At 46.4% G+C, this 568,803-nt stretch overlaps 5 protein-coding genes and 1 pseudogene across 16 annotated transcripts; 2 read left to right on the forward strand and 4 right to left on the reverse strand.

Annotated features, from left to right (window-relative positions):
• Nucleotides 1-8,717: 8,717 nt before the first annotated feature.
• On the reverse strand, nt 8,718-55,975 carry Btbd16 (BTB domain containing 16). Of its 2 annotated transcripts, none has more exons than XM_027930161.2 (16): nt 55,742-55,975; nt 54,101-54,158; nt 52,012-52,163; nt 48,416-48,489; nt 46,021-46,143; nt 42,820-42,909; nt 41,686-41,800; nt 38,268-38,337; nt 36,925-37,055; nt 29,692-29,811; nt 17,353-17,444; nt 14,861-14,943; nt 13,214-13,291; nt 11,362-11,460; nt 9,817-10,005; nt 8,718-8,862 (listed from the first exon to the last, which is right to left on the reverse strand). In XM_027930161.2, the coding sequence occupies exons 2-16, from the start codon at nt 54,110-54,112 to the stop codon at nt 8,794-8,796; spliced, it is 1,497 nt and encodes a 498-aa protein (XP_027785962.2). In that variant the 5' UTR covers nt 54,113-54,158; nt 55,742-55,975; the 3' UTR covers nt 8,718-8,793. The 2 variants fall into 2 exon arrangements, with proteins under 2 accessions (XP_027785962.2, XP_071466784.1); XM_071610683.1 differs by having other exon boundaries at nt 17,353-17,492; nt 55,898-55,908.
• An 8,522-nt stretch (nt 55,976-64,497) lies between these two features.
• On the reverse strand, nt 64,498-237,305 carry Tacc2 (transforming acidic coiled-coil containing protein 2). 3 transcript variants are annotated; one of them, XM_071610844.1, is made up of 22 exons: nt 237,221-237,305; nt 216,568-216,677; nt 191,463-196,595; nt 190,785-190,886; nt 158,743-158,862; nt 148,831-148,959; nt 106,794-106,930; nt 98,310-99,618; nt 94,812-94,872; nt 93,525-93,726; nt 86,826-86,887; nt 84,895-85,007; nt 83,750-83,921; nt 82,379-82,519; nt 81,442-81,531; nt 75,233-75,376; nt 74,736-74,812; nt 72,572-72,615; nt 66,993-67,153; nt 66,683-66,789; nt 66,423-66,543; nt 64,498-65,031 (listed from the first exon to the last, which is right to left on the reverse strand). In XM_071610844.1, exons 1-22 carry the CDS (start codon nt 237,251-237,253, stop codon nt 64,966-64,968), a joined length of 8,634 nt encoding a protein of 2,877 aa, XP_071466945.1. In that variant the 5' UTR covers nt 237,254-237,305; the 3' UTR covers nt 64,498-64,965. The 3 variants fall into 3 exon arrangements, with proteins under 3 accessions (XP_071466945.1, XP_071466944.1, XP_071466943.1); XM_071610843.1 differs by lacking the exons at nt 81,442-81,531; nt 148,831-148,959; nt 191,463-196,595 and having other exon boundaries at nt 237,221-237,290; XM_071610842.1 differs by lacking the exons at nt 81,442-81,531; nt 148,831-148,959; nt 158,743-158,862; nt 216,568-216,677; nt 237,221-237,305 and having other exon boundaries at nt 191,463-195,900.
• Nucleotides 237,306-273,071: 35,766 nt separating this feature from the next.
• LOC114088537 (dnaJ homolog subfamily B member 6-like) lies at nt 273,072-274,435 on the reverse strand (annotated as a pseudogene).
• A 3,270-nt stretch (nt 274,436-277,705) lies between these two features.
• Nucleotides 277,706-291,046, forward strand: Nsmce4a (NSE4 homolog A, SMC5-SMC6 complex component). 2 transcript variants are annotated; one of them, XM_027930187.2, is made up of 11 exons: nt 277,711-278,054; nt 278,815-278,892; nt 280,923-281,053; nt 283,114-283,265; nt 285,151-285,250; nt 285,886-285,976; nt 287,225-287,319; nt 288,947-288,995; nt 289,696-289,790; nt 289,876-289,962; nt 290,878-291,046. In XM_027930187.2, exons 1-10 carry the CDS (start codon nt 277,772-277,774, stop codon nt 289,948-289,950), a joined length of 1,149 nt encoding a protein of 382 aa, XP_027785988.1. In that variant the 5' UTR covers nt 277,711-277,771; the 3' UTR covers nt 289,951-289,962; nt 290,878-291,046. The 2 variants fall into 2 exon arrangements, with proteins under 2 accessions (XP_027785989.1, XP_027785988.1); XM_027930188.2 differs by lacking the exon at nt 289,696-289,790 and having other exon boundaries at nt 277,706-278,054.
• A 1,791-nt stretch (nt 291,047-292,837) lies between these two features.
• On the reverse strand, nt 292,838-307,482 carry LOC114088627 (trichohyalin-like). The gene is made up of 3 exons (XM_027930331.2): nt 307,214-307,482; nt 296,347-296,422; nt 292,838-294,258 (listed from the first exon to the last, which is right to left on the reverse strand). Exons 1-3 carry the CDS (start codon nt 307,480-307,482, stop codon nt 293,461-293,463), a joined length of 1,143 nt encoding a protein of 380 aa, XP_027786132.2. The 3' UTR covers nt 292,838-293,460.
• On the forward strand, nt 307,453-452,882 carry Ate1 (arginyltransferase 1). 8 transcript variants are annotated; one of them, XM_027929968.2, is made up of 13 exons: nt 307,453-307,565; nt 310,283-310,346; nt 311,817-311,879; nt 316,394-316,497; nt 318,711-318,965; nt 321,655-321,884; nt 324,216-324,344; nt 325,223-325,351; nt 347,614-347,646; nt 367,501-367,682; nt 380,840-380,939; nt 421,313-421,433; nt 452,101-452,882. In XM_027929968.2, exons 1-13 carry the CDS (start codon nt 307,481-307,483, stop codon nt 452,277-452,279), a joined length of 1,674 nt encoding a protein of 557 aa, XP_027785769.2. In that variant the 5' UTR covers nt 307,453-307,480; the 3' UTR covers nt 452,280-452,882. The 8 variants fall into 8 exon arrangements, with proteins under 8 accessions (XP_027785769.2, XP_027785774.1, XP_027785773.1 ...); XM_027929967.2 differs by lacking the exon at nt 307,453-307,565 and adding an exon at nt 307,870-308,060; XM_027929973.2 differs by lacking the exon at nt 324,216-324,344 and having other exon boundaries at nt 307,454-307,565.
• Nucleotides 452,883-568,803: the final 115,921 nt, after the last annotated feature.

Below are 568,803 nucleotides of genomic sequence, written 5' to 3' on the forward strand. Positions count from 1 at the left end.
TCCTGCCTCCCTCTTATAAAGATCTCTGTGTGTACATCAGGCCTGTCTGGTGACCCAAAATAATCTTCCTTTCTCAAGACTCTTGACTTAATCACATCTGCAGTGTCCTGTTGATTGTATGTCACAGGTTCTGGGAATTAGGATTCAGCTACTTTGGGGGCCATTATTCTGCTGACCACATGTCCCCACTCATCCCCTCATTCCATGGCTCCCTGAGGATGAGAAGCTGAGACTCAGAAAGGTTAGGCTATTTGCCAAAAGTCACCTAGCTAGAAAGTGTGTGTGTGTGGGGGGAGCAGGGTGGGATGCAGAGCTGGGTGGTCCTAACAGAGCAAGAGGAGCCCCAGGTGCCCGGCCTGGGGAAGGCCTGCGGCCCCTCCCTGCCCTTGCTACTGGCCACTGTGGGAGGCCTTTGTTCCTGCTGCATTCTCCAGGGGTTGGCTCTGAGTGTGTCAGCACAAAAGGAACACCTGCAGGCTGTCCTAGTTCAAGAAGTGACCCACATTAGAAGAAAAGAGCCAGGCAGGCCACAGCTGGGTCCCCTTTTCCCTCCCTGTGCCAGCCTTTATGGCAGGCAGTCCAAGGGTTGCCAACAGCAAGCTCACGTGTGGTTTCGTCAATGATTTTCTCAATTAACCCACGAGTTAATGACCTTCCTGCTACTTCAGGAGGTGTCCCAGATCCCTGGAACCCTCCACCTTGACCCAACAGCCTGAAAAGGGGGAAACAATGGGGACTTATCTCTCTGGCACCAACACCCCCTCCCCCCAAAAACAATCACTATTCCCTAGTTTTAATAAGGCACTGCTGATCCACCTTCAGCCGGCTTTGGAAGGTGTGCACGGCCTCACGCACTTCCTGGGTGCCTCAAAGGACCCAGAACCAACAGTGCACCTGCCGGGAATAAACTGCTCCTGCCACAGTAAGATCCAAGTGAGTCAGGCAGAGTTTGGGCAGCGGAGCATGAATTAAAGAAAAGCTACTCATGGTGCCCCAGCCTCCCTGCGGCCTTTCTGGAGCACTAAGGACAGCCCCCTGCTCCCAGCTGCCACTCTCTCCAGCACCCTGGGCCTGGCTTCCTGACTGTTCATGACGCTGCACCAGAAGTTTCCCTCTCCCTAAGGAAGCCCAGGAGCAGATCAGGCCCCTCTTGATGGGTGAGAAATGGGTCAGCGGATGGTGTCACCGGCGGCTGAGAAACCAGGAAACCCCGTTGGAATGAAGGTTGAAGCCATTTTGCTTGAACTCAACCCAGAGCTGAGATTGACTTGATTGTCTCAAATGTGGCGGGTGAAGGGCCTTGACCAGTGGAAGGCACCTCACTCCTCACTCTGCAGGTGGGGAGATAAACTGCCCATTTTAGACCCATCGTTTCATATTAAATATATATATATATATATAAATTTTTTTAAGAGAGAGAGAATTTCTTGATATTTATTTTTTAGTTTCTGGTGGACAAAACATCTTTATTTTTTATGTGGTGCTGAGGATCAAACCCAGCGCCCCACGCATGCCAGGCGAGCACGCTACCGCTTGAGCCACATCCCCAGCCCCCATATTAAATATATTTTAAACACATATATTTAATGGGATCATTTTATGTACTGTAAAAATTGTTTTCTTCTTCCAATTATTCTAGTGTGGTATACTCTGGAGATAACACCAAGGGTTAACTAGAAATGATTCAACAATAGCTTTTTAATAATTGCCTAGTGCACAGACATACCCCATTCTGTCTAATTCCTGCTGTTAGGCATCTGGATCATTCTGATGTTTTGTATTATAAACAACACTACAAGGATATCTTTGTAGCCAAATGGTTGACTTTCTTTGTTTTTATATAAAAACATCGCTAAAGTGAATTTGTTTGATCAAAAGGACATGAACTTCAGTCATCTCTTGGATCATAAATCACCCCAAAATCCAGTGAGTTAGAATGATGATGAGTTCTCTCTTATGATTCTGGGCATTGGCTTGAGAATCCACTCCAGGGTTTCTCGGGGAATCACTAGGAGGCTTTGTTCCGTGGAGGGGGCTGGCGTGGAAGGTTCCAGATGGCCCTACTCACAGGTGTGGCAGTTGGTGCTGGCAGTCAGTGAGGCCCTTGGTTCTCCTCCATGTGACCTTTCAGCCTCCAGCAGGCACGGTGTTGTCACGGGGCACCCCAGGACAGGCCCTGAACGCCTGAACGCATGTGCTGATACTTCTGCCGTGTTCTTCTGGCCAAAACAAGCCCCAGGGCCACCCCAGGTTTAAGAAGTAGACTCCATCTGTTTACACTGGTGTGGTTCACCTGAGGCCATTACCACCATGATCCACCTCAGAAGTCACCATCCTAAGCCCTTTTCTAAGGTGTTGCCACCCACAATGGCCCCAGAATGGCAGTATCATCTCAGATGCCACCAGCCAGCGTCCTTTGGGCATTTTTACTCTAAAGCAGCTGGTGCAACTACTTCTGGAATCCGTGAGAGCAGAGAGGCTTTCTGTCCCCTGAGTGGTCACAGTCACACCCCTGGGATGAAAGGGTCATTCAGGGAAGTGGAGGGGCAGAGCAGGGGCTGAGCTCCACACCTCTCCTAGACTGACCGTTTCACAGCAGCCCCGCGGCCGTCCCTCCTGCCCGAAGGCCCACCCGTGTCTGGATCCTCACAAAAACCTCCCAGCTGCCTGCTCCCCTCTGCCCTTTCCACTCTTCTTTCCCACATGTCACTTGGAATGACTTCTAAAATGCAAGTTACTTCAGGGCAGATGCAGGCTTAAAGCTCCTGAAGATTCCTCACGGTTCTCAAGAAGGAGGTCAAATCCCTCCTGTAGATAATACCTCCAGCGCCACCTGCACTGCCGGCTGGGCTCCCTGCTCGTGGGCTCTGACCACACAGGCCTCCTTCCACGTGTTCTGTCTCCCCTGAGTAAGCTGTCACCCAGGCTGGCTTCCATGCCTGGGCGCCCAGTTCCCCGCCCTTCCTCTCTCTCCCTCCCTCTCCCCCTCCCTCCCTCCCTCCCTCTCTCTCCCCCTCCCTCCCTCCCTCCCTCCCTCTCTCTCCCCCTCCCTCCCTCCCTCTCTCTCTCCCTCCCTCCCTCCCTCCCTCTCTCTCCCTCCCCCCTCCCTCTCTCTCTCTCTCCCTCCCCCTCTCCCTCTCTCCCTCTCTCCCTCCCTCCCTCCCTCTCTCTCTCTCCCTCTCTCCCTACCCCCCTCTCTCCCTCTCTCCCTCCCTCCCTCTCTCTCCCTCTCCCCCTCTCCCCCTCTCTCCCTCTCTCCCTCCCTCCCTCTCTCCCCCTCCCTCCCTCCCTCCCTCCCTCCCTCCCTCTCCCTCTCTCCCTCCCTCTCTCCCTCTCTCTCTCCCTCCCTCCCTCCCTCTCTTCCTCCCTCCCTCCCTCTCTCTCTCTCCCTCCCTCTCTCCCTCCCTCTCTCCCTCCCTCCCTCTCTCCCTCCCCCCCTCCCTCTCTCCCTCTCTCTCTCTCCCTCTCTCCCTCCCTCCCTCCCTCTCTCTCTCCCTCTCTCTCTCTCCCTCCCTCCCTCTCTCTCTCCCTCTCTCCCTCTCTCTCTCCCCCTCTCCCTCCCTCTCTCTCTCCCTCTCTCCCCCCTCCCTCCCTCCCTCTCTCTCTTTTTTCAAACAGCTTTACTGAGGCAGAATTCACACATAACGCACCTTGCTCATTCAGGTGGACACTCCATGGTCATCAGAGCTGGGTCACCGACACCTGGGTCAGGTTTAGAATGCTTTCGTCTCCTCAAACAGAAACCATGGGCCCTTTAGCTCTGGCCTCCGCTCCCTTTCCTCCCTACCCCAGCCCAAATCTGCTTTTTGTCTGTAGATTTTCTCCTCTGGGCATTCCCCAGGAATGGAACCACATAATATGTGGTTTGGGGGACCGGCTTCTTTCACGGAGCATATTTTCAGGGTCCATCTATGTAGCATGGGACAATCGTTCATTTTTTTTTTTCCTTTTGGTGCGGGGATCAAACCCAGGGCTTTGCATGAGCTACATTCGCGTCCCGCTCTGTTCCTTTTTAAGGCTGAGTCGTATTCCATCGTGTGGACCGACCACATTCTGTTTATCCATTCATCCACTGAGGAACACTTGGGTTGCTTCCACCTTTTGGCTCTTATAAATAATGCTGCTGTCAACATTTTGTGTACCAGTCTCTGTGTGGACGTATTTGTCTTAGGTACAAACCTAAGTGGGGATTGCTAGGTCTCAAGGTTCCTAATTGAGGAACCACCAAATTTCCAAAGCTCTGCACCATTTCCCATTCCTACTAGCTGTGCGGACGGATTCTGATTTCTCCATGTCCTCACCTCAGCCTGTTCCAAGACCCGCTCCTACTCTCCTACTTCAGATCTCAGCTTAAGCATCTCCCCCCTCCCCCAGAGGGTCCTTCTTGTGCCTTAAACCCCCTACGGGGGTCTAGGTCCACCTTCTTTGCTTTATGCTCTCAGAGCCTCCCTGGCAGGGCACTCTGACATCCCTCAGCACAATTACTCTTCCACGACTGGCTTTTCCTGACTCTTTGGCTCACCTTTGCAACCTGACTCAAAGCCTGGTCTGCATCAGCAGCTCCCACAGATCTGTGGAATGGAGGCCCAGAAGGGCAGCGCAAAGATCGCATGACTCATGCAAAGTCACGGGGAGGAGCGCCTCTTGTCCCATATCTGCCCTGCCCCTGCGGCAGCCACTGGCCATGTATGGCCACCACCGAGCACTTGAAATGGGCTAGTGTGACTGAAATAAAACTTTAAATTGTATTTCATTTCAGCATGTTTAAATTTAAGTAGTGCAGGTAGGAGCAGGGTAGCAACGGTGTCCCCAGCACAGGTCTGAGTTCCGCTTCCCGGGCCTTGGAATCTTCTTTACCCAGAAGAGTTCCTCCCTAACCCTGGGAGGTGACCTTCACCCTGCAGTCCACCCAGTTTGGGGTGACCACTGGCTGAGTCTCAGGCATGGCTGGCCACAGATGCTCTTCTTGTCCAGACCTGGGGGAGACCAAGAGGCTCTGACCATGGAGAGTCTGCAGAATCAGGAAGCTCTCTTTCCAAGGTGGCCACTGTAGTGACCTGACCCTCAGCTTGCACTATCTATGTGGGTATGGGAAAATGAACCACAACTTAAAACCCTGTTCCTCAGTTGCACTAGCCACCATCTCAAGCCCTGGGTGGCCACACACGGTAGTGGCTACCATAGGAGCACGGCAGATACAGGTCATACAAAGTTCTGTTGACCCATCTGGCCCCAGGTCTCCTTCATAGAAGTTCCTCCCATCTCTCCTCCAGGAGAACCTCCTTCCCCACCCCCAGCTCCCAAGGCTGCAGGACCAGGCACCAACCTCCACCACACCCTGCGCCCCACCCCCTGTGCAAATGGGGCCAGCCTGGGACTCCCCACAGCCTCTGGGAGACCATCCTGCTCCCCAAAGCTCCCAAGTCCTTGCACTTCCCTTCCCTTCCTGGGCTCTCAGGGGTAAGAATACCCTCCCTCTGCGTGTTCTCCAGATGCAAGCCTCAAAGAGGGGGAGAAAAGAGGAGGGCCTCTCTTTCCCTTTCTCAGGCACCTCCTGGTTCACTGGCTCAGCCTCTCACCGTCCCCTCTTTCACCTACAGATCAGGATCCAGGTTGCAGCTGGAGGCCTGCAGAGAACACCTGATCCAACCTTCTCAATTGCATAGGGGAAGCAGGCCCAAGGAGGAGGACTGCCCAGTGCAACCTCCATCGAATACCAAATTACTCCAAACAATGAGCAAGGAACAGGAATAAACTGTGTGGAGCACTTACTAGGTGCTTTATAAATGACCTCAACCTATATGATATCACTGGTTTTGTTGCCAGTTTCATATTGGTCTCTCAGGCTCAGAGAGGTTAGCTCACTTGCTGAAGGCCACACAGCTGGTAAGAGCTAGGACTCAAACTCAGGTCAGCCTGAATCTAAAAGCCAAGTATTGCTGCGTGGAGAGTGAATCCTGGGCCAACTCAGCTGGAGGGGAGGGCATGGGAGGTGGGCCAGGTGGCATGTGATGGGAGAAGTGAGCAGAGAGAGGTTCTGGATGTGGCACACAATGTTATATTGTCCAGTGCTCTTGGGGATTGCTTGGGCATTGTGACTGTGGCTTTAAAATTCGAGTCTAAGAAGCTCTCACTTGTAAGAAGAGCTTGTAAGATTTTCTTAGGAAATTTTTGTCCCAGGACGCACTCCCTAAGTTCAGAGATTTTGAGCCGTGCATGCTAGATATGCTCCCTTGCCCAGGTGTACCAATCTCACTTTGAACCCTGAGCTAGGGGGACCCTACTCGGCAACGCAGAGTTGTCAGTTTTCAGGCTGCAAATTTCAGTCACTGTGATTCCCACTTTGGGGATGAACCACGCCCTCTAGTGGAAAGGGGTGGACTCTCAGAATTACACCCCATCCCAAGGTTGTAACAGGAGGGGCCGGGTGGTTGAGGTTCTGCCTATTCCGAATTCTAGGAGATGTGGTTGTTGGCTTCTTTCCTTCTTTTTAAACCATCCAGTGTGATGAAGTGGATCCACAGGTCTGTGTTGCGGTTTGGACTTTTTGGCACTGGGTAGGAAGACGGCCGGGTACAAAACCCCACCTTGGAGTTGATGCCTTCAAATTGGAGTCCTTCCTGTGATCCCCAGACCTCCTGCATTAGGATCCCCCAGAGCGTCTGTGAAGGTGCAGGTTCCTGGGCGTCTCAGAGGGCAGGATCAGTCTCCTGAGGCCTGGTCGGGCTCCACACTTGCCTGGGCTCTCAGGTGGCTCTGACAGGTTCAGACCAAGAGCCCTGGGGCTGGTGACAGCAGCTCTTGACTGTGTGAATACCACCTGTGTGTCCCTCCCCCGTCCCTGTCTGGAAGGACCCAGCCCACCATTCCAGGCCCATTTAGGTGCCACTTCCATGGTGAGACCACACCCGTGGTCCATCCAGATCTGACGAGATCCCCACACACAGCATCTGGTCCTGGCCTGGACAGGTGCTCAGAGCAGACAGCAGGTGTTCACTAAGCACTTGCAGTACACTCCCAGAACTGCTTTACTTCTTCTCAGTGGACCACGCAGGGAATGGGAACAGATGGGCCTGTGGCCAGGCTACTCCAGGTGCCTTGGACAGTGAATGCCCACCCCGCCCTGGGCTCAGCTTCCTTCTTTAGCAGCCCTGAAAACCGCACCTGCCTCCAGGGGAGGGAACTCAGGGAGATGTGCAGGGTTATGTGCCTGGCCAGAATGGCCACCCCAGCTGGCTGTCTTCAGTTTCCCCTCTGTACGATGAGGAGGCAGAATGATGTCAAGAAATGATGCCAAGCGCGAGAATGAGAAGCCTGGTGCCTGGCAGTGATGGACGCCTGCACAGCCCTGAGGGCTGGAGGGACGCGGGACAAGGGCTGGTATCAGGACAGGAGCCGGACCCTTTGCTGGGCCCTGGAGGCTGCTTGGGAAGAGCTGGGGTGGCACTGGAGGCGCCAGAGCCAGCTGGAGCCGCAGAGGACACAGCCACTCCAGGAATGGCCTCCACACAGGGCGACAGCTGCCCTGGCCTCCTGGCCTCTCCTCTCCCCAGCTCCCACCACCACTTCCCACAGGTGAGGGAGGCTGAGAAGCAGGTTTGCATGAGGGAGGGGACCTGCCAGCCGTTCCCAGCACCCAGTTCCTCAGCTCCCATTCTCCCACCAGGCCAGCTCCCCGCCAGCTCATCTCCTTCCCACGCCACCCTGCTTGGGTTCCTGCTGGGAAGAAGCCTCCTTCACTTGGGCCTGACTCTAAGTGATCTTTAGGTTGATTTCAGCCACCTCACTCTCTACAGTGCATTCTTAACTCGCCATCACTGTCCAGAGACAATAGGTGACACACTGGTGTGGACACCCCTTAAGGTGACCTTTGTAGAATCCTCTCTCCTTGGATGTGGTGGAACATGCAGCTTCATTCTAGCCCAGAGACCAGGGCAAAGGCAGGGGTGGGTGTTACACCCACAATTACGGTACATCGTGTAAGACTGTTCTAGAGGGCCAGAGTGAGGGGTTCTCCTGCTGGCCTTCAAGAAGCCAACAGGGTGCCTTGAAATTTCTGTAAATTCCCTCCAGGACCTGGGCGACCTCTCCCAACAGCCAGTAACTACTGGGGCCGTGATCCCACACCTGCAAGAAGATGCATCTGCTGACAACCTGAATGAGCTTGGCACAGGTTGTGTCCTTGCTGGGCACGTTTTTGGATGAGAACACTGCCCGACTGCCACTAAACCATAGTCTTGTAGAGGCCCTGAGCACAGGACCCAGGAAGCTCATCTGGATTCCTCAGCCGTGAAAACCATGAAAGACGTGTGGTTTAGGTGGGGACACTTGGGGTGTTTGGTTACACTACCATAGAAAACTCACCCACAAGGGGGAGAAAGGCTCTTACCCCACTGCCCCAAACCATGCAGTCCCATCTGAAAAGGTGGATGACAGTCACTCGGCTCCTTCCCTCCTTATTTCTGTCTCTGGCTGAGCCACAGCGTCAGGGACAAGGGTCAGGTGTGTCCTTCCGGGTACAGGTGGAGCTGCAGCCAGCAGAAGGGAGATTCTGAGGCCTGTGGATGCAGGTGCTCCCACCACACCCCCGGGAAGTGGAATTTGGGGTGCTCTGGGGCCAAGGATGGCAAGTGGCCTTGTGGCACTTTCTATCCTCAAGTGAGGACAAAAGTTCTAAGGAAACACTGCTAACTAGGACAGTCAGCTGCACACTGGAGTCCCCTTTAAGGTCATTTTATTTCCTTTTATGCAGACCCACATGGGGGGGAATCCCATAGAATCTTCTGGAAACTGTCAAGATAGTGGGAAGATGAATGCAAAACTTGCATAGATCGGGATGCCCACAGTTTGGATTTTCAGGGCCTAAAATATGAAACAGAACAAAGCAAATGGGAATTTTAGGATAAGAACACAACTCATATCCTCCAGGATGGGGACAGGGAGGTCCCTCCACTGTAACAGTGGGCAGTTCCCAGCCCTGCTGCACCTCGTGATCACCTGGGGGGGGGGGGGTTAAAGACTCTTAAAATTCTAGGCATACTTTAAATACAGCAAAGTCAACAAGTCTTGAGTGCACTTGGGAGTTTTCGCAAAGCCAGAATGTCTGTGCAGCTCCCGCGTCCCCAAGGTAGGGGATGTCTGCAGGGGCTGGAGACCTGGCTCACAGGTAGTGCCCTTGCCTGGCAGATGCAAGGCCCTGGGTTCTATCCCTAGTGTACACACACACACACACACACACACACACACACACACACACCTGCAGCCCTCAGACGTCTCCTTCCTGTTCTCACCCATTAATATCCCACTGCCCCACTTAGTCCACAAAGAAAGTTGCTATCCTGATTTCCAACAGCACAGGAAGTAATCTGGGAAGCATTTATAAAAACCCCAGGCCTCAGCCGGCCGTGGTGGTGCACACCTGTAAACCCAGTGGCTTGGGAGGCTGAGGCAGGACGATCGCGAGTTCAAAGCCAGCCTCAGCAGCTTAGTGAGGCCCTGTCTCTAAATAAAATACAAAAAAGGGCTGGGGATGTGGCTCAGTGGTTAAGCGCCCCTGGATTCACTCCCTAATTAAAAAAAAAAAAAAAAAACAGGCCTCATTCATGCAGCATGTGGTCTCCTGCTCTGGGGAGGCTTGAGTGTTTCTAGGCCCAGGTGATTCTGACGGGCTGTGGGACTGAGAAGTCTTCTCTGGCTTCTGGGCAGTCCCAGCTGCCCTCCTGTGGATGACTGGAAGCCAGGGGCCCCCAAAATGGGATGGGAGAGAGAAGGAGCAAAAGGAAATCCAAGAGAAATGAGACTAAAAGGAACGCTCACGTGGCTTTTGCAGCAAGGCTGGACGAAGCCGAACTTCTGTGTGATCTGGTTAGTGCTGAACTCCTGCCACCTGCCTTCCACCAGGGTCTGGGCTCGGATCTCATACTTCACCAGACGCTCTGACTTCAGGCTGACAGCACTGTGCTCGCAGATGGTAGAGGGGGAATCCAAGTCTGTGTGCCTTATTCTCTGCAAAGAGAGTGACCCATCCCAGGTGGACCTGTGACTGGGGTGACCAGGGTTGGTGGAACCCCGTTCTGGGCACATAGACCCTTCCTGTGTGCAGACAGCAGGGGGCACTTCCCAAATGGCATCAGCTCCTGAAGGCCACTACTGAGTCTGCCGGCATCTGAGCCCTCACCATGCACAGACCACTGTCAGATGGACTGGGATTCGGCCAACCCAGAAAAACACCCAGTCAAGCTCTGTTGTTGCTTCTGCATGTTCTTGAGTGAGGAGAAACCCTGACCCAGGATTCCTACGGCCTTTAGACTGGTGGTATTCCATGACCCATCTTTTCTATCCAATAAAACCCCTTGTATAGGGAGATGCCTGAGTGACTGGGGACCAGAATGGAGGCCCAAGGAAGAGACTTGCCCTTCCAGAAGGTGAGAGCACTGGGAATAAAACTCAGAGTCATCATTTGTTCATTTATCCACCCATTCAGCCAGTCATTCAAAGCTCCCCCTTTTCCAGGTTCAGAGACTGGCAGTGGTGATGGGAAGATTAAGTCAGGAAGCTTGCAAATGGTACAGAAGAGAGACTGCTACGTAGATCCTACGCGGACCACAGCAGCCCTTCATCACAGAGGTCAGTCATAACCATCGTCAGTGCTGACACTCACAGTGTTGGACAGGGATTAGCTCAGAGGGAGAGCACAGGCTTAGCATGCAGGAAGCCCCCAGCACCAAACAAAACAAAAACACAGAGCGCCTTCCGCGACAGACCCCGTTCCAAGCCCTTCACACAAATCAGTGCATCAATGCCCATAGCCATCCTGGTGAGGCGGGTCTTGTGACCTTTCCCATCTTAAAGGTTAGGGGTTCAGGGAAATTTCCCAGCTCATCCAGCGCACCAGGCAGTCTGACTACCTCTCTGCTCATTCATGGCTGTCCCCTGCCTCTCGTCAGGGTCCAGCAGGAGCACCGACTCCTCAGCATCCCGCCCACTGCCATGCTGTGGCTCTAAACGGCTGCCCCCTCCCACTGGTAGGCACTCTGCATTGCCTCCATGGAAGAAGGACATCACCCATTGAGTACAAATCAAAGATGAATCAAATCCTAAATGGAAAGGAGGAAGACCGAAATTCAACCCTGGCTTTTCTGCAGAGGACATACAAACATGGAGTCACCCAATCTTGAGATCCTCCTCGGCTCACAATACCTATCTCCTGAGGTGGTAGTAAAAATCAAATGATATCAGGTGTATGAGCACTTACAATACAGTCCATGTGAATCACTAATCAATCAACCATTACTGATCAATACAAATTGACAGACTGTAGATTCTTGTATCAGAGACGTAACTGTTCGGTGCTGTCCTTACCTGCATGTAAAAACTGTAAGAGGTGGTGTCATGTTTGATTCCCTTTATCTCAAAGAAGAATCCATATATAGAAATCATCTTTGAATGAGTGGTGTTCTCCTACAGAGGGAGAGAGAAGCAACCAAGTAAAGGAGGGCGATCTTCAGTATTCCAAGGCAAGGGGACGGCAAACTCGAGTGACACCAAAAGCAACTCATTGACAAGGGACCTGAAAGTGGAAATGCAATAGCAATTTCAGCCCCCGAAGCATGGGGAAGCCAAGTGATGACTTTGTTATGACGTAGAGGTGAGGCGTCCTCCAAATGCTCACATGTGAAACACAGGTAAGTTCAAAGGTAAAATGATCTGGTTATTTTGTGAGCGCCTTAACCCAATCAGTGGATTAATCCACTTGAATGGATTAACTGGGTGGTAGCTGTAGGTAGGTAGGGTATGGCTGGAGGACATGGGTCACTGGGGGTGTGCCTTTGGGGTTCATATTTTGCCCTGGGTAAGTGGAGTTCTCTCTGCTTCCTGGTGCCATGTCCCCAGCTGCTTTCTTCCACCACACTCTTCCGCCATGATGTTCTGTCTCACCTTAGGTCCAGAGAAATGGAGTCAGCTATCTATGGACTTAGATCTTTTAACCCCAAGCCGCAAATAAACTTTTCGTTCTCTAAAATTTTTTATCAGGTTCTTTGGTCACAGCAATGAAAAAGCTGACTTAGACAGACGTCATCAATTTTTTGGCAGGTTAATATTGATTATTATTACTACTAACAGTACAGTTAGTAGGAGTTAGTAGTTGATACTGAGTAGGGACAATATGTCTACTCTGCATGTTCCTTAATGAGGAAAGGCATGAGTTAGGTATGTTCCTAGGTGACCTGTGCTTTGCAGACCTTTGAGACAAAGTGTTTTGTTCCAATTTGATGGATCTAAGAGGCACTCCCTGCTCAAGGTACTTGCTCCTGCAATCTACACCCACTTAGGTGGGTCTCTGCAATCAGAGGGCTGATCCAGGGGATTCTCTCAGATGAAAGATTTGGGATCCCCAGTCCTTGAAACATTGAATTCTTTGGTGATCCCTCCTGGAATGCCTTTAGCCCATTTTGTGCCATCATCCCAGATGTGGAACACCTATAAAAACTTAAATATAGAATTTAATATGTATAATAATTACCTAATAGAATTATAAAAATAATATAATTATAGTATGGTATAATAATTATAATACTAATTAATACAATGCTAGATATGAGCTCCAGATTATGGTTTCCAACCCATTTCCATGCTCCTGTATCAATTGTGTTGAAATATTTTGCAGAACTGAAAACTTGGGCTTAATAGGTTAGGGAGGAGGAAGGAGAGCGGCAGCCTGTGCCCATCACCGGAAGCACAAGACAACAGACACTGGCTGTAGATGCTCCCCATGCCTGAACGCCAGGATGCCTTCACCCCAGCTCCTTGGCCCCCGATGGGGTTTGTCAAAGTAGCTGCTGGGAATAAGTACACCCTTGCAAGCTTCAACACAGACTTGGAGTGGAGGCTTGTCCAGCCTGTTGGGAGGCGTCCATGTTTGTGAGAAATTGGGAGAATCAACTCCTCATCCGTTTCCCAGGACTTTCCTGGTTTTAGAATGGAAAGACTTGGATCCCAGGAAGACTCTTCTATCCTGGGGAAACCAGGACAGTCTATCCTGGGAAAATCTGGGGTACACAGGTTGGATTCCTGGATGTCCTGTCACAGGCTCCTGTTCTGGGGGCCCCTGACTCTCCTATCAGAGGAGAAAAGATCATGGCCCGCCCTACAGAGGTCCTTGATCAAGTGCAGGGCACGGTTCTTCCCCTTGCTTGAGTCCAGTTCTCAGCACCTGGTCAAAAAGCAGCCCAAATCTCACAGCCTGGGTGGTCAGATCTTTTAGGTGGGCCATGTCACCTCCGCTCTCCACCTGAAAGGGAAACGCACGCGGCTTACCAGCAGTGGAAAGGAGACTGTCGCCCCCCCCCCCATCTTTCTGGGTCTCCCCACCACCACCACCAGGGTACTGGGAAGAGTTCCATCTCCAGACCCTCTGTCCAGCCATTCATCTGGTCCACAAGAATTTATGGAAAACCTACTATGTGTTGGGCCCTGTGCTCAATATTTTCAGAGAATATAGAGAGAAGAAAAAGATCTCGGTTATGAGGCTGAGAATGGCCACGGTCAGAAAGTCCAGAACAAGTAAGAGCCCCATGACCAACTCCACGGACAGGGCAGCGGGGATGGGGTGGGGTGTCCCCAGAAGGATGACACTGGCAGCTACCAGCAAAGGGAAGGAGGTGGCAGGTCAGAGGGGAGAAGAGAGAGTCTGAGGGGACTTCCTGAGGTGTCAGCCCCAGAGACTGTCCCTGGGGTACTCTGTTACAGCCTCCTTCTGAGTTGTCCCAGAGAAGCACCATCCATGAAGTCATTTCTAATGTGCAAGGAGGGTGGAGCCCGGAGGCTGGTTTGCCATCACAAAAGGCATTTGTAGAGCTGGTTGCATTTTAACTAGTGACTCATGCATCTTCAGACCTTGAACAATGCCCAGCTTCATCTCTACAGATGCTTGATTGGAAACCCATGAGAAATATGGCAGTTTGCATAGATGATTCACAAAGAGGGACATGCTGGCCTGGAAAAATATTCATATTTACTAGTAATAAAGGAAATGCATACTCAAAACTGAGATGCCATTGTCCCCTTCACGGTCAACAAAAGTCATTTGAAATTAAAATGCTGTATATTGTTGAGGATGTACAAAGCCAGGCATATTCATTTATTTCTGAAGAAAGAGTGATTTTTGTCCCAACATTTGTTAATATCTATCAAGAACAAATATGCACATTCCTTTTAGAGCCAGTATTTCTGCTGTTGAAAATCTCCTCTAAGGAAACAATTCAAAGCACAGAAAAATAAATGGTGATGTAAAAATATGTTCCCCATATGATCATTTATAACATTAAACAATTAGAAACACTATACATTTTCTATAATAAGGGAAAGTCCAATAACAGCAGCTCTGGCACATTCTGTGGGTGAAAGGGTTGGCAGCCATTAAGAAAGGTGTTAGGAAGTACATATACTTGAGTACATTATATATTTTAAAAAGGCTTAAAGATAATAAATATCATAAGATGTCAACAGCAGTTGTCTTTGGGTGATGGGTCTAAGGGTATTTATTTTCTATTTCTCTGCATGTTGAAAAATTTCACTTATAAGCACATGACACGTTCATGGCTAGTGGGGGCTCTGGAGGCTGGGGTGACTGGAGCCCCCATGCTGCAGACCATCAGAGCACAGGCCTTGAACACCAGGATTCCCAGGCTGGGCCTCCTCCCTCCTCTCCTTCCCAGGTCCAGCTCTCCCTGATTCCCCTGGAGGAGGATCCAGGCCTCAGAGACCCAGAGGTGGCAAACATGAAACACATCTTCAGAAAAGGCAAAGTCAAAGAGGCAATCAATTCGGGTGATTTTTTTCCCTTGATGAGCAGACTCACTGCGTGGTAATGGTTGGCTGTAACCCGGATCAGCCAGGACTCGGGAAAGAAGTTAATGTGCCTTAACTCCTCCAGATCCCTGCCTTGAGAGAAGCACAAAGAGAACATGTTTACGGTTTCATTCATAACAGAACCTCCAAAATCTCACAGAAAGAAAAAAGAAGATGTCAGGAGCCAAGGGAAGGAAGGGGCAGGTCTCCTTCAAATTTGGGTTGATAAAATGGGAAGAAGACAACTCAGAATCACTGTGGTAGTGTAAAGAGTCTGGTTCTTTTATATTCCAAATGAATTTTCTTTTAAAAAATTTATAACAATAAGCAGGGCATAGTGGTGCACACCTGTAATCCCAGAGGCTTAGGATGCTGAGGCAGGAGGATCACAAGTTCAAAGCTAGCCTCAGCAACTTAGAAAGGCCCAAAGCAACTTACTGAGATCCTGTCCTAAAATAAAAAATAAAAAGGGCTAGGATGTGGCTGGGTGGTTAAAGTGCCCCTGGGCTCAATCCTGGTACCAAAAAGAAAAACAAAATACCAATGAACTTTCAAAGGAATGAATGAATTCACTCCAAATCAGAGAGCAATTTCAACTTCAGCAGGAAATTCTCATTGCTACATATTAATGCTTTAAAAAGCAACTTATGATCTTTTAATAGAAATATATTCCCAACAATCCTACAAAAAGACATCAGTGCCCTGTGATCCTGGAGGGTTCTTGGGGAACTATGTGAAAGGAGAGGACATCAATGGTCCTCAAAGTGCAGCTTCACCCACATGATGCAAAGAGATTTCTATCCTCACAATGTTACCAAAATATTAAAAGAAGTGGTGAAGAAGATTTTAGGCTGAGTATTGCTGATTCAAATTTGCTTCTGTTTTTATTTTTCTTCCCATATTTTCCCTAGGTCTCCATGGGCATCCATGAGGTGTGCTTCAGTTACAGAATACCCACCCCCACCCCAGCGTTCACAGTGCCCTGGCTGCAATCCTGCCTGGCAAGGGAGGCTTGGAATGAGATTCTCAGTGTTGTTGGAGCATCTAGAAGCAATCTGGACAAGACAACCCGACTCCCTCAGCCATCCCGGGGTTTCAGAGCTACTTGGTACATGTGGACAGATGAAAATGGCTTTGAGGGCTGGGAGGTGGCTCAGTGGTAGAGCTCTCGCCCAGCATGTGTGAGGCACTGGGTTCGATCCTCAGCACCACATAAAAATAAAGATATTGTGTCCACCTACAACTAAAAACTAAATATTTTAAAAAATTTAAAAAAGGAAATGGCTTTGAAAAGTTCTCAAATATCCTCTAAGAGGGCAAAGATCTCATTGGGTGGCTTCCTGTCCTGCCTAGAATATATTCCCCAACTTTCCAAGTCTCACTTGACTCCCCTGTACCCAGAGCATGAGGTCAAGGGAATATAATCTGGCTTTGGGGCACAGACCTAGAGTTTTTAGATCAATTGAACAATTTGTCCTCCGGGTATTCACTTTAAGAATTTATCCCTGAGGGCAGCAGTGGATCACATCTGTAATCCTAGCACCTGGGGAGGCTGAGGCAGGAAAATCGCAAGTTCAAGACCAGCCTGGCAAATGAGTGAGACCCTATCTCAAAATAATAACTTTTTTTAAAGGGCTTGGGATGTAGTGCAGTGGTGGAGTGTCTCTGAGTTCAATCCCCAGTACCACCACCAAAAAAATATAATAAAAATTTGTCCCTGATAGATGCAGTAAAGGGGAATTGAAAGCATTAGGTCCCAGTCTGTAATGCTGCCTAAATTCAGCCAAATATGAACCCAACAAATTTTAGAGTGCTCCTTTCATGGTCTCCTGCTTTGCTGTATGTTTGTTCCAAGAGGACTTGATGTTTGGATATGCATGCCAAGGGGGGACAGCAAACGGAAGGTGCCATCACGATGCCTAGTCAGGATATTGGAAGCCAAGGCGGCCGTGACCATATGCAACCTGTGAGTCCTGTGAAAGTCAGAGCCAGGTGAGCTCCACAGTGCAGAGCGGGCAGCAGCACAGGGGCACAGTGATCACTAACAGTTTCCAAAGACCCAGCACTTGATCACAAGTGTGGGATCCACAACACCAAGACCCACACTTCCTTCTCCAGAGGACTTGAACTGCTGGACAACTTGTTCAATTGATCCAATTTTTCTCTGTAAATGCCAAACAAGTGACCTAGAAGTCAATCCCCTGCTGAGGCATTTCCCACAATCCTATGGCAAGGAAACGGCCCTGGCAGCTGTGCCCTGCTTCACCATGGAGAGCCACCTCTGTCCGTCACCCCATGTCACAGAGCCTCTGATTATCCCCATTTTACAGACAAGGAAACTGAGACCAGAGGTTACTTGATGCTCCCAAAGTCACACAGCTCGGAAGTGACAATGCTAGATTCCAGCTGGTTCCTTTGGAAACATCTGGTAGGGCTTCTTGGGAGTGGCTGAGGGGTGGGGCAGGTCCCCAGCTGCTTTCCTGGCACAGGGGTGGCACTTACCGCTAGTGATGCTGTGCAGACGCAAGCAAAGGAACAGCGGCAGCCAGCTCTGTCCTATGTCTCGGTCCAGAAAGCAGCACTTCTTGGGAAAGCTTAGCAGAGGCACAGAGAAGAACAGAAGCCCTTCAGGATGCTTCCTTCTGTAATGGGAGAGCGCTACCGAGAGCCCAGCCATAGACTAGTGGTTTCAGCAGCAGGGGCAGATGGCACCTGGGTCTCTGGGTGGGGTAGTCGAGGAAGCAGGAGGCAGCTTAGAGAACACTTGTGACTCAAGCCCCAGAGAATGTCATTAGACAAGTGGCTACGTCCCGCTTCCTCCCCAAGAGCTCTGCACATACTGTAAACACATGTTAAGTGACTGCTGGGAACACATGGTGACAGAGGGTTTTGATCCACCTTTTGTCCCCCGAGTCTCACAAACTTCCTGTGGTACAGACAGGGCAACGATCATCAGCCCATTTTACAGATGGGGCATCTGACCCCTCCCTACAGATAGTGCCCTTGCAGCAAGTGACCAAATCGGGCCCTTCAAAAGTTTTCTGGGGGCTGAGGATATAGCTCAGTTGTAGAGTGCTTGCCTCGCATGCACAAGGCCCTGGGTTCAATCCCCAGCACCAAAAAAAAAAAAAAAAAAAAAAAAATTCCAGTAGAATTACAAAGAAAAGAAGGGTGGGTATGAGCATGGCTGGTTTCGGCAGCTGACTTTTTTACTAAAAGTTCTGCAACAGCCAGTTGGTGCTAAATGCCAATTAATTTCCACACAGGCTGAAGGTCAGGGCTGGCTGGAGATGATCAAATTCCCCTTGAGAGGTCATGCACACACAGACACATCCACCACCCCTGTTTTGAAATAATTTGCTTCATAAAATGGTAATTTTTCACAAATAGGGACAATGGGGGATAATTTTTCCAAGTCCCTTTGGAAATGCAAAGTCATTCCCTTGAGACAGATCCTGCATAAAACCAGCAAGGGCACTTTTGGATCATTTTTCCATAAACTGAGAGTCCAAATCACACCCTGTCCCAGCTGGACCGGATGGATGCCTCTTGGCCCATCTCCCCTTGGTTGGGGGTGCCTGCCAACCTGCCCAGAACCACTAGCCTTCATGGGATCCGGGAATTCCTGGGACTTCCCAGCTCCTCTCCATGTCAGTGAGCTCAGCAGATGGGCCTGGGGGTGCCGAGGATTTGTCAGAGGGGGAAGGGTACACAACGAATGCGTTCTGACCCCATTCAATGAGCATTTACTAAAACCTACTAGGTGCCTGTTTCTGCGGGTGATGATGAAGCTAAATAAAGGAAGGTCAATACTTGCAGGACTCTGGGGTTATTGGTTCTGGAACCCTCCCACCATCACTCAGGGTGCCCTAAGAACATAGGTGTCTTAGATAAGTAACACTCAGGTCCCTTCCACCTCCTGACCTGGATGCCACCACCTTGTCTGCCTCCTTCACCATTTAACAGGGGAGCATGGGGAAGGCATGGTGGCTGGCAGCAGAGGTCAAGGAAGAAGAAGGGTAGAAGCTGGCACAGCACTCCCCATGGCAAGGGCTTCCCCAGCCCAGGCTGAGGCTGTGGGTACCAGCCGGAGCTGCAGCTTAAATATAATCAGATGCCACCACAGAAGGGAAACTCCAACCCAGAAGCCGCACACCAGCTCCGCTGCTCTGCTTGGAGAGGAGGCTGCTGGGCGAGAGGAGGACCCAGGCCCTGAACCTCCCTTGAGAGGCACTCAGACCCCAAGGATCACCCAGGATCTCTCTGGACAGCCCTCCTGTCCCAGAGGATATGGGAAGAGCTTTGTGGTTAGGCGACGAGGCTTAATGACCTCTTGGGGAAGCGGCAGGGATGCCCACTGTCATGGCTGAACTGGAGAGGTCACGGGTCGGCTATCATCCAACCAAGCTGGGTTCTGGAGTCAGACAAGCCAAGGTCCCATCCTGGTCCAGCCACCATTGGTCATGTGTCTGAGCCTCTCTGAGCTTCACTGTCCTTCTCTGTCAAGTGGGAACAACAGCCACACGTGCCTCTTTGGGTGGAGGGGGGACATCAAGGTGACAGTGCTTGAGAGGAGCTTGGCACAGCTACCCATCGGGTCCTCAGCACCTTGTTGAGTACCACCATTGTCCTCTCAACCCCAACAATCTGGAGCATGGAATCACTCCTGGTGATCATAATGCCACTAAGTCACCCAAGCCATGGGCCACATCCAAGGAAGTAAACGGTGTACTCAGCTTCTAATTTTCTAAAATCTGAAAGGACCAGAGGGGTGTGCCCACTCCTTGCTCCTGGAGTCTGTGAGGTCAGCTGTCACGGAGCCAGCCCCAGTCCAGCCCGGGGTCTTTCCACCTCACCTGGTGCCTCTTGACTGCCTGGGTGCAGAGGCATCTCCACTCTGGGCCTGGAGGTCAGGGCATTGGCCTCATGTCATACACAGTGGAAGCAGGCGGCTGGCTGCTCAGTCTGGGGACACCTTTGTATGGGTACCTCGGTGGACTCACCTGGGGCTGAGTCCTGTCTGTGCAAAGATCTCCCTTGGTTTAGCACTATGGGGGACAAACTTCAGGCTATGGTGTCTGCTTCCTCAAGTTCACTGAGAAACCCTTAGACATGTCCCTTTTAAGGACACAGTTCTCAGTTCCTTGACATACCCAGGTTGACTCTGGTCCCCTCTCAAGGCAACCCCCCTACAGCCCTCCTGAGAGACAGAGCCTGGGGCAAGGCTCCCCCCAAGGCACAGGCTGGGATTCCAGAGATGCTCTCTCTCAGCTCCTCAGCCCCTCTCCATCCTGCCAGCAGCTGGGGCTGGCGTTCCCTGACCTCCAGCCCAGGGGAGCCCCACAGACTGCTAGATAAAGCACTTCAAATTTGGGTGATAAAATTCACACTTTGGTATTTTGACACTGCTGCTATGTGAACAAAGCTCGGGGGCATTATGCCAGGTGAAGAAGGCTGACATGAAAGGCAAAGGATTCCTCTCTAGAGCAGGAGGCTAGAGAGACCAAGAGCAGCAGAGGCCGGGAGAGGAGGGAGTCAGCATCAGGCTGGGGATGAAGGCGCTGGAGATCACTCAGTGCCTTTGAACCCACATAAAAATGCTTCCAATGGTAAGTTTTATGCACTGTATATTTTATCACAATAAAAAGATCTAGAGTTAGCTGGGTGCAGCAGCTCATGCCTATAATCCCAGAGGCTTGGGAGGCTGAGACAGAAGGATCACGAGTTCAAGACCAGCCTCAGCAGTAGTGAGGCACTAAGCAACTCAATGAGACCCTGTTTCTAAATAAAATACAAAAAAAGGCTGAGGATGGGGATGTGGCTCAGTGGTCAACTGTCCAGCTTCGAGTTCAATCTCTGTACCACCCCCCCAAAAAAATTACTTAGCATATTTGAAAAATGTTAAAAATTACTTAGCATATTTGAAAAATGTTTGAAATAACATGCTAAATTTTAAAGTGAATTTTGAAAAAAAATTACATATTTTGGGACAATAACTCAAAAAGAGGAGAGGAGATGGCTTTTTGTCAAAAGGTAACCTGTACAGAACACCTGGGCACCTTCTGGAATCTATGAACCAGGAAGTGGCCTGCTGGCTCCCAACTCCAAAATGTGGTAAATGAACTAATCCTGCTGCCACCACACACCTGTCACTTCCAGGTCAGTTCCTCCCATCCAGCAGGCCGGCTGAACTGGCACGGTACAGAAGCCAGAATTCAAAAAAACAGATAGTCAGCATAGAGAGATGAATCGGGCCAGATGGAAGAAAACAGACCAAACCAGTTTGGAGATTGAAATGTTAATGTCCCAAAGCCAGCCAATATGGCCCATCCTAAAGAACTGTTAATGAAGCAACTCAGCAGACTGAACAGCAAATTAATCTGCCCTGGGCCCCTACCTGTCTGGATCATCCCCCCACCTCCGCCGCCCCTCCATCCCTTCTTTCCCACCTTTTGGCCATCCCACCCAGTATCTCCTGGGCCTAGTCACCAACTAAGAAGGAGAGAGATAAGGGGGAGAGAGCAGGAGGACAAAGGAAGCCTAGGACATATAAAAAGGCAGAACCCTCACTTCTGGGGATACCAGGACACCAGCCATGACCCCTTCTCCCTCCTGGGAGAAGTCTATGTGACCCCTTTTTAAATAAACCCTGCTCTATATGCCTGCCTCAGCGTGCTCTCTAATGTTCTACTTCAACATGTGGGGAGCAGAACACTGGTAACGGCGTTTCAGTACACCCACCACAGTGGTTAGGTTGCTGACCCCTTAAGCACGCACTTTGTCCAGACTTGAGCTCTGGGAGATGGGTCTGCATTTTCTCTGCTTCCTGTGTCCACTCAACACCTCTTACAGTGCCAGACACTTCGCTTATACAATGTTGGGCGGGTCAACTGGATGGATGATCTGGCGCCTGCCAACTGTCCAGCCTCCACCCCACCTGTCCTTCCCTCCACTCACCCACAATTTATCTTCAAGGAATGCCTTTGCTGACAGCTCTGCTGCTCAGGTGACTCTCTGCCAATGTCCTATGTCCTCTATTGCTATGCTCCTTAGTCAGGCCAAGCCCTAGCAGTCATTCATTGACACTCAGTCCAATGTCACTTGTCCAGCGCTCGGGATGGTTCTGACATTTGTTCCAAGGGGAAACCCAGCAGGACTAAAATCATCTTCCACTCTTCAAGGCTCTGTGGGTCTTGCTAAAGCAGTATTTGTTCCCATTTAACACCAGACAGCTGACCAGAAAATCACTCTGTTCATCCTTGCAGTATTTATGAGACATTCGATAGTTTTCAGAGTTCAAGTGAAATATTTCAGATGTTGCAGTCCCCATTAAAGAGCATTTAAGACATCATTCATCCCAGTCTTAGTGAACATATTAAGTATTGTGGACTTGGAGAACAAAGTTAATAAGTCACAGTGCCTGCTGCAACTGTCCAGGGTGAGAGTCACACTTAGGAACAGGTAAACACTCTATATGTTTTAAGTAAACAAGTGATAAATCACACCTTTAGGAATAGACACAAGAAAAGTGCACAAGACCTTTAGTAAAAGGTAAGATGTATAATAAACTATAAATATTAAGATAAATTTAAAAATATAAGTGGAAGCCGGGAGCGGTGGTGCATGCCTGTAATATCAGAGGCTTGGGAGGCTGAGACAGGAGAATTGCAAGTTCAAAGCCAGCCTCAGCAACTTCGAGGCACTAAGCAACTCAGTGAGACCTTGTCTCTAAATAAAATACAAAATAGGGTGGGGATGTGGCTCAGTGGTTGAGTGCCCCTGAGTTCAATACCCAGTATCCCCCCCACATACCAAACAATATATCTATATATCTATCTCTATCTATCTATCTATCTATCTATCTATGGAAATTTTAGCATTTTCATGGATTGTAAAAGCCAATATTTAAAATATGTCAATTTTCCCCAAATTGACCTATAGGTTCTATGTTTTCTTAATGAGAGTTCAGCAAGATGGGGAGGTGGGGGTTGAAATTGACAAACTGAAATTGACAAACTTTATCCAAAGGATAAAGAATGGCCCAGTTAATCTTGCAGAAGAACAAGGCTGGTGGACCTGCATGATTAGATATCAAGATTTATAAAGACCAAGAGACAGAAAGATTGTGGCCTTGATTTAAGGATAGACAACTGTATAGAATTGAGAGTGCAGATATGATCCCCCTCCATGTAGATGGCTGTCTGATATAATGACAAAATTAAAACCACAGAGCAGAGGACAAAGGATGGGCTTTTCAATCAGTGGTGCCGGATTGATTGTGCATCCTGATGGTAGAAAAAGGATCATGATCAGGACCCCTACCTCATACCAATTCTGAAAATGCTTCTGGATGAACTGTGGGTTTAAAAAAAAGTAAACCAGGGCTGGGGATGTGGCTCAAGCGGTAACGTGCTCGCCTGGCATGTGCCAGGTGCTGAGTTCCATCCTTAGCACCACATAAAAATAAAATAAAGATGTTGTGTCCACCAAAAACTGAAAAATAAATATTAAAAAATTATCTCTCTTCTCTCTCTCTCTCTTTAAAAAGAAAGAAAGAAAGTAAACCAATAAGGTTTCTAGGAAAAAAACAGGAGAATGTCTTCATGGACATGGAATAGGCAAAGATTTCTGGAACATCAGAAGCTGCAAAAGGCAAGCCTGATACATTAGACTGTTTAAATTTTGAAATTTTAGTTCATCTCAAAACTGTTAGGAAAGCAAGATAGCTAGCCACAGAGTAAAGATGTTTGCAATTCACATATCCAAGGAGACTTGTAACAGAATATAAGAAATAATAATCACAAATCCTTAAGAAAAAACATCTGACTGCCCAACAGAAAAACATGGGCAAAGGAGTAGTCACCTCACCAAGAAGACAACCAACTATAAAGTGGGAGTAAATATCATTAGCTGTGAAATGTAAATTGAAAAAGAGAATAGGCAAATTAGTTCCAATATCTACACACTAGAGAAGCACAGGATTGAAAATACCAAGTATCTCTCAAAAAAACAAAGGCAGAATTCTCTCTGATAAGTGAATGCTCACCCTTAACAAGGGAGGGTGGGGAGGGGAGTACAGAAGTTCATTGGATCAGACAAAGGGGAATGAAGGGAGGGGGGATGGGGATGGGAAAGACAGTAGAATGAATCCGACGTAACTCTCCTATATGCACATATATGAATATACAACCAGTGTAACTCCACATCATGTACAACAACAAGGATGGGGTCAAAATCAGAATGGGCTGCACCCCATGCATGTATAATATGTCAGAATACACCCTACTGTCATGTATATCTAAAATAACTTTTTTTTTAAAGAAAATACCAAGTATTAAGCAAAAATACAGAAAACCCCAAATTCTTCTATACTGCTGGTTAGGGAGCAAATTAGCACAATCACTTTACAAAATTGTTTGACAGTGTTTACTAAAATTGAGTTTATTCATGCCCATGATAGTAATTCTAGTTTTATATTCAATAAAAGCACATAATTTTGTGTACAAAAGGACATGTATAATATCACTATTCCTAATAGCCAGCAATATCCATCAACATCAGAATAGATAAATAAATACATTGTGGTGTCTTCATTCATATGATGGAATATTCTGTGAGAATATGCAGGCTCTTGCTACATTCAACCACACGGATGGATTTTACAGATAACAGTGTTGAGTGAAAAGAACCAGACACTTCAAAAGTGTACACCAGGGGAGGTTGGTGTGGTAGCTCAGCGTTAGAATGCTCGCCTAACACATATGGGGCCCTGGGTTTGAACCTCAGCACCACATAAAAATAAATAAATAAAATACACAAATTGTGTTCAACTACAACTAAAACATAAATATTTTAAAAAAATGCCTGACCCTTATAAAAAAAAAAGTGTACACTAGGGGCTGAGGCTGTGGCTCAGTGGTAGAGCTCTTGCCTCGCATGTGTGAGGGTTCAATTCTCAGCACCACATAAAAATAAATGAATAAAATAAAGGTTCATTAACATCTAAAAAAAATTTAAGGAAAAAAAAAGTGCACACTAAGGCATTCTATTTATATAAAGTTCCAAAGCAGACAAGATGTACAGAGGGGAATAGAAGTCAGGATGTGGTTCCGCTTTGGTGGGAAGTGGTGCCTGAGATAAGGCCCCCAGGGCTGGCCATGCTCTGCTTCTTGACCCGGGGGCTGGTCACACAGGTGCATGCCCTTTGTGGAAACCCGTTGGGCCACTGTTCACTGAAGGTCTGCATTTTTCTGAATGTATTTTATATCTTGATAAAAATGTACATTAGAAAAAGTTTGACATTTGCCTGCTTGGCCCTTCTCCAATCGATGGGTTTTTACCATTTTTGTGAACTCCTCAGACTGCTAAGTGAAGTGAAATGGTGATCTTTCTCCTCCATGAATGAAGGCATCAGCTTCGCTTCTTTTTTTTTTTTTTCCTCAAGGAGATGCTAAAATTAATTCTGGACAGCCTATTTGTTTTCCTAAAATAGCTGCTGCCAGGAAAACAGGCTGCAGGATGCCAAGGAGTGTGTGTGCAAGTGTGTGTGCATTAGTGTGAGCACGTGTGTGTGTGAGAGTGTGTGTGTACACGTGTGCTGGTATGTGCACGTTCCCTTCTTATATTGACAGCAATAAAAAGAGGCTGAAGATGTTCTGAAACATCTGGTTCTGAGAGAAACTGCATTAGTGTCCAGGGCGGACAGAACATTCAATTAAAAAAAATCAATGAAGGAGAGAAAATGGAAGCAGAGAAGGCGTGGGCTCTTGTCTTCATTTGCTCCTAGCTTGCCTTAGGATGCCGCTGGGCAGATGAGAAAGGGCTCAGCCGGTCCCTTTGCTCACCCTCTGGGAGGCTGGGCTCACCAGGCAGGTGGCACCGTGGCAGCTCCACTCACTCCTAGCAGACCTGCCAGCCCTTGGTATCTCAGGATCTGAGTGGCTTGTGCCACTATTGTCACATGATGAAGGCCCGTTTTGGAGATCTCCTAAAGTGATGGCCTCCAAGTGTCTACTCAGGGGGCTGGGGTTGTGGCTCAGCAGTAGAGCGCTCGCCTCGCATGTGCAAGGTCCTGGGTTTGATCCTCAGCGCCACATAAAAATAAAATAAAGTCATTGTAAAAAAAAATGTCTACTCTGCCTGCTGTTCCTCCTCCCTGGGAGATAGCTATGGATCACTCTGTCACTTAAATTATGTCACCAAATATTTGCAGCTTTGAAAACTGCCAGGCAGCTTCCATTCTAATTCCTGAACTGGTTTCCTGCTCCCTAGGGTTCTGCTCCTCTGTCCCATCTTTCCCATGTCTTCTTGGTAGCGGTTCCCTGAAGCTACCTCAGCTAACACCACTGGGGAGCCAGTTCTGGCCAGGTTGACGGTGACTCCACAGCCTCCCTCCTCCAACAGCAGGAGCCGGGGCATCCTGAACCTTCTGGAGACCAGTCTTGCTAAGCCAGTAGCTACGAGGCTCTGCACTACTTCTGGCAACTCTGGGGATCCCTGGGAAGGGAGGAAACACATGGAGCATGGGTGCCACCAACCCCACTCCCATGTCCAGGTAGATGCCGCCAACCTACCCAGACATTCTTCCTCACTGAGTCTGGATACAGCGCTTCTGTCAAGCACCACCCATGCATAAAAACGGGAACTTGCCCACGATCCCTGTTACTTGCAGTTGCTACAGGCCTGATATTCTCTGAGTGAATTTTGCACCAGCAGCATAAGACCCAGTTCTCTGAGGGGGAACTGACCTGCGTAAAAATCTTTGATGGAATCTCATCATTCAGTAAGAAGTCCAGGCAGGTGCCAGGTGAGTTAGGGGTGAGGTAAAGGATGATCTTCTCATGAGTGTGAACCAAGGGGCTCCTGAGGGTCTGCATGGGGAGGCTCTCAGGGGAGGTTCCCAGCAGGAACTGACCTGACCGGAAAAGAGCCAGAGCAGACTGGTGGGGTAGGAGGAGTGTGGGAGCTGAGCCCTGGGGAAGGAGACACCTTTGGGGGTGGCGGCCCATGTCAGGCCTTACCTTAGTGTTGCCACTGCCCCCAGGGAGAAGAAGGAGTCAGACGGGAGAACCATCCACTGTTTTAAAACAGGCGCCACAGCCCTCCAAGCCAGAGGCCAAGGGCAGAGAGGGCCTGGACGCCTGCAGGCAGAGGAGCCATCCAGCTCCAAGCTGTCCCATCTTTCTCCTTTAGGGACCCGGAGCTTACGGGAGAGGGTGAGGGCAGAGTGGGCAGGGGAGGCGAGGGTGGCACCTGCCCTGCCATGAGGGCACAGGTCCTGGCAGGTAGTTGTCACCGCTGCTTGGGCAGCGATGGGGCAGTGACAACCGGGGTACAAGCAAATGGTTTCCAGAAAGAAAGGCAGCGCAGGACCAGGGCTGTGGGGGTGCTGTGCAGAGGTGTTAGGTTTGGGGGCCAGTTTGAGTCAACATGTATTCCTAGGAAAAAGGGAAAGTTCTGACAGTGAGCAATACCCTGGCATGTGACACTCAGGGGGACCCAGGGGCTACTCGGGAGCGCTGTGGAAGCCCCAGAAAGCCCACCCTCTGTGGAGGGGGCTGCACGCCTCCCCTCCCTCTTCCCCGTGTTCCTCTCACACTGCAAACACAGCTCAGTGAATCACCAGGCTAGTTCACTTCCTATCTCCCCGCTGACATGAGTCCAGGAGCTTCCCCAGTGGGCGTGACTCACTGGAAAGAGTGTCTCCTGGGTCATTAAAAGAGGGGAAAGGAGGGACTGAAACATTCGATTCGAAGCAAATTATATAGAAAGGAGACACACTCCATCTAATTCTGACACTGAATCTGCTTTTCCCAAATAAAGAGACCTAACAAATGAGCTTTGAAGGGAACACAGTGCCAAGATGTTCCCAGAAAGGATTAAATCTTCAAAACAATGCAAATGAAACTCGGTAAACAGGTCGATCAGCTGATTAGCATGAAAAGACAGCTGCCAGGCATGGGGACACACCCCTGGAACCCCAGCCACTAGGGAGGCCGGGACAGGAGGATGGCAAATTCCAGGGCAGCCTGGGCAACTCTGCAAGAACCTGTCTCCGAATAAAATAAAGAGGGCCGGGATGTGGCTAGAGGTAAAGCGTCATCCCCTCCCCCAAAAGGGGAAGACTATTTATCTGCTAAACTCGCACGTGCACAAGAAATAGGGTGTCTATCTCCTTGAACATGCTTCATCATGCTTGAGAAGGATGCCACCAGTGTCCCCTGTCAAGGGCGGGACCCCTAAGGGCCACCTGGGACTGTCTCTGCTCTGGGATCATGCACTCAGCTGGCTTGACGGTGGAGTGGTATCTCACAGAGTGGATCTGAACTGTCCCTCAAGGGCCCACATTGGGACGCTTCAGGAGGTGGGGACTAGTGGAAGAGAGTCAGGTCATTGGTGGTGTGCCCTTGGAGGGGATATTGGTACTCTGTCCCCTTCTTCTTTCTGTTTCCTGGTTTCCATGAACTGAGCAGCTTTGCTCCACCTTGGATGCCCACTGTGATGTTCTGCTCCACCACAGGTCCAAAAGCAACGGCGCCAGCCAACCATGGGTTGACACCTCTGAAGCGGTAAGCCCAAATAAACTTTTCCTCCTTAAAATTTGATTACCTCAGGTATTTTGTCACAGCAATGACAACCAAAGAGGTTAACACAAGAGGCTGAGACACAAAATGGAACCTGGCAACTACTGCCCTCTCCCCTCAACCCCTCAGCGCCCCTCCTCCGGCTCCCCTCCCCTGGCCATGGCAAACCTTGCTAATGGGGCCTTTTGACCAGATAGAAAACATTCACAGGCAGAGAGGACACAGGGAAGGGAAGAGTCGCCCTCCGGAGCAATTTTAGAAGTCCTTGGCTAACAACAACAAATCTAGGAGCAGCCTCAGGATCTTCCTAAACCCAGTGCCCAGGAAGGTACTGTGTCCACTCCGCTCCCTGGAGTGGACACAAGAGAGGAGCCCTATCTGTTCTTCTAGGAATGAGGGAGGGGCAGAGCACTGTGGGCCTTGGTGGATTAGGGCTCAAGTGAGGTTCTAACCCCCATCATTTACATGATCTTTGCAAGACATGGCATCTCTACTTCAGTTTCCTCATCTGTAAAATAGGAATAACGAAACCAGCCCCTTAGTGTGCAGATACACTGAGAAAATGAAAAGAAAGTGCTTATTGTTACTATACTTAATAAAGCACATCAGAGGGCTGCGGCTGGGGCTCAGTGGTAGAGTGCTCGCCTGGCATGCACGAGGCACTGGGTTCCATCCTCAGCACCACGTAAATGTAAAATAAAGATACCGTGCCACCTAAAACTTAAGAACAAATATTAAAAAAAATAAAGCACATTAGAGGGCCCAATATTATTATTGTAATTTCTATTTCTTACTTAATTGTTGATATCGATACAAACTTCAGGTTAGTTTGGAAAGTATAAGGAACAGTATTAATGCTATGAAACCTTGACACATCTAAATGCCTTTTCATTTGTCCAGAAAATTGAGGATTTTATATCTAATCTAGTAAAATATAAATGAGAATGACCTGGTCTGATTTAGGTACACTAAAAAATAAAGTTTTTAAGGTCAGTGTAGTATGGTAATTTTCCTGAGCAAAAGTACCTTTTGGGTCATGCTATTTCTGGACACGGAGTTCCCAGAAGCACATGATTATCTCATATTATAACACCTACGCACTATTTACTTTTCCAAGTTGTGCAGTGGTTTGAAGGCTTCCTGTGATCTTGGGCCCCATAAGGAAAACTGCATTCTATGCCCTCTGGATGATGTGACCCCAGGAACAGCAACACCACCGGGTCTGCACACTCCATCAATCAACACTAAGCCGTGTCACCTGTTGAAAAACGTCAGCATGGTCTCGTGGATGGGGATTGCCTGGATCTTGCTGTTCAGCTGCAGGTAGGCCCACATGAGTAAAGTTTTCAGAAGATGAAACTCGCTGAAGGTGAACAACCTGGTCAAGGGAAAAGAACAGGGAGAAGTTTCAGGAACAGGAACCATTGCACCATTTGTAAGAAAACAAAGTCAAAAGTGAGGTTAGGAAGGAGACTGAACGCGGCCCAGACTCTGACAGAAGAGGACCACTGGGTCAGGGCAGCTCCTCTGGTGATGCGCAGAGGGTGGTAGGGCGGTGGGGTGGGGGTCGGGGCTGGAACCTCAGCAGCCTGATGCTGGGCCCAGTGCTTCCCCACCCGCCACCCACTGTGCTGCTGCAAATCAGTGCAGTCATCTGAGGAGCTCTAAAGAGGTTTTCTGCAGGTTTTATTCATTTATTTATTTAGGATGCTTGCAAGGCAAGTGCTCTCACAGAGCCATACCCCCAGCCCTTCACGGATTTTAAAATTGAATTCTGACCACAAACCTGCAAAGTTGGGGTATAGTCCTTACTTTTACAGATGTGGAAATGGAGATGGATCCTAAGTCTATTCAAAATTTTAATGTGTTATTTTCATCATGGATTTTTTTTCATTGGTTTTAAAATATTGCACAAAAATAGACTTTATCATCACTGAGTGTTTTCGGTAATTTTTTTTTTTTTTTTTTGCATCCAAGTGAGTGCCTCATTGACTCTTCCCAAATCCTGGCCCTGATTGAAGGCTGAACGTGAGCAACTCATTCAAGGCCACACGGAACTGGGCCTGGGGCAGGAAACTCTTGGATGTTACTAAACTGCAGTTGCCATTTCCTCATCTGTGGAAGAGCAACAGCACCAGCTGAAGACAGGAAGTGGTGACACTCTGTATGAGTTTCCCATTGCTGCTGTAACAAACAGTCACAAACCAAATGGCTTAAAACAACATACATTTATTTTCTTATCATTCTGGAAGTCAGAAGTACAAAAAAGATCTCACTGGGCTCAGGTCAAGGTGTGAGCAGGAATGGCTCTTTCTGGGGGTTCTTGGGAGAGTTGTGTCCTGGCAAATCTCAGCACCCTTGGCTTGTGGCCCATTCCCTGGTCTTCAAGCCAGCAATATAGCATCTTCCAGTCTTCCTTTGATTCTAACCCTTTAGCCTCCGTCTGTATACTTAAGGGATGCTTGAGATGATGTTGGGCCCACCCAGAGAATCCAGGGTAAGCTCAGTTTGAAGTTAACTTTCATTTCATCTATGACTTTAAATCCTCTTTGCTATAAAACCTAAAATATATGCAGGTTCTTGAGATTAGGCCGTGGACATCTTTGGGACCATTATTCCACTGACCATGTATCAACAAAATGCTTAGCACAGTGATTGGCACATTACTGGGTACTCAGTGAATGGCAGCACTAGATCACAAATGGCAGGGCTGGACCCAGCTCTGGAGCCCAGGCTGCACCTGCAGCAGCAGGAGGCCTGTCCTCAATGACCCTTGATGCCAAAGAGCCGCTGTTGCTCTCCGTCAGTCAGCTCTTAAGCAGGGGCAAACAGTGCCTCGGGCAGCCTATGCTGACTAGATCATCTAGGAAGTCATTTACATGGTTCTTAAACTCACTGATATTTTCAGTTTCTGATCACGGACATGCCGTGAAATATGTCACAGCCTCTTCATTCACCACTTTGAGGGGTCATGGTGGGTGGAACCCACTTTAAAGGGCAATGGAAAGTCACCCACACCTCTCATGCTATCTCTGGACAGAATAGGGCTGTATTGTTTCCCTCATTTGGTTTTCAGATCACCCACAAATGATGGACTTTGATCTGCCTAGACAGGATCAAGCTGGTCACTGATGGAGGGACCAGGAGTAAAGAGGCAGCAAAGGGACCCCACACAGAGCTGCTTGGTGCAAAGTCCCCAACAAGAACTTTGCCAGTGGGGTCAGAAGCGGAGTGACTTTCAGAGCAGACTCCCACTTGAGGCTCTCAAGCCTAGGAGGCTCTTTGACATCTTACCAAAGAGGGGCTAGCAGCAGCTGGGGAGTGAAGGGGGCTCCGGGGCTCGGGATTCTGGTTCTGTTCATGAAGGGCAGTTAGTGAACTCAAGTGCTCTCCTGAGGCCAGCACAGAACCCAACCCTATCAGCTCTGCAGTGAGTAACCACGTCGAGGGCATTCAAACACATTTCATTCACCCAAGAGCTCTGATGGCCTCAACCCACAGACACTCCAAGCCTCCACACAGGCCAACAACCGGCTGAGCATGGTGCTCATGGGGGCCCTTGCAAACTAACTGGTGTCTGTTCTTCAGGAGGAAAAAAAACCTTTTCACAAGACACTGTCTTCTAATTTTATTTCTTAAGAAAATTGTATATAAACAACAAAAGCCCCTTTCTGCGTATGTACCATGGAGAAAGTCAACTGCTCGGGAACAAAGAGGAACAAGGAAACCCTCATGGCATGGTCTGCCCAGGCAAGAAAGAGAACTCAAAAGGCCTTCGGGAGAGTAAGAAAAGACTGCTGTGTGCTCCTTCCCTCGACCCTTCACAAGGAAGGAGAAGAATGCTAAAGAGATGCAATCACAGGGAGAGAGCACAAGGCAGGGTGAGTGTGCACCCCATGTCACTGTCCCTGAGATGTCGGTCTGAAATGTCAACCTCCACAAGACATCATGCACGATTCTTGGGTGCACATGTACATACTAAGAGCTTAATCACATGGATCGTATCCACACAAGCTCCTAACTGTGGTTTAATTGTCTTTAGGAAGGAATGGGACTGGAGGGGACCCAGGTGACCTGCTTTATCAGTGCTGTTTTATTTCTTAACTCATGACGAAATGTTACTCTTTGGTCATTTTGGGAGGTAGCTGCAATTGTTTTGTATAATCCGCCTACCTTTGTAAAGTATTTTTTTTTACAACAACAACAAAAAAACACAACAGATTAATTTAGACAACTTTTTGGTCACTGTGACCAAAAGACTAGACAAGAATAATGTCAAGGAGGAAAAGTTATTTGGGGTACACAGTTTCCGAGGTCTCAGTCCATAGATGACTAACTCCATTGCTCTGGGCCCAACATGAGGCAGAACATCTTGGTGGAAGGGTGTGGTGGAGGAAATCAGCTCAGGACATGGCATTAGGAAGCAGAGAGAATTCTGCTCCCCAGGGACCAAATATAAAACCCAAAGTCACACCCCAGTGACATATCTTCTCCAGCCTCATCCCTATAGCTGCCTATAGCTACCACTCAGTTAATCCATTCAAGTGGGTTAATGCACTGATGAGGTTAAGGCTCACAACCAAATCGTTTCATTTCTGAACCTTCCTGCATTGTCTTAGACATGAACTTTTGGAGACACCTCATATTCAAACCATAACAAAGATCAATATACTTGTTGACTCGACTGTCCATAAGGACAAACAAGGCCTCATGCACACACATCAGCTGACTGCTAATGACCACAGCTATGAGACCACTCTGACCTGGGTTCAAATCCCAGTTCTCCTGCAGCATGGGGGGAGATTTGACTGACCTCTTCATTTTCTGGAGTCCCCCTTCCCCAAGTGAGAAATGCAGAAGGCAGCACTCCCCCATCGGGCTGCTGTGGGAACGAGTCGTGGGGATGACCCATTCAGAGCTGCAGTGTACAAGTGCTCCCTAGCCATAGGTACTGTTATTGTTTACCAGAGAAGCAACGGTTTCAGGTTCAACTACTACATTAGATAGGGACACGTTGGTGTTCAAGACGCTGTGGGAACCCTACACCATCCTATCCTGCAGGCATGTCAGGGACCCTGGGACCCTGAGACTCCGTGGCCATAGACAGGAAGCTGGGAGAATTGGAAACAGAGGAGTGTAGGGTCCCCTGTTGCCAGGTAGCTTTTTGTGGAGATGGTACTAGAAGGTCCTCTGAAGTCCCCATCCTCCCAGGTCAACAAGGACATTGGCTTCCAGGAAAACAGAACTTGGATGAAGTTTTAATAAACGAGAGTTACAAGAACAAGGTGACCTAGTGGTGACCTCTAAGGAGAAAATTAATTGAAAACTAAGTGCCTAAGCAAATAAATTAAAACCCGAGGCCCAGGAGGTCAGGAAAACCGTGGATATTTGACCCAAGGCTGTTTACAAATGGAAAGTAAAACTCCAAAAAGAGATGAAGTCAAGGGCCTTCAGACGGGAAAGGCGGAAAGGCCCAGAAGTCACAGCATCTGCTAAGAAATGGATGTTGTTCCAAACACCCACAGCCACAAGCTGGGGGTCGGTGACAGCGGGCGGCTGGAGGGACAGCTGAGTGGGGCCAGGGGTGCCCCATCCCTGACCTCAGGTTTGGCATTTCCACACTTCCTGCTCTGGGGCAGGAGACTTCTCGGGTCACCCAGGGTCCTGCTGAGCTCTTCCTGGTGCTAGGCCACCTCTGCCTCCTTAGGAAGGAGCAGAGGTTCAGGGTCAGGGCAGGACGTGGACTCTGGAGCCAGGGGAGGCCTTGTCCAGCCCTTCATTAGCCCTCCCATCTCAGGGATAGCAGTTTTACCTGCCAGGTGGGGTGTGGGGATGGAGAGGGACAGTATTCCTAGCACAGCGCACACGGGAAAGCACTCCCTAACAGGCTCACTCTTAGGTGCAGGCCGGGGTACAAAATCCACCAGCCAGCACCCTGGACCTCGGCAGGTCCCCTGAGGACCCCAGGTCTGGCTATGTTCCTGGAAGGTACCCCTCTTCTTGCACCCTCTACCTCCACCCACAAGCTGCAAACAGCAGACCCCTGGAGAACAGCGCCCATGCTGGGGTGAGTCTGGTCACCCTCCCCTGTCCACTTGGGCACGTGGGCCCATGACGTGACTGAGGCCATGCAAGGCTCTTGCCTCCTTGAGCCGCACGGCCCTGAACTGTCCATGCAAGTGCCTCCTGCGGAGGGCTGGGGGCGCAGGCCGCCGGGTCCCACTCAGTCACGTCTGCCCAGGCTGGCGAGTCTAGACACCGGATGCGTCATGCTCCTGACCTCTTTTCCTGCCCAGTGTGCGTCTTGCCAGGCCTGTGCCATCACCGACGTGCTGATTGTGGTCAGACAGCTTTCCTCATTTTTGGCTAAATGCTTCCAGGGTAGGACAGCTCAGTCTTTCCAAGGGAGGGACCGTGTTATGAAAAGTCTAAGGGATGCCAGGTTTATCTGTTCTTCAATAATTTCAAGAACTTTTCTCCACTGGAGGGTGAGGTGGAGGGTGGGGGACACATGAGTGGGGTACACCAGTGCCCTGGGGGCTGCTCGGGGGCCAGGCTCCTGGGGTCTTCTCTGACAACGTGGTCTCCCTCAACACCAGGACTCTGTCACGTGAGGGGCCCTGCAGACCCCTGTGTACCCTGAATCCCTGGGATGGGCTGATGATCTAGAATGGGATAGATCTTTCCAGATGTAATTTCTAAAAGTGGGACATTTTCTACCACATAAATGCTAGGACATACTTATTTTCTAACATGCCACTAAGATTTTGAGTAGACTTTAGTTTTCACTTTTGAAATTTACCCAAAGGGAGCACAACCCTGGAAATTTGGCAATGAATACCAAGGAGCTTTTCAAGAGAGCCCCAGAGAGACTTGACGACTAAATGCAAGATGTGATCCTAGACTGAATCCTGCATTAGAGTGGGAAACGCTATCACGGACAGTGTCGGTCAAGGGGTCTAAGTATCACATCCATGATAAATTTCTTGACATTGATAATTACCCTGGGGTTATATTAAGCAAATTCTTTTTCTGGGGAGATAAACACTGAAGCATTTGGGATAAAGAAGCATAATATATGCAACTTATCCCCAAGTAGTTCAGAAAAAATATGTGGACCTGTGGATATGCACAGAGAAGCAAACGAGAAAGCAAGCAGGGCAGAAACTGACCCATAGGGAGACTCAGGGTAAAGCATCTAAAAATTGTCTCCACTTTACAATGGTCTGATTTATAAGTTTTCAGCTTTACTATGGTGGGAAAGTTATGTGCATCAGTAGAAATGATACTTTGAATTTTAATCTTTTTCCAGGCCAGGGATATGTCCTTTTTCCTGCTGTTGCGCAGGGGCAGGGCCAGCGCCTCATCACAGCTCCCAGCCAGCTGGCGCCCTCTAGTGGGCGTGTTGCCTGGCTGTGACACTCGGGAGGCGAGGTGCATCCCGTGCAATTTCAGCTTATGCTGGGTTCACTGGATGCAAGGCCGTTGTAAGTTGAGGAGCATCTGTAGAGATATTCTTTATGCTGTTCTTATTTTTCTCTAAGTTCAAAATTCATTTCAAAATATTGTTTAAAAAATGAATTTTAAAAAGCCATTTTGACTTTAATTTCACTTATGGAAAGTCAATGCAGGGAGCTCATGTGAGAGGAAGATAAATGTGCATTAAAGGACATTCATCCATCTGCTACTTATATTGGTAAAACATTGGGAATAGCCTGAAAGTCAAGCACTGAGAATGTTCCCATGAACCACTCAGAGGGATAAGAAGGAATCTGGCAGGGGACAGCTTGCCCAGAGGCCCTGTGTGGTTGAGAAATCAGCAGGGGAGTCTGAGAAAGGTCCCTGTGGCTGCTGCTTGGTGTGTGAGATGCAGGAGCAGAGAGCAGAGCAGAAGGCCCTGGACTGGACAGGGTTGGAAGGGAGTCAAGACCAGAGGCAGGACGCCACCCTAGAGGGTGCTGGCTGAGGTGGTCCCTGAGAGACGTGGAGGTTTGGCCTCGGGCTGGGGCTGGGGCTGGGCTCGTAGCCATACTGGAGCTCAGTTTGGAAGCAAAGAAGGCCTCATAGTCAAGGAGAGGCCAAAGAGGTATCCAGAGGACTCTCACGGTTCTACCTTGTGCAGCCGTCGATGGTCCCGGGACACTGGGGTGGATGGGGTTGCAGTAAAGGGCGGGGGATACTGAAGGTTGACTCTTGGCCTTAATTTTCAGAGAGACCAATAGGCAGTCACGTGTTCAGGTGGAGGATGACTCCGCAAAGGAGTCCGGGCTGGATGGGAGGTTTTATTTTCCTTTTCCCGCCTTTCCCTGTTTTCCAAATTTTCCCACAACAAGTGTGTGACTGTCTGGGAGCAGCAAGTTTGGAATCAAGGAGGACAAGGGTATGTCCTGCAGGGATGTGGGTGCAGCCACCCTGGGGAATCTCCCTTCCCGACAGCCCCCCACTCTCTTCCATACCCACCCTGGGCAGCACCCCCAGAATTAGCTCTGACCTGGGGGACCTCAGCACCTTTTGGAGCAGCTCCTGAGGGATATGCCGAAGATGGATCTGGGTCGCCATCAGAGGGACCAAGTTCATTTCCAGCCACTTCTCGCAAGCCGTGGTGAGCTGCTCTTCCTTGTACTGAGAAGACAAAACACGGCGCTCGACGGAGGAATTCCTGGCTCTCAGCGCCCTCTGCTGGCCGTCAGTGATACTGCACACATGCTAGAGTCTCGAAAAGCACAGAACCGGCTTACTAGGCTCAAGGTATGGCACTCTGACTATTTGAACCAGTCCTCTCTGCCACCCTATGAGGCTAGCTTCCAGTTAACCCTATTTTTACTTATGGAGAAACTGAGGCTCCAAGGTTTCTGTTCTTCCCATGGGAACACACTAGTAAGTGGCAGAGCCAGGAGCAAACCCAGGTTGTCTGACCTTGGGCCTTGCATGTGCAGACCTCTGGGCTGTCAACCGATCTCCTGAGGGCCCGGGAGGGGCATCCCGTTGGAGTTCTGAGGCACAAACTTTAGAAGCAAGGTTGAAAGGACAAGGAAATTGGAAAAGTCTCCCTGGATCCAGGGACCCTGAGAGGGTCTCTGTACATTTAGCATGTTCTCAGGGCTTAGCATCTGTCCAAGCCAAAGATTTTTTGAGAAATGTCAACTAGAATGTAAAGATGTCACTGAGAGTGACTTTCCAACAGTGTGGGGTGAAGGCAGGGACCACATGGTCTTTGTCAAACAGGTACGTAGGACATTCTTAGAGGTGGTGCTAAGAGCACCTGGCATGGGGCTGTGTGCAAATCCTGCATTGCCTGGAGTAAGTCTGTCTCCTGGTGTGAGTGTCCCTGAGTCAGGGAGGGAGCTGGAATCAGGAAGCCTGAGGCGAGGCCCGCACTGCCCCTCAGCTGCTGGCTACCCTGGGAGTTTGCTCCCTTGGTCAGGTTGCTGTTTTCTCCTCTGGTAATAAGAGCTGGATGACATTATTTGCTTCCAACATGGACACACTTGACTGGGCTCAGGTGGGACAAGATCTCATGGCTCCATTCTAGAATGTTCTGAAAAGTCTGTGCTGTTTCATTGAGAAAGGCCACGCTACACCCTGTTTCTCAACCTCTGAGGTTGTAAGTATTCTACTCTTAATGCATATCTTTAAAAAGAACTCTTTAAAAAAAAAAAAAAACAAGTGCACTCCTTTAGTAAAATAAAATATTTCTAACCTTAAATCGGTGACTTTGAATAGAATTTTTGGAGCTGGGCCTGGCAAGTGAAATCAGAGTCCAGAGTGCTCTTGAAGGCCACACCCCATAATCCCATGCCCCTGGGTCTATGTGCCCTGCCCAGGTGTTCTCACCCTGAGGCCAGCCAGGTAGAAGTTCTTGATGGTGCTTGGCCTGAGTCCATTCATCATCGTGACCACACATCTGCGGAGAGAAAGCTGTTGATCCTGGAGGCCCCTTCAGGCTGCTTTCAGGGAGGGGACCCCAGAGTTTTTCATTCAATTCCAGGAGGGCAGCAGCAACCTTTCACAAGGAAGGGAGCCTCATTTTAGGGATATGGTATTTGTTCAGGCCTGTGACAAAGCACTCCAGGCGGAGGCAGATACAACTCATGATCAAATCCCTCAGAGGCAACAATGTGGCCTTGACACCAGGGCCAAGGTCATTGCTCGGAGCATACATGTCTCCAGATGCCTAAATGAGCTCAAGCTCAGCCAAGAGGGCCAGTTGGTTGTCCTCCCGCCTGGAGTGCTTCCTCCCTGCACTGACTATCATGGCGCTGCTAGTGGGGCCTCAGGTCCTGAGCTGCTCTATGAACAAATGGATTTAGAGAGCCTTTCTGTTAGAAGCCTCAGTCCTCTGTCACGGCCAGGCCTGGTTTACTTGCTCACTCATCCTTCAGGGTCTATTTACTAAGCATGCACCCCGTGCCAGGCACTGGTGAAGACAGAGCTAGTGGCTAGGGGGTGATACACATCGTTAAGTCACCAGGTGGACAGATGACCACATTACTACAGTTAAGGGTTCTAAAGTTAAAGCACAATGTGCCCTGGGAATGCAGAAAAGGTGAATCTAACCTAACAGGGTTAAATCAGAAAAGAGGTCAGAAACCAGAAAAGTAACATTAAAAACGGGAAGGAAGCCAGGCGTGGTGGTGCATACCTGGGAATCCCAGCGGCTCAGGAGGCTGAGGCAGGAGGATTGCGAGTTCAAAGCCAGCCTCAGCAAAAGAGAGGTACTAAGCAACTCAGTGAGACCCTTTCTCTAAATAAAGTGCAAAAGAGGGCTGGGGGTATGGCTCAGTGGTTGACACCTGGTACCAAAAAACAAAAAAAACCCTAAAGGAGCAGGACAAAGAATTGTTTGGGATGGGACTGGGAGACCAGCAGCCCAAGAGAACACAGGGGTGTACCGCCACCTGTGAGGCTAACTTCCTGTTAACCCTATTTTACTTATGGAGAAAATCTGGGTTAGCAGACCAGCAGCGCAGGGGGTGGGCCACACCAAGTCAGCGAGCTGGCAGGACCGAGGGGTGGACTTGCTGGCCGAATGTGGGGCCACGGAAGACTTGACATTCGGTGACTCAACATTCATACCTAATATTAGCCCCTTTTCAGCAAAACCGTCTTAAAGCATGCTCACACCTTTTTAAACAGGGCACCTGAGAACAGCTCTGGGGCTCTCATATGAAGCCCGATCCTGGCTCCGTATCACTCAGAGGCCACCCTAAGGTGTACCTAAGCTACAGGATTTCCAACAACTCTTGCACATTTTAAATGTATTCCTCAAGGAAGCCACCACGAACTAAAATCACCATGGGCCCTTGGGGTAGGGCGCAGACGGCATGCGTCCTCTGCAGCCGTGCACCTGGGCTCTGCCTCTCACAGGTGAAATGGATCAGCCCTCTGTGGACAGCTGCTGTCTCCGCCCTCTACAGAGCAGCCGTGTCCCCTCTGGGCTTGGATTCACTCACTCACTCACTCAGATGAAGAAACAGGAGGTGAAACAAGCCAGGCAGGACATCCCCACCCTCCTCGCTCTCTACACTGACTTGCTCAGGGAATTTGAAAAACAAAGAGCTCTCAGAGGGCACCTCTGTCTTCAGGCACTGGGCACGTGTCCTGCGAGAGCCCGGGAGACGAGCCAGATGCCCTAGGAGACGATTCCCACTAAGGCTTTTCCGTTTGGTTCAGTGCCCTCTCGTAAGCATGAATGGCACCGAGGGGTACTACAGGATTCCAGAAAGGGGACGCTCTGATGGACGTGTTTTCTTATCGTGAGCACCAGCTGACTTGGAATTAATCATACATAGCACAACATGTTCCATTTGGGAGCCTCCGCCCTTCACTCTGCCTGACCTGACTCATTTCCTGTGTCTTGGGCCTGTTGGACAGGAGGCCTTCGAGGACAGTGACCTGCCTATCTGTCCCTTTCTGTCTCCTTGCATCCTGGAGAGGCCAAGAGCTCCTTCTTGAAGGAGTGGGCTGGAGATGAAGGCGTGACTGAATACACGACAGGTGAACCACCCTAGGCAGCCCCACCTGGCCGACTGCTGCTCCAGGGAGGGGGCAGGCCAGCGACAACACGACCACCCAACTGAGCACAGCAGAGTAGTGCCACGTTCGTGGTGTAGGCTTGGGGCTCCTCGACCTCCTTCAGTTCTTGGCTTTCCTACTTAGAACCTGTGTAGCCTTGAAGCCTCAGGCTCCTCGTCTGTAAAATGGGTGTAGTGACAGTACTACCTCCCAGGGGTGCAGAGAAGATGAAAGGAGCCTGTGGAGAATGTGTCTGACTGTAGCAAACGCGCCACCTCAAAGCCCTTTGTGTCCACATCCCTTAAACCCAGGAAAGTTCTGGGAGGCAGATGGCACAAATACTGAGTCACGCTTTACGGTGGAGACGGTTGAGGTATGCGGAGGCCGAGGTGAAGCTTATTGCAGGGCTGAACACAGCCCCTGCAGCTCACGTGCCCGGACTGTGCAAAAAAGTTCAATAAAAACTGGGCGCCTCCGACTCAACCGCCCGAGGCTGGCTGCCTTGCCCCAGCCCCTGGACGTCGCGGGCAGAAGCGGCTCCCTGGGTGTCTAGAGCCCGGTGTCGTCAGGATGGGGAGCTTTCCCAGCGGACGCCAATCCACTCTGAACTCCTGCTGCCCCCTGGCCAGGTCGCTCCTCCTGGGCAGCCTGGTTGGGGCCGCAGGCTCTGAATGCCCAGCAGGGAGGACGCTCCCCACAACCTTGACTTCAATCTTTGCATTTTCTCTGTTCAAAAAGATTTCTAACGTATAACATTCACAGTAATAAAAATATTGTTATAAAAGAAAAACCAAGACTATCTGATACGAGCAGAAAAGATGAGACCTGAGAGGGACGGGGAATGAGCTTGTCCCCAGTGGCCCGTTTAGGGTATGCACGAGATCTAGAAGTTTTTAACCCCCAAGTGAACACAGGTGACAATGACAAGCACCTGGACCTGGGGCTCCTGGGAATTCACTCTGCATACCTGCAGCATCTCCCCAGCCACAGAGCCCCTTCCCCAGTCGCATTTCACTCCTGTGAGTCAAGAATCATTTGGCTAAACTGAGCACGCAGCCGGCTCCAGAGAGCAGGCTCAGGCCCACGCTCCGAGCGCCTGGGGTGGGGGTCGTGCTTTTCTTGGCACACAGGACCCCGGGAGTCAGCCCCGAGAAGAGGACTGTTCCATGCGGTGGGCCGGGAAGGGCGCTTGCACTGGGCCCAGGCCGGCCCTGGCCCTCCTCCTCCTCCTCCTCACCTCTTGAACAGGTGGCTGAACTGCAGGACGTGGGCGGAGGCCAGCACGCCCAGGACTTCTTCCACGTTCATCTCCTCATCCTTCAGGTAGAGGTTCTTCAGAGCCGTGGCGAAGGCTGGGGAGGAGCAGACAAGGGAGGCTCTGCACGAGGCTCTGCACGCCAGGCAGCACCCCAGGGCCTCAGGACTCCTGAGCTGGGTAGGCAGAGACGCCCTTGGAGATAAGGCACAGCTGGACCTGGGGCTGGCACTGCCTGGCCCCTGACGACTCCCCGGGGGAGTTCAGCATGGAGCCAAAGCAAGCTGAGCTCCTGCTGGAAGGACCTTCTCTGGGTCTGTGCCTTGGGGTCACCATGAGAGTGAGACATCTTGGGGATCTCCCCCAACCCGGGGTCTGTGGCCCTGAGGGATCACGAGTGCCTGAATTTGTGCAGAATGCCATGAGTAGGTGGGTGAACTTTTTTCTCCAGAGACAACATACAGCTTCCCATGGACTCTCCTTGGAGTCTGGGGACTTTGGTAAGGAACAGAGACTCCTGGGAGGAGCCAGGACAGCTTGATTGTTCAAGAACTGGCCGGCCTTGGTGGGGTCAGATGGGCTTGGCCTGTTGTGCTATCGCGGTGGACTCTGAGGATGACTGGCTGACCCATGCTTAAGTGGATCATCTCCTAACCTAGCCATTCATAGCTGTGTTGTCACGTGATGTCACACATGCCACTTTAACACAGCAACCCATGACTGGGAAAGGATGGGGACAAAGGGAGCCCAAGAGAGCACCCTGGGGGAGGCCTCTGCTAATAGAAGCCGGTGGGGGTCCTTGGCTGGAGGAGTGGGTGGGTGCTGCTGGGGAGCAAAGGTGGCCCGCTGGTGTGGGCTCTGGAGGGGCAGTGCCACTGTCCCTGGCCTGAGAGGCCGGCTCCCTCCTGCCCCCGGGCTCCTTCCCACGGCAGCACCTCCCTCTCCTACGGTTTCACCGTCTTCGGTTTCTCCCAGGTGCCCTAGCCCCCTTGTCCCTTCTTGCTTGGCACTGTTCGGCACTTTGGACAAGGCTGTGTGTGCCACCTGCATGTTCTGAATCTGGGAATGCTGCCCAGTCAGTGGCACATGGGGACAGAGAAGACAGGGCTGCATTACCAACTCTGGTGACCGCTGGATCGTTGATCTTTAGGGAAATGATCATCCTCTTTACACGGGAGCGTTCTTGGACCTTCCCAGGCAACAGAGCTAGGGAAGGAAGTCAGACAGTGATCTGCAGAGGCCAGCAGTGGAGGCACAGAAGGAGGCTCCCGCTGCCCTTCACTCGCCTGGGTCTCCACAGGCATCCCATTGCATCAGCTCGGTTAATGGACGCATGTTTAAAATAAGTGCTTTTTTAAAAAATACTTTCAGACTCACAGGAAGTTACAGAAGTAGTGTAGAGAGTCCCGGACCTGGGGCCGGCACTGCTCAGCTTCCAATGACCCTTTATGGCCGATGCACATCACCCCCTACCTCCCTCCCTCTGTCCCTCTCCAGGCGTCTCTGGTTCACCTGGGAGTGCACTTGAGCTCCTCGGGTAGGCAGGTCAGGCATTGAGTGGGAGCAGAGTGGCCATCTGTGGGGGACTGAAATGTCCTTCCAGTGGCTGTTGACACTTTGACCCACAGATCTCCAAACTGCAGATGCCTGCCACCAAGGAGTCCCAGGAGGAAGGACTGGGGTCACCAATCCATCCCCAGCCAACCCATCAGCTTGGAGCTGCTCTCAGGCAGCTCTGGGGCAGAAGCCAATGTCCTATCCGTGGCCCCGGGACCTTCATGGCCTCCCACCCCTTCCCCTGCACCAGATCCCAAACATGCCCCTCTGGGTTTGTCTCCAGGACAGTGTGGACCCCTCCTTGCTTCTTTCTCTTCGGGGACCTGCCCACACGTGCCGTCTCAGAGACGCCTTCCTGACCCCACACGTGCGGTAGCACCCACTCCTACCACCTGCAGACAGGCCTTTCCTTCTGCATGGACCAACCTGCCCACAACCCGCTGTTCCCCCTCAGGGCTGCTGGGGACGATCCACCGGGCAGGCACATTGATGGTTGGCTGGTGGCTCCGTCCCCAGAAGCCACAGCACTCTTTCACACACCGGGGCTCAGTAGATGTCACTGAGTTGCTGGAATGAAGACTCCATCATCAGTGAGCTCAAGGCTCCAGGTAGCGAAAAACCATTTGAGAGCCAAAATGTAGGTCACACTTCAGGAAAAAAGACCCCAAATGCCCCTTTTCTTCAATGTCCCTTCACTATCCTCTGGCACTTGGCTGTTCAGCTTTCACTCAGCAAACATGTGTCAAGCACTTACTAAGCACCAGGCCTGATCCCACCTCTGGGTCATTTTCCCCTTGGCATTACCGCTCACCCTCCTGCTGAGCGACCCTGCCAACTACTCGGCCTGTGGCGGGTAGTGAGTGAGACGATGCCCGCTGGTCAGGCCCGGGAGGGATCTTATGTTTACTGGGCTTTGCCATCATTTTGGGTTTGCTCAGATGGCAGGGTCCTGGCACAAGGCCTGGCATAAACTGAGCACTTCACCCCTTCGTACCAGCCAGGCCAGAGTGAGCAGAAGACAAGTCAACCTCCCTCCAGGTGAAAAAGCCCCCAGATCAGACGGGGCTCATATGCTCAGGAGTTTCTCAGTGTGTGTTTAGTAAGAGAGCCGTTTCTTTTGGATTTTGACCCGAGAATAAATGTGGCCTGCTCAGGGACAGCTGCACCTCTGTGCTAGATGGAAAGGGACCGAGCAGCAGAGAGGCTGTGCCTCTTCACAGAGCCCAGAAACCTCCTCTGCTGCCGACTCCAGGATAGCCACGTGGACAACCTCAAGAACATGAAGGTGTGTGGGGTCAAGAACACAGCTGTCCTTGGGAGATAAGCTCTGCTTTTGAAGGCACGGCAGGACTTCGCTCCCATGGAACTTCCTGGAGACATGGAGCCCCAGGGATACCTCGGGAGGATCCTGGAGAGTTGTGACAGCCAAGGGCAATGGGGTCTCTTCGCTGTGCCTTCCCTGACACCTCCAGCCAGGCCCAGCCTATGGCCTGGGAGTGGGGGTCATATCTGCAGAGCCACCCTGGTGTCGAGCCTCTTCTCTTCAGTGACATCATTCTAGACCCGTTGAGCCATGATGTTAACAGTGACCCTCCTGCTTCCCAGTGTGCTTGTGGTCTAGGTCACCAGAGCCCTCACTGATGGCTTGGTGAGTGCTCTGATCGGGTACAGAGGAGATGGAAGAGGCCGGTCCTGCTCTTGAGGACACCAGGACAGATGCTTAAGAGCAGTAAAAACCATCCCGAGCAGGAGTCACGGCTGCCACAGTCCTACAGGAAAGCCACGAGGGCTCTCACTGCCAGCTCTGCCGGGGAAGAGATGAGTCAGGGGCCCGGTGACCAGGCGGCTCCCAGGGTGCCCTCTCCAGGCCCAGGAGGGGCGGCGGCCGGGGTCTCTGGCTGCCCATCTGGCTCTGGAATAACAGGGCCCTGCTGCCACATCCTGGAGCCGTAATCCCATCCTGACCACCGCTGGCTGGCTTTGGGGGCCGTGAATTTTCCACAGCACCTGCTTGTGAGTCAGCCCTGGTGGTGCCCATCTGTTGCCCCAAGAAGTTGGCAATGAAGCTGAGGAAGACATCAAACAGGTAAGAGCAGGCTGAGGTGTCCAGGACTTAAAGGAGGAAAAGAAAAGAAGGAGGGAAGGAAGAAGAGAGAGAGAGAGAGAGAGAGGAGAGAGAGAGAGAGAGAGAGAGAGAGAGAGAGAGAGAGAGGTGTGACCTAAATTCTTTTTGGAAGGAGAAGTTAAAAAGAAAGAAAAGGAAAAGAGAAAAAAGGGAAACAAAAGAAAAACCAGAGGCACACAGTAGGCCTCCACCAGCGTAGCTGGGGCAAACAAGCCAAGTCAGCACTAGGACTTCCTGCCTTCCAGAAAGCCCTTCAGGGACTCGACACAGTCCATTTCTCTTCTCTAAGAAGCATCTCGAGTTTCCATATCTCCCCTACCAGACTTGGGGAACCCAAGGATGACCCCTGGCAGGGGGCATGTGCTGAGTGCTCACTGGGACCTGGCATTATTGCAGAACCCCCTCCGGTGACCTCCCTCGGGCTTCAGAGCCAGGGGATAAGAGTCTCCGTCCCTGTTGGACAGCTGAGGGCGTGGAGGTTGAGCACACCTTGAGCTCACACCAGAGCCACACCCATATTTCCTGCAGGGACCCTGGTCTCAAAACAGATAACCTCTCTCCAAGCTGGGGTCTCTCCAGCCCGGGCGGGGGGGGGGGGGGGCTTGGGGATCCACCCTGGGTCCGTGGGAAATTACCTCGGTGGGGGCTTGAACCGCCCCGGCCCAGGGCTGCCAAGTACAGCTTGGTCAAGGTCTCCGACTGGAGCAGCTGGGGCTGGTGGAGTTCCCACTTGAAGCCCAGGCATTCGAGAGTCACGTCTGAGGGGAGAAAATGACACTGAGCAGCGAGGCAGGAAAGTCCCCGCACAGAGCCGCGTGACTGCCTCCAGACACTCCTTTCAGTCCCGGCTGTTAAGCAGGACCAGTGGCAAGCAGCTGCCTCAGGTCTCAGTGAGGTGCAGCCCTAAAGGAGCTCAGCGACCTGGGGGACACCAGGGCAGCCTCACTGAGCCAGCGGTGAACCCAGAGAGCTGCCTGCAAAGCTGTGGGGCTTCAGGGGCACACGGGCTGCCCTCCCGTTTTGGGAATTGGAAAAGGTTTCCCAGGAACCTTTCAGGGACACTGGCTGGAACACTCTGGTGGGACCTCATTACAGTGTTCCTCAGTCTCAGCACTGTTGACACTCGGGGCAGGTGACGACTCTGTGAGGACTGTGCTGTGCATTACGGATGCCCAGCAGCATCCTTAGCTTCTACCTACTGGATGCCAGCAGCACTCCCCTCCCCAGCTGTGACAACCAAGAAGGTCAGCAGACATTGCCAGTGCCCTGGGGAGCAAAATCATTCCTGTTCCCTGCTGAGAACTTCTGGATGGTTAGTACCTGAAAGGCCACAGAAAAGTCACAACACAGCGAGAGGCCTGTCAGAGAGGCAGGGTCTGCTGAGTCTCTCTCCTCTAGGGAGTGGAGATGAGCACAAAGTTCATTATTTCACTAGAAAATATGAAATAAAATGGCAATGTGGGCTGGGGCTGGGGCTCAGTGGGAGAGCGCCCGCCTACCACGTGTGAGGCACTGGGATCCATCCTTAGCACCACATAGAAATGAACAAATAAAATAAGGTGCGTGTCCATCTACAACTACCAAAAATAAAAAAATTTAAAAAAAGACAACGTGAAGAAGGCCCTTTGCAAATTGCAGAAGGTTTTAAATCATTTTTTTTAATGTCTCAACTTTTCCTTTTTTAATATATATATTTTTAGTTGTAGATGGACACCATTTTATTTACTTGTTTTTATGTGGTGCTGAGGAACAAACCCAGTGCCTCGCACATGCCTGGAGAACACACTATCACTGAGCCACCACCCCAGCCCCCGCAGAAGGTTTTATAGGGGGAATCTTGTCTGTGGATTGCATGGATGATTTAAAAAGAAGAGACTTTCACAGGAGGGCAGGTGGAGTATCCAAGGACACCAGCCAGGTGAGGCAGGGTGAGAGGGCTCTGCACAGCTCAACTCCTGTGTTAGCACAGAGCTGGAGGAAGGGATGACGCAAGGGCTGAGCTCCCCAAACCCTGAATTTCAGTGCTAGATAGGACCTGTAGGGCTAACGAGCCCCATCCAGTTATTTCTTGGCTTTGCCATCAGTGTGACTGTGTGACCTGGGATATCTGTTTCTTCTTCCTGTTACTATTCTTGCTATTCACCTGGGGATCACACCTTACTTCTTGGATCAGCCCAGGTGGTCTGGTTAGGCTGAATTAGAAAAAAAATCCCACTCTTAGGGTGACCACAGGCAGGAGCATAACTGGATCAAACATGGTCCCTCACTGGACATTGCTTTCCACTTTCAAGGACGGCCGATGCAGGACAGACATCGCCAGTCGATCTTAGAGCTCTTTCTCCCAGTCAGGAGATAGCCTCAAAAGATGGACCTTTTCTGGGTCAATCAGAATTGATGGGTGAGAAGAAATCTATTAGTCTCTCCTTGGAAAGGGGCTCAGCTCTGAACTCAGGCAGCACTACATGGGGTCGGGTTTATCCTTCCCCAAAAAACTTCTTTAAGGGCTGACTTTGGGCTGGGGGAGTAGCTCAGTGGTAGAGCCCATGCCTAGCATCATGAGGCTCTGGGTTCAATCCCCAATATCACAAGAAAGAAGGAAAGAAGGGAGGAAAGAAGGGAGGAAGGAGAGAGCTGACTTGTCTAGGTTTCTTGTGGCTCAATGGACCTTTGTTCAGAACTGGATGGTCCAGTTCTGATTCTTGGTTCTATTTCAGGAAAGTTCTCTTGGACAAGCACAGATGTGGATGTCCAAGTCATAACTGGTTAAAGCCCAAAGGGGATAAAGCAGCCCAAAGCAGCTGCCTGGTGCTGAACGTCACTGTTTCGTCTTCCAATCTAAGGGCGACTCGTTAGTCCGTTTGTCCTTGTGTGTTTACTGAGCTTGGTTTTCATTCATCATGTATTTGACAAATATTTACAGGCCAGTGGACAGGAATGGTTGCTTGAGGTCTAGTGATCTGAACTGTAAAGACCACAGAGTCCCCTAAACTCAGCCACATTCTGATTTCACCCACAGATGACAAAACTCACCTGCTTCCCCGTTTTGGCTGGCCTTGTCCTTCAAATTCTCAGTGAAAATTTTCTGGATTTTTGGAATACGTAACCTCAAGGGAAAACACAAACCAAAAAAATCCAAGAGTTAATCCTGACATTTTTCTCCAGCTGGGACACACACCACTCCAGTGTGTGCTTCCCTGCAGCCACCAACAACCACCTTGTCACATCATGCCCTTTGGGGGAGCTTCCTCAGGTCACTGTGCGTGGATTTGACCACTGTAGGCTGCCGGCTGGTCCCCAACACTGACTCCCATGTCCAGTCTGTGGGTCGGTCTTACCAGGGAGGTATTGAGGCTGCCCCTGGCTGCCCGAACTACACCTTATTTGGTGAGTCTCTAAAACAATGGCAGATGGTAGGTGCTCAATAAATATCCTTTGGAGAAAACAACAGCATGTTCTACCCACTTTTGGGACTAAATCACCAACAATTTTGTTTGGCAGTTATACAGTCCCCAGTCACAGTGCCTCTAGCCTGCTCCTCCTGCCAGGGTCCAGCCCCTAGGGCCCAGGCTGGCCTGCTGAGTGCCGTCATGTCCAGCTGCTTGCCTCCACCTGATGATATTCTGTTGTATTGGTCCGTGGTCTTTGTCTTTATTATTATGACCTTTACCTAAGCTCCTCCCGGTCACTCACTCCTCCACCCCCACCGCCAGCCCTCCTTCACAGGATGCAGGCCTGGTCCTGCAGAGCTGGTCCTGCCTCTCCTGCTGAGTGTCCCTACCGTCCCCCAGTGCTCCCAAACTCCTTGGCTCAGCTAAGAGCTCCTGCGTCACTCTCTGCCTCATGCCTCATTGGGCGCCCCCCCATCCAGCCCCTTCTGACAGCTTCAACCGTAGGCGGGCTCCTGCTTCCTCTCCCCCACAGGCCCTGCCACGGGGCCCCAGCGCACTCCTGCTCTCCTGCTTGCCTTTTTCCTTGAGGGGCTCCTACACACCTTCAGGATGGACTTTGTCGTTGCCTTGTCCAGTGAAGCTAGGCCAGCACCCCCCCCACCCCAGGATGAGCACCACTGAAGGCCCTTCTGGGTGACCTGTGGCTGCCCAATTGCTCAGGGTCCTCTGCACCATAGAGCATTGGTTTATAGCTCTGCCCTGTGGTTCAGATCTGCAAGCCATCATGCCGGGGCTCAGTGAGTGTCTCAATGGATGAATGACAAATAGATAAATGCTTTTCCACAAACACTATGTACTCAGCCCACTAAGCAAGGAAATGAAACAAAATTTGAGTCACATATTTATGGTTTGAGGGTGGTCATCCCAAAAAGGCCAGCCAGCCAAGGAGCACTTGATGACCACATCTGGTCCCGGTAGTGTGGTGTCTACTCAGGCATGCTGTTTTCCTGCACTCCCAGAAGCCCTCGCGGGCCAGGGTGTGTGGAGGAGCTGTGAATAATACTGCCCGTGCCGCCCTTTCCAGGGCCAGAGAGGGTTGGGAGTGACTCAGTCTCAGGAGGGGCTCAGGGAGCATGAGTTGTTTACCCACCAGGACTGTGGGCAGGACCCAGCCACCCTCACATCCTCCCTCAACCCCCTGGTGGCTTGGGTGACATGTTTGGGAACATAGAGCTGGACAGGGTCAAGAGTTTGGACCACGTCTTCAAAAGGGAGCCATGAGTTTTGGAAAATATGGGGCAATGCCCATGAGCTCAACCACACTCACAAACATCCCTGTCACCAGCTGAGCCAGGAGATGCCAGAGCAAAGTGAGCACCCTGCCTCCTCCGGGGGTCGAGGTGCCTCTCAAGGTGGGCTCTCCATCGTTCCGGCTCTGCAGAACCCAGCGAGTGATGGATGAATGGCATCTCTTTACCCTTTGGGGGACTAAATGGCCTGAGATGAACGATGTGGCAGATGGGGACTGTGCTCTTAGGCTGGGAGCTCCCTCCCCCAGATCATGGCCCATGATGGAGAAAGGAAGGGGATCCTCTAAGTTTCTCAGGGACACATGGCCTCCTTCAGGAGTCTCACAGACCTGGGCTGGGTCCCAGTCCTTCCGTTTTCTGCCATGCAGCCTTGGACCAACCTGTGTCTCAATGCTTTCCTCATAAAATGGAGATGTTTGGGTGGGCAGAGGGCAAATGTCCGGGAGGCCGTGTCCACGTGCACTCAACTGACATTTGCCCTTCCGCTTCCTCTCTGACTCAGACCCTCAGGCTCTCAGCCCACTCTCCTGGAACTGCTCTCTGGTAAACATCTATGGGTCCCATTTTGACATCTTGCCCCTTGGTGTGACCTCCCTCCGCCCTAGGGATGGGCGTGGCATTGCAGGCCATATGGGAGGAAAACATCAGGCAGGGTCACCAGGTGGGGAGCAGGGAGGGCTCTGGGCCCTGTCCAGCACCATGACCCTTAGAGTCTTAGTGGGGTGGCCCTTCCCTTGGGCCCTGCCTGAGGAGGGCTTCGCCCATGCTGGATTTCTGGGTTCAGGTGACAGTGTGAGTCCACACATGCCACATCTCACCAGGGACTCTGCCTGACATGGGCGTACTTGTGCCAAACGCTGTTCTGAACTCTTTCCTTGGATTATGCCATAATTCTCACTGCAATCCCATAAAACAGCATATCCTGTATGCAGATAAAGAAACTAAGCCACAAAAGGATAAGGTTGTTTGAAAGGAAGCCAGCATTTCCTCATCTGTCACCCCTTCCCCCATGGCCCAGGCCCTGAGGAGGAGAGCAACCAGCGGTGCTGCAGCATCTCTGAACACTGGCCTGAGGGCCCGCAGCGTTGTGGACACAGATGCAACCAACTGGCCAGCTGGGCAACACCCAGGCATGGGCCTGCTCAGGACAGGACATAAATGGGAAGTTGGAAGCCCGTGTCCCAGCTTCCTACCCGAGAGCCTTTACCAACCAGAAAACAAGATGGGTCCAGCTCCTGTCCAAGCACCCAGCGCCCTCAAGTGGAAGAAGCAACAATTACAGCATCAGCAACAGGAGCAGGGCTTGCTGTGGGCGTTTCAGGGGAGGGATGGATGCCTTGTGGTTCAACCAGGCTCCCCATTGGCCAGGGGGTCTGGAAGGGAAGGGAGGGAAGATGTGGCCACTACCTCAGCAAACAGAGGGCAAGCAGAAATTGTGTGCCAGACTCTTCCCCAGGGGTGCAGCCCCTGCTCATCAGGCTTGACCTTCAGCTCATGAGATAGATACTGCCAGCCAGAGTGCATGGAATCCAACCAGTAGAGGCACTAGGGAAGTGAAGAGTTCCTTCTGCAATAGGTCCAGTCTGTTGTGGGGACAGGTATGAGAAAACTCATAGCGTGGAGGAGTGAAAGTCCAGCTGGCTGCTGAGGGGCCATGAGATTGAGGGGGATCAACTGATGGGTAGAAATGGGCATTTGTGAGAGGTGTCCAAACACTCAGCCACCAAGTTTGGTCAAGAAATCATTCAGTTCCTGGATGGTACATTTAGAATCTTGTGGGGGTCTCCAAGTTCCAGGTGCAAAAGAAAAGTCTAGAAAAAATATTGTCAGCCTCTCTCTGCATTTTTGTCACCACCTTGCCAATGTGCCCATGACAGCCCCTCCATCCAATCAGGGTGGCCCAACCACAGGTGCGGATTCCCCCTACCTTTCTGGGTTCTTCAGAGTTTCCTCAATGTCTATGCCCAAAGCCTGGCACATCTGGGGAAGTGCCAGCAGGTCCCCGAAGAAAGGCTCTTGAGGCAAACGCCACCGGTTGGTTGAGCCAACGATCCGGCGCTCCAGCCGTGCTTTGTGTTGCTGGGTGATTAAAGAAAGAGAAAATCTTAACTTCCTGGGCATGCCAGAGTTTCCAAATTGTACAGCAGGAAGAAAATCAAGGCAAACTTTAAATTGCTGGTTAATTTTCAAACATGCTAATATTTCTCATAGTCTCTTCTCAAGATAAGGATGCTGTCTGTATTCCATAGACCAAGGATCTAAAGCTACAGAGTTATTTGGAATTTAGGATTAAGGACAGGAGGGGCCAGAGGCCAAAGGTCAGGGGGAAAAATTGGTTTCCTCACAGGTTGCTCTGAAGAGTCCACAAGTCATAGTGTTTGGCTTGAAGTACTGTTCTTTAAGTATCCTAATGTCATTCAGAGAGACTAAACTAAGGAGATCCTGGGCAGGGGCCTTTCTTTTTTAGCAAAATATACAAAACATAAAATTCATATTTGAAAAATATGAAACACATTATTCATTTTTAAAGGGTACAATTCAGTGACATTTAGCACATTGATAATGTCACGTGACCATCACCACTATCGAGTTCCAGAACATTTTCATTGCCCCACAAAAGAAGCCCTATACCCATGAAGCTGTCACTCCTCTCTCCCCTCCCTGCCCTGGTGACCTCTAAGCTGCTTTCCGACTCCTCATATTTGCCTGTTCTGGATATTGCGTGCGCGTGGAATCACATGGTTCAAGGCCTTTGGGGTCTGGCTTCTTTCATTTAGCAGCATTATTTCCACACTGCGTTCCTTTTCGAGGCGGAATAACGGTGCACTATGTAGTATGCGGCATTTTGTTTATCTAGTCAGCAAAGGGACACGGTTATGCCTCCCCCTAGGGCTATTGTGAAGAGGCTGCTGTGCATATTCCTGGGTGAGCTGTTGCTGATGGCCCGTCTTCTAATTTTTATTTGTTTGTTTGATACCCAGGAGTGGAACTGCAGGGTCACTTGGAATGGGGCCTGACTTAGAAATTTTCTTGAGGCTTCAGAAGAACTTCAGCTATTTCCTTAAGGGAGTGGGAGACCACCCACCATGAAAATAAACCTCAGACTCAAGACTCAAAGAAGCCAAGCAATAAAAAAGCACCACGAAAAACACATGAATGGACATAATTGGTCCTAAGCCTTCCAGGCACCAGGAGGGTAGTGGAGGGACTGTGGAATGGAGGCTCTGAGCATAAATCTTCTTCTTCTTTTTTTTTTTAGTGGTGCTGGGGTTTGAACCCAGGGTATTGTGCATTCGAGGCAAGCACTCTACCAACTGAGCTATATCCCCAGCCACTGAGTTCAAATCTTGTTATTGCCACTTACTAGTTGTATGGCATTGGGAAAGTCACTGTACTCTTTTTTGAGCCTCTCTTGCCCTCGTGTAAAGTGGAATCAGGTGAAATGGGAAGGATCTATGACAAAGATGATGATAATGACAACATATGATGATTATGACAATGGTACTGATGGTGGTGGTATGATGATGGTGTTGATGGTGGCGATGTTGGCGGTGGTGATGATGATGGTGATTGTAGTGGTAGCAATGGTGAAGTGTGATGGTGATGATGGTGACCGAGATGGTAACCGTGATGGTAATGATGGTAGTGATGTTGATGGTGATAATGGTGACGGTGGTGATGATACCATCTTGCTTTCAGAGTTGTTAAAAGGGATCAAGTAAAGCTTGAGAAATAGGCGTTAGCATAGTGCCTAAAATATGGCGGGAGACTGAAAACTGGCTTGGGGTCCAGATGTAGTCCTGCTGTTGTGTGAGGCATGCACAGGGGTCAGCGCAGACAGTGGGCTGCTCTCTGCTTTCTGGACGGTGCTGCCTGGACATGCTCTTCCCAGCAGACTCAGCCCGTAGAGCTGGAGGCCCTGGGAGGTGCCAGCCCTTGAGGAAACCTGGCAATCCTGCTGAAACCCAGTGCCTCTCCTCACCATGACCTCCTCCTTGTGAGGCTGATCTACTCACCGGATTCAACATTTTAATGAATGGTAGTGGAGATACACAGCAGGAAAGAGATGAGCACCTGAAAGGCAAAAGAGCTAAATTTGAAATGCTCAGTAAATTTCCAAAGGGTCCTTCAAAATATTATGGAGGAAGTTGGCCTAAAGAATCTATATTTTGCCACAAAGTAAGGAGTCAGTCTCAAATGTGTGTTATTTGTCAAATCAAGAGGATATCTGGTTTTTAAAGGCACAGGAGTAGACAGACAATTCTCTGCCATTGTGCTGGGAAAGTGACTCAGATATAGCAGCACAGGGACAGCCTAGGATTCTCTGCTCTGCAAAGCTGAGGAGGACCAAAGGCCGACAACAAACAGGCTGATGGTAAAATTTACTAAAGGGATAATATCATTATTATTTTAATATTTATTTTTTAGTTGTAGGTGGACACAATACCTTTATTTTATTTTTATGTGGTGCTGAGGATTGAGCCCAGTGCCTCACCCAGGTAGAGTCAGCGCTCTAGCTCTGAGCCACAACCCAAGCCCCAGGTAATATTATTAATAGGCCCAAACAACAGGTGTGGCCAGGGCTGTCCTGGACCCAGGGGACTTATGGCCAGCACAGCTTAGAGGGTTTGAAAGGGAATAAACAGAGGATTTTCCAACTGTCTTTCAAGGCAATTTGTTTGCATGCAACAGAAACCAATCTGGCCGGGTGCAGTGGTGCACGCCTGTCATCCCAGGGGCTTGGGAGGCTGAGACAGGAGGATCATGAGTTCAAAGCCAGCCTCAGCAAAAGTGAGGCACTAAACAACTCAGTGAGACCCTATCTCTAAATAAAATACAAAATAGAGGGATGTGGCTCAGTGGTTGAGTGCCCCTGAGTTCCATCCCTGTTACCCCCCCTTTCTCCCCAAAACCTTGCCTATCAAGTCAGCCTGGGCTGGGGTGTAGCTCAGTGGTGGAGCAACTGCTTAGCGAGTGTGAGGCCCGAGGTGTGATTCCCAACACCATAAAAAAGATATGTCCTTCATGGCTGGATTTCCACCTTGCCCAGGAGGTTTCTCCCATCCCCAGGAAATACAAAGCTACTTCTCTCACCCCCTTCCCACCCAGGAGTTAGAATGGCCTGCAACTCGCTACCTGAAAACCCCCCTCCAGCTTCCCATGTCCCTTGATTTCAACCCCAAGACCTCAACGTGGCGGAGAGGAATCAGAGAACAGAGGACAGCGTTCCACACCAGGGCAGACCTAGTCTGCCCAGAATGAGACACGCCACCAGGACTCCAGGATGGCAGGAATCCTTCAGCTTGGAGAAAGGGTTTGGGGTTCGCCTGGAGCTCTCCCAGCCACTGCTTCCCTTGACAGGATACCCGGGAGCCTCACTAGCTGATCTTGAACCAGGGGTACCTCTGTGGCCCAGAACGTGTGTGTTCTTTTCTCATCCCACCAGGCAATATGCCCTTAGTGGCTTCTGAGAGTCAGCTCCTAAGTCCCCCTGAGTAATGGCAGCTGCTCCTGGTGGCCCCTCAGCTCCCAGAGCCCCTGCTCTCCAGCCAGGAATTCCTGAGGTCCCTCTGCCAGCTGAGCCCAGTGTGAGCAGGACCCGGCCCTCCGAGGCCCTCTGGGTCTCTAGACTGGATAGAAGAACCAGTCCTACTTACAGTTGGGAGGCCCTTTCGCCCAGCAGCGGAGTGTTTACTGAGGAGATGTGTCCAGGGGAGGGACCCTCATCGCACTGTCTCTGAATTTCAGGGGGACTGGCGGCTGGTCACTCCTGAGCCTGAATTCCGATAGCTCTGATGACATCTGGAGCTCACCCTTTTCTTCTTAGCTGGGCGCTTGCCTTGGTTTCCTGGGGGCATTGCGGGCACCATGGCGACAGCAGGCAAGGTTCCAAGCACTTCCTGTTCTGGTTCTGGTTTCAGCGCAGGATGGGGCGTATCCCAGGTTCTCAGAGGGGAACTGAAGTTCTCACTGTGAGCAAGGGCTTCTCACAGGGACTAACTGGGTCCCAGGTACTTCCTCCCCAGCCTCCTCCCAGAGAAGCAGTGCCACCCCGGTTCCCTTAGAGCACCAGGATCTTCCTGGAGCCACCTGGGGCCACCTGGAAGAGTCTTTAAAAAGGCTTCCCTGAGGGTCAAACCCTGAGCATCAGCTGTCAATGAGGTTAGACTGCAGGTTCTCAGATCAGATCCCTCCTAGCTCTGACATTCTGGGGTACTCTAGCTTTCTGTATCCAGAAACGTTTGGAGAAAAATATTTCAATAAAAATGGAGTTTTACAATATTAAGAGCTCTGCCTAATGGGTTGCTTTGTTGATGGGTAATTTTTCAATTTATTCTCTCTGGGAACAAGAACTACCTAAAAGTCAAGGGCAAGACCAAGAGCTTTTATGCCGGGGACCCGGGTGGAACCTTGCCGTGTCTTCAGTGACTTGGCTTGCAAAGCCTCTGCCCCCCACCGAGGAACGCATCAGTCACATCCACCTCGAACCGTGGTCCATCAAGCTTGGACCACTACTCCAGGGTTGCAGAAAGCCCTAGGCATAGTAACAGGAACCTGAAATTGGGCAGATTATGAGATTGGAGGATGGACTGTCTCCCAGGTTTCTTCTCAGCCTCTCCTGAGTTATGGAAATTACAAAGTAGCACAGGAGAGTAGCTACTCTACCTGTAATTGTGTTCAAGAAAATAGGAAGCCCACATAACACACACACACACACACACACAAGAAAATATAAGACACTACATAGTTGGGAGGCAACTCTGAATTTACCTCTCTCCTTATCCTGCAATCCTGCCGGTCCTGATGCCCGAACTCTTTGCAGAGTAGTTGGTTACTCTCTGTCTTCTAGGAACCCAACAACTGAACTTGGCTCTTAGAAAGTGCTTGACAAATCCTCTAGAATTGGTTGATTGAATGTACTACTCAACAACTCTGCTTTTGCATGTGGATGGATGTTGTGTGTGTGTGCATGCCTGTTCATACATGTATGTATGTGTGGGTACATGTGTCCTGTAGGTCCTGGTCCTGGTGCTAGTACACAAATGTCATTGTTGGCAATTGCATTCATGTATTCATGAATGGGGTGGACTGGTTTAGAGCAGTGTCTTTGGGTTGTACATTGGATGTGGGGTTTGGGAATAAAATAGGAGGGGGTTTCGTGGTAGGCTATGAGTGACCCTAGCAGCTGCTGCCATCTGGCTGAAGAACAATTGATGCTCAGGGTTTTGTGTTTAGTGGCAGCAGCAGCAGCTGGTGCCACAGTCAGACTTGAGGTGGGGTCCAAAGGAACCCACTGTCACTCTCCTCTTTGACTAGCACTGCCAGAGAGGTCAGGAGAGGCAGGAGGGATGCATTTGGCAGGAGAACAGTGTGGCAAGAGACTGGGGGCAGACACTGCCTTTGTTTTACGTTTTAGATCCTGCCTACCCTCCCCTGGGTAGCCAGCCTCCAACCCTGCTGCCCGGCCTGCAGGAGCCAGAGGCAAGAGGCAGAGCCTACCTTCCTGAGCCAGGCCCCGGGGCTCTCACACTTGAAAAACAAAGTATTGTGGAATTTTTTTTTTTCCTTTTGCAAATGCAACTCACTTATAGGGACAATTTCAGAGGCAAAATATATTGAAAAGAAAAATAATTCGAATTCCATGGCCAAAGTTAACTGTCAATAGTATATCAATATTTTGTGTGTGTATGCATAAATTTTAAAAGATGAGATTGTACTCTATTTACTTTTTTCACCTGAGTTGTTCACTCAAAATATTACAAATGTCTTCCCCCACATTCTTCTTTTAATTCTAATTTGTTATATATGACAGCAGAATGCATTACAATTCATATGACACATATAGAACACAATTTTTTATATCACTGGTTGCATACAAAGTATATTCACCTCATTCGTGTCTTCATACATGTACTTAGGGTAGTGATGTCCATCTCATCCCACCCTCTTTTCTACCCCCATTCCCCTTTCCCTTCCTCTCTCACCCCCTTCCCTATCTAGAGTTTGTCTACTCCTCCCATGTTCCCCACCCCACCCCACTATGAATCACCCTCCTTATATCAGAGAAAACCTTCAGCATTTGGTTTTTTGGGATTGGCTAACTTCACTTAGCATTATCTTCTCCATTTACCTGCAAATGTCATGATTTTATTCTCTTTTATTGCTGAGTAATATTCCATTGTGTATGTATACCACATTTTCTTTATTCATTCATCCACTGAAGGGCATCTAGGCTGGCTCCACAGTTTAGCTATTGTGAATTGTGCTGCAATAAACATTGATGTGGCTGTTTCCCTGTAGTATGCTGTTTTTAAGTCCTTTGGGTATAAAACAAGGAGTGGGATAGCTGGTTCAAATGGTGGTTCCATTCCCAGTTTTCCAAGGAATCTCCATACTGCCTTCCATATTGGCTGCAACAATTTGCAGTCCCACCAGCAATGTTTGCCTTTTCCCCCACATCCTCCCTAACATTCTTGAGCATGACTATTTATGGTGACATTGTTTCCTGGTGTGGAGCAGATGGTGGTTGGTGTAACCAGCCCCCTCTGCTGGACATCAGTGGTGGGTGCAGGCCCTGCAGCCAGGCAGGCTGAGTGTCTGCACAGGGGAACTGCAGCAGCGCACACCGACAGCCACATAGGCACACACACACATCCTGCACCTTTCCTTTTAAAGTTTGGTCTACTGCCCGCATCCTATCCCAATTCCAAGACCATGGTGTGTGTGTGTGTGTGTGTGTGTGTGTGTGTGTGTGTGTGTATGCAGTGTAGGGGTATATCGTAGAAGAAGCCTGCATAAGTGGACAGATCTGCTTTCTCTATGCTGCTTCTTCCTCTTCACCCAAAACTTTTCCCAGATAATTGCCCCTGGACTTTAAGGCCTCATGTAAGTTTTCAATTAAAAAGTCTGATGGAGGGCTGGGGTTGTAGCTCAGTGGTAGAGGGCTTGCCTCGCGTGCATGAGGACCTGGATTCGATCCTCAACGCCACATAAAAACAAGTAAATAAATAAAAATAAATATATTGTGTACATGTACAACTAAAAAAATGTTTAAAAAGAAGAAGAAGAAGTTTGACGGAGCTGGGGTTGTGGCTTAGTGGGTAGAGCCCTTGCAAGTCACATGTGAGGCATTGGGTTTGATTCTCAGCATTGCATACAAAGAAAAAATAAATAAAATAAAGGTTTATTAACAACTAGAAAAAAATTTGTAAAGTTTGAAATACATTACCCAGGACTTTCTTGACATCCCACCTGCCCTGTGGGGACCACTTCTGGGGCACCCAGCTAAGCAGGTCCTTGGGCTCCCCCTACTGGCCACTGTAGGGAGTGTCTTTCTGCTTAGGGTGCCGTAGTCCTGATGGCTTCTACACAGAAAGCCTGGCCTTGGCTGGGTCCATCACTTCCTGCAGCATCTGAGCTCAGGGATCCAGGGCCTTAGTCCCACCCCTAGAGTTCTTAGCACATACATTCTCCACAGAACTTTCAGGAACTGAGCTGTAAATCAAAGACAACTGCTGAGAGCCACGGCTGAGTCTGTATGGCCCCTGGCATTTTGCCAACAGTATTGATTGACAGGCGCCTCTGCCTGTCTGCCTCTGCCACAACTTTTGAGTTCTCGCACTATTTTGGAGTTCTCGCACTATTTTGGAGTTCTCGTGGGGATTTCCGGGGATTCCCCGAGAGTTCCCATTGGTTGGGGAAGTGCAGGAGGAGGGATTTCCGGGAGAGATAGTTCCGGCTGGGGGTTCCTGGACAAGCCTCCTGGCGCATTCGGGAGGATTCCCCGGGAGCTGTGTGAAGTGTTTTCCTGCAGTTTAAAAATAAAGTTTGTTCCTGCTTCAGTGGCTCGTGATTTGTGCCCAGCCAGACTGCGGCAGACAACAAATAAACAAAAATGAAAATAGCTCTAGCATCTTTCTCTGAAAACTATTTACCTGGTGGTGCCCAGCATGCTCAGGATGTGCAATGACCTAGACACCTGAGTCCAGTCCATGGGAGGGAAAGAGAAGAGCATAATGTACATCAGCATTCCAGCCACTGGAGTGGGGGAGGGATGTCCAAACAACTGCTTTCTATCTCACCTGACTTGGAGCATCAATGAGGAACTGGCACACTGGGGTCCCTAGGGGTTAAAAACAAAACAGAACTCAATGTCTTGTAGCACTAAAACACCAGCAGCACTGCAGACAGACACAGGGGAAGAAGGGGCTGCAAAGTCCTAAAAAGAAGCTGACAACAATTCCTGATGAAATGCACAAGCCCAGAAGAGATACACCTCCAGAGAAAGTTTGTGAGGCCCCCCAAATTAGTAGCCAGGCTGTTTGTTTCTTATGAATGTTTTTTTCCTGTTTGAAAATAGTCTATAAAGACTGGAAAAGGTGGTTGTTTGATAAAATAATAAAAAAACAGCAATAAATAAATAAATAAAATAAGAAGGCACATGAAGAAACAGGGAATCATATCTCAGTCAAAAGAACGTTTCAAAAATAGAAGAAATGGAGATCCGTGAGTTACCCGACAAGGAATTGAAAATAACTATCTTACAGAAGTTCAATGTGTTATAAAAGAATACAAACAAAATCAGAAAAATGCTATATGAACAAAGTGAAAATATCAACAAAGATAGGAATCATAGAAAAGAACCAAGAAGAAATTCTGGGACTGAAGAATATAGTAACTGGTTGAAAAAATCCCTAAAGGAGTTGACTAACATATGTGATCGAACAGAAGAAAGAGGGACTGTGGTTGTGGCTCAGTGGTAGAGCACTTGCCTAGCATGTGTGAGGCACTGGGTTCAATCCCTGGCATCATATAAAAATAAACAAATAAAATAAAAGGTATTGTGTCCATCTACAACTAAAATTTTTTTTAAAAATTTAAAAACAGAAGAAAGAATGTGTGAACTTTTAAAAAACAGGGCATTTGAAATTATTGAGTTAGAGGAACAGAAAGAAACAAGAATGAAGAAAAGTGAAAAAATCCTAAGAGACTTATGTAAACCTTCCAGTAGACCAATACATTGGAGGAGGAGAAGACAAACAGCAAGAGACCAAGAGCTCATAGGAGAAATTAATGCCTGAAAGCCCCAAATATAAGGAAGGAAATAGAGATTCAAATTGAAAAGTAGAATAGTGGTTGGTAAGGGGGTAGGTTAGGAGGGACAGGGGATTGTTCATTGGATATGGAGTTTCAGTTTTGCAAGATGAGAAAGTTTTAGAAATCTGTTGCACAACAATTTGGTTATAGTTAATAATACCATACTATACACTTAAAAAGGGTTAATAAGGAAACCTGTTATGTGTTCCTGTACCATAGTAGTAAGAATATGTTAATGTTAGAAGAAACTGTTAAATATTAAAAAAAAAAAAAAAAGGAAAGAAAAGAAACCTCAGCATCTTACCAGGATCCGGGGAAGGAGCAGTCACCAGCACCATCCGTATTATCTCTTTCAAGTGCCCCATGCAGAGCACTATTTTTCTCTCCTGGAGTCAGCAATCTGAGATGCAGGTGTCTGCAGGGAATGTACCTTGGCTTGGCCTTTGGTCCCTCAGATATCACACCTAAGGGGCTGAGCCCCGAGGTTGAATGGAAAAGAAACCCCCCAGGACCCCTGCCCCCATAAGTCATCAGTGACCCCTTCCATCTTTCCCTCCTGCTCTCATCCACATCTCTAGCCTCAAAAAGTTGTTTTAGTGTCTCAAGCCACCTTTAACTTGAGAGCCCTAGGGGAAGTGCCGAGCTGGAAAGAAATATACTAGAAGCTTCAAATTACGACTGACTTGGCAAGCTGCGGTTCCTGAGGCCCTGCTAATCTCACAGCTGCAGGGGGACTGTCCAGCCATCCCATCCAGGAGCACACACAAGTCCACATGCTGACAGAAAGTAAGCAGAGGAGAAAAAGTGGCTGATCTCAACCTCCGTGGGCCCTAGAGGCCAGAACTCCTCCCAACTGCGCTTTGGGTAAGCAGAGATACAACACCTGGGTCCAGAGAGGGTCAGTGACCTGCCGTGAGATCACAGCTAGAAGGTGGCAGAGCTGATGCCTTAGAGTCTAGCTCCCCAGGGGCAGAGCTGATGTGAGTTTTCCACTCCATCTCCCTGCCAAAATGCCTATGAGGGAGCAGAGAAGGAAGAGGGCTGTTGTCTTTCCACGCCCACCTTCTCTTTGGGGTCTCCTGGCCTCATACCTCTGTCTCACCTTGACACAGCCCTTAAAGGTCTTGAGGGAATCACATTGATGGAAATACTCCATTTAGTACCCCCAGTGAAGCATGTTGACGGACAATGGGGGGGCTGACGTGGCACTTCCTGTAGCATCCCAGAGACAGAGCCACCTCCCCGGGAGGGCCAGGGTGGTGAAGTAGTTGTGCACACCAGTGGGGCTGAGGTCATGCCAGGCTGGCTGACAGGCAGGAGAGCAGCGTGGGGGCCAATCACACTCCTCCCTGAGGGCGGGGGAGCAATTACATATGGGTATAGCCCTAGTGGAAGGCTGTTTGGCAGTGGGTTGCCCAGACTTTAAAAATGAGCACGTGCTTAAGGTGTCAGCTGGGCTGCCACCAAAAATATAAAAATATAAAATAAAATAAAAACAAAAATAAAAGTCCTCATCCTGAGAAAGAACAAAGCAGCCTCTGAAACCTGGAGCTGGCCTGGCACTCAATGCTGGGCCTTGACCATAAACAATGTCACAGATCATCAGCATCAGGCCACTCGGACTGTGGTGGGTCCAGAAAAAACAGGATCGACCCCTAGAAGTGTCTGAGCAGAATGTGAGCATCATCCAAATCACAAAAGGGAGCAAAGATCCTGGCTTTTCACCAACGGCAGTTTTAGAGAAGACGCAATGAAACTCATTCTTAGAACTGCCTGTCTCCCTGACAGCATCCAACCAGGAGCACAGCCCACTACCTTAACCTCTCCCAAGAATCACCTAATCCCAGGCCAAAGCCTTCCCAAGACCCTCTTCCTGAGCTGCCTCGGGCGCCCCCTGGTGTGCGTCCTGCCTCACTGCACAAAACCACGAACCCAAGCCGCTCAAGCCCCGAGTTAAACCTAAAGGAGTAATTCCTGGACTCCTGCGTGCGGCTTGCAGGATGAGGGCAAAACACCCAGCACCCTGCAAACGCACGGCCTCCGCAGGGGCTGGATTAAGCACTGGGAATGCTGCGCTGCCCCTCAGCATTTACTGCTGTGAGTTTACCAAAGGGCAGCTCATGAGCTCCAGAGACAGCGAGGGACAAGTTAGAGGCCATGAGCCCTGGAGACTTTGGCTCACTGAAAGAGAATAACTACACGTGGGCTGAAGGAAAACCAAGAAAGGGACAGGTCTGCAGCTGAGCTGAGGTGAGCTTCACCCACCTTGCAAGTCACAGAAGAGACCCTCACCCTACCCACACCCCCATAGCTGAGGCTGCCAGGGGCCTTTCCTGTTGGGGGGGGGGGGGGCTTTGTGAAGAGAGCAGCCCAGAGCCACTGTGCCTAGGGCAGAAGATGACAGGTAAGCTGAGGGCCACTGGGGTGTCTGGGCCTCACCCCACATCCCACTGACACACATGTTCCCCAACAAGAGACAGCCATCTCCACATCCCTGCTATGGATGGGACCTTATTTGGAAATAAATATATTGGCAGATAAAGCTGGGTCTCAAGATGAGGTCATTTTGAATTTGGAATGGGCTCTAAGTCCAATGCCAGGTGTTGTATAAGAAGGGAGAGGGAAATACAGAAAGGAGAAACCATGTGATGTCAGGGGCAGAGGACAAGTGCAGCTACTGCAAGCCAAAGGACAGCAACCACTGGAAGCTCAGAGAGGCACAGAGCAGATCCTCCTTCAGAGCCCTGGCCTCTGGAACAGTTAGAGGAAGTGTCTGTTGTAAGCTGCTGGACCTAGGAAACAAACACACCCTTTCATCTGAACCCCTCTCCTCCTGTCCTTGACCCTCTGTCCCTGAGCAAGTGGGGAGTAGTGAAGGAGTCTGACAGCTGGCAATTGATTAAACAAGCAGCTTAATTAGCGGCCTCCCGGTCATTGCCTACTCTTTCCTAATCATTTAGAGGGGAATAGATGACGTTTCAGGGTTGATCTTTGCACATCAAGGGCCAGACAGGAAGAGTGACACAGCCCTTTACTTCCTGGACCCAATAAAAGGAAATAGATTTTGCCTCCTAAGCCAGAGGCTTTGTAAAAACAAAAATCTAAGTTAATCCAATGCATCCACTTAATTATTTAAGTAGCAAGTCAATATTTCTCATTAGCTTCATCTTACAAACTCAGCCATGATAATGAATGTGAATCAATGGACAAAGAAATGAGCCCAAAGGAGAGCAAGAGGCCAAATCTGATATTATTTCATGAAGGCAAGAAAGGCTCAACACCTTCCCAGAAAATAAATCGCAGCCACACTCATTGCCAAGATCCAAAGAAAAAAATTTATTTACAATAGAGAATTTTATTTGAAACATGCATTTTTTTTTAAAACAAATCAGCAAGTGCAGATCAAGTTTACACTCCTTAAGGCAAGAGTCCCAATGCACGCTGTACATGTTCATATTAAATCAAACCTGCTCACCTGGGAATTTGTGTACAAAGGGCAAGACCAAGGTCAGCAATGTGTTTATTAGAGAATCAGACAATCTCCCTGATACAGGAACTCTGAGGTCAACTTGCTATGAATTATACTAGGAAAATGCAAACCAATAGCAAGAAATCCTGATAGTCTCCTTAGCACTGCATACAATCAAATCAACTTTATTCAGAAAGGAAATACAGTAGTGCATACGAAAAGTGAAAACAGAGCCTGTCCGTGTGGGTGGAAGGACGGCAATGCGCCCACGGCCATATTGCACGTGACGGTCAAGTTCCAGCATTTGGTTCAAAGTTAGCTTTTCCCCATTTTGGCAATCAGTTCATCACAGATCTTGGTGAGTTCTTCTATCTCTTTATTCTGAAAATGAAGGCAAGAATTAAGTTCTTGATGTTTGAAATCAAGCCACTTAGAAGATCACTGGACTCTTTGGGGCAATGGGGTTACCTAAAGCGGCAGGAGAACTCAAAGCCAAACAATCTGAGTATACATCCCAGCTCTGGCTATGTGACCTTGGGCAAGGTACACAACCTCTCTGAACCTCGGTTTCCTTATCTTTAAGAGGTAGGTGATAACATCTCTCTAAAAATTAAAAATGAGGCAAAAAATATAAAGTCCTTCTGGGTGAGCATCCAGCACACAGTGTGGACCTTGCCTCTGACGGGTGGTCTGGGCTGAGCTCTTTGGAGGTTTACTTGAGAAATGGCCCAAGGGTGAAGCAATTCTACCTGGATGGAGAACACCAGCCATATGGGGAAGATGCCCAGTAGGCTAAGTCAGTACCAGACTCGAATCGCAGGGAATTTCATCTGTGTATTTTATCTCTAGAGCAAAAAGGAGCCTAGCAGCCAAGGGGAAGGACAATGCTTGCCCAGGGCCATTAGATGGCAGAGTAGGGAGGAGCTGAGCATCCTGATTCCCAAGTTCTTTCCCTGACCTCCCCTAGTGAAGTGAGTTGGTACTGCCCAGGGCAGAGGTCACTGCGCCTGACCCACAGGCTGCTCTGGTCAGCCATGCTGCAACCTGGCAGGGTGTGGGCGGATGAGAGGAGCTGACCTCCTGGGGACAGCAGGATGTTTCCACAGGCACATTGGACTCCTGATGCTCACCTGCCTATCAAGACCCCTCACCTCTGCCCAGCAAAGCCCAGCTGCTCGAGAAGTGATGCTGCTCAGACCACTCTCAAATGACCACTGGAGGATCCTAAGGTTGGGTCCTTATCTGGAATGGGCTGGCCACTGCCTAGACTCAGACTCATTGGCCTAAGCACATAAGGCTCCTGGGCCACAGGGGCTTCTCATCTAGGAACCCAGGGAGACGGGCACACCGTGCGCTGAGCAACTCTGGGAAGTCCACCTCCATCCATGGAACGCGAGACCACGCGGGCCTTTAGCCTGACACTGCCCATCCTCTGCAGAGCCTGGCAGGCACTGATCACTCTGCAACAAGCACACGGGCTGCAGGCTTCCAGAACCATGCCAGCACATCACAGGTGCTAACAAATATTTGTCACATGAATGATGCTGACAAGGAATGAAAAATGGAAATAAGTCCATAAGCGGTTCTAGGAAGGGCGGAGAGAAAGTCTGTTTCAGGGCTAGCACTGAACCGGGCCTCCCAGAGGCCTCTCAGGAAGCTTGAACTTGTCTGTTGGGCCGGCCCTGCCCGGGAGCCCCCACCTCTGTGTATCTGATGGACTGGCCGGCCGTCAGGGCACCAGCCCCCGCCCAGAGGCCCACCCTCCCCGTCACCTTCTGCTCCAGCGTTCTTTCCAGGGCGTCCACTCGCAGCTGCTCCTTCCGCAAGCTGGCCTGGTAGGCGGCCTGCTCCTGCTGGGCCTTGCCTCGAACCTGGGCGATCTCAGCATTGGCCCTGTGGGGAGAGGGGACCCAGAAATTAGACCTCTTCCCATAGGTGGCCGTAGATCACCGCAGACACCTCCTGCCTCCCTCGTCCCTACCCTGGGCAGCGGGAGGGGCCGCTAGAGCGCCCAGCCGAAGGGCTGTGTTACCTGTCCAGCTTCTCCTCCGCGTGCACCTTCAGGGCCTGGTACCTCTGCTCCTCCTTCTTCACGCGGGACAGGTACTCCTGTGCACATTTCTTTAGCACCTCTTCATTCTAGCATGGCAGAGGACAGGGGTCAGAACCCCCAGGAGAAACGCCCCGACTCGGGCGCCCCACCAACTCTCTGATGCAGGTAGAACCCAGGTGGCCAGTCTGACTCCCCAGCCTCCTTCAGACTCCCACCCCGACACAACGGGCCCCCCAACGTCTTGCCCAAACAGGCCAGCCTCCTGCTCTGCCCGCGAGCTCGGACGCACCTTGCGGAAACCTTCCAGGACCTCCTTCATCTTCTCGTATCTCCTGAAAAGGTCGGCCAGAGACTTCTCCACGGAGTTCAGGTCGGCCAGGGCTTGCTCCTTCTCCAGGACCAGCTGCTGCACTGTTTGGTGCGAGACTGACTTCTCCCTCTGTTCATCCTCTGGGGGGAGAGACAAGAAGCCAAACGATGGAGCCTGTGGAACCCAAGCTGGGCCTCCGGAGCCAGCAGAAGCTTCAGGTATAACTCAGCCCAATCAGCCCTGGCTGTCCTTGGGATGGGCCGACGCCCCAGATCCCTCCCAGATGGTCTCTGATGGCTCCAGCTTCTTAGGCCTGGGCCCATGCAATAGCACACGAGGTGGAAATTAGCCCTTATTCTTTAACCTGCTCAATGCCTCACTGACAAATCTACACCGGGGAACCCCACCGAGCCTATTTTTCCTGACAACAAACAGGTCTGCTCAGAAAAAAGGAAGACAACGCTACTGAATTTTGTGGGGGGCGAGATTAATGGGTGCTGTGGCCTGGGCTTCCCAAGTGCTACCAAGACTGACAGAAGGTGATTGGGAGAGACAAAGGTTTCTTGATCCCTAAAATATCCCAGAATCCCAAAGCCCACAAGACAGTTCCCCTGCAACTGTTTCAGGCCAACACTGACACTCCTCTGTGCAGCGAGGACTGGGCTCTAGGAAAACATCATTTCTGCAAAGTGAGTTTCTCAGTGATGCACAAAGAACAAGCCCCAGGCCCAGTGTGACTGCCAGCCCTGGTGTGAGGAAGAGCACTGCTCTCCAGAGCGCCTCTCTGGCCCTCGGCCATCTCTGTGCTGATGCGACAGGCTTCCTCAGACTCTCTACATGAGGCCTGTGGCTCCCTCCAGCCTCTGCATGCTGAGCCTAGGGGCTTCAGGACTTCCCTGTCCTGGTGACAGCAGAGTGAGGAAGGCAGAGGCCCCAGGGCTCCTGGGGGACACACTCAGCAAACCTGCCAGCCCCAGATCTCCTGGGAAGGGGCTCCCAGAACTGACTCCTAGTGCTGGCTGCCACCGGGGAGCACATCTGGAATTGGTGAGCAGCCACCAGGTGCAGGGCTCTGCCCCAGCACCCAGCCAGAGCTGAAGGGCCACCCCCACTCTACCCCTGCAGAGCCCCCACAATGGCCGCCCTTGCACTGGGACTAAAATCCAGGCTCCTTCCCCACACACTCTGCCCTTATCCTCCCTGGCATCTCTGCTCCAGCCTGATGGCCTCAACACCCAGGTGCCTCCTGCCCCAGGGCTCAGGTGGCTCCAGAGCTTCCCATTCACGCAGGTCTCTGACCCTTGTCACTGGCCAAGGTGTAGGAAAGGCCCTCCCCCACGCTCTGCTCTAGCCCTTGCCTTTCCTCCCCACGGCAGCAGCCCCCCATATTGTTTTAGAAGCTGTGTGCACACACACAGGGGCCCGTTCAGGTGTGTGCGCTGGCTTCCGTCCCCACTGAACACACTCCAGGCGGGCGCTGGTTGATTTCGTCTACCACTCTGTCCCAGGCACATAGGATGCCACCACGCAAGTCCATGCGATGAATGAACAAGTGAAACCTCACAAGGACCCAGGTGCAGGTTTGCTTGTCCCCATTTTACAGAAGGCGAGATGGGGATGTGAACACCTAAGTCCCTCGGTTACCGAGGAAGCAGCAGAGTCTGTGTCTAAACCCAGAGCCATGATAGGGAGTGTGTTCTACGTGGGCCTCTTGTGGGGCCAGGCCTCGAAGGACGCAGCTCCTGTGATACCAGGGAGGTTGCTTTGGGGTTTTGTCCCTAAGGTTCCTCCTAAGTCTGCATCTGGCTTGAGTTAGGGGACCCTTGGCATGTGGTGTGATGGCGCCACAGGCTGAATTTTTAGCTCCAAACCTGACATGAAGGGTCCTGACCTCTCTGGGTCCCAGGGCTCTACCAAGTCAAGATGTTTCTCACGTGTGAGCTGCATGTGATCAGGTGGAGGGCTGTGCATGGACTTTGAGGCCCACCCTGACTTTCTGGTTTGGTAGTGTCAGTGGGGCTGGGGCTCTGCATCAGTAACAAGATTCCCAGTGATGGAGATGCTGCAGGACCAGGACCCCAGTGGCCAAGAAGATGCCTAATGCCCCTCTGTCCCTGCCTCTGTGATCACAAGGGTCCTTAGCACTCTTGCTACTAGCAGGTTGGAGCTACACAGAACAGTGGCCAAGGTGCTCCTGAATTTAACTGCCCAGGTTCGAATTCTGACACTTCCCAGCTATGTGACCTTGGGCAGTTTTTGACTTTTGTGAGTCTTAGTTACCTCACCTGAAATAGGAAACAATAGCATTTCTATCACAGAGCATTTGGGGGGGGGGGATTAAATGAGATACTACAGACAAAGCCCTTGACACCTAGAAAGAGTCCAATACCAGTGACTCACTATCAACAACGTCACTGTCCATAACGAATCCTGTAACGGTGTCACTCCTGAATCTGTGTGGCAGTGTCATGGTGACTTCAGAATCACCAGCAGCCTGCTTGCTAAGTCTACATTCCTAAAACAAAGGGTGTTTCTAAGTTTCACTAGCAACCCAAAGCTTCTTTTTCTTCTTTGAATTTTAGCTTCTTCCTTAGTTTTCAGCATAGGGGGAAACATCTATTCTCTGCTGATTTGTGGCCACATATGAATCTCCCTCTGTGGGGTAAAGGAGTCATTTATCAAATGGAGTCTATCTGATTTCCTGGATCAAGACGTTGCCTGCCTTAGGTTTCCTTTCCTCCCAACCTAACCCTTTCAAAAATAGAATTGCCCAGTTCCCAGGAGACCAAGGCGGCAAGAATACTGCACAAAGCTTTTTATATGTGACCAATGCAGTTACGTTCTTAAAAATCAGGAAATCAGCCTCAGACCAGAAACACCCCAGACCCAACAACAGAACGATGCTTTTGAAGATTTTTTCTGGCTTCTTCAGGCAAAATGTTATTAAATGCAGCAAATATGCAAAAGCAAAACGAACAAAAATGGAAAAACAAAACACAAACAAGGGTTGCAACGGGTAGGGGACCAGTTAGGGGGAAGCGTCTACTTACCAGGCTTGCCTGTTTGTTTTGCAAGCAAAGGGCAAGAAGCAACAGAAAATGGAAGCAAAACAGATAATCAGGGCAGTTGTTAGAAAAGCAGAAAACAACAATTGCAACAACCTGGAATGCAGAAAGCACAGAAATCTCCTTTTGTTCTAAATCCCAGATAGCCAATATCTGATTTAATAAGACATATTCTCGTAGTAAGCCGAGGAGGGACAATGGCAGCAGGATGGATGTCACAGCTGGCGAAGGCCGTGCGGAGCCACAGAGCCAGGAAGAGCCAGCCCAGGTGGGCTAAGCTGGAGTCAGCGGCAAAACCCTTTTCCGTTCATGCTGGTGCTGGACTGACTGCCCAGCCCTCAGGGGGCCTGTGTCCCCTCCCCTGAGTGGTGCTGTTAGGTGACAGGAATTGGAAGAGAATATGGAACCCAGATGTGGCTGATGGGCCCGTTTCACACACAGAGAGACTCCTTTTCCCAGAAAGAGGCACATGCGCCCACGGCAACAGTCGGCCAGTCATGCCTCTGGCTCCTGCTATATTCTACTAGGACACAAGGACCTTGAAACATATGGTGGCCTTAATCAGTGACCTGCAACAGTGACTGGAGGCTGACAACCACAGACAGGCCACCTCTGATGAGAAAGCTCTGGAAAAGCAGATGATGGGTGGTGGGGGGAATGAGGACGGGAGTAGACTCAGCGAGATATCACCCTGGTGACAGTGTGTCCCTGGTATGGATGCTGTGGGGGTCCCATGAGCCACCCAGAGAGCTCTCCCAAGAAAAGGAAAATGCCCCAAGAGTCCAGCTCTTGGAGACAGAACCTCAGGCCAAACACACCAGGTGGCTGTAATCCCTGGAGTGGGGCGGGGGGGGAGGGGGCAGCACCCCCTGCCAAGGGCCACTCTGGAATTATATCACATCTCAGGGTGAAAATGCTGAATGCTCCCACCTGCAGTCTTTCTGCAAGGAAAGCATGAGAGTCAATTAATCTTTCTGTCCCATGGCCAGGCGGCTTGTGTCAATGAGGAAGGGTCTCATGCTCTGAGTTCTCTAAAGGGAATGCCTGCTTCAATCAGCTTCTCCCGCTGGGCACCCAAGCTGGCATTGAGCAGCCTTCTCTCAGGAGCAAACCTCAAGCCCCTTCACCCCCATTTCTACATGTGCCAAAATGTATGTCCCTGCCAAGGGCAAAAATACTCAGGAATGTAGTGGGATGTTCCGGATGAGCCATGATGGGTCGAAGTGATGCTCCCCTCTTCCCAAGACTGCAGAGGCCAAAGGGTACTCTGAACGTGCAGAGCTGAGGACATAAAGCCTTCACCCTGACCGCTCTTACCAGCATGTCGATTCCAAGAGTTTTGAAGTTTCTATCTCATCCAGATGTGTTCATAAATTCTTACGACAATTGAACACAGAAATTTCATGTGATGGAAAGCATACAGAAGTGGGCAGCTGAGGGGCATCTCCCAGAGGTAGGGGCAAACGGTCTTTATTACAGGACCACAATGAGAGCTCCTCTGATTGGACAGTGCCTCTCCACCATTCCCGAGGCTTCTGTTTTCTTTATCTTGGGACAAGCTACAGGTGGGGTGTGATTGGCAAATCCAAACATTTGAGAGAGAGGGGGCTCACTTGCTAGCTTAGTGTAAAGCTTAAACATATATAAACTGTGGTTGGCAGTGACCTGGAGATTTTACATATATCCTTAAGAGTTTTTTTTTTTTTTTCCCCCAGTTTTTGCAGTTACTGGGGATTGGACCCATGGGCTCTGCTGCTGAGCTACATCCTTAGATGATTTTATTTTTATTCTGACACAGGGTCTCTCTAAGTTGTCCAGGCTTGTCTCAAACTTGTGACCCTCCTGCCTTAGCCCCCTGATTTGCTAGGATTACAGGCATGTATCACCGCACTTGAGAAAAAGATTTTTAAAAAACTGATTGCTATGAACCAAAGGAAATAATAAACTGACAGCTAAACAAACATCATGACCCCAAAGTCAGAATGTCATTTCTCAACAGTGATCATCAGTCTGAAAGCTAGTCTGTGGGTGCCGGCTGCCAAGGATGCAGCACCCAATCTCCCTGCACAGGGTTAGTTATCAGGGTCTGCCAGAGGTGTGGCAGCAAAGCAGGTGGGCAATGGCCACAGGTTCCTATCAGGCCCTGGACCCTGTGTAAAGGCTGAGCGGCAGATTCAGTCATTTAAGTCTGAACTAATTAGCTGTAGGGATTCTATTCCTATTCTTTCCCATGAGCAAAAAACAAGCTTTGCAAGCAGAAGCCAGCCCAAATCTCCCTCTCCACCAGGCGAGTGGTTCCTGGCTGGGTCAGAAGGGGCCTGTCAGGCCTCCCACGGGCGCCTTCTGGGGGGCGTTTCCAGGACAGAGCCATGCGCTGGGTGCTCTGGTCCCTCCTGAAGGGCACCAAGTTCTGAGCCTCCACTCTCAAGGCCTCCCCTGAACTTGGAAATCTCACGGCAGGCCCGAGCCCCACAGGGTGGTCAGGACACTCACCTATCATCTGTGCGATGGTCTTTTCGTACTCGGCCACGATCTTCCTGTAAGACAAGCAAAAGCACGTTGGACCACGGCAGCAGGATGCTCCCACACGGGGGACATTGACAGTGTGACCGTGATCAGTGGGACAAGTCTCACCTGCCAAGGTTGGGCTCCCTTGGGCAGGGCCACCCCAACTCTCAGCCACACACAGCGGTTCATTTTCCCAGTGTGTGACTGCACACTGCACGCCCTCTGCAAGCCCTCAACTCCCCACTGACCACTAAGGCTACACCTTCAGTCTGCAGCCACCTGGACCCACACCCTCAGAAGGCCTGCCTCCTGCCTCCCACCTCCTGCCCCCCACACACACACCAGGCTCTTCGAGGCCCAGGGGGTACTCGTTTGTTGCTTGTTTCTCAAGGTCCAGCTCCAGTGTCTCTCCCCTGGGAGACCTTCTCTGATTTCCCCTGGGAGCCCTCTAACATTTTCTCTGTGTCTCAGACATCTGGCCTCCCAGAACACGAGTCCATCTCCTCCACTAGACCAGACTCTCCAAGGCCTGGAGGTGCACTTCTTGGGGAGCCCCGTAAACAGCAGCTGCACCCAAGCACTGAGAACCCTTAGTTAGCCTGCCCGCGGCTCCCCACGAGAGCACTGAGGTGTGAAACAGCCCTCCCTCCAAGGAAGCCTCGGCAAAGCCAGTTTCCCTGCATTATTCAGCAATTATTTTCCCCCAAGAGCTGCTAATGGCCAAAGAGACAAGACCCTGAGGACACAGGCCACAAAGGCCCAGGAGTCAGGCGGCCCAGGCCTGGCTGACCTGCCTCTGAGTCATTCTCAGACGCAGGCTCTGCCTGCTCCCTGGTATAAGGGGACCACCCTCGTGCCACCAAGCGGGAAGTCACTCAATTCTTCCCGACTCCCACTCAGAAGCATTTCCATGCTTTCTGATTGACGGCCACCTCCTTGTATCCAGGATCACAAAGATGTGGTGGGGCTGAGTCTAAAGCTGTCACTGATGATGATGACATGCAGGTGGCCAGGGCCACGTCTTTTTAGACGTGTGGATGGACAGTGGGCCTGAAAGTGCTGTAGCTCACTGCACCTTCATCTTATCCTCAGTGACCCAAGAGACTGGGCTCCTACTGTTCCTAGCACTACTGATGAGGATGCTGGGACACTGCAGACTCAGAAACCTTTCCAGGATTCAAGGGTTCACCTTTACGTCCCACTGCAGCAAGGCACTGGTGGTTACCCACTATACAGATGGAAGGGAAGGCGGAGTTAAGCAACATGCTTAGAAGCAGCTGGGAAGAGGAGCCTGCTTTCACCTGGTGAAGCTCCAGAGGCTGATAGGCTGATGATCAGGCCATCAAATGCCAGTGCAGTTGTACCAGCTGGTGGCATGTTGAAATCCTGCCACCTCAGTGAGTGGACAGCACTGTCTAGTACGACCTCCTTGGGAGGCAGGAAATCATGGGCAGACCTTCCAGCCTTCCCAGTATACCCCGTTCATTTCCAGAGCAGCTAAAAATCTAGAGCCACCCAACCCTCTCAAAAGAAGAAATAAATTTAAAAAATAATGCAGCTGTGTGGCTTCAGTGAGCCTGTGGAAGGGCACAGGGGACCAACCACAGGAGGGCATCGGTGCAGAGAAGGCACAAGAGGAGAGTTTCAGGATGAAATTACTGGTACCTAGAAAACGGGTGCAATTCCCAAGAAGTTTGCTTGCTGCTTAAAATGGCAGCCAGGAATGCGACTGATTTCAAGCCAGCTCCCACCACTGCTACTAGGTACACGGTGGCTACTGTGTACTATTACAACACCTGGCAAATGACAGTAAATGATCAGGAGGAACTGGAAGGGAGACCCTGGGAAAGAGAGGGTTATTACTGTACATATCTTTACTCCATTCTTTTTTAAAATTTTTAATATTTATTTATTTTTTTAGTTCTCGGCGGGCACAACATCTTTGTTTGTATGTGGTGCTGAGGATCGAACCCGGGCTGCACGCATGACAGGCGAGCGCGCTACCGCTTGAGCCACATCCCCAGCCCCTTTACTCCATTCTTTAACTAAAAATACTACTTTACACTAAAAATACTCATAAAAGCATGAGCCTTGCACAATAAAGAAAAGAGGACTTCTCCAAGAGACACTGTTGGGCTCCACCACTGACCTCATCTCCATCACCTCCCGTCTGCTTTCTTCATATTTCTCTTTCCACTCCGAGACCTCTCTCTCCTTGGTTAGGACCTAGAATCAGGAGGAAGAGGAGGGTTAAGCCCAAATGTGTGGATTTGGATTTGACCAAATCAAAGAGACATCAAATAAATGTGCCATTAACACTTCCTATGCCAAATCATAATTGCAGTCAGAGAACTTCCCCAAACACGAGGGAGAAGTAAGCCAGACACTACTTTCCCAGAGCCCACTGGGAAGCAAAGGAAAGGGGCGTGCTTTCTGTTACAAACAGACAAAGCCCTCCGAGCCCACGGACATGACTTCTAAGGAAGATCAAGGCCCACAGGCCGCCACGTATCTTTGCCAGCAGTGCTCCAAGGAGAAAGGCTGACTCCAAAGACACAGGCTTCCCGGGTGTGCATCTAATTTACAAGACACCACATCCTTCCCAGGGCAACCCGAGTGGCCCTTCTCTTCGCTGTGCCACTGTACCTCTGCTCTGGCCACCTGGAGCGCAGAGTCCAGGTCTGGCTGCTGGAACAGAAGGCCCGCCGGCTTCTCCACCTCAGCAGTCCCGATGCGGGAATACAAGGCTGTTTTGGAGATGGAGACATCTGGTGGGTGAGCAGCTTCTCTCTGTGGAACGGTTTTTCATTTTGGGGAAAAAAAAAAAAACAACCCAGTTAACATTCATCACAGGACAAAGAAAACGTATCCATCCTCTCGGTTGCATGGTTTTGAAACAAAGAACATCAAAAGTATGAAGAATGCAAAGACTCATGAATGGGGAGACACCAGGCACCACTGATGGAGATCCATCTTTTGGCCTGTGCAGCCAGACGGAGCGCTGATAATGGCAGAAGCCCTGGCAGCCCAGAATGGGGAGTCGAGTGGGTCTGGTGCCGGCCTATCACTGCCACTTATCAGACTCCAAGCCACTTTAGGCACAGTGCATGAGACCAAGGTCATTATCCAGCAGGCTCCAGTTTCAGAATGAAATTTTGCCCATGAATGATACTGAATTCTAATCTAGGTTTTCCTGGTTCTGTATAACCGCAGATTTGATCACTTTTGGAAGACTGGCCACATCTGAATTTGGGGGCATCTGTTTAGTTCTGTTTGAAAGGATGCGATTCACACATTTAAGGCTGTAGCAATCAACCATGCCAACTTCAACAAGCTGGAGTCTCTGGGCGTAAGGTTTATGTTGGAGTTAAGTCTGTTGCATCTACAGGAAAACGGACAACTGGGTCAATGGCAATCTCAACATTTGCTGATATGATCCCCACCCCACCAGATGACACTGGCCTGAGGCTTTCTACCCTTTTCAGGGGAGGTTAGGAGCAAGCGGGCCATGGTTATTCTTCCCTTGGCACAGAGTGCTTGGCAACCCGCAGCACGGGTGAAATGCAGGGTTAGAAGCATCATCAATCAGCACAGCCAGGTTCGTCAGCCTACTTCTACCACCACAAGAGCAGCAAGCCAGCCGCACTCTCAGTCCAATCCATTCACCTCATGGTGCTGTTATGGCTGCCAAGGGGACCTCGACTCTAGTTCTAAGTCCAGTGTGAGCCCATGGTGGTTAAGAGGGTGGAGAGGGGCTGTGTCTTCCCTAGGAAATCATGAAGACAGGACTGGGCAGTGAACAGATAGAGCACCGTGGTGTAGGAGGAAGACAGATTTAGGGAAAGAAGGGCGAGGACTATAAAGGGCAGCAGATAAGATAAAAGGGCCAGCGGTCTCAGGAAGGGGTGGACCTGCAGGCACTCGAGTAGAGTGTCTCTAATCACAGGACAGCCACGCTGACCCTACCACAGCACCAGGGCGAATGACCTTGGGGAAAAAAAGAGACAGCTCAGAAAACCCGGGCGGAAGTGTAATGGATAGGACTGGAGATGGGGAGTCAGGGCAGTTAGTTGAACACATGCAGGGTGAACTCAAGAGTTTAGGTTGTCCTGGACGAGACCACCTGTCCTCTGGACCTTACTGCCCCTGCCTGGCCTTGAGCTCTTGGGCTGACCCTGAGGTGAGGGGCTGTGATCAGCTGGTCAGAGTGAGGAGCACACAGCCCTGGCCCAGCAGACCCCAGAAACTCGCTCACAGGTCAAATGGGGGGCCACGATCTTCTCAGCCTCTGATCCTCAAGATGACACCTGATCAGACACGGTGGACAGCCCTGGCAGCAGGCAGGCTGAGTGCCTGCAGGGTGGCACCTCTGCCCAGAGGGCTGCATCCCCGCTGCTGGAAACCGGCTTTTACAGTTCTGCCTGCAAGGGGAAGCTTCTCCAGGCTCAGCACTCATACTTGAAAGTTCACAAACATAAAATTCAAAAGAGGTCTTTAAAAGGAAAAAAAAAAATGTTCCTAATGTTTTTAACAATTTTTTTTTTTTTTTTTTTGGTGGGGGGGAGACGCTAGGATTCAAACCCAGGGCTCTGTGTGCACCGGGCAAGTGCCCTCCCACGGAGCTACACCCCAGCCCTCCAATCACTTTTAAATGTGTTCTTTTAAAAAATTAGAACAAAAAAAATTTCAAAATGAAAAGAACATTAGAACCGCCACACTCATCCTGGTCCTTCTGAGGATGAAGTAAAATGAGGATTGGAGAGATCTGGTTTAAAAATTTCCCAAAATGACACTCAGCTCTAACCCTCAAATAAACCAGCTCCTCGAAATGCAGGAGAAAATGAACACAGTGAAAATTAACTTTATTACACTGAGCAGGAGCTAAATAGGACCCAGGAAGGGATTAATGACCCTAAGCTGCCCAAAGTCCTCTGTGAAACAAAGAGGGGAATGAAAAATACATAACAACACCGAAGAGATAATGACCACAGAGTGAGTCCCTGTCACCTTTTTGATGGCACCTGGTCCTCTCAATAAAGGAACAGAGGACTTCAGGACGCGTGTGAATTACTGCCCTGCATCAGCACCTGTCTGTATAGTGAAACTCATCTTCCACACCCTGGCTTCTCCTTACAACTAAGAATTGTTTTCAACTGAAATTCAAAGGTCTGTCTCTCACTGATATTTCAAGATCGGATATTTTTAGATGAAGTTTTGCTTCTCTCACATAATTTCCCACCTGCTACTTTAGAGGGACGAAAGCCACTAGAAATCACAAATTGAGACGTGAAGGGCCAGGACTCAGAAGGCACCAGTCCTTGCAACCAACCTCAGCCATCAATCCACTCCTCAAGTCCGGGGTCCTGTGTGACCCCCCAGGCCACTGTCTCCTGCTACAGACCTACAGGCCTCTTGCCAGGGTCCTTCTGGTCTTGAAGCCACTTACCCAGGCTCACGGTCCTCCCTGAGGCCAGTTCCCCGTTGTCAGGCCTCAGGGCTTGGACTGTGGCAGGATCCCTGTCCCCAGAACACTTGGAGGCTGATTGTGGGAGGACAGACAGAAAGCTCAGAGAGCTGTGGTGAGGAGGGCCTGCAGGGGTGAGGACCAGGGGTCAAGGACCTGCACACAGAGCTAAGGCCATGGAGTGTGGACCCCGCCTGAGTGTTCAGGAGTGTCTGGTCCTATCCAGGCAGGAGAGTGGCCTCAGCTGGGAGCTGTCCCATCCAATACTGATGGCAGACAGTTCCTAAGCCCTGGAGTGGCAAACAGGGTGGACATCATCCCACACCATTGTCCCACTCCACAGACGGCACCATCAGGCACCAGGTGGCCACGCCGGCCACCAAGCCAAGACTCGCCTTCCATCTTTATTGCACCAGGTAGAGGCAGCACCTGCAAGTTCTCTGCTAGCTCCTCCTCAGACTGTTCTCAAGGCTCGGGACACAACTCCCTCCTCAGCCCCCTGCCAAATGGTGGTGGGAGGGGAGGTGTGTGTGCCTCAGAGCAAACAGGCTGCCCACCAGCAATACGGCTGCCCCAGCCCAACTCCTGCTCAGCTCATGGAAAATCCAGGCACCTGTTGGCCTAAGCCATGACTCTGGGAGACGTCAGACACGGCGTGACATCAACAGGCCAATTCCCCTCCCCGTGGGAGCCACTGCTGGCACCTGCTCGCCATTCACGTGACCTTGTTCCTGTGCTACCAGAAGCATCCTTCAGTTTTTATCATGGGTCCCCCTCACTGAGAAAGCCCAGTAGCTCCAGAAATCACAACCAGAATGTCACACAAATGAATTAAATCAATGTGCCCGTGCCTGGCACCCCTTGGAAAGCCACAAAGACAGGACGTGGCAGGTCCCCTCAATCTGTATCAGTTCCCCTCAATGTAGCTCAGTGTTAAGCTTGGAGTTGCTGCATGGCAGATCCAGCCACCTTGGTCAGCTTCAGGGGACAAACTCGATTCGGTCACCAGAAGCACGTGGGAGGAGTCTGATACCGAGGCTGCAGCCTGACACCCCGGCTCCCACGGACTTTTCCTCATCTGTAACGTTTTCTAACCAGAGAGCATCCCTCGCTGTAGTTCAGAGGGGCAACTCAGCTCTGTCAGTCTAAGAGAAACGTCCCTTGAAGCTGCTCTGAGGAACAACCAGAGCCCTTCCCATTCTTTCCTCTCAACAAGACAGCCTTATTCCACAAGAACTCATCTTTGTGTTGATAGCAGCTCAAGACCATGCTGTAAAACCTCAGGGCCATGTTGCCTGCAGCTGAAGCACAAGGACAGAAAGAAGAGCTTTTTTGTCTGTCTGCCAGCAGGTTCCATCGCAGAGGACAGCAAGGGGCCATCAAGCTTCTACATGACAAACAGGAGCCTGCAGGGTGTACCTCCTGGAGTCACTGTTTCTACAGGCCACAGTCCCCAGAGGACGTCCTGACCAAGAGCAATACAAGTTACCCCTGTAGAGAGAAGTGCTCCTTACAGGTAAGACAGTTCCCCTGATACAATATTCCTTTTAGCACAGGCTTCTGAAACACCTAAGGAGGTGGCTTGGGCGCCTCTCTGGCCCACACTCGGTGGATCCAGGAAACACTATTAAATCAAAATGGAGACACATGTCTGAGAACAGGCTGTAACTGACAGGAAGCCGACCGCTACTTGCCTATTGCCGAGGACTGCCTTCTGCCTGACCAGGGAGGAGGGGCCCCCACCACACTCCATGCAGACCTGAACTACTTAGAGGAGCATGCTTGGCTAGGCACCAAACATCCCCCGAGAGGAATCCACCAGTTAAGCCATTCCTACAGGACACCAAGAAACCAACGCAGTGAAGGAAGAAATCCCTCATTGCTGACAGCTTTCTAAAACTCCGACTTTCATGGACATTCCACCTAAGTTTTTGATTTGGCAACAAGAACAACCACTGATCTCTTTTTACATTCTTGTCTCTGCCCTGTGTCCACTGTTCTCAGTCTGGACGCCCACTGTGGGACCACCTCCTGTCTCTGGAAGGGGTTTTCCTCTTGGCTGCAGCCAGAGAGACCCAGGTGGGGTCTTACAGGCAGGAGCAGCTGCTGAAATTCCCGTATCACCATGTGACTCGGTTTCCTACTTGTAAAACAAGACCTGGACCTGCTTCCTGAGGAGACGCTGGGAACATCTGACCAGGTAAGAGGCAAAAGTGGGGTGCTGGCCAACACAGCATCTTCCTTTTCTTGCACACCTACTATGTGCCAGGCAGGGGCTGCTCCCCATACACCATCTGGAGCCCTCACTGCACCAACAAACCTGCCGTGATGAGCCTCGATGCACAGGTGGAAAAACGAGGCCCAGAGAGGTTCACTAACTCATTCAAAGCCACAGAATACAAGTGGGGTCCAGCTCCAGTGTCACACACCGTGTCCACCAGGCTGCCCAACTTTGGGTAGTAAAAAGGGGTGGGACGAGGCCAACGCTGAGAGACCACAGCTCGACAGCAACCTGGGGCGACACACTGCCTGTCCGTCATCAGCATTGACTTCTAACCATCAAGAAAACTCACCCCAAGCCTGGAAGCCAGTCTGAAAGATTTCCACATGCCCTGTCGCGGTCACACTCAAAATTAAAATTAAAACAAACAAACAAACAAATAGGTACAGTTCCTTGGCCATCTCTGCACAGGCACTGTCAGGCAGAGGCCGTGTGCGGGCCCTGCAAATCTGCACTATTTCTGCAAGCCCTTTACCAAAAGGACTGCCGCTAACCCCGCGTCAGCACATGGTCCAGCGCCTCCGCACACAGAGGTGGTGTTTGCATAACATCATGGATATCCTAAATGTTACTGAATTGTTCATTTTAAAGTGGTTAGCTACTTCCTACGTACTGCTTTTCTCAGTAAGTTCGATGTCAACTTGTAGGAAACAAAACCGTTGCAAATGATTTTTGTTCCATAGAGAAGCATACATTATCTGTAGGGGAAAAAAATGACAATCTCAAAAGGTAATGATTTTTTCATCCAAACCAGGATTCTCTGGTTTGATATCAACTCTGCCACTCTTCCAGCCTTCTTCATGCCCCTCCCCTCCCCCCTGCACACACACACAAACACACACACACAAACACACACACCACATACTGGCTTCTCTGAGTCTCCCCACCTAGCCAGCACCATCTGCTGGCGAACGCATTCTTGAGTTAAGCAGATCTTAGACATGTGCTCAGCGTGTTTATGCAAGAGTTACACTTTTAGCTTTTTGGAAATCACACTTGGCCGGGCACCCACAACGCCTGCCTGACCGACGGTTAGCAAAGCAGGCGCTGGCCCACGGTGACACACACAGCATTCTCAGAGGGCAGCGCACTGCAGCCGCAAACCAGTACCTTGGTGTCCTGGCGGCTGCGGGAAGCCAAGGCAATCTGCCTGGCCAGCTTCAGGGCTTCTATCCGCATGATGGCAAACTCTAACTCCTCCTGCCCAAGGGGTAGGGTATGAGCAGACCGCAGGGGAAACGTATCAAGACAGATGTAATGTTTTCCGCACCCAAGAAATGAATGTGCCATGTAAATGCGTCATGACAGGTACTCGGGAAAGACACACGCTTGGCTTTCTCACAATAAGCACCTCAGCAGATCATGAAACCATGTTTAATTTCCTTTTTTAAAAATATTGTCCTTTTAAGTCTCTACAGAGAACCTATGCAAACATGAAACGGATCCAAATTTTTACTGTACTATATACAGTCTTTGATTTTTTTTTTCCTTTTTAAAGTGAAGTTGGCCAACACTTTCCATGAATGAATGTGCATCTGTCAAATGACTGTGAGCCGTCTCTCTAGATTTCCTTTCAAAGTTCTAGTCTAGGGGATATCAAATTAAGCTGTCAAATGTAAAAGTGCAGAGTAGATAATCGTTTTGGTTCCAGATGCAAGACTGAGTCTAGATGTTATCTCAACAGGATTCTGAGATCGCCTAGTCCACATAAACAACCAGGCTTGATGGTGACCTCATACCTTTGGTTTGGTGAATGAATCACAGACACTGCTGTTGGGGTTATCAATACATCTGAAAAATGACTGTTTCGGTCCAGTTTCCAAACTGAAATGGAAATGGTTCCTTCAATATGTAATTGAATAATTTGTATAATTTTGGCATACTGGATAAAGCACACCACATATCAGTGCCTGAGGGGAAGATGTTTCATCTGGAACATTCTCAGCAACTCCTCAGTATATCCGGCCTCAGTTCATCTGGGGCTCGGGGGTTCATTCTCTACTGAGGTTTTGACAAACTTCCAAAAGGTCACACATTGGCTACAAACCTGAAGTTTCTGAGCAAATACTGGGGGGTTCTTTTCTGCTAAGTCGGGTTCCAGATAGTCAAGTGCACCACAGAGAGAGGCGGGGTGGGCCAGCCTGCTGAGAAGGGCGTCAGCAGAGGCAAAGGCAGCCTCAGGAGCTGTCTGAGCGGCGGAGAGGACGAGAAGGAAAAAGGAGGAGAGCAGAGAGTGACATTGATGGACCACACATCTGTCTGCATGACATTTCTGCCTTCAGGCTAAAGGGAGCATCCAGGAGTTGCCAATCCTCACCCACATGCTGACAGTGGACACCTTGACACTGGCAGGCCCACCCCACTCCCCAAAAGCACAGCCTCCTGTGCTCTCCCCACCCTTACTCCCTGGCCAGAGGCTGAAGCCAAGTTACCATTTGCTTCTGTGCTTGGAAATCTCAGTGGTGGGAGGCAGAAGCTAGGTGATGGGTTTTCAAAACCTGACCTCACTCAACAAGGAAAGAGCTCCAAGCATAAACACCAGAGAAAGTAAGGTTTTGGTAAAGGCGATTTTCTAAACAATGGAAAGATGATTTCAAAAGGAAAAAAAGTGTCTCCTGGTAGATCAAAAAGCCTTCAAAATCAGAAGCCAACTTTGCAGAAAGTGAATGGTGGACGAGTCCTCCACAGCATTGATCTGAGAGGCCAATTAACATCCAGATCTCGTTTTGCCCATTAGTATGTTTCCAATATTCCACCCAGCCTCCAACTGGCACATACACGCATGGTAGGTGCTCAATAAATGTTTGCTATGTGAGATAAATGAAGTCTCCTAAGGCAGACCAAAAATAACACACTACATCAGTGGCTTCAAAAACATTGGGGATTGCTAGGAAGGAAGTAAAGAAATAAAATTTGCCTAGGGGAATGGTCCATGAAGATGCGTGGAGACCATCACACATGCATCACATACTCTAGGGAACCCCAGAGCCCCATGTGCATGTGACATCAGGGAATGGGCTGGGGGAGGGGAAGAGAAATTCCCATCAGCGGGACCCAGGAAAACCACCTGAGCTCCAAAAGGAGGGTGTCCCCTGCTCTGCCACTCTCGGATCTGCCATCAAGCTGCAGAGGCAGAGTACTGGCCAGTGGTGGCCCCAAAGCATAGTCCAGTCCCAAGGGGAGAAAAACGGAAAAAAAAATAACCCTGGGGGCAGATAAAGCACCCAGGTGAGAACTGCGAAGCCATGTAGGAGAGGAGTCCTTCCCTCGGTGTGATGCTGTGGGGTCTCCCAGGCTGGCTCCTGTGGTCTGGGGGTCAGGGTGGGGCCACAGCAGGTGCCAGCTGAGCTTGATGGCACCCAGCAGGCCCTGGCCTGGTCCCCTGTGATCTCACTCTGGGGCCCCTGCCTGTACTTACGATTTCAATCGCCTCTGAGGAGGTGCCCAGGGCCATGGCCTCCAGTTCTGGCTGAGAGGACTTCTCTGGCACCTGTAAGTGTGGCTCTTGGCTGGAGGCTAGCCCTCGTGAGACAGGACGCTGGATTTTTGCTGCAGCATTAACAAGAGCTTCTGTCTCTTCAAAACTTGACCTGTGGAAGCAAAGGGCATCTTTAGAGTCTTCTCCTTGGAAATCCCACTGAAATCAGCCAGGATGCCCTGAACCAGGCAACATCCCAAGCCATCTTGGAGCTCCAGAGCTGTGTCTCCAGTAGTACCTGGGACAGAGCCAGATGCCACTGGGGACACAAGCTCTAGGATCAAGCAGATGGCCTGCTGCTTGGCTGTGTACTCTGGGGGAGGGAAGACACCATATCCCGGCTTCCTTTCCTATAAGCAGAGACAAGTACCTATGTGAGGATGAGATGAGGTACCGTGTGGACCTCCCATGTGGTGCGACCTCTGCTGTATACCATCACCATCTCACCTCCCGGGCAGATTCTGGTCCGTAAGTTTGAGAAATCAAAGAAGAGCAGGCAGACAAATGTGGGACGATCTGAATCTTAAAGCACTCCCACACCTCCCCCATCAAACATGACGCTGTTCAGGACACGAGCCACATCCATGTCGATAACATACATGTATCCAGCACGTTGCGGGGGCCAGACAGCCTGGCAAGAGCTTTCCACACAGCACTGATGGGAATCCAGTGACCCCGTGCCCCTTGCACAGCTTAGGGAGGTGCTGGGGCCTCTCAAATCTTCCTCTATCCCTGCGTGGTCAGTCTATTACATCACACTCAAGGAAACTGAGGCACACGTGGGATAAGTGAGTCACATCAGGTCACACTGCCTTTAGGGGTGGAAGTGGGACTCGGGTTCTGAGTGCCTTCCACCATTGATTGGATAAATGACAAAGTTGCGTGTGGATTGTGGGGACGGTGGGGGTTCATGCTGTCAGCTGTTGAAGGGTTTCACCTTAGTTCAAAGGGCCCCAGTAACAAGAGCAATGCATCTGTCTGTGCGAACAGAGCCTGGAACGTGGGCTGCCTGTGACATCAGGGCCACGGCATGCGGGTGCTCGGGGCTTCAGGCCTGTTGGTAACTGTCACAGTGGAAGTCGTACCCTGAACAAGGCGTCGGAGACTCGGACATCCGGGTCGGAGACTTAACGGGGCTCTCCTGAGACGTGTCGAACATAAGGTACAAGGATTGCTTCTTCGGGGTGTCATCGTCCTGCTGCAGGGATCAAAGTCACACATTAGCTTGGGAAGATGAAAAACCAGAGCGCTCCTCAAGGCAGAGCAAATAACTCAGGGGAGCTCTGACTCACTGGGCCAGGAAGGGAAGGGGAGGAAGAGGGGGGTGCGGGACCCGCACAAGTGGGAATGTGTGCGAAGGAAGGAAGATCTGGATGGTCCTGCTGGGCCACACTGTGTTCAACTCATTTACTGGCCACCCTCATGCTGGCCCCTGAGGATGAACAGAGGGGTAAGGCAAGATCACAGCTGAATGCAGGACACCAGCACGATGACCCAGTGTGATGAGCCCTGCCACTAAGGCACTGGAAAGAGACAGAGCAATGGGTTCAATCTGAAAAGAGGGGGCTCCTCTTGGGGGCAGGGGTGGACAGGGCATGAACAGAGAGCGTGGCGCAGGCTGAGAGACCAGGCACATTCAGGGCCTGTGGAGGGGTTCGGCTGGACTCTTCATGGGGGCGTACAGTGTGGAGCTAAGGGGGAGGAAATGAGAGGCTGGGGGCCGTTATCAGACCCCCCAGGCCTTGAATGCCATGTCCAGGAATGGGGACTTGCATCTTTTTGGGATGGGGAGACCCTACATCCTCCCTGCTGGGGTCCCCAAAGAAGTGCAAACAAGGACTAGTGGGCATGCGCCATCACATCACAGAAACCTCTGGTGGCTCTGATTCCTGGCAGAGCACACGTCTCGTGAACTTCATCCTCGAAGCCTGCCAATGCCCGAGTCAGCAGGCGGTGCACAAGAAGGGACTCTGTGGTTTAGTCCCATTAAATCAATGACATCAAAACACGGGACTGTTCCACTTCAGTGGCCAAGTGTCGTATTATGCATGTGGTGTCAACTATCAGGGACACAGCTGTGGTCTCAGGGGGAAGCGGCCACTCTCTGAGCAATGCATCAAGAGATCACAACAAAGCCCATGATGCGCCATCCTCAGGGAGCCGTGACTTCCCTCTGTGTCCTGACGTTTCCTGCCTGACCTTCTGGTCCGCTGCAGTTTAGAAGCAGTAACCCCAGCATCTGTGAAGGACGCATGGGAAGAACAGATAAGAGCAACCGTCCAGGGCCATCCAGGGCTGTAGCGAGCCCTCCCGCACACGCTGGGGCTCTGAGGACATGGCTGGCCAACAGCAAGGAAAGAGGCCACGGGTAGAACCAACACTTAAGCCGGGAAGACAGCGGCCGACCACAACCAGTCAAAGTGAAAAGGGGGAGGGGGCCTTATAGCCTCTTAAAATAAAAAGGAGGGTTACTTACCATTGTCCCTCAATATCCACTGGGGATTTGTTCAAGAGCCCCTTGGATACCCAAGTCTTTTATATAAAATGGCATGGTATTTGCATATAGCCACCACATATTCCCATATATTTTAAATCAGCCCTAGATTACTTATAAAAGAAATTATTATACTGTATTATTTAAGGACTAATGACAAGAAAATGAGTCTATATTTGTTCAAAACAGTTGCATTTGGGTGTTTTTGTTTTTGATGGTGCTGGGGGTGAACCAAGGGCCTCATGCATGCCAGGCAAGTGCTCTACCACTGAGCTACATCCCCAGCCTACTGTTTTTAAAGAGCATTTTTTGATCTACAGCTGATATGACCCATGGATAGGGAGGGCCAACTGTAATTTGTAGAAAACCGCTTAGGGCACTTTGCCCACCTTCACCAGCAGCGTGCCCCCAGAATGCTGGGACACAGGGGGCCCCACTTGGGTTCTGAGCTCCAGAGACACTCTGCCCAGGAGAGGTCTCGGCCTGCATGTCCCCAACAAAGGGCAGTGAGGAAGAACTTACGGGTAAGGAGGAGCCAAGTTTTTCCATATATTCGATTTCATAGGAGTTTCTGTAACCCAACTCTGCAAAAGAAACACAAAGTGGATCAGTGCTTCAGACATGACTGGAAAGAACTAGGCCAGCCAGGGTGGGGCATGGAACAAGACCCTGCCTGATTTTGGCAATGCCCAATGACCAGAGACTACTGATACAGCCAACAGGGAGGCGCAGCTCAGCTGCTGGCAGAAATCAGTGTTCTTCTTGCTGGCAGGGATTTTCTCCATTAGGGAATCTGAGGGAACCCCCAAGGAACTGAAATGGTGTGACCAGGCACAGGTTTTTAGCTTTGGGCAGATCTGAACACTGTGCCCTGAGTTTTTAGATGAGAGAGCATGTGCATTTGGGGTGATGGTTTTCTCTGTAACTCTCACGTGCAGCACAGGTAACGACATGTCCTAATGACATCTTGGAACTAAACCTGTACCTGTCCTCTGTGGACCCAACCCCAGCTCCACTCTAGAGCAAGGGAAGGACAGATATCATTGTTCCTCCAGTGTGGCCTACAAGGGAAATTTCCCAAGTCGGTGGAGTGTTTCCCAAGTTCTACAGTGTCTACAGGGCAGGTCCAAACCAGATTTTCAAATACAAAGACGACTGAAGCCCAATTAGGTGGAGAAGTGACTTATTTCAACTGGTGGCTTTGAGCTGCAAATAAAATTGCAGACAATTACTGGAGACTAGAAACCCCACAGCCTGCCTAAGGTACCTAGGAGGGTCCTCGTGGAAACTCAGTCCTGCTGCTTAACTAAACGCCCTGCCCAGCACTACTGTGTGCCCTGCACTGCCTGGGGCACGGCAGGTATGACAGTGGATGACCTAAAAGGAACCCTGTTCTTGCAGAAACCACAACCTGGAGCTACCTATCGGGTGTCTCTTTACTTGAAAAGAAAACCACAATGTGACATGGACCTCACTATATTAAGCACCAGTGGCAATCCATAAAGCTTAAGGCCTGTTGTAGCTGGATCTAGAATGTCCCCCAAAGGCTGACAGGTTGAAGGCTTGGTTCCCACTGCAGAGGTACCAAGAGACTGGGCTTTAGGGAAATAATTGGATTAGGAGGGCTCAGACTCCAACAGGGGATTAATCCACTTGATGGGTTAATGATTTCAATGGACTATTGGGTGGTAGCTATTGGCAGGTGGAGTGTTCTTAGAGGAAGTAGGTCACTAGGGTGGACTACATCCATCCAAGGCCTCTTCCTCCTTCTTTCTTTCTCTGCTTCCTGGCTGCCATGGACTTTCTTCCTCCGTAGTGCTAAGCCTTAACTCAGGCCTGGAGCAATGAGCCAACTGACTGTGGACTCACACCTCCGACACCATGAGCCAAAAGAAACTTCTCCTCCTTTAAGTTGCCTGTACTAGGTATGTTGGCCACAGTGATTGCTGGCCACAGTTGACTAACACAGGTCTCATTTTTTAAGATAAAAGTAAATATATGTAGCAGTTCTGGTGTAAAGCTCCTTTACCTCTGCATATGGCTAACGGCGTCACTGAAACAGTGATTCTTTAATATGTGCTTTAAGATGGGATTATCCTTGGGGATGGGGTTGTGGCTCAGTGGTCGCCTAGCAAGTGCGAGGCCCTGGGTTCGATCCTCAGCACCACATAAAAATAAATAAAATAAAGGTATTGTGTCCAACTACAACTAAAAAATAAAAATAAAAAAATTTTAAAAAGATAGGATTATCCTGGAGACTTTCTTAAAACCTACAGCCCTTTGTGGTTTTAGCTGAATGAACTCAAGAACCTCAGCCTGTGGACAGAATCTCCATCTCCTGGTGGAGATAACGTCATTCTGGTGGACACACTTGCTTGTGGGCTTGAAGCCAGATTTAAAGATAGGAAATTAGTGTAGTTAGGTAAATCGGGTCTAATATCGAGTAAAATCGAGAATGAAGCCCCGGAAAGCAGAGCAGCACTTGGGGAAATTGCAATGTTAATGTTCCCAAGGCCCAGAGCCCTTTCTAAAGAAATGTTAATGAAGCAGCTTCCAGCAAACAGGGAGATGCTAATCAGAAGCAACCCCAAAACCGCCCCAGGCACTTCCTGCCCAGATTACTCCTTCAGCCCACCTGTTTCCCACCTTTTGGGCCTTCCCACCTACATTCCAACACTGCAAGACGGGAAAGCTGAAAGAAGACCTTAGCTATAAAAAAGGGAAGACCTCGCCCTTCCATGGATTCCACCTTTTGGGTCCCCTTCTTCCTTAGGGAGAAGTCCTTTCTGCTGTCCTTTAATAAAGCTTCTACTTTCCACTCTACACTTGCCTGGGCGAGCTTCTCTGGTATAAACAGCGGTAACAATAGCAAGGGCCCTGCATCATGTCACGGAGCACCCATGGTGCTCTCAACAAGCAAGGGACACCATGAGCCTGTGGCCTCTAACAAGTGACCACACCAGCTCTCCTCAGGGCATCCCACCTGGACACTATGCTCACTCCCTGGCCTCCGAGTCTGGCTACATTTTGGGTCACCAAGCTCACTTACCTGCCTCCCCTCTACCTGCCAAGAGGGTTCCCCTTCCCACAGCCAGCGTCCCCATTCACCTCTTTAGAGGCAGCATGTGACAGTACGGGTTGATGTATTTTGTGGAAACATCTTAATGAAATTGGCTATAGAAACCTCACTCATCTGCTTTACCTCACAGGGTAGGCATGGGGGTGAGGCCCTGTCCAATTGCAGCCCCCTTTCGGCACCAGGCCACATGCAGGTGACAGGCCAGGAGGGGTTACACCAATGGCCCCAAGTGTGCATCCTCTCAGCAGCTCCAGGCTAAGCCCAGTTGCTGAAGCATGGGGCTGCCTCAGGCTGCAGAGGCCCAAAGTGTTCTGAAGGGCCTCTCCTGTCCAAGGGCTGCTTCTGGTAATCACTGTATACTGGGACATGGCACACAGACAGGACTTGACTGCTCTTTTTTTCTGACTCCAATTGCCAGAGCTTTGCTAGAAGACTGGGAAGAGCCCTGGGCAGCAGACAGAAGGAGCTTTGCTCCCAGGACTGAGGAAGTCAGTTCACCTAATTGCTCCATGCGTATCGACTTGACCCTCAAATGGAGCTCAAAGTGCCACGTTGTGCTGGCTAAGATGAAATGTGTGAGACAAAAGCCCTGCAACAGGTAACACGGGTGTAAGGGATCGTGATCTGATGCATTATTACTGCTCACTGCCAGAATTCTGCAACTTTTAACACAAATGATATTGTGTTCAGGGGAAAAGAAGAGAGCCCTTGGGAGAGGGAGGAGGCAGCTGCTCCCAATTTCCTCATCATTTCTCTTCTAAACATCAGTAGGAGAGACTGAAGGAGCCCACCATTAAAATCAGATTAGAGCCAGGCACAGTGACGCACACCTGTAACACCCACAGCTCAGGTGGTTAAGAAGGACGCCTTCCCTCTACTGGATGTGGGAAGGAGGGGCTGATGCAGCTGTGTCAAGGGGACAAGGAAACTGGGTGACCACCAAAGGGCCACCTGGACTTGTGAATGTACTCTACTGTCCTAGACTAAAAGCAGGTGAGCTTGTTCTCCCCGGGGACCACATGGATTAGGTGTGCTCCCATGGCAGCAAGCTTGAAAAGACTGTGCAAGCAAGGCAGTCATTGAGGGCGAACATTTGTAACTGTCAATCCAAGTCATTAATCAGCGGGAGATTATCAGAGTCGCCACAGTGAGGTGATGTTTTGCAGCTCCCTCGTGGCACTGCAAGCGCCCGGGCATTGTTCTAAACTAGTATCCACGGAGACACCTGAAGCTTTTCACCACTGCTCTTGTCACCCGGTAGGAAGCACAGTTAGTCCACACCCTCCTTCTGCAGGGAAGGCAGGAAGTATGGTCCATGCCACAGCAGCAGCAGCACCGCCGGGAAGTCGGGCAGACCCTGTTCTCCCTGCATCAGCCGAGACACCAGGCAAGTGCCTTAACAGTTCTTAAAGTGGGGAACTGCAGAAATTCCCCATGGAGTGGGGAGGAGGAAATGAAATCGCACATGCAAAAGACACAGTACACGCTGAGCCAGTGATGGTCTCCCCTATGGAACTGGTACAGAATTACACTAAGACCAAAGTCTTGGGATTTGAATATTTGTTCAAATAGTAATTATTACTTCTAACCCAACATTTCATTTTCCAGTGGTTGGCACCTTCTGTTTAAGAAAGTCTCAGATCACAGCTGCAGCCCTGCATTGCTCTACTCTGAAACACATCTGCAGTGCCAGGTTATGAGTCTGGCACTGCTGAACTTGACCTTATTAAAGTGCCAGGAGGGCTGATCCTGTAAGAGGGCTCTGCATCCACTTTCCACAGCCAGATGCAGAGGGAGCCACGGTGTATTACAGAGGAGGACGCAGGGCCAGCACCTCCTGAAACTGCCCCTTTAAGTTCTCATGTTGGCAATGGTCTTTCAATCACCCACCAGCTAAAATCACAGGTGTGACCTGCCAAGTCCTTTTAATTGTTTTCTAAGGAGACATGTTGGGCAGAGTTTTGTTTTGAATTTACATATTTACCTACTTGCTGAATTTTTGCACAAAGAATCGTCAAGTCACTGAGCTAGTGAGTTGTGTGTTCACCATGTCAGATGAACAAGCAGATGTTACCACTGAATGAGCCACCTCTTAACTTTAGAAGCATTATTAGGATTTTTACATTTTCTAAGAAAAAAAGTGCATGTATTTGGTTTCTGATGGTAAAACTGAACATACCAGAGATCACAGGCTGTTTATTCTTATCCACAATGCCAAGCCCAGGGTGGTTTCTAAATGTGGTTTTTTTCCTCCCCAGAATTTAGAAGTTTCTTGTCCAGCTTAAGAGCCATGAGCCAGCAGGAAACCACAGGTGCTCTCACAATGGCAAGTCCAATGCTCATGCCCAAATGTCCCTGCAGGTCCTGGGACACAAACCTCGCCCCTGGGGTCCCCTACACTCATGCTGGCAATGCCCATTGCAAAGATCAAATCAACAGCTAACACCAGGCTGTCCACCTGCCGAGCCCCGTATTTCCTTTATCTCTAACCCACCTTTGGCCCCTTTAGTTCAGGGTGCTATGGGGACAAGGAGAAACCCCAGTCAGAGTTCCCCAGACAGAGTTCCTGCCTTCAGGAAACAGAGACAAGTGGAGAAGAGAGAAACCCACATGCATCTTCCCTTTGGGTAAGTGCCCCAGGGACCAAGCATTAAAGGCAAGTGGAGCAGGGAGGGGACATCTGGGGAAAGGCTGAGACAGACAGGGGTGGGAAGCAAGGAAGGGGTGGCAGCCACAGCAGGCGCCACTGCGTGAGGGCGTCCCAGGGAGGTGATCGCATTCAGGTGAGGCTCGTGGCTCAGGAGTGGATGCAGAGCACTACCAAGCTACAAGGAGGCTGAGGCCAGGCCCCAGGGCCTGTGGTGTCATGTCTGAACAGAGGGTCACTTAGAAGCTTCCTGCACCACAAGCCGAGGGCCAACGCAACGGCTAACCAAAAGGCTCTACTTGGCAGAAAATAAGGCCAGAAAGTCCAAATACATATAATTTGGATCATCTTTCCACTGTCAAACAGAGAATGGCAGCTCTGTGGGGTGAGAGGATGAGCACCCTCAATTCCATTACAAACTAGACCTCAGCACAAACACACGCTGGTAGCGTCTGGAGACCTCACAGGCACCAAGCAACCCACAGAGAGCGGTCAGACCACAGAGAAGCCTCCAGAGAAGCATCCCGAGTTACAGTGAGAACCCCCTGCTCCTCCGTCACTGCCCCACCCAGATGGGCAAGGAGGAGGCTGTTTAGTGGAGCTCTCGGTTCCTTAACAGCAGCAAAGAAATGGAGTCGGGCTTTCCTGTATGATCCTCTTTGTAGTAACGCACTGGGCTTAGAAGTTACCAGAAATCAAGATCTTGGAAAACAAAACTCAAAACCATCACAAAAGCCAGAACTGAAATGCTGACCATGACTAGGTTTGCCAGCCTCACAGAGGAGGTCACAGGAGGAAAGGGATGTGAGGTCTGGGGACACTGAGGACGTTGGCCAGGGAAAGTGGACTCCTCCTTCCTGAGAAGGGCTCTCTCACTGGCTGTCCTAAGAAAGAAAGTACGGAAGTCAACCTGTGCGGTCTGCACCCAGCCCGCCTGGGCTTACTTAAGATATGTGAGTTTTCAAGTCAAAGAATTAGACAAACTGCACACACAGGATGATACTGAGATCAGAGCCTGGGGACACTTCACAGGAGCCAAGCACTCATGAGCAAGGCTGGCGTGAACCTGTGGCTTGGGGCTTGATTAAAAAGTGTGGCCACACTGTCTGACCATCCTGTAGGTATGAACAATAATGGCACCAAGAGACCCCAAAGTGGGTCGACCAACACTGAAGGTTTGCTGTGACTAATGCTTTTCAAAATCACAGAAGGGACATAAGTCACAAAGGCAAGAAAGCAAGCTCGGTAGGCTCTCAGGACTTGGATTAAGAGGCAGCAGGCTGGTTCTCAGCAGGCACTGTGGGGTCAGGGGACAGCTGGTATCAAGTTTTAAAACACAGCCTTAGCTTTGAGTGCATAGGAGCCTGCAGGCGGTCACAACGGTAGTAGTAGTAACGGTTACCTGGTTGAGAAGTGACTTTCCTGGCCCTTTGCTCCCTAGAGGCAGTATTCTCCAAGGCAGGGTGGGGGTCCGGCTGGCCACTGAGTTGCTTACCCTCTGTGGGCGAATTGAATTTGGTCTCGTTTACAAAGGTAGACAGGTCCGAGGGTTGTGGGAAGTCCTGTTTGTCAGCCTCCAAGTCCACCGTCATGCATGTCCACTTCTGATTGGTGACCGCCAGCTTCTCCTCATCTGTTGCGTGGACCACCGCGGAGATCACTGGTGGTGTCTCTGGTGTCGCAGCTGGAGTAGGGTCCTGCAAGGAAAAGCGAAGCAGTCTCTTCTCTCATTCATTGTCTTGCTCTATAACTGTGCCTGTCCTCGAGTATGGGGCCCCATTACCCAGAACAGGTCCTGGTCAAGTCCCTCCCCCTGCTCCCCCACTCTCTGCTCGGTCTCTGCTCCAAATGACCCCTCAGGGAAACGCATTCTTTCTTCTATAAGTCTCCCTCTCGGATGTTTACTTCAAGGAATGACTGTGGATTTAAAAACACACACACAGGACGCCGTGTCCTGGCTATCTGAGCCACTCTGCGGGTTTTATTCCTACAGTGATGTGTTAGCTCCTAGGGGGCTTTAGGCTGCCACAGCAACATCGTCAGCATCTCCCAACAATCCTCAATCCTGGGAGGACAGAAAGGGGGTCTTACTGCCATTCTGCAAAAGAGGGTGAGCAGAGCGGTGAGGGAATCCAGAAGTGAGAGCTAAGCTGTTGCAACAGGACCCCAGGCCCAAGCCAGGTTTCTGGTCCCTCCTGCAGCCCCACTCCTCACCAGGACTGGGCTTTTGCTCATCGGGATGTGGAAGGTCAGGAGGTTCGCTTTTTGGGGACTGGGAATGGCAAGGCAAACCTCCCTTGGTCTCTGGTAGGGGGATACTAAGGAAGAAGGGGCTGAGGAAGGAGCCAGCCCCCACATCTGTAGGGCTCCTTCCCCCGCTGCCTTTGGGGGCTTAGCTCAGTGCGCCTGACAGACACCTCAGTGTCTCGTTTTCTTACTCTGCATTCCTTGACCTCAAAGACCTTCCCGGCTTGAGAGGTGCATTAGTTCTCAGCAGGTTAACTGGGCAGAAGGGACCAAAATGGTTCCGCCTACAGAATCCAACTATCGCTTTTCCTGAACTTCTTCCTAGTCTTGGGACACGCTCTGATCTTTGCCAAAATGACAAGATCAAAACCGACACCAAGGGACGGGACGGACCCTCCATGTAGGAGGCAGGAGGGTCTTGGAAACCCACAAAGAACAGAAAGGAAAGCTCTGTTGATCAGGGCCATAAAAACACAGCCCCTCACCTCAGCCCCCAGTGAGCAATCGAGTCATGGGGACCAAAGGAGCATCGTACCTGAGAGGGTGGATCAGAGAGAGGACATCGTTTTGGCGACTTTTTCACCCTAAATGTGTCACTGGAAACAGAATGGACAATGTCAACAAACAAACAGAGCTACAGAGCGTCCCAAGCAACTCCGAGCAGGCCGAAGCCACCCTCCCTTGGCCCACTCCAGCACAGCCCATGACATCCATGCTGATAATTCAGTGACTTCTTAACAGATATTATTTTTACCCCCAAGGGAAAGATCCATCAAGCTGCAATTCTTTAAAGAGATGCCATTTTGGAGTATCTGACCCAGAAAATGAAGCTAAATTTAACTAAATGTTCTTATTTTACAAAGCAAATTTTGGGTGAGCAGATTAATTCATCTGGATTCTTCCAGGAATGTCTGAGCCAACTAAGGTTGGGGGAGGGGCCCTAGGCCGGGGACACCAATGAGCGGGATCCGGTTTTCACATGGGCAAGGCCACACAGCAATGAATGAACAGCCACAGGGGCCCACGCAGGGACACAAAGCCCTGGATCCTCGGGAAGAACGTGCAGCATCCTTCCCATGCACGGGGATTTTAAGCTGAAAGGATTCCTGTGCTCTGGAGCAAAGGCAGGGCCAGGGGTCAGATGATTTTTAATGTTTTCTTCTAACCGTGGTTGACAGACAAGGTTCAGGACTCTTCCCATTCCTTCCCCTTTCTATGGGGGGATAGGCTCAGAATCTGGAAGGGTCAAGGAGGGAGGCAGACCCCAGGAGGATGGGAACACTTTGAGCACAAATAAGTACTATCAGGTCCAAGGGGGCAGTCAGGGGTCATTTCACGGTCAGAGTGGAAGCCCTCTCCACCCTGCAGACTGACCCCCGCCTCCTGGTCTCCGGACCATTCCAGCAAAGCAAGGGTTTTGGTGGGGGAAGGGGTGCCTCTCACCTTAGATTCCATAACCTTCCCCTGCCTTCTGTGTTAACAGGGTGGACAGGAAAATCTGTCACCCAATTTCCTTTCTCATGTTCTCACAAATAAAATGCTCCCACAATGGCATTTAATAATGGAAGGAAAATACTACAAATGGTTACTTACACATTTATGGCATTTGCCATAAAAGCAGTATAATCACCGCTCAAAGCATGTATTTATTCATGCATATACAACTGCATCCTGAAATTGCTATAGCGCTCAGAAATGTTAAAAAGAGCCGAAGAGACCCCCACTCTACTCTGGGGCTGCCAGATCTCGGGTCCAGGCCAGCTTCGCTTGTAAGGTCAGGGAGAAGCCATTGGCTTTGGAGCCCTGGACACTGCTCACAGGATCCCCCTGGTGGGGGTGGGGCGGGGAGCAGCAGAGGCACACAGGTGGTCAGTTGCACTGATGCTTGACTCACGGATGGCAGATGAGGCGTGCTGATACCTGGCTGGGGACCTAAGTGACCCAGGGCATGGCTCAGGGCGGCCTGGTGATGGCTTTCAGCTATGGGGTTCACTCTGAGCTGGCCCCACATTTCAGGGGGCTCCTGGAGGCCTGAATTTGGAATGATCCAAACAGTTATGCTTTGCATATTGGCGGGGACAGTCTCTGCCTAAGCTCTGAGTGAACAGTGAGCATAAAGCCGCAGTGCTATCGAAAGCCATTGCCTGCCAGCCCAATTTAAATCAAAGAATGAAATGAGGAGTTAAAAAAAAAAAAAAAAGTATGGGTTTCAGATGAAGGCATCCAGTATGCAGGGAGAGAGAAAATTCCATTCCCAACAAGCAGGCATATGTTGGATAATCACATTTCACAGCCAAGCAGTCTCTCTATGCTAATCACTATGATACAGAAAAACCTCTGCTGCCGGGGAGCCCTGGGCCCTGTCATTCCCGGGGCCCACCCCAGAAACACATCTGCAGCAGCATGGAGAGGAACTCAAGAGGGGTCGCAAGCAGAAACAAAGGAGGGGCAAGCACAGGGGGCGAAAGAGGCGGATTGCATTAAATTACTTACAACAGAGAACACACAGACATCACATCTTCAACCATCCTAAGACCAGAAGACAAAGAAGAGAGAGACAGACAGAGCAACTGACAAAAGGATATATCTGCAGACAACTGTTCCTGGGGGCTAGATGCCACCGTTACCCTCTGCAGATTCTGCCAGCTTTTTGCGAAGGGGCCCCGGGGAACCGCTACCTCCCTAGGTTCGGATCGTGCCCAGGGCCCTGTCCTGAGACCTTTGTCACGCTGGGGTAGGAGCTTCCAAGCCAACACCCCATCCACCAGGGGTGAGACCACAAGATGTGGGCTCAGCTTCCCGGCCTGTTAGCTTCAATGCTCAAAGGACAAAGTGGCTGGGGATGGAAGGTAACCAGGCTGTCAGAGAATGTGGCTACAAGTTCACTCCTATTCCAAAGACCATGCTTTGGAGTAAGCACTTCAGATTCCTATTCCAGCATGGATCCTGTGGCTCATCTAGGAAGAGCCTGGTGGAAGAGATGACCTAAGAAAAATCCACAGCTTTGGCCAGAATGACCTCCCAGCCTCCACCAGGCAGTGGGGTGGTACAAGGCCAAAGCTGGCTACGCAGAACCTCTTCTCAGGAAGCCCCAGCGGTCAGATGCTCAATGCATGAGGGAGCCCAGAACGGAGGTAAGTGGGTCACGTTGTCTAGCTCATCCCAAGCAGACCCGGAGGGACTGCTACCTGTTCTTTTGCACTACCCCTGGGAGACTGGTCTCTGTAGTCTCGATAAATTACAGACGATGCCTCCCGGCACAACAGCAGAGGCTCAGCAGCCAACCACACTGCATGTGGCCCCGAGCCCTAGAATGGCCTGTAGCCAGCCAAGCCGGAGCTGGGGCTTGGAATGGACGCTGGAGCGCAGACACACGGGACTCCAGGGCCATGTACTCGGCCACGTTGGACAAGACTCCATTATTAGAGGCTCCCTGGAGGTGGCAGGGTCTCCCTGCCCTTTGCAGGTTTCTCTGATCTCTTTTGGACTTACAGCCTGGCTGGTCAGGTGTAGGGAGCGGCCCAGGGTACACTCCCCCTCCACCTCCTGGAGTCCACCACCGTGTTGGGTTCTGGGCTGGCCTCGTGACAGGAAGAAACAGATACTCTGCATCTGAACAGTGTTTTACAGGGCACAGCTCCTGGCTTTCCCTCAGAAGGCAATACACACGCTCAACAGGCAAAAGGGTCCCGGTCACCAACAAGGAGGTGGTCAGGTCTCTTGCGACTGCTCCCCCTTCTGAAGGGCCTCCCACACTCCCCTAGAGTGGAAGGTCAGGTCTTCTGCTAGAGGCCGCTTGAGATCACTGACTTATTCACATGAAAGATCCAGGACTCCTGACCCCACAGAGCTCTGTGCGGGGGAAAATGCCCCACAGTGGCCTCAGAGAGGAACGGGAACACATATCCTGCCTGCCTGGGAAAACGGTGGCAATCGGGGCGAGGTCAGGGCAGCTGAGGGTTACCCAGGACTAAGGGTCACGGCACTACCCCTCCCTGCCTCCGATCCTCACCACCTTCACCCCTGAACTTACGTCTTTAGGGGCGTCTTCTTCTTCTTGGCGGGCTTGTTCAGCCCGTCCCCATCCATTCCATTGGCTTCGATGGCACTGGCTGGGATCTCAAAGGAGGCTGGGGATTTAGAAGGTGAGCTGGGGGTCTTAGAGGAGGTCTTAAAGGGATCAATGGACTCGTCACAGGCGTCTGGGTCAAAGTTATATGACTGTTGGGGCAGTTTGGGAGACTCCTGCATTTTTGAGGTGGAAGAAAAGGGGTTAAAATTGGGGTCATCCCACTTGTCAATATCAAAGGTGTAGGTACCTTTAGCCACAGGGATGTCATTGGGCTCAGCGGGGGACCTGGGAGGTGAGGCAGGAGTGTTGTCGAGTTTCTCGGGTGTCTTTTTCATCTTTGGCCTCCTTAGGGGCATTTTGGCAACTGGCTTTTTGCCTATCTTTTTGGTAGGAGGGGGGTTTTCCTGCTGGTTGTCCCAACCACCCTTGTCCTCAGAATAGTCAAACTCCAGCCTCACTGACAGCCCTCTGGCCGGGGAGTCCTCTTGCCCCCCACTATCCAACGGGGTCTCCTCCGCGGCCTCGGGGGCCGTGGTAAGAGGCAACGTTTTCCTCCCAACAGGAGGTGAGTTCTGCACCCTGCCACCTCCAGAAGCCAAGGGGCTGGCGCCCTCGGCACACTCTGGGTCCAGAGGACAGGCGGCTTTGGGTGCAGCGGCAGGCTCCGGGGGCGTCTCTTCCGACGAGGGGGACCCTGAGCCCTCTGCCGCGGCCGGCTCCGTCTTCGTCTCCGACGCCAGATACTCCTCGTTGGGGACCGGACTCTCCTCCGCTGGCTCCTGCTGGGTCTCCTTCACTGGGGGGGTTTCTGTGGGCTTCTTGGTGCTCTGCTTCTTTTTTAGGGACGGTGGCCTGGGTTTTTTAGTTCGCTTGAGGGTACTGGAAGCACTGCACGAGCCTGTGCTGCCTGCGTCCGGGGCGAGGGCCGCGGCCTCGGGGCTGCCTGAGCAGGAAGCACCATCAAAGTCACCGGCCTGCAGGCTCAGGGAGCGGGACAGCGTGGACTTGGCGGGGGGCACGGACTCGGTGGACTTCCTCCGCACGGTGGCCTTGCACTCTTGGCTCTTACAGTCCGAGGGCCGAGGCTCCAAGCTCTGGAGGTTATCCACCAGCTCGATGCTGTCAAAGTCTAAGTTGTAAGTCCCGCTGCTGGCTATCGGCTTGTCCTCATCGAAGACGGCAGAGGAGGAGTGTGGAGGGCGGAAGGGGCTGCCTTCCACGGAGTCGCTGCGTGGGCCATCAGGGACGGTGACCGTCTCAGAGCCACATCCTGGGGAAATGGAGACAGAGCTGTCACTTGAGAACATGCCTCACCTTGTGCCAGATGGCTGCCCTCCAGACAGAGAGTGACAGACCCCATCCATGGGTGACTAACGCCAGACCCTGGGCAGGTTAACCTCAGTTTCCTCAAATGCATTTACCAAGTGCCTGATTAGGATGGGACCAGGCACCGTGCTGAGGACTCAAAAAGGAAATGGACAAAGTAGATGTGATCCTTGCCTTCTTGGAAGTTGCAGCCTTCGAGAGGATGATGGTGAGGAAACAACTAAATAATAACCCAGACTGTCAGATAGTGATGTGTGCTGGGAGAAAACCAGGGCAGGGAAAGGGATCACCATTTTAGGTAAGATCATTAGGCAAAGTCCCTTTGATCAAAGACCAGACCCGAGGTCCTTCACAACCAGGAGGATGTCCGAGGAAGAAGCATCCCTGGCGGCAGGGGCCTGGGGGCGGGAACACCCTTGGTCTGTTGGAGGAACGGGACAAGAGGCCAGTGTGGTTGGACAATGGGAGAGGTGCATGACAGGAGAACAGGCAGCACAGCATAGTCAGCCTTCCACGTTAGCTAGCTCATGGGTATCCTGCTCCTGACAATTCAGAACCATGTGAGGAAGAGCCACAGCTTTTACGTGGAGGACCCCAGGGGATGGAAGCAGGACTGAGCTTGCCCTTTGCCACCTGCCCCTCCAGATGTCACCTGGAACCTCTCTGAGCAATCCCTCCCGCCTGTCCTTGGCCTTGCCAACTATCTGTTCATTCTCTTCTCTTCATGGTTTCCCTCTCTCCTCGTCGACTGCTGGCCAAGGAGGCTCCTGACTTCCTAACATGCTGTAGATATACCAAATGTTGGCCACATGGCGCTCCGTGACCTCTCCGCCCTGCTGCTCCTGGGGATCCGGCCAGCCCTGGCCTCAGCTTGGCTACTCTGGGCTCTGCTTGCACCAGGGACATTCTCATGCATTTCTGGGCTCCCAGCTGTCTGAGCATCAAAGGATGCTAGGAAATGGTCTTCCAGAAAATTAAAAACGTGTCACTGGACGAGAGGGCCCATGTTGTAAAGGGCTCAGTACAGGGAGCATGCAGGACAAGGGACAGGAAAAGTTGGTACAAGTGTGACGTGCGGTGTTGCCCAAGTGTGCTTCCCTTACAGTACCGTGTCCCTCTGAGTCCAGAGGACAGGCTGCTTTGGGCACAGGGGCAGGCTCCAGGGGGTCTCTTCTGACGAGGCAGACCCTGAGCCGTCTGTCGTGGCCGGTCCCTATCCCCGTGGGAAAACTGCCGCTAAAGACAGGATGCCTGGCTAAATTTTACTTCAGATGAATGAATATGGGTTTAGGAAGAGGATATCTACATCCTAATTATTTATCACCTGAGATTCAAGTTTAACTGGGTACCTTGCACGTTTGTTTGCCATCTGGCAGCCCTACCCATCGCCCCAATAAACAGGTCTGGAAATGCCTGCACAGGTGTCTTCCACCGGTGGCTTAGCTGTCCGGGCTCACTCCTGCAGTCCCTGGTGGGGATCACACCTTGCTCACAAGCAGGGCTCGCTCCTGGAGCTGCACCGAGCCCATCAGGCAGGGGAGACTAGCATACAGGCCTCCCCAGCAGGAGCTCGTCTCCTCTACCCGACTCGTCCACTGTCACACTCTGTCTTGCACTCAACAAATGCCTCCTGGATTGAGAGCACCTTCTGGATCCATGATGAGCCAGTCGGGGCCTCAGGCTTTCTCTTGTCTCCTCACCCAGCCCAGCTAGGAGTGCACACCCTGAATACGGAGCACCTGACCGGAGCCTTGGCTCAGCTCTTTCCACCAAATGATTTCTCCACCATCACCTGACCCCACTGCTTCCTGCTCATCTCAAAAGAACAGGTGCCACTCTCCTTTCTGAGATGAACTCCCCTCCTTGTTCCTGGGGGACTTTGTGTCCTTGAGCACCCCGTCTTCCCATCAGCAGTGACCGTGTCGTCCTGCCCTGTGGAGGACCCTGGACACTGGGTACAGAGGGCAGAGGCCCAGAGAGGATGAGGAGGAGCAGGGGAGCCACATGGGCCCCAACAGAGAGAGAGAAGGGGCCTGTCATCTCCAAGCAAGGCCACGTGCCAACCTTCCTTTGCTAAACTGCTGCACGGTCTCCGCAGCCTTCTGAAGTCAGGAGTTCTCCCTGAATCGTGCTGCAATCAGCAGATATGCCGCTTAACCATCTGCTCATTTGCTTTCCCCAGAAGAAAGAGCTCCTCCTGCTTAACACAGCTTCCCACGTGGAAGTGACACCCCATAATCCAATCACCGTGGGCCCCGAGACCTGAGCCTGCTTAGCATTGCTTTCCCTGGGCATGATGGGTATTTGGGGCTGGTCAGATCTCTGTCCTGGGGGCCGGGTGTCCACTGGGCACACTGTACAGCACCCCTTGCCTCGACCCAGTAGATATCGGCAGCATGTCCCACTCCAGCGGAGACCATCAGCAACGTGTTCAGACATCGCCACACGTCCCCTGGGGGGCAAAGCTGTCCCTGGTTGAGAGCTGCTCTGTTGGTGTGTGGTCCCCAAGCAAGCTGCTCCATGGCATTCGTCACAGGGCTGGGAAGCCCTGCAATGTGAGAGGCCACTGCCACGTGCAGGCCTTGATCTTTCCAAAGCAAGTGTGTGTCCACTGGGTTCCCACTGGACTTTTCGATGTCCATGCACATCTGCATGAAGACCACTCATTTCACACACCGAGGTGCCTCCTACCTGCCAGTCACTGAGAGGTAGGCAAAGCAGGTAAAGGTGAGGAAGGACTAGACCCCAGGCCAGCCCATCCATCCACACCAACATGCCCTCTGTCCTGTAGCAGGTGCAGACCTGGGCACAGCCTGCCCTGGAAACCTATGCCCGGCAACTCCACATTTCTGACTCAGTATGAGGACAAAGTTAGTATCCAGGCTCATCACGTGAAAAAGCTCACTTGGGGTTTCTCAGCTCTGTCACTCAGCTCACGTTGCCATAGCAACTATCACAGACTCGAGGCTTAAACAACAGAAACTCGTTCCTCACGGTTCTGAAGGCTGGAGATCCAAGATCAAGGTGTCAGTGGATTTGGCCTCTCCAGAGGCCCCTCTCCTTAGCTTGAAGAAGGCGCTTCTCACTGTCCTCACTCGGCCCTTCCTCTCTTCTCACAGGGCCACCAGTGCTATAGGATCCAGGCCCATCCTCTGACCCGCTTAACCTCAGTGCCTCCTAAAAGGCCCATCTCCAAATACAGTCACGTTGAGGGTTGGGGCTCCAATATGACTCCGGGCCGGGCCACGTAACCCACAAGGTAAGGGAAAAGTGGGTGTACTTGGAAACGAGAGGGAATTCCCAGGAAGGGGAGAGGGGGCAGTAAGTGGCCCAGGCACTAGTGCTCTGCCTGGCCAACACCCGCCACCTGCAGCTGACACAACCACACCCACCTAACATGGGGGTCCTCAGGATGGGCTGTGCTTCAGGGCCCCAGCAGCCTCCCTGTTCCAGAGACCTGGGCACATGGGACACAGCCAAGAGGAGAGGAGCCAGCCAAGGGGGGCCTGAGTGCTTGAGGAGCCCCTGGTCTCAAAAGCCCTGCTCCCCCTTGCTGCACCCTACAGCCTGACATCTGCGTCCTCCAGAAATCCCCATAACCAATTCTCACTCCCAAGGTGACCGTATCAGGAGGTGAGGTCCTTGGGAGGCGATTACAACTGCCAGAACAGACCAAGGCAAGGCCAACCTGGGGCATGCTGCTGTCCCCTCCAAGCCTCAGCTGTAAACCAGACATTCTTATGGGGACAATGTGGGGGAGCCACCTAAGTACTCATTTCAGGGCACAGCAAGTGCCAGGAAATGACAAGCACAGCCCCCCAAATCCTGCACATGCCTCAGTGACGCTGCTCCCTGTACCCTGCCAAGGCTGGGACGGGCTCTCCCCTCTCTGGTTTCTGGGATGCCGGGCCCAGGAGGCCACCTGTCTCCGGGGTGAGTACCCACATGGATTGCTCCAGTGACAACACACAGGGAACAGGGTCCTCTGTGGAGGGCACAGTGGAAACACAAGCCACTGGGAACTCTGCCGCCAGGCCTGGCATTGGGAACCTTCCTGAGCCAAGATGACAGCAGCAGTCCACAGCTGGAGCCCCGTGGGCCACCACTTTTTGGGGAGAGAGGAAAGCTGAAGGCACTCAGGGTGCAGAGTGGCTCCAGTCACCTCTGAGACCCCAACAGGGCCCTCCCCAGGCTGGGCAATCTCCCAGCAAGAATGAATATACAAGCTTTGTCCCCGGTGGAAGACAATGCTCAACGGAACCCTCCTCGCTGCCCCCACCCCCTGCTACGCGCCCTGCTGTCTGTCTACTTGCTGTCCCCTGACAGTCCTGGGCCCTGCCCTCTGCCTTGGCGCGGCCCAGGCTGCAGCTTGCAGCACGGACTATCTCACAGAGCTGCACCTGCAGCCGTCTGGGCATCAGCGACCACAGTGGCCATGCTCCCAGCACCTCCGCAGAGCCAGCAGCAGGTCAGGGGCTGAGCGCAGCTGCTCACAGCGCCACGTGGACAGCAGCCTGCTTTCCAGCGCAAGGAGCCATCCTGGGAAAGGGGTGTCACGTGCGTGAGGGAGAATTCTCTCACCCGAATGGGAGATGACACACTCAAAAGTCCAAGCCCAGGCCCAACACAGGCAGAGGCTTAAGTGGGAAATGTTATGCATCGTGTGATATTTCACTGTGTCCCCAGTGGCCAGATCTGAGTTCTGATAACACAGCCACTGTACCATAGCCAAGCATTCCATTCACAGGGCCCCCAGGTCAGAGGGAAGGGATCTCAGAGGCCCTGCAGGTGGCCCTCCTCATTTACAGAGAAGGAAGCTGGGCTCCAAGGAGTCCTGCCCCACCCCAGACAGGGGCAAAGGCAAGGGCAAACCACGCTGTGTCCACAGCCAAAGGTCTGGTCTGTTATTTCATGAGGTTCCTCGGGCAACTTTGGTAACATTCCAGGCGCTGAAGAGGAAAGCCAAACAATAGCTCTTCCTCTCCTGCCCATTCTTTCCCATGGTTCCCAGGACAAGCCTCTCTTCCCTTAGGGCCCCCCACAGCCCCCACAGCCCCCCACGGCACTTCTCAGGCACTTCTCACGCCTCTGCAATGCCCCATGCAGGTCTGCAGAATGGATGAGGGGATGCCACTTCTGGGGGGCGGTCCTCACAAGGGCGGCAAATCAAATGGGCCTTTGTGCAGCCCAAGCAGGGGGGTACGTGGGGCAGTGGTGAGTCTAACCTTCCGCTCCTCGCAGGATCCTCCCCTCAGCCTCCCTGCAGTTCTCAGGACGGGTGGAGAGTCTCCATTCTCCCTGCTCCGACTCCAGGGGTGTAATCAAAGGCTCCGAGGACTGTGACTCAGTGGCAATCCACATCCCCAGCCCCTTCCCCCGGGGGCCCTCCCATAAGCCTCATCATGTTCACTCCTATAACCGCCACCTAAGGAAGAGGTGGGTGTGGCGCGTGTGTGTGTTTTTAAGAATGGAAATTGTTCTCGGCTTTGGCACAAGGAAGAACAGCAACAAAAAGAAGTGGAAAACTGTTCCTGAGAGCAAGCAGGGAATCGGACAACAGAAGACGAGCCCATGGTCATGAATGACCTTGCCCTGCACGGGCCTTAATCATGTGCCTGACCCAGGGTTCACAAGGTGTTGGTCATTCAGTCACTTATCATCAAAAACTGGGCAATTTGTAAAAACCGTACGGGAAAATACATTTTTACATGATTACATAAAATAAAGGAAGGGAAGCAAATGACTCTCTGGGAACTGCAAGCAGCCCTCTGGGTCTTCCCCACCTCAGTCAGATAAATACCATCCTCCCGCTCTCGGAGCCCAGCCTCTGTCCTGACTCTGCTGCTGGCCGAGGAGATGCTGAAGACGGGGGACGTGAAAACACCGGGTCCCACCCCAGCCAAGGCGTCTGCTCTCGTGGAAACGGCCTCTCCCATCTTCCTCTGCCCCGGGCAGCCCACCTGTCAGGGCCAAAGCCCTGGCATTATCCTTTTTCAATCACTGGCCTACTTACAGGGCAGATAAAATCAATTCCACCTTTTACTTTCTAAAATCAACATCAAGGTCAAAATATTATTCTATTGTACAGCCCGGCTGACTCCTGACCCAGGCAGGAGCACAAACGGAGGCCCAGCCTCACCCTGACCCTCTGCCCACTGCCAGCTCCGTCCCTCTTGGCTGCCTTGAGCCAGGCTGTGCACACCAGCCTGCAGGTCCCAGCCTCAGCCCAGTTCCTCCGCAGGCTGGAGGGGAAGATGGCTAGGACTGGGGCTGGGGTGGACCTCCGGTGGCTGCGGGAGGCTTATGAGGTCTGGAGGGAGTCAGCTCCCCATGCTTGTTAGGCGGGGAGGGCGGGGACCCGGGGAGGGTCAGAGTGGGTCCTACAGTGTGGGACCCTGAGCCATCCAGGACCCTAGCACAGCACCACCTGGCCTTGACCCGCCCGTGGGGCCACTTCAGGCAGGCTGCGTCTCCTTCCAGGACTCTCTTAAGCTTTCTAAGAAGGGTGTCTCTTTATCCCCACTGGAGAAACCGGGGGAAGCACACAGCACCAGCCACGGGAGCAGTGGGATCACCACATCTAAACAGAATCCAAAGGTGCTGCCACTCACACCAGGGGAGGGAGAGTGTGGAGAAGCAAGAAAAACCAGGTAGCCCCAGGGTGGTGAGGCTGCGGCCAGCATGGGCGGACTCTCTCTCGTCTTACTCCCCAGCCCACGGGGGCTCTGTGCTTGGAACACAAGTGCAAAGTCACATCAGCTGGACAAAGCCTGACACTCTCCCAGGGGCACAGGGTCAAAAAGCAGAAGCCAACATTCTGCTGGGAAGTTCCAGGACCCAGCTGCTCCAGCTGCACACCATCTGAGGCTCTGGGTAACAAGCTCCCAGTGCAAAGCACACCCAGCCCAATCCAGCCGGATCCACTGTAGGCGCTCACCCCAGCCCTGACGACAACCTGCAAAACACAGGACACAGCCCAGAGTCAAGGCCTAGTGCTGCGGGCTGTGACGAGTCTGAGGGTCTTGCTCCCTCTGTGCTGGGGTGGGCATCTGCCTCCAGTGTGCACTGCCAGGAGTCACCGCCCATCTCCCAGGGGCCCTGGCCCTGGCCCTGCGTTACCTGGTTCTTCTGGGGCTGGTGGTGCGCTGACCTCAGGCTCTGGGATGACTTCAGGGGGTGGCGGAGGTGGGGCTGGTGGAGCTTTGACAGGGGTCGTTGACTCCGGGGTCTCAAATGCTTCTTCAGAGTCAGAACTCCTGAAGGAGAGAGGAGAGAGACAGGTCAGACGGGGCCAACAGCAATTCTGCACGTTGCGCTCCAACACAGCACCAGCCACAGGGGCAGCTAGAGGTGGGCCCTCAATTCAACCACCTGGGCACAGAGGTGAGAAAGTGATGACGTGATTATGGCCAAACCCCTTATTCTTTGAACTCAGCTCTACTCAGATCACATACTTGTCACCTCAGGGGAAATTCGCCCACAGCAGACTCTCCAGAGGAACTCTGGTACCCACTCCTTGGCGTCCATTCAGACCCAGGGCAGTATGCGTGTTGGACCAGGGTGGTTCCTGTCACCTAAATTCCCACCCCATGGAGTTAGGCGTCCGTGCCCCTCTTCCTCCTTCCCAGCGCCCCTCATAAACTGTCAGCAGAGATTTATTCACTTGCTAATAATCATGCCCTCTTTGTCCTCCACGGGGCTGTACATGCCATGCTTGTTCACAGAACCCAGAGCCCCACACCCAGGACAGTGAACGGGCCTCTCTGAGTGAGTGAAAGCCAGCGAGCCAGCAAGGACGGGCACCAGGCCAAGCCACAAAGCACTGCCTGACAGCCCGAGGGTGTGGACACGGTTCTTGTGGGCCCTGCAGGACAAGAAAGGTTCTCCACCTGGAGATGTGGACCAAAAGTCCGCCCCGAGAAGCTACTGTCTGTCACATGGGCAGCCAATGGCCAAAGCCTTGCCCTGGGCTAAGACAGCCCAGCAGACCGCCCTGCTCCCTCACCTGCTTCCACATGTGCTCCATCTTAAGCCAGAAGATGAGGCTCCCCAGGTCACTGGCCCACATGCTGCCTGGGCCAGAGGGCAGCAGTACACTGGCTCCAGCTGCCCGTGGACAGGCGCCCAACCACAGCTACGTGGACGGTCAGCGTGAAAGCGTCAGCCGCGGGCCAGTTCCCATCTCAGAATATGATAAATAACCCTGAACACCAATGGGTTCATTTGCAACAAGGCGGTTAACTACCAAGAGGGTGGGCTCTGAGGACTGCACATTGGCATGAATGACCTTGGCAGGCAGTAATGGGGCAGGTGACGGGGAACACGCTGTGACAGACACACTGGGCTGCACCCGTGCCGCTGAGCCAGGTAGGCCAACACTGTGGGGCAGGCACACTGCTGGCCTCTCCCGGGTCAGAGGACCAGTGACCTAGGTACAGGCCACCATCTTCTAAAGACCAACAGCCAGAGAGCACCAGGAACCAAACCAGTCCCTCCACTATCTGCCAGGAGGACAGAAAGGGGCCATTTGGTGAGTTCCCTTGTGAGAGACTCATAGTGCCAGAGGTCACCCCCATCCACCCCCCATGAGGACCTTGACTCCTCTAACCAGCCATGAAGTCCTCCAGGGACCCAAAGAGATGAACAAACCCCAGAGCTGCTTTTGATGGGCTCCACTGGGCCGAAGCCAGCACAGTATTGAATTTCATGAGTAAATACTTATAATTCATGCAAACACAAGAGGGAAACTGACTTTTTAACACACACACATTAATATTAAAGGACTAAGCTTTTGTCCAAGAGGAGAATTTAAGACCCATCCCCACAGAGACGGTGACAGATCTAGGCGCGTGCGATTCTGCAGAGTCTGTTTACAAATATGAGAACACAGGAGGTCACACCACGCAGCAGCAAAGAGGAAGGAGAGCCTGGATCACCTTGGTGGCCGGGTGGACTCTAGGAACTGGCTTCCCCACCCTGCCCCCAGCATCGGGGCAACACTGACAAGACGCACGAAGCCAACTTGCCTGTCTCCAGAGCCTCCTCGAAGGGCCGGTGGCCCGGGAGCCCGACTGCTGCTCACCACCGTCCACATCCACCGGGCCCATTCCACCGGAGACCACATCCGCCAGGAGCCAAAAGCCATCTCCACGGAAGAACAGCCTCTGTCCCCCGAATTCCCAGCCCTAATGTCCTCGCTGGTATCTTTGAGATCTAAATCTCTTTCATTATCACCAAAACAGTTAGCCACACCACCAGACACAGATGCCATGAGCTTCTCCGGCATCCGGAGGCCCCAGTGCCGCTCCACCCAAGCTGAGACGAGAGGAGAGGGACTGAGTGTCCGTCCCCCTAGCTTCTGCATCCCTGGGCACTGGTGACATGTGACTCTGGAGCACAAAGAGCCCTGGTCTTTCTCAACAGCACAGCAACAGGGAGGGCCGGATGCTCTTGGGGTCTAGCTGCAGCTGCCCGATGGCACACCTGCTTCGAGGGACCGCCATTCACAGGGCCTATGTGGGAGGCAGCGCCGGGGGTGGGCAGGGCAGGGGCACACCAGGCCCTTTGTGCCCCCTATCCTGTTTACTATTAACTATTTCTGCATCAAAACACTGAGGACCACCGTGGGCCACAGGAATGGCACTCACTTCCGGAGCCGTCTGCCTTGTTTTCATATTTCCGCGCCCTCTCCTGGGAGGGGAGAGCAAGTTAATTAGAGGAGGCGGATGGCAGCTTTTTTAATTAGCTCTTTTTTCCCTATTCAGTTTCCCAGGAGCTCGAAACATTTCCAAGAGCAAAAATTTCTACAGTCCACCCACAAAGAGTCTGTACATAAAAATAAAGCAGCGTTTTGGAGCCCCAAGGCACAAAGGCAATTCCCATAGGCTGTTTTCTTTTTTTTTTTTTTTCCCCAACCAGAAAAAACTAAAATGTAAGAAATTATTCTGTGATGGCTCCACGCACTTTAAAATTGGGGTGGGGTTGGGGGAGGAAATTAATATGCCACAAGTATGCATCACAGAGAAATGTTGTCATTACAATCTGTTAAAACATCTCTAAATTATAAGTAAATATATTTCCCTAGATGGGCTTATGTTATGTTCACCATATAAGTAAGTATGCAAATACGATATGTGTATTTCTATGGTCTGAACAGTTCTTAATAGCCAAACATAAATACAGTGGCTCTGATTCTCAGCATGAGAAGCATAATTACTTTAATTTGTTGAACATTTTGTTATGCATCAGGCACTGGACTGAACCCATTTGTACACTTACTTATAATCTTCAAACAGACCATTTTACAGATGAGACAATCATGGCTTAGAGAGGCAAATTACTCTGCCTTCGGCCATGTAGTTAGTTAGCAAATGATGGAAGCCAGGGCTCAAATCCAAAACTGTCTTCAAAATCCATGCCCTTTTCACGATTTCTGTGGCTTCCAAATGTTTTTAGCAAGCTCAATTTACAGTATGTTCTTATCCTAAAGTCTCTCGTGGATGAACCGAGAGCTGACACCGGGGCTGGGGGTGCCCACTGCAGCATTATCTCTGCTGATTTCCCTCCTGCTCACACGGTGCTAGGAGAGGTCCTGATCACCAACGAGCTCATCACAAACAGCCCCTGTGTTTGCAGAGCTTGTCCTCTAATCAGGGGACAGTCTTCAACAAGTCAGGCAGGGCCAGAGAGCCACCCACCTGCACAACACCATCCACCAGCACACGGTGGTACGCTACTGTGTGAGGTGGCGCACAGGGAAGAGGGAAACCTGAGCCTGCAGGGCTCCCCAACTGTTAGGCTTTTTTATCCAGCTATTTTCTCAGATTTCAGAGACGTCCACAGAGCTCTCAAGACTAAATCTCAAAGCCACAGCTGGAGGCTGTCCAACACAATTCTGAGTTCAGCCCTCCTCGGTGATGCGCTGTGTCAAAACAGGTTATGAAACTGTCCCCAAAGCCCGAGTGTGGACTCTCTTTTCCCTTTATTTGTGATTTGGTTTAAATATTTTCATGTTTTTACTTATATATGAACTATGATAGTATCAAATAGTATAAGACCAGCCCACATACATGATATAATAATATACATCCACGTGTACATATAGAAATACAGATCTACCTGGGAATGTCAGTGTGTGCGTACATAACGAAAACACGGGCGTCTATTAATAAAAAGGTACTGTAAATATGGTTTCCCAACACATCACTAAGTGGTTCCATTGTGCTCAATTTTTACTGGAGAAAATTCAAGGTTTGGGGATAATAAGTAGCAGAGACCATACAAGTTTCCAAAAGAAAAGTTAAGCGATCTTTTTATCCCACTTGTGTGGTTAAGATATGAGGTGTCTTCCAAAAGCTCAGGCGGAAGACGATGCAAAGTGTTCAGAGGTGAAACGGTCAGGTCATGCGAGCTGTGGCCTAAGTAGTGCTGGTCTGGGTTAACTGGGCAGGCAGGTCGTCGCTGCAGGAAGCAAGTCACCGGGCTGTGCCTTTGGGGTGTACACTTTGTCCTTGGTGAGAAGAGCTCTGCTTCCTGGTCGCCAGGTTCTACGCTGCTTTCCTAGGTACATCCCTCCACCTGGATGCTCTGCCTCACCTCGGGCCCAGAGTTACAGCTGGCCAACTATGGACTGAGCCCCTGAGACCATGAGTCAAAATAAACTTTTTTCCCTCTAAATTGTTCGAGTATTTTGGTCACAATGACAGAAAGCTGATTAAAACACCTTCATCTTTTTTAAACAGGTGAGGAAACTGAGGCCCAGAGACCTGGAGCGACTTGCCCAAGTCTCTGGCCGGTTTGTGGCAGCCTCAGCTGGAAATTCCACAGAACCAGGCCTGACTCCATCAGGGGCTGCCTCCAAATAGGAATCTGTGCTCTGTACCACAACGCCCACCCGGGAAACCCAAAGTCACCCAGTGCTACCTGATGATCAAGATTGGCTGGTAAGGAGTGCTCATGTTCATCTATTTCTAGATCAAGTCCCAACATGAACGTGATCTGGGACGCGATGGAAGTTTTCGGACCACCCACCCAGGGTGAAAGAACATGCTAGACACAGGGCCTTCCCATGACGTAAGCCACACCCTCTGAGCTCCATGCAGAGGTCAGTGCTGCCTGAGGTCAGGCTGCCCCTTTCTTCACCCCGCCCCCCACCTTGCTCTTGAAGATGAAGCCCAGGCAACGGCCACCGATCTGGCCAAAAGCTCTACTTTGGGGAAGATCAGCCAACATCTCTAGGCCAAAAGACCATCTGCTGTCCCTGAAGAGAGGGGCAGCTTCCAGAAACAAAACTGAGCCCTCAGCAGATTAGACAGACTCATTCATCTGCATCTCATGCAGGAGTCTGATGAATTTGTGAGTAAGTGGATATTTTCGAAACTGCTGCATACTAGATTCTATTCAACAAAATACTTCCCTGAATCCCAGCCAATCCCCCCCCCACACACACACACACACAAACGTGCAAGCACACACACTCCTGTCTAAATGACTTGACCTGACTGGTAGATGCTCAGGGGCTGAATGCCAGGGTCTTTTTCTTTAATGCACCATCCTGGTTGGAGAAAGAAATCTGCTCTGATGTATGTCTCTCACGGAGGTGAGGCAAGAACACAATTTCAACAACCAAATGCTGAAACCCCTTGGGACAGGCAGGTAGCTGGGAAGCAGACTTCAGGAGCCGTCTTCCATGAAGACAAAGTCAGCTCTGACAAGCCAGGCTGCCAGTTTTCTAGACTAACACCTACGGTCACCTAGGGAAAATCAAGGCAGACACATTTACCCCAGATTCCCAGCACCCAGTGTCTGCTGGGTTAATAAGATGGCCCTGCTGTCAGAGGCCAAGTGTCTATCACTTGGTGGCTGTGCTGAGAGGTTAGCAGAGCTCGAAGGCCAAGGCCACACCAGTTGCCCCCAGGTTAGAGAGGTGGCAGGCCAAGGGGAAAGAGCCCACACAGATGAAGGGTCTCTCAGACCCAGTTACACCCAGTTGTAAATTAAATGTAACTGAAGTCCTTTCAAGAAGCAGGACTTAACTCTGGATAACTAAGACAAAAGTACAACTTACTATCAGGTTCTGGAGGATTCCGATTAGATAGAGGACTGTGGGTCTCCAGGCATTTTTTGGATCACCCAGCACTCAGCTCATGGTTGAAATTCCTGGGAGGGAGCATCTGACTGACCCTCCTTGGGTTTATGCCCATGTCTTAGCTAGTAGAGGTCAGGGGACCTTCGTAAGGAAGCAATCCAATGGAAAAGGACAGGCAGACTTCCCCAAAAGGCAGTCAGAAGGTGGAGTGAATGGCAAGGAGCCCAAAGAACAAATGTCATGTCACTCACTTGACAAAGACGTGACCTTAGACAAGCTACTTGACCTCCCAGGCCCTTGGATCATTTGCAAGTTCTGACTCTTCCCCTGGACCCCAGGCATTAGAGAATGGGGGTGTGATCTGCTCGCGTGCTGGCTGGGCCTTCCGTTTTATTTGGTCAAAACAACTGAGTTGGGAGATGAAAGAGAATCTGGAGGCCATGTAGAGTGTGGTCGCCGCCTGGCCAGGGTGTCTGTGGACCGCGTGTGTCCTCAGAACATGGCTGCTCTGAATCACAAGAGCTCTGCCTCGCCCTTCCTGAGCCATGGAATCAATCCTGTCTCCAGGGACAGGCCAGCACCTGCAGAACGCTCAGCATGACACTGTACACAAGTGGGTGTGTACACACGTGCCGGCCAGCGAGCGTAATCAAGACTCAAGAAAAATAAAGGGGCACCGGCTGCCCTTGCACGTCCCTACTTCCATGCACTCATGTCCTGGAAACCTCATCTTGGCAGCAGAGCTCCTTACTGAGTCAGTCCGATTGGAAGCTTTACTTTAAACTAACCAGGACCCCAGAAAGCACAGAAACCTCCCTGTTCCACCAACCCATGCACAGAGCTTGCTCTAAAGTCCTCCAAAAAGCTCTTCTGGGCTTCTCTGGAAACATATTTAGCTCTCATAATTTCATACACGGGTCTGAGAGGTTTAGTATCTGGTTTACGAAACAAAATCAAATTAGTTGTTTTTGTGGCACTGGGAATTGAACCCAGGGGCGCTCTACCAGTGAGTACACCTCCAGCCCTTTTTATTTTAAGTCAGGGTCTCGTTAACTTGCTGAGGCTGGCCTGGAACTTTCGATCCTCCTGCCTCAGCTTCCCTAGTTGCTGGGATTACAGGTGTGTGCACCACCAACCTTGGCTCCAAATCAATTAGAAAGGGCACGGTATCGAGGTGGGCACCCATGATGGGTGTGTGACTACTGAGCCAAAAAACATAAGGAGGAGAGCAGCACTGTCCAGCCAACCTCGGGGGCTTCCCCAGCACCTGGCAAGTTAACAGGTCCTCTTTGGGCACCATCCACCTAGAAGGGGTTGGGTTGCAGGAACAGTTAGGAGAGCTCCAAGCTAAATGATGTGTTGAAATAAGCCGGCCAATTAAGAAACGTATGTAAGTATGAGCTTCTTCATAATAAAATGATGACATATAAACATACACAAATGTACATAAATGCTTATGCACTTTCACATTCGTGTCTGCCTCTGTAGGAAGAGAAAGAGTCCCACAGGTAGGCAGCACTTAGGGAAGTTCTGGAATTCAGAACAAGATATTTAAACACAGACACGAGAAACACTCAGGCTGCCGGGGCACAGGGGAGGACTCCGGCCCTATTGGGGCCCGTCACACACTGCTGGGGACTTGGGGACCAGCTCAGATTGTTCAGCAAGTTCTTCCAAATGTCATATGGTTCCCAGACATGACCAAGGGGACCCAGCTGGGATCTGAGCAGCTGGATCATGTTTAGGGCAACAGATTAAAGAAAAGGAGCCAACAGGAGTTTGGCAAAAGCCGAGGGGCTGCAAGAATCTAGGACAGACACAGTCAGCAGGGTCAGCTCCCCCCAGGCCACCCCGTCTCACCCTCAGGGGTTCCCTGGGGCCATCACCCTGCATCGGGGCTCATGGTCTACACTCCCCGAGTGTTCTGGTTTGAAGTGTGGTCTCCTGAGCAGGTACCCCAGTACCAGGCTGAGGCTGCGAACAGCAAGGAAAGGATCTACCCCACATCCGCTCACCTCAGGGCTTCCTCCTCCTCATCAGCCAGTCATCGCAACAGTGAGGGGCAAGACCTCCCAGCACTATGCAGCAGAACCTGCCATCCATCACCAGCGGGCACCTGGGCAGGTGAGCCAGCCCCACTCTCAAACAGTCGAGTCCCCAGGTCCTGAGGATGAGCCGAGACAAGGGCACAAATCTCATCCTAAGCCAGGTGCCTGCCCCTGGGTCACAGAAGCTCCTAGGCATGGACCAGGGAGTCTGTCGGCAGGTCAGTCTCTGGTCCATTTGGATGCGTCCAGTTTTCTAGAGCATTTTCACCCACAAGAAAGGGATCAGGGACACCCCAGGGGGCAGTGAGTCGGGCCAGCAGGTGATTCCTGGTGACTCCTGCCACTCGTCCCTCCTCACCTCTCTCCCCTTTGCTTTGGCCCATTCTTTCATTCAACCAGTGGGAAGGCCCACACCAGGCCACCAGGCCTGCAAAGGCCTGGATTCTCGGCTCCTACAGAGAGTGCCTGGGGAGCCTGGGCAAAGGGCAATGCCATCCTAGGGTCAAGGGGACACGAAAGGGATGGGTGATCTCAGAGCAGACTCTTCTAAAGAGCGGGCCATGGGGGTTCGGCTCTGCAGGCGAAAGGAGCAGCTCTGGTCCAAGGACCTGTCCCAGCTCCTTCTGTCTAATGTGTGTCTGTCTGTCTTTCTCCCCCACCCCCATACATTTTTGTATCTATCTCTGAATTCTCTGCCTCCACCTGCCCCAGCACCACGGCTCTAGGTTTCCCAGGCTTCGACCTCCCCTCCTCTCTTCCCCCTCCAGTCAGGAGGAAGCTGCCCTGCTAATGTGAACACTGCACTGCCCATTAATAATTAAAGGCCATGTGTCTTGACTTTATAATTTGTCATTCGTAACTTTCCCTTTAAGCTGGTACTTCAATGCCTGCAAATCACAATGGATAACAGTAATGGGGCGGGTCCGTGGCTCTCACTGCGCAGGATGCACCTCCCTGTGCCACCTCCACCTGCTGTTTCACTCCATGTGAACGCGGATCGCTCTGAGGATCACTGTGTTCAACAACATACACACCTTGCACCCACATTCCATCAGGTGGTGGAAATTCCAGAGGCCCAGGAAGCCTGGGGAGCTCCTGGGGAGATCCAAGCAGCATCCTACCTTTGTCCCCACTGGTCACACTCCCTGCTGGACCAGGGAGAGGTCTTCAGAGACTCTGGAGCTTTGCCCAACTCAGTAAAAACACACTTGGTTTTAATTTTGGGTTTTTGTTTGGTGGTTGTTGTTGTTGTTGGGGGGGGTGGGCATTACTAGGAATTGAACCCAGGGGTGGCTCTACCACTGAGCCACATCCCCAACCCTTTTTATTTCTCATTTTGAGACAGGGTCTCACTAAGTTGCGGAGGCTGGCCTTGAACTTGTGATCCCTCAGCCTGGTGAGTCACCGGATCACAGGTGTGCACCACTGTGCCCATTTTGGTTTAGTTTTTGTTACATTTCACTTATCTGAAAACTGGTCATTCTCAAGGTCCTGCCAGTAGATGTTCAACAAATTCGTCCCACAGAGATTCCCCACTAGCCAGACAATTCTCCAGAATGCCTCTTTCCTGCTCTGCTAAATACATGATCCTGTGTGTCACAGAGTCTCCATCACAATTTTGTGCATTGAAATAAAAGAAGCACATGGACTAGACATGGTGTGGCCAACGTGACATGGTGTGGCCAACGTGACATGGTGTGGCCAATGTGCTGTGGTAAGAGCCTGTGAAACTGGGAAAGTTTTAAAAGCTTCTTTGTTACCACATGCCACAGTCTGCAAACTGTGCCTGGGTACAATAAGGAGAGAAAGACTTAAATCCTTTGTCCCTCCCTTCCAGACCTCCTTAAAGACTGCAGCCCGGGCACACTCAGGGCCTGGGAAGCCACTCCCTCTGCTCTCACCCATGACGCAGCAATGCCAGCTCAGTCTTTGACCCACTATTACAAATCCAAACCAATGAAAGTCTAAATTCAGGCCCCTACTTTGCCTGGAACACATGAATTACAGGATTCTGAAGACTTGAGCAGACAGCAGAACAATCTCCATCAAAAAGAAAACTGAGCATCAACAGCTCTGGTTCCAGCTTCATGCTCTGCCACCTGTGAGGTGAGCACCTCTGGACAGGTGCCTAACAGCCTGGGCCTCAGTTTCCTGCACCACGGGCAGCTGGAGAGAGGGGAGGACAGTGCCATGCACGGGTGCTCTGGGAGCTGGGTCTGCATCTGTAGGGCAGATGCCAAGCACCTGTACAGAGCCCAGCACTTAGAAGGCATTTACTCACCAGTCTTCAAAGGGTTAGAACTCTATGACTGCCCGGCTCAGTGGTGCACACCTAAAACCCCAGTGACCTGGGAGACCCTGAGCCACTTAGCAAGATCCTGTCTCAAAATAAAAAAGTAAAATAAAAGGGGGTTGGGGTATAGCTCAGTGGTTAGGCGCCCCTGGGTCTAATCCCCGATGCCAAAAACAAAACAAAACAAAATGAACCACAACAAAAAAAACTCTACAACTAAAATCACCGAGTCCTTCACGTAACACATCAGAGAAACCTAAAAACAATCATGTTCCCATTTTCTTTAAAGTCCTGTGGCTGAGAGACAGCTGCACCAGTGATTCATGAGTTTACAGAGCAATGAAAAAGGAACGTGACTTTTCTTGCTCTTCCCACACATCAACACACACGCACACACACACACACACACACACACACACACAGCTAAAATGGCTGTGGGTGAGGAATTGTAAAATTAAGCAATAAATCTCACTCGAATGTTTACTGAATTAATCCAATCACTCAGAGAGAACCCGTAATCAGCCAGGAGAGCTGAAGCTGTTGGCTGCGGGCTCCAGGAAGCACTGGGGGTCTCCCTCTGGCGTTCCCAAGAAGGGGGGCCCCCAGGGGGTTGAGACATGGAGAGCGCGGGAGCCAGTCACCACACAGCTGGGGAGAAGGTTCCAGAGGGCGGCTGGCAAGTGCAGAAGGGGCTGGGGTGTGGCTCAGGGGGACAGCTCCTCCCAGCACACACAAGGGCCTGGGTTCAGTCCTGTGCACCTCAAAAAATACCCAAGGAGAAAAGGCTTCAGCCACCTGGGAAAATGAAGTAGACAGGGAGGAGAAGGTCTGCCAGGAGGCCTGAGAGAGGGCAGCAGTGACAATGACCCTAGCTCTGTTGGGCATATGCGGAGCTGGGAAGCCATGCAGGGCTTGGCCCTGGGGAAGGACTTGCCCTGGGTCATGTTTCCAGAAGGTCCTTCTGACCGCTGAGACCCACAGCACGGACAGGAATGGCAGGATTTGAGACAGCCCTGGGAGGTTACAGGGACAGGTGTCAAGGAGAACGGCAATTTCAACCTGTGCTCCTTCAAAAAGTCTTGGCTAAAAAGTGCATTTGTTTTTACTTGCACTATAATGAATACAGGGAAGAAACGGTTTTTCTTAACTCCAAGAGATTCTGAATCTCTTGTATACTGGCTGATTTCATAGCGGCAGAAACATCATAGCCATAATCGTGGTTTAAATATGACAGGGCTGATAAGTAACCCTGGATTTCAATTATACGCTTAACAAAGCTCCAATGGACAGATATAACTTCCCACATCAAACAAGCATTGCTATCTCAAGGTTAAGGGTTCTGTGGCAATGACCCAACTGAGTTAAAAATAGACTCGGAGCTGACCTTCTTGCCAACAAGTTACTCTACCGTTATCGGATAAGCAAAGACACACGGATGCATCTGAGGACGGTCACCTGGCCATTTCTCTTCATCATGCCTCCAGCCTCCGGTGCACACAAAGCTCCTTGCTTTACGTTTACAACAGATGTCAAGGGCCAGCCCTGGGCTTCGTGTCCCAAGCCGCCTGCACAAAGGCTGAAAGCTGCCACTATCTCAAAGAGCCGGCTGTTTAAAAGTCGTCTCCTGGCTTTCCAGGAATTCTAGGGTAAGTTGAGCTACATAATTAGGGGCTGGCTGGGCTACGTAACCAGGGGTTTCGGTTGAACCACATAATTGGGGGTTTGTCTTTTCTTCTTAGTTCATCACAGAACTGTTGACTGATCATCACAATCAAAAGGAAAGAATCGGGGATTCCGGGTGACAGGTGCACGGCACCTGCGCCAGCATGAATGGGGACGCTGTCATTTCCACATCAGGTCCCCTTCCAAAGCCAGCACAGGGGCCAGCTGATAAGAACCAAGAGGACCACTGAGGGGATGGCAGCTCCAGGCCAGAGTCCTTAATGACAATGCCACTGAGTCACCACTCCACGGGCACCTGGAGGCTTAATAGAAACCGTGCAAAAAAGACACCAGTGATGGGGAAGAGCATTTCCAGATAAAGACAAATAATCAGAAACTTAAGTACCATCTTGAAACTGAGGTCCCACAAATCCTCCATGTCCTCTTCAGACACCAACTTCCACCCAAGGACTTGAAGCAAGGAGGAAGAGAGGAGAGGGGAGGAAAGGGAGGGAGGAAGGTGCGTGGCTCCAAGGAGACAAACTCCGGGCTCCTCACTGTGACGGATGCTCCATGAGGGTCCCCGACTGTCCCTCCTCTGCCAACTCCATGTGCTGGAATCCTAACCTCCAAGCTGATGCTAGGGGTGGTTAGGTCACCAGGGACTCAGGTCCTTAGGAAAGAGGCCCCGGAGAGAACCCCTCACTCCTACTGCCATGTGAGGACATGCCCACCTCTATGACCCAGAAAGGGAGCCCTCACTAGACACCAAGCCTGGCTTGGATATTAGTTGTCCTGGCCTCCATGACTGTGAGAAATACATTTCTGTTGTCCATAAGCCACTGGACTCATGGTATTTCATTACAGCAGCCAGAACAGACGTCCAGAGTGAGCTTGTGCATCCCACTGACGTGTCCCCAGGACGTCCACCTGAGACCGCTGCAGACTTGCTCCTCACATCTGGGCCCTGGCAAGTGCAGGGCCTTATCTCCTCCCCAGCTCCATTCTCCTGCTGCTCTGAAGATCTCTCACCCCCAGGCCACCTATGGACTGAGACCTCCAAAACCGTGAGCCCCCAAATAAACTTTCCTCCTCTTACTGTTCTTCTCAGGTCCTTTAGTCACAGGAGCAAATGAGCCACTGACATAGTCATAACTCTTTAAAGGCGACAACCACCGTGCTGCTCCTCCAGCCACATGACCCAAGCACAGCTGCCTCCTCCTGCCCCTTCCTAGAGGAGGATGTGCTCTATCTGAAGTCCTTACACACCACCTGCCCCTTCCTGTGTACCTAATCTCACACAGATGGGGCTTTCTGAGGTCACCCCAGCGTCTCTGCACCTCCAATCTGATGGCTGGTCACAGAGCGCACAGCTCGCAGGGGAGATCTACTTTTGTCCACACATACCAAGGGACGTTACCTAACGTGATGTTCCATGTTCTCCAGGGCGGGGATGAGCTGGTCCCCAAGTAGGGACCAGCAGGGGCGGAACAGCAGGCCCAGCCTCTCTATCCCACGACTCCCCGGTGAGGCAGCCTCTCACCCTGAATCCCTGTCCACATAGGGGTGACAGCTGAAGTTCTTCCGAACCAGAAGAACCCTCAGGAATGACCATTTCCAGACAATCCTGAGAGACAGGAACCAGGAGCTGCATTGCCCCACCTCCAACCTGACAAATACACAACTCCAGATAGAAGAGAGGCCACTCGGGAGACGCTCAGCAAGATGAAGTTGGGCCCTTTTCCCTTTCCTGCCTTGAACACAAACCCGAACCTGATCCGTTGACTCCCTTTAACTCCATCTAAGACTTCCACCACCCTCCAGGCCCAGTCCCGGCCATTTCTGCCCGGTCCTGTGGCCACTCCAGTATCTTGGGCCAAGCCCAGCCTCTGTCTCCACTTAGTCCTCTCGGCCAGCAAGGCCCTGTCCTTGCTCCCTCCGCCCGGCACACCCTTCCTGCCCAGCAGAGATCTTGCCAGGCTCGAGGGAAGTCTCCTCCTCCATGCAGCCCTCCTGTCCCGCTCTCCCCATCCCTTTGAGCCCTGCTGAAGGCTCCCTGGTGCCTCACCCTGTGTGTCTGGTGTCAGCCTCCCCCAGTAGACTGCAAGCTCCCTGCAGGCCAGGCTGTGCACCCCATAAGTCACCCCGCCCCCCGCCCCCACGTCCACAGAGCCCAGCCTTGTTCTTCACCTGCAGCCCATCCTGCCACCCGGGCCCTTTCCACTGTACAGTTCAACTGCTCCAATTTCATCTTCTAACATTTTTGACCAATAACATGCTTCCTCGGGGTGTGGCGGAGGGACTTCCCAGGTGGGATTAAAACGGCACCCGGGAAACCACAAGCAGTACTTGCACCTTGACTGGGAAACGCGATATGTGAGCCCTGGAGGTGCATGAAGAACAGAAGTGCATGGGGCGGTGGGGTACATGCTGGTCTGAGCAGCTGGCTCTGAGGTCAGCACCCTCCTCCCACCTCCCAGGCAGGAAGGGTTTCCTCACTGCTACCAACTGTCCAGAACAGTGACACTAGTGTGGCCTTCCCACAAACTATCAGCACTTCAGTTTTTTTTGTTTTTGTTTTTTTTTTTAAAGTGGAAAGGTTTCTGACACAGTCCTCATAAAACCCCTAGTGTTGACTTTGACCTTGAGCCCTAGCAGGAAACTCAGAAGGGGGTGGGGTGGGTAGGGATGGGGCAGGGGAGGGGGTAGATTTTTTTTTTTAATATTTTTTTTTAAAAAAAGAGAGAGAGAGACAATTTTTAATATTTTTTTTTTTTTAGTTCTCGGCAGACACAACATCTTTGTATGTGGTGCTGAGGATCGAACCCGGGCCGCACGCATGCCAGGCGAGCGCGCTACCGCTTGAGCCACATCCCCAGCCCACTTCAGTGTTTTTCTTCACGAGGAATTATGCTGTATTTAAAAAAAAAAAAACCAACCCTCGATGATCTCACATCCATATAGAGGATAAAACTGAACTCACAGAAGCAGAGGGTAGGATGGTGGGTACTGAGGGTGAAGCAGGCCGCGGGTGGGAAGATGTAGGTTAAGTGGTACAAAACTTCAGCCAGAGCAGAGGAATAAGTTCAAGAGCTCAACCGGATAACTTGGACTAGTTAATAACCTACACTTGAAAATTCAAGAGAGCCCATTTTAAGTGTTGCCTTTTACACAAAAGGTAAGTGAGGTGATACATGTGTTAATTAGCTCGACTCAGCCTCTGCATAACGCATACAGATTCCAAAACATGACACAGTATCTACAGTTTTATTTGTCAAAAAAAAAAAAAAAAAAAATCCCATGAGCACAATACTTCAGAACATTCTGCACATCATTTCTTCTCCAGGGTCTCCAAACACACATGTCCGCTCTGACTTCTGCCCCCACTCTGCGGAGTTCTGCAGGTCGCAAAAGCTGATCGTCCACAGCGAGTGGGCACTGCCACGTTCCCAGATGGTGAGGGAGGCATGCACTGACCAGCGCCCTGTCCACTGGCTGTGTGGGGTACCTGTCAAAACCTGGTGCTGTTCCTACCAGTGTAGGAGGCTGGGCATGCTCTCCCCTCTCTACGGAAGGAGAGTTGGGTCAGTTTATCACACACACCCTCACCCTGCAGGCTACCTGCCTCATGACCCAGGGAGCACACAGGACTCACAGATACGGATGGACAGGGGCACCAGGTGGGAAAAAAACAAAGAGGAAATGAAAAGCCCCAGTCCGAGGAAAGAACACCGTACTACCCAGTGGGCCCTCAAGCACGACCCCACCACAGGGACAGACAGTCCCACCTGGGAGGGGACCACAGGATAAGGGAGCTCTGCTGGCCAGGGCCCCCACCCAGCCCAAGTCTGCTGTCCACTCTATGGGAGAGGAGGCTGGTGACCTCAGGGCCTTGGAATCCAGGGGCAACCCAGACCCTGCAGTCTGAGGGAGGGTGAGCGCTGGAGGTGGAGAAGGGTCAGCGCTCCCGGCCCAGGAGCCATACAGCGGGCTCAGACACACCCTCACCTGTGACCAGAGCAGTTGGATGGGAAGGACATGGACAAGGAGTAACTCTCTCCTCTGAAGTCCTGGCAGCAGAGCCCTTTCCCCGCCCATCAGCAGCAAGGCTCCAGGGACACACTGCCAGGAGCGCCCAGTCACACACGCCCACCCTCCTCCTGGCCCTCGGGTTACTTTTCTCAGGCTTTGCCCTGGCACCTGAGGATGCTCACTCCAGGTGCCAAAGCCCAGCAGCTGTCCCAGGAGCAGGTTGCCTTCTGTGGTTCCCCAGTTAGCGTAGCTGTTGAAGGGCATTTGTGACCAAGCCAAGGACCAGGGCCCAGAGCTCCCTCTTCTCAGTGTCCATACCTCCCTACCTGGGCCACGGGTCCAGTGTCCATGCAGCTCAGAAGCTGAGGCAGGAAACCCCACAGCAGCTGCATGCCTGTTAGAGGGCTCAGGAGGGCAAGACCACTCCAGGGAGGTCAGCTCTGGCAGATCAAAGAAGATGATTCCAACACCATACATCCTGATGCTCCAGTGTTTGGATTTTTTTGGACTTTTGGGGTATTTTTTTTGCGGGGGGCGGGGGGGGAATGCAGGTGTCCTTTTCCTAAAGCCATCCTGACAATTACCTCTGTAGGAACCCTACCTGTCAGTCACGGGAGACATGTTCCCTCTTTTTTTTTTCTTCCTACTTGCAACAGAGGGTGTCTAAGGCCACAGGCAAAGCCCTGTGTGAGGAAGGGCCATTCTGGGTGCAGCTCTGTGCAGGACACTCTAGACTCTAGGCCCCTGGTCACCAGACCTGTCCTGCTTAGCGCACATGAACTTGCACACGAGTTCCAGCTCAGGGCTCTCCACAGGCTGGAAACCAAAGGGTGCTGGAGCCTTAAGTGGCCCCACAACTCCCCTACAGCCCCCGTTGGCTCTCTGTGCACCTCTGCCTTTTCCTGCTCCTGGAGACTGATGCTGAGCAGTGAGCCCCACTCGCCCCGCAGCCCTGCGCCCCAGAAAAGTACCCTAGGGCCGCTGCACGGGACATTCGCACTCCCAGGATCCCGAGAGTTTGGCTGGACCTGCACGTGTGCAACTGTTTTCCCTGAAGTGAAGCAGCATCCCCTGCCTTCCTCCTGGAGGGAAAATCCTTCCAGAGCACTCCAGGCTCCTCCCTTTAATACAGAACAAGGAGCAATTAATTAGCAAGCGTCATCAGGGCAAAGGGAAGTGAGTGACTCTCCAGTCGGGAGCCCCCTTGAATTGCTTCTGAAGTTCCAGAGAGATCGAGATCTGACCCACACAGCCCTTGCTCAGGACTGGACTGCAACACGAAACAGCTCCTCCAGGTGACAGGCGACAAACAGGCAGACAGGTCCTGTGACCTTCTCCCCCAGCAGAGGACAACATAGCCCAGGCTTTTTCTAAATCAAACTTCAGCCTAGACCTATTAAAACCACGGAGCTAGAACATGAAATTAAGACCCCAGGGAGTCTCTGGCATGTCCCTGGGACTTTGATCGCATCCATTTCGTCTCTGGGCCTCTGTCTGTTGGAGGTTGGGTCATTTTAACTCAGTCTCAACAGGTGTGGTTACCGAAAGGCCATGATTTATCCCAGCACCTCTGGGCTTGCTGGGCCTCAGGAGAGATCAACTCCCTCTTGAAATGTCTGTATCCGTCCCCCTTAGAACTAACCTGCCTAAGGAGCCAGGAGTCAGATCCTACAGGACAAAGAGGAGCTACAACTCAGGGAGGAGCTGGATCTATTGCCCAAGTTCAGTCATTTTTATCCCTAAATAAACTATCCACTACATCTCCTCCTGGGACAAAGAATTTGCAGTTTCAGCTGTTTCCCCGTCCTGGGAAGTTTCCTGTCTTAAGCTTGCTAAGTAACATATAGTCCATCTAAAAATATATATTTTAAGCAAATTGCAAGTTAAAGGGAAATGATTTGAAGTGGCTACTTGACACACTCTGAATCATGACAAGGAGGAGCCGCCTACGAGACATTTACAAGGTTCCTATGAGATTTAAGCAATTTTCACTGAAGAAAAAGCCCTCGGTGACTAAGATTCTGATGCTTCCGTTCCAAAATCCCCAGACTTTGGCACCACAGTCCTGCAGACCATGTGAAGCTGACATGTTGGCGTACACTGGGCCCAGCAGCTGGCCTGAGTCCTCAGCTCATGAGGACACATAGGTGCTGTCCCTGCCTCTGTCCTGCTACCCCAGGCCCCACTGCTTTGCCCGGAGCTATAGGCTGCCTTAGGCACAACTGCATCCCTGTCCCCTCTCAGGAGGAAGCAGCAACACACAGGAAATGGTCCCTCCTGAACAAGGCAGAACCCTGCGCCAAGTCCACCACCCCGACAGGCGACGTGGTGCCCACCACTGGGGAGTGGGGGCACAGCAGGCCACCTCCCAGGTCCAGGAGCCCCCTCCTTTATCAGAGCCAAGAAGGCAGGCACAGAGGGGAGGGGCCGTTCACAGGCCCGCACCAGCCTCCTCACAAGGCTCTGCAGGGCTGGTGATGGGCACCTGGTCCCCCCAACCACGGGACGGAGGTTGGAGGTGGAGGTGGGACAGGGAGAAGATGCCACAGGTGGAAGGAGGTGGAGGCAGAGTGGCGCTGAGCACAGAGGTTTGGGAGAAAACAGCGAGCGTGCAAGAGGAAAGAGACAGACGGGGAGGAGTGGGGCTGGAGGAAGGAGGGAGGGCTCCCGCTGTCACCTGCACTGTCACCTGCGTGACCTGCCAGTAGCTCTACCCCAGGCTGCAAGCTTCCTGGGGCACTCAGTAGAGAACGTTGAGGCAGGGACTCACTTCCTCTAACAGAGGCACCATGAGGACCCTCTTTTGCCACCATGACGCCAGGCAGGCGGGTGCCGTGCCCACTCAGGTGGCAGCAGCAGGCCAGGTCCCCAGAACCCCACACCCAAGGCACCCAGCCAAGGCCAGCACTGCCCACCGCCCCATGGACAGCAGATGTGGCCGATTTTCCTCGCTAGTAAGACTCCCATCCGTCTGTTCACCTAAGCATTCATTCAACAAATATTTACTCTCTGCCAGGTGCTGGCACGTGCCAGGTGCCGGGGGGAGAAGAATAAGCAGAATGCCCTCACCTCGGGCTGGTGAGAACAGTTAAATACAGCAAATGATCACCAACTGTGCCAGTATCAAGAACCCCAAAGAGGGGATGATGCAGAGCTGCGATCTCCAGTGTAACAGCCACTTGTCAAATGTCAGTCACTGTGTTAATTTGAATTAAACAGAATTTAATATTTGATTTCTGGGTTGCACTAGTCACCTTCTGAGGACTACTGCACTGGACAGTGCAGATGACAGGGCCCTTCCATTGCCACAGAGGTTCAACTGGACAGCACTGGAGAAGAATGGCAGGTCAACCCATGGAGAAGCCAAGCTGGGGAAGCAGCTGGCCAGAGCAGCTCAGGGTGGAAGGCCTTCCTGGAGACCCTCGGCATGCATAAAGGCCCTGAGGCAGGAAAGCATTGCACAGAGAGCTGCCAGGTGACCCATGTTGGGGAATATCAGGCAAGGAAGGGGAGGACTGTAGGCCCTGCAAGGGGGTTGAGGTTTGACTAGACACAATGGAAATGGTCCCAGGGTTTTATCCAGGGAAGGCCCATCACCTGGGCTGTCCTACGAAGAAGGGAAGTGAGGGAAAAGAAGACAAGACTAGACCTCTGGGTTCTGGTTTCAGTACTCGGCTGGATGAGGTCCCATGTGCGGAGATGGGAGACGATGGGGCTGGGTTAGCTGGAATGTGCAATTGGGGGTTTGGGTTTGGGGCATGCTGGGGACGGAGCCTAGGCAGGCCCTCTAACTAGGCTGCATCCCCAACACAGTTTTGTTCTGGGAGAAGGACGGTCATCAGAGTGCTACCTGGGACACATTAAGGCTGAGCTACCAGGAGCAGTCCAAGGATGGGCATGGTGCTCAGAGAAACACGGGAGGCTGCCCAGGTCAACGACAGGAGGGCTCCTGCACTGACAGACAGCCTGCGGCCCTCAGGGCACAGGACCGGGTCTGAGCCCTGCGCCTACCATCTGGGTAACCCGCTCACTGCCCGCTCCTGGGAGCAGAGGGCTGCTAGAACATGACCCGTGCTACCTGTGGCTGCCTCTCCACAGCAACTGGAGAGCTGGGGTCCACCCAAGCCCTGATGTCTACTATCTGACCCTTTACAGAAGGAGCCTGCTGACCCCTTGGTTTAAACCATCCAGAGGACTCGGTTTCTTTATCTGTGAAATTCACCCACCTCACAGGGTCAACGGATATAAAATTTCCATAATGAAAAAGTCTGTCACACAGAGACGGGCACAAAAGTCTCTACCGAGTACTGAGCCGAGCCTGCCTAGCAAGACCAAGTGGTACTGACGCCACAGCGTCCAGCTCCATTTCCACACTGGCAACAGCTCATGGCCCCCGGGACCTGCCCTCCACACACAACCGTGGATGTGCATTTGTCAATATATACAGAACCAGGGTCCACATCCAGCGCAGGACGGGCATGAGCCCAGTTCTGACTCTGTCGCTTCTTTGTGCTGGGTGTCCCCTGACCCCTTAGCCATTTGTAACAAAAGCCCGAGTCCGTGAACCGTTGATTTTCACAGAACAACTGCTTACAATGCCTAAGCCCACATGGTCGACCTTAAGGGGTAAGGACACAATTGTTCAGCATCATTTGGTCACCCTGACACTGCCCTCGCCGGGTGATCCATCTGGCAAGAGCAGCCAATCATCTACCAGGCTACAGTTGTTTCCTAGGCAACCAACAATCTAGCCACAGAAACAGGCTGGAGACTGTGGAAAGAAACACCTGGACATGGACCAGAGGGTCAATGGCAGGGAGTGACCCAGACTCCCCTGATCTGGCCGCAATGCCCTTCTGCAGAATCACACTCCACGACACCAGGTTTCTAGCTGCCGGCCCAGGCCCAGCAGAAGGGGTGGCAGGATCCCCTGGACTTGCAGGAGCTACCCAGAAGGCCTCAGAATCTGCTTCAGCCCTCTATAGGGAGCCTCAGGAAAGGCCCACAGAGGTGGTGGGGAAGGGCAGAATCCACGGAGTCCCGGGCATTCAGCCACAGGGCCAGACCAGAGATCTAGGACTGGTGCTGGGTGTGGGGGAGGGAGAGGCAGCCCTGGGGAGCTGCTGGGCTCCAGTCCCCAGCCCCCATTCAACAGATAAGGTTGCAGCTTATTCAGTTTGGCAGGGGGAGGGGACTACTAATTGTTTCAACAATAATATAATATCCAAAGTGAAATCTGCTTCCGGGAACTCAGAAACTGGCTGCAGTCCACTTTTGGAACGCTGTCACTTGTTTGAAATGACTTAGCCAATAGCTGCCTCAAGAAACAAGGCTTTGAAACAGATCCAGTGAGAGCTGATGAAAGATTCCTGATGGAGCACCAGCAGCCTTTCTGGCCTCCTGAGGCTGTGAGGCTGGAGATTTTCAGGGATGGGTATCTCCTCTGCTTTTGCAGTCATCAGGCATTTTCCTCATCTCAAATCTTTACAGACCCAGTGTCTTGCTTCTGAGAAAGCCCATAAGGCAGGTGGGCAAGATCATTCCCATGGACCCTCTCAACAGCTCCCAGACTGAGACCCAAAAAAGGTCAAGAGCCACACAAATGATGGAAGAGATCAGAAACCTGCCTCTGGTCTGCAACCACATCGGAGACGCAGAGCTCCAAGCCATTCTGCCTGGGGAGGTGGTGCCTAAGAGCTTTCTCTGTTCTTAGCTCTGATCCAACCCACTTTTCACACCCCAGTCCAAGCTTATCAGCTTGCCCCCCCCCCCCCCAAGCCCCAGTTTTCATGGACTGACTAGGTCCTTAGTCACCAGGCCGTAACCTTGGCTTTGGATCTGCCACTACCTGTGAAGCCAGGTTTAAAGACAGGCAGTGAATGGGAGTTCATAACCCACTTGAATCAAAGTGTGAAATATGATATATCAAGAACTATGTAATGTTTTGAACAACCAACAATAAAAAAATTAAAAAAAAAAAAAAAAAGACAGGTAGTGAGTGTAGTTAGGTAAATGGGTCTAATATGGAGTAAAATGAAGGCCATGTTGATAATGGAGCCTGGGAAGGCAGAGCAGCACTGGGGGAAATTGAGATGTTAATGTCCCCAAGGCCCAGAGCCCTTTCTAAAGAAATGTTAATGGAGCAGCTCCCAGCAAACAGGGTGGGTGCACATCAGAAGCACCCCAGGCCCTTCCTGCCCAGATGACTCCTCAGGCCCATCTGCCCCTCACTTTTTGGGTCTCCCCCCTACATTCCATCACTGCAAGACGACAGAACAAAGGGCAGAAATGGGGGAAAGCTGAAAGAAGCTATGAAAAAGGGAAGAAAAAGAAGCTATAAAAAGGGGAAGACATGGCCCTTCCACGGATTCCACCTCCTGGGTCCTCTTCTTCCTCCGGGTAGAAGTCCTTTCTGCTGTCCTTAATAAGCCTCTACTTTGCACTCCACACTGGCCTCGTGTGCCTCTCTGGTGTCCCACTTCAGCACTGGGGCAGTAACACCTGCACCCTTCCTTCCCTTGCCAGCTCTGCAGTCTCCACGGCATTCAGCTTCCTCCTCTCTCACTCGCCTCCTGGCGCGGCCACTGGATCCTCCCGGGACCCACATTTGCAGTTTGCTCCTGGGGACTAAGGCCTGAGTGGTGCACAAGCCCAGAAGGCAGAGCTCCTGGCAGAATTGGCTCTTTGGCTCTCAGATGGTAATGGCTCTCCGTGGCTGAGATGCTGGGGCCTGGAGGAAGCTGGGAGAGACCCTGGGATGGAGTCGCCAATTACCCGAAGGACAAAGTACTTAATGCTGCCTCACTTAGCAGAAACCAAGTCCCGCGGGCAGGAGGAAGGCGGGATAGAGTCGCTCATCACTAGAGAAAGACCACTCCCAATGCCCGCCCCCCAGCCAGGGTGCTGAGAACAGTTTCCATGTGGAGTCTCCCTCTCCTTGTTACCCAATTTCTCCATGGACATGGCCACTGTTGCCTTCAGAAGGTCTTTCCCAGTAAGGAAAGGAGCAGCAGCGGTGGCCATGGGTGGCTGGAGGACTTGGAAGGAGAGGAGCTGTACCTAGCTCCAGGCTTCTCCAACTCCGACCTGCCCCAAATCACCTGGCATCCTTACAAACTTGGGGTGAAAAGGGAAGTTCTGATTCAGCCGCCTGGGGCAGGGCCTGAGGCGCTGCAGTTCTAACAGGCCCTGGGATGCCGATGCTGCAAGTTTGTGGGCCACACAGGGCGGAGCAAGGGACCAGCCACCTTGAGCCTTCACCTGCTGCTCCATTCTCCAATCCCACAGGCCCTCCTGCCCCTCCAGCCTCCTCCTTCCCCATGCCCCCGCTCTCCTGTACAGGACAATTCTGTCAGCTAGGGCTACAAAAGCTGCCCAATGGCACCCAAACCTGCAATCTGAAAGAAAGAATTCCTGGGGGGTGGGGGGATGCTTCAGTCACTTCCAAATCCTCTCTTGGCTTCACTCTTATACTTGGCCCTCTGCAGACCCACCTATCATTGGAGGGGGAAAAAAAAAACCGATTCCAGTTGTCACAGGCTGCAGCTGGCGGCAGGTGAGCACCCCAGGTTGTCTCATTCCTGCACCCCCAATAGCAGCATCTTACAACAGAAGCTCTTTTCTGTGCGGACCCATGGCGCTGTCTCGTGTATTATTCATGTGCATGCATTTTTAGGGGCAGGGAAATACATAGGATCACGAAAGACTTGTGCCTGGGTAGGAAAGAGGTGCACTCAATACATTTTTTTAGAGCCCTCTAGATTGCAGTGGGTGCATCTGGAGTAGAAAGGTAAGCCCCAGCTACACCTACAGCAGAGATGGGTTTTGAAGAAGGACAGGTGCTAGGAATGGCATTGTCCCCAAACATTTCCTCTTTCGTTTTTTAGAACAAAAAATGTTAGGGGACAGAGCGTGGGATTTGGCGAAAGAGTAAATACACTATCTTCAAATCGTATTCAAAGAAATTTCAGAAGCATCAGCTCCGGGGAGAGAAGCCTCCGGCAGGTACATATAGACCAACTTGACCACAAAAATATTTGATAAGCAGTTTCTGTTACAATGTGGCCATTCAGCCTGAAGTTTTACTTAAAACCCCCTATCCCCACAGTGCAGAGCCTTAGAGGACCTTATCCAGAAAGGCGACCTAACAGAATCTTTCCAGACTCAGCCTTCAGCCAACAGAACACAGGTCATTTATTAATTCAACTGGGAAAGAGGGCGGGGATGTCAGAGACTGGCGAGCTGAATTTCCAGTGGCTGAGGAGCACATTTTCCCAAACACAGGGTCACATTATCCTTCCCGAGTCTCTGAAGCACTTTGGTAGGTATGAGCTGTAACAGCCGGCCAGCTGGTGCCCATCCTGGACTAGCTCATTCCTACTTCAGAGACTCCTAATAAATAGGCTCGAATTGTTCTTTTCCTCATGCTCGACAGCGTGCGTTTCCAAGCAAACAATACTGCACCAGAATGAGAACCTGGGCAGCACAGAGCAAGGTTCCCAGCATAAAACAAAAACAATCCTCCACACCATGCGCCTCCATTGTCAGATGATGCCGTCTCAAGTTACAGGAAGGAAGACAAATGATGGGTGCACACCTGCCCCAGAACTGGAGCCTGCAAAACCGAGAGGCTCAGCCCAGCATGACATCACCACACGGGGCCAGCTCCTCTCAAGTCCTTGCTGGGGCTGGGGAGGAAGCCCCCACCCCCGTGTGGGGCCCCATCCCTACTACAACACACAGACCACTCCCTGCTATCTCTAAATCTCCACATTGAGGGCTCCCAAGAACCCACTGCTTTGCCACCCCCACCCAAGTCTCCAGAAATCTTCTTCTCTGAAACAGACCTTTCTTTGGGAAAGGAAAGCAGTCCTCAGAGTGGACTCGGAGGCCCACTTTGGACGCCAGCCTGACTTGCTGAAATGCGACCCAGCAGGCAGACCTAGTCAATAAGCCCCATCCTCCAAACACGCCTGGGTAGGCGACAGAGAGGACCATAACAGAAGGGCAATTCTAATAAACACTCATCAAGGAAAGAGGCCACTTCTGGGCACATTAGCTCTGTGGTTTACAGAAAAGATCGGATTCCTGGATCGATGCACAGTCAAGTACTGCCTCAACCAATGACAAGGCTGTTCGCTGTCTTTACTAATAATAGCAGCGGCCTTGTCTTTCAGTGTTCACCAGAATACATGGGCGATCCTTAGGCTACCTGCACTACTGTCCACCAGCGAGCTCTAGCCATCGGCCAGCCAAGTGAGGGGCTGCCCGGTGTGCCAGTGTGTCTCCACCGGCACGGGGCTGCCACCATCGAGGGCTCTTCCTTAAGAGAAGGCCTTCCCACACTCTGGTTGTTCCCATGCAGGAAATACCACTGTGTGGGGGGTGCAGAGGAAAAGATGCTGATAGAGCAAGAAGCCCCCAACCATGCACCCTGCTGCTGAACAATCAAAACCGAATTCCAAAGGGTCGTTTCTGCTCCCAGTAGTATCTTGGGGCTGCCAGATGCTCATAACTGACTGGGCATGAAATGCTACAAGCCGCAGCCACCAGGTAAAGCCTTACAAGGCTGCCGAGAACCCCAGGCCAGCCGCGGCTCTAGGCTGCACGGGCTAGGAGAGGCACACTAACAAAGCGGGACAGCCTCTCCTCCCTCTGGGGGGCTCTGGGCAGCTGGACGCAGCACTTACATGGCCTCGGAAACCTCCTGGTTCAGGTCGCTGGCTGGGGCTAGCTGCAGGGACTGCGACCCTCCCATCCTCGCTGCGCCCTGGCGTGCAGGCTAGCCGCGAGCAGGGCCAGCGTCCTGGCGCGGTTCCTCCAGCCGGGGGCCCGGGGCGGGCCGGCCGGTGGCCGGGGCTGCTGCACTGCAGATGGCAGCAGCCGCTGGCATCCGTAGTAGAGATGGCAGAGAGCTGCGGCTCGCGGCCGGAGCCGGGGCCCTGGGGGCGAGCGCCAAGGCAGTGTGTGCGCGAGTACGGCTGGAGCGCGCCTAGGTGTGCGCGCAGAAGAGCCGGCGCGCACGGCTCTGCCTGGAGCGCGCTAGTGTAAGCGTGAGCGCAGGGGTGGTCCGAATAGATCTTCCCCTCTTAAAGCCCCCGGCAGCCCAGCTCCTGTGTGACGATGATGTCATCACCACTAAGCGGCCCAACGCCAGCATCTTTACAAAGCTCCAGCGCTGGCTGGCTCCGGAAATGGGGCGGGGGAGAAGGCGAGGACCCTCCCTCTGCGCCCACGTCAAGCCCCAGCCTCTCCAGCCTCTCCCAGGCTGCCCGCATTGTGTGGCTTTGAGATGTAAATATACTGCGGGGTGGGGAGCCAGGGGCCCCAGGAGGGAGGAGTGTGGTGGTCCCCAACCACTGACCACAAGAGTGTGGAAGGTCTCCGTGCAGCGGGCTCATCCCTCCAGGAAAAATGAAATGGTCTCTCCCGCCCCAGAGGTAGGGGCACAGCTGTAGGAACAGGTAAACAGGCGGCAGTGGGAATTGAGAACTGCCCACCTCTTCCTCCTTCAGGGTTTTGGAGGGGCTAAGCCCTGTCCCAGTGGGAGCCTCCGGGCCTGATCCCCCCTTACTGCCTCCAAGGATACCACCTTTGTTCTGTTAAGTTTTCTGCAGGGGTTGAGACAAGCCTGAGAGTAACAGGCTCAGGGCCAGCTCAGGGCTAGGTCTGCAACCCCATCTTTGGCCACTAGATGAGTTTTCCACAAAGACAACCCTGTGCAAAAGCTCACCCTACACAAACAGGCCAGGTAAGCTGCACTGAGGGGCGGGAGTCAGGCCCCATATGCAACAAGAGTACTGGGGAAGACATAGCTCTGTAGCTTGACCTACAATGGCAATATCTTTGACATCCAGTGTGCAACCCCATTCTCCTGCTGGGAAGCAGCCAGATCTTGGCTCCTGGTTCTGAAACTTGCAGGTGTGAGCTCTGAGGCCTTCATGGTGGAGGCTATCAGACAAGGACTCCATCTCCTCACAAGTGCAGTAGGCTTAGGGGTAACCCTGGAATCAGATTGTCCCCTTGTACTTTGCATGCAAAGCAACCACCTTCTGAGCTCTAGACTCACAACTGAACTTAAGTGGAATCACCCATGGGGAAGTTGAAGGCTCTTCTACATTTCCCCATGATTTCTTAACCCACAGGGCAGTCAGCCTAAATTGTATCTAAATTGTGACCAAAAGAAAAATAAAAAATAAGCTAAAAATGTCCAAAGCATTCAAAAACTTTCCCCAGTATACTGATTGAATACTTTCTAAAACTGTGGCCAAGGATGTCTGAATGGGCAATTAGGATTGCCACGCAAGGTGTTAGGATGGCTGGAGAGCTTCCTGGTGAGCAGACTTGCTGCATCTGGCATTTCGTATCCATGTCAAACTAAACACCAGACCATCAAAACTGCTTCCCAAGCCTCAACACCATGAAATTCCCAGGAAACATTGAGAAGGTTCACTTCTGCATTTACATGAAAATAACTAATGATTCTGTCAATCTCCAAGGGAAGGTAACCGTCAGAGGGTGGCCTGATGAGGCCTGCTCTGGAAAGCACCTCCGGGAAGCTGTCACTCACTGTCAACACTAGGTATCATTTGGTGGCAAGGATCCTGTAACCTGGTTTATCCAATCAAGATCCTTAGCACTGGAGGGTTTGCTTCTCTATTAGTAAACAGATCTCTTGGGCTCCAGCTGTAGTTGGGGGTCCAAAGAACCTTACCATGAGGAACCGAAAAGCTCATAAACAACAATCTAGACTGTTAATATTTTGAGGAGGGCTGGGGCTATGGCTCAGAGGTAGTGACTTGACTGGCATGTGTGAGGCACTGGGTTTGATTCTCAGCACCACTTATAATCAGCACCACTTATAAATAAATAAAATAAAGTCCAGCAACAACTAAAAAAAATTTTTTTTAAATATTTTGAAGAAAGGGACCCTTTTCCTGGGCACCTAGGGAAAGGCCTTCGGCCAAGTTGGTACTGGGGAAATGCATGGGGGGAAATGAGGAAACCCAACTAGAACCTGTCAAATAACTTTCATTTTGTATTTTGCATAACGTGCAAAATGACAGAGCCGTCAAAGTGTCCCTACCCTTAGTAGGTAGAGGTTTTGCAGCAATAACGAGAGGACTTTGAAAGGAGACCAGAGTTCAAATCCTGACTTCCCCCTCATGAGCTGTGTGGTCTCAAGCCAACTGCTTAACCGTACTGAGTCTCCACCTCCTCAGCTGGCCAAGGAGAAAGAGCAACCACTTTGCAAAGGTTTTGGGAAAATTAAACACCATCTATGAAAGCCCAGGACCAGGACCCTTTTTTGTAATAAAATTGTATTCCCTAAGTATAATAATATAAAGATAGTATAAAGGAAATAAGTCACAGTGCTTTTACTTAGAATCCAGCAACAACAAAACAATTATAATCCCAACAATCAAAAAGATACGACATAGCAACATATTACTTAGTGGATCACTGATGTTGAAAACATGGCCAAGAACCAGGGCTAAAACAAATAGAATGGGGGCACCTCTGAGGTCCATGCAACCCAGACCCATGTGTCACAAGTCTGTGTGACTTTCTTACAAAACCTCTCAGACCCTCCATTAGACTTTTTGGTGCTTAAATTACTTTTTTTTTTTTTTTTTTTTTTTGGTGCTGGAGATTAAACCCAGGGGTGCCTAACCCCTGAGTCACATCCCCTGTGCTTTTTATTTTGAGACAGGGCCTCACTAAATTGCCTAGCTAAATTGCTGAAGCTGGCCTTAAACTTGTGATCCTCCTGCCTCAGCCTCTGGAGTCTGGGGAATTATAGACATACTCCACTATGGCTGCCTTTTACCCACAATTTAGAACAAACTTGGCTATTTAGTAATTTAGCCTACAGAAAATACAAAGCTGAAGAAAACAGGGAGGGTAAAGGTTGTACCATTACTTGAATGTTTGTGCCCCCACCCCACTTATCTGTTGAAGCCCTGATCCCCCAGGGGATGTACTGGAGGAAGAATCTGGGAGGAGACTGGGGTTAGATGGGGTCCCCTCATAATGGGATTAATGCTCTTATAAAAAGAGAGTCAGAGGACCCCACCCCCACCTGATAAAAACATAGAAAAAAGGTGGCCACTTGCAAACCAGGAGGAGGGCAGCCCCCAAGAACCTGACTGGGCTGGCATCTTGACCTTGGACTTCCAATTTCCTGAACCATAGGAACAGCTGTTTTAGACAGCCAGGCTACAGCAATTTTGTTACAGCAGCCCAAACTAAGACACACTGCTTAGGATACATCACAGTAGCAAGAAGAACAGCTAACAAAATAGCAAAAGACAGAAAAACAATTGAATCAGACTAAGGAAATGCCAAACAGTAGCAAGTCAGGCATCTGGGGGCCCTGCAGAGACACAGCCGCCCTGCCCTGGGCTATACACTTCCCACAACAAATGCTTTTACCACCAGCCTGTTTTGCTGTGTGTGTTTGCAGGGTGGCCCCCCCCCCCAACCTCATCCCCAAATTCATTCCATAAGGGTTAAATCAGCGATTTGTACAATAGGAAGCAATTAGCATTCCAAAACTCACCCCCTTGTTCAAATGCATTAAGCCCCCACTTGGGCCAGGTTCTGACCAGGGCCAAGGCCATAGTCAGGGTCCTGGCCCCACAGACCCACAAGATTATTTATCTGGAAAATCCACACAGGTGGCTCTTTGCCCTCTGTTTCTCCCTGACCTTCACATGCCACTGCTCCTCCCTTCCTCACTACCCCACATCCAGCAAGGCCTCTACCCTGGTCACTCTGTGAAGGACGAAGGCTTCTCCAGCAGACCATGTCCTCTCCAGATCCAACAGGAGTGCCCACCACTTCTAAGCATGGACCTAATGAGACCGTTCCCAACAGCCCCTCTGCAAGCCTTGGGGCCATGGTGCACATGGTCTAGGGCCCTGAGGGTAGACCAAGGCCACACAGGGTTCCATGACAACTGTCCTGTTGTGTCCTGAGACAGCTAGATAAACTAAGGGACGCCTCCCTCATTTCTGCAGCAATTAGTTGTTCAAGGTCTATTATGACACCTTCTCTGTGCCTGGCCTGTCTGCTCTGCTACTTACTGGCACACACCAGACACAGCAGCAAGCCCGGCAATCTCCTGTACCCACGAGATGAGCCTGGAAGGACTGCAAGGGACTGAGACACAAGAAAGAAACACTCGTGGTTTGAAACACAAATTTGCAGGGTCCACCTTGGCCTCTAGCCTCAGGTAAGACTCCCGTTGCCATGACAGCCAGACTCTCTTAACACTATCAGGGGCCCCCAAGCTGCTAATTAGCCCAAGTGCGTGCTAAAGGAAAATAGGTCAGATCGCAGACCCATCTGGAGGATGCCAGGATGTAAATACAGCCGGAGAGCGGGACTGGGCACAGTGCAGTTCCTCCAAGCCCTTGGCCTTCACCACCCAGCACAGCAAGGTGGGCAGCACAGTGCAGCTGGTCCTGGAGATGCGAAGGTTGCCCACTTCCAACTCTTCCCTGCACCTGCAGCCCCACAGGTCCAGCCCATGTCTCGCCACTGTGCCCAGCACTTTCCAAACAGCCATGCACTGCATTCCGCACGCTAAATTCAAGAGCTGGAAGCTGTGTGGCTGTAGGCTAGCCCACATGGACGGTGAGCAGGAGACCAGCACAGCAGCGCAGCCATCAGGGAGAGAGCACCCAGCGGCCATCCAGAGCGCACTGCTGGGCTTTCCCGCCCAGGTTTTGCAGACCTCCCCTGCCAAAAGGGATACCTGCTCTGACCTTCAGGATACTTGCTCTCATGTCACTCAGGCTTGCTCCAAAAGTTCCAAAAGCTGTCCACCACCCAGTTCTACCTCCTGGCCGTGGTCACTTGCCTCCTCCTGTGTTCCAGCAAGGCAAAGGTGCTCACAGCTCCCCACTGCGCGGCTCCTCAACCCGGTGGCCCAGCTCCTGGCCAGCTCCATGCCCCTTCAGCAGACTGCTCTTCTCCCAGCTCCCTATATTTATGCTGGGGGGCTTCCTTGCCTTGTCAGTCACAGTTACCCGTGTGTCTGCATCCAGTGCTCCCCCCCTCCAGCCAAGCAAGCTGCCCTCCCACGAGCAGAGCTCTGTGGCTACACCCTGCAGAGGGCCGGGGCCAAATCTTCAGTCCTACCCTGAGAAAGGATGGAGGACCCGCGGGTTCCTCCATTACCAGGGCCACTGGTATTCTCTTCATCACTCACACACCAGCATGACACCTCACGCCACCCCAGGGAGTCTCGGGGGTTTTCTAGGGCTGAACACAAACTCAGGCGAAACTTATCCAGAAGGTTCTCTGGTTCCCTCCTTAAAAGGGCTGATTTACCATCTGTTTCCCTTACCGCCTGCTCCAGACTCCCACTAGAGACCTTTCAGAGTCCTTCACAGGCAAGGACAGCTCCACAGGCTGCTCCTCAGGGGAAACAACCTCTAATTCAGTTATGATAGAAGCTGAGCTCTGAGGATTTCACTGTTAGACCCAAAATGTGCCAGGAAAGAAATCAGTACAGATGAGACTCACTTTCCCTCTAAAATGAAGATAGTGTTCAGGACACAATCTTGATAGCTATAGGAAGGGAGGGAGGAGGGAAGAGAAGGAGGGAGGGAGGGAGGAAGGAAGGAAGGCTGGCTGGCCCTGAGAATCCCAGGGCTATGCAAAAAGGAGTGGAGAAGTCACATCGCATTAAAAAAAAGCAGCAACACTAACACTCAGGAAGAGGAGTCTCAGAACCCTCCTTTTGTTACCCAATTCCTTCAGCTCTTTTGAGATGGAAATGGTAGGTGGCACTCTGAGATAACTTTGTAGAAAACAGACCCTGCCTCATGTCAAAAAGGATATAAACTTGCCATCCAGGAGAGCAAAAAGAAATGGGGGTAGAAAAGATGGGGGAGGCTAGTCCAGCAGGGCTTACCTGAGTTAGCCCTTGGAGTAGTCTGCAAGTCTGGTTCTGAGTTTCCCAACAGCCAGGCAAAAAGGGCAATAATCATGATCAATTATGCCATCCATAAAGTCCAGCAGGTTAACAAAAAAAAAAAAAGGAACATTCCACCAGTAGCAGCTTTTCTTGTCACTGACATTCTTAATATGCTGCTTTACAGGTCCTCTGTCAGGGGCTGCGTGCATGCATGGATGATGCCTTCAACAATATCCTTCCCCAAGCCAGTACTTAATTTCATATGGATACCTCGGTGTGCACATCAGAAGCTCCTCAGCTCCCCCCACAATCTTTTTTTTTTTTTTAAAGAGAAAGAGAGATAGAGGAGAGATAGAGAAATTTTTTAATATTTATTTTTTAGTTTTCGGCAGACACAACATCCTTGTTTGTATGTGGTGTTGAGGATCGAACCCGGGCCGCACGCATGCCAGGCCAGCGCGCTACCACTTGAGCCACATCCCCAGCCCTCCCCCCACAATCAACATCAGAAAACTAGAAAGTTACTGGGGACGTAACTGAGGGACCCCGCCATGCATGTCTCCATGGTAACAAGGTCACAGGTGGGGAAGCAAAGGGCAGCCTTTGGACAACGTCTGTCAACACACAGCTTCCTGAGTCTTCCCAGTCAGTCTCCGGCCGGCAGGACCAATGTACTATGCCACCAGCCACAGGACGAAGCCGCAGCCTGACAGATGACGCAGCATGTCATGAGGTCACCATGACAGATGGCTCAAAACCCATCTGGAGCCTGGAGAAATGGCAACCAGCTGAGATGGACCAGGCAACAACTGAGGAAGAGAAGCCCCGCCCAGGGGTGGACTGCAGGTGGCCTCAAAGAGAAGAGTGAACACCCAAGGATGGACCCTCGGAGCTGCTCAGAGCCTCTGTGTGAGCAGCCAAGTCAAGGATGACGTGAGGAGGGGGCCACCCCGAGACTCCAGCAGGAAAGCACGAGCGGACCCCTCGCTCCCCCCAGCACAGCCCCAGCACTAACGCGGCTCAGGCCGACGTCTGTTCAACGTAAAGTCAAATCACGCTCATTTCCTTTGTCAAGGTCAAGTCTCATTTTCTCCACAATTAACCATAAAATGTGGACCCACGAAGCAGGCTCATTTGAGGCCGTCTTTCTCAGGTTTTGCCAGCCCTCCCTCCACCTTTTGGTCCCTAACTTCATAAACCAGGTCTAAGGTCATAGGCAGAAACAAACAGGGTGGCCCAGAGTGGGCACTGGCCCAGAACAGCCCAACCTCCAAGTCAGGCTTCTGCTTAGAAATGAAGTCAAGCTCCACCCTAAACCTCTGAAGGCAGAACCAGTGGACTCACCTGCCCCAGGTCAGGGCTGCTGTCTAGGATCAAAAACGTAACCAGGGGGAGCCATGTCTCTTCTCGGGGGCACTCTTTCCAGGAAGAACAACAGATAATCCCATAAACAATACAAGAAAAGGTTTTGGTTCTTGTTAAAAGAGCTTTCATATTGCGCTGGGATTGCAAGGACTGTTGACGTGTTAGTCGACCGAGTTCCTCTAGAAGCTTAAGTTGACTGGTTTTAGAGGCTACTTTGTACTAGGAATAAAGGAGAACTCTTGGGGTGTAAACAGAGATGGGGTCTCCCAGCTGCCAAAATGGACGGCAAACTCGTTCCTCTGGCTGGACTGGAGGAGCGGGTGGAGAGCAGCCAGCCGGCCCATCTGTAGGAGCAGGAGTTCTCAGCGGCCCAGTGAGGTGCCACAGAGACGGAAGTGCTTCCTACAAGCACACGAACACAGCACAACCAGAAGCTCTGAACATCTTGGTCTCCCCTGTGGCAAGCGGCCAGCAGGACGGCATGTACTTGGGGCTGCCCCTGCTGCAGGGTGGCAGCTGTTCATTTCGGCCATCCCTGTCAGCTGCTCTGGGGCAAATTTCTTCCTAGGCCTGGTGAGCTACGACACAGCCTGACACCAGCTGCCCTACTTGTGAGCAGGGCCATGAAAACCAGGCCCCGAGGCCCAAACTGCTGACTCCAGGCTTCACACAAATCCAGAGCGCCAGGCTGGAAAGAGCCGCCATGAGCATCTATTACAGCAGCCCGTCCCATCTGCAGGCAGAGGAGTGAATGAGTGGGTCGGGGGTGGGGGTGGGTGGGTGCACACCTGCGTGTGTCTGCAACCAAGCCCTAAAAATACCTCCCTCTTTCCATAACCTTCCCAGAGGCCCTGTCTGTGATTCCTTCTGCACCCTGCCCACTCATGACTGCTGCAAGGAGCATCCGACTGTCTGAGGACAAGGGATTTTCCCCTGAATACTTGGATCTTTGCAAACTGACTTGTACACATGAAGACGATCTTTCTGTCTTCAGAGCAACCCAAGTCCTGCGTCACCTTGCAGATCTAATGGAAATGTTGTGAGGGACACCCCAACACAGGCAAGAGCAGGTAGCCCATCAGCTTGCAGAAGCTGGCTCCATACAGAAGTTTGACCAAAAAAGAAAAAGCACAGTATATTTATGTAACGTTTGTGTCTCTTTAAGTCATTAATCCAGGAAGACAAGAAGGATTCCTGCTTTAAGTGAACTTCCCACCAGGGAACAGACCCCAGCGTGGTGCAGCCCTTCATGCAGGAAGCAAGCAGTAAGCTCAGCTCCAGAAGGAAGTGTGGCCAGCAGTGGGCACATGGGAAGCCTCCAGGAACTGCCTGCCTGTGTGGATGGACAGATGGGCAGACAGACTGTACTCAGACACACAGGAAAGGCAGAGAGCAAACCCTTTCCAGCTGAGACTAGAGCTGAAGGAAACTCAATGAAGTAAATCCTAGGATGAGGCCTGACCCAGCCTCCAGAGCTCTAAGGAGACCCCTGCCACCACTCACCACGCCCAGACCCACACTCCGGCTCTGACCTCCACGTCCCCCAGGGCTTGGTTTGGTTTTGTGATGTTGGGGGAGGAAGGCAGGCTGGATACTCAGCAGCAAGGTCTGCATGGACTCTCTTCTTCAGACACCCCAGTCAAAAAGATGAGTAGACAATAGGGAAAATGCTTCACTCAGCTCCTTAGACTGGCCCCAAGAAGATCCTCGGGCCCTTGGGGCCTCGGTGTTCTCATCTGTGCAGAAGGGCTGATGATGACAGTACCTCCTCCACAACGGAGGTTGTCAAGTTTAAATGAGATAACACACGAACAACTTTTAGCACAGCAGGGCTAGACATACGGCAAGTGCTTGATACATGTTAGCCCCAGCTGCTTTGTGAAAAAGCAAGAAATCACACCGGACTGGGGAGGACACCACGTCCCTGCTTTGCTGACTCTCATGGCATCTCTGAGGCACCAAGCCCAGAGCTCCTCAGTCAGGCAGGAGAGTTCAAGGCTGGTAGGCTTCCTGGAGGAGGCACTGAGTGGCCCAACCAGAAGTTCTTTTACCACTGCTGAGCCCTCAGAGCTCAGCCAAGGGCCTGACCTCACGGGGCCTCAGTTTCCCCACCTATAAAATGGATACAATAAAAGACCTGCCTGTCTGCTGTTATGGACATTAAAAGAGTGAAGCACACACTGAAGCCTCTCTCTCAGTGCCTGGCACACAGACGGCGCTCCACGAAGGCCGCCCACTGCGCCATGATACTCCAGGGCCAGGTGCCCACTCCCAGTCAGAGCCCATGAGGCCATCCCTGCCTGGCCCTTCCTTTCCCCACCCTTTTCTCCCAAAGGGCCACAGTTCCTATCCCAAGTCTCACCAAACAGCACCGCAACAACCAGCGTTCTGATCAGAGAGGAGGGCGGAGGGTGGCCCGGCCCGCACAACCAACCGCGTCCACCCAGACAGACGTCTCAGCCTCTGCTGCCCGCAGGTACCACCTGCCAACCCAGGGACAAGGCTCTCCTGGAGAGGAGGCAGTCAGTGCACTCGGAATGCTGCCAGGGACTGAGTGATGCCGTTGCAGAACAGACGAGAACAGCCCAGAGCAGAAGAGCAGCACAGGAAACAACGGAAAAGTCACGCGTCCCACCTAGAAAGGGGGGCCAGCCAATCGCGTCCACGTGCGAGCAGCCCACGTGGACGGCCACAGCGCAGAACTCCCCGGGCTTGAGCAACGCGCCCTGGGCAGGCTGTGGGTCCTCTGATCCGGAAGACTTCCCTTTTCACTTGTTTTGTTTGCTTGTGTCTCTGTTTGTTTTAATGCCTCAAGATCAAAGCTGGGGTCTTCCGTGCCTTAAAAAAAAAAAAAAATCACTCTGCTTTTGCTCACTGGCTTTCTGAGAAAGGCAAGAAGGCCCGTGGTTCTGCACAGCCCCCAGGCGACCATGCTGGGTGGATCTGGACAAAGACTGGGAAGGCACTTGCGGGGGTGACACGAGGTGGCATGACATCCCCAAAGAGCCCAACCTGGGAGTCATTGTCCTGCAGAGTCTCTATGATAGACAGCGTGGCCCATGTCTGCAGCGTGGCCCATGTCTGCAGCATCACCCCTGCCTCACCAGCACCGGCTGCAGGCCTGCACAGAGCAGGTGCTCCACGTGGCCCTCTGACCTCCAGCCTCCCCTCCAATCTACTGTCCTCCTTGCCACCAGAAACATTCCCCAAGGCTAAATTCCATGCTGCTTGAAAAGTGCAGATGAGTTTCCTTTAATTTCTTGGGACCCAGCAAATCTCCCAGCCTGGCTTCAAATCCCCCCAAATCTGAAGACCACCTGCCACTCTGGTGCTAAGCTGCTGTTCTGCCCAGGAACTTGGTGCCCGCCTCCAGTCCCCCAGCTTCTCCCTGACCTGCTGCCTGCATCTGCTGGGCACTCCATAACCCAAGACCTGGCATATGCAGCTCCCTCCCTAAAGAACCTCTGCCCTTCTCCCTCAGCAAAGGGCTATTCATGCTGCAAAACCCAGTGGAGAGGCTGCTGCCTCCAGGAAGCCTTCCCAGCATCTCCAGGCAGAGACAGGTGCTCTCTTATCTTGGGTCTTTTGTCTTCAGCTGTCTTCATCTCCTTTCCCCCAGTCTGTGATCAAATGTCTCTTCCTTTGCAAGCCAGGCGCTACTTGCTTCATAGACCTTTACTCTTCACAATGACCCTAGGAAATGGCTACTACTACCTTCATTTTAAAGATGGATATACTAAGGCTCAGAGTGATCAAATAAGCTCGAAGGCCGAGGCAGGAGATCAAAAGATCAAGACCAGCTTCAGCAATTTATTGAGGCCTCGGCAATTTAGCAACATCCTGTCTCAAAATAAAACATAAAGAAAAGGGGCTGGGGGGATGTGGCTCAGTGGTTAAGCGCTCCTGGGTTCAACCCTTGGGGTAAATAAATAGGCCACAATGGGTCCAGCAGCCTGTTTCCCCATCTCTGTTCCTTCCCCTATGCCACGACACACACAGGGTGTGGCACAGGATCAACCAGGATGAATCTACCAAGTGGGTGGACAGATGAACCAAAAATGCAACCAAAGCATGAGAGAGCACCAGGGAGCACTGCAGGTCGCCACTCACCCTTCCTGCACCCCGGGGCTTCCTCTCCGGCACCAGCAAAAGGCAGCAGCACTTAGGCAGGAGGGGCCTGGGCCAAGCACACTCTGGCCTGAAAGCCCACCCTCCCACCTCCCGGGAGCACCTCTGTTCCGCTCCTCCTGTGAGGAGAGGGCCTGTTTCTCCATTCCCGTTGGGCCATCTAGGACAGGGCCTGCCCCTGGCAGCTGGCATGTACTTGACTTGGAAGAAAAGCATCCCCCAAGGTGCATAAATAACATGCGGCCAGGGCTAACACTGGGCAGCTGTGCTGGACACAGAGTGGGCTTTTGGCCTCAGCTCCTCCCTTCAGGGTGCAAAGGGGCCCTACCCTCCCTGACTGCTCCAACCCCAGCACATCATCTGCTTCTCACTCAGCCACTCAGAGTCAGCTTCCCTTCCAGGCTGTTCCAGGGCCTCGGACTCCAAGAAGTGCTGCCAGCCCCAATTTTAGTCTCCTCCTGGGAGGTGGAAGAGTTGCAGGGCTGGCATCCTGAGCCCTGCTCTCTCCCATGCCTGTTCCCACCCAGATGAAGGAGGCACCTTCTATTTGACTCCTGGAGAGTGAGGCAGGTGCAGGACTTAATCCCAGAGACCCTCAGCCCCAGCAACCCAACCCCTTTTCCCTGGCAGGACAGGGAGAATCACCCAGACCCACGATGATTTGACTGGGGTTTGCCCTGCTCCCAAACTCATGCAGAAGTTTAATTCCCAAAGCCATACATCAATGAATGAAGACAGTGGAAACTTAATACCACTATGATATTTAGAAGTGGGGTCTTTAGCCAGTGATTAGATTTAGATAACATCTCTAGAGCAGAGCCCCATGATTAAATCCTGGTGGCTTTACAAGAACAGGGACAGAGGACAAACACAGACTTGGACATGCACCTCCTTGACTCTTGCCAGACAATGCACTGTGGCTAGCTGCCATGAAGTGATGCTGTCAGGGGGACCCTTGCCAGAACCTGTACCATGCTGTTCGGACTTTCAGCCTCCAAACTGTAAGCTAAACAAGCCTCTTTATAAAGCTGGTCTGCCTCGGGTATTTCATTACAGTAACGAAAAGCAAACTAATAGAAGATTCCACCTATAAAATGAACTGCCAAGGCGGGAGCCAGCTGAGGAACTGCTGAATGTGAAGATGTGCGTTGTTTTTCAAGAGGTTCCTGTCGGTTCTCCCTCTCCCACCTGGGAAAAGCTCTCAAATCTTGGAGGAGTACTGACGGAGAGATGGAAGCAATTTGGGGCAGGCTGCTCAAGGCAGGCAGGGACACTTACAGGAAGGCTGGCCAGCCAAGCCACAACCCTACCCACCCCCACAGGCTGCAGTTCGGGGCAGCATTTCTCAAGGGGTGCCATGCCCTGGGCCTCCTGCATCCGTAACAGGGAGCTGGCCTCCCCCTGCAGGGAGCTCGGCTGCCTGTCCCGGCTCATTTCTTCCAAGTCTGTCCAGGTAGCCTCAGGCCAGGTTCCTAATTCCTAAGGGACCCTCCCCGTTCCCCAGCAGGGAGAGTGGGAGGTCAGCTCTGAACTAGGATGGTGTCTTCTTGGATCGCGTGCCAGCACAAAAGGCTCTTTGCCACAAGCCCCTGAGGTCAGCTGTGGCCGTCTTGGTGTGAGCAAAACCTTCTCACTTGTGTTCCTGGAAGTTCTTCAGATCATCAGACTCCCTGGCCTCAGCCTCTCTCACCCGCCAAACAGCGATGGGTGGGCACTGGAGGAGACAGAAGGCCTGTTGGAAGCTCAGTCTCAGCAATCGATGTTCTCCTCCCTCCTCCCAGGACAGGCCCATTGCCTCAGGCAGGTTTGGGCTGCAGAAAGCAAAGCCCTTTCCTACTCTTCCCTTTCTCTCTCCCCAAGTCACATCTGTTCTCCCCAAGGCACGGGGCCTAATGACACTGATGGGTGTGTGAGGAAGGGGACTGTGAGAGCTCCTGGAGAAAAGCTCTTGGCTCCGGGATTGCGTCAGTATTTCCAAGGCAGCCATGAGAAGCAGCAGGCGGCAGGAAGTGGCCCAGCAAGAACAGAGCATCTGTCCATCAGTAATAAGACTTGCCCTGGGCGTTCTCTGTCAAGACACCGGGTCTCACTGCCATGCTGCTCTCCTCCAAGCCAAAGAGGGAAGACAAAGCCACAGATGTGTGTGTGTGTATGTGGGGGGGCGGGGACAGGAGGCAGCCTGTCCAGCAAGAGAAGCTGCAGGGAAACGGGAACCCAGGGACGGATCTCCACATCACGCAATGCAGGACCTCTGACGCTGGGCCAGGTGGGTGAAGAACAACTTCCGTCTCCATGCAAGGAAATGCTCATCTGCTCACTGTTGAAAACGGCCCTGAAAACCTCCAGGGATGGGTCAGAGAGGAAGGGACATGATTTACTTGGACCCCTGGATCCAGGCCACAGTCCCCATGACCTAAAAACAATGCCAAATGGAGTTGGAAGGCATGCTTTACTAGAGGTGACGGAGACACAGCTGTCCCGCGTCCTGCCCAGCCAGGCCAGGGCATGGAGCCTCAAGGCTTGGAGCCTCAAGGCTGCAACCTCTCTGCCTTGGCAGGCAGCTTGTGAAGGTTTTAAAAATGCAAATCTGATCCCATCACTGTCCTGCCCGGGGCTTCTAGACACTCAAAAGAAAACCAACGGAGCCAACAGCCAAAGCTCAGCAATCTGCACAATAAAAGATGACAGTATTGGATTACAGCCCAAAGTATTAAATAAATACCCCAGAGTCCGCACTGATAAATAAATTATTGAATAAATTAATAAATGGGAGAGAAGAGACAAATCTGTGCAGAAGAATTCTAAATAATTCATGTAAATGTAACAGAGGCGGAGGGTAGCTGAAGCCCCAAGCCAAAGCAGGGGCTGCACCGTGACTCCCTCCAAAGACTGCAGATGGAAGGGAAGCCGGTGGAGACCCTGCAACACCACAGCACAGCCAAGGACACAGTCCCGTGATGGCAGGGTCCCTCGATGGGAGCGAAGAAAATGGCATTTTATCTCTGTAGTCTTTCTCTCCCAAAATCCATGTCCCCAGCCTAATCATGAGGAAAACATCAAGCGAGTTCCAATCAAGGGGCATCCTACCAAATGCCTGACTAGAACACCCCAAAACTACCAAGGTCACCAGAACCAAGGGGAGTCTGAGAAGGGGATGTGCCATCTTGGAACAGAAAAAGAGGAGGATGGAGGGGGATGTGGGAAGACTAAAATAAAAACTTAATAAACTAAGGAATTTGGTTAAAAATAAGGCATCAATATTGGTTCATAAATTATATCAAATTACCATACTATTATTACAGTGTTATCAGAGGAAGCTGTAGACATGGATAAATGGGAGCTTTCCATACCATCTTCTCGACTCTTCCATAAATTTAAATTGTACTTTCAAAAAAATTTTATTAACAAAAAATTCTACCAAAGAAAACAAAAGATAAATCCCAATCCCCACCTGACCCTCTGCGCTGGCCCTCGGGGCCTGGCTTCCAGACCACCCTCCGCTTCCCCCAGTCTAGGCTCCAGCCTCACCCTGCATCTGTAGTGAGGGTCCCCTGGCCTGTCTTCTGTGTCCTCACTCATGCTGACAGTATCCGTTCTCTTCCCAGCATCCTCAGCTCATGTGTAGTTAAGCCCGCTCAGCCGACGTGTCCCCTGGAAGCCCTCCCCAGCACCTGGAATAAGTGCAGAGCCAGGTCCGTCCTCCAGCGAGACACACTTGTGCGTCCCACTCTAGCTGCTCACGCCATTCCTGTCCTCTCCAGTGGGTCGGGTGCCCCACAAGGGCAGGGTGGCGTGTGCCTTCTGATCTCTGTGTCCTGTCCCAAGCAGTGTCTGGCCCAGAATAGCCCGAGCTCCTGCGGCTACGCACTCATGTGTGTAAATGAACAGGACCCAGAGGCGGCCTGAGCAGAGCAGACTTGGCAAACCAACACCCAGGGTGCGACCACCGTGTCACCCTGTGTGAGAGGCAGGGAGCCTCAGCAGGTGACCTCAGCAAATGAGGACCTGGAGCAAGCAGGAACCACTCACATCCACTGGCTCCAGGGACGCGCTCTGCCCGACGGACTATCTGCATCAGGGAAAGTTCTGGAGGGCTGAATTCCTTTAGATTTCACCCAAAATCAATGCTAGCCCATGGATAAGTTTTTTCTTTTTTCTTTTAATTGAGGTATAACTTATAGTAAAATAGTAAAAGTCACTCGTTTTAGTCATAGTTGCCAAAATTTTGACAGTGATGTAACCACCCCCACGATCAAGAGAGGATCTTTCCATCACTCTGAGATCCCTCTTCCCAGCCCTACCCTGGCCACCCTAATAGGGTTTTCCATTCCTCAGAGCTTGGCCCTTTCCAGAACACGGTGTAACTGGAATTCTACAGAAGGAACGTCACGCACACACTACTGGTCCTGCCTCTGCAGTCCCCTGACTCACACGGCGCCTCCCACGGTCACATAAAGAGCTGGCCTGAGATCAGCTGCGGCCCAGAAGACCAAAGACACAGGCTCACGGGGCCCAACCACCGCTCTTGCTGATATGGCCTGACCCATGCCCAGGGCCGAGCTCCAGGACCCTGGCCTCCAGGATGGCTGCTGCGAAGGGGTTTTGCACGGTACCTGCTTGCGTTCTTGGCCAGATCCTGGCAGGAGGAAACTTCTACCCCATGGCCAGCTGAGGCAGAAGGCAAAACTGCGTGGTCTGAGGCCGGGGGAGCAAGACCCGCATGGGCAGCAGCTGGGGAGGTGCTGGGGACACAATGGAAGGATTATTCCAAATGGAACTTGGCTCATTAATGGCACATTCATCAGGCCCCACTCACCCCACCCAAGCTACCCCACACACTGCATGGACTATTTAAAGACCCAGTGCACTGCTTCCCTGGTCTCCCCACCAGGGCCTCCACATACATGGTAGAGGCTGTGACCTCCAGTGCCAGGCCAGGGCCTCAAGTTCCCCCCCCCCTCAGGCTCCAGGAAAACCGGGGCCTCACTAACTGCTCAGGTGTTCGGACCCTCTGTGTGAGTTTTCTTGTTTGACTTTTCTTTGGAGGAGAGGATTTTTTGTGTGATAATTTATCATAATTGTGTACAGGCAATAAAACTCTGAATTGAGAACTACAACATAACTTTGCAAACTCTCCAGGATTTGCCCCCCAAAATCTGAGGCTGAGAAAAGTACAGCTGAAAAGGCTGACGGGTAGCCAAGGACTCAGGGCTCCCTCCCTGGCTCCTCAGCGGAGATGGCCACAGCCAGGGCCTTGTGTGTTGGGTCAGCGCCCTCTCCTGGACGTCCAAGGGAACTCCAGCATGCCGGGGCCTCCTTGGGAAACTCTGGGAAGACAATCCCCAAAACCAAGAGGCAGAGTCCTGGAGCTCAAAACAGGTGCTGATCTTCCCCTTTGGCATAAGCAGGAGTAGCACTGCCATCTGCAGCCCGGGAACAGACTTCGGCGATGCCTCCCCAGTCTCCGCAGACCTCCAGGGCTCTGTCCAGAGAGAGCTGGCCTACAGGGCCTCTCAGCGGGGGCCGGGCTGAAGTTCCGTGACTCAGTTCTGAGGTCTTGAAACCAAACCCAGCCTGAGGTGGCAGCTGGGGTTTGAGGTTTCACAGCCCTTGTGGGGCAGGGTCATTTCTTCCCCCAGGGGCAAATACCCACAGGAGCATGGGTTTCTGTGTCACCAAGTCCTGCTCATTCCCAGCTTCTCGGGCTCCACTGAGGCTGGCACCTTGGCCTGGAGGATAACGTCCACAGGCACCTACCCCTCACACCCTGGAGGAGACTTCTCAGTCTCGCCCAGTCCCTGCCAGGCTCAGCAGGTAGGATCAGCCCCTCACTGCCCTCACCCCTGGGTGTGCCTGAAGTGATGGGCCCAGCCGTGTCACGTCCAACGTGCCTACTTTCTAAAGAGTCTGCCCCGGTCATGAGCCCACTCCTCCTCAGGGACAGGTCCTTATGTCTGTCCTACCCTGGGGAGACCAACCTGTGAGCTCCGGGTACACAGGGGCCATGTCTCTTATCCTCCCCATCCAGCTGGGCCACCCACAGGGAGCACCAGCACAGACAGCCTGGGAGTATCCCACTGGCTGTGCCCAAGGGTCACGAGTGCAGACTGAGCGAGTCCACCCTGTTGGCTCCTCGGGGCCCCATGGCAATGGACAGAAAAACAAGAGTCAGACAATAGAGATCCCTGGAGGCCAGAGTGCCAGGCCACAGTGGAGAGAAGTGACAAGGAGTGTTGGAAAGACCCAGGCCAAGTCATAACACGGGTTTATAGGTGGAGCAACACCTGGGTCATCCAATTCTTATTTGTCTACCACGTGGACAGGGATTAAAATAATTTTGTAAAAAAAAAAAAAAAAAGACAAAATGAATAATATGGACTCCTTGAGCTGTTTAAACTCTTAAGAGAGACACCTTCACACTCAGGAAGCCCCTTTATGATATTCCCTCAACCCACGTTCCTAGTCGGTGAAGAGGCCACTTACAAACACAAAGCGCGCGTCTAAAACACAGGCTCTCAAGGACGTTCAGCTGCTTCCTCCACACAACACATCCCACTAAGAGGTAATTTAATACACACCGAGGAAAGGTATACTGCTTGCAGTTCTGCTATTAAAAGTGTGAGAGTGTGTGTGTGTGTGTGTTTATTGGGACTGAACCCGGGGCGCTCTATCACTGAGCTACACCTCCAGCCCCTTTAATTTTTGAGACAGGGTCTCGTAAGTCGCCCAGGCTGGCCTTGGATTTGCAAGCCTCCTGCTTCACCCTCCAGAGCCGCTGGGATTACAGGCGTGCATCACGGCTCCTGGTTATCAAACTGTAAGGAAAAATCTATTTTGGAAATGCTCCAGCTGGGTGGCTCCAGGACAGTCCACAGCCTGGGACCCCCCAGGGATACCCCCAAACTACAGTCCACTGCAGCCAACCTGAGAAGGCCCCGGGGCAGCACCATGGAGGCTCACTCGGCACCCAGCTCAGTGTCCTGGAGCTCCTGGCTGTCCTCAAAGCCAGTTCTGTTCCCCAGGCCACCCCAAGCTCACTCCTCCCTTCCCTCCATTGGCTCTGAACCACCAGGCCACACCCTTCCTGCCCTGGCCTGGTCCCATCAGCCAAAGGCACCAAACAAGTGACTCAACAGCTTGATTAAGAACGGTGCCTCCCTCCACCTTCCCTTCCAGCTCATCCCCACCAGCCAGGAGGTCGGGCCCCCTTAGGAAAATGAGCGATCACCACCCAGCCTAGCACAGACACCCAGGCCGCCTCCAGGTCCCAACAGGGACCCTCCTCCTCCAATCTTCCCATTTCCTGGAAATCAGGATGGTCAGCCTCCTCCGCTTTCTCTTGCCCCAGGCCCCTTCATCGCCTCTTCCTGCTGACTCACCTCCTTTTTCCAGGATCTGCCTCTCTGGCCGGCCACCTCTGCTGCCCCAGATCCTCACCCTCTGGGAGCAGAACTCCTGGGACATCCGGCTATGCCCGCCTCCAGTTCTGTCCCCTTAGATCCATGTCCCCACAGCACAGAACGACCTAACTCAAGCAGGTCCACTCCTTGCATAAAACCTTCCCCAACTTTTCAAGGCCTTTGAACTGCAGAAGCAGACCCCAGCCAGCAGTGGGCTCCCCAGGTGGCTCTGAACCACCCCCAGGCCCAGAGCCACCACCCCCTGCTCCAACCTAGCCAAGCAGTGAGGCCCCTGGACACTCTGAGCAGGGCCTTGGCTCCACGGACCCTCCACCTAGAAGGCGTCTGCCTCCCTCCTCAGGCGCCTCCCAAACACGGACTCTCTCCCCTGACAGGGGAACAGCATCCACCAGGCACACCAGGCCAGGTGGCCCCCAACCTCTGGGCATCCATGGGTGTCCCATGAAGGTGTCCTTTCTTCTGCTAGACTAGGAGCAGGAACAAGCCCAGTTCTGCCCATAGGTCTCCAGCCCCCAGGAGGGAGCCTGGCCCCAATACAGTGCTCCAAACCTGAGGCCTTCCCTCCCTCCCTCCTAGGCTCCCCAACCTTGGGGCAACTGACTGTCCTCTGGGAATGTCAGAGTCAAGTGCAGAGGCTGGGCCTCTGCTTTCCAGGCAAAATGGTTGCAGGTGAAAACCAAGGGAAAATGCTGGGCTCATCTTCTAAAGGCACCAAGATTTCAAGAGAGAAACAGCAGAGGGTTGAACCAGGAGCAGGGCCCTTCTGAGGGCAGCACACTGGGCAGCCCCAGGCTACACATCCAGGAAGCCAGCCTAGACCTGGACCAAAGAAGAGGGGAAATGGGTCCCTCTCACTGCCCTGAGCTGCCAGAGGGCTCAGCTTCCCTGCAGAGACAGGAAGGTGGTAACGTTCTTGTCACTGATTCCGGTCACCTCCTGTCTCTGCCTTCGTCCCCATGACCCGCAGTGACTGTCTTGAAGACACTGTTCTCAGGAAGGTGAGGCCTTCATGTCTTAAACACAATGTCCTCTGTAGAACTTCCAGGACCCTTGCCACATCCAGCACAAAGCACAAGAGGTGGGGTCCTCACCCTCTGCATCCCATGTCACCTCTACAAGTGGTCCTCCTGTCCTCCGAAAATGGGCCTGTCTAGTTGTGAGTGTCCTGATCCCCTGTCCCATTTGAGGGTCTCACCAAAACTTTTCAATTCTCCTGGAACAAGTCAAAGCTGAATTCAAATTCATGTAGAATGTTTGCGTGTTTGGGAGGTGAAGGGGATGCGAATTTCATTCCAACTTTCCCCCTTTTTTCGCGACACAGCTGACAAACAGAGACCACCCAAAGCACCATCCTTTCAGCAGACAGGCATGATCTGTCCATCAGGGTCTTCTTTCCGGTTAAGCCCAGCTGGACCAGACTTCGGAATCCTTCTCCGCATGCATTGCTGCAGAGCCACTGTGCTGTCCCTGAATCATGCCTTGCCATGGTCCTCACGAACAACGACTGGTCCCAACGGCCATTCAGCCACAGTCCCCACCCACAGAAAACAGAGACTGACTTCCAGGGCTTGCACCGAGTCCAGCTACACTGAGACACTGTCAGCAACGCGTGTGCCTTGAGTCCCTATTCAGGGTGTTTAAGTCCTTGGCAGAATGCCCACTGAACTGATAGCAAATTTGATTTCACAGATCAGCTGGAGTTGCCAAATTAAGCCCCTGTCCAAGAACAAATACCAGAGCGGCCCAGGCTGTCACAGGAGGGTGATAACAGCCCCCCAGGTGCGAGCTGAATGTATCGCGTCCTGCCAGGCCAGGCCAGCCTGGCGCAGCATCTTATCTCCAGCTCACAGCACCATCTGGAAGGCATTGAGCACAACAGCCCTGCCTCACAGCCCTCTTGACTTCTTGTTCTTCAATCCCCACATGTGCAGATCACGTAACGGGCAGGCATCAGCGCCCAAGTCAGCCAGACTGAAAGGGAGAGCAGGCTGGAAGGAGGGATGGGCTCTGGAATGGCTGGTTTGGAGAGCACTGGACAGTCGTTCTGAGGCCCGAGATTTGATTACGCAAGTCCCAGCAACTGGAGACAAGGCAAGCACCTCTGAGCCACGCTACCAGAATGCTCCAGAGCCCTACTCAGAGGGTGCTGAGAGAGGCCTGTCAATTGGCTGGAAGCTCAGAGGCAAGCACATCCAGATATTTCCAGTCACCAGCTAGATGCACCAGCATGTGAGCACCAGCAGCCCCCAGAGCATGCGAACAGCCCCAAATAGACTGAACTGCTAATCTCCAGCTCAGAGGGTGGGGGGTGGGGGGGCGTGGCTCCTGCACAGTTAACCCTGAACTGGCTGGTCAGTTCTTCCCTGGTACTTTCCTTATCCTCTTTCCCTTCCCAGACTGAGTCGGTGTTCAGAGGAGAAAAATTATTATTATTATTTTTTTTAAGTTTGGCCCAAGTGGGACTTGGCAGGAAGGAAAATATTAACTAGGGGAAGAGTCATAAACACCATCCCAAAACTATAGCAGAGGCTTTGGTCTGGGTTGGAACATCTGGGTCACAAATTCCCACTATCCCCTCATCGCTAGCAGCTCCTGAGGCGCTCAGCCCAGGTGCAAAATCTCCTCACGTGCTCTGAGCACCCCAGGGTAACAGGCCCAGGTTACAGATGGTGGAGGCATGAGATAAAGAGAAGGAAAGGAAGCTGAGCTCAGAGATACCAGGCCATGTTCTCATAGAGCCAAAACCCACCTGCACAGATAACGCAGGCCAAGAACCAGGAGAAGAACAAAACCCTGCGTTCATCTGAATGATGTGAAACTGTCAAAATCTGACAACTGCCAAAGTGGCAATTCACACGGTTCCGCCTGATAGCAGCCAAACGCTGGAAATGCAAATGTTCTGAATGAATCTGCAGAGCACCCCATTTACTAGGCACACTGTGCGCTGCTTGTGTAGATCTGACTCATGAACATCAAAGTAGCTTTGAAATAGCACAAAGGAGCCATTTGGTGGTGCATGCCTGCAATCCCAGAGGCTTGGGAGGCTGAGGCAGGAGGATCAAGAGTTCAAAGCCAGCTTTAGCAACTCACCGAGGCCCTAAGCAACTCAGCAAGACCCTGTCCCTGAATAAAATATTAAAAAAGGACTAGGGATGTGGCTCAGCGGCTGAGAGCCCCTCCGTTCAATCCCTGATTACCCCCCGCAAAAAAAAAAAAAAAAAAAAAAAACTACAAAGAAATTCTGTTAACAGAATTGGGTAATCCCTCTTCTAAATTAAAAAAAAAAAAAAAGAAAGAAAGAAAGAAATTCTCCATTTTATACTTCCGTTTTCAATCTAGTGTCTGCTTAAATAAAAATTCCACAAAGCTTCATGGTGGCGGAGCCCCTTAGGCAACAGCTTGCTGGGGAGGTGGCTCAGCGGTAGAGCACTTGCCTAGCATGCACAAGGCTAGAGCTCAAAGACAAAAAAAATCCTGTGCAAACAGCAAAATGATTTAGGAACAAAAGGAAAAACAGAAGCTTTACGTCTTACACCTTCTAAAAGTGTGAAGCTCTGCTTCTGTGTTTGGAAATGCTCGAGTAAGTCAGTCGAGGATGCTGAGCAGGATCTCCAGGCTCCCTGGCTGTGGCTGCTTTGTTTGAAATCAGAGAGCAGGAGCATCTGCCACCAACTGCTGATGCAGCCGCCTGGAGTCCTGCCAGCTGTGAACAGGGTGAGATGCCCCCCCCCCCCCCCCCCCCCCCCCCCGCAGTGGAGCTCTGCTGGGGGTGCGAGACCAGCAGCACAGACGTCCCTAGGAACTGTCAGCAATGCAGAGTCCTGGGCAGCTCCTCAGGCTCTGCAGCAGAGGCTCAGCTCAGGGTGGGGTAGCAATCTGGTTGTCCCCAGGTCATTCTGATGCACACTAAAGCTGGACCCACGGACATGACGATGGGAATCCTCAAGGTCACCTGGGTCTCTGACAATGGGGAAGAGCATGGGAGATTTCTGGATGTGACCAGAGCTCCCATTTCAATCTGTCTGATCAACAGTGGTACAGCTGGAAGGTTTCATTCCGAAATTCATTCGGTTTTCATAATAGACGAGAGTACAAATGCCCATGGGCAAGCTAGTCATTAGTAGAATGTTCTAGAATACCTGGGCCCCAGGGATGCCAAAGCAAAATGGAAGCAAAACTAGCCCAGGCCCTGCAGGGGCCCTTCCTAGGTGCGAGCAGGTGGGAGTTCTCCAGAGGCTTTAATAAGAGAAACACCCCAGACAGAGGTGACTTCTCCCTTTTTTACTATTTAGAGAGAAAAGCTCTAAGGAATGTAGAATGAGCAGGACAGAGGCCTGCTCTGTTTTTCTCTTAGTTGGCTTAAAGCAAAAGCTTCTGCCCCATCTTTTACATAACTTTTTAAGAACACATTGAAAGATTTTTAATTAGCCAGGTATGGTGGTGCACGCCTGTAATCCCAGCAGCTCCAGGAGGCTAAGGCAGGAGGATCTCAAGTTCAAACCCAGCCTCAGCAACTTAGCAAGGCCCTAAGCAACTCCGTGAGACCCTGTCTCTGAATAAAATACAAAACAGGGCTGGGGATGTGGCTCAGTGGTTAAGTGCTCCTGAGTTCAATCCCTGGCACCAAAAAAACCAAAAGTTTTTAATTAAACTTTCTAATTTGAAGCACCGACCCAGTTCTGTGAAGACAAAGGATTGTGACAGTCCAGTTTTCCTCCCCTCCCCTCCCCATCCCATCCTCTCCCAAGTCCTACTCTCAGCAGGAGAGGGAGGAGGGGTCCTTGGGTGGGGGAGGCAGGGACACTTCTAAGGTGAAAACTGTCACCACTGCACCCCCAGAAGGTCCCCTCCTCCACTCTGACAGATCCGCAGGAGTCTGTTGCTTCTTGCTGTACTTGATAAAGTTTGTGAACCTGAATCTGCCAACACTAAACCTTGGCTCTCGGGGCTCCTCGTCCTCAAGGACAAGGTTGGTCCCCGAGAGCCTCTGACACAACACTTGAGTCAGCCAACCTATCAACAGTGAGCTTGTGTGTGCATTTCCCTTTCAAGGTGTCCTAGGGTCGGTAACCTGGAGCTCACGCCAACTGCACCCCGTCTAGGCCAGAGCGGAGCTTGCCTATCATGCGTCTTCTCCCACGGGCACATCACCCACGGCCTTCTTGCACGTAGGACAGCACTGGGACACCCAAACAAACAGCGACACCACCAACAATAGCACAGGAACTGCCAGCGACCTGTGAAAAGGACTCTTGCTCACAGAAAGGCCAAATGTGGTGAAGACAGCCAGCGGGGCCTCGTCCGACCTCAGCTGAGAACGCGTGTGCCATGCGACCCCGATTTTCACCACTCGGCAGGTGTCTGCACGAGACTGAGGAAGAGCCACGAGTTCTGACTCTGGGGTTAGAAGCAAATCTCTGCGAGCCAGTTCACAAATGTGGAACTGAATGAGGAGGATGGATTTCGTGGAGCCCTGGGGGGACCCAAGTGAGACCGGCCAAGCCCTGCTCCTACCAGAACTGCCTCTTTCCCACTGACCCACTGAGAGCAGCCGGACGATCTGATTGGATAAATGCTTGCTTCTCTGTCCTCCCCAGGTTTGTAGCGGTCACCTCCTATTTTACTCACACTTCACCCCGCCCAGGGTTCTCCCCAGCCTCCCCTCTGGGAGAGAGAGTGGGGGAGCTGCTGAGTTCCCAGCAGCACCGAGAGAATCTATGCTTTGTCACCTGCCCCTTCCTGCACTCTGCGGTCAACCGACAGGGCTATAGATGGACATGGTCATCTGCCAGGGAGGGGCTCTACCCCCACCCCAGCTTCAACCCAGCTCTGCCACTTAGGAACCAAGTGAGCCAAGTCTGCACGTGGGTGACACACAGCGGGAATGGTACCTCCACCTCCTACACTGCTGCAAGGACTCAGAGACCTCAGGGTGGCACATAGACAGGAGGTGTCCGGGCAAAGGGGCCTGGGACAGCTATTAAAACACAGTCCCAGGGAACAAGAGGGACTTCAGAAGCGCCTGTCACCACCCTCATCCCCTCAGTGGACTTGGTTCTCCCAAGAGCCATCCAGCCAGATCCTCCTCCAGCCTCTGCTCTGGGGTCCTTGTGCCCCTGTGCGCCCTGACTGTAAGATGAAGCTTCAGAGGGGCCCTTCCAGGGTTCCTCAAGCCTCCCCTCAGACTCAGCCCAGGGCCCCAGGCTTCCTAACACTGGGGGTTAACTGGGAGCACCGTGGAGGAAGGAGGAAGCAGGAAAGAGGTAGCAGGGTCCCTGACTTCCAGCTTTCCTGTACTCCTGACCGCTGTGAGCCTAGTTCCCGGCCATGATCTCTCCTTTAAAAAGTTAGACTCACAGTTAAGAACTATGGCTGACCTCCACCTGGACGGGGAACATTCAGAATTCCACGTCCACATAATGCTGCTTTGGAATCTGCTTCTGGCCGGCACCTTCCTGCTGCTTCACCCCCTCGTATCTCTTCCACAGGCAGATACCCCAGTGTATGAAGAGGCCACTCCATGCTGTTGGCCACCCGCCTGTCTGCACCCGCCTGTCCCAAGAGAGGCGACTAGGGAGGGGGTAGCACACACCTTTCCCCTCTAATCTGGTTCAAGTCATAACATTCCCACACTCTGGGCCATGTTTTAGAAGCACTGGAAACTGAACCCAGAGGCCCTTTACCACTGAGTCACATCTCCAGCTTTTCAAATGTTTTTATTTTGAAACTGAGTCTTGCTAAGTTGCTTAAGGCCTTGCTAAATTGCCAAGGCTGGCCTTGAACTGCAACCCTCCTGCCACAGCCTCCGGAGCCTGTTTCCACAGAGACCCCTGTTTCAATAGACACCCCTAAATGTTACAAGACAACAAACCTCTAAAATGGGCTGTGTGAGTGTAGTGGCAGGGGGGTCTCCCCAGAGTCCCCTCAGATCGTCCCCAAGGCCATGAGAAGAGGCCAAGCCCTGACATGCACCTGTGGGGGACAGGTATGCAGACCCTGCGTGGGGGCAGGGAGCAGAACTGCAGATAAGAGGGGAGGGAGGGAGGCAGCCTCAGGGAGTGTCCTGGGGTCCCAGCACCAGCCCCATCTCAGCCCCCACTGTACCTCTGGGCTGTCAGACCCGTGGAGACCTGGCCGATGGCGTCATCATGGCGGGAAGAGGCCACTAGGGGCAGGTTTCTCAGGCCTGCAGCTGGCTGGATGACATCATCTGTGGCAGGGGTGCTGGGGAGAGAGAGAAAGACCTCAGAAATGCCCTGGAAGTTTCACGTGTGTTAACAGCACCTTCTAGCCAACCCTGAGCAGCCTGTTTCCCCCTCTGTGAAGTAGGGTCTGAGCTGCTCACAGGATGGCTGCACATGGCCAGGTCCAGGAAGGGTCGGTCATTGGCCTGTGATAAGTTGTATTCAGAAACCCAGGGGAAGGGCTTAGAAACCTTTATAGCAATCTGAGAGAGGAAGTTGACGTCTGCTGAATCTAATCACAGAACATCAGGGCTTATGTTTTGCAAGTCTTCATTAGTGGTTCTCAGTCGGAGATGACGTTTGCCTCCAGGGGACACTAGCAATGTCTGGAGACATTTTTGGCCGTCACAGCTTGGGGTTGAGGTGCTACAGGCAACTAGTGAGTACAGGCCAAGGCTGCTAGGCATCCTACAACACAGGGGACAGACCTCTGTGTCAAAGGATTACCTAGCCCTGAAAATCAAGTGTCAATGTTGGGAAACCCTGGGCTGGAGTCACGTTCCATTTTTCTAGTAATTTATTTCATTATATTCTCAAAAGTTCTGATGTGACAAGTTAGAAATTTAAAAACTGCACTAGTCCCTCACTGAGAAACACACACAGAAGACCCCAAGAGCAGGCTGGCCCAAGACACAGGCCTGACACACGGGGGATCCTACAGGGAGCCCTCTGGCCATGGCTGCAGCCAGGGCTGCCACGAGCAGCTTGCTCTACCTCCGGGAGGAGTGGCTGCTCCACTCACAGGCACAGTAATGGGACTGTCACTATCATTCCCTGAGCAGGTGCTTATTGAACCCGAGTCCTGGGCCGTGAGCTAGAGATAGGTCCTTTGTGCAGCTTATAGTCTCAGGCAATAGGCAGACATCTTCAAAATGCTTATGTATGTAGTAACAATTGCTGTCACTGCTAAAAAGGAAGGTACAGATGGCCGTGAGAGCATAAATAGGAGTTCCTGGCCCAGACTCGGAGTCAGGAAAATCTTCTTTGTGAGGGGTGAGTAAGCGGAGGCCAGCTGGCCGGCCCTGGACAGCAAGTGTTTGCTGATGCTTACTGTGTGCCAGGATTTCTTCTGAGTGCTTATATATATATTGCCATATTTGGTCCTCAAACAACCCCATGAGGTGGTTACTATTATTATCCCCCTTACTAAGGTTCAGAGAGGCTGAGTAACTTGTCCAAAGTGGCATAGCTGCTGTATGGCAGATCCAGGGTACAAACCCCAGCCTGACCATAGGAGCCTTGTTCTTTGTCACAGCGATTGGCTGCATCCCAAATGTGGAAGAGTAAGAAAAAGGTGAGTGTCCGCCAGCATAGGGAGCCACGCGCTATATGAAAGAGTCACGATCTGGAAGGAGTTTGGCATGGTGGAGGATCAGCTGAAGGTCGTGGAATGGGAGTGTAGCTAGAGAAGGGAAGACTACAAAGGCAGAGTAGACGGGGCAGATCGCGAGGCCAGGTAGGGCAACTGGGACTCGGTCCTAAGCCAGGATCAGCCAGAAGCATCTGTAGAATGTTCAGCCACCAAGCGCGGCCCTTGGCATCGAGATGAACGAGGATGAGGAGGCCCAGGGTAACTTCCCCAGCTACACTCTAAATACGACTGGACCCGCGCACTCATGTGCCCACACATCACTGTCGGCGCTCCGTGTTCCCAGCATCATGCCGATTCCCCAGGGACAAGACTCTGGAGCCTGGTGCCCACCCAGTCAGAGAGAAGTCTGTGCAAGGAGAGGGAGGAGGGTGGAACCCAGCGGGGGGATACGGCAGGAATTTGGGATGTCTTCTGAGCATCACAATTTGGACAATACTAAACTACGGGCAAGATGGACTTCCCGGCATCATGAAGTCAGAGCAGAAAATCAGTCTGGGAGTTTTGGCAACACACTCTGAACACCAGAGAAGCCTTTCTTTCCTCTGACACAGCCATGGACTTCCAAGAGTTTATTTTAAGGAGATAATGGACGGGGAGGCAGATCCCAGCCACAATCACTAATGCAAAAGAACTGTCACAACCAAAATGTCCAACAGCAAGGGACTGCTAACCAAATCAAGGCACAGTGTCACATATGTGTAATCCCAGCCACTCAGGAGGCTGAGACAGGAGGATCGAAAGTTCAAGGTCAACCTCAGCATCTTAGCAAGATCCTGTCTCAAAATGAAATAAAGAGGGTTGGGAGTGTAATTTAGTGGTAAGGTGCCCCTGGCTTCAATCCATAGGACCACAGAAATAAATAAATAAGGTAGATCTTCACGCATCTAGAGATAGACATGTTCATCACCAACTGGAAGTAGGGTCAATGCTATTTTAGCACAGTCAGATCTCAGGTGCCTGCGTGCACGGAAGAGTATATTCCATGAAGGCACACAGAGGATGTGGCAGCAAACCACGCGGGATAAATGCCTCCGTGTTGACAGCACTTCCTTCTCAGAAGTGAAAGGATGAGTGTTCTTCTTTCTTCATGGAATTTGTTTCCCTTTTCTGGCTCTATGCTGAATGCATTTTGCTCTTGCAATCAAAATAAATAAGAAAACATGTTTAAGAGACTCTTAAACTCAGCTCAGGGAAAGCTGGACTTGATGGAGATGACCAGAACAACGGCGGCTCCCCAGCTCTGGAGTCCCAAGTGTGCCCAGCCTCATTCCAGGGCAGAAACACACCCACGGTGCGCTCAGGAGGCATCACTGAGGAAAACGAAGGAGAATTTTCAGAATACACTTATCTGCCCACACAGGCTTCAGGATGGCATTTCTGACTCTTTGGGATGAAATTATTTTTCAAAGCATATTGGACACTTCCCTGACTTCTTCTGAATGGAGAATCCTCAACATAATTAAATAGTTTCTCGATGACATCTGATCAGCATCCTGCCCAGCCGCCAGGGCACTAAAACAACACTCGTGTGTGAAGTCAGGAGCTGGCTCCCAGGCCACCCCGCCCTGGGCTCTCCGCCAGGCACCCTCCCCGGCTCCAGCCTCTCCCTCCGTGAGAATGGAGGCTCCGGGCCACGTGACCAGGGACTCCTGACCCAGTCTCGACCCTCCTGCTCTCAGGCTGTCGGCTTCCCTTCTGCTTCCCAGGCCCGCTCCATCTCCTGTCTGAGCCCTCAAGTTCTCTGCTCTGACTCTCCACAGACTAAAACACAGCCAGGGTGTCAGAACAGGGCACAGATGGAGAGTTAATAAGCGCTAAGTAAAGGGCTAGCCGCCTCCCAGACACGGACAGCAGGCCGAACTTCAGGACATTCATACGCTATCAAATTCACACTGGACCACCAGCTCTGGGGCTTCTCTGTCTTATTTCCTGGTGACCCAGGTATGCTTCAGATGGCTGACATCTGACATCTCAGGCTATGGAGGGATTCAAATAAAACTCCTCTTCTCAGACCAACCGGCAGAGGTTACAAAAGGTACAACCTAAGTTGTACTGTGATGGCACTAGTCTAGAGTGTCTGAAATAGTTTTCAGAGAGTTCAGCCGCCAGCTGCTGGGTCAGCCCACGGTGAACGTGGGCCAGCGCAGGGTTGCTCTGCCACTAGAATGTCAGGAAGGGAAGCTCCGATCAACACGTGTCTTCCTGCAGGCCATGGGGCACAGCTTCAGAGCTGGAGATAGAGGGTTCTGCTCAGAGAGGAAGCCATTCCCCCTGGTCTAAATGGCTGCGGCCTTCAGTTCTACACGTGCTATCCGACCCCAGGAAGAGCCCATGCAAGGACCAGCACGAGTGACATGGACGGCATTCTCCAGGGCTGAAGACTCAAGAGCAAGACAAGTTCAACATCTAGCGTGGGAACTATGAAGGGAGGTGTCCGAGTCCCTTAGGGCAGCTGCAACAAACTCCAGAGACCGGTGCCTCATCAGCAATAGACATGTATTTCCCACCTTTCTGGAGGCTGAGAAGTCTGAGATGAGGCGCCGCAGGCCTGGCGTCTGGTGAAGGCTCACAGATGGCAGCTTCCCGCTGCACCTCACGTGGTGGAGGAGGCCAGGAGCCTCTTGGGCTCCTGATGCCATCACCTTGGGGTTAGGGTTCCAACATACGAATGTTGGGGGGACAGACCATAGCAGGTGGTGACAGACGGACAAGCTGCCATGGAAACACAGGACTCCTCCAGGCCAGCAAAGATTGCATGGAAGGTGAAGGGCACAGGGGCTGATGGGCGCCAAGAGCTTCCAGCCTAGAAACCGCCTCTCAGGCTGGAGGAATGCTCAGTGGTCAAGTGCCTGTGAGAGGCCACAAAGTGAAACTAGCTTCTGCCTCCTTGTGGCCCGGCTGGAAAGCCATAGGCTTCCCTTCCCTCCCACAGAGGTGGGGAGGGGAGTGCACAGGAAGGGGCTGGGGAAGCACTGGCCTGGAGGAGGACAGTGTCCTCAGGAGGTCATTACCCACAGGGAGGGTAGCCAAAATACCACAACCATACCAAAGATAACAGGAGCCAGGCTCGGAGTCAGGGAAGGATTTGCATGTGCAAAAAGTAACAGGCCAGGCTATTCCCGGGCTGGCTGCAATCAGGGAGAGCAGACCATGTGCGTACACATGTGCAGGCATGCACACACAAGCCTCTCTTCCCCCATGAGGAGGGCCGGGTCAAAAAGACAAGACCACCTCAAACAGGCTGCCACTGGCCAAATCTGGGACTGTTTGGACCTCAAAAAGATAAACAACATGGACAGAGATGGATCTTAACCTACGAATAAAATAACCCACGAGATCAAATAGATATAAATGAAGACAAACAAATGGGGAGAGGGAAGGACCCTCCCTGCTGGCAGCATAGAGCAAAGGTCTGCAGGCAGCAGCACCCAGACCCCCCAGCTCAGTCCGGCTCTGGAGGACCGTGTGGCCTGCAGTCTGGCTAGTACCTGCTTGGTTAGCGTATCAGGCAGTGGCCATGGGACCTGCAGCTGGACAGCTGGGGCCAAGGCCAGCTGAGAGAGACCTCAGAATCACAGAAGGTCAGCTGGGAACCTGCAATCCCAGGGACGACAAGGAGCATCAGAAAACCATGAGGGGCGCACAGGAGAACAAGCGGAAACCAACGCATGCTCGTGTTAGTTGTCAGCATGGAGGAGAGGGGCCCACAGGTGAGCTCTGGAGCAGTTCAGGCACTGAGCTACACTGTGGGTCTCAGGACACTGCAGAGCGGGGGTTAGTCATGGACAGCCGTGATGCCCACCTGGAGGGCGGGAACCGGAGGAATCAGAGGCAACTTGGGTTTTGAGCAGCTAAGGGATCAGAAGACCACATTATTAACTGCATGCTCCACACATAAAACCTCAGGCCTCCTTATTCTTATTTACTCATCTTTAACGAGGATTAAAGATTATTGTCTTATCCTAAAAGGGAGTCAGCGTTCAATTTAATAAATTTACATCATTCTGAGTAATGACATGGACGAGTCCCTGGTTTTAAGTGTTCCTTCTCCTTTTTTTCTAGCATGTGTGATAGACTGACAGATAAAGGGGTTTTTTGTTGTTGTTGATTTTAGAGTCTTACTAGGTCGCCCAGGACTCTCTTGCCTTGGCCTCCTGAGTAGTGAGGACTACAGGTGTGCGCTACCACATCTGGCTAATACGTAACTCTTCAAATGACCACACAGCCCCAAACTCGGGGCCGAGCTCCCCAGAAACTGCGTGCCACATGGCAGAAAACACCGGGGGAGTTCTCACCCTCGCAGCAGACGGCGCCAGCGCTGCTCACACCAGGGCCTCCTGGCACACGCTGGGCAAGGGCTCTACCACCGAACTGCGTCCCAGCCCCTTGTGGCCTCCTTTCTTGAAAGCTGATCATAAATCAGCAAAAGGAAACCTTCTGAGCTGTTGGCAGGTTCTGGGCTGGGCAGGACCCAGCTGGCGAAGGCTTAAGTCAGAGCACAGTCCCAGTAACGCAGTGACAGCCTCTGCAGGGTCCCCATCGGCATCCCGGCATCCCGAAACTAAGCCTTCCACCTCCAGGTGTGGAGCAGCCGCCCTGATCTGCTCTGCAGGTGTGTCCCCAGGTGCGCAGCTCTGTGGACAGAGGAGCCACGCTGTACTTTATTACCCACAATGGAGAACAATTCAGCTTCTCAGGATCTGGCAGATAAGATGGGACAGGTGTGGCTTGCCATCATGCAGGGGTGGGGCTGGGTGACAGAAACATTCCTAAGACCAGAGTAGGCCAGCTCTCCCAGGAGCAGGCAGGGCACTCCAGATCCTGGGGATTGAGGGACCTGACCAGGTGTAAGTGTGCTGGTTTTATTATTGATGACAATATTTTAATATATACAAAACACTGTTACAAACTGAAATAATTATAATAAAGCATTAATCATAGCAGCAATGATAAGAGCAGTTAACACAGCTGAGCTCTGGTATTTGCCAGGCCTGTGGGAAGTATTTCACAGCACTCACCCACCGAGTTCCTCTCCTGGGAAAGGGTGAAGAACAGAATCAAGATTTGGACCCAGGTCCAAGGGCACAGGGGCCAGGAAGTCCCGCAGCAGGCTTGAGGCCTGGCTCCAGCTAGGGAACAGGAAGACACCCCCTGCAGGACTCTGGGGAAAGCAGCTCTTGGAAGTGACCCTGGAGCCCTGGTCAGGGAGAACAGGGAGAGATTTGCCACTCCCAAATAAGGAAGTTCCGCAATTTAAAGATTTAGTCTTTTAAAAAAAGAATTCTTTAAACTACTAGAGAGCTACTTAAGTTTGTGCAGGATGTTAGAGTTTTGTCAAAAGCTGCCTTTAGTTATTCACCAAGACCCCTGTGTAGAAGGCAGCCAGTTACTTTATAGAACAGGAGACAGAGAAAGAGACTTGGTAAAGAAGCACATGGCCCAATCCCTCTTGAGAGGCTGGACAGGGCAGGTGACAGGAGACCAGGACTGGGGCCAGACTGTCCAAGCTGGGACCCTCTCCAGCAAGGCAGAGCTGTGCAGCCTTGGGGCAGGTCCACTGAGAGCCTCGGTTTCCCCATCTGTCAAAGAGGGCAGCGGCAGGCCCTGCCTGGAAAGGGGGGAAGAGGTCTGTAAGACTAAACATGCAAATATTTCTCCAGCAAGCGCCTGGCACCTGGGAGCCACTCCAGAGGTGAAAAGGCCACCAATCCCAATATAGGCGTGAGAGCCACAGCACGCTTGCCCAGGTCCATGAGCCCCTCTCTTCTGCCTCTCCTGCCCAGGTGTGCAACCTCAGGAGCTCACGGTTCCTTCACGCACCCTGGAGCTAGAACACCAGCCAGGCGTGGATGAAGAAGGAATACAGAAACCGGGCACCGTGGCACATGCCTGTAATCCCAGCGGCTCGGGAGGTTGAGGCAGGAGGATCATGAGTTCAAAGCTAACCTCAGCAACTTAGTGAGATCCTGTCTCTAAATAAAATATATTTTTAAAAAGGGCTGGAGATATGGCTCAGAGGTTAAGCAACCCTGGGTTCAATTCCCTGTAATAAAGGAAAAAAAAAAAATGAACACAAATGATAGGTGAAGGGAAGCAATGTTTATGAGCCCCTTATATGTGCCAGGTCCTTTCTGAGCAAGGTGACAGCACTTCACAAAAAAACAAAGGCAGCCTCCTGGGTATGGCTTGGGTATGGTTAATTCCCCGCCACCCCCCAAAAAAAAACCCTCATATGGAAATTCAGCCCCTACCATGAGACGCTAAGAGGTGGGACCAGGTGGGACTGAGAGAGGTAATCAGGGCTCTGCTGACTGAGCCGATTCTTGCACTCACGTGATCACTGATTAGCAGGTGGTCTCAGTGGTGGTCTGATATACAAGCCAGTCTGGCCAGGCCTCTCCTGCTCCCAGACTCCTGACACCATGCCTGAGCTGTCTCAGGACTCCACCAGCAAGGCCTCCCCCAGATGCGGCCCCTCCATCTTGGACAAGAATTAAGCCTTTTTCCTTTCTCACATGTCCAATCTTGTGGCACCGTGTCATTAGCCAACAGGAAACGGACCAAGACATCCCTTTACCACAGGAGGCCGAGCCCCCTCAGGCTGCTTGGACTCCAGACCTCAGACCCCCAGACCTGATGGCAAACCCTGCCCCTCTCACGGTACAGGAGCCTCCACAAAATGAGGGTTTGGACTGTTGGTCTTCTGGGGCCCCTTCTGACCTGAAGGTATGCTCATGTGATTCATACCCCAGGCTCCAGAAGTACTGTCCCCTGGCCTGGCTGGAAAAGGACAGCTTGGGGAGGTCACAGGGAGAGCCTGTTTGGCCCAACCCCAGGGGTTAGGACTTGAGGCTGGGAAGCAGGGGGGGGACCTGCCGCATGAGCTCCAGATCCCTGCGGGCTCCACTGGGAAGCAGGAGGAAGGGAACCCTTCCTCACATACGACTTAGCCACAGCTTGATGTGGCTACTGTTGTCCCCATATCCACCAGGGCTAATGAGTCCAAGAACCAGAGCAGGGTTTCACAACATCCCAGGAGAGGAATGTACTCCAGGAAGACAAGCCCCAAGGAGGCAGCCCCTGTTCTTCCCCAAAGACCAAAAAGTAAACCCTTCTAGGTGCTGGGAAAAGCCACATGGTCAGGTGAGTAACAGTGCAGTTGTGCCCCTCATCGAAGCCACACAAAACCAAGGGACACTCTGAATGGGCCAGCACTCCAGGTTGCGATCCTAGCTCAGGATCCTCCCCCCGCCAAAGCATCAAGCCCACAAGTTCACTGCCACTTCCAGAACTGTCACAGAAACCAACTGAGGAGTCGGGGCAGGGGGCAGGACAGCAAGTACCTCACAAAGAGCACAGGCCCGGGACACAAGTCGGAGCCGGAATCGAGCTCTGCACTTACTTGCTATTTATAAGCCCTAACTAGGTTCATTAAACTCTCAGTTTCTAAATGTGTAAAATGGGAATAAAATACATTACTTGAAATTTTATTCAAAGAAATAAGAGCAAAAATGTGTAAAACTCGTAGAAATAAAAGTAGAATGGTTGGTACCAGGCCTGGACGAGGCGGAAAAGGATTTGTTGTATAATGGATTCAGAGCTTCCAGCTGACAAGATGAATAAGTTCTGGAGATCTCTCTCTCAAGTGAATATACTTAACACTACTGAACTCTACACTTAACAATGGTTCAAATGATAAATTTTATGTTACATCTGGTTTGCCGAATCACAATTTTTTTTTTTAAACATAGGTAAAGCACAGTGTCCATCTCACTATTGGTCCTCGATGAACAGCAGGTGTTCAATAAATATTGCTTGGTTACAAGGAAAGTAACAATAACAGACCAATACTAACAGCTGCTCTCACTAGGTCTGCCTGGCTGCCACTACATTCAGGCCAGAAATCAGTTTCCCCCTGAATTTTCCAGGTTGAAAAGGGGCTCCCAGTAGTCAATAAGCCAAACTTCAACAAATACCTCCAGGGTTTTCACATGGACACCACAAAATTTAAAAACAAGGGCTGAGGATGTGGCTCAGTGATAGAGTATCTGCCTGGCATGCACCAGGCCCTGAGTTCGATCCCTAAACAAAACAACACCAACAACAGAACTGAAAAAATAGCCTCATCCATCCAGTTCTGTGTCTTTGATCAGAGTCAGATTTTCCCTGATTCCAAAACCACACAAGCAGCAAAATTACCTCCACATGTCCACCCCACCATGACAAAGTCTTGACCTTGAGCAAAGCCTTCAGTCTCACAGTTCAAGAGAGGAGACATTTATTTGTTAGTCCAACAAGAAACTGCTGGAAAGATGTTCTGCCCTGCAAAGCCCTGGACACGGAGGGTGTACACAGAAATGAGCAGGGTCTCGCAGCCCTCATGGGGAGAGACCCTCGCATGTGGCTGACAACAGAATTCCTGGGGACTAGAGAGAGCAGAGGTGACAGTTAAACTTTTCCTGTTTTTCTGAAGCATGGAGCCACCTGCAGGAGTCTCCAGAAAGTTCCAGGATTGGAAGGTATGGATGGGAAAGGATGCCACCAAGGCTGGTGGCCCCGACTCCCTGCCATCCCTTCCCAAGCTGGCATATCTCTCCCAGAGGGAACTGTCACCATGTGAAAGCAGGCCCATGCCATCAAGGGGCTTAAATGGTTCCATATTCTTTTATTTCCACTTGCTTTTTAGGGAAGGGAAGGGAAGACTGATGGGCAGCCTAGCAAGGCCAGGCAGGAGGAGCCCAAGGGGGGCCCAGTTAACCAGCTCCCAGGCAGTAGGGTCAAGAAGTGGCTTTGAAACAAAAGAGAACTACATTCATTAGTACTGATCCCTTGTTTATGTTTACCAAGAAAAATAATACAAACAGACTCCAGGAGGTGTTAGGAAATCCAACTCTCTAAATTACAATGAGGTGGAAAATCCCAGTACCACGGATCTTTCCTTTGCACGGTACTTAATATTTTACCAAGTACGGTCCCAGGGACTTCACAGGGACTTCACTCGCCTCAGCTCTGCTATGGGCATGCGAGGGGGGGTGGGGGGTCACTATCCTCCCACTAAAGAAAAGTGACTCAGAAGGCTCACAACTTGTTCAAGGTCACACAGCTGGTGAGGGGTGGGTCAGGGCCTCTTTAGAGAATCTCTGTCTCCAAATTCTGAGCTTTCTCTACCCTGCCCCTCCCCACCCCAGGGGAAATGAGTCTTGGGAACCTTGCTTTCTCTAAATTGGCAGCCCTGGATACATTTCTAAGTGAGAGGCTGAAACCCTATAAGGGTGGAGAGGGGAGAGGGAAGGGGCTGAGAGCCGATCTTCCACAGGCCTGAAATGCAACCTCACTGTGGCCCTGTTCTCATCCCCTGGAGAATTCCTCTGCCCCCTGCCCTATTTTTAGAGGCAAAGCCTTGCAGAGGTTAGTTCCCCAGGTCTTTGTTTTCATGCTTTCGTTTCTCTTGAATGATTTCATAATCCTTGGGATGTTTTGTCATCACAGGGAGTTGCTGTGGAAATGACAGTGGAAGCCGTAAAACAAGGACCGTGACCTCCATGGCAGAGAGACAGAGAAAGTTCAGACAAAGATAGATTTCACAGACTTTGGTCACTGGGGAGAGACAGGGGACCCAGCCGGTGGCCTTCTCTACCTTAGACTTGCTCCTCTTGCCAAGCTCTGGTCACTGGCTCTATCACCAACTTCCCAAACCTCCTCCAGATCATCTGTGCAAAGGTGCAAGGCCCTGCCACACCCAAATCACAATGATCTAAGGACCATTTGCTTTTGGCTCTGGAACCAGGTCCCAGGAGAGTACACACCCGCATGTGTACACAGGTCAGCCTGGGGACTGGCAGGCCAGAGACCCTTTTAGCTCATCCTCCCAACTACATCTCTCTGATTCCACCAACTTTGCAGAGTCCTCTAAGCAGGATGCTATTGGTATTTGAAGTGAGGCAATTCCTGATTGTGCAGGACTGTGTGTCCCATGTGTAGTGTCCCTGACTCTCAGCCACTAGATGCCTATCATATGCTCCTGGTTGCTTGGAGTGTTACCCCTACTACAGGCTGTCCAATGGGCACATACCTGGGTAGCCCCCCCCACACACACACACACAAGCACACCTCCTTGGAGGTAGGGCCTGCGTCTTATTCAATTCAACCACCATCTACCCCTAGGCCCTGTGTCACTGGTACAGTGCTACTGTGAGCTAGACATGTCCTCCCTCGAGCAGTGTCTGTCTCCATAGAAGCAACAAACAAACGACTGTGATACAAAGCTAAATAAAACCAAAGAGGTCGCCTGTGGACCTAGCACAGAGAACCAGGCCAGGTATCTGGGGTCCTGGGTTGGAGTCTCACAGTGAGGAGCAATCCTAGCCAAGACCCTGGAATTCTTTGAATTTTCATATCTTTAACGAAACCAGTTTCCTAATAGTTAAAATATTCTATGGGCTGGGGATGTGGCTCAAGCGGTAACACGCTCGCCTGGCATGCGCAGGGCGCTGGGTTCGATCCTCAGCACCACGTAAAATAAAGACGTTAGATGTTGTGTCCACCGAAAACTGAAAAATAAATATTAAAGAAAAATATTCTAAGGGCTCAAGCTTGAGAGAGACAATGGGATGGGGACAGGAGGCTAATTTGATCTAGGTTTCAGAGAAGTGTGACATTTGACTGGCAGATTTCCACAAGCAGTAATGCCTGTATGTGAATAAGTGTGACTTGAAGCAGGCCACTCGGCATGGTCTACCCTGAGGCTAGGATGTCCCTTCTGATGAGGGACCAGTGACAGTGTAAGAGCCCAGGAAGAGGCACGAGTGGCTCAGCCACCCATGTCTCTGCCCAAGGAGGGCGGTCACTGGCCTATTTCCTGTTCCAGCTCTCCTCAGAGGAAAATGCCCTGGGAGGACAGGCTGAGAGATGCAGTCCCGTGGGAATCCACTCCTTTTCACTGCAGCCAGTACAACCAGCGTGATCTCAGGAGGCCCTCCCACCTGGCCTGGGAACAGGCCAGACACCCTAGGAGGTAACTCTCTAAGACTCCCTGTGGGACGCCCAACAAAACCCTTGTTAGGAGTTCACCAACTGCCAACCCTGAAAATGCTGGACAAGAGTCACCATGGAAATCTACAATCTGAATGGATGAAAACCACAGACGAACCACACCCTCAGGCCATAGCCTCCACCAGTCCTTTCCAAATATAATGGAACCAGCTTTTGAAATGTGACTTCAATAAGGCATCAGTGAAATACGGTTGGTGAGAGTTCTCTGCCTGATAACAGAACTGAAACTTTACTCTGGCTTAAGACTGATAAGAGACAGCCCTAGGGTCCTAGATTTTCCAAGTGCTGTGACAGAAGGGCTGGGACTGTCACAGGTGCACATGCACACCCCCGATGGGCAGCTGGGCAGCAACTAAGCCCCGGCTTCCTCTCCTCCCGCCTCCACAGGCTCCTTCTACTTCCTCTCCACAATGTATTTCAGCGTTATTTCACCCAGCTACCACATATTCCTGTCTTCGCATCCGATGGAGCCAGGAGCTAACAACAATAATGATAATGATGATAAAGCCATTTTAAAACAAGTATAGAGTACAGCAAAGTTGCAGGAACAGCATGCAAACGGATGGTGCATGGAGCGCTCTGGGCCTGCGCGGCCAATCACAGCACTTCTGAAGCTGCATTTGCAGGACGCCCAAAGTCAGAGGAACACCCGGCAGTGGGAGCCAAGGACGCCAAGGGAAGCTCGGCCGGGTCACGTGCTGCACCAGAGCCTCGAAGTGCGCCCGCTGACGTAACTAGTCGAGAATTTAAAAGTCCCAAACTCGGAGGAAATCCAGTGCAGAGTTTTATGGCTAATCCACGCGCCGCTGTGGCCACTGGGGGTGTCCCCACGAGAACTGGTGGACCACACAAACTCAGAAGGAGCCCAGGGGCATGGCGCCGACGCCACCCATGGGTGGGGATCTCAACCCGGGCTGAGACCCCAAACTTAGGCAGGGACTCCAACCACGGGTGGGGATCCCAGCCACTGGTGTACATCCTGCCATGGATGCAGACCCGGGACAGCACAGACCCACCGGAGGAGACCAGCCCACAGGTCCCCTCAGCCCCCCACCCCCCTGCAGACACACTCCACTGCCAGCAGGAGACACAAATATGTATTTAGATACTTTTCCATCCTTTACCAATTCCTGTCAAGGAAAGCCAAAATAAGCTTCTAGCACGCCTTTGTCTGGCGGCCAAGGTCCTGGGGACGCCTGTCTCCTCCCTGACCCCGGCCGCCCGCCTCCCTGTGGCTGCGGCACACTTACCCGCCCGGGGCGATCCAGGATGGCCCTCACCGAGCTGCCTTCCTCCGGGGACGCAGCGGCCAAAGAACCACCGAGCGGCTGCGTTTTCTCAAGCAAAGCCACAGCGTTGCGTGTGGAGTCTCCAAGGCCGGGTCCAGCCACGGACACAAACTTTCCCCGGGCAACGGCACTGGGACTGCGCGGCTCGGTGAAGGGCTCGGGAAAGTTGCAGCACAAAAGGCCAATGAGTGGGAGAGCGGCGGCGGCCCGGCCAGGCTCCTCCCCCAGCTCTGGCGCTCCGAGCCCGGCCAGCGCGCAGCCAGCTGCTCGCGAGGGCGCCCGCCGCGCTCTCCTCCCCGGCCAGGAATGCACGGGGCGGCCCGCGGCGCGCCCAGACGCACCGAGCACCCACTTGCCCTGCGGCGACAGAGCCAGAGGCCAAGACGGACACACAGACACGCTTGCCACCCGCCCGCCACTCCTCAATGACCCATAGGCTTCTTCCAGGAGGCTTTGAGTCATGATAACTTGTTACAGTTCTTAGTTTTTCCACGGCGCTTTCCACTGATCATGGCAACGCGGGGAAGGCATCAGCGTTTGAAATGACCACCAAGGCCAAGTGCAGGCCCGATAGCCCAACCCTGCAGTCCGCGAGCAGGGAGTGCGGGATTGCCTGCATGCTACCCGGGGAAACTTCAGAAAGAAGCTGGGGCAGAGGGAGCTTGGCTTGTTCCTTGAACCAAATTCTGGTTCTTATCTCCACCTGGGTGTCCTGAGGGTGCTTAGCCGCTGGTTCTAAGCCAGACTGTGCTACAGTTTGCACAACTGTTAACCTGCTTCTCTTTGGCTGTGGCACCCTCTGAAATAGGCAGAGGCTACTTCACACCACTTCCGGCCTCCTTATTCCAAGGAACACGTGTGTTTCTATTGGTTTGTGAATAACGCCCCCCCCCCCAAGAGCCTGAAGTTAACCCCTTCCTTCCTTCACTAACATCCACTGCACCCAGAAGTGTGCTTACCTGTCCACACCATTGCAGATCACCTTTTCTCTAGAAATTTCTTCAGCTAGACCCCAGCTGAGAAGAGTGGGTAACTATTTGTGTGTGCCAGGCTTCCTGTTAAGTTCAGTGTCAAAGAAAGCACTGCTATATTTTATACACTCAGGGATCAAAGGGCAAGACACTCACAAGTGACTCAGTGCTTCCTTTCCTTCTCTTAAAGAAACAGATGCCCAAGGACTGAGGGCCCCCAAAGGAAAATTCTCTGTAGAATTCATGGAATTTATTTCCACAAAAATATTGTTTGTTTGTTTGTTTTAATTCCATGATTCTAAAAGTCACATTTCTGAGGGAAATGTAAACAGATTCTTTGTTCACATGTTTACTATGAGCTTACTGGAATATATTATCGTGCCCATTTCACAAATGTAACAACTAAGACCCAAATAGGGTAAGTTGTTCAAAAGTATACCATCAGCCATTGGTGAGTAAGGACTGGAAGGTGCAGTCAGTCTCGTGGGTTCCTGTGCCCCACTCCCAGGCCAGATCTATTTATTGTAAAAACGTACCCACTCACCCCCTTGTAAGCTCAAGCACTCCAACTGGGCTAAACACAAAGGTGAACTTGAGGTGCCACCCCTGTTAGGAGAATCAGGCCCTCCCTGTTGACAGCTGCACAAGCTTCATGGCATAGGAAGGAACTGCTATGCTTTGAAACCTACTAGTGGATGTGATCACCAGAATGAAGGCCCCAGGGACATCGAAGTCTCAGTCCCAGGAGCCCGTGAATGTGTTAAGTGAATACAGCAAAAGGGAATTAAGAGTGTGGAGGGAATTAAAGTTGCCAATCATCTGATCTTAAAATAGGGACATGATCCTGGATTATCTGGAGGGCCCAAGGTGATCACAAAGGTCCTTCCAAGTACAAGAGAAGGAAGCAGAGAAAGAGGAGAAAGAAGAGGAGAGAAGCCGGGATAGAGAGATGGGATGGCGGAAGCACACAGAGGGCTGGAGATGCTGGTTGGAAGATGGAGAAAGGAGACATGAGCCAAGGAAAGTGGGCAGGCTCTAGAAGCTGGAGAGACAAGGAAATTGATTTTTCCCAAGAGCTTCCAGAAACAACACAGCCCTGAGTGATTTTAGCCCACTGAGACCCATGTTAGATGGTTCACTTACACAGCTGTAAGAAAATAAATCTGAGTTGTCTTAAGCCATAATTTTGTGGCAATTTATTAGAGCAGCAATAGGAAATTGATACAGTAGGAACCAGTTATTACTGTGATGTCCTCTTTGAAGGATTTTAAGACGGCATCTAGGAATTCATCAACATCTCTAGAGTCTCACCCAATTCATTCATTGCTGGGTAAACACTCTGGCTGAGGAAGGTTGACCCAGCACTTCTCTGAGGTGTCCCCAAGATCAGGCAGTGCAGTGACCATGGACAGCCAGTGTGAGTATGTCCCATGTAGGGCATACTCATTAGAAGAAGAATTCAAGGACTCCCAACATCAAAAGGGATTGAGAGTTGAATCCTGCTACGCATCAGAGATGTATCCACACCAGAACCTCACTGCCAACCCACAGAACCCTGGTCAGCCAGAAATGAGGCCGGGAGACACCTGAAGTGATAGGAAGGGTGCACTGTGGTCTCCTCCAGCTCCTGGCCAGGGCAACAGCACAATACCAATTTGCAAGAGAGAGGTGAATGCATGTGAGTCTGTCTTGGTGTACCTGGAATTTATAGAAGACTGAATCACAGGCAGAAGGAATGCACTTACAAACTGCATCTATGACTCTATCTTTTTTGTTCTAAGGATTCCCTGGATCTGCACACAGGGCTGTGGCCTCTGCAGCAGCGTGACCTGCATAGGTATGTACAGCTGCCCTCATGTGGTAGGTGCTGGGCTATCTTCTCCAGAGTCCTGGGGTTTCTGGAGATTTTTTGTGGTAATGGGGATTGAACCCAAGGTCACTCTACCAGTGAGCTCCACCCCCAGGCCTTTTTATATCAAGACAGGTTCTCACTAAGTTGAACAGGCTGACCTAGAACTTGTCATCCTCCTGCCTCAGCCTCCTGAGTACACTACCAAGCCCAGCTTCTAGAGTGATTTTAAAGGCTGGCTGGGAGGCACTCACTGCATCTGCAACTAGAGTTTGTCCACTTTTATCTGTTATTTCTTTGATTTTGCATAAGATTTTGTGGAGAGAAAAGTTACATTGGGAGGAAAGGAAAAAAATTTAAAAGAGGATATAGGAAAACACCAATTTATAGAGAACTTTTGCTATGTAATCCTAGAACCCAAGGAGACATTTGAAGAAAGAGTGTGACTTACCCAAGGTCAAAGGCAGCCCAGCCACAGAGCAGATGTCTTGATTGCAGACTTTAAAAAGGTAAGTGGAAAGGACAATATAATGAGCCCTACATATATTACCCAGCCCCCACGTTATCAAATCCTGGCTAAGGCTGTTTTACCCACATGTCCACTTCTCCACTGCTTCCCAGATTATTTTGAAGTAAATGTCAGGTAGCATCATTGCATCATTAACATTTCTGTTTGAATCTCTAAAAGACAAGAACTAGAAAAGGAACTTCTATAGGCTAAATCTTTATTTGTCCTACTCTTTTCTAAAGAATCAGCCCTGCCAAACCAGAAAATATAAATAGGAAATAACCAAACATATCAGGTCCCTGGGCTGAACTTTACTGAAAACCTAGTGCAAACAACAACTAGGTGGTTGTTCAAAAGCAGATTCCTGGACCCAGGCCCTACAGGAGGTTGGAGAAGGGGCTCAGAAATGTGCATTTTAACAAAAACATTCTGGATCATCCTGATGGAGATTCTTTTCAATCCCCACTTGCAGAATACTAAATTGGAACTTTTGTGGCAGGTGGCACTGGTGCCTCCAAAACTTGGGTTCCCTTCCTCGTCTTCTTCCTGCTTTGTTCAAATGATTGGTTGAGGCCTGGTCCTGTGACAGCCTGGGTCAGTGAAACAGAGGAGAAGTCAGCCAGGCCTTCTGGAGACATTTTCCTTGCTTTTCTTTTTTTTTTTTTTTTTTTTTTTTTGGCGGGGAGGTACCTGGGATTGAGTTCAGGGGTATTCACCCGCTGAGCCACATCTTCAGCCCTATTTTGTATTTTATTTAGAGACAGGGTCTCACTGAGTTGCTTAGTACCTCACTATTGCTGAGGCTGGCTTTGAACTTGAACTGCCTCTGCCTCTGCTTTGAACTGTCTCTGCCTCCCAAGCCACTGGGATTACAGGCAGGTGCCACCACTCCTGGCTATTCCTTGCTTTTTAGGGGACACAAGATGCCATAGCTCCTGCCCTTCATATGTCTTCCTGTCTGTCAACATTGTCATGGGAGGGCACAATGCCTTAGAGCAGCCACCATCAACTTGCAATGGTGCAGCAGGACATGAACCCACATGCTAAATGTGGAAGGCAAGGAGAGGAAAGGAGGTGGACGCTCAGAGCCACCACTGAGCTAACGAATCCCTCCACCTCAAGTGCTCTGCCTCTGCACTTTCTGCTGGGTGAGGTGATGAGCCTCCCAGTGCCAAGGCTTTCTGGAATTGAGTTGTCTGCTATTTGCAGCCAAAAGCACCTTCAAAGACTCACAGAATGTAAGGCCAAGAAGTGCTTGCTTGGTAGAGATCAGACATCAGGCACAGAAAGAAATGATGAACCACAAAGCAAATGGTTGTGTGCCAAGGAAGTCTTCTGGAATATAAAAGGCCAACCGATGCCTACGCCAGTCCTGCCTGTCCACCACACAGCGCCCTGCTCAGCATCGGCAGCTCTCTGCTGTGGCAGCCAGATTTTGCTCAGGCTGTGAAGCAACAAGATACGAGGTTATGAAGCCAGGGGGGGAACCTGTACAATCAGCGTTCCAAGTACCCACGTGGGTATAAGAATGCACAAGGCAGGCCCTGCCTAGGAAGATGGGCTCTGGTTAAAGAGACAAGAAGCAGGAACGTGGAACCAAGAAGCCCAGCAACACGGTGCAGTAGGCACTGGAGCTGAAGAGCTGGAGGCCCGAGCAGCAGGAGAGCCCTCGCCACCCCCGCCCTGGCCTAGTGACGTCCCAACTTCATGCAAACATGTGACGGCTGGGTGGTTAACAGGGAACCTGTGATGCAGAGGGACAGAGGCCAAACCTCCCTAGATGAAGGATTTACTAGCTCCTTGCTGGGAGTTGGGTGTCTACATCCAAGTTCCTATGTGGGATTTGTTGACATGCACCCAGGTGGAAGCGTGGGAATGCGGGGTCCTGACTTACAGCATGTTACTCTCAGAGAATCACAGGGCGCCTAGTTGGGGCACCCACTCTGCCAGGCAGCATAAGCCTCCATCAACTAAAGGGGATTCATTCACTATTCAAACCACTTATTGAATACTACATGATCTCAGGCCGGTGCAAAGCACTAGGGTTAAAACATCAGACGCAAATGGCCCCTGTGCCTGCTCCTACAGTTGGGGGAAGGAATGACTGCCTCATAGCAGAGACCAAAATGAACACTAAAGCCAGCCTTGTGAGAGGTATGGGGAGGTTTTCCAAAGAGGAATAGTTAGGCTGGGTTTCAGAGGATAAGAGGGTGTTACTATGTTAGGATTTCTCAGATTAGAGTATTTTAATAGCAACACATTTAAAGAATGTTAGGGGGCTGGGGTTGTAGCTCAGTGGCAGAGCGCTTGCCTAGCATGCGTGAGGCACTGGGTTCAATCCTCAGCACCATATAAACAGAAACAAATAAAATAAAGGCATTCTGTCCATCTACAACTACAAAAAAAAATTAAAGCATGTTAGGGAAATCAAGACAATTAGCACACCAACCCTGAGCTTTACAGATACTGCTGGGGACAAAAATAAAATAATACACTGAAATAAATAGGAAGCAATTTGAAGAAAGATAGTAAGTCGATACTTGAAGTGGCTACAAAAATAGTGAGCACCAGGAAGGTACTGTGAGTGAGTGGCCCTGGACCAACACTGAGCAAGAAACAAAGGGCCGTGGACTGGGAGGAACGGAACACTCTAGGCAGTGGGAGTTGCATCTCCTCAGTGTACCTTGTGACCCTAAGACGGGGTGAAGGACAGGTGGTCAGGGTAGGTTAAATGATCAGGTTGGAAAGATGAGGGCTAACTGGGCTGATTATCAAAGAAAAGGAAATGGGTTGCTAATACCTCTGGGGAATCCCTACTCCCAACACAAGCAGTGGCTAATGATCACCCCAGGCTGCTCTTCTCCTGCTTGGTACAGTCACAGGGTGCGGAAGAAGGAAACCTGGGATCTCACCCACTCCCTCAGATACCCAGCTCTGCGTCCCCTTCTCTTGGTCTCTTTTTAAATAAAACTTTTCTGCACTTGCCTCAGTGGGTGATTCTTGGTGTTTCACCGTCAACACTGGGGGAATGAAGACCAGATGCCGACTTCCAAGGCAGTATCAACTTGGGATAAGGCAGTATTTCATCAGTCATCCCACAAAGACTTCCTGAGCACATATATAGAAAGGGAGTTTCTGAAAGCAGAGACTTCTCCCCACTGGGGCTATTTCTATGTCCCATTTTTACAGAATCCTCCTCACCAAAGATAAAACATGAACCAAACAAGAGGTTTAAACATCAGTCTCACAGGGAACCTGGTGGTTTCTAATAAAATTTCCACCTTCAGGCATAACTCAATTCTGCATTTTGTCAGGTGCCAAAAACTTACACTGGAGAAAAGACAGCCTCTTTAACAAATGGTGCTGGGAAAACTTGAAGTCCACATGTAAAGAGATTGGAACTAGATGCCTAGCTGGCTGCAGTGGTGTGTGCCTGTAAAACAAATGACTTGGGAGGCTGAGGCAGGAGGATTGCAAGTTTGAGATCAGCCTCCCAACTTACAGGAACCATAGCAACTTGGCAAGACCCTGTCTCAAAATAAAAAGCAAAAACAGCTGGGATGTAGCTCAGTGGTTAAGCGCCCCTGGGTTCAGTCCCCAATACCAAAAGAAAATAGATCCCTATCTCTCACCCTGCACAAAAGTCAACTTGAAGTGGATCAAAGACCTTGGAATAAGACCAGAAACTTTGCAACTGCTAGAAGAAAGCACAGGGAAATGCTCCAACCCATTGGCCCAGGCAGTGATTTCCTGATAGGACACTGTAGCTCAGGAAATAATGCCAAGAATCAATAAATGGGATGGCGTCGAACCAAGAAGCTTTTGCACAGCAAACAGCTAAGAGCATGAAGAAAGAACCTATAGAATGGGAGAAAATGTTTACCAGCTACTTTTCTAAGGGAGGATTATTATCTAGAATATATAAAGAACTTAAAACTCAACACCAAAAAAAAAAAAAAATCCATTCAACAAATAGACAAATGAACTAAACACACTTCTCAGAAGAAAGACACATGGCTAAGAATTATATGAAAAAAAATTAAAGTTGCTCAACATCTCAAGGCACCAGGAAAGTGCAAATCAAACCTTCACTGAGATTCAGTCTCTCTCCAGTGAGAATGGCAATCAATGACACAAATAGTTATAAACACTAGTGAGGATGGGAGTGGAGGGACTACACGCTGTTGGTGGGAATGTAAATTAGCACATCCACTGTGGAAATCAGTATGGAGGTTTCTCAGAAGACTAGGAACAGAAACACCATATGATCCAGTTACTTATCCAGAAGAATTAAAGTCCACATACTGTAGCGATACACGTATATCCATGTTTATAGCAGCAGATTTCACAAAGGCAAGCTGTGGAACCAGCCTAGGTGTCTGTCAAAAGAAGAACAGAAAAAGAAAACGTGGTATATGTATACAAGGGAGTTTTATTCGGCTACAAGGAAGAAGGAAACTATGCTGTTTGCAGGAAAATGAATAGAATTGGAGAACGTCATGTTAAGTGAAATAAGCCAGACTCAGAGAGACAAGGGTCATAATACGTTTTCTCTCTTGTCTGGATGCTAGAAAGGAGAAAGGGGACAAAAGGGGATCTCAAGAAAACAGAAGAGAGACCACTAGGGTAGAGGAAGGGGGCCAGGGAGGAGGGGGGACAAAGGGAGACACTGGGGGGTAAACTGGTGGAAGTATGCTGTATGCACGTACAAAACGCCACAATGGAACCCACTGTTCTTCATAATTAGTATACACCAGTAAAAAGGAAAAGCATTTTCTCTCCCAAGGATTCATGGCCCAACTGTTTGCAAAGAAACTTGAACCAGACCATGGTGTCTTCTGAGGGTTTGCTCAGGAGAGGACTCCCACAGACACATGGGCAGGAGCAGGCAGAGCTCGAGTTTCAGCAGGACCTTCCCCTGTGGGAGAAAGCCCAGGTGGTGCTCCCACTCTGCACCCCTGCATCCCCATGAGCTGGAGGACCTGGGAGCACTTTTCGTGGTGCTTTCCTGCAATCCCCCTGCAAGGCCCTCAGACACAGCAAAGGAAGGCCAGCCACACAACACAGAGGCTGCAGCCTGGCTTGTTTTGCCAAAAAGCGGGAGCAAGCCTGCAGAGGCAACTTCCTCAGACACAACCCAAGCTCAAGATTATGTTAAACCACCACTGCTTCCAGAAAACAATCTAGAACAACAAACTTACAGACTTGCTCTAGGGATGTTTCCTGAAACTGGCAACAATGTCACTTGTGCACTAGTGTGTCAGTGGGTTAAGAAAAAGAACACCGATCTTGAAACCAGAGAAACATACTCAATGATTTGGATCAGTGGCCCTCACAGGCTGTGTGGCTTTGGGGGAGACACATACTCTCTCCAGGTCTTAGGTCCCTCATTTGTAAATTGAGCAGGCGGAAGATCCTGAAGGCCCTTCCGGGTCTGACATTTCACGACTGTGAATGCCTGAGCCAGGCGTGGTGTGGCTCTGGTTTCCAAGGCCGGCATCCTTGCTACCCAGCATCAGGAGCCAGAGGCTCATCTGCCCAGACATCCTTCCTACATGGCCCAGAAAGGCAGTCTGGCCCAGGGCTGAGACCTCAAGCCCAGGGTTGGCACTCCCACCCTTTCCAGATTCTCACTGCCTGCCAGCTCTGGCCATGTGCACTTAAATACCAGCTGCTTGGTCACTTGCCAGAAAGGGTCTCTTCCTCCAGGACTGGGCTGTGGCATCCAGCAGGCGGGCAGGGCCAGGCAGCTCTCCATGCTGCCCCTCCCTCTAGAAGCTTGGGATAGGCTGGCAGCTCCAAACTTCATGGCCAGACAGTCAAGGCAGTCTGTCCCGGGAGATGCGCTCAGCACTTGCTTCCCAAGTGGTGTGCCCGCTCACCCACACGGGCACTTCCTTGCTCCTGCTAATGTTAGCATTCAGCCTTCTGCAGCCACTCTTGGCAAGAGGCTAACCCCAAAGCCAGACTGCATTCACGGCGAGTGCCAGACGGTTTGACCTTGCATCCAATACAATATTGCAACACTGAGGCCACCCTTGTCGGAGGTGGCCACAGGATGGGAGGGCATTAGAGGGCCCTAGCACATTCCAAAGAAACCAGAGCTGACTATGTGAACTTCAGCAAGTTCCAATTAGCCACTGGGTAAAAACACAAGTCCTTACCACCATCTACCCTGATAATAGTATTAAGATTCAAATGGTGACGATAATGATAGTAATGATAAAACAATAAGTCCTGGTGTTTAAGTGCTTACCGAAGGCCTGCAGGCAGGCTGATAGGCTTTTCACATGTTATTTTTATATAATCTCCTTAGTAATTCTAAGGGGTGGACCCTAGTATTATATTTTTCACGTGAGGAAACTGAGACTTTGAGTAGCTGAGGAACTTGCTTGAGGTTGAAGAGTCTAATAGCAAACCGGAAGTTAGACTCAGCCTTCTGCCTCCAAAGTCCTGTCTGACCTCATTTTCTAGGACAGGAACCTTCAAACACACCTGATAGCTGGCTGCATTCAATTATTCAATGGACACTTATAGCATCATGCAGAGTATCAGGTGCTGGGTAACCAAGAGCCATGCCCTGGGAGTCTAATGTTCCCCAAGAAAGAAGAGCATAGCTTATCCTCCTGGCCAGAGGCCAAAATGACTCTACATCCAAATGACCACAAACACTTCTAGACCAAGAACTTAGGCCTTGAGGCCCTTCCTGATCCTGTGTTGGAGGTGCGAGGTCCAGGCAGGTGAAGGTACTGGGCTTTAAAGAAGGCACAGAGGAGTAGACTGGCACCCCGAACGCCCGACTTCTCAGGCTAAGCCCTGGGTGTGGAGTCAGAAGCCTTGTGGTCACTCCACCACATCACATCGACATGCCTGCCCCCTGACCGTGCACTCCAGAGCTCTTCCCGGTGGAGGAGCCAGTGGCCCATGCTGCCGGGTGCCATCCCAGCCCTTCCCCCACAGGTGAGACCCCAGCTTCCCTTCTGAGCACCTGCCTGCGAGCACATTCACTGGGTGATTGCTGATCCGCTGTGCAGATGGAGCTGCCTGGAAATTCCCCCAGCTCAGAGCCTCGTCCATGGAGTGCACAGTCACAGTCAAGGCGTGCTATCTTGCCTCATCTACTTCCATTTCCACTCTCCTTCACCCCCGGACACATCAGCCCATTCACCTGCCGAGGCTTGGTACGGTCCTGTGCCTCCCCCAACAGAGTGGGAGCAGGACTTGAACCTCGGCCTGCAGCCTGATCTCCTCAAGCCCAGGCCCTCCTCCCCCAGATCTCCCCACTCACCAGGGGCAGCTTCAGGGCCCTGCTCTCCTCCCGCCATGGTGGCTCAGCACTGGGCTGAGCCTCTGCATCCTGGGATCCTCTCTCGGCCCATCCTCCCACTTCGTGAGGCCTGGATGTGTCCTTCCCCTGAGGTTTTTATTGCCTAACCTCTTGGTGCCAGCCTTGCAGAAGGAAAGGGCACTAAGGGTATCGGTAATCAGGCCTGTTGCAGGGCCTTCTCTGGAAACAGAAACTCTTCCACAGTCTCTGTCGGAATCACAGGCTGCTAAAATATTTAACATTGCAGACAACTGAAGAGGCATTAAGAAAGAAGAAAGGAAAGTCGGGCCCAGGTGCTGTGAGCTGGGGCCTATTGACACTGCATGCTAAGCCTCTTTCTCACCCTGCCGGTTTCTTAGGACAAGAATAGTACAGAGACGTCAACCGGAAGATGGCAACTCTGTTCAACTTGGCTCCCTCCCAGGAACCCTAGTGGGTGGGGCTGCTGGGGGGAGTGCAGGCAGGTAGGGGTCCCCAGCAGCTGGGAGCCAGCTGACCTTGCAACACCATCTGCTCCGGGACAGGCCATTCTGCAGGCCTGGGAGTGAGGCCACTGGCGGGCCAGGAGTGCGCCTCCTTGGCCCAGTGCCAAGGTGGTGCCTCCTGCAGGTCCTTATTGCTGCACAGTTGTGCCATGAACACACCTCAGACTCCACCACTCTAAGGACACAATCAGCTGGGGGCTGGGGTGTGGCTCCGTGGTAAAGGGCTTGCCTGGCATGCAGGAGGCCCTGGGTTCCATCCCCAGCACCACAAAGACTCCACCACCTGATTTTCCCAGGCACAGGGCCAGGAAGCTGAGGGGGAGGGAATCGAATGCTCTGTGAGCACCAACAGGTGCCTAGGAAACTTCCAGGGCTTCACACACAGAACCTATGCAGTAGGTGAGGGTTACTCTCCTCTGCTCTCCTCCAGCCCCACGCGGCTAATTCAGTTTCAATTTTAGCTTGTTTAGTTAAAACCAAACGAGATCAGCCATTCAGTTCCCCAGCACCAGCCTCACTTCAAGTGCTCAATAGCCACAGGAGGCTAGCAGCCATTATATTGGACAGAGGAGATACAGAACATGTCCATGGCTGTAGGAAGCTTTCGTGGATGGTGTTGTTTCTGAGAACAACCTCCCCAAGGGTCCACCCAGCGGGCAGGTTGATGATCGGGGTTCTAAACATGGCCTTGAGGTCCAAGGAGCTTTCCAGAAGAGAGGGTCCAGTCCTTGCTCTTACTCTTTGTTGGCTCTCTGACCATGTCACCTGTTGGACCCTCCATTTTCTCAACTGCAAAAAGGGGACACAAACAGAACATCCCTAAGGGTTGAGGTGTTGCTGGATATAAAAGCGACAGGGAGAACTAAGTGAAAGGGAACTTGTACCAAGTCCGTGTGCGAGGTGCTCTTAACAAAATGGCTCACTTAATCCTAACCACATTGTATAGGAAAGATTGGGACCCATTTTATAGGAGAGTAAGCAGATTCAGAGAGGGCAATAGCAGCTCCCAGGTCACAGAGCAAGAACCTGAATTGGAACTTTTTTGGGGAGAGAGTACTGGGGATTAAACTCAGGGGCATTCCACCACTGAAGCATCCCCAGCCCTATTTTGTATTTTATTTAGAGACAGGGTCTCACTGAGTTGCTAAGCGCCTCACTGTTGCTGAGGCTGGATTTGAACTTGTGATCCTCCTGCCTCTCCTGAGCAGCTGGGATTACAGGCATGTGCTACCGTGCCTGGCTCTGAGTTGGAACTTGAGCTCTGCCAACACCCAGGCTTGTGTTTGTCCTGCTCTAGTCCCGAGTGAGGCCGTCTCCTTGAAAGCCTAGAAGCACAGTTGGGGTGGCTGGGGTTGGCAGTGTGGACACACAGGGAAAGCACCATGTCAACTGCCAGGGGCCAGAGTCCTGTTCTAACTCTGCAGCCAGTCAGTTCCCTAGTCCTCCCTATCTGAAGCCTCAGTTTCCTCCTCCATAGAGTGTGGAGCCTAATAAGAATGCCCCCAACTTTCTTTCTAGCTCTACCCAGGAGAGTGTCCAAGGTCCACTTCTCAAACATTACTCCTGGAACAAGCCCCAACCCATGTCTGATGCCGTTGCTCCTACGGGTGACCCTAATGACAGGCTGCAGGAAGGACAGCTGGGTCAGTTTGGACACAAGCAATTTGGAAAATCATCACCTTGCCCTAAAACTGTCCTGGATTTCCCAGGAGCAGGAGTGGCTCTTTGCTCCCCTGGGCCCAGGTGCACTGTAACAGGGGCCCCAGGGCAGAGGAGCTGGAGAACCACGGTGGTGGCTACCCTCTCCCAGCCACCTGCAGAGAATCTAGCCCTTGCCTCCGAGGAGACGGGCACCTTCTGTGTAGGTGCCTCATAAACTGACTTTCCAAGGAGACTTGGCACTTGCCCAGATGCCAGATCTACCTTTCGGGAAATTCACTTTAATTATAAAACACAAAAGCCTCAGGACTTAAAGGCTACATGTCAAAGGGCCCTTTGGTTTTATACAGGATGGTTCACAATGATTGAAGTTGTGCGCAGTTACGCAAATCTACCTTGTTTGCCGTCTTTTGAATCTGTGATCTCATTCCATGCAGGAGCTCCTTGTGGGCCAAGCTGGGTAAGCGAAGGAACCCCACTGGACAGACAGCCACCAAGGCACAAAGATGCAGATTGGCTGGAGACCAACCTCGGTTCCTGGGGCTCCCTACTTCTGTAGGGACAGTAACAATGACCATCTTTATCATGTTCCGACTGTACATCAGGCACTTTCCTGAGGCTTTGGAAACACTGTTGTATCATCAACATCACCACCAGGGAGGTGGCTGAAATGCAGGGGAATCCGTCTTCCTCAACAGCCCCCCAGAGGGGAAGAAGGTTGCTACAAGATCAGACCCAGGGACCGAGATCTGCTGTCCTGGCTGTAGCTGAGGGAACTATGTTGGAAGAGACTTTTTTCCTTTTGCTTAATTTACACAGTTGTAGTCATCCTCTAGTCTTATTCTTAAACTTGAAAACATGGTGTCACAGCTGGTAATTTTAGGAGTGACGAGAGAAGGAAGAAACAGAGACCAAGTGGGAAGGTGGCGTGGGAGGACGGGAGAGGAGCGGTTCCCGTGTGGCTTTCAGGTTCTGCCAGCGCTTCCTCGGCAAGAGGCCAACCATCCCTCTCTGTTCTTTCCTCAACTTTTCAACCCAGCCGCCCTTTGTGATTCAGCCTAGATCTGAACAAAGACGCTAGGCAATCTGGGAACAATTTAATTCTCTTAAAATGCACTAATAATTGAACACAATACCTTTCTCCAAGTGGGAAAAAAAAAAAAAAAAACCTTTAAATAAATGCTCAGCAAACATAGCAGGGTGGTATCTAAGATCGATCTAGAACCACATGTGAACATTAGTGATATATAACCAAGATGCCAAATTCTAACCGACCCTTCCACCAACATAGAAGGTGGTCTATAAAGGTGAGACCAGTTCAAGCACTTTCAATGAGGCCGTCTCTGGGTCCCAGACTCCTCCACGGGGAGGACCACATGATGTACAGACATGCACCCTGAGCCATCTGTCCATCTATACCTACTTGTGAGGCAGTGGCTGCTAGGACTTAAAGCCACAGGCTACCCCTGGCACATCACCAGCAGTACCCACTGCAGTATCTAAGTTGGCAAGTAAAGCAGGAAACATCTTGATGCTGCCTGTGCATATGATATTGGGTTATCCAGCCATCCTGTCACCAAGACGGCCAAAGAGACCTCTGGGTGCAGAATTTGACATGGGCTATAGGTTCTACTCAAGTCAGCAGGCTCTTCAAAAATTCAATAGGAGGGAGTCACTTGGTATCAAATAAGAGGGTAGAAATTTGAGGTGTGATTTGCTTTGCCCCTCTCCTAGTGACTTAAAACATTATTTCAATGGCAAAAAAAAAAAAAAACAACAATATAATAGGGCACACAAAGAAAGACACACAATGTATCACAGTAAAAGCAATCACAAAAATTTTTAACTTGCAGATTATTGTGGGCTACACTGTAGGAGAGAGGAAAGCATCCTCTCCTTCCAAAGCAAGATATTTCAGCAGGCAAAGAATTCTGTGCGAGAAAGGAAAAATAGCCAACTTGTGCTCCTCAGTCTCAGGAGCATTGACTGATCTCCCAGAAACAGTTCCACACCGGAGACGTGGTCACTCAACTCTCTGAACTAGGAAAATGATGACAGGGAACCTAACACCACTGAGCACCAGAAAATGCCAGTGTAACATGTTAACCAATGATCTCTCTCAACTTCCTGGCAATCTGAGGAGGCAGGTACTGGTGCTGTCGTCCCCATTCTACGGGTGAATGAACTGAGGCTGGGTGTGTAGCTAGTAAAGCAGAGCTGGGTTAGGAATTCAGGGCCCTGGCCTTGAACTTCCTCCTCACTGCAGCGCCTGGCAGTGTCCCCGGAAGCCTGACCATCCAGCCTCCCACGGACTGCTGCTGGATTTGACCTTCAAGTGCAACACCTCTGCTCCTAGCCCCTGCACCTTCTGGCCTTGGCAGGACCTTTTCTTTTCTTTTTTAATTTATTTTTTAGTTTTAGGTGGACACAATATCTTTATTTTATTTTTAAGTGGTGCTGAGGATTGAACCCAGTGCCTCACGCATGCCAGGCGAGCGCTCTAACACTGAGCCGCAATCCCAGTCCTGGTAGGACCTTTTCTGAGACCTGCTCAGTCGACACTCACAACTCTTTTGTGGTAAGTGGGTTCATTAGAAAGAAGTACTGAGTCTCCTTCCCAAGGAAAAGAAACATTCTCGCCATTTGTGTTAAACCAGTAGGAATCAGCCCCCTGGGCAGACAGGGATCTTGTGGGGTCCTGTGGGACAATATGGCCTTCTGGATCAATTGCCAAAGCCCTTAGGTCTCCATAGCTAGAGTATCCAAGAGAGGAGCCACTAGCCACCTTTGGCTGTGGAGTGCTAGGAATGGGGTCAGTCCAAATCCAGATGTGCTGTGAGTATAACACATGGTACAACACTTGCCTAGCACATGTGAGGCCTGAGTTCGTTCAATCCTTAGCACCACATAAAAATAAAAAAAGAAAGGTGTTGTGTCCATCTACAACATACATATTTAAAAAATAAGAATGGAGCTTATTGCCTTAATAATTTTTACATTAATTTTATGTTGACAAGGTAATATTTTTTGCATACTAGGTTCAATAAAATATATTGAAGTTAATGCTCCCAGTTTCTGATTAGGTTTTTTAGTGTGGCTGCTAGAAGATTCAAGGGTACTTCCTTGACTGTGTCACATTCCTATTGGACAGAGCTGGTCTGCTCATTTCCAGAGAACTGCAGTTGCCTCCTAAGGATAAGAGGAGATCCCACTGCCTATTTGCTCAGGGTTTACCTCCCCTGTCACCGCATCTGGCAGATGAGAGGGAAAGAATAATCACAATTCTTTCCAGAAGGCCTCAACCAATAGGGGACAGAGAAGAGGCCTCTCCCCCAAGAGCCTCAAGCACAGGGAAGCCTGAACTTCTACCATGCCTGGGTCTCCACGGACCAGAGAAAAGCAAGTCCTGGAGCCAAATAATCTACAGAGAATGCAAGTTATGTATGCAAAGGCCACATGTGTAATTTTTAAAAATTGAGGGAGCCACATTAAAAACAAAAAAGAAGTAAGTGAATTCAATTTCAAAAATACATTTTAACCCAGTACATGATATAATCAGTATAAAAATGATCAATAATGAATTTTTTATATTCTTTTCTTCATACTAAGTCTTCAATATCTGGTGTGTATTTCGTGCTCACTCCCCACACATCCCCACTCACACTTGGCCAGTGCCTGCCATATTGGACCCTGTGGCTCCGGGAGTGTATGAAAAGTCTCAACAGGAGCAAAGTGAACAGAACCACCGCAGGAACCTAAGACTCATGGCTAGGGGCCCAGGACCAGCCTTGCAACCTAGCCACCGAGAAATGTCTGTACAGAGTTTGATGACAGAGGAAAAAAATGACTCTGTAAACAGTTAAGCTAAAAAAACAATGGGTGAAGTGACATTAAGACACTGAAACAGTAATCGTCAGGTGGTACTGTGATGGTGGAGTTCTCTCTTTCCTTTATACACCTTACAAATAGGCCAGAAATTTTACAACATCTAAGGCACACTGAGATGTGATAATTTACGATTTTTAAAGTGATAAAAACAATGAGCCATGAAATATTTATTGGGCTGCTCTATCTCTGGCTAATTCTCCAAGAGGGAGATAAAGTGTGTATGTCTTTAAACCCAAAAGCACTGATGGAGTCCCTTGTTGGGCGGAGGAGAGGCTTCCCTAACTAGTCCAACATCCTTCCTGTGCCTTCACCGGGAATGTAAGGCACACACTAGCAAGGGCTGCAGGAAGTTTTTTGCTGGTCAGCAGCAGAAACAGGCGTCAAATGCAGCTTAGCCTGCATCTGTTTGGGCGGCACAGGCCTCCACACTGGCCCAGAGTCCCGAGTGTCACTATTGTGGGCAGCAGAGGCAGCTGGGAATCGGAGGAAGCGCTCAGACTTGAAAAACAGGTGACCATGCATTCTTTCCGCATGTGCAAAATATGAATCAAATCATTTATAAAATGCCTGCAGCTGTTGGTGGAGACATAGGTACTAATTTAGACTCCGACCCTACCGCACATGTTTACAAATGTGCACATGTGCGCACGCGCAACACACACACACACACACACACACACACACACACACACACACTTGATAGCCTGAGATCTTGGGATACTGCAGAGCTTTTCTGGAGTGTGCCTGTCCACATGTTTCCTTACCCCCAAAGGATGAAACTTAAGCAGCAGCTCCGGCAGAATTACAGGTAACATTTCACTTAGGAAAGAACAGGCAGTCCCCTGCAAGTGTGAGGATCTGGCCGTCACACACATCTGAAACCCGTGCTCCTAATCTCAAGATCTCTGGGCAACGTAGGCTGCTGTTGATGAGCCACACCTGCTTCAGAGATTAAACCAGTGCTGACCCATTTGCCTCAAAAGGCAATTAGCTAGATTAATGGGTGCCTGTGGCTGAGAGCACGAGGGGTTGAGGTATGATGGGCAGGTGGTGCAGGATATGTTCTGAAATTGATCGTAGCCATGGTTGCACAGCTCTACGTACACTAAAAGTTACCGAATATATATATTCTTTCTTTCTCTTTCTCTTTCGAAGTGCTGGAGATGGAATCCAGAGCCTCCTGCATGCTAGACAAGCACTCCACCATGGAGCTGCATCCCCAGCCTCATTTATACACTTTAAATGAGTGGATTCTATGGTATGTGGCTAGTATCTCAATAAAGTCATTCTGATTTTTAAAGGTATTAAGCACAAATATGAAAGGGACTCGGCTCATCTCACAACAGTGGCGCTTTGAGTCATCTCAGCACCACTTCACCTGCATGCAGGAGGGGACTGGCTCTCTGCCTCTCTTGTGTAAGACTCGTGTATAAAGACTACCCTCTTTAGTGAAACTCCCAGTGTTTCTGGGCCTGAGGAAGGCGCCGGTGAACTTCACTGACCTTTCTGGTCCTCCCACACAGCTGGTCTCATCTGAAGGGAATCTCGGAGCATCCTTCTCAGGAACCGTAGGTAAGGTAGCTGGGCCAGGCCCCAGGCTCTTTCTGGGACAATGAAAGGAAGCAATAGATAAGATAATGTTGATGGTAAGAGAGACATCAATCTCCTAGTCATTTTTGAAAAACATATTTCCCAATGGAAGCTTTAAGTGGCTACTACATCAAAATCCTTCAGGCAGGGTGGGGTGTGAGGGAAACAAAGGTCATACAACTAATGGCTTAGAGATGCTTCCGAATCATCTAAGCCCCCTCTAAACATATCTAGACTCAAAAGCAGATATATCTGCATCTCCAGAAAAACGTACGACTGATTTCAGCTTACACCCACCCAAGCACTGCCAGCCAGTGAATGCATGACGCTTTTGCAGCGGTTTAAGTTAGAGGAATTAAAGAACAATAGAAAAGCAGCGAGGCATGTAAACAGACAGTCCTCACTCCTCAAACCATTGCTCACATATTGCAGAATCTTAGCACATCCAGAGAGGGCAAGCGGGTACATCAGCCATTAGATATGTAAAACTTAGTCTTTGGGAAAACCACCCATCTATTGGATTGACTTTTAAAAAAATCAGGCTGGGATTCACCCTTGAAGCTGAACCCACAAGAATTTAATTGAAGTACCTGTCAGCGTGTTGCTCTTCCGGAGCCAGGGGTTGCAGCTTTGAGTCTCCAGTGTCATCAGGCTCTGGGGGTGAAACACGCACCTCCCCATTCCCAGCTGGAGTAGGGAGCTCAGGTCCCAGCTGCTCCTTGGCCGCCTGGTGCCCACTTGGGCTGTCCCCTCGCAGGGCAGCTGTGTCCTCCATCGCCTGACGGCTCCCTGGCAGCACTGAGTCATGAGCTACGCCAGCGATCATCCTTGCAGCACCTGTTTCTGGCAGGTCACCAGATGTGTGTGCCCATGCCTCGGCTGTGCTCAACGTGATGTCACCCTTCACTTCCCCAGCAGCTCCTGCCTTCTCGCTGGGCTCCTGGGGAGTGTCCAGCACTTCTCTAGCCAGTGGTTCAGGGATGCTCGGGTGGCCAGGGGTGTTTTGCATTTCCAGGATGCTGGCATCAGCTTCAGGCTTCCTTTCACCCCCAAGCAGGTCACTATTAGCCTCGGGCTCAATTAAAACATCCCCACGGGGAGGAGAGGATTCTAGAGCACAGGTAGATTCTGGCACATCACCTGCACCCACCGTGTGAGCCAAGTCCTGGGTACCATCTTCTCTAGGGTGACTGTCAGAGACCAGTGTTCCCTGGCACTTTTTTCCAGAAAGAATTCTGTCACCTTGAACGGAGGCCTCTTCTCCAAGGCTCTGGGGAGCCACCTGGATGTCAGCAGCTCTCTCCAAAGATGTCCCCTGAGCAGCCACTGGTGAGGAAAGGCCTGAAGCTAGTTCCTGCCCACCCCTCGCCTGCTGTGAGTGAACCTTGGCTCCCAGGTCTGGCCTCTCGCTTCTCCTTGCTATGAGTGGCACACCAGTCACCTCCTCCTCAGCACTGGCACCAGGCTGGCTTTGCTCCAAGGCTCGCCCCCCGAGACCTGGCAGCTTGTCTAGAGCTGTATCCTGGGAAACCAGATGGGAAATCTTAGCCTCCACAGCCAACTCTGGCTTCTTCTCCACCCAGAGTCCAGCAGGAGGTACAGGGAGAGTGGTAGCAGCCATTCCTTGAGTTCCTTCTAGAAGCTTCTCTGGGCTTAGTAGCGTGGTGAGGTCCTTGCCCACCACACTCCTCCCAGCTCCTGCCTTTTCACTCGGTGCATTCTGGGGCTGGTCAGCAGTCAGGGCTCCAAGCACTGATTGCTCAAAGATTCTGGTGATGTGCTCCCTGAAGTCATGGAGCCCTACAATGGGGCTAGGCTGCTTGGAGCTTGCTTCTGTACCACCTCGTGCACCTCTCCTTGGATCTGGAGGTGTCTCTACCACCCTGTCCCTGCTGCCCTCTGTCTGTCTTGCTGCATCACCCACCATGCTGTCCTCGCTGCCAGAGCAGGCTGGAGTCCCACAGGGCCTGGTTTCTGGAGCTATGGCCTCTTTGTCCTCCTCTGTCATCTGCTTACTCTTGGCCAGAAGAGGCATCCTGTCCAGGTAGGGCATGGAGTCCACAGGTTCCTCAGTGGTTCCAGCTTTGGAGCTTCCAGAGATGGCAGGCACAGCAGAGCCCTCCCCACCTGCAGCTCCTGGTTGCAAGAGGAGGCTGGCCGGCAGCTTCACAGAGGCAGCCTTTTCTAGGGCAAGCAGGGACTCCTCTATGGGACAGGGACTTTCACCCGGAGCTGTGGGGCCCTCCGAGGAAACAACTCTCAGACCACTGTCTTCTGCTCCTTTCCTGGCGGCACCATTGATATGCAGGTAAGGGGTGTCAGGAGCAGCGTCTTTCCCAGCCGGCAGGGGCCTCTCTGGGTCAGGGCCAGCCTGATGTGCAGAAATGCCCTCTGTGCCTCTGGGCATCCCATCCAGCTCTCTGGCCCGTAGCAAGGCATCCTGGCAGCTGGGCACGAGCTGCTCAGTCTCACAGGACTCACCAGGGACGGAGGTAGAAGGTCCTTTCCTGGAGGTGGGGCAGTGCTCAGTCTGAGCAAAGGTGTCACTTGGAGTGGTTTGTGGCTCCTCTGGAGCTTGCTGCGTCCCTGGGCCTCCTTCACCGGCACTCTCACCAGCTGTAGCAGCCCCTCCTTCACCACCCTGCTCCCCAGCCAGCGGGAACTTCTCGAGAAGCTTGTGGGTCTCTGTATCTGTGGTGGCCGAGGTGGCAGCGCACTCCATTTCTTGCTGTAGGGCCGGCCCTGGTTGCTGCCTCTCTTCCTGGGCTTGATCACATGTCTGTCTCTCTGGAGCATCCTGGGTGGGTGTGACTCTGAGGCTGGCCAGTGCTGGGGCTGCCAGACCATGAGCTGTATCCAGGAGGGCCACTGAGTCAGGTGGATGAGGCGGGGCCCCCACTGTGTCTCTACTTGCCATCTCTGCCTTGCACAGGCCCGAGGGTGGGAGCTGTGCGTCAGCTACCCCCGCATCCCAGCAACATGCCCCTTCACGCAGGCTGCCTGCTTCCACAGCATCACCCAGCTCCTGTTGGGACTTGTTTGGCCCCTGCCCAGCACAGCAGCTTCCCTCCCCGCCCAAGCTCCCTGCAACAGAAGAGTCTTTTAAAGTGTCTCCTGCGTTAAGCAAGACCCCTGAAAGATGGCCACGGCTGCCTGCTCCCTCTTGCCCATTCTCCCCTAATGCAGGCAACTTCTGTCCTGTTGGAGTTGGCAATTCTGACTCTTCCGATGGAGAACTCTCTAGAACCAAACTTGGAGCATCACACAGACTGTCTTTGGGGAGCACACTTTGACATTCTGATCCAGATGCCTGCTCCTGTCCTTCATAAGTGGGCAAGCACATGTCCTCCAGAGGCCCCGTGGGTACGTGGGCTGGGGAAGGACCTGCACCCTGGTTCTTCACACCTGGGTTGCTTGGATAAGCCTCTTTCCCATTTGCAGGAGGTTGAGTCATCTCCCTGAGCTTATCAATGATGGGTGCCCCTGTGTCTGACTGTGATGGCAGGAGGCAGTTCTCAGAAGATAGTGGGGGCCTCTCGGATGCAGCTTCTCTTGCCCCACTGTCCTCCAGGTGGGACAGGTTTCCCTGAAAATCTTGCTTCGGACTGAGCATTGTATCCACTGCTGGGGTCTCCTCACAGGGAGTGTTTGGCACATCAGCATGAACTTCCTGTCCATCTATATTGTGCCCTGGCCCAGAGGATTGGCCTGGGGATGTCAGCAAGTTCTCCCCATCACAGCTGCGGGGCCTCTGTGGGGACAGGCGGCCCTCTGTCTTTTTTTCCAATGTGTTCTCTACCTCTTGGGCTTTGGATACAACCTCTGCAGCAGGAGTCGACAGGAAATCTGATTTCTCTGATTCTAAAGCAGGAAGAGACTCCGTTCTTCCCAAACCCCACGTGTCCTGAAGGGTATCAGGGCATCTGGACTGCAACCCCGGAACAACATCCTCATCAGTTTCATCTGGTGCTGGGGGCAGGACCGGCTTCTCCTCAGGGAGGAGCAGTGAGGTGGCTGCAGTGGTCACATTGGCACCAGCCGTCGCCTGCCATGCTACCTGCATTGACTGAGGGTTGGGCTCGCCTATGTGTCCAGCACTGTTCTTCCTGGGTGGCTGTGATGAGTCTAAGCTGGGAAGGATTCTGCTTTGTTCGTTGCCACTTTGTTTCAAAACCTCATCTTTGTCCTCCTCAGCATTGGGCTTGCCACCAAGAGCCTGAGACTCCTCTGCCCTCAGGTTTCCAGGATCTGTACCACCAGGTGGCTCTGGGGTGGCATCCTGGCTCCTGGGGTTGTCTCCAGCTGATCTGATCTCGTCTCTAGCCACGGCAGGACCCTCATCATTCTCGAGGGCCTTGGCTCCATCCTTTGGCCCCTCTGACCTTCCAATACTTTCACTCGAAGTCCCAGGAGGAGGAGGGGGCAGCGGCATCCCTAGTGCGACCCCCTGGCTTTGCTCCCTGTTCCAGAACTCCGCTCTCTCCTGAGGTGAGGGGGCAGGAAACTCCCCAGCGCTCCCTTTTGGGTGCTCTCTCTCTCTTTCAAGATCTGATGCCCCCTCCTCCAATCCTCCCAACCCTGTATTCACCAGCTCTTTGGCTGCTTCTGCAGAAACTGGTTTCTCCGCCTTGGAAATCGTCTCCCTGGCCAACCGGCTGGATCCTCCTTCGGCAACAGGGATCTGAGCATCTGTATGTGCAATGGGGCTTGAAGCTGGAGTGAGTGGAGAGGGCTGGGCACTCACCAGCAAACCCCCAGCTGGCTGGCCACCTGCGGCCACACCGATGACTTGACGGGGTTCAGCCCTTTCTGTCTCTATCTGTGAGTGACCCTGAGCGTCACTGGTGTCCAGAGGCTTCTTGCAGGAACTGCCGATTGCTGCAGCCAGAGCAGGACTGTGTGGGTCCCTGGGCAGCTGTGTGTGTGGCAGAGGTGGTCCCATTTGCTGCCAGCAGCTTTCCCGGGAGGCAGAATTCGCTTCAGCTTCATAGGCGGGGCCTGAATTGCTGGGAGGCGGGCCGCAGGCCCGGAGGATTTCCAAGCTACCGGCTGAATGCGGAGGCGACACCTCCACTCGGCCTGGATATTGTGGTTCCCTGGTCTCAGGTATTGGGGGCCACTCCTCCAGGCCAGCTGAGCTCTCCTTGCCCAGCTGGACAGCAGCTGGGGCCTTGGTGGCCACTTGTACAGAAGCTGGTCCTTGCCTGGACTCGGCAGGGGAGCCTGCAGCCTCTTTCTCTTGGGCCTCGAAGCCACCAGAGTGGGCCCCCTTCCTCGGCCCTGCGGGCTGTGCTGGCGAGATTCCCGTCAACTGGCCGATGTGGCTGGAGGAAGAGGAGTCCTGTGCCTCTTCCCTCGGCTCCTCGTCACATCCAGTACTGGGGACGATGGCAATTCCACTATGATGAGTAGAGCTGTCCCCCTCAGGGGTAAATGCCGCCATGACATCTCCCGGGGCACTTGGGGACGTTTCTGGTGCGGCTGTGGGGCTTGCCAAGCAAGCCTCTGGGGGGCACTCGGTGAAGGGCATGGAGGTCCTGGGCCACTCCTGCTCCCAGGGCGGCGGTAGGCCAGGCAGTGAAGAACCTCCCGGCCCCCTGGCTTCCTGTGGGAACTTCCTTGGCTCCGTCACCTCTGGGGACACGATGGTCGGATCCCAGCTGGCAGCACTCTCAGAAGTGGAGGGGGGGCTGCCGAGCCCAGCACTGCCAACAGTGAAAACACTCAATGTTTCATTGGTTCTCAAGGGTGCCAAGGACAGAGCCACATCACAGCAGGTCACGCCAACCCGCCCCCACTCCACGCCACCAGCAGCCTCCACCACAAACGTATGGGCCCCCATGCAGCAGGCTGCTCCCCCTGGGAAGCCCTCCAGCCCCTCCCTTTCTCCAAGTCGGACATTCAGCTGGGGGCTTCTGTGCTGGTCAGCAGCAAGCAGGGAAAGATGGAGACTCATTCATAATAATCTAAAACACAGGACACCCAGGAGGACCTAAAATGGGGGTTTGAACCAGTTCTCTGTAGACTATAAGGAGGTCTTGAGTGCTTCTGGGAATCCTTTGATGTTCAGGAAAAAAGCCCAAGTTGGCCAGGCCAGGCTTTGAAATGGAGAGCTATTCTTGAACACAGTTAACTTGATTCTCCACCATTTGACAGGTGGTAAGAGAGACACAACCCAAAAGTCATTTCTGGTTAGCATGGAATTTCTGTACCCAACCAACATGTACCACTTGGAATCTGAAATACCTTCCTACCCCTATCTGTCCTGACTTGAACACTTATCTGGGCAATGCATAGAAAAAGCAAAACAAAGCACGTAAGAAACTCAGAGGAACCGGTTCAGAGTCAAGGAGCTGCTGTAGATAGCCGACTATCGCTATCATAAAAGAACTCGTCACATGCTCTGCTTGATTGTTGCCCAATCCCATATAGTTTGAAGTAAAAATATTATTTTAAAAATAATTATTAATAATTTTAAGGCCGCCTGTGGTGGCACATGCCTGTAATCCCAGCAGCTTGGGAGGCTGAGGCAGGAGGATCTTGAGTTCAAAGCCAGCTTTGGCAACTTAGGGAGGCACTAAGCAACTCAGTGAGACCCTATCTCTAAATAAAATACAAAATAGGGCTGAGGATGTGTTCAGTGGTTAAGCACCCTGGGTTCAATCACAAGCAACTAATTATAATAACAATAATAATTTTAAAATAATTATTTTATAAATAACACACACACAATACAAAATTTGGAAAACAGGAAAAAATATCCAATGTGCTTGGCACTTTCAGTGTTCTAGGGATTTTTTCCTTTCTATTTTTTTTTCCTGTACAGTCTCTTAGGGGTATAATTTTTATTATTTGTACATAGCTGTGACTCTATACACTTGTTATGATTAAATATTTTCTGGTTTCAGGAGAAATTGCTCAATGCATAACTAATAGTGTTTCTAAAGTCATTATCCTTTTCCTTCAAGTTTTCATAAGGAGGAAAATAGTGAAGGAACGGCGTGGAATCTTTTTGTAACCATCTGTTACACACACGCACATTCACACACACCTGGACCTGCAGTGTCCTGGACAAGGCCAGAGGAAGGAGTCTATTCTCTGTGTTCACTGCCCAAATTCCAGGTTTCCATGCAAGACAGCACACGTGCATTCATATGTGAGGGAGGCACAGAAAGGGAGGGTGAAGTACGATCCTATTAAAATGTAAAAATATGTTCTATGGACTGAACTGTCTGTCCCTCAATACCCACATGTTGACAACCTAGTCCCCCACATGACTGCAATGTGACAGGGCTTTAGGAGGCAAAAATTAAACTAGGTCCTAGAGTTGGGGACCTAATCCAATGAGAATGGTGTCCTTATAAGACGGAAGACACTGGAAGGTGCTAGGCACAGAGGGAAGGCTGTGTGATCCGGGAAGCGCCTCCCTAGCTGGCAGAGCTCTCTCCAGAATCCAGCCCTGCTGGAACCCTGACTGTTAAAGTCACCCAGACTGTGGTGTTCTGTGATGACAGCCCAAGCAGACTAATAAAACAGGGGCATATGGACATTTATTGTCCTATCCTTTCAACATTTTGGAGATTTCAAATTTTCCAAAATAAAAAATTGAGGAAACAATAATGAATGAAATAACATCAGTGCTTGGCAAGGATCAGCTCATTAAACCGTGCTGACAGCTGGGTGGGGTGGGCAGCACTGCTGCCATTTGCAGATGAGAACACTGGGGAACAGAGAGGTTAAGCTTGGCTTTCAACTCGGGCATCTTCCTACTCTCTGCCACCAAGAATAAGAACTTCCAAGGAGGGCAGGAGGCTCTTTACCTGGCCCCAATCCAGCCTCTCAGCCAGGCCCATCACCTCCAAACATGCCATCATTCAACATTCTTCCAGAAGGTGTGTGCCCATAATCACCATGGCAGTCCCCATAGTGACTATGCTAATACCCGTGCCTGCGTAAGGACACAAGACAGATGCCTGAGAACCCGGGGAAGCTGGCTCTGGTCTCCACCCGATTTTTCTGACTCCAAAGCAGGGTTGACAAGGGCAAAGAGAAAGCTCCAAGGGTGAGATATCCAAGCCCCAAGGATGCTCAGAGTTCACCAAGATGGCCCGGTCAATGGAGAGCCCTGGCCCAGTGCTGCCAGCATACGCAAAACAAAACCACCCTGGGACTTGGGTAAAGCCCATGGCCTGGCCTCCTGGAAAGCCCCAGGCCGAGGAGGGGCCAGAATGACAGGGCTCTTGGCTCACCTTTGCTATTCCCTCCTAGAAGAGCCTTTTTTTTTTTTTTCCTTTATTTGTACCGGGATTGAACTCAGCGACATTCAACCACTGAGCCACACCCCCAGCCCTGTTTTGTATTTTATTTAGAGACAGGGCCTCACTGAGTTGCTTAGCACCTCGCCATTGCTGAGGCTGGCTTTGAACTCGCCATTCTCCAGTCTCAGCCTGAGAGGTGTGCGCCACCGAGCCCAGCAGGAGCCTCCTTTTAACAAGCATTTTACATCTCATTTTGGGGTGTCCCAGCCACTAACTGAGGTCAAACAGTTTAGCAGGCTATAAAATTAATGGAGTGCTCCTTTTTATTTTATTTTATTTTTCTTTCTCTTAGTAGTGTGGATGGAATCTTGGCACATTCTGACACTGAACTATAACCCCCCAAGCTTATTTTATTTTATTTATTTATTTAAGACTGGATCTTCCCAAGTTGCTCAGGCTGGCCTGGAACTTGCCATCCGGCTTCAGCCACCGCCTGCCCCCAGCTGGGATTACTGACGTGCCGCCACACCTGGCTGGGGGTTCCTATAGATGTTGCCTGCTCAGGAACCTGGAGCACAGCCCCTTCCTGTCCCCATTATTGTAACCGTGGTCCACTTTCTGCTTTGAATATAGATAGGCCTTTGCTGCTCCACCACTGAAATTTTTTTAAATGGACATGTTTCTTTCTCTTCCTCTCTCCCTGCTCCTCCCTAATCTCTCCCCCTCCCTAAATCTCAGGGGAAACAGAATTACCTTTCTTTCCCATCCAAGGCAGAATCATCTGTCCTGAGTACACATCCACCATAAGAATGAGGTAATCCAGACTTTGGGGATGGTACCAGAAGATCTCAGGAATGACCATCCCACTGAAAATAAAATAAACAAAGCCACTTCCTTGCCCATGCCTCTGACAGCAACTGCCATTTAGGAAGGGTACAGTTTCCCTTAGGCTGACTGAAGTCATTACTAACTGGGACAAGATGATAAAAGTTGACTGTACTGGGGGCTGGGGTTGTGGCTCAGTGGTAAAAGTGCTTGATTAACATGTGCGAGGCCCTGGGTTCGATCCTCAGCACCACATATAAATAAATAAAATAAAGGTATTGTGTCCAACTACAACTAAAAAATATTTTTTTTAAAAAAGGTGACTGTGTTTTGGCATCTTGCAAACTTTTGTGTTCTTATCAGAGAGCAAACAAAAGTGAATTTTCCTCAGAGTACGGGACCCCCAGCAACTAACTGGTCCCCAAAAGTAACCCAGACATTGGTTTATTTACCGTAAATTGAGCATCAGCAATCTCTTTGATTACCCATCAGAAGCAATTTTAAAAGCCAGATTAAAGCCACTCCCCAGGAACTGATTTGCCTAAGGGCAGGAAAAATTCTAAGAACCGGTCTGTTGAGGAATCTGCATTAATTAAGCTTACATAACAACCTTTTATACTTCAAGATTGAGTCCAAATGTGTGGGTACAAGGCTGTGCTCAGAATCCAGGGGGGTGCTTTTCACTGGCTGGGCAGCAGGCGAGCTCAAAGGAAGTCTTTCAGTTTTGGTGTCAGTATCAAGGTCACGGTCAGGGAAGGAACAAGGACCACAGCGTCCCAGTGCAGATCTTTGCCCATAGTGCCCTCATGAAGCTGCTGAGCAGATGATGGGGACAGAGAAGGCCCTCCCCACTGCCCTGGTGAAGACATAGTTCTGAAATACATAGTTCTGAACACACTGGGGTGGGGTACTTAAAGGGAAGAAGTTGGCTGGCTGTGGAAAACAAATGTCCTGCACCCTGGGCTTTAAGGAAGGAGACCATCGAACTGAGGCAAAACTCTTTATGGTGAAGAATTGCTCCACACTATGTCCTTACTAAGGCAGAGCCCCTGGTAAGCAGTTGTGGTCGCACAGCAGCCTTGCAGAGGGGATGCTCCCGGGCACACATGAAGAAATCTGCCAGGGAGGTCCAAGACTGGCCTGGAGGACAAGAGCTGCTGCTCAAAACAGGACCAAGGCCTCGGGGCTGCCTGGGCAGAGTCTGTTTCTGTACTTGCTGCCAACTCCAGCCTCTTACTGGACAGGTGTGCTGCCCCTTCTCCCATCCATTCTGGCCCCTTCGTTCTGCTCTCCAGGCTGCAGCCAGAGCATTGGCTTGGAAGTGAGAGTCTGCTCCCGTCTCCCCTGAGGGAAAGCTGTGGCTTGGCTTTGCTATCAGCTCTGGTGCAGCCCCCTGGCCTCCCCTGGCCCACATCTCCTGGAGCTCACCAGCCCTGCATCTGCCTGAGACCTGGAGCCCTCCTGCTCCTCCTCAGCTCTCTGCACTGGTCCTCACTTCTCGGAGTGGCCTCCCTGGTCTTGGTTCCCAAATCAGATCTACTTTCACAGGTCCACCTAGTGCTAGTCTCAGTGGCTATCAACCTGGTCAATGACCACTTCCCTCAGGGAAGACTGGGTCCTTCTCTCTTCCCAACACTGTATCGGAGGTGCCTGGCACAAAATGAACACTCAGTAAGTGCTGTTGAATATATAAGTGTATAATGAAAAGATGCACAGACAGGTGGGTGGTGGATGGACAGACACAACTGAAGCCAAATCAAGGACCCCAAATATGCAGCAAGGCTCTCAAATTATGGTTGTTTTACCTGAAGATTAGGAAAGTTCTTTTCTTCCATACCACCATAGCATTTCAGGATAAAAATATATATATATATCTTATTTTTCAGATTAAGGCAACTGAGACCCAGCCAGGAGTGGTAGTGCACACCTGTAATCCCAGTGGCTCTGGAGGCTGAGGCAGGAGGATCCCAAGTTCAAAGACAGCCTTGGCAACTTTGCAAAGCCCTAAGAAACTTAGCAAGACTCTGCCTCAAAATAAAAAATACAAAGGTGGACTGGGAAGGTGGCTCAGTGATTGAATGGTACTGGGTTCAATCCTGGTACTGAAAAAGGAGGGAAGGGAAGAAGGAAGGAAGGAACAAATGAATGAACAGAGACCCAGAAAAGGCAAAGTACTTTTCCTGAAGTGAGTCTGTAAAACCACACACAGTCCCTGCGCTCCCTGCGGGTCTAATGAGTGACGGTGACATGGCAAGCAATTTGTTACTAATTACACAGGACAGGTTTCTGGGAATAATTTGTTATTTTTACAAATCACTCTGATTCAAAAGTTAAGATTGCTGGGTGCCGTGGCGTGTGCCTGTAATTCTCACTACTCCAGAAACTCGGGCAGGAGAATCACAGATTCTAGAAACCTACTGAGCAACCTAGTGAGACCCTGTCTCAAAATAAAACGAAATGAGCTGGAGAGGCAGCTCCAGGCTAGTGCGCTTTCCTGGCACGCGAGAAGCTCTGGGTTCGACCCCAGCACCACAAACATTAAGAGCTTCCCCTCGTGCCACCACCCCTGCTGCCCACTGCCTCCCACGCGCTGTCTGGAAAAGGAAAGGGCAGAGTTGGCGATGAGTTGGCGTGGCGGGATGCATGCCAACAGAGCAGGTGGCTGGGGTGGAGAAGAGGGTGTTCCCCAGGTCCCTGCATTCCTACCTTGGCCGTCAAATGAGGGACTTTCTCAACACTGCTCAGTCTCCGCCCCGTTACAGCCACCCTAAGGAGGTGAGATGTTCTGAGTGGCGAGAGGAGGAGAGCACCCAGGGTCCAGTTTCCCCATGGGTGGGGCTGAGTCTGCCCACAGTGCAGCTGTCTGCCTTGTGACAAGTGGACTGTGCCAGCTCCCTGTCCTTCCTGGCACCTCCACAGTCCTGGACAGGAAAGGTTAGCTCAGGGGCAACAGCCTGTCATGGATCACACTGGGTTTCTTTGACTCTAGATCACAGCCGATATGCAATCTGCTGGGAAGGGTGGGGTTTATCGGTCTCCTCAACCCCGAACACTTGGGGGTTCCTTCTCCCCACACGTTGCAGGGTGGTCAAAATCTGAATGGGCCTTGTTGTGTGGAGGAAGAGGCTGTTCCTTTCTTTTTAGGTGGGGGAGATGTTACCTAGGGCCTCTCCCATGCTAGGTGTTATGGTTTAGAGGTGGTGTCCCCCAAAAGTTCATTGTGAGGCGATGTCCCCCAAAAGTTCACATGTGAGGGGATGCAAGAAGGTTCAGGAGAAATTATTGGGTTCCAAGACTCTTAACCCAATCAGTGAATTAATCCCCTGATAGGGACTACTGAGTGGTAACTGAAGTGGTGGGGTGTGGCTGGAGGAGGTGGGAAAGGGGGTGTGGCTTTGGGGTGTATACTTGTATCTCACAAGTGGAGTCTCTCTCTGCTTCCCCATCCTCATGTGAACTGGCTCCCTCTGCCACACTCTTCTACCATGATGCCCTGCCTTACCTGAGCCCTGAGGAATGCAGCCTGCTATCTATGGATTGAGACCTCTGAAACTGTGAGCCCCTAAGTAAACCTTTCCTCCAGTGCACTTGTTCTGGTCGGGTCCTTTAGACACAGCAGGGAAAAAGCTGCCTAAAACACTAGGCAAGTCCTTCACTGAGCTACATCTGCGGTCAGTGGTCTCTTATTTAGTTGTTTATTAATGTCCTTTCCCCCTGGGTGCGACCTCCTGTAGCTTCCAGAGCTCATCTGGCCTAGCACTGCCTAACGAATGAGTGAAGGATGGAATGAACCAAGAAATGAAGGAAAACCTCTTTTAGTCACAGGGGTACAGTCATAAAACCTCTCAATTCCATTGACACCTGCACGGTCAGATTAGCACCTATTCCAGAGACTTTGGAAAAACAATTTTCACTTCAAGTGATCAGGCCAGGGACAGAATTCTCGTGCTCCTGGGAGAGGAGATGTTCCACGCCTTAACTAAGGTGACATGGTATTTCGTGCACAAGGCACCTCCTTGGGGCCGTTTCCAATCCTTGCCCATTAGGTCCAGTCCACACACAGCACTAATTTGTTCAGACTGTCCCTGCACAGGTGCCTGAGAGTTCACCGACCCTGGCAGCATGCCCAGACTTGGCTTTGTATTTTTAAACCAGTTTTATCTTCCTCTGCACATTCTATAAAGTAGAGAGAGGAAAGGAAAGTTATTGGAGGGCCTATGGAATTATTGGGGAAATGGTGTGTGTGTAATGGATTAAAACCAAAAGTACTCTTACCATTCATCTGTACTTTATATGACTCCAAGGTCAAGGTGTTATTCAACTCACAAGAATCCATTATCCAGCTTAGTACAGGGGATGGAGATAAAGAAAATTCAAAAACTGCTTTTTAACCAATTTTTTCAGCAACTCTCTCTGGAGTCCTAAAGAGCAGTAGGTGATCCAATTTGTGAATCCCAGACTGGCTGCTGGAGGAGGCTGGATAGTTGCACCAAAGAGACCCCCACAGCCAGAGCGAGCTCCAGGTTTCTCACATGTACGGTCCCTTCAAATGTATCCAGATTCCGACTTTTCTTAATGACCAGATACAAAAAAAACAAAATCAACTATCCCAATAGAAAATCATTCTTCTTTTATTCACAATAAATAAGAATTTTTAAGACTTTAATAAACTCAAATCAAGAAATTTGGTGGAGCACTTACCTAAATATCAATAGTCCCATAGTTCAATCCCCATTGGTTATTCGTGGAAAAGTACAAATGACAATTTTGCTTATATAGTTGGATTCTGGTGACATTTTTATTTTGACACTCCAAGGGTATTTGGAACAATAATGATAAAAGTATTTTTTTTTTTTTGTTACATTCCTTCTTATATTTTCGCCATAGCAAATGCAGTACCAACCAGGCAACATGATAGAATCGTCCTTGGGTGACTGAATATCTTTCAGAGGATTTGAAGAACCCTCTAAACAATAAGATGTCACCAGTGTCACTTATCGGAGATTGAGCTCATGTGTACCGAGCTCAAAAATGTGATTAGGGGCTGGGGTGGTGGCTCAGTGGAAGACCCTTGCCAAGCAGGTATGAGGCACGGTATTCGATTCTCAGCACTGCGTAAGATAAATAAATAAAATAAAGGTCCATTGACAACTAAAAAAAGTGTTCTTTTAAAATATGTGATTAAAGGTTCCTTTTTAGGCTACACCCCAGTCTCCAGGCCATTTAGTTGAGAGTTGTCCCTCTGTAATCCCACGGACCTCTATGGGGGGGTGCAAGGTTGATGAGTCATCATTACTGGGAATCAAGCTGGTTGAAGGTCAAAGACAAAAGGCCGTCACAGCCTCCTTCCCAGCACTAGCACAGCTACCTCGACAAGCTTGAGAAGATCAACTTCCATCAAAGCTGGCATCCGAGGCCATGAAGGGACACAGGAGACCACCAGTGGCTGGGGTAGGAAGAGCTTCAGAAGAGAAAAGCAGAATTCTGCCCCAGAAAGGCTCTTATTCTTTTTTTCCTATACAGCCTCCCCTCGTCTTCCAAAACAAATGCCAGGTGTTTTGCTGCGTTTCCATTTAAACCCAGGAAAGCATCCGTATTGCAGCTTCAATGTTCTCAGAGAACTGAGGATGGAGAACAGCTGGCTCAGAAAGACTTGTTAATTACAAGAGGCTTGGCCTCGGGGGGGGGGGGGGCCAGGGGACTACTAAAGGAGACACAGAGAGAAGGGTGGCGATCCCTGGAGGCGGTGAGCAGCAAGGTGAGCCCTGCCGTTGCCCAGCCTGAGGCCTGGAGAAGTGGGGTGGGCAGCTTGGGGCCAGGCCTGGTTGACATCCTCCCTGACATGGAGAGCTGGGGCCTGGCATCTGGGGAGGGAAGAGAGCTGAAGCCCCAGGGCAGAGCCCTGGAGAAGAGAGTCTGGGAACTCCAGAAAAGAACAAGGTACCCTCAGTATGTGCCGAGACCAGGTACAGACGAGCGAAAGGTTTAGAGGGAAAAAATCCCCTCAGCCACAGAGCTGGGAATAGCTCCTGTTCCTTCCCAGCAGGAGCGGAAACTCATATTTCATGGGGTTTCTGTTAAAGTTCTCAGAAGGCTCTTGCCTCAGTCCTGGGGAAAAACATTCCTCACCCACACACTTCTCTTGTCCCATCTACCAAAGCAAGACCCCCAAAGGATTAAGCTGTTCCAAATAACTGCATCCCAGAGCAAAGTTCAAGAATATTTATAGGATCACAAAAATATCCAGACCCTGAATAAAAGCTCAAAGTCCACAATGTCTGGCATGCAGAGCAGCAGGGAAACATGATCCATCCCAAGGAGAACAATCAAGTCATCAAAATTGACCCCGAAATGTCACCGTCAAATCAGACACTTTAAAAAAGTATTATAGGGGGTGCTAGGGATATAGCTCAGTTGGCAGAGCACTGGCCCAGCAGAAATAAGGTCCTAGCACCTCAAAAGTAAATAAATAAACTGTAACTGCATTCCATATGTTAAGGAGACTCGAGGAAAGATTGAGCCTGTTGGGCTGGGGTTGTGGCTCAGCGGTAGAGCGCTCACCTAGCACGTGCGAGGCACTGGGTTTGATGCTCAGCACCACATAAAAATAAATGTCCAACTACAACTAAAAAATGTATATATTTTTTCTTTTTTTATTATTATTAGTTGTTACATAGCTCTTGACATATCATATTTCATACATTTGATTCGAGTGGGTTATGAACTCCCATTTTTACCCCGTATTAAAAAATGTATATTAAATACAGACACGGAAGACATAAAAAGACCCCCATCAAACTTCTGGAGATGAAACTACAATGTTTAAAGTGAAAAGCACACTGTGAGAGAATATGACAGATTAACCACCGCAGAGAAAAAACTCAGTGGACTTGAAGACACAGCGATAGAAAGGTACCAAACGACACAGAAATGAACAGGGCCTCACCGAGCTGTCGGATGGCTTCCAGGAGCCGAACACATGTGTGATATTGGAGTCCCCAAGAGAGGGGAAGTAGGAAACTATTTGAAGAAATATTTGAAAAGTTTCCAAATGCAATGTAAACTTGAAACCTACACACCAGGAATCTCAGCTGACTCCGTTCACAAGGAGCAGGGAAAACTCCGCACCAAGGCGTGTGGTGACCAAATCGATTAAAATCAGGGGAAAAGGAAAGAATATTGGAGGTAGCTAGGGGAAGAAAAAAAAAAAAAAAAAAGATAAAGGATGGCACCAAATATGTCCCTGGAAATAACACAAGTCAAATACAGCCGGGTGGTGTCATTAAAGTTCTAAAGGAGAAGGATTCTTTACTCATAGAAAATATCTTTCTAAATTCAGGTGAAATAATTTTTTTTTCAGACACACAAATGCTTAAAGAATTAACCACCAACAAACCTACATTTCAAGAAATGTTAAAGGAAGTCCTTTAAGCCATAGAAAAGACCAGGTGGTAACCTGATGATCAAGACCTACACAAAAGAATAAACACTTTACTATTTAAATTTCTCTTAAAAGATAAGTAGGTGGGGGCTGGGATTGTGGCTCAGCGGTAGAGCGCTCACCTCGTACATGTGAGACCCTGTGTTCGATCCTCACCACCACATAAAAATAAATAAGTGAAATGAAGGTATTGTATCCAACTACAACTAAAAAATAAATATTTTAAAAAAAGATAAGTAGGTGGAGTTTTATTTGTTGTTGTTGTTGTTTGGCAGTGCTGGGGATTGAACCCAGGGCCTTGTGCATGCAAGGCAGGCACTCTACCAACGGAGCTATAACCCCAGCCCCCAATAAGTAGGTGTTTAAAATAAAAACATGTGCTATGGGATTTGTAACTTACATAGAAGTAAAGTGTCTGACAAAATTAGCATAAGGCTAAAAGAGGAAAAACAGATTTACAGTTAAGAGTCTTCTAAAATGTTAAATGACATAAATGTCACTTAAAAGCTGATTGTGGTAAATTAAAGAGGTATAGCATAGTTCCTAAAGCAACCACTAAAATAGCATATATACTTGTAGAAAATAAGTCAAAGGGGAGAAAAATAGAATTATAAAAATAACAAATTACACGTGTAATCCCAGCAGCTTGGGAGGCTGAGGCAGGAGGATGGAGAGTTCAAAGCCAGCCTCAGCAAGGGTGAGGTGCTAAGTAACTCAGTGAGACCCTGTTTCTAAATAAAATACAAAATAAGGCTGGGGATATGGCTCAGTGGTCAGGGTACCCCTGAGTTTAATCCCTAGTACCAAAAAAATCAAAAATAAAAATAACAAATTAATCAAAAAAGAAAAAAGAAAGGATATGGATAGATATAAAATATAATTGTAGACTGTAGAACTAAACCAACTGTGTTAATAATCTCATTAAATATAAATGTAATAAATATTTACATATTTACTCCAACTAAAAAGCAGAGATTTTCAGAGCAGATTAATAAAACAAAATCCTATGTTGCCTACAATAAAGGCACAAATAAATTCAAATAAAAAGAATGGGATGGGATATACCATGCAATCAAAACAAAATCATTGTTTGTATTATATCAGACAACATAGATTTTGGAGAAAAGAATATTACAGGCACGAAGAAGATCATTTCATAATGCCTAAGGGTTCAATTCACCAAAAAGATGTAAAAATTCTAAAAATTTTTTATGTATCTAATAATCACAGAACTTCAAAATATGAAGTAAAAACTGATAGACTCAAAAGGAGAAATAGATAAATCTACAATTATGTTCTGATGTTTCCACGCCCCCTTCAATATTTGATGGAACAAGTAGATGGAAAATCAGTTTGCATGTAGAAGACCTGAACAATATGATCAACCATCTTTAGCTAGTAAACACGTGTTGAACACCATCCAATAGCAGCAAAATAATTTTCAAGTACAGGCAGAACATTTACAAGACAGACCATATGTATCCTCTGCATTAAAACAGGTCTCAGGGCTGGGGTTGTGGCTCAGTGGCAAAGTGCTTGCCTAGCACATGTGAAGCACGAGTTCAATTCTCAGCACCATAAATAAATAAATAAATAAATAAATAAATAAATAAAATAAAGGTCCATAGACAACTAAAAAAAATCTTTTAAAAAACAGGTTTCAATAAAATTAAGATAATTCAAACTATCCAATGTATTTTATCTGACTATGATGGAATCAAATTAGACAGCAAAAACAGAAAAATATCCAGAAAATCTCCAACTATTTGGAAACTAAAAAACATAATTCTAAAGGAGTCAAAGGAAAATCAGAAAGTATTTAAATTGAATGAAAATGAAAACACAAATACCAGAATTTGTAGTCTACAGTTAAAAAAGGACCCAAGAGGCACATAGAACACTGAAACCCCTATATTTAAAAAGGCCTGAAATTAATGACCTCAAAACTGGAGACACTGGTTACACAACAATGTGAACATACTTACTACCACCGAATTGCACACTTAGCAATGATTAAGATGGTAAATTTCACATTCTGCATTTTTACCACAATAAAACAATATAAAAAAAATCAACAAGTAGCAACATGTAAAAGAAACCAGTTACTAAACAGAACTCACTTTTTAATCCCATTTGGGTGAAATTCAAGAATTTGCAAAACTAATCAATGGTGACAACATCAGAATGGTTACTCTCTTGGGCAGAGAGATCAGGAAGGAGCATGAGAGAACACTCTGAAGTCTAGATTTGGGTGTGAATACAGAAGCACACAGGTGTGGCAGAACCTCACCAGGCTCTTAGATTTAGAGGCCTCTCAGTATGCATTTCATGCCAACTTGTTAAAATAATAGGAAAAGAAAGAAACTATAGAGACGGCTTTTAAAAAGGTAGAAGGGAATCAGTGATGGTCAGGGGGATGAAGGGAGACCGATAGGTGGAGCAAAGGACGTTTAAATCAATGAAGCTCGATTCTATGGTCTTGTGATGGAGGACACTATGCATCTGTCAACCCAGAGCCGGAACAGCATCGTGATCCTAACGTAAAGGCCAGACGCAAGCATAAGGCATTGATATCGACTCATGAATTGTAAAAAATGCATCATGTTAATATACGATATTGATAACTGAAGAAATGTATGAAGGAGAGGGCAAATGAGAACTCACCATACTATCTGTTTAATTTTTCTGCAAACCTAAAATTGCTCTTAGAATAGCTGATTACACACACACACACACAGAAAGTGTGCGTGTATATGCATAGAATGAACATCCTATATATCTACAGATACACACATATGATGTGGCTTGGATAGGCGGCATCCCCCAAGCTCCTGTGTCAATGCAGGAATATTGGGAGCTAAAGTGACTGGATTACAAGAGCTGGAACCTAATCAGTCCGTCCTGGTTTGAATGGACTGACGGGTGATGACGGTAGGAGACGGGCCTTGGCTGGAGGAGATGGGTCGCTGGAGGCGTGCCCTGGAAGGGCACATCGTCCCTCTGTCCCCTTCCCCCTTCTCTCTGCTTCCGGACTCTGCCATGAGCTGGGCCATCTCCTCTGCTGGGCCCTTCTGCCCCCTCGTGCTGCCCCACCGTGGGCCCAGGGCAGTGGAGTCGCCATCTAGGTCTAAGACCTCAGAGTCGCAAATGAATTCTCTCTCCTCCAAGTTGTTCTTCTTGGGTATTTTGGTCACAGTGACACAAAAGTTGACTAAAATAACAAATGTATATATCGAAAATATAGCTCTCCCACACCCGAGAAAAGAATTAGAAAACAAACCCGGAAAAGTGTGAGGGAGGCACTAGTATTTTAAGAGCAGCTGTCTACATGGCAGGGGCCTTGGTGACGTTTACCCTCAGCTTTCCACTTTTTCCTTGGTTCCAAGCTGTTACAGTTAATGGGGATGATCTCACGAGGGAAAAATATTCCTCTTCCCCTCATCTGAAAACTTAAAATGCCTGTTGAAACCAGAGGAGCAGGAAGCACCAGACACCACCTACTCAGCCCAGATGTCCCTTCACCAGTGTCAAAAGTCAGGGCTCACTCCTTCCCCCTCTGCCGTTCTGCTCTGAGTTTACTTCCGGCCAGAGGTAAATAATGAGTCAGGAGCAGGACAAGGACACTCCCTGGCTGGGCAGAGCAAGCAGCAGATCTGGGCCTTCACGACACTCTGGAAGAACAGAGCTCCGCCACCCAGGCTGTGTGGCTGGGAGCTGGTCCCACTGCTGCTCCAACAGACTGGACCTTCCCGAGTTTTACTTATCTCTAAGAACCCAATTTGTTTACCGGGAAATTAAAATTTAAGGATTGACTGAGGTTTGCTTCCTTAATTATGAAGGCCACAACATAAATACATTCAGACTCCTGCGAGCCAGTTTATGGTTGTAACTCTGGGTTTTGGTGGCATCAGACCAAGCTGGAGTCTGGTAGCCCTCGTGCCCCTCATGTCTATGTGGCCCAGGGCAAGTTCCTTCATTTTTCTGGGCCTTGGTCTCCTCCTGTGGCCCCTCAGGTCCTCTGCATGCACCCATGCAGAGCAGGTGGATGGGATGAGCTTCACCTGGCCCAGTGTGCAGGCGGCAGATGATTCCCGCTCATGATGGGGGTGGGCGGTGACAGCTGACACTCTTGCCTTGCATTTGAAACCAGTTATTTCACTTTCCAAGCCACGGTGTCTACCCTTCCAAGCCGCTACTCCACAAACACCAAGGATTTTTTTTATTCTAAAGAGGAGTTTGTCTTCTGAAAAAGCCAAAAATTAGGCCATTCTGGTCAGGTGGGCCTGGCAAGAGCTCACAGTTTCACAAACTTCCCTGCTCACAAGAATCACCTGCTAGAAACAGCTTACTCCCCAGTGAGGAGCACTGCTTCAGGGCCCTGCTGGGGCCTAGGAAATGAAGTATTTACCCCACACCCAGGTGAATCCCATCATCCAGGGGGATGGGAGTCACGGCCCGCATGGTTCCATTTACTGTGGTCCACCCCAACGCTGATCTCTCCTGCCATCTCCAACACAGCATAAAGGCACACAAAGACGGGGACTGGAAGGGGTCCATAGGAGAGTAACTTGCATAAGTGACTGAAACTGCCCTGAGGATCTCTTAGGATTTGGGGCCACCCTCACCCCATTAAACTCACTCTCCCCATTGTCAGGGGCCTGCTTTAATAAAGCCAGGCCAACAGAGTCCCCGCAGATAACCTCAGGCATTCCATAAACAGCCTAAGCTCCAGTTTCCCCAGATAGCTTTCTGGGGTGGAATACTCTGTTTCCCAGTTTCCAGTGGGGTCTTTCTTCTGGGATCTTGGTGCAAGGCCTTAGCATCATCTTCAACTCCAACCTTCTGCCCATACCCAGGTAAGCAGGTGTCCTAAATTCTACCTTGGGATTGGGTTCAGGCCACCATCCCAACCACAGGACATCCCTGTTGGCCCTTTCAGATTCCACCCTCCTGAGCACTGATCAAGGGTCTCTAACTTCATCTTCTGAACCTTTCCTGGAATGCCTAAGCCCTGGTTTAAAAAAAAAATCACAGAGCTTTTCCCTGGCTGCCTGTTACCTGCAGGATAAAACTCCACCCAGTCTGCTTACTTCCTGCTCCGCCTCCAGAGGTCTGACTCAAGAATTCTGCCCCCACCTGCCTTGGCTTCAGAAAGGTGCCCCTTAAGCTCAAGTTCCCCCACCATCTGCTCATCTGAACCCCAACAGCACCAAGCCCCGGCTCCACACAAGGGCATAGCACATGCTGCAATCTTCAGCGCACAGCCTGGATCTTCAGCACCAGTGTCACCTGGTGTTTTTGGCAGCTTTGTCACTGCTGTCACAAACAGATGTGGCCAGAACAATTTTAAGGAGGAAAAGTTAATTTGGGGGCTCACAGTTTCAGAGGTCTCAATCCATAGATAGTAGGCTCCATTCCTCGGGGCTCAAGGTGAGGCAGAACATCATGGCGGATGAGTGTTGTGGAGGGAAGCGACTCATGTGATGATCAGGAAGCAGAGTAAGACTCCACTCATCAGATACAAATATATACCCCAAAGGCACACCCCTAATGCCCCACCTCCTCTGGCCACACCTCACTTGCCATCAGTTACTACTCAGTTGATCCCTATCAGGGTGTTAATTCGATGAGTTTAGGGTCTCATAACCCAATCATTTCTCCTCTAAGCCTTCTTGCAATCTCCACGTGAGCTTTTGGGGGACACCTCCCATTCAAGCCACAGCACCTTTAATCTGTTAGGAATACTGGTTCCCAGGCCTCACCCTGGACCTACCCAGACCAGACTCCCTGGAGGAGAAGCCCAGCAGTTTGCATCGGCACCAGCCTTGCAGGTGATCCTGATGCCCGTTCAAGTTTGAGAACTACTGGATAATATTGAGGCTCTAGGCAAGTGAGTTTCCATTTCTTAGTGACATAGGTGCCAGAAATTCCCCAAGGGATCACCCAGAGTCATCCTTGGAAAAAAGCCAGTCATCTTTCAAGTTGGCTTGGAGCCTTCCTTGGAAAGATAAGCAAGTGTGATTTGGAACACAGGAAATGGCAGATATCCAACAATTTTTCACCTACAGAAATAGTAATTTCCTGTGATGCAATCTAATGGTTCTGTTATGGGGAAGCTTGTGTTTTGCAGGTTTAAAGGAAAGGGCTACCCCATCCCTGGTTGCTGGTACCCAAGGAGGGAAGGGTTCCAAGACACAGCAGGCCTAGAAGCACTCTAGACACAGGTACCCAGGTGGCTGTGCTTAGGCGTCTTTGCTGGGCAGTATGAAGTGTTACCTGGGGCTAAGCTTCACCTGGGAGGGCAGGAGCATCCTCCCTCCAAAATGCAAGGCTGGTCAGAGATGGCAGGGAGCACCACCCAGCATCTTCAGGGTTTGGACTATACAGGGCCAAGTTACCACAGCGACACCACGTGGCAACCAAGAAGCAAAGCAGTTGAGCTGAAGGGACCCCAAGCTCCTTCTATTTGAGTGGAGAACGTACCCCCTTTGGGGAAGTGTAAACCCTGACTTCTAGTATAATTCAAAGACAGAGAGAACCCTCGGGGCCAAGCAATGGACTTCCTGCTGCCAAGACAGATTATGTGATGGTCTAAACCTGTTTCCTCATCTGTGGAGTGAAGATGGGCTGAGAGACAAGCCTTGGAAACACCAACATGCGCCTCTCTGCACAGCTGTCCCTCCATATCTGCTGGGGATTGGTTCCAGAACCCCTCAGACACCAAAATCCAGTGAAGCCTGATTCCATTACACGCATCGACAGGGTACATCCTCCTGAACACTTGTAGTCACCTCTAGACTACTTATCATACCTAACATGGCAAATGTTCAGGACAAATGCAGATTTTTCTGGGATATTTTTGACCCATGGGGCTGGGGACAGTGTGGCCAGACCAACGGGCATCTCATTGGTGATGGTCCCTTTACCATGAGGCCCCAAAACACCAGGCCTCAGTGGAGGGGTGTCCCAGTGCCAGCTGCCCTGGGTATGCTCACCAGCCTGCTGAGCAAGGCCGTGTCACAAGGGAACTGGTTCACAGAAGGCAAACTTTAATTTTGTACACAGAGCCCGTGACATAGCGTCTGGCACACAAATGCAATATGAGCATTAAATACGACGGCTATCCTGCTGGTGGCCAAGGCTCCTGTGACTCAGGAGCTGGTGCCCATCTCTCCTCCTCAGGCATCCTGACTTCACATGGGACAGACTCATGGTCAATTCCTGGGGAAGTCAGAGGCCAGCTGCTGGAAATGCAGCCATTTATTGAGGATAATCCTGATTTTGTTCTGCAGCGCACAGGGCCTTGCTCCCTCTAGGTAAGCCCTCTACTACTGAGCTGCACCCCAGTCCCAGCAGTCCTGTTTTCTACCCTGAACAGGAAGCTGCTGCTCTGGGCTTGGTCTTGGAAGGCAGCTCTTTTATGCTCAATCTGCCCGCCAATGAGAGGCAGTTCTTCTTCAAGCAGAAATAGTTGACTAATAATTGTCTAAAGCTGAAGACCTTTGTGCACATCTTGCTCTTCAGTCCTGCTGTGACACAGGCCCCAGAAAGATGGGGAGGGGAGAAAACTGGACACTTGGTCTTAGCCAGTAGTGCTTCCCTTGCACTGGATTCCAGAAAAGATAATACCATTCACTGGTTTCATGATCCTTGGAGCCAGTTTAGAGGTCTGATTAGAACTGAACATTAAAATTGAGGCTGAGGCAAAAGGATCACAAGTTCAAGGCCAGCCTCAGCAACTTAGCAAGACTCTTTCTCAAAATAAATAAAAAGGGCTGGGGGTATAGCTCAGTGGTAAAGTGCCCCTGGGTTCAATCTCCAGTACCAATAAAAATCCTATGTCCTAATACCCTGATAAACAGACTGAACAGGTAACAGCCTCTGGGATTTGGAGAGGCAAGGAGGCACCGCTGTTGGCAGAGGGCAGGAGTCAAAGGTGCCTGCTGTTCAAGGCATCATTCCGAGGCCCTCAACAAAGAATAATGTGCCACCACATTGATCATCATTTGCCTAAAGAAATCTAAGGCTGGGGCCTGGGCTGTGGCTCAGTGGTAGAGCACTTGCTTTGCACATGTGAGGCTCTGGGTTCGATGCTCAGCACCGCATATAAATAAATAAAATAAAGGTCCATTGAAAACTAAAAATTACTAAAAGAAAGAAGGAAATCTAAGGCTGATGCTGAGAGGATCCAAGTATTTCCTGTGGAAACCACACAGCCCAAGCCACCCAGGAAGGAATACCCCCAGGTGTGGCAATTCCTGCCACCAGGGGTCACTCTTAGGTACCCAAAGCACACAATGTCGCCTTGGTCTTCAGGTTTTGAGGAGCTATTACAAAGCATGTTGCCACCTCCAGTTCCGAGGTCTGTGACGGGCTCATGGCTGGACTTCTGCATTGTGTTCCGTGAGCTCCTGTTCATTTGTGCCTTCAGGGCTGTATGATCAGGAGTCTTGGAAGTTCAACTCTGACTGTTCAAGGGGGCTATTCTCTTCTGGGAGTTGAACCCACAAGTAGTTACTAATTAGCTCCAGGGTTTCTGGCCTGTTTTGCTGGGGACTGAGTCTGCTGCCCTGGGCTTGTGAATACCCCCAAAACTATAGGTTCAGAATGTGATGTGGGGAAAGGTCCAGGAGGGGGCCACGGCAGGGAAACCAGGGCCTGGCTGAGAGTCATAACGAGGAGCCACTGACCAATGGCCCGGGGCTCACTGGCCATGTCCCCCTGCCACAGGGTGACCTCGTGGGCTTCTGGAATTTGGCTTCCCGCCTCCCTGGGTGGCTTTAGGAGTTGCTCCCTGAAGCCCCTGTTCCAAGGTCGGGTGCCTACACAGCCTCCAGCCTGGAGCACAGGCCACGTGGTCTCCGGTGTCCTCCTGGAAGCCCTGATCTTTCCCATGTTCAGGTCTGACCGTACAGCTAACTAACCTGGAGTGTCAATTACTAATTCCGGGGAGTGTGTAAATACTAATTTCACCTGCAGCAGAGAAACCATTACTTCTCTAATCAGTGCAGGTGTGGCCAGCCCAGGGCGGTGTAGGAGCCATGGCCTCACCACGGGGACCTCTCACAGGTGTACAGGTAAATTTCCCAAAGCCACCAGAGCAAAGCAAATGCTGGAGGGGCAGCAAGCCGGCCATGCCTCGCTGTGTCCACCCCAGGGCGGGCTCCCTACCTGGACAAGTCCCTGTGGTCAGGGCTTCCGGGTGGGTCCCCCTGCTTCCCTTTTGTATCCTGACCGTCCTCAGGTGGTTGCGCGGATCTTGGGTTCACAGCTGAAGTCCTCTGAGAAAGAAGAAAGAGAAATCAGGAAGGACCCAGATAAGCATCTACAAAGCAAGCGCTGGAACTCTTCCAGTGACCACGACATTGTCACCCAGCGGAGCCCCACCGTGCACCGGGCACAGAGTTAGGCTTTGAGGATATGTGGTGAGCAGAGCAAGGCGGCCTGCTCCCGTCTAAGGAGAAGAAACACAGGTAGACGTGCCATCCCAGCTGGGCAGCAGGACTGGTATGGCAGGACACCAAGAGCAGTGTCATCTGCTCCCAGTGAAAGTGGAGAGGGTTCATCTAGGACCTGAAAGTGTTCTCACACCTGTGGATCCACTCTGGATGGTTCCACAAAACATGACTCAGCTGGAAACCGGCGGGGGGTGGGGTGACAGAGAAATGGGGCCTTGCAATGCTGGGTCAGCCCCACCGGGCTGCTACCCAACCGCTCACAGACCAGGTCACCTTTTCTTTCACTCCTTCAATATGCATGTCCCCTGCTGGTTTTTAAGACCAAGATGCAAAAATAAGGCTTGGTTAAAACTTCAATCTCAGGACAAAAAGAGAATGAGATCTTTTAAATACTCGATTTAAATGAAGTTCACTGAAACACAGTACAAAATTCAGGAGAGGGAGAAGGTTTTTTCTCTATTTTTAAACCCAAACCATATTTTAAAAGGCAGTGGTTGACTTTTATTTTGTCTTCCCCGCAGTGTCCTGAGCCCCCTCTCTTTTCCCCCACCAAACAACCCACACCCCTTACTCTGGGACTGTCTGCCTTCAAAGAACTCTTCTACCTGTCTTCTGACCCAAGGTCTCATGAAAAATGCCATCCCAGAGCCCCCACCCGCACCCACTGGAATGTGGACAAGACTCAGGTCAGTCCCCCAGGACTCCCCGGAGAATCAGGACCATGGGGATCTGGCCCTGGGCTCTGTAGAAGCGAATGCAGGTGTTACTGCCTCCCCTGCTCCTGGTCGCCACGGAAGAAGGCGGCAGAAGAGCCAGGAGAGCTGGCAGGTAGGGGGAGCCTAGTGGAGAGGCCGGGAAGAGGGTCCTGCTGGTGCCGAGGCCTTGTTTTGTGGGGCCCTGGGGTTCAGCCTCGTTCTGCCCCTTCTGTCGGAGGTCATGGGATGAGGCCCTGCACTCTCCTTTTGACCCCAGCGAGCGCGGGTTGGATCTGTCACGTACAATCCAAAGAGTGCATCTACAGATCACAGAGGAGTTGTGAGGGGAGGAAGGTGCCACATTGCAGAGCCCTCTTAAGAAAGTCACCGTTGTGCATTAACACATTCAAAGTTCTGAGAGGTGAAACAGCTGGTTAGATTTTAACTCCCCGTTTCTTGGCAGGGGACCCTTTGTTTATGTCCCACCTGTTAAGGACTCTCGGGAGCTCGGGTTGCCTGGGACACACCATGAAGGCAGTGAGCACCAGACCTCACTTCTTACTTCCTTGCTTAAGTCTGGCTACTGATCCAACTTGCAGAACAGGACATTTCCTCACCTGTGGGTGCCCTTGTGAAACTAGACGGTGGCACTCTCCTGAGAGTATGGCTTGGGAGCCCACAGTACCTCTGTGTGAGCTAGAAGCAGCTTTCCCTGCCCCAAGGGGCTGCAGCTCAGGTCTGGGCACTTGGCTTATGGGGTACCCGGGCAAAACAAATCAGAGTCCCAGCGCCTGGCGGAGAATGTGGCGGTGGAGGCAAGAAGAGCTCCTCCGGCTCTGTGGGGCTCCTTCCTCCTTGTGGCTAGAAATCTCCCTCCACCGAGAGGTTTTGTTCCCCAACGTGACCCAGAGAGAGGCCCACTCGGGCCACTGGGGCATCTAGAGATCCTCGTGAGCTAATCAACTCACCCATTGGCCTGATGCAGTGGTCATTCAATGACCATCTCTTTCGTTGATTTTGACGGCTTCAATCATCCAGGGAACATTCATCCAAAGCCTACCATGTGCTCGGCGTGGGGGCCATAGAGGTGACTAAGCCTCCACCCCGCCTTTGTTTGCGCACAGTTGAGGATGGCAGACCCAGTACCACCACCACCAGGGGTGACCACAGAGGACAGCCCCAGAGGTCACAGCTGTGCCTCCTGCCTGGAGAGGCTCCCAGCCTCCTGGGCCCCCAGAAGGGGGGACCCCCAACCTCTGTAACCTCTAGGTGGAATTCTGTGAATTAATTTTGGAGTTTCTGTGGGACCCCAGAGTGCAACTCTTGCCCCAGCCTGTGCCTGGGGCTCTTTCTGGGATCCTGACTCTCCTGTTGGACGGACCTGACCTTCAGGTGCCGGCCTGAAGAGCCAGCTGGGTTTGCCTGTGTCTCCTCCCTGCCTGGCCCATTTTTCTGAGAGGTGGGCCAGGTTCCTGCGATTGTGACCAAAGGTAAAAGGATAAAGGATATCCCAGCCTTGGGAAGCTCACAGGGTCCAGTGCTAATGTGAGCTTCTGTCCTTGAGCAACTGCTAGGGGCCAGTATCTCTTCATGAACTGTCACCTGGAATCTTCACATTCTAGAAGGAAGATGGAGTTTGTGTCCCTGTTTACAGTGGAGCTTCGGAGTTTCAATTCCTTGGCTGAGATCACCCAGCAGCGGTCTGAGTGGACAGAGTCTCTGAGTGCAGAGCCAGGACGGGTTCTCTCTCTTCCTGACCTCCTGGGTCAGGAGGGGAGGAGGAGGTCGAGAGAGCCGGGCGGATTCCTCACCCCAGTGGGGCTGCTGACCCCGGCCTGGTGTGACCTCTCTGCTGGCTGAACCATTCCCTGCGAGGGGAGTCCCCTCCCCGTCCTGCAGGGCCTCAGCCCCTGTCTGTGTGTCCAGGAGGGCATTTGCCCCAGAGCACAGTATCAAGACAAGTGCACGTGGAAATCACCGTAAATCCAAGCTCCCCCCTGGACACTTCAGAGGTAGGTCCTCAACTAGAGAACACCACGGCCTTTGGGTGCGTGGTTTTCATGTTATATTATAACTCAAGAATCACAGACAGAGTGAATCTGGGTAAGCGTTCTTACCCGGCTGATTGTCTGTCAGGCAAACCTCGGCTCCTAACACCTTCAGCTGCCTCCCTTCTAATCACCACGTGATTGTCACTGAATAATGTACAAATAATTTAAAAGATAAATGTCCTGCCCAGCATTCCACAACCCAAGTTTCTTTCTTTTTTTTTTTTTTGTATCAGGGGCACTTAACCACCAAGCCATATCCCAAGCCCTTTTTTATATTTTATTTAGTGACAGGGTCTCCCTAAGTTGCTTAGGATCTTGCTAAATGGCTTAAATTACTGACGCTGGCCTTGAGCTTGCAATCCTCCTGCCTCAGCCTCCTCCGTTGGGATTACAGGCATGTGCCACTGAGCCTGGCCAATCAGTTTCTTTAAATTCTGGAAAGATGTCAACATATCCAGCGGCTTGACAGACACAAAGGACAGATGGAAAGAGGAGGTGGAGGGGGAACACAGTGAGGGCTGCAACCTGACCTGTCTCTAAAGAAAACAGGGAGCATTTCTGCTTTTTCAGCGTGTCCCATCTTGCTGCTAGAAAGCTAAGCGGCAGGAACAACACCAGCTATCTCCAGCAGAAACAGATTGGGACAGAGTTAAAAGCAACAGGGCAGAGGATGTGGCCCAGGGCAGAGGATGTGGCCCAGGGCAGAGTACGTGCTTAGCATGCGCAAGACCCTGGACTCCATCCCCAGCACCAAAAATAAATCAACCAGTGGCACACAGCTCTTTTCTTTTAAATCTTTTTTTTTTTTTAGAATTTTAATATTTATTTTTTAATTATTGGCGGACACAACATCTTTGTTTGTATGTGGTGCTGAGGTTCGAGCCCATGCCGCACGCATGCCAGGCAAGCGTGCTACCGCTTGAGCCACATCCCCAGCCCTGCTCTTTTCTTTTAGATATCTATTTCTTTTAGTTGTATACAATGCCTTTATTTTTGATTGATTTATTTTTATGTGGTGCTGAGGATCGAACCCAGGGCCTCGCATGCACCAGGCAAGCGCTCTACCGCTGAGCCACAACCCCAGCCCACGCTGCTCTTTTCAAAGTGCTTTGAATCCCCTGATTCTTACAAAATCCTTGCTGACTAAACAGGTCGGTAAAAGAGTATTTTCCATTTATCAGATGAGATACAACTGACTTGCCCAGGTGTTCTGCCTTGAAATCTTCCTCAATAACACTCAACACTTAGCTAATATGTGTCTGCTGTAACAGCAAATGTATTACTGTAAACTCAGTGTGCAAGTACTGTTCTTTCAAGTGCTTTACATCTTTTTTAAAAAAATATTTTGTTAGTTGTCAATGGACCTTTATTTTATTTATTTATTTGTGGTGCTGAAAATCAAACCCAGTGCATTACACATTCTAGGCAAGTGCTCTACCACTGAGCCACAACTCCAGCCCTGCTTTACATCTTTTTAAAAAAATATTTTTTAGTTGTAGATGGACATAATACCTTTATTTTATTTATTTACTTTTACGTGGTGCTGAGGATCAAACCTAGTTCCTCATACATCCTAGGCAAGGGCTTTACCAGTGTGCTACAACCCCAGCTCCAGTGCTTTACATCTTTAAACTCATTTAACTCTTAAAACCCCACTTTGCAGATAAGAACATGCATCAGAGCACAGAGAGGTTAAGCACTTGCCCAAGGTCACACAGCTGGAAAATGGTGGAGCCAGGATTTGAACCTGAATGGGTTGACATCCAATTTATGCTGCTTTACCATACAGTGGAAATGCTGGCTTTATGGTCTCTGCCATCTTGTTGCTGTGCTCCAAGTAACTAAAACAAGTGGACATTTATGAATAATGTGGCACAACTGCCTAGATTTGATGCCTAAAATAGTACCTGGCACAGAAAAGGCAGTCCATAAATATTGGTTGAATTTATGAAAAAAAGATTCTCATTTGGCCTGGCAGCCACTTCTGAGCCAAGGGGAGCACATGCAGCCCTCGGGTGCTCAGTTTTGTCCCACCTCCTGCGGTGTCTTCAAATCCCCTCCCGTTTCCCCAGCCTCCCCACAGTGCTAAGCCTCAGTGCTCAGTGCTCGCTGGACCCTGTGGTGCCAACAGGCATCCCCACACACCAGCACGCCTTTCTAAAGTGCCTCTTCCACACTCCACACAGCAGGCAGCAAACCCATCAGCAGTGCCCACGTGACAAACGCACTTGCCCAGTTGCTTCTTCACATCTTTGCTGCCACTGCTTGAGTAAACAAATGCCTTTCTTTGGCTCTGGAATACTCCAGAGCCCTGAGCAGATTTTAAAGCAATCTTTATCCAGTTACAGCAACATTCTAGTCTTGAAAAATACCCTGTGAAAAGCCAATGTATTTCAACATTAAAAAAAAAAAAAATTCACCAACCTTACTTACCTCTTAAATATGCTCCATCTCTCTGGCTCATGCCAATAAGACTAATTAAAGCATGCCTCATTAGCATAGCTAGGGCTCCCCACCTCCTCCAGGCTGAAGGAGCTCCTTGGGGCAGCCTGAGCTCAGGTGCATGCTGGGAAGTAGAGCAAAGGTCATCCCCATGGCGCTGGAGTCGGGTTTCAGAAACAACTGCCAGGCTGGCCAAATATGGAGGGAGAACACATGCTCCGTGCTCCAGCCAGCAGGCCGCCCAGCTTCCCTGTCAAGGGCAGCAACTGCTCACCAGGTCTGCGAGGTCATCCCAGATCTTTCCTCACCTCCAAGAGAACAGGACGGACAGACCTACGCAGGCCGAGAGGACACCCAGCCATGGCCAGTGGGCACTTCCTTTGTCAGGCCAGCAAAGAGGAGCCCACACAGTTGGGATTTCAGCCCTCAGACTGGACACTGCCTCATCAGCGGACGAGATGAACTCGCTCTGGAGTGAGAGCGAGCTGGGTTGAGTCCTCACCCTTCCCTTAAAAGATGGACAGCACAATGACATGGAGTCTGCAGGCTGAGCTGATGGTGCCCGTGTGTAAGGGCTGAGCAGGTTCTGGGTCGACACCCAGAATTAAATAGGCCACTTTCAGTGGGAAGCCGGGGAGCCTCTGCAGGGGAGTCTGGACTATCTTTGCAACTTGTCTATCAATCTAGAAATATTCTGAATAAAAAGTTTATTTTTTTAAAAAAGGATTTGGTGGGGCTGGAGTTGTGGCTCAGTGGGAGAGCGCTTGCCTAGGATGTGCAAGGCACTGGGTTTGATTCTCAGAATCACATAAAAATAAATAAAATAAAGGTCCATCAACAACTAATAAAATATTTTTTTAAAAAAAGGATGTGGTTCCTACCCTCACAGAACTTTAATGAGTGGATGCGTTCTGACTGCTTTGTCTGTAGGGGAAAGGAAACTCTGGGACTTCAAGACCATGCCCGGTACTGACATCTGGAATGTGTTTGCTATATTAGAAGCAGCCGGGTTCAAAGAGGGCTAGCTGAGGGCAGAAAACCCTGCCCCATACGCCCTAGGACAGATCCGCTCACCTCTTGGAGCCTCTTTCCTGTCTGTAAAATCCCTGCCTTCCCTCCCTCGGTGGTGGCAGGAGCACCTCCTAAACCTGGCAAAGATGTGCACACACAGGAGGGAGCTGCTGCCGAGTGGCCGGCAGTGCACTGCTAGGTCTTCTCCAGCACACTGGACACCAGACCGAAAGCTCCGTTCTGCCCTCTGGAATTCCTACATCCCCTCCTTCTCAAGCTACGGCAGTAGAAGGCTTGACTCAAGGTCAAGGGGCAGGAAGCCCAGGGAGGTGCTCCCACAGCTCAAGGTTGACTCTGACTGCTGATGTGCATGTGGGCTGACACCTCCCGGGCCGCACTTGTAAGAGGGGATCAGTCACAGGGCTGTTTTCAAGGTCAAATAAAATACAACTTGCACATCACTTGGCACAGGGCTAAGCCGTGGTGGAAATCAGACATGCTAGTGATTATTACTATAGGAAGAAACAGACCCAAGGCTCCTTTACTGAGAGCCCCAGTGGCTACTCCAACGAAGGACAAAGTAGTCAATCAGGCCCTCAGAAGAGGCACCTGGCCTGAGCCTGGACCCAGGCTATTTAGGTGAGTTGGTGACTGTGCCAGGGACAGTGATCCTGCCTCTGGACAGGTGTGATGCCTCTACTGAGAGATTCTCCATTGTTATGAATATGGAATCGGTGCTAACTGTCTTCTCACTGGCTTTCTTTCCCATTACTGTCCTACCTGCTGTCAGTACCTGGGAGAAAAGGCTGCCTATTCTGCTGCTAGCCCAAGGCTGTGGTAATGTGGATCTCCTGGGTCCCCCAGGCACTAAAGAAGGCCCCTTCTGCTGACTCAGCAGGAGGCATTTGCAGCCGTTGGCGACACACCCACAGTCACAGGCCCTCTATCCCTCAAACAGAACAGCACACAGCCTGAGGGGCGAAGGCCGTCCTCAGGCTGCAGAAGCAGACCCCATTTCCTCCCCATGGCTTTCTGTCTCCAAGCACAGGTGTGAGGGAGGCAAGGCCCCAGGGAGAGTGGCCTGGGCCAGGCTGCGCTGTATCTGAGGCTGCTGGGCGTGTCTGGGAGCAGCCTGAGTGTCAGTCACTGAGGGACAGGCAGGACTGGGCGGGCAGCAGAGGCAGCCCAGGGGTGGGCAGAGAGCAGCGTTGGCTGACCTGGTAGAGCAGGCTGCAGGCTCAGTATGGAGCTCTCCCCTGCCACTGGCCTCCCTCCCAACACAGAGCAGAGACCAAAGCTAGGATCTCAACAGCGTGTGGCTGATGAAACAAGGAATAATTGTCAATGGGTCCCGAGGTGGAGCTACTAAAATTGGCTTTGGGCTGGGGATGTGGCTCAAGCGGTAGCGCGCTCGCCTGGCATGCGTGCGGCCCAGGTTCGATCCTCAGCACCACATACAAACAAAGATGTTGTGTCCGCTGAAAATAAATATTAAAAAATTCTCTCTCTCTCTCTCTTTAAAAAAAAAAATAAATAAATAAATAAATAAAATTGGCTTTAAGTGGCACCCCTTTCTCCAAGAAAAGTCTTAACTGAGCTTCTCCAAAAATCTTCCCCATGGCTGATTTGAGGACTATCAGCAAAAGAGTCTCTGCAAAAGAATTCAATAAACTTCCTATTTTCGTGTCGCCCTGTTTACTTGGCGACTGGCCAGGAAGATACCAGCAGTCCAGGTGCTGGACACCCCCTTACTAGTTTTCACAAAGGAATCTAGTATAGTACTTTGAAGAAATGTGCAAACAAGGCCTCTGGCCTTGAGCTGGGCTTCACAGAGATGTCTACATTTTTAAGATAAGTTACCAACTGGGCTCCATGGTACCAGCTGGCAGGGGGAGAATAGAAAGGGGAGAAGAAGCTCTCCCTTCTCAGGTGCTGTCCTTGAAGGGTTAACTTGCCCAGAACAGTGAAAGAAAAAGCTGCTTTTATGTGAACTTCTGCAGACTGTGAACTTCTGAGCCCCTCCCCTTGCATGCTGGGTACAAAACTCTGAAACTCTCTGAACTCGGGGTTCAGGGGATTAATTGATTACAGCAAAAGCTGGGCCCTCTGAACCTGGCTGCAGCCAAATAAAATTGTTTCCTGCTGTCTTCGGTGCTTGCCTCATTTCTCGAGGAACCAAACTGTCAGTAACTCACCCAACCAATGAGCTGTTGCCAAAGAATTGCAAAAGCAAAAATCATCAAAATAATCAGCTGGCCTGCTGCCAAGAGGCTCAGAAGAGAGGTCCTCTCATCCTGACGTCCCCTCTCCCCTCCACGGCTGCCTGAAGGCCCCACTGGGGCCCCTTCCAAACCCCGAGCTGCTCCGTCCTCCATCTGACTGTCTCTTCTGACCTTGTCTCTGCCCCCAGATGGGCCATCCTCCCCATCTCCTAATCGCTCAAGTTCTTCCCACCTTTCCAGGTGCCTGGCTGACCTCAGAGCCCACTCACTGAGGCCCTTTCAGATATGCTGATTTTTCTTCCACATTCCAGAATTTCAGGGTTTGGAAAGTGAACCAGAGACCCTGCTGTCCCTGATGTTATCACCAAATTGTTTTGTGTCTTCCCCCCTGAGGAGCCCAGAGCCCCTCTACTGCCCCAACACCAGGGCCCGCTGCCTTTCACTGCCCTCACGGGGGTGCCACCCTCCAGCTCCCTATCACGCCTGCTGTGGCTTCTCAGGCTTCTACTCTCTACTATCCCAGGACCTCCACTGCCACCTAGAACAAGGGACTACAGACTGCATGCTTAAAAACAGAGAAAATGTCCCACTTTATGTTATGCATTAGCAAAAATCTTGTAAAAATCCCCAAACAGAGGAAAAAGCAGCAGTCCCACCCCCAGCTCATGTAGGAAATGCAATGATGCTTGCCTATGAGCTCACTGTCTGCTCTCCCCTACAGAAGGGAAGCTGTGGCTGGGGAGATGGTGGCTGAACCATTCAGGTGCTAGAATAGAGCCTGATAAGCAAATTTTTATTAATTTAACTCATTCTTAACTGATGCATAAAACCAAAAACCACACATACTAATGGAATACTATATGATGTTTTAATTTATGTATATTTTGACAGAGCGTTGTAGCACATGCCTGTAATCCCAGCAACCCGGGAGGCTGAAGCAGGAGAATTGCAAATTTGAGGCCAGGCTCTGCAACTTAGCAAGACCCTGTCTCAAAATAAAAAATAAAAATGTGGCTCAGTGGTTCCTGGGTTTAGTATACATATTACTGTTTGAATCAGGGTAAATGTATCTATCTTGTCATTTTTATATGAAAGCATTCTAGCTCTTGGAGAGGTGGAGCTTCTTCCTCCCGTGTAAGTGTAACTCAGTCCCCACTAATCAACCTCACCCACCCAGCCCCAGCCTCCAGCAGCCGCCTTCCATTCTCAACTTCTATGAGATCATCTTCTTTAGATTCCTCGGGGGAGCTCACGGGCACTCGTCTTTCTGTGCCTGGCTCACTTCACTTAACACAATGATCTTCAGTTCTCTTCATGTTGAATTAAAACAGCTTGTTAACTTGCCGGCTTATTCGCCAGCAAGTCCAGCTTGTCTGGCTCCCTGGCTGGACATAAGTTCCACGAGGCGGGGACCTTGACTGTCCTGCTCCCCTTTGGAACCTCAACACCTAAACCAGCACCTGCACTCCAGAAGCAGGAGCTTGTGGCCGAGCCCTTGAGCTCTGCTGCAAAGTGCTGTGTGGTCCTGAGCCAGCCCGTGCCCCTCCCCTGGCAGGGAGCCTTGGACCAGGAGTCCCCAAGACAGCCTCTTGTCCTGAGGCAGTGGGCAAGTTGACCTCCTGACTGACACTCAAGACAGAACAATGACGAGGATGGCCTGATCAGGGCTTATATCCACCCTGATTCCAAAGGTTTTCTTCCAAATGTCTTATGACACACGGCCACATAAGGCAAACTGGGCTGCTGACCCGAAGTCTCCCCTTCCAACAGCCCTGTTGAGACTGGGCCAGTCCTTGAAGCAATGTGGGAGGCCACCAGATTGCCCAGAATCCAGTTTGAACACCACTGGCCTGGGGGCTGGAGTTATGGCTCAGTGAGTTCTAGCATCTGTGAGGCACTGGGTTCGGTTGTTAGCACACATTTATACTTATATTTTTACCACATATAAATAAGTGAATAAAGTAAATGTCCATCAATATCTAAAAAAAAAACATTTAAAAAAACCCTCTGGCCTGGCCGTGACCCCTGAGGACCAGGGTTCTAATTCTCACTCCTCCACTCACTCAGGGGAGCAGGATGATTGGTGCCCGAGCCTCTTTCTTCACCTACAAATAGATAGTGACCAGCCTGGGCCTGCCCATCTCAAGGGATTGGGGGAGGCCAAATCAGGCTGGACCCTCACATGTGTTCAAAGGTATCACCAGACTTTGTCATTTCACAACCTCAAATGTCACTCCCTGCTGGAATAGGCAGAGACTCGAATCCATCAAGCACCCCACCTGGCACTGGCTTCAGGGTGGAGCACCTCTTAAAGCAAAGAGCACATCACCTTGATGACTAAGCCAGACGCACACAGGCCTAACAGGGACTTCAGAGCAGGCAAGCAAGGAGCCGGGGTCTCACTGCCTCCCCGGCCACACCCACAGGCACACGCTGACCCCAACAGCCTCTTCAGGAAAACCACTGTGACATGGAGAGCCATTCATCTGGTGGATGGCAAGGACCTTGGGCAAAGCCAAAGCGGTGAGCTCAGCTAGCTGCATGCCTGCATCATGACGCTGAGGGTGGATTTTCAATTTAATCTTTTTAATGACTAATTCGTTTTGCCCATTGGAGGCAAAGATGGGGCCACTACCTTATTCCGGGCCTCACTCCAGGATGACAGATATCAAAGCAGAAGAGCGTGAAGCATTGGTAATGGCTCCCAGGTCTGCGTCCCAATCCTCTAACAACAGCAGCCTCGTTCCTCAACTCAGAGCACATCAGCCAAGCCAGGTTGGGAATTCGCACACCAAAATGTTATTTCTAAAAACCTAAACATGTATTGCTCATTTCTACTGCTTTACAACTTACTAGGGGTCTATGGGATGGCAGGGAGAAGGAGAGACCTAAGTATTCAAATGCACACGCACACCAGATGTCTGCAGCCACAGATGTTAGCAGGGCTGAAAGCCACATGCAGGGCACCACACATCCCATACCTGCACAGCGTCAGGGTTCGGAGGCCACAGGACAACGTTACGCAAGTTGGCGTCCTCCTGCTGAAAGCCAAGGGTCCCAGGTTAAGACAGGCGAGAGGAACAGAGACCTGCAGGGCCTCTGGCTTCCACTCCAAGGCCCCAGGTGGGCAATGGACTCCTGCGTAGCCTGTTCCCGCCCACCCTGCTGGTGGGCACCCAGGTGGAATCAGACAACAGAAGGAGAGGAAGCCCAGTACTGGGCTGGCTTGTCCCTCATCTTCTGCCCTGGTGACACAGCTGGCCTGCAAACCTGCTCCTTAACCTACAGACAGGAGATTCCTCATCTCACGTCTTTCCTCCCAAGTTCCCTTGTAAGCAGGCTGTAGGGACCCCCAGGTGCATCTTCACAGATGAAGAGCCTGCTGGGAGGAATGGGGCCTGGGTGGACCCCCACTGCACATGGAGCCAGAGAAACCAGCACAGAGGCTATAGTGACCGTCTGGGTGAGAGGGGAGAGGTTGTGGGACGGACGAGGGGAAACCTTAGATAAGATGATGTACTGAATCAGTGTCACCTCTGTCCTCTGAGAAACTGCTCCAAACTCTACAGGTGAGCGGGCCTCCCTGTGCCCTCCAGGGCTTGGTGCATGACTTGGGCTATTAGAGGGTCCACATTCTGGGCACAGTGTTTGATCCCAGGGAAGGCACACGACACAATCAGGGCTGGTCTAATTCCTTAGGGAGGCCAAATCAGGCTGGACCCTTAGTGGGCAGAAGCATGGGGACCTGGAGTTGGGAAGGGCACATTTTCTCTTCCTCCAGGCCCTTGAACACTGAGGAATCACAGAGGCAAATAAAGCAAGACCCAGAGAGGAGGGAGCTCAGGTCATCTCTGGAAGCTGTGGACTAAGCCAATGCGTGGCTGAAGCTGTGGACTCCCCATTTCTACCAGCCAATGTCGCCTGTCTCTGCCCACCATCACTGGGGGTGGGCTTCTGTCTCCTGTAGCCCCCCAAAGTCCTAATCACACAAAATTCAGAAGGCTAAATACCCAGGCCATCAATTAATCACAGGGTGACAGAGCAGATGTGGGGGTGGCAGCATGCAGTGTCAGGGTGGCCTCCAGATTCTGGTCTTAGATGGCAGACCAGATCCTGGTGCCCAGGAGGGAGAGCACAGGAGGAGAAGCAGGATGTTGGGGGGGGGGGATGCTGAGTGGGGTCTGAGGAGCTCGGGTGGCTGCAGAGACCCGCTGGGTGTGCAATGCTCATGACGGGAGAGGCTGGAGATGAAATTCTGCAGAGCCAGGAAGGCAACCCTGACACTCAACAGGGCCCACATAGCGGGGAGGCTGGGGTGGGGAGCTGGCAGGCCTGGGGAGCAAGGGGTCAGCAGAGCGGGATGAGGGCATCTAAACCCACACGTTTACCTTTCTGATTTGTAAGGTCCTGAGGCATTAAAACAGTCATAGCTTGCAAGGCCATGGTGAGATGGGCCCTCACACCCTGAGGAGAGCGTGGGAGGTGGGATCCCCTTTATGGAAAGCATTTTGGCAAATGTGCACACAGCAAGAGCCTTGCGAGAGTCCTCACCCTTCACCTGACAGTGTCCCACTCTGTGAGTCTCTGCCAGGTGACAAAAGCCACCCATTCTAGTCAATGGGGAGAGAGTTAAGGCATCTTCACTTTGCCTGAATTCAGGTCAGAATGTTGGAGGATATATATATATATATATATATGTATATATATATATATATATATAAATTATGGTTCGTTTGAGCCATTAAGGCAGAGAGACCACTCCTCTGGGAACTCCTGGAATGAAGTTCCCCAGGTCGAGAATGCCCGGATCATGCTCCCCGGAGATGGGGGTAGCCTGCCAAAGGCCAGCCAACCTGTTTACACATACCCCTGCCACACAGAGAAGCAAGCACGGAACAAGACCCCTCCCACTGAACCTTACCCCCACCTGTGATGCACTCCCCCTTAAACACAGAATTGGGGACCTCTTCAGTTGTTCAGTTCCAGTTCTATCAGGGCTGGAAGACCCAACAGATGCTCCACTTTTTAAATCTAATCTTTGTCTTATTTCTTACTGATGATTTCAGACTTTTTATTTTCCCGGGTGGCTCACACCTCCTGAGCAGGAACCTGCTCTGTCGGGGTGCTGGCCATCCCATCATATCAAAATTCATCTCCAGTTAGGGAACTTTCTCACCCCCCGAAGGAGTTCTGTTAAAGCAGTTAAGAAGGCAAACGCTCCTCTGTTCTTGGCACTGTTGGGGCTCTGTGCCAGACAAATCCGACCGTGCTGGGGGAGACGATTCTGAGCATTGTTGGATATTTTGCAACAGCCCTGACCTCTGTCACCTAGATGCTAGTAGCCCCTTACATCTCAGACGTTATCACCAAATTGTCTCCAGACAATTGCTAAAGGTCCCTGAAGAATGAAAGTCCCTCCTTGGGTCAGTACTGTTGCTCTGTCTAGCTGTGGGGACTTGAGGGAACTTGAACCTTAAGTGGAGTCTAGGGGAACCCAGGGAGGGCTGAAACCAAGCCCCTTGGTTTGTTAGTGAGGAGTGAAGGCCATGCTCAGGACGTGCCCTGTGCCGCATCTACCCTTGGAGGGCTCTCTGTGGGTGGCTGTGCCTGCTCCACACCAACACAGCAGGGAACAGTCTTTCAGGCGGAGACTACAAGGAGGGGACCTGAGCTGACCCAGCCAGCAGCACCCTTGCCAGGTCCACAGTGTCCAAAAATAACCGAAACTGCTTGCCAACTTTTTTTTTTTTAATGTAAGATTTATTTTACACAATGTTTTAGAAAACAGGAGTAAGCACTTTTCAGCTCATTTGGTGGGGCTAGCGTTACTCTGACACCAAAACCAGACCCCAAAAGAAATCGACTCAGCAACACTTCTTATGAATTTAGGTACAAGTTCTCCACAAAACATTAGCAAGTTGATGCTAGCACGTGTCAAAATAATTATGGACCACAACCAGGTGGGACTTATTCCAGATGTGCAAGGCAGGTTCCACATTTGAAAATCAGCCAATGTCATCCATCATATCAACAGTCCAAAGAAGAAAGACACTATGATTATTTCAATTGATGCAGAGAAAACATTTGATAAAAACCAACACCTGTTCATGATTTTAAAAAATCATAAGCAAACTAGAATAGAGAGGAACTTCCTCAACTCTGACAAGGGTGTTTATTAAAAAACCCTGCAAGCTGGGTACAATGGCACAAGGCTGTCATCCCCTTGTCTCAGGAGGCTGAGACTGAAGGATCATGAGTTCAAAGCTATGAGTTCAAAGACAAGGGCGAGGCGCTAAGCAACTCAGTGAGACCCTGTCTCTAAATAAAATGCAAAACAGGGCTGGGGATGTGGCTCAGTGGTCCAGTGCCCCTGAGTTCAATCCCCAGTACCAAAAAAAAAAAAAAAACAAAAAAAAACCACCTTGCAGCTTAACCTTGCTTAATAGTAAAGACTGAATGCTTTCCCCTTGGCAGTGGAAATAAGGGAAGAAAAGGATTCCTCTCTCACTGCTCTTAATTAACATAGCACTGGGAGTCCTAGTCGAATATTAAAGAAAAAGAGAAAAGAAATGAAAATCATGGAAATGGAAGAAAAGAAACAATATAGTCTCTATTTGCAAATGACATGATTGTCTACATAGAAAATCTGAAGGAATCAACAATGCTAACAAAATAGCCCCTGGAACTGGTAATTGAGCTCCTCAGCTGTAGAATACAACATCAGCACACTAAATCAAGGCACTCACCATAAATGTGTGGACACCAAAGTGACAAACACGAAGTCATCTATAGTCACTCCAAAGAAAATGTTCTACTTAAGTAAAACTTATCAAGTCGTGTGTGGGTCTGTTCACTGAAGATTACAAAATGATGGTGATGAAAAGAAATAAAGATGACCTGAAGAAACAGACAGTCCATTGTTCCTGGACTAGAAGATTCGGCCCAGGAAAGAAGTCAATTTTTCTCCATTTGATCTAGAGATATAGTATAATTCCTATCAAAGCCCCAGAAATCTTTTTTTTTTTTTTAAAGAGAAAGAGAGAGAGAGAGAATTTTTTTTAATATTTATTTTTTAGTTCTCGGCGGACACAACATCTTTGTTTGTATGTGGTGCTGAGGATCCAACCCGGGCCGCACGCATGCCAGGCGAGCGCGCTACCGCTTGAGCCACATCCCCAGCCCAGCAATCTTTTTTTGTATACATAGATCTATTCTAAAATTTACATTAAAAACCATAGGTTCCAGAATACTGAGAACAACTTCAAAAAAGAATAGAGTGGGAAGAATCACTGCATCTGACTTCGAGACGTGTTCAATAGCTAGAGTAATTAAGACAATCAATGAAGTAGAGCTGAGAACCCAGAAGCAACCCACACAAATATGCTTAACTAATTTTTTTTTTTTTTTTTGGCACTGAGCCACATCCCCAGCCCATTTTACTTTTTATTTAGAGACAGAGTTTCACTAAGTTGCTGAAGCTGGCCTTGAACTTGCAATCCTCCTGCCTCAGCCTCCCAAGTTGCTGGGACTACAGGCAGGCATCACCACGACCAGCAGTTTAGCTGATCTTTCACAAAGATACAAAAGTAACTCAGTAGAGGAAGAATGGTCTTTTCAACAAATGGGGCTGGAGAGACAGACAGTAATGGGCAAAACTACAACAAATACCAAGAAATGAACCTCAACCTCGAGAGAGCAAGATAAGTCCCAAGAGAAAATATTTACAAAAGACACATCTAAAAGAGAACTGCTATCCAAAATATACAAAACCTCTCAAAATTCAGCAATAAAAATGCCAATGACCTGATTAAAATACACCAAAGACTTTAACAGACGCCTCACCAAAGAAGATAGAGAGAAGGCAAGTGGCCCATGTGGAAAGATTCTCCACGTCATCAGGCATCAGGGAAATAAAGCAATAATGAGATACCACGACACACCTACAAGAATGACCCAAATCCAGAATGCTGGTGAGAATTTGGAAGAATCCTGTGTCAGAAAACGTGTCACAGCTTTCTATTGCTATGACAAAATGCCTGAGAAAAAGAACTGGAAAAGAAGAAAGATTTATTTTATCCAGGTTTCTGAGGGTTCAGTTCATGATCAGTTGGTTCTCTTGCTTTGGGCAAAACATCACTGTAAGAAGCAAAAACTACTCACCTCATGGAAGCTGGACAGGAGAGGGAGAGAGAGAGAGAGAGAGAGAGAGAGAGAGAGAGAGAGAGAGAGTGCTTTTATAACAAAACCCTTCCCCATACCATTAAGCTCCAAAGTCATAAGTGGATTAATCTACCCATGAGGTCAGAACCCTCATGATTGAACCCCCTCTCAAAGACTCCACCTCTGAACATGGAGCCTTGGGGACTAACCCTTCAACACAGGAACATGGGGGACATTTAAGATCCAGACCATAACAAGAGCCCTCATTCACAGGCTGGGGGGATGCAAAGTGGCACAGCCACTGTGGCCTGCCTTTGGCAGGTTCTTACAGAACCAGACACCCTCACTATGGGACCCAGCAGCCCACTCCTTGCTATCTACCCAAAGGAGTTAAAACTTACGTCTCCACAAAAACCCACACATGGATGTTACTGCATCTTTATTCAAAATTTGGAAGCAACCAAGATGTTCTTCAGTAGACAAGTAAACTCTAGCACATCCAGCGCTCAGAAGACACCAGCACCCAAGCCATGAAAAGACTTATTGCTAAATGAAAGAAACCCATCTTAAAAAAAATACTGCATGATTCTGACCATAGGACATTCTGGAGAAGGCAAAAACTATAGAGATGCTAAAGAGCACAGAGACCTTGGGGCAGTGAAAATACTCAGTGTGATACTATAATGGTAGATACGTGTCACACATTTGTCAAAATTCATAGACGGTTCAACATCCAGCCTGAACCATCATGTCATCTGTGACCTCTGGGTAATAAGATGCCAACGTAGGTTCATCAGTCATAATAAATGTACCCCACTGGTACAGGATGTTGACAACGGGGGGGCTATGTTTGTGTGGGGACAGGGTGTACATGGGAAATCTCTGCACCTTCTGCTCAATTTTGTTATGAACCTAAAACTGCTCTAAAAAAGGGGGGGCTGGGGATTGAACCCAGGGCCTCACACATGCTAGGCAAGTGCTCTATCACTGAGCTACATCCCAAGCCCAATTTATTAAAGAAAATAAGCTTCAACCTAAATTTAGCACCTTACACAAAAATTCACTCAAAATGGATCATAAACTTGAACATAAATGTAAAATTTATGTAAAAAATTTTAGAAAAAAAATAGGAGAAAATCTTCAGGATGTAAGGCTAAGCAAAGAACATTTAGACTTGATACCAACAGCACTACTCATGAAAGAAAAAAACTGATAAATTGTACCACTTTAAGATTTAAACTTTTGCTTTGTAAAAGACCCTGATCAAAGGATGGTAAGTTCCAAAATAAGAGAAAATATTACCAAACCATAATCTAACAAAAGACTAATATCTCATCTGTATAAAGGATTCTTAAAACCTAATGCTAAAATAACAACAATAATACTGATAATCAAAATAGAAAATGAGCAAAAGACATGAACAGAATGTATCCAATGGATACATTCTAAGACCACAGTGAATGCCTGTAACCACAGTAATACTGAAATCTATATTTACTATGCTTTTCCTATACATATATACCTATGACCAAGTTTGATTTACAAATTAACCACATTAAGAGATTAATAGCAATAACTAATAATAAAATACAATTATACAATAAATCATAATGTTATGTAACTGTAGTCTCTTTTTCACTCTCTTCTTTGTGATGTGAGATGATGTAATTTTCTACATGATGAGAGGAAATAAAATGAACAACATAGGCATTGTGAAATATCATTAGGATACCATGTAAGGGTTATTTGAATACAAGCACCAGAGTACTATGACAGTTAATCTGATAAACAAAGACACCACTAAATGACTAACGGGTGGATAGTATATACAGCATGGATACACTGGACCAAAGGATGATATACATCCTGCACCAGATGGTGTGAAATTTTATCACACTACTCAGAATAGCACAAGGTTTAAGACTTATAAATTATTATTTCTGGAATTTGTCCATTTAATGTCTTTAGGTCATAGTTGATCACAGATAACTGAAACTTTGGAAAAAGAAACCATGTCTAGGTCTGGGGATATAGTTTGGTTGGTAGAGTGATTGCCTCGCATGCACAAGGCCCTGGATTCAATCCCCAGCACCACACACACAAAAAAAGAATCATGTCTACATATGGCAAATAAGCAAATTTTTTCAACATCATTATCCATCATTGCAATGCAAATTAAAACCATCATGAGATCACACAACACATCTAAGAGACTGGCAGCATCAAATAGGGATAACACCCAATGATGGTCAAGATGCAGGGAAACTGGATTGCTCATAAGTTGGTGGTGAGAATGTAAAATGGTACAGTGACTGGGAGAAAGCCCAGCAGTACCTTATAAAACTAAGCATGCACCCATCATGTGACCCAGCAATTGCTCTCTTGGGTATTTATCTCAGAGAAATGAAAACAGCAACTTTATGAGAAGTGACCCAGTTTTGCTTCAATGGATGAATGATTCAAGGAACTACAGCACCTCCATACAGTGGAATACTATTCAGCAATACATACAACTTGGATGACTCTCAAGAGAATTATGCTGAATAACCTAAAAGGTCACACATTGTATAATTCTATTTATATAACATTATTGAAATGACAAAATAATAGAAGTAGAGAACAGATTAGCGGTTGCCAGGGTCTAGAATGGGAGACAAGAGGGAAACTGGTGTGGCTATAAAAGGGCTTTCAGAGGAATCATGTTATAATACTGTGTAGTAGTCTTGCAAGATGTTATATTTAAGGGAAACTGCGTAAAGGGTACATGGGATCTCTCTGTATTATTGCTTAAAATTGCACGTAAATCTACCATTATCTCAAAGTTTAATTTAAAAAAAATTTAAGACTTCATAGAAAAATAGGGGCTTCTGGCTTATTTTAAAGAAACAGCCCTGCACAAGGAGGAGTCATCCCACATGGCAACCATCAGCTGGAATTGACAAGAACTCATTTCAGCTGCTTTGGGCAAGAACTCGCCTGTTTGCCATAGTGCCCACCTCTCCCTATTGTCTCACACCCACACCAATCATTTCTTGCCTAACCATAAAATCCCTGGACTTTGCCACCTTTTCTTTTGATAGTTTCTGTTTTCCTGCTTGAGAAAAGAAAATTGTAGGGAAGAAGGTGGCAGAGGGAAAACAAATTGCAGTAGGTTGGCTTTGGGATCCAATGTTCTCATTCAAAGAACTCAACACCATTAATCCAAAATTTCCACTCCATGTGAGTGGAATGGGAAAGCGTGTCTCCCTGATTTTTCTCACCAGGACATTGTTAATATTCTCAGACTTAAAATGGATCATGATAGAATTTGGATAGATTCTATTCCCAGCCTTAGGCAACATCCGGCAGTTAAAAGCCCATTCCTCAATTGTGGAAACCTTGCCTGCTATGAGAACAAGAGTTTGCATTTCATCTGCTCAATGCAGATCGATTTTAAAATCATGTTTAATGGCCATGGCTCTATTTAAGGGAAGATTGGGAAGATTTTAACCTCCTCCACTAAATCCATGTTAAGTTGTTGAGTGCGCACAGTCTGGGCAGTAGTGTGCCAAATTCTCATTATGTCAATTTTAGAAGCTCAGAATAAAACGGAAAACTAAAGTTCATGGCTTATAAAATGAGAGAATTTGAAAATGCCATCAACAAGCCTCCACGGTGCGTCTAGGCATGAGCCGGGGCTTTGCTTGGCCCTTCCTGGGCACAGAGGAGGCGCTGGGGAGCAGGGAGGAGTGTGGTCAAGGTCAAGAGAGCCGTGCGACTCCAGGGAGGAGCTTCCCCATACCCACCTGGCGCTCCGAGGTGCTGTTCTCGTTGCCCATGGTCACTCGGGGAGTCCAGATGTCTTATTTCCAATGAACGTCCCTCAGAATTTTGTCAGGGGCGACTGGAAGAAATGAGAGGGTGTCAACAGGTGCAGAATGGAAGGAGCGCTGAGGCTTTCTGTGTCTGCACCTCTCCCCGAACTCCAAAGCCAGACGATGTGGAAGGCTTATCTCTGTAGTCACATCATGGAAAATTACTTTTGAAGGTTTGCTTTTGCAGTATGCCACCCAAGCTCCTTTCCCAGTCGGGGCTGCTGTTCCCTCCCCGCCCTGGGGTTGGCAGACCTGCTGGGAGGCGGGTGGGCGCGGTCTGTCTGGCCCATGCCAAGCGCACACGCAGACGTCTACACACAAACAGCCAGCCACACAGGGCCTGTGGGCCGAGGGCTGGAGAAGCATTGCTCATGGAGTGTTTGCTGTTTCCAACTGTGTTCAGCTGGGGAATTCAGCATGACGGGTTCTCACTGCTGGTGACAGCAGAGCTGGGTGCCCAACATTAGCAGGTGTGAAACCCACTGCTCTCAACAACATATGGTCTTCGTAGATTTTACTCTAAACACTTGTTTCACCAAATCAGTTTCACTTCTACACACATTTTTACGAAAGCAGAATGGTTTCCTCGCTGAGGAAAATAAGTAGTTGGGAAATCATCACGGAAAATTGCCAAGACAGCTGGAGTCCTTCCCGGTGCTCACTCACATGGTGAGCCGGTTTGTTTATTCAGGATCATTGTGATGCTGACGCTTCCCACACACTGAGGTCATGCACCCGAGTCTGATACCCTGTCACACAAGCAGGAAAAGCCCTCATCTCCACTTTTCTCAGGTGGAGAAACCTAATTTACGAAGACTTAGACACCAGAGACCTTTAGAGCTAGTGCCTTAGAGACATCTGTCTAACCCAGTAGGGACACTGAGGCTGGAGAAGGCAAGGGGCCTGCCAAAGACCCAGGTTGGGGAGGAGAAGAGCTGGAAATTGAACTCAGCCTCTTGCCTTCTAATTCAAGATTTCTCCCCCCACAGGAATAGGGCTTTTATGGTATTATTTCGCCCATTGGTTTTCTTATTCATTCAACCAACACCAAGAGAGTAGTTAACATGAGCTATATAGAGTAAATATTCACTGGAAATAAGACATCAGTGTTGTGAGTAGGCCCAAGTAAAATGCCTCCAACAGAAAATCCCAACCGATGTCACCCCAGTCCTCAAATCCCCTCACCCCTAAGTCATTGAAATGGTATGATCCCTTATGAAATTCATGCCATTTGCTGTGAACACACACACACACACACACAAAAAAAAATTCAGGCTCACTTATAGAATGTAAAAATCTTCAATTACTTAAATTCAATCTCTAGACACAGTGGCACATGCCACTGCAATTCTAGCAACTCGGGAGGCTGAGGCAGGAGGCTCACAAGTTTGAGGTGGCCTCAGCAATCTAGCAAGGCTCTAAGCAATTTAGTGAGACCCTGTCTTAAAATGAAAGATAAAAGGGACTGGGGATGTAGCTCTGTGGTAAAGTATCTCTGGGTTCAATCCCCAGTAGCCCCCCCCCAAAAAAAAAAAGATTAAAATTGATCACTTCAGTGTATTTCTTCCATTCATTTGGAAGATGATTCTTCCAAATGTTGAGTGTTACTGTTATTAACTTCCCTGCATCCATCAAGTTGAACTGTCCAAAACGATAGTTTCATATAATCCAAAGTGATATTAATTTTGACATTGATTCACCAGATAAATTAAAAAATGTTATTAAAAACTGGGTATCTGAACTAGGTTTTTTGTTTGTTTGTTTTCCTTTTCTTTTTGGTACCAGGGATTGAACCCAGGGTCCCTCAACCACTGAACCACATCCCCAGCCCTTTTGTATTTTATTTAGAGAAAAGTTTTTACTAAATTGCTGAGGCTGGCTTTGAACTCTCAATCCTCCTGCCTCAGCCTCCCCACAAGCTGGGATTATGAACTAGGTTTCTGAACAGACTGGAAAGAATGGCCAACAACTGGTGAAGTGTAAGCTTCAGATCCGCAGAGGGAAGGCCAGGCTGCATCTGAAATCTCTGCACCTAGCAGGGCTCCCAGCCAGGAAGGGGGTGGCAACGCTCTGCCTTCTCACTTACCTTTGGGGCCGGCCTGGAATTTGGACGCTACCTCCAGAATCTGCTTTCCAGCGCCTGGGCTTTCTCCTCTTCCACTCAGGGGCCGAGGCCCTGAGCCACCCCAACCAGCCGGGCAAACAACCTGTCTCCACCCCTGCACCGGCACCAACCAGCTGAGCCTCCTACCTGGGCCTCGCCCGGGAGATTAGACAAGCCTTCCTGCCCACATGGAATCTGGCTTCGCAGCCCTTCTCTCCGGCCTTTCACACAGGATTTTCCCGGTGATTACATCAGCGGGGCTCCTTTCAGAAGAGGCTTATCTACCTAAAGCAGCCCCTGCATCTGATTGGCTGCACCCAACAGCGGGACGGTCCTGGCCCAGAACAACTGGCCCTTCCGCTCTCGGCGGGATCGGCCTCTCCTTCTAGGAAGGAGTCAAAGGCTCAGCGGGCTTCTGCTGTGCACCTGGGGAAACTCCACTCGAGTTCCGCGGAGAGCCAGGAAACTTGTGGGAAGGCGCTGACGCGGCAGCCTGGCACCTGTAGACGGGGTGGGTGGACCGTGCGCACCCAGGTGTGGCTGGAGTTTCTGGAGGGAAGCTGTAAAAGGCAGCAGGCAGCCCGCCCACTGGGACCCCCGCAGGCACCCACCCACGACCCTCCCTGCACCCCCTGCCTGCTTCCCTGGATTCCTCCCCCCATTGCCCACGGGGTGGGGGTGGGGGGGCGCGTGGCAGAGCTTTTAAAGGAAAGTTCTGCGGAAGCCTGGACTTCGCCTCCAGGTAGGAGCACTCCAAGGGAAACAAATTAGCATTTCAGGGAGCCTCCTTGGAAGTATTTGAGGCCCCACCAGGGAAAAGCTGAACGCAGGGGAGGAGCTTAGCACCCTCTGTGGATTGTGAAAGCAGAAGCCTGTTCATTTCAATAGACGAATGGGTAAGTGCAACCCTGTCTAGCCACACCATGGAATACTACTAGACACAGAACACAGTGAGGAATCCATCCAGGCTCCGGCTCTGATGAACCTACAAACCGTTATGTCCAGGAAAGATGCTCCATCTGAAGCCACAGGGTGCATGATTCTGTTCACATGCGACATTGAGAATAAGAAAATCTAGAGAGGAGAAGCCAGAGTGGCCAGGGACAGAGGGAAGGAGAGTGACTGCCTAAGGGGTACCTGTACAGGTCCTGTTGTGCTGTGATGAAAGTGTTCTAGAACTAGCTGGAGAGGGCGGCTGCCCAGCGTTGCAAGGGCACTAAATGCCACTCAGTTGCTCACTTCAGAATGGCTGATTTCATGTTATGTAAATTTCATCTTGATTTTTAAAAGCATGTTTCACATCTTGGGGTTCTGTATAAGATATTGTTTGGAAAAAAGATTCCACCACTAGACGAAAAAAGTTTGGAAAACATTTCTTCTGTGTTTATCAACATGAGGTTTCTGTATGGTTAAGGTTTGGAGGGATGAGAAAAAAGAATGTTTGCTTCCACCCCTAAAAATCACAAGAGAATTTTTCTAAATTAGAGAATCCAATGAAGCAAAGGATCTTGGGTGAGCCAGTTGGGAATGAAGAGGCAAGTCTTCAAGGGGACAAACAGGGACTAAAGAGAGAAAGCCCTGAAAAACAGAAGGGGCAGATTGGGGGTTTGCTCCTGAAAAGGGTTTGGGGGAGAAGCTGGCCAGCCAGAGGCACACCTGGACTCAGAAGATGGGGCACACGCAGGGTCCAGCCCTCAGGTGTGCATATTTTTGTGATGTCCGTTTGCTCCACCGTCCACCCTGAAGGTTCTCATGGTCAGCTCTGCAGCCAGCACGAATCCCTCAAGTGATTGGGGTTTATAGAGGCAGGAGGGCTGCGTTCTGGGCCTGGGTCAGCTCTGGGATCCCTCCCGCATGCTGGCTTCCAGAACCTCCTCAGTTCTACCGAAAATGAGAGGCCCCTGCTCCTTACCAGCAGCATTTATTATCATTACTGTCACTGCCTCTGGGCTGCTCTTTTGTGAGCAGCCAGCATTTCTTGAGGATTCACATGCACCTGGTACTGTGCTCCATTTTACATGGAATCCTTGTAGCAAAGCAATGAGGGCAATGAGGTCAGACCTATCGTCACGCTCTAACAGATGAGGGTCAGAACCAGATCGTGGCCAAAGGACACACATCCCACCAAGGGGGTGGGACTTTCTGTTCCTAGCCCCTACCCCTTTCTCCCATCACATGAGGGCTTGTTTCCCAGGTAAATTTGTGTGTGTGTGTGTGTGTATGCATGTGTGTGTAGTGCTGGGGATTGAACCCAGGGCCTTATGCATGCAAGGCAAGCACTCTACCAACTGAGCTATATCCCCAGCCTTCCCAGGTAAATCTTGCTGCACACACAAGCTAGTCGCCCAAAGAAGGCATCTACCTCTGAGGATTCAAGTCAAAACCTTATTTATTGACATCCTGAGGGAAGACCTGCACTGAAAACGCACATTAACCCAACACATAGGCAGCCGCACACGGGGCTATTCTCTCAACCAGGCTGCTTGTTTATCGGCATGGAACCTGGATGGCAAGCCGACCAGGACACTCAAGTTGCCAGAACTGCAGTTGGTCCCCTAAACAGGATATACAGTTACTCACAGGATCCCGAGGAGGACGGTGGGTGTGGAATCAGAGACGGGTGTCAGCTGCAGGCAGAATCAGCTCTCAGCTAAGGTGTCTGAAGGCACCACCACCCTTCCATCACGGCTCTTGAGCACAAACAACTGAAATTCCTCTGGCCAACTCAAACAGAAAAGAAGCTCAGGGGCGGAAATCGGGCAGTCGCTGTCGCTGAGGGAAGCCTGAAGCACCAGGCTCAAACCAGGCAGGGACAGAGGCCTCCGGGCAGCTGAATCCACTGCCAAGGCCTTGCCAACGAGGGGCCTGCCTGGGCAGCTCCCACCACTGCCCCAGTGGCAGCTGCTGGGATCACTGGTGGTGCCTCCCACCCCTGGACACAGCGCTAGTGCCACCATGACTGCTGGACCCTGGGCATTGCCTTCAACCTCTGTCCTACCACTGCTGAGTTGTCCCCCACCAGGCACCAGAGACTGTCACTGCCAATGGGAAGAGCAAAGGAATACACAGACTTCTTGGTTCCCGTGCAGGGCTGGGGCTGTGTCTTAGAGGGATATGCTGACCAGGCACAGGGGACAGGTCCAAATGCAGGGCATCAGAGATTCCTGAGTGCTCACAACCCCCTTTCCAATGGCGACTCGTGGACTGGACCCCAACATCAATCTCTGCCACGTGCCATGGTCTGCAGGTATCTCCATGGCAGACCTGCTCCCCCTCTCCAAGCTGGCTTCCTCTGACCTCGACATCATGCAGCTGGCCAGCTCCCCACGTGGATGTGAGTTGGCTTGTCTATTTCTGGGACAGCCCACTGCAGTGGCTATAGAGGGCTATGAGGAGAACCGGACCCCGTGGCCAGAGGGTGCAGTGTGAATGTCAACGCCTGCTCCCTTGGTGGACAAACTCTGGCAAATAACTACACTTCTCTGTGTTTGGTTTTGTTATTTCTGAAATGGGAATCATAATAATCCCTACCTCACTTGGCTACCATGAGTTAATTTCCATAAAGTTCTTAGGCTAGATTCAGTGCTCAGTAAACTGTCGATTGTTACATTGTTGACAGTGGGTGTCTTTGGAGCCTCCAAGAGATTAGTCTCTCCCTAAAACAAAGCTTCTGTTGCTCTCTCTTTATTTCTGCAGTAAAACCCTGCATCCAGACACTAGTAATTAGAAATGGGTCTCATCTGCAATAAAAGACAGCTGACTGATTTGTGAACTGGCAGAAAAAAATGTTTGACTAAGAAAATTCATAGTGTAGGCCCAAAGAGGGGAAAGTCTGTGGCTTCAGGAACTTTTTTGGGGGGAGATGGGGGTATTGGGGATTGAACTCCGAAGCACTTGACCACTGAGCCCCAGCCCCAGCCCATTTTGTATTTTATTAAGAGGCAGGGTCTCACTGAGTTGCTTAGCACCTTACTTTTGCTGAGGCTGGCTTTGAATTCACAATCCTCCGATCCTCTGATCCTCCTTCCTCAGCCTCCAGAGCCACTGGGATTACAGGTGTGCACCACCATGTAGGAACTTTAGGAACTTTTGACCTGGCCATTTACACTGAAATACTTGTTGCCTCCAATACCTCCTCCCAGTCCAGTCCCCCGCTGTGGTGTTGTTGGGCAGCAGATGTTAACTTAGCTGGTCACTCTGTGTCCCTGGGGGAAAAATGACTCTTTAAAAAGAATCCAGGATGTAGGCTTTTAATTAATTCAAGGTGGTTGGCCACAAATAAGGATGGACTCCCCAAGATTTCTTCTACCTAGTTATTCCCTGGACACTGCCTGGACAGTCAGGTCAAATGGAACTCTTTCCTCCAATCAATTTTAAGCTAATCTTAATATAATTTAAAAATACAAACATAAAATTTATTTGTTCCATATTTTAGAAGACAGTTGTGGGCTGGGGCTGGGGCTCACTGGTAGAGCACTTGTCCAACATGATCAAGGCCCAGGTTTGGTCTTCAGCATGGCAAAAAGAAAGTTGTTTGAGAGTAATTTTATTTGTTTTCCACTGGTGTGTTGGTGTTACATCATCAAGACAGGTGGCTCTGATGTGGACTGGAGATGAGGTAGTGCAGGTGCCTTCTCATAGATGAAAAAACAGGCTGGGGTTGGGGGTGGGTTGCAATTTGCCCGGTTTCTGTCCCCCACACTGTCCTGTGAGAGCAGCCTAGTGATGATCTGTGGGGACTTGTTGATATGTTAGGTAATCAATCATGGTTTCTATTTGAATTTTATTCTCTGTAGAAAAAGAAATCCCTCCCTCATTTTGTGATGTGCTAAAAATGTGTCTGTTTCAAGATTTGATGACTTCTGATATTTCTTCTGCATAGAATAATAGAGATCATTTAGTGTCAGGGGAAGAAACCTTCCAAACTTCCTCTCACAGAGGAGGAGCCCAGGAGGAGAGGGTGGCAAGGACTCACCCAGCATCTCAGGGGCTAGGGGGATGGGCCAGAATTAGCTTCCACAGCTGGGCCAGTTCCAGCAGGCAGCCTCTCTGGCCCAGCCCTGCAGCCCTAAGGGCAGAGCCGCTCAGATCAGAAGTATCTGTCCACCCCTGCCTTGGCCCCGGGGGGGTGGGGCCAAGGTTCCATGTTGGGGGCAGGTTCATTGCTACCCCTGGCCAGCCTCTCTGGGGCTGCTTGACCTACCCTACACCCAAGCCAGCTGCGATTGCCACAGAGGCCACCCCTTCCCAGCAGGCAGGGGACCTTGGCTTCTCCCTCTGGGGACCGGAGCTCCAGCTCCCTACCTTGCAGGGTTGAGCAAGGAGCTACTTATAGCTCTGTTATCATGTTCCTGTTTTAATACAAACAAACAGCTGTAGCCTGGGGAAGAGATTTATTAAGAGCCCTTGCTTGCTTTCTGCTCTGGCAAGAGTCCGTCATAAGCACCAAAGACCAGGCTGCTTTTCGGGGTTTGAGTGAAGTGACAGCTCTTCCCTCATCCTCTCCCCTTGCCTTCTGCTTTCTTCTCTCCCTCCATCTCTGAGGCCCCTGGACATTTTGAATTCCTGTTCTGTGGAACATTTGGGCTGGGATGACCTGGGAGACTCCCTGCTCTTAGGACCTGGTGGTCAGAGACCAGTCCGACGGACCACCCTCTGCTGGAAAGGGCTGGAGCCAGAGACAGCCCCCCACAGACTTGCTCCCCACACAGGGCCTCAGCCCCCCCAGCCCCTGAAGGCCCTCAGGGGCTTCTCAGAGAACACAGCCAGCTCCAATGAGAAGCAGGTATCCTATCATGCTGAGGCCCTGAGCCACACACCAAAAGGCCTCAGGCCATTCGGTCTGCACTGGTGAGGAGAACTGGGCAGGTAGCTTTCTCAGCTCCCAACCTCCTACATGCCCTATGGTCACTTTGTCCGTCTTGCTTTGTTTCTGGCAGGGACTGGGCCTAGGGTTGAAGCTGGAGGTCCAAGCTGAGCTTTACTCATGTCTGGGTCCATGGAGTAGAGACCAGAGACTGAAGGAGCAAGCAAAGCCCAAAGGTAGAGAGGCCAGCTAGGATAAGCCCTGGGGATTCCGAGAAGCCTTGGGGTGGGCTTCAGGGGCAGGGAGACCCCAACTGATGTTTGGGTAATCATATTTACAAAGTTAAAACCTACAAAAGCAAAGCTGGGATCATACATACATGCGTGCTCTTGTTGAACTTGTTTTTTTAAAAAAAATTGACAGTAACATATCAAGAACATGTCCCATGACTCTCTGTCATATTTAATAGCTGCAGTGGGCACCAAGTTGTCTTCCAGTTTTACAAATGTACGCCTTATGTTCTATAGTTTGTTTCTGTCTGGATGGTTGTGGGCATTGTAGGGTGAAGTGGGCAGGGTCACCCTAGCCTGCCATTGGTTAATGAAGCAGGAATTGAGAATGAGAAATGGACTCAGGGGCAAGCTCAGACTGGCAGGATCAGATATGGGCAAGGACTGAGTTAGCACAAGCAGTTGGGGCAGGGAGCAGGCAGAGGGCTGGTGAACAGGCTCACAGGGGGCTTGGGGGTCAGGGGGCAGAGAGGCCTCTGGTGGCAGGGCATCTCAGCTCAGAAGTCCTGTACTGCCTTTTAGTGGGAGACCTGAGCAACCAGGTCCGAGGAGGTTTGAGACAGGCCTCAAAGCTTAGCTCATCAGCTGGAATCTGGTTCTTTGCAGAAAGACACTGCGTACCATCAGCAGTGTTGCTTGCCGAGTCGTAAGCCTCTAAAGTAGAACCTGGGATGGTAGTGGAATCTCTAGGTCTACTTGAATACTTTCTGGTGGTAGGAAACTCACTACCTCCTGGTGAGGTAGGCATCCCATCGGGAGAGGGTTCTACTGGATAACTTCAAAGCTTTTTCTAATGCTTCATACACTAGATCCTGGAGGCTGGGGGTATAGCTCAGTTGGTAGAGTGCTTGCCTGGCATGCACAAGGCCCTGGGTTCACACCCCAGCACCAAAACCAGAAAACACATACACTAGATCCCACCCACGATTCTGTGTTATTCTCCCAGGCTCCGAACAATGATGATACCACCTGGGCATGTGCTGGGGCATGTGGTGAAGCTTGAAAACCAACAAGGGACAATCTGCTTGCATTTATGATCCATAACCTTTGAATAGGCCCAGGCCCAACATGAATTTGCCTTGTTCTGGGACTACACCGAGTCAGCAGAATCCCTCCTCTTCATGGCTGATTAGTGGTGGCTGACAGCTAGTACCCCACAGCTGACCACAGACACATGAGGGTTCCCAGCTCAGAGCAACAGAACCACCCAGAGGAGTAGCTGAGCCCAGCTCAAAGTGCCAACCCACAGAATCCAAGCTAAGTAAATGGTTCTTATTTAAACCACCACGTTTTGTGGTAGTTTGTTATGTAGCAAAAGCTAACTTCTCAGAATTCCCCAGAGGACCCATTTCACTTCCCTTCACACCAGGCTGCATCCAACACTGGCTGGCCACCGGGAAGAGGGAATAAAGGATGACAAGTGAGGGGAACCGGAGAACCTATCAACCCCCTCCCCACTGTTCCCATGGCAGTTGACAAGCAAGACCCTTGGCTGATGGCACCAGTGTCATCTTAGCATGTGCCAGACTGAAACCTCTGAGGACAGATCCCTGAGCGTCTGTCTGGGAGAGCCAAATGTGTCCTAAGCCACGCAGAGCCCCTAGCCCCAAACCGAAACGTGAAACCACATCTTGATTTTCAGTAAAGGGCCTTTTTTTCTCCTGCTAAAACAGATACTCGATACCTTCAAGTATATAGTTCCCTTACTCACAGTTTCCACACCGCCCTTCTCTGCAGATGAGATTAGCAGAAACCATATTTCTTATGAAAACAAGCTGTTGTAACCCACAAAAAAATCCAGACATTGATTAGAATCCTGAGGCTGAACTGTGCTGTCATTATTAGAAATCAAATACAGGATCAACATCATTGGGCACCGCGGGCTAAACACAGGGTGGCAGTAGCATGGAGTGAGGGTGAGGCTGCTTCAGCACAGGTGACAAGTGGGCACCTGTGAGGGTCACAGCAGGGCCAGTGACTCTGGAGCCGAGTCGCGGCTACCAACGAGACCACCGGAGAGCCAATCTGGGAAGCTGAAGGTATTTGCTCTCTACATGATGTCCTAGGACTCGGCAAGTCCTAGGCTTTGGGTGTTTTTACTAACTTTGGTGTTTAAAAAGGAAAAAAGTTTTAAAACCTCTAATCCTCTTATAAGTCTATTGTAAATTTATCCTTACAAGTGATGCTAATACTTATAAGTCCTTGTTTAGCACCTGGATGGCCACCTTAAGTGACAGCTGCCATCTTAAGAAAAAAATTTCACTTTTCTGCTCAAGGGCATTTCTGAGAAGGGCTCCCCACTCCCTTATACCAACCCCACCCTTAACCACCCCATTAGGACCTGCCAGGCTCTAATCCCTGAGCCTCCCCATAAAAGTCCAGAGCCCCAAGCCTGTATTGCCTCTCTCGCCATCTGTGGAGAGATGGCCTTTATTTGTCAGCTCTGACAACGAACTCTGGTCTCTGCCTAGTGTCCCATCTCCTGGTGCCTCGATTTCCTTTCAATACTGGTTATTGTGTAATTTAAAAGTCCTAAATAAGCAGGACTTTTGTTAAACAGGACTTTGGCTAGTCTATACTTCACCCCAGAAAGAATAAGAACAACATCACTTGGTGGGGGAGGCTGGGGGATAAACCTAGAAGTGCTTCACTACTGGGTCACACCCCCACCCTTTTCATTTTCTATTTTGTGACAGGCCTCTTTGAGTTGCTGAGCCTGGCCTCGAACTTGTGATCCTCCTGCCTCATCTTCCCGAGGCACTGGGGTGACAGGTGTGCACCACTGCGCCCAGCAAGAACAATATCCTCATCATATTTGCATGTTTTAAAGTTAGCTGAATAATAGAGGCATCCTAATTATCCTTCTCTCGATATTTCCTCCCAGCTTTTCTCCCAACGTGATATAAAATAATGAGAAAATAAGTAGACACAAACTTTTTCATCATCATCAAATAAAAAAGAGCAAAGTCAGAAAATCCCCCCCCCCACCCCACAACATTCCTAATACCTGGCTCCCACCCATTGCAGATATTTATATCTGCAGCTCCTGGGAAAACCTGTGGATGGAGCCGCTGCATGGAGTCTGGCTTGAAGGAGTTAGGGTCAGAACAAGCCCACCCTAAATCAGAAAAGCCCCCAAAAGGTGCCTGAGCAGGTCTGAGCAAGACCTGGGCGGAAGGGATTCCACAGCACAGGGGAATTCAAGGGCCAGGCACAATTCAAGGGCATGGTCTTCAAAATGTGTGGATTCTGAGGGAGAAAAAAGGCAAAAGCCAGCAGAAGCTCCCTAGAGCAGCAGGGTATTCACTGGGGAAGGGAAAAACCCAGAAAATTTAGTCCTTAACAAGGAAAGAAAGCCGTGAAGTGAAACTCTCCTGATACCTGGGCACACAAACAGGACCCCGGCTGCAAAGACAGAAGGAGTGCTATTGAACCAGGATCCTAGGAGACTTCCAGGGCTGCAGAAGTGGACAAGAGGAAGGCTGGCTATCGGCACAGAGAGGGAACAGCATGTCACACACATCACCCAGGGAAACCTTCCTCACAGCCCTGTGCCCGCTGGAAAGCACAGCGAGATCTTAAGTCAGCTCTCCTGTCAGAATTCAGGATCCTCACTTGGGCACAGAGAAGCACCTTGAATCAGAAATTAAAAATGCACATAGAGATGGACCCAAATCAGGGAGGGATGAGAAGGTTGTTGGTGGAACTCAGGAAAGAAATAGGAGAAAAAGACAAACCTATCTCAGAGGTAAACCCATCACAAGGCACCCGGGGAGGAACAGACTCAAACGAAAGTTTAATAAAAGGCACTGAATGAAATCAGGGAAATGGGGAAAGGAACGAGAAATAACATTCGGAAGTAACTGGAAAGTATAAAAACAAGAGAGGCAGGAAAAGAAGGAATCAAGGAATCATATTCCCACTGTTGGAGAGCCTGAGGTGAAGACAAGGCAGCAGGATAGCTAGAGCTTCAACTGAAGGAACTTTCCAGAAATAGACAAACACAGCACCCGAATCTACCCAGTGAATCTCACTGGGTGCCTAGGGAAAGGAACCCAGGACAAGGAATTCTAAGACACATCCCAGCAAAAGTATTGGATTTCAAAGTTGGAAGATAAAAGATCTCTAGATAAATAGATCAAATAACTTACAAAGTCAAAAGAATCAAACTGGCATCATATTTTTTTAAAAAAATGCATGAAGTAAGATATCAGTGGAAACACTTTTAAGTTTTAAGGGAATGGGGGTGTAGCTCAGTGATCAAGTGCATGCCTAGCCCCCGGAGAGGTCTGAGTTTAATCCCCAGGCTGCAAAACAAACAAACACAAACCTCTTTACATGGGTGCATTCCTGTAATTCCAGATGCCTGAAAGGTGAAGCAGGAGGATCACAAGTTAGAGGCCAGCCTAGGCAAACATAGCAACCCCGTCTCAACACACAAACAAAACCTGAAAATATCCAGTCGAGCTGTTCTTCATATATAAAATCTAGAGAAAACAATTTTCAACATAACTTGCTGAATTCTGCACCTATATGAAAAATCTACTAGATATATTTCATCCAATCAAGTGATGACTGCAAAATCTTTAGCAAAACGACTGATGTTGAAGATTTTTAAATATGTAAATACACAATTAAGACTAAATCAAAGATGAGAGGGGAAGGATGGAAGTTCAATGTACAAACATTATTTGGTATAACAAAGTTAAAAATGCATCTAGCCAGGCACGGTGGTGCATGCCTGTAACCCCAGTGGCTCAGGAGGCTGAGGCAGGAGGATCACAAGTTCAAAGCCTCAGCAACTTAGTGAGGCTGTAAACAACTCAGCAAGACCCTGTCTCTAAATAAAACACAAAAAAGGGCTGGGGGTGTGGCTCAGTGGTTGAGTACCTCTGGGTTCAAACCCCAGTACCCCCAAAATAAAAATAAATAAAATAGATTGCTCATATGTAGATCATGGTTGAAACCAGTAATGGGTACATGAGGATGTTTATAATGCTCTCTCTACTTTTGTGTATGCTTGCAAAGTTCATAAAGAAAATTTTAAGAAGAAAAGAAAGAGGGTAGAAGGGTGGAAAAGAAGTCCTTCCCTAATTTGTGACGAGGGACCCCCCCACACCCCGAGTCACTTCTGGCCATGTCAGTCTCTGCCCCATCAAAGTAGGATTTGGAATTAGGTCATCCCTTCCTAAGCAGACATCAAGACAATCTTTCAGGGGGCTGGGGATGTGGCTCAAGCAGTAGCGCGCTCTCCTGGCATGCATGCGGCCCGGGTTCGATCCTCAGAAGCACATACAAACAAAGATGTTGTGTCCGCCGAAAACTAAAAAATAAATATTAAAAAAATTCTCTCTCTCTCTCTCTCTCTCTCTCTCTCTCTCACTCTCTTTTAAAAAAAAAGACAATCTTTCAATGATTCAAGCTACTAAAGTAAGCTAGTTTTGTTTTTGTTTTAGTTGTAGATGGACACAATACTTTAATTTTATTTATTTACTTTCATGTGGTGCTGAGGATGGAACCCAGTGCCTCACACCTGTTAGGCCAGCGCTCTGCCACTGAGCCACAACCCCAGTCCCAAGTAAGCTAGTTTCGATTTGCATTTTGCAAACTGAATTTACCTGTTGGGCGTGAAACTTGGGGCCCAAGAGTCTCCAACAGATCACTCAAGTTCAAGTGTTGCCTTCCCAATCCTAGCTCCGCCCTTTCTTTCCATCCGTGTTGGTTTGGTTCTAGTACCGTGTGTTTGATCACTACTCCTCATTTCTAGAACTTGGGCCTAAGGGCTTATCTTGCCATATGTGAACACAGTTCCTAAAGGAAAACTCAGTTCCAGACTGCTGGGATCTGTCCACCCAACAGAAACTCTGGCAGTAAGGACTGGTCACCCCCAAGCTTTGTTCCTTCTCTAACTGCTTCTCCAAGGTTGACATCTGTTGATCAAGAGCACCAACTGAAATCTCTTTGTTTATGCTAAGTGAAGATAAGACATTTGCAAAATGTTGACATCCCTTGGGGCAGTAAAGCAAGCTGGCATTGGGAAGGCAGGGCACTCTGACAAATGCCAGACAGTGAGCCTTCCACCGGGCAGTGCAGAGAATAATGTCACCAGGTGCTCTTCAGAGAACACATGAGATAATGATCTTGTGACAAACCAGTGTTCAAGGATTGGTTGTCTCATCTGTTTGCTATGAAATATGAGACACAAAATCACTGCGTCAGATTCTACCTAGAATCTCATTACCAGTTTCAGCAGAAGTCTAGTCCCAGGAACAGTTTTCTGAACAACCAAAAGTGAACACAGAGCCATGTTTCTTAAGTTCCCAGAGATTTAACTGCAAAATTAAGTGCCCTCAAAATGAAAATCTTGGTCCCACTTAGAAATGGCCTACCCAGCTTCACAGACATCCTTACTTTTCAAAACTCATATATATATGAGCACACCCAGAAGAAATGCAGATTTCATGGCCCAGTCTTGCAACTCAATAGTAAATAGCAAAGGAACCACTCTTAAAAGGGCCAGTCCTTGGTAGAGCCCTGATATTTCTTTGGAGCCCCTGAATACTGGGACACAAGCAGTATCAGTTGCTCCTGAACTTTGTGCAGACGTAGGTGGTTTGGCTCCAGAGAACCAACTCTCTTTGCTTGGACAACAGCAGCCGAGTTGCTAGGTTTAATCTTGCGGTTCTTTGGCACCAATTCTGGCACAGAGCTCTGCTGAGGCTGTTCCCTGACTTGAGTGCAGAGAGAATTTCCCCTTTTTAGGTCACAAACTCAGAGTCTTCACTCACCACAGCCACTCTCTCCACTGTGTCAATTTTAAACACCATTATTAATAACATCTCTGAAGCATTGTCAAGGGGCGACTGTTTTGTGTTTTTCCAGCTATACACAGGCAATTCAGCAGACAAAAACAGGAGCAAATTTGCCTCTGCAGACTAGGATAATCAAGCCACATTGTTCACCACCTCTTCTAAACACAGATGAATTAAGAACTCAAGAACGAGGGCACAGTGGATTGTCCAGTGACCCGCTAAGGATGCAGACGAGCCCACAAAGAGTGGTCTCCCTGTTACTCCTCACTGGGCAGCATCTAGTTGCTCTCCTGCTGCCTCACCACCCCATGTCTTGGTCTCCAGGCCCTACATTTGGGGTTGGGTTGGACCTTCTGTGCTGAAATGGATGAATATCTCCTGGGCTTGTGGCCTCTTTGGGGAATCAGAGCACTGGACCCTGGTCAGCATCAGAATAAGTTTGGTCTCCTGCTGGCCAGTACACTTGCAGTCTGGGTGATTCTATTTTCTCTGGCGCTCTCCCTTCCCCAGTAGCCTCTAGGTGGCATGCTGTCCCCCACCTGGCCATGGGGCACATGTAATTAGGGGCACCCACCACTGCAACCCAGCTTTCAGCTCTCTGCTCCCATAAAACCACATGCTTGGGCAGCAATTTTTGAAGGCCTGCCTTGGTTCTTGACTCCAAAAACTGCTCATCCCTCACCCCTTCCACCTCCCCCCTCCCTCCATCACCCCCTGTTGACCATGGCTTGGCTTACCATGCAAACCCACTCTGGAGACTGCTAATTGGACTAGGTCTGGATTCCGGCTTAAGCTAGGCTGATCAGATTTTCTCTCTTGATATTTGATAGGGATCCTGAAACTCAATCAGGGAGGACCCTCCTCACAAAGCCATGCAGAATGGGGTGAAGATCGGTGGCAGAGAAGCCTGTGCCCATGCATACGAAATTTAGGGGTGGACAGGACAAGGAGACCAGCAGAGGAGGCCAGTCCATCCTCAGATCAGAAGGAGGCCAGTGGCTGCTGGGAGCCAGGGCAAAAGAGCTGGTGCAGCCCAGGACTGCATCTGTTCAACAACCGTCCTCTCCCTTTTCTGAGTGGGTTTCTGTTTCTTGTGACCAAATTGTCATTGAGTGAAACCACACTCAAAAGTTGTCCATGACCCTAGATCCTGGCTTTGTCTCCGTCCTTGTCCTCTCTCAGTCACTCAGCAGGATCCATCACTGTCATCCCACCCCCTCCTCTAGTCCCCTCTGCTAAGGGCTTTCTGAACAAGGTGCCCCCAGTCCTGCTCTCCCTCCTACTCCCATGGCTCCTCCCTCCCTCTCAAGGCAGCCACCTTCTGAGGTCAGGACTTGGTCTCCTAGCCTGCTCTTCTCTTTGGAACGTCCACAGGTTCTCATAGACTCCTTACTGCTATCCCAGGAGGGGACAGGAGTCCCTCTCCAGGAGATGGCTCTGCTTACAGGACTCACACGACTCGACCTCTTGAAATATAAACTGCCACTTTCCCCACAAGCCGACTCTTCTCTTTCCTTTCCCTTTTCTTTCTTTCTTATTTTTTTGGGGGGGTGGGGGAGGGGTGGGTGGGTACCAGGGATTCACCTCAAAGGCACTGGGCCACTGAGCCACATCCCAGCCCTATTTTGTCTTTTATTTAGAGACAGGGTCTCACTGAGTTGCTTAGCGCCTCAGGCTGGCTTTGAACTCACGATCCTCCTGCATCAGCCTATTGAGCTGCTGGAATTACAGGCGTGCGCCACTGTGCCCGGCTCTCTGCCTTTCCCATTTCTGTTTAGAGGACCTGGTCCTTTCAGTCCTATGGCCAGGCACCATCATGGTGATTCTATACCTCATGGCGGCTGCCTGTGTGTATCTGCCTCCCACTGCACCAGGAGCTCCACGAGGGCAGGAGCTGTGTCCATGTGGAGCATAAGCACCCCCTTTGTCCTGGGACCTGGGACGTTAAGTGCGTAAAGTCATGTAGTGTTTCCCAATTAGGTAAAGTGATGGTTACCTGGGGTTCTCCTTGATTTTCTTTTCTTTTCTTTTTCTTTTTTTTTTTTTTTTTGGTGCATGGTTCGAACCCGGGGGCACTTGGCCACTGAGCCACACCCCAGCCCTATTTTGTATTTTATGTATAGACAGCATCTCACTGAGTTGCTTAGTGCCTCGCCATTGCTGATACTGGCTTTGAGCTCGAGATCCTCCTGTCTTAGCCTCCTGAGCTGCTGGGATTATAGGCATGCGCCACTGCGCCCAGCCTTGATTTTCCATCCACATTCACCAAGACCTTTAGATTCCTTGTTCTCAAAGTCTCTTTTACTGTCCCCTTCCTGGCCATCCCTTTGTTTGGGCCAGACCCCCATCTCCCCCTCAGAGTCACCCTGTGGAAGCAAGTTGCTCTCCCTGTGCACAGCATGGAGCTCAACAAATGGAATTCTGGGGAGGTAGCAGCAACAGTTTTTAGAATTTTCCAAGTTCCCTCAGATAAACAGAGCCACTAGACAGAAAACCTGAAAGTCTGTGTACAACATTTACCAAAAAAACAGGTAAGAAGGTATCTCCTGAGCTTGCCCGTGCACAAGGAAGCTGAGGGAAGCAGGGGGCACTGTCAGCTAGAGACCTGAGAACAGGAGAACCCCGAAATAGCCGACAGGTGTTCACTGGAAGGGACTGTGGACTGATTTGGAAGCAGAAGCTGAGCTGGGAGCTTTAGCTCTGCACACACTGTGCTGATGTTACACAGCAGACTATAATGATGTAAGTGGGCCGGCAATTTCAGTTCACGAACTTATGAGACATGGTAAAAAACAGAGTGAAGGTGCACACACACACACACACACACACACACCATGCATACACATGCTCCACTGTGTTTAACTGAACCACAGGACTTTGTCCTCAAGCTCAGAATCCTGCCTAATTTCAGCTTTGACCTGATGACTCAGTTATAACGGACTCCGTTATAAACGGAGTCCGTTATAAACAGTCCTACTGAGATCACAAGGCAGCTCAAATTGGTAGCCACACGTCAGACACGGTTCTGAAAAGATGCCTGTGAGAGTCTAGAGAAATACATGTGCAAACAGCTCAAGATCAACACAATCATGTGTGTAAATATATGTGCAGAGTCTTGGCCTATTAGGGTCTTAAGAACTCTCTTGAATTTTCATTTTGCAAAAATCACAAACACTTGAAAATACAACTGAGAATGAACAGAATCATCACAGAGTCCAGATGAGATTTCAGTAATCATCCAGGCCAGCCCCTCATTTTACAATGAAGAGATCAAGGCTGAGATTAATGGGGCCCTGTTCTGCTAGTAATGTATTAGGAAAGAGCAACTAATAGTGTATTTGGGGAAAAAAAATTAGTTCATTTGGCTTAGGAGGTGATGAGGTGATGGGAAGGAGAGAAGCACAGATGTGCCTTTAATTTCGCTTTACAAGGGAAAATAGAAAGAAATGTGTGTGTCTTTCTACTCCCGGAGCCAACACAGTCTAAAGCCACACACTGCCCAAAGGAATGAAGCCATCGACCTGAGACCGACTTACCCAGTATCCTCTTAGCCCGGAGAGCAGCAAGCGGGAGAGGCCTCTGTCCTGAGGTCACCACTTTTCAGCACTGCCCTCTGCCCACTGTCCCTTCCCCAGGATCACATGCGATTGTTCTATAAATGTGCATTGGCTTAAGGTTGGGAACACTGGCCTGCGAGGCAGTGGCGTGTAAGCAATGTGACCCAGGCCAGGAGGCAGCTTTCCAGAAGGCTCTGCGGCCTGCTGGGGGGGAGGCCTGCAGCAGGAGGCAGGCAGTGTGCAGGTACCACCAGCCCCAGCTCTCTGCTTTGCTCCCCCTGAGCGCACATGGGTGAGGAAGCCAGGATCAGCTACCTTGGGCTAGAATGCAATATACTCACAGCAGTTCTCTCTTGTGGCTGGGACAAAGCAAAGCAGTTCTCTCTTTTGATTGGGGCAAAGCAAAGCAGTCTTAAAAAAAAAAAAAATTAAATTAAAAGTGCTTTGATCAAATGAGACAGGTAGGGCATTGTCATCTACAATGGACCTCATAATATCAAATTGTTGTTTTTGACAGTGTCAATATACTTCCTTGCCAAAGGCACAGTGAGTAGAGAGTGCTAGACCAGTCCTAAATAGCAAGTTCTCCAAATTCCCTCAGTCTTCAGTGAATTAAAGGTGCGGCCATATAATGACCGACAAACTAAGCAACTATTAGAAAGGTTATGAGGTCTTCGTGTACCAACATGAAAACTCTCCAAAAGCAGGGCATGGTGACACACGCTCACCTGTAATCACAAGTTCAAGGCCAGCCTCAGCAATTTTAGGAAGGCCCTCAGCAACTTAGCAAGGCCCTGTGTCAAAATAAAAAATAAAAAGGGCTGGGGATGTGGCTTGGGGGTAAAGTGCTCCTGGGTTCAATCCCTGGTACCAACCAAACAAAACAAAAACACTCTAAAATATTCTCCAAGACACGTCATTAAGTGAAAAAAAACTAAGGCACAGGATAGACTGTATAATATGCCATCATACTTTAAAAAAGGAGGGTATAAACTGATGTGCACATGCTTCCTCACATTGGGTGTATAAGTCTGTGATCTAAACCATAAAATATACTGTCCTATGATATATAAGGGATCCTGGAAATTCCCTCAAGAAACTAGTGGCAGCCGCAGCACTGGGGCAGGGAAAGAAGATCGCCTCCTCTCACATTTCCCTTTCTAGTCTAGGAATTTTATCACATGTAAATGTTAATAATTTTTCAAAGAAAATTTAAAAAGTAATCTCATTTTCATTAGATACATTCAGTTTTGAAAATGATTCCAATATTCAGAGTGTTGAAGTCAACCAACCATGACTTCATTTTCCCCCACTATTTAAGAGTTTTGGCTGAGTAATCTTCTTTAAGAGTTTTGCAATAATTAAAGCCCTGTGGTTCCAAAGGCCCTGAGAACGTTGAAGGAGGAGTCTGAAGGCCACCCTTTTATTCCTGATTGTCTACCTTCTAGCAGTGATTTAGCATACCTGCTAAGCACCTCAAGTTCATGAGGATAAAGTGAGAATTACCCCACACCCTGCCTACGTCACAGGCTCAAGATGAGCTGAACATGATGATGTTTTTAAAAACCCTCTGAAAACAGAAAGTCTTTATCAACAAGAGAATCATGCAAGCCCTGCATGGTGGCACATGCCTGTAATCCCAGTGGCTCAGGAGACTAAGACAGGAGGATCGTGAGTTCAAAGCCAGCCTCAGTAAAAACGAGGCACTAAGCAACTTAGTGAGACCCTGTCCCTAAATAAAATACAAAATGTGGTTCAGTGGTTGAGTACCCCTGAGTTCAATCCCCAGCACCCCCTGCTCCCCTCCCAAAAGAGAGAGAGAGAGAGAGAGAGAGAGAGACATGCAGAGTGATCCCAATTTGTAACTTTTTTCTTCCGAAGTTTTTGTGTCATTCAGCATTCACACAAATGAAGTCCGGGTTTCCCTAGAAGCAAGCACAGAGGTTAAGGGAGTGCCTGTCGGGGGGCCTGTGTCTGCGGCCATTGCGTAGGCCTCACCTTTGCAGCCCCCTCTTTTTGTACAGGCTTTTTTCCCACAGTGTGTTGGAGTCACCTGGTGCAGCAGTCTGGGCCTTTGGGCTTCCTCCACAGCCCCCAAGCACATCTAACTTCTGTTCCCAATTTATTTATCCAGGATCATTCCCCCGCCCCCAGTCATCCCCTAGGACCAACACATAACACTGGGAGGAAATTGCTTTAAGACATAAACGAAATTTTAGCTACATTAGAATCACCAGCCTGTGTTCCAAAGCCCATCAGCAGTGGTGCGGTTCCCCAGTGCTCATGGAAACCCTCAGGAGACTCTGTTTACCTGGCAAAGCGCTGACCCCACATGGCCGTGGCCTAAGTGCAGCTTTGATCCTTCATTTGCCTGCAAGTTTGATGACTCCTGACCTACACATTAATTAAGTAATCACATTAATTTTTAAAACCCTTTTTAAATTTGGGAAGATAATAAATACTTCCAAGTTTGCTCATAAAATGAGATTGAATTAAATTTCTTATTTCATATCTGTCCAATTCAAACTCACATAAACACAACTTCGCTTACTAGCATATGTAGGAGGACACAGAGAAAGGAAAAACATTTCCAGGCAAAGCAAAGGACTCTGATTATTATTATTTTAAAGTCCTGGGAGGAAAACAAATTCAAAGCAATGTTTGGTATGACAGTAAGCAGGTGGATTTATTAAAAAAATAATAATAATGTTGAAAGGTCGTTATTTCCATACATAATGCTGAAGAGGATGTGGAGAGAAAGGAGCACTTTTACACTGTTGGTGGGACTGTGAATTAGTATAACCACTATGGAAATCAGTATGGAGCTTCCTCAAAAGACCAGGCATGGAACCACCATAGAACCCAGCTGTACCACTCCTTGGTATTTACCCTGAAGAACTAAAGTCATCTCACTCCAGTGACACCTGCATACCCATGTTTACAGCAGCACAATTCACAACAGCCAAACTATGGAACCAGCCTAGGTGTCCATCAACAGATGAATGGATGAAGAAAATGCGGCATATGTTCACAATGGAGTTTTATTCAGTCATAAAGAAAGGTGAAATTATGTCATTTGCAGGGAAATGGATGAAACTAGAGACCATCATGTTAAGTGAAATCAGTCAAACTCAGAAGGTGAAGGGTCGTATGTTTTCTCTCATATGTGGAAATTAGAGAGGAAAAGGGAAACGAAAGGTGGGGAGATCTCATGAAAATCAAAGGGAGAGCAATAAAGGAAAGAGACCAAGGGGTGGGAGGTGGGGAGTGCTAGGGAGTGACACTGGCCAAATTATATCACTATATTGTGTGCATGCACAAATATGTGACAACAAATCCCACCTTTGAGTACAACTACAATGTACCAATAAAAAACGTGGAAAAAAAATAAAAGTAGGGGTCAAACCTGAACTTTGAGGAAACGGAAGTATTGAAAGGACTATAAAGATGGCTGGTCCAACAAAGCGTCCAGACAAATTAACATGCCAAATATGAGCTGGAAAATGTTGGCTCCTTCTGCAAATTGCAGTACTGGAATGAAGCTCAGTCTTTAATCCAGCACAGTCATTTCACAGACGGGGAACCTGAAGTCTGGAAGCCTTCCGAGTTTTCAAAGCTCGCACAGTAGGATCAGAGTGCAAGAACCATCTCCTCACTCCTGCCCCCTTCCCAACCTTGAAGCTGTGTAGATCCAGAGGTGTGGGAGGACCTAAGACCACCTGATGGAGTTTCCTGCTGTTCTCATCCACGACGTTTCTGGGAGGCTTGCCCCATATTGGCAGATGTTGCTACTTGTGTAGGTAAAGTTAGGCCTCGGGTGGGGGGGGGGTGTCACTTTAACTAGGTTTCTTTCCCTCTTCTTGTAGGTTGTTTCTCCTGGTAAACCAAGATGTCTTCTCTGATTCTCTGCTCTGATCTCAATTTAGAGCCAAAGATCAATGTGATCAGGTCAGGGAGAGGCATTAACAAGCCTTTAGAATCCATGACAATGACATTGTGACTGATTTCTGGGTGAGATATCTTGAGACTGCTGTTCGAGAAAATAATGGGGGCTGGGGTTGTGGCTCAGTGGTAGAGCACTTGCCTAACATATCTGAGGCACTGGGTTCGATTCTCAGCGCCGCATATCAGTAAAGATCCATTGGCAATCAAAAATATTTAAAAAAATAATGGTACTTGTCATGCATTTCTTTTTTAAAAAAATATTTTATTTGTAGATGGACACAATACTTTGCAAATGTCATTATTTGCATAAACAATAAAAAATAAATCAAAGCAGACAGAAGACATACATTTTACTTTTTTCCTTCAAGAGAGTTCATTAAAGTGGTAGCAAAGGAAATTTTTCAAAAGCATGTGGAGACAAACTGGAGAGGGCACATCTGCTGATGAGAGGTTTCTGGAGGTGTGGACCATGTGGGTGGATGGTGGCCTGGTAATGAAGGAAGAGGGACAGAGGAACCTAGCCTGGGGTCAGGTGAGAGAGGTGGAAGGAGCTGCAGACCCAGAAACAAGGAGGGAGCAGAGTAAATTCGCCAACAGACAGCGAGCAGGTGCGGCCAATCTCTTCGGTCCAGACACAGGCCCAGTGGCATTCCCTCCGTGTGTACTTGGTCAGCCAGTCCAGGGCCTGGGTTAGAAGGGAGGAAGAAAGATGCCAAATCTCATGAGGAAGAGTGTCTCTGGCCACCACTTCTCCCAAGTGTCTCCAGAAAATAAAACAGGTCACTTTCCTAAAGGGATCCGGAGTGAACCAGAGTGGCATAAAGATGATTCTGACCTGAAGACATTGGAGAAGCAACAAAAAACGGAAATGACTTTCTCTGAATTCCCCTTATCTACTGAAAAGCAGAGCCTCCAAAATAGAACTCACCTGTCATAAATCCCCTTCTGGGGACTTTGGCCAACAGGGAAGACTGACTTTTGTCATAGGAGAGGAGACGGGAAGCCTGCACCCAGACAGACCTTTCACAAACCCTGCTTCTCCCATGGATTTTCCTGAGGCCCATTTATCTTTCCTGAAATTCACTGGTTCCCCGCAAGTGGCTTTCTCCCTGTCCCTTTCCTCTAGTAGGATGGCAGGTAAGTCTCAATCCCAGTGCTCTTTGGGGTATTGACTTATTTCTTTGATGTCTCTGTGTGTGAAATTAAAAATTCATAAAATCAGAACCTCTTTTCCTGTTCAGCTTTTATCAGTCTAATTCACAGGCCCCCACCCACTGCACCTAAAGGTGGAGGGAAAGTTTTTCCTCCACACTTAACAAAGTACTGGGAATCAGAAGCAGATTTATTCCCCCCAACAATTCTTGTTATGTACCATACTCCAGTCACATGAGCCTTCCTGAAGTTTCCTGATTGTGCCATACTCTTTTTTAACCTTAAAGACTTCTCTTTGTATTGCTTTTGATTAGAATGTGATTTCCCTGCATCTCTGCATGACTCACTCCTCCTCACAAATCAAGCCTCATCTCAAATGTTACCTCTTCGGAAAAGGGGTCTTTGCCCATCAGGTCAAAAATAGCAACTCCCGGTCAGCACCTATCCACTTAGCCTTATTTAAATCCTTCACTGCACTTATAATTATCCACTCATATGTTCCTGAGGGTTTTCTTAAAATATTTTTTAGTTGTCAATGGACCTTTATTCATTTATTTTTATGCGGTGCTGAGAATCGAACCCAGAGCCTCGCACCTGCTAGGCAGGTGCTCTACCACTGAGCCACCACCCCAGCCCTGAGTTTTCTCTCTCTTGTTCGTTATCTGTTTTCTTGTGAGAGTGGAGGCCCTCTCTTATTCACCATTGTATCCAGTGCTTCAGGTACTCCTGGACTATCTGCTGAGTGAACGTTGAATCAGATGTTGTTTCAGGTAGACCTGGGAGCAATGTCTTTAAATTTCTGTATTTTCGACTTGAAATTCTGTATCCGATGAAATGGCCAACCAAATGGAGGAGTAGAATCAAGACATTCTTCAAATGTCTTTAAAGACTTTAAAAAGTGGCCTCCTTTATATTTCCTCTAAGAAAGAAACTTAGCAAAGCTGGGGCAGGAAAGAAGCCAGGTGGAATCCGCATCTCCGCATGAGCACAAGCAGTCAGTTTAGCAGAGGGAGGCAGAACAGGGCAGCCCGCGGGTGACAACTGTGCAGCGAGGCTGGGGTGGCATCTGAGCTGAAGTGGGCAGGGAGTGGCCCTGAGTTGCTGATCTCCCAAACAAAAAGGGGGGTTCAGCAGAATAGTGGGTTGGATGAAGAGGTTGGAAAAGTTGACGATGGATTTCTTTAAACCATGAAATGAAAGCTACACAAAAGTGTAGGAAAAAGCAAGAGTGTGAGAGAGAAAACCTTCTTTGTACTCATGTTGATTATTATTTCCACATTAAACAATACTCAGAGGAACTCATTAGAAATCCATTCCTCATTGATTCTCAGATCTGAGCATGGAGAACTCAGATGATTCACCTTTGGTCACACACCCGTCTTCACCGTGTTGTGGTGGAGCCTGTGACACACTGTCCAGGTAAGAAAGAGCTCATCCTCCAGCTGCAGGAAATGCCACCAGACAATGGTGTCCTTTGGGGGTTGACTCCACTGAAGAAAAATGTGTGGTGTGAAGCCCAACTTCCTCCCCTGCCCAATCCTGCTCCCTTTTCTTCTGCGGCAGCAAATCCTAAGGAAACTCCTGCATATCAACCTGTTTCAGAGTCCAGAGTCCACCTGCAATGGCTGGTACAGAGGTGGTCTCAAACAAAAACAAAAAAGAAGTTGGGTGGGATTTTGGAGCTGGATCCCCTGTCATCTGGCTGAGGATGAGGATATCATTACTAGTCATTGCTGCAACAGATTTTCCTGGTACAGGGTGTCTAGTACAACTGTTAAACATTTCACTGGGGCTGGGCTGCAGCTCAGTGGTGGACTTCTTACCTGGAGTACCAGTGAGCTCTCCAGCACTGTGATAAAACGCCTGAGGAAGTCAGCATAGAGGAGGAAAGGTTTATTTTAGCTCACAGTTTTAGCAGTTTCAATCCATGGTCACTTGGCTCTGCTAATTCTGGGTTCTATGTTGGAACAGAACATCATGGTGCTGAGGGTATGGTGGAACAAAGTGGCTTGCTTCATGACAGCCAGGAAGGGGTGGGGAGAGGGAGAGGCAGGGAGGGAGGGAGAGAGATGGATGTGGGGGCTGGGGGGAGATGTGCACCAGGGACAAGGCACACCCTCAGTGACCCATTTCTTACAGTTTCTACCACTTCCCAAATAATGTCATCACATTAATGTGAGTCTGTCAATACATTAATCCCCTGATGAGATCAGAGCCCTCATGATCTGATCATGAGGTCTTCTCCAAAGACCCACTTCTGAACACTGCTGCATTGGGGACAAAGCCTTTGGGGGACATTCCAGATCAAACTATAATACCTAGCATGCTTGAGGCTCTGGTTTGATCCCCAGCTTGCACATGTATGCACAAGAGTACACACACACACACACACAGAGAGAGAGAGAGAGAGAGAGAGAGAGAAGAAAAAGAATCTTTCACTGGTGGTCAGCTCAGACGGTAATTCAGTGAAGGAGATGTGTTAGCATTAAGGTATTAGATGTTAGAGACACAAAGGAAATGCTAAGAGTGATTCATCAGCAATTGCAGCTGAGTGAAAGCCCAGGGCCCAGCCTGCAGGGAAGACTGTTTACATACAGGGGGATTAGGCAAATAAGGAACTACATTACACTGATGCTAACGGAAACCAGGCTTCCCACTGTTGAAAAAGATGTTAGAAACATGGAAAGAGAATGCATTCGTCAGAGTTTTCCAGAGAAACAGAATCAATGGGATATCTCTCTGTGTCTGTGTTATAAACTTAGTATGCACTTTGGCTTATCAGTTATGAGGCTGAGAAGTACCACAGTATGTGGTCTGGAGAACAAATTCAGTGTGAGCTGAAGCCCTTAGAGCCAGGGAAACTGATGGTGTAACTCCTAGTTCAAGGTCAGAGGCCTGAGAACTGGGAGGTGGTGGGGAGAGGAAGGGGCATAAGGCCTTCAGTGTCTAAGGGCAGATGTCCCAGCTCAAGATGAAAGAGAAAATTCTCCATTTCTCTGCTTTTTTGTCCAATTTGACAGGCTCTCAATGATGTCCACCCGCTTGGTGAAGGCGGATCTTTATTCAGTTCTCTGATTCAAATACTAGTCTAGAAACACCATCAAGACACACCCAGAAATAATGTTTTCACTGACTTCCTGACCCAGTAAAGTCAGCACTTTAGAAAAAACTAACCATAAATACATTTATTGACAATAAAATTAGCCATTACAGAGAAGAAAAAACCCAAAGGTACTGGATTAGAATTGGAAATGTTGGGGTGAACTTGTGTTTTAAAGTCATCTATCAATATAAAAATATAAAACAAGCACATGGGTGTTTATATGCGTGTAAGTATGTCTTACTCATGATTTCCCTGTTTCCTGGGAAAGGTTTAGAAGTAATACTATCCCAGAATTAAGGAGCTCATGGGGCCTCAGATCTTGGTTTCAAAATCCACTCTCCTCTCAAAGAAATGAGCATTCTTGGAGATATGACTGATCCGAGGCGAGGCAAGGAAAGCACAAGTGTCCTTATTTCTGCACTGCGAGAAATCAAACGCGTGCTCTAAAGTAGGTGAGAGGGACATGCTATAGGTACCAGGCTAGCAAGGGGGCCTGGGTGGCAACCTCCTGCTTATATCTCCAACCTAACAGCAGCACTGCCCTTCACTCTGATTCGAGGAGTTGGAGTTATAATCTATGGAGATTGGCTAATTTTAGAATTAGGGTGGGCAAAAGGGAAGGGCTATAATTGTATTCAAAAAAGGCTGAGAATACTAGGTTGTGAAAATGAACCACCAGACTTTCTATTTCTCACACAGAAAAGTAAGGAAGTGGTCAAAGGGTGAAAAGTCTATGTTAAAAGGACAGAGTGAACCCTTGGAAGGGATCCCACTAATCAAATCTGGAGCAATTTAGGCATCACTTTAAATCATTAAAGTAACAAATCAGGCCTCTGCCACACACGCCGCTGGTGCAGAAGCTGCTGCGGTGCCCAGAAGTCTCTTCTCAGATCTCTGAACCAGAAATCTCCTGTCAATCAACTGCCGCATGCACTGCTGCCACCATTGCTGCTGCCTCTGATTCTGCTGCTGCCACAGAAGAAACCGCTGCCCTGATGCAACTGAAGCCAGCACTGCCGCTGACCCCCGGAGATCTCCTGGTGACGCTGCCCCCACAGCTGCAGCCACCACTACTGCTGACCCTCTGCCTGCTGCCAACAACCACGGCCACTTCTGCTGCTACCACGGCCTGGAGGACTGCTTCCAGGGAGATTCCAGGTTTGGTTGCACGTGCCAGGGCTGGGGCCTGGGTGCCAGCAGGTTGACCACCACAAGAGCCTCTGTCTGGGGACTCCAGCTGGGACCTGCAGGTCCAGTGTGGGAGTGCCTGCGGGTTTGGAGGAGCCTGTGGTCTTCCTGCTGAAAGGGCTGGTGGCCTTTGACTGGCTGTTGCATCTTGGGGTTGCTCTTTTGCATAAGTGTATCCCTGGTGGTCTCTCTGCAAGTAGGAGCAGCACTGAGATCTTGGGACTGCAGCGTGGCCAAGCCTGAGATATCAGAAGCCCAGGTCATTGGGATAGAGACTGGGTTTGCAAGGGCTGACCTGGGTCAGGTGATCCTGAGAGATGTCAGAGACAGGGCTGAGAAACTGTTGAACACTCACAGAGACAGTTTGACTTTCCAGCAAGATTTATTTTATTTTATTTTTTGATTCACTGATCTCCCTACCATATTTAGAACAGGATTTCTTATGCACCAGTGTGTGGAGGAGAATGATATATGAATAGTGTTTTGTATTTTTGTTGTATTCTTTTTTTTTTTTTTTTTTTAAATATTTATTTATTTATTTAGTTAGTTAGTTAGTTAGTTTTCGGCAGGCACAACATCTTTGTTTGTATGTGGTGCTGAGGATCGAACCCGGGCCGCACGCATGCCAGGCGAGCGCGCTACCGCTTGAGCCACATCCCCAGCCCCATTTTTGTTGTATTCTGATGTCTTTAACTTTTTCTTTTTGGTCATATTCTTCTGCTCTCTTGTCTATTTTCTTGAATTTTCTTTGGCTCCTCTTCCACTCTTCCTGTGAATTTTTACTTCTAGCTTCTCTCCTCCTCCCTCATGAATATTGCATACTACACTACCTCTGTTCTTTCTTCCACCACTTGAAATTGTAAATCATTTTAACAAATATTCTGTTTGTACTATAGATGGTTATTGAACTCATCATTTTGGTTTAAAGTGAGAAAGCAATAGATGCCTTAGTGGGAGCTATTAGGTTTAAGGCTATATATTGTGTACACTGGGTGCTGTTGATATTGGTCTCATCAGTAAAGGTGAAGCAACAGGAACCTTCAGGGACACTATAGGTCTACAGGGTAGAATTTATCCTGCCTTAGATCCATACTTTTAGATGGGAAAACACACTAACAACATGAAAAAACAAGGGAATAAAGTACCCCAGACAAACCAAGATGCTTCAACAACAGAAGCCACTGATAACACAGTAGAAGAAATGTCCAGGAAGGAGCTCAGATTGTAAACAGTTAAAATGATATGTGAAGTAAAGGATAGTAGAAGGAGTGAAATCAAAGAAAAAATACAGGGAGTGAAAGATCACTTCAATAAAGTGTTAGAGATTGTAGAATAAAAAAACAAACAGAAATCCTCAAAATGAAGGAATCAGTAAACCAAATTATACATTCAACAGAAAGACTAGACCAACAAACTAGACCACTTGGAAGACAGAACCTCAGACAATGAAGACAATATATATATAATCTGCAAAGTAGAGTTGAACACGTGGAGAAGATGGTAAGAAACCATGAACAGAACATGCAAGAATTATGGGATAACAGGAAAAGACCAACTTTAAAAGTTATCAGAATAGATGAAGGAACAGAAATATAAACCAAAGGAATGCATAATCTTTTTAATGATATAATAGCAACAAATTTCCCAAACCTAAAGAATGGAATGGAAAATCAAATACAAGAGGCTTACAGAACCCCAAATGTACAAAATTGCAGCAGACCCACACCAAGACATGTTATAATGAGAATGACTAACACAGAGAATAAAGATAAAATCTTAAAGGCTGTGAGAGAAAAAAATTAAATTACGTATAGGGGAAAACAATTCGGATCTCAATTGATTTCTCAACCCAGACCCTAAAATCTAGGAGGTCCTAGAATAATATATTTCAAACTTTGAAAGAAAACTGATGCCAACCAAGAATTTTATATCCAGCAAAATTAAGTCTCAGATTTGAAGATGAAATAAAATATTCCATGATAAACAAAAATTAAAAGAATTCACAACTAGAAAGCTGACACTACAGAGCATTCTCAACAAAATACTCCATGAGGATAAAGTGAAAAAAAGTGAAAACCAGAAATGGGAGGATCTACACTAAAGGGACATTCAACTAAATGAGAAACTAAGATAAATAAAAAAAACCAGAAATAAATCAAAATGACAGGAAATTCAAATCATATCTCAATAATAACCTTGAATGTTAACAGCCTAAACTCATCAATCAAAAGATAGACTGGCAGATTGGATTAAAAAGCAAGACCCAACAATATGGTGTCTTCAAGAGACTCACCTCATGGGCAAAGACATCCACAGGCTGAAGGTGAAAGGATGGGAAAAAACGTTACTCATATGCATGCATAAACAAGCAAGGGGTTTCCATCCTCATCTCAGATAAAGTAGACTTCAAACCAAAGTTAATCAGAAGAGATAAAGAAGGACATTTCATACTTCTTAAGGGAAGTAATATATAAGGAGGATATAACAATTATAAATATTTATGCCCCAAACAATGGAGCACCTTTGTACATCAAACAAACCCTTCTCAATTTCAAGAGTCAAATAGGCCACAATACAATAATACTGGGTGACTTTAACACACCTCTCCCACTACTGGACAGATCTTCCAAACAAGAACTAAATAAGAAAACTATAAAACTAATAATACAATCAATAATTTAGACTTAACAGACATATATAGAATATTTCATCCATCAACAAACAAATATACTTTCTTCTCAGTAGCACATGGCTCCTTCTCTAAAATAGACCATATCTTATGCCACAAAGCGACACAAAAAAAAAAAAAAAAAAAAAAACCATAAACAAACAACAACAACAGAGATAATACCCTGCATTCTATCAGACCACAATGGAAGAAAATTAGAAATCAATGATAAAATAAAAAATAGAAGTTACTATAACAAAAGGGGACTAAATAATACACAATTGAATGCTGAATGGATAATAGAAGAAATCAAGGATGAAATAAAAACAATTCTTAGAGGTAAATGAGAACACTGATGCAACATATCAAAATCTCTGGGACACTATGAAGGCAGTACTAAGAGGAATTTATTGCATTGAGTGCATTCATTAAAAGAAAAAAAAGTCAACAGATAAGTTACCCAACCCTACATCTCAAAGCCCTAGAAAAAGAAGAACAAATCAACACCAAAAGCAGTAGAAGAGAGGAAATAATTAAAATCAGAGCTGAAATTAATGAAATAAAAACAAAAGGAACAAATGAAAAAATTGACAAAACAAAAAGTTGGTTCTTTGAAAAAAATAAATAAAATAGATAAACCCCTAACCATGCTAATGAAACGAATTAGAGAGAAAACTCAAATTACTAAAATAGAAGATGAAAAGGAAATATCACATTGGACATATCTGAAATACAGAAGATAATTAGAAACTATTTTGAAAATTTATACTCTAATAAAATTGAAAATATCAAAGACATTGACAAATTTCTAGAGACATATGATCTACCCAAACTGAATGAGGAGGTCATACATGATTTAAACAGATCAATTCCAAGTAATGAAATAGAAAATGCCATCAAAAGCCTACCAGCTAAGAAAAGCCCAGGACCAGATGGATTCTCAGCCAAGTTCTACAAGACTTTCAAAGAGGAATTAACACCAATACTCCTCAAAGTATCCATGAAATAGAAAAGGAAGAAACCCTTCCAAACTTATTCTATAAGGCTAATATCACCCTGATACCAAAAGCAGACACACACAAAGGAAAGAAAACTTCAGACCAATATCCCTGATGAACATAGATGCAAAAATTCTCAATAAAATCTTGGAAAATTGCATTAAAAACATATTAAAAAGATAGTGCACCAAGATCAAGTGGGATTTATCCCAGGGATGCAGGGTTGGTTCAACATACAGAAATCAACAAATGTAATGCATCATATTAATAGTCTTAAAAACAAAAATCATATAACCATTTCAATAGATGCAAGAAAAAGCATTTAACAAAATATAGCACACTTTCATGTTCAAACACTAAAAAAACTAGGAATAGTAGGAACATACTTCAACATTGTAAAAGCTATCTATGCTAAACCCAAGGCCAGCATTATTCTAAATGGAGAAAAATTGAAAGCATTCTCACTAAAAATTGGAACAAGACAAGGATGTCCTCTTTCACCACTTCCATCTAATATTATCCTTGAAACTCTAGCCAGAGCAATTAGACAAAAGAAAGAAATTAAAGTGATACAAATAAGTAAAGGAGAACTCAAACTATCACTATTTGCTGATGACATGGTTCTATATCTAGAAGATCCACAAAATTCCACCAGAAAACTTCTAGAACTAATAAGTGAATTCAACCAAGTAGCAGGATATAAAATCAACACCCATAAATAAATGCATTCCTATACATCAGTGATGAATCCACTGAAAGAGAAATTAGGAAAACTACTCCATTCACAATAGCCTCAAAAAATAAAATACCTGGGAACCAATCTAACAAAAGAGGTGAAAGACCTCTAAAATGAAAACTACAGAACACTAATGAAAGAAATTGAAGAAAACCTCAGAAGTTGGAAAGGTCTCCCATGCTCCTGGATAGGCAGAATTAATATTGTCAAAATGCCCATACTACCAAAATCATTATACAGATTTAATGCAATTCCTATTAAAATCTCAGTGGCTTTCTTCATAGAAATCAAAAAAGCAAACATGAAATTTATTTGGAAAAATAAGAGACCCAGAATAGCTAAAGCAATCCTTAGCAAGAAAAGTGAAGCAGGAGGCATCACAACACTAGACCTTTCCATATGTAGCAAAATGAAATTAAACCTCTCTCACCCCGCACAAAAATCAACTCAAAGTGGATCAAAGACTTAGGCACTAGAACAGAGACCCTGTGCCTAATAGAAGAAAACAATAGGCCCAAATCTTCACCATGTCGGCCTAGGATCTGACTTCCTTCACAAGACTCCTAAAGTGCAAGAAGTAAAATCAAGAATCAATAAATAGGATGGATTCAAATTTAAAAGCTTCTTCTCAGCAAAGGAAACAATTTACGTGAGGAGAGAGCCTACAGATTGGGAGAAACCTTTACCACATGCACCTCCAATAAAGCATTAATCTCTAGGACATGAAAAGAAATAAAAAAAAACTTAACACCAAAAAACAATTAACCCAATCAATAAATGGGCTAAGGAACTGAACAGACACTTCACAGAAGAAGAAATACAATTGATCAACAAATATATGAAAAACTGTTCAACATTTCTAGCAATTAGAGAAATGCAAATCAAAACTGCTCTAAGATTTCATCTCACTACTGTCAGAATGGCAATCAAGAATACAGGCAACAATAAATGTTGGTGAGGATGTGGTGAAAAGGTACACTCATACATTGCTGATGGGACTGCAAATTAGTGCAACCACTATGGAAAGCAGTATAGAGATTCCTCAGAAAACTGGGAATGGAACCACCATTTGACCCAGCTATCCCACTCCTTGGTTTATACCCAAAGGACTTAAAATCAGCATACCATAGAGATGCAGCCACATCAGTGTTTATAGCAGCTCAATTCACAATTGAACCAACCTACATGTCCCTCAATAGATGAATGGATAAAGAAAATGTGGATATATATATATACTCAATGGGCTATTACTCAGATTTAAAGAAGAGTGAAATTATGGGATTTTCCAGTAAATGGTTGGAGTGAAATAAGTGAAATAAGCCGATCCCACAAAACCAAAGGCCGAATGTTTTCTCTAATATATGGATACTAATTCACAGTAAGGCGGTGTGGGTGGGGAACTAGGGAAGAATAGCATTATCTTAGATTAGGTAGAGGGAAGTGATGGGAGAGGAGGGGAGGGGATGTGAGGATAGGAAAGAGAGTAGAATGAAACAGACATTATTACTGTATGTGTATATGTGACCACATGACCAATATGATTCTGCAACATGTACACTCAGAAAAATGAGAAATTATATCCCATCTATCTATGATATACCAAAGTGCATAAATGCATGCTACTGTCATGTATAACTAGTTAAAATAAACAAAAAAATTTTTAAAAAGTAACAAATCAAATGAGTGAATAAATAGTTGAATGAGGCTAAGTAAATTGGGAAGCTCTTACTTGCAGCACAGTGTCAATAGATGTATGAGAAATGGCGGAGAAAACACCACTTAGCAATCATCGTAATGGAAGGTAATTTGTGACCGAATATTAATAGATGCTAAGTAAAGATTTAAAAAGGTAGAAGATACTGGAATAAATTTGGTGTATTTTCCCATAGAATACTTACCAATTACAAGGGAAAATGACTACATTATGGTGGAGCAACCTGGCAGACACCAGCATGACCCATGGTAGACGTCATCTGCCCCCTGCTGAGAAGCACTGAGACCAGGGCTTGGTCTCTGTACTATCCCTGCTAGCAACTAGCAATGTAGGGTCCAAGTCCGGACATGATGAAGTTTTGCACTGACCTAGGTTGAGGAAGAACATACAAGATGGGTTTTCATGGTACTCTAATACCATCAAGGTTGTGAAAGACGAGAGAGTCAGGAAACACTCCAGGTGAAGGAGATGAAAGAGAAGGCTCTGCAACGTGTGATCCAGGAGGGAAATTTGACCAGAAACGAGGGGACGTCCTAGGGGTGGCTGTGGACCCTTGGGGTCTGAGGACTGGATGGTAGCGTTGAGAGTGTGATTTCCTGACAGGGACGGTTGTCTGGTGGTTGTACAGGGAGCAGTCCTTGTTTGGGAGGAACTTACAGTGAGGAGAGAGGGCGTCAGAGGGACAGCTTGATCCCACATAAGGAATGATACCACAGGAGAGGAGGAGGGCACCATGAGCCCTTCACAACCGGGTTACTGGAGTTCTTTGTATTCTCCCTGCAACTTCTGTAAATCTGAAATTATTTCAAAATAAATGATTTTCTAAGAGGTGGTATTAGTACTTTTATACTACATGACCAAATTGCATCATAACTAAGTGTGGTGAGGAATTAGAAATCTGAATTATTGAGAAAAATGTATCCCCTAAGGCTGATGGCTCACTGGGGCAACACAGCCACTTCTCAGACACGGATCCCCTTCCCTTCCTCTGCCAGGATCAGGTTGAGTCTGCTCCACAGCAGCTCTTTTTTTTTTTTTTTTTTTTTTTCAAATGTACCAAACACATTCACATTTCTTTTCTTTTTTTTTTTTCTTTTTAAGCAAATGGCAAAGACCCAGTTTACCAGATTTTTAAACCTAAGCTTAACATTCATATTTAAACAATTGTCAAAACTTTACTAAGTTGCCAGCATTCATGCACAACTAGAAAACATCCTTAAATTTATATTAAACCAGAAATGTATTACCATTAATGCATTAATATCTTTCATTACTAAATACTGAAAAAACAAAACAAAACAGATTACTTCTACAGGAGCCTCATCCCGGCAATGTTAGCTCCCAGCAGGCTGACACGACTTGGCTCACACGTCCAACACAATGGGAAGCAGATCCATGCTGGTGTTAGAACACAATCTTGACCTAGTACTACTCAAAGTCAAGGCTCACCTTGGATTAAGTTTAATAAAAAAGCAAAGTGCATACAGAGATTACAACAATTTTAAAAACAAACAAAAAAAAATGGTCCTATTGTGTGGTCCCAATAATAAACTCAAAAGTCTATGACAAATAGGATCTCCGATGAGCTGTTTGTAAATACTTTAGATTAGGTACAATTATACTGAAAGTTGAGTTCATCTGAAATCTGAAAAAAAAAGTTCCTGTTAATCCTCAAATGGTTAACATTTCTGTTAAATGCATGCGTTGGATTATTTGTTATCCAAGCGTAGCAGCTGCTTCTTACCATTTATCATTAAGGACTTTAACTGGCCGTCTACTCTTTCTTGACCATTCTCGACAATTCTTTTTGTAGTGATTTTTCTCCCATTTACTATTTTGGTAGAAATTGATATAGATTTGAAGTTACGCATCCTGCTGCCACCAAATGATGTAGAAGGGAATGAAGTAAGGCCACCGTGACCTAGTGACCCAAATGAAGTAAATCCTGTATCAAATGCAGGAAATCCACCTCCAAATGATGGAAATCCACTGAAAGTGGAGAAAAAAGAGCCTGTACCTCGGTTTCTGCTTCCTCGGGGACCTCTTTGGTTTCCAAAAAAGTCTTCAAATGGGTCTTCAAAGAAGTCAAAGGAAAATGGGTCCCTTCCACCAAAAAATTCCCTGAAGACATCATCTGTGTTCCGGAATGTGAGGCCAAATTCAAACGGACTGTTAAAATGACTTCCACCTCCACCTCCACCATTTAAGCCTTCTTTGCCATACTTGTCATAGATGTCCCGTTTTTTTAGCATCTGATAACACCTCGTATGCCTCAGCTACTTGTTTGAATTTTCTCTCTGCTTCTTCTTTATTCTCAGGATTTTTATCTGGATGCCACTTTAGTGCAAGTTTCCGATATGCCTTTTTGATATCCTCGGGTGAGGCATGTCTCTGCACGCCTAGAACTTCATAGTAATCCACCTTGTTTTAACAGATTGTTGGAACAAGTCCCAGTGAAGCCAGATTTAAAATTAGGTAGTCAGTGTAGTTAGGTAAATCTGGTCTAATATCGAGTGAAATCTAAAATGGAGGCCATGAGAATGAATTCCCAGGAAAGCTGAGCAACTCTTGAAATGTTAATGAAGTCCCAAGAAAAGCCCTAGGCCCAAAGTCCATCCCAAAGAAATGTTAATGAACAGCCCCAGCAGATTTGAAGATAGCCCATCCCAAAGAAGTGTTAATGAAGTCCTTCCTGCCCAGATTACTTCTTTGGCCCACCTGTGTCCCACCCCTCAGGCCTTCCAACCTACATTCCATCACTGAAAGAACTATAAAAAGGAGAGACAACCGCACTTCCATGGATTCCATCTCTTGGGTCCCCTTCTTCCTCCCGGAGAAGTCTTTTCTGCTGTCCTTTAATAAAGTAATAATTTCTACTCTGACCTTGCCTCGGCGTGCTTCTCTGGTGTTATTCTTCAACATTGGGGAAGCAAGGACTCGTCAACAGTGGTAACACCAGGATATGGCATACGGGCGGGGCGCCCTGGGAGGACGGGTGCTCACTGTGCAGCAGCTGGTGGCGAGGGCAGCAGCCTCCACAGCAGCTCTTAACTCTGCCAAAGGCAAACAACATTACAGGTTGGGTAGCAGTAACTCCAGTGAACAAGTGATTGGGACACATGAGTAGGGAGGGGCCCTCTGCACTCTTGAATAATGTTGACTATTAACCCTCATAGCAAAAATACAAAAATAACCCAAATGCCCATCACTAATGGATGGATAAACAAAAGGCATTATTGCTGGATTTCTGTTCTTGCAACTAAAAGGCTCAGGGGTCACTCCAGTTGAATTGGGCTAACTGGGTTGCGCAAAATAACCACACAAGACACAAATACCGTTTTCTTTGGGGTCACTGTGATGGCTCCTCTGACCTTAAGGGTCTGCAGGAAGAGAGAGAGAGAGCACACGCATGCACACACACAAACACAGACACACACACACACAGCGTGTGCATGCTGACCCCTTTTATTGAGGAGAAGCTATTCAAATGAGGCAAGGGGTCAGGTTTCAGGGGGCTGAGTCTTATCTTTTCTCATCTTCATGATGTCCATTGTCAGCAGGTTGACTGACATACTAGGCAAGCACTCCTACCTGAGCTGCTTACATCCCTTGCTCCAATTCATGCTTTAAATTACACACCATTCTGAATAGCTGCCTGGCTTGCAAATTATCACTTAGCCCAGTGTTTGCACTCCGTACATGCTACCTTCCCATTAGTCACAGAGTCGCCATCTCAATTATCAGATCCACTGTCATGGTTTCAGTGCTCACCTTCAAGTAAAACTTATTTTACTTTATTAAGGCCTCAAAACACAAGGCGTAGGGATTCTGCCAATTGGGACATGCAAGGAGAAGCCATAAAATGATTTCTCAAAGTGAAAAGATAAAACTTCTTGACTTAATAAGAGAAAAAAAAAATCATATGCTGAGGTTGCAAATATCTATGGTAAGAATCAATCTTCTCCACTGAAATTGTGAAGAAAAAAGAAATTGATGCTTGTTTTGCTGTCACATCTCAAACTGCAAAAGATATGGCCACATGCTTAGCGAAGATGGAAGAGACACAAAGTTGGTATGTGTTCATATACGGAGGAAAAATAAAAGGAGGTCTAGCCATGGTTTCAGGTATCCACTGGGGGGCCTGGAATGTATCCCCCTTGAGGAAGGGGGACACTGCTAAATTAGCTATTATGTTTATCTCCAGTTCATCTGAATTATTTTTTGCATACGGTATGAGAGTACAACTTCATTCTTTGCCTGTGGATATCCAATTGTCCCACTACCATGTATTGAAAAGACTATTCTTTCTTTATTGAGTTGTCTTGGCACCCTTGCTCAAAATCAATTGGTCATGGATCAATTTATAGAGTTTGAATTCTATTCCACGATCTCTATGTCCTTTTTTATGCCAGTACCACAGCTACTAGTTTTGTAGTAGGTTTGATTTGGATAAGTGTAAGTCCTTCTAATTTTGTCCATATTCAAGATTGGGGTTTTTTTTTTTTTTAAAGAATTTATTATTAAGTTGTAGTTGGACACAATATCTTTATTTTTATGTGGTTGGGGATCCAACCCAGGGCCTTGCCTGTGCTAGGCGAGCACTCTACCACTGAGCCACAACCCAAGCCCTCAAGATTATTTTGATGGTTTTGAGTTCTATGCATTTCCATATGAATTTTAAGATCAGTTTCATATCTGTCCATGGTAATAACCTAGAAGGCAAAGGCCACCTGAGCCATCTTTGTGGTCTGCTGTGTTTTGTAGCTTGTCTTGCTCGTTCGTATACATCAAAAGCTTCTTAGCAGATTTCAAGGCCTGGGTTCAATTCCCAGTACAGTAATGACAAGGACAACAACAACAACAACTTATTGAATTGAATGAAAATGTTGTACGGATTTTGATCTAGAGCTTGGAATGAATTTCCACTGGGAGAACTCTAAGTATTTGTTTTGGTCATTGTACATTGAGCTGCAAGTAATAATTAGTGGTGTCTTAAACCATAGGATGTTTATAGTTTACTGTATACCAAGGAGTATGGAGGGTAGGCAGCACATCTTGCATTTCAGCCAAGTCAGTCCTTCCTCTCCACTATTCTCAGAATTCTGGTCTTTCCTCAGGCTTGTCACCTCCTGAGTAGCAGATAGCTGCCAACCTGCCAGGCAGCATGTTCTTGGAATAGAATTCAAACTCTATAAATTGATCCATGACCAGTTGATTTTGAGCAAGGGTGCCAAGACAACTCAATAAAGAAAGAATAGTCTTTTCAATACATGGTGGTGGGACAATTGCATCTCAGAGGAGTGAAGGCTTGCATTTCTCATATCTCTCCAACAAGGACCCAATCACATGTCCATCCATAGACCAGTCACTGGGAAAGGAAAATGAGAAGACCACCACCTACTGGGAGCAACCATACAGTGTTCACTGAAGAGGCAGGGGTAGGGCAACATATCAATATATCAGTTGGGTAGCAAGAAGTCGTGCTACCTCAAGTTTAACCCTTGTGATGCACAAAATGCATTCTTGCAGGTTTGTGTAGTAACCCAGCTTGTACTATTGTTCCTTCAAAAAACTGTGTTCTTAAGCACCAAAGGGAACTTGAAGGAAACATTTGCAATACAATCCAAATCCATGGAATGATGTTTACATTTATCTTCGAAACTGTACTGATCGTAATTCCATCTTCTTGAAACTTTAAGACGTATTTTTGTAATCTTCTAGTCTGAGAGTCATTTGTGAATATACTGTCATGTTGCAGATGTTAGGAGGGATGGTAAACAGTTTACTATGAGAAAATCCAGCGGCGCTGTTAATTTGGTCGTTCTTGTGTCCTCAGAGTGGTACTGCAGGCTGCACATAAACCCCACTTCACCGCCCCGCCCCGCCTCCCATGGCTCTGGTCACGATGATGCGCCAGCAGCAGACCACTTCTCGCGTCCCCGCGGTCGTCCTGTCCTGGTCCACCGCGGGGATTTGCTCAACCAACATGAGCTGCGCGCCCACGCTGTTGCCAGGCTGTAGCTGCGTCCTGGAGAGCTCAAGGGACCCTGGGAAGATGGCAGGTCTAGCGGGATGGGCATAGGGGACCACCAAGCCAAGATTCTGACGACCTTGCAGGGTGGAGTAAGTGCGATCGCGTTACACCAATGTCAAGGGAACAGAAGGCCTCGGCCAGGGCCCCCAGGTGCAGTCGGCGCCGCCCAGGCTCCCCGGAGGTCCCGGCAGGGGCTGACCCGGCGCCCGCGGCCTCCCGGCCTGGAGACCCGGCCTCCCGCCACAGGCGTCGCTGTGCGCTCGCGCGCGGGCCCGGGAGCCGCGTTCCGCCGGGAGCTGGCGCTCGCGCCGAGCAGGGGTTTCAGTTTCTGGCGCGAACTTCCGCCGTTCGGAAGTTGCACGGAGAATTGGCGCGATGTCTGGAGACAGCAGCGGCCGCCGGTCCGAGGGCCGGGGTCGGGGCCGCGACCCGCACCGGGACCGCACCCGTTCTCGCTCCCGCTCGCGGTCCCCGTTGTCCCGCCGCGGCGCCGCGCCGGAGCGCAGGGAGGCCCCGGAGCGCCCGAGCTTGGAGGAGGCAGAGCCGTCGGATTCCGGGGACGAGATGGTGGACCCGGCTAGCTTGGAGGCGGAGACCGACCACGGCCTGTGCCGCCAGATCCGCCATCAGTACCGGGCGCTCATCAACTCCGTCCAACGTAAGGCGGCGCCTCGGGGCGGCGCGGGCCGGGGCCGCGGTCCAGCCTGCGCCGGGCGGGCGGGGAGGGGCCGCGGGCAGGTGCCGGCGCAGGCCTGGAGGCGCAGCCTCGCGCGGCCGCGCCTTCCTGTTTACAAAGTGCTCCCACGCCCGCGCTGTCGCTGCAGCCGCCCGAGCTAGCTGGGGCCAGCGGGTCCCCCATGGGCAGGCTGGAAAAGCCGGAGGCCGGGCGCGGTCGGCCACTCGCCCGAGCTCAGCCGGCCAGTGGGGAGAGGACGCGGAAGCCTCTGCGCTGCGCTGCGCTGCGCCCAGCCGGTCTCGGCGAGGGCTGCCCGGCCCGCAGCGACGCCCCCCGAGGACTGTCAGAAATGCACGTTGTCCCACCCGACCCCGATCCACCGAATTCGAGACTCTGGGTGGGCCCGCGCGTCTGCTGCGAGGCCGGCCAAGTGACCCTGTTGCTAACAAAGTTTGAGAACCGCTCTGTAACGGAGCCCTCCTCGGAGGCTGCGCAGGAGCCCAGCCCTCGGGGTTAAGGTTAGAGGGAGCCAGGGTTTCCTTTTCAAGTTCATGCTGCTTAAAGCGTCGGGTCGCCTTTCTCCTTCCCTGCCATGTTGGTTAAAAAGGTTAAGGTTTTTGAAGTAATTATCCAGGGAGCAGGGGCCGGGTTTGGCCTTGCCACCTCAGGTGACCTACATAACTTTGTCTACTACTAACTTTGTCAAGAGCACATTGACCAAAGTTTGTGCTTTCTTAAATAGAAAACCGGGAGGATATTCTGAACGCCAGCGACAAATTAACAGAGGTCCTTGAAGAGGCCAACACTCTGTTTAATGGAGGTAATTCATTGTTTTATATATGTACTTATAAGTTTTATGATCATTTAATTAGTTTTATATAAGAGCCACATTATTCACATTATGCAGTTCCCACATTTGTAATGGTGCATTGCAAGGTTTGGAACCTTTTTCCGTATAGCAACAACACTATTTCCATTGTGCACTTGCTAAGCATATGCACTAAGGGATTCAGGTGACATTCTGGGTCTGGGTCCCACAGTCTGTTTTAACAAGCTCCTCCCCATGGTTCTGTTGCCTGTTCCCAATTTGAGAGCTTTACATGTAAATCACATTTGTTGAATGGGTGAATTAAAGAAAGGAGCTAGCCCCTGATGTCCTATTTCTTTTCCTGTTCCCTTCCTAGTCTCTTTTCGCCCAGCTGTCAGTCCTTCTATAACCCAGTGGAGGTGGCCATGTTTGCTAGTACACCTGTTGACCTCCAAGGAGGAGAGGGGAATTTAGAGCACTGAACTGGACTGGGAGCTTTAAAAAAATAATCTTAGATTGAATTAAAAGTAACAAAAGTGGTTGTGGTAGCAGTGGTCTGTGTTCAACGACAGGGCAGGTGGGGGTCACAGAGTTCCAGGACACTCTTCAGACACTATCTCCCCAGACCCCTCCTACAGTTCTGTGGGAATACAAAGGGAGAAGGTAGACAAAAATCAGGGTAAGAGTCAACAGAACTGGCCCTGACATCCCAGTTCCTCATTTTCTTCATGGACTGGAATACTTACTTCTAGTCATTTCCTTGCATGGCTAGTGGCTTCAGTGTTGTCACCTTTAACACTTCCTGTTGACATGTTCTCCAGTTGTGTCTTTTGCGCTGACTGTGGTACCACTGACTCCCCTTCTTTGTCTGCCACATTTGCTAAATCTCATCAGACCCTTCAGGAACCAGGTTCTCCTCTTTCAACTGGATGAATCCCTCCTCCACCTCTAGCTCATCTCCCTCCCCAGCCTGGCCCATTCTCCTCACTGCTATCCCCGATTCATTGACTCCCTTGATATTTGCTGTGCAGCTATCCACATGTCCTTTCCTCCCTGAGTTATTTCCAATATTTAAAGCAGAAATTTAAGGCAAAGTTATTCTCTCAACTGGACCCTAGAAGTCGCCCTAGAAATAGAATTTTATTTTCTATACATTCATGGATGTGATGCCTCTGTTTTAAGTCTTTAGAGACTGAGCAGGCGTCCGTGACATGATATTTGCGCTTTTCTTGCGGTGTGCAGGGGGCTGGTGGGTGAGGCAGACAGAGCCCAGGAATGATTTACCCAGGAACAGCATCTGCCTCTGCTTTGCTCCTCCTCACTGTCACTTCTGTAGTGACTCCCGAAATGATTAAAAACCTTTCCTCTGAGAACAAAAATGATGGATAAGAACAAAAACTGCAGTCAACAGGTTCTCCAGCCACGTCTTTGCTGTTTTTGTGAGGATTGTTCAGGAAAGCAGTGCTTCAAATGAAGTGGCCTCGAGGAGCAAGCTGGGCACCAGCATTTCTGTATTTGAACTTGGCTGAAATGGTCTCTTCTCAGCTCCTTTGCAGGCATTCCCAAACTGCTTTTTCATGCTCTCTGTCACCCACAGGGTGTGTTAAGCCCAGCCCCCCCAGCCTGGCTGTTTCCTCCATTTGAACCCTCATCTCCCCGAACTTCATGTTTCCCCTACACGTAGTGGACATTCGACTTGACTTATGTCAGCACAGGTGAGAATAGTGATTTGAGTCAAAGGAAAAAGTGAGTGTTAGACATGACAGAGATTTTTGTTAAACTGGGGTTGTTAAGAGATTGTGGTTCAGTTACCTGGAGCATGAACTAGATGGAAAGCAGACTTTTAGAAGATTGGTCAGTTTGGATTGAGATTTTGGTGAGGTGGGCAGGGGAACCAGTTTTAGAAGATTGAACCATTTTCAGCTTTTTGAGTTTAAAAAAAAAAAAAATTTTTTTAACCTCGGTGGGATATTTTAGTAAGTAGTTGAAAATTTGGGGGATATCTGTCAGTAATGTGTATATTTTCCTTCTTTTCTCAATAGTGTCCCGAGCAAGAGAAGCAGTCCTAGATGCCCAGTTTCTTGTTCTGGCTTCAGATTTGGGCAAAGAGAAAGCAAAGCAGCTGCGCTCAGATTTGAACTCGTTTGATATGTTAAGATATGTTGAAACTCTAGTAAGTTCAAAGCTATCAAATTTTAATGTGTTTTTGTCATATAATTACTTGTTTGGCTTATATTAATCTAAAATTGGTTTTCACTTCATTTTCCTTTTTTTCTTTTTCTGGTCTCAGAATCCTCTAAAAAGATCTTGCCAAATTAAACAGATGAAAGCAGAGCTATGTGGTGGAATCTGGAGTAGGAGCTTAGAGCAGTTTGAAAATATCTCAGTGTTCTGAGGCTCTGGGTGCGAAGTTATCCATTTATGGCCATGTCCTCAGTCACTTCATCATTGTCTAGATCACTCTCCAGAACCTGGGGCCCTTGTCCTGGGCTGGGCTCTCACTGCAGGGGGCAGAGCTCAGCTGGAGATGTTTGGTCTGGTGAAGAGGCATATTTTGGTCTGTTTTTGAGAATATTTTAGAATCATACAGATATGACTACATTTTTTTTTTTGTTTTGTTTTACTTTACCCATTTTTCTTTGCCTCTTAACAAATTTAAATACTTGTTACCTGAAATTTTAAGACTTTTTTCATGGATTTACTGAAAAAAGTACACTGAGATTAACCTTGTATCTTGCTCTTTGTTTTGTTTTATTATACTCTGAGTCAGAGCCTCTGTATAGATGCACATTAGTATGAATATAAAATTTCTGACTGGGTGTTTATGTTAAGTGATTATTAAAATGATTTAGTATTGTGAGATCCAACTAGATACAGTGACAATTTTGTAAAGGTTTGAGGCAAGTCAATTATTTCCAGTTTGTAGTTTTCAAAACCTTAAAATGTTCTTTTTTCCTTAAAAAAACCCTTTTTTTTGTGTGTGTAAAATATAATGCCTCTAGGAAAAGGCACGCTAATGTATAGCTGAATAATGTGACCATATATTGGATATTTTTAAAATTATTTTTTAAGAATTCAGATTAAATTTTGTACCTTAAATGTCATGTCATAATTAATCCAGAAATTTTAAGGCAGTAAATATAAAACCTTAAATTAATATTTGTCTAGACTCTGGTTGGGGAAAGCCTTCCCAAGTACAAGATCAAACCCAGACACTCTATGGAAAAAAACTAGTAGATCTGACCAGACGACAATTGAAACCCCTCCCACATGGGTAGGGTTGGACTGGGCTGCAGGAGAATGGAGGAGCACTGACCAGGCTCTCGTGGTCTTTCTTTGCTTTAAAGTTTGGTTGCCTTTAATAAGATGAAGCTCCTCAAGGGCTTTGTGATTCTTGTTTACATATGATATTTCCATTTTAATTTAATAATGCCTAGACATTTTACAGCAAAATGCAATAAAAGTGGTCTCTCATAAAAGTTAATACATTTTCTGTAAGAAACTTTGAGATGACAGAATTGACTTCTGCCAACTCTTCCCAGGACCATGAGCAGTTCTCTCACTGCTGCTCTCTGTGTTTACTCAGGTTCTAGCTGGATAACGAGCTCTAAGAAACTGGCAAAATATTAAAATCTGAAAGCCAGGAACCTCCCTTTGAGTTGTGGAGTTTTTGATTTGGGATGTGATTTGAGATATTTATGCTAGTACAGCTTGCTGACAACTAGTTGTGGTACAAGACTCCCCAGGGGGGTCCAGTTCTTTTAGCATTCTTGAACCCTAGCCTGCCATGGGCTGCAGCAGGCTTTCTCAGCTTGGCGTTTGGGGCTGGATGAGCCTTTGTTTTGGGGGCTGTACTGTGTATTGTAGGACGCTGGGCAGCCTCCTGTCTTCTACCCAGTAGATGCAGTAGCACATGGGCTATGATAACCAAAAATACTTCACTATTGCCCAAAGTCCCCTGGAGGCAGAATCATCCTGGTGGAGAACTACTGGTTTAAATCATGGCATTTCTCACCCAGAAGTTCTGAGTACATTGAGGGATATTTTCTGCCAAAAAAATGGTACCTTTGAGTAGGTTTTATATATAACACTGTTTTTATCATAAGAAATTGCGTCAGCATGTTGAGATGCTGGAGACAGGCTTGCCTCTGCTTCTTAGGGTTGTGCAGATTACTGTGGTGAATGACTGCTTGTGGCTTAACTGGGGCTTTTTGTTTTCCTTCGTTTTTGTAGCTGACACATATGGGTGTAAATCCGCTAGAAGCTGAAGAACTCATCCGTGATGAAGATAGTTCTGATTTTGAATTCATAGTCTATGACTCCTGGAAAATATCAGGCAAAACAGCAGAAAACACCTTTAATAAAACCCATACATTCCACTTTCTGTAAGATTATTTTAAAAAATCCAACAGACCAGCCATTTGTAAACCTTAAATTGTTTTTTATTGTAGGCACAAAGATTATTTGGTATTGTAGAGGTGACAGTCACAATGCCATTGTTTGGAGACTTTCTGAACTTTGACTTCAAAGTCCATAGACTCTTAGTAGAGAAGGAACCTTAAGGATCTCTCATCCTACTTTACCAGGAAAGGCCACAGGACACAGTCTCCTCGCTAAGGCTCTCTCCTGGTGTGTTTGCTTTCTAGCTCAGGGGACTTTGGGTCTGTAGCATATTTGGTTTCATTTTATCCTCTCTCAAATCCTTATCATGTAGGAGGATGAGTGATTCTCTCACTGATGCTCTCTGGATTTACCCAGGGTATCTTGAGATTCTAGCAGTATGTGTCAAGGACCACTATTAAGAGTATCCTATTGGGTGATTGCTGACCTATATTTGGCTACTACTTGAGTCATTCTCATATAAACTGCCCAGTTGGTGTTTTAGTTACAACCTTAAGAAAATAAAAAAAAAAAAGAAATGAAATTGGCCTGTCTTCCACCTGTAGCTCTGACCTGTGGAGAAACCAAGAACAGCCCATGGTGGATTTTTTTTTTTTTTAAACAGCCCTTAAACCCAGTGGGCCTGTTCCCTGTAGGTACTTTCTCTAGAGTAAACTTCTGAGTCGTCTCAGTCCTTCCTAAAGTGTGTTAGTTCCTAGACATTTGCCTTGAAATCTCCTGAGATTGGTAGTGTCTCAGTTAGAAGGCTTTGGAGATATGGACTGTAGTTGGTCATGGTCCAAGGCCAGGCATTTGTTTGTAACAAGTGTTAGGTAACTCTGGTGCCCATAGCTGTTGTGTATATTATAGGATAAATTCTGAATCTTTGATTTTTTTGCTGTTGAGTGCCAAGTTGTCATAAATTCTAGCATCTAAAGATGAAGCCCTAAACTTAATCTCATCAACTAGCACAGCTTCTAGCCACAAAGACGTGCTTACAACTCTGTGCCCTTGTACTTGCTGTGCCCTTGTACTTGCTGTGCCCTTGGCCTCTGATGTCCTTTCTCCTACCTTTTCCACCTAGCAAGGTTTACTTATCCCACAGGCCCCAACCTGGAAGCTTTCTGTGGGAACTTCTTCAGAGGAGTTACCAGTATAGGATCAGATTTCCCAGCCAGATCACTCCTATGTTTGGGTAGAAATCTCTGCCCATACTTTCTTACAGCACTTGAGGAACATACTAAGCAGCACTGTAGGCTCTACCCCATTATGTTGAAATGGACCCTTGTGAGTAAATAAATGTCTGTTCATCTATAACATACACTTTCATCTCTGCAAGAGTGATCACGGGGGTCTGACTACTTGGGGCCTAGATCTCTATCTGATACATCTATTACTGTACCTCAAGTTCTCTCTCAAAAGGAAAAGAATCCCATGGCCTTTCCGTGACCCTTTTTCCTTACGGTGTATTCTATAGTCACAGGCTCTGAACCTCTGCCCTGGCGCTGCTAGATCAGGCTTGTGACCCCATTGGAGGGGTTTTGTTCCCCTTGTCCACTTGTTCATCTTTCCCTGATCTCAGAAGTTGGCTCTGACAGACAGACAGCAGGCTTGCTGGGAAGACTTCATAGCCACTCACTGGCCTATGGTTCAGAGCACTGTGCATGTGCTTGAGATGTGTGGTTGAGCAAGTTCCTAGGAGCCCTTTTAGAAATACAAAGGGAGTGCAAAGGATGTCACAACCTTATTGAGAGTCTTGGTCTCACATCAGCTCATTTATCACTGATGCCTGGTCTGAATTTGATTATACCATGCTGACTACTTTTAGTTAGGAAATTAGTTTGTTTAAAAAACAAACAGAAAAAGACATGAAAGCGTATTTTTCATTAGGTTGGGTTCAATACAAGGAGAGCTCCCTGTGCCAAAGCCACGAATCGATCGTCCAAGAAAACATCATATGATAGAAGAGCAGAGAGCAATGCCTGCTCAGGTTTGTTTTTTCAAATGTTGCTTTTATAACCACCTTAAGTTAAACTAGTCATTAATATAATGTACCTACAATAGGTCATGTTTTCTAAATGTTAGGGATCGGAGTCAGCTTTTACCGTTTAATCATTTTATTTGAGTTGTTAAACATTTTAAGAGATTGGCCAGTTTTGATCAGTTCTTCTGAACCAGGGTTTCTTTACCTCAGTGCTGGATAATTCTTTGTTGTGGGGAAAGAAATGCCAGTGTTCTGGACATTGTAGGATGTTTAGCAGCATCCCTGGCCTTTATCAAGTAGCTGCCAGTAGCACCTCCAGCACCATTATGATATCCAAAAACATTTTCGGGGAAAGATTGCTTCCAATTGAAAACTACTGTTCAAAACTGTTCTGTTTGTATTTTACTGTTTTATGTTCAACCTGAAAATTGCAGATTTGGTAATGTTACTTTTCTACTAAGATATTAATAGAAAAATGTTGCTAAAACTAGAAAAATATTGTAACTAAAAAATTTAAGGCAGGAATAAAAACTGGCAATCCTCAAAAAAAAAATTTTAAAGAGTTTAGGTGTAAAGGAGAAGAAAAGATTGTTAGCTGTCAAGGATCACTGAATTTGATAATGCCTTTTGTCTTTTTCTAGTTGAAAAGAATGGAAGAATCTCATCAAGAAGCAACAGAAAAAGAAGTGGAAAGAATCTTGGGATTGTTGCAAACATATTTTCGAGAAGACCGTAAGTATGACACCAAATGAAAAATGGAACAATTAGTATTTATCAACACATGTCACTTTCAACAAGGCTATTTTTATTTAAAAGGCGTTTTCAGTTGTATATAATCTTTTGAATCATTTTGACTTTTTCTTGTTGTATGTATTTCTTCCCTTTAGAAAACCCCCTGTGAGAATGTTGTTGAAGTAACTTATTTTTATCTTTAAAAGATGGGGTATTTTAAATGGGTGCAGTGGCCACACGTCTGTAATCCCAGTGACTTGGAGGCTGAGGCAGGAGGATTGCAAGTTCCAAGCCAGTTTCAGCAATTTAGCCAGGCTCTAAGCAACTCAGTGAGACCCTGTCTCTAAATAAGATATTAAAAAAGGGCTGGGGAAATGGCTCTGTGGTTGAGTGTCCCTGGGCTCAATCCCCGCTACCAAAAAACTAAAGGCCGGGTCGGTATTTTAGTTGGGGGTGGTGGTGCTTGCCTGTAATCCCAGCAGCTCAGGAGGCTGAGGCAAGAAGATCCCAAGGTCAAGGCCAACCTTGGTGACTTAGTGAGATCCTGTCTCAAAATAAAAAGGACAGGGGATATGGCTCTGGGTTCAATGCTGCAATAACATAAAAAACAAAAACAAAAAGTGAAAGGTAAGGGTATTACAAATGTGCCATAAAAGTGGGAGAAGTGAAAAACCAAGTCCCTCTATTGCCTCTCCTGATTTCTCAGAGGTAGCCGTTTGTAAAATATGATATGCTTATTTCCATGTTATTTTCTGTTTATGTTAGTCATAAAAATGCATGTAGTTTTTTGTTTTTTCAAAGCTGATCACAATATATGCATCCTTCTGCAATCTTGACTTTTTGGTGTGGATATTCTTTCCTGTCAGTACACACAGATCTCCCTTATTCTTTTCAATGATTCCCACCTTGTGGCTTTGTCATAACTATTCAGTAGAACTCTATTAATGCATAAGTTGTTTATTACATTTTACTGTTACATTAACTGCTGACGTGAAAAGTTGTGTATGTAACTGTGCACTTGTGCTGCTATTTCTGTAGGATGGCTTTTTAGGGGAGGGTTGCCAAGTCAGTAGTCATACTTGTTTTTAATACATAAGCCCAACTGACCTCTTGAAGAGTTGTTTACTTGTACTCCCACAGCAAGTGTAGTGCTCTTTCCTTTGTCTCTGGCTAAAAATAGAATGTGGGTCTTATTGGTAAGTAAAAATCATTTTTCCTATTCTGAGGAATTTTTTCTTTCTCTTATAGCTGATACTCCAATGTCCTTTTTTGACTTTGTGGTTGATCCACATTCTTTCCCCCGTACAGTGGAAAACATCTTTCATGTTTCCTTCATCATACGGGTAAGATTTAAGATTTATCTAATTGCTTTTATATGCTTTTAAAAGGATAGGTAAGCCGAGCACAGTGGTGCACACTTGGGAAGCTGAGACAGGAGGATCACAAGTTTGAGGCCAGCATTGTCAATTTAGCAAGACGGTCTGAAAAGAAGAAATGAAAAAGCCCAGGGATGTCCCCTAGTGGTTGGGCACCTTTGGGCTTAATTCCCAGAATTGGGGGGAGGAGGGAAGGAGACATAATAGAAGCTATAGATGGGAGCTTGCAAAGTATGTATATATTAGACCTGTTGTAGCAAAACATTATTTGGTATGTTATATAGAAGAAGCTAGTTAAAAATTTGTGTGCTTACTTTTACATTTTAGAAATTACAGGTTGAAAATCCTTAATTTGAAAATTCAAAATGCGCTAAAATAAGAAAAATTTTGAGTGCTGACATAATGTCACAAGTGGAAAATTCCAGCACTGACCTCATGTGATGGGTTGTAGGTACATTGAAGGAATCGTATAAAATTATCTCAGGATATGTGTGTAAGATATATATGAAACATAAATGAATTTCATGTTTAGGCTTGAGTCTTATTCCCAAGATATTTAATTATAATATACAAATATTCCAAATCTGGAAATATCTGAATTCTGAAACACTTCTGGTTCTATGCATTTTGGATAAGGGATACTCAACCTGTGTTTAGAGAAAGAATTGTCAAAGTTTGGATATGGAACTATAGATTGGATAAAGTTAAGGTAAATTTCCTGAGTTTAATTGACGTGTTTTATAAGAGAATGACCTTATTCTCAAGAAATACTAAAGAATTTGGGGAATAGGGCTGGCTATCATTCTCAAATCATTCATACATAATACTAATATATAATAGAGATGGTGATAAAGTAAATATGACAAATTAGTGATTAAGTAAATGTTAACAATTGATGAATATGGGTAAAGGATATGTGGGAGATCTGTACAGTAGTCTTATAATTCTTTTATTTATTTATTTTTAAAATATTTTTTAGTTGTTGATGGACCTTTATTTTATTTGCTTATTTATATGGGGTGTTAGGAATTGAATCTAGTGCATCACACGTATGAGGCAAGCTCTCTACTGAGAGATTCAACTCCAGCCCCAGTTTTAACCCTGAAGTTATTCAAATAGGTCTTAAAAAACTCCTGAATGTACTGTTTGCTTCAGACTGACTTATAGCTTTAGGTTACACTGCTACACATGTAAGATGAATTTGATTTTAACCTTAGACAAAAGCTTGTATTTATTTTTTCAGAAATAACAAAGGCATATTTTGTTAGTAGTCTCAATGACAGAATCGTGCATAACAAAAATTGAAATATCTATAATAAAATATGTTGGTTAAGGAGATAAGACAGAGTTTTCCTTAAGAGATTCTCAGGATGGAGACTATGTCTGGTAAAAGAGCTGCTAAGAAACCTGAGTGATACCCTATTGTAAAGAAAGATGTTTGAGAAGTCTGTCCATATCATCTCATTATTGTTGGTATGTATTTTGATTATCTAAGACATAGATTTTTTTCTAATTGAATAATTTGTTTTCATCCAATTGTTACAGGTTTTAGTATAAATTTTGGTCTTCTCCTAAAATCATATTTTTGTTTTAGGATGGTTTTGCAAGAATAAGGCTTGACCAGGACCGACTGCCAATAATAGGTAAAGATTTTATGTTTGGAAAAGTTAGTTTTAGAGAAAATATATTTGCTATTAGAGTTGATGAAATGTATTTTATAAAGTGTAAATGGGTTTTCATTGTACATAACAAATTTTGGCCATGTTGTACACTGTCCAGCTATAACTGGAAAACATGGCCACGGATGTAAAACTTTGATAGATTCACCTGTCATTGATTGAACATCTGCTAAAGATTAACAAAATGGATAAAGTTTCCCTTAAATTTAATTTAGGAAGTTTGTAATTGTCATTTTTGTAGTTTCCTTCTTCTTACCACTTTTCTGCGAGGGCCAGCTTCTCCTCCTCCCCTAAACTTTCATTCTTACTTCACATTTTCTATTACTCATGTCCTTCTATGTTCTCTATTAGAGAGTCAAGTCCTTTCATTGAACTTGTTACTTTAAACTTTCTTAATTTCATTTTGGATTCACAAGGGCTTAGTATTTTGTTGGTACATAAATATGTGTAAGTTTTCTAATGTTTGAAATAAATTTTTAAAATGGAGGCAAATGGGATTACTTGCTACTGTTAACACTACTATAGCAATTTAATAAGGTATGGAATCCTAATAATATGGACTAAGTATTTTTTACTAAAGGTTTCATTTCTATTATTCATCAGTTGCTATTCAGATTACCTATTCTGATTTGATAACCTTTGAAAACTTTTGTCTTTCAAACAGAACCTGTTAATATTAATGAAGAAAGTGAGGGAATTGACCAAAACACCCAAATTAGGAATCAAGGAATTATAGCTTTGAGTTATCGAGACTGGGAGGTAAAGATCTGCATGTTGTGCCTGTTTCTGACTCTAACTCACTTCCTGTGAACCCACTGCCCAAACGTTCTTTCTTCCCTGCCAGGAGATTGTGAAGACCTTCGAGATTGCCGAGCCTGTGATTGCTTCGGGTCAGAGCCGGGAGAGGCTGAGTGCTTGATGCCAGCTGAAGGTAACATGTTCCGCGGGACAGCTGTGTGGTTTTACCACAGTTTATTTGGCAATCCAAGCCATACTTTCTCCCCATGCCAGTGAAATTTGGGTTTTGCCTCCCTCTAGTGCCTCATCCTGGAACTGAGTAACTGGTGAAAAAGGTAGAGGCAGCATGTGGGGTGGAAGTCCCCTTCTCTGGGCTGCTTACCTTGGTATTGGTTTGCAGCTACAAGCAGCAGCACAGGAGAGTTTGTTCTTGCTTTGGCTTTTTTTCCCCTAACAAACTGATGTTAGAAAATTCTTAACACGCCCCCCCCCCCCCCCCCCTCAGTGTTGTTCACTGTCCCATTGGGTACAAGGAAGAAAAGGAGGATTAGGACAGAGTTACTGTAGAATGTTGTTAGTAAATGGGCATTTCTGAAACCTGAATTATGCTATGAAGTAATCCTTCATTTTATGAGGGGGAAGATTTCTAGATAGAAATCTTAGAAGTGATCTGGGATTCTATACTGTAAACAGCTGTGGGTAGGAAGCAGAACTAGAATCTGCTGGCTCTGCCCTACTTTAAACCTGTAGGCAAGTCACTTCATCTCAACTGTATTTTCCTCATCTGTACGTCTCTAGAAAATTGAGGAGTTTTTGAATTAGATAATTAGTGTTTTTTTTCCCTAGCTTCAATTTTCTATGCTTTTGAGAATTAAAATGAGATTGTTTAGTACTTAATGTAACCTCTTAATATGTACTTCAATTAATTGAGCTTCTTTCATTCTAATATTTGCTGTCAAAGTATTTTTGAAGGAAAGAGGTGAACAGATATTAACCTGGGACCTATTTACTAGGAGGGGCTAGTTGTTATATTTCACTTATGTATAGTTCATAAACTTTCGGTTTATCATTTATAAACTGTTTACCAGCTGTTTTTCCTCCCTTTTAGGACTCAAATGGATAGTGAAATCTGAAATGGAAAGCAGCATGTATTGTATATATTGTATGATTAAACATTTTTAAAGACAGATTGTTTTTAGTAAAATGTAGCTTTTGATAGTTAATTAATTTGTCATGATTGTTTTTGAATAAAGGAAATTCACTGCCATATTCACAAACTGTTGTGATCTTTGTTTTATTCTTATTTTCTCTTCATGGGAGAGTTTCTCCTTTTCCAGTTTCCTCCCATTGGAAATTCTAGGTTGTTAATGCCTGTGGATCATTAGTTAACTGGTCAAGTCAAATAAATAGGTTGCTCCATATGGAGAGGTTGTTATTTCAGGTTAAAAATGGTCAAATGCCAGCAATTTCATATGACTGAGCCCAGGGTTTACACACCAGGGACCATTAAGTCCTCTGGAAAGCCAGGCTGGACCACTGTTCCCAGCAACAGCAATGTTAGATCAGTCCTGCTCCATGCATTGGACTCTGCTAGGCTTTCAAGTGTGCCTGTGGTATTTTCTAGGATTCTTTCTCCCATTTCCCAACTTTCTACTTTCATCCTTTCTTGGTCTTTCGCTCCAGTGTTAGGGGTAGAAGTGTCTCTTTGTAAGGCTCTGGTTCTAGCTCTTCCTGCCTCCCAGGGGACACTGTTCTATCAGTTATCCCCTCTTCCTGTACCTTGTTTTCCTTCAAATACTCTCATCTTAACCAAAAAGTTACTGTGGCCCTCCAAGCTACCATCCTACCTCTTAAAGAATCACTTGAGGTCTCCTTTTCTGTCCATTCTCAAACCATGACAGACTGGTACCTCCTTTTCCACCAATCTTCTGTTGTGTCACTTTTACTGATTTCTTTCCAAATTAATCCCAGTGGATAAATACTGTGCATTTGACATGTGAAACTACATCCTTGATGATTGTTCCTTCCCCAGTTTCCCTTCTACCATTTTGCTGTCTTGATTTCTATACATTTAAAGCTGAGTGCTCAGAGCCTGTAATCCCAGTGATTCAGGAGGCCAAGGCAGGAGGATTGCAAGTTCAATACCAGCCTCAGCAACTTAGTGAGATCCTGTGGTAAAGTGCCTGTGAGTTTCAATCCCTAGTAACCCCTGATTCCCCAAAAGGTGGAACTTATGTTTATATCCTGAACAGTCTCAAAACTTTTTTTTTTTGAGGATTTTTTTAATATTTATTTTTTAGTTTTCGGCAGACACAACATCTTTTGTTTGTATGTGGTGCTGAGGATCGAACCCGGGCCGCACGCATGCCAGGCGAGCGCGCTACTGCTTGAGCCACATCTCCAGCCCCAGTCTCAAAACTTTTTTGATTCATAAACTTCTTGACAAAGCCAGATATACTTACGGCACATGGGCTGATCTAAACATATAAGTAACAACCCCACCTGCCCCAAGTCATCTTCTTATTCCACGTCCTGGCACTTTGACCACATTATTTCCTCAGGCAGAAGCCTAGGATTTCTTTTTCCTTGTAACCCCTGTCTTACCACACCTTAATCAGTAACTAATTCCCACCTGGACTCTCCACTTTGCCCAGGTTGTGCTACAGACACATATGGCATCTACTGCTTCCTATCTATAAAAACCAAGATTTCTTCCAGACTACTCATCAATTTCTTAGTGATTGTTCACTGCCTTTAAGATTTTTAAAAAGTTATGTTCAAAGCCTTGCAGGATCTGACCCTTTGTCTACATTTCCAGGCTCACTTCCTGTTCTTTAAACTCCAGCATTTCTTTCTTTTCTTGTTAAGCATCTTTATTGAGATACAATTCATCCACTTAAAGAGAACAATTCAGTGTTTTGAAATTATGGGTTGTGCAACCATTGCCATAATCTATTTTGGAACCTTCTTTTGTCCTCTTCCACCATGCGACCAGCGCACTGGTTTCATTAATGAGGTTCTTGGCATAAAAGTTAACTAGTGAGATCGAAATAAACACACAGACTCAGTTACCTTTTTCTATGACCAGGTCCGAGACGGCTCCCCCTCTGGTTCCCATCTCGAACCACCTGGTAGGGCAGCAAGGATTACTCAGGGCTAGCAGGAGAGAGAGAGGGAGCACGCCAGGGAGTAGCCTTTTATTGGGGAACAAGAAATTCAGGGGAGAATTCCATCCAATGAAGGTTGAGGGGGGCCGCACTCCAAGGTCAGGGTCAGTGATTGGCCCCAGGGGTCAGTGGTCAGTCACACCCCCACACGGACAGGCTCTGGCACCAGGAGAGGGCCGGGAAAGCTCTGACACAGTTTAGCCAGAGTGCCTCAGACCCAAACCGGGAGTTGCCCAGTCACGTGTGAGAATGGCTCCCCACAGTCCTCTGAAACCCTGTACCCAATCAGCCATCGCTTTCCCTAACTCATCTAACTTTCTTATCCCTTAGCTCTAACCAACCACTACCCTACTTTCTGCCTACAAATTTGCCTTTTCTGGACATTTCACATAAATGGAATCATACACGTAGAACCATAATTTTCAAGTATGCATGGTGAGTTGCTTTTTCATTTGTCTACTTTCTACAATTTTACTTCAATAATTGCTATAAAATATATAAAAATGCAGTAATCAAAAAATAATTTAAACTTTATTCCTTTTTAGTTGATTTCTCAGAAAAGGTGGCAAACTCAAGAACTCCCTTCGGAGTGGTTTTTGAATTTTATCTTCTTTCGATTTTTCCCTCAGGATGCTCACTTCTATGCATGATTTCTGGTAAGGCTGGAAGATAGGATAAGCTGTGACCCTTTCAAACACTCTCTCCTCCTTCTCCACTTGAGGTTTTAGGAGAGGAGAAGTTTGACTGGAGAGCTTCCAAGGTTCTCTTTGATCATTTCTTTGCTCTGAGAGTTCTCTTCCTCTAATCATTTGATCTTTATGTCCCTTCATCTGATTCTTTGCCCATGCTACCTTGTGCTTTCCGGTTTTCGTTTTGTGTGTTTTCTGGATATCTTCATTCTTTTCATCCTCCAGTGTTAATATTTTTGGGAAAAGCATTTCACTTGGAAGTTTCTGAGGGAGCAGTTGATACTTTTGGTCTCTGAGGCCCCTTGCTCGTTCGGCTTGGTATATGTGTTTCTCTATGTGATTTAGCTCTCTTTCAGACACTAGATAATCCCACGCGTTGGCATCTTCCGACTTTTCGCTTTGTGATCTCTTCTCCTCCTCCTCTGTTTTCATAATCTCCCACTTTGGAACCATTTTGTAGTCCCATGCTTCTTCCATCATCATTTCTTGATATCGTTGGTAGTAGTATTCCTCTGCTTTAGCAAACCGGAAGTCAAAAGATGTGGCATTAAGTTTAGCAAGTGCTTCATTCTCCTGCTGAAACTCTTGGGCTAACAGTTTTTTCACTCCTGAAGAATGGATGCCACCTAAATTCTTGTCAAAGGGAGTAATTAGATTTTTTAAGTCAGAAGTCTTTTATTCTAGTTCCATACTACATATCTCAAGCAGGCTACTACCCTGCCTGGCACACCAATACTGTGCTCCATTTAGGGTCCTTAACCATGCGTGGTTTATGTTTTCATCATCAAACCTCCTATACTCCCCTCCCTTCCTGCAGTATTCCCTTGTTGAGGACTCTGCCTTAGATTTCCTTGAGAGAATGGAAGCAGTCACCCAAGAGTATCCTCCTCTTCCCACTGCCAAATCATGGCCGCCCTAGACTGCCTTCCTGCCTCCACAGTGGAAACATTGCCCCTTGCCTATCAAAAGACCATTCTTCTACCTGTGCTTTTTGAACTTTAAGAATTACAATTTTCCTTTCCTATATCATTAAAATCTCCTTTTTACTGGATAAAAATATGCTTCAGTATATCATCTTTAAACAAAAATGGAAGCCTTCCTTTACTGTATTTCCCTCTCTGTTTTTTTTTTTTGGTACCAGGGATTCAACTCAGGGGCACTGGACCACTGAGCCCCATCCCCAGCCCTATTTTTGTATTTTATTTAGAGACAAGGTCTCACTGAATTGCTTAGCACCTTGCCCTTGCTGAGTGAGGCTGGCTTTGAGTGATTCTCCTGTCTCAGCCTCCGGAGCCGCTCAGATTATAGGCATGAACCACTGCGCCCTGCCCTCTCTGGTTTTTATCCCCACTTTTGTTCACCTTTCCATAGTACGCCGTGGACAAGTCACCTATAATCCCTCTCCAATTGCTGAACTCATGTTTTCTCCTCAGATTATTTCCACTGAGTTTCCATCCCCTAGTGCTTCTCATACTGTTCTTGTTGAGGTCACGATTGGTCTCCAAATAGAAAATTTAGTGGGCTCATTTCTGTTCCTATCATAATTGACCTCTCAGCAGTGTTTAACTGTGAGACTTTTCACTTTCTTCTCCTTTCAAGCTGCCAAGGACATGTGACTAAGGAAGGTTATCCTGAAATCCTCGACCATCCTAGCCATTTGCTGAGTATCCCCAAGTGACTGAATATCCTGATTGTCTTCCCACCTTATAGCCCATTCCTCCTCCATCTGCCTTGCTGGTCTGTTAAATACAACAGAGGAAACTGTAACTTGAGATACAGCATGGTCACACTTAGGCTTCCTTGGATAGGGATGTTTCATTCAACAAGGTGACATACCATGTGTCAGGAGTGAGAATAAGGGTGAATGAGGGGCAAGCCACACAGGCAAGGCACTGACCTGCATCGGCTCTCAACTTCAGACCTACCTAGTCACTGTGTATTGGACAGACATCTCCACTTGCTTCTTCCCTCAGTTTTCACCTTCTTAATCATCTTTAATTTGAAAATACCCCTCTCATCCATGTTTCATTTCAACCCTGATGACTTCACCCTCGAGTATATCCCCAGTTTTTTTTTCCAAATCTACACTTATTTCCTCTGTCCCCATGCCCACCAGACTGATTAATGCAGCCAGAGTGATCTTTTTGTTACATAATTCTGTCACTCTGGCATAAAACCCTGGGGTAGGGCTCTGTTGGTTTTCGGAGAAGATCCCAGATTCTAGTATGGTATCTATGACCTGGTGCCTGAGGCCCTCGTCTCCAGACAACTTTCTCAGCTCACTGCTTGTTCACTCTACTCCAGCCACACTGGATTCTGTTCCCTGTGAGTATTTTCACTTTCTTCATCTCATCCTAAACATATATATGAGCAACTCTAACCAGAGTACTTGCATCTACAGTTTTTAGATTTTGGTTTATGTGTCAACTCCTCAGACCTTCTGTATGCTCACCAGAGAAGACCCAATCCTTTTGTGACAATCACAATCTGTGATTACTGATTGCTTAATGTCAATGTTCCTCACTAGACTAAGTGCCATGAAGGCATGAGTGGCATTTATTTTGTTCATTGCCCCACTAGAACTCAAAGAATCAAATGCCAAACTAAGCAGGCAACGCACTTTGCCTTGAAATAGGCCTTTTTTCCTTTTCTTTTGGCCTCTAGGCTAAAAGTGTTATCCTATTATTGAATCCAAAGTTCAAGGAAAATGTGTTTCCTCACCTTAATCCTCTTTTCTAGTGGGGAATGGGAACCCACTGCAATCTGAGGATCTTGAATATTTTTAGCCCAGGCCAATCTAGAAGATCAAAAAGAAATTATACAGGATTTGTGGGAAGGTATGGGGAATATGCTCTGGAATGAATAGCATTAGGGAATGATTTGAACCTACTTTCCATATGTAATAGAAGGCATTTCTCTGTCCTAAAGGGTAGGACTCTTTTTTTTTTTCCTTTGAGGTAGTGGGGACTGAACCCAGGGGCACTTTTACCACTGAGCTACATTCCCAGCCCTCTTTATTATTTGTTTGAATTTTGAAACAGGGCCTTGCTAATATGCTGAAGCTGATCTGGAACTTGGAATCCTCTAGCTTTAGCCTCCTGAGTTGCTAGGATTACAGGTGAGTACTACTGCATGCAGATGTATGTTTAACTTCTTTCCCTGAAGCAAGGAAGGAATACACTGTGATAAAAGTATAAACAGAGTCATATTGAGTCTGAGATTGCAACTGTCTGAAGCACCTTTATTTAACCCTTGAGAGGGAAGACCAAGTTGCTATTTCAAATACCACAAAACAGTTTTTGTATATCATGAGTAGAACAAAAAACTTAGCTTTGATGAGAAAAGTTTTCATTTTAAATTTAAATAAAGTTATGTGTAATGTTATCAGAAACAATTTCTAATAGTTATCTACTAGAATATGTTTCATGATTATGGTCAAAGTTTACCTTTTAAGTAGATATAATAGGTGCAGTGGTGCATGCCTATAATACCAGCAACTTGGGAGGCTGAGGCAGAAGGATCACAAGTTCAAGGCAAGCCTCAGCAACTTAGTGAGGCCCTTCTCAAAAAATAAAAAGGGCAATCCCTGGGTTCAATAACCAGTGGCCCACCCCCAATATATAACAAGGTTTTTTGCTTAAAAAAATTTTTTTTTTCAGAAAAATATAGCAGAGAAATTTGCCCTTTAAGACCAGTACAGTCACATTTAGGTATCCTAGAGATCTCTCAACCTGTTTAGTAAGCAAATAAGTTCTATATTTAGCAACCTAGATTATAAATGTTGTTTATTTAGCTTATCTTAGCAATAGAAGAAAAGGATTTTATAACAGAACTGGACGAAGCTAACAGCGTATTTATTAAATAAAGCTAATTTCTTAAAAAGATAGACACAGATGTCTGATTTCAGATTCTCTTTTCTAAGAATTTATGTTGTTTCCATAGCAACATTTCTTGAGTTTACTATATACAGGGCACTGTACTACAACTCAGGTGGATCATTTTATTTAATCTACTAAACAACCTATTAAGTAGGTAATCATCATCCCCTATTTCATGGAGGCCATGAGAGGGTTAGTGACTTCTTAATGGGCCCAGTATTAATTTCAGAAGTGTGATGTGTCCTGCATCCTTATGTCCTTGTGCTACAGTTTGTCCTTTGATGTGTCCTGCATGACTCCTTGTGTCCTTGTGCTACACTATTTGTCCTTGTGCTACATTGTTTCCAGGAAGAACATTTTCTTGCCTGTACCCAAAATGGAAGGAAAATGATACCTACTGATCTTCTGCACTTAGACCAAACCACTCCGAGTCTGTCATCACCAGAGGCTGGGAGAGTGGGGCCTGCACTGCTCTTTGCTCCTTTGATAGTCCCCCACTGTGTCCTCTCTTCAAAGCCCCATTGGTCGCTTGCACTGTTCTTACATCCTTGTGATGATTTTCTCTGAAGTCTTTGGCTTTGGCCATCTCCCTATCAACCGCCAGCTTCACATACAGCATCTTTGCTCTTCCCTCGCTCAGCCCCTGCTCCCCTGAACTGCTCCCCAGTGCTCTAATCTCTCACTTTCTGTTCTGCAAGTACTGGTTTCTAGCCTCTAAAGTTTCCAGCCCTCTTCAGACTCTCAGCTGCTTACTGTTGACCCTCAAGAATGCCTTGAGTTGATTTCTAAGGCAACCAGGAGGAGTCACAAGCTTTTGTATGTGTCATCACTATCCTGGCTGGAGACTACTGTGAGGGGGTGTGTGAAGACACAGTTGTTGGCAGTGAATGGACTTCACTCTGTGAGCTATAGCCAGAATCTAGAAGGGTCTGTGTTTCACAGACACAGGCCCCCTTTTCAGTGCCATCAGAGAGAGCGTCTTAAGGCAGTAAGGCATCTTTCTTTCTTTCTTTTTCTTTTTCTTTTGGCATATTGTGTATTCTTCCCATTAAGATGGAACCTGAAGAAACCCTTGGAGTAGATCCTGCGTGTGTACTTGAGAGGTGCTGGAGGATGCAACAGCATGCCAATGGTCTTATCATTTCTTGAGCTGGTGTTTCACTCAGATAAATGCTGCTATGGAGCTTTCGAGCTTTAATATAGTTTAATATATTTTTAATCAATTTATGCTCATAATTGGTCATTAAAAGATAGGGAAGCAGAAAATATTTCAGTGTTGAAACACAAACCATAGAGATTGCATCTTTGAAGGAATGTACCTATTTCCTCTAAGTTGTTTTCTTTCTAAGCTCAGCAGTGTTATCCTTTTAATGTTATTATCCTTTTAATGTCTGTGAGAGTAGAAGTGACAATTGTTCTTCAATTCAATATTGATAATTTGTCTTCTCTTTTTTCCTATGGTCACTGCCTGAGCCAGGCACTTGTGAAGTGCTAAAAGGCAATATTATATATAACCTCACATGAAGCCTCTTTCAAAGAAAAACGTGTAATTCTGAGTGTGAGCCTCCCTTTTAAAGTATAACTTACATTTAAACTATAACTTACATTTAAAAAACACATGGACTTAAAAGTAGTTTTAATTTAACTATTATGTTGTAAATTGTTTCTTTCTTCATAAGAAACTATACTATATCCTTGATTTTACACAAGTGACAGATGGCTTATGTTTTTGATAATAAAACAATTCTGCTAACAAGAATTGTATTATATTCCTAAATTTTAATTCTTCATAAAAAACTATGAAAAATGTTTAACTAGTTTGAGAAGCCCTGACTCATGAGGGAGATGATTATGGTTCCTGAATGGATAGTATTAGCAATTTCTAATGTAAACTGAACTTGAAATGGACTTCACTGTATAATCAGAGTATACTCAAGCTTCTGGCTTTTGGGATGTCTATATTTGTATGAGTCTATTTCTGGGCTCTCAATTCTGTTCCATTGACTCATTTATTTATTTTTTTACCAATACTTGCTTAATACAGTTTTTATAGTACATTTTGAAGTCAAGTAGTGTCAATTTTCCAATTCTGTTTTCCTTCAGTATTATCTTGGTTATTTGGGCTTTCTGGCTTTCCATATAAACTTCAAATCAGTTTGTAAATATCCATAAAATAATTCCTGTGATTTTGACTAGGATTTCATGAAATTTAAAGATAACTTGGAAATAACTAATATCTCAACAATATTCATGTTCCTTCAATGAATATGGATTATAATTTAGATCTCCTTTGATTTCTTCCATTTGAGGTTTATAGTTCTCATATGGTAAATCTTGTACATGTTTTGTCAGATTTATTGGTATTGTGCTTTTAATTTTAAATTCTACTTGTTCATTTGTTATATATGAAAGTAATAACACTTTTCATATATTAATATTATAATCTATAATCTTGTCATAATTGGTTATTGTTTTTTTGATAATTATTATTACTTTGGATTCTCCATTGTCATTATCATCTGTGAACAAAGATAGTTTCTTTCTTCCCAATCTATATAACTTTCATGTCATTTTCTTATTATGTTCGAACTTCCAATATGATGTTGAACAGGAACGGTATGAAGAGACATATTTACCTTATTTCTTAGGGAGAAAACACTTAGTTTCTCACTATTAAGTTTGATGTTAGCTACAGATATTTTTTCTGTGTTCTTTATCAAGTTGAGGAAGTAACCTTTTGTTCCTGGTTTGTTGAGAATTTTAATCACACATGAATGTTGATTCTGCCAAATGTTTTTTTTCTGTAACTATTGATATGATCATCTGATTTTTCTTTTTTACCCTGATGATACAATAGATTAATTGCTTTTCTAATGTTGAGTTAGCCTTGCATACCTGAAATACTGCCTGGTGATGGTGTGTAAATCTTTCTTATACATTCTCAGATTTTGATTTGCTAGTATGTTGTTGAAATTGTTTGCATCTATGTTCATGAGATATATTAGTGTGTACTGGGTATAAACTCAGGGGCACTTGACCACTGAGCCACATTCCCAGCCCTATTTTGTATTTTATTTAGAGACAGGGTCTCACTGAGTTGCTTAGTGCCTTTTTGCTGAGGCTGGCTTTGAACTTGTAATTTTCCTGTCTCAGCCTCCCTAGCTGTTGGGATTACAGATGTGCGCCACCACACTCGGCTAATTTTCCTTATTTGCAATGTCCTTGGTTTTGATATTAGAGTAATGTTGGCCTCATAGAATGAGTTAGTGTTTCATCTGCTTATATTTCTGGAAAGGCCCATAGAGAAGGTATAATTTCTTCCCTAAATATTTAGAATTTAGTAGCGAACCCATTTGGGCCTGGTGCTTATTTTCTAAGGTTTATTATTTATTGAATGAATTTCTTTGATATAGGCCTATTCAGATTATCTGTTTATTCTTGTATGAATTTTGGCAGATTATATCTTTCAGGGAATTAATTTATTTCCTCTGAGTTGTCTTTGTTGTGGGCACAATATTCCATTATTGTCCTTTTAATGTCTGTGGGACCAGTTGGAATGATGATATGTGTGTGTGTGTGTGTGTGTGTGTGTGTGTGTGGTGCTGGGGACTGAACTCAGCCCTTCCTCTTTACTTCTGATATTGGTAATTTGCCTTCTTTTTTCTCCCTACCTATCTTTTCTACTTCTTTTAGTACTGGGGTTAGAACCCAGGGCCCCACATATGCTAGGTAAACACTCTACCACTACACTGTATCTCCAGCCCTCTTCTTTTTTCCTTTTTTGGTACTAGGGATTTAACCCAGGGGCACTTCACCATTGAGCCACATCCTCAGACCTTTTGAGACTGGGTCTTGCTGAGTTGCTTAGGGCATCGCTATGCTGCTGGGGCTGGCTTTGAACTCTGGATCCTCCTGCCTCAGGTGCACTAGTTTTTGGGATTATAGGTGTGTGTATTGATCTTTTCAAAGAACCAGCTTTTGGTTTCATTGATTTTCCTCTCCATTTCCTGTATTTCAATAGATTGATTTCTGCTCTTTCATTATTTTCTTCTTGTCTTGAATTTGTTATATTTTACAATTTACTGATTTTATATTTCCTTTTGTAATATATTTACTTAATGCTATAAATTTCCGTCTAAGTACTGCTTTTGCTGCATCCCACAAAATTTAAGTTGTAGTTTCATTCCAGTTAGTTCAATATATTCAAAAATTTCTCGAGACTTCTTTGATTTAGAAGTGTTTTATTTTAATCTCCAAGTAGTTTGGAATTTTCTAGCTGTTATTGATTTCTGATGCAATTTCATTGTCTTCTGGAAGCAGATCTTGTATGATTTATACTGTTAAATTTAAGGTGTTTTATATGGTCCAAAATGTGGTCAATTTTGTGAATGTTCTGTGTGAACTTGGGAAGAATATGTGTTACTAGTATTGTTGGATTAATTCTATAGCCACCAATTAGATCCATTTGATTAATGGTACTGATTCAACTATATCCTTATTGATTTTCATCCTGCTGGATCTGTCAGTTACTGATAGAGGATTCTTGAAGTCTTATTGCAATTCTTGGCATATATACGTAATGTATTTTGCCGTTTTGTTGATGCATTCACATTAAGGATTGTCATGTCTTTTGGAAAATTTACCTCTTTATTATTATATAATGCCTGTCTTTATCCATGATCTGTCTGGCTGTGAAGTCTGTTTTTAAAATAGTCTTTTCAAGTTCCTTTTGATTAGCGTCAGCATGGTATATTTCTTCATCCTTTTTTCTTTTTCATCTGTTTAAATTGGGTTTCTTGTAAACAACATGTAGTGTTGGGTCTTTTTTAAAATCTACACCGACAATCTCTTTTTAATTATTTTGGGCTGGGGCTGTAGCTCAGTGGTAAAGTCCATGCCTTGCATGTGTGAGGCACTGGGTTTGATTCTCAGCACCATGTAAAAATAAAATAAAGATATTGTGTATCCATCTACAACTAAGAAAAAAATTAAAAAAAAATTTACTTCCTTTTATTCCGTCTATAATGCTCTGCCTTTCTTTATGCAGATTCAAATATTTGACATATTATTTTCTTTCTTTCTGAAGATTTAACATTTCTTGCAAAGCAGGTCTACTGGCAACAAATTCCCTCCATTTTTGTTAAAATCTTTACTTTTTTTTCACTTTTGAAAGATAATTCTCTGTATAAAGAATTCTTGTTTTTTTCCTTTCAGCATTTTAAATATTTCACTCTACTCTCTTCATGCTTCCTGAAGTCCAATTTAATTCTTGCTCCTCTATACAATTTTTTTTTCCCTTCTAGCTTCCAAGATTTTCTGTATGTAGGTCTAAACCTAGTATTTGATGATGTTGTTTCCTCTTCAGTTTTTAATTTTTATTACTGGCTACATTTTAGGTGTTCAATAGCCACGTGTGGCTAGGATCTTCCGAATTGGAGAACCAGGTCTTGACAATAGAGAAAAAGGGTCCAGTCTAGACCTCTTGCAGTGAGTGGCCCACAGAGGAAAGCATCTGTTAGGACTCTGCCTGAGAGTGTGCCTATCTATTCCCTGCTTCTGTTCATGCCACTCTCCCCTTACTAAGTGCTTCCCTTCTGTGCCTTCAGGTTACCTCTGTCTCTTACCCTTATTTCTCTGGTTTAACTTAGGTCCCATCTACTTAAACACCTTCTTTGGAAGGAAAGGATAATGTTTTACTTCTCCCCTTTAATTTAGCAAACATGAACTGGGGCTGCTATCACGATGCAAAGATCCTTCACATCACCAGGACAGTACTGAGCTGCATTCTTATACTTTGCAGACTATATATCACATCTGGTAATTTAAAAAAATGTTACTAAGACTGTATATATAGTGCTTTTAGCATTTTATTATTGTTAATATAAGAAAGTTAAAAACAAAGATAACTTGCTAGCATGTTATAAATAAAAAGACATTGGGCTGGGGATGTGGCTCAAGTGGTTAACACGCTCGCCGGGCTGTGCGAGGCTCTGGGTTCGATCCTCAGCACCACATAAAAATAAAGATGTTGTATCCACTGAAAACTGAAAAATAAATATTAAAAAATTCTCTCTCTTTAAAAAAAATAAAATAAAAAGACATTGTAATAGTGCTTCCCTTTCTCCTTGAAAAGGAAGAAACTGATGCTTTGCCTCTTTTTTCCCCTCATTTGGGTCTGGAAGATGAAACTGTCTCTGACCTTTAACAAAATACATTCTGTATGTAGGTCTAAACCTAGTATTTATTGATGTTGTTTCCTCTTCAGTTTTTAATTTTTATTACTGTTTCTTCCTCCTATCATATGGCCTTTACTAGTTAGGTGACCTTTGGCAAGTTATTCGGCCTCTCTGGTTTATGTTTACTGTCTTATAAAATTTCTGTAAGGATTAGGTAAATTAACACACATATCTATTGTTCAAGGCTGGCATGCTCTGGAGTACACTGGCTGAAGATGGTTTTGGCATAAGGTTGAGATTTTGATGGGTTAGAAATGAAGTGAGACAGGAATACTGTAGTGTTCCTTATTTGAATAAGTGTCCCTTACTCAAGATCCCTGGTGGAGGCCTGAAGCTGTAATGACTAAACCCTATAAATTACTGTTTTCCATATATATATATATATATATATATATATATATATATATATATATATATGAATGATTTCATTTAATTTATAAATTAGAAAGAGTATAGGGGATTAACCATAATAACTAAAAATAGGATAATTATAATACACTAAAAAGTTATATTTCAAAATATTTTATTGTACTGTAGATCTTAGAACCTCAACTTAAATTTTTTCTTTCCTATTAAGTCAAGAACTTAAGTATTTTATGGCTTATTTTTAGCATGTCCAAATTGTCAATATCACTATTATTTCATTTTGGGGCCATCACTAAGTAAGATAAGTGTTATTTGAACATAAGCTTTGCAATACCTTAACAGTCAATCTGATAATTGAGACAGCTACCAAGTGGCTAACAGATAGGCAGTATATACAGTATGGATCTGTTGGACAATGGGATGACTCAGGTAGTACAGAGTGGGACAAGAGGAGATTTCATCATGCTACTCAGAACAGTGTGCAATTTAAAACTTATGAATTATATTGGAATTTTACATTCATTATTTTTGGACTGTGGTTGAACATGAGTAACTGAAATTAAGAAAAGAGAAACCAAAGATTAGGTAGGGACTGCTATATAAGAACAAAAAGCCTCCTAGCCTCTAACTTCTGCCCCGAGCATTGCATTCTGCTGTTTCACTCTACAGGCTCTTGCTGTCATTCAAAAGGAGAATCTGTCCATAAAAAGACTGGCAATCAATCAAACCTGCTATAAAGAACAAAATGGAGAGCTGGACACAGTAGTGCATTCCTGTAATCCCAGTGGCTCAGGAGACTGAGGCAGAAGGATCACAAGTTCAAGGCCAACCTCAGCGACTTAGTGAGATCCCATCTCAATAAAAATAAAGGACTGGGGTTGTGGCTCAATGTTAGAGCGCCTGCCTAGCATGTGTGAGGCAAGTCTCAGCACCACATATAAATAAATAAAAAAATAAAGGTTCATCAACAACTAATAAAAATATTTAAAAAAATAAATAAAAAGAGCTGGGGATGTGGCTCAGTGGTAAAGTGCTTCTATACCACAAAAAACCCCCAAACCAAAAACCCTTTTATAAGAACATGGGTACTGAGATGTAGCAACAAGTCTTCAACTCTAAAGAGGCAGAGGAAAAATGTTAAAACATTTATCATAAGAAACCTTGAGGGGCCTGAGAAGCCCCTGCATACCCATGGCCGTTCAACTGTGAGGTACAAATGATACTTAATAGCCTAAAGCACCAAGCCGAGAACCTGAACTCACCTTGGCACATCTCTTAATGTGGCAGACCCGGAGCCAAGAATGAAAAACTGACCTCACGAGTTTATTTCTGTTTTTCTGTGGTTCAAGATTTTAACTTTTTTTGTATGGTGCTGGGGGTTAGAACCCAGGGCCTTGTGCATGCAAGACAAGTACTCTACCCACTGAGCTGTATCCCTAGCCCTCACGAATTTACTTTTAATTTAAAACACCGAAAAAAGAATCAGCTTTACTGTTGACAGGGGAAACATGAGGCCTGACAGGCTTATTATCTGTGCACAAAGGGGAAAGATTAAGGAATATTGCCTTGTTATTCTTGCCGCATCAAGCCTGTCTATGCTATTATGATCAGGATGAGACTAATCTTAAATACGCATTAATTAGAGCCCTATAAGCTTTACACAAACACACTCTTATAAAGTAATCCTAGCTATTATTCTAAAAGTCTTACTAAAAATTGGGTCATTTAGTCTGAATATGCTGCAGGCCCTTTCACCCTTTTTATTAGCTGAGTGTACCATTATTATTATGATAAATGCTTTAACAACAATTTTTTTTTCTACGAGTACTTTATAGTCCCCTAATACCTGAAACCTTTACTCTAGATTTTATTACTAAAACTAATCCTGGGGCTGGGGCTCAGTAGCAGAGCTCTTGCCTAGCATGTGTGAGGCACTGGGTTCGATTCTCAGCACCACATATTAATAAATAAAAAAAAATTAAAGGTCCATTGACAACTAAAAATAAAACAAAACAAAAAACCAAAAAACTAATCCTGACCTCAGTATTCCCATGAATTCAAGAATCTTACCCTAATTCTGATATGATCAACTTCTATACTTAGTTTGAAAAATTTCTTTTACCTTACACTCTAGCCTTATAACATTATCTTTATGCTTATTATAAGAAGCATTCTCCACAAACTGACAAATGAGTTACTTTGAGTAAATCATGAGGTTCAAATCCTCATATTTCTAGAACTATTGGACTTGAACCTAATCCTAAGAATCCCAAATTCTTCCTGCAATCTAGTATACCACGGTTTTCTAGAAAGGTCAGTAAATAAGCTATGTGGCCCACAATCTAAAAACGTTCTTTATTGTTTAGGTACTAATTAACCCCCTAACCTCCTCTACTATTATATTTATTCTCAGGAACTATAATTGCCCTGCTTAGTTCTTATTGACTTCTCATCTGAGTAAGACTAGAAATAAGTCCGAGAGAGAGAGAGAGAGAGAGAGAGAGAGAGAGAGAGAGAGAGAGAGCGCGAGCGAGCGAATACACAAATATATACACTTTTTTTTTTTTGTAATGGGATTGAACCCAGGGGTGCTAAACCACTGAGCTACATCTCCACTCCTTTTTATTTTTTGAGCCAGGGTCTCACTAAGTTGTTTAGGGCCTCGCTAAATAGCTGAGGCTGCCCTTGAATTGCCATCCTCCTGCCTCAGCCTCCTGAGTCCCTGGAACTACAGGAGTGCACTGCCGTCGTGCACTGCGGGAATCAGCACACCGGCTCTTATTCCCATCCTAATTAATAACGGAAATCCACGATCCACAGAAGCTGCCTCCTCGCATTTTTCTCAGCCAAGCAATTGCATCAACAAGCCTAACAGCACTCTAATTACTAATCTCCTAGACTCAGGACGATGGACCCTGGCTACCAGGTCAGCCGACTTGCAGCCTGCAGCGAACCGAACCTGGCTGTTTACACGCCACACAACCTAGACTGATGGCTTCTCTTCAAAGGCCGTAGGGGCCACGGACTCCGGCTGACAGCGGCTTCCTCCTGCGGCCCAGCCTTCCGCCGTCCGGGCTCTAACCGATGGCAGAACGCCCGTTTCTGTACCTGCACCGGGAGCACCGCGGCCAGCCGGCTTCCGCGCGGTGGAAGGGCGGCCTGGGAGGGAGCTTTCGCCTGAGCTCCGCGCAGAGCGGCGGGTGAGGGAGGCCCGGAGCCCCGCTTCCCGCGCTGCGGGCCGGCGCTCGGCGCGGGCCCCTGCGCGGCCCCCGCCCCCGCCCCCCGGCCGCCGCGCTCCCCGCCGCGGGCCCCGCGCCCTCCGAGCCCGGCCCCGGGCGCCGAGAGGCGTGGCCGCCCGCAGCACGGGCGGCGGCCATGGCCTCGGTGGTGGAGTACAAGGGGCTCAAGGCCGGCTACCACTGCGGCTACTGCGACTCCGAGGAGGGCAAGGCGTCCTGCGGTGAGTGCCTCGTCCATCCGGCCGCCTCGCGCACAACGCTCGCCGGCCTCCGCCGCGCTCCGGCGGCCCCTGGCGCGGGGAGCGGCTCCGGCTCCCCGCTGCCGCTGGCCTCTTCTCAGCCGTTTCCACTCGCGCTCCATCTCTCCGCTTCACCCTCACGAACGACCGCGGCGCCTCACGGAGAAGGAACGGAAATAGCGGAAAGCTGCCCTCGGTCAAGATGGCGCGGGCGGCGTCAGCCCCCCAGGCGCCCGGCCGCGTCGGGCCTGCGGGTGCCCAAGTGGCTTCGCGCGAGCCTCGGAGGCTCCTGGGCGGCGCGCTGCATTGTGGGGTGGCGGCAACGGCGGCGGCGTTGGGCCGGGCCGCGCAGTGCTTGCGGGGCCGAGGCCATGGCTTCCTGGAACGCGCTGTCGCCTAGCATCGTAGAGTATTTCGAGGGCGAGGACTTCTATCGCTGCGGCTATTGCAAGAACGAGTCGGGCAGTCGCTCCAATGGTGAGCGAGGCGGAAGCGGGAGGCCGAGCGCCGCGGCCCGGGGTTCTGGCGGACCTGTCTGGGGGACGCGGGGCGGCCGGGCCCCTGACCAGCTCCTGGCCGGCCTTGGGCCGCGGCCCCCCGGGGCTGTGGCTGTCAGTTACGTCTGACGCCGTCAGCCTCGGCCGCGAAGCTGCTTGGTGCGCGTCCCGGGAAACCCCAGGCAGCCCCTGCCCGCCAGACGGGCGGGGACGGGCTCGCCCTCGCCTAGCCCGGACGCCCGTCTGCGGGGCCGGGCGCGCTGAGCTGCAGCTGGGACCCGCTCCCCCGAGCGTGCAAACGGGGTGCGGGGCAGGCGGGGGCCTGGTGCGGCGCGCGGCGCGGCAGGTGTGTGCAGTCCGTTGCAGCCTCCCTGGTGGCGCCTGGGTGCGACGCCTGGGGCCCGTGGCTGCGGCCAGGACGGCGGGGGCGTTCGTCTGGGTGTTTGACACTTTGCCTGGGACGCGTGCTGTGTCATTCCTCCACCCACCCGGGCGAGGACACCCAAGTCAGTCCGCTGTCTTGTCCTTCTTCGTGACTCAGGTCTCTCGGGGAAGGCACCAACCATCCTGTTTATTTTCTGCCGTGTCGGGCAGACGCCATGATCCAGGGAATAACTGAGCACTGTAGAAACGGGACAGCATTTAAAAGGAGGGTTAAAGGGAGAAAACCGGATGCCAAAGGCATATGTGACATGACAGCTCTGAGAGGAGAAGCACAGCAAATAGTGGCAGTGGTTGCCTTCGAGTGATAGAGGTTCCATCCTTCTCTTTCTTGAGGATTTTTGTATTGTGACTCTAATATCTATATCATCAGTAAGTTATATTAAACATACCTAAAATTAATATTTTGCTAGGGCCTTAGTTATTTCCCAGTAATTTTAGTAAGAGAAAATTGGCCAAGATAAATGTCTATTTCAAGTTTTGTGGAAGAAACCTGCCTTCAACCTTTTCATCTAGAGACATCAGTATACATTTCTATCATTTCAATTTTAGTTTACCCATTACTGTAGGGCACATATTTGTTGTGTTGGTGGGCATGATTATTCCCATTTTACAGAGGATGGAAATAGAGGTTACAGAGAAACATTCTGGTATTAGTGAGGGCCTGCTAGGTGTCTGGACATTTTTGCTGGGCTTGTGTACCATGCTTTTTCCTGCTTCACTTTGCTCTGTCAGGCCTATCTCTATCTTGACATATCTCTGGTACAGTTTACTATTCACAAAAGGAAAAAATCCACTTCTCTTTTTTTTTTTTTTTGAGACAGGATCTCATTATGTTGCCCAGACTGGTCTGGATTTTTCAGTCCTCTTGCCTCAGCTGGTATTATTGGCTCCACTATACCCTGCTCCCCATTTCTCTCTCTCTTTCCCTCCTTTTTTCCCTTTTTGGTACTGGGGATTGAGATTGAACCTAGAAGCACTTTGTCACTGAACCACATCCCCAACTATTTTTAAAATTTTTATTTTGAGACAGGGTCTCCCTAAATTTCTTACGGCCTTGTTGAGGCTGGCCTCAAATTTGCGATCCTCTTGCCTCAGCCTCCCAAGTTGCTGAGATTACTGGCATACACCACCATGCCCAGCTCCATTTCTCTTTTAACCTTAGTTCGAATATACCTTTAAATGTTAGTTACTTTTCCCCCATAGTTTAATTTGATCATCTCATAGTTCCTGTAATCATCTCTTGGTATCCTCAGCATTTGGGTTAGTTTTTCACTTAAGAGAGAATATTGCTACATACTTTTGCCCTATTTTTAGTATTTAAGACTGTGCTGAGCTGTGTGTGTGTGTTTGTGTGTGTGTATATATAAATTAGAACTAATATGCACAATATTTTTTGCTGAATATTCTACAGAGACTAGTGTATTAAACCATTGGTGACATAATTAAAGTTTGGAGCTGTGTTCTAGTCTGATTGCAGTAAGGATCTACATTTATGATGACATGGAGACCATTGACTAATCCTCAATTTGATGTCATTACTTTTATGTATTTTATTTTTTAATTAAAATAAATATATCTTATTTTTAATTTGTGTTGCATATATGCCACACTAAAGAGTATGAAGTATGCAGTATTTTTCTCCTGTGTGAGTGTTCTAGAATTTTAGCCTAAATGGCCATATTTTAAAAATTAACACTTTGAATTTTAACAGGAAGGAAGTTTAACCCTGCTGAATTTAACACGTCTTATTTTTTTCAGGCATGTGGGCACATTCTCTGACAGTACAGGATTATCAAGACCTTATAGATCGAGGATGGCGAAGGTAAAGTTTTTTAATACAAAGATACTTTCTGCTGTTTTTCAGGTACTTCTTATAAAAAGTTTGCCTTTAGAATATTTTCTTGTTAGAAAGAGGTTTAATAAGGTGTTTGTTCTTTTATGTAGTTATTTTGTTTTTAAAAAATATTAGGAAAATTTCAAGTAAACAGAGAAGTAGAACCTCATGTATCTATCACTAAGCTTCAGAAGTTAGTAAAATTCTGCCAGTCTTGTTTCATCCATTCTCATCGCTTCCTCTGTCTCCAGTCTCAAAACACTTCACAGCAAATTACGCCTAAATTATTATTACAGATAGCATATCCATATACTCATAATAAATAATGTATATTTAAGAGGGAAGGGATTTTTTTCCTTTTTAACATACCTACAATACCTTTATCACACTTTATAAAATTAATAGTTCTTTCATTTTACCTTTCCCCAATCTAGATTTTCTAGATTGTCTCAAAATCTATTTTTTAAAAATTCCATTAAGGGTTACTCATTGCTTTTGTAGAGTAGTTGTTTTTAGAGATGATTTTTAAGTAACTTGTAGATAAAGTTTCTTATGTAAGTATAAGCAACATTAAGTAGTCTAAGTAATATATTCTCCAAAGACATGGGATTAAGCATATCAGTTAAAATGTTAATGACTTTAATTATGAAGTTCAAGAGGGAGGTTTAGGTCAGAAGTTGAGGATTTTTTATGCCATGATAAGGAACCTTATTATTTTTTAAGGTAGAGGGGAACCATGAAGAATTTTAAGAAACATACATGACGGAATTTGATTTGAATAAGAGCATTCAGATGGCAGAGAGGAGTTTAAGGAGGTGATCATGGAGGCAGGAAGCAGAAATTATTGCACTATCCAGATAGGAAATGACAAGGACTTGTGTGTTAATGGCAGTGGAGATGGAGGGGAAGAGGCACATTTTAGCTCTAGAGGGCTTGTTGATAAGATACAGAGGTGAGTTAGAGGGGATAGTCTAAAAAGATCGACAGGTTTCTGGCTCGAGAACTGAATGAGTGGTTCTGCCATTGGCTGGGGTCTGGGATGCCTGGAGAGAGTTTAGTTTGTGGTATTTTATGCTTGTGATCATCCATGCCGAGGTTCACAGTGGTGGTGTCCATCAGTCCCACCTCATCACCAGTGGTTTTCTTTCATTGTCCTATGGTTTTGGGGTATTGGTGGTAGGCAAAGGCATTGAAGGGATGGGATGGCAGGTGCTGGTGAGAAGGTAATTGAGGCAGTTCACCTTGCTGTAAATATGTAAAGGTTTGAGAAGGAGAAGGCTGGCTTCTGGTGCTCGGTATACCTACTTGCAAGATGATTTTGGTTTTGAAGAGCAATTAAACCTAAATACGTTTTTATACTAATCACTAAAGTTTTACTCTTAATTTAGTGTTCTTGTACTAACCTGTTTTGGCCCATGTGAACAGTGTAAGAAATTAACAAACTTTTTATAATTTTAGAAGCGGGAAGTATGTGTATAAACCTGTCATGAATCAGACATGCTGTCCTCAGTATACAATAAGGTAAGGGGATCTATCATGGGAAGACTATGTGCTATTTTAAAGCAGAATCTTATGCTTTTTTATTATGAATTTAGGTAGATAGTATAAGGAAAAACAAATGTCTTTTCGAATACTGATGCTATATTATTTATATGTTAACCAATAACTTTTAATAATAGCTTAATTGATCCTTATATAAATAAGATGTAAGAAAATGTTTCATTGCTTTATTTTTAACATTCTAATTAGTGGATGCTGTGAATATTGGTAAATATTCAAAATACTTTTAGATACCAAATTTTTATAGGACTTAGCAGAGGAATCTCCATATTCTATTGTTGCTCCGCTGTGTTTATAGTCAGTCAAACCACAGGATCTTGTAGTAGTTAGGAGGGCATAACTCCACTCTGCCATATACAGAGCCTACTTTTCTTACAGGGAAGATTTAAACCAAAAAGTCTATTTCTTGATTTTTTTTTTCATAACCTTTTGGGCCCTTTTGGATCTTTTCCTATGTGCCCTCCCACCTCATTACAACACAGAAGAATTTTTTTTCCTTTTCAGATTATAAAGGCCTTTTTTTGCCAGGTGTGGTGGCACATGCTCCTAATCTCCCTTGGGAGGCTGAGGCAGGAGGATCACAAATTCAGTCCTAGCCTCTGCAATTTAGTGCGAATCTTGTCTCAAAATGAAAAATAAAAGTCCTCCTCCCTGATCTTAGGACAAACAGGATTCATTTCTTCTCATCATAGGCAGAGTTATCTGTCCTTGAGCACACACCCACCACAGGACCGAAGTAATTCAGATTTTGAGGATGGCACCAAAATATCTAAGAAATGACTGTCTCACAAATTAACAAGTGAATTACAACTCCAGACAGAGAGCACCTGGAATGAAGCCTTTGAATCACCACTTGAAACCCCTGTTCCCCTTGATGGGCAGAATCAGCCTCTGGGACAGGAGTCCCCTGTTTATCCTTTGCTAGAAAGCAGTAAAACTTCCTTTTCCCCTTTCATAAATAAATAAGTAAGTAAATAAAGGTCTGGGGATGTAACTTAGTGGTAGAGGTTCAATTCCTAGTACCAAAACAAACAAACTTTTCTTTTTTGTAGAAAATATGAAACTGCTTTTGAGTATGTATTTGTCCTCAGTTTCAATGTGTAAATATGTTCTGGATTAAAAAAAATCACAATTGTATCTCCCCATTTTTTTGTCTGGTCTTTGCACCTGCCTCCCTTAATTGCTGTTAACTTGTTTTTGAGTTGTAGGCTATTTTGAGAATTTGGTGAAAGCCCAAACCCCTCTCTGTTTAAAGAAAAGCCTTGGGGGCATATAGACACAGATATATCACCTTCATGTCTTAATTTTAGGATAATTATGGACTCCCAATGGTCCACTGATTCCTAATGAAGAGTTTTCTCTTACCTAACTGGACATCAGATGGGCAGATGATAAAGAGAAAAGATTGGTGTGTGGTTTGCTGACACCGTCTCATTTATTCACATATAATAGAATACAGCATAGCTTTTGCCATCCTCTTTCAGCTTTCTTGGTTATGGGGAGATGACATCCTTCAAGGCAGAAGTCACTTTCTGGATTATGAACAAGATACCCTGAGGATTTTTATGATAAGAAAAAGGTGCTTTCAATTGGTTAAAGGGAAATTACCTAATTGTTACATGCAAAGCACTCTTTTTGGTGTATTGCATTTATGAGAAGAAATTGAGTTAACTGCCAAATGTGATTTTTGAATTTCACCTGGAATCAAACATTTCCTGAACTGAATTGTTGCTCTTTACAGAATTTCTTTATATACCTTAATCTTATGGAGTCATTATTCATACTTCCTATTTAGACTGTTTTGTTCATTGTGAAGTTACAATGAGAACTTAAGGAAGGGAAGTTAAATCTCACAACTTGTCTTTTTTTTGTATCAGGGATTGAACTCAGGGGCACTCAACCACTGAGCCACACCTCAACCCTCTTTTGTATTTTATTTAGAGACCGGGTCTCACTGAGTTTCTAAATGCCTCGCTAAGTTGCTGAGGCTGGCTTTGAACTCACCATCCTCCTGCCTTATCCTCTCAAGCTGCTGAGATTATAGGCATACGCCCCTGTGCTCAGCTACAGTTTGTCTTTTTGAGAGGCAGAGGTTAGGGATTGCCTGCCTAGCACATGAATTTAAAATTTTGTAAGCATTATACATACTCATAAAGTCCAGATGGTCCCATAAAGCTTATTTTGGACTAGCAGTCCCTGAAACCCTCCTTTCCCTTTTTCTATTTCTCTGTGGCCATCACTGTCAGCCCTTAGCTGATTCTTTTGGTTTTTACCTCCCTATCTTTTTAAGTAACATGCTTATTTAATTATAATACTGACATTTCCCCCCGGCCCCCGTTTTTGCAGGGCCTCTCCCTATGAACGAGGATTTGGCTGTCTTTTACTGTTCCACTGCCACATTCAGGCTCCTTTTTCTTCTCACCCCCAGCCTCTCATCTTAGAAGTATGAAGATTTTGGATGGATGGTTCGCAGCGTTATGAACATATAGATGTGCTTTCCAGCTGAGCTGTGGGGCTTCTGTGACTGTTTCCTTGCTTTCCCTGGAGTTAACGGTTTTGTTGTTTGCAGAGTCTTCAGTGTACCTGTTCCCAGGTGTTTTGAAACCCTCTCCGTGGTGTGCTTTTTCTCGTTTTTGTGTCTAGATGTGTTGCTAGTGCCTGCGTCGTCGTCTTCCTGACACTCTCCTGCCCTTCACGCTTGCTGCAGTGCCGTCATCCTGGATCTCTCGTCATCATCATCTAGGGGATGCTCGTTGGCTCCAAGTTGAATCTCCATTTCATCTATTTGCCTTCTTTCTTTGATTATTCCCTTGTTTTAGGGAAGCTCATCTTCTAAAGCTTCCTGAGAAAAAGTACATGAGAAAAATTTTTTTGAGACTTTGCATGTCTGAAAATGTTTTAATTAACTCCTCAGAAGGGCTTTTTAGTTCTGCTGCGTATGGATATGTAAGATGGGAGTAATTTTCCTCTGGAGTCTTCAAGGCTTTGCTCGTTGTTGTGCTGTTGTTCAAAAGTCGTGGCATCTGATTCTCGTGCCTTTGTCTTTGGAAGATCTTTCATCCTTAGTGTTCTGATGTTACACAATTTGGCTGTGTGTGTGTTTTCGTCCATCGCACATGGCCTGGAGTGGGATCCTTCTGATCTGGGAAATCCTTTCATTCTTCAATTTGGGAAAATTTTCTTATATTATTTTGTTGATCTTCCTTCCTTTGTCTTTCTTTGAAGTGCCTTTATTCAGATATTGGACCTTTTGGACTGGTCCTCTGACTTTTTTGGGAGTGTACTGGGGATTGAACCAAGGGGCATTTGACCATTGGATCACATCCCCAATCCTCTCTATTATTTATTTTGTGATAGGGTCTCACTAAGCTGTTTAGGGCCTTTTTAAGTTGCTGAGGTTGGCCTCAAACTTTAGATCCTCTTGCCTTAGCCTCCCTAGTCTCTGGGATACTGGCATGTACCACCATGCCCTGCTTCTTTAATATTTTTCTTTTCACTTTTCCATCTATTTTTACTGAATTTTTTGGGAAATTTCCTTAACTTTATTTTCCAAGTCTTTACCTTAATTTTTATTTCTCTTACCAGTCCTTCCTTCTGAGGGTCTTTTATTTTGGCCCATTTTCTGTTTTGTGTTGGGGGGGATACCTGTTGCTCCATGGCTGTGGTAGCTAAAGAGAAATAGAGATTTCTGAGGAGTTTTTAAGGTTTTGCTGCTTAGTCTAAACCTCCTGGTTACTTTGTGCCACCTGTTAGAATACCTATCTACACAGTAGCGGATGTCCTGGAGGATCTGATGACTTCAGGGTTCCAGTGTTCCACTGGAAATTCTGTGCACCCCAGCGGGGCTTACTTTCTATGAGCCTCGGGTTCGTTGATCTGGCTGGGCTCTTCTGTTGGGGAACATGTGGTATGTCGTCAGGTCTGATCATACTTTGGAGAGAAAGAGTAACCCTCTGGTGTTCTGGGGCAGGGTTGGGAGCTCAGGATCAGGCTGTGGACCTCGTTTGAGCTTCTTGTTTTCAGTCAGTGTGCTGGCCGCAGCAGAGGCCCCTCCTCTGCGGTCTCCTGAAAGTTACGTGTGTAGGGGGAAGTCAAGGGTGCAGAGGAGGGAGGGATCTGATGGCTGACTGCTTTGGAAATGGACTCTGAGGGAGCCCTTGAAAATCAGGGCTCGGCTTTCTTTGGTCACTGTCTGTCCTCACTGTACTTCTGCCTACCCTTCTGGCGTTTCTCCTCTTCTCTTTTTCAACTTTGGATTATGTGTTTTCCTTTCTCTTTTCCCCTTCCTCCTTCCCCCCCTTTCTCCTCACTATAGCATTAATGAAATTTAGTGTGGAATTAGAGGCTCCTTAAGCCCCATCTTTAACCAGAATCCCATGTATAACATTGGCCTCAGTGTCCTTGGTACTACCCAGATTGATTTTGTTTCTTCAGAGTTTTAGTTTTCTTTAAAAATATTCGTTTTGCTTTTGTAGGTGCCGACCTTTACAGTTCCAGCCATCAAAATCTCACAAGAAAGTTTTGAAAAAAATGTTGAAATTTCTGGCTAAAGGGGAGATTTCCAAAGGAAATTGTGGGGGTAAGATGAAACCGGGTCTAAAATCTATTTACTTTAACATGACAACCTTTTCAGCGTTCCCACTTTGAAACACCTCCGGTTAGGTCAGGGAGTGGGGTTGCTGTAATCATGTACTATTGAGATGACAGGGACTACATTCTGCCATTCCAGTCACCCCCAGATCAAGGAAGGAGAGTTGAGCTTGGAGAGAAAATTGAGGGTCATTTTCTAAATGGTGTGACTTTCTGGAGTTTATTGAAATTTTCATTTTTTGAGTGTTTTGACAACTCATCTTACTCAATTCCTATAATATGCTTATGAAGTCAGTGGAAAGTGAGCTGGGTGTATAGCTCAGTTGGTAGAATGTTTGCCTTGCATGCACAAAGCCCTGGGTTCAAACCCTAGCACCACACACACAAAAAACAAAAAAATGAAAAAGAAAGTGGCATTATGTCTAGAGAAATAGATATTTAGATACAGCCTATACAGGACTGCACTGTGTCTTTGCTGAGTAAGGGTTAGGTTTTCATTATTATTATTATTATTATTATTACTACCACCAGGGATTGAACTCAGGGGCACTTGACCAGTGAGCCACATCCCAGCCCTATTTTGTATTTTATTTATAGAGACAGGGTCTCACTGAGTTGCTTAGCACCTCATCTTTGCTTTGACTGGCTTTAAACTTGTGATTCTCCTGCCTCAGTCTCCCGAGCCATTGAGATTAAAGGTGTGCGCCACTGCACCTGGCAGGTTTTCTGTATTTGAATAAGGCTTTCCTTCAAGAAATTATGTTATCTAAAGTTCTTTTTTATTTATCTGATGAATTTTAAATTATGAGTGATTTTCCTAAGAGATGATTAGTAGCATTTAATTAACTTTGGTTACAGATTCTTAACTTTTTCAGAGTTTTTAAACTTTTTCTTCTTCTTCTTCTTTTTTGGTATTAAACTCAGGGGCATTTGACCACTTGAGCCACTTCCCTAGCCCTATTTTGTAGTTTATTTTGAGACAGGGTCTCATTGAGTTGCTTAGTGTCTCACCATATTTGAGGCTGGCTTTGAACTTGCGATCCTCCTGTTTCTGCCTCCGAGCTGCTGTTTTTTCTTTTTTAACCTTTACAAAAGGATTCTTGTTGGCAGTACCTAGAGCAAGAGTGTAAGAATTGGGAATGCTGTCTATTCTCAGAGCTCTTTTTCACAATTGCCATAGAAAACACTTAATCCTGAGAACCTCCTAGCTCGCTAATTCATTCCACAAGTATGATTTCCATCCTTGCACCACCCGTGTCACTGCCTTATGCCCTGGAGATAGAGACCTGCATGAAAGGTTAAGTTTTTACCAGGCACAGCCCTGGGTGGACCAGGATTCAGGACAGTGTGGAGCAGACTTGGTAGAGCTATGGGCACGGAAGAGGCCAGAGGCTTAATTTTATAGGTTCAGTGCTGATTGGAACATTGGAAACATCAGAATTTTGGTGCATCTCTGATTAGTTTTACAGGTACATACTCTTCAAGTTTAAATAGATTTTTGTTTGCTAGTTAATATGCAGGGTTTTTTTTTTTGAATCTGGGAATCATGTTCTAAGTTTCAAAAATTAACATGTAGATAAGCTTTGAGGATGCTGTCCCTTTGTAAATTGATGGTTGCATCTTTTTACATAGTTTTTGCATTTGGCTCTTTATTTGTCTTGTTTCGAGCTTCTAAATTATTTATGTCTGGAACTTAATTCAAGGAATGATGCACTCATTAGGGTAAAAGCCTAAACAGCTGTGACAAAAAGACACCAAAACCCAGTGGCTACACAGTGCTGGCAGTCGGTTTCTTCCTTCACGTCCATTGTGGTGTTCTGGGTAGAACTGGAGCTTTGCTCCCCCTTGGCCATTCTGGGACTCACTTCAACATTTGATTTCCCAGGTCACTCTGTTTTTTTTAACCCAGCCAGAGAGATGGGTAAAGATAGAAGTCCTAGGTCACAGTTTTCCTTTAAGTGAGACAAAATTAGGTCTTTTGTTGTTGGGAATTTGGTCACAACTTGAAGAGTGATGGGCAGTGCCTTCTGTCGGGGCACCATGATTTCAAGGACAGCTCTCCTGCTTTGAAAGGAGGAGAATGGATTTGGTGGATACACAGTAGTTTCTCTATGCTGGAAATAGGGGCATTATAGTTCTGTGTTTATCTTGGCCATGTCAAATGACCCCAACCGATGGGCTTTCTTTTCTTCTGGCTTTTAGATGAGCCCATGGATTCCACAGTGGAGGATGCTGTTGCAGGTGACTTTGCATTAATAAATAAATTGGATATAAAGTGTGATCTTAAAACTCTCAGTGATGACCTCAAAGAGAGCTTAGAGAATGAAGAGATGAAGAAAGAAAAAAACTCAAAGAAGGAAGAATCAAATGAATCAATTCATTCACAAGCTATAGAAGAGAAGTTGGGCTCTGGTCAACCATCACATTCAATTAAAGTTCATACTGTTCCTAAGCCAGGTAATGAACATTTGATATCAAGTCATATTAACTGCTTTTCTTTTCACTTGAGTCACTGTGATGCTTGGCTTTCATGGCATCTGTAACATAGAGCCCTGTTTTATACTGGAAGAGACTACCTATATTTAGATGAACAAATCATGTCTTTTTAAACCATTGTGCTTAAAATCCTGAAATAATATCCTTATTTTCCCCAAATACAGACATTTCAAGAATTCTTTTTCATTACATTATAACCTTAGAGGCTTGAGAATTAGATTTTTGTTAATGAAAAGGTATGGTGAGGGCTGGGGTTCTGGCTCAATTGGTAGAGCACTCGCCTCAACGTGCGAGGCCCTGGGTTCGATCCTCAGCACCGTATGAAAACAAATAAATAAAGTAAAGGTATTATGTCCATCTACAACTAAAAGAAAGAAAGAAAAGATATGGTGATAAAAAATAAACGGTTATTTTTAGAAAAATGAGATTATAGGTGTTATGTCCAAAATGCAGATATTTTGAAATTCTTAAGTTTATCATTTCAAATTTTTAATACAGTTATAATTCATTTTCATTTAAAAAGTCTATTTTCATGCTTAATTTTAATAAGGTAAGACTTTTTCCTATGTTCTCATTTATAAAAAAAGTTAGGTTTAAAAAATTCACACACTAAAAAAAAAAATCACACACTATTAAATGGGTTTTTTACCTATATATATATGACTTTTTCAAAATTATTTCATAAAATATGAAGTTGGATAGTTTTTGAATTAATTTCTATTCATTCAAAATGATGCCAGGAGTGATTCTTTTAGTATTAGAATTTTTTTGTTTGGTTCCAAATTATGTTATAGAAGTCTAAGTGCAGAGAACTTTCCAGTGGCACTTTTAAAATATTTTTTACATAAGTCATTCATAGGGGCTGGGGCTGTGGCTCAAGCGGTAGCGCGCTTGCCTGGCATGTGTGTGGCCTGGGTTCAAATCTCAGCACCACATACAAGGATGTTGTGTCTGCCAAAAACTAAAAAAAAAAGTCATTCATGATATTTAAATTGATGTTAGTCTAAGATTTCATCCTAATTAATAAAAATAGTCCAATGAAATATTATGTTTAGAGAATTTCTTTCAACCCTAATTCTTTTGTGTTGTACAGGGTCAGCTCTTTTATTTATTTATTTATTTATTTATTTTGGTACCAGGGACTGAGCCACATCCCCAGCCCTGTTTTGTATTTTATTTAGAGACAGGGTCTCACTGAGTTGCTTAGCACCTCACTTTTGCTGAGGTTGGCTTTGAATTCATGATCGTCCTCCCTCAGCCTCCTGAGCCACTGGGATTACAGGTGTGTGCCACCATGCCTGGCTATTTATTTCTTCTTATAAATATTACTTATAGCTAGTTAAATTTCTAAAAAGTTTTTCATTACAGAGGATTTCAAACGTAGGCCAGTGTAGATAGAATAGTACAATGAACGTCATGTCCCCTGTCCTTGTTTGATATAGTTCTTTACTCATTACAGTCACTATGTTTTATCTCTGCCCAAATCTAGTTCCTCCTCCTAGTATCATACTGAAGCAAATTTTAGATACTATGCCATATTCTTTAGAATTCATCTCTAAAAGATAAGAACTTGAAAAAAATATATTCACAATACCATTATTACACCTAAGTAAAATTTCATAATGCCATTGAATATTCAGTGTTCAAAATTCCAGTTTTTAAATATTGGTTTGTGTCAAGAGTCAGATGATTCCAACACAACTGGTTGATGCATTTAAAAAAATCTTTTTTTGAACTGTAGGTTTCTCTTCTATTGTTCCCCTTTGTTAACTTTCAGGTTATTACTTGTTGAAGAAAGTGAGTTGTTTTTCGTGGGTTGTTTGTCCCACTCTTTGTAACTTACTGATCATATCTGCAAATGTAGTTTAACTGTTCTTTGGCCACCTATAAATTGATAGTTGGATCTAGAACTTTTAACCAAGTTCAGGGCTAGTTTTCTTTTGTTCTTTTGAAGGGGGGAAGTTTTAATCATCTTAGGATATTATTTATTTGAGGCTTGTTAAGGTTACTCTATGGGTCATTGAATTACCTTTCAGAAGATATAAATGTCTGGGTGCCTCTCTCTCTTTTTTTTTTAAATATTTATTTAGTTGTAGATGAACGCGCACAATATCTTTATTTATTTTCATGTGGTGCTGAGAATCGAACGCAATGCCTTACACGTGTGAGGCCAGCACTCTACCGCTGAGCTACAGCCCCAGCCCCATGGGTGCCTCTCTTTTCTTAGTGTTAATAGTCATAGCTGCTCAGTACCTAAATCTGTTTATTAATTATATATTCTAATTCTGTCATTCATTCATTTATTCATCCACTGTCATCAGTGCTGTCAGGAATTGCCTCTAGAAATGTGGGTTAAACAAGCAGAAGATATTTGATTGGATATGTTCTTTCTACTTACAAAGGCAGAGAAATGGATGGTATTTTTAAGAGATTTTTCAATAGTAAGAACTGCCTTGAAAAGTTTCGGTGACACTTTCCTTTTTTGGCAATTCTTGCTTTTGAGGTAGAATTGCAAGTTGAACCTAGAGCCTCTTCCCCAGAACTAACTTAACTGTTAGAACTCTTGGGACTGTGTAGAATTTTTGAGATTCTTGAAAAAACATTTTTAGAGCCAAGTGTGATTGGTCTAATATTTTGAAACTCTTTTTAGGCAAAGGGGCTGATTTGAGTAAGCCTCCATGTCGAAAAGCAAAGGAAATCCGGAAAGAAAGAAAAAGGTTAAAACTCATGCAGCAAAATCCAGCTGGAGAACATGAGGGTTTCCAGGCTCAAGGTCAGCCACCATCTTTGTTCCCACCAAAGGCTAAATCCAACCAGCCCAAATCACTTGAAGATTTAATTTTTGAATCTTTGCCAGAGAATGCGTCACACAAGTTAGAGGTATTTTGGAGGTTTTTTTATTTGTTGATGTTTGTTTGTTTTTGGGTACTTTATTTTCTTTGAAATTATTTGCCTATATTTTGATATTTTATATTATGAGAAATGAAGGAGAATTGGGGTTTACTAAGTTAGCTACTATTTGAGAGAAATATTCACTTCTTCAAAAAGAATTTTTGAAAATATTTGAGGCAACCAGCTACTAAAATTCTGGAAATTATTCCAGTTTTAGCATGTTGTTATGGTTTTTGTATCCTTTGAAATTAAGTAGTTTAAAAAAAAAGAAAAATACTCTTTAGAATTTCATTTTAGAAATTTAGATAGCAAAAGGTAGTTTAGATAGTAAGAGACTAGATCACACTAGGAAAATCACTGTTTTACCTGTTAGAGTATTCTGATCTGATGAAGACATCAATCAGTGTCATATATGCAAGCCAGCAGTTGGGAATCAACCAAGCAGTATTAAGTTACACTGAAAAATTCCTTGCTCGTTAAGTAGTCCCAATCAATTTAGGCATGATATGAATGTTTTAGAGCTAAAATTCTCTTTTTTTCCAAATTGACTTACATTTCTAGATCAATTTCAGATTTGTTAGTATTAATTTCACTTATATAAAATTCTCAGCTGGGCACAGTGGCATGTGCCTGTAATCCCAGTTGCTCTGGTGGCTGGGGGTGGGGCTGAGGCTGGAGGATTAAAAGTTTGAGCTAGCCTGGGCAACATAGAGAGACCTATCTCCAAGTACACAAATAGATAAAAATAAAAAAAATCTTCTCTAAGACATTTACTGTAATGATTTCATTATATATTCTCATACTTGATTAGTAACTAATCAGCCTTTGAATTTATAACTTAATATCATCTAAGAATATCACTTAATGTTTAACCTAATACTGAAGACTAGCTTTGATGCATTCTAAACCTTAGGGCAATATATGTATTATCAAACTTAAATTTTATTTTAATAACTTTGATTATTATAACTCTGATTTTGGTATTGATTTTTCTCCACAAAATCAATTGTAAAGAGAGTTGAGTACACTACCTAAAATATTTTATAAAGAGACATTATAAAGAGACTTTATCTTTTGATTATAAATAGTAATATATTCAGGGAATCAACCATACCTCATATAACAGTTCTATAAGCATAAACTTTTGCTTCTTTTTTTGTATTTGGAATGGAACCCAGGGCCGCACATACACAAGGCAAGCGCTCTGCCACTGAACGACATCCCCAGCCATTCATTCATTCATTCAGTTATTTATTTATTTTTGTGGCACTAATGTTTGAACACAAGGGCCTTGCACATGCTAGGTAAGTGCTTTACCACTGAGCTACATCCTCAGTCCCCCCTCTCCACCTTTTAAACATTTTTTTTTTTTTTGAGATACCATCTCCAAAGTTACCCAGACTGGCTTCGAACTTTTGTTCCTCCTTCTTCAGCCTCCCAAGTAGCTGGGATTCCAAGTATGCACCACCACATCCAGCCCACTATTGCTTTTTTAGTGTCATGGGTCCCAGGATGTATAGAGATTGGTTATCCACTGGATGTCACTCTCTTCATGTAGGAATTACTTCTCATGGCACTCAAGAACAGTTATGGCTTTATTATATTGCATTTGATTTTGTTTTATTGTTGTGCTTTGCTAATACTTTTAACTGGTTAGTAAATAATTAATGATAAAATATATATTAGCCATTACCATATTCAATTACTGCTTTTAATTCATCCTCATTTTATATATGAGAAAACTAAGTCACAGAGAGGTTAATTTCCTTGACGAAGATGGTGACAATGTGAGATTTGAGCAAAAGAAGTCTAATTTCAGAGTCTTCCTTTTTACCAGGCTATGAAGGAAAGCTTTATGAGGATTATTGTTTTTATTTATTTAACGGAGTTGTAAGTTTAAAGTTAGAAATGATAAATGAAAATGTTCAAAAAATATGTTCACAGTTTCAGTCTTTCCGACTGACTTATTGATGGCGATTTGTTTACAGTTAACATTAAGGAGTGTGTATTTGTGCTTTTGCCATGAGTGCTAGAAGAATCCTGCTTGTGTGCAGTACACAGGCTCACATGTTCAGCCATCGGAGGTGAGGCTTAGAGCTCAGAGGAATCCTCCTCTGTCAGTTTAAGGAGTGTAGAACTTGCAGAAATCACTTCTTTATTAACTAGTTGATTTTTTTCATAATGTTCATGATTTTTATATTTATGCTTTAATATTTGCTGAAACTTTTTTTTGTGGTGTGGGAATTATTGCTAATGCATATTCTACAGAATGAATAAATGAATTAATTAATGAACATTGTTTTTTAACTCCTTCTGAAGGTGAGGGTGGTGAGATCATCTCCACCAAGTTCTCAGTTCAAAGCCACATTTCAGGAGTCTTACCAGGTCTATAAACGTTACCAGATGGTTATTCACAAGGACCCACCTGACAAACCAACTGTGAGCCAGGTCAGCAGGGCAATTGTAATTTTTCTGTGCAAACAGAACTTTCCCCTTTATTTGGTATCATGTATGAAATCTTGATTTATTTGTGGTACATTTTACTTATATTCAGTTTGCAGCTTATCTGTACAGAGATAAGACTGACTTAGTAGACATTCTGAAAGTGCAAATGGTACCCAGTGTCATGTCAAGTGCCAGTTATGTGTAATTTCAAAGTGGAAAGTAACATGTAAAGTTTATATAAAGTCACTACATCTGGATGCATTTACCTGAAAGTGAGAGAGCTCTAAGGTGAAATAACTGAGAAAAATATATTTCTATGTTAGACATGTGTTGTCCAACATGGTTAGTGTGCTTTATCCATATTTAAAAGTTATCTGTAGAAATAGTCATAGCTAAATTATTATGTTAATGTGCTACCCATGCACAATTGAGTGGGGCTGGAAAACTCAGTGTTTTAATGGATGTCCTCATAACCTTATTGTAATTTTGTAAATCAAATGACCCAAGAAAAATCTGGAAGGGAAAGCAAGCTTAAACCACTTCACATAAGTGAGGGTGCAAAAGTGGTGGCCATGGCCACGATCAGCAGCAGTGCTGATTAGTGCACACAGAGCTGCAGTTGACCGGTACAGAGAGAACCAGAGTGAAACAAAGACAGACTGTCCTGGCCTTTTGCGAGTTGGTCATGGCATTAGTGTACAGTTGACACTTAGGTTGGGTGCCAGTCAGCCTACTCCAGAGGATCTTGTTTTTATGAGAAATTCCAGTGCTGAGCTTTGGAAGTGGATTTGCGGAGATCTTACTCTAGCCTCACCTTCAGAAGCACATCATCAGCTGGAGGTGTTTCAATAGCATTTGCTTGTATTTTCCTTGCTCTGAAGGTGAGGTTAGTACCTGTCTCCTTTGAGGACCCAGAGTTCAAGTCGTCCTTCAGCCAGTCCTTTTCTTTATATGTCAAGTATCAAATGGCCATACACCAGGATCCGCCTGATGAATGTGGAAAGACTGAGGTACTGTTTGCTAAAATGTTTTTTCCTTTGTTGACGAGGTTGTCTGAGAAGCAGCATAATATGTATATATAACCCTCTTGTGCCATTTTCTTACCTGTTAAATTGAGGGGATCTTCCTTTCATTGTGATTTGCTTAACTGTTGTGAGAATGAGTCATACTTGTGAGCATTTTGAGTCCTTCAGAAAAAAGATTCAAGATATGTCCTCCTGCAGGGTTTTCTTGAACCTGGATGTAGGGTGCTTGTGGGTTCAGTTGTTCAGCAGACATTTGACTAAGGACCAATGTGTGCCAGATGGTGTGCCACAGAACCCAGGGAAGAATCTGTCTTCAAGGGATTGATGTTCAGCTGGGAAGGACAGACCAGGGAAGTAGGAGGGGGAGAGTGACTATATTGAGGGAGGTTATTACTTAGAGCATCACTTAACAAGCATTTATGAGGTCCTATATTTTCTAGGCCTGGGATATTGAATGAATAAGAGACCCCATGTCGCCACAGTGGGGTAGTTAGGTGTTAGAAGAAGGGTGCCAGCAGACAAAGAGGAATTAAGAATTTTGATTTTTTTTGTTTGTTCCTTTAATTGCTCTTGTTTTTTTAATGGCACAAAATGTGTAAGCTAAAGAGAGGATTAATAAGACAGGAGTGGGCCCTCCATGTTCGTTGGGGAAAGGCTGACTTTGCAGTCTCTTACAGTCTTCTGATTAAACGGTGTGATTTGTAGGTGAATAGCATCATTGTGCCCTCAAATGCAGAATCTCAGACCTCGTCATAGGTCTACTCAGTCAGAATCTGCATTTTTTAAAATGTTTATTTATTTTTTAGTTGTTGCACACAATACCTTTATTTATATGTGATGCTGAGGATCGAACCCCCAGCCTCGAACCCACAGTCTCGCACACGCTAGGCGAGCGCTCTACCACTGAGCGACATCTCCAGCCCCAGAATCTGCATTTTAAAAAATTTTTTTTTTTTTAGTTGTAGATGTACACATTCCTTCATTTTATTTATTTATTTTTATGTGGTGCTGGGGATTGAACCCAGTGCCTCACATGTGGGAGGCAAGCTCTCTGCCACTGAGCCACAACCCCAGCCCCTGAATCTGCATCTTAAAAGAGGTCTCCAGGTTTTAAAAGTGCTGACCTGGGTTCCCCACTGAGATGCACAGCTGGGGTCCATGCATTTTCTGGTAATAAGGATTCTGCTGAGCCTTGAAACTCCTTTTGATAGTTTCCTGGGTCTGTCTTTTTCTGAACTTTGCCTCTTCCCCCTGCTCTGGAAACTGAGGCTTTGTACCTGCCTCCTTACCATTCTCCACGTGGTGTAGTATGTTCACCCTGAGTCTTTCCCTCAACCTTTCCCTGACAGCTTCACTGTCTGTGCAGGTCAATGCAGACCTACTTACTGCAGTGGTCCAGGCATTGGAAGTCTAGTTGCAGGGACAGGTAAGAAGTTCCCACATTGTTGGAATTAGGATTGGGTTCGTAGGGAGAGCCAGCTTGGTGTAGGACTGGAGGTTAGAGAGTTTTTTCTTTGTTTTTTTTTGAGAGAGGTACTCGCTGAACCAAACCTGCACAGATGAGGAAGTGTTTGTAGGTCCAAAGAGACAAGAGCATTGTGGGCAACAGGACTAGGATGTGTGGAGCTGTGCATGTCAAAATCCTGTGCTGTGCTTGAGAAACCATTTGACTTAGTATGGCCAGAGTATTGGGTTTGTGTTATGTGATAGCAGAGGCTTTTGGAGATTTAAGTAAGACCCACATTTTTAAAAAAAATATTATTTGGGATATACATAAAACTCTTAAGTACCTATCTTCAATAGTTCTCAACATATTGCCATTTTAATTTTATATCTCTCCATAGTTTTTTGTTGTTGCTTTGCTGGGTTATTTTATACCAAGTCTTAGATATAATTTGATCTGTATTTCAGTAGGTATCTCAACTTATTGCCAAAGTGGAACATTCAGGTATGTGCCTCCTAATGGAGTCCAATGCGTATAAAGCACTGCCTAAGGAACATTCTTGCTAAAGAAATGGAATCTGGATCTGTTGTTTTTTTTTTTTTTTTTTTTTTTTTAAAGAGAGAGAGGGAGAGAGGGAGAATTTTTTTAATACTTATTTTTTAGTTTTTGGCGGACACAACATCTTTGTTTGTATGTGGTGCTGAGGATCGAACCCGGGCCGCATGCATGCCAGGTGAGCGCACTACCTCTTGAGCCATGTCCCCAGCCCTGGAATCTGGATCTGTACAAGCTTCTAGATCTAATTACCAGTTCACCAGAAAGATAAGGGCTAAAACAACACTTGGGTAATTTGTATGGTAAATAACCTAGTTTATTTTAATAAATAAACACTATTTCAAAGAAAAGAAGGAACTCTGTTCTTAAAAAGTTAGAAACTTGGGGCTGGGTATGTGGCTCAAGCGGTAACACGCTCGCCTGGCATGCGTGGGGCACTGGGTTCGATCCTTGGCACCACATAAAAATAAAATAAAGATGTTGTGTCCACCGAAAACTAAAAAATAAATATTAAAAAAAATTCTCTCTCTCTCTCTAGGAAAAAAAAAAAAGAAACTTAAAAAAAGAAAGTATCTACAATACCACCCTTACACTCAGCAAAATGCACAAGAATTATATCATGTAATGCCTAGTACATATTCAGTTTTCTCTAGTTATTTCAAAAAAATGCCTTTTTATATTTGGTTTGTTTGACTCAGGATTTCTTTTGATACTCTTATAAGTATTAGAACAAATTTTTCTTTTTGAAAATCACATTTTCTTTAAGAAATTAGCTCATTTATCTTAGAATTAATTTTGCTTCTTTTTATTGATTATTTTTGAAAATGCAAGCAAAAAGTGCCATGAATGTGATATTTATGGGTGTATTTGTATGTGTGTAATCTCTCTCTTTGGATGTATGGGAAGTGCATATATGTGAGTATGTAAGTATGTGCATCACACATGCATATTTATATCATACATGCATATTTATGTCACGTACCATGTTACGCACTTACATGCACACATACACACATTTCCCTCTCTTTCTTAGATGTAATGTTCCAGACACAACTCTGTATGCCACACTTACTGTTTGTATCCTGAAGGTCATTCCGTAGTAGTATGTGGAGAAGTTTTTTCAGCCCATTCTGTAGCTGCGTGGTACGCTTCATGAAAGTACCATAGTTCTTTCAAATAGAGCTTTATTGATGGCCATTTATTATTTCTAGTCCTTTGCTGTTACACAGTGTTGCAGTAAGTACCCTTATGCATAGAATTTTTGTGTTTTCATTAGTTCGTCTTTGTTATAGGTTTCACCCAGATTGCTGGGTCACAGCTAGCCTCCTCTTCAGAGGGGTTCCCTTCCTTAGGAGCTGTCCAGTTAGCATCACTCTAGCAGTTCATGAGAATGCCTGTTCCTCCATGGCCGTGCTCATGGAATAGTAGGCAAACGTTTTGGGTTTGGATTTTTGCCGTATAGACGGATATGAAATTTCTGTGTTGGTTTAATTTATATCCTTTTATTATAAGTGTAGTTGAGCATAATTTCATAGGTTTAAAGGCCATTAGTGTTTTTTTTCCCCCTATAAAACATTTGATCAGATTTTTGCTCATTTTTTTTGAGGGGTACTGGGAATTCTTTACATATGTTTTGTTTTTTCACTTTTTTTTTTTTTTTACTTTGCTTACGGTGTTTTCTCATGCAAAAGTTGATTTTTATGTTATCACATAATCTATGGGCCAAAATTGGTAGAGTTTATTGGTAAATAAGGTCTTTGGACTCTAATGTTAATGTGATAGGGAATTATTTAAGGATTTTAAATAAGGGAGGTGTAAATTCTGTGTACTTGTTAAGAAACTTTATGGGCAAGAGAAACTGAAGTTGAACTGATTTTTTTTTTTCTTTTTTGCAGTGCTAGGGATCGAACCCAGAATGTTGGTATATCCAGGCAAGTGCTCCACCGCTGAGCAGCATCCCCTGTCCTGTGAACTAATTTTTTACTTGCATATGTAATTCATAACTTCTGGCCTTATTTGATCCTTGGTGTATCTTTTCTGTGTAATGGTTTCTCTCAGGCAGGCATGTGATAGTAGAGGTGAATGCTGTCACTTTAGGTCTCATGTTCTCACAGTGATCTAAGTAAAAATTAATTCATGATTCCTTCCTGTTGGTTTCAGTTAAAAGTCCCAAGGCAGGTGCTGATTGGCACATCTTCAGATATATCCTTATCTCCGAGACTGAGCAAGTTCACAGTGGCTGGGACTATGAGAAATTTATCATGCTTGGGTCACACACCCCTCTCAGAAGTTTAGGTGGAGAGGATCTCATGATCTACATGTCTTGAAAAGAGTAAAGAGGGGGTTTTACCATGTTGGACATTCCAAAATCCTACCTGGTATTGAGGAGCACCTGGGTGGCAGGGTTGTGTGGGAGGTTTTTATTCCAGCGTGCACAGACTTGAAGCAGAGCCTAGGGGATTGGATGGATTTATGCATTTTGTTTTAATGCCATTTTCCCTGTGTGTCCCTGTCTTTTTGTTCTTTTTTTTTTTTTTCCTTTTGCAATAAATGACTATTTTCTAGTGTAACAGTTTATTTTATTTATTTTAATTCCTTTATGATTTACACATGTGTTACATTTATATTTTACATATATGTATTGTTTTTGGCAATGTTGGGGATTGAACCCAGGACCTCATGCATGCTAGGCAAGTGCTTTATCGCTGAGATACACCTAGTTATTATATATTTTAACAGTATTTTCTTGGTAGCTACTCTAGGGCTTCCCATATAGATCTTCATTTTATAGGGTCTATTTAAGATTTTTGCTAAAGTCATTCCAAAGATAATAAGTTACTATTACTTCTGTTTAAAACTATTCCCTTTTTCCCTTATTGTGCTATTATTCATAAGCATATTATATATCACAAATTTAATCATATTATTTAATTTTATGTTTTGTATAGAGCCGAGAAAAGGGACAAGAATAAGTAATTATTTCTAATTTGTCATAGTAACTTTCTTATTTATCATTTCTGGCTTTCTTTGTTTGTCCTGTGGATTTAGGTTGCCTTCTAATTTCATTTTCTTTACTCCAGTATAGCTTTGCTCCTGTCCATCTTTTTTTGATGATGTTGTCAAATATAGTAATTTTCTAAGTTATTGTCACAGTAGTATACGTATGTAAATATTGTTGCTTTTAAATTAGTGATGAGAAGAAGGAAAGTATGCATTTATATATGAGAAGCCCCTGCTGTCACTCCTTGGAGGGCTCAGTCCTAGGCATGTTCAGTCCCCTGGGATGACAGTGTCTTGGTAGTGTGTTGTCTCCTCTCTGATCTCTCTAAATGTTTACAGAGATAACTACTTCTCTAAATACTTCTGTTGGCAGCTGTTTTAGTCAGATTTTTTTGTTGCTGTGACCAGAAGACCTGACAAGAACAATTAGAGGAGGAACAGTTTATTTTGGGGCTCACAGTTTTCAGAGGTCTCAGTCCATAGAAGGCTGGCTCCATTCCTTGGGGTTCAAGGCAGACAGAACATTGTGATGGAAGAGCGTGATGGAGGACAGTGGTCAGGGTGTGGCCACCAGGAAGCAGGGAGAGCGAAACTGCCCCTTACCACAGACAAACATTATAGCCCCCAAAGCATACCCCAGGTGACCCGACTCCCCAGGCCACACCTTACCTGCCTGCCATGTCAATCCCTGTCAGGGGATTAACGCATGGATTAGGTTAAACCTCTTACAACCCAGTCTTTCCAGCTCTAAACTTCCTTGCGTTGTCTCATACAAGAGCTTTTGGGGGTGTCCAAGCTTTGATGGCATAGTCAACTTTTGGTCTCCACTGGTTGCTGTATTGTTCTCAGCAGTGCCCTGGGGATAAATTGCTCTATAGTCTGATGTAATTAAATTTGGACTGCATTGCCAGGCAGTGTTTGAGACCAGTCTTTGAGGTTTGCCCTGATACTAGATAGAGGGCTCTTGACTGTCTTTTTTTCCTGGTTCTCTCTCATAAACCAACACAGCTGTTCAGCTGCTGCTCACTTGGAACCGCTGGCCTTCTTTTACTTGCTTGCCACCCAGATCTGAGTTTCCAAGAGTGCCCTTAGGCTTGAGCTTCCCTGTATTCCATTCTGAATAGTCACTTCCCACAGGTTGAGCTGAACGGCCACCCCGCTTACAAAATTTTTTCACCACTATTCTGTTCTCTGAGTGTCATCTCTGCTTTATGAGCAGAGCACGGTTAGAACCAGTATCTTTAGTCTTTTCCAGGTAAGGGGATGAAGTTTGGGCTTCTTAACCTTTAGACTTAGCAAGTTGCTCTAGATAGCTCTGGGTGAGGAGATAGCCACACAGTGGATGAGATTCTTTGTTCATCTTAGCAATTCTTAGCATACTAGGCAGGCCACGGTTGCAGATGGAGTTGGCACACTGCCTGTGGGTCCAGCCTGCTGGGCAGAATGGGCTCGGCCATCCTACTTTGCTTCCCAGTTTTGAAGTATGTTTCGTATAGAAAAAAGCTATTTTGAACATGGAGTGCAAAAGTACTTTCCCTTTGTACATGATTATAGTTTTCTATATGAGCAAATAGCCAGTATTTTGTGTTTAGGAAGCATAAAGAGAAGCCAAAAAGTTAGTCTTTAAAATGTATTCCTTTTTCCGGACTCATTTTAAGGGATTCTGTGCAGCAACACACTATGGTGTGGTTTGGTTAATATAATGGGAAACTATTCAAGAAAATATATTTTTTGCTTTTTTATTTTTTTGTAAAGCACCTTAAGTAAATAACAGTTTGTATGCCAACTGGAGACTTCTATATTAGTGTGTAAAATTCATTTTGAGTCTGTTGGTAACTCCATCATCACTTAAACAACCCTAGAAGTAGGTTATTTTTTGAGAAGTTTGTTGAAAAAATAAATAAATATAGATTGCTTGATATCCCAAAATAGCCAAGTCATGTTTTTTTTTTTAAGAATTTTTTTTAATATTTATTTTTTAGTTTTAGGTGGACACAGTATCTTTATTTTACATTTATGTGGAGCTGAGGATCGAACCCAGTGCCTCATGCATGCTAGGGGAGCACCCTACCACTGAGCCACAATCCCAGCCCCACCAAGTCAGTTTTTTAGTAACATCTTTAGATAAGTAGCACATTATTGCACATAGCAAGATTACATAGGATCTACAAATTAGTGGGTATGTTTCCATTATAATTTTTAATCATTCAGGCAGATGTCAAATTTTTAGAAAGTAACATATAAATAAAACACATAATTTGTGACCTGTCTTGTGCATAATAAAATATAAAGCCAACATTTAAGAATCTTTGTTTTTATTCATATAATGTGAATACATAATTTTTGCTGAAATTTTATTGGAGTTTTATTATAGAAAAAATGTAATATTTTTTAAGTGCCATTGTTCCTTAAAATAATTCATATTACTCTTGTAGCTCTTCTTTGCTGTCTGAAAATTGTGCTCTCATGACCCTAGAGTCTCTCCACATGTCTGAGTCCAACTGTCTCCCCAATTTTATTAAGAATTCCATCAGAGGAACATTGAAAGAGTGGCATATTGGACACCTGGACACCAGTAACAAATGATTGTAGCTTAGTTTTTCCTTTGCTTTAATAATTTTAACTAAATTCTACATTATGATGTTTTACTTTCAAATTCTTTTAGCATGCATCTCCAAAAAAGGAGTTGTGCTTCTACAAAATGCAGTATAATTATAAACCTAGAAAATTTATAATTTGTAAACATAATCTAGTATTTAGTCCTTATTTTACATTTTCTTATTTTTTAAAAATTAGTATCTCATCACTATTTATGTTACATTTTTATTGTTACATCATTTTAGATTCTTCTATCCTACAACAGTTTGTCTTAATTTCTTCATATTAACTTCTTTACCCCGTCTTTTTCCTTTGAAACTTTAAATTTTGGGGGTGGGTACTGGGGATCGAACTCAAAGGCACTGGACCATTGAGCCACATGCCCAGCCCTATTTTGTATTTTATTTAGAGACAGGGTCTCACTGAGTTGCTTAGCGCCTTGTTTTTGCTGAGGCTGGCTTTGAACTCACCATCCTCCTGTCTCAGCTTTCTGAGCCTCTGGGATTATAGGCATGCACCACCATGCCCAGCCATGGTGAGTATTTTTATTAGCATGATTTATCAGGTTGTGTCTTATTATCGTGTTTCGCAGCTGGGGATTATTCTTGTTAAATTCTGTATGTCCAACATCTGGTGGTTGTCTGTTTGTCCAGACGAGTTCCCAGTCATTCTGCCTTAGTACTAGGAAACTGAGCAGCTCAGGGCAAACTGCTGCTTTATGTATCGGAGTAGGGAGGGCAGGCACAGCCTGAAAACTCCTGCTGTACAGTGTGGGGAGACTCAGCCGGGCACTGCCTGCTCTCTAGAAAAATGTGATGAGCTATCCAGACACCATTCGCCAGGGTTCACCCTATTTAACACTTTCGTCAGGTCTGATTTTCTTTTCTCCTCTTTTGCCTGAACCTTTTGAAATTAAGCTGTGGACGTGTGACACTCCCCAGCAGGTGGTAAGCACACTTTTCCTGAGAGCAATTCTCCTGTATAACCACAATGTCTGTCACTCCTTACAAATTCACAGAAATGCTTTAAAGCCCCAAATCATATTCACATGTTCCCAATTATACTTAAATACCTTTTATAGCTTTAAGAAAAAAAAAAAAAAGAGGGTCCAGTCAAAGTTCACACATTGCTTGACTGTTATGTTCATGCTGTGTTTATAATGTGACTGTTTTTAGTCTTTGAATGACTTGGACATTTTTTAGGCACTTAAGTCAATTGTCTTTAGAATGTCCTATATTCAGGATTTGTTTTCTAGTAATTAGGTCTTTCATCTTAAAAGTTAATCTGGGAGCAGTGGTACATACCTGTAATCCCAGCTACTTGGGAGGCTGAGGGAGGAGGTTTGCAAGTGTGAGGCTAGCCTCTGGAACTTAATAAGACCTTGTCTCAAAAAATAAAAATGGCTGGAAAGGTAGCTCAGTAATAGAGCACCTGTAAGTTCAATGCTCAGTAGTGGAGTCGGGAGGCATTCTTAAAAGGTTAAATATTTTTTGTTGGAAGTGAGTTTTTAAAAACTTTGTATTGACCTTGCACATATGAGGCCCTAGATTCAATCCCCAGTACCTGAAAAACAAAACACAAAAACAAAATTTTATTTAAGTATAATTTGAAGTTTAAAAATAGAAGAGTAAATGTGTGTATTAAGGTAGATGATATTTCACAAACTGAGTTCGGGTCACCAGCCCTCAGTTAAGAAATCGATTCCTACCAGCCCTTTTAGCCCCCATTTTTTCCTTCACTCTTTATTGTCCACTTATAACTCTGCAGATTAGCTTGGTCTTTTTGTACTCTAAGTGGAACAGTCTGTTTAACAGGATTTCTTTTGCTCAGCGTTGGTCAGTGCCCCTCGCCTGTGGTCATACTGATCGGTGTCTGGCTTGTCCTTCAGAAGCTGTGTTGGTTTTGTAAAAATAAGCAGACACACACAGTTGTATTTCCCCTTCTTTCACCAAGAGACCCATTCTGAGGAGAACCATTCTGAGCATCCTCTTGGATCCCTATCCCTTTTCCTAAAAGCACATCCTAGGTTTCCCTTTTGTGTTATACAGTTTCCTTGGTTCATTATTTTGTTTGTTTGTTTGTTTCTGGGCTTTCCCAGGGAGCTGTTTAAAGTTAAGCCAGAAGATTTCCAGTACAGACTGAAACATAAGGAGACTGCCCTTCTGAGGAGTACTTATTTGTTGAAAGTTATCTTGTAGTCAGGCATATGTCATTTGACAGCTGGTGTGGAAAAGATAGGGGGAAACATGGGTCCACTCTGACCTGTGGAGCAGGGGGAGTGGTGGAGTACTGGCCTGTTATTTCACTCCAGCCACCAGGGGGTGCTGCAAGTCAGGAGCATGCGGTTGCTCTGTGTCCTGCCTCAGTGCCTCCTGTGGAGCTGGTGGGTTTGCAGCCCTGGAGCCTGCATAAATGCTCTTTTGCTAAGGTGATTACAAGTAATCTGCATTGATGCATTAAAATGATAATTACGAATGATTCTTTGCTTGTTAAATATTGAAATAATTTCAGGAATTAACCTAGAGAACCTTTCAGCTTCCTTTGTCTTTACAGTTTTACTCTATATGTGAAAATAATAACTTTTATTTAGAAAATATTCAGTGTGTCAAAGAATTGACATTTTCAATTAGGTAAAGAGACCAATCACGTATATGCATGTACTATTTAATAAATATTTAATTCTGGCATATAATTAATTGAATTTATATGGTGGCAGGATTTGAACATTTTTAAATTAAAAAAATGTATTTTGTGGGAGTTGCTGAGAAACGAACCTAGGATGTCATGCATACTAGGTAAATACTCTATCACTGAGCTATACCCCAATCCCTAAATATATTTTTAAGGCCAAGGCTAACTTGAATAGAATAGACGGTTTAGACAATTATTTGTATAATTTAATCAAAACTACTTTTTATGAGCACCTTCTAAGTCAGCTCTCTGGTATACTATAGTCTGTCCCATGGTCTATGATGAAACATTTGCTACCAAATTAACTGGAGAAAAGGTACTGTTTTTCCCAGCATAATATTACTTTCTGGAGAGATCAGAGTGGTAGAATTAAAGCTAGCACAGGAAACATTTTTTTTTTTTTAAGTTTCTTTTGGTTAATAATTACCTAAATTGCCTCAGATCACAAAATCATAGCATCAACAACATTCTTTTGTAACTATATGGATTAACTTCTCTTATTTAGAGGAAGAAATTACCCAAGGAGGCATGAATGGTTAGTGGTAGAATAATGACTAGAAATTTCCGTACTTATTTATGTATTTATTTTCAGCTTTTTAAAATAGTAAAAAAAATTTAATATATTTTTAGATACATATGACAGTAGAGTGTATCTTGACCTATTATACATACATGGAGTATAACTTATTCTAATTAGAACTCCATTCTTGTGATTGTACATGACATGGAGCTTCACTGGTCGCATATTCATTATAGGAACATAGGAGAGTCATGTCCAGTTCATTCTGCTGTGTTTCCTATTCCCCTCTCCCTTTTCTTCCCTTCCCTTCATCCCCTTGGTCTAATCCAGTGAACTTCTCTTCTTCCCTCCCCTCCCCTCTTACTGTTACTGATGTGCGTTAGCATCCGCATATGGGGGAGAACATGCAGCCTTTGGTTTTTTAGGATTGGCTTATTTTACTTAACAGGATAGTCTCCAGTTCCATCTATTTACTGGCAAATGCTACAGTTTCATTCTTTTTATGGCTGAGTAATATTCTATTTGGTATTTGTACTTTTTTTACACGGGATTGTCAAATGAAAAAGCTAAAGTTGGCCAAAATAATTAATATAGAATAACTGACATCAGTGATGGAAGTTCTCAACATAAGCAACATTTGCAGATAATCAAAATATTTTTATTGTAAGATTTTGTGCCCTCTGCTAACTTAAAATAGCAGTCTTTGCACAGAGGAGTGCATTCTTGCGTGCTTTCTAACAGTGCTAAGGGGCACTGACGTTCCTGTTCCCAGGAGTGTTATTCTGCTCTTGCCCTTTTCAGTGTGCCTGTGCCCTCCCCACTGCCACTTTCTCCAAAGTTGCTGTTGTGACCTTTTAGCCTTTCTCTTTCTTGCTATTTTTTTTTTTTTTAAATATTCCTCAACAATGTTTTTAACTGAAACTATGAAGTCATTTTAACTTGAAAAATTTTTACAAGAAATAATCTTAGTCCATGGTATCATATATTCTCAGTACATATGCATTGATAAATAATACAAATTAAAGAGAAATAAACATGAAATTATTACATTTGAACTGTAATCAATTTCTAAAATTTAAATACAAGCAAAAGTATGTTTAATAGAATTCTACAAATTTTTCAAATTAAAAGGAATATGCATTCCAGATATCTGTGCCTTTGAAGGTATTTTTTGTCTAATGGTACTTTGGAGTTAAATTTCATTTGTGTCATTAAAAATAACATTTAGCATCTATTGCATATCAATCATTATGTTAGGTAATGAAATTATGAGTATGTTTACAAAAATTCCCTTGGCTGCTAGGACTGTACAGAAAATTTCTTACTGCTAATTCTTGTTATGTTAGCTTGTCTAGTATTAGAATTGTTCCCTTTCTAATTTGTGGTTTCTTGGTGTGTTTGTTAAAATACTTACTGAGCACCTACGATGTGCCAGGTACTGTTTGAGAGGCATCTGCTACAATTAACCAAACCATGAATAAATCAGATAAAGATTTTTTGCTCTTGCAAAACTTACATTATACAGTGAGGGTGGGGATGGCAGAGGTAGTCATTAAATAATAAGCACCAAGAAATAGCCAGTTATGTGGTTGGTTAGCAGGGGGCTTGGTGAGACAAGTAGTGCAGGTATAGGTATAGGAGTGGATTGGTGGAAGTGTTGGTTATTAGCTTGGAAACTAGGTCACCATGTTTATTGTTAGTAAAATTACAGTCAAGAAGAAAATGGGCAAAAGAGCCCAAGGAGTTCCTCTGTGAATGGGGACATAGCCCGAGGAAATCCCTTTCTGTTTCTTTCTCTTGGCTGTTTTTTCCTGGGGCTTATCTTTGGTTGTATGTCTGAAATTCTGGAGTCCCTTGGTACTTGACCCCTGGTTACGGTGAAACTTAACGTAACCACGATGAGCACAGTGGACTTTAGCGTACTTGCAGTTTCTCAGAGTTGAGTAATGGTCTGTGACGTGGACTGACAGATGCCAGATGGAATGTCTGGCATGGGATGAGTGAGGGCTCTTGATGAGCCACTTGCTTCAGAGCGTGTCAGAGCGTGTGTGCCTGGTAAGTCATTTGGGTTGAATGGCATTAAGGTGCTACCAGGCGCGATCCATGCTGATTGGGTCGGATACAGAGGCGGTGAAGGCGGAGTGGCATCTGGGGTGAGTGTGAGCTCTGTGCTTCCCACTTAGCACCTGTGTGGCTTTAGCAGGTTCCCAGATCCTCATGCTTCTGCCACTTCAGAGAGTCCTCAGTTGTAAACGTGGGTGAGGGGATGTTACAACAGGGCTAGTTGTGAGGATTAGGTGACACTGTACCTGATGGGGGCTTGGCCAAGTTAGCCCTGGCTGGACTTCTGGTGACAGGCCCTCAGAGTCATCAGAGACTGAGGTCAGGGCAGAGCAGTGGTGCTTCTCCAGAATCCGCTGGTCGGCATTTAGAGACACAATTACATTTTCCTTGTAGTTTTGTTTTCCATTTTAATTAGTATATTTGTTTGAATTAAGAGACCATGTTTTACATTTTAGTGTTAAATTAGAATTAGTCCTTTCAAAGGAAAAAGTATGATATTTATACCAGTTTGGTTCGTCAACATGTAATTTTAGTCTTTAAAATTAAGGTTTTTTTTTTTTGGTGCTGGGGATTGAACCAGAGCCTTACATGTGCTGTGCCAGTGTTCTACCACTGAGCTGTCCCCAGCTCCAAGATTTTTTTTTTTTTTGCAGTACCAGGAATTGAACCCAGGGGTGCTCTACCACTGAGCCCTGTCTTCAGCCCTTTTTATTTTTTAATTTTTAGTCAGGGTCTTGCTAAGTTGCCCAGGCTGGCCTAGAATTTGCCATCCTTCTGCCTCAGCCTCCCAAGTTGTTCAAATTATAGACGTGTCACTGCATACTAAGAATTTTTAGTAACTCATCCTATTTCACCATGTAAGACAAATAAAAGGCATTGCTTGGTGAAGGGTTGGTTGGTTGTGTGTTTCTGAACTACTTTACTCAGGACTGGAGACAAGGGAGAATTGGTGTTTCTGGTTTTTGGAAGAGCTTTTGCTTATTAGAATAGGTCTCTCCTTTTGATGAATTAGTATATTGGATTACCTAAATTAATAGCACACTCTGTTCTTGTTACACCATCTTGTAAAGATGCTCGCCAGGATGAGATACACTGCCCAGCAGAGAGTCTGTGATGGACTCTGCTGGCCAGTGAGTATCAGCTGAATGAACGAGCAGCTGAGTTAACTGTTTTAAGAAACAGCTGGAGAGAGAACTCAGTTGTTGCCAAATTGTAAACTGCTCCGGAAGAAAATAGTGTTCTTGGGACTTTGGATGTAAGCAAAAAGGAGAACTCAAATGATGTCAGAAGCACTTGACAGTTGTCCTGCTGTAATAAGTAAAAGCTGCTTTTAATTTCCTGCATGAGAGTGTTGAGAAGTTTACCTGCTATGAGCTAAGCAGGTTTTAGTGAGTGCAAAGCTCATTTGATAGGAATAATCGGGCTGTGAGCACCATTTGTCTTTGCTTTTGTATTTTAGGTCTGTTTTTTCCATTAAATCTGAGGAGCATCAGGTTTTATGACCTCCTGGTAATGACTTGACAAGTGAACAATACTGCCTATTGATGACTAGTCTAAATAAGGAAAGCTTGTATTTTTTGCCATGGTAATTCATTTTATATGCCAAATATTTTTTAGGTAACTTCCTGCATGATTAAAAAGCAGTTGATTTTCTTCTAGTCAGTAGTCAGTTATAAAAATTTAAAAAATATTGTATATATGATTATTTGTCCAGAGGATAATTCTGCCTTAAAAATATGTAGAAAGTAAAATATTGATATATACATGTGTTGGCTTTTATGTAACAATTATTCTAGAAATAGCTCAAAATTTCATACTTTGAATCATTCCCATATTTCTTTCCCCTGGGCTGTGGAGGAATGTTATTTTTCATTTCAGTCAGTCACATAAACATTTAATTCCTGGTACATTCCATTCACTATGGTAGAGCTATGCATGGAGGAATAAGACACGATTCTTGTGCATTTTACTAACAAAGTGAACTTAAAATATTTTTAAAGCTTCTTTTTAAAAAATTTATTTATTCTAGTTTGTTATATATGATAGCAGAACACAATTCAATTTATATTATGCAAATATAAGAATTTCATATCTCTGTTGTACACAAAGTAGAGTCACACCATTCATGTTTTCATACATGTACTTAGGTCATTTATTTGTTGACTTTTTATCCTAACATTACATCTCAAAGCCCTAGAAAAAGAAGAACAAATCAACACCAAAAGCAGTAGAAGATAGGAAATAATTAAAATCAGAGCTGAAATCAATGAAATCAAAACAAAAGAAACAATTCAAAAAATTGACAAAACAGAAAGTTGGTTCTTTGAAAAAATAAATAAAATGATAACCCTTTAGCCATGCTAATGAAGGAGAGAGAAAACTCAAATTAGTAACATCTGTGATGAAAAAGGAAATATTATGACAGACACTACAGAAATACAGAAGATAAATAAAAATTATTTTGAAAGTTTGTACTCCAATAAAATAGAAAATACTTAAGGCATTGACAAGTTTCTAGAGTCACATGATTTGCCTAAACTGAACCAGGATGATATACAAGATTTAAACATATCAATTTCAAGCAATGACAGAAGACGCCATCAGAAGCCTACCAACCAAGAAAAGCTCAGGACTGGATGGATACACAGCTGAGTTATACAAGACCTTTAATAGAGAACTAATACCAATACTCCTCAAATTATTTCATGAAATAGAAAAAGAGGGAACATTTCCAAACTCATTCTATGAGGCCAATATCACCCTGATTCCAAAACCAGGCAAAGGCAAATCAAAGAAAAAACTTTTAAAGCTTCTTTTCATGAATTTGCATTAATGTGAAAAATGTTAAAATGCTAATGTTAAAAATTATTTGAAATATGTGTACCTGGCAGGATGAGAGGGAGTGTTTGATTTTATTTGAAATCTGTTGGTCTGAAAAGTATGTGAGCAGTATCTGTGTCCATTATTATTATAATCAGGTATTTATTTCTGATAATGAAATTGCTGATGATATATTTTATTTTCAATACTTTGTCCAAATGATTTTAAAACCAAATTTGGTCTTGACCATGATTTTTCTGCTAACTTTGATTTCTTAGGTTCTGTATTCTTTTCCACCTATCCTTAATTGATGTTTTTCAGATTTCCGGAAGATACTTAGTTTTTCAAGGTCAAACCATCCTTCCCTGTTTCTTTTCTTCTGTTCTTTTATCTTTCCTTCCTTCCTTCCATCCATCCTTTGAGTCCAGGGTCATCAATTTGAATTCTTTTGCCCAACCTAGTGTCATTGAAGTGATATCTAGTTTTGTCCAGAGTATCTTTGAGTAGTTGCTCCCTTAGACATGACACTTGCTGGATGTTAAAGGGCTGCCCCAGGGACACAGATGTTCCTCAGAAAAACATCTGTGGTACCAGCTCTTCCTTACTGGTGACTGCTTCCCTTGGTTCATGGTGTCTCACCTTGACCACATGACCTGATTTTGTAAAGCAGCCAGGCTCTGTGGAGAATCATGGGGGGAGGGAAATAAAAATCTTCAATTCCATTCACAGAAGAGTGAACACGTCTGTTCTTTTGGCTTGGGGGTGCGTGGTTAAGTGCGTAGATGTGAGCAGCAGATGTTTACTTAGCTCCTCTGTGTGCCAGGCATTCCTTTAGACTCCAGGGAACAGAGGAAAGTTCTTGACCTCAGGGAGACTGATGCCAGAGAGGAGGGAGAATAATAGACAGGGGTGCAGTAGAGTGTCAGAGTGACGAGTGCTTCTTAGAGGAATTAGGGGGAGGCCAGGGATGGGCTGGTGGTGGGGACCGGAGACAGGTGCCCGGAGGAGGCTCTGGCAGACACCTGCCTGGAGAAGCCTGCATGCACCTGTGGTGCATCTGAAGGGCTGCATTTCGGGTGGATGGGACAGTATAGCAGGGACACCAGCAGGCAGGAAGGCAAGTCATGGCATGTCTCTGTTCTTATTAATGGTTTCTCTTTCTGTGAATGATCTTTTTAACCCCCTCCCTTTTTGCCATTTATTAGCCATATTGGTTGGTGTTATAAAGTTGTGTATTTTGTTGTAAACTTGTTGAACACCTGCTTGTCACCTCATTTTAGTTTTTAGTTGAAGCTCTTGGTATCTCTGGATTTTGTTGTGCTCTTGTTAAGTTCTGAGTAATGGTGTTGTAAAGTCCTTTGTTTAATGAAGGGACCAATGGATTGGAAAGGTTTCTGGGTTCTAACCCTAGTTTTGTTGTTGTCTATAAAATAACATTTCTGGGCCTCAGTTTATGTATTATAAAGTAAAGAGTAGGACTAGGTGTTTGAAAAGATTCTTTTAGCCATAAAATTCTGTGGTTTTAATGATTTGAGGAAGAATCCCTAGGAGAAACTTGGTAGTGTTTTCTACTTTTTAATATTTAATTTTTTAATTTGTATTAGTAAAGTATGTAAGTCTTAGGTGTATGTATGCCTTGTTGAATATATTGGTATATACTCTTGAGTCACCATTCAGATTGAGAGAACATTTTCAGCATGCTCAGGACTCCCTTGTGCTCCCTCCCAGTCAGAACTGTCCCCCCATATGCTAACTGCATTCTGACTTCTGTTGGTATAGATTATTAATTCTAGTCATCCTGGGGCATTTTATTATAGTTCCTTCCATGGTGTTGTCTTGAGCATTGGCCCATCTACCAACCCCGAAGGTTCTTATAAGGACCCCCTTGAGAGAGGTGTCACTGGGTTTGAACCAGATCTTTTAAAGGGAAAAAAGAATAGTGATTCATTGACATTTATAATGGAGTTTTTTTTTACATTGTTGAGAGCCATACTGAGTATTTTCAGAGGGTGTTCCTAGTAAGTACAGATGGGGGAACCAAATCAGAGCTGGCATGGACCAGTGTTTTTTCTGGAACAAGTTTTGTGGAAAATTGATTCTGCAGAATATTAATAGATGTTACATAAAATTAAAAATAAACAAAAATCGCTAGTCAGGTAACTTTGCAAATAACTGAGTGAAATGAAGTTGAAGTGTTTCTTGTTTGTAAATTTAGGAATTTGCAGTATACCTTGTAAGTTTTGAAGGCAAGGAAGAAAAGAGGTGAGGCAGCTTAGAAAACAGTGTTTCCCAAGTATATTTGGTCATGGAATCATTTTTAAGAAATGTCTGAAAAGCCTGGCATGCCATGGCACAAACCAAGAAAAGTGGTTTGCCCAAAATCTTCTTACAGATGAGAAACTGTTCACGTTTCCTTTCACTAACTCAGAAGACGTAGGTTTAAGTACATTAAAATGTAAAGAAGATCTTCATTGTCGTCTTAAGCTATATTGATGCTTAATGTTTTGTTCAGGATTCTAGGTCTAATCAGAAGAGATAGTGTGCAAGGTCCTTTCATATGCATTGCTGGCAAATGGAACAGGGAGTAGCTCTAAAAAATGATTTCAGAGAATCACCTGAATCTACTTTTCTTATTCCCCACTAGTGGGATAAGCAAGACCCTTATTCTCAAACCTTAGTTTTAACTCCCTCAAGTACAGACTTAATTCTTAGGATGAGTTTTTAAAAAAATGGGGGCTAGTTGTGTCTTTAGGTTATATATGAAGGCTTTATTTTTCTGTTGTAAAATATGGAACAATGAACTTTATTTCTTTTGTGAAATAAGATTAATTTCTGAGAATTGTAGATTTATAAGAGAGACATTCTTAACACAAAACAGTTTTACACTAAAGCAGACAATTTAAAAATAGTTGTAAAAATGTACCAAAAATTATAGGACTGTAGGCTGTGAGAAAGGGGTCTAAAATGTTACTTAACATAATTTAGAATCTTTTTTTCCTCCATACTGGGGATTGCCCCTCAGGGGCACTTAACCACTGAACCACATCCCCAACCACTGCTCCCCTCCTTTTAAAATTTTTATTGAGACAGGGTCTAGCTGACTTGCTTAGGGCCTTGGTAAGTTGCTGAGACTAGCTATGAACTCACGATCTTCCTGCCTCAGCCTGCCTAGCCTCTGGGATTACAGGTGTGCGCCACCATACCTGGCTAATTTAGAATCTTAATTGAATTAAGGCTTCCAAATTCCTGATAGAAAAATTTGGGATTTTGTACTGAAATGTGATTTAGATTGATAATTGCACAATTCCAAATAACATTTTATTAGAATCCACTTAGAATAGACCTGTTCCTTGATAATTTGTAAGACAGCAAGTGTCACACAATAAATAAAAGGAACTATGACAGTAGAAATATTTGGTTAATGCAAGGAAGTTCTGGGAATGTGTAGGAGCAATTATAAGACTTGGAAATCTACTTTGATGGAAACGCCTCACAGATATTCTTTGGTGTAGAAGAAATTTTTTGAAATGTGATTTATCTTTTTAAAAATTGCATTTTGGTGTTGTATTTCCCTTTTCTGTAAAATTTCTTACTGAATCTAAAATCAGTTAAGATAATTGTGTAAAATATGCTAAAATCTTTATTTCATTTTTCTCAATATTATGCTAAATATCTTGAACAGAATCTTTTAAACATTAACTCTGTCCTTTATTTCTTATTTGACGGCCATATTAGAAAAATGGTATTGAGGTATAAATATGGGTCCTCACTATGGACATAATCTTTTCTTTTTTTTTTAAACTTTAGTAAAATTTATTTATTAGTAGTTTTTAGCCTCAGAAAAATTGAGCAATAGCCTTTTTGGGGGGGCCAGCCCTATTTTGTATTGTCTTTAGAGACAGGGTCTCACTGAGTTATTTAGTGCCTTGCTTTTGTTGAGACTGGCTTTGAAGTTGCAATCCTCCTGCCTCAGCCTCCTGAGCCTCCAGGATTACAGACGTGTGCCACCCGGCCTAGTGGGAGCTATAGCCTTTTTGTTACTATGACAAGACTGCATGGTAGCATTTGTTAAAAGGGCACTTTTTCTATGTCAGTTGCAGTGTATGTACAAAATGTATTTGCAATCATGTTTTTTTTTTTTTTTATTTATAATTTTTAGTTTTGAAGGTATAAGCATCTGTACCTAACATAAGATGTATAACTTCATTGTGAGACTTATGAAGTCAACTGAATTCAAACATGGGATATCCATGGGTTTTTTTGGCGTGCTGATGGAGAAGCGGCATTTTCTGAAATCTTTCATGTCTGGGAATAGTGTGAATCTGTGTCTTGTGATTTGTTATTCTGTTTTTACTGCTTCAGGATTGGAAACTTTTGTATTTCATGTTTTGGCAGTTCAAACAAGATAAGAATTTTTAGTTCTATTTTGAAAAAGCTGTGACACAAATGTTACACATATATATGCCAAAGATGAATGTAAGTTATGGAGCTTCAAGGAAACTTAGTTTTCTTACTATTTATATGTTTCTTTTGTTATTTAAAGTAGCTTCTGTCTTAATTAATGTATCACTTACAGAACTACTTATAAACTCAAAAGTTTGTGTACATAGTTATCATGCACTTCCAGGGGTAAAGTGTAGAAACCCTGTAATATCAAATTTCTGATTTTAAAATAAAAACTCACCACACTTTGCTTTTTTTTTTTTTTTTCCACTGTTGAAATTGGGTAGCATTTCAACTGGCACTTGTGACTCCTGGGGGGAGGAATAGCAGTTGTCTTGGTTGGGCTACTGGAGGAGAATCCAAGACTACAAAGCTTGGATTTTCAGTTTTAATACAGAGACTTCTTTCATATCAGCATTCCGAAGACTTAGCATTTTGATGTATCTTGCACTTTCAGAAAGTTCTCGTAATATTAAGATAACGGAATTGCACATGGATATTTAAGGAAACATTTCTAGAGTCTGTATTTTAATGTATCATGTCATCTAGGCCCTAGGTGATGCTAATCAATTGCATAGCTTTGAAATGCACTAGCGATATTTTAGGAGTATATTTATTGAGTTTTGGGGAGGGTGTGTCTGAAATATATTTTCAAACTTTATTATGGAAAACCTTAAATGTTCACAAAGTAGAGATAATCACAATGAATCCTATGTATTCATTGCCTCATCTCACTAGTTTCATATCACAGACAATCTTACTTTATCCTCACACTCCCACATTACTTCCTTCTACCTTCTGTAGTAATCTAGTAGGAAATCCCAGGCCTCATATGATTTCATTGGTAAATATTTCAAGGTGTGTCTCTGAAGGAGAATACAAATTATTTAAACTCCTATTAAGTGCTGCCTGGCTTTGTTGTGGAGAGGAAGCTGAGTGCTTAGAAACAGGCCTTCCATTGCATTTTATTGTAGTTAATTTGGTGTGTGTGTGGGGGTCCTGGGGATCGAACCCAGGGTTGCTTAATCACTGAATCACATTCTCAGCCCATTTTTTGTTTTATTTTGAGACAGGGTCTCATTAAGTCCTTAGGGCCTCAACAAGTTGTAGAGGTTGGCCTGGAACTTATGATGCTCTTGCCTTAGCCTCCAGGCGTGCACCACCATGCCCAGTTTATTGTAGTTAATTTGTGTTTAGAAATATGAGTTTATATACTACTTGGATATTATAGTAAATATCAAGGAATTTGAAATGTTTTTTTTTTTTTTTCTGTAAATATATCTGTGAAGACATGAATTACCATCATGTGTGAAGCTATGTGACAGTCCTCGTTTCATAGCCAGCCTACAATTTGCTTTGTCGTCCCCTGCCACCCCCCACCCCACTCCCACCAGCTGCCCATTGCTTCCTTCTTTAAATGCTGAGAGACAAGCAGCATATAATGCTGTTTTGGGTGGTTTTCTAGAAATCTGATACACATTAAAAAGGAGAGAGAGGGTAAAGGAGGGAGGGAGAGTGGGAGAAAGCCAAAAAGGAAGGGCGGAAGGGGAGATTTGAGTTGAGAGAAAAGAAGGCAAAAACAGCGAGAGATGAGAGCAGGACTGCCAGGTTGTCCCCACAGCGAGCCTCCCTGTGCCCTCCCTCCTCTCTTGGTCCTCAGTTCTCTATCTCCACCTTTCCTGGCTTCCCCTGTGGTTTGTATCCCCTTTTTTTTGGGCAGTAACTTAACTTTGCTGGTGGCATTTAAGGTCAGGAAGTTTGCTGATTTCTCCCTTAGAGGGTGTTTCTATAAGATAAAGGTTGTGAAATAAAACTTAAAAAAAAAATGGGTACTAATTGTTGTGCTTTATTTGCTTTTATACAAATATTTAGGAATATTTATTCACTCTCCTAATTTAAAAAGTTGGGTACCTAGGGCTGTGGGCTAGTTGGACTTCTCATCCTCTGTGGATGAGCCATACAATGTTATAAAAACACTAATTTTATATAGACTTTTGGGTTTACTTTAGATGCTTTTACTGGAAAATTGTATAATGATTTTTCCTTTTTCTGTGTTCTCTTTTTTTGCCCACTGACTGGATAAATTGATTCTGCTCAAATTTGCCTCTGCAGTTCACGAGATTCCTTTGCAGTTCACCGTTGGAGGTAAGAGTTACTGACTGACTTTGATACTAGAATTGTTAATTGAGTATCAATATTGGTATCTTTCATTAGGCATTTATTTGACAATTTAGGAGTGATCATTTTGAAGTAACACATTTTTCAATAATAGTAATGGGATGAGTACAGCCTTTTTTGGTAAAATTTTCTACAAGTTACAGCTATTCACCTTCATAACTGGTCACTGCTCCTTTTTAAGTTCATTTCTTTCTCAGTAAGTAGAGTGAACAGTCCTTCACTTTAAATAGTCTTGTATCTCCATTATTCCCACAATTGTTTATTTAACTCTATATAAATTAACCTTGTGTTAAGAGACCTGGAGAAATCACAGGCAAAAGCTGTAATTGAGGAGGTTTCACCTGGTTTGAGAGACCATTTTAAAGCCCATGAGTTGACTGGACAGGAGCAGGGGATTTGCAGCGAGCTTCTGTTGCCACACAGGCATGGTTTTGGGTGCTTCATTTTCTGTTCATTGAACACTCATCCTGGTTCTCAGTACAGAACTGAGGATCCAGTAATTATATTTTAAGATAAAGAAAAACGATTCGATGTTTAGAGAACCAGGTATCATTGTGAGCTGCAGTTGCAGAAAAACTTGTAGGTGATTGGCAAGACCTGGAAAAAGAACATGTTTTCACTCATCAGCCACATGATCTTGGGCAGATCCCAGCTTCTTGGAGCCTTAGTTTTCTTATCTTTAAAATGCAAATAATAATTCCTACATCTCAAATGAGGCCACAAAGAGGAGCAGGTGTGAACCATGCTGCTGGAATCCTATGGTATTTGTGTTCTTCCCTTAGGTGATGCTTCAGCGCACACATGCCAGCTCTGCTCCTTGCTTTCCTCTTGCCTTTCCTGTTGCATCTATTGCTTATTTCACTTTGTGCTTCTTTCCCTGTTTCCAGCTCATTCAAACCACATTCCTCTCCATGGTTGAGCCTCAGTCTTATGTCCTTTGTAAGCCCATCTTTGACCTCCCCACATACTGGCAGTTATTCATTTTCTGTTTCTGTAACCTTGTGTTCATTTGGTTATTGAAACAGTTTTTGTTCATGATGAGTTATGGTGCCCACACTGGCACGTTAAACACTCCGGTGGCCAGTTTGAGTGATCTCCAAGGGAAAGGGACCAAACCAGAAAGACTGGTACCATCCAGGTTTGGTCACATTTTCTAAACCTCCAGTGTCTGAGGGGCATGTGGGAACAAAGAAATATTCTGGGCTTTGAAATGGGAGGCACTTAGGTGGCCCAAGGACCGTTAACTGCCATGAGTCTAATGAAATTGTTGGGTTATAATAATGACATCCTGCATTGCTGTTTTGCAATCTAAAAATGGAAATAATACTTAGAAGGTCATTAAAATTAAATGAGTTGATTTGTAACAAACATGAGCACAATGCCTGAAAAATTGAGTTTTAAATAAGAACTTAGTGTAAAGCAAAAACCAAACCAGAAGAAACTTGCAGGCAATATACATTTTATAGTCTGTTCTTTAATTGAAGAAGCAATTTCTACTATAGAAGCAGTAGGAAGTATCACAAAGGAAAAGATCAAAAAATTAATTATATAAGGATATATAATTTTGTCCATAAAATATGTATAATAAAAAGGCAACTTGGGTGAAGTGTAATTAAAGAGTTATTATGTTGAATATAATGATCTTTTAGAATAAAAAAATTCTGTTTCTTTGAATAACATTTGGTTAGATTTGATCAAGTAGTCAATGAGGTAAAATGCAAATTCTAGTCAATATGTTTTAAAAGTTTATAGTAATCAAAGGAGGAGATACACAAAATATTAGCATCAACTATGAAAAGTTAAATCATTTTACTCTTCAAATAAAGGACCCACAGTGGGTAGAGGTGCATTGATAGCCTTGATAGTGGTTTTTGTAATCATGTCATAGAGTTTCATTAAGAACTTAGAGGAGTGACCTGGAGTAAGGGTTTTAAGGAGAAGGCAGCTAAATTGAGTTGCTCCCCTGCACAGCTGGGACTTAAACAGGGCCTGCCTGATGGCTTAGTGAGTGGCAGCTACCCCCCAGAGCTCCTTCAGCAGCCCTGAGCCCAGGATTCTGTATTTTTGCCACCGCACAACACCTGAGAGCCCAAGCAGAGCCAAGGCAGGAGGATGTTAGAAGTCTCAGAATGTTTAATTTTGCCATTAAGTTTATTTTAGCTGAAGAAGGGAAATTACAGATATGGTAAATACCCAACACCTACCTAATTTTGAAGGAAAGAAAAATAAGTTTGGTAGAGACACATACTTGAGACTTGCAGTTGAAAATAAAGCTGACTTTAAACTTAATTTTGTCTACAAAAGCTTCTATGAATGAACCATGTCCCTTTGTTGTAAGTCCTAAACAGTTAACTGCCACATGAATCTAATGAAATTGTCAGGTTATAGTAATTACATCAGTAATTTGATATGTTGTCATTTGAATGGACCATGTGTGGAGAGTCAGCTCCTTCCCTCTGTGGAGCTGACCCTTTTACATTCCTGTAAGCTGAAGACTAATAGCGCTCATTAAGCTTTATGGGAAAAGAGCTTTTATCACCTCGTCAAGTCAGGCCGCATATTTCCATTCTACTTCAATTCTGTGTGGCTCTGTGGCTGCTGATGTGCACTCCCTGCTAGGTTTACATCGGACCTCTGCCTTACAGACATTTTTATTGACATTTCTGAGTCTGAATTACATTTTGTGTGGCACCACTTACAGATGTCTTCAATTAAATGTAGGTAAATAAAAGGGATTATATATCAGAGGCCAAAAGATTCTTGAAATTCTCTTTAGAGTCAAACTTTGCCAGCCAGTCCAGTTGGTCGCAGCCTGATCGTCATATTTAGAAGTAGAGCAGCAGAGGGCGAGGAACAAGTGTTGGGAACAAGTCATGCCACACTTGCACGGGGACAACTTAGACCACTCGCTTTCTCGGCCTTCTGTTCCTTCCTTTCCCATCCCTAAAATCTTCTGGGAAGTCAGCACCTGTCATATACAGGAACTGTGCTTAACTTTGCCTGCATCGTTGATTCTTACAGACTATCTATTACTTCTTAGGAAAAAATCAAGCCCAGAGAAGTAGATTAGATTAGCTAGGCACTCCACAGCACAGCCACGAGTCTGGAGGAGGTGGCGCAGTGAGAAGCTGGAGCACTACTTGAAGAGAGTGATGAATTGGAGGTGCACTTGGTAAAGCCCACAGCAGGGCTTTTCAGCCTTGGTGCCCAGGGCATCTTGGGCTGGGGGAGTCTTGGTTGTAAGGACCATTAGGAGCCTAGCTGCACCTTTGGCCTCTGCCCACTAGATGCCAGTATATCCTCCTCCCCTGCCCTAGTTGCCGTAAATGGTCTTCAGACTTTGCTAGGTGTCCCTAGTGGACAAAGTTGTTCCTTGTTGAAAACCACTGCCCTAGAGCAGTCATAAGAAAAAGAAAGAAAAAAGGTGGAAAGAGGTAGAGTTAATAAGCAAATAGTGAAGATAAGATATGATGATAGAGTGTTCAGTTTAATAGAAGATAAGGAAGAGTGAACAGAAAGCAAGTGGGACAAATGGAGAATAAGTAGCAAGACGGCCCTTAAATCTAACCGTGTTGATTATTAACTGTGAAGGGTCCCAGTCAGAACCCTCCTGTTCAGAATGTCCTGCATCTGCACTGCAGAACAGTAGCCGGTGGTCATATGTATTGCTGAGCTATGTAGGAACTGCATTTGAATTTTAGTTAACTTTAAGTAGCCACATGTGGCCAGGGGCAATACAGTGTCATACTGTGGGGAGTTGACAGAAATGTTGTAACATTGGATTGTGATAGTTTTACCATTTTATAAGTTTGCTGAAAATCAGAATTCTGCAAAATGTAGAAGAAAGAAAGGCCAAAAGTGGGTCCTGGAGAAATGAAGGGATCTTGGAAAGCTAGTAATGGAGAGATGAGGTTGGGGGGAGAATGAGTTAAGCTGGAAAGAAGTCTGAATAATTTCTGGACACTAAGAATCAGCTGTCCATAGAGTTGTGGAGAGAAGGCTAGGAAGAGGGTTGAGCTGTGAATTGGGGAAGCTTTCATCTGTTCTCCAGCCTAGTACTTGGTTGACCCAGCTGTGTTTAAAGAGCTAGGGCCTGTGCAGAAAGAGGTAACTGAAGGGGACATAGACATCTTTAAAAGAATGGTTAGCATTCCACTGATGGCACTGAATAGTGAGAGGGAAAAGCTAGGTTGTAGCTTGGTTCGCTGGGCAAAAGTTGAAGTATAAGTAGGGATGTTTTTCTGGTCATGGAGGTTAGGAAACAGTTGTTGGTTTTTCAGGCTGAGTCCCATATTCTTGAATCAGAAGTTGAGCAGGCTGTAGACCAGAGGCACTAATTAGAATTCTGGAGCAAGATCACTGGGATTGTCATTTGACTGCTCTTCCCTTCACTTGGATCTGAGTGTACTCCTGGCTGGGACAGGGCTGCGAGCTAGGCTAATGACAAGGAACTCAGTTACTAACTGAAGACGCTGTTCCTTGCCCAGCAAGAGGAACTTGTATGTGCTGGCCAGAGTGTACTTCTGAGCTTATGGCTGGTTACTAGAGGAACGAGCTTACTTCCATCTGGTTTTTGGACACCATCAAGACAATATAAATTGAAGGGGAGTATAGTTCATAGTAAAATGATAGCACTTGGAAGTCCTTTTCTAGAAATTGATCCTGAATGATAAAAGTATCAAAACTGATTCTGAGAAAAAAGAAAGCACACTTAGAATAGAAAATCAAGCATTAAATACCACAAAATCATCTTGTTAAAGATTTTTCTGCATGAATTTGGATTAGTTATGGTATCTTAAAATCTTAAGTTCATTCAATCTATCTTCTTGCTGGATCTGGCTTCCTTTAGCAAGTAGTAGCATTCATCATTACTCCAAGGACCTTTTTAACTGTGTTGGAAATTAGGGTCATCTTCCTTGACAGTTTTCATTGCCCATTAGATGTGCATGAATGCTTCAGAAGATGTGTGAATAGTAAATCCTGGGGTGGATTAGTTTCCATGGGGATGTCAGTCTTGTTTGATCTTGGCATTCATTGAGTTCTCAGTCTGGAATGTCACTGTGGGATGTGTTTTCCCTCATAAAAAGATCGGAAAAGCAGGAGTCTCAAATTGAACTGACATTAAAAAAAGGGCCCACATAAGGATAGTAACTCTTGATTTTTAGGTATATGTTGTAATGTTCAATAAATATTGACTAGCTAGTAGAATTAAGAAGTTTCGGATTCTGTTATTTTGTGAGCCATTTTGGTGGTGCTTTACTAAAAATCTTTTTTTTTAAATATTTATTTTTTAATTTTAGGTGGACACAGTATGTTTATTTTATTTTTATGTGGTGCTGAGAATCGAACCCAGTGCTTCACGCATGCTAGGCAAGCATGCTACCACTTGAGCCACATCCCCAGCCCCCAAATATTTATTTCTTAGTTGTAAATGGACACAGTATCTTTATCTTAATGTGGTGCTGAGAATCGCACCCAGTGCCTCATGTGTGCTAGGTGAGCACTCTACCACTGAGCCATAACTCCAGCCCCTAAAACTCTTTTTATTGAAGTGTGTTAGGTTTTAAAATATAAAGAAATATCAGATTAAAGAAAATCTTGATTTTTATCTATTCTTTATAAGTTTCTTTCTTATTTTGGACACACTTATTAAATTCCTCAGTTACTTAAGCTTTGTAAAGTTCAATTAAAATTTTTGTCACAGTGTCTCTAGTTTTTAGTTTTAAATGTTAAGAGTAAGCCCTTTTGGTTTGTTATGGTTTAAATATTATGTGTCCCCTAAAAAGCTCACATGTGAGACAATGCAAGAAGGTTTAGAGGTGAAATGATGGGGTTATGAGAGCCTTGACCCAAGCAGTGAATTAATCTCATGATAGGGATTAGCTGAGTGGAAACTGAAGGCAGGAGGGGTGTGGCTGGAGGAGGTGGTCATGGGGTATATAGTTTGTCTGGCAAGTGGAGTCTTTCTCTGATTTCTGAGCTGTTTTCCTCTACCACACTCTTCCACCATCACATTCTGCCTTACCTTGGGCCCCAAGGAATGGAGCCGGCTGTCTATGGACTGAAACTGTGAGCCCCCGAATAAACTTTTCCTCTTCTGATTGTTCTTGTCAGGTCTTTTGATTGTAGCAGTAGAAACGCTGACTGAAACATGGGTTCTTTGAAATATTTAAATTCCTAACAATTACATATTTGAGAAACACATTTACTGAACCCTTTCTTCATCATGTTGAACAGCACCCAGGGGCACATTGTGATTCTGTTTCAGTGTGGTGTACCACAGAAGCAGTGTCTAGTGAGAAAAACCCCGAGTTGAAAATTGAAGATTCTAGGTTTTGGTTCTTCCTGGCATGTTCCTAAACTGGCTTTGTAACCTTTGGCAAGTCCCTTAATCATCCTGGCCCTTATTCTTTCAAGAGAGTGACTAGAGTATCCTAGAGGGAGAAGTCCCTCAAAACTGAGTGAATGAGCCAACATTTTAATGTATTTTATGGCTTCTTTTCAGCTCAGATATTATAAAGCAAGGCAAATAGAATTCACTCCCCTGTCCTACATCTTGCTATAGTCCTTCAAGTTTCGTTTTTCTTTTTATGTTCTCAGACAAGCTGCCACTTTACTTTAGGATCATTCTACTCACTTCTTGCGTTAAAAAAAAAAAGTGCCGTCCCATTACCAAGCATACATAAAGGCATATATCTCTTACTTTTGCTATTAGTGTGGGTTCAGTCATTGATGTGTAACTTCTCTTTTATTCAGAGAGGTAGGAGTTGGGTAATTGAGAACTGTATGCAAGCATTGCCGCAGACTCAGAGTGCATACCCTCTTACACTGAGTGGCAAAGATGGGTGTTTATTGACATGATCCAAAGTTATGGGGATATAGAAATGGGAAGGAAAGGTATATAAACTTTAAATTATGCTCTGATTTTGGTGTTTATCTTACTTTAGAAACTATTCAGATATCCAGAGATTATTCATTAACTTATTAATATAAGCTGGGTATAGTGGTACCTGCCTATAATTTCAGCCACTCCAGAGGCTGAGGCAGAAGAATTGCTAGTTTAAGGCCAGCCTAGGCAATTTAGTGAGCCCCACTCTCAAAATAAAAAAAAAATAAAAAGGACCGGGGATGTAGCTTAGTGGTAAAGTGCCCCTGGGTTTAATCCCCAGTACCAAAAATAAAAATTTAAAATAAATTTATTTACATGTTAAAATAATCAGGGGATCTTAGAAATTGCTCAAGCTGTCACAAAATATAATATATAATCATTAGGGAATTGCAAATCACAGCCATAGGGAGATACCAGTTTATACCTGTTTGGTTATGGATGTGGAGAAATCCGGACTCCTCTGCATTGTTGGTGGAAATGTAAAAATGGGACAATTTCACTGGAAAAAAGTGAAAAGTACTTTAGAAACCTGTAGATAGAATTGCCATGCTATCCACCAATGTCACTTGTAGATGTATATACACAAAAGAATTAAAGCAGGTGGGGCTGGGGATATAGCTCAGTTGGTAGAGTGCTTGTCTCACATTTACAAGGCCAGGTTCAATCCCCAGCACCGGCAAAAAAAAAAAAATTAAAGCAGGTACATGAACAGTGCAGCAGGGTTCATGCAGCATGATTCACAATAGTCAGAAGGTAGAAGCAACCCAAGTGTCCACTGGTACATGAGGGATAAAAGATGGCATATTCATATAGTGGAGTGTTATGTGTGCAGAGGGCACACACTACATGACCCTTGTGAGACAAGCCAGTTACTAAAGAATGTGTATTATGAGTCCACATGTGATTTGTAGAATAGTTAAATTCAGAGAGACAGGAAGTAGAGTTGCAGTTGCCAGGGCCAATGGAGAGGTCATTGTTTAAATGGGTACATGTGGAATGCTGAAAAATTCTGGAGATGAATCATGGTGACAGTTGTACAACACTGTGAAGGTACTTAATATCACTTAGCTGTCCTCTTAAAAATGGTTAAAATAGTAGATTTTATGTGTATTTTACTATAGTTAAAAATGTTTAGCTGGGTGTGGTGGCACACACCTGTAATCCCAGCTGCTGGGGAGGTTGAGGCAGGAGGATTGAGAGTTCAAAGTGAGCCTCAGCAACTTATCAAGGCCCTCAAGCAATTCAGCTAGACCCTATCTCTAAACAAAAATCTAAAACAGGGCTGGAGAAGTGGCTCAGTAGTTAAGCACCCATGGGTTCAATCCCCAGTACAAAAAAAATATAAGTTTAAACATGTTTGTCAGAATTATAGTTCAGTTTAGTTGCATATAGATTTTAAAAATCTTAAGCATCGTGTAGGAATACTGCTAATTTTTTTTGATGTATAATGAGTACTGTTAGAAGTTCAGTTGAACTATTTTTTCATTAAACCTGCAGATTTATTTATTTTAAATCTACTGATGTATTATTATTAATAAATCTGAGAAAAGACAATTTTTTCTTCCTTAAACCCCAATTTAAAAAAAAATTCTTCTTTTTAGTTATACATGAAAGTAGAATGTGTTTTAACATGTTATACATACATGGAGTGTAACTTCACATTCTTGTAGTTATACATAATGTAGAGTTTCACTGGTCGTATATTCATATATGAAAATAGGAAAGTTATGTTATTTTCATATTCATATATGAAAATAGGAAAGTTATTCGTTCTACTGTCTTTCTTATTCCCACTCCCCTCCTTCCCTTCATTCCCCTTTGTCTAATCCAAAGTACATCTATTCTTATCTACCTCCCCCTTATTGTGTTAGCATCTGCATATCAAAGAGAATATTTGGGTTTTTTTTTGGGCGGGGGACTGGCTTATTTCATTTAGCAGCATGATAGTCTCCAATTCCATCCATTTTCGGGCAAATGCCATAATTTTATTCTTATTTAAGGCTGAATAGAATTCCATTGTGTATATGTACCACATGTTTTTAAATCCATCATCTGTTGAAGGGCACCTAGGTTAGTTCCATATGTTAGCTACTGTGAATTGAGTTGCTGTAAACATTGATATGTCCATGTTAATATAGTATGCTGATTTTAAGTCCTTTGGGTATATACCCAGGAGTGGGATAACTGGGTCAAATGGTGATTTCATTTCAAGTTTTCTGAGGAATCTCCATATTACTTTCCAGAATTAAACCCCAGGTTTTAAACCAGTTTGATTTATCTAAAGATTCTGTAACTTGAATTCTTTCTGAGGTAGCAGTTTATGTAAGGAGTTTATTTTTTCTGAATTTGGAGATTTAATTAATGTATATATACATTAATTAAATGTATATATAGAAACATATGCTTGTTTCTATAAATCAATTTTACTGAAAAGTAAAGACTTTTTTGAATTTTCTAGAGAGTTCTTCAGTTTAAGTTCACAACTTTAGCCACAGGTCAGAAATAAGCCCACTTGGCCTCCATTCAGATCTCAAAGAACTGTTTTCTTTAGTTAATTGATCTGACAAACATACAAACTGACAAACAAGATTACAAACCACATTTTCTGTCTTCTGTCATTCAACAGAAAGTAGATCTCCATCATCCATCCAATAGAGATATAAGTCCTACTATTACTCCCACTGTTGGGATAATTTATTGGTCCCGAGTAAACAAAAAACAAAAACAGAAGCATACACTTACTAGAAAGGGAGAAAAAGACACAGGGAAATAGAGCGAGCCGTGTGAGAGCTCTGGTGCTGCTTGGGAATCTTCGGGAACCAAGAAAAGACATGCAAGGCTTGGTAGGTCATGAGGTGTGTCTCATTGACTTCCCTCCGTCAAATGAGTTCACGGGAACTTCTCAGTGGACGATCCCCAAAGCTGTTAGCTAATTTTCAAAAAGGTAAAATTATGACCTCATACACACAGAGCATGAACACATGTCAAATAAAATTTGACTCATTAGTTAATGCAAAGCCAATAAGACATTAAAATTGGCATAAAGAACATTTGAAACTAGATAGATATAGTTACACACACAGTTTAATAAAAATATGGAGACGAGATTGCTAGATTAGATGAAATCTTACAGGATGGGAAACTGTAACCTTTGGGTTATTTGTTTCCCTGGATAGAAATATACAGGTTAACCCCAGCCACTGAAGGGTTGTAAAATAGCCAATCAATAGAAAATCAAGCCCAAACTGCACTGAAAGAACACCCAGCCCTATGGTCTGAATGTTGGTGTCCTGCCATATTCCTATGTTGGAAGCTAGTACCCAACATGGTAGAGATGGGGACTCTGGAAAAGTGATAGTGGTGAAGGCTTTTGGGATTACTAACTCCTAGAAGAATATATACCCATATACAAACACATGTTCTCTGTTTTTTGGTTTTTTTTTGTCCAGAGTCTTTGTCCAGCCATTAGTTAGACCAGTACCTGTGAGGATGAATGGATTTAAAAACATGGGGACCGTGTACACAGGAGCTCTGCGTAAATGCAGGCCTTGCTCTGGACCTCACTGGCCCCTTCTTATAGTTTCAGCTGCCTTTAACAAATGCCATAGTGCCAGTGAGGCACGTGACAAAGAAGAGGGAAAGAAGCCACCCCTGTGTCTTCAAGGTCATGCTCTGGTTGGCCAAATGACACACCCCCTGTCATTTGACAGCCTTCTGATCTGACTGGGGCTTTGCATGCAGTGAGGTTGGCTCGCCCTCCTACTTGTCACCTAGACCAGTGTATCCAAAGCCCAATGTCCACACGAAGTGCCTGTGTGTCTTGTTAATGCCCATTCCTGGCTTCAGAGGTCTGGGGTGGGGTCCGAGATCTGAGATGATAAATGAATGCTGGTAGCACAGTGATGAGTGATTTTCCTGAAAGGAGGCAAAATATGGTCTATTCTGTTTGTTGATTCTATACCTTTTACATTTATTCTTTTGACATTTGGTCTGACCTTTGATTTCCACCCAGCTTTGGATTCAGAAACTACTTTAGAAAAAATTTCCATCTGTAAGATCTAACTTCAGTTTTAATCTGTGTAATATATCACCAAAATTTAAACCTGTCCTCTTTGGTCTCTTCCTTTTTATTTCTTCCCCCAATTCTGTTACGTGTCAATGACTAAATTCCATTTCCAATTTGGGATAAATTATTTTAAGTTCTGATGTAATAAGTGGATTCTACCAAATTGAAAAATTGCTATTGTGTGTATCTAAGTCCGTTTTCTGTTGTTAATAACACAATACCAAAGACTGAGAAAGTTACAGAGAAAAGAGGTATGTTTTGGCTCATGATTCTTGGCCAAGGTTGAAGGTTGTTTCTGGTGGTGGCCTTCTTATTGGCAGAGCAGGAAGCATAAGAGAGAACTAGCCAAACTGGCTTTTATGTTAAAACACTCTTAAGATAACCCATTCTCCATAAATGCATGAATTAATTCATTTTTGATCCTACTTCTGAATACCTCATAATGGGGGGTAAATTTAGCATGTGTTTAGGATGAGACAAACAATTTTTAGGTCCTAGCATTGTGGTACATTTATTACAATTTATGAACCAATTTTGCTGCATTATTATTCACTAAAGTCCATAGTTTACATTAGTGTATTATTGTGCTTTTTACATTCTCTGGGTTTTGACAGAGGTGTAATGATGCATCCACCATTACTGAATCCTAGGGAATAGTTTCACTGCCCTAAAGTCCCTTGTGCTGTACTTGGTTTTTGCTCTCCTGCTCCTACCACCTGTGGCAACCACTGATCTTTTTAATCTCATGTTTTGCACTTCTAGAGTGTGAATGGTTGGAATCATACGGTATGTAGCCCTTTTGCTTTTTACTCTAACTTCTTTCACTAGCATTATGCTTTTAAGGTTCTTTCTTGTCTTTTTGTGATTTTGATAATTGATTCTTTTTGCCAATTTTCCATTGTATGAATCTGTTCACCTATTGAAGGACATGTTAGTTGCTTCCAGGTTTTTCAATCATGAGTAAAGCTGTTGTAAATAACTATGTGCAGGTTTTTATGTGGTCATAAGTTTTCAACTCATTTGGGAAATATCATTTAGAATTATTTTGAAACACTTAAATGTTTTGTGTATTAAAATAAGTAATATAGCCAGGCAGGGTGATGCTTGCCTCTAATCCCAACATATCAGGAGGCTGAGACAGAGGATCACAAGTTCAAGGCCAGCCTTAGCAACTTAGTGAGACCTTATCTCAAAATTAAAAAGGGGGGTGGGGCTAGGGACTGGGGATGTAGCTCAAAACCAAAAAATAATGATAAAAATAAAATGGAGACTCTGGAGGCTGAGGCAGGAAGATTGTGAGTTCAAAGCCAGCTTCAGCAAAATTGAGATGCTTTGCAACTCAATGATACTCTGTCTCTAAATGAAATACAAAATAGGGCTGAGGATGCGGTTCAGTGGCCGAGTGCCCCTGAGTTCAATCCTTAGTATCCCCCAAAAAACCCCAAATAAAATGGATAATGTAGTTTGATCTATGTTAACTGATAATTTTACAAATACGTAAGAAATAATTTTTAGCTGCCACTCATGTACACACCTGCAGTCAAAAAGTGTCCAAACTAGTAGCATATTGGAGCATGGCACCATAAAGTTCAGTGCCTGAGCTTCCATGTGTTATTAAATGATTGGAGAGCTGATTTCTGAGTTCACAGATTTAATTGTTTCCATTTTTATCTTTTTTTAGTCTTAGACTCTCTTATTCTTTCCTTGATTTCAAGTGTTAAGTAATTTGAATCAAGGGATTGTTTTTGAGAGGAAGATACCCTATTGTGGTGATTTCATGTCATGAGGAAGGAAGGAACTGATTCTATAGATGTGTCTGAATTTGTAGGCAGACATCATGCATGCATTTAAATCCTTTTATTTTTTGGCATTATAAACTAGGCACTGAAATTTTTCTGAATGAAAGCCAGAGGGGAGTGACCTGGAGGATCTGGCTAATCCCCCTGAAAGGATGGTAAAGGGAGTCACAATCTCAGGTTCACCTCTAGCCAGTTCTCCATAGCTGTCACTTACTTGTTGAAAACTTTGTATTTATTTGTACTAACCACGTTAAGAACAGCAGATGGTTATCCATGGGGCTGAGACAACTGGATGTACTTTTAGGAAAATAGCTTCTCAGCTGCTTTACCTTGTCTTCCACTTTTGAAATTTGATTTCTTTTCTCCCTTGTAGGTCCATGAGGGACCTACAAGGGAGAAAAGGAACTCATCCCTATTTTAGTTGTCAGAAAACATATTGGAAAGAAAAAAAGTAGAGCAAAACAGACTTTAAGAAAACAAACAGCATTCATTGAAATACTGCTTTTGATGTTGCTATATTTACTGATTTGGATATATTAGGAGTTTTTGAAACTGAGTTTGCTTGAATGTATTTGATTGGCTGACTTTTTATAATAGCATAAAAATAGCATTAGTCCAGGAGCTAAGAGGCCAGTTTTTGAATCAGTTTGTAGTTTCTTGGTTTTCTGATATTTGTACTGCCCATTTGACTGTGGTATTTCAGGTTTCTTCTTGTATGCAGTGAGGGAGCTCAGGGTAGGTAGGTATATAAGTCTATTTTTTCCTGAATAATTATGAGATATCTCCTATCTGTGTAAAGTGCTTTTGCAAGATCCAAGTTTCCAGACCAGTTGAGAGATAGGAATAATGCTTGTGGTTGGACACATTAGTTATGACTGGACTCAGAGCAGAACACACCTGTGAATAAGAGTCAGATTATCAAATGGGAGGTTCAGGGGTGAGAGAAAGGATGACAGTTGGAAACTGAGAAGGTAATTGCAATTAGAAAAGATATTTCAGCTGGTACAACATTTAGGACTGATTTTTGTTTGTTTGTTTTTTGGTACTGGGGATTGAATTCAGGGGCACTCAACCACTAAGCTACATCCCCAGCTCTATTTTGTATTTTTATTTAGAGTCAGGGTCTCACTGAGTTGCTTAGCGCCTCACCTGTTGCTGAGGGCTGGCTTTGAACTTGCGATCCTTCTGCCTCAGCTTCCTGAGCCGCTGAGCTGATTTTTATTTAGGATTAATAGTATATATTGTTTATTGAGAATTTGCTCATTGAGCTCATCCTTGTATACTTTATAAGGACATTTTGAATGAATGAATGGATGACTGAGCACACACTTTACATTTAATGAATCCTGGAGTGAAGCACTAAACTGAAATCTTAGAAGTATTTAGATTAATTTCAAAGTCACCTAATTAGCTTTGACTTAGAGAGTTTTTGATGAACTGACAGCTTTTCTCTGTTTCCATTCCTATAAGCCTCAGGGCTTACATTTAAAAGAGAGTTGTCATGAAATCCAGTAGCATCTGCACTCTTTGGTCTCTCACCACATGGCTGGAGTGCTCATCTAGGAGGCGGGTCATGGGCTTCAGGACCACCAGCACTCCAGAGCACACTGTCAGTTGGGTGTTCAGTTATAACAGGGCAGTGGCCTTTCTTATTTTCTTTAGGTTAGGGCTTCTGTTTGTTTACCTGCTCTACCCTTCAAATTGTGTCTGCTGCTAGGAAAATAGGAATAACCTTTAAAAGATAATATGTATTTGACAGTGAATACTAAAACTAGGTTCTGACATAATTTGTTGGCCTCTCAGCATCACCAGTTGCTGTGTGTGCGCGGAGGACCGAGCTAGCTCGCAATAAACACCTCTTTGCTGCTTACATCGATCTTGGGTCTCTGGTGGTCTTTTGGGGGTCCCGAATTTGAGCATAACAATCTCATGGTACTTTTCCATTTCAATACCCCTAAAGTGTGTTGCTTCTAGTCAATAGACTAATGTCTTTAAAGCCCACTGGAAAAAAGAAGTAGAAACTGACATAATTTGTTATTATAATTGATGGAAGCTCTTGAAAGTTATTGCCCAAACAGAATCTTAACAACAACAATGACTGATTGCCAATACTGCTAGCACGTCAGCAAATCACTGTCTTACTAGTTGACCTTGTTCACCTCTATACTTCTCCTTATTCCTCCTTCCACACTGTACTGTTTGGAGGGAGTTGTGTACATTCCACACTTAATGAGGGAGGGGTTACACCCTCTCTCTTTAGGGCAAGGTATCTAGGTAACCTATTCAGAATTCTTCTGCATGGGAATTTGTCTCCTCCATTATTTTTTAATCATATGTAATAGTATGGACTCAAAGATTTAGCATTATAAATCCAATACTGTGTTATTTTGTTGCTGAAATTATTCCAACTTTGGACTTGGGGTGCTCTTTCAGTTGACTCCTGTGTTTCTTTGATACGTCTCCATCAGTGTGGGTTTGAGTTTTGTTTTTGTTTTTTGAGTACATCCTTACCTTCTTGACACTATAAGATGCTCCAAGCTCATCTTGAATATTTCTTCCAGTCTGAGAACCAGCCATTTCTCCCAGTAGCCCTCATTCCTTTGATTGCAGAATGGAATTATGGATGAACATCTGGGCCTTAGGTGTACTGTTGCTAGTGGGATGCTGTTTCCTTTAGCCCTCTCAGATGACAGGAAAAAAAAAATGTGTGTATTAACTTGTGTATATGCACATATTTATAATATACATTTCCAGATATTACCATTTGTGTTTATATTAAGCTAAAATTGATTCTTAAACCTTCAAGCCCTTATTTATCTATAAATTCCCACTGTAACAGTGAGAAACCTGCCTCCTATCAGCCACCATCCATATACTTAATTGTTCAGTTCCAGATGCTCATATAGCAGTGTCAGACTGTCAGTCTAGACCCTCACTGGAAGCAGCCTTCTCAGATGGAGCGCCACCTTAGATGCTGTTCGTTTGCCTTTGTTCCTGTAGCACCTTTCAGTGAGATTGTTTCACACTTGTGTAATCTAGCTAGATTCTCTCACCACAGCCTGTGTGCCTTCATGGTTCTCCAGTCTCCCAAGTAATTTTTTTAGAAATTTGCATACATTTAGATTTATTTTTTGTGTTGCAAAGTTCTGTGGTTTGGATAAATACATAATGTGACTTCTTTACTGCTACAGTATCATATATATAGAATCATTTTACCACTTAAAAGGCCTGTTTGATCTATTCATCCTTCCCTAGTACTCCCAAACTCTGGAAACATTGATCTTTTTACTGGTCTCTGCTTTTTCCTTTTATGGATTCCAGGTGAATTTGTGCATGTTGTAACCTTTCAGACTCACATCTTTCACCTAGCAATATGCATCTGAAGCTTCTTCATTGTGTGTGTGCATGTGTCTGCCTTGAGAGCTTCCTTCTTCTTATTGCTGAATACTGTTCCATTGTATGGATGGACCGAAGTTTGTTTTCCATTCACCTATTGAAGGTTATCTTGGTTGTTTCCAGTTTTGAACAGCTGTGAGTAAAACAGTTATAAACATTCACTTTCAAGGATTTGGGTTTTTGTATGACACAAGTTTTCAAACTAGAATAACATCTAGGAGTGTGGTTGCTGTTTTGTATGGTAAAGGGTAGTTTAGTTTTATAAGAAATTTGAAAAGTGCCATACCACTTTACATGAGGATTCTGTTGCTCTTGGTCTTTATCAGCATTTGGCACTGTTTTTGGATTTCAGCCATTCTAATAGTTGTATAGCACTCATCATTATTATTTTAATTTGGAATTCCCTAATGACAAATGATGCTGAACATCTTTTCATATGCTTAGTTGCCATCTGTACATTTTTTTTCAGTTAAGTGTTGTTCATATCTTTGCTCATTTTAAAAAAGGGTTTTGTTTTTATTGTTGAATTAAAAAAAATTTGTGTATTTTGAGAGTACTAATCCTTTATCAGACAAATCTTCTGTAGTATTTTCTTTCACTCCGTGGCTTTACTTTTTATTCTTTTTATTCAACATGTTTTTTTATAAATTTTTATAAAGTGCAACTTACTAGCTCTTTACTTTGATGGATTGTGCTTTTGGTATTGTATCTAAAAATGTTCTCAAACCCACAGTTGCTGAGATTATATCTTCTAGATATGTAATACAGAAAATTTTACAGATTTGAAATTTACATTTAGGTCTGCAATCCATTTTGAGGAGACGATGATGATGATGATGATGATGATTTTGGATACCAGGAATTGAACTTGGGGGTTGGCACTCGACCACTGTATGTCATTTAGAGACAGGATCTCTCTGAATTGCTGAATGTCTTGCTAAATTGCTGAGGTTGGCTTTGAATTTGCCATCTCCTTCCTCAGCCTCTCGAGCCACTGGGATTACAGGCGTGAGACCACCATGCCCAGCTTAAGTTAATTTTTGTGAAAGGTGTAAGTTGTCTAGATTTTTTTTTTTTTTGTTTTGCATATGGATGTCCAGTTGTTAAAGCACCATTGTTGTAAAGACTATCCTTTCTCTATTGAATTATGTTTACTCCTTGGTCAAAGATCGCTTCACTGTATTTCTGTAGATGTGTTATGTTCTGTTGATCTATTTATCTCATACTTTGTCAGGACTACCATGCTGTCTTGATTATTATAGCTTTGTGGTTGAGCCCTGATATGGGCTAGCATCAGCCCTTCAGCTTTGTTCTTCAGTATTGGGTTGGCTATTCTGGGTCTTTTGTCTCTCTCTATAAACTTTAGAAATGAGTTTGTCAGTATCCCTTAAACAGCTTGCTCTGATTTTGATAGGGATTGCACTCTGTATAGATCAACTTGAGAAGAACTGACATCTTGACAATGTTGAGTCTTCCAATCGATGAACAAATATTTTTCCTTTTACTTAGGTCTTCTTTGATTCCTTCTGTAAGAGTTTTATGGTTTTCTTCATATAGATTCTGTACATGTTTTGTTAGATTTAAACCTGGATTTTTTTTCATGGTTTAATTAATGATTCGTGTTTTTAATTTCAATCCTAGACATTGCTGATATATAGGAAATTATGTATATATCAGCAATTAGGCTCATATTCTGTTACTTTTTAATGATTGCTAATAACGAATATTCTAGTTTTTCTTTTAGTTCTTTGTGATTTTTTTTACATAGACAGTTATGCCATCTATAAATAGATTTTTTTTCCTCTTCCCATTTTGAATACTTTTATTTTCTTTTCTTGTCTCATGGTACTAGCTAGGATTTCAAGTCTGATGTTGAATAAGAGTTGGGGGAGAGGATTTTCCTGCCTAGTTCATGATCTTAAGTAGGGGAAAGCATCTAGTTTCTTATTAAGTATGATACTAGCTGTAGGGTTTTTTGTGTATATTTGATATCAAGTTGAACAAGTTCCCCATTTGTATGAATTTTTAGTTATGAATAGCTGTTAGATTTTTGTTAAACATATTTCCTGCTTCAGTTGATATGATTATATTATTTTTCTTGTTTTAGCCTCATGGATAGGATGGATTACATTGATTACTTTCCTTCCTCCCTCTCTTTTAATGATTGCTTTTCTTATTCTAACCAGCCTCAAATACCTAGAATAAATTACTCTTGTTCATAACATATAATTCTTTCTGTACATTGTTGGATTGAATTTGCTGATATTTGTTTACAAGAAATATTGAATTATATTCTTTTTTTTTCCCTAGTTTGGGTATTAGCAAACCTGCTCTTTTTATTTTTCTCTATTCCTCCCCCGCCTTTGCCAATGTACATTTTTTGTGGTTTTAAATATATGAAAATGATATACCAGACATTTGTATTTGTTCACTTGTTAATTTCTAATATTTACAAACTCTATTATAAAGACTTTAATGTTGCTTCATAAATTTTATTTTATGATTTTTATGTCAATAGTTATATTTAAAATCGTGTTATTTTATAATGTGAAATGCCTATTAGCTGAATTTACAAAAAAAATATATTTATATATGTATATATATATATATATATACACACACACACACACACACACACACACTCTCTCTCTGAAATTTCAGCATTTCTTCTTTGTGGTTATAGTTGCATTATGATAATTATGAGGAAACCTTTTTCACCTTTAGCTAACAAGAAGTACCCATAGCTCTTTGTCTGTACACAGGAACTTTTACCTGGAACAAGTAATGGGGTCATGTGGCTTCTCAGTGGTGTGGTTATCAGAGAACCGGCCTGGTTGGCCTAATGGGAGCGCTTCTCCTGTTCTCACCCAGCCCTCTATGTTGTTTGTCTCCCACACATAATTTCCATTCAACCTACATGTGGAACAAAAGAATATAGTTTCATAGTAATTCACTTAACCTGTGTATTTCTCACTGTCAAATATAAAACAAGTAAGTTGAGGAAAACTTAAGTTGATTTCTTAGTGTCTTTTGATTTTTTTTTGAATGCATTTTAATTGACACATTGTAATTATACACATTTATGAGATACCATGTAATGTTTGAAAACAAGGTACATAGTGTATAATGATCTAATTAGGATAATTGGCATATCTGCCATATCACCTTAGACATTACATTTCTTTGTTGAGATGATGTAGAATTATGTAAAATCCTCTCTACTAGCTGTTTTGAAATACTTGTTTAATTATTGTCAGCCATAGTTAACCTGCTGTGCTGTAGCACTTTTTTCTCTCGTGGTACTATGGGTTGAACCAGGTCCTCGGGCATGCTAGGCAGGCGTACACCATTGAGCCATGTCCCCAGCCTTGTGCTATAGAGCTTTTCAAGTTATTCCCCCTGGCCAGCTGCAACCCCATCCTTGGTAACCGTACTCTCCATCTCACCTTTTCTTGATTTTACTTTTCATTCTTTTGTTCCATCAGTTTTCTACAAGTTAAAAGGTTTGCTATTTAACATAGTGTGTAACTGGGGAAGGTGAAGGCAACAAAGACGGACATTTTAGGACTTATTTAACTTAGTAAAATACAAGTCTGCTAGATTAATTATGAGATTTTTTTAAATATAAGGAAAAATGGCAAACTTCATGTTTGTGTATCTGTTTTTCATAGGCAGAGTATCCCCCTAATGGACCAGAGTGTGGTTATGGCTCCTTTCACCAGCAGTACTGGCTTGATGGGAAGATCATTGCTGTGGGGGTGATTGACATCCTTCCATACTGTGTTTCATCTGTGTATTTGTACTATGATCCTGATTATTCATTTCTGTCACTGGGTGTCTACTCTGCTTTAAGGTAAGGTTGCTTTTTGCATTACATAGAACTTCAAGTGATTACTCATCAGATTAGATTTTATTATATAACAGTAGAAATCTTACTTGACAGTATAATAATTTGTTGGTATGGTTAGCCTCTTAGTCTATTTTGGGATTAAAAGTACCACTGTTAGAACTGATGCCATTGTTTGATGGTCACTATCTAGCTTTTTAATGTTCCATGCACTCTGAAGTGTATAAGAAACTAGTGTATTCAGTGATGCTTTTGTTGCATTTACTTAGGCACCTCCAGCAGAACCACTTATCTATCTTAGATAAGTTTATATATATATATATATATATATATATATATATATATATATATATATATTTATACCCTTATCATCACTGTCATATATATTCACTGTTAATTAAAAGTCATTAATGTGTAAATGGATTAAAACAGTATGATTCTGCTTAAAGAAATCTAGTTACAGAGTCACTTGCTTAAGGCCAGGGACATGTTCTGAGAAGTGCCTTGTTAGGAACTCTGTACGAACTTGATAAAGGGTACTTAACACAAACTAAGATGGCTGCAGTGTCACTAGGTGGTGTAATCTTTTGGGACCACTGTCACGTATGTAGTCCTTGGGTGACTAAAATGTCATTATGGGGCACCTTGACTGAGTATATGGAACAGGAACCAGGAATTCCTGGCTGACCGAATCTCTCATCCTCATCTGAGGATGATTTCCCTATGGTGTCCATGCTGCAAACATGTAATGCAGCACGAGCATTTCCAGTGGTAAGGAGATTGAGATCTTTATGAGAATATTTGTTCCTATTTTTATTCTTGCTTTCCTGTATGTATATGTGTAAAGAGCAGGAGAGGAAAATAGGGAAATTTTTTTTTTTTTTTGGTGTGGGAGTACTTGAGTCTCTTTTTCTCCTGTAATTTTCTCTTTTTATTTCCCATTCTTTATGTTGATGGTCATATTTTTACATCATGGTAAAATGTACTGCTAGATTATTTTGTGTATGTGTACTTTTTTCTGAATTATACAAATAGAAGAGTTGATGTTTTTATCTAAATCATCAATTTGATTTAAAACATTTCTCATTGATGCATATTAATTATACAGAATGGTGGGTTTTCATTGTGATATATTTATACATGCACATACCATAATTGGATCAGTTTTACTCCCCAGTACCTCCCCTTTCCTTCCCCCCTTCCCTTTCCCTGACCTTCTTCCTCTGCCCTATTGGTCTGCCTTGTGTTTTCGTGAGATCATTTTTTTTTTCTTTTTCTTTTCTTTACCCTTCTTTTTTTTTCTTCCATGAGAGAAAACAATAGGACTCTTGACTTTCTGAGTCTGACTTACTTTGCTTAACAAAATGCTTTCCAGTTCCATCCTTTTTTTCTGCAAATGATATAATTTTGCTCGTCTTTATGGTTGAATAAAACTGCATTGTGTATACATGCCTGAAACTTCTTGCATTGTCTCACACGTGAGCTTTTAGGAGACACCTTGCATCCAAACTAGTGCCACATTTTTTAGCTCATTCATCTGTTGACAGATTCCTAGACTGGAACTTAGCTATTATGAATTGTGCTTCTATTAAATGTGAGAATGCACATTACCTCTAGAGTATGCTGTTTTGAGTTCTTCTGGATGGATACCAAGGAGTGATACAGCTGAATCATGCGGTAGTTCCATATTTAGTTTTTTGAGAGACCTCCATGCTGACTTCCATACTGGCTATTCTACTGTGTATTTCCACCAACAGTGTATCAGGGGTCCTTTTCCCTGCTCCCTCACCAGCGTTTATTGTTATTTGTATTTTTCATGATTGCCATTCTGACTGGAGTAAGATGAAGCCTCAGTGTAGTTTTGATTTGCATTTTCCTGATGGCTAAACAGTTGAACATTTGTACTTACTTTGAGAAGTGTTTGTTTGGTCAGTAATTCCCTTATTTGAATTTTTTTGTTGTTGTTGTTGAAGCATTTCCCTTAAGTTTTTCTGTAACAGTTTCAAAGTTTCTGGTTTTATTCATAGGTCTTTGATCCATTTTGAGTTGACTTTTGAGCAGGGTGAGAGATAGCAATCTAGGTTTTTTCGATTACATATGGATATCCAGTTTTCCCAACACTGTTTGTTAAAGAGATTGTCTTTTCTCCAATGTATGTTTTTTGGTACATTTGTCAAAAATCAGATGACTATATCTGTAGGTTTGTCTCTGTCTTCAGTTTTGTTTCATGGTTCTGTGTGTCTTTTTTATGCCAGTATCATTCTTTTTTTGTTACTATAACTCTGTAATATAATTTAAAATTGAGTATTGTGATTCTTCCAGGATTGCTCTTTTTGGTTAGAAATATCTTGGCTATTCTGGGTCTTTTATTCTTTCAGATGAGTTTTATGACTTCCCCCTCTCCTTGTTCTGTGAAGACTATCATTGGTATTTTGATGGGGATCACATTTAACCTCTGAATCACTTTTGGTTAACATGGCTGTTTTTTCCAAGGTTCAATAGTGTTTGTTATTTAATCTTACATTTCAGTTATCTTTTTAAAAATTTTTAAAATTTTTGAAACTAGTTATGCATGACAGTAGCATGCATTTATGTACTTTGGTATATCATACATAGAGGGGATATAATTTCTCATTTTTTAAAAACCTTATTCTTTTTTTGGTGGGGTTCTTTTTTTGGTCTTTTTTGGAACTGGAGGTCGAACCCAGGGCTTTGCGAATGCAAGGCAGACACTTTGCCGCTGAGCTACATCCCAGCCCAATTTCTCATTTTTTTGAGTGTACATGTTGTAGAATCATGGTCATGTGGTCACATATACACATACAGTAATAATGTCTGTTTCATTCTACTATCTTTCCTATCCCCACGTCTCCTCTCCTCCCTTCCCATCACTTCCCTCTACTTAATCTGAGGTAATGCTATTCTTTCCTAGTGCCCCCCGCCTGATTGTGAATTAGCATCCACATAGTAGAGAAAACAATTGGCCTTTGGTTTTGTGGGATTGGCTTATTTCACTTAGCATGATATTCTTCAACTCCAATCATTTATTGTCAAATGCCATAATTTCATTCTTCTTTAAAGCTGAGTAATATTCTATTGAGTATGTACATTTTCTTTATCCATTCATCTATTGAGGGACACCTAGATTGGTTCCATAGTCCTGCTATTGTGAATTGAGCTGCTATAAACATTGATATGGCTGCATTTCTATAGTATGCTGATTTTAAGTCCTTTGGGTATAAACCAAGGAGTGGGATAGCTGGGGTCAAATGGTGTTCCATTCCCAATTTTCTGAGGAATCTTCATACTGCCTTCCATAGTGGTTGCACCAGTTTGCAGTCCCACCAGCAATGTATGAGTGTACCTTTTTCTCCACATCCTTGCCAACATTTATTGTTGCCTGTATTCTTGATGATTGCCATTCTGACAGGAGTGAGATGAAATCTTAGAATTGTTTTGATTTGCATTTTTTTTTTCAGTTGCTAGAGATGTTGAACACTTTTCATATATTTGTTGATCAATTGTATTTCTTCTTCTGTGAAGTGTCTGTTCAGTTCCTTGGCCCATTTATTGATTGGGTTATTTGTTTTTTTGTTGTTAAGTTTTTTGAGTTCTTATATATCCTAGAGATTAATGATGCTATTAATTCTTCCTACTTTTGAACATAAGAGTTCTTTCCATCTTTTAGTGTCTTCTATTTCTTTATTCAGTGTTCTGTAGATTTCCCCATAGAAGTCTTTCACTTCTTTGTTTAAATTTATTCCTGTGTGTGTGTGTAGAGAGAGAGAGAAAGAGAGAGAGATAGAGATAGATATGAGGCTGGAATGGATTTGTTTTCTTTTTTTCTTTCTCATTGGATTCATTACTTGTGTATAGAAAAACCATTGATTTTTGTATGTTGATTGTGTATCCTACCACTTTGCTGAATGTCCTTATCAGATCTAGAGCCTTTATGGTCTTTTGCAGGTTATCATGTCATCTACAAATAGGGATCATTTAATTTCTTCCTGTTCTTTTATTTCTTCTTTCTTCCTTTTATTTCTTTCTTTTGCTTAATTGCTTTGGCTAAAATTTCAAGTACTATATTGAATAGACATTCTTGTCTTGCTCCTGACTTAAGAGGAAATGCTTTCAGTTTTTCCCCATTCAATATGATATTGGCTTCAGGTTGGTTGTATTTAGCCTATATTATGTTTAGATAAAAGTCCTTAGTTTTTTTAAGGGCTTTTTTCATGAAGAGGTGTTAATTTTTGTCCAAGGCTTTTTCTCCATCTATTGAGATCATCATGTGGTTTCTTACCTCAGTTCTACTTATGGGGTGTTTTACATTTATCAATTTGTGAATATTGAAAAATCCTTGTATCCGTGGGATGAAACCACCTTGATCATGATGTATGATATTTTTGATGTGTTGTTGAATTTGCTTTATAAGTTGATATGGTTTGGATGTGAGGTGTCCCCCAGAAGCTTACCTGTGAGACAATGCAAGAAGGTTCAGAGGAGACACGATTGGGTTGTGAGAGTTTTAACCCAATCAGTGAATTAATGCCATGATGGGGATTAATTGAGTGGTAACTGAAGTGACAGGGTGTGGCTGGAGGAGATGGGCATTGGGGGGCATAGGTTTGAGGTATATATTTTGTATCTGGCAAGTGGAGTCTATGCTTCCTGATCACCATGTGAGCTGCTTCCCTTCACCATACTCTTCCACCATGATGTTCCCAAGGAATGGAGCTGGCTGTCTATGGACTGAGACTGTTCAAATCATATGCCTCCAAATAAACTTTTCCTTCTCTACAATAGTTCTAGTCAAATCTTTTAGTCACAGTGGTGAGAAAGCTGACTAAAACACATTTTGTTAAGGATTTTTGTACTTACGTTCATCAAGGATATTTTCTTTTCTTGATTTGTTTTCATCTGGTTTGGTATAGGTCATTCTGGTTTTGTAGAATAAGGCGCCCTGATGTTAGTTCTTCTTTAAAGAACTTGTACAATTCAATTGTGAATTCATTTGGTCCTAAGTTATTCTTTATTGAAAGAGTTTTTATTACTGCTTCAATCTCATTGCTTTTTATTGGTCTTTTTAGGTTTCCTGTGTCCTCTGGGTTCAGTTTTGGTAGGTCTAGAAATTTGTCCCTTTTTTTCTAGAATTTCAAAATAATCCCTAATGATACTGTGGATTTCAACTGTTGTACCACTGATGTCTGTTGTAAATCCCTTTTCTTGTCTCTATTTTTATTTATTTGGGTTTTCTCACTCTCTTTTGGTTAAGGGTTTATCAATCTTGTTTATCTTTTCAAAAAATGAATTTTGTGTTGAATCTTTGTAGTTTTTTAAATTATGGTTTTCATTAATTTCAACTCTGGTCTTTATAATTTCTTTCTATGGTGTAGAGATTGACTTGTTATTGTTTTACTAAGATCTTGAGATGTATCGTTAGGTTATTTATTTGAGATTTTTCTGATTTTTCAAATGTAGGCACTCATAGCTATATACTTTCCTCTGGGGACTTTGTGGTATCTCATAGTTTCTAATATGTTGTGTTTCTATTCTTGTTTGAGTCTAAGAATTTTTAAATTTTTCCTCTGATTATTTGATGATCTGCTCATCATTCAAAAGTGTATTATTCAATCTCCATGTATTTATATAGAGTTTCTGTAGTTTTTCTTGCTGTTGATTTATAATTTCATAAGATTATGTTTGGATTAGATGCAAGAAATTATTTCAGCTTCTTTTTATTTGCTAAGAATTGCTTTGTTGCTTAAAATTTGATCTGTTAGAAAACTGTGAGTAGCTGAAAAGAAAGTATATTCAACTGTTGTTGAGTGAAATATTTTGTAAATGTGTTAAGTTCATTTGATCTATATCTTGTTTTAACTCTGTAGTAACTTTGTTGATTTCAGTTTTGAGATAGGTGTATTGAAATCACCCACAATTATTATATTGGGGCATATCTGAGCATTTATGTTGAGTAGTGTATGTTTGGGGCATAAATATTTACCACTGTTCTATCTTGTTGAATTGTTCCCCTTACCAATATGTAGCGGTGACCTTTTTTGTCCCTTCTAATTTTGCTTGCCTTTGGATTCCCATTTGTAATTGTATATAATTTTCCATCCTTTTACTTTCAGTCTGGATGTCTTTGCCTGTGAGGTGTGTTTTGCAGGCAACATGCAATTATATCTTGTTTTTTAATTCAGTCTGTCAGTCTATGCCTATGAATTGAAGATTTGAGAGTATTTACATTGTTTTTATAGAGAGGTATGTATTATTTCCTGACATTTTGTCTTAATGTTTGATTTGATCCTAATTCTCATTTGCCTATTTCTTCTTCTAATGAGATTTATTCCTCTTTTTTTTTAAATTATTTTTTTAGTTGTAATTGAACACAATATCTTTATTTTATTTATTTATGTGGTGCCGAGGATCGAACCCAGGACCTGGAACTTCCTAGGCGAGCACTCTACCGCTGAGCCCCAGCCCCCAATGTGGCTTCTTTTTTTTTTTTTTTCTTTTGAGAGAGAGAGAAAGAGAATTTTTTAATATCTATTTTTTAGTTTTCGGCCAACACAACACCTTTGTTTGTATGTGGTGCTGAGGATCGAACCCGGGCCGCACGCATGCCAGGCGAGCGCTCTACCGCTTGAGCCACATCCCCAGCCCCGAGATTTATTTCTCTTGATCTCTCTTGGTTGTTTTTATCTTCTTGTGTGTATAGAATTTCTTTAAATATTCTCTGCAGTGTTCTGTAGAAGTCAAGAATTTTTTTAGTTTATGCTTATCTTGGAATTTTAAAATTTCTCCTTTGATTCTGATTTAAAATTTCTCCTTTGATGCTGATTGTGGCAGTCTAGCTTGGCTGTTATTTTCTCTGAGGACTTGAAATACAAGTCCTCCTGGCCTTTAGGATTTCTGTGAAAAACCTGCTGTTATTCTGATTGGTTTGGAGTTTCTCTCTTGCAGCTTTAAAAATTCTTTCTTTGTTCTTGTTTTTTTCTTTTTTCATTTTAACTATAATGTGTCTCAGACTATTTTTTGGTTTTGTCTATTTGAGGTTTTAAATGCCTCCAACATCTGAATGTTCATCTCATTTCCCAGGTTTGGAAGATTTTCTATTGTCAGTGTCATTAGCCTGTTTGTCTCCTTTAATACCTATAAGCCTTAAGTTAACTTTCTTAATGTTGTCCCAGAATTCTTGAATATTGTGATCACAGTTTCTTATTACTTTTTGTCTTTTGCCATCTGAATATAGAATTTTTTGCACTATTTTTTAAGAATATCTCTTTATTGAAATGCTCTTTCATATCCTTTATTTTTATCCCTTAGTTTATTTTTTAGATTTTAAAAACTAATTGATAATTCTAGTAGCCAACTTTTTGAATTATTTTTTCTCTGTTTCTGTACTGAGATTGGTCCATCTTCTACAGTGGATCTATTCCACTGTTATGCGAGGGTCTGTTTAGTGAAGTGCTTTCTGTTATGCTTTGTCTTCTGTGCCAGGGGTACATCTCTGTGTGAAAGCACCCACTCAGCCTGTTCATGGTGCTGTATCATCAGTCCTGTACCTGTTGCTTCTTGAGAGCAAACCATATTCTAACAAGCATAAAAACTTAAATTTAAAAATTTCCCTACAACCCACTAGTCCAGAAATGGAAAGAATTTAACACCATATATTAGCCTGGAAAGTTAGTTTTATTTAATTTGTTTTTATGTGGTTCTGGGCATTGAACCCAGTGTCTCACATATGCTAGGTAAACGCTCTATCACTGAACTACAGCCCCAGCCCCTGGAAAGGTAGTTTTAAAGAAAGAAAGGTGGTATTAAGCTAAAAAGGACATGAGAGTAAAAGACAAAGGAAAAGATGTAGAAAAGGAAAAATAATAGCAAGTGGAGGAGGGAAGAGGCAAAAAAAGGAAAATTAGGGAGAGAAAAAAATGAGGGAAAGAGTGTAGAAAAGAGAAAGACAAAGAACAGCTAAATTCAGATAACAATTTACCATATTAAAATGAATGGCAGAGGATTGGGGCTGGGGCTCAGCACTCAAGTACTCTCGTAGCACGTGCGAGGCACTGAGTTCCATCCTCAGCACCACATAAAAATAAATTAAAAAAATAAAGGTATTGTGTCCAACTACAACTTAAAAAATAAAAATAATAATAATAAAAAAAGATTTAGCCTCAAAAGTGACATGCCATCACTTAAAAAAAGGGGGTGGGGATGAGAGAAAAGAAAATTGGTGTGAGTAAAAAGAGAGATAAAGGATGTAGAAAAGAGGAAGAAAACAAAGGAGGAATAAATCAATTTCAAATTACAGCAATAAATCCAAACATATTATAACATTAAAAAAAAAATACAAAGCTGGGCATGATGTTGCACACCTGTTATCCCAGTGACTTGGAGGCTGTGACAGGAGGATCGCAAGGTCAAGGTCAGCCTAGGCAACTTGGCGAGCCCCTGTCTCAAAAAATAAGAAGAGCAGAGTGTGTCGTTCAATGGTAGAGCACCCCTGGGTTCTATCCCAGCATCGCCCCCCCCCCCCCATATAGTACTTTTAATAACACAACTGGAAACAATATACCTTTCTTCACTTTGAATTGAATTACATCTTAGTGGGATGGGTTTGAGGGGAAGCATCAGCTTACTGTTCAATCCCCAATACCAAAAAATTAAAAAAAAAAAAAAATAAACACAGGGAAGGGAGAGGTAAGGGCAGTTGAATAAGAAAAACCTAGGAGAGAAAAAAGAGAGGGAGAGAGTATAAAAGTGAAAATAAAAATAGAGAAAAGGATTCCAGTTAACACATTACAACACTAAAGAAAAAAATACATAAAATTTGATTACAGTATTTAGTGTCAAATAATGGGGGGATCTACCTATTACCAGAAGATAATTCCAGTAAAATGAAAAAAGTAAACATTGAAGAGTCTAAAATTAATCCTTTCTGAGGTATTTGAGATAAAGGAATTTCTTATTGGGCCTTCCATCTTTGGATTACACCAGGTGTCAGGGGCATGGTAGATGCCCAAGTCTTGACCGCATGACCTGTGAGTGTCTCTGGGCTTGGAGCTAGCGACCATACTGCTGTCTGCGGGCTGGGTTAGAGTGCTGAGTGTTTACTTCTTCACCTGTGTAACTCAACCTTCTGCTTCAAAAGCTGCCTAGTGCCTCTCCACCTGCCCATCTCATGTGAATCTCTGTGACTCTGATGTTCTGTGGTACTTCTGGATGCCTTCAAGTTCTTAGGAAGGAACCTCCCTGAGCATCTGCAGCCCTGCTGCCTCATCTTTCCCTGCCAGGAGTGAGGCTTTGTGTGGCCCAGGGGCCAGCAGTATGTGCCTTGCCCTACCTGCCAGCACCATAGATATGGCTCACAGATGTGGCTCCAAAAGTTCCAACTTGACTCTTGGTGCATGAAACTGGACAGATGAAGTTGTGCCAGACTGCAGCTGGTGTGTCCCGTGTGGTTCTAGAGTACCAATTTCAAAGGGCCTGCTGTCAGGCAGTCTCAGTTTAGAGCTCCTACTGGGTTCAAGCCACAGTCTCACCCCTAACCCACGATAACTTTTGGTTTGGGCACCTGCTGACGAAGTGAAGTTAAATGAAAAGGTGGTCAATGGGTCTCGGAGATACCAAAAAAAAAAAAAAAAAGAGAGAGAGAGAGAGAGAAATAGAAGAGAAAGAGAAAAGGAACGGGGATTTCTTATCTGTGCAGATAGCTTTTAGGATGGTTCCCCTTCCCAGTGCTTGCAGAGATCCCACAGGGCAGTGCTTGAAGGTGCAGGGTGCTGTTCAACCACACAGTCTCTGTGGGTTGCATCTGATCCCCTTTCTGTTCCAGCTGCATACCTGTCCTGCGCTTCTGCAATTCTTTATGATCCCTTATTTCAGCTCTCCAGAAGGGGGCTTCCCCTTCCCTACCATGCAGCCACACCTTGGGTGCTGGTGTGGTCCATTTCTGCTTTTCTTCTTCTGACTTCTAATAAATCACTAGTCGTTGTTTCACCTGAATGCTGACTCTCTGAGTTGGGTTCCAGCATTTCCCCCTGCCCTCTTGTCTCATTGTTAAGTTGTGCTATGGATCCAATTCAGTATACATCATATAGTACTTGTCTGTTGGTTTTGGGTTTTGTTTGTTTTTTGTCTAAGCAGTATGATTTTTTTTTTTTTTGGGGGTGGGCACTACTGGGGATTGAATTCAGGGACACTCAACCTCTGAGCCACATCTCCAGCCCTATTTTGCATTTTATTTAGACTCACTGAGACTTATTTAGGGTCTCACTGAGTTGCTTAGCGCCTTGCCATTGCTGAGGATGACTTGAATTCGCAATCCTCCTGCCTCAGCCTCCCAAGCCGCTAGAATTACAGGTATGTGCCACCATGCCTGGCAGTAATTTGATTTAAAAAAAAAAAAAAGAATTGATTTTTATATTTGCATATGTTTCAGTGGTTCACAAAATAAAAAGTTCTCCATCAAGTATTTCCATTATGGCTTTTCTCTTAATACCAATTTATAACAAATTCACAATTATACAATATTTATATCTGATCTTTACTAATCTTTTATTTTCTTGTGTAATTGCATTTGTTTTGTATAATATAATAAAAGATATTCATAGCTCATTTGGATTTCACTTGAATTAGAACTGATAATTTAGATCATTTACATTTTAAAACTTTAGAAATTTATATAACTTTTGAAGTTTGTATTTATTTATATCAGAATTATTTACTTTTAAATGATTGCCATTTTCTTTTTTGTTTTAATTCTTATATCTATCACTTTACAATGCATATTTGTGAATTTTTCCAGACCTCTCAGATGGATATTAACAATAATATTTAATCCCACATAATAAATCCTGGCCTATTGATGAAATATTCATGGCTCAGTAAACTGAGAGATGTTTAACTATCCTGGTGCATTCGAGATAGTCATCATTTCCAGCAAGATTGGAAGGAGTTCTGTCTGCTCCTTGGTGTGTCTCTCACCAAGCCTAGAACTATAGAGCTGCAAGGAAGCAGAGGAGCAGTGGGGAGATTGCCTCTGCACTGCAGCCCTGTGCTACCTTGGTGCTCTTGAAGGGAGTAGCTGAGTCTTGTAGAAGAGGAGACTAACATAGAGCACAATTGGAGAGTAGGTTCCACATTGCTAATTGTATTACTGATTTTGACACATTTTGGTGGAAGCTGTTTGGGTAGTTTTCCAGTTTCTTAAGCATTCCTATAGTCAGTATAGAGTTCTATACTTGTAGATTTTTATATAACTTAAACTGCAGATGTTAAAAGTATTTGAATTGAAGATCATGAGCTTGGCATTACTCTATATTTTAAGAAGATGAAGTTTAGTGATGCAACCAATACATTTAACATGTTTACTTGCACAGAATCTAATCTGTGTGTCTTGGCACCCTTCATAGACATGAATAAGATAGACAAGGGCTTCCAGTTGGTCAAAGTAAATAATAGATTAGAAAACAGACAACTTAATTTTAGATTCTTCATAGAACTGTGACAAAACAAAATCAGCAGTGGTGGTAGGCATGAGACCTGTTTCATACTGAGCGGTCAGGAAAGACTTCTATTAACAGGTGACATATTAGGAGCAGAAGAGGAAAAGGAACCAGTCTTGTAAAACTCTGAGGGTAGAAGTCCAGAGAAAGGGATCACAAGTCCAAGTGCCCTGGGGGAGTCTCCCTGGCTAAGGTTAGGGAAGGACATAGAGATACATGGAGGACAGAGAGGGGCCAGTGGAGCCAGGTCATGGTAGGAGGTTGGATTTTATCTATGTGTGATACTATCCAGTACAGGATCGGGTGACTGGGGTGGTTACCTGATCTGATTTAGTACTGTAAAAGATTATTTGGCTCTGGAGATACTGGAGAGTCAAGAGTAGAAACAGAAAAGCCAATTGGGGTGCTACTTGTAGTCATCCAGAGGAGACATAAATGGTGGCTTTGACTAGAATATCTGAGATGCAGGTGATAAGAGGTGGCCAGAATCCATATATTTTGAAGACAGAATCCACATGATTTACTGATGAATTGGGCATAGGGAAGAGAGAAAAAGAACAGTTATGAATGACTCATAGATTTGGGGCATAGTGATACACTGAACTGAGATGAGCAGAACCAAGTAAAGGAGTACCTTTCAAGGGGTTGGGTGGTCTCATATTTGCTTATATCCATATATTTTCTTGGTTGAATCTTGAAAGCGTATTAGTTCTAGGAATAGTAAGATTTATTGTGTTTATTTGGCTTGGATTTAGAAATATTTTGAATTTGGGGAGGTAACAGTCTTTCAAAGATTTAAATTTGAACTAAAAATACACAGAATATTCCATTAAATATTATATTTCTTCTAAATTTCAAGCATCCACTGATTCTAAAAGTGAACAAAAGAACGAAAGCCTTCAAGAAACAAATGTAGAAACATGCATTAGAAATGTATTTAGGTTTTACTTAAAACTCTCAGATACAACAAAACAAGTCATTTAGCTGGGCAAGTAGGGTGAAAATTCTGTGCCAAGATCTTTCTGGATTTAAATTATAACCATGCCACGCCAAGGCATTGCAGCGAACACCATGGTAACTTCTTTGTTGAGGCAGCCCTTGCCTATGCCAACAAACAGAGGAAACATGGTGTGAGAGCATAGTGTTTCCCTCTCTTGTTTAGGGAAAACATGTATCAGATTTGCATGTAGATACGGGAACGAGTTATATGTCTCATACAGCTGAACATGTTTGCAGGTAAATGGGCATAATAGTAGTTATTCTTTCTGAAACTTATTAGCTTTTGAATGTTCTCAAATTTGCTCTATTTAACTATCTTTAACCTGCTAAGCTCATATTCTTTGAGAATTCCAGCAAAATGAATAATGTGACACTGTAGATCAGTTTAATTTTATGCTTCTTGAATTTTGCATCAACTGTTTTGCCTAATGAAGAGTGAAACCGGAACTTAAGTATATTTGCTTAAAATAATTTTAGAGGATTATAGGGTATCTCTTTAATAAAAAATTATCTTAAGAGTGTTTTGAAAATTATTTTTCTTTCAAGATTTGGATTTTTTTATTATAAATATCAGATTTTTAAAAATACTTATTAACAGATTATATCATTGTTTTTGTTTTAACTGTATCTTCATCTTTCTTTTTCTTTTGGCAGAGAAATTGCTTTTACTAGGCAACTTCAGGAGAAAACATCTCAACTCTGCTACTACTATATGGGTTTTTACATACATTCATGTCCCAAGATGAAATATAAGGTAAAGTTGATTTGTGTATGTGTGTCTGTTTTCATTATATAAAAATGAATCTTTAATAAAATTTTTATCTCAAGGCACAGGATTTGGAGCTTTGAAGGAGGGATGAATGGGTTAATAAGTAAATCTCTTTGCTGCTTCAAAAAGTAAACTTTCTATAATGAGAACCACAGTTTTTACTGCTCTTACTTTATAATCCATTATGAGTTTTAAGCATATTTCAGAATTTCCTTTAAAAAAGGGTTTTATGATTCTTGTTAGTGAAACTCTTTGATGTTTGCTACGTACTAGTGGAGGATTGAGCAGTGCAGGGAGCAGATTCTTCCTCCACCTGCTGTGACCACCACCACTACCACCAGCACAGTTGGTGTTATTAACTCTGCAGGTGCAGGAAGATGCACACATGAATCTTCCACCTAGAACTTGTGGTCTAGGTGGAGCTGGGGGCATTTAACATAAAACCAGGTCTTGCGTTGGTGGGTGAGTGGCCTGGGAGGATGTGGGGTTTTGCTCCACAAGGTGTGGAAGAGGAGAAAAGGAAGGGCTCAAGACAAGGGAAGGTTTGGGCTGACAGTATAGCTCAGTTGGTAGAGTGCTTGCCTCGCATGCATAAAGCCCTGGGTTCAATCCCCAGCACCATCACCACCGAAAAAAAAGAGGGAAGGTATGATGGAGAAACATGAAGGAGCCAGTAACAGTGCCTGTGATGTACTCATAGGAGGGAGAGTAATGAGGAGTAGGAAGGACCCTGAAATGTGGTCCAAGGAACACAGGCAACTGGGAGATGGGTCACATGTCAGAGAGCTGTATAAATAGAATATGTAAATTGTCCACATGCAGAAATATGATTTTTTAAATCATAAATATTTTTAAAAACATGCTGAAATAAATAAAAAGTATCCTGGAGCCCCTGTGTGCCCATTATCTGGCTTCAGCAATTATTCACACATTTTTTTCATCGTTCCTTTATCCCATCCTCATCTCTACCTTCTTATGAATTCATCTGGACCAAATCAAAAAGATCCTTTCATTTGTAAATATTTTAGTGTGTATTTATTTCTAAATTGTAAGGATGCTTTGAAAACAACTGCAATCTCACCATCACACCTAAAAAGTATTAACAATGTTTCCAAATGTCATCAGTGTTCATATTTCCCTTATCAATGTTCATATTTCCTTAGTTGTTTCATAATGCTTTTCACAGTAAATTTGTTTGGTTTAGGACTCAAACAAAGGACATACATTATATTTGGTTGATATATCTCTTAAATTCCCTGCCCCCCCCCCCCCCCCCCGCATTCTTCAAAGGAATAATTCATATAACTTAGTGATTGTTCACATGATCATGGTTTTAAAGATTTGAGGTTAAGTACCAAGTGGCTGATGGTTCCATTTTCAGAAATTATGGATTCTAAAAGTAAGGCTGGCTTTGAGAGAAGGATGAACATAGAGCATTGAACTTTGCTGGGTTTTGACAGTCCACTGTAGTAGTCTGATCAAGGTGTCCCACAGGTATTTGGGAGTTCTCTCTTGAGCTCATATTTAAGCATACATTGTAGGTAGATAGCTTTTGGATTTGGTTGTCTTCAAAAATGATCTGTATACCTGATTATTGTTTTACTTGATAGGCTTAAACAAATGTTCTGTGCAGAAGGAAAAACATGACTATATTTCTGTTTGCCCCCAAACACTTACTTGCTACTAATTTTATTAGTATTTTCTCTTAGCTTACTATCCTTGTTACAGTACCAAATCTAACTTAGTTCAGGGGAGAAAACTCAAATATTCATACAATTACAAGCCTCAGGGAAAGCTCTGGCTGCTCTCCTTCAAGGAATACTTGCACATGACCCATTAAATATAAGTATTTATACCAGACTCAGGGACTTCATCTCTTAGCCTTCATCTTTAATGTCACAGTGTTAAATGCCTAGTTTATATGTTTAGTGTTAGAGCCTTTCTCTTGTACTTTCCTTTTGTCTAACTAAATTCTAAATTGCTCTGTATTTTAATCCATTTCTTTATACACACACACACACACACACACACACACACTTGTCACTAGTGGAAGTTAATCTAATTTCATCATCCCTTTTGCTTTATTTTTTTCCTGAATTTATATTTTAATTTACAAATAAAATTACATATATTTATATTTTACAGCATGATGCTTCAAAGTATGTGTACATTGTGAAATGGTTAAATCAAGCTAAAAATCATGTGCTTTACTTCACATTCTTCTTTGTGGTAAACATAATCTGCTGTCTTAGTAATTTTCAAGTATATAAAGCATTGTTTGTAGTTATAATCTTCATGTTCTGCAATAGGTATTTTGGACTTATTCCTTCTATCTAACTGAAAGTTTTTACACTTTGAACAACACTCGATTTTAACCACCCCCCAGCCCCTAGTATTATCATTTTGTTCTTTCTTTCTATAAATTTGGCTTTTTAAAAAAATTTTGTTATATATGATGGCAGAATGCAATTCAATTCACATTACACATATAGAGCACAATTTTTCATGTCTCTGGGTATATACAAAGTAGATTCACACCATTCGTGACTTTATACATGTACTTAGGATAATGATGTCCATCTTATTTTTCTTCATGAAGATGTTGAACTCAAGATTTTTTGGCTGTGGTCCAGATTAAATGTTTTATGTTCTCTAGTCTTCCTAAGAAGAACTCTGCTGGAAATTGAAGTCAGTTCATATCTCTGTTTAAATTAAGGATTTTAAAAATGCCTTCTGTGCTGTTCAGTCTGGCAGGAGCAGTCGCCATCATTGGGTCAGTGGGTCTTGCTGTGGATGTTTCTCGTGTGGGTTGTGTCTGTGGTGGTGGTGGTTGTGGCTTCTGCTGTCAACAGTGTAAATAGCCATGAAAATATAATCAGTGTTAGCAAGTTTAGATACAAAGTACATGAGTTATGTTCCAAGAAGTAATAAGGTTTGGAAACAAAGTAAGTACACGAATTGGCAATTTCAATTTGTGATTCTGTATAGTGCTGCTAACTTGCTAAAAGATCTGCACATTAGGTTATTGGAAATAGTGCCTACCTAATAAGGTGTACTGGCACTTTCCAGTGTTTTAATATTTGTCAGAGTTCTTTGTAAATACTACTAAACCTAGTGTTTCTTACTTGTTAGATAATCTTTAAGATATCCATAATAGTGAGTAAAAAGTATGAAGACCATGGAAAGAATTTAAGAATAACTTAGGTTTTCAGGGACTCTAATCTCTCATTTCCCAATCTTTCAAATCAGTATCTGTTTGGAATTTGGAAACACTATCAAAACCTATAAAACTAGGTTCTAGCCCACAGTGGAAAGACTATTTGGGACTCAAATAAGCCATCCAAGCAGTATTTAATTTTTCCAGTGTATTATAGTCGTATTTTATCTTCTTGGGAGAGATGATTCTTAAATTTTGTAGTATTGTTAGAGTTTTTTTTTTGTAGATATTTGTGGGATGATAAGAAACTTTTAACACTAAATTTTGTAAAGCCATCATTTTCCTGGAATTATTGTTTTTGAACACTTCTGGGTCCTTAAAAACATTTTGATGTTGATTTTTAGGTGGTTTTTAAAAGTTGTTTTCATTGCATTATGATTAGACTTAAGTAATCTTAGGTAACTGAGGGATATTTTTGCTTCACTTAAAGGATTTTAAAAAATATTTTGAGCAAATGAGAATTATCAGTTCTGAAAGAAGAAAATATCTGCTTATTTTGTTTAAAAATTTTTTAATACTTATTTTTTTAGTTTTTGGCGGACACAACATCTTTCTTTGTATGTGGTGCTGAGGATCGAACCCAGGCTGCACGCATGCCAGGAGAGCGCGCTACCGCTTGAGCCACATCCCAGCCCCCATATCTGCTTATTAAAATAGGTCTTTTCAGTTAGAAAATGAGCCATCGAAAATTGTAAGACAAGTGTTGGTCTAAGCATGAGTATTTCTCATTGCAAGTTGAAGGTCTAGAATTAGAGACTACCACCAACAACAAAAGAACTCACAGGAAATTTATTGCACACGATTATGAAATCTCTCATTTTCTTTTTAAAATATTTATTTTTTAGTTGTAGTTGGACACAATATCTTTATTTTATTTTTATGTGTTGCTGAGGATCGAACCCAGGGCCTCACATGTTCTAGGTGAGCACTCTACCGCTGAGCCACAATCCCAGCCCCTAAATCTCTGATTTTCAAGATAAATTTAGCATGTATCTACAGTATAGTTAAAACTATTTTTTTTCTTAGCATATAACTGTTTAAAGTATTAGCAATAGCATATTTCTGCCACATTTTGAAATTTACATGGAAAAATCTGCAAATGTTTTCTGTCTGATATTAAGGAAAAAAGAAATCTGTATTTTTTAATAGGGACACTTTTGATAACTAAGAAGGAACAGTCTATTAGGTGCCTGGTACGTGCCGGACAGCTGTTGAGTCTAGATTTGGTTTCCTCCCTAATGGCCTATGGAGGGCTGGAGGTATTTACAGTACAGTGCATGAAGGTAGTACCATATGACATTGAGTTGTACATGAAACTAGATTAATGTTTCGTTTGGATTTTCTTATGTAGCTTTGGACTTAGCAAGTTACAGTCTATACTGTTATCTCATGTAAAATAAATCACAGTATTTATACCCTCTCTCTGTTCTTCAGTAATTAGCTGAAGTGGTGAGTCCATGTGTTTAGAGAAGACAGTCCTTTGGTAGAGGGCTCCCAGAAGTATCTGCCATCACTTCCTCTTGCCCCCTCTCCTGTATGTGAATGCTGCTACACCCAGCTCAGCCCAAGGGCCCTCACCCTGGATAGGACTGGCCTGGTGCCTTGCACTGACTGATTAGTGGATATCATGAAAGCAACTATCTGGGATTTCTAGATTGTGGGCTTAAGAGAACCGGCATCTGTCTCTACTTCTGTCTTTGGAGCCAGCCATAAGGTGAAAGGTCTAGCTACCCTGCTGAAGAGAGGCTGCCTATGATACCAGAGGCCATTGTGGATGTTTCAGTCCAGCCAAGTTTCTAACTAACTCATTGCATGATGGAACCCCAGACACCAACAGAGAAACCCCTCCAGAATCAGGAGGAATATTAAATTATTGTTTGAAGCCACTGAGTCTTGAGTGGTTTGTTACCCAGCAGTGGATGATGAAATGTGTGGCATAGGTGTGGAAATCACCTTTATCTTGTGTTGAGCTGTTCAGGCTCCTATCCTGACTGGGACCAAACTGACCTAAGCAGTTTCTGATGGTCAAAGTGAGAGTTTGGGCATCACTTAATTTCCATGTGTAGTCATGTCTAGAGATGAGCTCCTTGGTTCATGAGAATCCATTTTTATAAGGCATTGACTTGGGCCTGCAGGCATCTGAACCTGTAGACAGGTTTGATTTTTCTTGCCTTGTTAATGATGATTATTGCAAGATGGGAATCATCATGTGGTCATCTTCAGAGTTCCATGAACAGCATGTGCTACAGTAAATTCTTGTAAGTACTCATAGTTTGCTTGTTTATAAGTTGCATTCCTTTTTATGTTTTTATTGTTGTGTTATAACTGTACATAATAGCTGGGTTCATTTTGACATAATCATACATGTATGAAATTGCATTTGTCTTATTTCAGGCCCCAGTGCTGCCTTTTCCCCTCCCCTCCTATCTCCCCGTCTTTCCCTTCCTCTTCTCTACTGGTCTTCCTTGTCTTTATTTATCTATTTGTTTTTAATTGGTGAATAGCAGTTATATTCTTGTGCATCATATTTCCAAAAATGTTTTTATTGAATTCTTTTGATTTACTGTTCCATGTATATGTATATAAATATGTGTACATTTGAAATAAAAGTTGATTTATGTAAACATTTCATAGTCAGGTATGTTGTCTGTGACCATAGTCTTAGAGGTCAGGCATAGGATAGTTACAGAAGAGTTTCATGAGAACCAGTGAACAGTCATCAGTAAAAGGAGAGTGTTTTGACAGGTTGTGTTGTCATTGTGTATAATCACTATTAAGGCAATTGTGGCCATTTGAATGTACCTGGTGATATTTTGGCACAATTTACTGTTGGTATGGGGAGTCAGGAACTGGCTGAAATGAGTGGAAATGATATTTTCAGTGTCAGAGATTCTCATTGGAGGAGCTCTTTCTACGTGTGTCTCATCCTCTTGGTATGCTTTCACACACTTCTGAGGTGTTGCTGCCTATTCAGGCATCTCAGGCCATTGGCAGTGACTTGAATCAGGATACAATATGCTTTCCTATTTTTTGGTTGTTATTTAAAATATGACAACTCTTAACCACCCTCACTTGCTTTTTTGTACACCATTCAGAGGCATTAAGTACATTCACATTGCTATGCAACCACCTCACCCCCACCTCTGGGAATCTTCATCTTGCAAAACCAAAACCCTGTACCCATCAAGTAGTAACTCCCATGTCTTCCTCTCCACAGCCCCTAAGACTACTCTTGGTGCATCATATAAATGGAATAATACAGTTTGTATTTTTGTTACTGGCTTATTCATTTAGCTAATGTTCTCAAGGTTATCCATGTTATAGCATGTGTCAGAATTTCTTTCCTTTTTAAGGATAAATAATACTACGTTGTGTATATATACCACCTTTTGTCTAACCATTCATCCATTTTGGGCACCTGGGTTGCCCCTTGCCCTCTGGCTATTGTGAGTACTGCTGCTGTGAACATGGGTGTATAATAACCTGTTCAAGACCTGGCTTTGAATTCTTTTGGATATATACCCAGAAGTGGAATTGTTGGATTATATGGAACCATACTTTTCTCTATCATTTCACATTTCTGCCAATAGTGTGTAGGGATTTCAGTTTTTCCATGTCCTCACGGACATGTGTTGTTTTTTATTTGCTTGTGTGCTTGCTTGGAAACCCTTATCAGAAAGCCATCTAACCAGCTTTACACATTTCGTTTGTCAGAGTTGTGTGTCTTTGTGTGAGCCCCTCACTGGAAGGAGATGAATTAACTTAGAGCAAGTTAATTGAAGAAGTGCTCCTCCCTTCTCATTTCCAATACAGAGGGCGAGCATCTGAATAATTTACTGTTCATTCTGCCCAAGAGCCAGCATTTTTTTTAACAGAGATGTTAGTTTACATATATTTACATAAAGTTTTCTTTTTTAATGGTTCCATTGGTTTAAACATGTTTCTGTCTTTATATATTATCTTTGTAACCGAGATATTGCAGGGAAAAAAAGGAATCTTTAAAAAAATGAGTCCTTTTGGCCTTTGATCAGGTTTTAATTTTGTGCATAGTGATATTCATATTTATTAATCTAACTTTACTTTAGTTTCCTGTCATTTTATCTTTGATGTACTGTTCTTTAAAAAGTCTCATATTTAGTTAATTTCATATCTCAAGATTTATATGTAGGCCTTTTTTTCTTTTTCCTTTTCTGTTAATGCTAGCAAATAGCTTCTTTTTTTTTTTTTTTTAACTTGTTTAGTTTGTTCAAGCTTTTTTTTAAAAATGAGGTTTCCTATGCTTTCCAAATGTTTGCTATTTGCATGTAAACCTTAGATTTTGATAATTAGACTAGCTTTCTTTGACCCCTGCTCATACATTTTAAAAACTATTTGATTATTTTAAAAAATGAGGGGCTGGGGATGTGGCTCAAGCGGTAGCGCGCTCGCTTGGCATGCGAGCGGCCTGGGTTCGATCCTCAGCACCACATACAAACAAAGATGTTGTGTCCGCCGAAAACTAAAAAATAAATATATAAATTTCGCTCTCTCTCTCTCTCTCTTTAAAAAAAAATGAAAGAGCACATAGAAGTGCTGTAATTTTTTAAAAATGAGTAATTTTAAAAAGTTCTTCTTCATATTATCTCTCAGAATGCTGCTGAAAGGACAGGCTGTGAGCTGAAAGAGGCGTTTTGATGGAGTTCTTTATCCAGACTTGTATGCAGGCCAAAGTAAACAGTGATTTCAGGCAGTCTGCTTTGGTATCATGGCATGGCCAGACATTAGATAGTGGAAACATCAGAAAGGGCTCTGAAACAAAAGACTAATTCATCTGTGATTAATCATTCTTATGCTGAATACCTCAGCTTGAGTGTGGTCAAACAGCACCCAGAGTTCTGTAGGACTTTGCTCAAGAGGAGGTACTTGGCATTACTGTCATAAGAACATCTACCAAAAAAATTTAAAAGTTGGAGTTAACAGAGCTGCATTTGCAAAATCATGATTACTGAAACCCTGAAACTTCCAAGCTTTTCAGTTTCCTGACCAAACAAACTAGTAAGTGTGATTTTGCTACACTCTAGCCGTGCAGGGGGATGCACATGGGTACACGTGGTCATGACTTGCTACTGCTGGCCTGAAAGGAATACAGATGATCTCATCAGTTACCACAGCTCAGAGCAGAATACTGGATTCTTTTGATTCAGCATCTGTTTTTTTGATGTCAAATGTCCAGTGGATTAGACATAGTCAGTAAAAAAAATTACCACAGAATAATTTTAGTAAGGGATTTTTAATGCCTCCTAGAGGCAGTGGGAAATTAAAGAATTCTGGTACTCATCACAAATTCTTGTTTCTGAAGTTGTTACATGTGCAGTTATGTCACATCAGAGTCAAAAGCTGCTTGTTAAGGGTCATCTGTCCTAAGCTTCTCATTATAGATGAGAAAATTGAAACTCATGATGGTTAACCTGCCCAGGGTGTGTATTAACTGACATTTTAATTTTAGGAATAGTAAGGATAATTTTAAAATAAGAGTCGTAATTCACAAAAATGGTATAATTTATCCAGATTTATGAGAAGTATATATTTATGTATATATGTATGTATATGTATATGTATGCATATATATGTATGTATACGTGTGTGTGTGTGTGTGTGTGTAAATAAAACTTTTAACTTTGGAGTATCCTGAAATGCTTGGTGTATTAATTAAAGGTAAATTTAACTGTGGAATAAATACATTTAATCATGAGCCACATTTCTCTTTATCTTTTTTCCTTATCGCTCCAAAATGAAATAGAAAGTTTGGGATAGTGTATAATTCTCAACCTTGGAAAACTACTAATCATCTGTGGAGCTTTTGAAGAATATTAATGTCTGAGTTCTACCCTGATCTAAGGAAGGAAATTTGCTTCTTTCCTTTACATGGCCCATTCTCTGGAGGCCAGCCACTATTTTTTGTGCCCTTGAACTCCTCCCCCCGCCCTGCCCCCAGCCCTGTGCTGTCTGTTGCATCAGATGACTTTGACTTATCCTGGCATGTGCCTGTCTGTTCCCTTCTGGACCAACTCGTGCCTCACTTCTCCCAGGAGGTGACTCTCTGAATCTCTTCCACACCTTTCCATCCGTTTTGCTCCGTGCATGCTAAAGCTACAGCAAATCATTCTGCTTCTGAGAATTCCTCTCATTTGTGAATGCCTTATTTGTAGCTCCTCGGGGTCTAGCTTGTAGGTCAACGTGATGAGGCAGTGGTTTTGGAGGGCCTGCTCTGTAAAAAAGCATCATGCTGGCTGCCAAGGCAAAAGGAAGATGCTCAGACATGTTACTTGTTGTCCTTGAGCAAACCATGTATCATCTATCACTGTCTCCAGTGCCCAGCAAATTAACAGGCAAGTGTTCAGTGGGTTTTTTGGCATGCATTGCATACGGAAGCAGACATCTATCTGTGGAATTGAGGGGAATCAGTGAGTACTGCACACAGAGCAAGTGATGCTAATCAAATTTTGAACTTAGGAAAAATGTAAAAATCTCATCTCAGTAATATACTTTATATTTTCTGTGATTTCTTCTCTTTCCTACCTACCTATAATTTTTTAAAAGTAAATTTGTTATTGGAGTTATACACACAGACACGCATATGCATATATGTGAAGAAAAGTACACAAAAGTATAAAACTTGCTATATTTTCACCAAATGAATACACCTGTGCAGCCACATGGACCAGGAAACACCATGACCAGCTCAGCTCCCCTCCCAACCCCCTCAAGCTCCTTGATTACTTTTCCACCCCAAAGATAACCACCATTCTGACTTGGAACACTGGAGTAGTTTTGTCTGTTTTTATGCTTTACATAAGTGGAAACACTCGTTATTTTGTTACTGGCTTGTTTATTCAACATTATATTGGTGAGATTTGTCTTTGTGGTTGTGTGTGGCCATAGCTGGTTTGTCTGGTTGACTGTACTGTTGTGTTGAATGAATGCATTGCCTTTCCTGTGCGTGTTCTACTGTGGATGAGCTCTCTCTAGGCTTGGCCGCTGTAAGTGCAGCTGTGGACATGTGTTTACATGGTTTGTGTGGGTGTCCATTTCTGATTGACCTAGGTGCAGATTGCCAGATCACAGGGTATGGGTATGTTCAACTTCAGGTGCCCATGATTTTTTAGAAAGTGCTTGTACTAATTTATACTCCCTTGGCAGCTTAGCTTCTCATCCTGAAGAGTGTGTGCATATGGTCTTAATTTGCATTTTGCTGCTGCTGAACAGTGTCGGGCGCCTTTTTGTCAGCATGTTGGCCTTTGTCAAGCGTCTTGTGCAGGTCTTGTGCCCGTTAAGCTATGGACCTGCTTGTCCTAGTTGCTTGTAGTTCTTTTTACTTTCTGGTAGAGAGTCCTTTGTTGGATAAATATTTTACAGAGGCCTTCTTCCACACACTGCCTGCCTTTTCAATTCCTTAATTGTTCTGATGAGCAGAAAGTACTCATTTTAATGCTATCCCTTTTGTCTATTTTTTCCCCTTTATGATTGGTACTTCCATGTTTTTATCAAGAAATTTTTTGCCTATGCTATAGCTGTGGACATTTTTTTCTATATTTTCTTCTAGGAATTTTGCAGTTTTACCTCTTTAACAATGTATTTGAAATTGTTGTTTATTTAGAGTGTGAGCTGGGGTCAAAACTGATTGTTTTCTCCCGGGTGAATAATTGTAGCCTCTGAGGGCATTGCCACACACACATCATTTTAATTGGATTATTTCAGTGTCATCATGTTTGTGTTATAGTGAGATATTTCAGCTTTCCTGTCGTCCTACTTAGCACTGATTCCATTAAATGAGCAAACTATTAATTAACTTTAGGTTTCTCCCTGTAGAACGATACCTTGCCAGACTGTTGTATGGTGAATGCTTCATTTAAGGACTGAAGGGTTTGCAGATCAGTCATTGTAGATTCCTCCAGGTAACTTTAAACAACAAACTGCAAGCACTTTTTTAATTAAAAGGACAATATCTGTGGAAACTCAGTTGAGAGAAGGATTAAAATAAGCACAGGGCTTTTCATGCATTAATAGTGATGTCAAGTGCATCTGTCCCTTGTGTACCACTTTGGTTACTTACCTTACATCATTGTTTATGGTATGTGTATTTGTTTAGTTATACAGAAGTATTAAGTTTTTATGTAGCATGATTTATTAATCCTTTTCCTTCATGGTTTCTGGCTTCTGAATCCCCCCTTTAAGAATACCTTCTCCTCTGGGTGTGGTAGGCCTGTAGCCCTAGCTGCTTGGGAGGCTGAGGTGGGAGGATCCCTTGAACCCAGGAGTGAGGGGGCCAGCCTTTGTCACATAGTAAGACCCCATCTCAGAAAACAAAAACAAAAAACAACTACCTCTTCACTCCACAAGGAGTGACAGTGATGGTATTAATTGATTTGGAAATGTTCATTATATTGCTAGGTGACAAAAACAAACTGCAACAGCATTATGATCCCACGTGTGTCTAAAGTATGCATGTGCTCGCGTGCGTGCGCGGGCGTGTGTGTGTGTGTGTGTGTGTGTGTGTACACGAAGGATACACACTAAAATGTTAACAGCGCTGCTTCAAATGAGTACTGTTACCTTTGTAATTATGTTTTGAAGCTCTTTTCATTTGGTGTAAGGGACAGGAATGCAGTCCATCCTGGGGAATGGTGTTTGATAATTTATCATCACATCCCTACTCTTAAATACTTCATTCATCTTTTAAGTGATAATGTGATTTTCAGATTAATGAAAATGAACCTATTATTTAATAATAAATTATTCCCTTCATCAGTACAGTTGCACTAATATTTAGACTAAAACAGAAATGTTGACTTAATGCTAATAAGTAAGTTAGTTAGTTAGTTACAATGTTCTGTGGTCATTTTCAATTACCAGTTTAAGTTCAGTTTAAAAATTATATATCAATATCTCTACAGAACAATTTCACTTACTCCACTTATTTAGTTGTTAATTGTCATTCTAAATCATTTTGTATCTTTTTGATTTAAAAATAGTGATTATATGTATCTGTTATCTTTTAAATCATTTTCTAACTTTTTTGATCTGAAACAAGTTGTGTGGTTTTATCTGTTTCTTCTCAAGTGAGGAGAATGAATTCAACTCTTACATGTCTATGGGTCTTCTTGTTAAACAAGAAATAAATAAAATAAATTCTTTAAATGTGTCTCGAGGCTTTTGGTCTTATTTACTAGGGGATCTTTCTCTCATCATAATGTAGTAGGCTTTGCTTCAAATAAAGTGGGTCTTTGGATAAAATCTAGGCATTCATTTAGAAATAAAGAGTAAAATTCCTTTTTCCTCCACACACAGCTATATTCATGCTCTGAGGTGATAATACTTAGCAGCCTGCTCGAGATGCCACGTTTCGGTTGTGTAGAGCCTTCCTGTTCTGTAGGAACTCACTGCTATAAATTGCTTTCTTTGGGAGTATCTTTATGTTTACTGTAAAAATGCTATGGAAGTCAGAGAAGTGTAGATTTATTTTTAGATGCTGATGTGTTTGTCAGAACCTTACATGTTGGACTAACTATACTGAAGTTTAGCTATTCGTTAGCTTTAATGTTAACTTCCCCCAAGAATAAAAAAAAAAAAAATTTTTTTTTTTTTTTTTTGGTACTGCTAATTGAACTCAGAGGCAATTAACCTCTGAGCCACATCCCCAGCTCTTTTTATATTTTATTTATTTTGAGACAGGGTCTCACTAAGGTGCTTAGGACCTCCCTAAGTTGCTGAGGCTGGTTTTAGATACATATTTTCCTCCAGTCAGGACAAAAGATTCATCATCCTCATCAGCTTCCTGAGCCACTGGGATGACAGACATGTGCCACCCTGCCTGGCTCAAATTGTTTTTGAAAGGTAAATTAGAGCTCTGGTTCTTAATTTTGGATGTATAAGGTTTTATGAGAAGCAGCAGCAGCTGCTGCTGCTGCTGCTGCTTCTTTTTTTGTCCCTCCGTTACTTTGTATTCAAGCCCTGGGATTGGAACCCTCCTCAGCGCTGTTGGAGGAATCTACCTGTGGACTCTGACTGGCGTCTTGGCTGCTTTGTGTAGCCTGCTCCCCCCTTCAGCCAACTGCTGGGTTCTCCTCGCTCCTTTACTCCCTTTTTCCCTCCCAGGTTCTTCTTGGTTGAGTCCTTCCTGAGCCCTGTCTGTGGTTCTGGTGCACCAATGCGTACTGCACTGTTAGAGGTGCTTGTTCTCCCTGAGTGCGTCTGAGAGACGGCATGAGCTCCATACTCCTCCTAGGAGCAAATCTCACTTTATAGTAAATGTTCAGTGAATGCGTGGGTGAACTAGAGATGAGGATGATGAATCATTTGGTTCTGACTGGAGGAAAATGTGTATCTGTGTCAAATAAAGTTGTATTGTTTGGCATTTCTACAGGATGTCTTTTTATAATTTTGGCAGTGTTAATCAAAGATAGTTTACTTAAAGAGGGTGAGAAACTTTGTGGTTGGATTGTCAGATAAATGAACAGTGGAGATACTCTTGCCGCTTTTCATTTTTCTTCAGATTCTTCTCAGGCATTGCAAACAATTAATATAGAACATTTGTAATTCTGAAGCAACAATCCTATATTATATATAGCATAAATGGAATTTGAATTTTGTATAGGTGGCATAATTTGAATTAAAGATTTATTTTTAAATAGGTTAATTTAGAAATATTTCTTAGTCTGTCTCTACTGCTATAACAAAATACTTGAGAATGGGTAATTTTAAAAGAGCAGCAATTTAGTTCCCCTGGTTTTGGAGGCTGGGAAGTCCAAGGTCAATGCACTGGTGGTTGTGTATCTGGTGAGGGCTGGTTCCCTCAGCTTTCAGGATGGTGCCTTGAGTGTCATCTTCATATGGAGAAAGGGACAATGCTGTCTCTTCACATGATGGGAGAATAAGAGGAACCTAAGCTGGTTTTCTTCAGCCCTTTTATAAGGCACCAAATAGTGGAGCCCTCATGATAACCACGTCTCTAAAGGCCAACACAGTGCAGACTTAAGCTTCCACATGGATTCTGGAGGGGATGCATTCAAAACTTAGTAGTATTTAATTAAATGAAATCCTTGAAAAAACTGCTAGTATACTCTATATATACGTGTGTGTGTGTGTGTGTGTGTGTGTGTATATATATATATATATAGTGTGTGTGTGTGTGTGTGTGTGTGTATGTTCCCCCTCCCAAGAATACTGTAGTACATTTTGAATAGTTGTGTAATATAAACTTGTAATTGAATCACCATTTTAGCAAAATCACATTGTTTCACGATCTAACATATCAGCCGTGGCAGGGCAGTGAGGTGAAATGGGTAAGAACCCACTCTGGCTCTTCTTACTTGCTCTGAAATAGTGGTTCTGAAATAGTGGGGGAGCAGTTTCACTCTGCCACCCCAGGGTGGTGGAGGGGCGTGTGCTGTTGACACCTAGTGAGTGGAGGCCAAGAATACTCTGACCATTCTATAATACACAGAATGTCCTCTCAAAACAAGAAATTATCTCGCCCCAAATGTCAGTTATTTGCCTAAGGTCATGCGCGAGACCCCTATAAAAGCGTTACTGACTTGCCATTGAAGTCTGTAGGGCTATACAGTTGTGCAGTTACCTCGGGTAATTTGACTCTTGCTGCCAAAAAGGAACTTATAGAAAGATTAATTTGGGGTTCACCATAACAAGCTTGAAATAAATTGTCCTGTATGGCACACGAGAGAGAGGTTTCTTGTTCTAATTCATGACCCTGTGCAGCCATAAACTCACAGAAGACCCTAGGACTACCTTAAATTTTTTTTGCGGGGAGGCCTTATGTGTGACCTCCGTGTCAACCTAAAGGTAAGTAATGTTTCTGTGCAATGAGCTCTGCCTAACAAATCTTGAGGTCTTTTAAAAGAAGCAACAGCGAAAACGAATAACAAAATTACCAAGGTGTTTTCTTTTTCCTGTTCTCCCGTGTGTGGTGGGGTCTGAATTTTGGCAAACAATAAGTCATTGTTTTCCTTGTCATTGTAAGTAGTAAAAGAAATTTGACAGCATGATAATAAGTGAGTTGGATGACTTTCCATCCAAGCAGCTAAATTCAGCTCATCTTCTATAGTACAGAGGGCACTGTGTCGGTCTGTGCAGAGAATTCTGAGTCATATTTACAGTGTCCCTCGCCTAAGTCAGTCATTTTCAGCTTTAATGAGGCAGAGATGTTTGGCCTGTCTTATGTTCATGAGCTCAGATCCACTGTGGCTAACACTAAAGAAACTGTTAGAAGCACATATGCATTTTAGTTTGTTATTTTGGGGGTACAGTAGTTCCCCTGTCCATGGAGCATTTGTCCCAAGACCTCAGTGGATACCCCAAACTGCAGATAGTTCCAAACCCTACATAATATGTTCCCATACCTGTTTCACATGATAAATTAGGTACAGTAAAAGCTTAACAAAAGTAATTACAAAATGGAACAATTATGACAATGTACTATAATAAAAAGTATATAAATGTGGGCGCTCTCAGAATATTTTAGTAAACTTTCACTTGTTCATGTATAGGAAGCACTGTATGCTTTTCTTTGGTATATTTGAATTGCCAGCATCATTACTCTTATGTTTGAGGACCACTGGGACAGTCTCCTAAGAGTCTTCTACATAGTAGCTCTAGAGCAAAAAACATGGATAGGCTGGAAAAAAGGAATGATTTGGGTCCTGAGCAGAATGGAGTGGGATGGCACAAGATTTCTTCACAGTACTCAAGTGATGCACAATTTAAAATTTATGAATTATTTCTAGAATTTTCTATTTGATATTTTTGGATTGTGGCTGACCATAGGTAACAAAACCATGGGAACTGACAGCAGGGCTGAGGGGGAACTACTATTTAGTATTCTACTTTGTTGTTATTATTAGAATGAAAACTAATTTTTTCACCCCACCAGCATGCTCCCACAGCTTCGGTCTCTGGGTGTGTTGTGTTTCTTCAGTCTTCACCTCCTTTTATGAAAGTAAGGCACTTGTGATGTTTTTTCATGCTTAGCACTTTCAGGTGCCTGTTGTCTAAGCAAGTGGCATTAGCAGACGGGAAGTGGCTTCAGGTAGCTACCTGTCTTGGGTATGCAGCAGGTAGTTGGGAAAGAAAGCGGAGAAGCAGAGTGTCTTGCCCACTGCGGCAGGACCTTCCCAGGCCGTCCCAGCCTCCTCTCCCTCCAGTGTCCCCCCAGATGTGCTTCCTTCCATGCCACCAGTTCTTCTCTTAAAATAGAATTGGAGATTCCAGTATTCCATCTTGCCCTACTTTTAAACATTTTTTTGCTTCCCTCCTGTCATTCTGCTGGGGTGTGTGTGTTTACAATTAATCTGTGACCCAGGTAGTGATTTGCAGTAATCCTCAAGTTTTTTTCTTGTTGTATTTTCCCTAAACAGGGAAGTGTCCTGTTCACTCAGATGCCTGCTGTGCCCCCTCTTCTTTTCTGAGGGAACTTGCTGTTCCTAGAGACCCTACTAAAGAAAATGCTGCTTTTGAGTTGAGGTCACCTTCCATGTGACCCTGCCATCTTACCCACTGTAGACTTGGCCAGGGGTGGGTATCTGACCCAAGACAGCCAGTTCAGGGTGGATTAGTATCAGGCAGGGCTCAGTGTTACAGCTTTGCCCATTGACTAGTGGTGAGCAAGCCAGAGGTCCTCTTTTAAAGGAGGGTTGGATTGAGACTGGGAGGATCATAATTAGTGGAGGTATTCATACAGGGCCACCCAGAGAAGCAGTAAGCAAAATTCAGTCAGAGAGGGCTTCAGAAACATGGGTCCCAGAGTTTGAAATTGTAGGCAAACTTTTGTACACAAGCATATTTATCTCGAGGATGGAATCCATGGGTTTCTTTCATCTGTTTTCAAAGGGGTCTGTGAATCAAAAGATGCCAAGATGAGAGAGCAGTAGAGGGTAGGGGAGTGGACAGCAGATGAAAAAGACAAGGGCCTCCTGCTACAGAGGAGACATGGACAGCTCTTGTCTCACCTGCCTGCCAGGTCTTGAGGTGTGGTTTCTCATCACGAGGCCTTTGTGCAGCATGGAGTCACTGAGGCCCTGGCCCCACACCTCCTGTGGGCTGCCTGTTGTGTAGGCTCCCTTTCTTCAAGAGCACAGGCTACCCACAGGGATCACCTGAGGGAATGTCTTTGTTTCTTTACCCCAGAGAGCCACCCTAACAGCCTGGTCAGCCGGCAGCATGGATGTGCTAGGTGGCAGCTAGCCCTTGTGGCCATTTCCCGTCCTGTGGGGACTCAGTACATACATGGTAAGTCATCCACTTACTTGCCCAAGGTTGTGGTGAAGGATGACAGGGAAGGAGCTTGCAGGTTATTCTGTAGAAACAGTAAGTGAGAAGACCCCATGCTGAGAGTAGTTTTCCATCTTTACCACACAGTAAGACATTTCACCCTCTGTTTTTAATGTATTGTCCAAGATTGCAGAGGATGATTCAGAAGAATGGTTGGTGGACCCCACTGGTGTCTAGGCTAGATTTAGTGTTGGAGCAACCAATGCTACATAAAAATATTGATTTAAAATTGATATTGAGCATATAATAGAAAATATTATTTGAGGTTTTAAAGTGTTGAGACACATTATGGAGGTTGAGGGTTTCTTCACTGAGAATTTTGAAAAAATAGAATCAATGAAAAATAGAACATTGGCTGTCACACAGAGTGTACAACCTTCAGACTGTAAGACAGGGAGAGGTCATCTCAAATTTTGGCCTAAATCTTTCAAAACTGAGGCCAGGGTGATCATAAGGAGTTGATATATGTGTTTTTATAGGATGGGTAGTAATTACTTTTGTAACCTGGAGCAACCCATGTTTAAATAATTTGAACATTAATTTTTCTAGGGACTTGTACCACTTAATGCACATTTGGCTGAGCAAAATTTTGGATTTGGTAAAGGAAATTAGGGTGAAAGAGCAGCAAGAAGGGAAGCGGTACTGTCATAGAAAATTGAACACTAGAAAATGTGCATTTTCTTTTTTCATGTATTATTCAACAAAGTTTCTATTTTTAAAAAAATATTTTTCCCTTAGTTGTTGATAGATTTTAATTTTATTTATTTATGCATGGTGCTGAGAATCAAACCCAGTGCCTCACACATGCAAGGCAAGTGTGCTACCACTGAGCCACAGTCCTAACCCAAAGTTTTTGTTCTTTAATAATTTTCTTAGGGACTAAAATAATAAAATACAAAAATCACAAATATATAATTTATTTACACTAACTGACTGTACTTCTCTGCATTTTGAGGTGAGAAGAGTTTAAGTTCTGTGTGGCCACCTTGATTGTTAATATTATTTTTCTTGTACTTTTTATTGTCTTCTGTCTGTTTTGCAGATCCTATGGGTGCTGCGAGCCTCTGGTTTCCTTACTGGGTTGCAGTGTGTGTGGTAGTCAGCTTTTCAGTGCTTTATGACCGAGTAGGACCGAGGTGCTCTTCTCATGGGCTCATATCAGGACCAGGGGAAGCCTCGGGACACTGCAATTACACACATCATAAAGCATGCATAAGAATCCAGGAGTCTTAGGCCAACCCATATGACATTTCTTAATTTATTGATATGAAAGTTATTTTAATTTGATACTTAGACAGTGCAGTTGAATTATTTAAAATAACTTTATTTGGAATAACAGAAAAGTTAGATAGTATAGAGAATTTCAGCTGCTTCTGGCATTATCTTATAATACATTTGTCAGAATCTGAGAAATATATTGGTACATGTCTGTTAACTATATTCCAGACTCATTCAGATTTCACCAGCTTTTTCATTAATGTCCTGTCTCTGTCCAGCATCCAAGTAAAGGTACCACGTCATTTTTAGTTGTCCTGTTTCCCCGGTCTCCTTTGGTCTGTGACAGTTTCTCAATATTTTTTTTGTTTTGTTTTGATTTTTTTAAACTGGTTTATATATTTTAATGCTATTTTAGAATGTACTTTAAAAAAATTATTCTAATTTGTAATACATGACAGCAGAATGCACTATAATTCATAGTATACATATAGAGCACAATTTTTCGTTTCTCTGATTTTACACAAAATAGAGTCACACCATTTGTGTCTTCATACATGTACTTAGGGTAATGATGTCCACCATCTTCTCTAACCCCCTGCCCGCTCCCTTCCCCTTCCTCCCCTTTGTTTTGTTTTTTGAAGTTGACAGTCTTGATAGTATACTGGCCAGATCTCCTGTAGAATGTCCTCCAGTATGGGGTTGTCTGTCTCATGTCTCGACTACCATTTATGGGCTTTGGGAAACAGTATCTTAGAGATGAAGCACCCTTCTTGTGGCATCCTGTCAGTGGTAGTCTGTGATACAGCTGGTGGTGTTCCTCTGAAAGATTAAGGGTGTCCACACCAGGTTTTTCCACCACCAGGTTACATTATCCCCTTTCCATATTCTTTTCTTTGAAAGAAAATCATTCAGTCTGGCTCACACTAAAAGCTTGGGGGATTAGCTCCACCTCCTAGAGGGGAGACTTTCTAGCATATGTTTAATATAATTCTTATATAAGTAAGATTGTTCCCGTCTCCGTTTCTTCATTCAGTCATTTGTGTTATGTTGGTATGGATACATGGTATTTCTCATACATTTTGGGTTATAGTCCAATATGGGGCTATTTATTTGCTCAAATTACTTCAGCTTTGCCCATGATGGCTCTGTGTCTTTCTGCCATGCCTGTCCTTTTGTTGTCTGAACACTTCTTACCTTCTGGTGCTACAAGATAACCTAGGTTTATCTTGTGTTTTCCCTGCCTCAGCCCTAGAACCCTCCACTCCTCCAGGCAGTCCTGGCTCTTTTTATTGGATAATGGTGTTGAGAGATGAAGATTTGGATGCAGAGCATATTTATTCCTTCTAGGAGGTTCCACAGGCATGAACACTAACCCATGTATGTACATATATCAGTGATTGTTGGAGACCAACCTTACGTGACTGGGTTACACTCCCTGGCTGGGTGCTGAGGCACTCAGTCACAGAAATGTGGCAGAGCTTTCCCCATCCTTCTTGGGTCCAAGGGTTGGGGTCTTGTGCCTGGGCGTGGCTTCTTACAGCCCCATGGGTGAAGCTACGCTCACCTGTTCCTTTGTAATATAACCCCTTGCTCTGTTTAGGATAGAATCTTCCATGGAAGTGCCTTGTGTGTGTCTCCTTCTCTTATGCCCTTGGGTGTGGCCTACCCAGGTGTCCATCAACCTGTTGATAGTGGACATCATGAAGATAGACTCAGCCCCCTGAAACCTGACCCCTTGCCTCATTTGAATAGCTTCTCTTCAATAAAAGGGGTCAGCGCGTGCTCTTGCTCTCTCTTTCTGCAGACCCTTAAGGTCAGAGGAGCCGTCACAGCGACCCCAAAGAAAAAGGTATTGTCTTTCTTGTGTGGTTATTTTGCGCAGCCCAGTTAGCCCAGTTCAACTGGAGTGACCCCTGAGCCTTTTAATTGCGAATAGAAACCTGGCAAGTGATGATTTCCACGCCTGTCCCTCTCTCCCTTAGACTGTGCAAATTCATACTGATGTCTTCACCTCTAACCCAATGCCCCATCCTTTCCTGTTTGCTTAGCTTGTCCCTGCCTTCACCAGCAGTGACACACCTGCCTCCCACCTTCTCTTTTCCATTTACTTGTGTGTTCAACTGCAGGATGGTACTTGTGTTGACCTATACCCCAGTGAAAAGCAAGCTGACCAGCGAGAACTCAGCATTCATGTGCAGGCCCTCTTATTCCCAATTCTTGCAATTTTCCGATGTTACTGAGATCAGCACCTTTATTCCCCAGCTCCTGTGTGGCAGTGTTAGGTGTCTGTGCTCAGTTAGGTTCCTTGGTAGCAGTTGACTTTTCATCCTAGGATCCCCTAGCGTCCTGCATGATGCTCCAGTTCCCAGTTTGCACACATTGAAGCTCACTCTGTGACGTCCAGTTCAGTGGGTTTTGGCGTGCACCACAGGTTCTGTAGGGAATGTTCTTCACTCTAGCAGTTCCCCTGTGCTTTTCCCTTGTGAAAAACTCCTCTTCCCCCAACCCTTGGTAACCACAATCATTTTTCTAAAACTGATAGTGATGTAGTTGTCATACATTTGTGTGCAAAACTGGTATTTCTCGTGAAGTTCTTAGGCAGCCAAAACTTGTTAACACTATCAGTGTTGGCCACTGGTGTGTTTGTTTGGGTTTGTGTGTTTTCTTTTTCCCACTTGAAAGAAAGGATGATGTTCTGGATAAGCAGCTCCAACAGGTGGACCAGGACTGTGGTGTTGTATACCAGCTTGAGCAGCAGACACAGCACATCTTCACAAGGAAAGTATATGAATGTTCCTGAAAGAACATCTGAAGTCTCCTTTACTGTTTGACATTGTATCATTTCTGAAGTTGTAAGAATTATTAAAATTGATTGAGTGAAATAACTTGTACAAGTGCAGAATCACCTTGCTTGAAATTATTGTTCCCCTTTTCCTGTTTGCCTTTCCCCAACTTGTTCTTTTTTAAAAATTTTATATGAAGAATAATTTCTTTTGTGGAGAAGAGAATGGAATGTAAAGAGTTGTCTGTAACTGTCTTCGTCAGGGCAAGGCACTGTAGACCTTTTTTCTGTATTCCTTAGGCATTGTAAATATGTATAACTTAAGGTTTTCTTTTCTTTCTTTCTATATCATGAATAATTTTTTAAGTCATTTACATAAACAATTATTTTAAGTGGCTAAGTGTCCTGATATTATAAGGTGTCACAATGAAATTTTTTTCATTTTGTTGTTGAAAACAATATGAAAAATATTTTTTCTATATTTATTTTGGAGACATTAACACAGAATTAACCCTTTTCCAGTTAATATTAAATGTCATATTAATATTAAATGTTCATATTAAATGTCAGGAACCCGTTTTTACTATGTATCTGTTCATTTGGGACATTTTCCCCAAGGAGCCTAGAGGAAAATATCGTAATTGAAGCTGCTTCAAATTAAACTGGTAAAACACAGACAGGAATATAACAAAGGATACTTCCTGCTTTGGAAAAATTAAACTAGTTGACTTTCATTTTTAATATGTCTCTTAAAATTTTTACACTAAAAATTCACTTAACTTGACTGCCTTTAAGTTCTTTTATAAACTGATAAAATGTAAGTGTGTCTCTCTGTTTCTATAACTTTGGGGTTTATTTAGATACTGATATATTTTATTCTACTTTTAGGAGCCAGTGGTGCTGATCTCTGGTGCCTATTTAAATTTTGGGTTGAAACACTAAAAGATTGCTTTTGTTCTTTCAGCACTTCCCAAACTTACCTTGCAAGTTCTCAAGAGCATTGTAAGGGAAATTGAATAACTCAGTGATGTCAGCCTTTGTATTAAGGGAAGTAAGGTTCTGCTCTATTCTAACTTGCCTTAGAGGTAAGCAAAAGGAGGATTCCCTCAAGTGACTTGAAATAGATAATAGTCTTTGCCATTTTTGTTCTTCCCCCCCCCCCCCTTTCAATGTTGTTCTCCCTTAGGCATCCAGCATAGCAGTGACTTTGTCCTGACTTGATTCTGCTGTTTTCTTTCAGTCCCTTTAGGGTCCCTTAGTCCCTTGCAGATGCATCTTGTCATCTGTGCCCCAAACACAAGAACCTTGTAGCTGTGTTGTGGCAGATGGGCTTCCTCCTGGTTTGCAGCCGGGGCTCTGCTTTGCTGCTCCCTGCCCCGGGTCTTGATTCTGAGTCCTCTGTATTCAGTTTGTCTGCTGATGCTTCCATTCCCTTTGTAACTCACCCAGTGGTGCTCATGGCTCTCAGAGTACTCAGTTCTGGTGACTGGTGGGTGACATGTTAGCACATCTGCATGTGTGTTTTCATCATTTTTTTAATGCCAACTGATGGAGAATTTTAAAATGTTATTTGCATTAAAATTAATTTGAATGCCTTGGAAAAACCCAAAGATGAGTCATAAAAAAATAATTGTTGAATTAGTTGTGAATTTGTTGAATTAGTTGAGAACTAGAAGAGTTTGGGTTAAAAAAAAATCTATAAGAATCTGGAAAGATTCTATACTTCTTGTTTGTTGTTATTGTTTGAGGTATCGGGGATAGAGCACAGGACCTTGCACATGGAGGGAAGAGCCCAACCACTGATCTGTGCTCACCCAGCCCTTAAGATTCTGCACTTTTCTAAGTGTTTCGGTTCTCCGTACACTTTAAAGAACCAGTAACTAAAAGTCACAGTGGTGTGACCTTAGAGAAAAGCCTTGGTTCTGAATCAAAGATTAGCCAACTAATGTACGGTTAGTGCAAGCCTGATTAGGGTGTGTGTGTTGTCTGTATGAGTGTTCATACACATTCTGTGTTGGGCATTTTCAGTTAGTCACCTCTACTCTCCCAGTTCAGTTTGGATAAAGCTGACATTTGCTGTGAAGAATTTAATAGTTGAAGATAAGCAAGTTGTGATTCAACAGGTCTCCCAAGTCAGTTTGGCCTGCTAGCATGCATGCCTTGGGCTTTCGCGTCCTATTGGGATCCACACACTGTAGATGGCTTTGTGCTTGCACATTTCTATAGTTGCCCCTTCAGCGTTAAATTACAAATGGTGTTAATTGCCTCACTCCTCTAGTCCTCCTCAATGCTAGAGTCTTTCTTTGGAATCTGTGCTGTGCTCCTGTTGCTTGAGTTGGAACCTGCTGTTGGCATCTGCTTGCCTGAACTGCTTTCACTTGTTTTCAGGAGCCTTCTTTAATGATCTGCCTAGGTTGATGTGGGCATTCTGCCCCTGGTAACCCATAGTCTGGACTCCACCAAGTCAAACCCTGATTCTGACAACAGCTATAAAAATATCAGTTTTCAATGTTAATTAGAGAAATAGTATCAGATTTATCTCCTTTGTAAATCTTTAAATTAGCAATAGTAGATGTTAAAAAAAATTTTTTTTAGTTGTAGATGGGCACAATACCTTTATTTTATTTATATATTTTTATGTGGTGCTGAGGATTGGACCCAGTGCCTCACACATGCCAGGCAAGAGCTCTGCTCCTGATCTACAGACCCAGCCCTGATAATAGGGTCTTTAAAAACTTTTTCTCAAGACACACTCACTGTACATTTAGAAAAGTATATAAAAGTATAGATCTTCATGAATGTCACAAGATGAACAGATCCCCAGGTGTCCCCATAGTTTCTGGAAATGGAAACTTTTCTCCCTGGTACTCAGTAGGGTCAGCAGGATTTTCCCGTAAAGGATCAGACAGTTGATAGTCTAGGTTTTGCAGGCCTCATGGTCCGCATTGTGTCAGAAGCAGCCATAGACAGTATGTAAACAAACAGGCATGACTGTGTGAAACTTTATTTATGGATTTTCAATCTTAATGTCATGATTTTCATGGCACAAAATATTCTTTTGATTTATTTTCAACTATTAAAGAATATAAGAGCCAGTCTTAGGTTGTAGTTCTTCCATAAACAAGCAACAGACCAAATTTAGCCCAGGGGCCATGGTTTGTTGACCCCTACTCCACAGAGTGCCACTAAGCTACTCTTGGCTTACTCCCCTGCTGATCCAGCCTATGCTAGTCTAAATTAATGTCTTTATCATCTGCATTATCCGGTACCTCCCCGCCTTTCTCTCACAGTCACAAAATCCAACTATATGGATAATTTGCTATGTGAAGTTCAAAGATCAAATTACCTGGGTGTCTCTAGACCGTGTATTACTAACTTGGGATACAATTATAAAATGGACTCTTACCTATATAAATTAAATTTATGCCATTTGAAATAATAAAACATAAGGTATTCCATGGTGGTCTACCAACTAAACATATGGTAATTAATGACCTTTCGTAATTCTTCCTTTCTTTTTTTACTGTAACTTTCCAGATACATGACCAGTTTAAAATTGTTCTAGATTTTAAGGATTATGTGGTTTTGTCAACCAGGAAATACTTCTATTGTAAGTGCATTGAAGTGTTATTAAAAGCCATTTATTGTCATCTATGTAATGGTATCTTGTGAAATCAAATAGAGGCCTGCTCTATTTGAGGCTCTTTGGGATCCTGGTGCTGATGACTTGGACATAGACACTGTCTTCAAGCAGCTCTTAAAGTGGATAAACATTTGAAAAAGATCTTGCTATATCAAATGTGTCAAATTAATGTCTAGAAAAAAAAGGAACACAAATGTGTGCTGGGGGCATAGAGAGAAGTATGTATTTCCTGGAACTGGTCTCCCCCCAGATTTTGAAATTTTCAAATCCACAAGAAAGTTGAAAGAGCAGAACAGTGGACACCTTACATACTTGCATCCAAGGCCATCAGTTACCAGCATTTGCCACCTTTGCTTTATCTTTGTTTACATTGCGTAAGAGAATTTATGTGTGTTTCCTGCTAACCTATTTGAAAGTGTTTCGGATATCCTAACATTTCATGCCTTGTACTTCAGCATGGAACAAGGATGTTCTCATACTTAACTATAATACCATGATCACTCTCAAGGAATTTAATATTTTTACAGTAGTACAACCAAATAGACAGTCCATGTTCAAATTTCCTAGTTTTCCCAATAATGTCTCCCCTGACTGTGAATCTGGTCAAGAATTACGTATTTCACTTATTTTTTAAAAAGATCACTGAATCTAGAACTGTAATTTTGTTTTTATGTTTTCATACCATGGACATTTTTGAAGGTTCATCATCTTTGTCAGGAATGCTATGTAGGTGCTTCTACGTCAATCTCAGGACATTGTGCCCAGAGTCCTGGTGTCAGGGTGCCACACTGTCAGTGATGTGGAGTTTGTTCTCTTGGGTCAGGTGGTCTCTTCCCCATCCTTCATGGTGCCGCTGCTGGTGTCCCTGTGCAGCTGGTCATCTGGGGACACTACTTGAGACTGAATGTTTTGGTGCCCACAGCATTTTACTCAGTGCCATAATCTTATCTTTTTTCAGTTTCTTCTGAACATTAGAATTTTTAGATTGTAAATGTTTAAAATGTAAATCTTATGCATTTTTGTGTATATACTCTCTTAATAAAAAGCTGTTGAAAACTGGACTATAAATACTTCTCCCTATAGAATTCAAACATTTTAATTAGCTTTTTATCAGAAGAAAGCAGAGTGAAGATGTAGCTCCCAAAGATGGAAGAGCTAAATTCAAATCTGATTTCTTATTTTAGGTGTTTATAAGCCTCCATGTCTTTGTGAAATGGAGACAGTAGTCACCAGTCCTTGTAGGGTCATTATAAAGACTGATGTGGTAGCACAGGTCAAGAATTTAGTGTTATGCTGAGAACTGTTGGCTTGTTATTTTTATTAAAACTAAAATTACTTAATTACATATTATGTTTACTAAAAAATTTTAACTTCAGTGTTATAGAAAGAGAAAACTAAGCATTAATTTGGTTCTTTTATTCAGATTTACGTTTCCACTACATCTGATTTATTCTGGTTTTTAGATGACTTTTATGTGATCTTTTGTTAAGTCTGGATGTTGTATAAAAGAGCAGTAGAAAGCCTTGGTTTTATTTCTATGTCGTGTAACTCTTTGTAGTCCTGATGTAGGTGCTTCATGCTGTGACTGCAGAAAGAGGAGACGCAGATGCTCACAGGTCCTACCACTCCCCAAGACTAAAGTCAATGACTAGATGGAAGCCTGGCTTATGTAGCGGTACATCTTCAACTGCCACTCACAAGCACACAGTGAATCTCGAGGATGGTTGAAGCGCCTTTAATAAATGTCTCTGTGAAGATAAAGAGAAGCAGGGAAGTGATCATAAACTAGTAGGATGTGTTGGAAGCACTCAGGAGACAACTTAAATTGGCTCCCACTGGTCAGAATGTGGACAATTTGAGCACCAAAAAGGATAATAACTGTAGTGGATTCAAACACATTAAACACCTTCAGATCTATGAGCTCATAATCATACCAAAAAATACTGTCAGATTGTGTGCTGCATACCACCTGGAGTTACCTAGTTGCCGTGTTCCTGGGCGTGTGGGTCAGCAGCTTCTAAACACACTCAATGCTCCAAACTTTTCTAGCCCCAAACCGTAATCATCCCGTTGGCTAATGCCCTGATTTTAGGCTCCATAATAGTAACTTCTCTGAATTATACTTTCCCCCAACTGGAAGTTGTAGGTTTCAGTTTCTGTTTAATTTGTGCAGGTTCTAGAGAGTTTTGATGTGGTAAACTGATAATATACTCTCTTGATTTCTCCAAAATGTTACTGGATGGAAAGATGGTGATTGGCTCTTTCAAATTGTTGGGAAATGGCATGTTTTGTGTGGAGTCCAAGATAGGTGACATTATAGAAGAACTTGAATGACATAGTCACTGAAAACTTTCCCTTCATATAAACCTTTTTAAATAAATCCTAATATTTTCAATCCATGTGTGAAAATATTAAAAATCCTTACATCTTAAAGATTTGTGTGTGTATTTGAGGCAGATATGGTTTTATAATAGGCCAGTAGTTAAAGAGGGACATAGTTATAAGATTTATGTTAATAATTCCTTTAATCTTGAGGATCTTTATTGCTAACTTTGCCAGCAGCATGATTAATTGAGTTTGGACAACTTATGATGTTTATAACCAGATGTCTTAGAAGGAACGAAGAATCCATGTGCCCCAGAGTTGTTGGATTCTTTGGAGGTGGTAGCAGCAGGCATTTTTCACAACATTTTCACTGAAATTCTGTGAAATGGACTGGATTTGCTCACCCTTTGAATGACTGTTTAAGTTAAAAGTGGTCACAGCTAATTGGTCATTCAGGAGGGGAGGAGGTAACCTGTTAGGTGTGTGGAGCTTGCTGAGGTGTGCGTACTCCTCAGGCGCTGCTGCTTTAGCTTTGCACTAGGTCCTTCCTTCAAGAAATGCAGAACAGTGCTGCCATCCAGGGGGACAGGGGGACAGGACGCAAATCCCACTAGGACCCCCGCTGCTGCACAGTCCAGGGAGAAGAGGTTATCCTTACACTTGAGGTATTTAAGCCATTTGTGATGAATTTTCCATCAGGCAGAAAAAAGGATTGATTACCAATGCTCATACCCTTGGGGAAAATCTGCGGTTATGGCTAACTTCTTATTTTCCTCAGGGGTGTAATTAAACAGACCTTTACGATTAAGGTTTTCAGGCATTGAAAAATGTTTACTGTTTCCATATTCTGGGAAAAATAACAGCTCCAGTTGGTGATGTGATCAGTTAGAGATCACTGACTGACTTTATTAAAGCTGTATATTTGTTGGGAACTATTTTTTAGAGTTTGTTTGATTCAGGGCGTGTCAATTTTAAAAAGAATGCTAAAAAGTAAAATCAAGATTATGTTTCTGAGGAGCAGGGCCTAAATGATTCTAATCAGGCATAGCTCCTAAGCAGGATCATGGGACAGTGCCGACACAATTGAGGTCTTCATACTTAGGCTTATTTTTTGGGGGGAGTTTTAACCAAAAAAGATTGAAGTTCTAATCTTGCTGTTAGCAGTAATCAGCCTCAATCAGGTCACTTAAGTTTTGTCTCACCTTGCCTCCTTTTTAAAATTTTAACATGAAACTGAGTACTAATATTTATGAGGTCCATATGGTTTTAGGATCTCTCCTACTTTTCTTAAGAAATATAATTTGACACAATTCCGCTTAGTTCAATAAATATTTAAGTGTTTTAGAATTCAGTCCGTACAAGGAATCCGGGCACAAGGAATGAAAGGAACACTCCTTGGAAACTCTGATTTGGGATTTGGAGGAAGGGCTGATCTGGGGTAGGAGAAGTGTCGCATGTACACGGACAACTCCTGTGGACTGTGCCGAGTTCTGCAGGAGGCTTCTGTGGAGATGCAGATGGAATCTCCCAGAGTGTGACCCACCCTGGCAGATTAGAGCTCCCTGTTATACCCACGTGCTTCCTCTGCAGCATTTGCCATCCTGTGTAATAATGTTTCTGCCATTATATCCTTAAAGCTTGCCTCCCCTTTTAGACAAGAAGGTTATCTGAAACAAACTGTGTTGCTGTTCACCAGGGGCTGGGCAGACTGTGCGTGTTTGGCATTTACATGTGGAATGCAGGAATGGCAGCGTGGCCCATGGAGCCCGGGACAGGAGCACTGTGGCCAGGGGAAGCTGGGGCATGGAGGCCTTGGTGTGGAGGAGGTGCAGGCAGTCTTAGGCTCCATCATGCCCATGGGGAGGGCAGCCGCGTGCCCTGGGGTGAGAGTGTGGGAGATGAGGAGCTAGACTGAAAGTGGGTCTTGATAGTCAGGCACAGCCCTGGTGTTGCTAAACTAGGGAGTGTCACAAGGTATCCGCACCCATGTTGCCTTACAGACACGCAGGTTCAATTGTGATTAATAACTTCCAGATTCATTTAAAAACATTATTGGATGTGGGGTGTCTTTTTTTCTTGTGTAATTTTTTATCAGCTATACCTAAAATTACAACCACATCATTTAAAGCCTATGAAATATTTTTACTTTAGAAAGAGATCCTCCTGGGTAGACAGTAGATACTGCAGAGCCAGTAAACGGTTTCAATAGCATCCATCGGCTCAGTCTGGTGGCAGTGGGAGATGGATTCCAGCATCAAGGTTGGAACCAGCCCCTCACTGTCCTCCAGGTGCAGGTGGCCTCCATTCAGGTAGTGGCAGAAACAAGGCCTCTCAGTGCTATTTTCTAAACTATAGGCTGAAAAAACAAACACCCAAACTGAACCTTCTCATCAACATAGTGAACATCACATCCATATGTACACGTGTGTGACTATCTATGTGCATGTGCACTCTCCAACAGAAACTGAGGCAGCTTGGGTTTTCTTTTTCTCTGTGTATTATTTCCTCTGCCTTCGTCTTTCATTCTAGTGTTTTTCATCCTTTCAACTTATGACCCTTCAGTTTGAAATTAAATTTGGGCTGTAAGTTGACTCCCTGAATCTTTTCTTCACAAGCTTTCTTTGTGTTTTCTAGAAGAAAAAAAAGATTAACTCAGGGTTTCCAAAATAAAAGCAAAGATTGTGATTAAAACTGAATTAGAATCTTTATTCTCCATTATTTGCCAATAGTAAAATAAATAGCTCAGTCTTAAAGAAGCTTTAAAGTAAGTCCTGGAGCCTTTGAGAACCCTTGGATTTTAATTAAAGAAACACAGAATACCATCACTTTCTGTTTGTCAGTGGAGAAAATATGTATTTTTAAATTTTCAAAGCTTAGCGTGGCGCACATGGAGGACATCTGTTGGTGTTCAGAGTTTGGGGAAGGCAAATGGATTCAGATGTTTAGGCCCTTTGTCTTGACTGGTCTGGGCTCACCTCGCCAGCTGAGCGTGGCACAACCCAAACACAGTTTTTGAAAACAGAGCAGCTAGAGTTACTTCTGAAGCGCTCTCTTGGGGACGGATAAAGTCAGTCTCTGTTTACGTAATGAAATCAGGAGCAAGGGGTCTGCCTTGCACTCCGCGGATGGGATTCCACTGGTGTTGTCTTTCAGGGAAAGGACTGGATCTAATAAGCCCTTACTCTGACTTTCTCTGGGGCTGCAGCCCACTTTAATGGATTGTTTTGAACTATTTTCCTTTAGGTCGTGTGAGAGCTTCTCTTTAAGCAGTCGGTTTTAGTAAAATCAGTATGTTTATTGTGGGAAACAACACTGATATCAACTTTGCCTGACACAAGACTTAAATGTCTAGTTAATCTCTTTTTTGTTCCCTGCTTATGGTATTCTCTGTGGGGAGGTGGGTGTATGTATGTTGAAATAATTTTGTCGTTTTGGTGTACTTACATTTTAATTTGACTTGAACTTCTAAAACAACTTGCAGGTTTACCTCGTTTCAAATACTCATGAAAACCTTCCTGTTTTACAAAATATTTATAAAGTATTCTTGAGAGTGAAATCTCATAAAGATCTTTGGTTCAGGACCAGAGTTCAAAGGAAAGTCCGTTTGGTTTTGATTTGAAAACTGTAAAAACAAAATACCCTCAAAATGGCAGGGTGTGAATTGGTAACTTCAGTTTTATTGCAATCTGCCAAGCCCATCTCCAGATGTTTCCAATTAAGAGCCAAGAATGCTAACTTGGGTGAATATCATATGAAAGCATTTCTTTACTTTTCTCAGATTTTTTTTTTTTTGAGAAAAAAATAACAGTCTCAAATACTTTAACTTTAATTAAAGAAATAACTTCTAATTTGTGATGTTTAAACTTATACAAAGAAAAATGTAATATTCAAAGGGAATTCTTTTCTGTCAGCCCAGCAAACGTACGTAGTCCTGAATACATCGGGTTCACGTTTCTTCATATTTATAATGGCCAAAAAAGGGAAAAAAAATGACTTAAAAGATGTGAAAGCCCTTTAAAGATTAAAATAATGTATTTCTGGATTTACTGTAATCAAAGAGTGGATGGTTAGTCATTTCAGTGTTTTTTTTTTTTTTTTTTAGGATTTTTCTAGGGTGTTTTCCTTTATAATGTAAATAGTAAATCTTTTATTTCTGATCAGTTGTACATTCAGCTGTAAGAAGCACTTTGATGGAAATCTAGTAAGACAGGAGATTTAAGAAGATAAGAGAAACCACAGTGCATTTTTAAACACCATGGGTTCCATAATATTTCTCCAGATAATACTGATTATAGATGAATCATTTCGTGAATTACTTCAAATATATCATTCTGTATTAAGAGGAAAAATACTTAACTGGTAATAAATTTGAATTTATGGAAATTGGCATTTGTTCAGAGAGAAGATAGAGTTACTCTTTAGAACTAACCTGACATTAACATTTTGAATATAAAGCTGAAGATAACGTGTCATTGAAGCCCCCCCAAACTGTGAAGCCGCGGGGCCACATGAAACTTCCCAAAGCTGTGTAGATGCTGGACCACATACTAGCTGTAAAGATGACACCGTCATTTGCTTTTTCATCTCCTGTTTGATGAAGTTTTGATGGCGTGATTTGGGAGCTCAGAAGGGAGACAGCTGTGGGGTCTTGCACCAGTGCTTGCTGTTGGTGCCTGTTTTTCCCAAACACGACGCTGTTCAGCCTTGGCAGTGCATTGCAGAGGGACCTTTACTGCTGTCACAGAAGAAGCTGATTCTTTGACCTTTGAGTTCCATAAGCAGCTTGGGTTTGGTCCTCTTGTTCTTGTCACCTCCCCAGCACTTTGTGCAGTCGTCTGAATTCTCCTGTGGCTGTGGAAATTACCAAGGCACCATTACCCCCTTCTGGACCCTGACTGATGGTGAGCACCTCCCAAGGCCATTTCATCCACTGATCCTAGATGCCAGGCACAGTCCCAGTGCATATCTAACTAAGCTGTGATTTCTTAAGATTTTTTGGAATTTATTATGCAAATTCTTTAAATAATAGTATTTTTTGATTTAGATATGGTGTGAGAAAGGGAATCAGAAGTTTAGAATTCATCACTACTATGAATGATATTGTTTTATCCACACAATAGAAATAACATCTGTTTTCATTCCTCCCTTATTACAGGATGTAATTCCTTTGATACAAAGAATTATTAGGAGGACTGGGTTCTTAACAAACACAGGGAGAAATCATCATTGTTAAGGATTACCAACCAAGATGGTACTGCTCAGCTCTGCCAGCAGAAGAGGACATTTCTCAAGTTGTTTTTTTTTTTTTTTTTTTTTTTTAGTGAAATGTAACCTGAATGGCTGTGCTCCTTTTGAGAACATATGCCAGTGAAAAAAATGTTTCAGCTTTGTGGGGGGAAAAGAGAATTAAATGGACACAAGTAGCTCATTTCTAATCATCTTGAGTATGAAAATCCCTTTTTAATTTCAGCAACTCTTGTAGACCCTCTCATAATAATGTACTTGCAGTTTTAGCATTTGGTGATAATTCCCAAGGGTTGAGAACTGCTCACACAATAGCAATAGGCAACTGATACGAGTGTGGCAACTGCAGATGGATGGATTGGTGCAAGGCAGGAGATACACAGTAACATTGCTGTGTTTGAGGAGAGGAGGGAGAAAGGGCGCAGGTGGAGAGAAGGGCGCAGGTGGAGGGCAGTGCCAGCTCACTGCCCATTCACCCAGTTATTTACTAAGCAGGTTTTGGAACACGTTAGTAAGCAAACTCCTACCTGCATTTTAACAAGAGTCTCATATAGATGTAAATGAACAGGGAACTAAAAGACACTCAAAGTTGATAAGCTCTGTGGAAGAAAAATAGGGAGGATAGGTGGTTTCCCTGAGAATGTGACTGAGCAAAAATTAAGTAGATGACAGTGTTAGGGGATACCTCTAAGACCAGAAGAGAGCAGCCTGGAGAAGCCCTGAGGTGGGAACTGGCATGGCTTATTCCAGGAGATGCAGGAAGCCAGTGTGGGGGCCAAGGTGGCATGGCAGAGAAGGGGGAAGTCATAGGAAATTAGGCCAGAAAGGTGACGTAGGCCTGTGTCACCTGGGATCTTATAGGCTGTGTCCTGTCTTTGTTCTTTACTTAGACTCAAATAGGAAGCATGGCAATTTGAGGAGATACTCCATTTTGAAATACATTGCTAATAGATCAAGGGTGTTAGAGTCTGTAAACAAGTCAGGATGGCGCCTGGCATTTTGCCAGAGGGAGTGGTTTGTGAAGTAACGCCAGCGAGCCATTAAGTGTGGAGATTCCTTATTGGTTGACTGCTGTATCGAGTTTATGTTAATTAGATAAGCTGTGTGGAATGTATATATACCGCTCCTGTCCTACAATAAACGGCTCCCATTCCTGCTGTATCAACGTACACAAGTTGCTCGTTGTCCCCCCCCCCCCCCCCGTTATATTGCTGCAGCCGTACTCCGGCAAAGGGCCCTTAGAATGGGGAGTGACTTGAGGATGAGTGTGGGGTTGCTTTTGGGGAATGATGAATGTGTTATGTAATTATGTAGTGATGATGGTGGCACAGCCTTGAAATATAATGAAAGACTGAAATGTGTACTTTAAAAAGTGACTTTTACTGTATAGGAAATACATTATAAAAACCATTGCAAAAAAAAATTGACTGCCAGGGTTTGCTAGAACCATTTTTTATTTTTTCTCCACATCATTAATATAATTTTGCTTTTGAAAAATTCATATTTTTAACTAGATAGATACATTGTAACTGGGGAAAATCTCTAAGTGTTGTTTGCTTTGTTTTCATTAGAAGTAAAAGATGTTCATCTAAAGTATCTTTGCTGAAATTATTACTGATTTTGAAATCAAATCTTTCCATGTACATATGTCTTCTACAAACTCTTTAGATACTTGTATTTATTGTGATTCTATAAGATGTGATAGATGTTTTTAGTGTCTGGCTATCAAAATGAATGTAGTTTTTAGACTGAATTCAGACTATTGTGTTTTGCTAAAGTAAGATATTTTCCACATAATTTATTTTGTGATTTGTTTTATAGAGTAGAAAATTAAATCAATATGGTAATGCTTTTCAAATTATGGTCTGAAGCATGCAAGTGAGAAGAATGTCTTTGTTCATTCCATTGACCAAAACCAAAATTGTACCATCTCCTTTTCCGGGATACACAGTCTTTTCTAAAAGAAACAGAGCAGGAAATTTGTTCAGCTAGGGCTTTGGGCTTTTTTCTTTCAATGTTTTAAATTTAACTTTGGCATTTCCTAGACTTTTATTCTGTGCAACTTAGCAAAATTGATTGAGATATTATGTAACCATATTTAAATTTTTTCTTAGTGGGGAGATGTAGTATAAGTACAAATAGTGTAAGTGATTTTCATTAGAGAGGAAGCCATTGGGTCCTATAGCCATACTTTGAGTAGAACATTAACTCTTCTTTGGCAACTCATAATATAGAGGCACTTTGTCAGTTTGTTTTCTTTATTTTTGTTCTGTTTTCCAGTTCCAAACAGTTTATAAACAGTTGTAGATGTTATGGCAGATTGGTGAAGTTATAAATCACAGGATTTGCTCCAGTTAGTTCCCTTTGAGGGCTTTGAATTGTGCGGCTGTTTCTTACCGATTTTTTAAAATACTAATGAAAATTAGGCGTTCTGTCTTCTATTTTCAGGACTTTTTAAAACTAACTCTTAACTTTGCAGGCAACATATCTTGAACTAGGCTGCCCTTAATGGTACCTGCCCGAGGTAAGGCCCACTTTGTTCTTGTTGGGGGGTGGGCGGTGAGGAGGCTCTGAGGTTGTCTAGAACTGATCTTCTAAGTTGTACATCACATTGAAAGAACTCCCTACGCAGTTGGAAGTAAGCCCTGTTGGACCAGTCATGTTTTCAGAATTTTGAGTACTTCAGAAGTCTGTGGTAACTTAGATTTTTATTTACAAAAAGCTACCACTGTAGGAAAGAATCTTTTACCTCACTGTTCCAATCTGAATGAATGTTCTTAGAGGTTGATTAAATATTTTTCTTTCTTACCAAAGGAAAGTATGTCCAAATCCACAGGTAATTACATTCTTCCTACAGACATTTCTCATCTGCCTACAGCACACAGAGCAGGGCAGCTTTCAGACCCGTGTACTTTCTACTTGTGCCTTTAACTCCTCAGCCAGCTTGATTTAGAAAGCATACATTTTAAAGTAGTTCAGTTTATGAATTTCTGCATCTTTAATGGCTTGGGAGAATAGTTGAAGTACTGAAATGAGCTTGTACTTTGGCAGAAAATAATGTTTTAGCCTAACAAAAAATTTGAAATCACTTGAGCAGAAGTCAGAATGATTTATGATTATCATTTATGATCTTTTAGTGAGATAAGCCAGTGTCTTGCTCATTGTGTGAGCTAACATTGCCTTCAGAGGACATGAGCTTTGAATTGTGGCATGCGCCACACTCTGCACATTCCTGTTTATGCTTCCTCTTGGCACAGCCCTGTCCCTTCATTGGACTGAGAATTTTCCAGAGGCATGCATTGATCCATCTTTTTCTGACCAGCACCTAGTGCCTGTCAATAGTGAGGATTCATTGAGTATTCATTGCTATTATTTATTGTCAGTACTATTGACAGTAAATCCTGTGGCTGTTGTTAAATCCACATATCTGCATGGAGTATGTTTACAGGGAAACCGGGTCTATTTCAACCAGCAAGACTCCCAAGTTTAGGCCTGCCTGACCCCCACCACCTCTAATATTTGCCATGTGTTAGCCAGTTAGCATTTACTCCCACCTTGAGTTAGAAAATGGTATCATTTGTACAATTTGGGGGTTTCTTCGTTTTTTTTAACTTAAGATGATACACTTTTTTTTTTCACTAGATGTTCTTGGTATTCTGTTTTGTATTCTGTCATTATTATATCAAGAATGCCATTCCAGCCAGGGCAGTGGCACATGTCTATAATCCCAGAGGTTCGGGAGGCTGAGGCAGGAAGATTGCAAGTTCAAAGCCAGCCTTAGCAACTTAGGAAGGCCCCAAGCAACTTAGTGAGATCCTGTTTCTAAATAAAATATTTAAAAGGGCTGGGGATGTGACTCAGTGGTTAAACACCCCTGGGTTCAATTCCCCGTTTAAAAAAAAAAAAAAAAAAGAAGAAGCCATTCCATTTTTATTTCTGTTTCTTTACTCATGTGGGCCAAATATGAAATCCTATAATAATTAAGCAAAAAGAGCCAGAATATTCTGCAAAGGAAGAGTGATGAGAGGCAATTAGATGTATCCAGAGATTAAAATATAAGACAGAGCTTTACTATATAAAACTGTGTGGCACTGGCACATGACTAGATTGAAGTCCAGAAAAGACTTCACAACATACAAAATTTTAGCAAGTTCTCAAAGAGGCATTTTAAGCGAGGGAAGGAAATGAAGATTGTTCAAAAAATGATGATGAGGAAACATCTGAAAGAAATTAGGTTGGATCTTTTTCCTATAACCTATACCAAAATAAATTCCAGATGGAGCATAAATGTAATGTAAAATTTTGAAACCATAAAAATACTAGAAAAATTATTTTCTAGTATATTTTTTAAAATCTCTAAACAAGTGTAGCCTTTTTAATTATTGTGCAAAAACCCAGAAGCCATTTTTAAAAAATGATAAAATTGACTACATGTCAAATTTCCACGTGGCAAAGAGTATGACACATAATATAAAAAGACATATAAACTAGGGAATATGTAAAATGAATTTTACAAAGTAAGGGTTAATTTCTTTACTATGTAAAGATTGCTGATCTTTTTTAATTAATTGAAAAACAATCTAACAGCACAATGGGCTAATTTTATGGAACTGGGAATGGCAAATTCTTTGCATTTAGGGAAAGAATGTAATGCAAATTAAAACCAGTGAAATGCCATTGTTCAGACTGGCAGAGATTAAAAGTTTTGGAAGTGTACAGTCTTGGTAAGGATGTGGGGGAAATTGGCACCTGGATACATAACATTGCTGGTGGTGATATAAAATGGCACACCTTGTATGTAAAATCATTTTTCATTGATAAAAGTAAAATTCTTTAACCAAATTACCAATTCAGAGAATTTACCCTAGATACACTCACAAATGTTGTGTGTACATGAATATTTATATTTTATCAAATGGCTTCTGTTTTAAACCTGCAATAACTATGTTCTAGGTAGTCCAAATTCTTCCCAAACCTTCATTATTCCATCTTTTAAATTTTTAGTCACTTTAGTAAGAGCCGCAGTCGTAACTTGTCATAGTTTTGATTTGTACATCTTTCATGAGCTGGTTAGGCATTTGTATATCTTTGACAAAGTTTTTAAGTAATTTAAAAAGTTGATTGGTTGAAATTCTTAGTTCTGGGTGTGAGTCTGTTGTCTACTGTTTGTTTTGAATTTTCTCCCTTCTTTGACTTGACTCTTTTCTTTATAACTTCTTTGAATACTATGCAATTTTTATGAAGTCTAACTCATCAGTTTTTTTTTTTCTTTTTCCCCGTCTTCTGAAAAAATCTTTGTATATTGCATGGTCAAAAAAATTTACTCCTTTCTTTTCCCTAGAAGTTTGATGTCTTTAGCCTTTTAGCATTTTTTTTTTTCCCATTAGACTTTTCAAATGATCTGAATCAGAAAAGAAGAAAGATTTAGAACTCCTGTTGTCTATATTTTCAGATTTAATCTTATGGAGAGCTTCACCTCATACTGTCCCTTCTCCCCAGTAAAATTGTTTCTGAATCAATGGAGAGTGGAGTTGCTTTCAATAAGAAAGGTGTTTTAGTCAGCTTTTTCGCTGCTGTGACTAAAGATCTGACCAACACAGCTGTAGGGGAGGAAAAGTTTATTTGAGGGCTCTCGGTTTCAGAGGTCTTAGTCCAGAGAAGGCTGGCTCCATTTCTCGGAGCTTGATGTGAGGCTAAACATCATGGTGGGAGAGGGTGGCAGAGGAAAGCAGCTCACCATGATGATCAAGAAGCAGAGAGAGAGACTCTAGCTCCAGATACAAAATATTACCCCATAGCCATGCTCCCAATTAACCACTTCCTCCAGCTACACCCCACCTGCCTCTAGTTACCACTCACTTAATCCCTTAAGGGATTAATTCACTGATTGGGTTAAGACTCTCACAACTCAGTCATTCCCCCCTGAACCTTCTTGCATTTTCTCATCCATGAGATTTTGGGGGACGCCTCATATCCAAACCATAACAAAAGGGAATGGAATTGATTGTTTTTGATAAGATGGAGAGGCAGTGGAGTGTCTGGCTTTATTATACTTTTTCATTATGCATTGATTTTTAAGTAATCTTGTTGTGAGTTCTAAGAGTATACCAAGTGAGTAGATCACCTGAAACTGACCCTTTCAGGTGGCTCTTAACTGCTGTTGGGTGGGAAGGCATCAACAAGGCGGTGAGCACCCCAGGAAAGCGAAGACTGGAGTCTCAATTTCTGCACCTGCTCCTGTTGAAATGTAGTAGTAAAGCCTACTCTGTCAGCCAGCAAGCCTTCCATTTCTTCTAGAAGAAATTAGTCCAAAGCACACTTGAGGCTCCAGAATCTGGTCCTAGCCTCCCTTTCCATTGCCTTAGCAACCTGCTCTTTTCTGTTCCTTGGTTATCTGTGGCTTGGCAGATCTCCATGTTATTATTCTCATTCCTTTTAAGTCTCCAATAAAATTCCGTCCTGGAGCCCTGGCCCCGCCTCTGTTTCGCCTTCTGCTGTGGATAGCCTCCCGCTGGCTTAGCCTCTGACTGCCCTGAGTGGTGGTGGGGCGTGGTGCTCGCCTCTGGGCTGACTCAGCTCGCTGTTGGAGATGTGGAGCCCTTCAGCCCTTCAGGCTTTGCGGAGGCGATTTTCACAATCTTTACTGCTGTGGGAACACTTTTAGTGGTTCTAAAGGATCATTTTTTAAAAAATGAAAATAGAATAGAATGTAACATGGATAAGCATTGGGTATGAAATCATTTTATTCTAGTTTTATACTTTATATTTCTTTCCGTAAGTTATAGCAAAATAGTTTGAAAAACACTACTCTAGATTTTAATCACTATATGAATTTTGAATTTTAATAGAGAAGAGACATTTGAAATTTTATTTAAGCTCAAAGATCATAAAGTGTTGATATTTCTGAAATTTTTCAATGAATGCTTTCACATAATTTGCTTCATTTTCTGTTAACTATCATATTACCCATTAGCGAATGATTATTTTTCCCCAAACATGTATTGTATAGTTTTGTTTTTAGATTTAGGGTACATAATTGAGTTATAAATATACAAATTATTTTTCTAAAATAAAATTTTTCAAGAAAGTTCATGGAATTATCATAGGTGTTTCCCTGAAATGTCTATTATTTTAAAAATTTCTTACTATATATGTATTAGTTTAGATTATTTATAGAAGTATGTTGATAAGATAAGTATTTTTAATACATTATAACAGAATGAATATCATTATCAGCTGAGTCTACAAATTAAAAAATGTGTGGTTAAGGACAGTGAAGTTCCTTCCATTTTGGAAAATGTCTATACAGTCCTCTAGTGTCCACTACCTCACAAAAGACAGCTCAGGGAGCTGAGAGTCACAGGTGTGTGCTCGAGATGCGGAAGTGCATGTTCTCAAGGGGTCGCAGCATCTACAGTGCAGCTGCTTCTGGTTGCTTTTTTCCCCTCCTGTGATACTGGGGATGGGACCCCAGGGCCTTGCACATGCTAGGCAAGTGTTCTACCCTGAGACCCTCGGTTGATTGTGACTTTGCCATTCAGACCTCTCCTGCTGCTCTGGGGCGGCCATTAGTAATGCCTATGCTATTTTTCTTCCCTTCCCTGCAGGGTCAGTACAGGCCTTCTGATTTGTTGTGTCCTGAGACGTATGTTTGGATTCCCATCGAGCAGTGCCTGCCTTCCCTGGAAAACTCCAAGTACTGCCGTTTCAACCAGGACCCTGAAGCAGGTACACTGCGGCCGACCTTAGCTGGGGGTTGTTGACTTTTTCACATTCCATGTGCGTGGCTGTGGCTCTATCCAGAGATTAGGTGGCTTTACATACTGAAGAGTGTACATGAGTACATGTACACACATGTGTAAGATGGGGCAGACATCTCACAGTTCCACAAAAATTCAGAAAGCTAACGGGATTTTTGCCGCTGACAGCTCTCGCTTTCCATTGGATGAATTTTTGCACGCTGTGAGGGTCGACATCGTTATCCATTTCTCTTGCAGCCACCACAGTACTTGAAAGCTTACCATTAGATTGATTACGTGGACAGTATAGAGAAGATGTTGACTGGTTAGCCTGATGGAGCTGTAGAATGGTGTCACTGTAGCAAACAAGCTGTGGGGCTTTGTGACAATACTTTCTTGACTTCTTGTTCTCTGGTGTGTCTCCTTTCCTGTCCCCTCTTCTCCTGCCTAGTGCAGCCCCAGCCATGTGTGCTTCCCGTTGTTATCCTGGGATGTTAGTCTGTACTAGATGTGCAGATACTAAAAGGGTGGCCCTGGAGTTAGACTGGCTAGGTTCAGATCCTGTCTTCACCACCACCTGGTGTACGGCATGAAACTTGCCTGAATGCCGGGGTGTGGCTTTGTGGCAGAGCTTTTGCCTGGCACCTGTGAGGCCCTGAGTTCCCTCCCTAGCACCATGAAAACAAAATATCTCCCTGGCCTCAGATTCCTGACCCTTAATATTAATGTCTAGGACCTACCTTTGAGCTATCATGAGGGTTAAATTAAGACCAGCATGTGAGAGTCACCCCCACCAGTGTTGTTTCAGAGGCAGTCACACAAGTTAGAATACTGCACCCCATGTGTACCCAGGCTTCTGTCTGCATTTACTCTCATTTGCTGTGTACCTTCTTTCTGGAAAAATGTGTGATTCTGCTTACCTCCTCCTAGTCTTGAGTCCGCTATCAGTTTTAAATGGGCTCTTCCTGATGCCCAGGGCACTCAAGTGTGACTCTGCTAAGCAGTATGAGTTGGTACTCTTGGAATGGATTGCCTCCATCGACAGCATGTCCTCCCCACATTGCTGATGTGCCATGTGTGCTTCATTGAGCTCTGAGTCCTAATAAATCCACCACAGAGTTGCCTGACATATACTTCTTTTTTTTTTTTTTTTTTTTAATTTTTTATTGTTGGCTGTTCAAAACATTACATAGTTCTTGATATATCATATTTCACAATTTGATTCAAGTGGGTTATGAGCTCCCATTTTTACCCCATATACAGATTGCAGAATCACATCAGTTACACATCCATTGATTTACATATTGCCATACTAGTGTCTGTTGTATTCTGCTGCCTTTCCTATCCTCTACTATCACCCCTCCCCTCCCCTCCCCTCCCCTCTTCTCTCTCTGCCCCCTCTACTGACATTCGTTTGTCCCCCTTGTATTGACATATACTTCTTAAGAACACATTTTTTTTCTCCCAGCCACCCATGATCTTAAAAGGAAGGAAAAAAATGCACAGCCTGGCCAAGGGGAAGAGGCAAATGGACAGAATCAAAGGGAACACAAAGGGGCAAGGAAGGAAATGCAGTGATATCTTTCAGCTCTAAGGTGTGCATTTTTTTTCCCCCAAATTGGTATTTTTCGTACCCCCCCCCCCCCAAAAAAAATGCCTCCTGGAAAAGCTGTTATGAAAGCCTGCTAAGAGCCAAGTATATGATGCATGGCATTTTTGGTCGAAAGGTGACGCCAGCTAGCCATTGAGATGCTATGATTATGTTAAGATTTGCATTCATATGGATATTGGACTCCTGCTGTTCACCTAGGCCGGCTGCAGGACTCCTGGAGAGTTCGCATTGGTTGGGGAAGTACAGTAGGAGGGAGTTCCGGGGGAGGAGCTCTCTCTGCGGGTCCGAGAGGAGGCCGCGTGGGTGGAAAAAATCTTCCCGGGCGGTACCGGACATTGGCGGCAGTTTCAAAAAATAAACTTTGTTCCTGCTTGAGTGGCTCGTGATTTTGTGCCCAGCCAGACTGCGGCAAAAGCCAGAGTAGCACTCATAACCCATGGTGTGATACCTTAGGGAATCTGGATCTGGTGAGGAGTGGCCTGGGGCCCTGCTGACTCATGTGCCAGGCATTGGGGTTGACTCCAGGCTTTCCAGATATTTATATTTTATAGTTTAACCAGGTTTTTATTAAGTTCCTATGCCTTAAATTACTAAGCAGAATAGGATGGTTTATTCTAAATAAACATACACCTCGTTGATCACACAGATCTATAGCTCACAAGCATTCAATTTCCAGTCATTTTTGGAGTCAGAGCCAGAGGCAATAGTGTTATAGAGAAGAACATATATGAACCCACTCTTCTCCCACCCCCCACAAACCACAGAAGCCCCCCACAGCTTTTCTCCAGGTCAGGTTGGAGCTAGATCCTCCATGGGGAAAGTGCTGACCATCTTGGTGAATTACTGCATAGGCATATGTGAAGTTTACAAATTCCTTGCAACTGAACAGCATCCTGATCTTAAATTTGTTTCTAACTCCCAGATTTAGGACACAGTTTTACCCGCTTTCCTTTTTAATCTGTTTTAAAGGTTGCTTTTATTATATAATACTTGGAGATTTAAAAGATCACAAGTTCTCCTTGTTTTATAAAGTTGAGAGTATGACTGAATAACTTCCATGCACTGGGTGGGTGTGCAAGTAAACATTCACTCAACTTAACAGATTTTTAAATTATATTCCAAAATAAGTGTTAATGAGCACTTCACTAAAGTCTCAAATTGCTCTTTGTCATGAACACATGATGCCCTGCTGAGAGCCCAATACATAGCATGTTCTTTTGCTGTGACCTAGTAAGTTACATTACTCATGGCAGTCATTGTTTAGAATTTATTTACAAAACACAGTAAATATCTTTGAGAATAGTGCTTCGAAGAAAATAAGGATCCTTTCCATATGTTGAGACTTTGAAACTTTCAACAGAGAAACTGTACAGTTTTATCAGTATTGAATGTCACAGCCCAGACACTTTTTGAAAGCAGACTCATGTCCTGTGGTTTTAGGAAATTAAAATGCAGCTACATGCTGGAGTGTATGGTGCCTGCTGTGAAACATGGTCATCGGAGGCTTAAATGGCAGCCTGTAAGGAGCTCTCCTCTTCTCTGGGCCAGTTTTACTGTTACCAAACTCTGACGCAGACAACAAGAGCTCCGCAAGGTGCTGTTGCTGGTCGGCATGGTACTTTTTTCACTATGTCTTATATCTCCCAGCTGTTCTCTAGTTCAGTTCTCTGCAAAAGGCACAGCTAATGACCACTGGCCTCTGTAAGACAAACTGAGGCTTCAAGGTGCTTCAGGGGCCAGTTTTAAAAGAGTCCCACTCTCTCCCTCTCCTGGGCTGGGGTCAGCCTCTAGATTCCCTGGCTCCTGCCCGTGCCCCCTCCACTGGGCACCACCTTCCTCTTTGGGAGGTTTGGGTTCTGTGGTTATTTACTCAGCCAAGTCTGTGTGACAGTACAAAATCCTTTTGTATTTATTGCTTTGTGATACAATGAGGGGATGTTGACAAACTAAAGTAACTTTAAAAAATTCTAAAGAAATCCATCCTTTCTTTTTTTTTTTTTTTTTAATTTTTAATACTTATTTATTAGTTTTCGGCGGACACAACATCTTTGTTTGTATGTGGTGCTGAGGATCGAACCCGGGCCGCACGCACGCCAGGCGAGCGCAATACGGCTTGAGCCACATCCCAGCCCCAGAAATCCATCCTTTCATAAATAGGTGTGTTATTTTCAGTTCAGGACTTTTACCTATTCCAAAGAAAGCAGTTCAAAAGTTTCTCAAATGACTTTTTTAAAAAATATATTTTTATTTATATTTTTTAGTTATAAATAGACACAATACCTTTATTTTATTTATTTATTTTTATGTGGTGCTGAGGATCGAACCCAGTGCCTTACACATGCTGGGCAAGTGCTTTACCACTGAGCTACAACCGCAGCCCCTCAAATGACTTTTAAGTGTTTGATTTTTTAAATTGATAGTTGATTATGACTAGATTTTAAAATTTCTACATCACAGTTATATCTTCCTTTTTTGCTTGAATTATATTTTGAAAAATATTTTCTGGGATCCCTAATAGGAATGTATAAAACTACTTGAGAGAAAGGTAAAATGAACCAAAGTCTCTCGATACAGCAGTAATCACTATTAATTTTTTATACTCTCCAGTCCTTTTGTCCTGTGTATACATGTGTATTTAGGGGGGAAAAAAAAAACAAAATTCATGCTGCATACTTTTGTTGTTTTTACTTAATACCTGGAGTTACTTCACTTTTGATAAGATAAAAACATTTTTGGTGAGGTAAAAACTACTTGGCTGTTAATTTGTTCTTTCACAAACAAAAGCACCTTGATATAGCAGTTTCATGGAGAAGCACCGTTGGAAGGGCAGCCTGTATGCACTGGAGTTGGTTTTAGAGCCTGATTTGACACGTGATGTATGTCAGTGTACCATTTGTCACTGGTATCAAAATCTTGGTTCCAGATATGAAAAAAAAAATTACCAAGCCTTTCCTGTTTCCCAAACACCATCCTGGTTTGCCTGAAGTTACTCACTTTGTCCTCAGAACATTTGTCATTGACACCCCCCACCCCAGTATTTGTTGTACAATTACTGCTAAAATTTGTTTTTATCACAGGATAAAAGCTAATTTTTATGCAACTATTACCCTATGATTTTTATAAGTATAGTACTTAGTGTTCATTTCAGTAGGACTAAATAGAATAACTTTTACTTCTGTTTCTACTTATAATTACAGGAGTATATACATTTTACCATAGATTTGTCTAGATTTTGTTCTCTTCTATACATACTTTGAAATGTTTGCAAGGTATTTTCTAATTTGTCTTAAATATAACTGGAGTCATATATTATATATATATATTATTAGTAAAGTCATATATATATTATTAGTAAAGTCATATATATATTATTAATAAAGCTTTCAAAATTTAATTATAAAAATAACAGTGCATAATTTAATTATAAAAATAACAGTGCATAATTTTGACTGAGTACCTTATGCGTTTTCCCAGAATAGATACGTCTAAGATACCTTACCTCTCTCCCCAGCAGTTGCTGAAAATTTAAACCCGTATAAAGAAGTTTTTTCCTAGTTTGATCCCTGGAAGCTCTAAGGCTACAATCTGTGTTATTTTCTGTTGTTTCAAAGGGGGCCTCTCCTTTCTTCTTTCTCTGTTCCATTCCCCCTTGGAATAGAGCATTGTTCCCTGGTGTTTTTTTCTGTACTTCTGCATCTGTCCTTTTTCTAGCATCTGTCCACATAAAAAGCCCATCCCACTCTGCCCTTGACAGTGTGGAAGAACCATACTCCAAAAGCAATGGGGCCTGTGTTTGCTTCCTGTTTCTCCAAGCCTGCCTCACTTCCTGAATGCTGTATTGATGGTCCCTCTGAACAGTAGACCAGGCCAGTATTGTGTGGATCACTGGGAAACAATGCCTAGTGAGAAAGCAGGTTTACTGAAACTCCCCAGGGTCCCTAAAAAATGTGCTTCAGTGATAATTAATGACCAAGTGGGCAATATCTTTCCTTATAATTTTAGATGCAGAAGTCAACTGTTATTCTTTTTATATTTCAGTGGGTGAAATTATTTTCAAATTTACATTCACAGTTGAACTGCTCAAAATTGCAAAATGAATACTGTTGTTTGCTGCATATTTTAACACATATTCTTTGTTGTCTATAAAGATGGACGTGATTGGATGTAGCTACATAACATAAAAAAGGCATCCAAAAGAAAGAAAGAAAGAAAATATCCTAGAAATTCGGTGAATCTTGAGAGTGTGTGTTGATATGAAAAGTGAACAATATTATAGTATCCTGTTTTGTTTTTTTTTTTCAGTTTACTCCCCTCTCTTTTTTACTCCCCTCTTCATATATTTTTAAAATTCTTTATTTCCTTTTCAAAGATATACTGACTTGCCCAAAATTTAGTACATAGTCAGCTTTCCATATCCATGAATTCACCCAACCATGAGTCAGAAATATTCAGGAAAGAAAATTGTGCTGAACATACAGAGACCCTTTCTTGTCATTATTCCCTAAACGATATAGTTTAACAACTATTTACTTAGCCTCTACATTGTACCAGGTGTTTTAAATAATCTAGATATGATTTAAAGTGTACAAGAAGTCGAACGTAGGTGATGTGCAAATACTGTGCCATTTTATATAAGGGACTTAAGGGAGTTTGGTCTCCATGGGGTCTTAGAACCAACACCCTGCCAAGAGAGATCGTGCTAATGTGACTCTCAATATTAAAACTAGACACTAGATTTCTCTAGTTCACACTGTCTTTTAGTGAGGACACTAAGGAACAGCAACAGAAATCTTTCCTACAATATTTGTACCAATGACTTAGTGTCATAACATTTTACTATTTGTATTTTTTATTTAAAAATGTGAAAATGAAGACATATTAAGGTAAACTTCAACAGCTGTCACTGACTATTTTTAAGAGTGTTCTAACACCAGTCTTGCAGAGAATTTTAAAAATATGCTATTTTAAAAATTTTTACCAGCCAGCCTTTGCTCAGTAAGCCATGCATGAGCAGCAGGCCAGCAACTGAAGCTTGTTAGAGCCTGGGCAGTGATAGGCTGAAATGTTTCTTGAAATGCAGACTTAAAATTTCCATTGAGCTACTAACAAAATATTTCTCTGATCCCTTTCTCTTTCCTTGTGGAATAGATTTTTAAAAATTCAAAAGAGCAATTCCTTTTACAGTCACCCAGTTTGTAATTGTACTTAAGTAATCCTGCAATAAATAATAAAAATCCTTTCATTATCATTCAGATAGCTCAAAAATACTGTGATACTTTGAACATGTCTATAAATGTTGGTTCCTACCTGGTTCTGCTGTGTGGCACCTTATAGTGCTGCTTTCTTTTGTTTGTTTGAGAAATTCACATGTTTTATATGATGAGTGAGTTGTCCAGAAATGCTGGCTGAAGAATAGAGCCCCAGCCATCCACTGTCTAAATGCTGGCTGAACTATGATAGTTTATTGAATTTAAGACATCTTCTTCTTTAGTCCAGTATTTTACCTGCCCCTAAGAAAGAGGGCTGCCAATTAGACTAGGACCTGTCAGTTGTAAGATGCAGGCGGGTTTCTAGAGATGCCAAGGTGTGTAAACAAGAGTGCCTTAGTCTTTCCTGTGATGCCTGCAGGACTCTGGAATGCTGGGGGCACTTTGCACATTAGGGAGCTTTATGACGTCTGGATTCTGAGCTTCAAATGTTATAGGTGGAGTGTACATTGAAGTATCTGAGCCTTAGGATGTTTGTTTCAGATACTTTTACATAAAAATAAGATTACTATTATTGATAATGATAAAAAGTGCTTATAATAGTTTCATCTAGATTTTTTTAAACTTTTTGAGAAGGTCTGTAACTACCTCACAAGGATATTATTTGTTAATGGCAGTAAAAATTTTTCTAGTACCCAGAAAATATTAAAATTTTGTAAATATTAATAATCCCCATTTATCCTATAATAAAAAATATGAAGTGTTTTTTTTAATGTTTTGATTTTATGAGACATCGACAAAAGTAGAGAATTTAAAATTTTTCTGAGCTTATAAATTCTGCCATCTCTGATAACTGGAGTAATTAAACATTAAATAAAGAAGGAGACAAAAGACAGTACCCCAGGATATCGTGAATCTTTTCATCAGTCCAAAATAATCTGCAGCTATTTGAACATTTTCCTACCTTGTAACTTATAAATGTTCTCAGTGTAACTGTGGCTTTATAGTAACAAAACATGAAACGTTAGGTTGAGACAAATTCTGAAAGGCCTTGGTGCTTGATGGAATCTGCATTGCTAGATGTTCACCACAGTGTCTCCTGGGGGTGGAAGAGTTGACCCAGATACAGACCAGCAACCCACAGGGTTCTTGACTCATTCACACACAACTTCAGTATAAGAGTGGAATCTCCACGGTTTTCTGCAATGTATTTTAAAACTGTTTCGATTATCTTCTGTGGATGTTAAGATTTAGTCTGTTTTCAGAAAAATAAACAAGCTTTAACATGAAGGTATGAGAAAGTCTGTTTATTTTATGAATATTCTTTTATGTGATGCTAGCAAAATGTTTTTAATGTAAATACAACATCAGGGGTAAAATTCCTGTTCTTATAAGAAATATATTTTCCAAGCCTAAATTAGATTAATTTATGTTTCTGTGGACCATTCACTGATTATAAAATGAAATCTGAGGGTTGGCTGGGGGGTAAAGCTCAGTTGGTAGAGTGCTTGCCTCACATGCACAAGGCCCCGGGTTCAACCCCCAGCACCACCAAAAGAAAAAAAAAGAAAGCTGTCTGAAAATAGGAAGGAAGGGTTTGTTGACAGTAGGGAAATAATTTATTCACTTTACTAACCCCTGTAAAAATAAAAATCAAAATAAAATTCTGAATACTTTTAGTGTTAAAGAGCCTGTCTTAACCTAGTTCCTTTATAAAAGCAAATCCTCAAATGTTGGTTTGCATTCAGGTAATTTATTGGGGAAATAGTCCCAAGGAAAAGGAGGAGGAAATAGCTGGAGAGAAACAGGAAAGGAGGAAAGGACAACAGCAGGATGTGTCACTGTGCGGCCACCACTCTAAGAACTGGAGCTCAAACCTTCTGAGACCCCTTGTGGTGCACACCTCAGAACAGGCTGCATGAGGGACCCGGGAAGAGTGCTTGTCTGCTGGTGTCTGCTTTCCACTGGCTGGTGGTTGTCCACTGGGTATTAACACCTCTGCACCTTCATTGTGCCTGTGCACAAATGCAGAGCAGGCTCCTGCATGTGTACAGCTGCTGCCTCAGAGCGGCAGGAAGCGAGAGAGGCTGCCCTTGCCTGTCCTCCACAGATCTGCACAGCAGCGTTGGGTGTGAGTCAGAGGTGAGGCCAAGGGAGGAATGGCAATGCCCAAGAGGCGTCTAAGACCTAAAAAGTGCAGACTGGTTTAGCAAGTGCCTGAGGCCAGTGGATAAAGACTGAAAACCTGAGGGAAGTATTGGACTCCTAAGAAAAAAGCTGGCATTGAGAGAGAAGCCAGCCAAGAGTTAGAAACAGGCATTCGAAGAGTTCATGAGAGCATTTGCTCAATGCATGCTTGTTTCTCTCAGTATTACATTTTATAATGGGAGATGCCAGCTCTCAGGGAACCTAGTGGAGGAGACAGAATTATTAAGCAAATGTAGTAAGTGGAATAAGAATCAGTCTCGTGCGGGAAAGGCAAGGACAGCTGGAGGTAGGAGGGCCGAGGCCATCTAAATTGCAGCTATTGACAGTAGTTTGGCGGAGCCGAGTTTAGGGGGATCGTGTCTATTGCGGGTTGGTCAGGGCTGTTGACAGGGCGATTGCTTCAGCTGGTGGAACCCGGGTGGTTGGGGGTCCCATTGCCATGTCAGCTTCTGATTGGCCATTTAGGGTCTCCTCAGCCAGGTGGAAAGTCCCTGCTCATCGCCACTGAGGAAGGGGAGGGAGAAGAGAAGGCCCCCTCTGACTTAACAGTATCATGTCAAAATAAATAAATAAATAAATAAACAGAAGAAGCAATCCCCATGGGAGGGTCCTCAGTCCAATTTGGGTGGGGTGCAGATCAGGGAAAGCTTCTTGGATGAAGTGGCCTAGGTTAAAATAGCAACAGAAGGGACTGCCAGTGCTGCAGGCAGCGGGCAGAGCAGGTGAGAAGGCCTGGTGGCCCACAGCCTCCTGGGAGAGGGAGGGGAGGGGCAGTGGGACAATGGAGGGCTTTGCAGATCAGGGTAAGGATTGTGGGTTTTTCTCTTGAAAGTAAGGGAAGGCTGTGAAAAGGTGTAAAGCACTGGAAGACATCGAGTTTGTCATTCCTCTTCCACTTTGTGGAGAATAAATGGCAATTTGTTAAAACCAGAGGTAGGGAATCCATTTAGGGGAGGGGTGCCTATGGTATAACGTAAGCCAAAAATGTTTTTAGTCTGGACTGGGGCAGTGACGATGGGAGGTGGCAGGGACAGGGTGGATGCAAGAGATACTTGGCAGGGAAATCCACAGGGTTGGTGGTTAATCAGGGACAGTGACAGAGCAGGGAGAGTTATCGAGGCAGTTGCGTAGGATCTGACCCCAACTCAGTGATTGTGCCGTCTTTTCTAAAGTGAGCAACAGGGGAGGAGGGCAGGTTTGGCAGAGTAGAGAAGAAGAGCAAGTCCACTGTGGACGTCACCGTGGGTGAGACCCCAGCAGGTGTGGAGGCAGTTGGACATGTTGGTCTGAAACTCCAGTGAAAGAGCCAGGAAGGAGACACAGATCTTGGGGGGCTTTGGCACTTGAGTAGGGGCCTTAAGAGTGAATGGGAGCAGAGCAAGACCTGGGGAAGCCCAGCGGGGAAGGTTGAGTGGATGAAGAAGAGCCAAATTAGGGGCCAGGGAGGTAAAAAGAGCTGAGTGTGGGGTCAAGAAAGCCACAGGAAGCATTTCAAGAATCAAGGACAGATTGTGCAGAGAAGCAGCTGTTGAATGTCTCGGCAAAGACCTATTGCAGTTTTGGTGGAAGTGGAGTAGTAGCCTAAAATGGAGTGGAATTGAAGAAAGGGACCATCATGAAATTGGGTTTTGGAGGCACTGTCTGGAAAGGTTAACTGATGGAGGAAGCAGGGGAAAGGTTTGAGCATTTTCAGAAGCTGATGTGGGTCAGGGGAAGGAAAGGTTAAAAATAAAGAGAAGGGGAGATCAGTTCCTTGGGGTCTAGACCAAGAGCACAGATGGGAAGATGGCCTCAAATAAGAACGGTTCTTCCCATCGGGGAGGATGAGGGAAAGTGAAGTGCAAGGGGAGAAGGAGTACTGGTGTGGTAGCTGAGAACTTTCTCACCCAATGCCTTTTCTCTTCCATTGATGTCGGTGCTGGTGAAGAGGGACATCTGGGGTAGGAGATGTGAGCAGGTGTGTGGAAGTAGCTTGGAAAGGGCTGGAGGTAGAGCTGATTGCCAGGCCTTGCTAGTAAGTCAGTGAAAGGAAAGCAAGGAACCGGGAGATGGGCGAGCGAGAAATGAAAGACAGAGACCAGGCAGAGATACACATGAGAGTTTATTTGTCAGAGCTGACAAATAAAGGCATATCTCTCCATAGACGGAGAGAGGCAAAACAGGCTTGGGGTTCAGGACTTTCATGGGGCAGGCCCAGGGATTAGAGCCTGGCAGGTCCTAATGTGAGTGGTATGAGGGAGTTGTGAGCCTTTCTCAGACACTCCCTTGGGTGGGAAAGCGAAATTTTCTTAAAATGGCGGCTGTCGCTTAAGATGGCCATCCAGATGCTAAGCAAGGACCTTATAGTCAAAGGTGGTAGAGTGGGTCAAAAGTCCTGCTTCTTCCACAGCCTAAAGGAACAAATAGCTCTAATGCTACCAATCCCAAATGAATGTAAGTATAGAATAAAGCACCTCCTTTGTATTGGTATATTATAGAGAATAAATACTAGAATTTTGGGGGTGGGTACAGTACTGGGGACTGAACAGGGCCTCATGCTTGCTAGACCTCATTCCACCACTGAGCCTTATCCCCAGCTCCAGATTTTATTTGTTTAGAAAAAGAAAATTTTGGATTGATAGGGCTGTCTAACCACAACCTCAGAAAGAAATACATTTTTAGCTCTCTACCTACTACACAGTATTTGTACTGTGCATCTCTGCAAGTATTATGTATATATATGCATAGATATAAAGTTGAAACCAGTTTCATAATATTTACCTCATTAAATATGATGTACCCCTTTTCTTTTCTGTTCTTGGTTCACTAAATTGACTTTACAGTACACCTGAAGATCTCAACCCGCAGTTTGAAAGACACTGGTTTTTCACCACCAGTGAAACTCCACATCATTTACAAGCAAAAGAATGGGACCCCAATTAGAATATGTTATACTCTCTGTATGTATAATATGTCAAAATACACTCCACTGTCATATATATCTAAAAAGAACAAATTTTTAAAAAAGGAAAAAAAAGACACTGACTTATCTCAGCTTTTAAAGACATAACTTTTCAAATTTGTGGGTGTAAGTGTTAATTGTGGAATTTTGGCACTCATGTGAATGGCTTTTATTTTCAGGAAAGATTCCAAGGTTTCCTTTAGTTTTAGAAATTAGTATTCAGTTCATTAAAATGATAATCAGTTTAAGTAACAACTCTTTTTCTTTTTAAAGGTTTGAATGACAATTATCTTACTTTCAGTATAGAAGTCTTTCAAATTTTAGCATTTATTTTTAAGGGACTTTTGAATAACATTTGATTGCATTTATAAGATGCTAATTGAATTTTAGAAAACATTTAAAATTTATTTTATAACAACATTCAGTGTCCCTCATGATTCAGATGTCTAACAAAGTATTATAAATTTAGGGACACAATATACCTAAATTTTTACTTTGTTTGAAATCGCATTCTAAACCAATTATTTAATTATACATTTCCTGTTGGTGTCACATTATTGCTTACATAGAAAATCTTAGTAGTTGTAGAACTAATGATAAGGGGATTTTAGAAAGATTGCAGGGCATTACGTTAACATGTAATAATCAGTTGTACTTTTTCATACTAGCAGTAAACAATTAGAAACTATATTTTTAAAATTTACTTACAATAGCATAAAGAACATATAGTACTTCAAAAGACTTCTATCAATAATCACAGGAGACTACTACCCTGGAAACCACAAAGTGATGGTTTCGGAGAGCTAGATGGAGAGATTTACCCCTTTGTGGTCTGAAGACTCAGTGTTGTTAGGACAGATGAAGTCGTGACAGTGACCTGCTGGTGTTCTAATAGACGCAGTTCTGTCAGATATTACAAAACAGGAACATAAAAACCTGCTCAGATTCCGTGACACCATTATCAGTGCGATATATTTATTCTTTTAAATACTTTCCATCTTAATTCTGAGTTTTCCTGGGAGGAAAGGCACACCGAAGCCTCTCACGGTACCTCCCCAGCGATTGCATCTCCATGGGTGGTGGGCACGGTCATTACCCAGTGCTCTCCTGCCTAATTATTGCATTTACAGAATGCTAGTGAAGTTTACATCCCTTAAGCCCAAGGGGTTCTGTCTTGACTGGCATGTGCATGTCTTTAGCTTTTCAGATGTGTCATCATTCCCATCTCACTCTAAAGAGCATCGAACTTGATGGAATCCTGCATTGTCATATTCTCAGAATCACTAAAAATTTAGGGATATTAGAATTCTATTATTTGAATTTTGGCTACCTCTCATGGTGTTTCCTGACTATTCATTCACAACTTCCAAAATTATTCTATTCATCATAACATTAATACCTAAACTTAACCATTACTATAAAATAGCAGGTACCTGGAACATTCTGAGTAACTAATTTTGATATATAAACTAGCAACCTAAAGACAAGTTTTTCTAATTCTTCACTCACCAGCTTTGTGACTTCTGATAGACAAATTCTCAGCCCCAGTTTCATCATCTGTGAACTGGAGAACTTGGACTACTACCTGAAGTTAATGTCCTGTTATGTTTTGTGACCTCTGAATTGTTAAGACTTTTTGTGAGACTCAAAGGCTAGAATGCATTGTGTAAACACAGATGTTTGACCCTACAGCGCCCAGCTGAATATGTACCAAATTGTAATATTTTCCCTTCTGCTGAAGCTAACTTCCCTGATCCCTTTCACCCACCTTCTCCTTCTCATCACTGGGTGATCAGAAGGCCCAAGTTGCAGATTTAAGTGATGTCATGTCGTGCAGGATAGTATTTTTCAAACTTCTGACCATAAAGCCCCAGTAACAAATGCACTTTACAGTGTGATTCAGAACCCAGTATATAAAATAAATGCTGTCAAACAGTGCTAACCCTTCACATGTGATGCATTCCGACATTTTGTAATCTGTTCTAGTTTTTATTTTTAAAGAAATGCTGGTCACAATCCATTACATAAATTCTATAATCACTACCACCACAGTTTGAAAGCACCAGTCTAGGAGAATAGCAAAGGTGGGGACTCGCTCCAGCTCTGGCTCTGGCTCTGGCTCTGCTTTACCAGACCGAGTACTGGCAGCAGGGATTACTATGATTAGCATTCATTAGTCCAGGCATTTTTGCTAAATGTGTGTTATGTGGCATCTTGGTTCATCCTTCTCACAGACCCTGTGGTAGTATTTGTGAGGCAGACAGCTGATAGGAAACAGAAGGGGGTTGAGATGGGTGGACTGTTAGAGTTCTCCTGTCCCTGGAAGGACCAAGTGACAGAGCCTGTCTTCATGTGATGCCTACCTCCACCTGGACCTGAAAGCCAAGGTCAGACCAAGGAAGGGACTGAGTGCCACGTTGCTGTCTCTAGTGGCTGTGGACTAGCTACTGCCCTAGATGGCTGTGGACAGCTCTAGATTGGCATTGTGAGTCTGCATTGATGAAGTTCAAGAGTTTGAAATAATGAGTGTGCTCATCAAAAACCAAAGTTTTTGCAGTAAGTAAGGAAAAAGTGGTAAAGTTGGAACCCTCTAGGTTGAAGAGTAAGACTGCTTTGCTTTTCCAGGTTTGTGGCTAGCAGGTCTCCTTTTTTCTCCTTTTTTTTTTTTTTTTTTTTTTTGAGACAGAGTCTTGCTAAATTTCTTAGGTCCTTGCTAAGTTGCTGAGACTGGCTTTGACCTTGTGATCCTCAGAAGTCTCTGGGATTACAGATGTGTGTCACCATGCCCAGATGGATCACAAATTTGGGGGCCAGCCTTAACAACTTAGACCATCAGCAACCTAGTAAGACCCTATTTAAAAATAAAACCTGGGAATATATCTCGGTGGTAAATGTTCCTGGGTTCAATCCCCAGTCCAAAAAATAAAATCAAAATGGGTCAGATGTTAACATTTTGTACATTTTACTTGGGACTAATTTTGTAATCATACTAATCAAATACATCTAAAGATCATGTCTAGATCTATGTTTAACTGTCCAAAACTAAACAAAATTCTGTTAGATAGTATTATACAGTACCATTGGGTATCATCTGTGTTTTAGCAAACTTACACAGTAGTTTTAAAATAACTCCTTGCTTTTGCCTTCTTTGCAAGGTACCTTCTTTTGTCTGCCAAGTGTCTAGGTTTATCTGTGTGGGCCTTGGAGAAAGGGGTGACCTGATAGACTTACACTTGGCAAACTCTAAGCCAAAGTATCATGCCCATTTACATTATTATGTAGTCACAGATGCATTTTGGAAATATTTTAGTCTAAATAAACATTATTTAGATGCATTAGGGAAATTTTAAATAATTTTTTTCCCTCTTTTTGGCTCACTGCATTGTACACTGAATTGATCGTCTCTTTGATGTGACAGCAGCAGGAGCTGAGGTTTCAAGGCTTGAATTCTAACTTCACATTTAGAGCCAAGTGTTCTCAGTAAAGAAGGTTTCTGTCTCTTCGCAAGAGTGAGTTCTGAAGTGTGGCAACTGCCCCAGAGTGTCCTGGAAGTCGACCACGGAGCTCTGTACAGTACTGGTGCCATTGGAGCTTTCTCATTGGTATTTTTCTCACCTGCCATCTCTGTTGGCCTTATAAATTCAAAGCAAATTATTCCTTATATGCCAGCTTTGATCTTCATTTTAAATTAATGCCACTTCATTCCTCAAACCTCTGAATAAAACAAAAAAAAATTTTTCAGGTTAATGACATTGCTTAATTTTCTGACCTTGACCTATGCAGGCTTTGAAGTTAGAGAGTATTAGGAGGGTGGGGATTAGATGTGTGATAAACTAAAGGTTGTATGCGATCTCATGACTATAAATTGAACTGTATTTTAATGTCCTGTTGTTAAATCCATTATTATAAATCCTTTGTGAAAACAAAAGTTCTTTTGCTGTGTAGCTTCATTTTTAAAATGAGGTTTTGAACATGTTTTTCTTAAAACATCAAATCGCATTCAAGAATGCATGAAAAAGTAGGAGCCACTTAGTTCATTTGTATTTTTTGAATGTGCCAGTGGTGCTGGAGTTTGCTTTTGGAGCATAGTCCTGACTTTGTACTGCAAACTAGAGCCATTTCTTTTCTAACTACACATGGTGAAAGCCATTTTGGAAACAAATAGTGCTATTTCAGGGAGGGAGGGAGGAGAGGTGAAGAAAGCTGTGCTTTGTAGCACTGTGTTGCTTGTTTTTTAATCACAATCCTTAATTTATATTTTGTTTTTCAAAATTCACTGGAGGTATAATTAGAGATCTTTTAAAAAATGTTTAACAGAATCATATTTGGATTAAAAGAACTGAATAGCACTGCCTTCAGCTTCTATAGATTTGTGTCACATAAAGTAGCAGTTTTAAGACCCCAAAGAAGTGCCTGGGTGTAGAATCTTTTAAGATGTATTTTAAACTCCGACAAGCTGGAATTTACTCCAGAAAGCCTTGGCTCCGAGGGACCTGTGAGTGAGTCAGGAGCTGAGAACTGTGAAGACAGGTTCTTCTCTACTACTGTCTTTGTCCAGTGGTCCTCCATATCGATGACACATTTTGTCTTGACCAACTCAGTTTCTGGTGATCTTGCTCATTGAATGACAAGGGAGGGGATCAATATTCTTCTGATAATTCCCCCTGAACCTTTTAGTTTTAAAAGATTTTGCTTCAAAGTAGGCATGGAAAATGTAGTGTATTGTGTATTGAAATGAAAATGAAAACCAGAGCCTTAGCTCATTTGGGGAGATTTGAATTGGCAGGTAACAGATTCCGCCTCAAAAGTGAATTGAAGGTGCAGTAGAACCTCTGAAGTACAAGGAACACAACCACTCAGACTACAGCACCCAAAAGAGGTGGGAGGGGCCAGCAAGACCAAGCCTCCGTGGCTAGCAGAGGGCTGAGGAGTATCTTCTGGTCCATCACCAGAGGAAGCGTGGTAGGCTGCTCCTCTGCCACACTTCCTATTCTTCACCTTGGAGAGAGCTGTTGGCTTTACAGACTCTATTGTGTGTTTTAGCCTCACATTCAACAATAACAGAGTCAAGACTTTTAGTTGGTAATGTGTATGAATTTAGGACTAACAATCATATTTGGGGGACAGTAGCAGAGCAGTTGGTAGTCCATGGCTGTCTCAAAAGCATCTGCAAATCTTCTCAAGCAGTAGACTTTGGCTATGATCTACGGTTGGCTCAAATTACCCTCTTTATACAAGTCATCACCTGAGCTTTACCAGTTATGAAAGATCTGGAGCCTGGGTGTAGAGCCCAAAGTGTCTTGGTTTCTAGAATTCTTGCCTGTCTGGAGACTGGCCCAGAATATGCAAGCATGAGAACAGGGGCTTTCACTCCAAGTAAGCTGGGGGCTTCTGTGATGGATTGATTGCATTAGCATCACCTTTTAACATTTTTTGTGGTTAATTAGTGAAGATTTTAGATAATACCATTCTTAGTCTAAGAATGGATCAACACAGCATAATATAAATCTATTGTGATCTGATTAATTTCAACATTTATATAAAATAAGGGGAAGTAATCCAAGAATGATTTAACTTGAGAATTCAGACATTGAGTAATAAACATGTGGTGGTACTAATTAATAGAAAACTTGATAACAGGAGGGAGGTTGGCTCTAAAGATGCCTTCTTTTGCTTGTCTCTGAGGAACGTGAGACTAAAGACATTCGGCATGAACCACAGCTGTATTAGGTGCTGCTCAGCCCTCTGTCATACATGTCTCTGTGTCCCCAGTGTCTAGGGAGTGTGGTGTCTGGGATTTGGGGCCTCCAGAAGTGTCAAATTCGGATCCCACTGTCAGAGGCTGCCATCAGGTAGCGAAGGTCACCCACCTGTAGAATGATAAATGGCAAACAGAGTATTGTTCTTACAGATGTCAGGGGGTTTTCCTGTATTTAAAAAAAAAAAAAAAAAACACTTGTAAGTGGTCATAATAAGGGGAAGAAACTAAGTTAACAAATATAGCTTCAAGAAATAAATTAGTTGCCAACTAATCCCACCATAATTCCAGCTCCTCAGGAGGCTGAGGCAGGAGGATCACAAGTTTGAGGCCTGCCTGGACAACTTAGTGAAATCCTGCCTCAAAATTAGCAAAAGGGCTGAGACTATAGCACAGTGCTTGTCTGGCGTATGCAAGGAGTTCACTCCTCATTATCAGAAGAAAAGAAGGCTGGGAGACGAGGGGGTTACTGAGATGATACACTGCATATGCTTTGAATTGACACTAACCACATCATAAAATGAATGTCTCTGTGTTTTCCCTGTTGCTCATTGTTTTCAAGTATTGAGCTATTTTGTTCATTTCATTTTAGTCTCTAAATTGTTAAGAGCAGGTAGAAATTAATGGAAATATAAAATATGTGCATTTTTTAAAAGATGAGAGTTACATTTTCTCTTGATTTGTGCAAGTGAAAGATCTTGGAAACATTACCTTGGACTTTTGTACTCCTACCATTGTTTGGGTTAAAAATAAAACATTTCATGTATTAGGTGTGAAGAATCTTTAGGATCCTAAGATAACAGCTGGTGACTCTGGTTGGAGGAGGGCCTCCCTCTGACCTTTGTTTCCTGATGAGCAGTACCTATGTTTGTAGCAGACATAGTTCTGCAGCTGAAACCAGCAGATTGTTGTCCTTTTGGTGCTTAAAACGTTACAATTTATAGTAGAGATAATTGTGTATGACTTCAACTTTACTTACTTCAGCTTTTTGTGATAGTTTCTGAAGCCTCTAATTTGGTGTTTTTTGTTGTTTCTTACCTGTTTTTTTCTTTTTTCCCCTGAAAGCCTTGATTTCATTTGTTTATGTTAAATGTTTCTTTTTTAAATTTTTTTTTTTTAATTTGCCAATGGATTTTTCACTTTATTTGTTTATTTATATGTGGTGCTGAGGATCGAACCCAGGGCTTCACACATGCCAGGCAAGTGTTCTACCACTGAGCCACAGCCCCAGTCCCCTAAATGTTTCTTTATTTAAAAATTTGTTTTGTTGCCAAGTGTGGTGGCACATGCCTGTATTCCCAGCAGCTTGGGAGGTTGAAGCAGGGGATTGTTGAGAGCCACAGCCGAAAGGGCCCCAGCAAACTTTCAGACTGCCAGCTGATGATTGGCTCACAGCTGCCCCAGCAACTTCTAGCTGATTGGCTCCTCTGCGGTGATGCTCATTGGGCTGTTTCCCTGCCCTTTCAGACTACGGAGCTGCTCATTGGGGGACTTTTTTTTTGACTCCGCCCATGTGACCCAGCCAATCGGCCTCAAGAGCAGGAGGAGTGGGGGAGGTGGAGAGGCTTGTGGGATGCCAGTGGTGGCAGTTGGGCTCTGAAGGTTTTCCTGAGGAGCTGTTTTGTTTGGCTGTGTGGTTCTAAAAATAAAGTTCGTTTCTCTTGACAAGTGGCTTCTGAATTGTGCCCAGCCAGACTGCGGCAGGGGATCACAAGTTCAAATCCAACCTTAGCAACCTTATCACTCACCTGGACTGGACCTTCGTGTTTACTCTCCAGTACTTAGTGAGACCCTGTCCCAAAATTAAAAATATGAAAAGGGCTGAGGATGTGGCTCAGTGGTTAAGTTGCTCTGGGTTCAATCCCTGATACTAAAAAAAAAAGAGAGAGAGAGAGAAAAGAAAAAAATTGTTTTGTAAACTTAGATGCCCCCCTCCCCTTTTTTTAGTGGTACTAGGCATTGAACCCAGGGCCTCCTGTGTGTTGGGCAAGTGTTTACCCCTGAGCTATATCCCCAGCTCTTAAATACTATTTTTGCTTTAGGTCTTGGATATTTTTTTGTGCAAGAAATTTTAGACCATTATTTACTTACTCATTTAACATACTTTCAAAGTCTTTTTTTGAGATCACTGCTAATTGCCATGGATAAAATAGAGGCTGTTTTATTTGGAGGAAGCCAGCTTTTCCTAGGACTTTTGGGGGTCTCTGTGTTAGTCTTCAGGGTTGGAAGCATCTCTGGTTTCTGGCCTGACATAGATGAGGCAAAAAGGAAGGGCAGGGAGTTTAGCTCTGGGCCAGGGTCACTGACTGGGCCGCTGCCTCCTCTCACCTGTCAGAGTTTTCTTAGGTTTGTTTTATAGATAGTTCCAGGATTTTTATTATACTTAGTGGAGAGAATGGAGAAAAGTAGTTCAACTTCATCTTTCTGCAAATGAAAGCCCTCTTGTTGTATGGTTTCTTAAGTTAAAAAAACAAAAACAAAACCCTGAAGAGCTAATTTTTTCGGAACGTGGAAACTGTCACTCTTGTTTTAGCTGTGCATTTCTGACTATGCCATGAAGATATTAAACACATTACAGGTGGTTAACGTAATAAATCAGCAATTTAAAAAAATCTGAATTGTTAGTAAAAATCAAATCTTATAAAATATGATTCACATTTTATGAAAGATTTATTTGTATTACTCTTTTGTTACCATATTAAATTTAAAATGGTAATAATCAGGGCTAGATTTAAAAATTCAGAAAAGAAAACCAGATTTTAAAAGAGTAAAAGTAGGGCTGCGGATATAGCTCAGTGGTAGAGCACTTTCCTAGCATGTACAGGGCCTGGGGTTAAGCCTTACCCCTGCAAAAATAGAAAGAAAAGAGCAAAGCTGTTGTAGGAACAAAGCACTGTTATAATGTGGAATACCACTGTGACAGTCCCTTCCCCTAAGGTTTAGATATTCTAACCTATCTCCTTCCTTCTCTTCCTCTCTCTCTCATCTATTGTTAATCTGTTAGGTTTTTAGACTCCATAAATTCACTTTATCAAATTATAAGTGAAATCCAGTGGAAGCCTGCTAATTTCTAATACAACAATAGTGAGTCAGACATAATCGTGCTAGGATGTGACGTGACTGCTGAGCTTGTGTGTCTGCCCTCATTTGCACTCTCACCCAGGCTTGCTGGAGTGTTACTCTGTATTCCCAAGGACTAGTGGGAAAAGCAGAAAATGGCCTACGGTACGAGGCAATATGGCAGTTCCCCTGCCACATTCTTGGTTTTTTTTTTTTTTTTGTTTGTTTTTTTAATAACTCTCTTGAAGGCATCATTTTAAAAGCCAAGTGGCAATAAATTAACAGACCCTTAGATTCATGCACTGATTTTATTTATTTATTTATTTATTTAGAGGTTTTCAATATGACACCTGCATGGTGAGGATTTTGTCCACATCACTATGTGTCTGTCTCTCTCTGTGATATTCTCAAAGTTCTGCAGTGTATCTGAGCCTGCATTTCTAGAGGCGGGGTGTCAGTGCCCTGGAACTGAGCTTGCTGTGTATACTCTGTTTCCCCTTGAGTCTGGCAGAGCTGTCTTCTAGGCAGTTCATTTGTCCTGAAGGATAGATGAGCCTTGCGAGGCAACCTCTTGTGGAGAAGCAGGTCCATGCAGTGGCACTGTCTCTGGACGCCACACACTCACAAGTCCCCTCCTGACTGTCTCTAGCAGGAAGTGAGCTGAGGGAGCACAGTTGGCAGCACCCTGCCAGCTTTTTCTGCCCAACTCTGGTCTGCAGCAGCAAGTGGGCAAGGCAGCCCTCCCTTTAAAGAGGGGCTGACAGAAATGGGAATTCTGAGTTGTTCTCAAAACAGTCCCACTGTTTTGACTGATAGGTGCTCAAATGAGCAGTAGCTGTTATCACTCACCTGGACTGGACCTTCTGTGTTTACTCTCCAGTATTTCAGTTCTCCCCACTGCTGCTTTTTATGTAAGTACTAGAAACAACACATGATTGACACGTGCTTGCTGTTATTAAAAATCCAAGGTGGAAAGTGAAGCTCCTTCAGCTCATCTGGGGCAGGTGCACCCGGCACAGGCCTCTGCTCCCCTGCTCTGCTAGGCAGGCACTGCTGGAGTTTGATAGGGAGGCTGGGGGATCTTTTTCTGTGTGTCATTTAAAAAACCATATTGTTTATATAAACTATGTAAATAAAATCAACCTAAATAATCTGTGACTTTTTACATTAAAATTAAGGTATCTTGCAAATCATTCCCTATGAACTTCCTCATTCTTTTTTAAAATGGGTTATATAGCTGTAGATTTACAGGAGAATTGCCAGTCTTAGTATTCTCTGCGTCTCACCCCCAGGTTCCCCCGTTGCTGACAGCGTGCATTTTCATTCATTCATTCATTCATCCATTCATTGGTACTTGGACTCAGGCCACAAACAGACCGGAGGTTTGGGAACTATTTTTAGCAATTTTAGGTTTACAGAAAAGTTGATCAGAAAGTTCAGAGTTGTAATATGCCCTCCAGCCTCCCCTTGAATTAATATTTTATACAGTTTTTTATGATTGATAGGCCAGTATTGATCCATTATTAAATAAAAGCCATAGTTTGCATTTGTATTGTACATTCTGTGGAGTTTTGACATGTATGATACGTATAATACAAATTAGTATCACTGTCCTAAAAATGTCCTCTGTGTTCCACCCATTCATCCCCCCATTTCCCTTCTCCATCCTCTGTCAATCACTGAGCCTTTTACTGTCCATATAATTTTGCCTTTTGTAGAATGTCATGTGTGTATACTCTTCAGAATAAACTCAAGACTTTGTGGTTCTGGCATACAGATAGAGTGAGAATTCAGAAACAAACCCTCATGTTTATGGTCAGTTGATTTCCCAGAAGGAAGCCCAGACAAGTCAGTGCGGGAAAGAATAGCCTTTTCAACCACTTATTCTGGACACCCAATTGCAGGGGGAAAAAATGAAATTAGTCTCCTATTTCATTACCATCTACAAAAATTCACTTAAAATGCATTGGATCTAAGTGTAAGAGGTAAAACTATAAAGTGCTTGGGAAACAACACGTTTGAGTAATTCTTCATGACCTTGCGTTAGGCATAGTTTCTTAAGTATGACACCCCAAGCACAAGAAAGAAAAAGAAATAGATAAATTGAACTTCATACTTCCAAAGACACCAGCAAGAAAGTAAAAAGACAGTCCACAGAGAAGGAGAGTGTGTTAGCAAATCCTGTATATGATAAGGATCTAATATCCAGAAAATTTGAAGAACTCTTAAAAGTCAATAAAAAGGCAGCTAGATTTAAAAGCCGGCAAATGATTTGAATAGACATTTCTTTTGAAGAAGATGAATGAATGAACAAGCGCATGAAAAGATGCTTGACATCATTAGCCACTAGAGAAATGCACATCAAAGCCACAGTGAGATGCTACTTCGTACCCACTAGGACAGCTGAGGATGTGGAGAAAGCGAGCCATGCCTGCCCTGGTGGGGATGCAGGGTGACGAGGCCCTGTGGAAAACCGCCCTGCGGTTTCTTCCATGTGTTGGCAGCTAACAGAGTTTACTTCTCAGTGGATGAAATGGTCTAATTGATGAGTTGGATAGTACAACTTAACATACGCTAGAAACCATCGATGGGTGTACCTGAAGTGGGTGGCGTGCACGATATCTCAGTTATAGCTCAGTAAAGCCATTCTTTTACAAAGAAGCAAAGTTCAGATTTGTCTTAAGTTTTCGTTTTTATATAAAAAGTATTTCAATTGAAACTACTAACAACAGTATTCCTTACAGAATATGAAGATGTATTATATTCTCTGGGATAGATTCCCAAAGTAATTTTTGAGCCTCTCACCAGATGTACTCAAAGAAGCAGCTGGCTGAGCTTAGTTACTGCTGAGGTGACTGCTGGGCTTCCCCTCGCCTAGCCCTGTGCTGTCCTGTCCCAAAGTCTTCCTCTTCCCCCGCGGCCTCAGAATGATTAAAACACTTGCTCACCTCTCCTCTCACTATAAAAGATTCTGAGTTGTATTTGACTGTAACTTCAAAGTTGAGCTTTTGCTAAGTCTTTCTCCCTGTCACACATTTGTTTAAATTTTCTTTATCAGTGTTGCCCAATTATATTTAGTTGTGTCTGCCATTTACACAGCTGTCTTCATTAGAAACAATAAAGTGAGTAACTTGTTTTCATAATTTTGTAACAGTAAATAATGAAGTAAAAAAAAAATAGACTACTTGATCATTTTTGGAAAAGCCTGGCAAATTCTGAAGTCTCTTTAAGAATAACAAATGAGTTAAATCCCCATAAGAAGGAGAAGCGAAGCTTTGATCTCTAGATTCTTTTGCTTTGAAAGCACCTGTGATGCACACAGTTCCTCTCTTGTGAGTAAAAAGCTGGGGGTGGGTGATCAAGCACTTGCTGCCCCCAGAGTTTTTCTTGAAGATTAAAATATCATAGAGTTGACAGCATGTTTTTATCAGTAGTGATCAAATGCTCATCTCAGAGATGAGTTTGCAGGATTGCCTCTGGTTTTTATTTTATGAAATTAAATTGTGATGCATTGGGAGAGAAGAAGTGGAAGAAGTTCTTGTTGGAACACATTTATAAGACATCTCAGTAAGCTGGCAATTATCTTTCATCTCAAAATGGCTTGTTTTTCTATAACCCAAGGTCCCCTAAAGAAAAGGCCTGTTGTGCTGTATTGGTTTAGTCTGTAGATTTTTGTCTATAAGCATTGTGACATTTGGAAGCCATACAAGAGGATTATACAAGGGGATTGTGAGGATTTGAAATATATCTTTTTCCTTTGGAAAACAAATCATAATTTATTTTCAATGTTTTAAGTATCTGGTAGGATTTATTTTTGTTTAGGTTTTGAATTGGTTTTAATATTAACTGCATAGTATATGCCAAGAATTAGAATCTGCCGTCATTGAGAATGTAACTAAGCGATCATAAACCACAAATGGTTAAACCAGGAAACAGAAACATGTCTAAGTCGATAATGATAACAGTGGTTCCTGAAGTTGGTACATTATACCAACAGGTGATTTGGTTTGATTTTCTGTGGTAAAATATGGCTAGAATGTGATCCCAGTTGTCTTTGAATATTTAAATGCATCTTGTGAAATTGTTAGAACCTGGTAGCTGGGAAGGGGTTTGGGGAAGCCAGGAGAAAAACCTAGGAGCAAGGATCCCACGTGGGGCGGGTGTCAGTCCACTGTTTATTTTTGTGTTATTTGAATTTTATAACAAGCACCACTTTTATTGTTTGAAAAGATGTAAAAAACTAATGTGGTTATTATTGAATATTCATTAATTCATTGATAACTAATTCCCAGATAATTTATTGAGTTTGTTTAATTTATTGAAATGGCAAGTTTTTTAAAAACATGAATTTCTTTGGTTTCTGTTACTGTGTGTCTTGTTGACTGTGTTCTCTTTTTTTTTAAAACAGTTGGCAGTTTTAGATGGACATCGTTGTTCTTTGGGCAGGCAGAATTTTAAGTTTACTTTCCAAGCTTGCCTTGTAATTTAAGTTTTTTAAGGAAAAAGAATACTAAAAGGAAACTAAAACGAGTCATTTGTTTATGTATTAACAGCTGACAAATATGCCTTCTTGGTCGAAAAAATTACTCCTAAGAGAATGTGCAAGTTAAGTTTAAATTATGTGACTGGAGAATTACGATGTTATCTGACCTGGGTCTTGTGAAGGTGCGAAGCAGTGCACTGCGCGTCCTGAGCGGGAATCCAGTCAGCTGTTAGGTGTGGAGGAAGGTCCTGGTGGGACCTGACAGATGTGGGCAGCACCTGAGATCCCAAGTGTTCAGTGCCCTTTTTTTGCTCAAAGTGTAATAATGGGAAAACTAAAGAATTGGGACAATTAAGAAATTAATTTGTATTTCAGTAAATTAATAAAAAATGTAAGTCTCAACACAATTTGGTTCATTGTTGATAGAGTCAGTACTACATTATTAGGAATGTTAAATAAGGCCAATAACAATCCCACAAGCTTCTGAAATATCTGAACACTAAAACTAAATATATCTGGGTTTCCAAATGACTTGGATACATTAGTATTAAAGAGAATGAGGAAAGGATTTTAAAATTTATTAGTACTACTTTTTTTATAATTATATTTGATGTTAAGAAGTAACTTGGGCTGGGGATGTGGCTCAAGCGGTAGCGCTCTCGCCTGGCATGTGTGCGGCCCAGGTTCCATCCTCAGCACCACGTACAAACAAAGATGTTGTGTCCGCCGAAAACTAAAAAATAAATATTAAAATTCTCTCTCTCTAAAAAAGAAAAAAAAAAGTTAGTAACTTGCTAGCATCTGCTTTAATTACACCACGTATTGACTCCATTGTTACTGAATCACTCCAGACCTCAAAATTATTTGCAGTAAAAAGAACTAAGTAGAAAGAGCTTGATTAATTTCTGTGCCACAAATCTCTGTAAAAATGCTGTGAATTAGTTTAGAAGTTTAGGAGACTTTCTTGGGTGTATACGGTAACCAAAACTTAAGATATTATAGGTTCCCAAAAATGTGACCTATATATATAATTTTAGAACTTGTCATGTGATCTCAGTCAATGAATCAAAATTCATATTTTGAGAAATGAAGCAATAAAATTTCTACTTTCCAACATAGAATACAATTTTTAAAAGTTAGTGTAAATTATAGTAGTGATAGTCCCCCCCTCCAGTTCTACATTTTATGTTTATATGTTGTAGGGGAAAGAATAAAAATTGGAGGGTAGTATACCATTCTAGATAAAATAAGGTAACATCAAATATCACTTTTTTATTTGCTAGGTGTTTTGTTTGGTTCGTAAAGTATGTCTGTCTGTTCTAAATTATTTTAGATGATTTAGGATGAAGGTTTAACTTTAATATAGGCATGCTTTTAAAACTGTTTTAAGTCAGCTTTTCATGACTAGAAGACCTAGGAGGAACAACTCAGAGGAGGAGAAATTTATTTTGGCTCATGGTTTTAGAGATTCAGTCCACAGTCATCCAATTCTGTAGCTCTGGGCCCAACGTGAGGCAGAGCATCATGGCAGAAGGGCTTGGTGGAGGGAAGCTGTCAGCTCGTGGCAGTCAGGAAGCAGAGGGAGAGCTGTGGTGCAAGGAGCCTGGGATAACACAATCCCCAGGGCAGGGGCAGGCCCCAGTGACCTGCTTGCTGCAGCCATGCCCGGCTCCCTCTACTCACCACATTATTCACTCAAGTTACTCATCTGTCAGATGGATGAATCCACTGAGTAGATCCCAGCTCCCCTAACCTAGTCATCTCACCTCTGGACATCCCTGCACTGTTTCACTTGAGTTTTCTGGGGACACCTCTTATCCAAACACGACAAACTCAAATTTTAAAAATCCAAAGTTTTACATTTAAAAGATTTGGGATTATTTTGCTCATGTTCTTTCCCTGCTTTTCTCTCTGATCCTTGCTTTTCTATTTGGATCAGGTTCTGAATTTGCCTTTTTCTAGCTAGAAACATTTAGAGGCAGGTGATCAGGAAGAAGTTTATCCCTGTGGCAGAGCATACATTAAAATCGAAGTTGATAGCAGCAACCAGGGTGTGCCCTTTCCTTTGTCATTAAACCTTGGTATCTTAGTTTTTCAGTTGCTGATAACAATACCACAGACCTGATAAGTCATAGAGTCATAGAGAAAAGAGGTTTATTTGGGCTCTAGGTTCTGGAAGTCCGAGGTCAGTAGGCTGCTTCTGGAGGAGGCTGGTTGGTGGCGGCTCCTGCAGTAGCGCATAGCATCATGTTGCAAGAGACCAGGGGGGTGCAAGTGTGGCCTCTGGTCTCTCCCACTTCTTGTAAAAACCACCAGCACTCAATCCTGGGGACCCCAGCCTGATGACCCTGTCTGTCCCTAAGCACCTCCCAAGGGCTCCACCTCTGAACACCTTAGTTGGATTGCATTTCCCCTCCTAATCCCTCTCAGGAGGGTTGGTGTTAGTCTGTGTTTTGGAGGGGACAAACTGTATTCAAACCACAGCACCTGGGAGGATGTGCTGACCTGGTGGATGTTAAATATTTAATTGCTGTAAAGTACATGGGTTTTCTGCTTCAGTTGGATAATAAAGCAATTTGTAAGAAACAAAACATATTTTGAAATTGGCATGAGTATCAGGCTCTAACCAAAACCCCAAAACTACTTCAAGTATTTACAGTGAAGAAAATATAATGCAGGGGATTGTTGGTAATGAGCAGTGGTGTTGCTGACAGTCTTGAGAAGTGACCTGAAGGGTAGCAACTACAGGAGGCCACTGCCAGCCAGGCTGGAGAGAAAGGGCCCTTTCAAAGCAGCTGCAGCTGCTACCAAAAAGCAGAACCAAGGAGAGAGTTTCAGGGTGAACGGCCCTCGAGCACGGTCCCCAGCGCTGGCTGGACTGACCTGCAGAGCTAACCTCCTGCAGAGCAGGCTGAAGCAGGCAGGCCAGGAGGAGACAGCAGACTCAGAAGGCCACCTCTGGCCAGTCCACTCCCTTGATCTTCTTTGACTATGTCCCAGCCCAACGTGAAACTCGGACACTGCTCTGGCACTAGGTCTTATGGACATGGGGATCTCTGGCCAGCCCTTGGTGTCCTTTCTCTTGGTCATCATGCCCTCCCAGGCTGGTTCTAAGTGGAGGAATGTGGACTTCTCCAACATGTTGTATCTTTTGGACCAGTCATACCTGCCTAACTTGAGTTTCCTGCTACAGGCTCTCAACATTCATAAAGGGTGGTGCTGTATGGGAAGGCCTGACTTGGTCTCTTGTGCAGCTGATCTGGGAAGATTTCTCCTGATTAATACAATAGTTGAAAAAGAATAAATTTTTAAAAGTTGTTACTTCTGTTACAAATCCAACACCTGATCTTGTGACAGGTCAGTCAAAACCCAGACATCACACTAAAAATACTGTGTAAAGTTATTTTCAGGCTATGTTTATGAAGTATAAATGAATTTCATGTTTTGTTTTTCCCTAAAATAGCTCATTATGTATATGCAGAATATTCCAAATTACAGAATCTGAAACATTTCTGTATCCAAGCATTTTGGATAAGTGACACTCTGCCAGCACTAAGCTTTTAATTAAAAGAAATTATTGTTCTGTGCCTACTTTTTTTTTTTTTTCTCCTTAGTCTGTCTTCTGTTCTCTTTAATAGCTGGGTAATGTTCCATTAGTGGGTGCACCTCAGCTCTTAACCAGGGCCTCACTGCTGGACTTTGAGAAGTTGCCAGGTTTCAGAGTGCTGTTGGGAGCATCCTCACACATAGACACACTTGGGTGGGTATTTCTGAAGGACAGTGCTTCTCAACTAACTTGAAAATGAGTGTAAAAAAAAACACTGATATTCAAGTTCCACTGAGACTATTCTTTAAATCAGCACCTCTGGTGAGGGGATCCAGAGATATGTTGGTATTTTTTAAAAGTTCCTTGGATGATTCCAAATGAAGTCAAGCTTAGAAAGTAGACTTGCTGAATCAATGATTTCTTTTTTTTTAATATTTTAATCTTGGTGCAGTAATCTGAGCTACATGGGAGGCTGTGGTAGGAAGATTACAAATTCTAGGCCAGCTTGGCAACTTAGCAAGACCCTTTCTCAAAATAAAAATTTTAGAAGTAGTATGGATCAGACTCCCTGGTAGGACACCTGCTTAGCACGTGCGAGGCCCTGGGTTTAATCTCTAGTAACACACACACACACACACACAAACACACACTACACATTTTAGTGGATATTGTAAGTTTTTCTTCATATTAGGGTTAGGAAGAACTCTAATTATAAAAACCTAAAATACTGTTGGCTGAAATAAGATAGTTTACAGATTTTTTTTTTTTTCTGCTGTACTATGATTAAAACCAAGGTTTTGCACATGCTAAAAACCATGGAGCTACATTACTGGCCTTTTCTTAAAATTTTATTTTGAGACAGATTTCACTTAGTTCCCAAGGTTGGCCTTGAACTTGCACTTGTGATCCTCCTCCTTCAGCATCCTGTGTAGCTGGGATTGCAGGCATGTGTGACTACACCCTCCTGATTTTTTTTTTTTTTTTTTTTTTAATAAGCACCTGAATATAGGTAGCCCAGGGATGGCATGCCACTTTTGTTCCAAGACATCCTGTGTTACCCAGCTTCTAGCTTCTGTTTTGCTAAACCAAGGATAACTTCTGCCTTGGAGCTCTTAGCCTCCAGCTTTAAGGCAGAAGAGAAGTTAGGATTCCTGCCGTTACGTCTGTGTTCCAGGATACAGGCTGAAGGAAAGGTTAAAAAATGAAAGAGTCAAAAGGTGTAGGCCAGCTACTATTTTTTGTAAGATTTCTTGAAACTCCCTCAAAACATTTTCACTTGTATAACCACATTGGCCAGCACTTGGTCATCAGGCCATCCAGCTGCAGGGAAGCCTGGGGAGCAGGTTTCCCCCCGCATGGCCTGTGTGCCTGATCCAGACTAGAGGATGAGAGGAAGGGGGACAGCAGCAGCCCCTGGTGTCTTCCACAGAAGCCATGAGAACCGGCCCTCCCAGGGGCACAGGAGTACCCATGACAAGTAGGACAGTGTGTTGACCCCAGGGAGAGGCTCAGCAGATTTAAGACCACTCTGGGACTATGCTGGAGGTGCGTGCACAGGGCCCTGGGTTCGGTCCCCAGGAAACCACGGAGGTGTAGAAGGCCTGTTTTTCAGTTACACAAAGAACTGTCTCTCCCTGACATTTTAGCTGTCACCCTGGAGGACCTCCATTGTCTTTGGGACAGCCTTGTCATTCATTGGAGTTAGTCTGTGTGTCAGTGCTGCATCCCCTGGCATCAGGGAGGGCCTGCCGGCACCTGGCTGTGTATTCCAACTTTGAACTTGGGAAAGGAGCACAGCTGATATGTGGCTGCTTTTAACCTGCACTCTCTGTCGTTGCAGTGGATGAGGGTCGCAGCAAGGAGCCCGACCGACTGCAGGTGTTCCACAAGAAAGCCATCATGCCTTACGGTGTTTACAAGAAAAGCCAGAAGGACCCCAGCGAGGAGGCTGCGGTGCTGCAGTACGCGAGCCTGGTGGGGCAGGCGTGCGCTGAGAGGATGCTCCTGTTCAGAAGCTGAGGGCCGCACACCTGCCTGGGTGCCTGAGCTGCAGGACACCTGCTGTCGTCCGGAACCAGACTTTCCCATTTTGTCTATCTTGTGGCTTTTCTAAAATATTTTGTGGCAACGTATTTGTGAGAATCTCATAGTTAATATAAAGATTTTGAAAATAAGTTATGACCTAGCCTCATAATTGGGGTTTTTCATTTTGTAAGTTTGTTTCTTGAGCAAAATATGCTCAACTTCGGTAATTAACATTGTGGGAAGTGATTCAGTCACCCTTGTGCCGTTTGTGTTCGGATAGAGAAATTCCAACTTCTCTTTCCTCGGATCCAGTGGCATTTATGATGGGGGAGCCTTAAGTGTGGGAGGAAGGTGGAAAATGTTTTCTCTCTGGAGAGTAGAACGTGCTGTCACTCAGTGTTCAGTGTACAATGACTGCCAGCCTCTACTTGTGGGGCCCAGCAGAAGCTGAAAGGGGAAACGCAGACCTGTGCGAGATCTCATGTTCTAATTGGTCCTGTTCGTCTGTCATCTTGGCATAATTTTTTCCCTAGAATAATTGTTACTTGTTCTCTTTTACTCTGAGAAGTTTGGACAATAAAATATGTAATTACCTTAGTGATATATTATTTGCTTTATTTCTAAAAATCTAAGAAACAGAGTATTTAAAGAAATTTAACTCCTGCCTTGATTCTAAGCCTCATCCAAAGGAAATAGGCACTAATTTTCCATCCTTAGAACTCAGGACACTTATCTTTGGTTATTGATGACTGGTTAATATCTGATTACTTTCATAACTATTCCACAGATCACTTTTAATCACCAGGAGTCACTCTGACCTCTGTGCTCCTTTTCTGGCCCTTTGATTGAGAATGGAGAATGGGTACTGCCCTTGGTACTTCAGAGCAGAGGGAAGCCCCTCTTTCCCTCTCACTCTTGTTGAGCCTCCACCCATTCAGCAGATGCCTGCTGTACAGGTGGTGGGCACTGGGCTGGGCACAGGAGAAGAATGGAGGTAGTTCCTTGAAACACGATGGACAGGGAGGGCTGTTTCCTGGACACTCTCTCAGCTGGTCACTCTTTTGCCAGTTGCTCTGCCACCCAACCTTTTTCAGTCCCCATTTTGTCCATTTTTCTGTTTTCTATTGATTGATCTTTTAAAAAGCCATGCAATAAAACTTAGTAGCTTGAATCTCATTACTGATTTTAAATTTTTCTCCCAAGATGCACTGAATTTCAACAAAACCTTGAACAGTAACCTTCAGGTAGTTAGAATAAAAAGATCACAAAACAAGGGTTTTAAAAATCAAATGTCTACAAATTCAGTATCCATGTAAATTGTACGTGTGTGTGTGTGTGTGTGTGTGAGAGAGAGAGAGAGAGAGAGAGAAAGAGTTCAAACTGCTGTTTCTTGAGTACCTTGCTAACTGGAGATGGTGGACTGAAGAAAGCCATTTTCTCTGATCACAAAAATTCTACCTTCTTCTGAAAATTTGATCCACAAAATAGCTTCCAAAAGCATTTTAGAGACTGCGGTGGAACTACATTCAGAATTAGTAGAACTTTTTTTCTTTTCCCTCTAAAATGAAGATATCTTTACTATATGGATCTCTTAAAAATAGAAATGATACTGTAAGCAATTAATATATTGAGGAAAAGAAAGAAAGTAAAAGTAATCTAAAATTCTGCCATACCCAGAGAAAGAAAAAGAAGTCCGCTGTACACACATACATACCTATTTATATAAATAAAATTATGGTCTACATGCAGTTTTGGTTCAAGAGTAATAATTTAGGGATATGTCTGAAATGTGAGAGAAATTTCCAGATCAGATTGCACCCTGCCTGCCTGGTGTTCTAAGTTAGCTTCAGAGAGACATAGGCTTAAAAATGCTTCTACTTGGTTGCTGCATCGATGAGTATGTGTTTTGAGAGAGGAGAATGTGCTCGACCCAGGAGTCCTGGAGTCTCCAAGGCACAGGCTGGTGGTTTTGAAGCCTCACTGAGCAAATGGTGGTGGTGGGCTAGGAAAGGACCGTTGAGGGAAGTGACCCTGCCATGTCAGTTGAGGAGCAGCCTAGAGGCCTGCTTTTATGTTGATGGCTTTCATCTAAAGGAAGACACAGGTGAACCTTGCCAAAATAGTGGGTATCATTTACAGTCATAGTGTTTTAGTGTCCCGATTTCAGATAAATTCACACCTGCCTCCTGCCTTGGGAGCAGAGTTACAATTTCAATTCCCCATGCCACTAGCATTATTGAAAATATTTCAGTTCTATGAGATTTTCATTTTCTTGTTAAATGTAATCTGAGCACTTTTTGTATTCTAAAGGTAGCAATTGTTATCAGATGAATATATTATTCATTTGATTGAATTTATTTAGGAAAGAAATTATTACTGTTTGTTTTCTAGCTTATACTTCTCATCCGTTTTGCAATTAATAGTTTCATTTGATTTCTTAATATATCAGAGCCTATTATGCAAAAGAACCTTTCCGTATTTCTGAATAAAAAATGGTTTGATTTTTTTAGACATTGTATTATTTCAATATGAATAAAAGAGAATATGAACAGTTAACTAAAATGTATCTATTGTTGCTAAGTTAAAAAGGAAAGAAATGAAGTGGAAACAGTTGGGAAATATTTGAATTACAAGTTATTCAAATGAGTGTTCTTTTCCTACAGAAAACCAGTGACTGTAAGGCAAAACAATTTTGATTGCATGTGATATTTTTGCTCATGTATATGCTTTTTGAACAATCCATTTGATAAAGCTTGAGTGGAAAAAATAAAGCTGTTTCTATGTGCAGTGGTACTTTTCTTTACTTAAAAAACATGTTTTCATTTTTTAAAATCTTGACTACATTTTGCCTGCAGAGAACATACACAGACAACGGAGGTAATGTATTGGCTATATGAATTATAAAATGTAATTTTCAGTAATTGGAGTTCCAGACTATTTCATTACCTAAATCAAAGTATGGTGGATTCCTTTCTCAGGAATAAAGTAAATCTCACTTTAAGCAAAATATCTGGATTTCCCCAAGATAAATTAGGACCTAGGTGTTTTGTTTTGTTTTAACCAGATGGATTTATCCATATCCATTATAATTTTCTAAAGTTTAGTTGACAGAGAAGTTTTAAAAAATGTCTCATAAACAAAAGCATAGGTAAATTGTTCTTCATAGTCCACAGCATATAGGTGGAACACATTTACTAGTGTTTTGACTTTTTATAATGAGGACCCCAATAGGTTGTTTATTACAACACTTTATTATATCACTTTATTAATAACCTGATTTTTAAGTGACTTAGATATTAGTTTTAATTCCAACTGAATTTTTTTTTTCCAGAATGGAAATAGCTTTATTGTTTTTCAGATTCAAAATGGACCCTGTTCACCAGAAAGCACTCCGATGCCATAGGAAAGAATAATAAAATGAAATCATTTTTATTCCCATCACTAACTACTACTGACCACCATTTATGGTGTATATTCTTTCAAACGGTTTTCTACTTAATACATGTCTATGTCTTGTTTTATTTTTGAAGAAAAAGGGATCATACCATGTATATTGTTCATACTTTTCATCCGCTTAATTCATAGTGACATCTTAATATATTGTGAACGTGAAAATAAATGAGGAAGTGTATAGCCATTGTGATGCCTGCACAATATCCCAGAGTGCCTGTTGTCATTGGGAAAGAGGGCTGACGACTCTGGCCCTCCTTAGGAGTGGTGGGAATTGCATTTCACCAGCATGACCAGTTGTTTTAATCAGTTCTTTGTAGTACTTGGTGCCCAGAACTGAATATCTGAGCCCCTCCAGAATTCATATACAGAATTGAAATCTTTACCTCTACTGTGGTGGTTTTAGAAGGTAGGGGCTATGGGAGGTAATTAGGTAACAAGGGCAGAGCCCCGTAAATGGGATTAGACCCCTTATAAAAGGGGCCTTGGAGAGCTTCCTTGCCCCTTCCATCATGTGGGACCCAGCAAGAAGTCTCTTGAACCTGAAAATGGGCCCTCACCAGACTGCAGCACCTTAATCTTGAACGTCCATCCTCCCGTGCTCTGAGAAATTTAAGCTGCTTACCTCTTTAAGCCTCCAGTCTGTTGTGTTCTGTTACAGCAGCCACACAAGGCAAGACGCTTGGCGAAATCATTCTCACCCCTCATTGCCCAGCCCCTTTCCCTCCCACTGGATAGCAGGAATTTCCTCTTTACCTGAAGGTTCAGAAAACTTGGAGCTTTTGAGACTTGGAGCCCCTCCTCTCTTCTGCTAGCTATTTTCTGGGAGGCCTATAATACTGTTTCTAAGTTTGCCTACCTCTAAAATTTCTAATGAAATGTCTTGTTTAAAAGAAGGTTATTTTAGGGGCTGGAGATACAGCTCAGTTGGTAGGACTGCTTTTCTCCCATGCACAGGGCCCTGGGTTTGGTCCCCAGCACCACAAAATAATAATAATAATAAAATAAATAAAAATTGTTATTTGAAACAAATTAAGGGTCTGAATTACTGCTTCTTTAGAAAACAGGGATCTTTAAATTGGGTTTACTGAAAAATGTGGATGCCCATATCACTGTCATTAATCTATTTGAGCTTTTCAATTGTTAGCATACATTGAGAATCTAATTTGGACTTTTATATTCTGTAGTTGTCAGAGTTGGTATCTTCTGTCCTATTCAGAAAATATTCTCATTAACTATTTCAATTAGACCAAAACTTAAAGTTGCTGAATATATTATTTCCCAAATTCTTAGCCTTTTAGAGTTCCAAAATAATCTTGACACATATAGCTTGGTGTTCTCAATTCATCTCTTCTGTATTATGAAGAGACAATTCTAAATTAAAGTGCTGGTTAAAAAGAAAGAAAGAAAAAAGAATGCAGCAGGTCTTACTTTCTGTGGCATTTGCAATGGTGCTCAAAAGTAAGTGTTTCAGCCCCCTCAAAAGATAGAGGCATCCTTCACTGGTCTGGCATGCATGAAGCAACGATTAGTGACTGGCACAATTTTTTTTGTTCAATGATCAAAGGATCATTAAAGTTTGATTAAATGCAGTATCAAAAAAGTGATTTTTAAAATTTATTTTAATGTTGCAACTAGAGTCATCCATTATAAGAAAAGGCATAAACGTACTCCTAACTTGCATAATTCAACTATGATTTTGGATTGAATTCTCCTTGAACTTTAATTTTTTATGCTTGTCAGTCTGAGCCAGGGTCTTAGAATCATTTAACATAGGCCTTTTTTTAAATTTAATTAGCGTTAAATGAGAACTCATGAATACTTCATGAAGTCCAATTCATCCCACTATGTTAATTCAGTATTCAGTAAGTCTGAATAGCATCTCTCAACTAATGGAGCTTTTTGATCATGACACAAGAAAAACAACATTTTAGGTTTGTCAATTCAGAACTTAAGGCTCTTAGCTCAGTGATAGATACAGTTCTATGTGCTTGTCCAAATCTTTTTAAATTGAGAGGTGGCCAGACTATAATTTGGAAGTTAACTGTTACTAAGGAGAGTTAGTTTATTAACCTTTAAAGTTTTGTGTGTGTGTATATATATATATATATATATATATATATATATAGAGAGAGAGAGAGAGAGAGAGAGAGAGAGAGAGAGAGAGAAAGCATGTGCTTAAAACTTTGATTTTTTATTCTTTTTGATTAAAAGAAGCATCTTGATCTGGGTTTAGATTTATAAGACTATGGAAGGAATCACACAAAACTTATAAAACCACCCTGTCTAGGCTATGGTCATTTGTTATGGTGGCTCTAAGAAACCCTTATGGTATCTGTGGGCCACATGTGGATACTAAGCACTTGAAACATAGCTGGTGAGGCAATTTTTTTTTTTTTAATATTTATTTATTTTAGTTTTTTTTTTTTAGGCGGACACAACATCTTTGTTTGTATGTGGTGCTGAGGATCGAACCCGGGCCGCACGCATGCCAGGCGAGCGCGCTACCACTTGAGCCACATCCCCAGTCCCTGGTGAGGCAATTTTAAATTTTAATCACATTTAATAGAGAAATGGCCAGTGGCTGGCTACCTTACCAAGGCAATCTAGTTCTGTCTTTGATTTTAAATTCCATCTTTATTTATCAACTTAAATATCTTCATTTAAAATATTTAAAGAAATAAAAAGTTTCTATTACTAGAAAGCATTACAGTACTCTACATATGTGTGAATTTGTAGTTTCTCATTACCATGGGCTGTGTCAATTTCCTGGGGTAATTGCCATGTCACTTTATAATTAAGGGATGTACAGGGATGACACTTTCTTGAAGAACAGTCTGAATTGCTGAAAGGTTAATTCTAAAATATTTGCACATTATTCCTGCTATTGTATTTCATTTTTTAAATGTAGTACCTTAAATTTCCTTCCAGGTCTATTCTAGTTACATGTTAATTTTAATCAAATAGGAAAAAAAAAAACTTTAGATTTATCATAACAGCTTCTGAATCCGTAGCAGTAAAAGTGTTTTCATACATCTCCCAAAAGAACTCCGCCCCCAAATCTGCAGAGACACGACTTTGCAAAAAGTGAGGAAAAAATAAATCCTCATTATCTCTCACTTGAGCTGCCTAGTATATAGCTGGAGATTACTCACACAGGAAAGACAGTTCAGAAGACAGATTAGAAAGGTATATAAAGAAAAATAATTAGAAAGGCATAATAAAGTATTTTAGGATAATTTTAATTGCTCATTACTTTTTGGATTTTGTTTGGTTTTGTTCCCTGCTGCAGCCTACGTCTACCCAAAACTGTATCAGTGTCTTCAACCCTGAGATCTTGAGGAATTTCAGTGGAGATGTGCTATTTAGATACACGGGTGGGTTTGGATTTGCACTGGTGGAGGCGCCCTGAGCACAGCTGTGTTGCTGGGAGATCTGGAGATGCTGCAGGTGGGCAGTGGCCCTGGGAGTTCCATGCAGTGGCAGGGGGTGCCTTCTCCGGTAGAAAGAATGACTCTGGCTAGTGCCCTGGTTTTCTGCTGGTTTTGGGATCCACACTGTGACTTAACATGATTCCATTTATTATTTTAATAAAAACATTAGGAAAGTAACCAGTGTGACCAACCTCTGTACCTACAGATGTTTGCACCTGCTGCAGCTGGTGATCATGCTTGAAGCAATTGGTGTTTGGGTACTGGGATTGAACCCAGAGCCTTGTGCTTGCTAGGCAAGTGCCCTACCACCGACCACATTCCCCAGCCCTGTTTTTATTTTATTTTGAGACAGGGTCTCACTAAGTTGCTGAGGCTGACCTCAAACTTGGAATCCTTGTACCTAGGCCTCCCGAGTAGCTGGAATTACAGGTGTGCGCCACTATGCCTCCCTAAGAAATGAGTATTTCTGATAATGCCCCTAATGTATCCATTAGGAAAGTATAGAAAGGAAGGGATCCAGTTTGGAGGGGAAGTCTGGGGAGCGGTTGACTATCGGAGCAAGTGCATTTTCATTGTTATTGCTTTGGTATTGCCTTTGTTAAGAGGTGGGGACTGTGAGGTGTCGGCATTATCGGTGTGTGATGAATGGTGGGCCTCACTTATCCATCTGCAGGTTGCTTATCTAGCACTTCACCATCTGGAACATAAATGGAGTCTCAAAAAAAAAAAAAAAAGGAAACAAAGTTGCCTCTTCACAGCTAAAATGAGCTAGAATCTGCACACCAAAGCCCATGTGTGCCTGTGGTTGGGGGAAAGAGCATGGGATTTGTGGAGCTCTATCTCTGAAGACATTTTTAGTGGCAAAGTTTACTTTGGATAAAAAGAACTGAAAAAGAGGGTGCTGAAGGAAGGGCACACATCACCCCCTGGCCAGCACTCACCATGTGCATGGCTGACAACCTCAATGTACCCGGCACTGCCCAGCACCCCTTGGACACCTGTGGGGGAGGAGCAATGAGGTCAGACATCCAGCAACCCACTCACCACATCACCAATGGCTGCCTCCTTCCATTTACCTTAGAAAGCTTAAAGAAGGGAAAGATACGCGTGGGGAGACAGGACTCCAAAGACAACCCAGGCTGGGTTTAAGCTCCAGGATCTCTTACTATGTCTGTGACCCTGGACAAGTGTCACAAGGTCAGCAGACCTCAGCTTCCTCCTCAGGAGTAGTGAGTGGAGCAGGCTGGTGGCCAGCTGGTGGAGACCATGAGATTTGCTGACATCGAAGGCTCAGCGTGTGGCCTTGCTGTTCCACTGTTCTGCCCCCATCACACCTTGCCCAAAGTAGGTATCCGAATCTTAACAATATTTCAGCAAAAAGAAAGTGGAGCCTACCAGTCCAAGGCTTGGAGCCTAAAACATTTTAATAGCTTCTGAGCACACAGCCGTTTCAAGCCAGTCAGATAGTTGACCTTGACACTGGCAATGCTGAATAGTCAAGGAAATGCTAAAGTATTCAGAATACTCTATTATAAGGAAATGTACAATGCAGTTGAAATATTTCCATTCAAAACTATTGAAGCAATAAAAAGTTTCTGTTACTGGGTAAATTACAGTTATCTTTAAAATTCACAATATTAAAACAGTTTCTCCAGACCGTAGAATTTTGATCCATTTTAAATGTCCACTCTAACAGGACACTGTTATGTTAGAAGGGTAAGAACTCAGCCTCTCCTAATAGGATGTGGATAAACAGTTATTCACCGGAGCCCAGGAGAGAGCCTCTTTCCAGTGGCAGCCCGTTCTGGATCTGCTTGGTATAATGGGGAATAAAATGGGTTGGAGGCCTCAGACAATTATGCGCATTTTTGTTTGTTTTGTTGGAGTTGAACCTGAACAACAGGCTCTCTGGAAAACCAGCGGCATTTCCCGGGCTGTGCCATTGCCTGGCGCAGCAGGCTGCCATATCCAGTTACACTTCAACCGGTCACGGCAACTGCTTCCATCTTGCCCCCGACTGTTCTTGCTTTTCTTCCTCGTCTCCTGCATTATTCTTTTGCATGCTGGCAAATTCTGGAGGCGGTATCGCCTCGGAAAGTGGGCCTTTCACAGAGCCACCCAGGTTAGCAGAAGAGCAGTATTAAATAGGCCCGGAACTCCAACGTGCACTTTCTGCTGCCCAGGCAGACAGAAAAGCAAGGTGGGCGACCATCCTGGGAAACTGGTAGCTTTTAACAACATATGTTTAATAGTAATTTTCCTACAGGTGAGTTCTGTGAGTGTCACTGTGCGTCCAGCCTCTGGCGGCAGGACCCGATCGGAAAGCCAGCAGACTTGTTGGCTGAGCAGTGTCAGCAACACTGTTCCCAGCTCATGTCCCTGCCACCACCTAGAGGGCCCCTCTGGAGGCTGAGTTAAACCTCAGGGCCACAGCTGTGCAGCTGTGACGAGCAGGCAGCTGTGCCCAGCCTCCAGGGAAGCCCCCGTCTGTGGCCTGACTGCGACACAGTGGCTGTTGTGGGGAAGGGGCTGCCTGGGCCATCTTCAGTTGTCCAGAGGCCTTAGTTGACATTTGGGTATATTCTGAAGGCCACCAGGGGGCAGCAGTTCTGTTGCTCACCAACTGAGCCTCCATCCCAAGCCTGGTGGGGGTCCCCCTCTCCTGCTGGCCCTGGGTACCTGTGTATGGGATTGTTGCAGTAGCCTTTCAACCAGCCTCCCCCTGCCTCCTGCTACAGTGCCAACCTGGAGTGTCCCCCCAAGGCCATGTGTTAAAGGCTCAATTGCCAGCATGTGGTGCTACGGGAAGGTGTGGAACCATTAGGAATTGGGGTCTAATGGAAGGAAGTTGGGTCATTGGGGAAGCAATGAAGGGGATATTGGGACCGCAGCCTCTTCCTCTTCCTCTCTGCTTCCCACCTATAAGACAGACAGCTCCTCTGTCAACAAGCTTCTGCCATGATGTGCCACGTCACCAAAAGTGCTGGGACAAGTAATCAGGACTGAAATCTCCAAAACCATGAACAAATAAACCTTTCTTCTTTTTTGTTGATTTTTATCAGATATTTTGTCACAAAGACAGAATTTGGCTAACGCCTCCCCAGCCACATTTTATCAATGCCACAGGTCATCTGCCCAGTGCACAGCCAGCTGGCCTGTTTGCCCCTTGGACCTGCTGCTTTCAAGAGACTTGGACCTGTGTGCTCCTCGTTTCCCTTCCAGGGAGGTCTGATCCACCCCTCCTGGTGAACCCGGACTATTTTTCAATCTTCCTCTCCTCTATCACCCCTCCATAAACTCCTGTCCCAGCTCTCTCCAGTTTTTTGATCTTGTCTGGCTGTTTCTTCCTGAGTCAGGCCCCCATCTCTTCAAGCTCCACAGGTTCAAATCCTCAAGGTCTAAAATAGAGGCTGTGCCTCCTCATGATCACCTCATTAGTCTACAAATCAGAATGTCCTCTTCCTTGGCATTTCTTTCTTAAGGGTCTAGAAAACTAACAACATAACTGGGCCACAGGAATGACGCATGTGGGTCTGAGAGATCTCCCTGGAGACAGTTCTCACAAGTCGTGTGGACACTAAAATCCCGGCCTCCAGGCTGCATTTTACAGAGCTGGGCAGAAATATTTAGGAAGCATTCCTGAGAAGCGAGTCTGAACTGGACCACATTGAGCTTTTCAGGCTCATAATACACTAAGAACAATGGAAACACCCATAAAGGAGAGCTGTAAATTTGAAGCATGTAAAAGAATTATGCTTTCTAACCCCAGGAAAGTACCAGTCTGTCTGCTTGGGGGCATGCAGTTCTAAGGATTCCCACTAGGAAACTGTCCTTTGTTCTGCTCCCTTGTACTTTCTCTTGAAAGCAGTAGACAGGTGGGATGACTAGGTGTTGGGTAGTGTGTGGATATTTGTGAATAGCAGGTGCCTTCATGGTCTCTTGTTGCCAAATGAGAGTAAGAGAAAGAAACAAATGGAAGGTTCCATGAGTAAGAGGGGGTTAACATGCCTCTGAGCAGGGAAGGGCTCATATGAGGAGGAATTGTCTGGGGACACTTGGCTAATGGTGGAATGGTCATTTTGCATAATGAATTCCTGGCCTAGTGGGTATGCAGCTCCCAGTACTCATGGGCAGGACTGTTTTGAGTTTGATGCGCATATACCCCGTCTCCCCCACCCCCCATAAAAGAATGCACCAATATGGACTGAAAATCCTTAAAGGATCCGTGTGATCCCTATTTAATTTGGACTTTTCCTCTTAAACTAAATTCATGAACGGGGAGACCTGCTAGCAACGGGCACAGGGGCATTTCACACCCAATGAACACGCTTCGCCCTGGGAAGAGTCCACTTGCATCTGATTGGAATTTTGAAGGAGGGGAACCTTGCAAACCAGCCTCTGCTAGTGCAGGGAAAGGCTCCTAACCACCCAGGTGGCATCTGTCATAAAAGTTCACCTACTGTCACGATCTCTCATGTCCATAGATTCCCTGATAATGTTTGGGGCAGCAGGGTCAGAACTGGGGGAGTGAGTTAATTGTGGAGATTTCATTGCTTTTCACTTTAGTTGGCCTTAAATTCTGTTAGTTTACCCTGAATGCCTATAAGGCAGTCAAGAGCAGAACCCCGTGTGAGTTGTGTCCTTCATTGCATTTGAGATTCTGTTCCCAGAGGTGAGTACACAGTGACATTTGCAGAGAATTGCCACATTGTTGGGTGGTAGAACATGCCCGTTCCAGCGGGCTGACAAGGAGGGGTGGTCCTGGGGTACATGGAGGGCACCCAGCCCTGATGCTAGCCTGGGGCTGCAGAACAACACTTCTCCTAGAGGCCAGGGGCTCCCGACCTACATGCTCTTTGAAGCTCTGTGCAGAACCTATTATTATCACACATCTATGATCCGTTCATTGCTTTCTTGATTGACATATCCATCCAACAACTGTCTGGCACCTGCTCTGTGCCAAGTATTGTTCTTGCCACTGAGGGGAACAAGACAGATTGGCATTACATTCCAACTGGAGAGGTGATTTACAGGTGAACAAATAAGCAAGCGAGCTGCTCAGTAGCACAGAAGTCTACTTTGGGTGGGGTGGCCAGGGACGGCCTCTCTGGAGCAGTGACAATAAATGTGTGTTGAGTGGATGAAACCAAGATGACATGAACATTTGGAGTTCCTGCAGATTCAGAGGTGGGACAGTCACCCTGTTTGCTCTTCAGAAGTTCCTACTCTCGGTGTGTACTTGAAACCATGAGATGGAGTGAGACCAGGGCTAGGAGTGCAGGTGAAGTCCTCACAGTATTCTCAGGAAGGAAGCAGAAAGGTTTCCTGAGTTGATCTTGGACCTACAGTTGATTTTAGGAAAGTAAAAGGGTCAGGAGTTCTAGGCAGAGGGAAAGGAATGAAGTCCTGTGTAGAGGCAGAAATACAGGCCATGTTCAGGGAACAGCTTGGAGCTTCATTTCTGTACAATAGAGAAAGTTCTGGATGCTGCAGCTGGATGGGCCAAGGGGGCATCACACAGAGGCTCAGCACATACAGCAACCCCATCTTCCCCACCAGAGAGGAGAGGAAGCCACACGCACCCCAAGAGAGAAATGGAGCAAGCCAGCAACAAGGCAAGAAGCCAGATCATCTCTCCCATCCGCTCAGTTGGTGTGTGGCTTGCCCCAGGAGGCCTGGCACAGCGGCATGAGGGTCGTAAGCTTTGTCCGTGGGAGCACTCTGAGGAGACTTGACAGAAAGACTGAGGCTCCCACCAGAACAAACCTCCGGAGGACAGTGTGGAGTGAATGGCCCAGTGGGCTTCGAGGGGTCAGCAGGGTCACCATCAACATGGGTGGGTGATCCAGAAACGATGGTGACAAAAACCTCTGAGAAAAGCATGTGACGCTCGGGTTTCCTAGAGGGCTTCTGACACGTCACTTCCACATTCGCATGGGTGTCACCAGCCCGCCCTCTGCCCTCTGATCTAGCTGCCCCTGTGTGCGGTGAGTCTTACTGAGGGCCACACTGGATGCCCTGTACACCTCAGCCTGGCTTCTAAGTATGAAAACTCAAAATGAACGGGATGCAAATGCCAGAAAGAAATGTCCTTCTAGCCAACCTCCCCAAGATGGGTGCTCATATAAAAAGAACCGAAGGTGAAAGTCCCCACGGATGACTAATGGCTGTGACAAAGCCATCTTCACTTCCCCGCGGGCCCAACTGAATGGCCCTTTGGGCTCCCTTTGCGGCAAGGCTTCTCCCCTGAGTCAGGCCAGGGCTCCTGGCCTCATATGCAGAAGGCAGGGCCAGGTGTCCACGCCTGGATCTTAACCGGGATCCCCAGCCATCCACTTGCTAGAAGTTCCCTGGCCTCTCAATCCACAAAGAGGGGGTCTCTGCCATCTGCCCTCCTCAGACGATGGGACAGGCACATGAGTGAGAAGACAGGATGACAGAGAGAATCACAGGTACTAAGGTGAAGTCAAAAGTCATGAGAGCCAGACCCACTCAGCACCCCCTGGCAGCCCTGGGTTAAAAAGCGGAAGCCAGGCTGGGGCAGAGCGTGGCAGAGCAGTCACCTGGTGTGCACAGGTCCTGGGTTCCATCCCCAGCACCACAAGGGGAAAAGGAGGGGCTGGGTTCTCCCACCACCACGGAAATTGGTTTCTACTGGTCAATTTCCAGAGAGAACATACAGCATTTGGGGACGAACTTTGATCTTACCTTTTTTGCTTAAACTTTTAAAAGTACATAACATGCATAAAGAAAAAGGCATAAAACTCATGGGTCCAAGCTCAGTGAATTTCTACAAAGTGAACATGCGCATGTCTTCCGCACCCAGAGCAAGACAGAGAACGTGGCCACACCACCCTTCCGCCCTCCCAGAAGTCATCGCCATTGTGACTCCATCCCCACAGGTAAGTCGGCTAACTTTTGAACTCCTTAGAAACGGAATCCTACAGCATATTTTCTCAAGTATCTGGATCCCTCCACTGAACATTCTGTTTGTGAGATCTGTCCCTATTGTGGGTTGTGGGACTATCTTGTTCATCCTCCCTCTATAGTATTTCATTATGTGTCCCTCCTGCCATCTATCCGTCCTACCATTAATGGACATTTGGCCTCCTCTTCCTGGGGTCAGTAGCCACTGTTCACCACCGTGGTCACACCACTGTGTTCCTGCCTTTGGACTTGTATCTAACCCACACTGGGGCAACGACTCTTGCACAGGAGTTGCATTTGGACTTTAAGAGCTGGAAGGACCTGTTCATACAGGTAGAACAGGCATCTGCAAAGACCATCTCAGGGAAAGCTTTAAGGGATGACTTGAAGGTCGGCAGCTAGGAAGGAAGGCAAGGCAAAGAAAATGGACTTGGTAGCAAAAAGAGAAATGCACCCAGAGACACACAACCAGGAGCAGACGGGCCACCCAGGGCCAACTGGACAGCAGGAAAGGGAAGATCAAGTCATTCTGGTTCCATCACTAAAACCACGGGACTGGAGGTCCCCTTCTGTCAGACCCCACCAGAGGAGGAACACACCCGAGCACTGTATTAGGCCCTACCCAGCGTGCTCTTGTCCTTGCTGGGGCTCTGCCCCGACCTACCCAGAGTGCTGGCACTAGCTCTCCCCCCACCCGCCCACCCCCACTTGCTCCGGGGAGGCCTTGGCCCACCCTGTGTAGAGAGCTCCCTGATCCTCCCTGTCAACAGCTGGACGGTGTTGGGATCCTCGGCACAGCCCTGCTCTCCGCACACGGCTGCTCTTTCCCCTGATGGAACACCAGCTCTGCGAGAAGAGGGACCTCTGTGACTTCTGTGCCTCTCCAGAGCTGGGGCCTGAGCAGCCATCGTGGGCTGTCAGCCAGCACTTTCTGAAGGACTCAGTGGATCTGCTAGAGGAAAAAGGGAGATAACAAAAAGGACTAGGGAGATTTTAAAATTATACCCATAACTGACGTTACTAACAGGTATTCTCCACTAAGGTCACTCCGCGTTTTCCTTTGAGAATATATGGGTATGTACTTTAGGTAAACTTTTTTCCCCTTTAGAAGTGTGGAAACATGATAATCAAGGAGATTGGTTCATGTGTCAAATGATGAAAAAAGTATATAGACATTTATGTTTAAAGAAAACCTATGTATATACATGTGCATGAACTTCAGTTCTCCTCTTCACCCTCACCCCTTTAAAGAAGAAAACTGGGAACCCCCTTGATGGGGTTCCTGTGCCTTTCTTATGTGCAAGGTGACACAGACTGAGGCCTCTGCTCCCCTTCCTCTCCACAAGGCCCTGGCTCTTCCACGCCCAGACAGAAGTGCTGGCACACGGAGCACACGTCCCCTCCAGGTGCTCCCCATGTTCTTCACCCACCTTTTTTACTGTGTGCCTTGTCAAAATTTGTCCCCGAAGATCATGTATGGGCAACTTGCACCAGTGTGACGGAGCTTTAGGGAGCGTTATTGCCGTTACCCAGGGCTTGAGGAGAGAGGTCGGCACCTTTGTTTGTCCTTCTGCCTTCTGCCATGGGAGGACGCAGCGCTGAGGCGTCTTGATCTCAGCCTTTCAGCCTCTAGAACCATGATAAGTGAATTTCCGTTCTTTATTAGTGGACTAAAATGTGCTTCCCTCTTAAACGCATAACTGACAGGAAGGTCTGTCTGATGAGATGAACGACCTGGCAAGTCACCAACATCAGGATTCTGGATGGACCTGGTCCAGAATAAGACACCTTGCAATGTGTGACAGTAAATCTGGCACCAGCACCCCATTTCCCTGGAGGGTTTGGGGCCATGCGTTCTCAGACTCCGAGGGCAGAGCCACACAGCTCCCTTGACTTCAATGAGAGATGTGACTGAAACTGAACACTGTGTCTGCAAAGGTGAGAGTGGACCCATGTATCATCTCCAGGGAGGAGAGAGAGCTTTTACTACTCCCAGAGGAGGTCAAGAAGAATCAAAACCAAATGTGTCTGCTTGCATGCGAGGCCAGATACAAACGCTGGTGTGCACGTGCGCACACACACCCACATACATACACAAGTGTCCTTTCTCACTCAACGACTGTTTGTTGAACTCTTTGTCATCTCTTAAGAGGTGGTACACACACACATAGATATTTAAAAGTACATTATTACTTCTGTGTGATAAATGAGGAATAGTTAATGTCATAGAAATGGAACTTGCTGGTGGGCCTGTTGTAAGCCAAATGCTCAGAACATGAATAATTTTTATACCCTACATTCTTTCCTCCCTGTTATGGTTGAACACATTGACATTATCACCAGGTAATATTCTGCAAGGGGATTGCTGGTTCCATGTTTGGTTGACAAAATGTCAGGTGCACCTAAGGTGACATGCACGTTTGAAGTGCTATCCTGGCTCTGCAGTTGGGATACATAGGGCTTTTTTTCCCTGCTTAGTCCACTAAGAAGGCACGGCCACCTGGCTTGCCCTCAGTAGCAAGAGTTGCTTTTCTGGGTGGCTTTTTGCCTGAAGCCACCCCACCCCCACCCCAGTGACAAATCAAGAGCATTTTGCAAAGGAACAAGCTGTGAGTCCCCCACTGGCTGTGACCAGGGAGACAGCCTGCCCAGGACTTGTGGGTTTATATGCCTTAGCTGTGGAGGTTAAGCCAAAGTCGGGAGGGCTTGGGACTCTGCTCAGGGTGAGATGTTGGCAGCACACCTGTGTGGGAGAGCTGAGTTGATATCCCTCATCCTCGAAAGGCCTCCTGAGTCCTCCATTATCTCCTTCAGTGGTGTCCTGGGGCCACTGACCCTCTACCCTGTCCTCTGGCCTCTGCTCCTAGCTCCGCTTCCTGTTGCACTCCTCCAGGGCAACACTGTCCTCCCAGCGGGCTCCTGCTCCTTCTCCGGGCTCCACATGAGCCCTCAGTTCCGTCACCTGCTTATGCAGCCCTGTTACTGCCATGGACTCCTCTCTCTCCTTTGTGATCAACAAGGTCTCTTGAAAGCCCCCCTGTGGCTCCGCACCCTGTCCTTCCCTGGGCTCTGCCTGAGTTGGCCTCTCTGCTGGCCACTCTCCAGCTTGGGTCTTTTCTCTCCAATGCAGCAGAAGTCTTGCTAAATAATAAGTAAAAGACATTCCTTCCTGAGGTCAGACCTTCTTGCCTTTACATTCGTTCCAGACATTTCTTTCACTGCCTTGTATTGTGTGATTAAATGCTGAACTTATATTTTTAACCTTACATCCACGAGGGCGGTACCATCCAAACACCAGAAAATGACAAGCATTGATGAAGTGTGGGGAAACTGAGCCCTGGCACGCTGACGGTGGGACTGTGACATCACACAGCTGCTGTGCAGGACAGGATGGCCACTCTCAGAAACTTAAAAACAGAATTACCACATGATGCGGCAACTCCACTCCTCCGCATATAGCCAAAAGAATTAGAAGCGGGGACTTGAAGAGATTTCTGTATGTGCATGTTGATGGCAGCATGATTCACGGGAGCCAGGAAGTAGGGGCAGCCCCGGTGTCCATGGCAGATGAGTGGATAACAAAATGTGGTGGGTTGGGGATGTGGCTCAAGCGGTAGCGTGCTCGCCTGGCCTGCGTGCAGCCCGGGTTCGATCCTCAGCACCACATACAAACAAAGATGTTGTGTCCGCCGAAAACTAAAAAATAAATATTAAAAATTTCTCTCTTTCTCTCTCTCTTAAAAAAAAATGTGGTGTATGCATGCAATGGAATATTATTCAGCCTTAAAAAGAAAGGGGATTCTGAAGTGTGCTACAATGATGCCCCTCAAGGGTATTATGCTGAGTTAAATTAGCCAGTTGCCTGACTCCTCAGGACTCACTTAGGGAGACAGATAGAGTGACCAAATTCATGGAGACAGCAGAATGGAGATTTCCACGTACTGAGGGGAGAGGAAAGGAGGAGCTCTTGTCTGGGGGATACAGAGCTTCAGTGTTACAAGATAAGAAAGTTCTGGACATTGGCTGCATAACAATCTCAATAAATTCACCACTATAGACATGCACACTGAAAATGTATATATTATGTGTATTTTGCCACAATTGAAAATTTTTTAAATTTTAAACTAAATTATAACATGGCAAGCTGGTTTTCTGCAGTGGTTTTATGGATAATTTCAGTACAAGGAAAGCATCTCTTATCTGAAATGATTGAGGCCAGAAGTGTTTCAGAATTTTTTGGATTTTGAAATATCTGCACATACAAAGTGAGATATCTTGGGGATAGGACCCAAGTCTAAACACAAAAGTCATTTATGCTTCATATATGTCTTGTCCACACCTGGAGTTTTGTCTGAGACCCACCACATAAGCCAGGTGTGGAATTTTCCACTTGTAGCACCAACTAGCACTCAAAAAAATTGGATTTTTGGAGCATTTCAGAGTTTAGGATTTGAGTTCAGGAATGGTCCACCTATATTTGGCAGAAGTTAACTTTGAAAATGTGGAACTTATAAATTAACAAAGCATAAATTTTAAGGGCAGAAACTCCACCCCTCTTCTAAGAAAGATAAATTAGATTCTGTGTAGTAAAATTTGTAATATTTTAAAGACTTGTTTAGACAAACTCTTCCAACTGGAACTGTTCTGTTACTGCCATGACCAATACAGGTATCTACGTGACCAGCGTGCTCAGCAAGTCTAGGGAGCAGAGAGCCTGGACTCTCAGGCAGGGCCGCCCCAGGAGTGCATGTTGTAGTAGAGCACAAAAGGATTGGAGAGCAGTTAGTTTCAAGAATCTAGACGCCATCTCTGCCCATTTATCAGGAGATTTTCCATTCCATTTCAAAGGGAGAGAAAGAATAATAACTGGTATCCAGACCATTTTAATAAACACGAAGTTCCCCAAAAGGCCTACCGTTCCAGACCTTATGGCTCCTGCCAAATCCTGTAAAAATAAAGATTAAACTGAACAGGGTATTTGTTTTTTTCTGATTGCTGTTATTTTGTTTGGGTAATAAAAGTCCCCAGGCATCTGGCCTAAGAGAGTGCTGACGGCCACTCCTCACCCACCGCTTGAAGGAACACTTCTTCCTCAGCTGCAGAAGGCTCCTCTCCCCAGTCACAGGCCCTACACCACTCCCAGGGAGCCTGGCATACGCTGTCCTCAGCCAACCCCGCCACAGGGACCAGCGGGAGAGTGGGTGGCCACCACGCAGCAGTGCTGGGTTCTAGGGCCAGCAGTGCCTGGCTCTCAGATTCCCCATCCCTTTTGAAAATTATGTACTTTTAAGTTATTTCAACCTTTTGGAAGAACTGCAAGACCAGTACAAAGAACCACTGTCTGCCTCTCAGGAAATCAAACATTGGCCCAGGAGTCTTCTCTAGAGGCCTTGGAATTTCACCAATTGCCCCGATATTGTCTTCTATAGATATCCTCCCACCAAGTCAGGCCCACTCAGTGAGCGCGTGTGGGCAGGAGGTAGCGACTCCTCTCTCCCATCACATAGCCAAGCCAGCCCTTCCCACTCTTGCCCATTTTGCAGTAGAAGTTGCTGGCTGTGAGGAATTGAGAGCATGTGAGCTGTTTGCCAGCCTCCCTGATCAACTTCCGTGTGACTTTTTCTTATCGATCGATACCTGTAATTATGGAAAATAGCCACAGATCAGTGGGAAGGTTCATGCTGCCTTTCATTAAGATGGTGCAGCTTCACAGTAGCCACCACCAAGAAAGCCTCCCTCTGCAGAAGTGGAGCAGTTAAGACACGGCACTTTAGCAATAGGGACAGTGTCTCATCTGCTCATTAAAACTGTGGCCAGGCGTGGTGGCGCACACCTGTAATCCCCGCAACTGGGAAGGCTGAAGCAGGAGGACGGCGAGTTCAAAGCCAGCCTCCTCAATTTAGTAAGGCCCTAAGCATCTCAGTGAGACCCTGTCTCTAGATAAAATATAAGGATGGGGATGTGGCTCAGTGGTTGAGCGCCCCGGGGTTCAGTCCCCAGTACCCAAACCAAAACAAAACAAAACAAAAAAACCCTGCTGCTCTGTCACTGCCTTTGATAAGGGTGACCATGCAACTCCTGGAACCTAACAACCACTAGATGCACCAGTCTGGAGGCTGCATTGAAGCTTCCTTCTCAGGGTGGCTTTGGTCACAGTGTGTTTCTTAGGTCAAAGAAGCTTTACTATAAGAAGGAATGGTCACAGTCCATCACATTGTAGGAATATCAACCCCAGAGAGTTGTAAGTTAATAATTTTAATTATTAACTTACAGGGATATTGAACCGTATCAATAGGATCGTACAAGGTGCTCAGGGTCAGATCAGAAAGTGGAGCCCTTAATTATTCCATTAAAAAAAAGACAGAAACTTTTTATTCATAATAATTTCCAACGAAGTAGACTAACAAGCCCCCAGGTACCTCAGCCCATCACCCCAGGGCTGTTTCTAGGTGCCTCTCCCCCAGCGGCCCACCCCACCCTGAGGGACTTGGAGCCCAGCCTTCCACAAGCCCTCCATCAATGACTCTGGCAGAGTGTCTCTGAGAGATGCAGGTCTTTAAACCACCAGACCCCTGCTGCATCTCCACTTATTGCAATATCAATTGTTCTTGAATAGCCTTGAATATTCTTTCAGTGTTCACATTTCCTCAAATAAATAATATTAATTTATTTATAAATTTATAAAAATTTCTTATATAAATTTCTTCACAAATTTTTTGTATTTGGATCTAGATCAGGCCCATACATTGCAATCAGTTAATGTGTCCCCTAATTTATTTTAATCCCTAAAACCCCTGCAAACCTCCTTGTTTTTCTTTGTAAGTTCTTTGTGGGAGAAACCTGGCCAATTGTCCTGTACAGTTTCAAAAAGTCCAGCTTTGGTTGATATTATCCTCAGGGCATCATTTATTATGTCCTTTCCCCTGTACTTCTTGTAAATGGCTGGTTTACTCTCAAGGCTTAATTAAATTCAAGTTCAAATTTTTAAATAAAACTCCTTCATAAGTGATGGCGTATTCTTCCAACAAGAGTAACACCTGGGTGCAGTGGCACACGCCTGTAATCCTACTGGCTCAGGAGGCTGATTCAGGAAGATCGCAAGTTCAAAGCCAGTCTCAGCAATGACAAGGTGCTAAGCAGCTCAGTGAGATCCTGTCCGTAAATAAAATACAAAATAGGGCTGGGTTGTGGCTCAGTGGTTGAGTGCCCTTAGTTCAATCCCCAGTACCAAAAATAAATAAATAAATAAATAAGACAATGTCGCATTATTTCTCTTCGCATGATATTGAATAACACTCAGTACTCATTACCTGGACTCACTATTTAATTAAAGATGAAGAATGATATATTTATTTATTTTTGTTGTTGTTTTGTACTGGGGGTTGAGTGTAGAGGTGCTTTACCACTGAACTGAGCTACATCCCCAGCTCCCTCACCTTTTTTTGAGACAAGGTCTTACCAAGTTAAAATCCCCCTGTCTCAGTCACTGAGTCACTGGGTTTACAGGTGTGCACCATCACACCTGGCTGGAAAATTAAATATTTGAATGCTAACAATCCATCCTCTTTTGTGATCTATAAAGATAACTTACCTGTATTTTATTTCAAAGATATTGATAGCTATTTGATTTCAAAGATAGTTCATTTAAAAAAACGTTATTCTTTCTTTTCACTTAGCAATTTTCAAAATAAGGAACTGGTTTCCTAGAACAATCCAAAGGTAATCAATGAGTTTCTTTTTAAATACTACATGAATTTGTGGATTTAGATGTAGTTGGTAGGTTTTAATCTGTTGCAGTTTTTAGGATTCCAGGCATGTTATTGAACCAAATCAACTTGTATCTCTTTTCTTTATGCTGAAAAAATCCCAGTTCCAAATAATGCCAATAATAACTGTTTTGTTTCATCTTGCCACACACACACACACACACACACACACACGTCTCAAAATAACAATGTGTCACCAGTAATGTATTTACAGAAGATGGTTATTCAGTTGAAGAACACAGTATATAGACTTGCTGGAGTGACTTGGATTCCCAGTTGGTATTTGGGACAATTGAACATGCACAGAAAGAAGGTCCTCACTTAGGATTCAGCAAACGTAGGCATGAGTCTGTGGAAGTGGCCTTGGCCAGGATCTCAAGACCACCTTGAGGCCCAGATGGAGCAGGAGGGCCAGCATCCTGCCTAAATGTGTAAGACCAGTGGCAAGAATCTGTTGTCAGGTGTTCACATAAAAGATCATTCTTCCTTGGAGCCTGGCTTCCTTTTCAGGCTATAAGGTCTCAAATCATTTTTGGTTTCAATTAACTCCATTTGAGTTCCTGAACACTGGGTGTAAAGGGAACTTCAGACTCAGGCAACCCCCTTATTTTACACTTAGGGAAATTGGGTCTCAGAGGAGTTGGGCCTGCTTATGTTTTAAATCAAGGTGTGAGGTAGATGGAAATTCTCATTTAATCACCTTTTGCTGGGTTTGGGAGAGGGAAAGTTTTAAATTCAAATAATTTGTAAAGTGTCAATAATTTTATTATGATTAGGTTAAATTCTATCATGGCTTACGGATGTGAGAATAATTATAGAAATAAATAAGAAAGTGTAATGACTAGTTCTCTCTTATGTCATCTGACCACACTGTGTGACAGTGAGCATTTAAGAGTGACCAAATCAAAAAATACAAACGCTAAAGCTGTGCCCTAAGAGGTCAGTCCTGTTGATGACAATAAGAAAGGGCAATGTCTTCGAAGGCGGCTGAGTCACCATTCTACATTTCTGGTCCCTTTGGGAAGAAAGGAAGACCTAGTAGGAAAAAGAACTGAACGAAAGAGCCAAACATTTAACTCACAGCAAAGAACTAAAGTTCCAAAAAGCATCTGAAAAAATAAGCAGCTTTACTCATAATTGAAGAAATGAAAGTCAAATCATTAGCAACATGAAGTTTTTCACTTAAATTGTGAAGAATGTAAACATGATACCCAGTGTTGTGAATGATATAGGAAAATACACACTAAACATACTGTTGCTGAGAATGTAAAAACATGAAACTGTAGAGGATGTTTTGAAATATCTCTCTTAAAATTCAAGATGCACATATACTTTGACCTAACAATTCCATTGCTAAGAAATCTACCCTAAGGATACACTTGCTTTGTGGATAAGGATGTTCACTTAGCATGTTTACGGTAAATGTAAGTGGTTATCAATACAGGACTGGCTAAATAAATTATTGCACAGACATATAATGGAATATTACTCAACTGTTTAAAAGTATAAGGTAGAGGGGGCTGGGGTTATGGCTCAGTGGTAGAGTACTTGTCTTGCACATGTGAGGCACTGGGTTTGATTCTCAGCACTACATATAAATAAATGAATAAAATAAAGGTTCCCCTCCCCAAAAATAAAGGTCCATCAATAAATTAAAAAAAAATTTTTTAAGTACATGGTAGAACTATATGTACTAAAGTAGAAATTATATATATATATATATATATATATATATATAATTTTAGGAGATATATATATATATATATATGTGTGTATATATATATATTACCCAAATACATTTTATTTTATTTTTGGGGGTACCAAGGATTTAACCCACCCTGCACAAAATGTATTTTAAATAAAAATGCAAGATAAATACCAGTGTGCCTACAAAGTACAATTTGTGCAAAAATAATTCTAAAGACTATGCATATATGTTCTGTGTTTGCATAAATTGTTTCTGCTTTTGGTGTGCAGAAACTGGACACAGACTTCAATTTTCATGTTATACCTTTTTTTTCCCCCAGTTTGTGTTTTTCAAGTGAATGAATTAACTTTATTTCAATTCCTCTTTTTGACCCTGCTGGTGTGCAACCCAGGGTGATTCTTTACTGCAGTTTTTTTTTCATAGATTATGACCTCATATTCACATAGCTGGTAAACAGTGAATATAAGTGAATAGTATCTTAAGTGAATACAGAATCAAGATTTTTGATCAGGAGTAAGTGTCCTGGCAGAGTCCTCTGGACTTTTGAAGTAATTGGAAAAGAAAACAGGAAAACACTCCGATTTTAATATCTTAACCCTCCTGATAAAGCAGAACTCTGTGACCCAGCCTGAGGAGCCACGGGATCAGGATGCAGGGTGTAATAGGAAACCTGGGATGTGGAGGAAACAGGACTTAGGGGACAGAGTTTGGAACTCGCTCTTCTGAACTGGAGCGTTCCCATCTGAAAACAGTGGGACAGATGACATCAGACCCGGCCCTTTTCTTGATTCTGGGTGGGAAGTGGCCAATTTAGTGTCTTTTCCATGGGCAGCACAGCCATGAATGACAGTCATGGCACCTTGGATGACCCCCAGAGGTGAGGAAGTCACTTAGCGAGTGGTGACTATAAGGCAACACCTGTAAAAACCCAAGTTAAGAAAGAAAATTTGCTGGCTAACTTGGAAGCCCTCCGCCCACACAGTGTCCTCCTCCCAGGAGTGACCACCATCCTGACTTTCTTCTCTTTTCTTTTGGGGCCCTGAAGAGTAAATCCAGGGCCTATGCGTGCCAGGCAAGTGTTCTACAACTAAGGGCCACCCTGACTCCTCCTGTGACTTTCATGGTCCTCACTCCTGTGCCTTCTTATTCTCTAGTGTTCCCCCATTACTCCCTTCAGCCTACTGGCTGCCTGGCCCCACGCCTCTGCTGTAACGCACATGTGGAAGAATGCCAGTCCTCTGAGAGTCCAGTCTATAGCTTCCCCCTGTTAGAGTTTTATGTGAGTCTCACACATGATGCAATTCAACTTGCACGTCAGAGACTTGAGCAGTTGGATCTCTTTGACTGGATTACAGAAGCCAGGAGCCACACAGTGTCTTACCTCTGTTCTTGTGATGTTAGAAGCCTTTAAATGGGTCTATTAATTCCTTGCAGGGGAAGAGTTGCAAGATGGTAATGCTCTAATACTATCATTTATTAAGCAGGATGATGTGTTTAAAAAACACTTCTCTTTGCTTACTATCTGGTACAGATCACATAGGAAATAAAGGATAAATGTTTGGTTCCTTCCCCTTTATCTGTCAGTTTTCATGATAATGAATTTTCTTCTTACTCTCTGAAGGTGAATGATTAAATACATGCATCTGCACATGTATGTCTATATATAAACGATCAGAAATTCATGGACTTAAATGTACTTGATGAATTTTAGTTCATTGCAATGATTATCCTTTTCCCTTTATAGCTTTACTGAGGTAAAATTAAAGTACAATAAAATGCACATATTTGAAGTATGCAATTTGATCAGTTTTGACATTTATATAACCAATGCAATCAATATAAGAAGCATTTCCATTACTTTTTAAATTTAAAATCATACAGACTGTGTTTTCTGCATGATTTATTACATTAGAAATCAATCACCTTAAGATATATGGAACCCTACCCCCATACGTCAACTTTTCAAAATTAAATGGCACATTTATAAGTATCTCAGAGGTCAAGGAAGAAAGCACAAGAAAAGTAAATAAAGAATGCCTTGAATTAAATGATAATAAATGCTTGAAATATCAGGATCTCTGGGATGAAACAATAGTCAGATGAACATTTATAACTTACAGTGCTCATATCAGAGAGGAGCTAGAATAACAATCAAATTAGTTTCCAATTGTGCAGTAGGAAGGAAAAATAAGAGTAGGAGCATAAATATATGAAATAGAGAAGAAATAATACAGCTAATTTGATGAAAACAAGTCTAATCAAGAAAAAACAAGAACACAAAAATTAGTATCAATGGAAAGGGAGCTATCAAAATGACCCTACAGATGCTTAAAATATATTAAGGTAACATTATTGTATGCCAGCTATGTGATAGCTTACATAACATGGTCTATATTAGAGAAGGATCCATGTGCTGCTGAGAAGAAAGTGTGTTCAGTCATTAATGGATGAAATATTCTATATATGTCTGTTGAGCCTAAATTATCAATTGTATTTCTTACTTCTATAGCTTCTTTATTTAGTTTTTGTTTGTTGGATCTATCCAGTGGTGACAGAGGCATGTTAAAGTTACACAGTATTATCGGGCTGTGGTCTGTTTGATTCTTGAAATTGAGAAGGGTTTGTTTGATGTATGTAGATGCTCCATTGTTTAGGGCATAAATATTTATGATTGTTATGTCTTGTTGACATATAATTCCCTTAAGCAGTACCAAGTGGCCTTTTTTCTCCCTTCTGATTAACTTTTGCTTAAAGTCCACTTTTTCTGATGTGGGCATAGAAACCCCTGCTTGTTTCCTCAGTCCATGTGAGCGATACGTTTTTTCCCATCCTTTCACCTTCAGTCTGTGGATGTCTTTGCCTATGAGGTGAGGCTCTTGGAGACAGCTTATTGTTGGGTCTTGTTTAATAATCCAATCTGCCAGTCTGTACCTTTTGATTGATGAGTTTAGTCCATTAATGTCCAGGGTTTTTACTGAGATATGATCTGTATCCCGGTCATTTGGGTTTATTTCTAGGTTTTCATTTGAATGAGTTTCTCCTTTGGTTGGCTGTTTCTTTAGTGTAGTTCCTCCCTTTGCTGGTTTTCACTTTTTTTTTTTTTCATAGCATCTTCATGGAATATTTTGTTGAGAATGTTCTGTAGTATAGGCTTTCTAGTTGCAAATTCTTTTTTTTCCCTTTTTTTAGTTGTAGTTAGACACATTACCTTTATTTTATTTATTCATTTATTTTTTATGTGGTGCTGAGGATGGAACCCAGCGGCTCGCATGTGCTAGGCAAGCACTCTACCACTGAGCCCCAGCCCCAGCCCCTCTAGTTGCAAATTCTTTTAACTCTTGTTTATCATAGAAGGTTTTTATTTCATCTTCAAATCTGAAGCTTAATTTTTCTGGATATAGGATTCTTGGTTGGCATCCATTTCCTTTGAGAGCTTGGTATATGTTATTCCAGGACCTCCTAGCTTTGAGGGTCTGGATTGAGAATCAGCTGAGATCTGAGTTGGTTTCCCTGTATACATGATCTGATACTTTTTCTCTCACAGCTGTTAAAATTTTATCCTTATTCTGTATGTTAGGCATTTTTATTATAATGTGTCTTGGTGTAGGTCTGTTGTAATTTTGTACATTTGGGATCCTGTAAGCCTCTTGTATTTGATTTTTCATTTCATTCTTAGATTTGGGAATTTTTCTGATATTATTTCATTGAAAAGATTGTGTATTCCTTTGGTTCACCTTCATCTATCCTGATAAATCTTAATTTGGTCTTTTCATGTTATCCCACAGTTCTTGGAAGTTCTTGTTAAGTTTCTTAACATCTTCTCTCCATGGTCAACTCTATTTTGTCTTCATTGCCTGAGGTTCTGTCTTCCAAGTGGTCTAGTCTGTTGGTGATGCTTTCTATTGAATTTATAATTTGTTTTTTTGTTTCCTTCATTTTGAGGATCTGCTTGTTTGTTTGCTTTTCAGAATTTCTCTCTTTATTGAACTTATCTTCACTTCCTGTATTTTCTCTCTGATCTCATTTCTTATATCATCCTTTACTTCACAGATCAGTTTAACTATGTACATTCTAAACTACTTCTCTGACATTTCTTCCACTGGGTGTTGATGGATTCTGTTGTTGGAGTATCTTGATTTGTTTGGGCAATTTGTTCCTTTGCTTTTTCATGTTGCTGGTGTGTCTACCCATCTAACAGTACGGATCTGAGGCAATAGAGTTTCTATCCTGTGGACTTACAGTGTCCCTGGAGGTTTCCAGAACCTCCCTGTTGAGGGGGGAGACAAATAATAACAACAATCAATGCAAACAATTTACAGCATTAAACCAAATAGCTCCTGCTGTGATGTCAATGATGTTAATTGTCACAATAAATAGAAATTGCATGATCAGTTATTGCCTACAATAAAAAAACAGCAAGTCTGCAAAAGGGTTTATAATTTTAATTGGTAGAAAGGAAGAGAACAGAAGTGATATAGGGTATGATTATGAGGGAGGAGAGAAGAAGTAAAAATTAAAGGAAGAGTGAAAGAATGATAGAGATTGGCTGTTAGTAGAAGAGATAATTAAGGGAAACATGTAGGCGACAAAAGTATATATAAAGTAAAATTTTTTTAAGTTAAAAAATAAAAATAAAAGAATTCAAAACAAAACTAAAATATACTAATCAAACATCCAAGTTAAAAAAAAACTAATCTATGAAAAATATCTGGCTTCAAAAATGATAGAGATGAGAAGAAAAAAAAAAAAAAGGAAACTGTATAAATGTCCATGTACCATTAAGGTCACAATTAAACAGAGAAAGAGATTTAAAAAAAAGACTGTGATAAAAAATTAAAGAATTCTTTCTACTGGAGTTGAAAAGATTCTCAGCTTCTCTTCTCAGCAGTTTTAGGTGGGGTCTTCTGGAGTGTGTTGCTCTCCCCTCTGGGGTTAATGCCAGTTGGTCTGGAATTTTTAAATTAGCACCTCCAGTGCCCAGCACTTGTTGGTACCCCAGAAATCTCCCTTGGGTTCTTCTCATGTGGGGGGGACCCAATTCTTAGTCCCCTGTGTCACCTTTGGCCCCCGGTTTTCTAGTCTTGGGTTCAGTCTCCAATCTTTTCTGCCCTTGCCCTTCCAAGTTCCCAGCCAGATGCCTCTCTCCCAGCAGGTCCTGCAAGCTGTCGGATCAGAGTGGGAGGGGTAGAGCCACGTGGGTTTCCATGACTGTTGTACCCAGTGTAAACCTCTTTCCATGTTTGATTTTCTCCTGGCCACTTAAGCACACTCTGTGTTGTGTAGTGTGTGTTTACTGAACCTGTATTTTGGGCCAAATTCAGGTTTGTTAGGAATCAGTCCCCTTGGAGACTGGCCCCCACATACTGTGGGTGCAAAATGGTTCCTTCCTTTGTCCTCTGATTGAGGCCTGGAGAGATGGCGTCTTTCTCTGCACACAGATATGGTGCAGCACGTCTTTCAGGTTTGCTGGACAATGTCCTTGGTCTCTAAATGCGCCACACCCAGACACGCCTCAGGCCTCCCCAAAATGCAGGTTCCTTTAATTCCCTTTTCCCTCCACTATGCATGGAGGGACCTTTCTGGCGGGTGCTTCTGGCCAGGCCGTGGCAGTGGCTATGCTGCTGGGAATTTCTTCCTTATTTTAATATATCCAACCTGATCTGCTTTGATTGTCCAGTTTTAAATTCCAGTAGAGTGCCTGCTTTTTTTTTGTTCATCCACCTTGATGAGAAGCTGCCTGTCTGCTTTCTTGGTTTCGCTCCACGAGCAGCCAGGAAAGTGACCTTCTCTCTTCCGCCATCTTGAAAAAACTCAATGATTATCCTTATTGAACCACATAAAATCCCATCTTTGACCAGGAGAAGGTAAGTGAGTACATCTTCATAATAAATCACTATTCGTTCATCAATTTATTCATTCACTCATTCATTTATTGATAGTTATTGGACCTCTAATAGACAAGACAGATAACTGAATAATGTACAGAGTTTAAAAAATAATAAAAAAAAAAATTGGTCTCTGTCCACAGATGGCTCGTAGTCTATAGGAAAAAAGTATATACAGGTTGCAACTAGAAGGTGGTATCATAAAAGAGGTAGAAAGTAAAGTGAGTATGATAAGTGATAAACCTCCTTTGCTCTGTCACCATAAGCATGGGGTTCCAGTTGTGGTCCACAACGGCTGCTTCACCCCTTCCATTATGCTAAAGTCTCCCCAGCAAGTGGAGAGGCGCAGGGTCCTTCCCTATAGGTGCAAAACCACATCATTTCTGCTCACCTACTGATGGCCAGAACTTAGTCACTTGGCCACACCCAGCTGCTAGGGAGGCTGGGAAATTCACTGTGTGGTCATGTTCCTTCTTGCTCATTTTGATTCTGTAGACCTCAGGGGGGCTGTTGGCATCTGCTCTTCTCACAAGCTCCCAGCACAGCTGATGGTGTTGGCCCCTTGAGAGGGTCCATCTGCTTAGGGAGGTTCTGCTGGCCACTGGGGTCTTCACTAATCTGTCCTTGCTGCTCCTGCAGCCATTTAGGCAAATGCCTTTGGAGGGCGTTGCCAATTCATATTCAATACCCAGTGTGCATAATGTAATTACAAGACTCTTTGCCTAAAGTAATGAAGTTTTCCCTTGGGATCAGAAAATCTGGGCAATAGTATTACTAGCATAATAGTAATAATAATGAATTGCTTTCTAAAGTAGAAAACAGATCACAGTAGCACACGAATTTCTCGGTATGATAAATATTTTGATTTGTGGCCTTCATCCAGTTTTCTTCAAACATTTTGAAAGTGTGAAAAATTATACTTGATGCCAGTATAAATAGCATTTTTATTTCCTAGCGAAATCTAAGCTCTTCAAGTCCCTTTAAGTATTTATCTTTTCAATTTTGTGAGTAAAAATAGAAGCAAGCATCCCTGGGAAGCTTGCCTGGCTCCTTGGCCTGGGCTGCCACCCCAATCCTCCTCCACCACTGAGAGCCGCCCTGCCCAGCAGCCCCCAGGGCATAGGACTGTCTGCATCTCTTTCATCGCCTAGAACATTCCTGGTCCCCAGGGTTGGAGGCTGGGGTTTGGATTTCTCTGTTTGTTTTGTAGCCAGCAACTGGTCTCTTCTGGCTGGTCTGGCAGTGCCTGGTAGTGGTGGTGGTGGGGGGGGGGTTGGCTGCCCTTCAGTGAGGGGCACCTGGATGTGTCAGATGTACAAATGTGCAACAACAAATCCTGTCAATATGTGCAACTATAATGCACCAGTTAAAAAAAAAAGGAAAAAAAAAAAAAAGACTAGCTCAGAATCATCAGGAAGATGATGGAGGTAAAGACCTAGGTGAGCCAGGGTGCTGTGTGCACCCAACAGGGCACTGCGCTGTGTGGCTGTCATGACTCTTATTATTTTTGAGCCCAGTTGTGCCAGGAAGTAAGTGCTTTGTTAATTCTTTCCTATAATTGTCTCAACAATCACATGAGGTAGTTGCTACTCTCATCTCTGTTTTGCAAATAGGGAAACAGAGGCACCAAGAGATTTGGGGACTTCCTTTAGGACACAGGACTGAGTGGCAGATCCAGGATTCAAACCTGGACTTTGCAATCCAGAGTTTAGGCCCTTAACTTGGATATTGCGGGGTGGCAGGGGGTGGGGGTTACTGGGGATTGAACCCAGGGCCTCCCTTATGTTAGGAGAGTAAGTGCTGTACCAGTGAGCTACATTCTCAACCCTTTTTATTCTGTTTTGAGATAGGGTCTTCCTAAAATGCCCAGGCTGGCCTTGAACTTGCAATCCTCTTGCCTCAGCCTCCCCAGTAGCTGAGATCACAGGCCTGCACCACTGCACCTGGCAATTGGACATATTTAAAGCAGATTCTGTTATAGTAAGAACATATTTTGGATGTGTTCAAACTCAGGTCTAGATCTTAAAATTACAGTTGTATTTCATTTCTTTGGATATTTCAAAATGTGTCTTTGACCTCAGGCAGTGCCTCCTGGAGACTTTTGGCCAGCACCATATTTGTGGGTGACCTAAGCTCTGTATTTCCAGCTTAGGCTACAGGCAGGAGAGGAGAAAAGGCCATTCCTTGGGCATGAGAGGAAGAAAGAAGCAGGACCCAGGGAGGACCCGCCCCTCTGTTTGGGATGGTGGGTCATCAGCACCATGATCGCACTCCTTTCTGCGTGTTTTGGTCCAGATAATGTGTATTTCCCCCTCCCTCCAACTTTGAAAATCATTTACCCTACAGTGTATAAAATAGGAATGCTGTGTGCTTTTGAAAGACACACAAAAATGGAAAGGGAATTTACCTTACCCCCTCTGGGCATCTCAATGAGCATTTTTAAAGCTGCTTAATGAAGCATGGGTCTTCTTTAGAGCTGACTTACATTCAAGCTGCAGGCTTTGGAGTTTTTTCCTCCCCACCCCCTGAACAGGAGCCCAGGATCTCTTCTCTCTCTCCTCCCCACCCCCAGCTCCATGCATCCTCATCTACCACCCCCCCAACCAGGAGGCACATATCCTGTGGCTCCCACCCCCAAGTCAGCTTGAAAATAGTGCTCAGAGGGAGAGAAAGAGGCTTTGGGGAGTGTGACCTGAGCAGTCAGCTCCGGCAAAATGTGCACAATAAACTTCTATCTGGACTGAATTGTTCTGTAAAGTGGCAATCACTTCCCAGACAGACAGGCCCTGGAGGACCCGCGATTCTGCATGGTTTAATCACCGTTGCTATGGAGAAAGCCACTATTTCATTAGAGAAAGCGCCTTAACGCAATTAACACATAGTTCAGTTGTTCTCCATCCCTTTTGGGTCCGGAGACAGAGGGGGTTATGGGGTGTTGCTTTCCCTGGGGGCCCCAAAGGAGACAGCAGGCCAAACAGGACATGAGGTTTCCCAGGAAGTAAACTCACAGCCCAGGACTGGCTGGGGAGGGGGTGACTGAGGGAGGGGCTCAAAATTAGCAGAACACCCAGGGTGGGGTTGCAAAACAAAATGAAACAAAGAGAAAGTCTCTGCTTATGAGTGTAGAAATACACTAAAAATCTGTACACATCCTCTAGTGAAATCGATTTTTCTACCAAGCTGGTAGCCTGACCAGTATAGACACAGCTGACCAGCCCTCTGGGCTCCTTGTGTCTGCCCCTGTCCTGGATTGCTTTTTTTTTAAACTCCCTTTCACAGGCTCATTTGCAATCCAGGGAAGAGAATGTTTTCTCCTTAACTGGGCCATCCAAAGAAACTTTCCCCAGGGTGCCCGCCTGGCTAGGAAAAGGAGAGGCTAACAAAATGGTGGGTTTTTCTGGTTTATGAATGTGGATTTGGGGATGACTTTTCTGAAGTTAATAAATGCCGGGTGTCTCCCGAAGGCGGGCCATAGCTCACACCTCTCTTCTCTGTCTGTGTAGAGTAAAAGCCAGGCAACCGTTTAGCTCTCCATCAATGGTATTTTTAAAAGAAGAAGAAAGAGCAGGTACTTGCACGCATCCCCTTCTGAGAAATCCTCCTGGAAAGTAGCAAAGTTGGCCAACAAAGCAACGCAGCAGCATATGAATCCTGTACATGGATGTTTTGCATCATCCCTAATTAGCTAATGTATTTCTTTCCGCTGTACTCTTGGGGGAATTCTCAAGCGTGTCCCCTGCCGCTCCTGGAGACCGCAGAAAAGCAAATGACACCGAATTTTCCCTTCTTAATTAAAATGTTAAACAGGGTTAAGATGCCAAGCTTCATCAGAGGTATTTGTTCCCCTGGTGAACCCGGAGCCCTGCGGGGTTCAGTTCAATGGGACTTATTTGAGTCAACACGTTATTAAGTTTCCAAATGTAATCAGCCCAGATAGTTTAATGGAAACTTTCTCCTTTCTTTTAATAAGCATGTGGTTTGGTTAAAAAAGCACTCAGGTTAGGTGCCCTATGTTGCCCTTCCGTAACCAAATCACCATAGCAACAGGCAGCTGGTCTCTAGAAAGCCGGGTGAGGCTGTGAGAGGGTGACCTGCGGGAGCCCAGCCCCCAGCGCAGCCCCTGGCCAGGCATAAATATCCTCAATGGGATTAGAATGCTGAAGGGGCGAGAGGCTGTGGGAAAGCTTTGGTCTGCAATATTCATCTTCTCTGCAGCGCCTTAACATTTCCACTCGGGCCACAATGGGGTTAAAAGTAAGAGCAAATATTTTGATGGGTTTATTTTGAATTATGAATTCATGGATCTGCATAATTGCCTGTCAGCATGGACCTGCTTCTGACTGGGCCCTCTGAAGACCAGAGGATGGGTGGATGGAGCGGGTGGTGGGAATCGACACCAGGGAGTGACTTTAGCGTAGAGAATTAATTACATGGCTCGAGGGGACAGACCCTTGGTATCTTAGAGACAGGCTTCAGGCTCCCAGCCCTGCTGCTCACGTCTGTGCAATGCAAAGAATGAGCCTTTTTCCTTACGGGTCGTTATTATAGAGGAAAGAAAGAAGTGGAAGGCACCATCGCTGTCTCCTGGTCTGCGGACTCCACAGCATGGGTAGGATTCTGGGCTCCCGGCTGGTCAAAGGGTTCTCCTGCCGTGGGCTGAACTGAGCCCCCATTCACACGTTCTTCACTCCAGAACTACAGAGGCCATGTTTGTAGGCAGGGGTCTAAAAGAGGTGATCACATGAAAATGAAACTATTAGGTGAGTCCTCATCCAATCGGACTGATGTCCCCACAAGGAGAGGACGTTTGGACACAGAAAGACATGGAGCACGGGGAGAACACCCCCGAGGACACTCTGAACAGGAGCCAGCTGCCAGCCAGGCCTCCATCCCAGACCTGCGGCCTCAGAACTGAGAGCAAATGTGCTTCAGGTCTCCCAGGGGTGGCACCTTGTCCTGGCAGCCCCCGTGAATCAGGACATGCCCCAGCTCTGCCAGCTGCCTCGACAACCCCGTGTCCGATGTCTTTAGGAAGGCCTGAAAAGACAACCCAGGGCCCCGCCGAAATCTTCTCTTTGGAGAAAAACAAAAGTCATAATCCTAAACCAACGATGCTGCCATTAAAGCAAAGTTAGCACCCAATCTCCCAGCCCCCCAGCAGCCTAAGATCCTCTCCCTGGAAATCAGTATGAGGCTCCTCAAAAGAGGAGCTAGACATGGAACTACCATAGGACCCAGCTGCACCTCTCCTGGGTGTTTACCCTGCAGAACTAAAGTCACCACACTCCAGTGACACCTGTGTATCCGTGTTCATAGCAGCACAATTCACAACAGCCACACTCTGGAACCAGCCTAGGTGTCCATCAACAGAAGAATGGATAAAGAAAATGTGGTGCATATACACAATGGAATTTTATTCAGTCATAAAAAAGTGAAATTATGTCATTTACCAGAAAATGGATGGAACTAGAGACCATTATGTTAAGTGAAATAAATCAAATTCAGAAGGTCAAAGGTCATAAGTCCTCTCACAGATGTAGAAGCTGGAGAGGAAAAATTAAAAGAAGGATGGGGGTTGATCTCATGAAAATCAAAGGGAGATCCGTACAAGAAAGGGACCAACAGATGGGAGGTAAGGAGGGAGGAGGGAAGTGCTAGGGGAGTAATATTGCAAATTATATTGTGATATTATGTGCAGGTATGAATATGTAACAACAAATCCCATCAGTATGTACAACTATAATGCACCAATTAAAAAATGTGGGAAAGAAAAAAAGAAGATTCCCTTCCCACCCACCTCAGCATTACTAATAAGTTTAATGAAGCAGACGTTGGATTATTTGCATGGTTTCTTAAAACTTCTGTGCTAAATATGATCAAAATAATACAGTGATTCTTATTATGCATCCCATGAGCTCCAGTGATTGTGAGCCCAAGAACATCCCCACGTGAATCCCACACTCTTCCACCAGCCTCCCCACCCCACACAAGTGAGCAAGGGAACTCTTCCCTCCATCTGCCCTGGAGGAGGATCGAAGTTTGAAGTGGGGTAGGCATGCCCCAGTTTTAAGCAGACCTGATATATCAAGCTTGGACTTGAAAACTGATAAATTTATAATTGATGTTTCACTTTATAGAAATGATTATTCACTTTGTAAAAGTATATATATTAATGATTTGTTAAATAATCGATTCCTTAGATACATTTAGAATTGAACTTACTATAGCAAAATCTGATTCGTAGGGAATTTCTTTCAGAAACACTTTTACAAAGTAAAGTTCACCTGCTTAGAGAATAAGGCACTGATAATCAAGGTTCCCCCCCTTTTTTTTATACTGGCCACAGTAAGGAAAGGGGGTAGTACAGCCAGACTGAAGGGCTGGTACAACTTAATAGATGACTTATAAACACACATGAATATAAACAGGTATCTCTCCACTTATAAATAGATGAATAGATACCTATCTATTCAACATATATCTATATGTGTTATGTCTATTATTACACATAAAATACATACACATGTCCATGTGGATACTGTTTCTTGCAGTTGAAATAATCATTCAAGAGCCACTTATTGAGAACTTGCTTTCTTTGCTCCTGGGCCAGGTACTTAGAATACAAAGACACCATAGTTTCTGCTCTGCTCTCGAGGATCTCCAGCTAGTGAAGGGGAGAGATGGGCATGAATGGTCAACACAGGTGATCTGAACATGCCGAAGCTCCTGCAGCCACACGGAGGTGTTTCCAGACACACATTCCAGGACTATAGCTCATGGACTTCACATCCACAGCTATGAAGGGCCGCCTCCAGGTGTGACAGTCACCTACCACCGTCCTCAGGAGGCAGGAAGAAAAAAAGTTGTGGCCATGTGGAGACCTACCTTGTACACTAGAGGTATGAATTTAATGAAGTATGTCAACTTGTCTTGGGATAGTAACGTAGGCTTCTCTTACCTGAACACCAAACAGGAAGCCGTTCAGTTTTCTTCTCATCTTTTACAACACAAAGCTTTTGCTGGTCTCCAGGTTTTGGAGTCTGGGCTCACAGTATTTGTTAGCTTCGAGGAGAATGCTGTGTTTCACCCCCATGTTCCTCCTTCTCCCCTCTATCCCCCACGCCTGCCTTCTCTTAAAGTCCTTGCCTTCTTTCCTCTTCTTCTTCTTCTTCTTCTTTTTGGTACTGGGGATTGAACACTGAGCCCCATCTCCAGCGCTTTTTACTTTTTATTTAGAGACAGGGTCTCACTGAGTTTCTTAGTGTCGCAATGTTGCTGAGGCTGGCTTTGAACCCGTGATCCTCCTGCTGAGCCTCCCAAGCTGCTGGGATTACAGGCGTGCACCACCGTGCCCAGCCCCTCGCCTTCCTTCTTGGATCCCCAGTGGCCCTCTGTCACCCCCATGCCCCTTGGCAGCTTGGCACTCCCTGCCTGAGAGCCATCAGCTCCCTCCCACCAGGAAGGCACACTTGACCCGTACTGGCTGCCACCTCTGTGCTGGGTAGTGTGCCTCCATGTGGCTTTCAGAACCTTGTCCTGACCCCTAACCCAAGGGTGCCGGGCTCCACGGCTTGCCAGGAGGTCAGGGTCCTGTCCTTGCTGTGCCCACCTTTGCCCTGACCCTCACTCACCTGTCGAGCCCCTTTCCAGCCTGCAACAGTTTACAGTAAGTGAAAAAGAAAGTCACAAACCCATATATATATATATATATAAACTAGAGTTGTCAAGTAAGCAATAAGCAGATTAACAAATGAACAACTCTTGTCTGTCAAAACATGTTTTGAAAAAAAGACACTAAAGTATTCCGAGTAGTCATTTCTGGACAATAGGGTAGTACCTGTGTATTTTTTTTTTCCGTTTAGTTCTCTGTTTCCAAAACATTTATTACCAAAAAGTTTTGCTTTAATGAGGGGAAGAAAACAGGATTTAAAAAATAAAACCTGGGGCTGGGGTTGTGGCTCAGTGGTAGGGCGCTTGCTTAGCATGTGTGAGGCACTGGGATGATTCTCAGCATCACATATAAATAAAGGCCCATTGACAACTAAGATAAATAAATAAATAAAGCCTGTATATTCTTCAAGACGTAATTCAAACTCTGCCTGTGGTGGAGGGAAACAGCGCGAGTTCTGGAGATGGACAGTGCCATCAGACCCTGCTGCACCACCTGCTAGCCAAAGAGCTCAGGGCGCATCTCTGTAATATGGACGGTGACCTTTAAAACACGCAGCATGAACTATAAGGTTCATCAACTGCTTAGCACAGGGCCGTGTAGTCGAGGGTTAATGCAGTCTGGATCCCTCCCCTTTCTCACCTCCGTGGAGTCAGACGCTCTATCAAGAATCATTCTCTTTATTCATGGCCCTACTGTGTGCTGTGCTTATTTGTGTGCCTAGTAACTCCTTGACCAGATGGGGGAATCGAGAACAGGGATGGTGTTCAGCCACCTCTGTTTCTAGAGCAGCACCCCTGCCTGTAACGGGCCCTTCATGAGTATTGCTTAAGATGAAGCAAATTGTCGATCTGAACAGAAATGAGGAATCTACCAGAATAGTTCTGAGAATCTGAAAATTCAATGAAAAACAGACTCGACCAGAATAACACACACACACACACACACACAAAATCCCACAAGTTAGAAAGAGTAGCTATTATAAACTCATTTTAAAGTCATAACTATCAGAAAATGCAGGATTATGGCTCCCTGTCCCCCACTCACCCTTTCACATCACACATGTGTAACGGAGACCGTAAAAGTGAACTCGGTTCGGTAGTTCACCTCACAGACAGACGGCGTGATGAGGCTGAGTTACGGTGGCACTGGGAATTGTAACTCCAAGTCCCTCGCTTTTATGCATTTCCAACAGCATCAGCCGTAACTATGCATCGGTGGCCGCTTTGCACTCAGAGCCTAAGCTGCATTTATGACAGGAAGAAAGGGGACAGCAGCTGCCTCGCTCGGGGCCACGGAGCTGCCCTACTCTCCTAGGGTCACAGGTCCTTAAGGTTTCCACGTGACCATTTCAGAAAGATAGTGGAATAAGTAGAACTTTTCCCCTTAATATAGCACTTTGTTTCAGTTTACCAAATAGTATTTATTTCCCATTAAATGAATGCTTCAGGCGAGGGTGGTGTCACTGTAGCGACAGCGGCTGGTGGTGCTGGGGAGCTTGCGGAAGGAAGCCCTGGGTGTTGGTAAACCTTCCCAGGCCGTGGGGAAGGCTTGCTGCTCATTCCACGTGTCCCCTCGAGAAACAGGAGGTGCAGAGGTGTCCTCTTGGGCTGGGAGGTGAACTGGATTTCCATTGGCCTGGCTCAAGCAGAACTATCTCACAGGACTCTGGAGATTCCAGGGGCTTTGGGGGGGTTCCGGGCGGGATCTTCCAGGCCTGCAAATGGCATCTGCTCTCTAATAAGTCAGGGCTGCTGTTCTCTAATGACTAGTGGCCCCCCTGGTTCTGAAATGATACCTTCGTTCTTACCTCCAGCTCCTTCTTGCTTCAAATCTTTTATTGGGAGTGTTTTCTCTCCAGGTGGGGAAAGAACCAAGGCTCTTTTTTCAGGAGACTTCATAAACCTGGAAGTTGTTATTAAGGGTCCCCATCCTTCTCCCACTCACCCAGTCCTGATCCCTGGGCCTTTCCTCCAGGCCTGTGTGCTCACCCGTGGACACTGCTGCCATTTTCTCAGGGAGATCTGAAGACTCCCCTGTCCACTTGGTCGAGCACAGTGGTCAGGTGATCACGAGAGACCTTAAGGATCAAACTCTGTGGTCATTCTGGGCCCAAGGCAGAGCTGTCATGGTTCCCAGAGAAGTGTTTTTTAAAAGTACTTACTCAAATTGATATTTGTAGACCCAAACCAGCCAGCTCTCTCTCTCTCTCTCTCTCTCTCTCTCTCTCTCTCTCTCTCTCTCTCACACACACACACACACACACACCACCTGTATTTAAAGGTGGTAGTGAACTCTGTGAGCAGTGCGCTATGTGCACGAGTCCCTGAAGGGAGAGCCACTGTGACAGACACGGTGGCACTGGAGGTTCTGAGCCCCTGCATTTCTTTTCCGACCCCATTTCCTCTGTGCGTGCTGCTTGGAGTTTCTGGTCAGGGCTGCGTTCTGGAAAGTGGCAAACAGCTCCCTGGCAATACTTGACAGGAAAACTCTGGGCAGCACTGGAGCGAGGGCCAAGCAGCCTGTCCCCAGGCATGAGGAGCGAGGTCACTGTGGCCTTTATTTGGGGGCCGGGGGAGGGCTCAAATTTGTGGTTAAATAAAATGCCCTTGATTTTTGTATGAACTTTGGGAAGCCCAGAACTTTTTTTTCAGTAACCCAAAACCAGGGCGGAAATGCAGGTAATTTTCTGCTTTTTACTGGCGAGTCCAGATACGGGGTTGTTTTCCAAAAGGCCCCGGCAAGGGTGAGGCTGGGGGAGAGATGGGAAGTTCAGCCCCATCTGTGAAGTCACCTGACCCATCTGTCTCCCCTCCTTCTCCGGGGTAGCCCAGCAACTCGCAAGTGGTTTCGCAGGCTGTACAAAAGCTACATGGAAGCCATCCCATTCGCGGAGGATCTTTGAAGCCCAGTGTCTGCGCCTCTTGGCTACAGTGTCTTGGTTCAGGTGGGGACCTGGTGGCTCTTCTCCGTAGCTGTTCTCTCGCTCCATTAGCCTTGGCTGGACCAGGAAGCCCCTGCCTGAGGGCTGCAGCTCTTGTTCCCAGGACTGGCCAGAAATAAACCCACTTGCCTGTTCCTTTAAGTATCTTCAAAGCTGCTTTAAGGCCACAAAAATTTCTGAAAGAGTTTCCTGTGGTACAGTCAGGATAAAGGGTCTTGTTCCTGCATGGCTTTACCATCTCCACACTGCTTCCAAAGTCGGATGTCTTGAAACGAAGGCATGAAGAGAGAGAGAGAGAGAGAGAGAGAGAGAGAGAGAGAGAGAGAGAGAGAATTTTTTAAATACCAGAACTAGAGCTCACTATTCACTTAGGGGAAAGGGAGTCAGGGTGGTTGGAGACAGTTCTACAGGAAGACGTGGAGCAATCAGGCAGGATTGGATTTGGCTGAGTGACAGAAAAGCCAAAGGAGGATGGGCTGAAATGGGAGAGGAGCTTATTGCCTTCTCCTATCTACATTGAAATGGTGGCTTCACTATCATCTTTGCTCTTTCCCTCTGCCAATATTAACTTGTGGTACCTCAAGGTACAAAATGGCTGCTCAAACTCCACCTAGCACATTTACCTCTTCACTGGCAGGAAGGAGGACAAAGGGGAAATGTGCACGCTCCACCATCCTTACATGCTACTGACTAGAGTTAGTTTCTATCTCCAATTGGTTTCAAAATCATTAGGGAGATATAGTTTCTATTCTGGTAACTGTCCACTAAAAATAGAAGTTCTGTTTTTAAAAGAAGAAAGAAGAGGTAGTCTGAACACTGTCTCTTCAGGAGAAAGAGAAATATTTTCTGAAATTTATCTGAAAAGCATAGCCTTACCAGAATTCATTTAATTTAAATTTGAAGTTAATAACAATACTAGACTGTGCAGTGGTGCCCACCTGTAATCCCAGCTACTCAGGAGGCTGAGGCAGGATGATTGCAAGTTTGAGGCCAGCCTGGGCAATTTAGCGGGACACCATCCCCTTACCCCTACCCTCTGCTTGCTTTTTCTTAAGTGCTGTTGGAACTGGGGCTGTATCACATGGTAGAACTCTTGCCTACCCCACATGAGGTCCTGGCAATAATCAAAAAAGAAATTAGCAATGTGCCCGTTTTCACTTACTCAGAGGGGGAGTGACTTTGAGGATTTCAATTTTTATCCTTAAAATAAGCACCCTCTGCCCTCTTCCCTGATAGATCTGCCCCAACAGACATGCTGTTCTGTGGACTGGTAATTGGAACACACCTATTCTCCATTGCACGCCCTGCAGCTCCTCCCCCACAGCGTGGCGTCGGGAAAATCTCCCTTGTTATATGATCCTTAGTTTCCTCTTGAATAAAAAGTGCACAGTAGCCAGGCACAGTGGTGCACACCTGGAATCCTAGCAGCTTGGGAGGCTGAGGCAGGAGGATCGCAAGTTCAAAGCCAGCTTCAGCAACTTAGGGAGGCCTTAAGCAACTCAGCAAGACCCTGTCTCTAAATAAAATATTTTTAAAAAGGGCTGTGGCTGTGGCTCAGTGGTTAAGCACCCTTGGGTTTAATCCCTGGTACAAAAAAAAAAAAAAAAGTACACAGAAATGCCAACCCCAAAGGTGGAATTTCAAGCCTCTTGGAGGGCATTCACTTAATATGACCGATCTCTGCCTGAGTCCTGGATCACCCTGAACCTGATAGAGGAGGAGTGGGTAATGATTGGAGCATTAGAGTGGAATCTCTGTGCAGGCTGACATGATCTGCATGACTGTCTGCATTTACTAGGAAAGGGACCTACAGGTGAGAGGTTAAGAAATGTGTCCTAAGTCACCAGCTGGATGGTGGCAGTCAGGACCCTCCACCCAGACTCAGTGATTTCTGGAGCCTGGGAATCTACAGAGTTAAAAATAACAAGGCTCCTTTTCACTTTTCAAGTCTGTAAAATTTTCAAAACTTTCACAATTTTCTCAGCTCAACTTGGAAGCAATAAAGAAGATCTTTCTGTCTTCCAGAGCATATGGCTGTGCTGGTTGATGGCTCAGGATGGTGTTTGTAAACTTGACACTGGGGAATAGACCGCTTTTCTCTGGTTCGTGAAACACTAATGAAGGATACGGAACCATTTGTTTTAAGAGAATCCGCATCTGGTGCAGCCACACTTCCCAGCACTGCTGGCTGTCTACCCCACGTCAGAGAACACAGGCGTCTGCCAGGACCCTCAGCAGCCCGCCTAGTGAGTCCACGGGGCCTGCTTTCCGTCCTTCTGCCCTCGGGAGGCAGGCGCTGGGTGAGCTCCTTCTTGATGGGTGCCATGTCCCCGTCAGCATGCCAAGGCGCCCGTCTTCTCTTTGGTCTTTGGTATCTTGCTGTGAAGGGAAGCCCCAGAGAGAACCACTTCTCCCCACCCTCCTCTCCCTAGATAAGTCACCAGCTGGACGGTGGCAGCCAGGACCTCCACCCAGTCTCAGTGATTCCTGGAGCCTGGGAATCCTCAGAGTTAAAAATAACAAGGCTGGCTGTAGACAGAGCGCGTGGGCCCGCGGCAGCAGCCGGGGGAAGACGAAAGGTGCCCAGGTTGACACAAACGAGCCGGGAAGCAGAGCTTCTTCTTGTCCCGGCCGATGGCTGCTCATTCCACTGCTGTCAGCAGGCCCCGAAGGCCACGGGGCTCCTAAGAAGGGGGCCCTTCACTCGTGTTCTGCCTGAATACAGAAAATGAGACTCAGAAGAGAACTGATCTTGGCTTTCTGGGTCTGAGGTCTCATATTTTTTTTTTTTTCAGATCCATTGGAATCCAAGCTGCCAAGCCCTGGGGCACTGTGACACCTCCGGTCCTCTGGTCACTGCCTATGCTTACACTCACCTTTCCTGGCAGTCACGGAGCAGTCTTGTCCGGCACGGTGCCTGGACCCTCAGGAGGTCTGGTAGCGCTGTACTGAATGCTTGAGGAGTGTGACCAGAGACCATGATGAGTCCTGGGAAGCTTTGTCTAAGCTGAGGCTCCTCTCAAATGGCTTGAGGGTCTCCATTTGGGACCAAGATATCTCCCTCCACCCCTTACTTGCCAGAGGCAATGACACCTCAGTGGGGGCTGGGTTTCTGCCGGATGCTCTGAGCTGCAGCGCAGGATAGCTGTTTGCTCCAGAACCCTCCTGGCCTGGGAAAACAGGCTCTTCCCGTTCTGAGAGTCCATGACCGTGGCCTGCTGCCTCCTGGAAAGCAGTCTCCGTAACCAGGACGGGCAGAGTAAGGCAACCATGCTCCTTCCTCCACACCGAGCAAGGGAGGGCTCTTGGGTCAAGGCAGGAGGAAGGGTCCTCTTCCTGCAGGTCCCCTCCTCACCTGTCTTGCAACCTGACTTGTCCACTGGCTAGCCCAGTGAGTGACCTAACTCTCTTCTAGCCTCAGTGTCCCTATATTGAAAAGCAGTGCTGTCCATCTCACAGCATTGCAAAAAAGGTTAAATGAGTTCAACACGTATCATGGGCCGAGTGTGTAGCTGGCCCATAACCCACTCAACGCCCGTGCTGGTTCCTCCAATCTCCTGGGAATTCAGATCTCTGGTTGATGAGTTAGAAACATGTTTAGCCTCAAGCATGTTTCCTTAGAATTAAGGACATATTCTCCAGAAATATGGGCTGATTCTAGGTCCCAAGTCCTTGCTAAGGACCAAAGATGATAATGTCAGAGAGAAAAAGTGGCCTAGGGCTGGTCCTGGGGTGTGGAGTAGGGTGAGGACTGGGAGCAGGACCCTGGGCTTTTAGACCTAACTGATCCAAACTTTTATGTCTGTCTTTCTTCCTTCCTTCCTTCTGTCCTTTCTTCTAATAGATTGTGTGCCTACGGGGAGCCAGGCACTATGCTGAGTACTGGGGACCCTGTGAGGACCGAGATAGACATGTTCATGAGCGTCTGTCCTATTGAGGAACTGGGGCTAAGGGGAGGGTGAGTCTAGGGACTATAAAGATAAGTGCATAGACTATAAATAAACATTTGTGAACAAAGGTCATTTCTGATAGTGAGTGGGCTATTGTTATATAGAAAATCACCCCAAACAAAGTGGCTTAAAATAACAATCACCATTTACCTGCTCATGATTCTGCAATTGGGGCAGAGGTGGATGGGGACAGCGTGCCTTTGCTCAAGGTGTCATCAGCCGGGCCAGCTCACCTTGGGCTAGAGGGCCAGTTTCCAACGTGGCCTGCTCACTTGGCTGGGAGCTGTCGATGGCTGTTGGCTGGGTGGGGTTCAGCTGGGGCTGCTGGCCAGGGCCTTGGTTCTCTTCTGTGTGTCTTCTCCACATGGCGAGGCCGGGCTTCTCATGGGGTAGGGCCAAGCTTAGGATGGAATATACCAAGACAAGTGTCCGGGATGGGAAGCACCAAAGGGCTCCAGGCCACCATGGGACCTCTCTGTCCTGCTTCTGTCATTCACAAATGAGAAGCAGCCTGAGTTCTGCTGAGTTTCCTTGGGCTAATTTTCTCAGAAGAGCCCCAGCTCTGTGGTGTCTGTAGATCTGGATTTGGGTCTTCTGTACTGTCATTTTGCAACTGAAGGGCTGTAATGCAGAAGAAGGCTTCCCAACAGTTCATGAGAAAAGGCTCCAAACCCATTAAGGAAGGAGTGGTGGATGCATCCCCAGACTGGGTTATGTGCCTCATTATCAGGTTAATCCTGCTTGCCAACAGATGTGAAAGGTAGACTAAGCAAATGCTCTTGAGAAAGAAGAAAGAATATCAGCCATCAAGGCATCTCGGGAGGCACAGATCTTCTAGTCCAGGCAAGAACAGCACCTAACCGCATTCCAGGGAGCCAGCGATACCCAAGGCTCAGGGGCCTGGGGGAGGGTGGGGGAAGGTGGCATCAGGACAGAAATCTTCTTTGGAATTTAATTAGATCGAGATGGGTGATATGCTCCTGAAGGAGGAGCCAAGCATTTAAAATCGTACCAAAGGTATTTTCCCTCCGGTATCTGTTAGGGGAGCCATGAACCCATCAGAATGTGTGATAAGGAAGCTACCGTGTCATTTGAAACCAGTTCTAACCAGCTAGTCTGCTCCCTGCTCGGAGCTGCTGGCTATGAGCTGTCATCCAGCCTGAATGTGAGGCAGGCAGGTGGATAAGGAAGACCTCATCTCCTCGGGGTCTGCAGGACCAGGCAGGCAGGACGCCTATCATCAGTCCCATCTCCACAGCAGGCTCAGGCTCCGGCAGGCAGCCCTGGGCTTCCATGGGTTTTTTCATTTAAGTGACATTTTTTTTTGAAAGGTTAGAATTTAATCCTCTCCCAAGATAGAGTTATTTCAGTTACCACTGATCCTTCCAATAAGTGAGGCAGGGCTTCATTTTTCTTGCTACCGAGGTATCTAATTTTATAAAAGCCTTCAACAATGTGATAATTTATTGTAGCAACAGGATGGCTACGTGCAAGGACTCGCCTACTTTCTATTAATTTTCTAAAGGAATGTCTTCCCTTGCCACTGGGAAGCAGTGTGTGCCTTTCTCTGTGGGTTTCATTAAGGCTGTTTGAAGTTGTGATTGCAAGATCATTATGATGTTTTTGAAAGATAGTGGGTTTCAAAGAGTTGTACTTAGGGGACTTAAGAACCCTCCTCATCCTAATTCCCATCCTAGGTTACTTTTTCAGAGCTGTGATCTGGGTATGCGGTAATTGGTATAATTTTCCTACAGTTTCACCCACTTCTATGGTTCGTATGATTCCTACCCTTCTTCTGAAATGGCATGTGCAATAAGAAGTTTTAAAAATAAATTGGAGCCTAGTGTTTTCCAAGGAACCCAGGACCAACACAGAGGGCTGCATCTGGATGCACCACAGGAGGGCATTACTGGGCACATCCTCCCCGAGGGGAAACCGAGGCAGGAGATCTTCGTGATACATTCTGGCTTGGGTCACCATTTTCTTTCTTTCTGTTTTCAAGTAAGGGAACAACTCCTTGCAGTGGTGTTGTGGTCATGCCAGGGGCCGGGCAAGTGTGGTCGTAAATTAGCATTAGTACTTGAACCAGTGAAGACACCCAGAACTGTACCCAGCTTCAAAGGATGGAGACAGAGGAGAAGGAGGAGGAAGAAAATCCATTCTGACCTTGAGAGGCAGGATTGGGGCTTTCTGCTAAGGAGAAGGGAGTCAGGTTGGATCGGGACAGTCTAAGGAACTGGGAAATCATTCTCACATTCACGACCTTGGCCTTGGTTTCTAAGGAAGTGTTGTGTGTGCATTATGACCATTTCATTCTCAACCTAGGAGGGGAACTCAAAGTCTCCATTTTGCAGAGAAGTTAGGGCTCAAAAATGCCAATTGCCTTATCCAAGCTCAAGGAAAGACCACAGAAGTAGAGTGAAAGACGTGGCGTTCCTACGCTCAGCCTAATAGACTGGGGACATCTAGTGCTTGAGTCTCCCTGTCCTGGTGGGCTTTAGGAGAAAAGGTGCCATGTGTGGAGTGATCCCTGGGTCTCCTCTGTCCTGAGGGCCATTGCATAGATCACCTCCAGGCATTCTCTGACAAATATTTGTTGGCAGATCCAAGTTTGAAACCTATCCAGAATACATTCTTTGATAGGTTTGATGGTGGAGTAGATATGGCTCTGCTAGCCAAATGTGTCTTAGTGAGTTTTGTGGGGTTTTTTTTTTGGGGGGGGAGGGGGCAGCAGGAGATGGAACCCACGGAACCCCACATCTACAGCCATTTTTTTTTTCATTTTCATTTTGAAACAGGGCCTCACTAAGTTGCTGAGGCTGGTCTCAAAATTGCCATCCTCCTGCCTCAGCCTCCCCAGCTGCTGGGGTTACAGGCATAGTGAGTTCTTAAAAAGGGGACAGGAGGGCAGAACAGTGGACACAGTGCAAGAGGGGAGCCTTTTGCAGAAAAACAATGCTTTTGACGAAGTACAACTGAATCAGACATTCAGAGAAATTTCTGAAGTGCAGTAAGTTTTTTTTTTTTTTTTTTTTTTTAATTGGAAGTGAGGGAAATTTGTAGAAACACACACTGAGGCCTCTGTGCGGTGCTCCTCAGAGTGTGTGAGCCCATAGGGCCTGCGGGCCACCAAGGCTGCTGAGCCCTCTCCCCTCCGTTCAGCTGCTCCCTGCTAGTGAGGGTCTCATTGGTCCACGGTGGCCAAGCTCCATGGTGGGCTTCGTGAAGGAGTCCTTCCGAGATGGTCTTTTTCACCTGCCCTGGGGCCTGCGGCTCTGTAATCAGGACTCGGCCTTTAATTCAGTGGACTGGGAACGTCCCCCACAAGGTTGGTGGCCAGTGCCTTTCCATTTTGGGGACACTGGAGGTTTTCTGGTCTGGGCTCCCGTGTGTGAGGTGACAGGATTTACTCTCTGGAGTAGGCCAGAGAGAGCAGTTTGGATGAGAGAGAGAAGGGGCGTCATTAGGTTGTGCAGTGATGTTTCCACCTCGTAACACACACTCACTCAGAGGCAAAGGACAGACTGCTCTAGAAACACAAGAACTGAAGTCGGAGCTGAGGTCCCTTCTGGTAGGAGCCCTTCCTATCCGAAAGGGACGCTTGAGAACAGCTGTATTCATGGAAGGTAGAACTGGATTCCTGGATGTGGAGGTAGAGCTAAATTTCCACTCAGGGCTATTTATTTTAAAAATCTAACATAACAAGGGGTCCACAGCGTAGAACATAACACAGGTGACATGCACCCTTTGTCCTGGTCTCTGCCATTTAACTCTGCAGGAGAAGCCAGGCAGGAAGTTGGGGTCCCCTTCCGTTGGCCGCCACGTGGGCAGCTGGAGAAGGGAACATGAACTTACACAGGAAAAGTAGAAATGCTGTGGTTAGAATGTGTCCCGCAGCGTTGAGAGCCGGGCCTAGTGAGAGGCGCTTAGGCCACCAGGCAGAGTGACGGCAAAGATGCCGTGGGCACAGGAGCAGGTTCCTCACGGGAGGACAGCCTCCTCTTGTCTCTGTCGCCCTGCCACCTTCCACTGTGGGCCAATGCATCAAGGACACTCTTGCCAGAGGCTGGCCCTTGGTCCTTGTCTCTCCAGCCTCCAGGATTGAGAACCAGTACCTTTCTGTTCACGATAAACTCTCCATTCTCAAGCATCCTGTTATAGGAGCACAAAACCTGTTAAGCCCCAAATCTCAGTGTTTAGTGGTAAGTAGAAACTAAGGGCCTTTATTTCCTTAGGCCCCTTAGTCGGAGCAGAGGAGTAAGCAAAACTCCTCAAAGGCCTTTGAAAGATTCAACAGCCCTTTTACTTATGGAAAACAGCATCAGTAACAGCGAGAGGTAAGATGTGCCTGGCACAGACCCTTCCTGCACAAGCCCAGCCAGCTCCAACCCACTCCCCAAACCCAGGGCATCCTCCAGACTCAAGCTGCAGCTGATTTCTGCACTGGGACTATTTACTTTTACCCAGAACAAACATGTGCAGCTCATGAAAGGACTTGCCCCTCTCCCTTCTCAGGAGCAAGTTATGATCACTGCTCCCTTGGCGGATACTGATTACGAAGTTTAACAGACAAGGTGACGGGGATGGGCAATATGGGCAGGAAGTACTGGTGAGCCAGTGCAGATGACTTCCTGCTGTTGACCAGAGTGTGTTTTATAATCCAGGAAGAATATATTGAATTTTAATCATCCTGGTAATGACGAATTGCTGTCGACCTGTTGATCATCTTCCTTGGTTGCCTTTGAGTGTGGGTTTCTAGGTGGCTTTCCATGGCTTCTCCCTAAAATCCTTGAGAAGAAACGCAATTGTATAGACAATCGGATGTCCTTGGCCCCACTGGGTCAAGATACTCACTGGGAAAAACATTGTCTTGGGGATGACTGCTTCTGCGGAACTCAGATTCCCTATCCATGTTTTATCCAGGACTCGAGAGCTCCCAGGGCCAGGGAAAGCCCTCAGGGCTGCGGGGTCCCCACCCTCCTCACTGGGGATCCACGATTAATCAGTGCATGGACACCAGTGCCGACCTCCACCCCTTTGAGCAAATTGAACTGGAGTGGAAGCTGTAAAGCAGGACCATAAATCAGCCGCATCACAATGGCACAGTTCTTGAAAGAACCTAAAAGCCCCACATGCATTCCTCCTGGTTAATGAGCAACGAGGTGGAGCCCAAGTTGTTGGCTTGGTGGAGGCCAAGTTAGAGCCCAAGACAGATATGTGAAAGCAGTCGCCCAGGAAAACCTACGCCACCCAGAGAACACAGCCAGCTTCAAAGCCTCCCGCCCTGCTCCCACACAATGCTCTGTGGCTGAATAACTTGTGTAAGAAAGCAGCGGGTGGGGACCCTTTTTGTGTGAATATCCCAGGGAAAGGGATTTTTCTCTTAAAAACTGTCTTCACATCTTCTCCCTGAAGTGCTGCGTGGGTTCCCGGGACACATAGGGAACAGGCCATGGCCTCCTCTCCTAGTCCTGGAGGCCCTGGTGTTGCTGCTTAGTGCAGGTTCTCGGGCGTGTTGAGCGTGAGCCTCCTGCAGCAGCTGGGCTGCCCTGGTAGATGAAACTGAGACAGAGTCTCCCTGGTGGCCTGAAACGTGCAGAGTTCCCCGCGTGAGAAACGTCCAAGCCTCTGAAACAGAAGGAAGGGGAGAGACCCAGTAAAGGAGCAAGAACACCCTGCATTTGATCTTTGTGTGTGGGACTCCAGTTTATTAGTCTTTGCTTACCCCTGTTGTTTTGTAGACTATCCATGAACCACGTGACTTTAAATTCTGTTACTCTTCTTTCTAGGGCAAATCCTTTTGTACTAATTATTGGGCTGGGCACATCACATACTCCATTATTCTCTCCAGTGCCATCAATAACTCAGGAGGATCCAGTGAACAATGACTAAGAAATGTTTTAGCTCTTCAGGGAAAAGAGAACAACAAAAGTGTGTATTGCACTTGAGAAAAAGCATTTGTCTCAAGTGGTATTGATTGAATAACAAAAAGATGGTGCTCAATAGATTCAAAATGCATAACCTTTTTTTTTTCTAAGACAAAGACTTTAATTCACCTTACATTTTGTAGGAAAGGGAATATAGCAAATAGGTCAGGGTCATAGGATAAAACCCAGGTTTGCACCGGTGCTCTCAGCAGGTCCCCTTGCGGGAAGTGCATCTCTAGTCTTTGCTTGCAGGACCCTTTGGGGTCCATTTCAAGACTGGTGAGGCCTCAGGTCCAAAGCCAGAAGCGAGGATGCCGTGGGAGGGGAAGGCCAGCTCTGCCTAATTCTTATCATGTCTTCCTTTTCAGTGAAGTGATTACTCGCTTCTGCCCAGAAGGTACCCTGCTCAGTTTTGTGTTGCAGGACGTCTGGCCAAAGCAGCCTTAGCATCTTTGATTTCAAGCCATGACATTTGTTTGTGCCATACTCTGACCAGCAAGTAGGGTTTGGTGAGGTCGCTGCCGCCACCGCTGGACATTATTCTCTCAGCTTCCCGTTGGGGTAGAGCCTACTTCTTTCGGGCCTCTCAAACCCCTCTACCAAGAATCCAGCGTGGCTCACATAGGCTGTAAGAAAAGAGTAGCTCCTCAACAGAGGGGCTCTCAACTGGGGGAGCCTGGGCCTAGCAAGTCCCTGAGTTTGGTTCCGGGTGCAAGTCAGCCCTTGAAACCACCTGCACAGTTGTGTGTATGCAGACATTGACTTGGGTGGGGAGAGGACTTACTGTGCTCAGTGAATCTGCAAAGGAGTCTGAACCCTGCCCGAAGGTCATTGCCAGGACCCTAACTGACCTTCCCTTTCTTCCTCTTTCCAATCCACGCTGGGTATCACTTTACCCTCATCTACCTAGAACCCGTTCTTCTCTCTCACTCCATGTCACAGGGCCTCCTGGGACCCCCCTAACGACAGCAGATGCACTTCTCACCTCCCTCCACACGCTGGTTCCTCCAGATGCTCCTTCTGGTATCTCCCCACACGCTCTGCCCACTCTGCCCGTGGCCTCCTCCCCCACCTCCCTCATCCCCATCCTCACGTTGTCATCTTGCAGCTCCTGCAAAGTCAGACCTTTCCACGAGGCTCTTCTTCTAGAACCAGCAGCAGCACTTCTCTTCAGGGCTTGTACCAGGGTTGACTTTATCGTCAGCTGCACGGGATGGTTTCTACCGTTAGCCTTCCACCTGTGTGCTGGCCCTCCAAACTGGACCGTGAGTTCCCTGAGGACAAATCCATGCACTCATTGGTTCCTCCATCTGGACAGTAGACATGTAGATGGTGAGTGTCTCATTCACGGGGTACTGGGCTCAGCGCTGGGTCCGGGACTCCTCCCAGACACACAGAGAGCATGCTCATGAACCTGAGTGAGTGAATCTGGGTCACACCAACCATTCCACAGTGCTTGAGAACCTTTGAAATGGACAATACATAGCCAGGGCTTCTCTGGGCTTCTGGGACAAGAGCAGAACATTTAGGATGGAGGTTCTTAAAGTGCAACCTTCTAGAGGGTTCAGTAAGTCCCAAGGGACGAATCTTCCCCATCAGGGAGCCTGCTTTCTGCTGGAGCCCCCTGGGCTCTGGCTTTTCCTTTCCTGAGGACGTTGGAGGAGGGAGGATCACAGCCCACCCTGTCCCCGGGGCTTGGAACCGCAGTGGGGAAAGAAAACGCCCACCCTTTCTTTCCACCAGGCTGTCTGGAGTTCTGCCCGCTGGGGCCAGCAGGTAAAGGAATATCCCTGACAGTGCTCCTCCCGGTAGCAGCCTCCTCTGGAGATGGGTCGAAGTGGGCAGCAGCTGTTCAGGCAGCAGGTAGCGTCCTCACACCTCCAGGCGGGCCCAGGAGCTGGGTGCCGGGTGCCGGGTGCCGAGGCTGTTGGAGGCCCCTGTGCTGCTTGTGTTGGCTCCGTGGGCAGCTGAGCTTCTGCCAGGAGGACCGCGGTGGAGGAAGGGGCCGGGCTCTTAGCCCCGTTTCTTCAGTCCTGCATCTTGGTTTCAGATGGATTCTGCTCCCTTCAAAGAGGAGGGAACACAAGCCCCAAGGTGGATGGGCCGGCAGCGAGCCCAAGCCCACCACGGAGCCACATCCCGGAGGCTTCGGGCCCGGCTCCCTTGCCCAGGACTCCTCTCTCTGCTGCAAACCAGAGCTCTGGCTGTGCCCAGGAGGGCCCTGAGGTCGGCGGTTATTCCTTCCCACCTCCTGCCCTCCCGCCAGTAACAACAGCCAGGGAAATGGCCTTGGCGGTGTCCCTCCACCCCGCCCTCCAGGAGGCTCCTCGCTCTGAGGCTTGGAGCAGGCTGGTGCCTCCGTGTCTTCTGCCCCTCACAAAGTCTTGGATTTTTCAGGTGACCTCTCCTGCAGAGGTCCTGAGCAACCGCCTTCAAAACAATGATGTTAAGACCCGCTGCGGCGCTGGTTGGTACCAAGGACTGTTTTTCATGGTGGAATGGGACCAAAAGTCAGCTTTGACTGATTATAACACGAACAATATGTAGCTGGGTTGTGGCTTCGTGGTAGAGCGCTTACCTCACACGTGTGTGGCATTGGGTACAATGCTCAGCATCTCATATAAATGAATGAATAAAATAAAGGTCCATCAACACTAAAAAAATATTTTAAAAAATAAAATGGAACAATAGGAATATATGCTTGTTGTCATTATTTTAGTTTTGGGAAAATACACGTACTGTTAATTTGCCCACTAGTTATCTTAACCTGAACATTTATCCTGTGGCATTTAGAACATTCACAGTGTTGTACGACCGTCAGACCATCGCCACTATCTACTTCCAGAATGTTTTTATCACCTCTGAAAGAAATCCCATACACATTAACCACGCACACGGTCCCCGCTCCCTCCAGTCCCTGGCAACCATTAATGAGCTGTCTGTATGGATTTTCCTGTGCTAGATATTTGTTATAAATAGAATCGTGCAATACGTGTTTGGCTTCTTTCACTTAAAGGTCTACCCACGCTGCAGCATATGTCAATTCTTTATTCCTTTTTTACGGCTAATCATCCTAAATCTGGAGGTGGAGGTTGTTTTCTGTCCCTTGTACTTCTGTTCCCATTCCCACCCTCACTCCATCCAGGACCTTCAAAGGCCTTGACGATCTGAACTTGATTCCTCCCAGCTCTTCTCCCTCCAATCTGGCCTGCAACACACTGAGCCATTCCCAAGAACTGCTCCAGGGACGCTGGATGAGCCAGTGACAGCACTTCACACCTAAGCAGGACCCTCTGGGGATGGAGATAAGTAATCTGCTTTTCTGCTCCTTGGGCCCTTGGAGGTGTGGCTCTTCTCAACCCTAGCCCCAGATTCCACTGACCCCTGTGGCTGGGCTTCATCTCCACCTCTGTCCATGGAATCTCATCTGTCTTCCAGATTGTTATGTTTAGATATGAGGTGCCCCCCTGAAAACTCAAGTGTGAGACAATGTAAGAAGGCTCAGAGGTGAAATGATTCGATTATGAGAGCTTTAAGCTAATCAGTGGATTAATCTACTGATATGGATTAACTGAGTGGTGACTGTAGGCAGTAAGGTATTGCTGGAAGAAGTGGGTCACTGGGATGTGCCTTTGGGGTTTATATTGTGTCCCTGGTAAGCAGAGCTCTCTCTGCTTCTTGGTCGTCATATCCTGAGCTGCTCTCCTCTGCCACATCCTTCCACCATAATACTCACCTTGGGCCCAGAGGTATGGAGTCAGCTGACCATGGACTGAATGTCTGAAACTATAAGCCAAAATAAACTTTCCCTACTCTATGTTGTTCTTGTCAAGTATTTTGGTCAGTGATGCAAAACACAGGTCCAGTGCAAATGCCATCCACCCCCTGATTTCTGCAGTGATCCTCAATTCTGGCCAGAACTGTTTCTCCTGGGCTGTGAGTGCCACGTAAACAGATCCCAGCCTTCTCTCTGCACCCTTTAAATAATGATCACCCCAGAATGAGAACGTGCATTGAATGCTTCCATGCACACTGGGTTCTGGGTGCTTCAAGTCAGTCAACTGAATCACCTTCCCAGTGTGAGCGAAGGCAGTCATGATCCCAAAGGACCTGGGAGAACTACCCTATCCAGGAAGCACCCTGTGTTTCTGCAGTGACTGATGGAGATGGGTTCCTCTGCCTGTATCCTGAAGTGGTACACAACTGAGTGAGGTTTTGAACAGCTATCCTAAAGCTCAGTGGGAAGGGGAAAATCCAATCCCAGACCATGCTGGTAGAATAAAATTTTAAAACAGATATAGGTAACCTCTGAGGAGCACATACGTCGGCCCTACACTCACTTGCAGTCCTTGGCAGAGGGTCCCCTTCCAGTGCCACCTCTGTGCTCTGCACAATTACCTGGCAAATCCCTCTGTGCCTGAGGCTTCCTGCATGGAAGATGTGCACCCTTACTTCCTGCCTCCCTCAGTCACTTCCTTATTCATCTGTCAACACAGAAGGCATGTGCCGTTTACTATGACAGAAACAACTTAGCCCACGGGATTGGTCTGCATGACGTTAGGCCTCACGCCTCTTGCAGAGTGGGCTAGAAAACAACTTTGAAGCACAATCACAGCTTTGCTTACCTCCTGACCCAGCACTTGCATCCCAAAGTATACTGTAGGCCCCAAAGAATCAGAAGCAGGGGCTCCAGCACCTGCCTGCATGCACCCCAGTGCTCGTATCAGCACTATTCACAAAGGTGGAGATGATTCAAGAGGTGAATGGATACGTAAAATATGGCATCTACATGCTACACAGCATCATTCAGGAGCCAAAGGCCATATAATTCAGCCTTAGAAAGGAAGGGAACTCTGATACATGCTGCAAACACGGATTGTTTGTGCTAAACAAAAAGTCAGACACAAAAGGGCAGCTATTTTAAGACTCCACTTACAACAAACATCTAGAGTAGACACGTTCATAGAGATAGACAGTCGATAAGAGTTTACTAGGGGCCAGAGGCAGGGAGGAATGGAGAGAGATTGCTTCATGGGTAGAGTTTCTATTTGGGAGTGATGAAAAAATTCTGGAACTGAATAGTGGTTGCACAACACTGAGAATGTTAACACCACTGAATCGCACACTCCAAATGGTTGAATGGCAAATTTTATGTTATATTTTGCCATAATAAAAAAAAAAAATCTCAGCTTTGCTTTCCAATCACTGTAATGAAGCATGGAATCCTTGGGCCTAATGTCCCCTTGAATAGGGTCTATTAGGAGCTCCCTGCTGTTGATCCCTTAATCTCTTTAACCTCCCATTTCTCCAGCCCAGCTGCTGCCATCTGGGGAGAAAGAATTCTGGCTTTCCCTGAATGGCCCCAGGATAGCCCAGCCCAGCGGAGGAGAAGGCGACCAGGCCTTCCCAGCGCTCTCAGCCAGCAGAGGTGCCCCAGGGATCAGAGTTCTGGCTGATTGTCCTGAGGTGGCCACTAAAAGGCTCCTTGCTTTATTGTTTGAAACTCTCCAATGAGCTTCTGCCTGTGTCTTTTTCAGTCTCTACAGAATCTTGAATAACAAAGCACAGATGGTCCTTGACTCACCGAGGGGCTGCAGCCTGACAAACCCCTCGAAAGGTCAGGAATATCGACGCATATGTGAAGAGTCCGTTTAACAAACCTAACCTACCCAACTTCTCAGCGTGGCTTAGCCTCTCTAGTGTGTCTGGGTTGGGCCCCTGAGAAGTCGAGAGGATGAGCACAGGAGTTCCAAAGCTGGTGGCCAGGGAGTGGGGACCCCCCGGACGTGCCATCTCCACTGTACCCAGATTCTGTGTCTGTGTGGAGGGTTTGCTGCTGCTCGGGAGAACAAGCCTGACTTCCACCGACCCCTTGCCAGGTGGAGTCCCCACGTAGCCCTGATGGCAGCATGGCTCCTGTTGTCCCTCCCCGCCCTCGTCAGCACTCTGACCCCTTTCCACCATCTTTCTCTCTGCTCTGTCCCCCCACAGTGGATAATGTGACCCTCCCTGTTCTGTCTTTGGTGCTTCCTCCTCACCTGTGTCTGTATTGGGGCTCCGTCAGGGTTGATTGACACTCAGGGGCATGGCCATGCTGGGGACACAGTCTGGTGCTTTTATTTCTGTCCCCTAAGCCTCCTGCATTGAAACTTAAGTGCAGGGAGGGGCAGGAGTCCCTGACCTGAAGGTGCCAAGGTCACCGACTTTCTCTGGACACTGGAGGTTTCGGCCTCATCCCCAGTCACATCCCCTCTGGGAAGTCCCCAGCAGTGCTTGCAGCCCCAGGAAAATGGAGGGGAGGGAAAGAGAGCTTTGGTCCAACCAGCTGGATCCAGGTAGAACTGGTGAGAGGGCAGGAGGTGATCCGTCCAGCTGTGCCGACCTGGTGACCGCTCGGACCATCTGGCTGCCTCCTTGCTCATCCTCAGCAGAGGCAGTGACACCAACCACCTGGCACTGATGCACCAGTGCTCTTCCAAGTTCTTGTCAGCCAGCAGTTACTTGATCCTCACAACAGCCCCGTGTCACAGATGTGGAGACTGAGGCAGGGGCAGGCGAAAACTGAGACTCAACCACCCGGGGACTGGAACCCCGGCTGTCTGGCTCCAGGGTCTCCATTTTAGTCTCTACACAAGCAGTTAATTTTAATGATTGAATCTTTGTTAACCCCCCTGAAACGCACTGTGCTTTGAAATGCATCCTCTGATTTAACTCTCACCCTCTTCCAGGGGAGGCACTTTTTAAAAAATATTTATTTTTTAGTTGTAGGTGGACACAAACTTTTATTTTATTTGTATGTGGTGCTGAGGATCGAACCCAGTGCTTCAGGCGTGCTACCTCTGAGCCCCAGCCCCAGCCCCAGGGGAGGCGTTTTTACACCTGAGTTAGGGCTGCAGAGAATGAGGTGCAGAGAGGCCAGCCTGGCGGTGGGTTAGGGCTCAGCTTCTCTGCTCCAGCGGCTGCTCCTCCTTCGGGCTTCTCCAGGTGGAAGGCAGCAGGCAGAAGGCTGCGGAGGGAGGAGCGAACCCCTCTCTGCCCCAGGGCACCAAGCTGCAAGCACCACCACGTCCTCAGGGCTCAGCCCACACCTGTCAGGAACCTGGACCTTCTTGGGAAGCTGCTCCTGCCCCACCCGGTTCTCTCCACCAGGGCTTGAGATCATCGAGTTCTCCTGACTCCTCTTTCCCACTTGCCCTCGGCCTCAGTAGTTGCCAAGTTCAGAGACAAGTAGCTCTTTGGGGACAACCCTGGCTGGCCACCTGAGCAACTGGCCATGCTGTTCAGGGGCAGCCCCTGTGCAGAGGGCAGGTAGGAGGGTGGGAGAGGGACCCGGGGGGAGGCCAGCTGGACAGCAGGGCTTTCTCTGTCAGCTAAGACTGAAGCGAGGGATGGACGTTGTGTTCATACCGCAGAGTTTTCACAAGCTAGGGAACAGCCATCTTGGTGGGTGTGGGGCGGTGGGAGGGGGAGCTGGTCCCTAAGGCTAATAGAAGGTTAGGTGGTTGGCCTCTGAGTGCCTCAATTTGAGCCTTGCTGGGATCTGGAGCACCTTGAGATCTTGTTTTGCCCTCTGCCCAGCTGTGTTCCGAACCTGGCTTCACAACGACTTGTGAGAGTTTGAACTAGAAACTTCTATTGGTCTCGAAGGGAAGGCCTCTGCACCCCCTTGCCAGGTGTCTTTCATAGTTTGAGTTCTAGTGCTGCTTGCTTTTTGTTGTCCAGCTGCTATAGATTGACATATTTAAACTGCTCTTAGCCCACCACCCAAAGGCAAAACCCAAGAGGTACCAAAGAATGTGCAGACCCACCCACCCAAGCTCCCTCCCAGGAGGCAGGGACTGGTCCTGGTGGATTTGGTGGGAATATTCCACACCTACTCCCCCACCCCCCAGTGCTGGGAATCACCCCCGGGCCTTGGGCACGCTGGGCAAGGGCCCTACCACTGAGCTACACCCCAGCCCCCTCCTCCATCTTTACTTAGAGGATAGCATATTTATTACACTCACTGTCATGTACTTGATTCATAGAAAAGGCTCCAGATTGTTTTTCCTTATTCCTTTTACTGGCCTGTGTGACCAAGATGGATTCACCCAGCCCCCTGATGGGGGAGTAACCAGCCCTAAACGGACGTTGGAGTAGTCTCCAGCCTCGTGGAGTCTTGCTTACCTGGAAGGTGAAATGTGATTTCTAATGGGATCCAGAGACTGTAACACCCTTCTTCTTCCCTCGTGAGCAGGGTGGAGCTCTCTTGATGTTTAAGTCACCCTTGGTGCGCCATTTCCTGCACATTTGCCAGCAGAGTCCTGCTCTGGGCTTTTTGGGTCCTCATGGTACCCTAAGACCACCCATACTCCCCCACACTGGCACTCGTGATATTCAAGTTGTGCATGAATGGAGGCTTGCAGGGAGGTTGGAAGAGTCCCCTGAGTCAGAAGACGGTGTCAGAGGGGCAGGGGTCACGCCTGGGCAGGATGGTGCCATCGGCAGTCTCTCTCCCCTGAAGGAAAGGGTTTCTGTTGGCCAAGGGAGCTCTGACGCCCTCGCACAACAGCTAATTTGGTGGAGGGATCTACCACGTGGTAGTTCTTTGGTTTGGCTGTGGTTTGTCTCCCAAGGGTTCATGGTCAGAGGTTCTGTCCTCAGTGTGGTGGGGGACCCTTAAGGGGTGGGGCCTGGAGGGAGGCAGTGAGGTCATGGGGACCCCGGTTAGTTCCCACAGTGATAAAAGAGCAAGACTGGCCCTGCCCCTTCTCTCTGACTTCCTGTCTCCCCAAGTGGCCCTGTCCTGCAGGTGCTCCCATCACGATGCCACCCCCCACGTGACACAGCCAGGGTGCCCTTACAGAGCCCAGCAGATGTCAGCCCTGGACTCTTGAACCTACAGAACTGTGAGCTGAACGATCTCCTCTTCTGCAGTGCAAGGGATGGAACCAGACCTTATGCAAATTAGGCAACGACTCTCCCACTGAGCTGCCTCCCCAGCCCTTCTTTTCTTAGTGTATCACCAGCCTCAAATATTTTGTTTTAGCAACAGAAATTTCCTTAACACGGTCAGGCAGTATGATCAGGATAAATGAGTTATTTCCGTTGATGGGCACAACATCCTGTGAGGTCTGTACTATTGCTGCTCCCGTTTTAAAGATGATGAAAGCAAGACACAGAGAAGTCAAGCAAGTAGTCCAGGGTCACATAGCAGCAGGATTTGAAACCAGGCTGTGACCTTCCTGCTGCACAGCCTCCCCCAAGGATAAATAAGTGCTTCTCAGGCTGGTGATCATAAGTAGTCTTGACCTTGGAATATGGGCATATTGGACAGCCCAGCCAGAGAGGACATCCTGAGTTCTCTACAGTCATAACCACCCTTGCTTTTTGTTGTCCAGCTGCTATAGATTGACATATTTAAACTGCTCTTAGCCCACCACCCAAAGGGGCAGTTTATCCTCACATGGTGGCTGCAAACACTGTCACATCCTCTCCAAGCTGTTTCCACATCTATAAAGTAAGACTAGGAACCAGATAGAGTGGTAAATCATTTTAAGGAGAGTTCATTAAATTAACTATATTCTATCTGAGTTTAAACTCCTTTCCTTGGGCAAGAGGATTCTCTGATTCACCATTAGTAGATATTTCTTTGATCTCAAACTGTGCCTCTGATTGAGCATCTGTTGGGGGCGTCTCATGCCCTGGGACAACCTTGCTGGCTCTATCCACATCCAGGTTTCTGACATGGGTAGTTTGTGGACAAATGGAATCAGTAGAGGATCCCTGTCTTGCTTTCGTGGACTGTATCAATCTCCCCTGCGGATTCCCACCCTGTGGACTGAGGCTTAGCAGGTGGAAGTTGTTGTTTTTTTTTTTTTAAAGACTTGAAGGAATTGTTTTTATTTTTAAAGAGAGAGTGAGAGAGGGAGAGAGAATTTTAATATTTATTTTTTAGTTTTCAGCGGACACAACATCCCTGCTTCCATGCGGTGCTGAGGATCGAACCCGGGCCGCACGCCTGCCAGGCGAGCGCACCACTGCTTGAGCCACACCCCCAGCCCAGCAGGTGGAAGTTTAACTCCTGTCTGCAGCCCTGCCCCTGCTCTGTAGTGGCAACTCGTGCATTAAACTGAGAGAAGAAGAAAGGGAAGCCAGAGGCCTGGCCCACCGAGCCACGAGATGCAGCCAGCCTTGGCATCTGCAGCAAGGACTCTCTTCTTGAGGCCACACCCTATTAGCATCCCCAGGACTTAATTCCCTGAACTGGTTTCTGCTCAGACACTGAAAGCTGCAAATAAGCAGATTATAGGTGGAAGAGGGATAGCTTCAGAGAGAAGCTCCTTCTGAAAGCAAACCAGGTGTTCCTGGAGGGATTCTGCCATCCAAGAAATAATAAGCACCTCTTGGCAGAAAGCCTGACGCAGAGAGAGTGGCTGTTTCAGCAAAAGATTCACCATTAGTAGCCATTTCTTTGATCTCAGCCCATGGATTACAGGGACAAGCTGTCATTCAACATCTGATGACCCTGATATTTGGCATTTCCTTATTTGGGTTGGATCCAAGTGGTCAGTCCCAAGGAGGCCACCGTCCATCTGCAGTGGGCATTGCCCTTTGGTAGACAGATGGCAACATTCAGAGACCCAGCAGTGCTTTTTGGTAGAGGGTGCCTTGCTCTGACAAGTTAAAGCAGAGTGCTTCCGGGCTGCTTTGTGCCCTGCCTGTTTAAAAGTTATGCACAAAAGACTGGAAGGAGCGATTTCATGGCAGCTGAGACGTTTCTACATGTTAGCTGGTGAGCGGGTGGGGCGGGTGGGTCCAGGCCTGCCACCTGTGGGGGCAGCTGCAAAACCCTGGAGATGGGACGGCAGGTGCTGCAGCAGGGCTGAGGGCAGGCAGCGGCAGCGTGGCCTGGAGGGCAGGGGCGCCATTGTGAGGTGGGCCCTTAGAACGATGGTGGATCCCCAGTGACCCCCGTGGGCCCCCCGTGGAAACATCGGAGCCTGCAGGGCTGCTTCAGTGAGGAAAAGACCGGGGGACTTTGAGCAAACCCCGGGTAACCCCCCTTCCCTCGCTTTTCCAACAGCCGGTGGGAGGCCGCCCCCCAGCACCAGCTGCGCGGCTCTGGAAGTCTTCAGTTCACTGAACAAAGGGCTGTGCGGGCCCACGGGGAGAGCCAGGCAGGCCACCTCTGCAGGGCTGCTGCACCTGGGGTTGTGGGCTCTTCCACCCCACCCCGTCTCCTGCCCTCCAACCTGTCCCTTCATCAGCCACTTTCCAGGTATGGTGGGGTCCCTTGACTCCCTCACTCTGCTCCCCGAATCCTGCCTCTCGAGGACCCAAAGGAGCTGCACCAAAGACTTCCTCTGAAGCTTCTCTTCCTCTGGGCTCCAGGGGCTCAGAGATGCCCTGTCCTCCTGCCTTGGGCAGTTTTCTTGGGCTTTGTCCGTGGCATCTTCTCTGCGTGAAAACCAGCCCACAGCCCAGCTCAGCCTGCGCAGCACCCAGTCTGTCTCCAAGTCTGACTTTGTGCTCATTCCCAAGTGGAGCCAGGTCCCCTGCTCACAGCCCTTTGCTCACCTGTGTTGATGGCTTTGCCCAGGAGCATTTCAGATCTTTCTGTGCCACTAATGTGGAGCCCCCAGGGATGTGGCCCTGTATTAAACCCTGCTTCTCCATTCAGCAAGCCCCCCCAGGAACCTTTAAAGAACAGTGCCTGGCTCCCTGGGGTCCTGATGTAACGGGTCCAGCCAAGCCGGGGGTCTAAGGAGCTCGACGACGAGGAGATTCTACATGCAGCAGCATTTTGAGGCCATCTCTGTACCCTCAGTGGTGTCCCACAGGCCAACCAACTGCTATCTCCGGGCCTTGGAGGTGGAGGTGGCTCTGGCTAATGGAAATATAATGTGAGCCACGAACCCCTGCCATGCCCGTGACTTTCAGTTTTCAGTTACCACGTGGAGGAAAGATACAAAGAAACAGTGAAATGAATTTTTTCTTGGATTTAATCCATGTATGCAAATACTATCATCTCAATATGTAATCAGTGCACAAATTACTAATGTGCAGACCTTTCTTTCATAGCAGGTCTTTGAAATCTGGTGTGTATTTTGTATTCACAGTCCATCTCAAGTCGGATGAACCATGTTTCCAGTGCTCTATGACTGCAGGTGGCTTGCAGCTACCATATTGGACAGACAATGATAGGCCACAGGCCCACTGGGTCGCAGTGTTCCTGTGCTACTGGCCTGGAAGGTAACTGCATGTCACTCAGGCAAGCTTGCTGAGGAAGCAGGGTGGCCTCGGCCGCTGTAGTGAGAGGACTCACGCCCAGCCCAGAACAGCCCCTTCTTGCCAGTTAACTCAGAGCATCTTCTTATCTTGCCCCCCTCCCCCACCCCATCTGGGTCCCACATCCAAAACAACTGTCTTCCCATCCTCAGCCTCTGTGGCCCAGCTTTCCAGCCCCCACTGCAGACCTGCTGCCGCTTCCTGTCCTGGTTGTCTTTGGAGAGTGGCTGCCAGCCCCAGAGGGAGGCAGAGATCTGGAGAGGTCCAGGAGTTTGGAGGATGTTCACTCTCATTTGCTTTCTCTTGCCGTGTCTCTGGGTCAGCATGTTGAAACCCCAACCATCCTCTGTCCCCCAGGCCCATGCACCCCTGGCCCAGCCACTAAAATGCCCCATAAACTGAGCAGGTCTAAGGATGAGACCCACTTGGCTCTTGGCCAGCTGCCCAGGGACAACCCCTAGTGGGGACAGTTTGATGTCCAAATGTGCAAGACAGCAAGAACAGGACTATAATTAGACCTTCCTCATCGTCCCAGTTATCAGCTCGAGACTCGGCCCTTTGATGTCCCGGGGGGAACCTGGCCCGTCTCTCCCAACCCTGATGTGATATTTCTGAAAACGCTTTCCCATGGCACCTTTGCCCACTGGGCTTATCTTTTATTTTTATAGGCAATTAATCTTCTTTGTCTTTTTTCATTGCGTATGGCCCGTTCCTATTCTTCGTTGCTGTTTCAAATCTATGACTCGTGTGGAGGGTTGGCTTTTATGCTCTAAGTTTTTGCTGAAAGCTGAGGTGGCAGGGATAGCTAATGAGATTTTTTTTTTTTTTTTTTTGTAAGTGCTGTAATTCTTAGGCATGCAGAGAGAGGTTTCGCTGGAAAACTTGGAGAGATAAATTGTAGATGACCCAATTTCATGGCATTATGGAGTGCTACAACCTGACTGGTTCTGCAGCTCCGTCTGAGAACTGACCATGCCCAGGGGGAGGTGCTCCAGGGACAGGTAACACAGCCCCGTCTACTTGAGGAAGTCAAGCCTAGCATGCGGGTGGATGGCTATATAGGCTAAATTAGAAAAGCCACGTGTCACACCTACCTGCCACTGTGGGTGGTCGGAGGAGGAGGTCAATCTTCCCCCAGAAGAAGTTGGGGCTTCAATGGAACACAGGGATGGGATGCCATAGACATGGTGCCCAGTGCACACCCAGTGACCCAGGAAGAGGCCCTGTGCTAGTGGGGAGGGGAGCACTGGGCTCCACCATGCCCGAGGCTAGAAGCAGCTTCATTTTGTGGCAAAGGTCTTGATCCTTGGAGTCAGGACCATATGGTTTTCTTTCTAATTCTGCTGCTCATAGGTCTCTGGTGACCTTGGCTAGTCCTATAGCCACTTCAGGGTCCTTCCTAGGACTGTCAGGGCTCATCATTGCCCTTCCCTGACTCTGCTATTCAGGAAGGATCAGAATGACCATCACCCATCATCACCCCATCCAGACATCCGCCTGCCACACCCACCCATCCAGCCAGCCACCTACCCATCCATCTGGCTGTCCACCCAGCCACCTAGTCATGCACCAATCCATTCATCCAGGAATCCACCCTCTCACCCAAACATCCATCCATTTGCTCCTTCAGCCATCCACCCGTCTAGATTCCCATCTGTCCACTAACCCACCTACCTCCTGTGCACATGCCCACCCATCCATCTGTCCACTTCTTGCCCCTCCAGAGAGTCAGTGGGCATTTCTTCATCGGAGCTCTTCTGTGGAAACCTACTCTGTGGTAGACGCTGTACGGAGAGCTGAGAAATGCAGAGAACAAGTGTGGGGCCTGTTGTGAAGGCGGTCAGGGACAGCAATGGTACAGGTCCAGGGGCTCCTACTGATTGACCAGGCCACTGCCCTCCAGAAGGGAAAGCAAAGGACTCCCGGACCATGGGAAGAAGGGGCCCTTCTGAGCATGCGGTGATGCTGTAGGCTCCTCCCCTGAGCCCAGGACTCCCTGTTAGACTGAAAGCTCTTGAGAAGCAGGTCATGTCTTCACTATCATCCTTAGACCAGGCAAGGGGATCCTTGTTCTGAGAACTCTGTTTAAGAGTCCTGCTCTGGTCCTCTTCAACTGTACCTTACTCCGCAGGGGGAGGAGCCTGTGAGGCCAAAAGCTCATGTCACCTCCTCTTATTCCTTTAGTTCATGCCACAGAGACCTGGAGCCCAACATTTTTTCTGCCTCAAAGGACCTGAGAAGCCCACTTCTAGGGCCTCTGCAGATCTCATCTCTATGAGTCCTCCTGAGGGGATCCTGTCCCTTGTGGGTGCACCCCTGACGCATTCTGTGACCATGCATTTGTGGGCTGTGGATGGCCCTTGAGAGCGCACATGGGGGTGTCCTTGTGGTGTGGGCCAGAGGGGGAAGGACATAGAGGGGGGCACAGGCTACAAGGTGGGAACCTACTCTTCCCATACCATCAGTTCTAGCACAGAGTTCTACCCAGGGATGGGATGTAGCTCAATGGCAGATCACCTGCCTGGCCTATGCAAGGCACTGGAAAGAATAAAAAGAGCTGTGCATTCAAACATGACTTCCAGATGGTTATGGAGGTGTCTTTGTTAAGGTAGGAGGAGGGAACATATCAACTTTTTAAAAATAGCCTTTATGTGTTTAGATAGAGTTTGTGGACCTGCATTAGTGCTCATGCCGGGTCCTGCAGGACTCCGTGTCGAGTCACATGTTCCCAAGCACACATGGCAACTAGATGTAGTCCATGGATCTGGACTGGATTCTGGATTGGAGGGAACTCTATTAAGTGTAATCAGGACAGTGAACCAAACTAGAATAGGACTGTAGATCAGATAAAATACAGCAATGTTAAACTCTTAAATTTGACAGCTGTGGTTACTTAAGAGAATCCCCCCTAGGAGAAACTCAGATGCATAAGGAGTCCAGGACCATGGTGTCTGCCATCATTGGAGAGATCGGCATCCATGTGGCCAATGTTGAAGTTGATCACTGTGGGTAAAGGGACATAGTGGTCCTCTGAATTGTTCTTGCAACTCTTTTTTAACTGTGGGGTTGAAGTTATTTTAGAATAAAAAAGTTAAAAACAAGCCAGCAGCACAGAGCCTTGGGCAGAGTAGGCACTTAGTGTTTGCTGGGTGACATATAAGCTGGGCCTTGGTTTCAACAGTCAGCAACAGGGAGGGACAGAGGTTTAGAACACTGGCCAGCAAACATGATGTGAAGGATGTTCCTGTGCTGGGCTGAGGGCTTTGCTCTGTTAACAATCTGCATGTTGGTGACAGCCCAAAGCTGCAGGGACTATTACTGTACAGGTGGGAAAATGACAGAAAAGCTAAAACTGCCCAGGCCTGTGGCCCTTGGCAGGGTCTGAGAGTGCAGGGCTGGTGCTGCCTCTGTAACATCTGCTATCACTCCAGAGCTGGGTGTGAAGAGTCATGGTTCCAGAACTTTCTTGGGGAGTAACTTATTTTGTCCCCATAAACATTTACAAGGTCATTGTCCCATTTACAAGTGGGGAAATGACAGCACAGAGAGGAGAAGGAGGGAGCCTGAGTCCTGAGTGCTGACTTCTGTGCAGAGCTCCCAGCAGACTGGTTGGAGTTAGAGCCCCCGCAGGGCAAGGGCAGCAGAGTGTTCAGAGGACGCCATTGACTGGATGTGCCTGGAATACATGGGTAATGGGGTGCTGGGTCCCTAGCTGGTGGCCTACAGCCAAGGGCGCTGATCCAAGTGCGGGCTAGTCTGCAGGGGTTCCCTGCGATTTTCTCCCAAGGTGGTCTTAGTCATGTCCTGTTTGGATCCTCAAAGGCAGGTCCTTGGACACATGCGTATCCAAGGTGAGGTGACATGCAGTCAGGAGGAGGCATGCAGAAATGGCAGGCCTCGTGAGAGTCCTGGAAGGGCTGGGTGCAGCCTGAGCAACGTGGGTTGCAGGGGTAAGGAGGAGGACAGTTGCAGGCAGTAGCCTGGAGACACAGATTCAGTGTCTGGTGGCATATGACAGTGGGAGAGCCATGAAGGGGTTAAATGCAGGAGACACTTCAAGGGTGACAGACAAGATCTGGCAGCAAATGAGCAGGGGAGTGAGCCAGCTGTGGCTTCCAATCCAAGCAAGAGGACTGGCTGAGCCTCAGGTCCCTGCCCACTCCCCTCCCACTCACCTTCTCAAGGAGACCAGCACGCTGTCCATCATGTCCTGCAAGAAGCAGCTGACAAGGTGCCAGAAGACCGGCAAGAGGCTTCTGAAGAGCAACTCCGTGAGACCAGGGGAGCAGGAAGAGGCTGGGAGGGTCATCAGATTGCGATGCGGGCAGAGCCTGGCCACCAGGAGGCTGCGTGGGAGCAACTGAGTCACAGCTCAGCCTCACCCTAGCTCCAGCAGCCCAGGTGGACCTCCCAGTCCAGCAGCCAGACCCTTGGCCTTGGTACTGAGATGTGCACTGCCTGCCCACCCCGTCCCCAGTTCCCTTCGCCCTGGCTCTGTCCCCAAAGCATTCATCTCCTTTGACACACTGTGTAGTTTATTTATGCTCCAACGTGTTGCTCTTCTGTCTCTCCAGCCCCACCTCCAGCTAGAACGCAAGCTTCACTAACACAGGGATGTTCATTTATTTCGTTCACCCATGTCTCCCAGCATCCATGAAGGGGTGGGGGTGGGGTGGGTGAGTGGGTAGTGGCAGGTAGTATGTGCTCAGTAAGTCCTTGTTAATAATTGGAATCAACAGAAGTGGGGAGCCAGGAAAAGGGACTGATTTTGGAGGAAGCCTCCTGCGGCCGGAGAGAAAGGATCTGTGATTTCTAGAGGGCCCGATTTATAAAGCGCTTCCCTCAGCTTTCGCTCCCATAAATCCAGGTTGCCTTGGCCTTCCACAGAAAGCCCTGAGCCAACATGTCCTTCATTGCAAGGACAACAGAGGACGAGAGAGAGTTTTCATTGGGAAGCAGCCACTACTCAGTGGGATCGCGTTGATGGGTGTGGCATTCTGTAGGAGAAAACAACTCTTCCCTTGAGAGTGAGTTTTCCCTGGAAGAGCGCAGACCAGCACCTGTGCTGACAAACAGCATGGGCCTTGGGGAGGCACCAGTGGAGCTGGAGCCCTGTCCCCACCTGCAGAGCTGCTCCTGCATGCACTCAGCCCATGTGGCTCCCACGCTCCCTCCAGAACCCCAGTGCTCCCTTCCTGCTGTCGCTCTGCAGTGTTGTTGCTGACCCGCGGCCAGGCCCCCCAGGGCCAAGTGCTGATCCCGATGCTCCTCTGGGTCACTCTGTCAGTGTTGAACCTGGCACTGTGCTCCTGGCTGCCCATGAGGTTGGAAGAGGCATCTGAGGGCTGCTTGTGCTTGGCTCTCCGCTTGGAAATTCCGGGCTGCTTCGTAGACCACGGGGGCTGGCCACCCGCTGGGCCTCCCAGCATCTTCCTGCCCAGGGGGCCCTCCTTCCTGGGGGCCAGTCCTCTGCGGCAATGGTCGTCCATGCACTCCTCAGCTAGCCTCGTGAATGGCATCTGAAGATAGGAACCATCTGGAGAGCTAACACGACCAGCCCCTGGAGGTCCACTCAATAAACTGGCCACCCCCACTTGAGACAAGTCAAAGCCAGGATAACCAAACAGAGCCTGGACAGGATTCTGTTTGTAGAAACAGAGCTTTTTCCAGCTAACACTAAGCGCTTTTAGACACTGGCCTCTCCTGTGCCTGGGTCTTCCCTGCCCTACCACCCAAGTCCCCAACATGTCCTACCTACAAAGCACCTAGCACATGAAGGCCACCACGACACGGCTTCCCAAGGAATGCCCTCCTTCCCATGGGGATGGATGCGCCCCACTTCTCTGAACCCCAATGCACCTCCAAAGCCCAGGCCCAGCCTTCCACCATGGGAGGGTTTCTTGGAGTCATTCAATGCCCGGGAACAGCTCCCTTCTCGGAGACCCGGAGGCAGGTGTCTGAACCCCACGCCCACAGCACGTACTCCTCCTTCATTATTTCAACCAATGTGTGTTGAGTAGTAAAGTAGCAGAGGAACAAAGCAAAAAGTCTCCCAGTTACTGCCTTTAGATAAGTTCCCACATCTTATAGGTGTGACGGTTGATTTTGTGGGTCCACTTGGCTGGGGCATGTACGTGGCCAAACATTATCCTGGATGCTTCTGCGAGGGTGGTTTTTGGATGGGTTGGCATTTGAATTAGGAGTCTTTGAGAAAAGCAGATTTCCCTTCCTAGAGTGGGGGGCCCATGCAGTCAGCTGGGGGCCTGAGTGGAACAGGAGAGATGGCCTCCAGCAAGCAAGAGGGGATCATGCAGCAGGCAGCCCTTGACTTCCCTCCTGTCTCCAGCCTCTCAGCCCACCCTGCAGACTGGAGATTTGCCAGACTCCATGGTTGTATGATTCCCTGACTAAGGTAGCGAGGGGCCAGGCCATCAAGAGACATGCTACCGTGGGAAAAGCCAAGTATCTGTAGAGCACAGAGGACCTTCCCGCTCACACAGGGTCAGGGACGGTCTCATGAGTCTAGAGGACACTTTGCCATCTTGCCTGGGCATGAACTGCTCCCAGGTGGGGGTTTCTTTGCTCCCCTGAGGGCACTGCCTGGAGTCCCCAGAGCTGATGCCTGGGGTCATGTTTATTGATGAGTGAGAGCTTTTGCAGCCAAGTCATTTTATCCATGTCATTTCCTACCCCACTCTTAGCAGCCGTGGGAGGCAGCCTGCTCTGCGGTCACCGTTTGAGTCTACTAAGCACATGTGAAGTCCCAAGCTGGCTCTCCTTCCTGTGGCCACGGAAGTCAGCAGTGGCTTTGCAGGCTCTCCCGGGCTTCCTCAGCCAGTGCCCTCAGCAGGAGGCCAAGGACCAGCCCTGTGTCACTCCTCTCCCTCGCCTCTACCCACAGGCAGGCCAAGGCCCTTCTCCAAGCTGTTTTGCTGTTTTCTAACTTGAAGCAGGTCTGGACCAATGGGCTTATGTGACATCAGCAAGTGAGCATCGCTTGTTTCTCAGGACAGACCCAAGAGCTGTTTCCAAGATTCGAATCTCCAGCCTGGGCTGCTGTCCTGTGATCCCCTCCGGCCTTCCTCAGAATTCCTTCAGTCAGCTGGTGGCAGCTTCTGTGGCTTGCAACCAAAGACTCTCATTTATGTGTCCTTGTAAATGGAGACACAGACACAAAAGATGGGGCGGGGCAGGGAGAGGAGACCCCCATGTACATGGAATACCCCTATGCCAGGCAACGCAGCAAGTCCTGTACTTCACAGACTCCAGCATGCACAGTCCCCAACACGCACACGCTCACTTTCACTTTTAAAGAACTGGCGTGATTCTATTCCAGTCGTCAGTCACACAGCCCACTGCGGATGGACACAATGACACTGTCTGTGTGCAACGTCAATACCTTGTGGGTGAGTGGCTTGGACCAGGGAGGTGAGAGAGGGGCATTCTTCCAAAAAAACCTGTGTCATTCCCAGAAGGAGATTTTAAGAAACATCCCATCTCCCCAGCGTGGAGGTGTGCACCTCGGGAGGCTGAGGCGGAAGGATCTCAAGTTCAAGACCAGCCTGGACAACGTAGTGAGGTCCTGCCTCAAAATTAGAAAACGTCAACAAAACAACAACAACAACTAACAAACAAAAACCACTGGGGTTGTAGCTCCGTGGTAAAGCATCGCCTAGCTCGCAGGAGGCCTGGGTTCCATCCCCAGCTCCGTGAAAGAAAGAAGAAACAGAGATGCCTCCTCTCCAGCAGGCACGGAGGATGACATTGAGGGAAAACGCAGACTGGACAGCTCTGAGAGGAGGAGGCTCTGAGGAGACACCTGGGCTGGTTTACTCACTGGTGTTGCTCATCTCGCGGAGAAAGCTGAGTGGTACAGGGTGGAAAAGCCCCACGACCATGTGAGTCTCAGTAAGTGCAAACTAGACGAGCTAAGCCAGGGTGGATCTCTTCCTACAAGGGCCGGAGAGTGGATGCTTTTGGCTTTGTGGGCCAGACAGCCTCTATGTCAACAACTGAACTCAGCCGCGATGGCACAAAAGCAGCCCAGACGGGATGTAAACCAAAGAGCACGCTGAGCCGTGACACTGACATTTCAGTTTCATGTCTTATGAAGTATTTTTGTCGTTTTGAGTTTTTCTGAGCTGTTTACAAATATAAAAACCATTCCTAACTCATGGGTCATATGAAACCAGACAGTGAGCCCACAGTTTGTGGACCCCTGTTCCAAGCCATGATCATAGCAAGGTCGTGGGTTAGTAGATTGCATTCTTTGTCTTAGTTCAATCATGATGTGCCTTGGAGTCGAGGAAATCAACTTGTAACAATGCTGTAACATTCCCAGGTGGTGACAGAAAGAGAGGTTTTGTTGCTCAAGATCAAACAATTAGTAGTTCAAGTTGAGGTTCAACCCTAACTAACTTAAATAAGTAATAGTGCCTCTTTTTTTTAAGACAGCAAGTCTGGGCTTCTGACATTACTGTCCACCCGGAATGAGCTGTTGATTCTAGCTGCCTTTCATCTCATTCTGCTTCCTCTGGGGGAGGAATGTTAGGAATTTCAGTCTAGATTTTGGGAAACTGCAGACGGACCAACTGGGTCATTGTTCTAAGTGGAAGCCGATGACATTGGTACCGTGATTGACGTCTTTTGGGGGAAAAAAAAAAACTGTTCATAAGATTTTATCAGGCTCACTGTACAACTCAGCACTTAAATATTAAGAAACACAGTTTTTACAGAGGAGAAATGCAAATGAGGAGAACAGAATCAAGTGTCACTTTGATATGCGTCACTGGCCTTGTGACTTCCTGACCTGTTCACATACACGCCATTTCTGTAACAGGGCAGGGAAGTGCTGCCTGGATTAGGTCCCCCAAGGCCAGAAGATGAGGAGGTGTGGAGCAGAGCCTGGCACAGGCCGATGGCCCCAGAGCTGCAGAAGGAACTGACCAGTGTGCCGCCTCATTTTTCCAGGCACAGCACTGGGGCCTGAGCTCCTGGAAGAGCCTTCAAATGAGTTCTGCAAGTGGGCTTCCAAAGTCAACAGGCTGCAAACATCTCTGTGGCCTGTGAAACCTTCCTTGGCGTCCTTCACGCCCATCGATGCCCTGCCCCTTCCCTGCCCCCTGCATTGTTCGGTGGGCACAACGCAGGCCCTGGGCTGCAAACACCGGGCCATGAAATGATACCAAGGTGAGTGGTAAAAAAGGACAGTGCGAATGCCACCCTTGGGAAATTGTTCTGGTCCCCTGTGCTCCACGACAGAGCTGCCTCCCCATGCCCGTATCTGAGCCCAGAGTATTGAGCAACTTCTGACGACTCTTGGAGTCTTGCTTCAGATATCAGCAGTTGCCGTTCCTGGAGCAAATGCTGTGTGTTGGGCCCAGGTCTCTGAACTTCAGAAACATTCAACCTTATTCTTCATACCATCCCTGAAAGTATTGTTCCCATTTTACAAATGAGGACACTAAGACTCACAGAGTCCATAAATCTGCCCCAATCAAAGATTGTTGGTGGCTTAGTTGGGATTTCAGTCCATTTCCGTCTCTGTGGAGCCGGGGCTGGTTCACGTTTCGGAAACAGACTCAGAAGAGCCGTGGAAACCGAGGTGTCGGGTTGGAAGCATCCTTCACGTCCCTGCCGCCATGCCTCGTCTTCAGGCTCTCCCGGAGCCTTGTCCCTCGGTGGCTGGAAGCTGGAGATGGTCTATACCACCAGGGGACAGGGAAGTAGGCAGGGGTGAGTTTCTCCCATGCCCTGGGGTAGAGGGGGACAGGACCTGAGCTTCCCCAGCTGCCCCACCCCAACCACTGCCCTGGGGTCAAGGGCCTAATCACTGAGTCCGTGAACCAGGCCACCCCTCTGTCAGCTGTGTTTTTCAGTAACACAGTCCAGGGGCTGGGGAAAGCTGGCCTCTGCCTGTGGAGCTGTGGTGGAATTAACCCATCTTCCACTCCGGAGGCAGCCAGTCCGTGTGTTCAGAGCCAGCCCAGAGCTCATGGGATCTTGGGATGGAAGACGGTTCTCGTGACACCCAGAGAACCTGATTTTGAACATGTTGGCCTTGCTGAAGACATTCAATTCTTAGGGTTGTATTTCACCCCAGAAATCGTAGAGGGTGGTTGCGAGCAGGCTGTATGTTTCCCATGTGACAGGCAATTGGAAATATCCCCACCAAGAGTGAAAAGCGTGTCCAGTGCTCATGGAAAATGAGACACTCTTGTGATTAAGGATGGCCTGGCGCAAGCGATGGCCAGGACCCGTGTGCGGTGGTGAGGAGAGGAAGTGAAACCAAGAGCTCTGGGCGCCCTCCCTCCCACTCCTCACCTGGGGAAGGCAGGTGTGTGGCGTGACTTTGGAAGGAAACCTCCATCTGTCTTGCCAATTTGCCCTGCAGGCTGGTTCAGAAATCACAACCAGGTCGTACCTGGACATCACATCCACTCGGGCCACTCGCGAGACTTAAGGGGGAGTTTTCTGGTTAAGATGGATCCAGAGGGTTCCGAGAAGGCTCTCAGAACTTCCCAGCTCCCGTGGTGGCGGTTGGTGCTGGGGATGGAACCCAGGAACTTGTGTGGGCTAAGTCCACGCCCCACCACTGAGCCACCCCCCCAGGCCTGCAGACATTGTAAAATGCCTCATGTCACAGCAGCTCCATTAGTATTTTTACACGCGCTATTTAAATTGGGAGGCTACCAAGCAAAGACTTAAAAACCGATGGGTCCAGCTGTCAGCAGCCCCAACAACACAAACCGACTGGGGCGGGGGCGTCCCCCGGTCCTGTGTACCCTGCAGGGAGCAAGGCCAGGACTGGGAGAGGCCGCTCCTGCTCCTGGACTGACACTGGACAGAAGGTGGATGAGGGCAAGGAAGGTGCCCAGCGCAGCAGGCAGGATGTGCCGTGTGCCCACTGGTGCAGAGGAGCCCCAGGCCTCGCCTGAGGGTCTGGGGAAGTCTGTGCGGGAGAGGTGGAGTCCCATGGCCTCCCTGTGCTCGGGCTGGAGGACAAGAGCGGGGTGGGAGATACTGAGCCCTGAGAGGAGCTCGTCCAATGGACAGATTTGGTGTGGCCAAGCCTTGTAAAGAGCAGAGCAGGAGGAGGGTGGACGTGTGGCCAGGCAGGCTGTGGGGATCCAGTGCTGGGTGACAGGATCTGAACTTTGATCTGGGACCCCCGTCAGGAGCAGAGGCCCCGCCCCCTCCACCCACACATTTGCTTCTCTCCCGGCTTCTCCACCTCGGAAGCACAAGCTACCAGGGGCTCCGAGCCCCACAGGGAGTTGCCCTGACTCCCAGCTTTCAGCTCTCCTCCCCTGGCCACCTGGCTTCAGGCCACCCAAAGTCCTTTCTGCTCCAATGCAAAACACACCCCAATCCAGCCACCCCAGTTCCAGTCCAGGGCTCCGTCATTTCTGGGCCCCCACAGCTCTTGGCCATCTCCTCTTTCCACCGCCACCCCGTGGCAGCCAGAGTGGTCTCCTAAACCACGAAGGAGATCACACCACTTCTCTTCCTAAAATTCTCAGTGACTTCCTGTTGCCCTTGGGGTAAAAGCCAGCTCCTGACCTAGTTTATGGGACGCCACAGGACTGGCCCAGCTGACCTCCCTGCTCCACCTGTGTCCGCCACGCTGCTTCTCCAGCCACACAGCAGTGTGCCCAGCTGGGCTGCCTCGGGCCTCTGCCTGGCTGTCGTCTGTGCCCGGTCACCCTTCTCCACTCTTCCTGTGGCTCACACCTTATCATTCAGGTCTCCACAAGACGTCTTCTTCTCCCAGAGCCTTTGCCAACTGTTTTAGCAAAATATTCCCTCTTCTCCCACTCAGTCATTCTGTCCCCATGGCCCTATTACATTTTCTTCATAGTAATTGTCACAATAAATATCATTTATTCATTTGTGAACATGTTTCTTCTGTCTTATCCACTGGAGTGCGGCTCTGTGAGAGCAGAGACTCAGTCTGGCTCTGGGGTATATCCCAGATCCTGGGAGATGGCTGGCCCCTGAGGATCAAGGCCCACCTTGGCCATCTGGTGAAACCCATGAGCCTCTTCTCAGAATAATATTTTTAAATGCATAAGATAAAATAGTTAGGATTGGAAAGGAAGCCAGGAATATTGAAATGTGACTAAAATGGTTAGTAAAATATAAAAATGTATATAATAATAGGTATATGCTTCTTTACTAGCAAACATGTTTCAATATGAGTGAAGATTGCAATTTCGAGGTAATGATTAGAATACATGCTATTTTACTCACCTGCAACAATTATAATGTGATATAAAACTGTTTGCCATTTCCATTGGTGATAAAAGTCATAAGTCCTTCTAATACCACTGTGGTTTGGGGCCTGTGCTCAAAACTGATGGAAATGCAGAATATTAGTTCAAGGTCAGTAAAATTGAAGATGTGATTTGTTTCCCATCCAAGTTCACAGACTCTCTAAATTCACTGATGCCACTTGAGAAAGTTTTGTAGGTGCTCGATGATCACGTGTTGTATAAGTGAGTGAATGAGAAGATCAAGGCTTGGAGCAGAGCAGACAGATCACAAGATCTAAGTTTAGTGCAGAGCCAAAGAGACTCAGAGCTGGGGAGGCAGCTCAGCGGTGAAGAGCGGTGAAGAGCTTGCCTAGAATACTTGAGGCCCTGAGTTCCATCCCAGCACCACAAAGAGAGAGAGGGAGGGAGGGACGGGGAGAGAGAGAGAGAGAGAGAGAGAGAGAGAGAGAGAGAGAGAGAGAGACCGACTTTCGCTGTTTAAAGAGCCAGGCTCTGGGCTGGGTGTCAGGGATTTGGAGGTGGAAAAGACATAGCCCTGCCCTTGAAGAGTTTCCAGCCTAGTTGGACCATATGCTTGCCCATGAGCAGAAAATATCAGGACACTATGATAAATTTGCTGGCCTGTGCCTGCACTGATCCCAGGTCCTGACCCACTACAAGATACAGAGCAAGCCCTAGAGGAGAAATCCCGGAGCTGAGTGCCAGAGAAGAAATGACAGTTGTTCAGCAAAGCAGGGGTGGAAGTGTGTTCTTGACCCAGGGAACAGTGTGAGCAGAGCTCAGAGTTTCCAGGGGGTGGGCTGGGAAGTGGTGGGAGGTTCCTTCCACAAGTATTAATTAAGCACCTAGTGCCAGGCCCTGATCCAGGGACGGGGAATTCTGTGCTGAATGAGACAGACAAGCCTCTGCTTCCACTGAGCCTGCATGTTAGTCCAGGGAGTCAGACACAAACAAATTCAGCATATACTATTACTGTATCATGATAAGTTCATGAGAACAATAAAATACCAGTGAAGGCTGAGGTGAGAATAGAATGTTCTGCAGAACATGCTGATAAGATTTAGGCCAGGGCAGGAGCTGCTGGGAATGCAGAGATGCTATTATGCCTGTGTGTGTCCCCTTCATAAGTTGAAACCCCAGGGCTCAGTGTGACTGTGTCTGGAGGTAGGACCTTCAAAGAGGCATTAAGATAGATGAGGTCACAGGGGTAGAGCCCTCATCCAGTGGGACTGGAGTCCTTACAACACGAAGAGAACCAGGATGCATGTGCACACATGGCAGGCCGTGTGGATGCCTCAAGAGGGCAGCCATCTGCAAACCAGGGAAAGTGGCATCGGGAGACCAAGCCTGCCGATACCCTGACCTGGGACTTCCGGTCTCCAAGGTCATCTATGTGTGCAATGTTAGAAAGCCCAGGTTGGCAGCCATGGAAGATGGACGGAAGGAAAGCAGGACAGGAAGAGAGCACATGGGAGCACACGTGTTCCATGGGAGTTGGCAGCTGGGGTCTAGACAGGAAGCCATGAGGTGTCACCCAGGACCCCAGAGGGCCTTGAGACCAGGGAACCGGTGTGGAGGTACCGCGGGAAGGCCTGGGCCGCGAGGCAGTCATGAGAGGAGGTAAGTCCCTGGGAGGTACCTGTTAAGAGGAGACTGACTCCTTCCAGGTACAAGCATGGACCTGCCAGGGTCCCCAGTGTCACCAAGACTTTAAAACACTAGGATTTCTTCCATGCCCACATTTCCACTCCGACTAGGAAGTGGGGGTGGGGAGGTCATTGTCCTGGAACTTCCTCTCTGGGAGGGTTGGACTCTTTGGGGCCCATTGTTCCCACACAAAAGGGCAGGGACAAGCCCTTGTTTGCAGCTTCTGGTGCCAGCAGGAGAGGCTGGTCTCCAGTCCTCCACTCCATGCCTGGGGCACCAGACGCTGCCAGGCCTCCTGGCTCACCAGTGCTGAGAGGAGGGACTGGGCCTAGTCACAAAAGAGGGCTTGATGGGCTGTGGGCAGGCGGCGGGGGACAGAGCTGGGGCAGCAGTGGGCTGGCACAGGCGTCCCCACCCGAGCCGCACAGCTTCCTCTCCATCATCCCAGCCTCCCCCTTCTGCCTTCCGGTCTCTCTCCCTCCCCCTGGCATCTCCCACCTCCCTCACATCCTTGCACCCCTCGGCCCACAGAGCAGGTGTCCACCAGACACAGGCCCTTTCTCCCAGTAGCCCTGAGCCCTCCTCCGGCTCTTCTGCCCAGGGAGTCCCCCTCTGGCAGGGTACCGAGGTACCCTGCCTCCACTGTCTTAAGATGAGTCCTGGCCTACCTGCCAGCCCCCAGCCCCCAGCCCCGCCTCCTTAGGATGTGCCTCTCCTGCATCCCAGAGCCCTAGGACCCTGCAAGGCAGCAGCTGGGGGTGCCGACTGCACGCAGCTGGCTGAGTGGTCTGATCTCATTTGGGCTCCGCTGCCTCTAGAACCCGCAGCTTAACATCTTCTTTGTCCCGTATCATCTGGGCGTCCTCAGGATCCTGGATCCAGCAGATGGGGACCTGGGGGCAGGGCCCACACTTTCTGTCTGCCCCCCGTCCTCACCAGGCCGAGGGCCCTGGCTTTTCTAGGGCCGGCAGGTGCTGAGCCTCCTGGAGCCCAGCTGTTCCCAGGCTCCTGCCCCGTGCTCCGTCTCCTGGGCACCTGTGGTGCACCTGCCTCTCACCTGCCGCCACTGCTCTGCCCTGGGTTGAGCCAGGGTCTGACACCAAGTTCATCATTTTAAATGACACTGTCCCAAGGGAGAAAACCAGCCTTGAGAAAGCCACATTTGGCTAGCTGGTCAGGTGGATTGTGGCTCTTGCTCAGATGCGTCACTGTCAAAACACGCCGCGCCACCCACCCGGTCTTGTTTAATTAGCAAGAAGCAGCTGCTGCTGAGAGTCCGCCAGGCACAGGCTCCCGCGAGGAGGAGTGGAATGAGTGGGCACGCCTGCGCCTGCTCAGTGCTGTCCCCAGGGCTGCAACCTGTGCCCTGCGCGGTGGAGGTTTCTGTCCCTTGGGTTCTCTTTCTGCAGCACCTACATGAGGACCTGGCGCAGGACTGCACCCCAGCCGCTGTGCCGTGAACAGGGGATGACCAGTCTTAGCCTGGGGGGCTGCGCCTGCCGCAGATGGGCTGGGCCCCCTGGCTGCTGGGGATCCGCCAGGTAGGTTTCTTTTCCAAGCATGAAGAGGGTCACTCCTGTCCCTTTCCTGAGGGTGAATCTGAGTAATTCCCATGGTGTCCGGATGGCTGTTCTCTGTTCCCTGCCATCACCTGGGGAGGACACAGGACCCACTACTGCAGATCACCCCTCTTCCATGGAGGGGGGGACCAAGGCTTGGGGATGCTAAGTCCCTTGCCCAAGGTGATGACGTGGGCCCTGGGCTCCTGCCTCCCTCTCTGCCTCAGGGGCCTGTGAGCACGGTGGCCCTGACTCGCCAGGGAGTCTTGGGAGTCCCACAAACCAAAGTAGAGGAGACCTTCTCCCGGAGGACACTGATGTCCTGTTCCATCAAGGGCATTTTATTCTATGTCATGGGGTGAAATTCATATGACATAGAATAAACTGTTGAAAAGTGTGCACTTCAGTGACATTGGCACGTCCACAGCGTTGTGCCGCACCAGACCTGAAGAACGGTCTGAAATAGTCCCATCAGCGCTAAAGGGCCAGCAGCAGTGGCCCCCCGCCCCGGCTCCTCCCTCAGCCCTGGCAGCCAGTCCTCTGCTTTCGGTGCCTGTGACATGGGCTGCTCTGGAGCATTTCACATACACAGGGCCACACACAATGTGGCTTTCGTGTCTGGCCGCCTTCACTTAGTGGAGCATTCTCAGGTTCCAGTCCTGTCGCAGCGGGGGTCGGGCTGCCCACACCACGTGTGTCCTCTTCACAGCTGAATAGTACTCCTTGGTTGGAGAGACCACATTTATTCATCCAGGCTGATGGACACTTCAAAAAGCTTCTGTGAGAAGGTGTCACGTACTTGGGGCATCACTGTACCATCTGTGCAGTGGCTCCACCTCAGCCCAGCGAAATGTCACTTCTGCCTGGGGGAGTCCATCTCACAGTCACGAGATGTTTGGAGGAGGCACACAGGTCAGAAGAGGGTAAAGACCAGCAACTCAACAAGACTGGGCCACTCTCTGCCCAGTCCGACCCCAGGGTCACCCGAAGCTGGGATGAGGACCCCCTCCTGGGCTGTGCTCCCTCTGTGGACAGGAAGTCGGGCCCTCGCTGCTGTCCTGGCCACAACCTGCTTGTTCTCCAGCTTTGGGTTTCCCTGGCTGTCTTTCCCCCTGTATTTGCCATGTGCACAGGTCACTGGGACCCAGTACGAGCCACCGTGTGACCGTGTGCTCCTGCGTGAGGGCTCTCAGGGTTCACGTGACTTAAATGCCACCACCTGGAAAGCCAATCCCTGACTTTTGCAAAAGAGAAAGATTCCCCACGCCAAGAACTTTATTCACGAGGAGGAGATGGGAGACCCAAGCCTCAAAGCCCCCTCCCTGGGGATAGGGCCAGGGGAGTCTGCAGGAGGGGCTGTGGCGAAGGTGACTGGTGTTCAGCTACGAGCAGGTGCGGTGGGTGGAGCCTGCAGGGTTTACTCAGGCACCGAGAGCAAGTGACTTTTCCAGGTTCCTTTGGTTTCAATCGCATGAGATTTCTGGCTTGGGGTCAGTTTTCAGTAATTAGAGCTGTTAAGACTGTGACACTAATAACTATTATTATTAATATCATAATTGCTGAATTGTAAAAAGCAGTACAAAAATGTGACTGGTTTGCTCTTGTCTGTGAGTGAATCTCCAGTTTCCCTGTTGGAGCTGAGGACCGAGGTCCTGCCTTGTCCAGAGCTGAGCTTCACATGTGGCCGGCCACCTGTGCCTCCCTGGCTACCAACCCAGCGTTCCCAGCCTCCCTGGCCAGGATGGAGCCCACGGATTCAGCCCAGATGCAGTCCTTCCCCAGTGCTGCCCACCCCACGTCCTGACCCCACATGGCTTTGAGGACAGGGCCAGCTACTCCGGTGTCACGGCTGGAGCCACTGGCCACCTTGCATGCAAGGTCTGGCTGGTGCACAAGCTTCAGCAAAGTTTCTGATCAGAGTTCTGTTGACTTGAATAAGCTTCCGACTCACCTGCCGTCTCGTCAGACGTGGAGTCCAGCTGGCAGGCCTGGCGTGTGGCTGAGATTCTTGTTTTTGGTTTTGAACAAGCTCCCGAGGAGCCCAAGGTCACAGGCCCTCTGCCCACCCTGGGGGTCACGAGGTCCCATGCACATTATCCCCTGGCCTGGGTTATGTGCGCTAGCTCAGCCTCCATGGAACGTCCAGAAAGTCCCCAGCAGGACTTCCCCTCTGCCTCCGTGGCCTCAAAGCAGGGTTTTTTGGTCACATTAGGGAGGGCACGAGGCAGCTGTGCCCAGCCTGGCTGCCAGGGATGAGCTGTGGCCTTGCATCCTGATGGCCAGTGACCCAGGGCTGTCAAACACATTCTTCTGAGCCTGTGGGTGCCACTCTTGTCCCAGGTCACAGTCCAGGCTGCTGGGGGACTCAGAGGAGCGGCAGGAACCTGGGCCTCTCTTCCCCTCTGCAGCCTCTGCTTTCTGTCACATGTAAACTGTTAGTGCTGGTAGTGTGACTCTGGGTGTCAAGTTACTGCCACATGGGCTGCACCATGCTGCAGGGGACAGGAAGGGGACTCACTTCCCCCTGGGACTGCTGGAAGCTCCTGGAGCAGCTCGGGTGCCCGTGTGCATGGGAGGACAGTCCCCTTCTGAGTGCGCCCAGACATCTGGAATATTCTAAAAACAGAGGAGAACACGCACCCTGGTCCTGAGGGAGTGTGGGAGAGGGGGAGCTGCTTCCTGCTGGCGGGGCAGAGCTGAGGCCACTCCCTGTCACCCACGCTTGGGCGGTCAGCAGTCTCTGGGCTTGGGACTCAGTGTTTTCCTGCTAATTTATGGGGCAACACTTTCCTCTAGGAAATGGGGCAGAGAGCCAGAGATCCTCTCTTTTATTGTTCCTTTCCCTTCAAGGGGGATGGAGCTTTCTCAGGAAGGAGTCAAATGCTCGTTTCCCGTTTATTCTGCAAGTGTCAGATGCAGCTTGGGGACAACTGAGAGGTGATGGAGTCCTGGGGGACGTCCCCAAGGATGAGGGGTGAAGCCGTGAGTGGGTGGCTTTAAAGATTGCCCTGTTTCAAACTCAGGCAGAGGGCCCAGGGCTCAGGTGGGCAAGGCCAGGGGCTGTCTGGGCAGTCAGGGGTGTGGGGACCACGAAGACCACCGCCTGAGGTGCTGACCCGGCCCAGGACAAGCTGAGCAGCCCCACGGTGTCTCGTGGTTGGTGAGAAATGCAGAGACACCAAGTGGGGGTGGGGAGGCTCCGTGGGCGTGGCCACCCCCAGGACCTGAGCCAAGAACCCCCACCAAGCCAGGGCTCTGCGTGCCTGTGGCCTGCTGCTTCCCGAAGAGCCGCAGGGTCGGTGCCACGGTGCCAGGTACAGATGCAAAGACTGAGGCTCCTGCGCAGATGCGGTCCCAGAAAGCCACAGCATGGCCCCAGAGAGGGGCCACACTAGGCATCCGCTCCCCTGCACCTCCAGGCCGCTCTGAGCCCACGGGCCTCGGTGCTGGGGCCCATTTTCAGGAAGGGCCATTTTTGGGGTGTTAAAATAGAGATATAGCCCCTAAAAAGGCTCCATAAAGAAAAACACAGCAGGTGACCTTCCGGAAGCATCCTGTGGACTCCGCGGGACTCGGGCCAGGGATCCAGCTGCTGTGGACAGCAGACGGTGATGACAGAGGACGGTGAGCCCAGCTCCTGATTTCAAGCAGAATCAGGGCCGGCTGGCAGGTTTCCATTCACCAGTGTTTCCATAAGGTAAGACCATGGCCTTGAAAGGATTTTATTACCTGGGGACATCGAGAGACATCCGTCTTCATCTGCTACCTTGCCTACATATTGAATGGATGGCCGATGTTTATTGAGTGTTTACTGTGTGCTGCATCTTGTCGAGCGTGCTTTGCATGTGTTATCTCAGGACAAGCCCACGAGGCAGGTCCTGTCCTTAGCTTACTGTATAGATGGGGATAATGAGGACCAGAAAGGTTCTGTAACTTTTTCTTGATCACACAGCAAGGGAGTTTGGAGTCAGGACATGATCTCAGGTGGGCTTTATTATTTTTTTTGAATTTTTTAATCACAGAAAGTTATAAGTATATATAAAAGTAGAGAATTATATAGTTAATCCCATATACATCCATCACCTACTTTGAACAATTATGGGCAATCTGACATTCTTGTTTTATTTTTTCCCTTAAATTTAGTTACTGTTTTCTGGAGTATTTTAATCCTGGGTGTCACACCATTTTACCTGTGAATGCTTCAGTAAGCACATGTAACAAAGAAGGCCTTCTCCTTTTTTTAATGTGATCCTAGTGCTGTTATCACACCCATCCTTTAGCACCTGTTTTGGGCCCAGTTTTCCTTGATCTCCTTGAAAATGCCCCTTTTTAGTTGGTTTGTCTGAATCAGGGACAATCGCCCAACACCACACTCACCTGATGTTTTTCGTCCTTCCATAATAATTTCCTGCTTTTTACCCCTGGGTGGAATTATTTGTAAAATTCCCCATTCTCTGGACTTTCTCTTTACGTCTTGGTGTGTCATTTGACATGTTCCTCCACTCCTCGTGTTTCCTTGGAAGTGGAGGTGGAACTAGAGAGGGACCAACTCGGGGAGGCGGCTTCGGTGCCCCTGCCTGCCTGCAGCCCCGCCTATCATTGTTCCAAGGACACGTGGCCTCTCTGGAGGGACAGGTGGGGCCAGCCTGGGGTCCATCAAATCTCCACTTCTGTCCTTCACCTGCTTTACTTAGCCTTCGATGACTGTGGCCAGGGTCCACTATCTCTGGGGATAGCCACAGGTGGGCCTCCCTCCTGGGGTCCTCTCTGCATTCATTAGCCGACACTCTTCCCCAACGTCTGCTGCTTCCACCCCAGGCAGCTGGGCTCCGGACTTTGCCCTCCCCACTGGGCCTCTCACCCTTCCACTGCACCCACAGCACCCACCCAAGGATCCCGTCACAGGAGATCCCGGGGCAGGGCAGAGTCTGCATTCTTGACAAGCAGACTAGACCTCCGGGCCTGGTGCCCTCCTTTGCAACCTCCCTGGGGGAAATAGCCTATTCTACTGCTCACCTGTAGTTGGGCACCTCCCCGTGCAGTGGCAGAGACCGTGGTTTGAACCTTGCCTCTCTTTTCAGATTTCTTCCCTGCTGAAATCTAGATATCAGACTGTTATTCAGACTATAAAATGTTAGTATCGCTTAGAATTTTTTGAGAAAAGCTGACTCATCATATAACATCCTACTGAAGGTGCAATTTCTGGTATTTTCTGTGTCAAAATCAGATGGCCTGGTGGCGAGCCAGGCAGGGCCTGTGTCTGCTGCTGCTGTTGACGACAGCTGTGTTCTGCCTCCAGACCCTCTTCTTTTGGGGCGGGAGCTCGGCACGGGCTCTGGAGCTGCCTCCCCAGGTGCTCTCCCTAGTCTACGGGTGGGTCCTTCAGACCTTCTGCTCTGATAGCTCAGTCCTGCAGTTCAGCAACTGGCCTTCAGTCCTGGAGAGCGCGCAGGAGGGACAGTCCAGAGCTGTCTGGAGCTGCCCTGGCACCTGCTCCTCGGCCTGCTCCTTGGTCTTTCCTTAACTGAGTAAAGCTTCCTGGATGTTCTGCTTAAGTGGCCCAGAGTGGCTCAGAAGCCCAACTGCAAGGGAGCCTGTTGCAGAGTCTCAGAGTGGTGAGGCCCACAGACCAGCCCTGGAGCAGCAGAGAGCTCGGGAGGTCAGCAGGGACGGGCTTTGTCACCTGATGTCGGTGTCATGATCACCCCGAGAGCAAGGGTAAACACGATGACTGGCAAGCAGTTCCTCCTGGGGACTTCTGGGGACCACACTTTCATCCCTAGTTAGAGGGCTGCATGGCTTTGCAGACTAACCTTGTCCTTATGAGACAGAGATGGCAAGAAGCTACCAGCATCAAGGACCAGGTCCCATGAGGTGTGCCTGTCGCCCTACCTCCTGCCACACATGGACACCTGGGCTGTGACCACACCGAGGGACAGCAGCTGTGAGCTCAGCAAGGCCTGCGTCAGCAGGAGGGCCTGCTTGTTATGTTCTGCTCCTGAGAGGAGAGATTTTTGACTGGAGAAGGTGGCAGGACGTACATGCTCCTCAATTCCTAATGAAATAAATCAGGAAACAAACACACCAAAACAGTAATAAACCCAAGTAGAAATCAAACAAGTCATTGCCTTTGTGTCTAGGAAAGTCATGACCTTGGGGAAAAACCCCAAATTCCGGAGTACAAGCCTATCTCTCCCAGGAAGGAAAGAGGGCCGATGAAATCCAGAGCCTCCCACCAATCCTCTTCATTCCAGGGAGAAATGGGTGCTCTAGAGAGAAGGCAGCCCCCTAAGTCCAGGGGAAAGACCCCTGGGTTCCAGAGGGCCCCAAGAAAAACCTTGGTGTAGGGCGGAGAGGTGGCCAAGGCTTGGTGTGGTCCAGGGAGCTGAGACCCGCAGGTGGGAGACAGCTCTGGCTGGAGGAGGGGACCTGGTGATACGACAGTTTGCGGCATCTGGAAAGAGAAAGCAGAACCCAAACTTTCAAGAGAAGGCTGCTGGCCAGGTCTCCCCTCCCCCATTTCCGTGTCCCCAGACTATGGAAGTCAGTAAATCCACACCACCCTGTAGCCTAGAGGCATCCGGCCCCAGGTAACATGAGAAGGGAGTGGAGGAAAATCCCCCCACGGCTTCAGAGGAAATAGATGCGCACAGGGCCACACCCATTGCACTGAACAGGGCCCTAAGACACTGCGGGACAGTCGTGAAAGTTATAGAGAAGACAATAAATGGAAGACAGGAACATGGCTGGCAAAAAAAAAAAAAAAAAAAAAATAGATGTGCAGCCTGTCCTGGTTGAACTACCCATGAACGTTCTGGATACAAATTCAGGAAAATGAGACTTGAAGGGAGAGATGAGGGGAAATAATACAATGAAATTTTAGAGCAAAGAAAACACATTAGGAAACTTTAAAAACCATGTCGATGATTTCTTTCAGAAATTATAAGTAAGGTGCCAGGAGCTGTGGCTCACACCTATCATCCCAGGGACTCAGGAGGCTGAGGCAGGAGGATTGCAAGTTCAAGGCCAGCCTGGCAATTTAGAGAGACCCTGTCTCAAAATAAAAAGTAAAAAAAGGGCTGAGGATGTGGCTTAGTGGTTAAATGTCCCTGGGTTCAATCCCCAGTACCCCAAACCAAACAAAAACACAAACAAACCCCGCACCCCAGAAATTACAAGTAAGAGATTATAAAGATGCCACTGAAAAACCTAATTATCGACATGGGAGAATTGCTGAGATCAACACCCAAGAAAAGGCAAAGGTTGCAGTGTGGGGCTGGGGTCGGGGCTCAGTGGCAGAGCACTTGCCTAGCATGCGTGAGGCACTGGGTTCGATCCCCGGCACCACATAAAATTAAACAAATCAGTAAAGGTATTGTGTCCATCTATGACTAAAGAATATTAAAAAAAAAAAAAAAAAGATTACAGTGAGTTCGAGGAAGCGACAGCTACGGAGGTCAGAGGTGATCCAATATAAGGATAGCTAATGTCTCTCAATCAGGGCCCGAGAAGTCAACTGAGAAAGGCTGCATTCTGAGAGACTGTCAGAAATAAATGGCAAATCTTTAGATCAAAAGGGCACTGGGGGGAAAATGGTTTGTAGTGATCGCCCTTAAGCTGCATCCTGTCAAGATATTGAACTTGGAGGGTAAACAAAGACTTCTTCAGACATTCAGGCAGGTAGAGCCTACAAGAGGGGAAATGTCAGGTGTCTGAGGCTCGCTGGGGAGGACAATGGAGCAATGTCCCGAGGCTCTGGAGGAAAGAAAGCTGAAGCCAGAAATATTAACCAGGGCAAGTGGTTGTTGGGGCCCAGAGCAGCAGCCGGCACTGGACAGGGACGACTCGGGGACAGCGCAGGCAACCCCGCGGACGCATCCCAGGAAGAACCGCAAGACAGATTCACTTAGCAAGAGCTGGGCACGGGGCCAAAGGAGAGAGGCAAGAGGGGGACAAGCTAAGGGTTAACAAATCATAATTCAAACAAGAATTTCACAAAAACCTGAGGAACTTCAATCATGTCCTTATCCCAGAGTTGTTTTGTCTTTTCACCTTAAACAATCTATTAGAACTGGTATTTCTTCTGGAAATAAAACATTTATTTGAAGTTTAGAAAGTCTGCTTTTTTTTTTAACCTTTCATGAAATCTGATTTTAAATTGATCGAATTAAATGTGGGAGGGGGCTGGGGTTGTGGCTCAGAGGGAGAGCACTCGCCTCGCCTGCGTGAGGCCCTGGGTTCGGTCCTCAGCCCCACATACAAAAAAATAAATAAATAAAGGCATTGTGTTGTGCCCATCTACACCTAAAAAATAAATATTAAAAAAATAAACAAAATAAAGATATTGCATCCACCTGTACCTAAAAAATAAATATTTTAAAATAAATAAATGTGGCATTATGATATGGTACCATTCAGTTCATTCATCCAATATTCATGTACTTAGGGCTATCTGTGTGTACGATGGTGTTCTGGACACTGAGGAAACTAAAGAGAGGAAAAAACAGCAGAAACATTATAATAGAAAATTATTTTAGCTGAGTACTGTGACCTGTAATCCTGCGGAGGCAGGAGGATCACAATTTCTAGGCCAGCCTCAGCAACTCAGTGAAGACCTCTCTCAAAAAAACAAAAACCTGGGGATGTGACTCAGTGACAAAGTGTCCCTGTATTCAATTCCTGGTACAAAATAATAATAATTATTATTATTTAAAATAAAGAAGCTAGGATGCTTTACTATTGAGCCATATCCCCAGCCATTTTCATTTTTTATGTTGAGACAGGGTCTTGCTAAGGTGCTTAGGGCCCCACTGAGTTGCTAAGGCTGGCTTGGAACTTGTGATCCTCCTGCCTCAATCTCCTGAGTCACTGGGATTGTACGCATGCACCCCTGCTCCTGACTCATCCTTCTTTCTAGCCTTACAAAGATTCAGAATGATGTTTGCTGTGGTTTCTGGGTGGTGAAATTTGGTGTGGGTCTTTGAATCTTTTATGTTGATTAAGCTTTTTTTTTTTTTTTCATGAAGCACATGAGTAACACTTTTCAATTAAAATAGTTGTTTTCTTACATGACGTAAAGGTCTTTTTAAAAACACATACAGCATTATTTTTTCCAATTTAAATACACAAATGTGAAAATGAAATGTGTTTCTTTAATTTTACTTGACAGAAATTTCCATTAATTGTTCTGGATGTTGAGAATCTTCTCTTATACATGAAAACACAGGGTTTCATAAGTTTTGTTATTTGAGGTAGAATAAACGTTACAGAGAGAAAAAAAGAGTTTTTATAACATAAATCATTTAATTAATTGGAAATGGAAATGTTATTCCCTTTCACTGATTAGCTTGTGGCTTGTCACTGCTGGCCATGCGGATGGCTTTTCCTTGTCCCCGTTGACTGGGGACATTCAGGATTTTCTATTTCACATGCCCTTTCCAGTTTTGCTTTCCTTAACAAGTTTTTTCTTTGCTGTGAGTACTATTTCCAGTCTCGAGTGTGTATTGATTTTTATTATTCAAATAATCTTTTCTCCTTGTTAAAAAAACATAATTATTGCACAAAATTCAAATATTATAAGTAAATGGGGGGGGGGACAGTAAAAAACTAAATCACACAATTCCACCTATTCAGAAACTACTTCCATTAACACCTCTGAGTACATATTTCCAGATGCTTTTCTATGTAAATACCAGTTGGGATTTTTTTTTTTCACAAAAATGTCACCAAATCACACTGTGTTGCAATATGTTTTTCCTCACATAATTTACTGTGAACATCTTTCCATGCCATTAAGTGTTTTTTCGAAAGTGCAGTGGTTGTACACTGTTTCATTGTTTGGCTCTATTTTTAGTTAATTCTCTCTCTGCTGGTCATTTAGATAGTTTCCTGGCTTTCACAATTATAATCCATAGTGCAGTGAATGGCTTTATAAATAAACTTTTGTGCACACCCATTCTTCTTTCCATAGGGCAAATGCTACAAGAAAAAATCTCTGGGACAAAAGGTAAACACATTTTAGGAAGATGTTTGACATTTGTCAAAAACTGTCACCAAGGTTTACCAAAGTTTTGTTCCACCAAAGGTGTGTGGGTGATTTTTGTCCCTGCAGCTTGATACAACTGCATCTCTTTTGTTTCTTTGCAAAATTACATCTGAGATTTTCTTTAATGTAAAATTATTTTATTACTAGGGAGACTGATTATTTTTCATACATACAGCCATTTCTAGTTTATGTTTCTTCTTTACGTTTTTGCCATTTTACAAAAATGGGACATCTATTTCTTGTTTTGGAATATTTTTTTACGGCTGCAGCAAACTAGCCGGGGGGTTGACGAGCAACTTGTGTTGATTGAGATTGATACAGCAGGAGCGGGAGCCATTTATTGTAGGACAACAGAGGTATTTATACATTTTACACAACTTATTTAAATTAGCATAAACTAGATACATCAGTCAACCAATAAGGAATCTCCACACTTAATGGCTTGCTGGCGTTACTTCACAAACCACTCCCTCTGGCATTTTGCCAGGCGCCATCCTGACTTGTTTACAGACTCTAACAGTTTTGGAATATTTTTTTACTTAGTAGAGATTGTTACCCTTTATTATCTGTTTCGATATCATTTTCCTTGTCTCACATGTAATTTGGATTTTGATCTTCTTTGTGCAGAAATTCTATGTTTTTCTGCAAAGTTCTCAAAATTCTTACAAGAAACAAATTAGTGCAATATATGAAAGTTTCTATTTTATTGCAGAGAAAACAGAAAAACGCATGCACATGAATTCTTTCCTACGAAGCCCCAAATTTGGCTGCAAGCACCTTTGATCCTATAGAAGCTCCAGATCCCCTGGTTCCACTGCAGTGACCATTCGTCTGTCTTCAGGGCCAGGACATCTGTGCCCTGCAGCAGTCCATTTGTCTTGTCTGGGGCACCTGTGGCTCAGGCATTGTGGATAGAAAGATCAGACAGACGAGGCCTGGCCTTTGGGGTCCCAAAGTTTGAAGTGATGTCTCTGGTCCAGAGACCAGGAGGTGGTCAGAGTCCGATCTGAAGCAAGAAAAGGACTTTGAAGGCTAACACAGGAGGAGCTGGTGGCTGCAGATGCTCACCGTCCTTTCCCTCCCAGGTTTGAGGCACCCTCCTCCCCATTCCTGTTTGCTCCTCGGCACACTGGCCTTGGTTAGGGTTCTTCATGCAGAGGGTCATCTCTCCTCCCAGGCTGTGGGCCTCCAAGCCTCATCTCCTCTCTGGACTCCTTGAGCACCGGCTGCACTGCTTGGTTTGCACCTCCTGCAGAATGAGCACGGGGCCACTGCTTCTCCCTCTCCTCTCTGTGATCATCACTGTCACTGTTATTATCCGACCACCCCCAAAGTTGGCCGTATTGACCAGCACTTCATCCAACATGGAAATCACAACCAACCATGATCTCTGGAGGAACGGGCTTCCCCCAGCCATCGACTTTGCTCCAGAAGGTTTGTTGTAAAGAAAGGGTCTTTGGTACAGGTGATGAAATGCTAGGTCACAGTCATACGTGTCTGCAGGCTCTCCTGAGATGAGAGCTGTCAGAACAGGGCTTGCTCCTCAGTGCCACAGGAGCATCCAGGACCACCCGACAGCAGAACCCGGAGGGCAGGCGTCTGTGTGCAGCTCAGCAGAGGCCTGGTGAGCTCTCCAGGGCAGAGGTCCGCTCTCCACTGTCACAGAGGGACACGGAGGCCAAGCAGAGCACCCTCCATTCAAAGAATCTGACTTCCTGGTGGCTGGTGTGGGAGCTTATATGCAGCAAGAACCAGCACTGAAGATCTGCACAGGCCTGAGCCAGCAATATATATATATATATATATATATGACCCGGTAGCCATGGGCCACCTGAGGGACGCAGCAAGACACAGTGATTGCCCTGCTCCTGCCACATCTGTTATTTTCCAGCTTTTGAAGGACAGCTGTTGAAAACAGGCCTGAACTGGTTCTTCTCCTGCACAGAAGCTCAGCTCAGCCATCTTGCTGGTGGTGTTCCACAAGAGCAAGACAGCAGGTCGCAGCAAGACCCAGCACTGAAGATCCGCACAGTCGCAGGCCTGAGCCGGCATGGGTGAGGCCCCCTGGGGTCCCGTCCTGCCCCACCCCACAACACCAGCCTGCGGAAAACCCCTGTGTGCAGATTCTGACTCAATGGGAGAAGAATGCCATACTCTGGCTGAGTACCTGGGAGCCCAGTGCTATAAACCCAAGGTCCCCTGGGCCACCAGAAAGGAACAGAGCGGTGTTTGTTATTCTTTTAAATGTCTTTCAAGCATCTGGCAAATCACCTTAAGTAGAAGTGCTGCCTGTTCCAGCGTCTGTGTGGAGGAAGCTGACTCCTGTGCCTGGCCCCGCCTGCGTGTCGTGGAGGACAGTCAGGACAAGTGCGCACTTGACATTTCTTCCAAGGCAGAGTGTCTAGTGCACTGCCAACCCTGGCTCCAAGGTGGGAAGTAGGTAGAGACCCCCTCTGTGCATTCATGAGCAACAGTGGTGACTTCTCACCACGTCACCCAGCATGGAGCCACTTCCAGTGGAAAAACTCAGGGTCCAAACATCTCCCTTGTTCTCTAGCTAAACTTGGGGTGTAAATGCCTGGCTTCTGGTTCAAGTATGGGCACCATGCAGCTGTGTGAGTGTAGACTACTCTCTTAGCTTCTCTGTGCCTTATTTGAAATGTTTGTAAAAAGCAGATGGTCAGACTGGCGTTTGATTGTCAGACTATGGCCGATGGGCCAAATCAAACCGGCCACCTGCTTTCACATAGCCCTTGAGGTGGGAGAGGGTTTTACATTTTTAAATCATTGGGAAGAAATCAAAGAATGGTATTTTGTGACAGGTGAAAATGATATGAGATTCACATTATGTGGAATGCAATAAGCCAGACCAGACCCCCAAAGCTAAATACTACACAATTCCACCTCCACGAGGCCCCTAGAGGGCCAGGTTCATAGAGACAGGAAGTGCTTGCTGGGGGCTGTGGGATGGGGAGGTGGTTTTAATAGGAGCAGCTTCACTTGGGGAAGTTGACAAAGAGCTGGAGGTGGGTGGTGGGAGGTCGCTCAGCCTTGCAAAGGGGCTTCAACCACTCGAAATGGTTCGAAGGGTAAAATGTTGTGATTGTATTTTGCCAATAGAAAAAATTATATGGAATTTAAACTTCAGTGTCTGTCACCCCATGTAGCCACGCCCACTCACGTGCGAAGCTCTGTGACTGCTTCTGTTCTGGGGCAGAGGGTCCTTGCAGCGGAGATGGGACGAGCTGGGAAGCCTAAGTTATTTCTAACGATCTTTTCAGAAGATGTTTATCAAGCCCTCACTGAGAGTCATAAACACGGCGTTTTTAGTAAGGGTGTGCGGCTTTGCCTCCGAGTGCTAATTCTTCATTTACTGTGTGTTTGCTGCAGAGCCAGGTCCCAAGGTCACCATCTCCTTAAAGAGATGCTGGCTCCCTCAATGCTCTGCTTCAGTTTCACTGTCTGTGGGGGTAAGACTTCATCTCACAGGATGAGAGGGTGGGTGTGTGCAGTTCGGGGTGACAAATAGGTTCCAGGATGGGGGCGATGGTGGTACCTTGATGTGACTTACTTAATGCCACCAAAGCTGCACTTAAAAATGCCTAATCTGGTAAATGTTATATTAGGTCCATTTTGCCACAAGAATTTTTTTAAAAAAGAGTGTGTGTACAGAGCTTAGAACTGTACCTGGTATACAGCAAACGCTCGATAATACAAGCTGACTGCATGAAACAGAGTTGGAACAAGATTATGGCGAAGATCTATGGCAAGCCTCCGGATCTAGGTGGCCTGTGCACTGTGTCATTTATTACACTCCCGTCCAGTCCTGGAAGCAGAGTCTACCTGCCTGTTCTAACACAAGGCTTTGGTGCAGTAACATGAGAGAAAATTGGGTAAGCATCGGGAGGTTTTTCTCCTAATGAAGGGAGCCACCAACTAAAGGGACTTGTTTGGATTCTTCCCACCCAATGACTCCCAGGTGGCCTAGGAGCTTCCAGCTCCCCCCCAGTCCCTACCCCCATAAGAATCCACCAGAAATCAGCAGCCCAGCAAGCCCTGTATGGCGAGTTGGGAAGGGCTCCTGTGGTCCTGGCTTGTCTTCCCTAGTACCTTGGGAGATGATGAAGACCATTTACAGCTGCAGAATTAACTGTCTTAATTAATATTGGAACTCTTCCGCTTTGACCACTTACTATTTTTAGCAAGATTTCCCACAGCCAACTTTGGTTTGTTTCCAAAATAATTGAGCTACGGCAAAACTAACCAGGAGCCGCATTTCGTGGTTGCTTTCGGAGGCTTGCGTCTTCTCCGGGAAATGCACACACAGCGCCAACCGGTCACGGTCACGTGCAGCAGGATCAGAAGCAGCGGGAGAGCTGGGGAATTCTAGAAGCCTTCCTAGATAAGGGGAGCTTCGTCTCTGGTTTAAAAACTGCTGGAAGGAAACATGAGCAGAAAAAGGTGGTGGAAGCCACCGGCTCTCCGTACCCGGGGAAACCGACTGGCAGGAAAGGGATCGCGGAGACAGAGCTGCACAAACGGGCTCTGCTGAAAATCACCAGCCTCTGCAGAGCGCCCCTTGGGTTTCAGCCCCAGCGTTTGAACAGTCTGGCCATCACTTCATCAACAGGTCCTCTAACAAGCAGAGGCTTCTTTTCTGCAGGGGGGTGTGGGGGTGCTTTGCGGGGCCTTTCCTTGGCAGCCTGGCTTGGAAGAGGGGAGTGCCTTTTGCCGCAGTCAGATCCATAAAGACTAGAGAGAAACTTCAGCCTCTTGAGAAGAAACTCAGTCCATATGTGGGCACCTGATAAGACCCTGGGTGTGTTGGAGATACAAAATATGACAATCACACTGTGCGTGGGACTCAGAACAGGGGAGGGGAGGGGATCTGGGTTATGTTTTTAGCAAGTAAAGGCGTGTGTAAAGCAGAGATCCAAGAGAAATTCTGTTAACATATCTTCACAGGCAGCATGCTGAGCAGACTTGTTTTGGGGGGAAACTTGGTTGAAGAGAGTCTGTTGTAGGTAATACATCTTTTTAAAAAATATTTATATTTATTTTTTAGTTGCAGTTGGACACAATACCTTTATTTTATTTATTTCCATGTGGTACTGAGGATCCAACCCAGGTCCTCAAATGTGCTAGCCGAGCGTGTACCCCTGAGCCACAGCCAAGTTTCTCAACTTCTCTGAAGTTCACTGTTCTTGTAAATTAGGACCCTACAGAACCTTGGTGAGAGTCAGAGACTGCCTCCCCACAACTCCTCTCAGCCATGTTCTGGGAACTTCGCATCCACCGAGGGGACCTGAACCTGGGCCAGAACCAGTGTGCCCCAACCCGGGTTCTGCTGATAGGCAATGTGACTTCAGGTCATTCTTAACCTATTCAGGGCTCACCAGTTGTATGTGTCCATAGGTTGAACTTGGTGATTGCTACGAATCTTGTCTGTTAAACAGCAATGGCTATGGTGACCACATACCATAAGTGTCCCTGCTGGGCAACAGTGTGCATGTCACCTTCAACAGCTATCATGTGTCAAGTACTTCCTCATTGCCAGATAATGTGCCTGTGGACTATGATGTCATGTAATTGATTCAGCTTGTGAAGACCTAAGCTGAGGCACCCTCAGGCCACACCGCAGAGGTGACGCTCCGACAAGATCCTGCTGCCCAGCCAGCTTCCACACTGGCCACAGGGCTCCACCAGGTGCTCCACCACCTACAGAAACATTTGTAGAGTGTCTGCTGTGCTGTTCTGTTCTGTGGCCCAGCAGAGCTCTCTAGAAACAAGCTCAAAACCGCTCTGCATGTGAAGTTGGTTATTGCTAATAAGCCGAAGCATCATGATTTAGGCCCCGGCACAAGCCGGGCCTCGAGGGGGACTGAGAGTGAGTGGCCTCGCCTTTTCAGCTTGGCACACCGGGGGGCCGGAATAATCAGGAGCATTAGCTTAAGTAAAGCACTGATTTAGTAGGTGTGCTGGGTGCAGGGCATGTTTCAACTTGGTAATTGTCTTTATCCTGCACAGATGCGGGTCAGGTTCCCAGAGATGCCCAACCCTGATGCCAAAGAGAATCGGAGAAATCTGCAAGGGGCTTAAAGAGGCAGCAGCACTGCTTTTCAGGTACAACTGGTTTGTTCCACACAGGGACATTGAGACAGGTCCCTGGAGAAGGACCTGTGAGTGAAAAGGAGGTGGTAGGTGTAGGAGCTGCGTCTTAGACGTTGTTCTGGACACCAGTTTTGAGGGATGCTTATACACGCCTTCTTCCTCCCTGACTCCTGGTGGGTGTCCTTCCCTCTGCTGTGGTTTCATTGATGCTGGGCCGAATCCCCAGGACAACGGCCGCATTGTCAGTCAAGTTGAGCTGACTCTCCACTTGCAGCTAAGGGTCTCAGCTTATCCATTTCGAGGCTGGGTATCCTCCACCGGGTGTCTGATCTGACTGCTCATTGTATTAGCAGTGCCCGTCTCCTTCCCGGCCCCAGGATACTGCAAGGAAAGCAGAGGGACGATCCTGGCCCCGAGCCTAGATAGGACTCCCAGAGCCGGGGGTGGGGGGGCTGGGGGGGTGGGTGCTGGTCAGGGGGAGAGCTGGGCTCCAGTGTGGTCAAGTCCACATGTGTGTACTTCCTCAGCACCCTCAGGACCTGAGGGCTAAGTACAGCTCTCAGGGATTTAGGAATGAAGGGGAAACCAAAGTGGGTAAGTTGCTGGGTGCCCAGATGCATCTTGTGGTTTCAGGTCAAGGCCACCTAAAACCCATCTTCCATAGATCTCAGCACTGTCCTGCCTCTGCCATACCACACATCCAACTGGAAGATATATATCTGTATATTTTATTTATTGGTTCTTTGATTGATTGATTGGCAGAGGCAGGTTTATTTGCTTGAGTGTCTTAGCAGCCCTAGCAACTGGTCGAGGCACCTCTGAGCTCTACTGCAGCTCTCCATGTTGGGGACTGATGGAGCCATGGCCCGGGCCAGCTTCACAACTCCAGATGGTCTGTGGATCTCTGCTGGCCCCTCCCCAGCCTCCCTCATCACACAGCACGTGGCCCCTGGACCAGCAGCAGCAGCACCTAGGAGCCCGCTGGGCATGCGGAATCCTGACCCACCCCAGGACTACTGAGCCAGCCCCTGCCCTTGTAACGTTCCCTAAGCTTGAGGGGACCCTGAAGCATGAGCGGCACCTGCCTTGGGACGTGGCTGTCCTCCTGCAGAAGGCAGGGATCCAAGGCCTAGAAGCCGGAGGCCCTTCGCACCCCAGCCTCCACCCTCGTCCTTTCTTCCACCTTTCGTCCACCAATGCCTCCCACCTAGTTTTGCAGGTAGAAATGCTGAAGCCAGAGACGGGCAGAGACCTGCCCTTTGCCCTCCACTGGCCGAGCTGGGTGACAGCTGCATCCCTTGGGAGATGCACAGCTCCTGTCCATGTCCCAGGATGGCTCTGTCTTCTGATCAAGCACAAAGGCTAAGCAGCCATGACCCACTCAACCCACGGATGCCGGGGGCTGAACCACAGAGAAGCAGCTTTTCTCCGTGGTCAAGTGTCCATTTACTGACAACTCTTCAGTGCTACAAAATTTGGAGCAACCTTTGTAGGATATTTGGTGGCCATGTTGCCGTCACGTGTGGGATGGCAGGTGATCAAAATGCAGCTGCAGATGGCATGGGCCCTGGAATCGCTTATTCAAATTATGTCACTTTTTCAGATAGGACTTTGATTTATAGCTGCAGAAACAATTTTTTTTTAATGGATATACAGAACTACCGCAGGGTTCTTTTGCAGCAAGGAGACCTGCTCTTCCCAGGCCCCTCGCTGGGTCATTGCTCCTCCAATCCCTGTGCTTCCACCCAATGGCATTGTCCCTGGTGACAGGGGTGGCATGTTCACATTTGTTCCTATCCCGGGTTCTGGCATGCCAGGTGCTGGTAAATGTTGGTTGGATGAATAAAGATAAACAAGTCTGTGACTCGGTGGAACTTGCCTAGGTTTCTCTGATCCTCACTGCAGGTTTGTCTACACAAAGTCTATTTATCCGCATCTCCCTGATGAGCCTTCACGCGGTTACCCACGGTCCGTTTTTGGTTCCTTTTGTTTGATTTCAGATTTGCCTGGGAAAGCCTTGCTAAAGAAAGTAGAAAACTCTGTGGCGACAGCAGCTAATGGCTACATGTTAATTGCAGGGAGGAGCAGGGACGCTCATGGGCGGTGGCTGTCCCCACTGGAGAGCCACAGGCAGCAGCTCTGCCTTCCTGGGCTCTGGAATTGCCCTGGGGCTGAGCAGACACTTTCTGGAAGTCTGGTGTGGTTTTCACATTAGTTGTCGGGGAGGTTCTTGGGGCTATTTCTGACACTCACCCCTACCTCCCTATTTACCCAGAAATTGCTAGAGCTGGCCTCCTGGTTGTGCAGGGGTCCTCCAGGGCCCAGCTCAGAGGTCCCTGGTGGGCTGGAGATGTAACATCTGCAGTGTGTGTACATGAAACCAGGCAGGGAGAGGTGAAATGAGTTAAAAACCAGAAGTGCATGAGAGACTCTTGAAATTTCCCGTGCGCTCTGTCTCTGTAGTGGTAACTTACCACACAGGAATCAGCCCTAGGATTAAGCTTCACTTTAGTTAGTTTACAGCACTGTCACTTGTGGAAAACAGGTGTTGGACAACACGTTTGGAGTTTGGAACTGAAAGGTGCAGAGAGGAAGTGGCTTTCCTGGCCTGATCGCAAGGCAGACCCCAAAGCAGGCGTGTGCAACCAGTGGAGGCCCCTGTCTGCATCAGGAGCATCCAAATCCAAAAAGAGAAGCAAAGAGTGGCGAGGCCAGGCTGGAGCCAAGCCAGCACTCCCGCCCATCTCGCACGTCGAGGCAAAGGTGAGGAGAAAGCCACTTTCCCTGGCTTTGCACCCCCAGAATGCCAGTCCCCTGGCCAGCTGGGGCTGACTGATCCTTCTGCCCCTTTATAGTGAGCCCTCAGCCCACGAACCACCATAACAATGTGGCCAAAGTGGAGGGAGTTCGTCATCCCCCAACAGGCCCACCTATGGGGTAAAGATGTGGGTTCTTGTCACACCTCCCACCAAGGGCGAGGACTCTGCTCCTCTGCTGGACTCTGAGCCCACCTCTGACTTGCTTTGCTTGGTAAGATATGCAGGATGCGACTTTCAAGGCCTGGGCTTAAGAGAGCTATAGCTTTTCACTGTTGGAAGGCTTCTGCTCGGAACCCAGCATCATGCTGAGGAGATCAGCCGTAGAGAGGCAGATGGAGGGAGTGAGACGCTCTGTCCACAGCCGGCGTGGGCTGCTGGCCACCGTGTGAAGGAGGGTGGGTTACCTCCAGCCCCCTGAGCCTCTGGATCAGCGTCGCTCCTGAGTCCACCACAGGAGACTTGAAGAACCCCCTGGCTGAGCCGTCAGCCCCCAGAACTCTGTGATAGTGAGCGGTTGTCACATTAAGCTACTACATGTTGGATCATTTGTTATGCAACAATGGCCAGTGGAGAAACGCAGAGATGGGCTCGCTAACGAGATTTTGGAGGCAGAGGACTCATTCTCCTCATTTCTTACTAAGGGTGGTGCATGGCCCGGCTGTGGATTGCCAGTGACAGTTGGACCTGGCTGGTGATCGCTCCTGTAGAGCCAACAGATCCTTGCAGCACACCCTGCCCACCGTTCGTTTCACATGCAGATGACCATCCCTGTCCCAGTGTCACTGCTTCCGCTGCTCCCTGGTAAGTAAGCCTCACCTGATGTCTGTTAAGTAACCCTAAGAAGCCAACACTGCAACAAATCTCCTGCCTTAAGTCGGGCACCCCTGGAACAGACTCTGGGGCTGGGGCTCTGGCACAGGGGCTCACAGAGGGCTGACCTCGGGTTCTCAGCCTTGGAGAAGCAGGACTGGTGCAAATGAACTGGACCATGGTCATGGCCAGGCACCATGGGAGCCCTCAGAGCTGTCACTCACTGGGTGAGCTCTGGGTCCCAGCCCCACCCCACCAGCTAGGCTGACCAACATTGCAGAACTGGGGGCTCCTGGAATGTGGGCCCTTTGATCTGACAACTGGGGCAGTCTGGGCAACCAGGAGGGGTTGGTCACCCCACCCCACACCAGTTGTTGGCCATGAGCTGTCCCTGAGGATGACATGGCCTTGGGGAGGGTGGGCAGGGGCTCCTTTTTAGCAGAGAGCACTTACCCACAGCGGCCCTTGCTGCCAGCCCTCACAGGGACAGAGGGAGCGACTCCTCAGCCCCCAGGGAGGAGCAGGGCACCTCCTTGGCATCCACAGGGATTCACTTATGCCCTACAGTGTCCCTGGCCATGTCCAAATGACAGTAGCAACAGGCCCTGACATCCTTCTGGTTTCAGGGACATGGTGGCTCCTTCTGCCTGGAGTGTGTGGGAAGGGGAGGGGCAGGGCCCAAGTCCAACACCAAGGGCAAACCTTGTCAGTCAGAATGAGCCTCCGGGCCCTCTGAAGGAGGGTCCCCTCTGCTTCCCCTCTTTCTCCCTTCCCCATCCGCCCCCCTGGACCCTATAAGCTAATGTGTGGACAAGATGCAGCCCCCACAGATGGGATCCCTCCATCCAGGGATCAGACCCAGTTTCCAGGTCCCTTTTCTCTGTCACCTGCTAGGTGAGGCCTTGGCCAAACCCCCGAGATGTGTCTGGGTCTCCATCTTCCAAAGCCTGGCCTCTGTGTCCTTGGACCATGAACCTCTGACAGTCAAATGCTTTCTGAGCACCAACCTCTGTGTGACCAATGGGCCCAAAGAACAGGGCCACTGCCATGCAGGCTCTCAGCGAATGAACGAGTGAGTGGCTGAGGGACTGCCTTGCAGGGGCCCCAGGGGCCCCAGGGTGAGTACGCCCTCAACGGTGCTGCAGGACTAAATGCTCTGTGGTGGCTCAAGTCAAGGCAGGAAGTGGTGAGCTGAGCTTTCCTGGCACCTCCTTCCAGCCTGAGATTGAGAAAGGCAAACCCCACAACCAAATCTCCCTCCTCCTCCTGTCGGTGTGTCCCACAAGGGGGCAGACGCCCACCTGAGGACCTCAGTCACTATGAAGCAGAGGCCCAGCTCACTGCCCAGGTGCCTCCCTGTGCAGGCTGACAGGCTGGCAGCAGCAGATGCTGGGGCGCGTCAAGGTCACCTGCCTCGCGCCTCAGGCCTGCCTGGCTGGAGCTGGTGGACGCGCTGGAAGGATCTGCTGCTTGGCCACTCCCTCCCCCACAGCCTCACGTGTTTCCTCCGAGCGGAACTTCTTCACACAGGCCCGCAGGAGGGGATCCATAAACCAGGCTCATTAACCAGCTGAAAGGCAAGTAGCTGGGGACCCGGGCTGTGGCACTAGGAAGATTCAAACACACCACATTTGTTTATTTTCTTAAAAGTTTCTGAGCGAATGTATATTTCTGCATGTTTAGAGATTGGCAGCCCCAGAAAATGAAGTTTATTTATCCACCAGATACACATCACATAAACAGCTGCACACGGCTCTGCCTCCCCAAGAGGCTGCGGCACTGGCAGCTGAGCGACGGCCCCACGTTCCTGCACACTCTGCCCTCAGCCCGGCCTTGGGGTGAGCCTGTGGGAGGCGGGCAGCCTGCTTCTGGCACTGGGTGGGGTTGAGACCAAAGCTCTATGCACTGGGGAGAGCTTCCAGAATCTTCTCTGGCAGTTGCAAATCATTTCATTGATGTGTTCACTCAACAGTCAATGCTTGTTCCCAGGCCCTGTGTTAGACTCTGTGGATGCCCAGATCAGACTGGCCCCTGGCAAGTCCTCCTCTCCCAGTGGAGAGCCTGGAGAAGCAGTGTCCTGAGGGGCCTGCCTGTCCCTTCTGTTACCCCAGCAGCGACAGCTGTCCCTCGTCCTCCTCCAGCTCCGTTCCCATGAGTGCCTGGGGAAGTGAGCTCAAGGACGCTTCCGGAAATGAGAAGAGGTCAGGATGCTAAAGTGTTTGGAAGTCATTCTTTGCTCTCCATGAAACTCCGCGGTGGCTGGGGACCACTCTGCATCTGCACGTGTTTTAATTTATTAAATGCGGACGTCCGAAAACCCCGGAGCCAGACCCCTGGGCTGCTGAAGGGATGTATCAGACCTTTCCTCTTCCTCTGCATCTCAGGGCAGGTAACATGAGTGAGCAAGGGGAGTCAGCCCTGGCAAGCTGGCCCCAGAGCTATGGCCCCTGGGAGGCTAGCTTGGCAAGAGGGCTCGAATGCTATTTTCCTTTCTAGGAAGAGCAGTTTACACTTACTAGATGGATTGTCATTGGACCAGGAGAGGCAGAGGTTGCAATTTCTTGTCCCCAAATTGCTTTTCTTGGGAACCTTGCTGCCCTTGAGTCAGCCCCTTCCTTTCTCTCCAGCCAGGGAGCAGCAGGACTCGCGGGCAGCCCTGGATCTCACAGACAGGTGCAGCACCCGAGGGTGGCCTCCCAGCACAGTGGGACTCGGACAATGGCCAAGATGTGCCTTTGGATGGACTAGGAGATGGGAGAGGGCCACAAGGACAAGGGCACACAGACTAAGTAAGGGGCAGGGGGAAACGCTGAGCTCAAGGTGAGCGGGGCCAGCCAGGAAGGGAAGCCAGGAGGAGACACGGTTGTCCACCTCCTGTCACACACTCACTTGCCGTCCTGGTCTGTGCTCACAGTGACCTAGAGGGGACCCGACTTGGGCATTGCTTCCAGCGACTGTTTATTAAGCCAGCCAGAATTAGGCCCTGTGCTAACGGCTTTTTCAGCAGTGTCTGAATTGTTTTGGGATGAATGGCGACCCCGTCAGATAGATGCTGAGGTCTTATCCCCGGTATCTATGAATATGACCTTATTTGGAAGAAGGATCTTTGTGGCAGATGTCATCAAGCTAAGACACGTTTGTAAGGGCCAGCCCTAACTCAGCAAGACTGGTGTCCTCACAAAAAGATCAAGTTGGTCACGTGCACACAGGGAGAACACTGTGTGGTGACGGACGCAGTGAGCAGGTGCCGCAGCAGCCAGCTGAGGATGCTGAGGTTGGCCCAGGACCGCTGGTGACCATGAGGAGCTGGCACAGCTGGGAAAGGCGCCTCCTATGGGCCTCAGAGGCAGCACAGCAGCCTTGATCAGGGGCTTCCAGCATCTGGAGCTGAGGTGGCACGTTCCTGTGGTTTCAAGCCACCTGATTTGTGCCTTGTTTCCCCCACAAGTTCATTATCCCATCTGAGGTAGGTGGAGCAAAGGACCCCCAAGTCCCAAATTTAATCCCCAGAATCTGGAAAAATAGACTTTGCTGATGGAAAGGGAATTAATGTTCCCTTGAAATAGGGAGGTTATTTGGTGAACCTCAGACAGGGACCACCATGGGGACAAGGGACAAATGCACTTCTAGGTCTTGGGTATTGGCCTGAAAGCAGACCCCAGGAGGCTTGGTGTGCGTCAGCTTTGTATCATTGAGGTCAGGTGCCCTGTGTGCGCTCTTGAACAGCTGGGGTAACGGCACAGGGCAAGATGCTTGAGTTAAGTACACAAAGCCAATTAGTGTCCCCACCCCTGCAAGTAGCCCATGAAACAGGTCCCCTTCTTTGGTTTGGGGAACCACCGTGACATCTTCTCACTGGAGCCGTCTCCCTTCCTAAAGGGAAGCCCCAGGGAAGGTCTTGCCTGCACTTTCACTGAGCCGACTTGATTTTGTTTCTACTGTCATTGGGTGAAAAGACCCCAGCATCCGACATCAGACCCATCTCATCACCTGGGGCCTTTCAAAGCAGAGAACTCTCTTCAGCTGAAGCAGAAGCCAGGCGGCAGAGGCTCATTGTCCTTGTTGGCTTTGAAAGTGGAGGAAGGAGCTGACAGAGGCTCCCTGCTGGTGGCCCTAACAGGAGAGGGGACCTGGGCTCTACAGCACAGGACAGAATCTGGCAAGCACCACAGAGCCTGCGAGGAACAGGGCCCTGGCGACATTACATTTTGGCAGAGCTCACCCAGACTTCTGACTATGACTGTGAGGTGGTATATTGCGTGATTTGAAGCCCACAGTGTGTGGCGAGTTGTGACAGCAGCAATAGGAAGTGACTTAACCATCACAAGGGGTAGCAACAGGGGTAGCAGCTCAGGCACAGCATGAAAGGTGTTATGGTTGGATGTGAGGTGTCCCCCAAAAGCTCACATGTGAGACAATGCAAGAAGGTTTAGAGGTGAAATGATGGGGTTGTGAGAGTCTTAACCCAGTCAGTGGATTAATCCCTGATGGGGTTAACTGAGTGGTCATTGAAGTGATGGAACGCGGCTGGAGGAGGTGGGAGTTCAGGCGTGGCTTTGGGTATATATTTTGTATCTGGAGAGTGGATTCTCTCTCTCTCTCTCTCTCTCTCCACTTTCTGATCATCATGTGAACTGCTTCCCTCTGCCACACTTTCCGCCATGATGTTGAGACTCACCTTGAGCCCCAAGGATTAGAGCTGGCCTTCTGTGGACCAAGACTTGTGACATCGTGAGCCTCAAATAAACTTTTCCTCCTGCACAGTTGTTCTGGTTGGGTCCTCTTAGTGGCAGAGTGAAAGAGCTGACTAAACAAGAGGTTAGGTGAGCTTGCCCAAGTTCAGAGACGGAAACCCAGGTCTGCTGACCCCAAGTCCCCAAAGCTTGCCCATTTGAAGCTGAAGAATCTGTGGCAGTGGTAGGCAGTAGGTGAGCTGAGTCTGGATTAGCGGCACTGGACGTGACATGACAGGGATCTGTGGTCCCTCAGGTTGAGATGGCTGGTGGCTGACTCTGGTGGCGTCACAGAGATGGTTGGGGTGGCAGAAAGTAGGTTCTGAGGACCAAGGCCTGGAAGAGCAGCACAGCCAGCGCCGGAAAAAGCCAGAAAGGGGGCCGGGGCAGGCACATCTACAGCAGGAGCTCACCTGTCTCCATCTTGAACAAGGGCTCCGTTTACCCCTCAGCCCCCTCAGATGGCAGAAAAGGGGTGAGGGAGCCAGCCATGGTGGCTGAGGGGCTGCTGGCACGGGCTCTGTTGCTGGCCCCTCCCAGGACCCCACACTAGCCTTGGGCAAGAAGGCAGAAACCAGGAGATGTCATTTCTTGGAGACATGGCCACTGGGCGCTGGATGGTAGCCAGGCTTCCTCTTGAGAACAGGTATCAGAGACCGGCTGCCAGGGACCTGCTGGCAGTGACCACTCTGTCTAGTTCCTGGTGAACCCCGTGCTGTGATGGCCTGGGGTGTGGAGGCCATCACTGTGACAAGAACTGATCCCGGCTGCACATTTCAGAGGCACAGGCTCAACCCCAGGGCTCGGAACTTCATTCAAGAGGAGACATGATTTATAATAGATGTTTATCATCATTGCCATATATCCACAGAGCGCTGTCAATCCATAAATCAACCACCTAGAAATAGGCCCGAACTGCCAAAGAGTGGCCCTGGAAACCAACGCCAGGGGAGACAGTGCAGAGCTCCTGGTCAGGCCTATCCCCCATACTCAAAGGACTTCTCTGGCCTAGGTCTGGGATGGAGGAAGTTCTCAGTGGTTGTGGGAGGAATGTCTGCCCCCCCTGAACTTGCCCTGACCACTTGTCCTGTGAGAGGGACTCCTACCTAGCACAGAGCCGCCATAGGAGAATACTCAGTTCAATCTGAATTTCACAATTAATTTTGTTCTAATGCGTATATGTACCGTGCAATATTTGCTCATGTAATGTCAGGGACTCATTTATACTAAAACTTTTTTATTATCTGGAATTAAAATTGAATTGGGCATTGTGCAAAAAAAATGATTAAAAAATATTTTTAGTCATAGTTTTTGGACATAATGCCTTTATTTTATTTATTTTTATGTGCTGCTGAGGATCGAAGCCAGTGTCTCACGTGTGCCAAGTGAGTGCTCTATCACTGAGCTACAACCCCAGCCCTGGCTTTCTGTGTTTTTATCAGCTAAATTTGGCAACCAGACCCTCTGTGTTCTAAGTGGTGTTGTCTTATTTAGAGACAATGAGACCAACAATCGTCTTTTATTTCTGATTTGAAGCATAAAGGAGATTTTTACAAAGAAAAATAAATGGATCCTTTCCTTGTCCACAGAAGATAGCACAAAGGGGATTTAAAACAAATGAAGGCTTGGTTGGATAAAATGAAGAATCTGCTGACTACAAAGATGAGCTAACAAGGGAATGACTTTCCGTGTGATGTTGACGGACCTTTGGAAAAAAGAGAACAAACTCTCTGCCCCAGACAGCGTAAGCCACACCAGGATCCACGGTGTTAGAGGTAAATCCTGACAATGGTTAATCCAATAGTCACAGCCTAAAAATAAAGACACAGAAGCTCAAAAGGGTTGAAAGACTTGTCCAGGGTCACAGCAAAGAGAAGTACCAAGAAGTAAGGCCAGGGTTGGGATGGGGTCCAGCAAGGGAGGTCTGAATGCCCCTAGTCTGGAAATGACACCAGAAAACATGTATTGATCATTAACCAGGAACCAAGCACTTCACTGAGGCACTTTATCCAATCTGCACAGCCTCTGTGAAATAGGTCTCTGCATTCCATCCTCCCTTGGTACCTGTCTGTGGGTGCTGGTTCCATGACCACCTATAGATGCATCTGGAGATGTTCCAGGCTCTGGTATAAAATGGCAGGGTGTTTGCATATAGCCTGCACGCATCCTTCCAGATGCTGTAAGTTTTCTCTAGATCTTTAATACAGCATAAATACGCTGTAATAGTTGTTCTGTCTTGTTTAGGGAGTAATGACACACACACAAAGTCTACACATGTTCATTGCAGATACAATGTTCCCTCCACTTATTGTCTCATCTGCAGATGTTGGAAGCTATAGATCTGGAAAGCCAAATTTGATACCTCATTATGCAGAGGAGACTGTGGCAGGAAGGGCAGATGTAGGGCCCACACCACATCTGGACACAGGTGAGACCGGGATACATCCCCTCCCACCACCACAGGGAAATACAACGCCAATGACCCTGCAAACTTGACCAAACTCTGTCTCCACAGCCCCCCATTACCTTGGGGGTCAAAGAGGGCAATCTCAAAGGGTCCTTGTGACTGAAATGTGAACACTCATTGAAGCCATGATTGTAGCTGCTTGGAACCTAGTGAGCACCAACGAATGTCCTCCAGAAGGCACCCACTCCATGCTCACGGGCAGTTGCTGTGGTTCTGCAAGTGGGGAGTCCCGAAAGCTCTGGATGACCTGATGAAAGGGCGGGTGGCAGGCAGAGAAGAGACAGGAAAACCCAGGGTCCTAAAGCTCCCGTTCCAGGGTGGTGGTGGTGATGCCAGGAAGCAGGGAGGTGTTTAACTCTCAAGAAACGTCAGCCCAGAGCCAGGCACTGATTGGCTTGGGTGGGAGGGGAGCTGGTGGGAAGGGATGCTAGCTGTCCAGGTGGACATGGGCCAGAGTAGAAGCTGGCTTAAGCCTGGGCTGCAGCAGTCCTTCTCAGCCTCATACATCCAGACGGAAAGATGCCACCAAGAGAAGGAACCGCAGGGCTCCCTAGAGCAAAGCCACTGTGTAGACAGGAGGAAGCCCAGGGACCTTGCAGAATTCTGCCTTGGGGCAAGACATGCAGTTCCAGCTGTGCTGGGGCAAGCTCTTGCATACCTGCTGCCGACCCGCCTTGACACCCATCGCTCATCTCCTGCACCTGAAAGACTGCGAGGCCGGGAGGGGTGCGCGGGAGACCACTACTGGCGGCCTGGCAGCCCCCTCTTTCATCCCGCCTGGCCACCCGCCCCTGGCGCCCCCGTGCGCTGACGCTTATGGCCACAAGGGGGCGCTGGCGCCCTCTGCGCAGTCCCTCCACAGACCGGGAGAACAAAGGATCCCTGGGGTCGGCCTCCCCCGGAGACACCTGCTTGCAGGATAGGGCGCCCCTCACCCTCCCGGGAAGGAGTTAATTTTTTCTCAAGGCTCCTCCTTGAAGTCTGTTAAAGAAATCGTCGCCCCCTTGATGGCCTTTCCCCCCATCCTGGGGACAAATATAAGAGCGCTGGGACTCTAAAAGGGTTACTGGGTCTGTGGTTTTACGACGCGTCCTGCTCTGTATTCTCTGGCTCCTTCCCGGAGTTTACCAGGATCCTGGCAGCATCAATTTTCTCCCTTCAGTTTATTAAAGGGAACTTCTTTTCACCTTTGGACAAAGTAGACAGGCCCCCTCGGGAAGTAGTTAAACAAAACCACACAAATCCACAGAAAAGAATGATCTGTGGAGATCAGATCATTGGCCTCGCCCTAAAATGGCCTTGCCCTCGCTTCTAAACATACATCATCCACTGTGTGCAAACCCTGTGTAATGGCTTCCCAGATGCCACCAGTGAGAAACGTCACCATCAATCTACGGAGGGTCTGCTGGGTGCTGTCACAGCCCTCAACTGCCCCAACTAGCCGGGCAGAGCCAGCCATGGGAGGCCAGAGAGGGGTGGCTGGGAGGCCGAGCCTTTCCTGATGTGATAATTCAGGGGTCCCCAGTGAATCCCTTCCTCCCTGAGATCACCCCAGGTCAGTTTCCCTGGGTTCCCCCTGGGCTCCAGCGTGGCAGTCAGTAGCCCCCTCCCCTCTTCTCCAGGGCTCAGGGCCCTGCTGTTTCTGAGGAGCTGAGGGAACAGCAACCCACTCAGAGAGAAATTTAGGACCTGTAGAAAGTCCCTCTGAGACCAGGGGCTGCATCAAGGGTGCCCAGGATCTGGAGGGGATGCTGCCGGCCAAATCCCTTCACGGAATGGAACCCTCCTGTGAACCAGGTATTGTGTTTGTTAAGCCAAGACCTGCCCCGTGTGTCTCCCGTATTGCTCTCCTTCTGAGAAATGGAGTTCTTGTCTCTAAGCCTCTCTGGCAGCCCAAGTGCCCACGTCCAAGGCATGGGAGTAGTCCCAGGTGGTGAGCGCAGGGGACCTGGGGCAGGGAGGCAGAAGCAGATCCTGGGGACTTCCTAGAGGAGGGAGTGGGAAGCAGGGACACCCCCAGTGCAGTCCAGCACGGCATCTGCCATGATGGGAGTATCCCGGCAGGTCTCCGCTGTCCAATATGGCTGCCCCAGCCACGTGTGGTTGTGGAGCCCTTGGGGGGTGGCTGGTGCTACCATGGGGCCCAAATTTAAGATGTACTTAACTCTTAGCTAATTTAGCTTTAATCAATCACATTGGCTAGCTGGAAAGCAGAGCTTCAGGAGGGAGGTGGCAGAGGAGGGTTGGGAGCCTAAGAGGGAAGGGAACCTGATACTTCTTCCTAATCTGCACCCCCCCCCAAGCCTCTTGTGCAGTTTCTCTCTGGTCCCCTGGGAGCGTTGTGCGGTGGAGGTGGTCCTGAAGTGGGAGTGGGGGGGACGGCAGGGCATGCAGCCTTTGCAACAAAGAAATGACATGCCGTAAATTGCTCCTAACAGCAATCGGCCAGGATTACAGGACTTTTCCGGTAGATACTCGTTACCAGTGGACAGGGGTCAACTGCAGTGTTCCTAGGCTGTGGTTTCAAAATGCTGTAAAGTGGACGTTGAGTTCCTGTAACACCAGGCCAGCCTTCGGTGATGTGTAAAGACAAGTCCCAGCTTCTTTGGACCTCAGGGTAGAGGCAGGGAACGTTCAGAGGAGGACCAGAGATCCTATGTAAGTTTATCTTTTAAACTGGGGGGTGGGGGGCGCACCTCAATTACGCAAAAGAGGGTAGGTTGGAGCATGCTCAGTGACTTCCCCGGAATCACAGTAGCCCTTTGACAATCCGGGGATGAAAACCCAAGGGCTGTTTCTACTCCCCACTTTGCTTGTCAAATACCCGGAGGCTTTGGGCTTTGTAGACCTTACATCTGACTGGCTTGGCTAATCAGTTAATTGACCAATCACTTTTCCTTCATAAGGTCAGATTGGCAGATGCAGGAGCCAAAGTCCCGAGGGGGCATGTGGCACAAGAGGACAGCTTTGAGGCCAGAGTCCCAAATATCCTCCCTAGGTATTTCCTCCAGCTTTTTATTATGAAATTATTCAGTCCAAAAAGTCAGCAAGCACTGTATGCTGAGGCTGGGACATGTTATGAGTGACACCTCTGCTCATCTTTGTGTTTGTGCCCTTTCTCCTGAGCCACTGGGTACAAACACCCAGACGTTTCATCCTTAGACTCTGGCATGGATCTACCGAGAACACAGGCATTTTCCAACAAAACCAAACTGCTGTAATCTTACCTGAGCAAATGAACAACTATCCCTGATATCCAGACACTCGAGGATGCTCCCAGTTATCCCTGATATCCAGACACTCGAGGATGCTCCCAGTTATCTTTTGTAGTGGTCCCAGAATGCAATCAGGGTTCCCAAATTGCTGCTCCCTTGCATTTTGAGTGAAAGACTTGGTCATTCTTTTGTTTGCTTATTTTTATGTGGTGCTGAGGCCTGAACCCAGGGACTCGAAGTGCTAGGCAGGCACTCTACCACTGAGCCACAGCCACAGCCCCAGCCCCAGCCTTGGTCATTTTTGGTAAATGACAAGTGTGCAGAAGATGTGTGTGTGTATGTGTGTATGTGTGTGTAAGACTTTTAAGGGTTAACTTTTCCAACACAAGCCTTAGTAATTGCAATTCATAAACATTTCCCACTTCCATATATTTAAAAAATATTATGAATAAGTATTATCCTATGAGCCACAAATTGGCCCTGAATTCTTTCCCTATTTTGAAGACCATGCAGGTTCAACTGACAAAACTATAGGCATGTGAATAGAGGTGTGGCAGCATCTAATGCACCTGAACTTGAAAATTCCTTGAGGCATTTACAACCCTAACCCTAACCCAAATGCTTCTTAGAGCACTTGAAGGGAGGGAGGTGGACCCCCTGGTGTGGGTGATTATTTCCTGGAAATACAAATATTTGGGGAAGTAATGAGTTCTCCTGAAAATATCTCAGTTCTATGGGGAGCGAGTGGCCAATCCCCTGACACTGGTGGGTGGAATCACCTGGTTGGGTGATCGAGGATGTCCTCCTGTGCACTCCCTCACAGTGTTGGGTCTCCTGAGGAGTCACTGTCATGTCTCTCAAACCAGAAGAAACACAGTAACTGGGCAGAGCACAGTGGGCCGTTTTGTTTCAGATTCCCTGCAAAGTCTTAAAGAAGCTCTTTCTTTGGGTCCAGATGTGTCCTCCCTTGTGAAAAGTACTTTCTGCCTCCCTGGGCCCCTGCAGGTTCCCCTGTGGGGGACAAGGGGTCCCCATAACTGCTGCAAGGCCTAGCTCAGGACCATGTTCAGGACAGGAGCTAAGGCTGCCTTCCCAGGACAAGTCTCACTTCAGGTGGCCAGGCCAGGTTTTGCAGGACCAGGAGAGTGGGAGGAGATGTGGGTACAGTGGCCTCAGGCTATTAATAATGTTGAAGGGTTGGTAGTTTGCAGCTCTTAATCCTCCCAGTAGTCCCAGGAGGAAACACAGATTCTCACCCAAGGGTGGATTTCTCAAAACACTGACCAGCATCTGAACCAAAATGTTTTGAGTTGGTCCTGTCCTAACTCATCCGTCCTTTTAGTGAGCCCACTCAGCCGCTAACATGTGGGAACCTTTCTTTTCTACATTTTGCTGCTAAGAAAATGGAAGACTCAGAGGACTCAAGCAACTGGCCCCCAGTCACCCAGTTATTGAAGTGTGCTGCCCGAGCTTCTTAGGAAGTAGGGCTGATGGCTTTGCTGGTGAAGTATGCTTCAGGAAGGACTGTCCCCAGGGAAGTCCTTGGCTTAGAGATTCAGGGCCCAGTTCTAAGTTTAGAAGCTTTGAGGATGTTCTGCAGTGGAATCGATGGGTGATTTTGCTTCAGTTAAATGCCAGCTATTAAAGTAGGGCGGGAGCTGCCAGGGATCCTGCCCCTCCCTGGCCCCGGACTAACCCGGGAGTAAGTGGCCTTACCACAGCCCTGGACAGGCTGGATCCCTGCTCTTGGGTCCTTCTTTCATGCGGTGGATGTTATTGAGATGTCGATTAAGGAATGAGATTCATGGTGTTGCAGGCAGTTCAGTTCGTGCCCCCATGGGCAGGGCTTAGGAGCCCTTAAATGTCACAGCCCTTATTCATGTAGCTTTTCAGCAGCCACCATTAAAAAGTGAATTATTGAAAGGAAAATTTCCGAGAGAGAGAGAGAGAGAGAGAGAGAGAGAGAAGAAGAAGAAGAAGAAGGAGGAGGAGGAGGAGGAGGAGGAGGAGGAGGAGGAGGGAGGAGGAGGAGGAGGAGGAGGAGGAAAGAAGAGAGGAGGAGGAGGAGGAGGAGGGAAGAAGGAGAGAGGAGAGAGGGCCCGTGGCAGCGAGGGTCCCACCCGCCTCGCCTCTCGCTTCCCACCCCCGACGGGCCAGCAGCGCAATTTGTTTCTTGGAGACGTTTGGGGACAGGGCTCTGGTGTCCTTCCATTGACGTATCATTACTAGAGAGGAAGAAAGAAGGGCGTCCCGAAGGCTTTTCGGGGAAGAAAAGGGGGGATGACTACTCAAGACATTTTGTAAAGGGGGGAAAATTGGGAAGAAAGGGGCCCCGGCGGGGGGCGGAGGACGGTGAATTGCGCCCTTGTCTGGCGCTTCTTTCAGCCGAAACCTGTGCTGGCCTCGGTGGCTCAGCTCAAACTGTCCCCTTTAGTTCTCGCTGGCTTTTCTGCCCTCGCCCCAGAACCTCAACAGATTGGGGCTTATTTACCTATTCACACTCGGCCGTGGAAGCCCATTAATAGGCTTATTAGCAACACCATTCAAGGGAGGCCCTGGAACAAAAGGGGTTCCAGCCACTTGAAGGGGGAAGAGGGGGGGGAACTGTAAAGAGATTATTTTCTCATTCAGGGGCCTCGCCGGTGTGAAAGCGTTCCCGGTCCGTCTGAGGTCACTTGAAGTCTAAATATGATGCCAGAATTGATTTTTTTTTTTTTTGGAAAAAAAAAAAATTCCAAGCGTGCTTGTAGGTTTCTCAGAACTGCAGAGTTTGTTGTCGCGGGCTTTCCCACTGCAAAATGAGCGCCCAGGACACGGGGCTTTGGGTGGACGGCTGTCTTTTCACGGCGATGGAGAATAGATTCTGCAAACCGCATCTGGGCCTTACAGTAGGTGCGCTGCGGCCCTCTCCAGGCGCAGGCTTCCCCGCCATTCAGCGGACACCCAGCTACTGATGAATGGAGAGAGCCACCCGCTTCCTGCACCATTAATTTATGTGAGAATGTGTTAACAGCGTTTCAAAGGCCGATGGCTGCACTGCGGGATGGGAAAGGGCTCTGTCCCCGACCCTCCGCTTCCCATTGGTGGGAAGTATAAAGATGTAAGTGCCAGCTCAGGGCGGGGGACACTCAGACACATCTCTTTTGTGATCCCAGGTCTGAGAACTCGAGAACACACGGGGATGGCCAGAACCACCAGGCTGGGAGTGAACGGCTGGCTGAGTGTCACCGGCATGAAGTGTCCACTAATTAAAAGGTCCTGGGACTGACCCAAAATATCCCCCTCCTGCGAAGTCTATACACTGATGATTTTTTACTTGAGAAGCAGCCTACTATTTTTGCCGTCAAATTTCCAAACTATAATTTCATAGCCATGAACTTGAGGCATTTAAGTGCATTTATTACTTCCAGCTCCTGAGTGATTGACATAAAAGTCTTCCAGGCTCTATCACAAATGAAATGATTTTCTAATCAGGTGGCATCTCAAAAAAATGTTTCTGCAAACGTCATAAAGTGTGCAATGATGGTGACCAGAAGCAACTGCCCCTTCAAAGGCAGGAAGAGTGGATGTTGCAGGTTAGGTTTTTCTCCCTGTTCCTCTGTCTTCAGGCCTCAGGAGAATTCTAAAGCATTTCTGGGTTTAGTGACCTTTTCTAAAGAAAAACAATTAAGGTTTTAATCTATGTGGCCTTGAACTTATGCACAACTGCTCAGAATAAGAAGAGAGAGTTATTTTTATTCAAAAATAAATTATGCAGAAGACAGGTCCTAGTGGGAAAAAAAAAACAAAAACAAATGGAAACTATGAACTGGGTCAGTTGCAGCCTGGTGCTCACTTGAAGAATCAGATTTTGCAGTTAAAGAATCTAAGATTCAGAGAGAGGAATTGACTGGCTTAAGGTCATTTGGCTGTTTATGGTAGTTGAGATTTTAGTCTCTATTCCCCTTCCCTGTGTGGTTCAAACCCAGGGCCTCACACTTGCTAGGTAAGCATTCTACCAAGAGCTACATCCCCAGGCCCTCTTGAGGGCCCTTTCGAAATTAATCAAAATATACATTACTAAACAACACTTTTTCTTTTTTTTTTCTTTTTCTTTCTTTCTCGCTCTTTCTTTTTTGTTGTTGGTTCAGATTTTGCTCTTTTCTAAGAAAGCCACATTCAAAGTCAGGCTTAGCGAGTAGCCAGGCTGTGTGACTCTGGTAAATTACTTAACTTCTCTGATCCTCACCAGTCTCTATCAAAAACTGGGAATATTGTCCAGCAGGGTAGATGAGCGAACTAAGCAAAATCCCCTAATCACTATGCCCTCCCCATAGAAGAGTCTCCGTAAATGTTGTTTCGAACAGAAAAATGCAACATCGTCCTGCAAACTGTTGCAAGTTGCTTCCTCTCCAAAAGCTTCAGTTGCTCTAAATTTCTCGCCGGGTACAATGGGGACGTTTTTTAAGGGGGTAGAGCATTCTGTCATTTGTTTCTTAACTTGACATAAAACAACGTAGGGCAAGCCGTGGGCCACCTCCCTCGCCCGGGAAGGCAGGAGGCGGTGACGTGGGGCGCGGACCCGGCCTTATTGGGAGGACACTCTGGCACCCCTCCGCCACCACCGCGGCCGGGCCCCTCGCTCCCCGCCGGGGTCTCGGGGCGGCTCCGCGGCGTCGGGAGCTGCGCGGGGCTCGGGGCGGCCCGGCGGGCGCTGATTGGCAGAGCGGGCGCCGCCGTCCAGGAAACGGCTCGGGTTTCAGCGGGGGCGTGACCCGCGGGCGGCGGCGGCGGCGGCGCGGGCGCGGCGCAGGAGAGCGCGGAGAGCCGAGCGGCGGCGGTGCGGAGCAGAGCGCGGCGAGCGAGCGCGGCGCACAGAGCTGGGGCGCCGCGGGCTGCCTGCGGCGTAGCTGGCCCGGCGCGGCGCGGCGACTCCTCTCGGGCTGGCGGGGGCGGCCGCGAGCCCCCTGGCCCCCGGCCGCGGCTCCCTGCGCGCTCCGGGCTTTCGCAACTCGGGAGCAAAGTTTGGGGGAGGAAACGCCAAGCCCGGGTCCTTTCTTCCCCTCGCTCCCCAAACCCGAGGGCCGCCGCGGCGTCATGCCCGCGCTCCTCCGCAGCCTGGGGTGCGCGTGAAGCCGCGGAGCCCTTGCGCCACCCGGGACCCGAGGGCCGCTTTCTTTTTGGAGTTTTCTCCCAGATCTGGTCGCTGGCTCCATCCCGACCCACGCCGGGCTCCGGGACAGCTCCGACCGAGGAGGAGCGTTGCCATTCAAGGTAATCGCCGCGCTGGACGCCTCCGGGAGCCCCGCCAGCCGGGAGAATGGGCGCCGTGGGAGCCCGGAGCGCAGGGCGCACGGTCTCCCCACGGAGGGCGAGGGGAAGTGGCAGTGCGGGGGCGCTCCCGGTCCTCCCTCTTTGGCCAGATAGGTGATAGGGGAGGTGGGTGCGTGCTGACGGCTGGCATCTGGGGAGAGTTCTGCCTCTAGCACCCCCATTCAGATGCTGACATCTGCCTCTGCCCCGACACCCACACCCTGTCAAACTTCGGCGGTCCCAGTCCTGCCGGCTGTGCACGTTCCTCCGAGCTCAGAGAGGGCGTACGGCTGGGGCTGCACGGCGCCTCGGCTGGCGCTCGGGAGGGGTAACCTCGGGGTGCCGCGTTCCTGAGCCCGCGGAGCGCCCTCCGCGCCCCATCCAGTCTGGGGAGGGGGACCTTTCCCGGGAGGGGGCGTTGTGGGTGTGGGGGGGCAGCGACATCTCCAAAGGGGTGGTGATGGCCAGAGGTGGCACTTTTGGGGAGGGGCGGCTCGGATCCCGGATTCTGGCTGCTGGGCGCCCCGCGCCCGCAGCAGCCGTGGGCGTAGCAGGGAGCGCTGAGCGCCTGGGGCTAGGGGGCGAGCTGGACCGACTTTTCCTAGTTCGCCTGCCTGTTCTGCCCGCTGCCGCTCCGAGATGTCGAAAGCGCAGGCGAGTTCTAACTTGCGCGCTCATTCTTTCAGCGCGGGGGAATCGGCCGAGGGCCCTGCGTGGCGCTGGCTCCGACCCTTGCGGCCAGGGGCACTGGCGCAGGAGGCGGCCCGGGAGCGACCGCCCTCGGCCGCTCCGCTCGCAGTCCGCTCCCTAGAAACTCTGCTCCAAGACCGCCTTTCCTCTCCCCAGCTCAATAAAACCCACCCTTAAAGGCCAACCTGCTTTCAGACTCAGGGCACCCATTATGTGTTTGGTGTGAAACGCTATCGACATTTAAAACTCCATTGTCCCCTTGGTCCCAAATCCCTGTAAATCTTCCACCAGCCTCGACTCATTTTCATCTGAAAAGCCTGTTTAGTTTGAATAGAAAAGCAATCAGGCGCCCCTCTCCCTCTCGCTGGAATGTCAATTAAAATGCAGATTTTCTCCGAGCTCTTTAGCGCCCCGAGTTGGGGGGAGAAACCAGGGTATTCCAAGCAGTCAAATGAAAGAAATGTTACAATGAAACCGGGGTGGTGATGATGAGCACCCCTAAGCTGCTCCCGAGTGCTCAGGATTTCCAGCATTAAGGCAGCTATTGTGCTCCTGTGCCTGCTGGTGTCTTTGGAGAGTTCAATGTGTTGAGGAATTTTTCCATCCTCCCTAGACCTGACTCCTTGATAGCTCTCTGCCCTACAAAGTGCTGGCCGGTAGGAAGGCTTCCAGGGAGGAGATGGGTCTGCACTTAAGGCCAGCATCTCCGAACTTTTCTGGCACTGTTGACTTTGTCCGTGCAAAAGCTACATCAGAACAAAAGTGTTTATTTGGTGAGCTAGCAGAGGACAGGTGGAGCCCGTTAAGGCCGGGCTGTGTTAGCCTGTCTTCTGGGAGGGTTGGGGTTTGGGCATGTTCTGCTAACTTGAAGAACCCAGTGCAGGTCTGGTGTGGTGACCCCTCCCCAGCCAGGCTCTTTCTGCTGGTCACTTTGCCTGTCTTTGGGGGCAGGCTTGTGCCGAGGTGAAAATGGACCCGTGGGGCGGGTGGCCCTGAAGAGCCATCCATCAGAGTGACAACTCCTCCCGCACACAGGCTGAGCAGAGAGTTCCCTTTCAGGGGGAAAAATAAACACGCTGGGCTTTCACTGGGGCTCAGACTCCAGGAAGGATTATGGTATTGAAGGCAGGAAGCCGGGATTGTGGCCGTCAGCAGCATGCTGGGCCTGTGTTCCCAACACGGAGCCTCGGGACCTAATTATCCTGCCTAGGAGGTCGCACTACACTTTTGTCCACTCTGGTGAGGAGCTGTGCAGACCTGCTGCCTTCCGTCTCCGCCTTCCAGAGGTTTGAGGAGGGGTCCGCCCGTGGTCCTGGGCCTGCACAGGGCTGAAATTCAAGTTTCTAGTGCGATTGGTGAGGGCAAGGGAAAGGCTTGAGATTCAGTAAGGGCACTGTCCACCTTTGCTGGCCTAGAGCTAAGGAGTGTCTGCAGGGCAGAGGCAGGTGTTGGCTGGGGAGGCAGCTGGGGGCAAGACCTCCTGCCAGGATGTAAGCAAGCCTGTTCCTCAAGTTGCCCCAAGGGCAGAAAATTCCCCTGCCTTGTGGAGATGCCTAGTGAATCCATGAGAATGTTTGTGTACTTCCTCCCACATGTATGTAGAAATAGGTACAGAGTTATCTTTTGAGGCTCTTTAAGAGGAAAGAGAAGTTGGGGGAAAAATGCTTCAAGCTATCTGAACACACAGGGTTTGTGCACTGCTCATGCCCCCTTGGTGTACACACGGTTCTCTGGTGCTAACACTGTTTCACCTGTACTTTCTTTAAAGCAGAGGTTTTCATGATGTCACCCTTGGACCCACACTCCATCCTCAGTGGAGGCTGAAAGAAGCAGTGTTTAGGCTAGAGCTTTAGGAAGGCCCTGGAGGTGTTGAAATTCTGTGTGGTGATTTGAAACACGAAGTCTGTAGTAAAAAGCAGAAAGGTAGAGATGTGTCTCTTGCAGGTATCAGCCCACCCCCAGTCTTATAAAATGTGGTTCATTCATGTGGTTCACAGACTGAAGCCCAAACTTGGCCTACCTTTCTTTTCTTGCGATTGCTTTATACAAATTCTCCAAAGTTTGTGCATTTTGCCGCCTCAACACAATCACTGAAGATACTGAATGAATTTAAAGTTATTTGGACTGTTTTGAGCTTGCTTGGAAGCTTCTCTTTGCCTTGGATCAAGTGGGTGAACAGAATAGTAAGTTGAGTTCCCCTTCCAACCACTGCCAGTAGGTTAGCATATTGAAAGTTCTGGGGCCATCACATACCAGGATAACTTAGATTTCGTCATCACCACTGCTAACCTCCTGCATTATTCATCAGAGTCTGCTTCTGCTGTTTCTTAAGCCCCTTGACATAGGTCGAAGACATTTAGTAGGCCTTCACTGCCATTGAGTCCCTGGAAAGGAATTCAGGCTTTGAATCCCTGTTTGGATCAGCTGCTTTGAATGTATTGCAGTTCTGTTCGTTCTTTGTAAGTGGCTGCTTGGCGAAAGATTGAAATACACGTCTGCATTTGAAAATGAATCCTGACAAGTGTAAACTGGTGGGAATTTTTTGTAGTCTTCCCGGGTTTCTTTTGATTCTGCTGGCCTCCTTTCTTTCTGAGAGCCACCGTGCCGCGGACACACCGCCAGCTCCAGCCCAGCTGAAATCCTGGGCTGTAAGCAGCCACCTCCGCCAGTCAGCTTCCTAGCGCCCAGCTGGACTGAGGAGTTAACGAGGCTGGTTCTGCCAACCCGAGCATTTTAAACTTGCGTTTGTAGTTGCCCTTGAAACTAAGGTCACATTGCTTCTGCCTTTTGTAGAGGCGATGGTGGGTAAAAGAAGAGCACATTTTACCTAACCCCATGGCTGTGCGTGTTGCTCTGGACCCTGTAGCTACTGTTGTATCTCCATTTCTTAAAAGTGCTGTTTCAAAAAGATCAGCCTAGCGTCTT

Source organism: Marmota flaviventris, chromosome 4, assembly GCF_047511675.1.
Source record: "Marmota flaviventris isolate mMarFla1 chromosome 4, mMarFla1.hap1, whole genome shotgun sequence".
NCBI classification, from domain to species: domain Eukaryota; kingdom Metazoa; phylum Chordata; class Mammalia; order Rodentia; family Sciuridae; genus Marmota; species Marmota flaviventris.

Bases quoted from the DNA above. Each gene is read 5' to 3' on its own strand.
- Btbd16 (XM_071610683.1), bottom strand. The intron at 14,944-17,352 runs GTAAGTGCCACC...GCTTCTCTCAAG, and splicing joins TCTGCACAGCATCACTAGCG to GCAGGGATCTGGAGGAGTTA. The intron at 13,292-14,860 runs GTGAGTCTGCTC...TTTCCCTTTCAG, and splicing joins CAGCCAACCATTACCACGCA to GTGGAGAGCGGAGGTGACAT.
- Tacc2 (XM_071610844.1), bottom strand. From the start codon at position 237,253: ATGGGCAACGAGAACAGCACCTCGGAGCGCCAG. The intron at 93,727-94,811 runs GTACGATGCTCC...TTTTCCTTGCAG, and splicing joins TCTCTGATCCACCCTCTCAG to GACCCTACTCCAGCTGCGAC. The intron at 86,888-93,524 runs GTAAGCAACTCA...TTTCTTTTGCAG, and splicing joins ATTCAATTCGCCCACAGAGG to AGTTGGGTTACAGAAACTCC.
- Nsmce4a (XM_027930187.2), top strand. From the start codon at position 277,772: ATGTCTGGAGACAGCAGCGGCCGCCGGTCCGAGGGCCGGGGTCGGGGC. The intron at 278,893-280,922 runs GTAATTCATTGT...TTTTCTCAATAG, and splicing joins CAACACTCTGTTTAATGGAG to TGTCCCGAGCAAGAGAAGCA. The intron at 287,320-288,946 runs GTAAGATTTAAG...TTTTTGTTTTAG, and splicing joins ATGTTTCCTTCATCATACGG to GATGGTTTTGCAAGAATAAG.
- LOC114088627 (XM_027930331.2), bottom strand. From the start codon at position 307,482: ATGGCCGCCGCCCGTGCTGCGGGCGGCCACGCCTCTCGGCGCCCGGGG. The intron at 296,423-307,213 runs GTACAGAAACGG...TTGATCTTCTAG, and splicing joins CCGCGGTGCTCCCGGTGCAG to ATTGGCCTGGGCTAAAAATA. The intron at 294,259-296,346 runs GTGAGGAAACAC...CCCTTTGACAAG, and splicing joins CACTAGAAAAGAGGATTAAG to AATTTAGGTGGCATCCATTC.
- Ate1 (XM_027929967.2), top strand. From the start codon at position 307,955: ATGGCTTCCTGGAACGCGCTGTCGCCTAGCATCGTAGAGTATTTCGAG. The intron at 325,352-347,613 runs GTACTGTTTGCT...TTGCCTCTGCAG, and splicing joins ATGAATGTGGAAAGACTGAG to TTCACGAGATTCCTTTGCAG. The intron at 421,434-452,100 runs GTACACTGCGGC...CTGTCGTTGCAG, and splicing joins CAACCAGGACCCTGAAGCAG to TGGATGAGGGTCGCAGCAAG.